The sequence below is a fragment of the Lissotriton helveticus genome, chromosome 1_2, assembly GCF_964261635.1.
Source record: "Lissotriton helveticus chromosome 1_2, aLisHel1.1, whole genome shotgun sequence".
In the NCBI taxonomy this organism is placed as follows: domain Eukaryota; kingdom Metazoa; phylum Chordata; class Amphibia; order Caudata; family Salamandridae; genus Lissotriton; species Lissotriton helveticus.
The window spans coordinates 259625930-260202645 of record NC_136058.1 but is presented as its reverse complement, the minus strand read 5'-3'; the positions used below and the strand labels follow the sequence as shown (position 1 = coordinate 260202645).

Genomic DNA, 576716 nt, shown 5'->3' with positions numbered 1-576716 from the left:
TGTGTGGTGTCCTTTCATTTGATATTACAGGACTGTGATTGGTAAAACAGCTCGCTTAACACGACCTCTTGAGTTTAGCCTTTAAGGCTGCTTAGTCTATGCTACCATTAAGATAGCTTGTCTACAAGGTTGACTTACAACCAGACACCATAAGGGATAGTTTGGACTGATACAGGGTGGTTCCAGAATTGGAAACATCATATATCAGGCCAACTTCTCACAATGACTAACATATGCCAAGAGCAATATGGCATACAATAAAATGAAAGTGACAGATTGAAATGAATATAAGTTACTGAAATGAATATATTATATTCTGAGAAGAATATAATGCATATTGAAATTGTAATAACATACACAGAAATGAACGTAACACATGTTGCAATGAATATAAATTGAGTTGAAATGGATATTACCTAGATTGCAATGAATATGAGATATACCTAAATGAATAGGAGATGATTTCAAATGAATATGGCTTGTGTTGAAATGAATATAAGCCCCATTGAACTGAATTTAACATGCCTTAAAATGAGTATGAACAAAGCTAAAATTCTCATGACCTTTGTCAAAATTAATATGACATGCAATGAAATTAATATGATACATATTCAAATGAATATGATATATGTTAAAATGGATAAGTTGTATCCTAAAATGAATATGACAAGTGGTAAAATGAATATGACATCTATTGAAATAAATATAACATTGATTGAAAAAAATTTAACACATGTTAAAATGAATATGAAATTAGTTGAAATGAATATGAGGTCCATTGAAATGAATTTGCCATATTTTAAAATAAATACGAGTAAAATCAAAATGAATACAGCTTCCTTTGAAAGTAATTTGATACACATTGACATGATTATGATACGTGTTGAAATTGATATAATTCATGTCAAAATTAATATAAGAATTGTTATTTTGAATGAGACATCCATTGAAAGCAATATGATATATGCTAATATGAATAGGACATGCATTGAAATTACTATGAGCCCCATTGAAATTGATTCAAAATGTCTTAAAATGAATATGACCAACACTGAAAATAAAATTAAACTTGTCCAAATGAATATGTTATGCTTTGAAGTGAATATAATATACATCAAAATGAATATTTCATGTATCGAAATTAATATGACCTATGTTGAAATGGATGTGGGCCATGTTCAAATGATTATGACAAGTGTTAAGGTGAATCTGACATCCATTTAAATGAATATGACATTCATTGAAAGGAATGTGACACATGTTAAGATGAATATGAACCACTTTGAAATGAATATGACACCTGTTGAAATGAATATGTCCACACCAAAAGGAATATGACATTTATTAAAATGAATATGGCATTTTTTTTAAATGAATATGAAACTATTTGAGATAAATGTAACATGCTTTGAAATTAATAACCACATATCGAAATGAACACAAGCCATGTTTAAATGAATATGACCCCTGTCGAAATGAATACGACTTGCAATGAACTTATGTTGATTTGCTTTCAAATTAATATTACATATTGAAATGAATATTACATAGTCTGAAATGATATGATAACAGAATGTAAAACAAGGAACCAGCCTTTATCATGCATCAATTACATGCATCTATTTGCAATGCAGGTAAGTATTTCTATATTTGTCACACCGTACTTATCACATAGGTAAGTATTTTTGTAAATAACCTTTTTTTATGTGTGCGTAGAGATAAAGGGAGGTAAGGATGGTTTTAGGGTTTAGAAGTGGTTAGAGGTAAAGGGAGGTAAGAATAATTTTTGGTTTTAGAGGTGGGTAGAGATAAAGGGAGGTAATGGTGATTTCAGGGTTTAGGAAGGAGGTAGATGTAGAGGGAGGGAAGGAATGAAAAAGGGGTTCTCATATACAAAATACAAAGAAAACACACGCACACATATACATCCATATACATGGGCGTGCGCACATATGTAAATATCTTTATCATTTCAAGATGTCTAAATTATGCAAAGAGGGAGTAGGGAACTCTGGGTAGTTCCCAAGTTTACATGGAGTGTAGTTCCTTTCTATGGAGCACTCTATAACACCCCTGAATCTGCTCACCTCAAATGTCTATTTTTCTAGCAAAGCTTTTAAGTATAGAATTTGTACAGTTCCATCCACGCAATATAGTGACTAAGGGCCTTATTACGAGTTTTGCGTCTTGGAGTGGGCTGCCACGCCAGCGCCATACTCTAAGCCACCAAACCCATAGTCTAGCCACCCGCCATATTCCGATTGGAATACATGTCAGGCAGTCCTGCGGCAGCTAGCCGGCCCACGGCGGTGCCTATCAAAGAGTCATATGTGAGCCTTAGAAAGGAGGCAGCATGCAACCGCCACAGCATTTTCCAGCACGGCATGGACTGTAAAGTCCATGCCATGCTGGAATACAGGGTGCATACAGACAGGGGTGCAAACCATGTGTCCCCCTGCATGTGTCTCCTGGCCCAGAGGCAACAGAGGGTCACGTAGGGACCCCTTAGTTTCCTCACCACCACACTTTTCATGGTGATCTTACCGCCATGAAAACTGTAGCGGTCAGGAAACCCGTAATATGCTTGGCTGTGCCGCAGCGGCACCACCAGCATATTGCAGGCCTCAGACGCTGCAAGACTGACAGGGATCTTGTAACCCTGTGGTAACAGTGGTCCTGCGGCGGTCCGACCATCAAACTCATAATATGGCAGTAGGACTGCCGGTAGCCGCACTGCCACATGGGTTTGGCAATCTATCGGACTTCCAAATTCATAATCAGGCCCTAAGTCTTTTGTCATTTTTACAGCAAAGTCTTTAAACACATGATTAGCTAGTGCCATCCATGCCAAGAAATAAAATAACCAAAGTGTTGTACCATTCCAGGCACTGTATCACAGGTTTGAATTTAATAAAAGCAACCCTTGACACATAAGTCAATCAATCAATCATGTGACTTGTAAAGCGCGACTACTCACGCGTAAGGGTCTCAAGGCGCTGGTAGGGGGGACTGCTGATCCGTCAAAGGCACTGTGGTTCAGTCGAAGACCCAGGTCTTGAGGTCCTTTCTGAATTGAGGTAGTGATGATGATTGCCTGAGGTGGAAATGCAGGGTGTTCCAGGTCTTTGCTGCGAGGTAGTAGAAGGATCTTCCTCCGGCCGTGGTCTTGCGGATACGTGGCCAGGGCCAGTTGGGCAGGGCACAGGAGTCTGGTGGGTGAGTGTAATGCGAGGCGGTGGTTGAGGTACGCAGGTTCCATGTCGTGTAGGGCTTTGTAATTGGAGCTTGAGGTGAAATCTTTAGTTGACTGGGAGCCAGTGGAGGTGTCAGGTGGCCAGTGATGTGGCCGTGGCAGGGGATATTGAGGGTGAGTCTGGCGGAGGCATTCTGAATGTTCTGCAGAGGAGTTTCTGATTGATCCCGGCGTAGAGTGTGTTGCCGTAGTTGAGTCTGCTGCTGATGAGTGTGTGAGTGACCATCTTTCTGGACTCAGTGGGGATCCGCTTGAAGATCTTTCGGAGCAAATGTAGCATGTGGAAGCAGGATGATGAGACTACGTTGATCTGGGGTCCAGAATGATGCCAAGGTTTCATGCGTGGTCTGTGGGTGTGGGGGGATCCAAGGTCTGGGGGCGTGGGAGGATCCAAGGTCTGTGGGCCACCAGGAGTTGTCCCAGGCAGAGTGGGTTCTTTGGTGAGTGAGAGGATCAGCTGGGTGTCATTGGCATAGGCAAAGATGTTGAGTGTGTTTCCTGATGGAGGCTGCAAGTGGGTCCATGTAGATGTTGAAGAGTGTGGGGCTCAGGGAGGTGCTCTGTGGTCTCTGTGGGTTCAGAGTGCAACTGTGGTAGTCTGATTCTTTGTGTTTGGCCAGTGAGGTAGGAGTGGATCCATTCCAGGGCTTTGTCACGGATGTCAGCTTTGTGGAGTCTTGTGCATAGGGTGCGGTGGGAGATGGTGCTAAAGGCAGCCGAGAGGTCCAAGAGGATGAGGGCTGCAGTTTCACCTCGGTCGAGGAGGGTGCAGAGGTCATCTGTGGCTGCAAGTAGGGCAGCCTTGGTGCTGTGGTTGCTTCAGAAGCAGTATTGGGAGAGGTCCAGGATGTGGTTCACTTCAATGAACTCAGAAAGTTGGGCGTTGATTGCCTTCTCGATTACATTGGCTGGAAAATGGAGCAGAGAGATGGGTCTGAAGTTCTTGAGGTCCTTCAGGTCAGCAGAGGGTTTCCTCAGCAAGGGGTTGATTTCTGCATGTTTCCAGTCTTTCAGGAAGGTGGCGGAGTTGATGGTGCAACAGAGTTCGGGGCAATGGAGGTGGCGGCTCTGTTGAAGATGTGGTTTGGGCAGGGGCCCAGGGGGGCTCCAGAAAGAATGCTCTTCATGGTCTTGAGGGTGGTGTCAGCAATGAGGTGAGTCCAACTGAGCAGGGTCTGCTGGGGTCCAGTGTCCTTGGGTGCGGTGGTTGCGGGTGGGGGGAGAGGGTCTTGGGTATTGAAGCTGTCATATATCTCCTTAACCCCTTCGGTGCTCATGACGGAACGGTTCCGTCATGAGCTACGGTTGAGCTGTGCTCATGACGGAACCGTTCCGTCATGACCACGCCCGTTTTCATTAGGGCTCAGCACCGGGGGGGGGGGGAACGCAGCCGCACGCAAGGGGTTAATCTTGTAGTGGAAGAAGGTGCTGCAGTTGTTGCAGAAGTGTTGGAGTTGATCCTTTCTTGCAGGCCCGGTTTCTGTGTTCTAAAGATGTGGTGGTGAGCGATGACATCAGCTTTTGAATGCTAAGTGGTCCTCTGGGGTCTTGCTGCCCCTCCATCTCTTCTCAAGCCATCTACCGTTGCATCTGGACTCATGAAGGATGGGAGAAAACCAGCTGGCTTTTTTGGAATGTCGCTTACCTGTTCTTTTTTTTTAGGGGAGTCAGTGTGTTGGCGCAGTTATAGATCCATCAGTGGTGGTTGCATGCTGAGGTATTAGTGTCTGCGGATGTCAGAGGTGGGGTTTTGCTGAGGAAGGTGGTGAGCCGTTCTTCAGTGACCTTGTTCCAACCTCTGCAAGGGTAGCGTTGGCCGTAGTGGTGTATGGTGGGTTTGGACGCAGCGGTGCTCGATCCAAAGGAGCTCGGAGGTGTGGCTGAAGGTGATGTTGCCGCTGGCGGAGAAGATGGGGTTGAGCGTGTGTCCTGCTTAGTGGGTTGGGGAGGAGACCCATTGTTTGAGTCCGACGGTGTGGAGGTTCTCCAGGAGGGATGATGTGTTCTTGTCATTGGGGTTGTCCATGTGAAAGTTGAAGTCGCCGAGGAGGATGTATTCTGTGGAGGCCAAAGTGTGTGGTGCGATGAAGTCAATGATGGAGTTGCCGAAGCATGGCTGAGGCTGGGGTGTCTGTAGATGAGAGTGCTGCAGAGGGTGGTGTTCAGGTTGGTCTGGACCTGGAAGTGGAGGTGCTCCGTGTTGGTTGAGTAGTCGTCCGAGTGGGTATTGAGGTGGAGGGTACTTTTGTGTACGATGGGAATGCCTCCACTCAGTTTGTTGATTCAGTCCTTGTGAATGATCTTGTAGCCATCCGGGATGGTGATGTCCGGGGCAGAGGTGGAGTTCATCCAGGTTTCCATGACGAAGGTGATGTTGGGGTCGATGGAGTAGAGTATGTCCCAGATCTCCACTGCATTTTTGTGGAGGGAGTATGTGTTGAGCAGAATACAGCTGAGGCATGGGGTCCAGTATTTGTCGGTTTTGCGGTGGGTGGGGCTGTTGTGTGGTGGCAGGTGAAGGTACATCTACAGTTTCGTCAGGAAAAAGGGCCCTGGGTGTCATTTGGCGATGCCTGGCGGCACACACATATGTATAGATCTTATATATATATATGTGTGTGTGTGTGCATATATATATATATATATATATATATATATATATATATATATATATATATATATTACCTACTGGCGGTCGCCAGTAGGTATATATAGTTAGGATTTTTTCTCTATGGGATTTTTGAAAATTCTATGTCTAATAACTTTGGCGTTTGTGGACGGAATTGGCTGAAATTTTCAGGAAAATGGAACATTTTGTTTCTGAGCAGCCCCTGAAAATTTGGGGGGGGGTTCGTCAAGGGGGGGCCGAGAAAAAAGGGGGGTCCCAAAACGTGTTTTTAACATTGAGTTTTCCATAGGGCGGTTGGCCTCACTTTTAGCCCGAACGGCTGAATGGATTTGCACGAAACTTGGCAAAATTGTAGGGACTGGTAGCCCGATGTGCCTTTTGTAGGTCTCAATATATGTGCTCCAGTGGATTTTGAGAAATTAACGTTTAAAAAAAGATATATATCTGTAACAGCGGACCGGGCAGCGCTCCGGTTCGCGGACTTTTCGCGCAACGGAGCTTTGTGAAGCGAAGCTGATTGGTTCTCCGGCGTCTGTCAACATTCCAAACAGTCCGTAGCGGCCGCCATCTTGTCTCTCGGTAGGATTGAGAGACAAGAGGAGGCCAAAACAAAGGGGGAAATAACCATAAGGGGGCATAGTAGATCCTCCCTGACCCCCTAGGTTTAATGTGGAGGTTTTAAAAGGGCCCCGCGGGGCAAAAAAAATAAATTTTTTTTTGTTTTTTTTGCGTGGGTAGCGCCCGGTCCGCGAACCTTAAGCGTTACGGGAGTCTGTCAACATTCCAAACTGTCCGTAGCGGCCGCCATCTTGTCTCTCGGTAGGATTGAGAGACAAGAGGAGGCCAAAACAAAGGGGGAAATAACCATAAGGGGGCATAGTAGATCCTCCCTGACCCCCTAGGTTTAATGTGGAGGTTTTAAAAGGGCCCCGTGGGGCAAAAAAATAATAATTTTGTTTTTGTTTTTTTTGCGTGGGTAGCGCCCGGTCCGCGAACTTTAAGCGTTACGGGAGTCCACCATTTTGTGTTTCAGTCGAATTAAGATACAAAATGGAGGGCAAATAATGTTCAGAATGGGTAGAAGGGGGCACGGTAGACTTATCTTGACCCCCTATGTTTTGTGAGGATGGCTGAGGAGGCTTATATGTGCGAATTTTTTTTTTTTTTTTTTTAAATTTCGCGAGGTTAGCTCCCGGTTCGCGTACCGGGTAGCGCCCCGGGGAGCGTACTTTGTTGAAAATTTGTGAAAAAAGTTAGAGTAAAATAATAATTGTGAGTGATCAGATGTAGGGTAGCTCTGAGAAGAGCTTTTGGGTTTATGGTACATTTAGGTACTTATAAGTAGGTACCAATGCACATTCTTAAATTCAGAATGAAAATTATGTTGCCCTCATATGAGAAGTGAACTCCATCTCCTCTGTAGATATCTTGCATGTAGTAACGCAAGTTATTGTTGTACAGGGAGCCCATTCCATGGTCTCTCATGTAAGCTGAAACAGATTTGTTTACATGCTTCCTCGACTTCTCAATTTGTGGACAAAATTGGTTTGACCACCTCCATTTCTGTCTTTGGCATATATTTGAATATACCAAGGCAGTCTGAGGAAAAAGTGCCATCAATTGCTCAAAGGTGTCCTTTAAAAGCATTTCCAGACCTACCCCAGTCAAAGTGCCCAAATCATTACCTCCACAGTGCACAATTAACAGGTCAGGTTTGGGCAAATGCATAAAGGTTTTCACGAATGGTATCAATTGGTGACATTTTAATCCTCTGTGGCCAAACCACTTAATTTCCACATCTTGTAAATTGAGGTTAGGTAATTTTCTGTTCTCAGCATACCTGTGAGCCCAGTGGATATAACTATGTCCAACAATCCAGACAGAAAACATGGTGAGAGAAGGTTCTGCTGCAGTCAGATGAAGTGTGGCAATGAAATGGCAGTTGAAAAAATTAGAGTTTAAAATGAAAAAAACTGTGGAGTTTCTGTGTTAATGAAGCAGTAACAGTGATTGGTGGATTTTGATTGCTGAAAACAGAAAGTTAGGGTGCATGGGTGAGTTCTTTGAAAGATGTATTTTGAATGGTCAATAAATAATCATTAAATTAAAGATTGCAGTGGATACGCAGGTGCACTGAGAGTTCAGAGTTCAATTGCAACATTGTTGTGTGAACTTGCAAACACCAGAGGTCTTGCAAAAGGTGGTTGCTATGCAGAAAAGGCATGAAATGGCAGAGGGGGGAAGGGTTTTCATTTGAAAAAAAGTGAGGGAAGAGTTTTGATTGGGTGACATGAGAGATATGTGTGAAGAATTACAGCATTTCTGTGCTTTTGATAGCTGCAGACTCTGGAGTGCATACCTTTTGCTCTGCTGAAGACAAATTGGTGTGTTTCTGAGACTGTTTTCAAACTCAAAGTATTTGCTAAGGTGAGAAAATATTTCTTTAATTTAGATAGAGAATAGTGTGCTTTAAGGAGAAAATTATGAAGAAAGTTGTGTTTTTCAAATGTTGCTTTGTCTCAAGTGTTTTACAAATAGATTTTGTTTCTTTGAGAAAATGTAATTGGAGAAAATGTGAAGTATTAGTACTGACAGGGTGTTTTTCTGCATAGGAGCTGTGGAGTCTTTTCAAATTATGACTTGAGAATCGTTTTTGAGGAAGATGAATGGTTATAATATTTCTGAGAAGGACATAATGGTGTATGCTTCTTTATAATGCAATTGAATGTCTCTGATGTTATTTTTCCCATTTTAATGTAAGACCTTTCTCTGTGGCGCAAATTGCTTGTAAATATGCTCCCACCTGTGCATGGTAAATTTAGATTTTGAATGTTTGTGTTACATAGCCATGTTAAAAGTGATACAAACATGCTGCAAAGGCAATCAAAAAACGCTTTTATGTGTCTTAAGGACATTTAAAGTAATTTTCCCATGTGCAGTGTTTTGAAATTATGATTTGAAAATCGTTTTTGGGGAAAAGGAATTGTTTTTAAAATTAATAACAAGGACATAATGGTGTATGCTTTTTTATAAGGCAATTGACTGTCTCTGATGTTATTTTTCCCATTTTAATGTAAGACCTTTCTTTGTGGCGCAAATTGCTTGTAAATATGCTCCCACCTGTGCATGGCAAATTTAGATTTTGAATGTTTGTGTTACATAGCCATGTTAAAAGTGATACAAACATGCTGCAAAGGCAATCAAAAAACGCTTTTATGTGTCTTAAGGACATTTAAAGTAATTTTCCCATGTGCAGTGTTTTGAAATTATGATTTGAAAATCGTTTTTGGGGAAAAGGAATTGTTTTAAAAATTAATAACAAGGACATAATGGTGTATGCTTTTTTATAAGGCAATTGACTGTCTTTGATGTTATTTTTCCCATTTTAATGTAAGACCTTTCTCTGTGGCGCAAATTGCTTGTAAATATGCTCCCACCTGTGCATGGCAAATTTAGATTTTGAATGTTTGTGTTAAATAGCCATGTTAAAAGTGACCCAACCATGCTGGAAAGGCAATCAAAAAACACTTTCATGTGTCTTAAGGACATTTTAAGTCATTTCCTCATGTGCAGTGTTTTCAAATTATGATTTGAAAATCGTTTTTGGGGAAAAGGAATGGTTTGTAAATTTATGACAAGGATATAATGGTGTATGCTTCTTTATAAGGCATTTCTGTGTCTCTGATGTCATTTTTCCCATATTATATTAAAAGACCTTTCTCCGTGGGCCACATTCATTGTAAATATGGTCACACTTGTGCATGTTAATTTTGGTTTTTACTGTTTGAGTTACATAACCATGTTAAAAGTGACCCAAAAAAATTGCAAAGGCTTTCAAAAAACACTTTCATGTGTCTTAAGAACATTTTAAGTAATTTCCCTGTGGGCAGTGTTTTCAAATTATGAATTGAAAATCGTTTTTGAGGTAATGGAATGTTGTTAAAATTTATGTGCGCCATATGCCCCCAAATTTCTTTTTCAGGGGTGCAGCAGGGTGTTCTTGAGACACACATGCACCCTTGGAAAAATTCCTAATTTGCGATGAGCTAATTGCTAATCGCAAATTGCACCTTCATTCCTATGAGCCTCCTAGCCCATGGAAATGAATGGGTAATTTGCAATTAGCAATTTGCTCATTGCAAATTAGGAATGGTAAAGAATTGCTATTTATTCCTTAAAATTTGCTTTTTTGGAAATGCAAAATAGTTATATGATACATATGCCGGTTGATGTCTAACAAGATAAGAAGCTTAGGGATACATTTATGATGACTGGCGCAATGAAGTGGACATTACTTACTTCATTGGTAGAGCTTTACATGTATTATGTCCTCTGTATTCTTCATCAAGCGTAACTTTAATCTGCAATCCTGAGTAGGCCTCACCTTAAACAAACCTCTGGATAGGCCACACCTTATCGTCATCATGAATTAATCATTTAAAATGCTAGGGACAGATTTATGATAGGTGTATGCCTCTTTTGCGCCACTTACAAAACACTGTCCACGGGGAAATGACTTAAAATGTGCTTAAGACACATGAATGTGTTTTTTTAAAGCGTTTGCAATTTTTTTGGGTCACTTTTAACATGGCTATGTGACTCAAACAGTCAAAATCTAAATTCACCATGCACAGGTGGGAGCATATTTACAAGGAATGTGCTCCATGGGGAAAGGTCTTATAATGTAATATGGGAAAAATGACATCAGAGACAGTGAAATGCCTTATAGAGAAGCATACACCATTATGTCCTTGTCATAAATTTGCAAACCATTCATTTTCCCCAAAAACGATTTTCAAATCATAATTTCAAAACACTCCACATGTGGAAATGACTTAAAATGTCCTTAATTCAAAATTTGCTATTCCTTATTTTGCGATTGCACTGAAGGATTTGCAAATTTTGCGATTTCTTAAATGCAATGTATCAAACAAAAAATATGTAAAAAATGACATTAAGGATTTGGAAACTACCACCAACTTCTAGTTTGTGGTAATTTGCGAATTCTTTTCAAAAAGAATTTTTTTAAAAAAAACAAAAGGTGCCACATGACGCCAATACATGCCCTTAGGGCATGTATGTGCGCCATATGCCCCCAAATTTCTTTTTCAGGGGTGCAGCAGGGTGTTCTTGAGACACCCATGCACCCTTGGAAAAATTCCTAATTTGCGATGAGCTAATTGCTAATCGCAAATTGCACCTTCATTCCTATGAGCCTCCTAGCTCATGGAAATGAATGGGTAATTTGCAATTAGCAATTTGCTCATTGCAAATTAGGAATGGTAAAGAATTGCTATTTATTCCTTAAAATTCGCTATTTAGGAAATGCAAAATAGTTTGATGGTACATATGGCGGTTCATCTGTAACAAGATAAGAAGCTTAGGGATAGATTTATGATGACTGGCGCATCACCAGGGATGTGCCAGTCATCTTGCGCCGCTGTTCCGCCACCCATGGTGTGCTGCATTTACAATGCGGCGCAGCATGGGGCAAAAATGGCACAGATGCGTGACGTATCTGTGCTGTAAAGGTGGCGCATTGCTGGAATTGTATCGCAAGTGCGATGCAGCTCAAGCAAGGCTCAGGGGTGCCCCATCTCCACAATGTTGCGTCAAGACCTATGCCTGCTTAAAGCAGGCGCAGGGTTTTGACGCAGCTTTCTCCTATCTGATTGTAAATACGGCACACCATGGGTGGCAGAGCAGCGGTGCACGTTAACTGGTGCATGCCTGGGGATGTGCCATTTAACATAAATCTGCCCCTTTACATTTAAGTATGTGCAGGGGACACAGAGTTGGTGAGGCTTATCCAAGGTTAAGAAGAGATGAGTCCTGTTCACTGAAAAATTAGACATAGGCTTCACCTGCTTCACCAGCTAACTGCTGGTACGAGAGGCTGCTGAGGCTTCGTGTGTTACCTGTTATTGTAATAACTTTTAAAAGCACTATTTTATGTTGGAGTGAGCGCTTTTCAGCGCTTTGCTTTACTTTGCATTGTGTTGATTTTAATAACGCATTCGCACCTCTTCTGATCGCCGCTCTGGCGCAACGTTTGTTATTTGATCGCCGCTTCTGGCGCAACGTGTGTAATTGATTGCCACCTCCTTACCTTCGCTCCTGGCACCGATCCGCCACGGCTTGTGCCGTTAGCAGCGGCGGTGGCCACACGAGCGCACTCTAACTTCCGCCCTTCATCCTCACTTCCGCCCTGCTCCCCAATTGGCAGGTTAGCGGTGTAGTGGTTGGAATAGAAGGCAGTATTTAAATCCTGCATTTATGTTTGCTCGGTGCTAACTGCTGGTACGAGAGGCTGCTGAGGCTTCGTGTGTTACCTGTTATTGTAATAACTTTTAAAAGCACTATTTTATGTTGGAGTGAGCGCTTTTCAGCGCTTTGCTTTACTTTGCATTGTGTTGATTTTAATAACGCATTCGCACCTCTTCTGATCGCCGCTCTGGCGCAACGTTTGTTATTTGATCGCCGCTTCTGGCGCAACGTGTGTAATTGATTGCCACCTCCTTACCTTCGCTCCTGGCACCGATCCGCCACGGCTTGTGCCGTTAGCAGCGGCGGTGGCCACACGAGCGCACTCTAACTTCCGCCCTGCTCCCCAATTGGCAGGTTAGCGGTGTAGTGGTTGGAATAGAAGGCAGTATTTAAATCCTGCATTTATGTTTGCTCGGTGCTAACTGCTGGTACGAGAGGCTGCTGAGGCTTCGTGTGTTACCTGTTATTGTAATAACTTTTAAAAGCACTATTTTATGTTGGAGTGAGCGCTTTTCAGCGCTTTGCTTTACTTTGCATTGTGTTGATTTTAATAACGCATTCGCACCTCTTCTGATCGCCGCTCTGGCGCAACGTTTGTTATTTGATCGCCGCTTCTGGCGCAACGTGTGTAATTGATTGCCACCTCCTTACCTTCGCTCCTGGCACCGATCAGCCACGGCTTGTGCCGTTAGCAGCGGCGGTGGCCACACGAGCGCACTCTAACTTCCGCCCTTCATCCTCACTTCCGCCCTGCTCCCCAATTGGCAGGTTAGCGGTGTAGTGGTTGGAATAGAAGGCAGTATTTAAATCCTGCATTTATGTTTGCTCGGTGCTAACTGCTGGTACGAGAGGCTGCTGAGGCTTCGTGTGTTACCTGTTATTGTAATAACTTTTAAAAGCACTATTTTATGTTGGAGTGAGCGCTTTTCAGCGCTTTGCTTTACTTTGCATTGTGTTGATTTTAATAACGCATTCGCACCTCTTCTGATCGCCGCTCTGGCGCAACGTTTGTTATTTGATCGCCGCTTCTGGCGCAACGTGTGTAATTGATTGCCACCTCCTTACCTTCGCTCCTGGCACCGATCCGCCACGGCTTGTGCCGTTAGCAGCGGCGGTGGCCACACGAGCGCACTCTAACTTCCGCCCTTCATCCTCACTTCCGCCCTGCTCCCCAATTGGCAGGTTAGCGGTGTAGTGGTTGGAATAGAAGGCAGTATTTAAATCCTGCATTTATGTTTGCTCGGTGCTAACTGCTGGTACGAGAGGCTGCTGAGGCTTCGTGTGTTACCTGTTATTGTAATAACTTTTAAAAGCACTATTTTATGTTGGAGTGAGCGCTTTTCAGCGCTTTGCTTTACTTTGCATTGTGTTGATTTTAATAACGCATTTGCACCTCTTCTGATCGCCGCTCTGGCGCAACGTTTGTTATTTGATCGCCGCTTCTGGCGCAACGTGTGTAATTGATTGCCACCTCCTTACCTTCGCTCCTGGCACCGATCCGCCACGGCTTGTGCCGTTAGCAGCGGCGGTGGCCACACGAGCGCACTCTAACTTCCGCCCTTCATCCTCACTTCCGCCCTGCTCCCCAATTGGCAGGTTAGCGGTGTAGTGGTTATCTCTCCCGGTGTATTTAATGCCACAATGGCGGAAGCGCAGCGGACGAGCGCAGCGGGAGCGCCGACTTCGCGCCGAAGTCGTGCCAAAGTCCTGCCCGTCTGCGCCCGTCTGCGCCAGCACGTGCCCAGGGCTCAGCCCCTCTGTACATATTCCTACCTCCTACTCACGTTCCGCCTTACTGCAGTTGCGGGGACCACTGTGCCCCTCACATACCGTGCTGAATTGTAACAATGCTCCCATATCCTGTTCCCATTGCTCTCTGGCTTTGGACTCCCTTGACTCATGTACAGACAGCATGTCATCCACGTTTTGGAATTTCCCTTCCCCTACGCGCACCTTCCCTCCCACCTTGCACAATCCCTCACCTGCTCTGAGCTTCATTAGCATTAACTGTCGGTCACTCTCAAAACACAAGAGAGATATTTTCGACCTTTTGGAGACAGCTAATCCTGCTGCCATGTTTGTCACCGAAACTTGGCTAAATGATAGCTCTGGCCCCGATATCGCCATGGCTCTTCCCAATGACTACACCTATGTGGGACGAAATCGAGCGCTTAAAGACGGCGGGGGAATTGCCATCATCTTCAAGAGAGCATTCTCTTGTAAATGGGAAGATTTAGATTTTCCAAACTGTGAAGCTGGCCTGTTTAAATTAACTCTTTCTCCTCAGTTTACCCTAACTGGCACCCTGATTTACCGCCCGCCAGGTTCAGCTAGCTGCTGGGCTGCTTCATTTCCTGATCTTATCGCCCCTTTTTTAGCACAATCCACCAACTTCACTATTGTTGGGGATTTAAATATTCATTTTAATTCTGTTTCTTGTGCCATTGCTAAACGCCTTATACAGGATCTTGAAGCCTTAGATCTGCATCTCCTTAACTCCGACCCTACTCATAAGGCCGGTAATCTTCTAGATCCCATCATTTCCAACTTGATTGGCATCTCCTATCAATCCTCTATCCCTGTTCTCTGGTCAGATCATTTTATTGTTAATTTTTCGATTAAAACGTGCGAAGCTGTTTCTTTCAGGCCTGACCCTCCTCACAAAGCTAGCAGGAACTGGAAACGCTTAGATCTAAATAAATTAAACTCTCTCCTTGCCAGTTCCAAACCCTCGGTTTCCAACTTGACTATCAAAGAGCTACCTGTGGTTAGATCATGGTTAACTACTGCTTTGGACTCATGCCTCCCTACACAAAAAAACAAATCTCAAATTCATCACCCCCCGGCACCCTGGTTTAATGACTCCCTCCGTTCTGAAAAATCCAACTGCAAAAAATTGGAACGAATTTGGCGTTCAAATTATAACCCTGAGCATAAAGCAAAATACAGGTCAGCTCTTAAAACCTACCATGCGGCATGTGACACCGCTAGTGCTAACTTTGCCAACAGCACCATACTCACAGCTCAAAATAGACCCAAGGCCTTGTTTAAAATAGTCAAGGAGCTCTCAGGTGCTTCCTCTGTTCCTAAGGATCCCTGCCTAGACACGGCCCAGTGTAATGCTCTAGCCAACTTCTTTCGTGAAAAAATTTATAAAATCTATGCGATTTTCAACTCTACTCCAGCCGCCTCAACTCACGCTGCTCAAGCTCCTTGCAACTCTCCTCCGGTTATTACTCCTTGCTCTTTGCTTATCACCACCCCACTTCACGCTTGGGATCCTATCTCCCCCGTGCTTCTAAAAAAGTATCTTCAGGACATCAAATCTGGCTCCCCCCTTGACCCTCTGCCCCCTCAAGTTCTGAGTTCCCTTGACCCAGCCCTACTCCACATTATTTTGGACGTCCTGAACGCTTCCCTAACAGAAGCGATTGTCCCAAACGAATGGAAGCACGCAATGGTGGTACCATTACTAAAAAAGGCCAACGCAGACCCCAATAATCCTTCCAATTTTCGCCCTATTTCTTTGCTTTCTTGCTTTTCCAAGATTTTGGAGAAGCATGTTAATTCTTTGTTGTCTTCCTTTGTTGAATCCACCAATTTTCTTCATGGTTCTCAATCCGGGTTCAGGGCTGGTTTCTCCACGGAAACAACTCTCCTTGGCGTGTCAGAAACCATCAGACGCCAAGTGGATAATGGTGAGACGGTGGCACTCATTCTGCTTGACCTGAGTGCCGCTTTTGACACCGTCTCCCATTCCATCCTATTGTCCACCCTGGAGGCAGTTGGTGTCGGTGGTACCGCCCTGGCCTGGATCGCTAATTTTCTTTTTGAGCGCACATTTCAAGTTTTTTCTTCCACATCTGTTTCATCTATTCTCCCTTCCCCTCACGGTGTTCCCCAGGGGTCTATTCTTAGTCCCCTTTTCTTTAACCTGTACGTGAGGCCGCTTGCTTTCCTGGCGGAACAAGCTGGCCTCACAATTTATTCCTACGCTGATGACACTCAAGTCATCTACTCTCTCTCCACCAATAAAAACCTCCCCTCTTCCTCTCTGCAAGTTGGACTGAAACATATATCGGACTGGATGTTGAAGCACAAACTAAAATTAAACGGGGATAAAACAGAGCTGCTCCTGTTTGGCCCAGACACCTCTCTCTGGGGCCCACACCATTGGCCTCCAGAGATGGGTCCTCTTCCCATTCCATCTGTGTCTGCCCGCAATCTTGGTGTGATCTTCGACAACCAACTCACTTTCAAACAACACGCTGTGAAAGTCTCAGCCACCTGTACTACCATCATCAGGTGGCTGAGAAAGATCACCTGGATGTTACCTGCGGACACCTTGAGGACCGTAGTCCAGGCTCTTGTCATCTCACGCCTGGACTATGGGAACATCCTGCTCCTAGGTGCTGCCAAAGAGGTAATCAAGAAGTACCAGGTGGTACAGAATATGGCTGTCCGCTTGATCTGTCACCTTCCTGCCCGATCCTCGGTCGCGCACCATATGCGGAATCTGCACTGGTTGCGGATTGAAAGCAGAGTTAACTTCAAAGCACTCTGCTACATGCACAAAATTATGACTGGTAGAGCCCCTTGCTATCTCTCTGCTCTGGTGCAGCAATACATCCCCCCCGCACACTTAGGTCTTCGACGCAGAATAAATTTAAGATTCCGCGCATCAACAGAGCCAAGATGGGAGGACGCTCGTTTTCCCTGCTGGCCCCATCCTTATGGAATTCTCTTCCTCAATCTCTGCGCACTGAATTGTGCTTTCTGAAATTCCGTAAGGGAATAAAAACTTGGCTTTTTAACAACTAATTTATGATCTTATGATCCTCCCTCCCTTTCACCGTTCAGTTTGCTCTAGCGCCGGGAAACCTCCGGGTAGCTGCGCGCTCAACAAATGTAATTATAAATAAATAAATAAATAAATAAATAAATATCGCTGGACATGGCTAAATAATAGCTGCAAAATGTTACTCTTGTTAAACAATTTTACTATTATAATCTCTGAGATTTGTCTCTTACTCTGCAACATCTCATTGTTGTTATCTTTCTTTAAAGATAAAGAGAACATCAACATGAGCGACAATCTGCAATCAGTTGATTTTGACCTCATCATTGAACTTGTAATTGAAACATCAGTGGATGTTGATCCCTTGGATGATTTAAATCCTGAGGATGAAGAAGAGCGTGATGAGGATGCAGATTTGTCCGAATTATATGAGATAGGGTGGGAAGCTGACCTGCTTGAGCCTATGGAACTATAAACATTTATTTTTAAAATTTATAATAAATAAAAAGTAAAAGTGTAAACCGTTTAATTTAAAAATAAAGACACCTTCAAAAACAGGTTATGTGTAGTGTCTTCAATAAAATATTAAAATATGCTCATAAAATTAGATCAGATTCACATATAAAATAGCACAGGTAACATGAATATAAATTCCATTTCTTTTCTGCTATTTCTGTATTGTAAATTTGCCAAGGACTAAAAAATCTTCTATTTAAAATGTCAAGTAGTGTGTTAAGTTTTTGATCACTGTTATTGATTTACTGTTTGGTAATAGTGGTTAATAACATTTTTTAATATATTTTACCACAGATTCAACTGCAGATCATTTCAACATTTCACCATGCCAACGAAAGAAAGAGAGAGAAAGGCTGCAAAACGTCAAAGACAGCAGGCCAATCAAAAGAAGCAGCAGTCCTCTAACAAAAAGATTTGTCAAGTCACGAAGAAAGCACCGGGTAAGAGTACAAAAACATTCATAAGAAATATGTGCAGTAAAAAAAATATTACTACAGAAAATGTTTCAGTCCATAAAAAGAGAAGGAATTCAAATGGAAAGGAAAGGCCAATCAAAAATGTTACTGCTAGAGCAAGAGATAACTCTGTGCATGATAGTAGAAGGAAACAACAGTTTAGGGACATTCGTAAACGAATGTTCCGCAACAGGATAATTGGCAATATGTTAAAAAATATTAAGAAAGGTCAACAGAAAGTGGTTTTTTATAAGAGAAAAAAAAAAGTTGAGAAAGTTATTGATCAGGCATTTGAAATTAAACGTAAGTTATTTATTTTGATAATCAATAGAATTAGGAAGCTAAAGAAGGCAATTTATGATTTCAAAAGAAATAGTAGATGGAAGAGAATAGTTAATCGTAGTAATTTTTGTGAAGTTTTTTCTGGAGAATGGATGCATAGTTCAAGCTCTGAGGCATTTTTTAATGAGGAGAGTTATTTCCAGGATAATGATTTGGTGCATGCAGTTGACACCAGTGGTCGTGCTTATGAAGTGAAAGATGGTTGTCCAGTTGAAAAAGAAAAACTTGTGACAACAGAGGCAGAAGAGGTGTTAGGTAATGAGGTTTTAGGAAGACGTGCTAAGGGTCCTGTGTACACCTGGAAGTGTAGTAGTATTTGTAGTGTGCGACAGGATTCCATCAATTTGCTTTGTGATTTTGTACGGTCATTTAATAAGAAAAGTTTGAAGCAGAAAATGATGTTGTTGCAAGAATTAGATCCTTGCAGAGTGAGAGAAGTGACAGGTTTGCATGGTCATTCACTGGCTTGTCTTTCCAGGAGAGTATGCCAGAGTGTTTTTCATCATTTCAGGATGCTAGCAGTGCATCATAATAAAGTGAGGAAATTAGTTAGAATGTTGTATTATGCTAAGAGTCCAGCAATTATGCTTAAACAATTATGCGCTGCTCTTTTGCATGGTTCTGAAATAGATGTGAAGAATATATGTGAAGAAATTGAGTTTTGTTACTTTGGAAGTAAAGAGGAGAATGTTGAAATTGACCAAGAAGAAGCGGGTAATGTGGAAGATAGTGTACAGGTTTCCAGTACAGATAATTTCCAGAGGGAAATTGCGACGTTTCAGGTCAAATCAAGTGAGAGGCCAAATTTCACTTGTGTGTGTTGTCGACGCACTTATTATAAGAATCAGACTAAGTTAGTGGATTTATATGCAAAAAGTGAAAGGGAAAATAATAGTGAATGGAAGGATTTCACAACATACTTGATGGTAGAAAATTGTTTTGATTTGGGATTGGATCAACGTGTGTGTACTTATTGTTGTAACAAATTAAATCAAAACCAGATGCCTGCTAGAGCAGTTCATAATAATCTGGAATTGATTGAGATTCCGTCTGAATTGAAGGATTTAAATACTTATGAATCTATTTTGATTCAAAGTATCCATCCCTTTCAGGCTATTGTAAGAATGGAGCCAAAGACAGGGAAATTGCCTCCATCAGATTTACAGAGAGGATTAAAGGGAAGAGTTGTTTATTTGCCTCTAGATTTGAAGAAAAACATTAACACAATTGGAGTAGAAAAAGTGGACGAGGAACCTCTGGTTATCTTAGTTAATGGGGTTCCGACAAAGAATAAGAAAATATGGCAAGATTTAGTAGATGTTAGGAAAGTTAAAAAGGCAACATTGTATTTGAAAAAAAATAATAAATTCTATAAGAATGTATATGTTGCAGAAGAGGAAGTAAGTGAGGAAGAGGATAGCGATTTGTGTGCTGGTCAAATTGAGAAAGTAGAACCCTCTAGTAGTGAAGAAATATATGAACATTATAGTGTTCATCCTTTGCATTCCAAGGAAGTCATGGGGAATGCTATTGAGTTGTTTCAAATGAAACAAGCCAAAGGGAGTCCCATTAGTGTTTGGGAGGAAAGTTTGGAAGCTCGGTGTTTCCCACAGCTTTTTCCAACAGGTCAGGGAGGAAGATATGATGAGCGACCTCATCAAATTCCTGCTTCTGAATACCGGACTTTGCGATTGTATGCAGGAGATGCTAGGTTTCCACAATGCATTCCTTATTTGTTTCATCTCCTGTTTGAAAGCGATCTGTCTGGACTGTCATATGCAGTGAACCACATCTTGAAAAGTGGTATACACATGCAAAACATCTCGGCAAGTGACTTTATGGATAAAGTCAATGTCCAAGACAGTATTTTGGATTCTCACCTGATTAATCTCATGGCGTGTCAGCGTGGTACTAATGAGTACTGGTACCGTCGTCATGGTGATTTAAAATGTATGCTGAGGAACTTAGGTACTCCCACATGGTTCCTCACTCTGAGCTGTGCCGAGTATGTCTGGGAAGACTTACTTGAATTTCTACGAGAGGCAAATGCTAACGTAGATAACATCGAATTCAAGACACCCGGAGAACTGTGCTCTTTGGATCCAGTCAATGTATGTAGGTACTTCAATCATAGATTTGAAGCTATGATGTCTTTCATCATGAATAAGAAGAATCCACCTCTTGGAGAGGTGTTGGATTTCTTCTGGAGAAAGGAGTACCAAGCAAGAGGTGCTCCTCATATACATATGTTGTTGTGGATCAAGGATGCACCTAAATTTGGAACGGATCCAGAAGACTCAGTGATGAGTTTCATCCAACAGTATTCTACGTGTGCTGTTCCAAACGCAAAGGAGAAGAAAAGCCTAAGAGAAAAAGTTCTGCGTTTCCAAAGCCATCGATGTGGAAAGTACTGCCGTCGTAAATTCCGAAACAAGGACAAGTTCTACACCAAATGTCGTTTCGGCTTTCCACGACCGGTGATTTCTAAAGGAAGAGTAAACAGTTTGATGTCTTCGCTGCGACATAATGTGATGAAGAAATCACCTAAAAACACATACAATTTGAAGAGGAACGAAGAGTCCAAGTACATCAACGACTACAACCCGGTGATTTTGTCCATGTGGAATGCTAACATGGATATACAGTTTGTGGCTGATAACTGTATGGCTGTGGCTCTGTATGTGACATCTTACATCACCAAAAAAGAGAAGACAGAATTGAAGGATATGTGGGAGGACATTTCCCATGAAAAGAGGCTCAGCAAGAAGTTGTACAGTTTCAGTCTGAAGATGTTGTCGCATCGAGAAATCGGAGCTTACGAATGTTCTGACCGGTTGTCTTCAGCAAGTCTCTATGCCAAGTCCAGGAGTATCGTTTGGGCGAGTGTTGGTCTTGCTGCAACGCGTAATCGAGTTCTGAAACCTGTGCGGGAAATTGAGTATTTGGCGGAAAAGGAGCCAAACAGTACCGACATTTTGAAGAGCAACATGTTGGATACATATTATCCAAATCGAAGCAGTCACCTCGAGAATGTTTGTCTGTATGAGGTTCTGCAAAATTACATATTCAAGAGGAACATCAAAGAAGATACTGAGAAAGGAGTGTATGCTGTAATAGGAAGTGAGGGATGTCTGGTCAAGCAAAGAAAATGCCACTTGATAAACCATCGAAAATTGAGTGGCGAATCTCCTGAAAAAAAGGAGTTTTTCTATTTAGCACTTTTGCAACTTTTTAAGCCATGGCGTGCAGAAGAGGAACTGCTTGGAGATTTCCTTTGTTACGAAGACTCATTCAATGCTGCCAAGGAGACCATAGAATGTCCTGCTTTTCCCAAATATGTAGAAATTGATCATGGATTAAGTCATGACAAGAAAGAGTGCTCATGTACGTCGTTGAAGCCTGTCCGACTGTATGTGAGTGGAGAAGCAGGAACTGGAAAAAGTTTCCTTATTAAAGCAATTTCATGTTATTTGCAGGAAAGGACAGAGTCATCGCTGTCTTGTGTTGTCACCGCTCCAACTGGACTGGCAGCACATAACATTAAAGGGATTACTTTACATCGTTTACTGATGCTGCCAGTGGAGCATGACAACAAATTAGAATATCACAAGCTATCTGGAGATGCTTGTTTTGAAGTTTCAAGAGTCTTGAGGAAAATGAAACTTCTTATCATTGACGAAGTAAGCATGGTTTCCAATGTCATGCTTGCCTTTGTGCATTTGAGAATGCAAGAAGTTCTCAAAACAGAGTATGATGTGTTATTTGGTGGCAAACACATCATTGTTTTCGGAGATTTTCTGCAGCTGACACCAGTGAAAGGGCAACCTGTGTTCAAAATGCTCACGCATGAAGATACCAGGAAGTGCTTAGGGAGCATTGGCAACGTCAATATATGGTTAAACTTCAATTATGCTGAACTGCATGAAAATATGCGTCAGGCAAAGGATGAAGTTTACAAGACTATTCTACAAGATGTTAGAATTGGAAAAGTGACCGAGCATGGGAAAGAAGCTTTACATGCACGATTACTGACAAATTTATATCCAGACGAAGATGTTGTGCCTGAGAATATTTTTCAGAAAGTTACTGAGAAAAAATCTGGAATATGTTTGATGCCAACTCTTGCAGAATGTGCCAAATTCAACAACAAAATGTTGCATTTAGAAAAGCAAGAGATTGTGAAACTGGAAGCTATTGACAGAGTAGAGCATATGGGATCAACAATTATTTTGTCTGAGAATCTGAAAACAAAATTGGATTCATTAGAGAAGAGTATATTTAAAACTGCGGGTTTTGAAAAGACTCTGAATGTGTGCTTGAACTGCCGTATAATTTTAAGAAGGAATTTACATGTTGAAAGAGGTCTGGTAAATGGATCAATGGGTAATGTTGTTGATTTTGTGAAATACAGAAATAGAGATGGAATTGAATTTTTAAAAATTAAATTTGATGGCATTGAGGAAGTACAGCCAATTGCTCGTTGTTCTGCTAGATTTTTGCTTGTAAAAGACTTATATGTTCGTCGTAAGCAGTTTCCTGTTTGCTTGGCATATGCGGTGACAATCCATAAATCGCAAGGTTTAAGTGTAGACTGTGCATTGGTGAATATTGGCAGTTCTGTGTTCAAGGAGGGTATGGCATATGTGGCATTGTCACGAGTTAGAACTTTATCGGGATTGTACTTGATTGAGTGTGATGTCACAAACATTTGTGCGGATCTAGATTGTGTATACAATAGGTTAAGAAGAGAGTATGCGCCACATTTGCCTCAGTATCCTTTGTTTGAGAAACGTGTGGTAGGCCGGAAACGAAGAAATGTGACCAATACTGGGGAGGTTGTAGCAAAATGACGAAAAGTCGATGAACCTGAAATTATAAGCAGAAACAAAAAGGATTCTGTTGAAGATGTTGTTGGTTTTCAATTTGAAAACAGTTCTGGCGTCAACTGCTATGCTAATGTAGTGGTTAATGTTTTGTTTTCTCTAGAAAATGTAAAAGAAGAGATTGTGGTCAATTCTGATCAAAGATTTGCAGTTTGTTAAATTCTGTGTTAGAGAAATGTAGCACTGATAGAACAAACATAGAAAGTGTGTCTGAAATTCGAAATCTGTTAGACAGATGTTCAGGCCAAACACAATTTTCTCAAAATAGTCAGCAAGATTGTCAGGAGTTTTTAATGTATATGCTTGATGTATTGCATGATGAAGGTGTAGATGTAGATCACCTGTTTGGGCTTTCTTATCAATGGCAGCATGACTGCGAGAACTGTAGGGTATCAAGTACTACTAGTGTAGACTCAGAAAGATTTATATATTTAACTTTGCCAGACAGTAAATCAGTCTCTTTTAATAAGCTAGTAAAAGCAGCTGATCACAACATGGAGTGTAGCCAATGTAAATCTGAAATGATGTCCACATTATTTATACGAACATATGGCCAGTATGTCATTTTAATGTTCCAACGATGTAGGCCTGATGGAACACAATTGACAACTTTAATTAAAAATTTTGTGGCTTCACAGTTGTCAATATCAGGAAGGACTTTTGTAACTGTAGCAATTATATATCATGATGGTCCTTCAATAACATCAGGACATTATACAGCTTATTTAAAGTGTAGAAATGGCTGGTCATTCTGCAATGATTCTGTTTTAATTTTCAAAAAAAAATTGCCGTATGACCTTAAAAACTCTTACCTGGTGTTTTTAAAACCAAAATTTTAGGGAAAGAATCTCGGGATGTGCTCTGAGGAATTTCAAGAAGTTCTAATGGCTCCTACACGATTTGGCCTTGAGGATAAGTGTAGTACAGAGACATAAGTTCTTACCATAACACTGGACGTCATGGAGAAATACGTGCACTTTGAATGAGTTCAGAAAAACAGTTTCTTTTTATAAGCTAATTGAAGCAGCCAATCAAAACATGGAGTAGAGGAAATGTAAGTCTGCAATGCTGTCTACTGTTTTACATTGCTTTGTCATTAAAAGTGATGTAGAGAATTAAATAATTGTACTAGTCATAAAGGTAGTGTAAGTCTGCTTCATAGTAAGCAGTATCAGTGTGATAGGAAATGTAGAACATGATTGAGCAAGAAGGGGAAGATATTACTAGTCCAGGATTGTGAAAATGATCTTCAACATTTTAATTGTGAAAGTTGCGGAAATACAACATGACGGGATTGGCTTAAAAGAATTCTAAGAGTTATAAATGGCTCAGACACGATTTGGCCTTGTGGAAACGTGTGGTAGAGAGCGAGAAGTCATTTATTGTATGTAACATGTTTTTGAAAACGATGGAGGTTTTCTTTCAGAAAGTGGCGGGTTGAAAGTAATAACAGCACAACAGAGTGTAAGCTGTTCATAGGACATCCTTGGCCGTCATGGAAAGTAAGTTAACTTTAAGGAGTTCTGAATTCTGATTTGTTATGTTGTATGGGTTTTTTAAACACAATCATTTTGATTGTGTTTTTTTTTTCCCGCTGTTATATGATGAATACCTTCAAGTCACTGTTTTGGTGAAATTTGATACATTCTGAGAACAGCAAAATAAACCATTTAACATGTATCATTAATTCTGTTCTGTTTGCATTTATGATGTACATGTAGAACTGTGTAGGAGGCATGGAGAAGGTGAGGCTTCTGTAAGTGTCAAAGTTGTTGCATACAGTGCTCATATTCTACGTAGTCTTTTATATTTCATTACTTTCACTGTTTCTGACTGATCTAAAAAATTTTTTTTTAAAAGAACAGTAAGTATAAGGGAAGGAAAAAGACAGTTATGTTAAAAGAAACACAGCTATAGGGAATAAACTAGGGATACGGTTACCCGCAATCCTCTGCTGATGATGTCACTGAGCATGTCATGAATGATGTAATATGTGACATCATCAGCAGTGGATTACGGGTAATAGTATCTCTAGTTTACTCCCCTATAGCTGTCTTTCTTTTAACATAACTGTCTGTTTCCTTCCCTTATACTTACTGTTCTTTTTTAAAAAAAAAAATTTTTGGTTTGCTTCCGGTTCGCGTACCGGGGAGCGAACTGGGAAGCGAACTAAGAGAAATAGAGGTTGGCACAGTTCCAAATATTGTACCAATTTTTTAATAACGGGGAGGTAGTTCTGAAAAGAACTTTTTTTTTAATTGTTTTTGTTGTTTTATATTTTTTTTATTATTTTTCTGAACATTTTTTTACTTTTTTTGAATTTTTCTGAACAGTTTTATATTTTTTTTGTTTTTTTTTCGGAGGGGGCAACGAAAACGATTCATTGTAAAGGGCTCAACAGGAGCAACAAAACAAAAAAAAAGAATTTATTGTTTGGGGCGTTTCGGACAAACATGAGCATGATTGTCAATAGCTCTGTTGATCAGAGTGATGCTACTTTCTCCGTAGCAAATGAATCCACTGCAATGTACGCAGACTTGTTTTACTTCACGAAATCTCGTTTGTATATTTGGCACCATCTCCCTGCCCTCTGGTCCCGTTACTTCCGGTACAACAGATCTTCTGGCCATAATAGGGAGATTATCTAGGTCGTCCTGTTCCTCTTCTTCCTCTTCTTGCTGAATTATAACTTTAGCAGGTGGTCCACTCTTCCTTGGATGTGGTGGAGGTGGTGGGGAAGCACCAGCTGAAGCTACTAAAGAAGCCATTGCTCAGTGATCACAAAGGGTCTTTCTCTCACAATGATGAAAGTCAGAGTGAGGAAAGAAGGAGGGATTTTCATCATTTGGGAAAAACAAGAGTTCTCAACCAATCAAAAGTGTTCATTTTAGATTATATGACCTAGTCTTACATCATTAGGAAACCAAAAGTGAAATGAACCAATGAAAAGTGTTATTACCAAGTCACATGACTTGCTGTGTTTACGTTAAGCGCTTTGCAGGGCCTCCCGGTTTGCTTCCAGAAACCTGCGCTTTGGCACTCGCTTCGCGTACCAGTTCGCTAACGTAGCACGTCATATGACGTATCACGCGACAACGCGAAACGTCATGCGGACGGGAGGCGTCACGATGTTGTTTTCTAACGCGGCAGTTGCGGTAAAGAAACGTTTACCGGCTCGCGGTCTATTTCGCGGCATCAAGGTCAGCTAACGGGAAGCTTCCCGATTCGCGAAGCGGGAACGAAGAAAAAAAAATATTTAAAAAAAAAGTTATTAATAAACATATAAAATATATTTTGGGATTTAAAGAAGAATACATTTTACAGCTACAGATATTAGCTGTTAAAAAACCAATGAAATTCACTGAAAAAACCATAGGTTATAGACCATATATAGTTAGGAATTAGCATTTACAAAACCTTGAAAATTCACTGAAAAAACCATAGGTTATAGACCATATATAGTTAGGAATTAGCATTTAGAAAACCTTATTTTACTCACACAAAACCATTGAAATTCCATATATAGTTAGTTGCACTAACTATATATCGCGCACCCGCAATCCACTGCTGATGATGTCACATATTACATCATTCATGACATGGTCAGTGACATCACTGATGACATCTCAAATGACATCACTGATGACATCACTGATGACATCTCAAATGACATCACTGATGACATCATGACACACCAATACCAGTTACTACATACGCACTCACTGATTCCTACGTCTACACACACATTCACTCATTCACCCATACAATCACTCATACATACAGTCACTCATTATTACAACACTATCATATGCACTCATACACCTATGCAGACACTCACACACTGCCACTCATCCATGGAGTTACTCACACACCTAGTCAGTCCTGTAAAGAATCAATCACACTTCCATTTCCTCATCTATACAGTTAAACACAGAACACCATACTTCAGTGACATCACTGATGACATCACTGATGACATCTCAAATGACATCACTGATGACATCTCAAATGACATCACTGATGACATCATGACACACCAATACCAGTTACTACATACGCACTCACTGATTCCTACGTCTACACACACATTCACTCATTCACCCATACAATCACTCATACATACAGTTACTCATTATTACAACACTATCATATGCACTCATACACCTAGTCAGTCCTGTGAAGAATCAATCACACTTCGATTTCCTCATCTATACAGTTAAACACAGAACACCATACTTTTCACACATATACTAACACATACTTACTCTCTTATACAATCACTGATACAAGTACACATTGATATGCACAGAGTCACACACCTCCCAGCCAGCCACACACACACTCAGTCTTCCATACATCCACTCATTCTTCAATATGTAAAACATATTTAAACTTTACAAAAACACACAGACACTAGATGATGTCATCAGTGATGTCATTTGAGATGTCATCAGTGATGTCATCAGTGATGTCACTGACCATGTCATGAATGATGTAATATGTGACATCATCAGCAGTGGATTGCGGGTGCGCGATATATAGTTAGTGCAACTAACTATATATGGAATTTCAATGGTTTTGTGTGAGTAAAATAAGGTTTTCTAAATGCTAATTCCTAACTATATATGGTCTATAACCTATGGTTTTTTCAGTGAATTTTCAAGGTTTTGTAAATGCTAATTCCTAACTATATATGGTCTATAACCTATGGTTTTTTCAGTGAATATATATAGATATATACATACACACACACTCACACATATCACACCATCTTGCCGGATACCAGGAAGCACCTGATCAAGAGCATGTCATTTCGTTGCATTCCAGCAACCGCGGCTTAAACATAAACTCCAACTTCAGTCTCCATCAGACACCGACACAGGGGCACAAACACGTTTTTCAAAATCTCTGTTTATCTAATCTAGTTATAATGTGTTTCGGCATTTCCTGCCTTGCTCACACAATCACAAAGGCAGCAAATGCTGGACTGCGTAACAACTAGATGAAATAAATGGAGATTTCGAAAAATTGGTTTGTGCCCCTGTGTCGGTGTCTGTGTCTGATGGAGACTGGAGTTGGAGTTTACACATATATAAATATATACATATATATATATATATATATATTACCTACTGGCGGTCGCCAGTAGGTATATATAGTTAGGATTTTTTCTCTATGGGATTTTTGAAAATTCTATGTCTAATAACTTTGGCGTTTGTGGACGGAATTGGCTGAAATTTTCAGGAAAATGGAACATTTTGTTTCTGAGCAGCCCTTGAAAATTTGGGGGGTGTTCATCAAGGGGGGGCTGAGAAAAAAGGGGGGTCCCAAAACGTGTTTTTAACATTGAGTTTTCCATAGGGCGGTTGGCCTCACTTTTAGCCCGAACGGCTGAATGGATTTGCATGAAACTTGGCAAAATTGTAGGGACTGGTAGCCCGATGTGCCTTTTGTAGGTCTCAATATATGTGCTACAGTGGATTTTGAGAAATTAACGTTTAAAAAAAGATATATATCTGTAACAGCGGACCGGGCAGCGCTCCAGGACGCGTACTTTTCGCGCAACGGAGCTTTGTGAAGCGAAGCTGATTGGTTCTCCGGCGTCTGTCAACATTCCAAACAGTCCGTAGCGGCCGCCATCTTGTCTCTCGGTAGGATCGAGAGACAAGAGGAGGCCAAAGCGAAGGGGCAAATGACCATAAGGGGGAATAGTAGATCCTCGCTGACCCCGTAGGTTTGATGTGGAGGTTTTAAAAGTGCCCCGCGGGGCAAAAAAAAATAATAATAATAATAATCGAACGGCTGAATGGATTTGCACGAAACTTGGCAAAATTGTAGGGACTGGTAGCCCGATGTGCCTTTGCTAGGTCTCAATATATGTGCTTCAGTGGATTTTGAGAAATTAACGTTCAAAAAAAGATATATATCTGTAACAGCGCACCGCTTCGCGTACTTTTCGCGTTACGGAGCTTTGCGAAGCGAAGCTGATTGGCTCTCCGGTGTCTGTAAACATTCCAAACAGTACGTAGCGGCCGCCATCTTGTCTCTCGGTAGGATCGAGAGACAAGAGGAGGCCAAAGCGAAGGGGCAAATGACCATAAGGGGGCATAGTAGATCCTCGCTGACCTCCTAAGTTTGATGTGGAGGTTTTAAAAGGGACCCGCGGGGCAAAAAAAAAAAATAATAATAATAATCGAACGGCTGAATGGATTTGCACGAAACTTGGTAAAATATTAGGGACTGGTAGCCCGATGTGCCTTTGCTAGGTCTCAATATATGTGCTTCAGTGCATTTTGAGAAATTAACGTTCAAAAACAAGATATATATCTGTAACAGCGCTCCGCTTCGCGGAGATAAAATTATATCTGTATTACCTAGCTGTTGCTAACACCAGTTAGCGACGGCTAGTAGGAGATAGCGACCATCTTGGGCCCCACTTTGCATGTGAGTGATGTTTATCACTAATGACATGCAAAGTGGGCATGCCAAGATGTTAGCGACTGGAAACAGTCGCTAACATCGCTATCTCCTATTATCAACTTTTGGAAATTTTCGAGATAAGCGCGAATATCTCAAAAAGTAACAGCTGCCCTGAGCAGTTCTTAGCCATGTTATCCAATGGGAGGTGGATAACATGGCTAAGAGCATTAGCTCGGTAATGCATGAATATCGCGGAGTTTTCAGCGATATTAATGCATTGCGGTCGTTTTTTTATCGTATTTGCGATAAACCTTGATAATAGCAAGGTTTATCTGCGATAATTTCTGACGGTAAAAAAATCTTTGCAATGCATCGTTAGGGATAAATATCGTTTAACTTTGGTAATATGCCCCAACGTCTGTTAACGTTCGATTCGAAGGAAATCAGGAAGTGTTGAAAAACATTGTCTGCGCCATCTTGTCTTTTTTCAAATGCCACACTTTTGTCGTGCACGGCAGCCATTTTAGATGCCTTGACCAGACCCACTCTGTGCACGCTGTCGATCCTTAGCATGGCTCCCCACCCTCGCAAGCATCTCACCCAGGCAGTGGTCACCCCCGCTGTCTGTGTTATGCATGGGTAATAAACCTCCCCCCATCTGCGCTGCTCTTCCCTGAGAATCACACCCTGTGCCCGCCCGACACCTCCCTTTCGCCCTATTCACTACCGCACCCTCTGACACTCCTTTTCCTCTGTGTCCGATTGTCCAGGCCGGTCCTAGGCTATCAGCTAGCCTTGCAGATGTAGTTTATGGCCACAGCTGTAAAGAATCACCCCTCTTCAAAGGAGTTATAGTAGATCAAGGTCCACACTTAATGAGATCCGTCACAGCAGAAGCGTTGCTATTATCTGAAAACCATCCTGTATTGTGATTGGGGAGGGGACCGAGCGTGAAGCGGAAGATTCCAGGGATGACTCTTTGTACATCAAAGTTTTTACAATTATGTGTCACATTAAAAATATATAGCACTCCGACAAAGTAGTAAGATTATAAAACTTTAATAATTTATAAATATATACAAGAAAACAAAAATAGTAATAACATATAAACATTTTTAGGGAAAAACAACGAAGTAGCGGTCGGCTGTGCGAATAGTCCCAACGCAGCACAACGTCCAGATTTCCGGCGTGGGGCGTCGCGGGGGGTGGGTCATCAGTAGCAAACTGTTGTGCGAATAGTTCCAAGGCAGCAGAACGCGCCGAAATCTAGATGACACGAAAGTGATGTCTAGTAAGTTGCCACCCAGCAAATAACGGCGTGGGGCGTCGCGGGGGGTGGGTCATCAGTAGCAAACTGTTGTGCGAATAGTTCCAAGGCAGCAGAACGATGGCACCAAGGTGATGTCCAGTAAGTTGCCGCACTGGTTTTGGTATCCTACAATGCTGCTCCGAATAACGGCGTTTGGAGGCCCCTGGGAGGCGGCGTGAACGGGCCTCTCCAGGTGGAGTCTCATCTGTTGTAGTGGGGCGCCCCTTTACAGTTTCAGTTGCCATTCCGTCCGTTTTTGGTCCACTGTGTCAAAAGCCGCAATTCAGCTGAGTTGCGTCCACTCTTGCGGTGCAGCGATAGGCGGCTGTCACAGGACTCTCAAAATGGCGGCAGGCTCTTTCCTTTTTGGGCCTGGTGCACTGAAATGGCCCTGGGACACCTTGGAAATCAGACGCTTGTCTGCTAGGTCTTGGACCCCATTCTCGAAAGCGTCCCCTCCGCCTTGAGAATTCATCAAAAGTTTTGGGGGCCCCGACTCCTGCAGGCTTCTGGTGGGGAGCGGCTGCCATGATTGCTCGCGGAATGACCACGACGGAGCTACGAGATGGTGGTGCTCTCATGCTGACGCCAGTTTAGTCTGAAACATCCAGAAACAAGGTGGGGCTTTCATCGTTTGGGGAAAAAAAAAAGTTTTCATCCAATGAAAAGTGTTGTTTTTAGGTCATATGATCAAGCCTTCCATCATTAGGAAACCAAAAGTAAAATGAACCAATGAAAAGTTTTATAAACAAGTCACATGACCTGTTATGCGGCATAGGGTATAAAATGCGGAGAAAATACGTTGGCACGTCAGGCGGCGTCAGTAGCGGACCGATGTGCGAATAGGCCGAAGGCAATACAACGCGTCAAGATCCGGATGGCACCGAGGTGGTGTCCAGCAAGTTGCAGCACTGGTGTGGCCATCCTACAATGCTGAAAGTCGGCGTGGGGCGCCCCGTTGGCCTGTGAGTTTGCGTCAGTAGCGGACCGATGTGCGAATAGGCCGAAGGCAGCACAACGCGCCAAGATCCGGATGGCACCGAGGTGGTGTCTAGTAAGTTGCCGCACTGGTGTGGCCGTCCTACAATGTTGAAAGTCGGCGTGGGGCGCCCCGTTGGCCTGTGAGATGGCGTCAGTAGCAGACCGATGTGCGAATGGGGCCAAAGGCAGCGCAACAATATTTTCTGACTGACACCACAAGGCGCTGAGATGCCAAGATCCGGATGGCACCGAGGTGGTGTCTAGCAAGTTGTGGCACTGGTGTGGCCATCCTACAATGGTAAAAGTCGGCGTGGGGCGCCCTGTTGGCCTGTGAGATGGTGTCAGTAGCGGACTGATGTGCGAATGGGGCCAAAGGCAGCGCAACAATATTTTCTACAATATTTTCGGAGTAGAAGACACCACAAGGCGCTGAGATGCCAAGATCCGGATGGCACCGAGGTGATGTCTAAGTTGCGGACTGATGTGCGAATGGGGCCAAAGGCAGCGTAACAATATTTTTTGTATGGAAGATACCACTAGGCGTTGAGATGCCAAGATTCGGATGGCACCGAGGTGATGTCTAGCAAGTTGCTGTACTGGTGTGGTCATCCTACAATGCTGAAACTCGGCGTGGGTCGCCCCATTAGCCTGTGAGATGGCGTCAGTAGCGGACCGATGTGCGAATAGGCCGAAGGCAGCACAACGCGCCAAGATCCGGATGTCACCGTGGTGGTTTCATAGTTGAGAGGCACTTCATCTGCAGTGGGGCGCCGAGATCCGGATGGCACCGAGGTGATGTCTAGCAAGTTGCTGTACTGGTGTGGTCATTCTACAATGCTGAAAGTCGGCGTGGGGCGCCCCATTAGCCTGTGAGATGGCGTCAGTAGCGGACCGATGTGCGAATAGGCCGAAGGCAGCACAACGCGCCAAGATCCGGATGTCACCGTGGTGGTTTCATAGTTGAGAGGCACTTCATCTGCAGTGGGGCGCCGAGATCCGGATGGCACCGAGGTGATGTCTAGCAAGTTGCTGTACTGGTGTGGTCATTCTACAATGCTGAAAGTCGGCGTGGGGCGCCCCATTAGCCTGTGAGATGGCGTCAGTAGCGGACTGATGTGCGAATGGGGCCAAAGGCAGCGCAACAATATTTTCTGAAGAGAAGACACCAAAAGGTGCTGACATTCCAAGATCCGGATGGCACCGAGGTGGTGTCTAGCAAGCTATGCAGTTGAGTTGTGTGCGCACTTGCGGAGAATAGGTCGAAGGCAGCATAACAATGTTTTCTGAATAGAAGACACCACAAGGCGTTGAGATTCGGTTACCACCGAGGTGATGTCTAGCAAGTTGCCGCACTGGTGTGGCCATCCTACAATACTGCTCCGTATAACGGCGTGGGGTGCCCGAAGGGGGGGGAGCCGGCGTGAATGGGCCTTCCTAGGTGGAGGCTCGTCTGCTGTAGTGGGGCGCCCCTTTACCGTTTCAGTTGCTATTCAGCTGAGTTTTGGCTGCTCTTGATGCTACAGCGACAGGCGGCTGCAAGAGGACTCTCAAAATGGCGGCCTGTTCTTTGGATTTGGGCCTGGTCCACTAAAATGGCCCTGGGACACCTTAGAACTCGGACGCTCAATTTTTTTTTCCTTTCCTGTACATGCAAAAAAGGTAAATGCCCGGTACGTTACACGCTTCATCTGCCACGATGAACTCTCCAGAGGAACCGAAAAAAAATATAGTTGTGGTAACTATAACATGCATCGTCATATGGAGAGGTGGCACCAATTAATTATAGTGCTGCATAAAAGAGAGATTTGGAGGAGAACCCCTGACCTGCTAGTACATTCATCAAAGAAGTGGCACTGAGAGCTTCAGAGGCAAGGGAAACGGTCCCAAATATTTAGAAGAACTTTGGAAAGATTAAAATGACATGTTTAGATTGTGGCAAATTAATTTCATGTGGACAGATGAGTGTTACTCTAATAAATACAGCATATGAACATCATCATAGTCGATGGTTGGTAGAGACATTTTGACTATATCCTGGACCTGCCCGTCCTCGCCCAAAATGGCGCCGGAATAAATGGGACTCGTAACTCCTTGTTGTGTACTGGTTGCAGAACCTTGAAATCACGAGATACGTATGCAGTTTTGAAGCACATGGCGGGCGGGGACGAGAATTGATTGAATATTTCGACATCCCTATTGATATTAAGTTCTGATGTGTTATTGATTACTGTACTGTTGAAAGTTCGAATTAACGTCACCCATGGTACTTGCCCGCAAATGTATATCTAGATAAATTTATTGTAACTGGCCCTGTCGTATTTTAATTATAAAATGTACGTCCACCGATTCCGTAACTGTTAGACACCTTAGTTCTTGCAACCTAATGGCCCGCCTGTTACGTTCCTCTACAGTGTAAATGTCTATTCATCATATACGATTACAGTTTGCTCTGTGGCAGGCCCACGTGGTTATAGGCAAGTATTTGTATAATGAAATTTTCACAATAAAGGTTTTTACAAGAAAACATGGTAGTAGTATATACATTGGTAAAGTTTTTAATAATAGTAACTGTTTTAGAATCATTAAAAGGCAAGTGAAATAAAGCAGACCAATTACATGAAGGGTAAAAGGTATAATACGAAGGAACGCAGTAAAGATAAATGGTCAAGGGCTGTTGTGTTTTCTATTCCTGCAACATAAAGTGATCGATAAGAATCTCATATTCAGGCGTATCGGCGACTAAGACAGCAGGTCGACCCTCTTTTGCTCAACGGCTCCGTCATGGGACGAAGAAACGCTCTTTTTCTCGAAAAAAGAATATATTTTACTTGCAGGACAGTTGTCAAATTTCCGGGAAAGTACATTAGCCTGGAACATTATAACATATATTTAAGAAAAAATAATGTTCGGAAGTAATGAAAAGCGTAATTTTTAGGTCATATGACCAAGCCTTTCATCATTACAATAAGAAAAGTAAAATGAACCAATGAAAAGTTTTATTAACAAGTCACATGACTTGTTATGCTTACGTTACGCGCTGCACGCCCCGGATGACTTCCGGATGCGCTAACGCGGCGCGTCATATGACGCATTACGCGACAACGCAGGTACAGAATATAGTCAAAATGTCTCCACCAACCAGCGGTCGGAACACAACCCCTTTCAGCAGGCTAAATAGTTCTGTTAAATGACAACAGAAGGGACAGGCAACAAGAACCATCAGTCAAAGAGGGGAGGGCTAGTTCTTCTCTACCGGGTTACATTGGGGCGCTACCGGAACTGATCGAATTGGTAGTCTACAGTGTTTCTGGATGTTTCAGACTGAAGCTGGGGTTAGCATGAGAGCAGCACCATTTTGTAGCTCCGTCGTGGTCATTCCGCAACCAATCATGGCAGCCGTTCTTTATCGTTATTTTGGGCGGGGTGGGTGGCGGAGCCGAGCTGTTTTGCAGCCATCATTGTGTGGAGTTCAGTTCATCTCACTAGTTTTGTATTTGTCATGAGGGGTTGTTCCTAATGTTTCTATTTTAGCGAGGTCAAAAAGAGATCCCATTAGTGGCCTACTGATTTTGCTCGATTCCTTTTCTTTTTTTTTTTCACGATTTTTCGTTATCTGCAAAGACTAAACAGAGTATTGCGACTCTGTGTTTGTTTGTAAATAGAGAATGAACCAAAGAGAACTAATTCTAAAACAGTAAATACTGGATAACAATCAATCAAATGAAGAGAGAAGCAGGCACGACGGATTACAACGGGGGCAAAGGCCTGCGTTAACTACCTTTCACTATCTGCAAAGAGAGAGTACTCCTAATAGAAATGAGGGGGGGGGGCACCATTCAAAGCAGATCAGTGTGCATAAACGCGAAAATGTTTTCACTTACCACGTACTTGACATTCGACAGCTTATGATATTTGCTATTAAAAAACCATTGAAATTCACTGAAAAAACCATAGGTTATAGACCATATATAGTTAGGAATTAGCATTTACAAAACCTTGAAAATTCACTGAAAAAACCATAGGTTATAGACCATATATAGTTAGGAATTAGCATTTAAAAAACCTTATTTTACTCACACAAAACCATTGAAATTCCATATATAGTTAGTTGCACTAACTATATATCGCGCACCCGCAATCCACTGCTGATCATGTCACATATTACATCATTCATGACATGGTCAGTGACATCACTGATGACATCTCAAATGACATCATTCTTGTGCTAATACGATAAACCTCTTCAGACTCTAATATAACCTTAGATACACTCAGTGTATACAGACACTCACACACTGCCACTCATCCATGGAGTTACTCACACACCCAGTCAGTCATGCAAAGAAACAATCTCACCTCCATTTCTTCAACTATACAGTTAAACACACCTTACTTATTGAAACATATACTAACACATATTTACTCTCTTATACAATCCCTGATACAAGTTCACAATGATCGATTCAACCACTCACTCATTCAGTGGCTCTCATGCACAGTTATTTATATATGCCAACTCTCACATGTACTGTGTTTTACATATGTACTTACTATGACATGTAGCATTGAGATATCCATTCACTCATGCACACAGTCAACTGCCTATGTAGCTGTTTCCACATGCACTCTTGAACTCATACACCTAGTGAATAAACTGCTCACACATCTATGCATAGAGTCACACACCTTCCAGCCACCCCCACACAAACTCAATCTCCCATATAAATACTTGGGCAACCAATTAATAACACATATAGCCTCTCGTATAGCTAATGATCAACACATGCAGCAGTTTACAGAACAACAGACATAATGATGCACAAATTAAGACAGTTTAGTCACTAACCCATGCATTCAGTGAGACACATTTAATCACTCACTCATACAGTCAGTCACGCACCTACTAAATCCTTCATCCAGACACTTATACATCCACTCATTCTTCAATATGTAAGACATATTTTAACTTTACAGAAACATACAGTCACTGGATGTTGTCATCAGTGATGTCATCAGTGATGTCATTTGAGATGTCATCAGTGATGTCATCAGTGATGTCACTGACCATGTCATGAATGATGTAATATGTGACATGATCAGCAGTGGATTGCGGGTGCGCGATATATAGTTAGTGCAACTAACTATATATGGAATTTCAATGGTTTTGTGTGAGTAAAATAAGGTTTTTTAAATGCTAATTCCTAACTATATATGGTCTATAACCTATGGTTTTTTCAGTGAATTTTCAAGGTTTTGTAAATGCTAATTCCTAACTATATATGGTCTATAACCTATGGTTTTTTCAGTGAATATATATATATATATATATATATATATATATATATATGCATCATGGGGAATGTATTTTTAAAGACCAGTCATATGACTTTTTAGATTAAAGCATGCACGAAGGCACTTTGCATCTTGAATATCTCCACCTGTGAACAATGCATTACGCCGAAACGGAAAAGGAGAACAAAAACGTGCTGCTGTACCTGCAATTAAATGCTTGACTCCGGAAATGGGCTTCTTTGTGTTTCTTATCTGATGGTAATGGGTGGACTGCTCCGTGCCCATTGTCAGAGGCTGCCCTGCAGGGTCGGGGGTTCCTGGAATCGGAGGCTTGTGTGTGATTTAAATTGGGAACATGACCCACTCACTGCCACATGCCAATGAAAGGAGCAACGCTAATGCAGCAAAATTGTGATGGCTGAGGAAGGGATTCAGAAGGGGCCACTTCCCTTCATGATCGTTCCAGAGGACGAACATTCTTGAAAGGTCATCATAGCATTTGAACACTATGCACGAAAAAAAAATACCAAGCACATGACTTTGTGAGTATAACAACCCACAGAGAGTTTTTGCGCAGGCACAGAGAAAGAACTTTAAAGTGTTGAGAGAATATGAGTAATCTATTGAGAATTCCATTCAGTATATTATAATAGCCTACGCAATGCATCATGGGGAGTGTATTTTTAAAGCCCAGTCATGTCACTTTTTAGATTAAAGCATGGACGAAGGCTCTTTGCATCTTGAATATCTCCACCTGTGATCAAGGCATGACGCCGAAACGCGTAAGGAAAAGGAGAACAAAAACGTGCTGCTGTACCTGCAATTAAATGCCTGACTCCGGAAATGATTGACAGACTACCTGTCCAACAACCCTGAACCAGGGACAATGTATTATACCACCTAACAAGAGGTTCAGGTGAAGAAATCAGCAATTAAACTTTACACATAACGAACATAATAAAAATGGAAAAGAAAAGAAACATAATAAAAATGAAAAAGGAGAAAAAAGAAGAGAAGCCCATATGTACATTTATGCAAATTTTCAAGAACAGTTATAATGTATTATACATATACTTTAAAAAAAAAACAAGAGAGCCAAAGAAACAACAATAACGCTCAAAGGGAATGTTGGCAAAACAAAAGAGACAATTCACATGTCAAACAAGTGGCTAACAAACAAACATTATATGTACAAAAAGGAACAACAGAAACAAAATGAAGTGTCCTTCACAAATTATGGCCACAAAAAAGCGTCTACGGCGTTTCAACCGCTAGGTTACTGTGCGATCATCATCAGGACAGAAGATGGTATGAGCGTTAAGTTTCTCTTTCTATACAGCAAGCCAGTCTTGAATGAAGTGGCCTACAAGTCAAAATTGCGACTTCGGAACAGTAAATGATTGGAACAAACCTTTACTTGAGTTCAAGGCGTATAAAAACTGACTATTGATATCTCCAATAGAGTAGGTCTCGTCGGTAGCCTTTAAATTTGGCCCACCACTATGCCCAATGAATCGGCAAAATCGAGTTCAAGGATCCACTCGCGTCAGAGGATGCCCCGACAAGGCACTAATACCTAAGAACCCAAGGGGTGGTAACAGAATACAATCCCTTCGTAGACTTGAATCCAGACTGATACTGCTGGCTGGCTGGCAGCATGTTTCCAGATGGAATGAATAACGATGAAGAATTATATGTGCACCTTTAATAACTTCAATTTTATACTTCTAACCTTCCAGTAACGAATTTCCATGTATATGTTAACAGAATGCTTACTGTTAATTTTTAACTCACCTTGCCTAGAATTTATGCCAGATCATGTATCAGTTTGCACTGTATCTACAGGGCAGTTCTGGTGTGAGGAGGTACTGGAATCAGGGGGATCCTACAGGGAGGATGAAATGTGAATTAATACCTTGGGGTAAAACCTCTGTTATTAATGTGAAGTGATGGGTCCAATATTAATACAATTATTATGGTATGACGCAACACATCATTTGCTGTCCACTGACCTACTTTGTTTGTATTTTAACAGACAATACCATCCTGGCCTGGATGGAAGAATTATCACAACTATAATTTTAAGAGCACATGAGATCCATCCTGTCTCACTTGGCCATCTCTACTATAGACGCACTGCAGCTACATGGTCCGCCAACCGGTTAACTGTCAACCCAACACCATAATATCACTTAATGACCTCCCACTTATTTCACATATACCCCTTATGAGGACCGTAATTGGACCTCCTTTAGGTACTATACCTACGATTCTTTTCCACCTCCTGTGATATTCCCATATCATGAGCCACACCGCTGTGGCTACATGCCAACCTTTACGCCTCGGCTGAACCGCCAAACCATCACCAGAGCCAAGCACTAATAGGTGTTCTAGACACTCATGGAAATCCGCAAATAGGATGAAATTGTGCACTGTTACCCCCCACTGAACAAATTGTTGTAATTACCATTGTTACATGAGTATGCAATTAATACTTCACAATGTTGCAACTATATATATCTCGAAAATACATGAAATGCACAATGAGGCATTTTTACTTTCACATATTTCTTTTATGTCTATGCACGCTGCGACGTGCATTACACTGTACCTTTAAATAATGTGGGAATTCTTGTATGGTCATGTGACCAAGATCTCAGTTGAGATTGAATCACGTCGTAATCTGTTGCCTGAAATAAACCCGTAAACTTTCACCTGCAGACCTGGTGTGCCTCGTCTTTTTTGCCCAAGGAATTGGCAAAATCTTTGTGGAATATATATATATATATATATATATATATAGGAGATAACTCTGGGTAGTTCTCACGTTTAGGTGTAAAGCAGCTCCTGTATAGAGCACCCTCAACACCAGCAACACTCACCTCAAATGTCTGTTTTTCTATCAAAGTCTTTAAGCGTAGGATTAGCACAGTGCCATCCACGCTGAGATAGAAAGGGACAAAGTCTTTTGCCATTTCTACAGCAATGTTTTTAAACATAGGACTAGCACAGTGTTATCCAAGCCGAGCTGTAAAATGACAAAAGCCTTTTACCACTCCAGGCTCAGTATTACAGCTCTGAATAGGTAAAATACCAACCAAGCCAACCTGAAATTAATAAAAGCAACCCCTGACACGTGTTTCTCTCATTAGAGCTCTTCAGAGAGGTATGGTTTTGTCCAGACACAAGGTAGCACCCAGTATAAGTCAAAACAATACCCTTTCAGGCTTAGAGTGACACATAAATTGTGCAAAAAAGAAGCAGAGAACTCTGACTAGTTCTCAAGTTTAGGTGGAAAGCAGCTCCTGTATAGAGCACCCTCAACACCAGTGACACTAAATTTGCTCACCTCAAACGTCTGCTTTTCTATCAAAGACTTCTATAGAAAAGCAGACATTTGACACTTTAAATAAAACATCCAGGGTAAGAACACATGTAACAGGGGCAGTCCTCATGGGAGGAAAGGAGGTACTAAGGAGGGACTTAGAAACAAATTAACCAATGAACAAAAAACTATTTAAAAAGACACTCAAAGAAGCCAATTAAGTACATAGGCTGAAAAGGAGCAGGGCGTCAAACCCATATTCTGAATACAGCATGTCTCAAAGAGACAGCACAAGCGCTGCCTAAGCGAGACCTAGAAATGTTAAAAGGAATACAACACTCAATAATTCATCACAGAACCAATATGCACAGTGTGGGGATGAAATGTTAGGGAAGAAGAGTGGTGAAAGATAAATCAGGGATGATAGAGATCAGAAATGAAGGGGTGATGGATGGGGAGCAGGACTGAGACTAAGGCATGAAGAGTAAGTAGTGTGAGATGAGGAATACTGCATGAGGTATGAGGAGCAAGAGATGAGTAGTGCAAAATGGGAAGTGAGGGATGAGTGTTAGGTGTGAAGGCTGAGAAATGAAGACTGAAGAGTAAGAATACAAAACCAAGGATAAAGGGTGAGGGATGAGGAATGAGGAGTAAGGGATGAGAGTCAAAGAGTGAGAAATTGTGAGTGAGAGATTAAGACAGAGGTGTGAAAGATGGCTCCCGGCAACAAGAGGATAACCTTCAAGCTCTTCACCCATGCACACAAAGCACTCCACAACACTGGACCAGCATACCTCAACAGACAACTCAGCTTCCACACCCCCACCGCCAGCTCCGATCCGCCGGCCTCGCCCTCGCCACAGTCCCCTGCATCCAAAGAACAACGTCCGGTGGCAGATCTTTCTCCCACCTCGCTGCCAAGACCTGGAAGACCCTCCCCACCCACCTACTGCCGACCCAAGACCTGCTGACCTTCAGAAGACTCCTCAAGACCTGGCTCTTCGAGCAGTAGCAGCTCCCCCGACCCCCAGCGCCTTGAGACCCTTTCGGGTAAGTAGTGTGCTTTACAAGTGTTATGATTGATTGATTGATTGATTTATTGATTGATTGATTGAAAGGTTATTGAGGGACAAGGGGTAATGAGTGAGGAGTAAGAGAGGAGAAGTGTAGGAAAAGTAGTGAGAGAAGAGAGATAAAGAATGAGGTGCAAAGGTTGAAAGTTGAGAGGTGTAGGATTGACTGAGGGTTGAGGCCCGAGCAGTGAAAAACGTGAACAGTGTGGGACAAGAAATCTGGCACAAGAAGTAAGGAGTAAGGCATAAGCCATAAGCATTAAGGTATGAGGAAGAAAAGAAGAGAAGTGAAGGTCTCATGATGAAGAAAGAGAAGTCAAAAAAGAGAAATGAGAGGTTAGGGACAGGGAGCAAGAAATGAAGAGCAATGAGTTCAGACTGAGAATTGAGCAATGGGAGATGAAGATTGAGGGAGGAGAAATCTGAAGTAAGGCATAGACAATAAAGAGGTGAAAATTAAAAGAATGTGCAGTGAGAGATGACGAATGAGAGATAAAGAGTGAGGTCTGAGGTGTGAAAGTACAAGAGTGTGGGATGAGGTGAGGTACTAGAACTGATAAATAAGAATTGAATGGTGAGAAGTGGAGAATGGGGGTTAAGGAGAGAGGTTTGATGAAAGAGGGGTCATCATTTGTCAATTGTACTTATCCTGCAAAGCGAAAAGAAAAAGTGAAATCCAAGCGATATAGAATGAGCGATTAGGGGTAAAAGGTGAGGAAGAATGAAGGGAGCATGAGGGAAGAAGGATGAGGTTCCAGAGCTTCTGGAGCCTTGGATTGTTGTTAAGGACCCACTGGACCCACAAAAAGACCTTCTTTGAAGAAGATTCAGATGTTTGAGATCATGTGGAGCATTTTTGTCAAAAACCTCCATAACTTGACCGACCTGTCGTCGCGAGCCAAGCAGGCGACGTCAAACCGTGACTCGCCCTCATCATCGTAGTGTGCCCTATCACCTTGGATAGTTTTCCTGCCCTTCCCTAATGGAGAGCATAATCAGGGAGAACCGTTCCTGTCAGGGGGCTAGTTACTCCATCCCATCCATGGCATCAAAACTATTCGAGGTGGGAGCTGTAAAACCAACAGGCCTCATCACATGCTCAATGGGAGTCCTTACAGGGCCAATGCGAAGACATGACCTTTTTTTGTGCAAAATTATCACATTCCCTAACACAAGATGGTTTATAAAAATACCCCAGCTGGAATACTCGAATCATAGACTCTCTTCTGAGTCAGGGAAGCAGGCCAAATAACCTCTGCACTACCTGGGGGGATCTGAAGTTTATAATTAAACAATCACTACAATGATCCTTGGATCCCGACCCCAACAGTACCACTCTCCATATGAGCAAAATCTCAGTATCCATGTAATTGGGGAACTTCCCCTGTTGGGCCAGCCAATTTAAACATGTATTAGTCCTGACCCTCCTTCTGATTCATTGATTCACATTCAACTCAGGAACTCTTACCAAAACAAGTACATATGGGCAAGATGCTGTGGTGAGATCGGTCACTGGTTGCCTCTGTATGCATACTGGGGTATTTAGCATAGGTGGCTGTATCCCTGCAGCTCCAATGTTTTTTTTGTTGCAGATTTATATAGCACAAACTCGACCCAAAGGTATTGGAGCACTTTACATGAGGAGCAGTTACATACAATGGACACTTTTATGTTTTTGGTAGGCACAGTGAGATTAAGTGATTTGCCCAAAATCACAGGATGTGGAGTCGACCCTGAGGCTCGAACCTTGGTTTCCCAGCTCCAAAGTTGGCAGTCTAGCCATGGGACCACACCCTCTCCCCTAAAGGACAACAAGGCCTTATTAACTCCTAATGCTTTTGATACGTGCAAAGTACCCGCAGCTTCAGTCCCTTTACCATGGCTAATTACAGCATCTCTAGGTAAAGTGGCTGTGAGGCTAGTGCTAGAGTCCTTAATCAGTTTTAGTTGGCAGTTGGAGGTCATAATCTGGGCACCATTCTCTGCTACTGGTATTGAACATACAACTTGCTTTTGTTGGGATCAAACCCGATTGAGACCCCTTTCGATGGCCTCCAACTGCACTGTCAATGAGGAAAGTTATTTATGCAGATATTTTTTAATTTTTCCAAAACAGGACTCCATGAGGTACACAGCAAAAGGAGGTGTAAGCATAGCCCCCTCTAGGCTGGAATTATAAGGGTCAATAATGTTCGAGTCAGCATATGGGCTAGCAGGGGCTAGAGGGAACTGAGACGCGTGCCGCTGTTTAGGGCTTTTGGTGGCTCAAGAAGGTCGAGATGGAGGCATCCCCCTGTTGGAGTAGGGTCCGCATTTGCTCCTTATCGCTGGCTTGGTTGTTACCCAACCCCAAATGGTCCACTGCACTATTTGTACCATTTGGGCTGTATGATAAGGAGCCGTCCAAGCCTGCATCATTTGGGATTCCCAGAGACAATGTCCTCTCAGTCAGGGCTATTTCTGTGCAAATGATCCCTATAGCCCTCTGCAACATTTTATCGATGCTGGTATTCTTAGAGGGAGAAGGTGCTTTCGCCTCAACCTCCTGGGATTTGCGTTTTCCCATTGTAATTTGGCGTCATCAAAACCTCAAGATCACCAGAGGCAGTATCCAAAGAATAGCAACCAGGGTAGAGCTAGACTCAAACATGTTAATAGATCCACACTATTCTGCTCTCCAGTACAATATTAGAGAGCTCTCACCCCAGGATCACGATGTCAGAGTGTGGTCCAAGCCTCCTCCGGGCTCTGACAGGTGTAGGACATACCCGCCCGTGGCCCGTGCTGCGGGAGTTTGGGGATTGCTTTAAGCGTTAAATAGGCTCCTACCCCTAGCCGCAGATGCCGGTGCGCGCCTCCTAGAGCGATGGCAGCTAGGATGTGGAGTCCCCAAAGAGTAAAATGGGGGAGGGATGGAGGCATTATGGGAATGTGCATACACACTGATCCCAGAACAAAAGTTCCAAATGTAATAGTATCTGAATGTGCTATCTAGGCTCTATTTCAGCTTTGATGAATGCCATTATGCTTTAGAGGTGCCATCCTGATGTGTGAAAAAAAATCTGAGGAAAGAGAGATACTGCTGGAATGTTAATCTATTAAAATATATGCTGCCAGTGTGTTAAGGTGCTGTAGGCAAGTGTACTGTTTTGAATAGAGTTGATATAACACAAAAGCTCATTTGAAACTAAATAAAAACATTAACATTACAGAATGGTTTAAATATAAGAACTCTTGAAATTGATATAAATAACATTGAAACAAATAACACTGTTCTTGAAATTAATATGAGCTTCACTAAAATCGGATATGAATCACATTGTTTTGAATGGAATGCTGAATGAACTAGATAAGGATGTAAATGAATTGGATATGGTGAATCGTGTGTATAACACATACTGAAAAGCACGTGACACTGACAGCCAATCACAGTGGAGTTCAATGTGGAAAAAACATGCAGCGCTCCAGCGCCTCAGCCCAGAGAATGCGCTGCAGCAGGAAGGCCAGGTCTTTCCCTCTAGGCTGTGGGAGACCCCTGGGCCTTCTCGGAACTGTAGCTTGGACAGGATAGTCTGTTTTACAGTCTCACAGTTCTGTCTGTGCTTACAGGTCGGGGTGGGGTCTGGACTCGACCAAGACCGAAGCAACGCCAGGAACGCACGACCAGTCCTGCCCTGGGGCACGCCCGTCCGCGTCCCCCTCCCGCTACAATTGCAGTGCTCGGCTAGGACTGGGCGCGGGCCCACCTGTGTGGCCGGGGGGAGCCCCTCTCATCATGACGCCTAATGACTGACCCGACTGCTCCAGACTCGACCTTTTTGGAAATATGTTTAAGTTTACAGTGTCAGCCTGTAAGTAGCGCACCGCAGGCTGAGCTGACAGTGAGGTATAAATTATTATGATTCGGACCATCTGGAGACTTGCTTAGGCTGGCAGATAAATCAGTTTTTTTTTAATAGCTGTATGTACGTTTTCAAAAGATCAACATTTTTTAAACCTTAACAAAGCATTAGCATAAAATTCAAAATATCAAGTTCTGGTGACTCATCCATTGCACTAGAAGTAGTCACAATTTTCCTCAAGCTCACAGCTGTGCTCAATGGCTGCTCCGTAAAAGTGATTGTGTACAATTAAGCAATCCAACCGGGGTTGTTTTTACACTTCTTATCAACGGAGAAGCTCAGGATTCACAGACTATAATTACATTGGTTTCGCTACAAGTCGCATAGCACACAATATGTCTTTGGAGTTCATGGAAGTCCCAACAGACACCAAACTCCATACATTGCAAGCCTACCCATTAAATATATTTTTTCAGGCTATCAGCGGTCATAGTTTATTTCCCTCTCTACACCTTGGACAGGCTGCAGTGAGCTCGGTTTTCTACGGGGTTGTAGGTCATGATTTAGAACAGTCATTCCTCCTTTTTAGGTCTCGCTGGAGTAGCATCCAAAGGATGCGTCCAGCTAGAGACGTATAGCCGGCCGTCTCGGGGGAATTAGGGACAGGAGGGTGTCACGCGCTTCTGCTGCTGGATTTGACTGCGCGAACGCGCACGTCGGCTCCGTCCACATTCTCAGCAATTCCCGCGCCGTGCACATCACCGGGCTCCGATTTCTTGAAGTTCGCACACATACACACATGCGTGCGCATACACACACAGACAGACACTCGCTCGCTCACACACACCCCCTACCCCCCCCACAGTCATCGGTCTCTTTTAAACACACACACATACACACACGCATACACACAGACTCCAAGACACATACACACACGCACGCTCACACACATACAGAGCCCCCCGCCTTCCTTGGAGTCCCTCCCGGACTCGAGACAGCCAGAGAATGCCCCCGAGAGCCACCAAGGCGAAGCCCCACTCACCGGCTTCCTTGGTGCGGCAGCTCTCCTCTCATTGGCAGCTGCAGGGCTCCTCTATGCCGGTTACCACGGGCTCTCCCTCACTCGTGGAAGGCGCCGGCAGCAGGACTCTTCCTCCCTCCTTCTTAGGGCAAGTGCACCGGGACGCAGGGTAGGCGCCTGCCTGCTCCAGTGCTCAAAACAGCCGTGGCTCTTCCGTGGGAGGCGGGGTAGGCTACCGCCCTCCTACTTCCGGTTTCCGTTTGTCCCGCCCGGCCTGCCTGACTTCCTGGTCGCAGGCCGGCGGCGATGTTCGGTTTGTCCCGGGCTGCGGCGGTGATGCGTGGGGACACACGAGGGGTAGGCTCCCTCCAGAATTTAATTATAAAGCGAGGTGACACTCGCTACAAGTGGAAATACGCCACAATTTGGGGCAAATGCCGGGTGGGCACCGGCTTGGAGCACCACGCGCTTCAACGGTGGCCTAACGGCTAAGGCGCTCGACCTCGGACCTGGGGAACTTGGTTCGAGTCTCGGTAACGATGCCAAAAACCCCCTGTGATTCTGGGCAAATCACTTAATCTCCCCGTGCCTAAAAAAATGAAAGTGTGTCCTCATGTAACGTAACTGGTGCTATGTAAAGCGCTCTGATAACTCATTCGGTTCGGTTCAAGTTCGCGCTATATAAAACTCTAAAAAAAAATAAAAAACAAAAAAAAACGGCAAACACAGCGCTCTCAAGCGCTAAGGAGGCAAATCCCGCGGCCAATGCCGGGTGGGCACCGGCCTCCTGCAACAAAGCGCTCCCAGGTGCTTCAGGGAAATGAAGCGCTCCCAAGCGCTAGGCAGGTGAATACAGCGCTCCCAAGCGCTATAAAACTTGTCGCTTCAGAGCCCCCACATCCTAGAAATCTCACCACACACTGGAAGGGAGCAGGCTCTGGGGTCATCGGTCTAAAGCACTTTTCTAGTAAAAACATTATTCCACACAAACTGTCATCCAGAGACTCAGTACCCCTGATACTCTCCTGCAGCACTCTCACCACAGTGAGACTCGTGTTAAACCAATGACGTGTCAGAGGGAGAATGACACCAAAGGATGAAAGGCAGAGGCTGCCCAGCAGAGATGTGAACCTATAATCTGCAGAGAAACACACACACACACACACATACACATACATACATACACACATACATACATACACACACACATACATACACACACACATACGCACGCATACATACATACAAACACACACAAACAAACCCAAACACATAAACACACACGCACACACACATACATATATGCACACGCACGCATGCACACAAAGTCACTGAAAAAAAGGACAAATTAACACTAGGTAACAATTACATTAAACAATGTTCCATGTGTAGCGCTTAACACAAAAACGAATGAATAGCCCCTGACAACTATCCAACACTGCCAGCTCTTTCTTGTATACCCGACCATATTTTATAATGCTATTAAAACAGAGACTTTTTAGGTCGATCCTGAGCAGCGCATGTGCTGCTCTTCGAAGCACGCTGTATTCAGGTATGGACTTGCTAAGATAAGCTTGCAGTTTTGTCCTATCGCTGAAGGTTGGTAGGTTGGGGAAGAAGTGTCTGGGGCGTCCTTTAAACAAGCATTTGCAATGCAATATGTCTCACTTTTGCGAGAGTTTAAGCTATTAGCATTGTAAATGACAATGCCTTTTATTTATGTTTTAAAAGCAAAAACATAAATAAAAGGCATTGCCATTTACAATGCCAATAGCTCTAACTTTAATAATGCGAGACCTATTGCATTGCAAATGCTTGTTTCTGATGGCATTGATTAAAAGCGTGTGCACCTGGACATGTACAGTTGAATGCCAAACTTGAACAGTGAATCTGCGACTCCCAAAATGCAACATGATGTAGCCTAAGAAGTCAGAGGTAGAATAAGGTGCCATACATGATAAAGGACTGTTTGGAAGCAAAACTTTAACTAACTGACACCCTTTCAAAATAAAAGTGGCAGGAGCACTAAATATGCACTGGAACCACCATGATTTAGGAGAGTGATGGAGTGAGAGAAAGGAGAAAAGTGGTGTCAGAGGAAGAAGGGCAAAATGGAGGAGGAAAGGTGAGAGACAAAGGATTATGGGAGAGCTGAGCAAAAGAAAGGGAGGAGAAGAAAAAGTTAGAAGGAGGGAGAGAGATAACGGGGGAGAGTTAGAAGAGAGACACCCAACTGGAGGAGAGAGACAATGAGAGAGACAAAGGTAGGATGAAAGAGGTGAAAACAGACAAAAGGAGAAGGGAAGATTAGGAAATGGCAGACAGATGAAGGAGGGGGGGGAGCCAGAAAGGGAGGAGTAGCTCAAGTGAAGTAAAGAATGAGACAACAGAGTGTGGACATGAGGGGCAGAGAGAAACTAAACAAGGAATGAAAGGAGTGAGTGACAAGGAAGGGGAGACTAGAAGAGTGAGAGCCTGGGTAGGAACAGTGAAGGCTCCCTGGTTCAACTTGTGAATCCTCTGTGGTTCACAGGATCAGGTCAGATAGGCAACTATCACCATCAACTGCTTGATGGTTTCACGCTATTGCAGTTCCTTTAAGTCCCCTTTAAACCACCACCTGTAACTAAAGGGTTTAATTCACTCACAATAAAGTGTCACTCATAAGCCTTGAAATGTCACACATAAACGCACTGCACACATGGGAATGTCACATATAAGCCAACCAAACCTTGGCAGCTATAGGGACGGGGGGAGTAGGACAGCAGGGCATGTTCTGATTGGTCGGCCCAGGGTTGGGGGCAGCTGCGGTGGAGTCAGGAGCGTGGTCGCGCTGCCGTTAGCGCTCGTCGGTGCCCACAGTACAGATCTCAGGCTGCAGTGATTTGTGCATAACTGGTTTTGAGTCCAGATGAGCAGACTCTTCATCGTCCTGCTACTCAAAAAAAAAAAAAAAAGTGTGCATAGGCCCCAGACCGCGTTCAGCCTTGGGTTCAGTCGGGCCTCCCACCTGGTCCAAGTCCATGCGGCGCACACCAAAGTTACTCGGGTCAAGGCTGAGGCGCAATGTACAAGCATTTGGGTGCATGCTTTGACACCCGACCGATGGTCGGATGCGAGGGAGCCCCTTTATTGGCATACAAGGAGCAGCGCGCTGCCTCAGCACAACCGCAAGGCTGGGGGGGGCTTTTAATTACGATTGGTGCTCGGTGTCAGACACGAACACTGGTCTGAACGCCGCCCCAGTGGATCACAGCCCTCAGCGGGATCCTTTTCTCCGGGCACCATTTCTGGCCCTTTTGTGGGCAGACGATCATGGCTGCCCCGTGTGTGGGTGGGCAGCAGCTGCACGATCAGCCGAAAACTATGCGAAATGCAAGACAGCGGCTCAACCTTGGCAATTAGTCCTACCTGTGCATCGCGCAAGGGGTTAAGTTTATATTTCAGGACGGTATGATGGCTTTTAAAGGTGTGCAAGTTATGGACCAGTGCCTAGGGACGCAGTGATAGGGTATTACGGTCCTATGTAGTTATGTGCCCCTCCCCATCACCTGTATAATCATTTAGAGGGTGAGCTGCTTGGGAGGGATGGGAGGCGGGCACAGCTGTCTGTACATCGTTTTGGAGGGCCCTCCGTAAGCCCACTACTTCGCCAATACAACGACCCCTTATGACTATTTTGAAAGCATCCCATTCAATGTGAGGGATGGTAGCCGTATTAGTATTATTCTGAAAATACTCCTCCATAGCGGTGCCTATTGTGGTTTGGAATACCTGATCCTCTAATACCTCTGGTCGGAGACGCCAGCTAGGTATTGTGGGCCTAGTGCGCACCCAGTCCAAGGATACCAGAAGGGGATTGTGATCAGATTTCATCCTGGCTAAGTACTCGCTCAACTTGAGCCCTACGTGCACATCCAGGGAGCAGAGAATGGAGTCCAGTCGAACATGTAGCTCATGTAGAGCCGAAAAATAAGAGTAGTCCCTCTCAACCGGATGATGGGCTCTCCAAGTGTCTGTCAACCCCCAATGCCGTTGCCAATCTCGCAGGGCTTCTGCTACCCTGTGTGTAGGAGGGTCGGGGAGTGGTGGGTGTGAACGGTCCAGGTTGAAATTAGTAATGCTACTAAAATCTCCCCCCAAGAGCACTGATCCAGTCAGAACCTGCGCTAATGTCTGTGCGAGTTGAGCGAAGAATGCGGGCTGATTAATGTTAGGGGCGTATATACTCCCTATAGTTATATCTCAGCCATCTAGGCGCCCCAACCCCACCACAAACCGGCCTTCAGGGTCTATTATTTGTCTGACACATTGAAAGGGGACTCCCGCCCGCACCCATATTACGGTCCCCTTAGCAAAAGCTGAGTACGTGGTGTGGAACACCTGTCCTCTCCAACGGCGCTGTAGTGCTGTCCCTTCTATCTGCGTTAGGTGGGTTTCTTGTAATAATGCAATTTGAACTCCTCTTCTTACCAGATAAGCATGGATTTTGTGCCGTCGACTCATAGTATGCATCCCACTAACATTCCGGGTCATGCACTTGATACCTGCGGAGGAACCCATAGTACAATCTTCAGTCCCTTTCGGTGTAATTCTCTCATAGCGACATGCCTGACCTGAACCAATTTTCCTCAACAATAAAAACAACCCAACTCCCGCTCCCCAGGACAGGTTTAAAAGAACAGGTCCCCATCCAAACTAAAGCACTCAAACAGTGAATCATAAAAGTGGCTGGACGTACTCCGCTACCATTGGACCCAGAACCCCCCCCCAGATGCACCCCACCAGGTATAGATCACTCGTTAAGCCCCTATAGTACTAGTGTGCCCTCCAGCAGTTCTCAAACTGAACCTCTAGGACCAAGGGCCAACATTAACCAACAGGCAATCCTCTGCGCATATGACCTGCGGTCTGATCAGCCGAACACGCCATCTGCTGTTTGTGGTGTAACGTCCAGAAGTTCAGTGTCAGAGAGCCCATGGACACTGCTCGATCTCGAGCTCTCAGATCTGTCTCGTTCAGGGTCTGTGGCATTGCTGGTCGTGCTGGCATCTCCATGACTAATGTCCGCTACTGCTTGCACTGCTCTATCTCATTCTTGGCACTGACCAACAGGCGAGGGGGCCCTCTGAGGTGGCGAAGAAGAGGTCAACCGCTGTCGGGGTGAATCCAAATGCGGAGAGCATGATCCGTTGCTGCGTCGAGTTTCTAGCCAGTCCCAAGCGTCATGTGGGGTAAGAAAGAAGTGTGTCTCCACAATACAGTCACTCTAAGGCGAGCTGGGAACAACATGGCATAGGGGAGATGAAGCTAGCGCAACTTTTGCTTAACAGCCAGAAAGGAAGATCTGTGCCACTGCACCTCCCTAGTGTAGTCCGGGAAGATCATCACCTTGCTGTTTCCGATCTGTTGGGTCTGCTTCTCGCGGGCTCGTTGTAGGAGGACATTTTGATCTCGATAGTGTAGTAATCGCACAACCCGTGGGTGGGGTGGGGCACCAGGTTTAGGTGGTCTGGCCAGGACCCTATGGGCACATTCTAGGGCATAGAAGGGGGAGAGACCCTCCGGGGCCACCTCTGCATTTAGCCAAGCCTCCAAGAACGGGACAGCATATGCCCCCTCCTCTCGTTCCGGAACCCCTACTATGTGCAGAATATTTCTTCATGAGTGCCCCTCACTGTCCTCAGCCCTCACCTCCAACACTTTGATCCTGGTTTCCACTGCCTTCAGGGCACGTTGCAGAATGGTGACTGTTTCCGGAATGTCCTTCATGGTGTTCTCATTGGTCATCACTCTCTCCTTAAGTTTGCGGTGATCGTCTTTTAAACAGGGTGAGATCCGTCCCTATGGCATAAAACTTTGTCTCCAGCGCCTCTCACTAGGAGGTGATGGACTGCATGATGTCGGCCAGAGTAGGGTCCCCGGTTGTTCTCTCCGCTCTCCCACCAGATGCACTCTCTTCTTCGTCAGTGTGTTGCTCCGGTTCGGCTATCCTCAATCCCCTTTTTTCTGGACACCCTTCCCATCATGCAATCTGTTGGAAAAAGCAGTAGGCTGGCACAGGAGTCTCATAAGCCCCAATCCCCCGAGTCAGGGTATAGTTGAGAGCACGACAATGGGTGCAATATCATCAGTTTTCTAGCTCCCGTGGACTCCCATAGGAAGCGCATTCGTGCCTCCGTCTAGAGGGCGGCGGAGAAGCCTCCCGCACTCGGGCCGGAGGGATATCTTCAATACGTAAGGACTCTAGGTGGTCGCCTCAGGGCTCGCAGAGGTATGGCATTGATCAAGTCAGCTGCGCGGGCCCAGCACCATGCAGAAGTTCAGCAATCAGGTAGCAGCGCAGCGTTACCTCTTAAGCGCCTCCCGTCGACAGAGTCTGGGTCTGGTGCCACCTGTTTGTGTAGGAGGCCCGAACAAGGACCAAAGAACCAAGATTGGTACTCCCCAGCTTCCAGGTGTTTCACTGCTTGTGCCCCAAACAGTTCAAAGCTTCCCTCTGTCGCCTCTGTGTGCAGGGTGTCAGCTCCGCAGTCAGCCTTCCGCCTCAACTGGGAGTGCCGTGGTTCTTTCAGGGCCACTTATCGGCACGGGCAAGCTCTGGGCTCCACGTGCACCCCCCTCCTCATTGCGTTGCAGGCCCACGGTCTTCCCGGTCTCTGGTAGTCACTGCTATTGGGGCTCCCAGCCGGCTCCGGTTTCTTGGTGTCAATGTGGCATCCCCGAATTCGGGCTGCTATGGGCAGTTCACAAGGGGAATTTACAAGGTTCCTGTGCGGGGGAGCAAGCTCTGCTCAGTCGCCCCTCTCGAACGGCAGTTAATAGCACTACTGTGTCTCACCAGGAGCCCTTGCGCCACCATTTTGCAGTCAGGTGTCTTCTTCAGGGCTTCTGCAAGGCGCACTTCAAAGCTCACCTTGTCTCTGCTACTCCATCTGGCTTTCTCGCGGGTGGGTTTCCGCTGTCGCTCAAGCCTCTGACTGCGGTCCGCCGGTCAGGAGGTGTTCTAAGCGCATCAGCCATCTTCAGCAGCTGGTGTGTCTATTGCAATTCGCGGCCGCCATTTTGTCCGCAGTCAGGTCGGAGTGCGATCAGAGGGAGAAATCCCACTTTTCCCCGCACTCCGTCTCTCCAGCGCCTCAGGAGTGCATCTAGAGGAGCACCAGGTATTTCACCACAATTTGTGGTACCGGGGGCTACTTCAGCTTGTCAGATGTAATTGCGGTGGAGGGAGGTCACGGAGGAGCTCCGAGGTCTGCTGCTCCCTACTTCGGCGTCAAACCACGCCATCCTATTTAATGTGTGTCATGTTAATCTTAAACCAGGCCATATTCATCCAAGCCATATTATTTTAACAGTCATTTGAAAAAGTGTTACATTCAATGTAATATGTGTTATATAGATTCCAATGGATGTTGTATTCAGTTCAAAGCTTCTCATATTCATATCAGTGGGCCATATTCATTTTAATGGACATCAAATTCATTTTAACTGCAATCATATTTATAATAACATGTGTAATATTCAGTTCAGTGTTAGTGATATTCATTTTGACACTAGTCCTATTTATTTCAAATGATCTTTTATTCATCTGAACATGTGTCATATTCATTTGAACATGGCTTGTATTCATTGCTGTATGTATGACAATCACTTCATGTGTGTCACAGTCATTTTAAAGAGTGTTGAATTCAACTTAATATATGCCATATTTGTTCCATTGTGGGTCAAATTCATTACAGCACCAGTCTATTCACTTTAGTTCTTGTTGTATTCTTTTCACCAACAGTCATATTCCTTTCAGTGAAGTTGCTATACATCTCGATTTATCTTATATCCAAATCAATGTGTATTATTCATATAGTCCAATAGATAGTATGTTTATTCTGCCATGTTTCACTGATTCCAATGCATGTTGTATTCAGTTTAAAGCTTCTCATATTCATTTCAGTGTGGGCCATATTCATATAAATTGCACACCAAATGTATTTCAACTGGAGTCATATTTATATTAAGGTGTCATATTCAGTTCAATGTTAGTCATATTATGTCTGACACCAGTCCTAATTAGTTCACCTTATCTTGTATTCATTTGAACATGTGTCACATTTATTTGAACAAGGCTTGTATTCATTGCTGATTGTCTGACATTCATTTCATGTGCGTCACAGTCATTTGAAAAAGTGTCACATTCAATTTAATATGTGCCATATTGATTCCAATGGATGTTGTATTTAGTTCAAAGCTTCTTATATTCATCTCAGTGTGGGCCATATTCATTTTAATGCACATCAAATGTATTTCTACTGCAATAATATTTATATTAACATGTGTCATATTCAGTTCAGTGTTAGTGATATTCATTTTGACACTAGTCATATTTACTTCAAATGTTCTTTTTATCATTTGAACGTGTTATATTCATTTGAACATGGCTTGTATTCATTGCTGTATGTCTGACATTCGCTTCATGTGTGTCACAGTCATTCAAAGAGTGTCAAATTCAATTTAATATGTGCCATATTTGTTCCAGTGTGGGTGAAATTCATTTCAGCACCGGTCTCCATCATTTCAATAAGATTAATATTCACTTTAGTTCTTGTTGTATTCTTTTCACCAACAGTCATGTTCCTTTCAGCATAGTTGCTGTACGTCGCAGTTTATCTTATATCCAATTCAAAGTGTATTATTCATATTGTCCAATAGATAGTATGTTTATTCTGCCATGTTTCATTGATTCCAATGCATGTTGTATTTAGTTTAAAGCTTCTCATATTCAGTTCAGTGTTAGTCATATTCATTCTGACACTAGTCATAATTATTTCACCTTATCTTGTATTCATTTGAACATGTGTGTTTTTCATTTGAACATGGCTTGTATTCATTGCTGTATGTCTGGCATTCATTTCATGTGTGTCACAGTCATTTTAAAGAGTGTCAAATTCAATTTGATATGTACCATATTCATTCCGATGTGGGTCATATTCAATTCATCACCATTCTACATGATTTCATTAAGGTTTATATTCACTTGAGATCTTGTTGTATTCTTTTCAGCAACAGTCATATCCATTTCAGCGTAGTTGCTATACATCTTGGTATACCTTTTATCCAATTCAGAGTGTGTATTATTCCTATTGTCCACTAAGTAGTATATTCACTCTGCCATGTTTCATATTTGTTTAGACACATGTTACATTCATTCTGGTGTGTGTCAAATTGATTTTGGAGCATTCCATGCATTTCAGGTGGTGTCTTATATAGGGATCTGTAATTTTGACATGAACGGCTTCCCATAATATTCCATGAAATGATGGTTAAAGAACTGAATAAACTGAAAACAGATTGGAAACAAGGAAACAAACCTAGCAAAGAAGAAAGACTGGTGCTTTGAACACTGAATGAGAACACTCTGATTGAGATGAAACAATCTGATAAAGAAGGGAACGTCATTATTTTGCATAAGACACAATATATAAAGGAGGGAGAAAGACAATTAAATGACACCATGTATTATAAACATCAAAAGAAAATCCTCCAAAAGAATGGGAACAGGTGTATACTGAAAAATTACTAAATTGGAAAGATCAAAGTTTGCTGGAAGAGAAGGAATTCAGTTTTCAAACACCCAAAAACTTGGTCCTGGCTACAATATAGTTTCTAAAAAAAACACATAAGAGTATGTCAAACCCACCGAGGTGACCAGTTGTCTCCTCTAAAGCTTTCCCTAGAGTAATTGATAGTGTTGAGGGACTTATAACTAATCGTGAGCAAGACTAGTGAAGCCGAAACGTGTTGGTGTAACTTGTGTTCTTTGCTGATCAAACAGATTTGAATCACTCTGGCACAAGTACATCTCAGCGTTACTCTGTGTTTCTACACCGAAGATCTGATATGTGTGTGTTTTTATATGTATGGATAAGTTTCTTTCAGTTATATATCTTTATATACTTCACCACAAAATAAATGTGATAACAAACCATGTAAATATTGCTGCTTCTAGACACACACACACACACACACACACACACACACACACATATATATATATATATATATATATATATATATATATATATATATATATATATATATGTGCATGTATAATGTATGTATATGTGTATGTATGTGTGTATGGGTTTACTCCAGCCACTGCAAGTTTACAAAGTATTGCGTCTATACATATATGTTGATTTCAGTCTTGTAAAAAAATAAAAATCCACTCTCTTTAATCCTTGTTCCAACCCTCCTCTCTCTGACTTCTGGCGCATCCCAAACCTTCTGTCTACTATAAACTCTCAAACATCCTTTTCAATCTTCCCCCTCCTCTTTAGCCAATTCACCCAACTAGCAGGAGCACATGTCAACTACTCCTAATGACATCTTACTACATCCCCTTTTTAATCCATTTCCATCTTCCTATCACTACTACTCAAAACACTATTAAACACTAAAAACGTCAAGAGCATGAACACAACTAATTCACAAAAACAAAAATGCAAAAAAACACATATTACTAATCTACTAATTATTTAACTCTAAGCTTTGGCTCCGGAGTAGCATACTATTCACTATAAAGAGCTTCAACACCTAATTTGGAATAGTAAGCTCTCTATAAATACAAATTACAATTAAAGTATTATGTGTTCTTTCCATGTATTCTTTAACATTCAACCATTTAGCATCCAGGCACAGCACACAGGAGAACATTACTTTTATACAATGGGTTTGTAGTTGTTTTATTGTCTGAAGTGTGTTTCTACATTTTATGCTCTCTAAACTTCTGACAAAACTGATCTTCGTGATCTGGTAGGGACCCTTCACGGATGCCTCCGCAGTGGTGGCTCCTCTGCTAAGGTGGAGGATCGTTGCCACACTGCTTTTCGCAATGTAAATGAAGGAAAAATAACATTTTAATAACTCAAGGTTATTATCATATTATTTCTTCCTGCTGCAGCAGCTTTGCAGGGGAGCAGGGGGAAGGGTGAGGATTGGTGGACACTCTGTCTCCTCGTCATGCTTCAACATCCTGCGCATGCTACGGAAGATCTTCCGGTGGATCCCCACCGAGACCAGGAAGACGGTCACCCAGGCCCTCGTCACCAGCCGACTGGACTACGGCAACGCCCTCTACGCCGGAACCACCGCCAAGCTCCAGAAGAGACTCCAGCGGATCCAGAACGCCTCAGCCAGACTCATCCTCGACATCCCACGACACAGCCACATCTCCGGACATCTGAGAGATCTGCATTGGCTCCCCGTCAACAAAAGAATCACCTTCCGCCTCCTCACCCACGCACACAAAGCCCTACACGATCAAGGCCCCAGCTACCTCAACAACCGCATCAACTTCTACGCTCCCAAAAGACACCTCCGATCAGCCAACCACGCCCTCGCCGCCGTCCCCCGCATCCAAAGAATGACAACGGGAGGAAGGTCCTTCTCCTACCTGGCCGCCAAGACCTGGAACTCCCTACCGACCGACCTGCGCCTGACCCAAGACCACCTCTCCTTCAGGAAGAAGCTCAAGACCTGGCTATTCGAGCAGTAGCAGCAACCCCCCCCCCCTAGCGCCTTGAGACCCTCCGGGTAAGTAGTGCACTATATAAATTCCTGTGATTGATTGATTGATTGATCTGTTGGTGCGCATGAACGTTTGCCAGCCTTCTCGGGCCAGCCAAACTGTCATGCACACTTTAATGTTTTCCACCCAGGCTGCCTTACAGCCTTGGTGGAGAACATGCCCAGGATCCGAGTTCCTGCCTCATAGCCGAACCGCGATGCTCAGACCTATCACAACGCTATATTGCAGCAGTGTGATTGGCTTAGGGGAGCCAGGGTGCTTCCTGTTCTGGAGCGGAGGGACGATGGGGAAAGACATGCTAAGGAGGTAAGTTTAATTTTCGTTTTTATTCTCCCCCGCCCCGATCAGTGACAGAGAGCATGTCTCTGTGAGCCCTGAGCCGCCGAGTGATTTCCTGTTGACCAGCACAGCATCCACTCAACTGCAGCTCAGCCAGGAGCACTGATGCCAGGCACCATATATGGACCAGATCAATATTGGTAGAGGCTGGAGGAGACGTCAAGGTGTATGTGTGCAGGGGAAGGGAGATTGCAGCAGGAGCTACTTTGACAGGGAACACACCCCTGCCCAGGAATTCATGCCAGACAGCTTATAACTGGAAATGTTTAACTGGGAATAACTGCTTGGAAATGTGTTTGAGTTATGCATTCAAATAATTGGCATATGAATAGCAAAAAGTCTGCCATTCATGTGTCATCTGCTAAGCCAGCTGCTTAGGTAAAGTACTGCCTGCTCCTGATCAATGTCAGTTATAAATACAGATCACACTGCAAACCAGAATGCCAACTTGAGCCCCTACTAAGAAATGGAACTGAGGAACACAGATCAAACTGCAAACCAGAATGCCAACTTGAGCACCTAATAAGGTAATAGAACTAAGGTACGGAGAGACATTGACTTTGCCTAAAATCACACAATTTGATCAAGAGAGCAAACTAGGATTTAAAGCTTCTTCCTTTATGCTCAGTGTGTGTGTGAAATTCTTCTTTTTGACCGCTGAAGGAAAGCAAAATGAATTGTATGAGTCTTTTTTCACTAGTGGTGAAAGGAATGTCACGTAATGTTCTGTTATGGTATAACTTTATTGATATTGTAACACACCCGTACCCATGAACAAGCAGCGGACGCTGCGAAAGGCGTTGGGTGGATTTTGCCAATAAACCTCACTAAGTAGCATACTTGGGCCTCAGCGTGTTGTCTAGTACTTCAAAGACGACTGTTGTTGAATATATATATATATATTTTTTTTTTTTCACTGAAAAAAACATAGGGTTTACAGATGATATAATTAGGAATTAGCAGTTAAAAAGCCTTTGAAATCCACTAAACAAAACCATAGGTTTCAGGGACGTTATAGTTAGTTGAACATTTGACTCATATAAAACCAGAGAAATTCGCCTGTTATAGTTGGTTCAGCTAACTATAACTTACGCGCCTGCAATGCACTGCTGATGATGTCACATATTACATCACTCATGACATGGTCAGTGACATCACTGATGACATCTCAAATGACATCACTGCCATATGACCTTAAAAAAAGCATTTGATTGGTTCATAACATTTCCCATTGAAACAGCCGGATGACACCACCCATTTTACTCATTCTCTCTGCAGCGTTTAATGAGAGACACCTTCTCTGCTTAATAAGGTTGTTTGAAAAGTGTTTTCCTGTATACACATATCTTATACTACACACAACATGCAATGATCATCTTGATCAATATTCATGCTCTGTAGATTAGCCTTCCACGTGTGATTGCCATGAATCTCAAATGTTCCGGCTGAAGTATACAAGATGATAGCTGAGGAGATAGTACCCTCTTCAATTCTGTTCATAAGGAAGAAGGGCTGATCCCAAATTCATGGAGAGAGGCCATAATCACCTTGATTCTAAAACTGGCTATGGACCGGAGGAGGGCCGATTCATATCGACCAATCTCCTTACTAAGAGGTCCATTAGGATGGCGGACGGATGGCCACTGCCATGCAGGCGGTGGCGATCTGTCCGCCATCCTTGCCCGTCCGCCACGTTTCTTCCCCTCGCCATATTACAATGGCGGAGGGGAAGATCGTCCGCCGCTATGGTCTTGATATGGTGGCGGTGTCTATCAGACACCGCCAGCCATATTAAGATGGCCTGGGAGGAATGCCTTTTCGTGGCGGCAATGCCGCCGCGAAAAGGCATACGGTTCCTGCTCAATTTGGGAATCCCCAGGGACGCAGAAATGCATGGAAGTCACTTTAAGTTTGCCTTTAAAGCTGGCGGGGATACCAAATGGGGAGATTTGATAACAACGGGAGGATTGATTCCCTGGGAGGTATTAAACAAGAGGACAGACAACAGGCTATCCGGGTTTAAGTACTTGCAGCTCCCTTTATGATCTTTGACTGTTGTAGAGGAAGTTGGAGGTAATTGGGACTTTGAGGCCCCACTCCAGGACACTAATCTGAAAGCCAAAGAAGTGGCAAAATGGTACGGACAATTTTTGGAGGCAGAGGAAGAGAAAATTAAGGACCCCTCTGAGATCTGGACAGACATATTGCAGGAGGGCAGCATACAATCTCCGTGGATAGACTCTGTGAAATTACTTTATACCACAGTAACACCAGCTAATTTTAAACGCCATCATTTTTTTGTCATCCACAGGTTGAATTGGACCCCGCAAAGATTGGCCAGGTTTATGTTACAGCCGGTTCCCAGTTGCAAGAGATTCAATTACATAAGGGCCAATGACATTCGTGTTTTCTATACATGTCTAGAGATAGAAGAATTTTGGAAGACTGTAGAAGCTACCATAAGGGCCAACTTAGCACAAAATATAGTCTTAACTGAAACATTGGTGCTTCTCTGGGTGGATAATGTCTCCCAACATGTTTTAAACAGTAAGCAAAGGGGTTTAGTATTTTACTTGCTGCTCTTGGCGAGAGATTTGTAAACATTGGTTGGATCTCAACCCCCGAACCCTACAGCCTGGTTAAGTGTATTTAAATGGACATATAATCTAGATATTAAATGTAACCAACGACGGTCCGCAGAAATTTGGGAGGATATTTTGAAGTGGTCAGGTTAGGGATCCAAGATAAGGCTACAGATTGGTCATAAACATTGACATTTAGTCCAATGATTACACCAAGCCATGGATGGGGGGGTTCCCCCCCCTATACAAACACCAGTGCCGTGGAAGTTACGAGTCTGAAACTGCTTGGACCACAGACGGATTAAGGGTGTTTACAAACGGCCCAGAGTGCAGTAGCCATGGTGTTAAGAGGACTAAAAATAAATAAATAATGATGGTGATACAATACCGATTGCAATCAAATCACATTTGTACACAAATGCTGAAATGCATTTTACACCCACTGAGAAAATTCTCACAGCGGTACAGACTGCTGTAGTGAGAGAGCAAGAGCATTACCTCAGGGAAAACGCATAGTTGTCATAACCCTGGTAACGACCTTAGAGGCCGTTACCAAAGCGAGCCTTCCAAATGCCAAAGCTTAACATCCATGATGGATACAATGGGCTAACTCTCTCACTGCAACAGATGTAGACTACAGATTTGATTCTACACTACAAACCCAAGCATTTTTGCAATATGAACAAGAATATCCTCTGCCAAATGAAATAATGCCTCTAGATCAATATGATTACAACATCTACACCGATGGGTCCGCTCAGCCTGCTGTAGGGACAAAGCACCAATATTCTGCCCTGTGCACAATAGTAAAAGGGTGCATGCATGATGGAAATCTCCGTCCTGAAAAAACACACATGCAGTCCCTAGGGGACTGTACAACGTAGCTGGCAGAACACAAAGTCCTGATACAGGCACTTCAAAATACGCATCATGGATTCCTCACACTTATAGTGTGCAATTCGTATTTCTGTGTCCAGTCATATAATGAATACCTTCACTATTGGGGCCAGAATCTTTTTCGAGAGTCCAGGGGTTGCACAATAAAGCACAAGATGCTTTAAGAACAGATAGCACAGCTGAAAGAATGCTTGCCACGGGCTCATGGTATCCATATATTGAGTCATATACGTGTTGGTATTCAAAGTGCAGGGATTTCCATGGCTAATGAAGCCGCTAAGGCAACAGTTCGCACTGCTGCCATTGCTGCAATCACTCATTTTAGTATGAGATTAGACAAATACATCATAGTCATTGTCAAAGCTGCACCCAACGACACACACCTGCCAAAACGTTTTTCCCTCAAGTACTCCTTAAAGTTAGATGCAGAAAACATTCCATATGCTCAGATTCCAGGAGTGGGAGACAGAGCCATACCTAACACCAATTCGCAGATTGGGGTTAATACTAGCTGCACATGAGGGTCTGGGTTCCACACATACATGGATTACTGCTACAGTTTCATTACTGAAGTAGTACTATTGGTGGCCAGGACTTATAAAACAGACTAAGGACTTTGTCCTCAAATGTAACATCTGTCAGCAGATACAAAAGCTCCACCATAGCACGTCCACCAAAGACACCTCTTTTGCTTTCTAACAAGCCCTTGGCTTGCATCTATTTGGATCACTGCGGTCCCTTACAATCTGATGGGGCTTACAAGTACATCTTGGTATCAGTAGATCAAGGCGCTTGGTTCCTGTGGGTATGGCCACAGCAGTCGGCTGATGCCCAAGCTGTTATCAAGGATTTGCGAGTCTTTATCTGGACATATGCAATTGGCATACTACATTCTGACCAGGATCCAGTATTTAGATCTTAGGCTTACAAAAGCCATGGGAAGTTTGGGTGTGACCTTGCGGTACTCCTCCCTCTATCAGCCTGAGGAAAATTTGGTAGTTGAGAGGAAAAACAGGGACTTAAGCAACCCTCAACAGCAAGGGTACTAGGTTCAGATCTCAGTTGGATCCATCATCTATATGGGATCCAAAGGGCACTCAATAACAAGCCAAGAAAATCCCTAGGTGGTCGTACTCCATATGAAATGTTGTTTGGAGTGACAATGTAGGTCCCAGATCTCGATAATATCCGTACAGTAATAACAGACACACTGTTGGCATCCGTGATCGCTTGGCTGTTTTACAGGAACTTAATGAATTCCGGGACACACAAAGCAACGTTCAAGTAAAACGCATTCCCACTGGAGAAGTGAAGGTTGCAGCGACAAGAAGATTGGTCCCGAAGATTGGAGATCTGGTCAGGGAGAAAATTGTGGACAAGAAAGAATTCGGGCTGTCATAGAGAGTACCTGTTCCTGTCCTGGCTGTCGAAGGTACCAGAACTGTACGTCTTCCGCCCCTTGCTGCTCGGTGACAGAAAAGGTTTGTCTCAATTGATCTGATCAAACGACACCATGTGGGCGATTCGCAACAGTAGACCACGTGGGCTCCTGTGTAGCTACAGCACTCCTCTCACTACTGTTCAAAAAGTTCAGATGGAAGCTTTAATAATTAAAGAAGATTCCCCTCCAACGAGAAACAGCAAACAACTATGAAGTATTTCGCCTTCCTATTGAAACAACTACAAATGTACAGTCAACTAGTACAGAAACACAAATTTCAATTTGAAAAAATTACGACATCCATGTGACTATGCCACAGAGTGAGTTATCTCCCAGTTCATCAACAATTGCTGAGCTGCCAAAAATAGACCAGACGGCGTCTGGCTACTTTGCGAACTATGACGACTTCTCATCGGATTCAACTGAACCTGAGACGCCATTGCCACTGCCACTCCCTTTCAAGCTACAATTGCGTGCTCTCTTTCTTTGACTGAAAAAGACATACAGGTAGATTCATCAAGCATTTTTGCGAGCGCAAGCGGTGCGAATCGCAAAATTCGGCCGTTTGCGCCTGCAAAAATGGCATTTGGAATTCATCAATGGTTCATGAACTCGCAATTTGAAAAATCGCAAATAATTGCGATTTCTCAAATTGCGATCGCATTTAAGGAATCTCAATTAGAGATTCCTTAAATGCTATTCATGAACCTTGTAGAAATTGCGAATTTGCATTTTTGGGCCGCTATTTACCGCAAAGTCAAACCTCGTGGTAAATAGCGGAAACTTAGAAAAATGCACTTAAGTGCATTTTTCTAAGTTGTATGTTACACACACACATGTCCTGGGGACATGTGTGTGCATAACACCAGAGTCCAATATCATTTCAGGGGTGCAACAGGGTGTCCTTTGGACACCCCTGCACCCTTGAAATCGCAAACTCAATATGCGAATCGCTAATAGCGATTCGCACATTGATATGTCTTCCCATTCATTCCTATGGGCCTTTAGGCTCATAGGAATGAATGGGGAGTTATTCCTTATTTGCGATTAGCAATTAGCTAATCACAAATAAGGAAGCTGTTTTTGCGAGTCTGTAATAGCGATTCCTTAATAATCGCTATTACAGACTCGCAAAACATGCCGATGATGAATCTACTTGATACTTTGTAACTCCTTGGTTGCACCTTTGGATTACAATTGGATTGTTTTTCCTCTGGATTGGTTTGGTGACTATATTTTTCCTGCTTCTGAACGGACATTATCTCTCAGAACGCTCTGCAGAACAACTTGTGAACTTGATATTAAAACCACATGCATCATTGCACCGTGAACAAAGGGACCTGTCCGTAGTAAACATTACAGCAGTTCCAGAAAGAATTGTGTGGGACATGGTATCATATGATGTGTATGGTCCTACTGAACTCTTACAAATAGCATATTTGTTTAAAATTTCCCTAAATTATATCATAACCTCTAGTACTTTTTTGATGATTGGGACATGGATAGAGTACATTACATGCTAGAAGATCTAGAGCAGTCAACTGTGTTTTCTTCTGATGAATTGTATGATGGTACATCTAATTACGCTGATATGTTCTGTTATCAACATTATGGTCACCATTTTTTATACAAAGCAAGTATCTTACGTGCTGTTTATAATTTCACCCAATGGGAACACTGCCCAAAATCACCGAAAGGTAGTTATTTTACTTTGTTTTAGATGCAATCGCAAGGACATGTACACAGATTTATAGAACCTCACATTGTTTTATTAACACCATATAACATCTCAAATTTGTTTATAAATCGTTTTCCATTCTTTTATGAAAACTGTTTTTCTAATCATGGTTTTATTCATGAGGTTTTAGTCAATTTTATCTCGTTTTATGCAGTTGAAATGATTTTTTTTTAAACTCTTTATTCAAGACTGATTAAAGCAATGTATCCCTGTTACAAATTAGTACATATAGTATTCATCAGTCCCATTTTCTTCTTTTCTCCCCAACCAAGAGCTAAAGAAAACAAAACACCTTGTCAGTCGTCACAGTGCCTAAAGTGAATCATGCAACAGGAGAGACTGTCTCGAAATATATATAACTACAGATGAAGTCTAACAGTCTCATGTTTGTGCCCAATAGTGACATGTCCTTCCAGCTCCACCATGGGTAGAGCCTGCATTGGTCATCCAGCTCCTCCATACATAACAAGAGTAAAACAACCCTTTCCCCTCCCTCCCTCCCCAACAGTCCCGCACAGTCCCTCCCTCGTCTCCTGCTCATAGTGAAATAGCTGTAATATAGTGCCTCCTGATTCGTATCGTAATCATGTAGACCATAGCATAAGTATACAAATGGCCTGTACGCTGCCCCGGGTGTCATAATATCCTGTCTCTCCAGCTCGATACACCGTGTAGGCATCATACCCTATCTCCTTGTGACGGTATAAGGTCTATCCCCGCCAGATCCATCAGCATTACCTCCCATTCCTGTGCTATGGGATACTTCCATTGACCTTTCTCTTCTTCTCTTCTAAGGGCTGACCCCTCCGCTCGGCCCCATTTCAGAAGGTCCGTCTGCCACACGGACGTTTGGGGTGACCTGGAGGATTTCCATCTCATCGTCAATGGCCTGACCGCTAATAAGAGGGCCAGGTCTAGGAATTTCAATTTGGCCATCAGCTGTTTGGGTCTTTTACAAGACCCCACAAAGCAGTATAGAGCTTCCTCAGGTACCCGCATCTGAGTAACGATCCTCAGTACTTGACATATCTCTGCCCAATATCCCCGCAGGCGTGCACAGGCCCAGAGCATGTGGAGGAATCCAGCCTCATCTTCCCCGCAACGTGGACAATTGTGGGTGGAGTCCGGGAACATCTTGTGTAATCTTTTTGGAGTTAGATACGCCCTATGCAGCACCATTACTTGTATGAATCTGAATTTAACATTCCGCGACACTCGCCTGGGATGCTCAGCGATAATCTGCCAGGCCTTATCTGTCAGTGATGCGTCTGTAGTCTGAGCCCAAGTATCTCTAAGCATAGTGAGTGGAATAGCTGCGTGTTCCCTGATCCCTGTATACAACCATCGTACCAAATGTCCCCCTGCCCCATATAATATAACAAGTGAACCAACTCGTGTTGTGTGGGTTGGAGCCGCTGTGGTGCCCAGGTGTTCCGGATGTAATGCGATATTGTGGCATGTAATGAATACAATCTGGGGGGGGCGCCTGTGATCTGTAGCAAGGACTCATGGTCCAACAGAGTTCCATCTCCAAAGAATGCACCAACCTCCTCTATTCCATTCTCTACCCAAGGGCGCAGAATATGCCTTGCAGTCCTACCCTGCGGTGTCGGGATACCCTGTAAGGGGATGTTCGCCGCATATGGCTTTGTCGATGAGGTATATGCCAGTGCTCTTCTCCAGCATATCAAGGCCGTGTGTAGGAGCGGGTGACAGTCCGGGGGATCCTATTTTTTGGCAACAGCAGGGAGTGTAACTCTCATCGCGCCAGTCGCTCCGGTGTGAAGTCAATGTTGTAGAGATTCCTGCCAGCTACCCAATAGGAAAGCCATTGGAGCTGACTGGCATAGTAGTACCCTCGAAAGTCAGAGACACCCTGGCCTCCCAGACTGGTCCCCAATTGAAGTTTCCGGAGACTGATGCGTCGTCGACCAGCACCCCATATAAGGATAATCAAGGTGGTGTTGAGCGTATTAAACACCTGTTGGGGGACGATCAAGGGCATGTTTACGAAATAATATAATAAACGAGGGAGCATGACCATCTTAGAGATTGCAACTCTGCCCATGACAGACAAAGGCAAGGACGTCCAGAATCCCACACTGTTCCGGAGACGTGCAATGGCTCGCTTAAGATTACCATCCAGTATGTCCTCCGGTTTTCTGTAGACCTGTATTCCTAGGTACTTAAACGTAGTTTGGGCCACTGGTATGTGATACCTCCCAAAACGTATGAAGGCAGGGTGTTGCGTGTCTCAAAAATAGAAGCCGTTCGATTTTACGGGGTTAATGGCCAAGCCGGATAGCTCTTCGAAACAGCTAAAGATATCATAAATTACAGTGTGATCTGCCTCTAAGTCCTTGAGATATAATAAAATATCATTCACATATATAGATATTAAATTTTGTACGCCTCTGATCGGGATGCCCATCTGATTCCCATGAGCCCGGAGAGCTATGGCCAGGGGCTCCAGAGCGAGTACGAATAGGAGCGGGGAAAGGGGGCAACCCTGTCTGGTGACCCTATACACCGGGTAACTGTCCGATACATATGTGCCCGTTCGCGCCCTGGCCGAGGGACCCGTGTATAACAGTCTGATCCACTTTAACAAGGTGTCCGGGAAGCCAAACCGTTCCAGTGCTGCAAACATGAATGTCCATGGACCGAAAGGTAGTTCACAAACATTTTCACAGAAATTTGCTTATTTTCCTGGTTTTGATACATCAGACCAAGCCTCTTATCATAGACTTGGTCTGACACCTGCAAAGAAAAATATGCTAACAAATACCAAGCTGATATACTCTGCTTCGTTTCTTTCCCAGGTGTCTGTTCATGGTTTTGACTTTTGGAAACACACAATAGATACAAAATCTGTTTGGGGGACAAAAGATTGGCAGGGTGGGGGAATTGAGGCCATGTTTAGAGCATGCCTAATACCACAGCAAATCATTTTACTTCATAAAACAGTGTACTAACTTCCTGTCTTGGAATAACCAAGATAAAAGATTTGAACACACCTCATATTACCGCATTCTCACGTTTTGAAAATTGGCAGCATTTCACTCAATGTACTGAGGATACACTAGATGATACAAAATGATTCTTACAATTCATCAGACCCCAAATGAAAGGGATGGTGACTTGGCCTCTATGCACTAATGAGTGTCAGTCTAGATTCCTGGTTAATGCTGAAAGGTTTAAAATAAATAGGTCTGACCAGTGAAATGTACAATCAGAACACAGGGGGTGTTGAAATCATATAGTGTGGGGAAGCTGTGCCTTGATTGGCTAAAACCCTCAACACTTTCTCAGGTGAAACAACACTTGTCACTTCTTTCTGGTGACATGGACCTCAGAGATTTCTTGTTAGGTTCCCGGAACCCACGTCAAAAGTGCTTCTTGTATGGAATATACAAAGAGCTGTGGAAAGTTTCTCAACAGGAAGCTGCTCCGGGACGTCTCCCCTGCCAACCAAATATATTTCCTCTTCCCAATCAACTATATTAGTGGCCATTATTGCCTCCAGCTTCTTTTCAATTCTAGTGCCTAATTCTGAAGACATCTTCTCTAAAACTACCTTTAGCCTCTTCTCTAACATAACCACTTCACCCATCTGAGACCTGTATTCACTCATTTTTTATTGTACATTTCCTCTGAAGAGCTGAAAACAACATCATTTAACTATATTTACCACAATTTAATTCTGAACTAACAACAGAAAAGGCAAAGTCTAAATACCCTCTACAACGTATTAAATTCTATTTAAATTTCTCATCACCAAAAATACTAAGGGCACCAACTCTAATTCACCAACTGACAGAACTTCAGCTGACTGACAAAGAGAACTGCCGCTATGGAAGCTAAAACTGACATTGGTAACTGTCACCACGTAAACCATAAAGCCTTCAATGCCGGTCACTGTCATCATGTAATCTATAAGACCTTCAGTACCGTATATAAACTCTCCAAATGTTTAAAGATGGCCATCCGATGACATAATGCAACCAATAACAAATACAATCTGTTGCAATCTGCTTAATCTGTTATGTATTTAATAATGGCACATTCCGCCCCCCCCCCGGACTCCTACCTGTTGGTGTGTTCCACTGGAGTCTGATTTGGAATGTTGAGATTCTCCAGGCAGTTTGGAGAGTCAGGTGACAGAATAAAGACCGTTCTTACCTTTTCCTGCCTCAAGTATCATCTTTTTAACACTGGCGACGAAATCTGGTGCAGGGGGCCGTGCTGTCACCTCCCCTTTCAGTACTCTCTCCATTTGCTGAGTGACGTTCGCTGTGATGAGGTGACCAGTGACCAGCGCATCTGTGAAAACCTGATGTTCCATTTAAGTCGTGGAGTTGCCCTGTGAGCTGACTGCTGGTCTTGGGGTACTGAGTATAGGTGCACCTCCAAGGCTCAGCCTGGAATTTTCCTGCTGTGATTTCTGGAGGTGGTGTCATCTGTCATCAGCTCTGTGGCATTGCTCAGATAATCAGCCTGGAACCTGCCTGCTGTGAATCTTGCAGTGTGTCATCAGTCCTCAGCTCTGTGGCGTTGCTCCGAAAATCAGCCTGGAACCTGCCTGCCGTGATTTTTGTGGTAGTGATCCCATTTTGGTGACGTTGTGTTTGAGGCGAGATGATTTCCTCCTCGTCTCTGTGCAAATTGTGAGGTACGGTGCTAGTGGCAGGGAAGCCTTGGTGGCTGTCTCCAATCTGTACTGTATCTGTTGCAGTGTGTAGCTCTGGCGCATCATCCACCTCAGGTCCGGTCCTTCCGGGAACAGCGGCTCCTGTCTCTGGCCCTCCAACAGTTTTGAGCCGGTCTGTGGTAGTGTGTGTGTCCCCGGCGCATCAACCACCTCAGGTCCGGTCCAGCAGAGAATCATCGGTTCATTCCAGTCAGCAGTGTATCCGGCGCACCGACTGTTGAGGGCCGTAATTACCAAGTATTCCTCAGTACGTGCGGTAAACAAGTCATTGGCAGCTGGGGTTCTTTCCTTGTTTCTCGCCTAAAAGAATCTCCAGTTTCAAGACGTAAGTGTTGCAACTATTCTTGTCAGTGGGTCTCTATATCCTTACGGTGATTCAGACACTACATCAGGCCAGGGAAGTGTTCGTGTTATGGGTGTTTTGAGTCTGCGCAGTTTCGCCGTCTGTATTCCAGTCAGAAGCGTCAGCAGTGATTGTGGAAGCGTGAGTTCTGGCGCAATCCTCCCTCAGGGCCGTCATTACCGATGGAAAATCCTGCCATTATCTGGATCAAAGTCCACCCACTGCTGGCGCACAAGCCTTTTCAGGTCCGCCATTCACTTTTCATCAGGCCTTCATCTTTGCAGTGCAGCCTTGCAGTTCATGGACGTTTTGCTCGAAGTGTTCAGTTGGTGCTATCAAGTGACAGTTGATACCAGATTCATCCAGTGAAGCAATTCTTCGGTGACTGACTGTTCCTACAGCAAGACTGCCCATTCTTTTACGCCTTCCTGGAACTGATATAGCCTCATCAAGACTGTCCCGTTTTTTTTTTTTGCCTTACAACAGCCAAGGTGTAGTTATGGGTTGTATGGTCCACTCTGCACTTAGCTAATTTAGCTACTTACAGTGTTTGACAATAATTTGTGCCACAATTGATAGTAATCTTTATCTCTTCAAATAGGTTAATTATTAAGTGCATTTATTGATTGGGGTGGGGGATGTTTTATCCCTTGGTATAGACAGTCCCTGTTTCATGTGATGTTATGCATTTGTGACTTAGTAATTGAAAGTGACATTCAGGTACACTAGGTACATTTTGCAGTGTCTGTACAGTGCGTAAGATCTATCATTCTATAATAGTGAGTACCCTGCATCCCTATTACATCCAGCTGTATGCTTAGTACAATTTCGGAGCTTATTAGCACCTTTAGGGTATACCCTTCCTTCTTATTGGGCAGTGTACACTTTCAGACACCATTGCATGTAGTTATGAGATTAGTGAGTTTTTAGGGTTAAGTAATTTCTACTTTTCTCAGCCTTTTACCTCTATTGTAATTAGTGTATAGCCTTGTATTTTTTTCTCATGGCGGCATCATCCATGAACCCACCTCCCTCCTTTTTAAACGATATCGGGGATCCAGTTATCCACTGGAAGGACTGGATCAATTTTTTTGATTCATACCTCATTGCCATAAGGGGGGAGAAATTTTCGGCTGTACGTAAGCAACATGTGTTACTCCATAATGTAGGAGTTCAAGGAAGAAAAATATATGACACCCTTCCTGACCCAGTTTTGGAGGATGATGAGATAGACTTAGATGTGTTCAAAATTACCATGATAAAACTGAAGCCCACTTCGGGGACAAAGTTAATGTTGTTTTCGAGCGTCATAAGTTTTTTTCGCGAGGGGGGTGTGGCTAAGCACGCAGCGAGACTGGCTGCACTTTACCAGAGCTCCGGCGTGATTCCGAACTCAGGGGTTAAATTATCCGGCAGAATATCCGCCTGGCCGGCCGAAACTCGCAGCGGGTGACCATGAGGCGGTAACCCAGCATCGGACAGAGTCTGGAGGTTCGACTAGCCCCGGAACCGCACCGACACCTGTGCCTCCGCCAAAGCCGAGGGAGTGACCACAGACTCGGCGGGACCCACCAAGCAAGTCCGGGGTCGGAACCGGAAGTGAAGGCCGCACGGACGAGGCGCCCTGGGGGGCTGGACGGAGGTGGCGGCGCTGGGACACACTAGCAGTGACCAGTCCTCGGTGGACACGGAGAGGTGGCGGCGACCAGACTGACACCTCCCAGGCAACGGGTGAGTGGCACGCCAGCAGCGGATTGGGGTCGTCATCCGGGCTGCCAAGAACAAATCGGGCGCGGGGAGGAGCCCCTCCCCCCCCTAGGCCAGTGCAAGCAGAGCGGATCGGCATTGAGGAGAGCGGACCCAGGGGAAATCTGGACGCCCAGAGCGCTGACTGCCCGCCCGGAACCCACAGAGCTGCACCCGGAGGACTCGGGGGAAGATCGGGCCCCCGGCGCCGCCCGCAGCGGCCCTGAACAGTGAGTGAAGCGACGCGGGGCATATCCAGAGGGCCCTCCGCCCCCCCCCCCTGACACAGAGGAACTAACAGACCCCCGGCTCTCGCAGTACCACACGACGGATACTACTGCTGACATTATAAGGCAGCAGCAGAGGAGCACCAGGGGGCACCATCGACCGGCTGGTAGGCTGGGGTGTTGACTGGCCGCGCCTGCCGCCACTGCTGAGGCTTGTTGGGGGGTCCCACTGCTGCCCACGTCCCCCGAGCCACATGGACTTCACATTGGGGAGAGCGCTGAAAGGGGACATTGCCTTTTGATTACCGCATGCGCCACGGAAGCATACGGCTGAACACTTGTAGGCTCCAACGCCCTCGGGGTCACGGCGTCGCTGGGTGGCCAGCACGGCGGGGGGACGACACGAGTCCCGCGCTATACATCCGCGGAGGCAGAGCAGCATAGCGCATTTCACTGGCCGAAAACCGAGCTGAGTCACAGCTACCACTAGACCACGCAGCGACGTGCGCAGCTGGACCCCAGGCGAGGCTCCGTGGAGGTCATCTCCGACACCTCTTGTCTTGGGAACGATGACGCTGTCCCCGCCAGAGGCGCTGGCAGTCAACGCTGCCACTGACTACCACTCCGACCAGATCTTCCGCGCGCCGGATCCTGCCCATGTCTGGAGGCGCAGGGAAACGCACAGGAGTAGGGAGCACGTCCCAGAAGGGCAAAATGGACAAGTCATTGAAGCAGACGGATGTGGACCCGGTGACGGCCAGACTGGACTCGGTGCTGGCAGCCATGGAGCACCTGGAGAACTCCGTCCAGTCCACTCGGACGTCCTTGGAGGCGAAAATTGACGGAGTCGCCATAGACCTCACGCACCTGAAGGAGGACCACAAGAAACTAGCTGAGCGCACCAAAACCCTGGAAACCTCAGTGACTGGCCTGGAGCCTCGGGTTGCCCAGTCAGACAAGCAGATTAAAGACCTCCTCAACAGGGTGGAGTTCCTAGAGGACAGGGCGGAGGATGCAGAAGGACGGGCGAGACGCAACAACGTCCGAATAGTGGGATTGCCCGAAAAATGGGAAGGAAGGGATCCGGCCACACATGTGGAAGAATGGCTACGCACCCTGCTACCAGAAGGCACCCTCTCGCCGCACTTCGTGGTGGAACGGGCACACAGAGTCCCGACCAGACCACTCCAAACCGGCTCCAACCCGCGCCCTTTTCTCATCCGCATCCTGAACTACAGAGACCGGGATGCTGTCCTGAGAGAAACCCGTAAGCTCGGCACCATACAGGTGGAAAATGCAAATATCATGTTTTTCCCGGACTACACGATCCAGGTGCAGCGCCAGAGACACTCCTTCCTGATGGTGAAGCGGAGGTTACGCCAACTAGGTCTTACGTATTCCCTCCTCTTCCCTGCGAAATTAAGAGTGATAGCAAATGAGAAAACACACTTCTTTGACTCCTCGGAAGACGTGGAAGCCTGGTTGGACAATGGGACGGACAAGAACACGGGGAGATCGGGAAACCCGAACAGGTCGAGGAGACGCAGGAGATCCAAAAGGAGACGTGGCGCCAGGTCACCCTCCCCTGCGGCAAGCGGCACCCAGCACAGTGCGAGTCCACCGGAGGAGGAAATGCGCCGGGAACAACAGGAGGCCCTGCGGATGGTCTCGGAGCTCAGCGGCTCCCCGTCCCAGCGCTCCCCGACTGCCACCAGCCCCAGGATGTCACCGAGCGACGACGAGGTGATCTATGGTCTTCCGGACTCACAAATCTCGAGTGGGCTGCCAGACGTCACCCCACAAACGTCGGACCTATTTGGCTGATGGAGTGCCGCACCCCAGGCACTCTCAGAATCCTGCTCCACTCTCCCTACTACCCTCTGCCCTTGCACCTGCGAACCGTCAGTCCTGAAGCACTGAAGGGAGTTGACCGGGAGACATTGATTGATCGAGCGCAGCGGAAACGTTGACCCAGCTCCTCCCGGTGAAGGTGAACGCTGAACACGCAGTAAGTTGAGACTGAGCCACACTTACAGCAGCCTATCGCGGAATGGACGCCCTGTGGCGATCTCACCACATGGGACACAACATGGTAAGGGTCCCTCTGGGTGGGCGATGGTCACCAGTTCCGGACCTGGACAGCGTTGTGGCCTCATGCCTCTATGTACACACAATGTAACTGGCGGTGGGCCCGTCCGACGGCCGCCTGGTCCTATACTTCTTCCCCCCCGGAAAGGGCACTCGCGCTTTAATGTTCAGCTGACACTCATTTACCACCAAGCCTGCGTGATGGGCAGCAACCCCCCAGACTGGATTGTTCGTACTTTTTGTAGAATGTTTGGACGGCTGCACGTTCGGCAACCGACCCTATGGTATTTTCCCCAGTTCAGGTTCACCCTCCTTCTCCCCATTATGATATGCTGCATACATGGTCTGATGAGGTGCTCGTTAGACTCTTTCTGGTGTTATACGGACAAGTGTGGGAGGGTTCTGGGAGTGGATGGTGGAGGGCTCACTGGGGGGGTGTGCGGAACGGGGGGGGGCACGAGTGTCACTGATTTGTTTAATGCTGATGGCTGAGGTCAGAATATGTACTTGGAATGTACGCGGAATACATACACCTTCATGCAGGTACATGATCTATTCATACTTGAAGAGACACAAAGTGCAGATAGCATTCCTTCAGGAGACACACCTAACAGCCCCTGAGGTGCACACCCTCCGTAGGCGGTGGCGTGGCCAGATCTACGCGACGGGGTTCTCCTCTTACGCCAGGGGGGTATTGATATGGGTGAGACCGGGGATCCCGTTTGAAGTTGAGGACTCACACATAGACAAGGAGGGGAGATTGGTGGCAGTGAAGGGACGCCTAGATGGGAGACCGCTGGTGCTAGCATCGGTGTACGCCCCCAACACGGATCAGCAGGGTTTCCTCGAGACAGTATCTACAACTCTGGCGCATTGGCATGGGATTCCCTGGATACTGGGGGGGGATTATAATTGCGTGTTAGACACCACACTGGACCGCTCCTTCCCACCGCTACCCAATGCTCCGGTGGTTGGCGCCATGAAAGCTCTTGTAGCCTGGGCCTCACACTGGAACTTGTATGATGTGTGGCGCCACCGGAATCCAACTGCCAAGGTGTATTCGTACTATTCAGGAGCCCACACCCTGCACACCAGATTGGACAGATACATGCTCACGGATGACTTACTCCCGTTAGTAACAGAAGCACACTACATGGGTAGGACTCACTCCGACCACAATCCACATATGCTAACAATCTCATGGACGAGCGCTCGTCCCCCTGTCCCCAGCTGGAGACTGCAGCCAGATCTACTACTGGACGCACCCTTCCGGGATTCACTGTCTACGCATATAGTGCAATACTTCGAGGAGAATGCGGGCTCAGCCACCTCTCCACAAATAGAATGGGAGGCGTTCAAGGTAGTCAATGCTTGGGCACGCAGGGAAATCTCAAACGACAGGTAGAGAGGGACCTACAGAAGGTAGAAGAGGACTTGAGCCGACGTGAACGGGACTCGGTTGGAGGGAACATCACTGGGCTCCAAACTGCAAAGGCGAGTCACGAAAGGTTACTAGAGAGGCTCAGATGTCTGAATTATGCGGCACATGCGGCGCGCACCCACGATAGGGGGGACAAACCCGGTAAACTATTATCATGGCTCATTGCCAGAGAGGAACGGACGAAACCAGTCACGAAAGTGCTGGGCGCAGATGGGGCACCCTTACATACACAATCGGAGATTCATGGAGCATTCACCGCACATTATAAAGCACTGTATCGCTCTAGCCTGCCCGCCCTCGCCCCGGACACGGAGGAATATCTCGGCCAGGTACCGCTGCCGTCACTCAGCGATGCCCAACGCGCTGACCTAGCGGCGCCCATTGTCTCTGAGGAACTCCGGGAGGTCATAGCGGCACTTTCCAACGGGAAGTCCCCTGGCCCCGACGGACTCCCAGCGGAGTTCTATAAAGCGTACCCGGACCTCCTGATCCCTGAACTCGTTAAACTGTATGAGACGGCATTGGACGACTCATCCCTGCCTCCTTCTCTGAGTGAGGCCACCTTGATCTCCCTCTTAAAACCGGGAAAGGAGGGGTCACTACTGGGCTCGTATAGACCACTCGCCCTCCTCAATACTGACTATAAAATATTGGCATCCACGCTAGCGAGGAGACTGGCCCAATATACACCTACCCTGGTCCACCCTGACCAGAATGGATTCGTGCCTACACGCAGCACCTCACTCAATATCCGTCGGTTGTTCAGGGTGCAGGAATACGCGAGGGAACCCTGGCCACGGTCGGGTTGTATAGTCTTAGATCTGGAAAAGGCATTTGACTCGGTGGAGTGGCCGTATCTAAGAGAGGTTATGCAGAAGTTTGGTCTGGGTGACGCATATTTGGGCATGGTGGGACTCCTATACCAAACACCTACCGTTCGTGTCCGGATAGGGAGCCTCTTATCGGACTCCATACAGGTAAGGCGGGGCACGCGTCAGGGATGCCCGTTGTCGCCTCTGCTCTTCTCATTGGCTATGGAGCCACTGGCGGAGTTGCTGAGAATGCAGGGTGCCGAGTGGGGCATCCCATTGGCAGATGGAATACACGCGGTCTCGCTGTATACTGATGACCTGCTCCTCTACGTCAGGGACCTCACGCAGATACCCCCGGGCTCACCGGTGCCCTCCGAGAATTCACAACCCACTCGGGCCTGAGGGTCAACTGGGGGAAATCTGGGGTTTACCCCTTTCACCCGGATATGCAGGAATGCGCAGTGCAGTTGGGGGATACAATGCTAGCTTGGTATGCCGGCACCTTCAAGTACCTGGGCATTCACATTTACAGGAATACGGCGGATATATTGGATGGTAACCTGATTCGGGCCATCAACTCCCTGCGGGCACAGATACGTTTCTGGAGCACGCTCCCGCTAAATGTCCCGGCCAGAATCACCCTGTCGAAAATGATAGTCTTACCCAGACTCCTTTACTATTACTCGAACATACCGGTGTATGTCCCAGTTCGGGTCTTCAAAGACCTGGAGACTCTAGTGCGAACACTCATATGGAATGTAGGGAGACCTAGGGTGGCCCTGAAGAAACTGTATGCCCCGACGTCCTCAGGGGGACTTGCGGTCCCAAACCAGGAACATTACTACCTCGCCGCGCAACTCCAGTGGGTGGTGGCCTGGCTCGCGGGAAGAAACCTGCACGACACGGCCTCGACGACCCCGGCTCTCACTCAAGCGGAGACTCTTGCTATATTCCACCCCCTTAACGGCGCATCTCGCGGGAAGCAACTGCACCTCGCGGTGGCAATACGATGCTACAAACGTGCACTAAAATTAACTAAGGAGACCGTGCCCTACGCCCCAGCCCTTCCGCTGGAAGGAACGCCTAGGCCTGGGGGTGTGGTGACTGCAGCGCACCTGAACGACTGGATGCAGGTGGGACTAGAGACAATGGCGGACCTATATGACGACGGCGCCCTGGTCCTGTTCGAGAGACTAGTAGAAACTCCCGGACTGCCAGCTGGACAGTTCCTGTTCCATGCCTCTTTGATCCGGGTCCTAACGAAACACTGGGGCGACATGTCCGAGGAACCTCAGACGCACCTCTTGATGCAATACTTACACGTTATGGGGGCAGGGTCGCACGTTATACACTGGCTAACACAAGCGCTAAGGACCCACACTACAAGCTCACTACAGTCCCTAAGAGACAGGTGGACAACTGACAGGGGGAGGGACTGGTCAGACAAGGAGTGGGAGAGGATCCTGGAAGGCCCACAACACATTCCCCGCAACTCGAGATTCAAAATAATACAGTTCTACATAACGCACAGGGCATACCTGTCCCCGGACAAGATCAACCGCTATTTCGGCCTAGATACCTCCAGCTGCCCACGATGCGCGCTGCTGAATGCAGATCTCCTACATATGCTGTGGGCATGTCCCGAGCTGCGGACGTACTGGCACGATGTCACTACACTGTTGACGAAAGGGACGGCAATGGACCTTCGTCACGATTGGGACACCTGTGTGCTGGGCCTAATTACCAGAACTAAACACAATAAAGCCCACACGAGGTTCTGGGATCTGGGACTGATAACCGCCAAAAGGCTCATAACACGTCACTGGAAGGCCACGGACCCACCACAGACGAAACACTGGAGTGCCTCCCTCATATACTGGGCGACCGCAGAGGGCACAGTGTTACGCAGGGAAGAAACAGCGGGACGGAGGGCCATCCCGATAGCCCAGATTTGGGAAGGCTTCCTACAAGCATTTACCAAGGCCTGTCACGATAAAGGGGTGATATGAGATGATAACCGACTTGACACATTTAGGTAGAATGATGCATAGCAATAGGGGGAGACAAGAGCCGCACACATATAGGCACAAGCTACTACCCCTGCAGCTTCTCTCTCGCCCCTCCCCCCCTGCCCGACGCCCCCCCCCCCCATTCACACGTCTTCCCCCCACCCCGCCCCCGGTCGGGAGGGACCACACACACGACCGACTCCAACGGTGTGGCCCCGCCCCGGGCCCTAGAGCCTCCACACACCACCCGAACCGTCGCCCCGCGAACACTAGACGCCAGCACCCTGAGTACCCACTCTACCCGAACCTAGCACGCCAGGACCCATACAGCAGCACCCCCTCCCCCCTCCCGAGTTAAAGTTCATCACACCCCCACTTTCTTTCCTATTTCCCCCGGTTGGGGCAGAGTTAATTGCAGCGACTGTTACCCCCCGACTGATTAAGTTGGATCCGCCTCTCTCAGCCAATGTTTCTACTTTTCTGCACACGACGACCAAACACAAGGTTGCAGCACACAAGACGGCCCCTGCCGCAACCCTCTACCACACCGCGATAACACTCTGAACGTACTAGCCGCCCACAACAACCATACATGTCGCCTGGATCCGGGCCTGCTTAGTTATATATACCATTGTGGAACAACTCGCTGTGACATTGACCGGAGGGTAGTGGGTAACAGGGGTACGGCTGGCCAGAAGAATGCCCGTATTGCAGGGTAGGGCCGGATATGCTGGTGGGATCGACACTGCGAACTCAGTTGTAATACAATGAAGGAGTGTCCATTATGGTGAATGTAGAGACTGTACCCATTACAACTGTTGGTGTTCTTTGCTGATAAGTGCATTTAATGGGTTTCCACCCGTCGTCAACATTCGCTCAGATACTGTAAGAGCTACTCAAATCGCTGTTTCCCCTTTTGAATTATACACACAAGAAATGTAACTGTATGCCAAGTGTTTCAATAAAACAGATTTAAATAAAATAAAAAAAAATAAAAAGTTTTTTTCGCGAGTTCAGGCTAAGCATGAGTCAATTACCAACTATATAGCCGCTCTCCGAGGTCTCACCCAGTTGTGCGAATTTGGAGAATTGAATGACTCCCATATCAGGGATCAGCTGGTGAGGTGTACACACAACCCTCGATTAAAAGAGAAGTTACTTGCCAAGAATCCCTCTTTGAGAGTAGCCGTCACCATGGCTCAATCCATCGAACACACTGCGAAGTTGTAGTATATTGAAGTAGGAGCGTAGGCGAAGTTGTGGTTCAAATAGTCGGTTTATTCAGGGTAAAGTTAACACAGCGACACAGGAGAGCTCCAGGCATAAACTGCCAACAGTCAACATTCTAATACAAAGCCCTAGAATACTCAAACCACAGAGTTCTATCTACAGGTGCCAGTGAGGCACAGTACAGAACACTACATTATCCTCTTTCCTACAAAACAAAAGAAGAAGAACTTAGGGAGGGAAAGAAAAGAGAAAACCAGAGGAAGAAAAGAGACGAAAGGAAAGAAAAGTAAAAAGAGAATAGCAGTGGAAAAAAAGACAAAGCAAGCACCCACAAAACAGAAGACTAGAAACTGGATAATTACCTAAACCTGGCAGGAATCCTAGACACTCTCAAACTCCTGCGAAGTCCAGGGAACTCGCTACCATCATTACATATGTTATCAGTATAATTGGCATCAGGACGAGAATCAGACAAAAGAATATGGTTATCAGAGTCAAGATTCCTGACATTGACTTTAACAATTTTACAGACATTCCACCAATGATTGTTGTTGACACGCACAGCATTGCTGCAAACCTTATCAACAACTAAAGGTTCGGAGAATTTACTTCTTCCCTTGGTGACGTGAACAGGACTCTTAATACGAACAACATCGCCAGCACGAATATTGTGCGGTACAGCTCTTTTTCTTTCATCAAAATAAGCTTTCTGCTTTGCTTGTACTTTGGTAACATTGTCCCTTACAAATCCATCAATGCCATCCATTACATTCATCTTGACCCATTTTGACATCCAGCCTGGACAAATTTCGGTGGAAGGTTTTCTCCTTCTTAGCAGTTCAAACGGAGACACACCAGTTGACGAATGTGCAGTGGTGCGATAGAACCATAACATGGAACGAACAGCATTTTCAAGTACACATTTGCTGGCAATAGCCCATTGCACACAATTATTCAACACAGGGTTCATTCTCTCAACAAGGGCATTGGCCTGGGGGTGATAGAAAGAACTCTTCTTGTGAGAAACGCCACCTTGACTAAGAAAACACTCAAATTCAGAACTCACGAACTGCACACCATTGTCCGTCATGACAACCGAAGGGTACCCTTCCCTAAGGAAAACATCCTTTAGAAAAGCAATAACATTGGCTGAGGAAGGCTCACTGATAAACCGAACCTCCGGCCATTTGGAATAGTAATCAATGGCAACAATGGCAAAGCGTGAAGAAGAAGGTAAAAGATTAAAAGGACCAACTAAATCAACTCCAATCCTCTCCCACGCTCTCTCAGGAAAATGAATAGGCTCCAAAGGAGGTGTTCTAAGTTTGTGGCTCTTGTCGGAGGACTTACAAATAACACAACCATCAACTAAAGCATCGACACACACATCCATTTGCGGCCACCAAAACACATCCCGCAGTCTACGTTTGGTGAACGTTTTCCCTAAATGACCTGCATGCGCACCATCTACGAGACGTTTTCTTAAACTCTCAGGAGTAATAAGTCTACCACACTGCAAAAGGATACCATCCTCAACTGTGAGTTCATCGGCAACTTTAACAAAAGTCTGGAATTGCCCTGAGACATTTTTCTCCTTTGGCCAACCGGATTTCAAATAATTGATGACCTGGACAAGTACTTCATCTTTCAACAACTCCCTTCTCCATTCGGCTTCATTGACAGCACACATTCCCTCAAGATCTAAAGCAGCACCAAAACAATCTTCTTGATCATCTTCCCTTTCAAAGTCAGAATCATTACCAGAAATAGGAAAACGTGAAAAATAATCCGCTCTGACATTCTTCACACCTGGCAAATAGACAACATCAAAATTGTACTGAAGTAACTTTGTTGACAACCTAGCAATCCTCGGAGTGTGCTCCTTAATCTTTTCACCAGACAAAATTGAGACTAAAGGACTATGATCAGTACGTATTACAAAGTGACTACCCCAGAGAAAAGAGTTGAATTTCCTCACAGCCCACCAGCAGGCTAAAAGCTATTTCTCAATGACAGAGAAATTCACTTCAGCACCACGCAACACTCTTGAAGCGTACGCAATGGTATTGTCAACCTGACCATTCTTTTGAGTGAGAACGGCTCCAAGACCAAATCCACTGGCATCCACAGTCACAACACACTCTTTATTGGGATCAAACGCTTTGAGAATACTGTCACTCACTAACTGAGACTTAATCCATTGGAAGATATCTTGACAGTTCTTATCCCACACAAAAGGCACATTCTTCTTTAACATGTTAGTAAGTGGCTGAACTTTTGATGCATAATCCTTGATAAATCTAGAGTAGAACTCACTGAGTCCTATGAAAGATTTCAAACTGGATTTATCAACAGGAGGAGATGCATCCACAATGGCTTTTACCAACCCGGGACGTGGCTCTACCCCATTGTGTGAGGCCACATGTCCAAGAAATTCAATTTTTTCCTTTAGGAAAACACACTTTTCTCGTTTAAGTACAATGCCTTTATCTTGCATAATTTCCAAAACTTGATTCAAAGAATTGCCATGATCCTCTTTGTTTTCGCCAAAAATGAAAACATCGTCCTGAAAAACAATTACTCCAGGTGTATCTTTAAACATTTGACTCATTAATCTTTGAAAAACAGCTGCCGCCGACGCGAGGCCGAACGGCATTCTGCAGTACTGGAAACTACCAAAAGGAGAAACAAATGCAGTCAAATGTTTAGAGGATTCACTCAACACCACTTGATGGTACGCTGAAGCTAAGTCCAACTTTGTAAACCATTTTGCGCCTCTAGTAAGAGACAACAAATCTGTAATTTTGGGCAAAGGGTGTGAGTCAATCCAGATGTTTTCATTAAGGCCGCGCAAATCCACACAGACGCGCAAATCACCATTCCTTTTTCTGGCGACAACAAGAGGAGACAACCACAAGGATGACTCAATTGGTTCAATGATCCCTTTCTTGCATAGCTCGATCAATTCAGCTTCTAGACTATCCCTTACACTAAAAGGGACACCCCTGACTTTATGCTTGATAGGGATGGCTCCATATTTTACTCTAATCTCATGACTAAAGTCCTTAATCATCCCCAGTCCCTTCCCAAAAACAGTGGGAAACTTGCGAGCTAAACTCTCAACGTAGTCATCAGAATCTACTACAGCAAGATTATCAACACAGTTGTCAGGTTCAGCTATGCCAACCTGTTCTTTTGCGCCTGGTCTTAGGATCAATCGGAATAAACCCCCATGAAACCCACCCAAGATATTCAACTTTTTAATTGAGACATATATCTTTCCAAAAATGTTCCTGCCCCTGAATTGTAGGACATCCTCAAAATAACCAAGAAGAGCTATTCTGCGTCCTTCATAGGAAACAGGAGCTCTATCAGGAGGTTCAAGTTTTCTCTCTGGCCAAGTCTCCTCAAATAATTCTTGGGTGATCATGGTTACTCTTGCACCTGAGTCTACTAACAAGGAAATTACTTTATCACCCACACCGAAATTCTCATAAGGATCAACACATTCGGAAGGATCACCAATGACGACACCATCTTCACGTACAACTACAACCATTCCCTTAGCATCACCTTGGATGTTATCATTAAGGTCTGAACTCTCTTGTACCACCACAACCATATCTCTAAGATCGTCTTGGATGCTGTTAATGGGATTAGGACCTTTACCTGTATTATCAAAGAACTCAGAAACATTTCCTACCCCAGTGACATTGCTTTGAGCCTGAGACTTATTGACAAAGGTAGAATTTCCTTGTCTAGGATTCTGACAAATTTTTGCAAAATGACCATATTTCCCACAATTGCGACAAACAGAACTCCTAGCAGGACAAAATTTGTTATTCTTGTTGTGTGAAAGATTTCCACATCTGTAGCAAATGTCACTCCTAGAGAATGAATTTCTTTCAAAACGTTGAGAATTAGGTAAACTATTCTTCTCGAAGCGTTGTTGACTGGGAACTGATCTGTTGTCCTTGTTCTCTTTAGTTCTAACTACAGAAACTGCTTTATCACTCTTCTTTTCAAGTTCCTTAACTTTTTTCTTAGATAACTCAATGCCTTTAGCAGTTCGGATAGTCTCTTCAAGTGTAGGGTTTCCTAAAGTAAGCAGTTTTTGTTGGATCGACTTGTCAGTGCATTTACATATATACTGGTCCCTGATTAATTGTTCTCTGAAGCCCTAAAATTTGCATTCTGCACTCAATAGCCTTAGGCTAGATATGTAGGTTTCAACGTCTTCCCCTGGTAGTTGCTCTCTTTTGAAGAATTTATGTCTAATCACGACAAGACTGGGTTTAACATCGAATCTTAATTCTAGTCTCACCCTTGCCTCAACATATTCATCAACATCTTCCTCTGCGTTGTTCCTTATAAGAGGAGGTAAATGTTTATAAATCTCTCTACCTTCGAAACCTAATGAATGTAATAATAGACATTTCTTTCTCTCTGCGCGATATCTTGACGCGCCAACTGCTCCTAAATAGGTTTCAAAAGCGTCAAACCACTTTCTCCAAATTATTGGTGGATTACCCGGTGTCTCGAGAAAAGGAGGAGGAGGAGAGACCGATTGCATGGTGCACTAGAATAGTTTGAAAAGAAGCACTAATCCCAAATCAATAATTCGTCTGTGTCGCTGTATAGAATGGAATGAGATTTGTGATGACTTACATGCAACTTGTGTATACAGTATTTGTGACTCTACTGTTTCTTACACGAGGAACAACATTGGTTTTCTAAAATTAGATGCTTTACAAATCCGTGAATTTAAAGAATGTCTTTACATTTTTTATTTTTTTTTAAACGAAAGGTAGAAAATTGTACAGATAATTCTGAATAGCGCTGTCTGCTGATGCGTGTGAAAGGCAAATTTTTGTATGCTTATTTAACTGGTAGGAAACGTTATCAACGTTGCCGTGGTAATGACGTCTTTAACTCAAGTGAAGTCTTAATGCGACCGATGACAGACTGTGACGCACGTTGCCAATCAATTTGCACTCTGAATTCAACTGACATACGCTGCCAACCACTGCGTACTCATAATCTCAATAGGAGCATAAAATGGCCGACCTTGACGTCAGTGACGTGAAATAACGCTTCCAACCATGCACGTCTTCTTTATTGCCAATCACGCAGACGGTTATCCTCTATTCCGCTACCCAGAGACAAACGGCGTGTAGTACACAAAAGTGGCGCGGAGGGCGCGGAGCACTTATCTTTTATATTCTGCTTGAAATGAAGTAGCCCTCTGCAACCTTGTAGTAGAACACCAGCCGATTTCCGCTTCTTTGGATGCGCTTCTCTGGAGAGGTACGAGGTGAGTCATGAGGTTCTATGTTCTTTCACGAACATCGTCGCCAACAATTTTGTAGTATATTGAATTAGGAGCGTAGTGGTTCAAATAGTCGGTTTATTCAGGATAAAGTTAACACAGCGACACAGGAGAGCTCCAGGCATAAACTGCCAACAGTCAACATTCTAATACAAAGCCCTAGAATACTCAAAGCACAGAGTTCTACCTACAGGTGCCAGTGAGGCACAGTACAGAACACTACAGAAGTGTATTCTCGAAATGAACCAACCTAAAGAACCTGTCAGTGATGTGAACAAAATCAAAGGTTATGTTTGTGAGGATAATAGAGATGGGGCAGTGCTTAAGATCAAATCTAGGGATATTAAGAGTGAGTAGTATTACAGAAGGATTGAAATGCTTCAGATGTGGGAGCAGCAACCACCTAGCCAATAGTGTCCATTGCACTGCACGTAATTCCACTTGCATTAAGTGCAACAAAAGGGGCCATTTTGCAAGAGTGTGCAAAGATGGGGAAATGGATCAGGTAAAGGTGGTACACAGTGAAGATGAACAGACTCCAAATTTTGTGTTCTAGGAAAGCTGTATGCCTAGTATTTTATCCTTTATACATTCATCCTGTGACTTTAGTTCCTTTTCTGTGGTCACTATGGTGCATGTGTTACTTGGGCCTGCTACATGTTATATTGTTTTTCTTGCTAATGCTAGAACTTTCCTTTTCCCTCCTTTCCCTTCTAGTCCATGGGACCCCTCCACCCCTCCCCTCCCCTGGTGCTGGTGTTCTTCAAGGGGGTTTCCTGCATCCTCGTCTTATTGCCTCTGTCTTCGCATGTACTTTACCATACTTCCCCTCCTATATTCCCTCTCCTTGTGTATTACCCCTCTCCTTTCCCCTCTGTTCCCCTTATTAGCGAAGGGAGATGTGTTGCAATCTGCTTAATCTGTTATGTATTTAATAATGGCACATTCCGCCCCCCCCCCTGGACTCCTACCTGTTGGTGTGTTCCACGGGAGTCTGCTTTGGAATGTTGAGATTCTCCAGGCAGTTTGGAGAGTCAGGTGACAGAATAAAGACCGTTCTTACCTTTTCCTGCCTCACGTATCATCTTTTTAACACAATCCTTTTCTGAAAATCTCAGACTTTCCTTTATTTTTATACCTTTCAACGTAGTTTTCTCCAAAAATCAATCTTTACACCCGTTCTGAGCATCGTACACACTGCATGCTGCCTACACTCGAAACCTGTTGCTCTCATGAAGAAAATGCCATCCACACTACTCCAGTATGGGCAGCACCCAGAGCAGGTTAAACACGGCTGCCGCAGTATGCGCTAAAGTCGTCGCATGCTCTGGAGTGTTAGGAACTAACTGTGCAACCGGCTCGAGTGCCCGACACGCTTTTCAGAACAAATTCTATTACAGGACCGGAGACTTCGTATTATGCTTCTCTTTCTATTTATTGCCACTCACAAAGGCCAATCTAAACGTTTTTGTATTCAAAATAAACTACACATTCCATGATGCTTTAGTCATATCTCACTTCCTCTATGACCCTATAAGAGCCACCATAACTAGACCTTGAGCCTCCTTCTTTGATGCTCACGCAGGAAGTTAAGTGCATTCATCATCCTTATGACTTTTTTGCATGAAAATGTAAATTTTATTTTGATTTGGCACGCGCCGCTATGGAATTGCTTTAACGTGACTATTGTGCGTTATTTTGCTTTGCCTAATCAAACATTGTCTTGGGTGATTGATTGCTTTCATTCTATTTTACGATCAGTGCGAGCCTCGCGCTAGGTTCTCGACGAGCCCCTGTACTCCCGCTGTCCTTGGGGAGTTATGCGCTTTCGTGCTGGTGTGTTTCCCGGCCGAAAGCATCTTTGAATTTCCCGCCGATGCAGGACTGTGTTTAGAGCCTTGCGGCCGCTCGGACAACTTTTCTTTATACTCCTGCTAGGGAGCTTGTGGTACCACGCTGCCTACGGCAGTAAATTCATGTCAATTCTCACGCGCAGAGGCTCCCCTAATTAGTCGAGCGCGCTCGGAGCTTTCCCTTTTGGTTTCCCTTTAGTTTCGACGTGCGTAGCTCAATTGGCCTATTTCCTAGTAGGATTTGGGCTACGCATGTCGCTACTGCCCGTTTATTTACTACAATTTGCCTATTTGTCCCTCGATCTCCACCAAGCAACACCTTTACGCCTGGCTGGCTGAAAACAAACGTTCTGGGCCTGGAGGGTGCCCACCTCCTTTACAAGTATAGCTCTTTGGATCCACTTACGCCCTGGGTGCTGAAAAAATAGTGCTACAGCTTATGCTGAGGAGCTAGGTACCTTTTGACTATCTGTGCTGTGGGTTGGCTCCCCCTTTTACTCCTCTCAGTGTCTCACCTCATGAGCAAATATATCCACAAATTTTGCCCCACAATGGAGGATTGGGTCACTTATGAAGAGGATGATAATTTATATGAGGAGGAAGTGGCAACCCCTTCCCTAGAAGACAACATTGTTGAGGCCCTGGACGCCTCGGTCCAGGAGTCGGTCAACAAGGTCCTTGAGAAGGCAGTTGCTGGGACTGTGCAGCAAGTGCTAGCTACTGCATTAAAACCAATAACGAAACAGCTAGAAAAATTCGCGAAACGTCATGGTTTCACTGCTCCTGCAGAACCGCCCATGGACGTCTCAGCTTTAGAACCCCAGTCTAAATCCTGCCCTCATTCTTCCGCTCTCTCCTCACTGCCTGCCCCAGACACCAGCAGATCCAATATCCCTGGCACTGATACAGACACGGATACCCCATGAACTGACACTTCGGATCAGTCCCCTCCTAAGAAGAGTTCCAAGAAGTCAAAAAATGTGGAAACACCTCAAACCATTTCCACTCCATCAATTTTAACCCAGCTGACATAGTTCACCCCAGGTCGTCTGACTGGTTACCTGCCCCCGAGGTAGCAGCATATTTGCACAACAACCTTTGCAGAAGCTTTGACAAGGAGGCGCGGAACAGACTCTGCTCAGAGTGTCCCAGACAGGATATTTCTAATAAGGTGGCAGAAACCCCAGATATAGACTCCAGTCTTTTAACCTTCTGGAAAAAGTTTGCTAAAGATCCCAAGAAGGGGGATTTATGACGTTACAATGCATGCTTTTACCACGCATGCTGTTACAACGCAGTTTTTACAACGCAAACCTTTACAACGCATAGCGCATTGGGGTGCTGGACAGTGAATAGTTTAATTTACTATTCCAACTCCAGTCCCCTTGGACACTAGGGAAGGTGTTGGATAGTAAATTAAATCTATTCCCTATCCTAGAGCGCCCCCCAGCGCAATGCGTTGTAATGGTTTTCGTTGTAAAACCTGCGTTGTAAAAGCACTGCGTTGTAAAAGTTTCGTTGTAAAGGATGTTTCCCCAAGAAGGGTATTGATCGCACCTGGCGAGGGTGCCAGAACAAACTCCTAGATGTAGTGGGCCCTCTAGCAAAGATCTTAGAGATGGCTTTAGAGGCGCAGGAATCCGGCACTGCAGTGGATCTCCATCTCCTCGCGGGGTGGACACAAAGAGCCATGTGCCTTTTGGGTAACGCAAACTGTGCCATCTCCACGGAGCACACAAAGGGAGTTAGGTCCTTAGGGGGGCTGAGGGAGGGCTGGATCGTTTTATAATATCAAAACACACACAGAAATGCCCCCTTCTCACACTACTTACAATATGATTTTGACAGCGACCAAATAAACAAATTCATTAAATCTGGTCTGGTACATTTATTTATACCTATTATTCATATATTTTTTATAGAAACTAGTATACTCCAGAAACTTTTGAAGTCAAAAAGGGAGTACACAAGCACTTACAATCTTATTCAATCAATAAAATACATTTCAAATTCACATGAAACATTACGACAACACCTAAGGAAATAACATCAAAAAAATCAAATATACATCCAACAAACATATACAAAATCCAATTCATCAATTTGAAACACACTAAATCATTTCACTAATTCCAATCCTACGAAGACAAAATTTTATAACAAGAGCAACAATGCTTGTACCTCTTAGACAGCTTTATTTTTCCCAACTAGAGTGCGATTTTATAGATTCCGAACTCGAAGAATTGCTGCAGAAACACACGATAGCGTATTGTGACGAGGGCCCTCACGGTTTCTGTAGCAATATTTTTCTGGTGCAGATGAAAGGCGGAGGTTACAGGTTGGTACTCAATTTAAAGGATTTCAATCATTACATGACTTAAAAACATTTCAGGATGGAGGGCATCCATTTGTTGGCGGATCTTCTGAAACAGGGAGACTGGTTGGTCCGTCTGGACCTGAAGGACGCCTATCTGTCCATTCCCATTTTTCCTTCCCATCACTGGTTCTTGCAATTTCGATGGCGGAACCGAGGGTTCGAATATTTGGTCCTTCCTTTCGGACTCTCCTCAGCACCGTGGTGCTTCACCAAGGTGATGAAGCCAGTGATAGCATACCTCAGAGAACAGGGAATTTGCATGATAGTATACCTGGACGACATACTTATCATGGCGCAGCCTCCAGCCTTGGCGGTTCAACATTTAAGCATGACCATTGCTAGGTTACAAAACCTGGGGTTCGGGATCAACTAATCCAAATCGGTTCTGTGCCCTTCCCAGACGATAGATTTTCCAGGCTTTGTCATAAATTCTCAAACAGCTCAGTTTAGTCTTCCCCGCTCCAAACTTCAGGATATCAAAAGAAGCTGTGCTCCCTGTTATCCAACAGATGGTCTCACTGAGAGTGATGCCAGAATAGTGGGTCTTCTGGCATCCTCCATACAGGTGATTTTTCCAGGGCCCCTCCATTATCGAGCCCTTCAAAGGTTAAAGATTCAACATCTGCAGAAGGGCGTCTCTTACACAGACCTTGTCCCTCTTTCCCCAGAGGTACGGGAGGAGATCCAGTGGTAGCTTGCCCACGTGAAGGCGTGGAACAGCAGAGCTATTTTCAGCTCCCTGCCGGAGGTCGTCATGGAATCTGATGCCAGCCATTCGGGCTGGGGTGCTTGTTGCGGAAATATTTCTACAGGTGGGTGTTGGTCCCTACGTGAACTAGACCTTCATATCAATTGTCTAGACCTTCTAGCAGGGTCGTTCGCGATCCGGACTCTGTCACCCAAACGGGTCTCCTGTTGCAGCCTCTTGCGGATGGACAACATCTCAGCGGTTCAGTACATCAACATCGGCTTGATGGTGTGGTGCAATTACTAATTGCGTTGCAAAAAACCTTACAAACCTGTTACTGCGGCTACTATAGCCAGGTGGTTAAAATCTCTTATGCAAGAGGCAGGTATTGATACCCAAGTGTTTGGGGCAAACCCTGTTCGGGGCGCCATGGCCTCTTAGACATTTATGTTAGGTTCTACTATTCAGGATATCACGCATTCTGCCGATTGGTCTTCTGAGTCTACCTTTAAACCGTTTTATTATAAACTGGTGGGTGATATTTCCTCTGTGGTATTTGATCGGCATAAAGCTAGCATAATACGAAGCCTCCAGTGCTGTAATAGAATAAAAAATTAGCTAGCATTTGCGCCAAGAATTTTCAATTCTATTAAGGACACAGAGGCAAAGATTATCCCACCAGGTTGGATTACAGTAATGTAATGCTTACCCACCCGAATGTATTGAATTTTTTGTTTTAGCAGAAGTTATGGGTTTTCTTGTATCTCCTTCTTTCCAGGATCTGAGAAGAAGATGGAGTAGGAATACTTCTGGCTAAAGGTGATGTTACCGTCTGCATCTTGTTTTTCTTCCACGTTGGAGGATGTTGTTTGGACTTATATACTTATCGTTCGAGCAAGGAAAGAGGCTCAGGAACTAGTTATTGTGGCTCTCATAGGATTAAACAGGAAGTGACATATGACTAAAGCATCATGGGATGTGTATTTTATTTTGAATACAAAAACGTTTTGATTGGCTGCTGTGAGTGGCAATAAATAGAAAGTGAAGCATAATCCTTGCCTCCGTGTCCTTAATAGAATTGAAAATTCTTGGCCTGAATGCTAGCTAATTTTTTACTCCCTACTGCCATCCAATGGGCCCGGGGCAAAAGGGAAAACAAACACGGGAACGTTATTCAAAGAAATGCCGAATACCATTCAAAACATTCCTAATGCCTCCTATAACTATGTTATGTTATATGTGGATTTATAACGCGCTCCGATAGTCAAGACTGTCCTGGCGCGAGGGCGAAACTAAATCAGAGTGATAAGAGGAGTCAGCTAATCATGAATTTGAAAGAGGTGAGTTTTAAGCAGTTTTTTAAAATTGGTCAAATTGGTAGCGTATCTGAGAGCGTCTGGTAGGGTGTTCCACATTTGAGCTCCCTTTACCGTCAGAGATTGTCCACCCAGGCGAACTCTTTTAAATCTGGGGACGACCACCTGCTTTCTGGAGGTAGATCGCAACTGACGGGTCGGGAGGTAGAGAGTGAATCTTTTGGCTAGATAGTAAGGGCACGGTCCATTGAGGGCTTTATAGACGAGGACCAAGGTTTTAAAGCGCACTCTTTGGGCCACAGGAAGCCAGTGAAGCTCCTTCAACTGTTTGCGAACGCTGAGTCTCCTTGGGATGTTAAAAATGAGTCTCACCGTAGCATTCTGGAGTACTTGTAGTTTTCTGATCAGATAGTCAGGTGCCCCTATATAAAGGGCGTTTGAGTAGTCCAGACGAGAGAGCACCAGAGCTCTGGCTACCGTTTCTTTGGCCGTTTGTGGAAGAAGGGGAAAGAATTTGCGAAGAGTGGTCAAGGTTCCGAAACACGTCCCCGCCAGTCGCGAGATCTGGTCGCGAAAACATAAGTCGGCTCCGAACCAGATACCCAGGTTCTTGGCTATCCCACTCTCTCCCGAAGGGCATGTTGATTCACTGGGCCAGATAGACTCCTTAAAGTCAGTGGGAAATTGGCGGTAGAGCAGAATTTCAGTTTTATCCTCATTGCATTTGAGGCATGATCTAGCTAGCCAGGTAAATACAGAGGATAGGCATTGGCGTACTCCAGAGGTGCATAAGTTCTCCTTTTTCCAGGTGAAGAGAAGCTGGGTGTCGTCGGCGTAGGCCATAATCTTAGCACCCCAGTTCTCTGCCAGCTGGATCAGAGGAGTTAGATAGATGTTAAATAAAAGGGGACTTAAGGTCGACCCTTGGGGTACTCCAGTTTCTACCCTTCGATTAGAGGAGTGGTAGGGGGGTAGCCAAATCTGCTGGGTCCGGTCAGATAGAAAAGACCTGATCCATTCTAATGCCGTGCCCGAGATGCCAATGTCCTCCAGCCTAGATAGAAGCTGGAGGTGGGGCACCGTGTCGAACGCGGCAGAGAGGTCCAAAAGAATAAGGGCCGCTCTGCCGCCTCCGTCAAGGCATTCCCTGATGGCCTCTGCCATCTCCACCAATGCAGTTTCGATACTGAAAGAGGAGCGGAAGCCTGATTGGGCCGGATGAAGAGCTTCAGAGGATTCCACGAATCTCTCAAGTTGCCGGAATGCAGCCTTCTCGCAAACTTTGGCAAGGGCTGGCAGGAGTGATATAGGCGTGTAGTTGGAGGTGATCGATGGATCTGCGGAGGATTTCTTTATCAGAGGAAGAAGTTTGGCTTGTTTCCACTTGAAGGGCAGAATTCCTGAAGTGAGGGATTCATTAACCAGGGCAGTGACCATAGGGGTAATTACTTCGGCTACTCCATTCAAGACCCTCGCAGGGCAAGGATCTATAGGTGACCCTGACTTCAGAGTTTTTAATATGGTCATAACATCTATATTTTCGACCTGAGCGAATTTGGTCATCTCTGCTTTAACTTTAGATGTTTGGGAAAGTGAAGGGGGAAGTGGTTGGAAATTTAAGACTAGATCAGATTGCGGGGCAAGTGGCTGGTCAGGGGTATTCAGACTGTCTTGAATTTTTTGAATTTTCTCAATGAAAAAAGTGGATAATTGCTCGCACCAGTCTATGGAGGACAGGACTGCATTCTTCTCAGCTACCGGGGCAGTAAAGCTTTTAACTATGGAGAAAATTTCTCGACTGTTGTTTTTAGCTTTTTGAATTCTAGACGCGTAGAATTCCCCTTTAGCTGTTTTAATCGCTGCGTAGTAATGTCATGTTTTTTTTAATAAATGTTGGATGCACAAAATAAATGATCAGATATTTATCAAGTAAAGCACAACCCTTATTTATATAAATTTAAATAATATGTTGTAGTTCCACACTCCAAACATATCAAAGAACCTATGTATCTGACACTCTCCACACGAGTACTTAACTGCAGGAGCAGCAGCAGGAAACAAGGCTGAGGGTTGGGGTTCTGTGTTTATAGAGTGTTGAATATTTACCTTCTAAGTTCTTTAAAGGAGCTGCTGTGAGTAGTGGCAATAAAGGATGTTGCATGATGTTAGCCTCCAGGTCTTGCCATAAAATATGGTAAGCTGTACATTTGCTATGTCAGCCTGAAGTCTCATACACATCTGTGGGTGATGTGAGATGTGGAAAGGATCGAGAGAGAGGCAGATGGTCAGGAAGGGTCGTGACACAAATGAGCATGGAGGGTGGTCAAACAGTGGGGGCAAAGGGAGTGCACTGGTCACAGTACTTGTGGTACTAGTGTCAGGCAGTGACTTCACAACTGTGTTGAGCAGTGAGATTGAACACTCTTGAGCTGTCTTCATACACAATACAAACAAAAAACATGCATCGAAAATCTGTTGGTTTCTAGAGGCCCACATAACTTCCTCTTGCTGTAGGGAAGGCATTAGTTGAAAAATAAAAAAATACCCTTGGTGTTTCTAAAGCCCATCATCTGGCCACTCCTTTCACTAGGGAGAATGCCTGTCTGTTTTTTTCTTAGAAAGAGTGACAAAATAGGAGTAGAGGTACCCACGTCAGACCCCTCAACTAAGCCGCTGGCAGCTCTGGTGAGCTTTCAAACACTAATCCATTGGGACATGTCCAGGTTTCCAGGCTTTGTCTTCAGAAACATATTAAGGATTTTTGGGCCCCAGGCCAAACATAATTTGGGCCTCATTTCGGAGCAAATCTAAATTCATTATCTATTTCCAGCTCATTCATGCCCATGGCAACTATAGTTGGATCATTGATACCCCTCTTTGTTTGCCCAGCCACATCTGGGCCAAACCCTATAACAAACAGTCTCTAGTTGACTGGCAGGCACCAGAAAAGTAGCAAAATAAAAGGCCTGAACAATGCCACTGCATGTGGTGCCTCACTCTTTGCCCCTTCACTTATGGAGGGTGATTTATTATATTTTATTGCATTCCCATCCCTGCTATATGAGGAACAGAGATTCTGACTCCTTCAGCAGCATCACATGGACAGTGCATTTTTGGAGGGAGCATATAATGCTGTTGTGCACTGCACATTTACATATGGACTACCACTGAGCCCTCAGCGCAAAAGGTCTCCAGCTGGGCTGTGCCAGTAAAGCAAAAAGACTATTGTTCTGACCAAGCCTTCTATCCACAATGTGTATCGCAGTTAGTCTGTCAGCACCATTTGGGCATACAAAGACCTGTGCACCCGGACAAGGCATATGTACATTAAATGGTTAAAGTGTTTGCTAAATCTAATAGTTATTTTTCTTTATCCTTCGCTGTCTTTTAGGTGTGACCTGGGCTGGCCGGACAGCCTGGGCTGGCTCCAAAAAAAAAGTAAAGTAAACAAACTAGTTATGTTAATACTTGACACTGTCTGACATATAATTCTTATCAGGTTTGTTAGTGCATTGGCTCCATTAAACTAAACCAAAACTACAACTCCCACAATGCACTGATATGCAGAACCAAATGGTGTGTCCCAAATACATGGAGCTCACACTAAAGCTGTATCCCCTGCTCCCTCATCGAAGGGCTCAGGATATTATTCCCTGATGCGTTGTGCTAGACAGCAAGATCATTTTCTGCTTCTTTCCTATAGGTTGAGTATGAATAACGCTTGAAGGACTTGACCTACTCAATTTAAAAGTATCCATGATGCTTACCTAAAAAGGAAAGTAAGGGGGCGCTCTAGCCACGCTAAAATCCGTTGCCCCAGACTCGTTGATTGGTGCTGTCAAATGAGAATGCTTCTATGCTAAACAATCCTGGAACACCGATCATTTATCTGGCCAATCGGAAGGCAGGTCTGGGCCTCTCTGAAAGGGGACTGGCTGTCGTGAGCCTGGGGTTGAAGGTTAGGACTCTTAGGGTCTCCTGCCAGTGGTCGTTGTTCCCAGGGAGAACAATTCCCTCTCAGGAAAAGCCGGTTACCGGGGACATCCGTTGGGGTATAAAACCAGCGTCTGAGAGGTGAGTCGGGGCTGTTTGAAAGCAGCACGTGTGTAGCAGCTCTTAAGTAATGCTAGGTGGTGTCACGTGCTAGGAAGACTGCACCCGGGGGTTTGAAAACTGAAAGGTTTGATTGGCATTCGTGCCGAACTATTGTGTACATTTCATAGAGTGAGACGGGGTTTAAAATGGATTCAGTGTATGGAATACTCAGACTAACTGGCAACATGTTAAAGGGATACTTAACTTTATTGTGACCTGTTCACAAAGCACTGCAGCTTCTTAGAAACTGGGTCTGGGTCTGAGTAAGAAGGCGAAGGAGGTTGAGAGCGAAGGAAGAAATGGCGGGGAAGACATAATGAGAAAAAAGACAACGAGTACAAATTAAATAAAATGGCTTCTCTTAATAAGTAGAGTAGAGGTGATGTAAATCACAAATCGAGATGACTAGGGGACATGCTGTGGGTATTAGAGAAGAGTGGGAAAATGTGGACCCAAATGACACCATGTAACCGGAGACTCTTTTAGTCAAACCCCTACCACAGTCAAGAGGACATATGTATAAATAACGCAAAAATATATTACAGAAAGCAAATTTCTGATGCTTGAAGAGAATTGCCAAGTTTGAGATTTTACGCTAAGAGGGAGTTGGAAAAGATTGATGGGAGAGACAGGAAAATAAAAGTGGTGGGGAGGAAAGTTTATAAAAGAGGAGTAAACTGGAAATGAGATGGGAGCAAAGGCGCAGGAGGGAAGTAGGAGAGAAGAGATCAAAAGGCAAGCAGGAATCTGATTCGCTATTAATAATACTGGTGCATAGAAAATGCAAAATATTTCTGTTGTTCAAACAACTTTTTTTTAAACGTTTTTGTGAAAGTTTTCGTCATTTGAAATATATACGTGCAATAGTATTAGTAGTTCTGCGTTTGCATTACCACGTGTATTAACTTGAGCTATTGCAATTGAAACAATAATTATGATGGTTTGGTGTGTTTTTTCTGGCTTACTCTAACTAGGTCGATATCCTCGCTTCCATCTTTGTGAAAATGGCTGCTGAATCATGATGCTCATTCTGTGTGTACATTTCCTCCTTTGACAACGCATGCACTAAGAGGTGCAGTGTTTATTTTGTATAGCATATTGTACTCAAATAACTCACTGGAAGAAGCCATTAGTTAATTTCAAGATTCATCGTGCTAGCACACAGTACTGCATTCATTCACAAGTGTGTCTGTTGTTTATGCAACTAGTTATTTATTTCTAACACCTCCAAATGACATTAGGTCAGAAGAGGTGTTGTCAGAGTATGCTAGTTGGACAGTGGTGGGCAGAACCAGATGGCCATTCTGGACACATACTCCAAACTAACCAGAGATTTTGTAGCAGGCCGTACACTGCAGCGTGGATATCACCCACACTCTTTCTCTGACTACATAGGGAGCTGTGCCAGGACTTCAGTGCTTGGGCCCTGCTGCTGTCTGCCTGCTGAACCCAACAACCAGTCATATCCCTGTCAGCTGCTGGCTGAGGGGTTGGTGTCTTATTGGCATGCAGTGGTTATGGATTCATGGCGTGTATCCAAGAAATCTCCCAATATCTAGTACTGACATCATTCAGTCCCATCAGTGGGCATTGTGGCAGCGAATGTGGAGTTCTCGTTTGGGACCTCTGCTCCAATGCATTGCTCCACCTCTCCAAGTCCCACACACAACTGAACCAGTGAACACGTTTTGAGCTAGGGCACATACACGTGTGTCTGCGCATTAGAGGGTCAAAACAAGCAACACTTTTGTTTCAGCCACAGCTAACACTAAGCCAGACAGACCTCAATAGAACTGCCATTGGTGGAATCATTTAACTCAATTGGCAGGGTCCTAAAATATCGTTTTCAGAACATTTTATGAAATACATATTATGTCGCCTTGACGCCCATTGGGCTAAGTTAGCGCGATATAAGATACAATTCATTCATTCATTCATGTCTAAAATATGTTTAACATAAATATAGCTCCGTAGAAGTTAATTAATTTATACACTCAGTAGACATTTTATTTAAGCTGTATTCAGGACACAATTATTATTTCACACAGTTTGAGTTAGAATATTTGCAATGTACAACATACACCATAAGGTCTCTGAGTGCTACAATGAAATAAGGTAAGAGCAAAACAGTCAATAAAAGTATGAAGTTAAGCAAAAAGAGGTTTTGGGCTTCTTTCTAAAGAGTAGGTGTGAGGATATAATCCTCAGCTAGGAAGGTAGGTTGCTACAAAGATGTGCAATAAGGGTGGTGAGGACCTTTCCTCAGTAGCGGTGTCGGCGGAGGAGTGTCGCTCCACTGACCAGGTCAAAGGAAAAAATAAAACGATTAACTCGTTGTTGTTGTTATCATTTTATTTTTACCCTTGCTCAGCTGGGTAGGGGCTTGGCAGCTCTGCTCAGAGCAGGGGAGGAGTAGTTTGCCCACTCCTAGGGCGTAGGACTCTTTGGCCGGCCGTCTCTGGCTGGTCAGTCATGCGCACTTTGTATGTTCTCCATGCAGGCTGCATTACACCCTTCATACAAAGTGTGCATGCCCATCCTCCCATTCTCTGGCTGAGCGCCGATCCACTGCGCTCAGGACAGTCATAATGCTGCTTTGCAGTGTTGTGATTGGCTATCGGGAGGCAGCCTGCCCTAGAAGTGAGCGAAGAGGACCGAGAGGAGGAGGAGGAGGAGTAGGAGGCGGCGGCAGAAGACAGATAAGTGTTTTTTTTATCCCATTCCCCCGGCGACCTGCCCCCCCTCCCAACGTTGCTGAATACTAGCCGCCACTACTTAGTAGGATGTTTTTGGGAAAGAGAGTTGTACAAGTAAGTTTGTAGTCTATGAACGGATAGATCGGGTGCGTGTTTATCTGGATATGTTTGCTTTTATAAATTCTGTGGCATTCCTGTACAGGCACTTGGGGACAAAAATTCTGAAAGCTATCCTACTCTCAATTGGTAACCAGAGTAGCTAATCTAGGGTAGTTTAACTGAGGTAAAATGAGGTTATAGGGTCATCAGCGTAGCTGCTTGAATTTATATTGTTTCATATTTTTGTAAAAAATATCCTGAGCAGCAGTCTAATCTTGATTCTAATATTGCTGCTATCCTTACTGCCATTAAGATAAGGGATATGATAGCTCTTAGTTTGCTCCGATAGTAGGTACAGATTAGATGATTGCTGGAACTTGACTGTTCATTATCTTTTTATAATCAAATTTGATGCCAAGGCTTTTGACAATTGGCATAGAATAAGGGTATCAAGCCAAAGCAGAGAAAACCAAGCAATTATTAGTTTCTATTTTTTCCATGTTAACTTTTAACCAATTTTGGTTCATGCAGCTCCAACTGCACAGGCAATCTTTTAAGCTAGTAGGGTTGATGTTGATTCCTTTGAGGTGATAAATCGGCTGGATGTCATCAGTACAGATGAAAAGCTACCACTGAAAGTACTGATCAGCTGAGTGGGAGGAGGAATGTAGACTTCATAGCCTCTAAGTCCGTTAAATCCAACAACTACCTTTTGCTCAGCGACCTCAACTTTCATCTTGACGACCAAACTGACCCAAACTTCTTCACCATCCTCGAGGGCCTCGCCAACATAAGACTTAACCAAATCGTCAAAGGCCCTATTCACAATGCATCGCCAACATAAGACTCAACCAAATCGTCAAAGGCCCTATTCACAATGCAGGACACACCCTCGACCCCATCTTCACTGCCAGTGACAAAGTTGCTTTCAGTCACTTCACTCCACTCGCATGGATTTACCACTCAGATCAGATAATACTCTATTTCGGCAGTTAACACACCTCATCAGTTTAAAATTTTAAAACAGCAAATCATAACATGGTAAAAACGGACAATATTCAAACATTAAGAAAGGTCTATGGCTAAAAAGGTAAGGAAGTCATACCGCGTGGGTCAACACCTAGGGTGAACCCATCAGGCAATTGCCCCTCTAATAGCATCTATCTGTTAAAATAATAGTTGTTTTCCTTTTGGCGATATAGCACTTATGCTGCTGCAGAGTGTGGGGTAATTTAACCCTTGCAGGTACAGCAGTGCCCCGCGACATCTTCTGATGTCACATACTCTAATTAATGGGACTGAAAAACTTTGAGTATGCCAAGTGGTATTTGCAGGAAAAAAAGTGAAGTGGAGCAAACTCTGGTGCGAGGACTCATCACAAGTAGAGAGTAGCACGTTACTGGAATCAAATTAGCCCAAAGGGAAGCTCAAGTGCCACCTCACAATACCAAACTGAATCTGGTTAAAAGGACTCTGTCCCAGGTAGCATCCACCCATGATAAATACAGCTCCATATTGGAAGTGGTTTGCAGATTTGCATATTCCCTTACAGAAATCTTTTCAAATTCATCTTCCTCTTTAAGACTCCTTTTCCTTGTTTGGAAGGATTTTGTAACCCAGGTTAAGTCAGCCTTGGTTATAGCAGAGTGTGTAGAAAAGAGTTTTGGTCATGCTTAATGTATTGCAACCAGGCAATGGCTGATCCTTTATCACAAGCAAGGCAATCCATGATCATCTTTCACATGCGACCTGCCTGCGGGTTCGCCCAGACAGCACACCATAGCACCAAGAGGGCCAATATAATGCAGTCATCAACATTCTTTTTTTTAAATTTTATTTGTTTTTACTAAAACTACAAAATAAAACAACAGAACAGATGTCGGGTGAAAATACAGTTTCTACAGTACCAGAGTGGCAACGTCTCGACATGGGATATAATACAATGATATTCCATGATTAGGATCCAGGGGATTCTGGTCCCTCTGCTTCAAGTCTTATTTCAGGTGGTTCACATATCCCCCCCTATAGTCATTCCTTGATCCCCAGATCTTCCCCCACTTGCCGGGCAACCCCTGGCGATATACACATTTTTTTCCCTTAGCATGCACCAGTCTAAATCCTCAGCCCATTTCGTAATACCGGGCGCTCGAGATGCCCCCCACAATTGCGCTATATTTCTTTTGGCCACCATGCACGGCCCAGTGTTACCCACTGTTTCTGATATGTATTAAGATCTGTGGGTTCCCACACATTCAATAGGCATCTTCGGGCCTCCAGTCGCACCTCTTTCCCCTGCACCACCGCCATCGCTTCATGAACCTTCGACCAGTAATCTTGTATTTGTTCACAATGCCACAGGACATGGACAAAGGTCCCAAGTTCGCCACATCCTCTCCTACAGTCGGCACTCTCTCCCCGCACCAATCGAGGTCCAATGATATATACCCTTTGGAGGATCTTTAACTGCACAAGTCATAGTCTCATCTGGATAGCCCCCCAACCTTAGGGGAGGAAACTGCTTCCGTCCAGTCTTCATCATCCAGTTCCATACCATCTTCCCCCCCACTGATCTCTAAGTTTCCTTAATGGGTCTCCCATATGATTAATCAGCTTTCTATATACTAGGGAAATAGTTTTCACGGGGAGGTGTCCGTCTAAAACTCGGTCTTCTAGTGGCGAACCCTCAGGGGGCATCTCACCCCCCGGGATACGGGCAAGGAGAGCATGTCTAATCTGCCGATAGCAGAAATGTTCGTTATCATGCATCTTGTACTTTACTTTCAGAGCGTCAAAAGTGTGCATCCCATCTTTCCCCCAGACATCTTTTATCTGGGAAATACCAATTAGATCCCACTTATCGAAGCCCTTCGATTTCCACAGGCTCCCCAATTGTTCAGCATTAAACAGAGGTGTTGCTAGCGTTAATTTCCCCTCCCAGCCCAATGCCTTATTGGCAGTATTCCACACCTTCACAGCGTGCGCTGTGGGTCCCGTCAATGGGAATCTCCCCATTCTAGCATATAATGCCCTGCCTATGTCTCCTCTTGGTGCCTGCTCACGATCCATGACATAGCCAGGATCTCCTGGGAGACCGTATATTATTTGATTGATGGCAGCCAATTGGGAGGCCCAGTAGTATTTTCTCAGATCTGGGAGTCCAATACCTCCATCATAACAAGGTGAGGTCAACTTTAAAAAGGCTATTCTAGGCTGTCCGCCCAGAGGAGACTTCTCTGCCCCGCTTCTATTTCTTTAAAATAGGATATCGGAACTGGATCCATCGCATTCTGAAGGGCATATAAGAACCTTGGAAGTGACATCATTTTAAAAAGCACTGCTCTCCCTAGTAGTGATAGTGGGAGAGTCTTCCAGCGCTACACATCTTTTTTTAAACCGGTTCAGAGGAGAACCCAAATTGCGTGTAAATCTAAGCTTCGAGTCAAACGTTATATAAATTCCTAAGTACGTAAAACCCACCCGCTCAATCTGCAAGGGGCATGATTGCGGAATCATTGGTGGCTCCCCCGCTAAGACAAATAATACGGATTTTGACCAATTAATCGCGAACCCGGAGTACCTACCGAAAATTGCCAATATATCAAAAAAGATCAGAGAGGCCCTAGGCCTAGTAAGATACACCAGAATGTCGTCCGCATATAGCGAAATTTTGTCTTCCCACTCCGGCGTCCAACGCAGCCCTCGTATCGTCAGGTCCCATCGGACCCACGCCACCAGGGGTTCCAGTGCAAATAAAAGCGAAGACAAAGGACAACCCTGTCTTGTGCTCCTCTCAAGGGGGAAATCCACTGATTTACAATTATTAACCACTACTCTGGCGAAGGGATTGACATACAACAATCTGACCCAACCAATAAATTCCTCCCCAAAACCCATTTTCCTCAATACAGCAAATAAATAAGACCACTCAACTCTATCAAATGCCATCGTGGCGTCGAGAGACACTAGGACAGCCGGTTCCTGCAAGGTCGAGGAGCGACCGAGGACACTGTGTAACCTGCGCAGATTCAAGGCAGTGTTTCGGAGCGGCATAAACCCTGATTGATCAGGATGTATCAGTGTGGTGATCACTTTAACCAGTCTCGTGGCCAGCAATTTGGCCAATATTTTAGGTTCAGCATTAAGCAGTGATGTAGGCCTGTAGGAGGAGCACTGCGTCCTAGGCTTCCCTGACTTACCACAATGTTGGCCACGCGCTGGTCGTAGGGCAGTTGGCCCTCCTCCTGGCTCTCATGAAACATGGCACGAAGAAATGGGTGTGCAATTTATATAATTCAATAGGTATCCCGTTGGGGCCAGTAGCTTTGCCAGACTTCATCCCACATATAGCGAGCGCTATTTCGTAGTCTGTGAAGGGGGATTCTAACTATTTCTTATCATCTTTTGATAGCATCGGCATACCTATGTCTTTGATCATCTCACTATTTACTTCCTCGGAGTAAGTACTGATCGAGGTATATACCCCCCTGTAATATTCTGAGAATTCCTCCGCCACCTCTTGTGGATCCGTGATCATATTAGAGTCACTTCCTTCTAGTTCTGGCACTAGCCTAGATGCCCACGCCCCTCGCTCTAGCCATGCAATCAGCTTCCCTGCCTTATCTCCATGCTCATACACTCGGCTCTGTGTGATATTATTCTGATCGATTGCCCTCTCTCTGGCGAGACTTCTATACTCATCTTGTCGCAACTTTAAAAGATGAAGACTTTCCTGATTTGGGGACTCAGCCACTCTTTTCTCCAGTGTCACCACCTCGCCTTCCACCCTAACTATATCTTCTTGACGTTTCCTTTTCTTCCTTGCCACCAGGGAAAGGACCTCACCTCTAATCACCGTTTTGTATGCTTCCCAAAGTGTTCCCGCCGAAGTGACACTACCCTCATTTTCCCAAAAATAATGATCCGAAGCTCGGATAATCTCCTTCTTAGTGCTCGGGTCTTTTAAATGCCATGCATTAATTGGAGCAACTTTACCTGTCACAGAGCGCCCACTATCCATTCGCACCCATAGGGGGGAGTGGTCTAATATGCCTCTACCCAGGTATCTGACCTCTCTGACTGTTGCTGCTTCAGCTGCTGGTATTAAGACATGATCCAGTCGCGACATTTTACTATGTGCGGCAGACACATGGGTAAAGTGTATCTGTGTGGGGTGTCGGACTCTCCAACTATCCACCAACCCCAGCGTTTCTAGAAAATCTGGGAGCCACCTTTGGGACTATCTGAGTATCCGCTTTGGGTGTCTATCTAACTCCCCATCTAATACTGCGTTAAGGTCACCCCCCAGAATCAAAGGGCCCAAGGGCAGCGTGAGAAAAAACGCACTCAAATCACGATAAGTGTCGGACTGGAGACCATTCAAAAAGGAGGGTGGTGATGGACAGAGTATCTGAATTAAGCAGAGCACTCCTACCCAGTCAAAAGATCAGGGCTTGATCCATCACCGTCTTTTAGCTCACTGCACCATCCCAGTTCAGAACCTGGCTACATGCAAATTAGTCTGACCCTGGCCCAGTGCATCATGGGAACAGGGCAGACCAAACTACCAAGCCAATTCTTTACTGGAAAGGAAACCAGCTTCCGGGGACAAGTTTCTGGCATTACAGCCGTCTTCGGCCCGGCTTGCTTGAATCCTGATGGTGCAGTGAGCAAGGGACTAACATCTGAGCATACCCTTCCACACTTGTGGTGGCCAAAACGATTCAAAAAGGGGGGATTCAAGCACTGGGCCAGGGACAGACTAATTTGCATGTAGCCAGGTTCTGAACTGGGATGGTGCAGTGAGCTAAAAAACGGTGATGGATCAAGCCCTGATCTTTTGACTGGGTAGGAGTGTTCTGTTTAACTCAGATACTCTGTCCATCACCACCCCCTTTTCTGAATCGTTTTGGCCACTATAGGAGTGGCAGGGTATGCTCAGACATGAGTCCCTTGCTCACTGCACCATCAGGATTCAAGCAAGCCGGGCCGAAGACGGCTGCAATGCCAGATACCGGTCCCCGGAAGCTTGTTTCCTTTCCAGTAAAGAATTGGCTTGGTAGTTTGGTCTGCCCTGTCCCCATGATGCACTGGGCCAGGGACAGACTAATTTGCATGTAGCCAGGTTCTGAACTGGGATGGTGCAGTGAGCTAAAAAACGGTGATGGATCAAGCCCTGATCTTTTGACTGGGTATGAGTGTTCTGTTTAACTCCGATGCTCTGTCCATCACCACCCCCTTTTCTGAATCGGACTGGAGACCAGGCGGTACAAAGACTGAAAGGAGTGTCACCGTTCTACCCTCCAACTGTCCTGAAACACCCACATATCTGCCTCTCTGGTCCACCCACGTAGATCGGATTGCAAAGGGAAAGTATGCCTACATCCCTCGAACCAGTTGTGAACCCAGCATGCGCTACTAACTTATATCCGCCTCTATGTAGGGCCATACATCGATTACCGATCAGGTGGGTCTCCTGGAGCAAAACAACATCTGGGGCATGTCTTCTTATAAACTGATTCACCATCCCCCTCTTGATTCTATCTCCCAGGCCATTAACAGTCCAGCTTAGTGCCTTGATCCCCGATCCTTGCCCACTCCGAGATATTTACCCCTCTCCTTTCACTGTATGCTGCGATTCTGTCACCCGACGTAAACCTCAACAGTATTTTATGAACAATCTCTTGCAATCAAAAAAATTAACAAACATCATGCCCCCCCTGCCTCCCATCCCTCCCCTCCACCCTGCACCCCTGCATAAGGCCAATGCCCCACCCCAACTCTCAGCGTGCCTGTCGCCCCACCCTACTCTAAATAACTAAAGGTAGTAACGAGGAGAAACCATCGCTCAGCCCCTCCCCCCCCTCCAAAAATTTCCTCCTGAATTAGGATCAATGTCAGTGTCCCTCCAGTGCGACCCCTCAAGCAAGTACCTAAGCCATCTCAGTTGGCCATGATTTCAATTAAGGAAATCAAGGGGGGGAGTGAAGAGGTGATGCCGGTGGGCACCGAGGTGGGCACGTCCTCCTCTTGTCAGGGTTTAAGGTTAATCATAAAGAGCCACCTCAAAATGGGTGGATGTGTATCCAGATGTCATTGGAATACAACATCTTTGTTAAAATACCCCTCACACACCAAAAGGGCCCTTGGTGTCATGCTTCATCATCGGGGTCTTCCCGTCCCGCTGCGGGGCGGGGCAGTGCTGCGACAAGCGGATACGCCGGAGCACCTTTTAGATGGAGGTGCTATGTGTTGGGAGTGAGTGTCAGTGGGGTCAGGGGTGATATCTGGTGTAAGTTAAAAAATACCTGGCCTAGTGGAAAAAAAGAATTTTATTAAACACTGGCTGGTATTATTAAAAGAAAAAGTGAAGCGGAGAGATACAGCAGGTTAATGGGCTCTCTCTCCTACGTGGGTCAACATGTTTCGAGGCACCGGGCCTCTTCGTCAGGACCTAGGGGAGATCCCCCTGTCACTCACTAATGTATTCTCCACAAAGGTAGAAAAAAAGTGTATGTACAAAAAAGTGAAAAAAACTATGTGAGTAACTACCAATTAATAATTACAACACATCTATACTACCACACTGATAATGTAGTATGCCTGCAAAATAAGAGTAAAAGATTAAAAATGCGCCGATCCCAAAGTGCGCTTAACTCTAAATTACCTGTAAAGGAAAAAAGAGAGAAACACACACAACAATATTCTCAAAATGAGGGATCCAGTGTACACATTGAGGATTATTGAAGGGTTCCTTCAGCACTCACACAGTCAGTCACACACCAAGTAGGTAGACTACATAGATTCTAAATAACCAGGGGTTGTAGATAAGGAAGTGCATACTTATCAAGAGAGGGATCAATGCCTCATGAGCCAGCATAAGACTGAAGGGTATGATGGGGTATCAACTGTAAAGAAAAAATGGATATATTGTGATCCTGCCTTAGAAGTGGTATAAGGTAGCTCAACCAGGTTGAGTAGGAATAGAAATACAGGTATGGTCCTCCTCGAGACGGCTATGCCGTACTTACTGTGCCCCCAGCACGATTGTGCTTCCTCCTTCGTCCGCGGCTTCCGTGGATATGAAGGGGGTAGTGGGCGGTGTGTTTATATACTCGGTGGTAATTGGATAATTGATCTATTAACCTTGGCGGGAAGAGCGCCAGGTAAGTATGGCCAGCAAGGGAAATGAGGGGGCGGCCATGTTAGGATGGTTAGGTATAGCCACAAGATAATGGTTCCTTGGCTGTGGTGCTCGTAGAACACCGATCATGGGTACTTTCCTGGAGTTCGGATCTGATTAAGGATGAGCAAATAGTCAGACCGAGAGGAAAACACCGCAGCGGCGCCCGGCGCTGTGCGGACTCTCTCTGCGCATGCGCCGGAGTTAGTGCAGTAGCGCGCATGCGCGTGGGGCAGTCACTACAACCGGTGCGCATGCGCAGCGTGCTTCCCTGATGGGACAAATGATTTTCCCAGCGTTGGCTCAAATTGGACCACGGATGAAGGAAAGAACACGTGCTATTGTGAACACATATACTAATGGTTCTGATAAATATGTTTTAACAGTAGAACGTGCGATGTATACGCAGCCTCAAGGGGTCTGATTGAGGAGGACGTTTCTAGGAAATGGAGGAGGGGATGTTGTCCAATAATTGTGACAGGGTCCCATATAAGTACACTATTTAACAACCTGGTTGTCTATAAGGGGTTACAATATATAAGGGGAGCATGTGATAAGTCAGTATTGCAGTGGCCATTCTTTCAAACCAGGAAAGGTGTTCTTCTATATATACAGGACAGAACGGAGTCCATTACTTAGCTGATAGTGGTGTCTGCACTGTCATAAGTCACAGCACGCATTACGTGTGTAGTTGGGACCACGGGATATCATCGTTCAGGCCAGTGCGATGTGACCCCAAACGGAACACCCAACGTTGTTCTTTTGATAGAAGCTCTCTATCATTGGGAAAGATCTCAATAACAGTCCACTTTAGATCATGGACACTGTGTCCCATGGTAGAGAAATGGGCAGACATTTTTGTAGATGTCCTGTTGCAACGTACATTGCTGCGGTGTTCTCCCATGCGAATTTTCACGGGTCTGCTGGTCATTCCTACATACTCCTTGTTACACGGACAGGTGATCAAATACACTACATTGCGACTGTTGCAATTCGTGAATGCACGTTGCTCCCATGTAGAGTGGTTAGAAAAGGTGATACTCCTACTCTTCTTCGTGTATTGGCAGGATACACAAGACCCACAGGGGTGGTGTCCACTAATTCCTGCCACTCTAGGGGGTTCAATTGCACCTGTTGATCTCGGTCTTGTGTGTACCAGAAGATCTTTTAAGTTCATTCCCCATCTATGTGCAAACATCGGTTTAGGGAAGTTCAACTGGCCACACGATAAAACCCTCCAATGTTTGTTCACGATTTTCGTGATCTGGTTGGAGTTGGTGTTATAGGTGGTAACGCAAATCGGGCGTGGATCTGGTTCTTTTGCTTCAGTGTCGTCCAAGAGTGCTTCCCTGTTATTATTGCGTGCACGTTTCAGACCTTTCCGGACAATGTGTGCCGGGTATTGTCTGTTCAGGAGTTTGCTCTCCAGGTCTGCAGCTTGAGTCTTAAAATCGTCTATGCTGCTACAGTTGCGCCGTAAGCGGAGAAATTGTCCGTACGGAAGGTTCTCACGTAGGTGGCGCGGATGAAAGCTACTGTACAGAAGTAGACTGTTCTTAGCTGTCGGCTTGAAATGAGTGCTAGTTTCAAGTTTGCCTCCTCTGGGAAAGATGTTCAAGTCTAGAAACACTAGATTTTCGTTGGAAGCAGTGTGGGTAAATCTCAAGAACTGATCTTGCTGATTGAGCCAGTTCATGAAACATGTAACCGAATCTAGGTCTCCCTTCCAGATAACAAAAATGTCGTCTATGTATCTCTTCCAAGTGAGTACATGGTGCCTATAGGGATTGCTCTGGTCCAGGATCTTGGTGGACTCCAGATGATGGACGTAGAGGCCTGCCAGGCTGGGGGCACAGGTACTCCCCATACTGGTACCGTGTCTTTGGAGGTAGTAGGTATCCTCATATTGAAAAAAGTTTTTTGTGAGGGTGAGAGAGATGCATTCGAGGACCACTTGTCTGGGGGTGTGGTAATCCCATGGAGTGGAGAATAATACTTCCTCTATTATTTCGAGGGTTTCTCTATGTGGAAGACTTGTATATAGACTCTCCACGTCAAGTCCCACAAGGAGATCGTGTTCAGGGTCAAAAGGGACATCCTTGATCAATTGAAGGACTGCTTTGGTATCCCTCAAGTAGGTATCGGTACTCTGCACGATAGGCCGGAGGAAAGCGTCTGCGAACTTGGATAGTGGTTCCAAAATGGAGTTTATACCCGACACTATCGGACGTCCCGGTGGATAGGGGGCGTCTTTATGTATTTTGGGTATGGTGTAAAAATACGGTATTTTCGGTTTGTCTTGGGTCAGGAACTCACTTTCCTTTCTGGTCAGCCAATCGTGTGCTCTTGCCTCCTCTATCATTATCTGGATCGAGATCCTCACTTCCTCTGTGGGATCTTCTCTTAATAGCTGGTAATTGCGTGCATCATTCAGTAGTTTTTTGCATTCCCTATCGTAGTTAATGTATGTCTGTACAACCGTTGCCCCGCCTTTGTCGGCTGGTTTTATCACAATTGTCTGGTTATTGGCAAGTTCCTGCAGTGCAGCTTGTTCTTGGCGGGAGGTATTCCTAAAGGGGATCTTATCACTGTTCGGTAAGTTCTCAAGATCTTCCATTACTGCTTTTTCAAAAGCCAGAAGTTCTACAGGTATGGTGGAGTCTAGTGGGGTAAAAGTTGGCTGACCAGAAAGGAAAGTGAGTTCCTGACCCAAGACAAACCGAAAATACCGTATTTTTACACCATACCCAAAATACATAAAGACGCCCCCTATCCACCGGGACGTCCGATAGTGTCGGGTATAAACTCCATTTTGGAACCACTATCCAAGTTCGCAGACGCTTTCCTCCGGCCTATCGTGCAGAGTACCGATACCTACTTGAGGGATACCAAAGCAGTCCTTCAATTGATCAAGGATGTCCCTTTTGACCCTGAACACGATCTCCTTGTGGGACTTGACGTGGAGAGTCTATATACAAGTCTTCCACATAGAGAAACCCTCGAAATAATAGAGGAAGTATTATTCTCCACTCCATGGGATTACCACACCCCCAGACAAGTGGTCCTCGAATGCATCTCTCTCACCCTCACAAAAAACTTTTTTCAATATGAGGATACCTACTACCTCCAAAGACACGGTACCAGTATGGGGAGTACCTGTGCCCCCAGCCTGGCAGGCCTCTACGTCCATCATCTGGAGTCCACCAAGATCCTGGACCAGAGCAATCCCTATAGGCACCATGTACTCACTTGGAAGAGATACATAGACGACATTTTTGTTATCTGGAAGGGAGACCTAGATTCGGTTACATGTTTCATGAACTGGCTCAATCAGCAAGATCAGTTCTTGAGATTTACCCACACTGCTTCCAACGAAAATCTAGTGTTTCTAGACTTGAACATCTTTCCCAGAGGAGGCAAACTTGAAACTAGCACTCATTTCAAGCCGACAGCTAAGAACAGTCTACTTCTGTACAGTAGCTTTCATCCGCGCCACCTACGTGAGAACCTTCCGTACGGACAATTTCTCCGCTTACGGCGCAACTGTAGCAGCATAGACGATTTTAAGACTCAAGCTGCAGACCTGGAGAGCAAACTCCTGAACAGACAATACCCGGCACACATTGTCCGGAAAGGTCTGAAACGTGCACGCAATAATAACAGGGAAGCACTCTTGGACGACACTGAAGCAAAAGAACCAGATCCACGCCCGATTTGCGTTACCACCTATAACACCAACTCCAACCAGATCACGAAAATCGTGAACAAACATTGGAGGGTTTTATCGTGTGGCCAGTTGAACTTCCCTAAACCGATGTTTGCACATAGGAGGGGAATGAACTTAAAAGATCTTCTGGTACACACAAGACCGAGATCAACAGGTGCAATTGAACCCCCTAGAGTGGCAGGAATTAGTGGACACCACCCCTGTGGGTCTTGTGTATCCTGCCAATACACGAAGAAGAGTAGGAGTATCACCTTTTCTAACCACTCTACATGGGAGCAACGTGCATTCACGAATTGCAACAGTCGCAATGTAGTGTATTTGATCACCTGTCCGTGTAACAAGGAGTATGTAGGAATGACCAGCAGACCCGTGAAAATTCGCATGGGAGAACACCGCAGCAATGTACGTTGCAACAGGACATCTACAAAAATGTCTGCCCATTTCTCTACCATGGGACACAGTGTCCATGATCTAAAGTGGACTGTTATTGAGATCTTTCCCAATGATAGAGAGCTTCTATCAAAAGAACAACGTTGGGTGTTCCGTTTGGGGTCACATCGCACTGGCCTGAACGATGATATCCCGTGGTCCCAACTACACACGTAATGCGTGCTGTGACTTATGACAGTGCAGACACCACTATCAGCTAAGTAATGGACTCCGTTCTGTCCTGTATATATAGAAGAACACCTTTCCTGGTTTGAAAGAATGGCCACTGCAATACTGACTTATCACATGCTCCCCTTATATATTGTAACCCCTTATAGACAACCAGGTTGTTAAATAGTGTACTTATATGGGACCCTGTCACAATTATTGGACAACATCCCCTCCTCCATTTCCTAGAAACGTCCTCCTCAATCAGACCCCTTGAGGCTGCGTATACATCGCACGTTCTACTGTTAAAACATATTTATCAGAACCATTAGTATATGTGTTCACAATAGCACGTGTTCTTTCCTTCATCCGTGGTCCAATTTGAGCCAACGCTGGGAAAATCATTTGTCCCATCAGGGAAGCACGCTGCGCATGCGCACCGGTTGTAGTGACTGCCCCACGCGCATGCGCGCTACTGCACTAACTCCGGCGCATGCGCAGAGAGAGTCCGCACAGCGCCGGGCGCCGCTGCGGTGTTTTCCTCTCGGTCTGACTATTTGCTCATCCTTAATCAGATCCGAACTCCAGGAAAGTACCCATGATCGGTGTTCTACGAGCACCACAGCCAAGGAACCATTATCTTGTGGCTATACCTAACCATCCTAACATGGCCGCCCCCTCATTTCCCTTGCTGGCCATACTTACCTGGCGCTCTTCCCGCCAAGGTTAATAGATCAATTATCCAATTACCACCGAGTATATAAACACACCGCCCACTACCCCCTTCATATCCACGGAAGCCGCGGACGAAGGAGGAAGCACAATCGTGCTGGGGGCACAGTAAGTACGGCATAGCCGTCTCGAGGAGGACCATACCTGTATTTCTATTCCTACTCAACCTGGTTGAGCTACCTTATACCACTTCTAAGGCAGGATCACAATATATCCATTTTTTCTTTACAGTTGATACCCCATCATACCCTTCAGTCTTATGCTGGCTCATGAGGCATTGATCCCTCTCTTGATAAGTATGCACTTCCTTATCTACAACCCCTGGTTATTTAGAATCTATGTAGTCTACCTACTTGGTGTGTGACTGACTGTGTGAGTGCTGAAGGAACCCTTCAATAATCCTCAATGTGTACACTGGATCCCTCATTTTGAGAATATTGTTGTGTGTGTTTCTCTCTTTTTTCCTTTACAGGTAATTTAGAGTTAAGCGCACTTTGGGATCGGCGCATTTTTAATCTTTTACTCTTATTTTGCAGGCATACTACATTATCAGTGTGGTAGTATAGATGTGTTGTAATTATTAATTGGTAGTTACTCACATAGTTTTTTTCACTTTTTTGTACATACACTTTTTTTCTACCTTTGTGGAGAATACATTAGTGAGTGACAGGGGGATCTCCCCTAGGTCCTGACGAAGAGGCCCGGTGCCTCGAAACATGTTGACCCACGTAGGAGAGAGAGCCCATTAACCTGCTCTATCTCTCCGCTTCACTTTTTCTTTTAATAATACCAGCCAGTGTTTAATAAAATTCTTTTTTTCCACTAGGCCAGGTATTTTTTAACTTACACCAGATATCACCCCTGACCCCACTGACACTCACTCCCAACACATAGCACCTCCATCTAAAAGGTGCTCCGGCGTATCCGCTTGTCGCAGCACTGCCCCGCCCCGCAGCGGGACGGGAAGACCCCGATGATGAAGCATGACACCAAGGGCCCTTTTGGTGTGTGAGGGGTATTTTAACAAAGATGTTGTATTCCAATGACATCTGGATACACATCCACCCATTTTGAGGTGGCTCTTCATGATTTCAATTAAACAGTCCACGTAGTTGGTGTCATCCTCGCTCCTGTCCTTCTTCCGTCGCTTCCAGATGTCGCTCCTCAGACCGTTCCGGCACCCTACTGTCCACCCAGTCCGATGCTATCTCCGAGTTGTCGAAGAACCAGGCCTTCCCCATCATCTCCACTCTGAGTGTCGCCGGAAACAGCATAGAATATCTCAGGCCTTGTGTGGGTGAAATCCGGAAAGAAAGAGAGCGTGGCGTTTTCATACCGCAGTGGATCAGCTGAGCGTGCTGCTTGTAATATTGTGTCTCTATCACGGAAGTTCAATACCCTTGCAATCATCGGGCGAGGAGGCGCTCCCGGTTTCGGTCTACCACCTGGCACTCTATGCGCCCGCTCAATCGTGAAAAAGTTACTAAGACCTCCCGGTTTGAGATGATTAAGGACAATGTCTTCCACAAATAGATCGGGTGTTTGACCTTCCGATTTTTCTGGTATGCCAAGTATGCGTATATTATTGCGCTGATTCCGTCCTTCGTAGTCATCCAGCTTCCTTCGGGTATCCTCCCTTGCGTCCTGCAGGGCAGGCACCTCTCGCTGCAATTCCACCAGGCTGGAAGTCTTTATGTCAAGTGACTTGACTTTCTCACTTGTTTTTGCATGGTCTGCTCGCAACAGATTGACCTCCAGCTTCACAGTGTCCAGTTTAGTGTCCAATACATCCATTTTTTCCACCATCGCAGTCTGGACATTATTGATAGCATTCACGACATCAGACAGTGTGGGCTCCGCCACCTCACTCAGCGAGTCTCCACCGGGTGTTGGGGTCTTTCTCTGTTCCAAAGGAGAACCTTTGGGCTGTGTGTATCGATCGAGTTTATTAGTTTGTACATTCTTCAGCCCTCTCCCGGATCTGGACGGGGCCTTCTCGGCGTCTGATTTCGAAGCCATCTGGGCAGTCGACTCCGTGTTGACCGCTCCCTTCCTTGCGGGTCAGCTAGGAGCAGGCGTTCGATGCTCCCACCAGGCCCGGTATAATAGCTGCAATCGTCTTCTCCAGTCCTCACCACCTCACACTGTGATCGTTGTGTCCCGGCCTCTGGTCTCTGACCTCAGGCCCCTCCACCTGCTCCAGCCTCCGCTCACTACTGCTGCCCTCCGCCGCGCGACCTTATCCTAGTGCCTGCACCCCTGTGAGTGAGAGGGTGGTGAGGGGCCGTTAGCAGCAGCTAACGTGGTATCACTGTAGCGCCGCCCCGGGGGTCCAACTTCGCCATCTCTCCCAGATACAGAGGGCAGCGCAACCCCCCGGACTTGGTGCCTGTCGGTGCGAACAGTACTCTATGCAGGCCGGCGGGAAAGCCTGCGGGGGACAGCACGTCTGGAGGGCCCCGCAGGAATCCAACGGGAGTCAGTAGTCTGTCGGCCCCGTCAACCCCGTGCTCCCAACACACTGGAAGGGATGGGGTCGGGAGCCTAGAAGCCACAGCGCCAGCTGCTCGCCCAAACCGCCGGGCTCCGCGCTCTCTACGCCCGTGTGCGCTGCTTTCTGTCAGCAGTCCGCCAGCAGTTCGTCAGGAACTCACGGCTCCTGGAGTATTCTTTACAGAAGGCTCTCCTGGGCACATATCACATCTCCCATGTCTCATATAGCCGATTCGATGAAAGCGCAACTAGCCTTCTTCGTATTCTGCGATCTCCTGGAACTGCAGATGTAGAGTGTCAATTATGGAGTCAGACCGGAACTCCCGGTTTCCTAATCCGATATTGTTCAATTTGCGGTCGGGTCCACTGTGCTCCCAGGTTCAGACAGTCGACAGGCCCCAAAACTGCCGACGGTGGTTCGGCGGTCTAGAGTACTCGGTTTGCTCCCAAATTTCGCCTGAGGGCACCGCTTCTATTCCCCTGCCTATTTCCGGCCTCAGGTCCCAGGATATATGTCAGGATATATTTGAAGGAGGGATGGGGTCTCCGGAGCTGAGTCTTCACGCGGCCATCTTGGTCACGCGCGTGGCTCCTCCTTTGAGTCTTCAACATTCTTAACTCCCAACTCCTGATAAACAACATAGGAGGCACAAGCCGGGGGTACGCCTAGAAGACGTTGCAGGACACTGTTCTCTTCAGTCTGCAGGACGGTGATGTTGGAATATTCCCCAAAAGCCGTTGCCATACTTAAGAATGGAGAGGCATTTTCGTCTGAAGACCCCCAACAGGGTGGCCATGGGCTTTCTAACAATACGTGAGGCAAAGCTGTAAATGCAGCCAGCGCCATAAGCAAACCTTTGGGAAGCTTCATACTTGCACGGACCCCAGCTTCCCCTGGCATCGAAGACCACGCCCAAGTCTGAGAAACCTTGGAAAGAAGCAACAGGGTGGCCTTGGAGGAATACGCTTTTTGACTTCACAGATCTGGGGCCACAGAATATAGTGTACATTTTTAAACGATTCGTCACTATACCCTGGAGCTCCATGAAGCTGACAAACTCCTGGAAAAGGATGTTTAGACACTTGTGTGTTCTCCCCAATAGGAAAATGTCAGCTGCATAGAGAAATGTGTGGACTTTTTTCTTGCCCACCTGCGGGACATCCACAGCACAGGCAGAGATTGCAGCCTCAAGAGTTTAATGTACAACAGAAATAGAATTTGTGCCAATACACATCCCTGGCATATGCCCTTTTCCAGTGGGTGCACTCGCCAGGTATGCCCTTTTCCAGTGGGTGCACTCGCCAGAAGGGCCATACCTAATGGACTCTGAAAGATCAAAGTGCAAAGATTGCAGGAATTCGGCATGCCCTGGGTCCACCCCCAGGTCATACAACAAGACCAACAATTTAGATCTTACCATGCTGTCGAAGGCACTAAACAGATTCATGAAGGCTAGGCAGATGGAGTCCTGCTTCGCGATAGTATACTTGCTGACGAGCAACAGTACATTTAGATATTGCTCCACCATGCCCTGCCCCTCCCAGAAACCACACTGCACCTGCAACGGCATGTTCCTCTCCCTAATCCAGGACAAAAGACATACTACTCAATCATACACTTCCACTTCAACACACGCCACCCCACAAAACCCAATATACCAACAACCTCATACTCCGGTGGAACAAGTTAGTAGAAAAAGACTGGACCCTAACTTTCGGATCCAATTAGTCCGACCCGACCGGTAACCTATAGATCGAAGTAAGAGTCTTTATCAGCTGGATCTCTGACTGTACCAGCACACTAGCTCACCCAAGGTCAGTCACACAAGCAAGAACACATGCTCAAGCTCAACTGGTACACGGAGGACCTGAGAAACTCCAAACGCCACTGCAAACAGCTGGAGAGAAGATGGAAAACCAGCTGTGACAGCCACACCAGGACCGCCTACAAAGCAGCTCCCAGGAAATTCTATGCCCAGATCAAAGAATCCTGGAGAGTAGCCCTTGCTCAGGGACTGGAATCCAGATCCATCACTGCCAGAGAACTCTCAACATCATCAGAGAATTTTCCAACCCCACCTCTGCCACCATCACAGAACCTCCTGCAAACCCCACCCCAATTTTTTCCTCAACAAAATACTCAAAATTTATAGCAACTTCAAACACCAGTCCTCCACAGAAGACCATATCAACATTCTACCACCCACCACCGCAACACATCTACTGGTTGGAACCTCCTCACGTAGGAAGACCCCAACAAAATCATGAAAACCATCCACTCTGAAGCACTCACCAACCCTTGCCCACACCACATCAGCAACCTGGGAAGACACCAACAAAATCATAAAAACCATCCCCTCTGAAGCTCTCCCTGACCCTTGCCCACACCACATCAACAACCTGGGAAGAACTTCCATCAGCAACTTTCTCACTTCCATCATCAACACATCTATCCACAGCTGCACCTTCTTGAACAACTGGAAATACATTGAGGTCAAAGCCCTCCTGAAGAAACCATCAGCTGACCCAGAACTCAGCAACTTCCGACCAATCTCCTGCATTTCCTGTACAAGGAAATGGAGAAAGCAATCAACATGCCATTCTCCACTCAAAACGAACAGAGCCATCTCCCAGACACCACTCAGTTGGGATTCCGCTGCAACCACAGCACAGAAATTCCCCTCAATACAGCTACTAACGACATCAGGACCATCATAGACAGAGGAGAAACGACGGCCCTCATCCTCCTTGAACTCTCAGCAGCATTCAACACCGTATCTCACGCCACCCTCATCTCAAAGTGTGGGAATCCAAGGCCCTGCCTTCAGACTGATTGTCTCCTTCCTCTCCAACAGAACCCAACGGGTCAGCGCCACCCCCATACACCACTGGGCCCTCTTCAGCATCTACATGGTGTCCCTCGCACACATCATCAGAGCCCACAAGATCAACATGGTCTACAAAGCCTATGACCTGCAGCTTATCCTCGCCATCACTGACAGAAACAACACCACTGGGACCAACTTCACAACCTGTATTATCATCATGGCCAGCTGGATGAAGAAAAACTGCTTGAAACTCAACATAGACAAGACTGAAATCCTGATATTCATAAGCAAGAGCTCTGCTTGGGAGTGCTTCTGGTGGCAAGCAGAACTATGACACACTTACAGACCATGCAAGAAACCTCAGAATCATCCCAGACAGCAAACTCGTAATGACCAGGCAGGTGAACGCTGTGTCCTCATTAGCATACTAAGAATGCTCCACAAGATCTTCAAGTGGCTCATCACACACTCAAGATGAACACTCACCCAAGCCCTCACAACCAGCAGACTAGACTACAGCAAAGCACTCTGCGCTGGAATATCCAATACGCCACATTCAAAGGATCTGAACGATCTAGAATGCCACCACCAGACTCATCCTGGATAACACCTACGGCACTCGCATCACTCCACACCTCAGAGTGTTCCACTGGCTACCCATATAGAAATAATGCCATTTAATCTACTTGCCCAAGCTTACAAAACCCTAAACACCGGACCTGCATACCTCATCAACCGTCTTCACTTCTGCCAGCCTTCTAGACCACTACGCTCAGCATCTCTTTCCCTCGCACAAGTTCCTGCACCCACAACATCTGGTGACAGTCTGTCTCCTACATCAGATATGTCCTGCAACGACCTCCCACAACACATAAGGATATCCCATCCCTTCCCGATTGTCAGAGGACGCTAAACACCTGGCTGTTCAGCTAGGAGTTCCATAAGGCTCACTCTCCTGTTTACTCCTGGATACCCTCATCGGTGATTAGCTGTGCTCTATAAATTGAAACAACATAACTCTTTGAATAAGTATGAAGTAAAGATGGAAACCAGGGGGACACCAGTGTTTATCAAGACCTATGGTGATGCGTATTTATCTAAGAAAACTCTTTGTGATCTATTGTATAAGAAAAAAAGTGAACCATGCTAGGACAGTGCCTTTGATGCTTCAATTCTTTAGTCCAGAAATCAGTATGATGTAGTCAGCAGTATCAAAGGATGCAAATAGTTTTGAAAAAATGATTGCACAGGTGGTATTACTTCCCTCTTTGTTTATGGGCGATCATGTTTTATAAAATAATTGACTTGTGGAATGAAATCTAAGATTTCGGTTTCTATTTCCTTTTTTAGCCTGGTCTCAGTAATGCACATAATACAGCATAGCTGTGAATTCCAATAGGTTGAAAATGTGTGTAACGTGCTTCGGCAAAGAGATGGCATTCATTAAATTACAGTTGACTTCAGGTGCCCAGCTGGGAGCCTGAGTAGGACAGGGAAGGCAAAAGTAAAGGTTAAAGAGAGTATAATACAAAATGTGGCTAGCCAAAATGTTCAGTGAAATAATTGTACAAAAGACATCTGTCAGTGAAAGAAATCAGAGCTTGAAACAGTTCTACTGCTGAGTATGCCAGGTAAAAATGTGTTTGTTCTGGTGGAAACCAGAATAAAGCCCTGTTTGGCCCAAGACAAGCCCATATGGGCGTGCCTACGGACTCGCAAGTAGTCTGACCAGTGAATAACCTTGAGATTCAGCACTAAACTACATGCCCTTGTGGGCATCCATACTCTAAAGGTGGTGTCGTGCTCTAGTAGAAAGTGAGGAAAGATTAGTAGAGTGCAGAAAAGAGAGAAAAGAGTGGTGGGTTCCATATCTAGGCAGCAGTCACTTGATAACATTGCATCTAAACGACCACTGTAATGGGAAAAAGTGCAAAACATAGCATAAAACGTGTGATCAAAATTATCTATGAAAAAGAACAGTTGATGGACAGAATGCTGCACAATGTCAAACATTCACCCCCAGTACAGAGATATCAGCCTAAATCCATCGTTTCTTTGCTCCCCATGACATTCTAGTTCAGACCCAGCCATTTGCAAATCAGTCTTGACCCTGTTCCCCATGTGAACAATCCAGCTTGAACTGCCAGGCTAGGTCTTCCCTTATTAATTATATCTAAGCAGCTAACAATCTTAGAATTACACTCAACAATTATTCAACAATAAATTATGATTTGTTAAGAAATAGGAGAAATTCATGTTGCTACAGTTTATTGGAGGTTAAAATCCAAAGTTTCTATAGAGTACATGCTGACTTGCAACCTATTTCTCTGATGCAGTGGCATGGTTCTGCGGACAACTGTTTGCTCTTTTTAGGTAAGGAGTCCTATTTTTATCAAGTGAGCTTTTCGTGACATTTAGAGCAATGCAAAAAATGCATGTGTTTCTGTAACTACGTTATACCATTTGCATTCTTTTTCACCTCCAATGTACTGATCACGTTAGGAATCAACTATTTTTTCTTGCCCCATCATTTGCTTTTCTAGTTGCCAGCCAAACCTTTTCTGGGAAGAATAATAAGGTTTTGTACATTATTAGTGAGACGTCCACTGATGTTTTGAACATGCAGAATGTCATGGTTCAACCTCTTCCTGCCTCTCAATTCATAAAATACTGATGTTTCATTTGAATACCATAACAACAGCGTCATACTTTTAGGGGCCTATTAACAAAGGTAAATGTACACATGGGTAAATGTACACATAGTGAATTTACTCTTACACTTTGTAGTAAACTTACTACTTTTAGCTATTCTCCATTTCCAAGTGTAACCTAAATACTAAGTTTAGACTTATATGTCTCTTAAGTATGAAAAGGGGTTGGATCCAAATTTACAAATGTAATGTTACTATTAGTACCTTTTCATACATAGGTGGTGGTCTCTGAAAGAGGGGTGGCAATCTCTCTATGGTAAAGTGTAGGAAACATTTTACAAGTATTTTAAACTTTACAAAATAAGTAAAATTATTTTCATTGTTAATATTAATGTCCATTTTATATATTTGAGATAAAGAACGAAATAAACAACTATTGATTTATTTTGATACATCCATTTATTTTAAATGTGTATTAAATCAAATCGTTTACATTTATTTATTATGTGTTACTGAAAGTTATGTATAGAAATAGTTTAACTATTTTTTAAATGACATTCAAATTTTATTTATAATTTTTTTTTCTTTTTAAACCCATTTTTTTCACCAAAAGCAACACAGCATTTCCATCATATGATCGTTACATAAATACAGTGTTTCCATTACATCAGTGATGTCAGTCATGACTTGAGTATAATGCCGGTAGGAGTTCTCGATCTGCCAGTGCAGTTGTGAGAATAGCAAGATAAAACAAGCATTGAACCTGATAAGTGTTAGGACAGAGCCTGGGCAAGCACGGTGAGCTTTGAACCTGATGATAAGTGTTAGGACAGAGCGGGGGCATAGGGGTAAGCACGGTGAGCTTTGAACCTGGTGATAAGTGTTCGGACAGAGCGGGGGCAAGCACGGTTCGCTTTGAACCTGATGATAAGTGTTAGGACAGAGCGGGGGCAGGGGGTAAGCACGGCGAGCTTTGATCCTGATGATAAGTGTTAGGACAGAGTGGTGGGCAGGGTGAAAGCATGACGAGCTTTGTACCTGATGATATGTGTTAGGACAGAGCGGGGGCAAGCACGGCACGCTTTGAACCTGATAACTGTTAGGACAGAGCGGGAGGCGGGGATAATCACAGCGAGCTTTTAACCTGATGATAAGTGTTAGGACAGAGCGGGGGCAGACTGGGTAAGCACGGCAAGCTGTGAACCATGTGAGTAGTTTGAGGACCGAGCGGGGGGGCCGGGAGGTAAGCCCGCCGAGCTTTGAACCTGATGATAAATTTTAAGACAGACCGTGGGGCAGGGGGTAAGCTCGGCGAGCTTTGAACCAGATGATAAGTGATAGGACAGAGCGGGGGCGGGAGGGTAAGCACGGCGAGCTTTGAACCGGATGATAAGTGTTAGGATAGAGCAGTGGGGTAAGCCTGGCGAGTTTTGAACCTGATGATAACTGTTAGGACAGAGCGGGGCAGGGGGGGTAAGCCCGGTGAGCTTTGAACCGTATGAGCAGTTTTAGGACAGAGCGGGGGGCAGGGGGGTAAGTATGGTGAGCTTCGTACCTGATGATAATTGTTAGGCCAGAGCGGGGGGCAGGGGGATAATGCTTATACTTCTTAGCAAAGTACTACAATTTGTTTGCATGGGGGCCAGGCGGGTAAGTATGGCGAGCTTCGTACCTGATGATAAGTGTTAGGACAGAGCGGGGGGCAGGGGGATAATGCTTATACCTCTCGGCAAAGTACTATTTGTTTGCATAAGTGGGCAGACACCTGAGTCATGGTGTATGACAGAGGTTATATTCTTTCAAAAATAGGGTAAACCACCGACGTAATGCGGATCATATCGGCCTATTTCTTTAATAAACACGGACGCCAAGAATTTTCCCAAAATCTTGGCGAGCCGCCTCGCCCAGCTAATGCCGGCAATAGTATCTGAAAATCAGCATGGGTTTATTGTGGGCAGGGACACTACTGCCTATGTTAATATGGCTATTGGAGCTTTTGAATTTGCTGAGAAGAAATCTATTGATTTCGGTATGATTCTTTTGGACACCGAAAAGGCCTTTGACAGGGTCAGGTGGGATTTTTTTATGGGCCGTATTGGCTAATGTTGGCCTTGGAGGGCAGTTTAGGTCCTGGGTACAGGCTCTATATTTTAACCCTCAAGCTAAACTGACGTATATGGGGTCTCACTCAACACTATTTCAAATTCTATGTGGGACTAGGCAGGGTTGACCCCTTTCCCCATTACTACTTGCTCTATATATAGAGCCATTTATACGTACTGTGCAAACTTGTAGGCATATAAAACCGTTGGTATCCAAGATAAATAAACTCAGGATCACAGCGTAGGCTGATGATCTTGCGGTTTTTGCAATTAATCCAGACACGGCAGAGGCAACCATAGAAGAAGAAGCAGCAAAGTTTGGGGTTGTTTCCGGATATAAACTAAACGCTAACAAAACACAATTGCTTGTTAATTTCAATACCCAATTATGGGGGTATGTACTACTGTTACATATCTGGGGGTAAAGATAACAGCTAAGGTTAATCAGATTATTAATCTAAACTATGTACCACTCTTGAATGAAACCGCTAAATTGCTCAAAATTTGGCATAGGCTCCCTATAGGCATCTCAGGCAGATGCAATTTAATAAAAATTAAAAGACTTCCTAAGTTTTTATATTTGTTTCGGTTCATTCCCTTACGGGTTTCTAATATCTATTTTTTTTAACTTGAGGGACTTTCATTAGTTTTATATGGGGATACAAAAAACCTAGGAGGGCGATTGATTTGCTTGCATCGCCATATAATCAAGGTGAACTTGGCTTTCCATACTTTAAAATGTATTTCTGGGTTGCTCTCACTGGACGCTTTCGTAGTCTGCCTGGTCTCGACCAGACAGACTCCATCTTTAGGTTCATTCTAGGCAACACAAAGAATTTTTTTTATACGGGATTAGAGATCCAAATTACTTTAAGCGAGTCCGCTTCCAGACAGTAAGAGACACTGTATGTATGTATGTGTATATATATATATATATATTACCTACTGGCGGTCGCCAGTAGGTATACATAGTTAGGATTTTTTCTCTATGGGTTTTTTGAAAATTCTATGTCTAATAACTTTGGCGTTTGTGGACGGAATTGGCTGAAATTTTCAGGAAAATGGCACATTTTGTTTCTGAGCAGCCCTTGAAAATTTGGGGGGGGTTCGTCCAGTGGGGGCCGAGAAAAAAGGGGGGTCCCAAAACGTGTTTTTAACATTGAGTTTTCCATAGGGCGGTTGGCCTCACTTTTAGCCCGAACGGCTGAATGGATTTGCACGAAACTTGGCAAAATTGTAGGGACTGGTAGCCCGATGTGCCTTTTGTAGGTCTCAATATATGTGCTCCAGTGGATTTTGAGAAATTAACGTTTAAAAAAAGATATATATCTGTAACAGCGGACCGGTTAGCGCTCTGGTTCGCGGACTTTTCGCGCAACGGAGCTTTGTGAAGCGAAGCTGATTGGTTCTCCGGCGTCTGTCAACATTCCAAACAGTCCGTAGCGGCCGCCATCTTGTCTCTCGGTAGGATCGAGAGACAAGAGGAGGTCAAAACAAAGGGGGAAATAACTATAAGGGGGCATAGTAGATCCTCGCTGACCCCCTAGGTTTGATGTGGAGGTTTTAAAAGGGCCCCGCGGGGCAAAAAAAAATAATAAAAATAATAATTGAACGGCTGAATGGATTTGCACGAAACTTGGCAAAATATTAGGGACTGGTAGCCCGATGTGCCTTTGCTAGGTCTCAATATATGTGCTCCAGTGGATTTTGAGAAATTAACGTTCAAAAAAAGATATATATCTGTAACAGCGCTCCGCTTCGCGTAACGGAGGTTTGCGAAGCTGATTGGTCATTCTGTCACTGGGCTATAGTTGGGCTACATCTGGCTGATATTTGGGCTACATTTGTTTTTTTGTGTGTCTGGCGGCCATCTTTGGGCTACATTGGGCTTCATTGGGCTACATTCGGCTAATTAGCAAATAGCTCATCGCAAACTAGGAATGGTAAAGAATCGCTATTTATTCCTTAAAGTTCGCTATTTAGGAAATGCAAATAACTTTGATGATACATATGGCGGTTCATCTCTAACAAGATAAGAAGCATAGGGATAGATTTATGATGACTGGCGCATCACCAGGGATGTGTTAGTCATTCTGTGCCGCTGTTCCGTCACCTATGGTGTGCTGCATTTACAATGCGGCGCATCATGGGGCAAAAACAGCACAGATGCGTGATGTATCTGTGCCGTAAAGGTGGCGCATTGCTGGAGTTGTATCGCAAGTGTGATGAAGCTCCAGCAAGGGTCGGGGGTGCCCCTGTCGCAGGGTTTCTGTTCTCACACAGAACTGTGGACAGAGGATTGGAACCTCGGCGAATTAGGGTGTCCCAAAACTCACGTTAGTAATCAAAAACTATTTAGCAAGCTAGGTACAGTGTCACATTGGATATAACAAACTCTCAATGTTTAGACAATCCAGAATATGAACTTATAGTACCTCAGGATACGTGGAACTCATGAACAGTCGGTCGTTATATATTTCTTAGAAACCAGAACATGGAGTTAAGAAGAACACATGTGTATTTGAAATGTTTATTTACTAATGCCGTCTTCTCAGGCGTAGTACCTTAGATAATAAAAGTACACATATTATCAGTAGCAAAATTACCAGCATAGTTACTAGTACATAAAAAGTGAATGGTGATAGTATGTTAACATGCTGTAAATGAATAAGAGTTAGCAACACTTATAAGCAGCCGCGGGCCGTGGAGGGAGTTACGGTGAGGCAGGGAGGCGGGGAGGGGGAGAAGCAGGGTGGAGAATACAAGTACACATATTATCAGTAGCAAAATTACCAGCATAGTTACTAGTACATAAAAAGCGAATGGTGACAGTATGTTAACATGCTGTAAATGAATAAGAGTTAGCAACACTTATAAGCAGCCGCGGGCCGTGGAGGGAGTTACGGTGGGGCAGGGAGGCGGGGAGGGGGAGGGGCAAGGTAGAGAGGGCTCCACCCTGCTTCTCCCCCTCCCCGCCTCCCTGCCCCATCGTAACTCCCTCCACGGCCCGCGGCTGCTTATATCTCACCCTCCCTAATACACATATTATATTATTTGCTAAGAAGGTCTCTTTGTGTTGGTTTAGGGCGTGCCCATACTTTAGTGTCTTAGATTTGAAGGAATCACATCAGCATACACCAGCTCTCTCTTCATGTGAACCGCATCAACTGTTGTGTATGTGTGTTCGGCAAAGCAATATAAAACCCGCCTCATGCCCAGAATTGGCAGAAGTTGCACTTATGTTATGAGTATGAAGTCGTGGAGATCAGACCTCATAACAATTCTGTATCGTGTTGTTCTTGAAACTTTAGCACTCGCTGTACAGATATAGTTTAACAAGTAAAGCAGATAGTAGACCAATAACATATTATTCTCATGTAAACCACGATGAACTACTAGGTGGAAAGCTAAAGCAACAGCTAAGTGTCGTGTGCAGAAGTTGCAAAAAAGGAAAAATGGCGTTTAAACCGGTAATGAGCCCATGCTAACTTAACACGGTGTAAAGATATCCAGGACCTAGATGACACCTCCTCATGATCCGGAAACGAACTGAATAAGATGATAGAAGTGCCATCTCATGAGAGCAGATTGCAAGTTTATATGTGGACGGTCCGCAAGGTAAAGCATTAAAAACTAGGAAAATTCAATGCTAAAGAAAAATAAAACAGCCAAGTACTTTATCGAGTCTTAAGCCAATAGGCAAGGTAAATAATAAAAACTTGACAAATAAGTCAATGAATTGTCAATGAAATGCTAGTACTCAGCATATCAAACATGAAAAAGGTCTATGACATAACTGTGTATGCAAAATAAGCTGCAACAGCCTCCAATAGGAAGTCACCGTCTTCATCCGAAAACAGTTCAGCCATCCAATTTAAAAGCGGAAAAGAACATACGTGCTCTCCCAGCACCGGATCCTCTATCACCATCAGAGGACAGCTCGGTGGGTTTTCAAGAAAGCTGTGTTCCAAGAAAGACTGTGCTGCCGCCAGTAAATTCCAGGGACCAAGTAGTCCATGCATCAATGCCACAGCCATAATCCTTTCGCCAGGACAAATCAACTCGTGAGTAATGATAGGAGTCATCAGCTGATTAAAGTCGACGTCAGGAGAAACCGGTCCGCAGAGACACAAATCAATGGCCCAATCGAAATCACAGGTCAGGCAGTGAAATACAGGCTGGACACAGGTGAAGTAGGAGAACCGAAAAGATAATCCATATGCCGTGCTTAATATCGCCAACGGCATTGTGCCATAATATTCTAGCATGCGATTGCGGAACAGTGTCAGCAGCTGCAGGGTCGGAGGTTGCATAGGAGGGACATCCATATTTAAAAATGTAAAAAAGCACAAGAGCGTCCGCTGGTAATGCAAGTAAAAATGCCAATCCACGAACCAGAGTGCAGAAAATACAATGAAAGGGAGCAGGGATGACTCCAAAGATTTTCTCAAATGAAGTCACGAGACCACTGGTAACAACTTTAAAAAAGTGTGCCAGGGATTTTGTGGAGGATGCGTTAAAGATAGTCGGAAACATGTTGCTGAAATTGAAAGGCAAACCTGTGTACGGGTGTTCGCTATGTGAAGTACGAAAGTTTCACGGGCCGAACTCAAGGCCACCTCTCTCTGAGACAAAAGAGCTCTTATTCTTGTCATGCCGTTGAAACGTGTCCCAAGGTTGGTATTTGTGGCCAGATTGAAAACTCCCTATGTTCATGTGTGGGAGGAAATAGAACATTTCTGCAGCAAATAACCCGTTCACTTACTGTTACGATAAAAGGAATACTTTTAATTAACTCAGAACAATCTTCATTATTGAGCATCAAATAACTACCATTTTCCAACAACTTGAACGTGGGGATGATAGCAGGAACTGGCGTGCCTTGCAACACGCAAGCCATATTTGGTCGGTGTTTGTTGCATGAATCGTGTAACTGTATGTGCCTACACATTAGTGAATGATCTGGCGTCTCAGTGCATTCCTCTCCATTCAGATAAACTTCTTGATCATCTTTGAAACATCTGTATGTGTATGGAAGCGACCAGACCTCATGAACAAAAGCACTACCTAAAGGTTCATAAAGACCTATTGGTATATATTTCATACAATTTGAAAACTTATATAAAGCAAAAGGCAGCGTTATTAAACCGTGGATAAGGCATGTTGCCAAAAAACCCGCAATCCTCTGCTGATGATGTCACTGAGCATGTCATGAATGATGTAATATGTGACATCATCAGTAGTGGATTATGGGTAATAGTATCTCTAGTTTACTCCCCTATAGCTGTCTTTCTTTTAACATAAGTGTGTGTTTCCTTCCCTTATACTTACTGTTTTTGGTTCGCTTCCAGTTCGCGTACCAGCGAGCGAACTAGGAAGCGAACTAAGAGAAATAGAGGTTGGCACAGTTCCAAATATTGTACCAATTTTTTAATAACGGGGAGGTAGTTCTGAAAAGAACTTTTTTTTTTATTTTTCTGAACATTTTTTTACTGTTTTTGAATTTTTCGGAACAGTTTTATATTTTTTGGGGTTTTTCTTGGAGGGGGCAATGAAAACGATTCATTGTAAAGGGCTCAACAGGAGCAACAAAACAAAAAAAAGAAGTATTTATTATTTTGGGCGTTTCGGACAAACTTGCATATGATAGTCAATAGCTCTGTTGATCAGAGTGATGCTTCTTTCTCCGTAGGAAATGAATCCATCGCAAAATACGCAGGTGTGTTTTACTTCACCAAATCTCATTTGTATATTTGGCACCATCTCCCTGCCCTCTGGTCCCGTTACTTCCGGTACAACAGATCTTCTGGCCATAATAGGGAGATTATCTAGGTCGTTCCGAAACTGTGCAGCACTGTAGTTGTTAGGATGCCACCTAGTCATATGGCGATGCATTGTGTAGTTTCCGAAACTGTATTTTTTGTCGGTCCCTCTGGACAGTCTATCTTGACATATAAGGCAAGTTACGTATCTTGCATTTACTTTTTTCTGACCTTTGGGAATTTTAAAAAATTGCCAAATGAAGTTTTCTTTCCGGTGAGACGTCTTGGGCTGCTCAGGCAAAAACTGCCTCTCTTCGTGCTCGTCCTCCTGTTCCTCTTCTTCTTCTTCTTGTTGAATTACAACTTGAGCAGGTGGTCCACTCTTCCTTGGATGTGGTGGAGGTGGTGGGGAAGCACCAGCTGAAGCTACTAAAGAAGCCATTGCTCAGTAATCACAAAGGGTCTTTCTCTCACAATGATGAAAGTCAGAGTGAGGAAAGAAGGAGGGATTTTCATCATTTGGGAAAAACAAGAGTTCTCAACCAATCAAAAGTGTTCATTTTAGATTATATGACCTAGTCTTACATCATTAGGAAACCAAAAGTGAAATGAACCAATGAAAAGTGTTATTACCAAGTCACATGACTTGCTGTGTTTACGTTAAGCGCTTTGCAGGGCCTCCCGGTTTGCTTCCAGAAACCTGCGCTTTGGCACTCGCTTCGCGTACCAGTTCGCTAACGTAGCACGTCATATGACGTATCACGCGACAACGTGGAACGTCATGCGGACGGGAGGCGTCACGATGTTGTTTTCTAACGCGGCACTTGCGGTAAAGAAACGTTTACCGGCTCGCGGTCTATTTCGCGGCATCAAGGTCAGCTAACGGGAAGCTTCCCGATTCGCGAAGCGGGAACGAAGAAAAAAAAATATTTTAAAAAAAAATTATTCATAAACATATAAAATATATTTTTGGATTTAAAGAAGAATACATTTTACAGCTACAGATATTAGCTGTTAAAAAACCAATGAAATTCACAGAAAAAACCATAGGTTATAGACCATATATAGTTAGGAATTAGCATTTACAAAACCTTGAAAATTCACTGAAAAAACCATAGGTTATAGACCATATATAGTTAGGAATTAGCATTTAGAAAACCTTATTTTACTCACACAAAACCATTGAAATTCCATATATAGTTAGTTGCACTAACTATATATCGCGCACCTGCAATCCACTGCTGATGATGTCACATATTACATCATTCATGACATGGTCAGTGACATCACTGATGACATCACTGATGACATCTCAAATGACATCACTGATGACATCACTGATGACAACATCCAGTGACTGTATGCTTCTGTAAAGTTAAAATATGTCTTACATATTGAAGAATGAGTGGATGTATAAGTGTCTGGATGAAGGATTTAGTAGGTGCATGACTGACTGTATAAGTGAGTGATTAAATGTGTCTCACTGAGTGCATGGGTTAGTGACTAAACTGTTTTAAATTGTGCATCATTGTGTCTGTTGTTTTGTAATCTGATGCATGTGTTGATCATTAGCTATATGACTAACTATATGGGTTATTGATTAGTTGCCCAAGTATTTGTATGGGAGACTGAGTGTGTGTGTGGGTGTCTGGGAGGTGTATGACTCTGTGCATAGATGTGTGAGCAGTTGATTCACTAGATGTATGGGTTCAAAAGTGCATGTGGAAACATCTGTATGGGCGGTTGACTGTGTGCATGAGTGTATTGGTGAGTGAATGGATATCTCAGTGCTACATGTCAAAGTAAGTACATATGTAAAACACAGTACATGTGATAGTTGACATATATAAATAACTGTGCATAAGAGCCAGTGAATGTGTGAGTGGCTGTATGGATTATTGTGAACTTGTATCAGGGATTGTATAACAGAGTAAATATGTGTTATTATATGTTCCAATAAGTAAGGTGTGTATAACTATATAGTTGAGGAAATCGAGGTGTGATTGATTCTTTGCAAGACTGACTAGGTGTGTGAGTAACTCCATGGATGAGTGACAGTCTGTGAGTGTCTGTTTACACTGAGTGTATCTAAGGTTATATTAGAGTCTGAAGAGGTTCATTGTATCATCACATGAATGATGTCATCAGTGATGTGATCAGTAATGTCAAATGAGATGTCATCAGTGATGTCATCAGTGATGTCATTTGAGATGTCATCAGTGATGTCATCAGTGATGTCACTGACCATGTCATGAATGATGTAATATGTGACATCATCAGCAGTGGATTGCAGGTGCGCGATATATAGTTAGTGCAACTAACTATATATGGAATTTCAATGGTTTTGTGTGAGTAAAATAAGGTTTTCTAAATGCTAATTCCTAACTATATATGGTCTATAACCTATGGTTTTTTCAGTGAATTTTCAAGGTTTTGTAAATGCTAATTCCTAACTATATATGGTCTATAACCTATGGTTTTTTCTGTGAATATATATATATATGTATGTATGTATGTATGTATATATATATATATATATATATATATATATATATTATATATATAGCGAGCTATGTCTGCAAATGTAAACTAGCTGTATTTCATGCAAAACTTCCACTATGGGGGAATCCTTTGTACCCCGAAGTGTTCCATGATCAAGCAGGTAAATCTTGGGCCAAGTATGGAATTAAATGCTTTAGGGATTTTGTATGATGAGCGGAATCAAGTCGTTTGAAAATTTGCGTGTACATCATAAACTCCCTGCCCACTTTTTCTTTAAGTATTTACGGATCAGGGACTACTCAGGGAAAAATCTGGTCCCAACTGCGGTAACGCACTAAAATATTTGGGACTGTTTATATGGGGGGAAAACAAAGTCCTTGATAGGGGAAATGTATAAACATTTGCATAGCTTTCTGCTAGATGGCAGCGAAAAATTAGCGCAGCGCTGGAGTCAAACCTTGGGTGTAGGAGTTACACCTAGAGTGATTAAACAGGCTCTAGGACACATATGAGGGACTCGGTCCTTTCTGTTAGTCTGCAACTTCAGCAACTACGTATGACATGTATGTTGTACTATACTCTGGGAAAAATAGCTAAATGGGCCCAAGGGAACAAGACGGGGTCAAGATAAAATGTCCTAAATGTGGGTTATATGCTGCCAACCTTATACATATTTTCATTGATTGTCCAGAATTGAGGGTTTACTGGCAGAAGATTGGTCAGATCCTACATTTTAAATTGGGACTAGATCCCTCATTAACTAACTTTGGAATTATGTTGGGTTACAAGGGGGACAAACCTGTACTTGCATGCCTTTTTACAATACTGATGGCTGCTGCTTGATTAGCTATTGCCCGTTTTTGGGTCTCTACGACCCCGCCATTGGTTGGGGATTGGTGGACTATTATTAGGGAGACGTATTGTTTGGAGGCAGCCTTGGCTAAAGCAAGTCGAGCTTTGAACCTGATGATAAGTGCTAGGACAGAGCGGGGGCAGGGGAATGAGCACAGCGAGCTTTGAACCTGGAAAGTGTTAGGACAGAGCGGGGGGAGAGGGGGAAGCACGGTGAGCTTTGAAACTGATGATAAGTGTTAGGACAGAGCGAGGGGCAAGCACGACTAGCTTTGAACCTGATCAGTGTTAGGACAGAGCGGGGGACAGGAGGGTAAGCACGGCAAGCTTTGAACCTGATAAGTGTTAGGTCAGAGCGGGGGCAGGGGCGTAAGCACGGCGAGCTTTGAACCTGATGATGAGTGTTAGGACAGAGCGGGCAGGGCGGTAAGCACAGTGAGCTTTGAACCTGATAAGTGTTAGGACAGAGCAGGGTTAAGCATAGAGAGCTTTGAACCTAATGATCAGTGTTAGGACAGAGCGGGGGCAGAGGGTGTAAGCACTACGTATTAAGGGTAAAGTGGCCGCTTCTATGACATACCTAAAGCTGCTGGTTGAGAAGCTTGCAATAGACCCAACCCTCCCCTCTTGAAAGGGGGGGAGGGAGGAGAGAAGAGTGTGGTACACAATGAATGATGCGTAGTCCACTTGTAGTATAAGATTCCTCTTTATTGACAGGTAGGTAGGTGGCAGGTTACAGGATAGTAAGATACAAGTAGAAAACCCCACCAGGAGAGAGCTTCCAGCTCCTCAGCCTGAGATGACCAACTGACTCTCTAGCTAGAGTCAGGCACTTAACATTCCATGATGTCACAGGACATTCTGATGCAGTGGTAGAGAGGGAAAATACATAGAACTATTTACCACACATCCTCTTCCGTTAACAAACAACAGCAAGAAAGAAGTCAAGGCGGAGCAGAAGGATTCAGAAGAGACTGTAGACCTCAGAGCTAGTAAAAGAGACAATTTGAAAAGCAGGAAATTCAAGCATGAAAGCAGAAACAAAGAACAATAAAAAGAGGCATGTAGAAAGATAAACATAAGATGCACAGATGAATTAAATGCAAATTACATAACATGCCCATCCACCCTCCTTAATAAACAAGTTAGTGATCCTAGCAAATCAAGCAGAGTGTAACAACTTAATGACAAAATCAGTGCAGATGAAAATAAGCACAATGAAAAGAACATAGCAACCTACACAGAAAAGGAATGCCTTGCAAAAGAGACTAGTGCATGATATGCACTGACAACCTCCCCATAAAGGGTACACATAGAAAGGTAACCTTAAAACCGTGGAACAAAAAAAACTTCCCAGGAAAGGGAACACCAGAGGAACTTAACACTCTTGGAACAAAGTAGACAGTAGCCACACCAAAGTGGCACAACTACACCAAAAGGTAGCGCTGACAACGCACCTCAACTACCCACACAGAGTGATGTAAATTAGACCAACATAGATAACCTCCCCTAACAAAAGGGTACACCATTGAACAATGTAGGAATTGTTCAAGATAACATCACTAAATGGCGGCGCTGACAACTCACACCACCTTCCCCAAAAAAAGGGTACACAAAGATACTAATCTTTGAAACTTTCTAACAAACTAGTTACATGCAGACTACCTCCCCTAATAAAAGGGTACACCACGTGAAAGTGCGCAACGTAACTTCTCCAAAGAGTGACAACAAGACCCTAGGAAACAAAATGTAGGTACTGACTGGCACCATAACCCCTCAACCTCCCCTAAGTAAGGGTACACCATAAGTACTAACCCTACGTACATGGATGGGGTACTAATTAGACACAAATACTCAATCTGGCAAAGCAGGGTGAGACACAGGAATCACACCCTGTGGGACCAAACATCACCTATATATATATTGATATACAGGATTCACCATAAAGGTACAACATCTCCCTAGTTTCAAAATTAAGACATTGACTAGCCCCACGCCCTCTCCTAAATAAAGGTACACTTTAGGTTAATAACTCTTAGTACATAAAAGGGCATCAATTAGACATAACCAAATAACTTGCCCAATAAAGGGGTATATTTTGTAAGACAACACAATAATATAGAATATGAGTATACGTGAACTCTCCTAGTAAAATAAAGACAAATGTATATTATTGTTGTTAATTGAAGATATTATTCTTGAGTATTACTGTAATTCACTAATATAACTACTAACGACATCAAGAGCATGTGTATCGCTAGTATAAACTGTGCGTGTAGACGATGAGATCAAAATACATGTTGCTGACAGATACACAAATAGCGTGTGTATCGCTGAGGTAAACGTGCAAAGAATCTCGAGACCTGTGGCTGATGCGCAGATAAAAGTACATTGAGACCTGAGCTTTCGGATACACAAACAGCGTGTGTATCGCTGAAGTAGACTTGGAGCGCAAGAACCGTTAGCAGGAATGAGACGATTTCAGACTGCACGCAGTGACTATCGGAGTCCGTTGCTGTGGAGACCGAACAGCGCAGTTAGTATGCTGGAGACTGACTTAACCAATATGGCCTCTTGAAATGACGTGAACAAACCGGAGCAAGCGTTGATTGAAGGAATGCTGAGAGCGTCATCACTGTCATGCACCAACACCCCCAATGATTCCAATACGTCATCAGAAGTGCCGTGAAAGGCGCAGAGAACGGAAGACCAGAAGAGAAAAACACCGTTGGTAATCAGTCAGACACTTGGTGAAAAACGTGTCCGTTGTGAAGCAGTGGGACACCACGCGACAATTAAACAAGGTAGGTAGCGTGCAAACAGTATATTCAATCATGTAATCATCCTCCCAGAAAATGTGATGCTGATGAAATAATATATCCAAAAGTTTCGTGCAGACACTTTTAAAAACAAAAACAAGAACACTTAAGTCTTTATCTCACGACTTTGTAGTCATTTTCTTTACGTTTTCATTGAAGCTGACATCAATAACTTGAGTGGGAGAAATCTCAGTTTCAAATTTGTCATGTCTTGGAGTGTTCTAAAGTTGACAGACTGTAATTTACGCGTGGCACAATGTAAAGCACAAAAATAGACAACAAAACTGCCTCAAAACCTATGTTAAACATGCTTTTCAAAGATGTATAACAGGTCATTGAGGATACTACCGATGTTGAAGGCTGTTGTGAAGGAGGAATCACTGTTTGCGCCAGGGCACACCCATGAAAGTAGACGCAGAAAGCGCTAACATGAGAAAACGCGCCCATACTGTGAGGATACACTAGACTCCCTTGTGTCACAGTAGTTGTAGAGAAGGCGAACTGTCAAGGCGTAAAAGCAACAGAGACACAACAGGTTGATCAGGCCAGCTGGGTCACACACGCTTTTAAAGCTGGAGGCAGACAATCTCCAGATGACAGCAAGATGGCAGTTAGTTCCTTCACAAAACAGACGCCCAGGGTGCAGGCTGTCCCAAGTTGAAAAGGACACTGGTGGGGTTTACTGGGCGTAACTCTGATCTCCAGGAAATCGACTTACTTGAATGTAGAACAGTCCTTGGTTTCCTTATAGCTGAATTTCTATCTTCTTTCTTTGTAGCGCAGGTTAGTCCAAGAAACGTCGCCAAACTGTGGTACACAATGAATGATGCGTAGTCCACTTGTAGTATAAGATTCTTCTTTATTGACAGGTAGGTAGGTGGCAGGTTACAGGATAGTAAGATACAAGTAGAAAACCCCACCAGGAGAGAGCTTCCAACTCCTCAGCCTGAGATGACCAACTGACTCTCTAGCTAGAGTCAGGCACTTAACATTCCATGATGTCACAGGACATTCTGATGCAGTGGTAGAGAGGGAAAATACATAGAACTATTTACCACAAAGAGCTTCAGAGCGATGCCCGTAGTAGAAAGGGAGACAGGGACACTTGTTTTCAACTAAATGAAATGCACTGTTCATGCCCTATTGACAAACTTTCATGGCATGAATAGTGGTGAGGCTTGCAAACAGGAGCAGTTTCCCTCCTCCTTGTTCAAAGGGAGGGGTCGAGAGGTTGTTTTCAACTTTGGCGATAAGGAGAATGGAATGCAGATGGAGGAGAGAACAGCCATGGCCTGTGACCCATGAGGAGAGAAGAAAGCCATATGGTGCCTCTGCGCGTAAGCATGTGCCTACGCATATGCACGCAAGCTCTAGGCCACAGTGGTAGCATTTTCTGACGCCCTTACTAAAAGTCTCGCCAGAGCAGCGCATGTGCTGCTTTAGGCTCGACCTAAAAAGACCCCCCCCAAACAATTACCAACAGTAAAATGTGGTGACAATACTCAAACACTGTTTGCCTTAAGATCTCCGTTGCTGCACATCCTTGCCAGAGTATATCAGTGAGTCCCCAAAGAAACCCAGCGGATGGTCTGTGCGGGATATATATATATATATATCAGCCTATCAGGGAGTCGCAACGCAAGGAGCTAGGACGCAGTGTGGATTGGAGCATAACCTCTAACGGAGCAGGGCCAGTAAAGTACTCAACAGTTGGCAAGCATTGAACCCCTAGTCATCTAGGGTTTCGCTGCAAGTGTGTAAATCAGCCAGCAGCTTTTCCCAGTACGCTGCAGAAGGGTATTTACGCAGTAACTAAACCTCTTTATGCATCAGCGCTATCACTTCTGCGTGCCCCCACTTGGGCGTCAGCCTCCACCAGTGCAACGTTCCAGGCAATATCAGTGCCTGCCAATGCATGGCAATAAGTCAGAGAGAGATCAGAGCTAAATAAATTAATTTAGCACCTGCTTTTGCCCTCTTATGGCATTTAAACAGGCCCAGAAGGGCTCCCTCCATTGTGCACACGTCCAAACGACCAGTCACTTCCCTCAGGCCCTCAGACACCTCTCCTCATAGATATGCCACGGCCAGGCAAGCCCAGACCATGTGCAGGGGGTCCGCTCAGAATTGTGAACATCTGGGGCACATCAAGGAGGAACCAAATATACAATGCAGGTGAGCGGGAGTGAGAAAGGCCCTATAAAGTATATTATGCAGGATATATTGCAATTTTGCATTCCTCAACACTTTTCAACGGTAGCGTAATTCTTTCTCCCACTCCTTCTGCATGAGTTCTCTGCCTACGTCCTTCTCTCAACAATCCCGGGTTGCAGCCAATAGATCTCATGTGGTGTGTGCCAGTGCGTAGACGAGCCATGTAATAAATTTAGGACCACCTCCCATAATTTACAGTGTATCTATTAAAGGGTCTTGAGAAGATTCAGTGTCTGTAATACCCCAGCACCAGGAGACCACCATATGCCAGAAAGTGTCCCACCAGAAGATCGTACTCCTCCCTAAGCTGCTCGTAGTGCATCCTCCCTGAGCAAATAGCCTAAGGTGCGCAATCCGGCTGCCTCCCAGGTTTCCATCCCTACCATACACCGCATGTGCGTGAAGGGTTCAAGTGAACTTAATCCCTTCGCTGCTAGTCCTTTTCCCCCCTGTGCTAAGCCTTTTTTGGGCTATTTGGGGTAGTGCGCGCTTAGGCCCCTGTAACTTTTTGACCATATAAGGTATCCACGCCAAATTTGCATCCTTTTCTTCAGACATCATGGGAATTCTAAAGGTACCGAGGGTTTGTGGATTCCCAGAAATTAGCCAAAATACAGCAAAATTTAGTTTTTTGGGGGGAAAATGGGGGAAAAAGGGCTGCAAATTAAAGTGTCTGGGTTTTTCCCTGCAAATGGTATCAAAAAAGGGTTTGTGGGGCTGAAATCACAATTTTCCCAGCTTTTAGGGAATGACAGACTTTTGTCAGAAACCCAAAATTTTTTACTGTTTTGGCAATTCCCAATTTTGGAAATGTGAAAATATCTACTATCATGAGAATTATCTGTCATTTTTGAAAATGACTTTTTTTACACAATGTCTTTCATTTGGAAGGCAGAAATGCATCAAAAGTCAAGAGGCAATAACAGTTGCTTTACAAATCTGAATTACCCTAAGTCTCCCGATAGTAATGGTACCTCACTTGTGTAGGTAGGCATAGTGTCCACCACATGAAAGGGCTCAAAACCCAACGTGAACACACCTCAATTTCGCAGTCAAAAATGACCCTTTTTTGGCAAAGTGCCTAGCTGTAGTTTTTGAACCATAGCTCTGCCGGCACCTAGGGAATCCTAGCAAACCTATACACTTTTGAACATTAGATACCCAGGGGAATCCAGGATGGGGTAACTTAACTGCCTCTCACCAGGTTCTGTTACCCAGAATCCCTTGCAAACCTAAAATATTGGTCAAAAAAACAGTTTCCCACATTTCTGTGGTGGAAAGTTCTGGAATCCGCGTGGATCCACAAATGTCCACCCACCCTGCGTTCCCCAAAGTCTTCAGAGAAAAATGGTACCTCACTTGTGTGGGTCGGCCTAGTACCTCAATTTCACAGTCAAAAATTACCCTTTTTTGGCAAAGCAACTAGGGAAACCTACCAAATTCATACATTTCTGAAAACTAGACACCTAGGGGAATCCAGGATGGGGTGACTTGACTGCCTCCCACCAGGTTCTGTTACCCAGAATCCCTTGCAAACCTAAAACATTGGCACTCAACAAAACACATTTTCCACACATTTCTGTGGTGGAAAGTTCTGGAATCTGCGTGAATCCACAAATTTCCACCCACCCCGCGTTCCCCAAAGTCTTCAGAGAAAAATGGTACCTCACTTGTGTGGGTTGGCCTAGTGCCCGCGGAAGGAAACGGCGCAAAACGCAACGTGGACACACCTCAATTTCACAGTGAAAATGACCCTTTTTTGGCAAAGTGCCTAGCTGTAGTTTTTGAACCATAGCTCTGCCGGCACCTAGGGAAACCTAGCAAACCCACACAGTAGGTGGGCCGAAGAGTATAAATTAAATATTCACCCCCGTAAAAGGGAGTAACCATTGCCCTTGAGGCCATTCCCCAACACACAAATTTTAAAAACCCTGGTGTCTAGTGGCTTCTGCCCCCCTTGGGGACAGATGGGCCTAAAAACATACTGCTATTCTGCCACCCAAAGAGGGCAGAAATTCCCACAATCATCCTCCCATAAATGGGAGCGACCCATGTCCTAGGGGCCGCTCCCCAACATAAAAAAAACCCTGGTGGCCTAGTGGCCCTACAAAAAAAAAAAATCAGCCGATCTGCCCCTCAGGGTGGCAGGAAAGGGCAAATGAATGCTCCCCAAGGGGCCACACTGAAGAACCGGGTTATTTAATACCCAGCGGCGCCAGGGGCACGCCCAAAGTCTTCGGGTTCCACCTGTCTTAGAATACAGAGACACGGAAACTTCTTGGTGGCGTCAAAGATCAAATTTATTGGCTGCAGCCAGTAACAGAAGTCTTAGAAATCATCACGGTATGAGTTCTCAGGAGACTGATAAATTTTACACAGCAAGTCGTCCCTTTTTATGCCAAAAATCACATTCCAGACAAATACCTAATATTTACAAACTGTCCAATCACATGTATTCACACCAAAGGTATCGCATGACAGTAAAACCCACTTTTCAGTTGCCCAGCCCATGATCAATCATCGGTCAAATCCAACATTCTTCTTTAGACAGGTCGAACGAACCCATAATAAAAAAGGCCACAACCCAATCATAAATAGACCATAAAGAAAGGAGCAGAAACAGGTGTGAGTAGGATAAGGCATATTTGTGTGCAATAAAACTTTACGATGTCCTGTGCTCTGATCCTTAATCTTGATCAGCTAAAGGGCAGGAACTGGTTTAACAAGGTCAGCTTCAGGCAACAGGGTCAGTTCACTCGGGTCAAACAGGAGTCAGCACGAACTGGAGCTAAGGTGTACATGTCCTTAAAAAGACTAGTTCAGCCACAGTCATCGGCCTATGTGAGGGCAACCACAAAATGGCTGCCATACACAAAATGGAACCCAAGAGTTCAGAACGAAATCCCTAAATACGTAGTGAATCCATCGGTCTAACGTGATGAAAACACTCATACTTGCCGCACTAACTAGTTACGGTTCGCTAATATCAAATTCGTAACGAAACCATGACCTTTATGAAACGGGTTCAGAATTCACGGAACCTCAGACCCTCCTTTTGCCCTTACATAGGCAATAACCTAAACTCACGTCCATCTGAGTCCAGGTCTATATTCATCAGATCATCAAGATGTTGCTGGAGCATAATCCTATTACTTAGTACCTCTCTTGGGACAGGTCTCCTTGCACACGTAGTAGCACAGAGGCCACATATAGCAGGCGCGCACTGCACACAAAGACAGAACAGGAAAAGAATCGCTAAAGCCATCCCAATGATCATCAGAATCTTCCATCCCCAGGTCGATAACAGTTCCCAAAACCATCCAATCAACGACCAATCTCCTTTATCCACATTTATAGACTCGGAGATCTTATGTAACTTAGAAATGGCCTGGTATACTCTAGGAGCATTGTCTGGTATGAAAACGCAGCAACTCGATTGGATCACTTTACATACCCCACCTCAGTCCGCAAGTATGACGTCCAAAACCATTCGATTCTGTAATGTCATAAGGCGATCCGCTTGAAGCTCAGCGGTCAGATTACTAAGGGCACCAGCAGTTTAATTTATGGTGGATTCAACCACTCTTGTCAATTGCTGTAGGTTTCTACTGTTTGCCATAGGTCCCCAAAACGGTAGGAAACCCTTGAAAAAGTCTCCCACTTCTTATCCCGTAGTATCTTCCTCACTGAAGACACCCCTAACAACTCTCGTTCTGTGGTAATCTACAGCAGCAGTATAAGTAGGAGGCAACAAATATGCAACATAACATGTTCCCGAAAAATCAGGGGGCAACCATGTATATGCTCCATCATGGCAGACAAAATACGTGCCCTTAGCTGCTAAAAACGGTGGGGAAGTTTGGGACGTAAAGACATACGTCTGAGTACAAACACTCTTCCCTAACTGAGCTCTCGGATTCTTGCCTTTCCCTTACAGACAAAAATGACCACGATGGGGTACAATCCAAATCGGAGGTGACCTTTTTCGTCTCTGCTTTTCACTCAGACTAACACTATATCCAGTCACGTTCCATTCGGTACAATCCAAATCGGAGGTGACCTTTTTCGTCTCTGCTTTTCACTCAGACTAACACTATATCCAGTCACGTTCCATCCGATATAAGCTAACACCTCCTCTTTGGGAATAGTCTCATATGTATCGATATTTCTAATCATATCTGTTATTCCCTTCACTAAGGCACTATTGTTCAAATTGTCTCTCATGGAACGCAGGGGATAGACTTCGTTGGCATAAATAAACATCGTCTGATATGCCCATACGGACCCATTGTAACTGAACGGCAAAACCAGATAAGGAATACCTCTATCCATAGTATGTGGCATAAGACCACACACCCAACAATTAGTGGTGTTCACTACTAACTGGTGTTGATGGAGAAGTTGCACAAAGGAATTATTCACAAATTCAGACCTTCTAATTTGCTCATGTTCAGGTGAAATATGAAAAGAATGTAAAGAAGTAGTAGTAGGAAAAGACAAAGGTTGGGAGGTGGGTGCAGAAGTCAATTGGGTAGTGAAAACAATCCAACCCACCAATGCTAACGTCATACTTGAAAACATCAGAACACATGTTATCAGAAAACATTTGCTACGCATTAATTTACACAGTTTCATTTTAAAGTTCTTTTTCTCAACGGCTCTCTCAATCTCTAAAAACTCCATCCTCTAACCGATGCTGTTTTCTTCTGCTAAGGAATGCTTCTGTCAGCCCAGGGAACTCCCTTAGACCAACCAGAACCGTCGACCTTGCGTCTTCGGCTTGCACTCTCTAGTCTTTACACCATGACCCTACAGCTGAACCCGGATGGTGGTTCACAAAAATATACCAAAAAAGTTTCTTGGCTGAGAGAGTTCAATTCCCGAGAGAGTTCAGTTCCAAAAATCAAAAAAAGGAATTCATTTATTTTATTAGTCCATTGTTTCTAGGACGTAGATTATAACGCTCTTTTCCAGGCCTCGTTTGAGGCTGAAATTACAGTTCAGGTTCAGTAGTGTCTAATCTTGGAGACACAGGCACAGCTTCTTGAAGGACATCGTCATCTTCTTTCTCGGAGCCTCCCCACACCAACTCTGCGCCGCTAAACGGTGCAAACATCGGCACCATTTCAGTCTCTGAATCTGCAATACCTTCACGGACCCACTGGTCGTACGGCAGAGGCAACGGCGCCCTCTTACAATGTACGCCGTGGATCCAGTTTTTCTTCCCGAAAACCTTTACTGAAGTCCTCGTAGATAGCAGGACTTGGTACGGTCCATTCCAGCGGGGCTGATCATTCTTAGTCCGCTGAAAATTTTTCACCAGGACCCAGTCACCGGGATTGAGGATGTGACCTGGGTCCGCAGAAGCGTACGGTCCATTCCAGCGGGGCTGATCATTCTTAGTCCGCTGAAAATTTTTCACCAGGACCCAGTCACCGGGATTGAGGATGTGACCTGGGTCCACAGAAGCTGGCGGCAATTTATCATGAGCCTGTTGATGTAAGACACGCAATTTAGTCGTCAAGTCATACAAGTAGTCCACTAGCATAGGGTATTCGATGTCACTAAACTTCGTTGGCCTCGGCACTCCCCAAACGTTTGCCGGACGGCCAAAGACAATCTCATACGGACTAAGGCCTATCCGGGAATGTACTGAAGTTCTAGTCGATAAAAGTGCCAACGGTAAAGCATCAGGCCATTGAAGACCAGTGCTCGCTTGAATCTTAGCCAGCTTTAACTTTAACGTGCCATTATAGCACTCCACTAAACCAGCTGATTGGGGATGATTCGCAGCGTGGAATTTCTGGTGAATTCCCAACCCTTCACACACTCTCTTCATCACCTTCCCCACGAACTCACTTCCATTATCACTCCACATCATCCTTGGCAATCCAAATCTAGGGAAATATTCTTTGAGCAATACTCTAGCTGTGGACAAGGCCGTATTGTCTTTTAGGGGGTATGCCTCTACCCATCTAGAAAAGGCACAAACAACTACAAGGACGTATTTCAGGTTGTTACACCTTTCCATGTGGATAAAATCCAATTGCAAAACCTCGAACGGATACGTCGGAGACGCAAAGTGACCAGCTGGAGTTGGAGTTCCCTTGCCAGGATTATACATCAGACACACCATACAATTCTTGACCATATTCTCAGCACACTTGGGAATTCCAGCATTCTGCCACACTGGAGCCAACAACTTACAAATTCCTTTCACACTAATGCGAGCCAAACCATGTGCCATCGTAACCACCGCAAGCACATATGCATCCGGCAACATCCATCTTTGGTGTTCTGATAACTCAACCCAACAACCAGTCGAATCCAATCTACCCGTAGTTTCTCTCCATACGCTCTTTTCACTTTCAGTAGCTTCAGCTTGGATTGATTTCACACTCTCAATCGTATCTTCACACATTCCCACTGCACCAATCCATCTCGCAGGGCCTGAAACATACATTTGACTCATCACATTCCTCGCTGTTTCTTTTGCAACTTCATCCGCAAATGCATTACCACGACCAACATCATCCGTAACCTTTCGGTGAGCGCTACACTTCACAATCGCAACTTGCTTCGGCAAAGTAAGTGACTCAAGAAGCTCATTCACCAACTGTCCATGCTGAATCTTAGTCCCATGCGACGTCAGAAATCCTCTTTCTCTCCACAAGCGTCCAAAACTGTGGGCAACACCAAAGGCATACTGACTATCGGTGTACACATTCACTCTCTTTCCCTCAGATAAAATACACGCTCTCGTTAATGCAATCAACTCTGCTGCTTGCGCCGAATTATGTCTCACTCGTGCAGTTTCAACAATTGTGCATAATGTCGTTACGGCACATGCTGCAGTCGTATCACCATTCGGGAGCTTGTAGCATGACCCATCAACCCATAGCGTAGCATAAGGATCCAAAAGAGGAGTGTCTTTCAAGTCGACTCTCCCCTTTGTTTCCTCTTCCGTCCTCAAAAAACAATCATGCTGTTCCTGACCATCTGTATCCACAGAAATCGGCAACAATGTCGCTGGATTCAGTACATTGCACCGCTTGATGTGCACATGACTAGCCAAAAGCGTCAACTCATAACCCGACAACCTCGCACGAGTAAGGTGCTGAGTTTTGGTTCGATTTAATAAAGTATCCACTGCATGTGGAACCATCACAACCAACGTATTATCCATCACCAGCCCAGCAGACTGTCGAATAGAAACAGCTGCTGCAGCTGTAGCTCTCAAGCAACTCGGCAATGCTCTAGCCACCGGATCCAAAGTCGACGAGAAATACGCACATGGACGCTGCTTATCACCGAATTGTTGAGTCAAAACTGACAATGCACAACCCTCTCTCTCGTGGACATAGAGTGTAAAAGGCTTACTGTAGTCGGGAGTACCCAACACAGGAGCAGAACACAATGCATCACGCAACTCAGAAAAACTTTTCTGACAATCGTCAGACCACGGAAGAGGATTTGTATCTTTACAAGTCAATGCCAACAGAGATTTCGCCAATAGAGAAATTTGGAATCCACTGTCTACAATACGACGTGATACCCAGAAAAGCACGTACCTCTCTCTGCGTACTAGGCACAGTCATTTGAGCAATCGCTTGAATTCGTTCTGGGGTCAACCTTCTTCCATCCTTTGACAAGAGATGACCTAAGTAGGTCACTTCTTGGCGACAATACTGCAACTTAGAAGGTGACACTTTATGATGCAAGTCCGACAGATGTCGCAACAAAGAAATAGTAGCTTCTTTACAAGTTTTCTCATCATCAGCAGCCACTAACAGATCATCCACATACTGAATAAGAGCAGCACCAGCAGGCAACACGAGTATCAAGTTGAGTTTTCAAAGCCTGACTATAGATAGAAGGACTTTCACAATAGGCTTGGGGAGCTCTCTTAAACCGGAAGCTTCGGCCTCCTAAACAGAAGCCGAAAATATCTCTACTTTCTCCGGCAATTGGAATGCTGAAGAAAGCATTCTTCAGATCTATAACCGAAAACCAGGCAGCTGAAGCCGGAATCATGGTCAGCAAAGCAGTAATGTCTGGAACAACTGGAAACTGTGGCACAACAATCTTATTAACTTCTCTAAGATCGATCACAAACCTGTAAACAGGTGGCTGAGAAGAGTCAGTGCGTTTCAGGACAGGCAAAACAGGACTGTTACACACATTACCTCTCGTTTCTTCAATCACATCTTTCTCAATTAAATCATAGATGATCGCTAAAAGCGCTCTTTCACCATCGCTAGAAATCCGATATTGGGGAATACGCGGCATTTTAACATTCGCTTTAAGCGTTACAACGTAAGGTGGAATCTCCAAAAGACCCACATCATTAGGACCAGTAGCCCAAAGAGTATCAGGGAGAGAACACAATTCCGGTGGAAGCCGATCTTTAGACAAATACATCGGAGAGATCACTTTCTTACCCAATGTAAGCTGTACTCCTGAAGGAGAACAATGCAATGTCGCATTCAACCTTTTCAACTCCAAGCCCAACACATTTTCACCACAACCTGTCGTTAAAATCAGGGGTGCTTCCAACTCACAAGGCCCTATAGAAAGAGACAAAGGACTAGAAACTGGATTACGAACTGGGGCGCCAGAGAATCCTACCGAAACATTCGTTAAGCCAGACAAAGGTGCGCCAGGGAGTTTAGAGTGCATGATAGAACTCTTCGCTGCACCAGTATCCAAAAGAAAAGGCTCTACCACACCCGATGTGGCTACTGCAACATAAGGCCCACTCTGATCTACTGGAACCGACACTACTCCCTCTCTTTGTCCATGGCTGTCCTAGCAGTCATTATAATCAGCATTCTCACTCTCAACATAATAGTCATCAGCCTAGTACTGAGTCGACTGACCAGGTACAATTTTCTGTTGATCAAAACAATTCATAGAATTCTGCGGGGGAAAGGAACGTTCGTTCTGAGGAAACGCACCATGTCCTCTACCCCTAGACACTTGCTGAAAACCACCACGGCCTCTCGGGCCGTCATACCACTCGCGCGCTGTCGCAACACAGGGCACTCATTTTTATAATGGCCTTCCTCCCTACAATACGCACACTGATTTAAACCCAAGGGTGGTCTTGGAGGAAAATACCCAGACTTCTGTGATATTCTCTGAAACTGTGGAGGTTGCTGAAACTGTGGACGTTGCTGTGACTCTTGCTGATTCGAGCGAGGCGGATACGCCTGCTGCAAAAGAACCTTTGTCTTTAAGTCTTTGGTCTTTTTCTCTACTCTTTCTTTCTCGTCCTTGTCCCTATTCTCGTAGTACTGTGCAGTCGCTAATATCTGGGCCGACGAGGAAACAGCCCAAGAACTCTCAGAATCTATCAACTTATTACACAGTTCAGGAAGTAAGTTAAAGACAAACAATCTTTGCCCACCTTCCGTGCTCATATCCTGACCACTGTGATCTATAAACATCTCTTCAAACCTAGTGAAGAAATCAGATACACGTTCGTCTTTCTTCTGCTTACATGCTGCTAACTTGTCCCAATTCACTCGTAACGCTGGCATCATTGTTTTCATTAAATTAATAATTCTACCTGGCAATTCCGTAACCAAAGGTTCAGGTTTAGCACCTCCCTGTTGTCTACCATCCGCAGCAATAATATTCGCCCAAGTATCTCCTAATTCTACCGCATGATTCTCATGACGAATCTTCGCCCTCAAAGGTTGAGGTACTACATTACCCAACAGCATATCTATGTCTGCCAAATTCATGATGCATGCGTCAACTGTCTGGGACAATTCTTTGTAATAGCCAGCAGGATTCTTACGGGGGTCAGGTAAAGTCTGCTTAAGAGCCAAGACCTCTGCTCTCTTCCAAGGGACATGTACCCATACTCGCTGAAAATGAGCCGGTGCGGCAACAATACCCTGATTTACATTAGCCTGAACTGCTTCCTTCCATACAGGAGGAACTTCTCTCTTGGGATACTGTCTCGCTTTTCTTCTAACAGAGGAATCAGGTTCGTACAATGTCTGAGGCGGAAGGCTAGATCTACAAGCTAGTATAGTCTCTACGGCATCTGTAATATCAGATTCCACTATCATCCCTTTAGCAAAATCCGACTGAACATCAAGTAGTTCCTGCGGGATCAAACCCAAATCATTATCTTCCCATTCCTGACGCAGAAACATACACATCACATTAAAAACATACCTTTGCTTGGGCGGTTCCCACTGAAAGAAAACATCCATAACCGCTGGCAAACTATACCTTGAGGCATTTATAATCTATTTACGGGCCAACAAATCCAACACAGCCCGTTCCTCGGAACCAGGAATCTGACTACGACTGTTTACGTTCCGAAACAGGGGTCATATTCAGTGACCCAAACAATGGAGACAATAAACTAGAAACAGTTTCTGTCATTCGTTTTCGAACAGAAGGAGAAGAAGCAGTCATAAGAACGGGAGAATAAGTGTTTTGAGGCAAAGAAGGTGTAGGAATAAGAACAGTAGGAGTCTCCGATGCAGAAGCGGAAGGCAAAGGAGTTTGAGGCAAAGCTGGTAGCAAAGCTGGCGACCCTAGAGCGGGTTGCGCAGGAGGAGGTAAAACCACCTGTGGAGTACCAGGTGGCTGAGCAACAACAGGAGGTTGAACAACAAAGGGTTGAACAACCGGGGGTTGCGGAGGTGCCGTAGCACTCTGTGTATAAGGGGGTGGTAATCTTAACAAATGTGACATCAAAGGATCCTTCTCAGGGTCCTTCGTTGCATTCTCAAGAAGAGATGGCAAAGCTGGATAACATTTATCCATAGCCATATTATGTTGCCTATCTGACACCTCAATTGCTTTATCTTCTTCGTTGTCTTTAAACTGCCTAGCAGCTTGCATTATTGATACATCCTTTTCTCTTTTATCTCTTTTAGCTTGTTTAATTTCTCGTTGTCTGGCTTCTTTACGCCAAAGGCGAAAGGAGTCAAACATTGCCGGCCAGGCTTTCTTCCTAAATAATTTAGTTTCTAAATTGTCTAAAATCTCTGTATCAAAGCTACCATGTTGGGGCCATTGTAAGACTACAACAAACAGAAAGGATAGATTGAGGGTCCGAGGGAATATTTACCGACCTCAACAGTTACACTCCCCCTAACAGGTTATGAAAAACACAAAGTAACTGTGGGTCTTGAACAGGGAGAAGGCTATGTGTGTATTCAGAAGACTATATGTGTGCTTACCACTAGAAGCCAAAACCGAACATTTTACCTGATGTGAAAAGTGTCCATCAGTTACTCTTCCTGTACCGCCCAATTCATCATTTGGTTTACTTCACATAGTAAGCAGTCCAAGTTTAAGGCATCTCATAAGATATTTGAGATGACTTGTTCTTAGGATTTATCCAAGATGATTGGTGGATGCTTGTCTGTTAGTAACTGGAAAGCAGTGCATGAGTGATAAATGAAAAAATAATGTGCTCCTAATAAAATTAGAGAGTGTACGCATTGCCAACTTTATTCTGGAGTCGTGCACTTCCAAGACTAAAAACCGAAGAGTGCAAAAAAGTCAGATGGTTCAAACAAATAACTTCTGACTGGGTTTACTGGTCGACATGTTTCTGCGGACATTTACAAGCCCAATATGGTGCCTACCGCTTCTTCAGGACCCATTAACTTTAATGCTACTGCAGAAAAGTGAAAAAATAATAAGATCATTTGTGAACAATATTGGTAAATATCACCTGTTCACTTCTGGTGGTCCTCCTGGTTGGGTATAAGAAATCCAGATGATAAAGTCAACGAGACACACACATAGACAAACAAAAGAACAGAGTAGGATAACGCCATTGTAAGACACCATTTTTTCTAGTGTAGTGGACCCATACTTCATTGAACGTAATGGGGCCCCCGCAGTGTTTAGAATAGAGCTCATAAGTCGGAGTTCCAACCGGAGGTATCGGACACGAATCCTCCAATCGGGAATCCCTGTTGCAACCACAACCAAACCAAGTACCAAATTTGCTACGATAAGGCATCTTCGCTCACTAATCGAGCTTCAAACTTCAAGGGATTATCTCTACCGATACACTCGTAAATATACAAGACCCTCGGCTTTGGAAATTGCAATTTTCAAATCAAAACTAAGGACCAAACAAACTAAGAACCAAAGGACCAAAAACTAAGGACTGGGAGCGACCCACTTATTGTTAGGAGAAGGGCCAACTTCCACGGGAGCGAAGACAAATCCCCACACCTCCAAGACACAGCAGCAGGAATGCGCTAACAAGGTAGACCACACTCCTATCTGTTGTATCCTAAAAGTATGAGGGAATTTACCCAAGGAGTGTCCACCACTCTCCTCATACGTGGGGTAACAGAATAGTAGAAAAGGCGTCTCCGGGGGGGGTGGTCCAGGCTAGGAAACAAAGATCAAGTTAGGAATAGACACAATCCCTATGCTTACATGAAACGCCATAAAACATTGACAAGTGCGATCACTCATGGATCTTACCCCAAGTGTAGATCGGGCCGGCGTCAACGATGAGTCCAGGCAATCAGGGAGGGGTCCAAACAGGACTCACGAAGGACTCAACACACCTCTGACGCAAAGCAAATGGTAAGGGTAGGTGAGGTGAACTGGCCGGCTGACTAAAGAGGACCAGGCCAGCGGAGCAGAAACACCAAAACACAAGACAAAACACACACAAAACAGAAAAGGAGTGAGGGGCACCGACCGGCTGCACAGGGGGCGAATACAGCGGAGCAGCACCCACTCAGGAGGTGAGACACCCGGCCCCTAGGAGGATAGGGCGGAGCGCTCACTCTCAAGAGGAAAAAACCACTAAAGCAAAGGGGCAAACCAAAGAGGTAACAGTGGTAGCAAAACCAGTATAAAGCAGAGAGTGAACCGATTACGCCCGCAAAATGCGTGAGGAATAGCAGGGCGTCGCGTTCACGGAAAACGAAGCGGCAAAGAATACCGCTTTCACAACCAGACACCACACGCACACTCACAGGGCAGAAAAGCGAGTAGCAGAGGGTCAGGAGAATCAGGTATCAGGCGACTAGAAGACAGAGCCCAGCAGAGCTCTTGACGGCAGCAAAGCAACTCGAACAGGAACCAGGAAGTGGGAAGGGGGCGTGGTCACAGCAAGTAAGCCAAGCAATGATGGGAGGGCCCAGCTCCTCCTTATCCCACTTAGGGAGCGTCAGGAAAGTACGGATTTTGACGCTAAGGGTTCAACTGAAAATGCACGAACCAGAATGAAGCACACTTGCCAATGTTAATTCCTAACAGTACCCCTCCTTAAAGATCTATTCACAGGACCTGGCTTTGTGGGGTGCAATCTGTGGAACTGTCGGATCAACCGCACTGCATGTATGTTTTCAGCAGGTTCCCAAGACCTTTCTTCCGGGGGATATCCCACCCAATCAATGAAGTACTGGAGTTTGCCTCTGATTCGTCTGGAATTCAGTATTTTGCTGACTTCATATTCTGTTTCTCCGTCTATCTGTACTGGAGGGGGAGGGATTTCAGGGACAAGGGAAGGTATGTATTTTTTGATCAAGGAACTGTGGAACACAGGATGGATCTTCATACATGGGGGGAGCTGGAGTTTAAGTGTGACAGGAGAGAGAATTTTCTCTATTGGGTAGGGTCCTATGAAGCGGGGTTGGAACTTTTTTGACCCTTCCATTCTAAGGTTTTTTGTGGACAGCCACACCTTCTCTCCTATCACGTATACTGGTTCCGTTCTACGATGTTTATCTGCTTGTCTCTTCATTGCTTCTTTAGCCTTTTCTAGCTCTGTCTTGGCTGCTTCCCATGTGCTCTGTATGCGAGCATGTTGTTCCTCTAAAGCGGGTACTGTGTCATCAGGGGGTAACACAATGGGGAGCATTCTAGGGTGTTGGGCTTGAACAAAGTAAAAGGGAGAGACCTTGGTGGCTGCATGACTGGAATTATTATAAGCAAATTCAGCTAAAGGGAGTGCTTGAACCCAGGTAGATGGAATAGTAGTTAACAAACACCTCAGAAACTGTTCTAAAGTTTGGTTGGTTCTTTCGGTTTGCCCATCTGTTTGAGGGTGATATGCGGTAGAAAGCCTGTGATCGATTCCCAACACCTCACACATTCCTCTCCAGAACTTAGAGACAAATTGGGGACCGCGGTCGGAAATGATAACTGTGGGCAACCCATGTAGTTTCACCACAGAGTCCAAGAAAACAGCCACCAGTTCTTTAGAGGAAGGCACTTTCTTTAGAGGGATGAAATGACTCATTTTAGACAAGAGATCTACTACTACAAAAATGGTGGTATAGCCCTGACATGGTGGTAAATCAGTCAAAGTCCATACTGATAGTATGCCAGGGTGCAGGGGGTATGGCTATATGCTTTAACAGCCCTGTAGGAGCACAATGAGAAGCCTTTTGGCGGGCGCATATGGCGCAAGCGTGTACATATTCCAAGGGTATGTTACACCTACAACGCAACTTTTACGTAGCATTCCGTTACAACGCAGATTTTACAACGCGGGATCCATTACATCGGATGTCATTACAATGCATGGCATTACATCGCAGATGCTATTACAACGCATACTATTACATCGTAAGTATTTAATTTTTTTTTATTTCATTTAATATTATTTAATTGATTTAATTATTATTAATTATAAAAAAAAATATTTATTTTAGTTTTTAAATATTATAAATTAAATATAGTGATTTTTTAAATAAGTATGAGTATAGGAGTATATGTTTTGGGGTACAGGGGTGTTTTTAGGTTTTAGGGCAGGGTTTGGGTTTTGGGGTACAGGGGTGCTTTTAGGTTTTAGGGCAGGGTTTGGGTTTTGGGGTACAGGGGTGTTTTTAGGTTTTAGGGTAGGGTTTGGGTTTTGGGGTACAGGGGTGTTTTTAGGTTTTAGGGCAGGGTTTGGGTTTTGGGGTACAGGGGTGCTTTTAGGTTTTAGGGCAGGGTTTGGGTTTTGGGGTACAGGGGTGTTTTTAGGTTTTAGGGTAGGGTTTGGGTTTTGGGGTACAGGGGTGTTTTTAGGTTTTAGGGCACAGGGGTGTTTTTAGGTTTTAGGGCAGGGTTTGGGTTTTGGGGTACAGGGGTGCTTTTAGGTTTTAGGGCAGGGTTTGGGTTTTGGGGTACAGGGGTGTTTTTAGGTTTTATGGTAGGGTTTGGGTCTTGGGGTACAGGGGTGTTTTTAGGTTTTAGGGCAGGGTTTGGGTTTTGGGGTACAGGGGTGTTTTTAGGTTTTAGGGCAGGGTTTGGGTTTTGGGGTACAGGGGTGTTTTTAGGTTTTAGGGTAGGGTTTGGGTTTTGGGGTACAGGGGTGTTTTTAGGTTTTAGGGCAGGGTTTGGGTTTTGGGGTACAGGGGTGCTTTTAGGTTTTAGGGTAGGGTTTGGGTTTTGGGGTACAGGGGTGTTTTTAGGTTTTAGGGCAGGGTTTGGGTTTTGGGGTGCAGGGGTGTTTTTAGGTTTTAGGGCAGGGTTTGGCTTTAGGGATAATTAAATTATATTTACCATTTTAAAATTAATTGAAATATATTTAATAAATTAATTTAATTATTTTACATTAATTACATTTTTTAATTAAATTAATTAAATTAAATTTAATATTATTAATTTGATTTAATTTCATTATACAAAATATGTACATTAAACTAATTACTTTTTTTAATTAAATTAAATTAATTACAATTTTTATTATATTTACATTTATTAAATAGATATTATTTTATTAAATTAAATTAATGACAATTTTTAAATGTCTTTTAATTAAATTATTTTAAAATTAATTACAATAAACTAAATAACATTTTAAAAAAAAAGTCAACTTACCTATACTTACGATGTAATGCCATGCGTTGTAATAGCATCTGCGATGTAATGCCATGCATTGTAATGACATCCGTTGTAATGGATCCCGCGTTGTAAAATCTGCGTTGTAACGGAATGCGTTGTAATACAACGCGTTGTACTGACACCAATCCATTCCAAGACGTCTTGAGACAATGACTCCCACCAAAACCATCGGCGGCATAACTCAAGAGTCTTCCGCCCACCCGTATGGCCGGCCAAAGGGCTACTATGACACCATACAATGATCTTTTGTCTCAAGGGTGAAGCAGGCACAAACATCTTGTTATCATGGTAATAAATCCCTTCCTTGATGGTGTGAAGAGGATTTTGTAACCATTCATCCGATGGGATGGTGGGTAGTAGGCTTTTGAGGTCTTCTAGAAGTGTGTGATCTTTCTCTCCCACCCCAAGGATCTTATTTTCTGGGATGATGGGAAGCGGTTGTTCTCTGTTGGAATGGTCAGCTAGTCCTAGTCGGGATAATGCATCTGCTTTCCCCTGTTGTGCGCCGGGCCTGTAAGTGATCACAAAATCATATTCACTAAAAACAATAACCACCTCATCTGTCTGGGCGTGAGCGCTCTGGCAGATTTGAAAAATTGCAGATTTTTATGATCGGAATAAATGGTGACCACATGAGGAGACCCTAACAAATGATGTCGCCATTCTTGAAAGGACAATTTGATGGCCAACAGTTCACGCTCCCCTATGGTGTAGTTTCTTTCTGCAGGCAGCAAGGTCTTGGAAAAATAAGCTATGGGATGCATTTGACCTGTATCTGTGTCTCGCTGGGATAGAATCCCTCCTACAGCATATTGTGATGCGTCAGCCTCCACATAAAAAGGTTTAGAGTTGTCTGCGTGACGGAGAATAGGAGCTGAAGTGAACTTCTCTTTTAAGGCACAAAATGCTTGTTCTGCCTCCAATGTCCAAACAAACGGTACCCCTTTTTTCAACAGTCTTGTGATGGGGGAAACCGTGTCAGAACACCGATCAATAAAGCGCCGATAAAAATTGGCGAATCCTAGAAAGGATTGTATTTCTCGAACTGAAGTGGGGCTTTTCCATAGTGTCAATGCCTCTACCTTTTTAGGGTCCATTTGAAGGCCACCAGGTTTGATGGTGAAACCCAAGAAATCAACTTCTGAGGTATGAAAGGTGCTTTTGTCCAGTTTGGCATATAACTGATTCTCCTGCAACTTCTGTAAGATTTTCCGGACATGCTCTATGTGTTCTGCTTCGTTTTGAGAGAATATAAGAATATCATCGATATAAACTATAACGAAAACATCGATGTACTCCCTCAGAATGTCGTTAATAAAATATTGGAATGCCGCCGGGGCATTGCATAACCCGAACGGCATTACACAATATTCATAGAGACCATATTTTGTGCGAAAGGCAGTTTTCCACTCGTCGCCCGGTTTTATCCTGATCAAATGGTAGGCACCCCTGAGATCGATTTTAGTGAAGATTTTCGCCCCTTTTATCTGGTCTAGAAGGACAGGAATAAGAGGAAGGGGATACTTGTTCTTTATGGTGATTTTGTTCAGGGCTCTATAATCCAGGCATGCCCTGAGCCCTCCTTCCTTCTTATCAATAAAAAACAAAGGGGAAGAAACAGGCGACGAGGAAGGACGGATGAAGCCTTTAGCAAGCATTTCCTCCAGATAGTTTTTTAGATAGTCATTTTCTGAGGGAGTCAAGGCATAAATGCGACTGCAGGGTAAGTCAGCACCGGGTATCAGGTCAATCCTACAATCATAGCTCCTGTGTGGAGGCAATTTGGTGGCTTCCTGCTCACTGAATACGTTTGAGTATTCGGCATACTGGTCAGGTAAGCATGCATCCACCCCTGCTTGTACTGCACAACATAGTGGCAAATCTGGTTCCTGGGCTTCTTGGTAGCAGTGTTGCCTACAGAAAGAAGAACCCAACGTAACCGTTCGTTTTTCCCAATCTATCGCAGGGTTGTGGATCTGCAACCAAGGGACACCCAAGATGACACCAAAATTGGGAGCATCAATTAGGTCAAATACAAGGGACTCGGAATGTCCGTTATTGAACACAATGGTCAGTGGAGATGTTTGGTAACTAATCATTCCAGAGGATAATTCCGAACCGTCTACGGCCCAAATGGCTTCAGGCTGAGGTTTAGCTACAAAGGCAAGCCCCAATTGTTTGGCTAGATGGATGTCAAAAAAATTACCTGTAGCACCGGAATCTAAGAGAACTGACATGGTGTATGGTTTGTTCTCTAAATACGTGAGAGTAATGGGTACAATAAAATGTTTAACCACTAGGACGGGTTTAGAGGAGATCTGTGGAGGTTTTGAGCTTAAGGAATCGATCTCTCTGTTCCTCAAGCTTTCGAGTTTTCCGAACTAGTAAGACTGCTTACTGATTGCCTTGGATTTTTTGGACGCACAGGACATTCTCGAGCAAAATGCCCTCCCTTGCCACAGTATAGACACAGATTGAGCTTCCTTCTTTTCTCTTTTTCCTCCGAGGATAGAGGCCCGCGTATTCCCCCTATTTGCATGGGCTCAGGGGCGTCTCTGGTTATGGGTTTCTCAGTTCTGTGGAAAACCATTTTGGGCCCAACAGAGCGAGGCCTTTCTCCTTTTCTCTCATGCAATCTATGGTCTAATTTAACAACCAGGTCAATAAAGGAAGCACAATCCTCTGGTGGATCTACTATCTGGGAGAGTAGGTCTTTAAGTTCTTCACCCAACCCCCTGTAAAACAAAGAAGTTCTCTTGTCTTCAGGCCAGTGGGTTTCGGCTACTAGGCGATTAAATTGGGTTATGTACGAGAGCAAATCCTTCGACCCTTGTCGAAGGTTTAGTAACTCAGTGTCACTGGCTTGCATGTAGGCGTGCTTAGCAAAAAGACTTCTCATTTTTTCTTTGAACAGGTCAAGGTCATATAACAAGGGATCGTTATTCCATACCAGCGGCACCGCCCATTCTGCCACATTCCCGACTAGATAGGATATGATAAACGCTACCTTAGCAGAATCGTCCGGAAAGGACGCAGCTTTGCACAAGAACTGGAGTTGGCACTGGTTCATGAAAACTTCGTATTTAGAGCTATCCCCTGTAAATCTTTCGGGCATGGCTAGGGGCACAGGGTTAGGGGTGTTTACCGTGACTTGCACAGGGGAGGCCTGAGGATCAGGGCTAGCTCGTGGGTCTTGTTCTGTTGGGGAAAGTGTAAATTTGGCAGGCTGGATATAACTTTTGCGGACTTTAGGGATAGTGCCTGTTCTCAATTGATGGACTTCCGCAACTAGCCTCTGATTTTCTGTACCTAATCTTCCTACTTCTGTCTGTAGGGCCACAAAAGCTGCCATTAAGTCTTCCATGGAAAGGGTCTGTGGGACAGGGCCTGACGCCTCCATAGATGTGTCGGAATTCATCCTCGCTCAGGGGAAGGAAAATTCGTGGGCTTGGCTTTCTGTTAGGAGAAGGGCCAACTTCCACGGGAGCGAAGACAAATCCCCACACCTCCAAGACACAGCAGCAGGAATGCGCTAACAAGGTAGACCACACTCCTATCTGTTGTATCCTAAAAGTATGAGGGAATTTACCCAAGGAGTGTCCACCACTCTCCTCATACGTGGGGTAACAGAATAGTAGAAAAGGCGTCTCCGGGGGGGGGGGGGGGTCCAGGCTAGGAAACAAAGATCAAGTTAGGAATAGACACAATCCCTATGCTTACATGAAACGCCATAAAACATTGACAAGTGCGATCACTCATGGATCTTACCCCAAGTGTAGATCGGGCCGGCGTCAACGATGAGTCCAGGCAATCAGGGAGGGGTCCAAACAGGACTCACGAAGGACTCAACACACCTCTGACGCAAAGCAAATGGTAAGGGTAGGTGAGGTGAACTGGCCGGCTGACTAAAGAGGACCAGGCCAGCGGAGCAGTAACACCAAAACACCAGACAAAACACACACAAAACAGAAAAGGAGTGAGGGGCACCGACCGGCTGCACAGGGGGTGAATACAGCGGAGCAGCACCCACTCAGGAGGTGAGACACCCGGCCCCTAGGAGGATAGGGCGGAGCGCTCACTCTCAAGAGGAAAAAACCACTAAAGCAAAGGGGCAAACCAAAGAGGTAACAGTGGTAGCAAAACCAGTATAAAGCAGAGAGTGAACCGATTACGCCCGCAAAATGCGTGAGGAATAGCAGGGCGTCGCGTTCACGGAAAACGAAGCGGCAAAGAATACCGCTTTCACAACCAGACACCACACGCACACTCACAGGGCAGAAAAGCGAGTAGCAGAGGGTCAGGAGAATCAGGTATCAGGCGACTAGAAGACAGAGCCCAGCAGAGCTCTTGACGGCAGCAAAGCAACTCGAACAGGAACCAGGAAGTGGGAAGGGGGCGTGGTCACAGCAAGTAAGCCAAGCAATGATGGGAGGGCCCAGCTCCTCCTTATCCCACTTAGGGAGCGTCAGGAAAGTACGGATTTTGACGCTAAGGGTTCAACTGAAAATGCACGAACCAGAATGAAGCACACTTGCCAATGTTAATTCCTAACACTTATACTTAACTGAGGTATCAGTCACGCCACCAAAAGACCCGTCTATCGTCTCGCCGTACAAAGCATCACAAATGGGTCCAAGACAGGGCGACAGTCAGGGCAGCAGTCCTTCGTAGCCGTCAGGAAAGCGGGAAGCCTCGCAGAAAAGACCTTCAGTCCACCTTCGACATGCCGGGGTCGATGAAGTGGTGGCCGTCCTCCAGAATTTCCTCACGAAGCTCCTCACGAACCTCAGGCTTGGACCGGTACCGCTGAAGTCGCCCCACGTTGGAAGCGCCAACTGAAGCACCGGGTTATTTAATACCCAGCGGCGCCAGGGGCACGCCCAAAGTCTTCGGATTCCACCTGTGTTAGAATACAGAGACACGGAAACCTCTTGGTGGCGTCAAAGATCAAATTTATTGGCTGCAGCCAGTAACAGAAGTCCTAGAAATCATCACGGTATGAGTTCTCAGGAGACTGCTCAATTTTACACAGCAAGTCGTCCCTTTTTATGCCAAAAATCACATTCCAGACAAATACGGGATAGACTGCCTGTTAGTCCTGGTGGTGTATTGTCCTCCATGGGCCTTGCCGGAGTTTTCAGACCTGTTTTTGAAATTAGTGCAGGATCTGCGCTCGAGGTATGATAATATGGCTATACTGGGAGACTTTAACTACCACTGGGAAATTACCCCGAAAGAAGGGCAGGCCAGCCAGATTGATGAGGTTCTATCATCACTGGGGCTAGCCCAACAAGTGAAGGGGCCGACACATGTGAAAGGGCACACGCTGGATCTGGTGTGGACGTCACTTCCGGTACAGGGTTTGACGATTACGTTGCCTTGTGTCTGGTCGGATCACTATCTGGTGAAGGGGGTTCTCCGGATGAACCTACAAAAAACGAAACCGGTAGAAGGGCAGAGGGTGGTGAGGAAATGGAAGAACATCAATGGAGACAAAATGGTAGCACAGCTCCTAGCGAATCCACCCCTGCATTCTCTGACGATTAATCCGGATGCTCTTTGTAGTAATTTGGATGATAGACTTCGAAGGGCGGTCGATTACGTGGCGCCAGCACGAAGGGTCAACCTAGTAAATAGAGGTGCTGGATCCCCTTGGTATAACGAGTCTCTCAGGGAGAAGAAGAGGATTCTACGTAAGGCGGAGAGAGCTTGGCGCAGAGCCTATGACTCTAATGCGCGAAGTCTGTATATGCTAGAATTAGCGACTTATAAACGGGCAATAATAGCTAGGAAGGCCGAGTTCTATGAGGAAAGGATCACTACAGCCAAAGATCCACAAAAAGAAATTTTTAGAGTTCTAAATGAACTCAGGAAGATAAAAGAACAGAGGCCGGAATTCACTCTTGAGGACTGTCAGAGATTTCAGGACTTTTTTACCAACAAAACTACTGACATCATCTCTGAAATTGCTCGCACTCCCGTGCATGCCTGCTCCCTACAGACCACCTCGGCCAGGAAGCAGGTGGACAGTCCTTTGGATACTCTACCCTTGATTGTGAAGGATGGACTGGCATTGCTTTTAGGGAGAGTTAAGTCTGGCTCGCAGGCTGATCCCTGCCCTCCTGAAATATTTAAACTGGCCATGCCAGGAATAGAAGATGAGTTTTTGGCCCTCCTGAATTCATCCCTAGCATTAGGCAAGGTTCCGTTAGCTTTTAAGGAAGCACGACTGATTCCTCTGTTAAAAAAACCAGGGGCAGACGTGAAATGCCTGAAAAATTTCAGGCCTATCTCCCAGATTCCTTTCCTCGCCAAAGTGCTTGAACAGCATGTTTTGTCCGATCTTTCCGATCATCTGGAAAGGAATGGTTTGTTGGAACAAAACCAATCGGGCTTTCGTGCGAATCACGGCACGGAGCTGGTCATGCTGTCTATCTTGGATGAGCTTCGGAATAGGGCAGATAGGAAGATACCTGGTGCCCTGGTGTTGTTAGACCTCTCCGCTGCGTTTGACACCGTGTGTCATAAACAACTCCTGTCGCGGTTGAGGGATTTCGGCATTCAGGGCACAGCCCATGCCTGGTTTGCCTCTTTCCTACAAGGGAGGACGCAAAGAGTACAGCTTGGAGAGCTGCTCTCTACCGCAACACCAATTTCTTGTGGAGTGCCGCAGGGGTCTGCCCTGTTGCCCCTTCTATTCAATATATACCTTCAACCGCTGATTGTACTCCTCAATCAACTGGATTGTCAGGTGTATAATTACGCTGACGACACCCAAATTATTATCCAAATGGATGATGCTCCTGGGTCGTTAGCAAGGCTGCAAAATATTCTCAAGCATACAGCTATTGGATGTCTCTGAACTCCTTAAAAATCAACCCCGATAAGACGGAGGTCCTACCAATCACCATTGCTGGTAATCCTTGGCACGACGGGTTCTGGCCAAGAGAACTTGGGCCGCCCCCAGAACCTGCAGCGGTCGTAAAAAGCCTAGGCATTCATGTGGATGATAAACTATCCATGCGGAAGCAAGTCACCATGGTGGTAGGAACATGTGTCGGTCTTCTTCGACAACTCAGGAAAATTGCGCCACTATTGTCCTTTTCCACCTTGAGGCGGGCTGTGTCCGCAATGATATTATCAAGGTTGGACTATGGCAATTCGCTTTATTTAGGATTGCCCCAAAAACTTTTGGACAAACTTCAAGTAGTGATGAATGATGCTGCTAGGCTCATTTTTAAGAAGCCAAGGAGTTCGCATGCGTCCCCAGTTATGCACGCGTTACATTGGCTGCCAGTAAGGCAGAGGGTGCTCTTTAAAGGGCTTTGTATTGCACACAAATCGCTCTATGGAAAGGCGCCAAGTTATATTAAGACCCGCCTGATTCCATACAAACCGTGTAGGTCGCTAAGATCTGCTGAAGCAACTCTCCTTACCCAACCACGCTTCAGATTGGCCACAGTGGGTGGCCGCGCCATCTCCAATACCCTCCCAGCAGTTTGGAATAATCTACCGGTGGATCTGCGGAAGGATCCAATTTGATGACTTTTCGGAAGAAGTTAAAAACTGTTCTCTTCCAGAAGGCCTGGGATGGGCTATAACTCCTAGTACGGCTTCTTAGGAACTCTGTTGTGCTTACCTGCCAAGCGCTTAGAGACCCCTGGGTTATAATGCGCTATATATGTCGAATAAAATAAATAAATAAATACCTAATATTTACAAACGGTCCAATCACATGTATTCACACCAAAGGTATCGCATGACAGTGAAACCCACTTTTCAGTTGCCCAGCCCATGATCAATCATCGGTCAAACCCAACATTCTTCTTTAGACAGGTCGAACGAACCCATAATAAAAAAGGCCAAAACCCAATCATAAATAGACCATAAAGAAAGGAGCAGAAACAGGTGGGAGTAGGATAAGGCATATTTGTGTGCAATAAAACTTTACGATGTCCTGTGCTCTGATCCTTAATCTTGATCAGCTAAAGAGCAGGAACTGGTTTAACAAGGTCAGCTTCAGGCAACAGGGTCAGTTCACTCAGGTCAAACAGGAGTCAGCGCGAACTGGAGCTAAGCTGTACATGTCCTTAAAAAGACTAGTTCAGCCACAGTCATCGGCCTATGTGAGGGCAACCACAAAATGGCTGCCATACACAAAATGGAACCCAAGGGTTCAGAACGAAATCCCTAAATACGTAGTGAATCCATCGGTCTAACGTGATGAAAACACTCATACTTGCCGCAATAACTAGTTACGGTTCGCTAATATCAAATTCGTAACGAAACCATGACCTTTATGAAACGGGTTCAGAATTCACGGAACCTCAACTCCACACAAACAAATCCCTGGTGGTCTAGTGGGCCCACTTTTAAAAACAATGTCGAGATCTACCCACCAGACACAGCCACAAACATTGCCCCCAAAGGAGAGTGACCCTTGACCAAGGGGTCACTCTCCACAAATAAATCCCTGGTGGACTAGTGGGCCCAATATAAAAAAGGTGAAATCTGCCCCCCCCCCCCATGGGGGCAGACAGCCACAAACAATGCCCCCAAGGGGGAGCGACCCTTGCCCAAGAGGGCCACTCCCCACAAATAAATCTCTTATGGCTTAGTGGCCATACAAAAAAAAAATCTGCCGATCTGCCCACCCAGGGGGACAGAAACGGCCAAATTATACTCCCCAAAGGCATTTGTGGGGGGGACCCTTGCCCAAGGGGCCACTCCCCACAAACAAATCCTTAGTGGTCTAGTGGGCCTAATTTTTTTATTTTATTTTTTAAAGTAGTGATTAAGTCGTTCCTCTCCAGGTGATCAATCGTAGGGAGAGTCACTGCAGCGAGGTAGCGGTCTATAGCTTCCCAACCATTCGTGCAGGGTAATACAAAGGCTTGTAAATAATGTGTGGTGAACGCATCATGGATACCCATCTTATGCATTACCACCTGAAGCGCTGATAATTCCGCTAAAAAGGCTGGTTGCCCCATGTTAGGGCCATATATGCTTCCCAACAACACAGCCCCGCCATCTATGAGCCCTTCTACCAACACATAACGACCCTCTGGATCTATCTCTGTCCCCATGCATTGGAAGGAAACCCTGGGCCGAGTCCACATCAGTGCGCCTCGCATGAAGTCAGAGTATGTGATGCAGAAGCACTGACCCCGTCACAGCTTTTGCAACTTGACCTCTCCACCCAGCTACATGTGTCTCCTACAGAATATCTATCTGTGTGCCCCTCCACCCTTAGACATGCTGAACCGCATGTAGTTTGCACCCCGTGCCCATACCACGGTTGTTCCAAGTGATCATGCCTACTTTAGTCACAATAAAACACTAGGATGAGTTCCAGAGGAATTACGAACCACAGCATTAGGGATGCACAGTTAGGGTGTACATGCACATGCATGCCAAATGGAAAGATACAGGATAACACAGTGCATGATTCAGTAAAACAACATCAACAAAACAACATAAACATGTGGTCACCCAAAAAAACAACAATGGGTCCCATAGAAGGGAGGTTCCTCGATGTGCAGACATGCACACAGATATTGCCCAGGATTTAGGCGAGGGGGTTAGCCAAAAGGTCCATAATGTCTAAGCTTAGAAACCAGCTGAAGGCACTAAACAGTGCAAGTCCCTATGGGAGACCCATTTCTACATTGTCTACTGTAATAGTAATCAGGTGTCGGTCCCTGGTAGATGTTGAGGGTGATCCTACTGTTTACCAGGTCTCTGTATTCTAACACAAGGTCCTCTGCCATCTGGATGTCACATTGGGCTGGGGTGAATGTATGACATTGTTCTACATTCTGTCCATCAACTGTGTTTTTTGCAATTTTCACCCCGAGTGGGCTGGGTATGCTCAGACGTGAGTCCCAGGCTCTCCACACCACTGGAGTCAAGCTATCCAGGCTGAATGAAGGCTGATAGCCAGAAACCGGTCCTTGGATGCTTGATTCCGGTCTGGGAAAGACATGGCTTGGTAGTTCGGACTGGACTGTTCCCATGAGGCACAGGGTCAGAGCTCATTTGCATATAGCCAGTGTCTAACCCAGGGTGGTGTGGAGTGCAAAAAAAGATGGATTTAGGCCCAGATCCTTGTACTGGGGTGAATGTATGACATTGTTCTACATTCTGTCCATCAACTGTGTTTTTTGCAATTGTCACATTGGGCAACATCATCGAGTCCACACTGCTAACAGAGTTGGAAAAGTCTAGGTTAGTTGCCACGTTTCCCAAAACAGTAATTGACGGCGATCTACATTCTGCCCCGAGACTGCCGTGACTGTCAAGGCCTGAGCTTGATCTTCCTTGGCCTGATCTGGTGTAGGGCCCCTGCGAACTTGTGTGCTACTAGCACCGCATGACCTTCGATTCCTATGGCGTGAGGAGGGAGCCGTCTTCCATTGGGGTGCAGTCGAGGTTGGTGCAGAGGACTCTTCACGCCTCTGTTGCACACAGTCCCAGGCATCCCCAGGTTTAGTGAAAAAATATCTCATGCCTCCCACCATTACTTTTAACTTGGCCGGAAAAAGCTGTAAGTATCTGAGTCCAATATGTCTGAGCTTGCTTTTTCACCCCTCGGAAGCAGGCCCTGCAACTCTGCATTGTGAGGGTGTAATATGGGAAGATTGTCCTATTGCAGTAGAGAGAGCTCTTTAGCGATTTGAAGGATCGCATCCTTATCTCACTAATTCATTATTCGGGTCACTATAGAGCGTGACTGGGTCCCCACTAGGGGGTGTCGTGCTAGGACCCTATGAGCACAATCCATCAAGAAATGAACGGAGAGCCAAGCAGGAGCAACCTCATGTGGGAGCAAAGTCTTAAAAAATGGTATGAGGTCAGATCCCTCCACGCCCTCTGGGAGTCCCACGATGCAGAGGTTAGTGTGGCGGGGTGTCCCTTTGAATCCTCCATTCAGCCAGTTTACGCTGATCTTCAAGCATTAATACCAGTTTGACTGCCACCGCATCCACCCTGGTGCACAGAATCTGGTGAGTGTCCGCTGTGGCAGCCAGAATTTTCAGACGTATGTCTGTAATCTCCTGCTTATTATGAGTGACACGTTCTTTCAGTTTACGCTGATCTTCACGCACTAGTCCCAGTTCGGCTGCCACTGCATCCACCCTGTTACACAAATCCTGGCGAGTATCCGCTATGGCAGCCAGATTTTTGTCCAGTTTAAGTCGTGGTGGGCTCAGGTGGGGCGCCGGAGGAGTTGGAGTATTGTGTTGATTCTGCTTTTGCTGAGTGCCAGCACCTCCCCTTCACCCCCTGCCGCGGAGTGTATCCTCTGATAGGCGTGCTCAGTCTTTTGTCGGCAAAGAGCACAGTATTGAGGTGGACAACTCGTGAGCCTGCAAGACCCCCGCTCAACTGACCACGGGGCAGCACGAGGAGTACTACGATTGATGATTCCTAGGCACACTTCCCATGATTCCCACAGGCAGGGCAGAGTTCATCTAGCAGTTCATTCCAGGGCTGCAGCTCAGTTGAGGGAGATCACTCCAGATCTCAGGGCATATGAGCCACCGTAGCAGGACCCATCACGCCTCTGGTCCCTGCACCAAGGGGGCACGACAGTCCCAGAGTTGTCTCCTCTGCACGGCCCAACAGGGGCCCTAAAGAAAAAGAGAGGTGGGAGCTCCCTCTGCTGAATTAAGGCCGTTCGGGGGGACGTACGTCCACCCCTTCAACTGTAGTGACCTATGCCGCTGCAGGGAAAGTCACCACACCAGTAGCAGTATTACAAGCATCAGGGCGGTAGGGGGCACCGGGCCGAGCCCCACAGGAGTGTCTGCCAAGCTCTGAGATGGATCCCCCCCAGCACAGCTTCACCAAAATAGCCAGGAGGCGAAAGAAGTGGAGGGGAGGGAGGACTCTGGTCAATCCACAGTCTCCGACTATGAGGTTGGTCCCAATCACTCTAGGGCATCTCCAGGAGTAAACGCACTGCGTGACGGGGAGAAATTTGTGTAGCAGCGTATTACAGGGCCGTGCATATTATCCCGCTCCCTGTGGCCGGCAAGACCCAATCATCTCATCATCTGTGCGGTACCTTCACTACTTCCCCACTGTGCACCAAATCTCGGTTGTGAGTATGCTGTCAGGGGAACGGAGGAGGCTGCATTGGGGGAAGGAAGGAAGGAAGAGGAGCTCCGGCCCCCGTTCAGATATCTGCCTGCAATTGCATGGTCCTCCTAGCTGACTTGGGCTCCCGTCCCCAGGGGGCACCACAGCAGGCGGCCGCAATCCAGTTCGACCACTGGCTAACGAAAAGGGGGGTAATGGGGGCCCTCCAGATGAGGTCACTGAACAAGCCGCCTGACCTCACCCCCACTCACTGCATCTGTCGTTGGGCCTTGTTTGTGTGCCCCACCCCGCCCAGACTCTTCACCCGTGGCCCTGGCTCATGCCACCAGTCACTGCTGCCACCGCCAAGTTTCTGAAGGCACACAACACCACCTTCTTTGGCCTGCCTGCACTGTGGGGCCGCACCAGGCCGTCCCCTAGCCGCTGCGTCGCTACACTTGGCCCACAACTGCCCAGAGGGGATACGGCTTGCCACACCACGTTGCAGGCCCCACAGGCCGTGCGCTGCCTACCTACTGGGGTCGATGCTAGTGGGTATTAATCTTCACAATCCGCAGTGCAACCGATGTCGCCGGCCATCCCGGTCACAGGGCCAGTAAAATTGGACCATGGGATTTGCAGATGGCGGTGGTGTTGGCAGATGGCGGGTATTTCTGACAAGAGCCCTCCTAAAGCTCGACCACCATCTTGCAGCGCCTTGCCAACCCCCTATTTTATTCATAAATGAAAGAAGTTAATAAAATTTGGTAAAAACGTTATATATAACATTTTATATTTAAAAAGTAAAAATAAATTATTTTAACATTCTTTCATATGAGGTTCTATTTTAAGTCCCTGCCTTCTGTATTTTATTTGGAGGTCTGTTGCAGTACCTTTAAGGAGCCATGTGTGCTGTTGGACTTAAGCTAAGGCTGGGCTTGAGTACATTTACAATTGTCTGTGGCCTTTTTAGCATTGCTCTTTTATGGGTGGGTGTTTCTATTAGCAGGTACCTCCCTGCGCCACTTAATATTCCTCCTTAATGCTCCCTTGATCTTTCTTAAATCCCTCCCATTTTTTGTGGATATTCCTTATTTTCCCGTCACTCCCACCTTTACTACTAAGTAGAATAGGTACCTGTGTTGAGATCTCCCGATAGACAAGATAGGAGTGGTGGAGATTAATAGCATTTTTCAGAAAGTAAGCAGTACTACAGTACTGCTATATTACATACTACAGAATGCAGTTTGTGCACTTTTATAGCAGATTGTGTGGCTTGAGATGGCAATGTCCATCAAGAAAGATCTAAACATGGTGCCTAACTGCAACAGGTATACTATGCTGACAGCAGTTTGAATCCACAAGTTATGACCAACTCTAGGTTAACTGTTGATATTACCGTCTTATATTAATATTGTGGAATGTATTGTGGAAACATTACGGAGTGAACTTTACATTATGTAATATGGACACTAAGAGGTGTTCTTTGTATATGTGTATGTTGTTGCTAAATGGATTGGTAATATATGTGCCCTCAGAAACACTTTCAGAAATAACTGAGGCAATCTATCCAAACAAAACTGATTAACCAGTGTGTAGGGATGGCGCAATTGGAATGTAATAACAAGCATTGGCAAAGTCGAGAGATCTTGCCTTTATTATACAAGTGCAATGCTATGTACTTTGCCGCTCTTGTTGGTAAATAATATTTTTGTATTAAAAAATCTTAAATTGGCTTTGATTTTATTAAATTGTACATCTTGACAACTATCAAGAATAAATATCTTCATGAGTCACTAGCATTAAAAACATGAACAGTGTCACAGACCAACATTGATGGTGTCAACATGTACCCATCGTATTATTGCTTTACGAGGAAATAACCTAATAACTTATCATTGGTACTCTATCCAGGGCTGACGTATCTTTTCAATTTTTTGGGGCAATCCTAGACTCTCATATATTGTCTTCCTTGCCACCAAACACACCAATCCATATTCTAAGTGTGGGTGAGGTTTTGGATGCCCAAGTGATCGCTATGTGTCTTTTCGCTGCTATGTACCTCAGGTTGCACAAAGATTGTGTGTGCTTGATTGGTACTTCCTCTCCCAAATCACCAGGATTGCTAGTTTTGCAGATCGGGTCACAGTAATACCTAAGCATCTCTGTAGGCTTGTAAACACTACCTCCCAAAATCTTTTTAATTGAAGATGATCGCACAGTATGTGCGTGCATGTCCCTATTTGGCCGCATCCTCTCGGGCATATATGTGAGGAAGCATGATCACATTCTGCCATCTGCGATTTTGTGTAATAGCTTAGATGAAGGATTCTTATCTGTATAAATGAAGGGTCATTTTAATCAATGTGAAGCGGCGCAACACTAAAGTAAAATGTATCAAGCCACGCAAGGCCTCATTGCGTGGCCTTGCATGGCTTGATAAATAAATCTGGAACAAAGCAGTGCAAATTGCTGTGTTGCGTTGCTCTGCCCCAGGGAGGCATTCTATAGGTGGAGCGTAGGTGTTCCCAGGCATCTACCCATGGATTTGGGTGCTTTCCCAGATTTACCAACACTGGTAAACCTGGGAATGCATCAAATTGGTACGCCTTACCAGGGGAGGCACAATGAGGAGAAATAGCTTCGTCTCCTCTTTTTTTTTTTTTTCTCTGTCCACATTGACTGCATTATGCAGCAGTGGGAAAAGAAAGGGAAGAGTAAGGGATTGTGTCCACTTAGGGTGGACGAGGAATACTCCTGTTCCCCTGGACCAGGATATGAAAAAAACAAAAGGAGTATTACCCGACGTATAGGTTGGAGGTTTTTTGAGGCTGGAATAATTGTTCCTTTTCTAAAAAAACCCTCACTCACCACCTAGTGGTGACATGCTTCATCATCGGGGTCCACCCTGGTGGCCTAGCGTCACCAGGGTGTGCTTCGACACCTGTAATACAGTGGAGCGGGTTGTGAAATGTAAGTGCAAAAAAGTGATGTTAAAAATTGTCCTGGTTTAACTTTGGAAAAGTGAATTTTATTAAAAAGCAACTGGACAATAATAAAAATGGTAAAGTGCGAGATACTGGAAGGGGGGTTACGACCCACGTATCTCTGTATGTGTTATGGTGCATTAGGTCAACATGTTTCAACCATTAGGGAAGATTCCCGGTATTCATCAGGACCAAAGGAGATGGACGGTATGAGTCCCCTAAAAGACTCACCCTATCCTAAATCCTTTCAGAACCTATGGCAAAATTGTACCAAAGGTGGAATGCTCTCAAAAATAAGGAGCATGAACAAAAACCTGTGAGGAGAGAAAATAAATTGGCGTCAGGCGCAAAACATTCTTACTGGCCTGTTACGTCGTGCAGACTCTCAGTGCATACATATTGCATGCCACAGTTGTGATTGGAAAAGACCTCGAGAGGATGATGAGCGTGATGATATCGTGTGGGTGAACGCTTATAATTAAAGCCAGGAGGATTGTATATCAATGTTTATGGGTGCGTGCCAATTCGCATGCAATAATGTTATTGTTATCGCCAAATTCCAATGGTGGGAGGAATTTCGTAGTTACGTCGCAAATCTATTTTGATGCGAAATGTAATTTCACAAAGGCCACTCGGTGGTAGCCATTAGTAACTGTAATGCAGGCAAGGGACAAACAAGACTGACAAACGGGTAACACAGAGGAGGTCACATATACTTCATGGCAGAAGGCAGGCTTACTAGCTGTAGTATAGTATTGTACTTCGTCGGGCAGGGGGTAGGCATATCACGCGGTACAACGTATTCTAAGTGAAGAAATGTTGTACCTGTGATTAGTAACACACATAACGATCGATGCTGTGGGGCGATTCAATGTGGCTGCATCGGTACGTGGCATATAATATGCTCGTATCTGGATTCAGGGGGGATCAAGGATGTTTACTTACAGTTTACTGGCGTGGCGAGAGGCCCATAACCTACTTCTACCTTCCGCTGCTCGGCTACAAATGCCGTGCGGTCCGGTGTCCGTAATATTCGGAGAAAGCTTCCGGGTGCGGTCACGTGGGGGCCGCGTCACCGGCTGGGCTGGGTTGAGCTACGGCAAGCCGCGCGGGCCGCTGGTTGCCAAGGAGAAGGGACGCTAAGGCAATCGCGCATGTATAGAGGAGGCAATGCGCTATCGATCAGGGGGGCAGCGCCTTGCGATATTGGGCGAGGTGCTTAGAAAGGTCCGTTGAAATTCACGGGACTATTCTGTCTTGGTCGGAAAGGGATTAGGGTGGGGGAAGGGGGGGGGGGTCGGCTGAGGGGTTTCTCATTGTTTTGAAGGGTAGTAGATAGCGTTACTGTGCTCAATTTAATGGGCAGAGACTTGGGTGGAAATTTCCCATGGTTTCAGTGGTAGGATGAGTGTCAGGTTGGGCTGAAAAAAACTTTTTGGCATAGGGGCCCAAGGGGTGTTAAAAATGAATCTCATCCATGGTGAGAGGGCATATGGGTAACCAGTGGGGTAATCAGGGGCCCTTCTAGACAGTTGTAATTTTCAAGGGAAAACACTGTTCATTTTAACACAGAAGCCCATGGAATATTATCATTCAAGCCCCTCTTATGGGTCGAAAGTCTGTAAATCCATCGCTGCTCTTTTTCGAAGAGGCGGGATTGTATATTTGGGCCTGGTTGCAATTGTTCAATCACTGTCCACCTCATGTCATTTGTAGTGTGGTGGGCAGTGAGAAAGTGATCAGTCAGTTTTGTGGTATTTTTCTTGCAGCGTATCGTGCTTCTGTGCTCACAGATGCGCTGTTTTATCTTGCGGGTGGTCATTCCCACATAGGGCTTTCCGCAGGTGCATGTGATCAGGTAGACGACATTGCTGCTGTTGCAGTTGGTATGGGTTCTTTGTTCCCAGACCCTGCCCACTTCTAGATTTAAAGTTTTGGTGTTGTCAGTGAGGTGGCAGACACTGCAATCACCACATCGTGAGTGTCCCGTCACCGGGGGGAGGCCCCATATCTGTGTAAGAGTCGGGTTGTTGTTCACGGTCGTGTTCCTGGGTCTGGTGTTGACCAAGCTATCTTTTAGGCTCTGTGCTCGTCTGTATGAGAACAGTGGTTTGTCCCATTTGAAGTTTCCTGAGTTTACTATGGACCAATGTTTGTTGATGCTTCTGCTGACTTGGTTTGAAATTGCGTTATAGGTTGTCACGCATGTCAGTGGAGTTGTTTCTTTGTTCTTTGTCGTTTCCTCCAGGAGGGTTTGTCTGGGTTGGTTCCTCGCTCTTTTTTGGCACTTGTGAATGATCTTTGGTGGGTAACCACGGTTTTCTAATTTTGTGGTCAGTTCTTCTGCCTGGCTTTTGTAGTCTGTCAGTTTGCTTCAGTTTCTTCGTAAACGCAGGTATTGACCGTAGGGCAGGTTTTCCCTCAGGGGTCGCGGATGGAAACTTTCGTACCTTAACAGGTTGTTTTTCGCTGTTGGTTTAAAGTAGGTTTTGGTTGTTAAAGTGTCATTTTCCCTTTGGATTTGTAAGTCCAAGAAAACCATTTTCTTTGTCAACACTATGGGTAAAGTGTAGATGGGGGTCGCGGTTATTGAGCCAAGCTATGAACGCCATTAGTGTTTCTTGTGGGCCTTGCCAGATTGCTAGAACATCGTCAATATACCTACGCCAGAATTTGATGTTTTCGAAGTAGGGGTTGTTGGGCGATAAGATATATTTTTGTTCAAAGTCAAACACGTAGAGCCCCGCCACGCTCGGGGCAAAAACGCTGCCCATGGATGTGCCCCCTATTTGGAGGTATAGAGATCCTTCATATTCGAAAAAGTTCCTTTTCAGGGCTAGGGTAGCACATTTAATGATAAATTCCTTGGGCGTGCGGTGGTTCCAGGTGGTTTCTTCCAGTGTTTTCTTAAGTACATCTATGGTTGCTTCCTGGGGTATATTAGTATAGAGGCTTTCGATATCAAAGCACAATATGATGGTATTTTCCTCCATTTTGATGTTCTCTAGTAGTGTTAGTAGGTTTTTCGTGTCCTTTAAGTATGTGGGTGTCCTTTGTACAATGGTTTTAAGGAAAAAGTCACAGAACCTAGATCGGGGTTCCAATAGTGAACCTATGCCGGATACTATTGGTCTTCCGGGGGGGGGGGCAGTTTGTTTTTGTGCATCTTGGGTACCACGTAGAAATATGGTATTCTGGCTTCAGTTTTGCTCAGGTAGTCCGCCTCTTGTTTCGAGATGTGACCTGCTGCTTCCGCTGTTTCCACAAGGTCTATGATTTCTGTACGTAGGTCTTCTGTGGGATCAGTTGGGAGTGGCAGATAGTTCTTTGTGTCACCCAGTAGCCGTCTACATTCCGTGTTGTAGTCCGTTGTGTTCATTATTACCATACCACCACCTTTGTCCGCTGGTTTGATCACTATTTTGTCATCTTTTTTTAGGTCAGTTATGGCTTTTTTCTCTGACCTGCTGTTGTTGTGTTAAAGTGTGGTAACTGACATGGTTTAAAAGTCGTTAAACACTGCCTGTTCGAAGTGTTGATTTCGACTGGAATGGTGTGTGGGGGCGGTACAAATGTCGATTTAGTTCTTAATCCAGTTTCATTCGTGGTCTCCTCTGAGTTCTCTGTGTGGGTTTGTTCAAAAAACGCCTTGAGCTTCAATTTTCTGAAGAACGCCGCCAATTCACATTGTAATTTGAATTTGTCCAGAGCGGCTGTGGGTACAAAGCCAAGTCCTTTGTTTAGAACTTGTATTTCGTCTCTGATAGTACTCGTGATGACAGGTTAGTCACTAGCTCCTCGCGTTGCTGGGGCCTGCCCTGTTGGTCCCGGTTTTGCTCCTGGTGTTGCTGCCCACTGTGTCCTCCTCTTCCCAGTGGACGTTGTTCCCTTGTCTGTTGCGCCCTCTCCCGCGCCTGCCTCTGTTGGAAAAAGGAGGACGGAATTGGTTTGGTGGGAAGGGGAACTGTTGGAATGGTGGTTGCCATCCATACATAGGGAATTGCTGGGGTGGTTGGTAAGGGTTCTGAAACGGAGGGTGACTATATTGTGGCCATTGGTAATGCCCTCTGTATGCTCCTCCTTGTCTTTGTCTCGGTGTGCTGTTATTAGATCCTCCGCTGTTGTTTGAGCTATGGGAGGTATTGCTTGAAGCATCCGAATCTTGGTCGGGTGTTGTTGTGGCTTTGTAGTCTGGATCAGAGTACGGGTATGCTTTAACGAATTTAAATTTCTTGAGATCTTTTTGGAATTTGACCACTTTCTGTTGAGTGAGGTTATCTCTATATTCGTTTATTTCTTTGTTGAGGTCGTCTAACTTCTTCTTGTACCCTGTGATGGTGGCTTTGATTTGGCTCTCGGTCAATTGTATCTCCACTTGGATTTTTTCGGAAAGGCGTACTGCTGTTTTAAGGATAAGTATAATCCAATCGTGAGTGCAGTGCCACGCTATGAGGGCCCAATCCTTCCTGAATTCTGGATCATCTAGGAATATTCTAGGGGCATTAGTAACCAGCAGGCCATTTGGGGCTATGTTATTGGTGACATATTCTTTCAATATGGTTCCATGTAATATGGTTCTGATGCGATTGCGTTTCATTTCCGTCAGTTTGTCCCACTCTGAAGTCTGTTAAATGGTATTGCTGATGTTAGCATCTGCAAATACATTGAGGTTACTCATGATTGAGTCAATTTCGTCTGTTGAAAAAGATAAGCCTGGGGGCCATGTCTGTATCGTGTCCTCTCACCAGTGGTACCGGTGTAAGCAGTTGTGTCTAAGCTCTCGCAGCTGTGCGCTGCCACGATACTGGGAAAACAAAGGGGAGAGTAAGGGATTGTGTCCACTTAGGGTGGACGAGGAATACTCCTGTTCCCCTGGACCAGGATATGAAAAAAACAAAAGGAGTATTACCCGACGTATCGGTTGGAGGTTTTTTGAGGCTGGAATAATTGTTCCTTTTCTAAAAAAAACCCTCACTCACCACCTAGTGGTGACATGCTTCATCATCGGGGTCCACCCTGGTGGCCTAGCGTCACCAGGGTGTGCTTCGACACCTGTAATACAGTGGAGCGGGTTGTGAAATGTAAGTGCAAAAAAGTGATGTTAAAAATTGTCCTGGTTTAACTGTGGAAAAGTGAATTTTATTAAAAAGCAACTGGACAATAATAAAAATGGTAAAGTGCGAGATACTGGAAGGGGGGTTACGACCTACGTATCTCTGTATGTGTTATGGTGCATTAGGTCAACATGTTTCAACCATTAGGGAAGATTCCCGGTATTCATCAGGACCAAAGGAGATGGACGGTATGAGTCCCCTAAAAGACTCACCCTATCCTAAATCCTTTCAGAACCTATGGCAAAATTGTACCAAAGGTGGAATGCTCTCAAAAATAAGGAGCATGAACAAAAACCTGTGAGGAGAGAAAATAAATTGGCGTCAGGCGCAAAACATTCTTACTGGCCTGTTACGTCGTGCAGACTCTCAGTGCATACATACTGCATGCCACAGTTGTGATTGGAAAAGACCTCGAGAGGATGATGAGCGTGATGATATCGTGTGGGTGAACGCTTATAATTAAAGCCAGGAGGATTGTATATCAATGTTTATGGGTGCGTGCTAATTCGCATGCAATAATGTTATTGTTATCGCCAAATTCCAATGGTGGGAGGAATTTCGTAGTTGCGTCGCAAATCTATTTTGATGCGAAATGTAATTTCACAAAGGCCACTCGGTGGTAGCCATTAGTAACTGTAATGCACACAAGGGACAAACAAGACTGACAAACAGGTAACACAGAGGAGGTCACATATACTTCATGGCAGAAGGCAGGCTTACTAGCTGTAGTATAGTATTGTACTTCGTCGGGCAGGGGGTAGGCACATCACGCGGTACAACGTATTCTAAGTGAAGAAATGTTGTACCCGTGATTAGTAACACACATAACGATCGATGCTGTGGGGCGATTCAATGTGGCTGCATCGGTACGTGGCATATAATATGCTCGTATCTGGATTCAGGGGGGATCAAGGATGTTTACTTAGTTTACTGGCGTGGCGAGAGGCCCATAACCTACTTCTACCTTCCGCTGCTCGGCTACAAATGCCGTGCGGTCCGGTGTCAGTAATATTCGGAGAAAGCTTCCGGGTGCGGTCACGTGGGGGCCGCGTCACCGGCTGGGCTGGGCTGGGTTGAGCTACGGCAAGCCGCGCGGGCCGCTGGTTGCCAAGGAGAAGGGACGCTAAGGCAATCGCGCATGTATAGAGGAGGCAATGGGCTATCGATCAGGGGGGCAGCGCCTTGCGATATTGGGCGAGGTGCTTAGAAAGGTCCGTTGAAATTCACGGGACTATTCTGTCTTGGTCGGAAAGGGATTAGGGTGGGGGAATGGGGGGGAGGGGGTGGGCTGAGGGGTTTCTCATTGTTTGGAAGGGTAGTAGATAGCGTTACTGTGCTCAATTTAATGGGCAGAGACTTGGGTGGTAATTTCCCATGGTTTCAGTGGTAGGATGAGTGTCAGGTTGGGCTGAAAAAAACTTTTTGGCATAGGGGCCCAAGGGGTGTTAAAAATGAATCTCATCCATGGTGAGAGGGCATATGGGTAACCAGTGGGGTAATCAGGGGCCCTTCTAGACAGTTGTAATTTTCAAGGGAAAACACTGTTCATTTTAACACAGAAGCCCATGGAATATTATCATTCAAGCCCCTCTTATGGGTCGAAAGTCTGTAAATCCATCGCTGCTCTTTTTCGAAGAGGCGGGACTCACGAGTACTATCAGAGACGGAAATACAAGTTCTAAACAAAGGACTTGGCTTTGTACCCACAGCCGCTCTGGACAAATTCAAATTCATAACTGACGTCAAAAAAGATGACAAAATAGTGATCAAACCAGCAGACAAAGGTGGTGGTATGGTAATAATGAACACAACGGACTACAACACGGAATGTAGACGGCTACTGGGTGACACAAAGAACTATCTGCCACTCCCAACTGATCCCACAGAAGACCTACGTACAGAAATCATAGACCTTGTGGAAACAGCGGAAGCAGCAGGTCACATCTCGAAACAAGAGGCGGACTACCTGAGCAAAACTGAAGCCAGAATACCATATTTCTACGTGGTACCCAAGATGCACAAAAACAAACTGCCCCCCCCAGGAAGACCAATAGTATCCGGCATAGGTTCACTATTGGAACCCCTATCTAGGTTCTGTGACTTTTTCCTTAAAACCATTGTACAAAGGACACCCACATACTTAAAGGACACGAAAAACCTACTAACACTACTAGAGAACATCAAAATGGAGGAAAATACCATCATAGTGAGCTTTGATATCGAAAGCCTCTATACTAATATACCCCAGGAAGCAACCATAGATGTACTTAAGAAAACACTGGAAGAAACCACCTGGGACCACCGCACGCCCAAGGAATTTATCATTAAATGTGCTACCCTAGCCCTGAAAAGGAACTTTTTCGAATATGAAGGATCTCTATACCTCCAAATAGGGGGCACATCCATGGGCAGCGTTTTTGCCCCGAGCGTGGCGGGGCTCTACGTGTTTGACTTTGAACAAAAATATATCTTATCGCCCAACAACCCCTACTTCGAAAACATCAAATTCTGGCGTAGGTATATTGACGATGTTCCAGCAATCTGGCAAAGCCCACAAGAAACACTAATGGCGTTCATAGCTTGGCTCAATAACCGCGACCCCCATCTACACTTTACCCATAGTGTTGACAAAGATAACATGGTTTTCTTGGACATACAAATCCAAAGGGAAAATGACACTTTAACAACCAAAACCTACTTTAAACCAACAGCGAAAAACAACCTGTTAAGGTACGAAAGTTTCCATCCGCGACCCCTGAGGGAAAACCTGCCCTACGGTCAATACCTGCGTTTACGAAGAAACTGTAGCAAACTGACAGACTACAAAAGCCAGGCAGAAGAACTGACCACAAAATTAGAAAACCGTGGTTACCCACCAAAGATCATTCACAAGTGCCAAAAAAGAGCGAGGAACCAACCCAGACAAACCCTCCTGGAGGAAACGACAAAGAACAAAGAAACAACTCCACTGACATGCGTGACAACCTATAACGCAATTTCAAACCAAGTCAGCAGAAGCATCAACAAACATTGGTCCATAGTAAACTCAGGAAACTTCAAATGGGACAAACCACTGTTCTCATACAGACGAGCACAGAGCCTAAAAGATAGCTTGGTCAACACCAGACCCAGGAACACGACCGTGAACAACAACCCGACTCTTACACAGATATGGGGCCTCCCCCGGTGACGGGACACTCACGATGTGGTGATTGCAGTGTCTGCCACCTCACTGACAACACCAAAACTTTAAATCTAGAAGTGGGCAGGGTCTGGGAACAAAGAACCCATACCAACTGCAACAGCAGCAATGTCGTCTACCTGATCACATGCACCTGCGGAAAGCCCTATGTGGGAATGACCACCCGCAAGATAAAACAGCGCATCTGTGAGCACAGAAGCACGATACGCTGCAAGAAAAATACCACAAAACTGACTGATCACTTTCTCACTGCCCACCACACTCCAAATGACATGAGGTGGACAGTGATTGAACAATTGCAACCAGGCCCAAATATACAATCCCGCCTCTTCGAAAAAGAGCAGCGATGGATTTACAGACTTTCGACCCATAAGAGGGGCTTGAATGATAATATTCCATGGGCTTCTGTGTTAAAATGAACAGTGTTTTCCCTTGAAAATTACAACTGTCTAGAAGGGCCCCTGATTACCCCACTGGTTACCCATATGCCCTCTCACCATGGATGAGATTCATTTTTAACACCCCTTGGGCCCCTATGCCAAAAAGTTTTTTTCAGCCCAACCTGACACTCATCCTACCACTGAAACCATGGGAAATTTCCACCCAAGTCTTTGCCCATTAAATTGAGCACAGTAACGCTATCTACTACCCTTCAAAACAATGAGAAACCCCTCAGCCGACCCCCCCCCCTTCCCCCACCCTAATCCCTTTCCGACCAAGACAGAATAGTCCCGTGAATTTCAACAGACCTTTCTAAGCACCTCGCCCAATATCGCAAGGCGCTGCCCCCCTGATCGATAGCGCATTGCCTCCTCTATACATGCGCGATTGCCTTAGCGTCCCTTCTCCTTGGCAACCAGCGGCCCGCGTGGCTTGCCGTAGCTCAACCCAGCCCAGCCGGTGACGCGGCCCCCACGTGACCGCACCCGGAAGCTTTCTCCAAATATTACTGACACCGGACCGCACGGCATTTGTAGCCGAGCAGCGGAAGGTAGAAGTAGGTTATAGGCCTCTCACCACGCCAATAAACTGTAAGTAAACATCCTTGATCCCCCCCCCTGAATCCAGATACGAGCATATTATATGCCACGTACCGATGCAGCCACATTGAATCGCCCCACAGCATCGATCGTTATGTGTGTTACTAATCACGGGTACAACATTTCTTCACTTAGAATACGTTGTACCGCGTGATGTGCCTACCCCCTGCCCGACGAAGTACAATACTATACTACAGCTAGTAAGCCTGCCTTCTGCCATGAAGTATATGTGACCTCCTCTGTGTTAACCATCCTGCTCCACGCAGAAACGGTCTCTCCCCTCCCTCCCTCTCCTGGTGGTATAGTATATACTACTGCTAATCCACTTGCTGTACTGTTTATATCTCATTTGTATAGCATTGTGCAGCGCTCGTGACTTCTGTTTGTATTTCATTTGAATAGCATTGTGCAGCGCTCGTGACTTCTGTTTGCATTTCATTTGAATAGCATTGTGCAGCGCTCGTGACTTCTGTTTGTATTTCATTTGAATAGCATTGTGCAGCGCTCGAGTCCTGCGTGATTTAATAGCAGTGCAAGAAAGTTTTACTGGGCTTTGTATGCAGCGCTCGTGTTGTTGGACAACTGACATTGATAACAGATAGCTCTGTGTATAACGCTACTTGCCTCACATTAATCTCCGCTAGCGCTTTAATTGTGGTGCACCTCGAGGTGTGTAGCGCTTTGGATAATTTACTTTCGTGCATTTGTTTACCTTGCAGCCATTTTGTATTGACCCCTTGGCCCGTCCCAGACCCTCCCTGCACCTAGATCCCGCCTCCCAGCTGACCCTCCCACGCTCCGCCCCCTCCACTCTCCATTTGAAGCAGATGAACCAACGTGCTGCGGTCACGCCGAAGGTGCGCCAAAGGTAAGCCCGTCTACGCCCGTCCGCGCCAAGCCCGCGCCCAGCTCCAGACCCCCTGGCCCCCACCCCACCCGCATTACATACGCCGCCTCCACCCTCTTAGCCCTCAACCCCGGTCGACTCCCCACCTGCGCCCAAGCCGCCCCTGGACACACCCATGGGCCCTTCACATGCAACTCCTGCAAGTATGACGGCACAAAGACCAACTCCTCATCCAATAACACCAAACAGAGACCTGACACTAACCACCTAAGATGCATCCTGCTCAACACCCGCTCAATCCACAAACACGCCATCGACCTTTGGAATCTACTAGACACCATCTCTCCGGACGTCGCCTTCTTAACAGAAACATGGATGAACGCCTCCTCAGCCCCAGACATCACCATTGCCATCCCGGAAGGCTACAAGATCATTCAAAAAGACCGCACCAAGCAAACAGGAGGAGGCATCGCTATCGTCCACAAGAACTCCATCCGCGTCTCTACCAGCTCAGACGTCAATCTCACTAGCGCCGAACACCTTCACTTCCAGATCCACACCGACCCCAAGACCACACTCAGAGGCACCCTCCTCTACAGACCACCAGGACCCCGTGCACAATTCAGTGAAGACATCACTGACTTTATCACCCCACACGCCCTCCCTTCCAAGGACTACATTCTATTGGGAGACCTCAATTTCCATCTAGAAAAGAGCAACGACAGCAACACCACCACCCTTCTGGACAATCTCGCCACCCTCGGACTTAAACAACTTGTTAATTCCCCCACTCACTACGCAGGTCACACACTCGACGCTATCTTCACCTCCAGCAAACATATCTCGTTCAGTTACACCACAGCTCTCCATTGGACGGACCACAGCTGCGTTCACTTTATCTACAAAAAGACCACAACCCACAACCATCCCCAACCTACTCTGCGAAGAAACTGGAACAAAATCACCATCGACCAGATCTCCTCATCGCTTCTTCAAGACCCCCCTGCCCACTCTTCGAACGCCAACCAAGCAGCCATTACCCTCACTCAATGGCTAACCAACAGCGCCGACAACCTAGCACCCCTGAAAAAACGTCAAATCAAGCTAGGCAGCAAAAACGCCCCCTGGTTCAACGATGATCTTAAGAAATCCAAGAAACTCTGTCGCTCCCTTGAGAAGGCCTGGAAAAAAGACCCAAACACCAGCACCAGGGACTCCTTCAAAAACGCCACCCGCATACACCACCAACTGATCAGGACTGCCAAGAAAGCCGCTTTCAAAGACCGACTGGACAACAACAACGCCCACAACAGCAAGGAATTATTCAACATCGTCAAAGAGTTTACCAACCCCACTGCCAACTCCAACGACATCACCCCCTCTCAAGCCCTTTGCGACTCCCTTGCTTCGTTCTTCCACGACAAAATCGCAGACATCCACAACAGCTTTGACAACCAACCCGGAGAACAACCCACCCAACCTTCTGCCGTACCTTCACCCCCCTTGAACACCCTTAACGACTGGAACCCAATCTCCACTGAGGACACCATCCGCCTGATGAACTCCATCCACTCAGGATCCCCCACAGACCCATGCCCTCACCACATCTTCAACAAAGCAGATTCCATCATAGCACCTCACCTCCGAGACGTCCTCAACTGCTCCCTCAACTCCGCCACCTTCCCGGAAAGCTGGAAACACGCCGAACTCAGCGCCCTTCTGAAAAAACCCACAGCTAACCCCACAGAACTGAAAAACTACCGCCCCATCTCGCTCCTTCCATTCCCGGCCAAAGTCATCGAGAAAGCTGTCAACAACCAGCTTGCCGCCTTCCTCGAAACCAACAAATCCCTTGACTCCTCATAGTCAGGCTTCCGAGCCAAACACAGCACTGAGACCGCACTCATCGCAGCAACAGACGACATTCGAACTCTACTGGACAATGGAGACACAGTCGCCCTCATCCTCCTCGACCTCTCTGCAGCCTTCGACAGTCTGTCACAGCACCCTGTTACAACGCCTCAGAAACATCGGAATCCAAGGAAAAGCACTGGAATGGATCACATCGTTCCTTGCCGGAAGAACCCAGAGAGTCCGCCTTCCACCATTCAAGTCAGAGGCCACTGAAGTCATTTGCGGCGTACCTCAAGGATCCTCACTCAGCCCCACCCTCTTCAACGTATACATCAGCCCCCTCGCGGCCATCGCACGCCAACACAACCTCAACATCATCTCCTACGCTGATGACACTCAACTGATCCTCTCACTCATCAAAGACCCTAACACCGCCAAAACCAACCGACATAAAGGAATGAGAGAAGTAGCCGAGTGGATGAAGCTCAGTCGTCTGAAACTGAACTCCGACAAAACAGAAGTCCTTATCTTAGGTACCTCCCCCTCCGCCTGGGACGATTCGTGGTGGCCAGAGTCCCTTGGAAAAGCACCCATCCCAACAGACCACGCACAGAACCTGGGAGTCATTCTGGATTCCTCACTCTCGATGACCAGACAAGTCAACACCGTTTCATCATCTTGCTTCAACATTCTTCGCATGCTCAAAAAAACATTTCGCTGGATCCCCACAGAAACTAGAAAAACGGTCACTCACGCACTGGTTACAAGCCGCCTGGACTACGGAAACACCCTATACGCGGGCACCACCGCAAAACTTCAGAAAAAACTCCAACGCATCCAGAACGCATCAGCCAGACTCATACTAGACATTCCGCGTAAAGACCACATTTCCGGTCACCTGAAAAACCTCCACTGGCTCCCCGTTAATAAGAGGATAACATTCCGCCTCCTAACCCACGCACACAAAGCACTTTACAAACTTGGACCCGAATGCCTCAACACACGACTTTCCTTCTACACCCCCCCGCCAGCTACGCTCCTCCCACCAAGCCCTTGCTGCTATACCTCGCATCAACAAAACCACCATGGGAGGAAGATCCTTCTCCTACCTGGCGGCTAAAACATGGAACTCACTTCCCATTCACCTTCGCCTCACTCAGAACCACCTAGCATTCAGAAAGAAACTTAAAACATGGATATTCGACAAGTAATTCCCCACCCTTCTCCAAGCGCCTTGAGACCCTCTGGGTATGTAGCGCGCTATATAAATTAACTGAATTGAATTGAATTGTTACCTGTTTGTCAGTCTTGTTTGTCCCTTGCCTGCATTACAGTTACTAATGGCTACCACCGAGTGGCCTTTGTGAAATTACATTTCGCATCAAAATAGATTTGCGACGTAACTACGAAATTCCTCCCACCATTGGAATTTGGCGATAACAATAAAATTATTGCATGCGAATTAGCACGCACCCATAAACATTGATATACAATCCTCCTGGCTTTAATTATAAGCGTTCACCCACACGATATCATCACGCTCATCATCCTCTCGAGGTCTTTTCCAATCACAACTGTGGCATGCAGTATGTATGCACTGAGAGTCTGCACGACGTAACAGGCCAGTAAGAATGTTTTGCGCCTGACGCCAATTTATTTTCTCTCCTCACAGGTTTTTGTTCATGCTCCTTATTTTTGAGAGCATTCCACCTTTGGTACAATTTTGCCATAGGTTCTGAAAGGATTTAGGATAGGGTGAGTCTTTTAGGGGACTCATACCGTCCATCTTCTTTGGTCCTGATGAATACCGGGAATCTTCCCTAATGGTTGAAACATGTTGACCTAATGCACCATAACACATACAGAGATACGTAGGTCGTAACCCCCCTTTCAGTATCTCGCACTTTACCATTTTTATTATTGTCCAGTTGCTTTTTAATAAAATTCACTTTTCCAAAGTTAAACCAGGACAATTTTTAACATCACTTTTTTGCACTTACATTTCACAACCCGCTCCACTGTATTACAGGTGTCGAAGCACACCCTGGTGACGCTAGGCCACCAGGGTGGACCCCGATGATGAAGCATGTCACCACTAGGTGGTGAGTGAGGGTTTTTTTAGAAAAGGAACAATTATTCCAGCCTCAAAAAACCTCCAACCTATACGTCGGGTAATACTCCTTCTTTTGTTTTTTTCATTTTTTTTTTTTTCATGCATTATGCAGCACACATTGAAAGAGAAAAATGCCTCTCTGGATTGTTTTTGTGCTAGAAGGTTTCCTTTCCTGCATAGACAAGCATTTGCAATGCAATAGGTCTCGCATTAGGAAAGTTTGAGCTATTGGTATTGTAAATGACACATTTACTATTACGTGTTGGTTTTGAAAATAGCGAAATTAATATCTTTGTCATTTACAATGCCTATAGTTATAACTTTCGCAAATGTGACACCTATAGCAATGGCTTTTATAATAATTAATACTTAAATATTATTGTTATTGTTATTTATAATAGGCTTTCCAATTTTGCCCTCACACTCAGGGTGAAAAAAAAAATGAACTCTGCAGCAGTTCCACCCTCCACTGCCTTTGATGTAACTACAAAGAGACTTGTTATAGTACCTTCACAGTCTCATCATTTTATAATTGAAGCATTGCCAATATTCTATACATAGAAGCCACATTTGTTGCCTATTTATCTTATGCAACTAATGCCCATCGACAAAGCCATTAGTCCAGGCTTATTGTAGGTGTAATGATACCTGTATTATATGTCTGGATGCAATGACAGAGCAGCAAAATACCAGTAGAGTGGTAAACTATGCTAACAATAGATTTTTTTATTTTTTATTTTTATTTTTTATTGAAACAACAAAAAACACAACAAACATCACAATTGAGCAGTTGGTCATGGGTCCGTACAGAAGGCGCTCCGGCATATAGTATGCAGTCAGTAACCATAAGAAAAAGGGGGGGGGGGGGCAGTTTTCTCCCTAAACATGCACCAGTTCAGGGGGGTCGCACGGGTAAATCTGTCATTCCATCCAAGAGCCGCAGTCGCATCACGCCACACTCGTACCGCAATTTTAGTGGGTCCTGTAAGCGATTTACAGAGCCTCCGGGAATAAAGCGCCCTGTTAAAGTTTCCCCCCGGCAAAAGGTGCTTATCCATTGCAAAGGCCGGGGCCGGACCGGGGGCATAAGTCGCGTGGTTAACCGCACTCAGCTGGGAAGCCCAATAGTAGCGCCTAATGTCAGGGAGGGCGATACCTCCGTCGTACCATGGCAATGTGAGTTTAGACAGAGCAATGCGTACACGCCCATCCCAGACAAGACGTTTTTGTAGACCCTCCACCTCATGAAAGTACCGAGAGGGAACTGGATCAAACGAGTTCTGGAGAGCGTACAGAAATCTGGGCAGCGACATCATTTTAAAAAGGGCCGCACGGCCCAGCGGGGACAACGGCAATTGACGCCAACGAGCGACATCTAACTTCAGCCATTGAAGAGGAGGTAGCAAGTTACGTTCATAACGGACAGCGGCATCCAAGGAGATGTAGATCCCCAGGTATTTAAAGCCGGTCTCAGTCACTTGAATTGGACATCTACGAGGCAATGGGGGGGTCCCCCAGCCAAAACGTAGACACAAGATTTGGTCCAATAAATAACGAGACCCGAGTTCTTCCCGAAGGAGGTCAGAACATCGAAAAGCACATTGAGAGATTTCCGAGGGGAGGTAAGGTACAGGAGGATGTCATCCGCATAAAGCGAGATACGATCCTCAAAGTCGGGAGTCCACCGAATGCCCCTCATGGAAGGCTCCCAACGGAGCCACTCAGCCAGCGGTTCCAAAGCGAGGGCGAAGAGTAACGGAGACAGTGGGCAACCCTGCCGGGTACCCCGCCCGAGCGCAAAGGCCCCGGAGACCTTACCATTAACCACCACCTGTGCCAGGGGCTTCTCATAAAGAAGCTTAACCCAAGCGATAAACCCCGGGCCGAACCCAAACTTCGAGAGGGCAGCCCAAAGGTAGGGCCACTCAATGGTATCGAAAGCCATCGTAGCGTCAAGGGAAACCAAAATGGCCGACTCAGTGAGAGTCGCAGCCCTCGCGAAAACTCCGTCGAGTCTCCGCAAATTAAGGGCGGTGTTACGATGAGGAATAAAACCGGACTGATCCGGATGGACCAAGTCCCCGATAACCGTAACCAAGCGGGCAGCCAACAGTTTGGCAAGAATTTTGGGTTCGGCGTTAAGCAATGAAATGGGTCTATACGAGGCACAGCGATCACGAGGCTTACCCTCCTTATGGAGAACCACAATGGTAGCAAGCCGCTGATCCGCGGGCAAGGAACCAGAGTCCAAAGCCTCCAGAACCATCCCCTTTAAATAGGGTGCCACGGTGTCGGGTCGCAGCTTATACAATTCGATGGGTAAGCCATTGGGGCCCATTGCTTTACCAGAGCGGAGGGAGCGGATAGCACCCGCGATCTCGTCTACCGTGATGGGCGCGTCCATGAAGTCTCTGTCGTCCTCTGAAAGACAGGGCAACGCAATGTCCCGAAGAAGTAACCGGGAATCCTCCTCGTCTCTGACAGAGACCGAGGCATACACAGTTTGAAAGTGGTCAACAAAACAATCAACGATCCCAACAGGATCAGTAACACGCTCACCATCCAGCCTCTCGATCACAGGGACAACACGATTCTCTCTCTCTTTCTTATCCAGCCACGCAATCAATTTACCAGCCTTGTCCCCCACGTCATACAGCCGGCCCTGTTGCTCACTGTACATCACCTTAGCCGCATCAGTAACGAGGGCTTTGTAATCAGCCTGCTTCAAACTGAGGGAATGCGACACCAAACGTGACACCCCAGAACGGAGGTCATTCTCCAGTGTAGTGATATCCGTTTCAATCCGCACAATTTCCTCATTTTTAGCCTTCGTTGCAGCAGCAATAAGTGACAGTGACTGCCCACGGATAACCGTCTTGAAAGCCTCCCACAGCGAAACAGAAGAAGAAACCGACCCCACATTGTCATTGAAGTAATGGTCAATAGCTTTAACAATTTCAGAACGGGCCTTAGGATTACGGAAATACCAAGGATTGATGGGGGCCATCCTACCCGCACTACCAACCCGAAACCGAAGCCACAAAGGAGAATGGTCCGATATACCCCTGGGAAGATGACGAACCTCATCAATGAGGGAAGATTGGGCTGAGGGCATCAGAAAATAATCTAGCCTGGAGAGACTACCATGCGCCCCAGAGTGAAAGGTGTACTGAAGCTGTGTGGGATGCAGCAGTCTCCAGCTATCAATGAACCCAAAAGTTTCCAGCAGATCACTTAGCCACATCTGAGACCTGGCCAACTCCCGGGGTGGAAAACGGTCAGCAGTACCAGAGACAACGGAGTTAAAGTCCCCACCAAGGATAAGAAACCCCTCGGGCAACCCCAGCACAACCTTACCCACATCAGCATAAGTAGGGGCCTGTAGGCCCGGAGGGACATAGATCGAGAGAATGGAGAGAGTCTTCCCCTCCCATCTACCCGTGAGGGCAGCATAGCGTCCCCTATCATCAAGTATCACCTCATCGATCTCGAAAGGGAGAGACGACCGGATGAGAATGTCCACCCCCCCCGGAGCCAGAAGTGAAACCAGAGTGAGCGACTAAGCGATAACCACGCCTATTCAAGGCCTGGCAGACGTTACCAATCAGATGTGTCTCCTGTAGGAGAACAACATCGGGAGAACGGCGTCTGAGGAACTGCAAGACCACCCCCCGCTTTATTCTGTCTCCCAACCCATTAACATTCCAGGACAACAGTTTCAACTCACCACCCCCCATCCCCGAGAACGAAGCAGGGCACCCCACACACGAACCCAAATGACACGAGCAGAAACGAATCAATATGAAGCCTTGTGACAAAAAAGAAACGCACACAATCCCCCCCCCACCACCCCCCAACTGAAACCCGTTACAACGCCCCCCACCCTGCACCCCTGCGTAGGACTCAGAAGCCACCCCAACTTGCAGTGTGCCTGTCGCCCCATAGTGAAACTACTCTACACAAAGAACCCAGGAGGAGAAAGAGTCCCCAGTAACCCCCGCCACCCTCAGGCCCAAGCAATAAAATAAAAGCAAAAGAACCAAAGTCCAGACTCAGCCGAGAAAGTAGAGAAGTTCAGACGCCAGGGCCCACGACATCATTCCTGCTCCGACAAGCCACCTTCAGCACCACCAGGGTGCTCAGTTCGAACATCACTTTTGGGCAAAGAGTCAAGCCAGTCACTGACACTGTCCGGGCGATCAAAGAAAAACGTTCGTTCACCACGCACCACACGAAGTCTGGCCGGAAACAGCATGGCATATTTGAGTCCCAGGTCCCGCAACCGTCTCTTAACTCCCTGAAACCCCATCCTCTGCCGCTGTACAAATGGAGTAAAGTCGGGATAGAAGTTAACAGTAGAATTCTCGAACTTCACCGGGCCTTTGTCCCGGGAGGCTTGCAGGATGGCGTCTCTGTCCCTGAAGTGGAACAATCTGGCAACAATGGGTCTTGGGGGAGCCCCGGGCTGTGCCTTCCCTCCCGGAACTCTGTGAGCTCGCTCAACCGCAAAGAATTTGGTAAGCCCGGGGGGAGCAAGATAATTCGAGACCAGATCTTCCACTAGGAGGTCAGCAACAGAGGGCTCGGGAGTCTCTGGAACGCCAATAATGCGCATGTTATTGCGACGGGACCGATTTTCGTAATCCTCCAGACGACGTGCCATCATGTCACGAGAGGAACCCAGGTTCCCGATCTCAGTTTGAATCTCCGTAACATCAGTAGTCAGGCTGGAAGTCTTCAAATTTAACTCCTTAACCCTCTCATTGGTCTTCGCCAAGTCCGCTCTGATTAGCGTAACATCCACAGCCACCGTGTCTATCTTGGAGGCAATCGCCTCATATTGCTGTCCCATAGAGGTCTGAAGGCCAGTGATGGCGCCCATGACATCCTGCAATGATAGTTCCGGTACAACCTTAGGATCGTCAGGCGAACGGCTAGCACTGCTGGGGGACCCCTTTAGTTGAGAATAATGGTCCATAATATTCGTCTGGGAGGGGCCCCCACGAAGCGGTGCCTTGGTCTTACGTTTCTCCGGCTCTTGCCTAGCGGCCATACTGGAATAAGGACCCCGGAGGGGTCCGCGCGACCTGGTGAAAATGGCCGAATGCGATGAGGCCAAAAAGCCACAAACTGGACCGAATGGGCAAATGTCAACAACGTTGAGGACACGGTGGTCAAATGGAATGGCTGGAAACAGTGCGGCTAGACCAGGCTGGAGCAGGAGTCAATCTGAGCCGTAGTCCAGTCGATCCGTGCCGGGAGTAGGAAGTGAAACCGAAAGTTAGACAGAGGCCATCCAGGGGGAGAAACCCCTCCGGCCGATGTTGTTCAACTACTCCCCGGCCAGCAAGTCAACTGAGCCCCCGGTGTCGCCTCGGGGCGGGCCGAAAAAGGTCCAGACGATGTAGAAATGGACCCAAGCGCCCGATCTCGATTTTTCGAAGAATGTTGAAGTTAGCCAGAGTCTGCCTTCAAAAGCCCATCGGTAAAATCAGGATTTGGAAAGGATAGATGCGAAGGGCGGCGCGGGTCTCGGGAGCTCCTAACTCACGCGACCATCTTGGATGCCCGCGAAGCTCCTCCTAAGCATAGATTTTTAGCTTAGGTGTTTCTAATCTACGACCTGCATTAATCCCACTTAAAGCTCTGTCAATAGGGAAATGTCACATAAGCAAACTGAGAACTTGACAACTATGTTCTTTTATAGACCATGTTTTCCTGTTATTTAGGTCAGTTATATGAACCGCAATGCCTTTGCACTGTTACTCCCAGAATGCACTGAATTGTAACACGACATCCTTGGTGCCCATCCGCTCCATGTCTCCCCTTAGAAATAAATACCCTCCATCCATTGGTCCAAAATACCCGTAGTTTGTAGTTCAGTGAAAAAATATTTATTGACATAAAATAAACTTTAAAACTAACCCTGTAATATAGTTAAAACCTGGGAGCGGCCCATTCATTTGAATTTTATGTCTGAAATATGCACGGTCTGTGCGTGGTCACCACTTTTCAAAAGTGAAAACCTAATTAATTGCTAACTTTATCTCGAAAATGAGCTTTGCAAATGAGACCTGCCTGGCCAGTCAGGGCAGCTCGTGGTATTTTGGAAGGGGTGACAAGCAGAGGGTTGGGGTGATGAGGTGAACGAGGGAAGGAAGACGTGTTGAGAGGGGGAGGGAAGGAAGAACAAAGGTTAAAAGAGCGCATGTGATCAGAGGAGGAAGATCAGGGTGAGCATGAAGAAAGCGTAGATGAGAATTTGAGGCGGGGGGCAGAAGGAACACCATGGAAGAAGGACGGGATTTAGAGCCATAAAAGTAGTCATCATTGCCAGATTCCGTGGGGATATAGACAAACGTGGAAGGAAGGAAGGTTGATATTATAGTGGGATGAGCATATCGTTTGCTCAAGTAAAAGAAGCAAAGTTAACCTGGGTTCAGCTTCAGCACGAAACCTCTGCTAGTTGTGGGATATCGACGTTGCGAGTTAGTGAGAGCGCCTCTCATTACATACTATAACCTATTTGATTGGGTGCTAACGCGTTCTTATTCCAGCCCGATGCCACTGCAAACACGCTTCTTCCCCTCAAATTCTCAAAACACACATTTACAAAAATAATTCAGCACACTGTTATGACTTGAGCAAAACCCCTGTAAGCGTTTCTGAGTTCCAAGTGTATATGATGTATTGTCGATATTTTGCAGCTTACCCAGCAGGGTAGCTGCATTGGCTGAAGCCCAAGAGGCTGCCTTTCTTACAATACTGTCGGGGGAGGATCATGTAACCTGCCAAAGACAGCCGGTTGTAGAGGAGACCGGCAAGGGGGCAAGAGGGGCAGGGAGACGGAGCATCGCCGAGAGACCGAGGAGAGGGGGTGGTTCAGCAGCAAGAGAGAAGGGAGAGGAAAAGCAAGGGGAGACAGAGGGAGAGAAAGGGAGAAGGTACAGAGAGAGAGAGAGGATAGAGACAGAGCGCCGACGCGAGGGAGAGTGCAAGAGAGAGGGATGAGAGAGACAGGGACGAAGGAGACAGCGGGAGGGAGGGGGAAGAAGGCAGAGAGAACAAGCTTAAACTTGTTAGCAAGCACCTCATCTGCCAATTCATGGCACTTGGATTGGGCCAGCTGAAACGAAGAGCCCCTGCCAACCACTGAGACCCGGTGCATACTCTGGAAACTGCATGAGGTGCGGTCTGTCCCCTCTATAAAGAAGTGAGGTCGGATTCTGTCTGGGTGACCGCCCCGCCGACAGCTGTGTAGGAGATTATGGTCACACACCAATTACTCAGCGATGTATAATCATGAGGGTCTGATATTTGCATATATATTTAATGGGACAACTATGTTGGATGCCTCCGTGTGTGGTTTGTTAGCTTTTAACCGCAAATAAGGTCCCCTTCCCGAAGCAGATTCAATGCCAACAGCTACACTCCCAAGCAATGCGGTAGTCATTTCAATTAGCAACGGTTGTCTTTTTAGCGAATAGCGAGAAACTAAGGTTGCTCAGCGGACTAAACCCCTACTTGGAGAGGTGGAGGTAACTGGTTAGAAACTCCGACTCAGCCTTTCATCCTTGGCAAGTCGATAACAGGCTTCCATTAAGCACTGATCAGAACACCGGTCATTATGATTTAAGAGTGACGCCGTGTTATTCTGACACAGTTTTTAAACGCTGCTTCCCTTTGCATGATGCAGAAGCCTGCTGCAGCACAGACGACTTGTAAAGGAAAGTACAAACCCAGTGAACGCATTCCACTTGTTTGCCCTAAAGCGAATCTAGTCATCTATCCGTACGCACGCGAGTCTGACTAGCTATACAAAAGACCTTAACGGCACGAACTGTGTAATGTTTAGAGTATGCGGGGCCAGCTTCGGACACGTTTCATGTGGTGATGGCAGAACAATTGGAATGCTGGTGGTGCTCATTATTCAGAGAGCGCAATCAATATTCTTTAAAGACAGAATCCATTTTTTACATTTGCGGTGGCACGAAGCCAGCAACAGTGCAACTCAATTATTTTGCTTCTAAAAACGGCAGTATGCAAATCGCCTCAAAAAGCCAGCTCCAGAGAGGAGCCGCGGCCAAAGATCTGTTTTCTAATGAGGTCTATGACCTATTGACTTTTTTCTTTGTTATACAGTTTTGCTGCCAAATGAGCTGCACACGTTAACAAGCAAGAAGGGAAGAAATCAAACAAAGAAATGACAGGCAAGGTAAAAGGACAAGCTCTTGGCATTGCTGTGGGGAGGGGGAAGGAGAAATGCGAGTCACGGCCGCCAGGCAGTGAAGTGTGAAGCAGTGGGCGGGGAAGCAGATCCCTTTGAAGTGGCCTGGCGGCCGTGAAGAAATGCTGCTGCCAGGGGGAAGGCTTGTGCATGAGAGCAGGTCACGTGATTGTGATTCACGTGAACTGTCCAAAATCCTCTGGAGGAGAGCCCTTGGCCTGAAGTTTGGTTTAACTGCATTAGGGCTCTTTTCCTATTCCTGAGGAATAGGAAAGGGGCGAGCCCTAAAAACAATCCTGTCTACAACGCAGGCACCCTTGCACCATGGCACAAGAATGCCTCCATTTGCGCTAGGTCTCCAAAAGGGGCGCCAGCACAAAGAAAGGACAGGAATCTGCTGCATAATTTTTAATATGGTACATTTATGCACTTTCGTTTTCATGCAGTGCAGCAATAAGGCTTGCTGCTCTGTGTGAAAGTTTGTTAAATATGCCCCTCAATGCCTAATTTTATAACCACATCTTGTGGGTGTCGAATCACCTAAGGCCGTTCGTCATTCCACACATAGGGCACCCATATCAACTTCCCATTTATCTATGAGCTTTTGAGGGAGGTCTGTTGAGTTATTATTACTTTTTTATGTCAGTCAAGTGGCTTTCTTGGGATGAGACTTGGTTAGGGCTCCATTTTTCTAAGGGGCTAACTTCATTGATGTGAGTAGTTTTTAGCACAGTGGGAACAAGTGCTTGCCTACATTGTAAATAGTGAAGTATCTTTGCTTCAGCTGTGTGGAGTTCCAGTTCCAATCTGTAAATGTTATCAGTCATAGACCTCACCACAAATCTACCAGTAGTACTAATGGATATCTGAGCGGGCAATCCCCCCCCCCAACCCCCCCCCCTCCTCCTTTCATCTTCAACCCGTCGAGTTGGTTAAGCAGGATTCTTGGCAGTCCATCATTCCATAATATGCCAGAGCCTCTACTTTTCTGAACAACTGTCCAGGGACTCGATGTGACTTGTTTTGGAGCAGGTAAGGAAACGTTGGCAGTGCGAATATCTTAAATAGTGCTGCGTGCGCCAGCAGTAAGAGTGTCCGTTTCCTCCAACATCGCACATCTTGTTTAAACATGTCCAATACATTTTTTTACGTTGTGTTTAAGAAAGTCACTTGGTCTGTGTGTGAAGTGGATACCAAAACTTTTTAACTGTCTTTGTGTATAATCACCCAGTAGGCAACCCCTGTAGCCAGGGTAAACGCATTGTTAAAACAAAAGCAAACACATTTCAAAATACCAGAGGAAAAGCAAACCTGCCTTAGGGTATCTTGAAACTGTACTTTGAATTAAATATTTTCAATCCTAAATGGCATGGCTTATTTGTCAAATAATTTTGAAACAGAAAACTCTGGAAATAATTTAGAAAGAAGGAAGTGTCTCAAGTTAAAGGAATACACTTTCTAAGATCTAATGTACTTTCTGCTGGATTCAGAACTGAAACAAAAGCTACAGCCATTTGGTACTGTGCAGCAGCCCAGGGAGCATATGTATGAGCCTCTGGAGAAGAGCCATTTAAGTACGCATTCTGCCTCAGACTCCTGCAAAGTGAGTGCAGCTGCCCACCAGTGCCATAGATGCTGCCTATGTGTGCATAAGCAAGGGCTTTCAGGCAACATGTAGAACTCAGTAAATAGAAAAAAAACTGATAACGTTTGCTTTTTAATAAAACCCCTGCAAAATTACAATTTTTTTTTACTTTTACGGACAGACTGAGACAGCAGAAAGGGGGATGTGAGGGAAAAATTAGCACATGGGGGCAAGAGGGGGTAGAACAAGATAACATATGGACTCCCATAGATGGCTCAAATTAAAAAGAAATTCCTTGATATGAGCCATGGAAGGGAACACGTTACCAAGTCAGAAGGAAGGCAAAAAAGCTATGCTCCAGGGGAGTGACAAACACGTTGCAATGCAGGAAAACCATCGAAATAGAAGCACGCAACCAAGATTAATAAGAAAGTCGAGCAAAGGGCTGACCCAGTGCCCCCTCTATGCAGTATTGTACACAATAGGTCTTTGACAACAGGCAGCTAAAATTTGTTTAGAGGCGAGAAATAATTACATTTTTGGACTTATGCTTGTCCACTGAACTAATTGTACTAACAAATCTGATAATAGTTTATAAAAGGAAAGTCTGTGATTGGAAACATGGTGGCTGATGCACAAGGCCATTACAAATTTGAAACTGTTTCTTCTCTCTTAAGAGGGGATTTGATTTTTTTTTTTTAAGTTTTATATTGCGCAAACTTGGCCCAGTATTGGGTATCAGAGCACTTTACATAGCACCAGTTGCGTTACATAAGGACACATTCATTTTTGTTACGCACGGGGAGATTAAGTGAGCTACCGGAGCTACCTATGGAAACTGAAACCCTTCCTTGACGCTTCCGACCTAAAAATGGCAGTCCAAGCATGTCATTCCTAGACTGGAATATGGTTGTTCGACTCTCTCTGGTTTACCCAAGATCTCCATTGCACCCTTGAAAGCCTGCCTCAATGCGGCCGCCGGACTACTTACCGGCACAAGGAATTTCAATCACAATTCTCCACACCTGAAAGCGCTAAACTGGCTTCCTCTCGAGGCCAGAATACAGCTTAAGCTGGCATGCATCACGCACAAGGCCTAATACACACACTCCCCTGCATATCTTGCAAAGAAACTTGTGGTATCTTGAGGAATCAGAAACTCACGGTCCGCCAGAAACCTCCCACTCCAGCCGGCACGCTTTCGGAAAAAAAAACGTATAATCGGGCGTTCACTGGGGCTGCGCCAAGAATATGGAACTCCCTCCCACCCGCCATCAGAAAAATTCCTTCTATTGCACGTTTCAAAAAGGAAAGCCAAATCCTTCCTTATGAGTAAATTCCTCGTCTAAAACCCAGTCCTCAACCTCCACAGAGACTATTGCCTCCTTCTGTCGACCTTTCGCCCCACCAAGGAACCTGGAACCTGTATTCAGCAACTGTAATGTTAACTGTACTTTGTATCCTTCCATCCCTCTTGAGTCCTTAGTAACTGTAATGTTAATTGTACTTTGTGTCCTTTTTTCCCCTTTGTACTCAGCACCCTCCCAATCTACGATATACTCTCGAATTTCCATGCCTTTTGTATAACTCTATGACTATGTAAAGCGCTCTGATACCCTAACGGGTCAAGTTCGCGCTCTATAAAACACAAAATAAATAAATTTTGCCCAGAATCACAGGATGTTCAGCGTCATTGCCGAGACTCGAACCCGGTTCCCCAGATTAGAGTACGACCGCCCTAGCCATTAGGCCAACTCCTCTTTACTTTCTGATTAACAGAGACCTAAACGATCTCTATGATCCACCTCTCTGGCTCTTCTGCTTAGCCCCCGTTTTAGAAGGGTCCATCTTTGGGACCCTGCTTTTAGCTCTCACACGAATACCATATGGAATGATCTTCCTCTCAACTTACTATTTATTTTAAAACTATCTCCCTGTTTTTAACCCGTTTGCTGCTTCGAACGTTCAGCGACAGTGCTGAACGTTCGAAGAAACGGGTGCGGCCGCGTCGGCCGTGCGCAGCAACAGAGAGGTAGCTCGCGCGACGTCCAACGGCAGCAGTGAAGGGGTTAAAAGTTAAAATTTGTCTGTGACAAATAATATTGAATATTAATAATTTTTATGTTATATCCAATACACAAATAAGGAAACGGTATGTTACACTTAAAACAAATTTAGTATGAGCTTTAGAAGTGGGTTTGTTAATATGATTTAGTTATGCCACATTTTATTATAATCACTATATTGGATAAAATAGATGCTGTTTCTGACTCTGTTTTGAACGCCTGCTTTCAGCCCCTCCCTTCAGGTTACCCTGTGGATCTTGTCTCCCCACAGGCTCTGCAGACAGAAAGATAGTTGATGTAATGTTTTCTAATAGCAATGAATACAAAGGCGAATTGATTAAACTTTTAGTGTACTAGACAGACTGCAGCGTTCAAGGACTCTTCCGCTATGTTTCCGTAGCCCAGTTCAGTTTTGCACGTTCATAAATTACCTTTGCTTAACGTTGCATATGTTGCTCAAATCCTCTCCGGATGACAGTGACGTAGAAAAGCAAGGGGCTTTTCTTAGAAATGGGATAGTGCTAATGTATGATGCCACTGGCGTAGATTATTCTGAGTGGCCAAAGAATTGATATGTGGGATCATACAATGCTGAATCTGTGCTTTAGGTAATTTTCTAAGCGAGACTTTTGTATAAGAGCCCCTTAATTCTGGGGCTGAGGGGGGGCGGAGCTAGCAGCCGGTGAAAATGGCCGCATAGTCCCTGAGCTCCGTCGGTGCCACATCACTATCCTACAATATCCTGCACCAACCTTGCTTTCTCAACACCCCCGACGCCCCCGTGACTGGCGGAGCAGATAGGGATCTGGCGGATCCGTCCTTGAAGAGATTCCGCCGGACACAACAGTGTTTGCGGGCTTGTTCTCTGGAGCGCCGGGAGGGCCTGAAGACCGCGGCCTCTCGTAACGCCGGAGCCGCGTTGCGTAAGGAGGCGTGCGGCAGCGGCCGGCGTGCGCACTTCCGGTGGTCGGCCCTACTGCACCGAGCGGTGGAAAGCGAGTGGGGCGGCCGCAGTCACGACTAGCTGCCGGCGACGTTGGATGCCCCCGCCGCGGGGCAGAAGGACATACGGTGAGCCCGTTTAGTGGGAGAGGAAGGTGCCCGGCGGCGACATTGCTCTGCGACCGCCAGAGTCGTTGAGGCTACAACACACAAGGAGCGCCCCTCGCTGGGCAGCGGGAGGGTGGTGCGGCCAGACCCGGGGCTCACTCTCCCCCCTTCTGCAAGATTCATCGGTTGGCTCTCCTGTTCGGGGACGCACAACTCTTGGGGGCCGAGTAAAGGAGACAGTGGTTGCACCCGCATTAGACTGCTCTACAACCCCACGCACCACTCGCCTGCTTCGGGTGCTCCGCTGCGGGGTCAGCCCACGTGGCCTGGGCATTACAACGAGAATTGTGTATTTCTTCTGAGGGATATCCCGAGTCCTGGCGGGGACAGACGTGCTCCTTCCCCATTCCAGCAGAGTCACAGGGGGGTTCCATGGTGGCTTCCTGGCGACGGAATCCTCTACTAGTGAGGCCGGTGAGGCACAATAGTGGGTGGACAGCGTAGCCTGCAGCATATTTGGCATCGGGGACCCTTCCAAGGAGGAGCAAGTTCACCGCAAGAAGCTGCCGAACATGGGGAAGGGAGACAGGACCCAGAGTAAGCTCCCATTCTCGCAAAGGAGGTTGCCGGTGCAGAGTCCTCCGCCACAGCGAGACGAAGAGATGACTGCAGGGGAACCGCTGGAAGAAAACTCGGATATAAAATCAATGCTCAGGTCCATGGAACAAAACATCCAGACAAACATAGCGGCGATGGGGACCAAGATGGACGCTATGTCCTACAGAATGGACCGCATGGCGGATCGCCTTGACAAACACTCGGAACGACATGATATGGCTGAGCGGCGAATCACAGAGGTGGAGGAGGCCCAAACGGACTTGGACACGGCGAGACGCCGGGCGGAGACACTTATCAGAACATTGCAGGATAAGACGGAGGATTTGGAGGCGCGGTCCCGTCGCTGTAACCTCCGCATTACTGGCCTGCCGGAGACCACTCAGACAGGGAAAATGGAATTATTCATTGAACGCTTGCTCACCACGCTGCTGGGGGACGGTGTGTTCTCGGCAATGTTTGTAGTGGAACGCGCACATCGCACGCTGGGCCCACAGCCCAATCCAGGTTTCCCTCCCCGACCGATCATTGCGAAGTTACTAAACTACAGGGACAGAGATACGGCGCTCAGGCTAGCTCGGACCAAGGGTGACCTACGCTTCGAGGGGTCGGCGATCTCCATCTTCCTAGACTTCACGGCGCGGGTGCAAGAGGCACGCAAGCACTTTGCACCTCACAAGAAACGCCTCAGGGACATGGGCCTCGACTATGCAATGTTGTACCCGGCCAAATTGCGTGTAAACAGACAGGGTCGTTCACATATCTCTACGGACCCAACAGAGTTGCAAAAAGCCATGAAAAAGTGGGCCAGAGATAAGCCGGAAGAGCAAGCAGAGAGTCAGAAAGAGTCTGGTCAACATCACTCAGATGAACAGGAATGACTTGATGGCACGATGTTTGGTGTACAGTGACCTTTAGCTGCCCATTCCGCTGTCATAAAGGCTGGAGAGACCTGGACCTGGTGCAGATTCCCACAGCTGAGATGTAACAGATAAGCGGGGCTGGGGTTCTGGCATAGACATGTACTGCTAATGGCATTGGTTTCCGCCCGAAGTAGACATTATATTCCTTTGATAAGTTGATAACGGGTGGACTGTGGGGTCGCATAAGGGGTGGCGGGGGTGGGGGGGGGTATGCCAGGTGAACTGGGGAGAATGACCATACTGATGCGCAGGTTGGTGCGTTAACGCATTGCTGGTGGTGCGAGACGGGGGAGGGAGGCTGGGCACCAGAGTTGGGAATTTACCTCTGAGACCGAGTTGGCTTGCTACCTTTGCCCACGAGCATTATGCAAATGGGGCAATTGGAATTGTTGTTGGGGTGGGGCGGGTGGGATGGGGACCTGCATGGCCGAATTGGGGTGGGTCGGCTGTGGGTGGTGGGTGGAATGTTGGGGACTGTATTTGAATACAAGTTGTTTCTTTGTTTGACTGCTGATGTGCTGCAACTGCTCTTTTTAAAAAAAAAAAATAAAAAAAAAAAAAATTCTGGGGATGAGGCAGATTTTACTTTAGTCTATTGGAAATGCTGTCTGACCTCTCCTTGGTTTTACTGCTTATTTGAGACTTAGAATAATTTCTGATTGTTTGACAATTATGTATTAACTTTACACGTTAAGCCTTTATGACATTATTTCTGTGTTGCTTGATTTTTGAGATTTCTGTGATAAATCCTTTAACTTTTCCTTTATTTAGAGTTCAGTTATTGACTGGTGTTAGATACTTATTTTTGATACTCTGCTAAACTGATGTTTGGTGGTGGGCTATTTTACGCAAGATTAACCCGCAGTGGAACCACTGAGGTAAATAGTGGACTTCTGAAAAATTTTGCAGTGTCCTGATTATTGGGAAGAGTCGTAAATATTGAGGCACAGGATTACACTTCGACATACTTTATGTAAAAAGCTGAGAAATGTTTTTGCTCGCTAGTTTTACACTTCTTCCAGTTAATCCACTGTGTTCAAAGTCTAGCGCCAGTTTACCATGCATATTCGCTTGAGTTTTCCAAATTTTGAATAATCAATTCGTGACACATGTTTCCATGAGTGTTTGTTGTTGTTTATTATCTCTTAAAAAACACAATTTGAATATTTGTGATGCAGTTCTCAAGCGATCATCCTGAATCGAATTGCACTGGACCAATAACAAATGTGTAAGCATTATGGAGGCTAGCAAGTGTACTTACTACAGCAATGCAAATCGGCCCCGGTTTGTTCTGTCAGTAGCTCTGTGATAACTGGTACTTCTGGGCGATTGATAATAATGCAATCCTATTTTTAACATATACTGATGTCAATGGCCAACAGCAAAGCAATGAAAACATTGTGCTTTCTTGATTTTTCAGCTCCTGTACCCAATAAAATATGTCGCATACAAATAGTAGACCCGTTGGCCGATGTTAGAACAGCAAGCGAGGGAAAGGCTGTATTTAAGACTAGCTACCACTAGAGGGAACCATTGTATAATGCTATTTAGACAGAAGGTTACATATTTGGTCCGCTCAAGATATTAACAGTCCCACCATCAAGGCACGGATGTAGTAATACAAATATACATTTATTCCCGGAAGAATGAATACTCGTTGGACCCCTGATAGCTCAAGACCAGCATTCTTTCCTCAAAGTGCCTCATATCAAATTGACTGCATTAAGGATTCATCATTTTAAAGCATGTCCATTAATGTCTTTATAACCGTATTTCCTGCCATTGTACGACCATTCTCTGATTAAAAATAAAGATAGTCGGAAAAAATCTCCCAATGGAAGCCAGATAAACCACGTTCTTTGAAAGGGCCTTGCGCGTTAGACGCACAAGGTTATGCTGCCCCGGTTGAATATATGATTATACCACGATTTCAATTACCACGCATGGCTTTACCACGCGAATTTTACAACGCAAGTGGCTTTACCACGCTGGTATTTACAACGTAGGATTTTACTACGCCTAGAAACGTCTTACCTGCACGTCTTTCTCTACGAGCCCTTACTTCCATCCTCCATTGAAACAAGCGTCAAAACACTTATACCAAAATAAAAAAAGGACTGTTTTTTTGACGTACACGGCACGTCTTTGGGGGAGGCTCTTTCCTTTTTCTTTTAAAATTATTTTCGTTTTTTTTTTTAAAGTAAACTGCTTGTTATTTTTTGGGGGGGAGACCCCCCTCTGCCCCCCGCTTGTTATTTTTTTGGGGGGGAGACCCCCCCAGCCCCCCTCTGCCCCCCAAGCCCACGCAGAACGACTCGAAGGAATACCACGTCTCCCCCCCAGCCCGTGGTAAAGACGTCGTGGAAGGCACCCTGCGTGGAAGGCACCCTGCGTGGTAAGTGTCACGTGGTAAACGTTAGTAGTGGTAATGCCTTCGTGGTAAATGATGTTTCCCGCCCCGGTTAAGGGCCGATGATAAGACTCATTTTGTTTTTATCCGTTTAATCTTTTGCAGGATTGTTTTGGGTTTTTTTTTTTTTTTGCGCAAACTCGCCCAAGGACGTTGGGGAGCTTTAGTGAGCACCAGATTACAGCAAACGCGTTCAGATTAATGTTTTAAGCACGGCGAGATTAAATGATTTGTTCAGAATCACAGGATGTTGAACCGAAGTCGGGACTTGAACCTACTCCTCGATTTCCAAAATCGGCAGCAGTGCTTAATTTGAGCCAAATGTTTCCGGTGTTCAGCTCAGGTACTTAATTGTCAACCCAGGCAATTGTTCCATTCTGCCACAAGGTGGCGCTGTACGACTAATTTAGAGATGACCACAACAACACTTATTTATTAATACAATATATATTAACATTGACTATTACACGCCGCTCATGCCATTCCTATAGCTTTGGGGGCCATGAATATTTTGAATTGCCACACTTGTTGGAGGGTGATAGTTAGTAGCTGTGTTACTATCAATGACAGCATGGCAGGGGCAATGTGTGGTGGAAGATGTACTTGCCTCATGATAAGAGCCCTGGGACTTATTTCAAATTAAACACTGCTTGGCAGCTCTGGCCCTTAGGCCACATCTCCACAATTGGGATGTGTGGATTGACCGTGCAGAATGCCCATATTGCCTCCCTGCAGACTGTGGGCAGGAGCTGTGCAGACGTGTACGAGCGGGGTGTACTTTGGGCGCAATCCAACCATAGAAACATAGCTTTACCTTAAGAGAAGCAGACCTGCAGTAGAGCGACCCTGAGCCAGAAGGGACCAGTCTCCAAGCTTTTACTGCAATGGCTCATCCGATGGGGTTCATGGCCAGTGCACCTGTGGTGGCATCAACGAGGAACCCAAAGGGCCAGACCGATGGAATGACCCGTTCTAAACCTGAACTTAACCCCTCCAGGCCAAACTTCTAGGTTGTTGGATTCATCTGAGCCATTCTGCATTCATCGAGGCGAAAACGTTTTAAAACATTGTGAATTAAACAAAGCTGCAAGAAAAGAGCCGGACTCCAGAGAAGCTCACATTGTCGTCAGTCTTGCGTGTTGTGCAAGCAAATACTGTATTTCTGAAAATACTTAATCATTACCTGAGCGAAATGGCCCGGCTGTTTCTAAATAAAAGTAACTGTTCATTGATTGACAATTGTTTGTGTGGCTGGCTGGATAGGTTAATGAGTAAATGTGATAATAAGTCTACAGTTGGATGGATGAGTGGACGGATGAATGAGCAAGTGAATGAATAAGTCTAGAGTTAGTGAGTTGATGGGTGAATGGTTGAATAAGCAGATGCATTGATAGATGGATGGCTGGATCAAATGGTGAGTGTATGGATATATTAATGAATGAATGCGTGGATTGATGCAGATCAAATGCTCCAGTCTTACATCCTCCGTCCCCAGATGGAACACAGACAGCAAGGCCAAGACATACTAATATTATGCCAGTTTGAGCATTAAACCAGGACCAAGAATGCCTATATAGGTAATTGTGAATGGTATGGCAGGGAAAGTATTGTGGCAAGAGTGGGTATCATTGTTCGAAGTGTCTTTAGCATATGCCAACATCTCCTAATTACTACCATTAAATAAATACAATTTAATTATGCCAGTCCAAGCATTAGGCAGGAGTGACACCATCTTGTCAGAAATGCCCATCATGTCTCCAATGGCCATTGTAGGGTATTTTCAGGTTTGCCTCATTGTTATGAAGTAGTCAGGATACGGTTGAGGTTCATAAGATTAAGTTTAATGATAACAGCCCCACACCGGAGGTGGTGCGTGGGTCAGTAGAACATATGTTATGACAGTTGGTAACAGGAATGCCAATAAGGAAGGATTGGAATGTGGGGGGAACCAATCAGGAGGAAATTTCGCGCTCAATTACAGAGTACTTTTCCTCTGCAGAGGTGAGCGACCTGGAGGCAAAGGCTACAACCCATTCTTGGTTCGATGAGTCTTTCTGAGCCAAAACCGCACCAATTCCTTTGTTGCTAGCGTCGGTCGTTATAAAGATTTTCGCTTTGGGGTCAAAACCTTTGAGAAAAGGTGCCTCACTGATATCCTTTTTGATGGATTCGAAAGTGGCTTGGCAATCAGGTGACCAGGCAAATTTGTTTTTGTTTTTTAGTAATTGTCTTATATAGTAGGTCTTTTCTGAGAAATTCCTTATGAACTTGGAGTAATACTCCGTCAGGCCAAGAAAAGCTCTTACATCTTCTTTGCTCGAAGGACACGGAGCATTTAGGATTGCATCCACTAAACCCTGTTTGGGTTTAATGCCTTCATGGCTGATGGTGTGCCCAAGGTAAATCACTTTGTCCTGTGAAATTTTACATTTGTTAAGTTCTACAGTTAAACCATGCAATTTCAATTTGTTAAAAACTTGCCTAAGGCGTGTGTCATGTTCCGATTGGTTGCTGCCCATGACCAGGATATCATCTTGGAAAAACCTGATGCCGTCAACACCTTACAGAATGGATGTCATGACCCTTTGGAACAGTGCTGCCGCTGAGGCTAAACCAAAAGGTACTCTGGTAAATCGATAACAACCAAAAGGTGTTATAAAGGTTGTGAATTTTTTACTGTCAGCGTGTAGTGGAATTTGGTGATATGCGGATTTCAGGTCCAAAATGGAAAATACATACATATCATTAGTGGCACTAAACATTTCGCATATACGTGGCAAGGGGTATTGGTCTACAATGATGTTCTTATTAAGGTCCCTAAGATCGATGCAAAGTCTAATTTTCCCATTGGAACGTTTAACAACTACCAAGGGGGAAACCCATTCCGCAGATTCCACCTCCTCTATAATACCATCCTTGACAAGTTTGTTCAATTCTGCTTGAACATCATCCCTCACTGACACAGGTAGATGTCTTACCTTGTGGATGCAAGGAACAGCTGAGTCTTTTAGTTCAATTTTATGTTCGAAGCTGTTCAGAAGACCAACATTACCTGAGAATACTTCTGGAAAGTCTTTTAATATTGCCAGTTTGCCAGACTCGTTAATAGACAATACTGGGTCAGCACTGTTAGGGTCAAGCATGATGCCCAGATCAGCTTGGTCACTCCAACCCAGGACGGACGGGCCTTTCTTAGCAACAAAGAGTCTGCAGATTGCTTTCCTGTTTTTAAATTCGAATTCAAGATCGCGAGTCCCTAAGAATTCTATGTTGTTTCCTGTGTAGCTTCTGGCGATGACCTTTGATTTTTCAAGAGTTGAACCTACTTTATTCGAGAATTGCTTCCACACATTTTCGTTTATAATCGTGAAGGGAGAACCTGAGTCTGCCATCAGGTTGACTGTCACACCACCCAATTTTACATCGCACATGGGTTTTTTCTTCTTGATCGGTGTGAGTTCCAATACATCATATTCAATTGAGAAGACATAACTGACGCTATCGGAATCAGAATACTCGGAATCATCTTCAGTGGGATCGCTCTCCTCATGAATTTGTCGGACTTGTCTGTTCAGTTTATGCAATTTCCTGTTGCAAGCTTTAGCGATGTGTCCTGTCATTCCACATGACGAGCATTTTTGATGTATAGCCGGACACTTTTTAGAATCAGCTAAATGAGTTGGTGAACCACAGCGATAACATTTAAGTTGTGCGAACTCATTGTCTCTGGTACTACTACGCTTCTCACTGCTTTGTCTTGGTTTGCTAGGTTCATTTCTTTTGTTATAGTTATATCCTTTGTGTTTTACTTTGGTAGCATTTGAAGATCTTATAGCTTTGACATCAACAGGTTCATCCATAACAGCTTTGGCGCATCTGCCTGTGAGTTCAGCTTTCTTGACAAGAGCAACAACTTCTTTCAACGAAGCCTCTCCATTAACCCAAAGTTTGTCCTGAATATTGGGGTTGCTCGCGTGCATAATTATTTGATCACGGACAAATTCTTCTTGCAGTGCTCCAAATCTGCATGTCAAGGCTAGGTTGTTCAGGGCCGCAACATAATCCTCAATGCTCTCTTCTTTCCCTTGTTTTCTTCTTGAGAATTTGTACCGGTCAACAGCCACACACACAATAGGCGAGAAGTGGTCGTCTAGATCATCTAAGGCATGCTGATATACATTATCACCTGTTCTTACTTTCTTCTCTATGTTGTTATATGTCTTCACACCGCCTGGACCTAAGCAATACAACAGTACCTTTTTTTTCTTCACAGCTGTGAAATCATCGTCTTCCACTGTCTCAATGTAATTAATAAAGTATTCCTTCCACTCTTTCCAAGGCATGCATGGTGCACCTTTAAGTGGTAGGAACGCTTGTGGTTGTGTGAGATTTAAAGAACTGAGAGCACACATGGCGGTGGGGAACCTTCTGGTTCAAATTAGGCTGTTGCTTGTAAATTTTATTCTTTGTAAATGAGTGAAAGAGTCCAAACGCAATTAGCTAATACTTAGACTTAATGGACTAATTATGAATTAGAATTTTTCAATGTGTGTAGGGGAAATTGCACGGTTCATGAAGTGTCCCCAGGTGGAGTGAATTATCCTTCACGTTTTCATTCTTTTTACATTACGAGGAGGTTGATAATGTTCAAACACGGGGACTGCAGCGAGAACGTGTGATACTTCAGTTGGTGTTTACACATCTAGTACAGTCACGTTATGCTTGTGAAATAAGTAGCGCTTTGTATTTAAATAGTGCACAGTCTGTAATCAAAACGTTGGCAGGCTCGAACACTGACTCGCGGGAAGCGTGAGTCAGACGCTTTTGTTTACTTATTACTCAAAATGGCCTCCAGCGCTGCGTTCCAGTGACGTCACACGCAGTTGAGCATGCGCAGATTGACTTGAAGAAGAGGCGCGAAAACAGCTGACTGGATTTGCCTCAGGAAATATGCGCAGGAAACGAAACTCCGGCTGACAGAAAAGAAGTCTTCTGAAATCTCTAACGATTACTGTGGTCCACCTCAGGCATCCACACAACACAAGGAAGGGGGCAAACTGCCAAAGCCGTGCGGCCGTACCTCACAGTAATGCTGCAGCTGAAGCGTCGTAATTGACCACTCATGCATAGAGGAGCCAGCGAGAGAAACCGAAATAGTCGGACGTCTTGAGATGCTCAAATCTCGGCCCCAGAAGTTGACTCCAGCAGGTTCTTACACCGCAGAGGATCGGCATACATTTCCAATTTCAGTGGGTGATGTCTTCATCATACATTCACAACAGGAAGTCCATTTTCATTCCTAAGCGAGAAGGCTTCAACAGGTAGGAGTGATTTGACTCGAACTCAAGTATTGTAGAAGTTGGAATGAAATTAACGGATAGCCAGCTGCTTGAATAAATACCACGGTGTGAGGCTGTAGTTCCGCTCGTCGCCACTGTTATGAAGTAGTCAGGATACGGTTGAGGTTCATAAGATTAAGTTTAATGATAACAGCCCCACACCGGAGGTGGTGCGTGGGTCAGTAGAACATATGTTATGACAGTTGGTAACAGGAATGCCAATAAGGAAGGATTGGAATGTGGGGGGAACCAATCAGGAGGAAGGGAAGGGAGCTCACGCGCAGGTGAGGGGAAGGTACCAAACGCGGGTGCGGGGGTGGCAAAGGTGAGATACAACACTCATCTCTTGGTAATCTTTGTATATTCAACTTTGAGCTACCGCTCATTAATCATAACTGCATCGTCAATTAGATCATTAAAAATATCCAACACTCAGTAATCCTTGATGCGTGCCAGCTGTGCACCACCACAATTCCTCTTGAAAGCTTTAAGCCATCTTCATAGGTAAGTGACACCGTGTCAAGCCATTCTTTATTCGGGTACAAAAGTATCCATAAAAGTCCATTAAAACTCAATAACCACATACAATGTGCATTAAAACATCTAAATAGTTCAAACATTCAATTCTCACTTAATCTCCCCGTGCCTAAAATGAAAGTGTGTCCTCATGTAACGTAACTGGTGCTATGTAAAGCGCTCTGATAACTGATTCGGTTCGGTTCTAGTTCGCGCTATATAAAAACTCTGCAAAAAAAATAAATCATAAAAATACGTATTTAAGATCCAGGACATGGCAGCCTGCTGTTTGAGTGGAAGTACAAATCTAGAATCTAGTACAAATCTGCGCCTCGGACTGCAGTTCTTGAAAACTGCAGTCCGAGGCGAGCTCGGACTGCAGTTTTCAAGATAGCACCTCTTCATTAGGTTTACGCAGCCTACTAGAAGCTACCGTAAAATCCGCGATAGTATGCCTCTGCCTCTTGATTAGGGGGAGCAAAATGTGCTTTGTGTATATAGAGAATAAAAACCACAGAAAAATAAAAAGTGCAGCATGGATTGGCCAGAGCTCAGATTGCACCGGCAAAGTACAGAATCCAGGCTTACTTGGAAGCCGAAAGGGAAACACAACAAATACCTAACAGTGCCAGCCCTAAAGCAGAACAGAAGGCTGCACTCCCAATGGGCCAGTGGTTTAGTCAAATACCTTGCAATCAATCTGTCAGTTTCGATATTCCTATAAACCGCCACACTCGGTTTATTAATCTCAAAAGCCAGTCTTTCATCCTGAGAAAGTTTAAACAAGGCTAGCTGCTACTGATTTTTACGAATGGCTTGGCTAGCCCTCGGGTTCTCAAACAAATGCCGGTATCCAACCATGCGCCTGCGGGATTCCACCGCTGCCAACCAACGCATGCTCTTGCCTTTATCTGTGAGGCAGCCTGAAATACTGTCTCTTGTACGACTTGCCTCATTGTTTGTCCAAGCTGCTAACCACAATAAGGAAGGTCGGACACTGATGCAGTCTTCAATAAAAGGTACATTCAATTCGCTGTGGAGTTGGAGGTGGAAAGGGGAACCTGCATTCTTCCACCTGGATTTTATTACATTTCACCTCGGCCCCATATGTGGCCATCGGGAGGCATTGCATTTTGAAAATCTGCAGACCTGGCAAGAGAGCACCATCCCTTTTGGATTGTGGTAAACTAAATAATTAACCAATTGCCCTGCAAACTGTATTCCTTCAATGTGCAATATGCGCCATCTAGGAGCCATTGTCAGCGAATACTAGCCCCCCACCCCCAAAAAAAGTGCTAGTCGTTTTCGATTGAACTTGCCCTCAGTAAGAATGGGCAAAATTGTAATTTCTGGGGCCAAAGGCCATATTATAGGATTTGGTAAAAGTGACACAGTATTTATGCTCATGACACTAAACACTCACCATCCTTCCACAGTAATGACTTCTTTATCCACTCGTTCAACCTTATAATGCCCATTGCACAAGGGTGCAATGCCTTAGGTCATTACTACAGGCCCCTCTGAAGGGGGCAGCACCTCAGGTCATTACTACAGGCTCCTCTAAAGGGAGCTGAAAGGGGGCAGCACCTCAGGTCATTACTACAGGCTCCTCTAAAGGGAGCTGAAAGGGGGCAGCACCTCAGGTCATTACTACAGGCTCCTCTAAAGGGAGCTGAAAGGGGGCAGCACCTCAGGTCATTACTACAGGCTCCTCTAAAGGGAGCTGAAAGGGGGCAGCACCTCAGGTCATTACTACAGGCTCCTCTAAAGGGAGCTAAAAGGGGGCAGCACCTCAGGTCATTACTACAGGCTCCTCTAAAGGGAGCTGAAAGGGGGCAGCACCTCAGGTCATTACTACAGGCCCCTCTGAATGAAGCTGAAAGGGGGCAGCACCTCAGGGCATTACTACAGGCCCCTCTGAAGGGAGCTGAAAGGGGGCAGCACCTCAGGGCATTACTACAGGCCCCTCTGAAGGGAGTTGAAAGGGGGCAGCACCTCCGGTCATTACTACAGGCCCCTCTGAAGGGAGTTGAAAGGGGGCAGCACCTCAGGTCATTACTACAGGCCCCTCTGAAGGGAGCTGAAAGGGGGCAGCACCTCAGGGCATTACTACAGGCCCCTCTGAAGGGAGCTGAAAGGGGCAGCACCTCCGGTCATTACTACAGGCCCCTCTGAAGGGAGCTGAAAGGGGGCAGTGTGGTACACAATGAATGATGCGTAGTCCACTTGTAGTATAAGATTCCTCTTTATTGACAGGTAGGTAGGTGGCAGGTTACAGGATAGTAAGATACAAGTAGAAAACCCCACCAGGAGAGAGCTTCCAGCTCCTCAGCCTGAGATGACCAACTGACTCTCTAGCTAGAGTCAGGCACTTAACATTCCATGATGTCACAGGACATTCTGATGCAGTGGTAGAGAGGGAAAATACATAGAACTATTTACCACACATCCTCTTCCGTTAACAAACAACAGCAAGAAAGAAGTCAAGGCGGAGCAGAAGGATTCAGAAGAGACTGTAGACCCCAGAGCTAGTAAAAGAGACAATTTGAAAAGCAGGAAATTCAAGCATGAAAGCAGAAACAAAGAACAATAAAAAGAGGCATGTAGAAAGATAAACATAAGATGCACAGATGAATTAAATGCAAATTACATAACATGCCCATCCACCCTCCTTAATAAACAAGTTAGTGATCCTAGCAAATCAAGCAGAGTGTAACAACTTAATGACAAAATCAGTGCAGATGGAAATAAGCACAATGAAAAGAACATAGCAACCTACACAGAAAAGGAATGCCTTGCAAAAGAGACTAGTGCATGATATGCACTGACAACCTCCCCATAAAGGGTACACATAGAAAGGCAACCTTAAAACCGTGGAACAAAAAAAACTTCCCAGGAAAGGGAACACCAGAGGAACTTAACACTCCTGGAACAAAGTAGACAGTAGCCACACCAAAGTGGCACAACTACACCAAAAGGTAGCGCTGACAACGCACCTCAACTACCCACACAGAGTGATGTAAATTAGACCAACATAGATAACCTCCCCTAACAAAAGGGTACACCATTGAACAATGTAGGAATTGTTCAAGATAACATCACTAAATGGCGGCGCTGACAACGCACACCACCTTCCCCAAAAAAAGGGTACACAAAGATACTAATCTTTGAAACTTTCTAACAAACTAGTTACATGCAGACTACCTCCCCTAATAAAAGGGTACACCACGTGAAAGTGCGCAACGTAACTTCTCCAAAGAGTGACAACAAGACCCTAGGAAACAAAATGTAGGTACTGACTGGCACCATAACCCCTCAACCTCCCCTAAGTAAGGGTACACCATAAGTACTAACCCTACGTACATGGATGGGGTACTAATTAGACACAAATACTCAATCTGGCAAAGCAGGGTGAGACACAGGAATCACACCCTGTGGGACCAAACATCACCTATATATATATTGATATACAGGATTCACCATAAAGGTACAACATCTCCCTAGTTTCAAAATTAAGACATTGACTAGCCCCACGCCCTCTCCTAAATAAAGGTACACTTTAGGTTAATAACTCTTAGTACATAAAAGGGCATCAATTAGACATAACCAAATAACTTGCCCAATAAAGGGGTATATTTTGTAAGACAACACAATAATATAGAATATGAGTATACGTGAACTCTCCTAGTAAAATAAAGACAAATGTATATTATTGTTGTTAATTGAAGATATTATTCTTGAGCATTACTGTAATTCACTAATATAACTACTAACGACATCAAGAGCATGTGTATCGCTAGTATAAACTGTGCGTGTAGACGATGAGATCAAAATACATGTTGCTGACAGATACACAAATAGCGTGTGTATCGCTGAGGTAAACGTGCAAAGAATCTCGAGACCTGTGGCTGATGCGCAGATAAAAGTACCTTGAGACCTGAGCTTTCGGATACACAAACAGCGTGTGTATCGCTGATGTAGACTTGGAGCGCAAGAACCGTTAGCAGGAATGAGACGATTTCAGACTGCACGCAGTGACTATCGGAGTCCGTTGCTGTGGAGACCGAACAGCGCAGTTAGTATGCTGGAGACTGACTTAACCAATATGGCCTCTTGAAATGACGTGAACAAACCGGAGCAAGCGTTGATTGAAGGAATGCTGAGAGCGTCATCACTGTCATGCACCAACACCCCCAATGATTCCAATACGTCATCAGAAGTGCCGTGAAAGGCGCAGAGAACGGCAGACCAGAAGAGAAAAACACCGTTGGTAATCAGTCAGACACTTGGTGAAAAACGTGTCCGTTGTGAAGCAGTGGGACACCACGCGACAATTAAACAAGGTAGGTAGCGTGCAAACAGTATATTCAATCATGTAATCATCCTCCCAGAAAATGTGATGCTGATGAAATAATATATCCAAAAGTTTCGTGCAGACACTTTTAAAAACAAAAACAAGAACACTTAAGTCTTTATCTCACGCCTTTATAGTCATTTTCTTTACGTTTTCATTGAAGCTGACATCAATAACTTGAGTGGGAGAAATCTCAGTTTCAAATTTGTCATGTCTTGGAGTGTTCTAAAGTTGACAGTTAGACTGTAATTTACGCGTGGCACAATGTAAAGCACAAAAATAGACAACAAAACTGCCTCAAAACCTATGTTAAACATGCTTTTCAAAGATGTATAACAGGTCATTGAGGATACTACCGATGTTGAAGGCTGTTGTGAAGGAGGAATCACTGTTTGCGCCAGGGCACACCCATGAAAGTAGACGCAGAAAGCGCTAACATGAGAAAACGCGCCCATACTGTGAGGATACACTAGACTCCCTTGTGTCACAGTAGTTGTAGAGAAGGCGAACTGTCAAGGCGTAAAAGCAACAGAGACACAACAGGTTGATCAGGCCAGCTGGGTCACACACGCTTTTAAAGCTGGAGGCAGACAATCTCCAGATGACAGCAAGATGGCAGTTAGTTCCTTCACAAAACAGACGCCCAGGGTGCAGGCTGTCCCAAGTTGAAAAGGACACTGGTGGGGTTTACTGGGCGTAACTCTGATCTCCAGGAAATCGACTTACTTGAATGTAGAACAGTCCTTGGTTTCCTTATAGCTGAATTTCTATCTTCTTTCTTTGTAGCGCAGGTTAGTCCAAGAAACGTCGCCAAACTGTGGTACACAATGAATGATGCGTAGTCCACTTGTAGTGTAAGATTCCTCTTTATTGACAGGTAGGTAGGTGGCAGGTTACAGGATAGTAAGATACAAGTAGAAAACCCCACCAGGAGAGAGCTTCCAGCTCCTCAGCCTGAGATGACCAACTGACTCTCTAGCTAGAGTCAGGCACTTAACATTCCATGATGTCACAGGATATTCTGATGCAGTGGTAGAGAGGGAAAATACATAGAACTATTTACCACAGGCAGCACCTCCGGTCATTACTACAGGCCCCTCTGAAGGGAGCTGAAAGGGGGCAGCACCTCAGGTCATTACTACAGGCCCCTCTGAAGGGAGCTGAAAAGGGGCAGCACCTCAGGTCATTACTACAGGCCCCTCTGAAGGGAGCTGAAGGGGGCAGCACCTCAGGGCATTACTACAGGCCCCTCTGAAGGGAGCTGAAGGGGGCAGCACCTCAGGTCATTACTACAGGCCCCTCAGAAGGGAGCTGAAGGGGGCAGCACCTCAGGGCATTACTACAGGCCCCTCTGAAGGGAGCTGAAGGGGGCAGCACCTCAGGTCATTACTACAGGCCCCTCTGATGGGAGCTGAAAAGGGGCAGCACCTCAGGTCATTACTACAGGCCCCTCTGAAGGGAGCTGAAGGGGGCAGCACCTCGGGTCATTACTACAGGCCCGTCTGAAGGAAGCTGAAAGGGGGCAGCACCTCAGGTCATTACTACAGGCCACTCTGAAGGGAAGTGAAAGGGGTCAGTACCTCATTCATCACTACAGGCCCGTCTGAAGGAAGCTGAAAGGGGACAGCACCTCAGGTCATTACTACAGCCCCCTCTGAAGGGAGCTGAAAAGGGGCAGCACCTCAGGTCATTACTACAGGCCCCTCTGAAGGGAGCTGAAAGGGGAGAGCACCTCAGGTCATTACTACAGGCCCCTCTGAAGGGAGCTGAAAAGGGGCAGCACCTCAGGTCATTACTACAGGCCCCTCTGAAGGGAGCTGAAAGGGGGCAGCACCTCAGGGCATTACTACAGGCCCCTCTGAAGGGAGCTGAAAGCGGGCAGCACCTCAGGGCATTACTACAGGCCCCTCTGAAGGGAGCTGAAAGGGGAGAGCACCTCAGGTCATTACTACAGCCCCCTCTGATGGGAGCTGAAAAGGGGCAGCACCTCAGGTCATTACTACAGGCCCCTCTGAAGGGAGCTGAAAGAGGGCAGCACCTCCGGTCGTTACTACTCTGACGGGAGCTGAAGGAGGGGCGGCAGTCTCTGTAATGTCCGCAAAAGATTGTAGTTCCATAATGTGTTACCTCCTGCCCTACGCCATCAGAGACCTTCCCCACCCCACATCAGGAAAAATACCAATGTGCTCCTTTTTGCCTCCAATTCGGTGAAACTAAAGGGAGCCGATACCAAGAAGCCACTCTTGCAATTAAAACATGGTATGTGTTCTGTTATATGTACCTAATGTATGCATGCTTGCAGATGATCCCAATTTTACAAGATGAGGCATTAGACATTAATAGTCTTAACATTACACCAGACATGGTCATAAGGGTAGAAAAATGCCCAGTCTATATTATCAATTACAAAAAATTACCAACATTATTGCACCGCAAGCATTACACCAGGGGTGGGTGTCCTTGTTCCAAGAGGGATGTATGTCATTACGACGCGGTGTTTACACCGCGCTACCATTACAACGCAGTTATCACAACGCTGGATTGTGGATTATTTTAATTTTCTATTCCAACTCCAGCCCACGTAACAGTAGGGAAGGTGTTGGAATAGAAAATGCAACTATTCCTTGAGCAAGAGCACCATCCAGCGCAAGTCGTAGTAATGACTTGCGTTGTGATGGCTGCGTCGTAAAGGCCCCGCGGTGTAAACACCGCGTTGTAAAGGATGTTTCCCTTCCAAGAGTGCCAACAACATTTTGAAATTATGCATGTTCAGGTTTGCTTCAATACATGTCCACATTTACCCCAGCACTCATTAATCTTAAGTACACCTTTAGCTTTGCCCTATTTGTCAGTAATCATTTTGCATGTTTAGATATGCCTCAACACTTAACGTGTAGTTAGTTTTCAGATGTGCCATCTTCATCTTGACTTCTTGTTCGGATGTGCGCTGAGAAGCGCAGGAAGAGTGTCGGGCTAGGTTTGTAGCATTACTTAGAAAACTTGGCCGCTTGTGTACATTTGCTCCTTGGTCTTCAGGCTTTAGTTGATCCAGAACTCAACCGGCAGACAACTCCTCCACCAACACCATGTCCTGTTCTTCAAACTACAGTGGCTGCCAGTGACAAAACATATATAATTCCCGCCCGCCACACTTTCACGGGCCAATTATAGCACAAGACCACCCTTGCTTCAACTGAGACTTCAGTCCTACTGCCAAATAAGGTTATTATGCTCCAGCATGCCCCGCATTGTGACCATCTATTTGTTTAGAAAAGTTCGCACTGGTGAACTCGCTTCTGGTAAGAATAATGACACTGAGAAACCATGTTGAATTACATGGAGGAGTAATGGCCTAGCTGTCCCCTAGTGCTTCACACGTCCGTAAATTGCATTCTTACACCAAAGTAGTTAATTACTTTTCTGTGTTTGCCTGAGATGAGGGAACAGACTTAGTAAACCTTAACGCAGTGCAGTGCAGCAAGGGACGTTGCTGTGCCTTGTTGTGTCAGAGAGATCAGAACTGTGTATCTACAAAGATATGGCACAGTTCGCTCTCTTAGTGCTGGTGCATTTCTGGCCGCAAGAGTGCTTGCGTTGTGGTCCGAATAGTTTTTGTGCAGGAAGACATACCTATTACCAAATACTATTTTTAGAGACATATTCCTCTTTGCATGTGTGCTGCAGAATGCATGACAAATATCAAGAAGAAAAATAGATATTTCTCCTTGTTATGCCTGCCTCAGGAAGGTGCACCACTGTAGTGCAATTCCATGTTTACCAACTTTAGTAAATATTGGTTTGCGTCAAAATATATTGGTGGGTGCATGGGAAGGCCCCTGCTCCACCCCTGTAAAACCTCCCTGACGCAAGGTATCACAAGGCAGAATGATTTTGTTAACTATTGCTAGTTAAGTTCTGTCAATGTCAAATGTACCATGAAGTCGACATTTTATTTGCTTGGTGTGTTTACCCAATGAATGTAGTATATCTTTAGTTTACTGTGTACTTTATCGTCACATGCTCTGATCTTATTTTAATTTGATAATTTGTGTTTGTGATATTAATGCATTGCTAATCACATGCCTCTGACGTCAAGTTGCTTGGTTATATTATTTGCTGTTCATCAGAGAGGGAATATTTTCGTTGACTGGGCTAGAATTTGAAGAACTAAAGCAGAATGTTCACCAACACATTTATTATGGAATACTTTCCAATCAAGAGGGAAAGATGACTTTTTTAATGTCCCTTATCGCCACCAATAGATTTGTCCAACATGAAGTATTCTTGAAAGTTTTTTTCCTACCTAACTTTGTGCCACGATGTGCAGAAGGGTTGACTGTAATGAGACTTCTCAGGAAACTTTTCCAAGTTTGTAAAAACCTTTTAAACGTTTGGGAATTTAAGACCAATAACACATTCTCATAAAAAGTAGACCAAACAAAAACCTACTTTTGAAAAGCATTTCTGGCAAAGCATGCTCTAGCAAGATGTCTTTGCACCCAGTCAAACATGTTGAGCAAAGATTGTCTCAACAAAGTGCAACCTTTTGCATTTTTTAGAATTGTGCATGTCACAAGGATGGAATAAAAGCGGTACAAAGAGTGAAGGTGTATATTGAGGTTATCCTTTATTGTGATTTCCGTCCTAAAATTAGGGTTTGGTCTTTTGCCCATTGCATTTGCAATAGCCTCATCATCACGTTTTGAACCATTTAGAACCAATCAGCCAGCTTTTAACATTGTCTTGTCAGTTCTTAGAAGTGTAAATGGGTGTCCTCTTCACTCATGCTCTAAGTATGTGGTCACTGAGCACAATTAGTGTGAGGGAAAGGCCCAAGGCTTAGAGTGCACATTGTTTGGGTGTAAATAGGCCCTAGATTTTGGAATAACTGGAAAACAAAAATACATCAGACCATCCTCTATAAATATGATGGACGGCCGGCCATCTGCGGATAGTGTGATGGCGTAACCAATAATGGCACCGTTGTCAGAAACATGACGATCTGCTTGACACAAAACAGAGCAGCAGTCTCTCATTTTGGCTGGTGTAGTATTCCACCACCATGTTTGTGTTGAGTACCTGATCCGCCAACATGTAAATCCGACCCTCTATCCACAGCCCAATGCAAGCCTTGAAGCGGTCTTGCCACCTTTTTCAATTGCCTTATATTGCAACTCTTCCCACAGGGCATTCACCCTGTTGTTCACGTCTGTCATTCGCAGTCCGACTGTGAGACCCCATATTGTGCCGCTGATGAGTATCTGGGCAGCCCCCCACCGTGGATAAAAAGGGCTGTGCAATTCACTTTCCAGGGTACGGGTAGTAGACTGCTGACAGCGAAAGTCCCCAGGGCACACAAAAGCTGCCAGGGGCTTAGATCCTGGCAGTTATCAAGGCATCTGATTTGGAGGTACAGCCAAAGATTGAGGCCATGGTTATTGATGTAAAACTTCTCAGAACCGAGCTATGCAAGGTAGCTCAAAGAGCTGTGGAAACAGAGAGCCAGGTCACTGAGATGCTGGGGGATATCTCCACTCAGGGGGCCACGGTTGCCACACTCAAGGCTCACTTAGGCAAACTGGAGGCACGGATGGAAGATGTGGAAGGACTCTCCCACTGTGGAAAAGTAAATTTTGCCATGTTCTGTGTCCCTACGCGTCCTCCATCATATGTTATCTGTGCATGATTAATATGCATATGTATTCCCCATGTTTGATTAAAGACGCAATTACAGTTGTGTCCACCTCTAGTATGTCAGTTTCCAGTTCTCGTGAATACTACGAATATCAGGCCTATGTAAAGCTACGTTGCCACGTTTCTCAGTGTGCACGTTATTCCATTGTAAAGTCCCCGTTTCTAGGCCTCAAAAGGGCCCGGACACCAGATTCAGCTCCTGTCTCCTGAAGCCTCGCTGAGGAGCGATACAGCCCCCACCTGTATCCTCGACCCTTCACTTACTTCCTGCCTCGCAGTGCCCGGCTCAGCCTAGCTCTGCCTCTGAGTCTGCCAAGAGTATCTTATGATTCCAGTTATCAGTTCAGCCCTCCTTCTCTGCATTCCTAAGCTACTGAACTGCATCAATAGTTTCCGTCATTGTCTAGCCTTTACGTCTCCATGTAAGAGAAATACTGCATTTAATGGTCATTTAATATTCTTCATCACGCACTACATGTAGAATAATGCATGCTCTAGTCTTAGAGTCTGTTCGCCTTTACCCCGATAACTTTTGGATTCTATCAACATGTTCTCTAAACATCAGATACTAGATACTGTTTAGGTACATGTCGCCCTGACTCTCCAGACTTCAGTCTCTGCTCCTAGCACAGAGTTCGTAGCCCCCAGCTTCTCCTAGTAACACGTCATTGCCAGTTTGCGCGCACCATCAGGTCAGAGGTCCCGGCTCCTTAGGTAGCCCCCTCCATGTTTCCGCCCCATTTATGACATATTCTGTTACGTTTGCATCACATGTCTATGTATACGCCCTGTTACACCTACTTTCACCCTTATCTTTCGCGACTGCTATTGACCACACCCACTGCTCCGCCTATCGTATGTATTGTAATGCAACTGTTTTAGTATATATGATCGTGCACTGTTATTAAATGTTACGCCGATTACGCCGATTCCGATCCTGCCCCCGGCAGCGCTGCCATCCTATTCCTGTGCAGGTTGTCCTGTTCCTGTCCTTATGCTGTATTAAACCTGCAAAACTCCTACTACCTCGAATCTTGACTCTTATTTTTTGAGCTATCTGTTATTCATTTATTTATTCAAAAATAGAGGTATTATTTATTTATTTACCACATAATGGCGCCCGAATAGGGACTTGCCCTTTCCCCACGCGTCGGTGAAGCCACGCCGACCCCCTGACCCTCTGCAGTCGTGACGGAACTCTTCTGCGCACCGGCAGATATTTCTGCTTCAAGTATCCCTCAGGCCCACGGAGGAGACGGAGGAGGCGGTCCAGCATCCAGACGAGACGGTGGAGGAACGCGGCGAGTCCCGACCAGAGCCCAAGCCGAGAGTCCAAGGTCCGAGGTATCCGGAGGCCCACCCGTAACAGAAGTCCGAAGTTCGTCCGTCCGGCGTCCAAGCAGTCCCGTCCAGTCTGAGGCCTTCCGTTCTTGCTGCCCGGTGAGTACCATTACTGGGGTAGTATCTAGACAGGGTCGATCTAATTGACTCTGGTCCGTGGGTTGGTGGTACACAGACCCACAAAACGAAGTGTCCACTTCGGTGGATGCGGGTCCTGACGTGTCTCTTTATGAGACCGGTAAGTTTCGTACTGTTTCAGCAGTGCATCTAGTTTCTGTTCTAGTCAGTTCTGTTCTCGAGAAAATTCATGTATTCTGTTTTCCGTATTCCAGGTGGTATTCTGTTCGAACTGTTATTTTAAATGTTCTTCACGTACTTTGATGTCGTGGTATGAGTGTGAAGTGGTTATCGTGTTTATTATGTATTGTATTGTGTCCAGATTATAGTTCAGTCATGCGGCTCTTTTCAAAACTGCGTCAGTTGAGAACTAGAAAAGGTCTGCTAGAAGCAGCAGTTCCTGTCCCGCCTAGGGACAGTCCAGGTCATTTTATGTATCAGAAGCATGGCATAAGCGCCATATTGTATCTAGATTTATGGGTCGAGTATACCAAACAGTTAGAGGAAAAGTATAGATGGCCTGTGTCAGGCACATGGGATGCCGAGTGCATCATGAGAGTAGAAGAAGCATTATGGAAAAAGAAAGCCAGACAGTCACAGAAAGATGCCATCGAGTTATGGCGCAAAGAATCTCATAAAAGAACCGAAAAAGAAATCAGAAAGTCAGAATTAAGTAGAGAATCCTTGGAACGAGCCCAAGAAAGGGAATTAATCGAGATTGGTGAACGAGTTAAAACCGAACAGTCAGACAGACAGAGGCATGCTCTTATTAAGGGTATGTATCCTCTTCTTGCCGAGGGCTTGCCAAAAGCGACCCCGGAGGCATCCAGTAACTTTCCGCCACCATTAGTTCCGACCAAGCTACGTCACAAACCGACCGCAGCTGATATTTTCATCTCGTCCTATTTGGACGACACAGTCCCAGAATATGCAAATCCTGTTACTACTCCGCCAGTCCCTGTAAATCAGGCACTTCCCGCTCCTCCAGACACCGGAGTACCTGTTACGGTACCCCCGGTCCAGCCCGCCATACAAGTCCAGTCTGCATTTCCATTTCCCACTCTGCCAGGACGAAGAGCATCAGTAGACGACTCTAGTTTAGGGGCCGCAGGGGGAGGTCCTCCTCAAACCCCTCCGCCACACAAGCGCTTAACGTTAGCCGAATTACATGCACAAGCGTCACAGCGTACGCCCAGATATCAGTCTGTTGCAGAAATAAGAAAAGCCCTTAACGAATGTGGCTATGATCCAGTCCCAGGCGAGGATAGTATGGTTTTATATTCATTACGCGTAAGAAAGGTGACCGAGTATCTAGTTACCCTACCAGATATGAAAGAAGATCTAGACAGAATATATCGTTTCATCCGTACAGGGAATGATCCAGAAAGTATTAGTGACGTCATGTGCCAAAGAAAAGTTGAAGTCCAGCTCATGCTATTAAAGTTTCTGATTAATTGTCTAATAAGGGAACAAGATTATCCGACCAAAGATCGAGCCGAAATGAAAGTCCTGAGAAGGTGGAGTGATAATATAGCCGAGGGTAAGCACAAGACTATCGGTAGTATAGAGAGTATGTACAAGAAAATTCGTAAAGAAATAATAAGGTTACACGATCAACGTAAAGCAGCACAAGTAAGCGAGAAAGAAAATGACTCTTCTACAGAAGAGGTAGAGGACGAGAATCCCGACAGAATAGCGTATGTAGGAAAATCTAGATTCCCAGATCGCCATTTACGTCCAGAACACAAGCCAGTTTTTCACCATTCAGCACCAGAACAAGGTTCTCTAGAACAAGTATTTCAAGCCACCGATCACATTCTGAAATCACGAATCGGTTATAGCGAGTTAAGTACCATGCATGAACAAGAACTAGTCCGATCAGCAGTCCGATGGACTACTGATTCTACCACTTTTCCAGACGAAATAGTGGCACAAATGTTTCTGAAAATGCCCCCAGCCGAGCAGCGACTGGCGGGTATGTATATGATTCAGCACCTCATTACATTGTATGAGGGTCAACATTCTGATCCAGGTCCGTTACATGATGTCCTGAACGAGTTACTCCAGTATAAATGGAAAGGTTTAGGTACCGATTTAATTAGTGTCATTCTAGAACAGCGCCACAAATATAGTATGTTTTTGAACCCGCATTTTGTTCATGTCTCACCCCCAGAAAGTAAACCCTTTTACATAGACAGACAGAATCCGTTACGAGAAGTGCATCCAGTTAAGACAGACGGTGGTGAAATGCAACGAGTGTTTGTTTACACCCCGATCACAAAGATGGAACTCTTAGAGATGAAAAAGTTAATTCCCTGTCATGACAAAGATCCAGCAGGGTTCCACCGAGAATTAAAAGACATGCTCCGTATGGGAGAATACACGTATCCAGATATTATTAAAATGTTAAAAGTCCTGTTGCCCGCAGGGGTATATGAGAAACTCAAGGAAAAAGAATGGGAGGTGGGAGAGAAAAAGATCGATTGGGCAGTCCTAGAAGCTGAAGACAAGGCACGAGTACCAGGTACCGGTCTTGGAGATAAATGTAAAGAATTACCAGAATTATTAATACAAGTTTTGCCCAGACTATTAGCAACTAAAAAGGAAGACTGGGATGCAATCTCAGCCTGTAAACAGAAACAAGACGAAGACACTAGTGATTTTTATTCTAGATTTGAAAAATGTTTTATCATAAACAGTGGCCTCAAGACAAGTAGTGAGTCATACCCTCATCTTTTTGTTACTAAATTAGTCGAGAATTCAAGTCCACAAGTTAAGAATCGAGTTTTGAAGGTCGAAAGTACCTGGCAAGCTAATACCCCGTCCCAGATGTTACAGATGCTTCAATATCACCAGAATAGAATCAGAGAAGAGCAAGAACATGAAAGGAAACGTATGAAAGACACGAAAATGAAAGTACTAGTTGCACAATCTGTTCCTCAAGATAGTCAGAAGAGGGGTCCGAATCAAGCCAGTCATCCTGCAGCTCCCGTTAAAGGGACATGCAATTATTGTAAACAGCCAGGTCATTTTATAAACAAGTGTGTAGTTCTGAAACACAACATAGCTACTGGTAAGACTAAAGAAAGACCACGTCCGCCTAGACAAGAACAAGTTTCACAGACTTCTCAGCCACAGAATGCACCACAGACAGTTACTGTACCGCAGCCTATTGCTGCAACACAGCATGTTACACAGCAGATGTATCAGTATGCACAGTCCGAGTATCCAGAGTATCAACCGTATTCATGAAACAGCCTAGAGAGGGAGGTAGGCTTGCCTCTCATCGAGATACCTGTAGATCAAGACGGTCCCTATGTTCATAGTCAAGTACTAGGGAAAGACAGAAAGTTTCTGATTGATACAGGGGCAAGTAGGACCACTATAAGTCACGCCGAAGTTCCAGGGGCTCCGCTCTCAGGCTCTAGAAATGTTTCCCTTGGATTTTCAGGAAAGCCTATTGTAAATGAAATTTCAAAGCCAGTTACTCTAGAAGTAGGTCCATTGTCCCGCACTACTGACCTGTTACTTACTAAGTCATGTCCAGAAAATCTATTAGGCATTAAAACACTGAAAGAATTAGGTGCAGTTATATGCTGTTCCCCAGAGGGAATACGATTGTTCCTACGTGACTTCAAGGGTCACTATGTATTACGAGATTTTGATCCAAGATTGTCCAATGTCCCGCAGCATCTATGGGCGCAAGGTCCAACTGATGTTGGTTATATGCAAATCACACCCCATCGTGTGACTCTCAAGCCAGGTGTAGTCCTGCCACGAATCAGACAGTACAGATTGCCACCTGAGGCTGTAGCAGCCTTATCCAAAATTATTGACGAGCTCATGGCTCAAGGAGTAGTTGTAGAAACTGACTCCAATGTATGCAATTCTCCGATCATTCCTGTTATGAAACGTACTGATCCAAATGCACCTCCAGTATATCGATTAGTGATTGACCTACGAGAACTTAATAAATGTATTATTCCCCAGTACCCAGTGGTCCCAGATATCTCTTCCCTATTGACAGCCATTGATTCCGAAGCTTCATTTTTTACAGTCATAGACCTCAAGAACGCATTTTTTAGTGTTCCCATTCATCCAGACAGCCAGTTTCTTTTCGGATTTTGTTTAAATGGAAGGAGCTATATGTTCACACGAGCTCCTCAAGGTTTCACAGAAAGTCCTAGTATTTACAGTCAAGCACTTAAGAGACAACTAGACCATATTCACATGCCAACTGACACTGCCCTGCTCCAGTATGTCGATGATCTACTGATCACAGCCCGTTCTGAACGTGCTTGCGAGCGAGCCTCACTTACAGTATTGTATTTCCTTGCCGAGATGGGGCACAAGGTGTCCCCTTCTAAGCTTCAATTCTGTGTCCAGCAAGTGGTCTACTTAGGACACTTACTGTCCAAGAGGGGTAGGCAGTTGACACCTGACCGTATCCAGTTAATAGCGAGTCTTCCTCAGCCCAAGACCCAGAAGGAGGTACGTGCTTTTATTGGCCTCACTTCTTACTGCAGACAATGGATTCCTCAGTATGCATTTCTAGCCAAGCCACTGATACAGTTAACGACACAGGAGGCAGCCGTATCGACTGTCCTCCCTTGGACATCTGAACATACACTGAGTTTCAATGAGTTAAAGAAAGCCCTATGTCAAGCTCCGGTTCTAGCTACACCGAACTACAGTAAGCCTTTTACACTTTTTGTCACTGAACGCGAAGGTACAGCATTATCTGTCCTCACACAAGACCAAGCAGGACAATACAAGCCCTGTGCTTATTTTTCGAGCACATTAGATCCTGTAGCCCAGGCTCTGCCTGCGTGCCTCAAGTCAGTTGCAGCCACAGCCCTAGCTATCAGACAAAGTGATTCCATAGTCTTAGGACACTCCCTGACAGTACAAGTCCCACACTCCGTGGAAGTTCTTTTAAACCGAACACAAACTCAGCACTTGACAATTGCACGTTTAACAGGTTATGAATTGACACTGTTTCAGCCACACATAGAAATCAGACGCTGCAACGTCCTAAATCCTGCTACACTGTTACCGTCAGTTAATCCAAATCCTGCCACACACGACTGTGTGGAAGTAGTTAACATCATGACAAAGCCAAGACAAGATCTGACAGATATTCCATTACCAGACCCTGACCTGACACTTTATGTGGATGGTTCATGCATGAGAACAAGTACAGGAGAACTAGTAGCCGCGTATGCAGTGACTACCGACACTGAAGTTATTGAAACACACCGTATTGACACCCTGTCTGCTCAAGCAGCAGAGCTAGTTGCTCTGACACAAGCCTGCATTCACGCCAAGAACCTGAAAGTTAATGTTTACACAGATTCACGTTATGCATTTGGAGTCGTACACGACTTTGGAGTGCTCTGGCAGGAGAGAGGTTTCATGACTTCTCACGGAACCAAGATTCAGCATGGTCTCCTCATTCAGGCTCTGTTAGATGCCATACATTTACCGACATCCATTGCTATCATGAAGTGCAAAGCACATACGAAAGTTACTGACACTATTTCCCAAGGTAATGATCTAGCAGATCGCACAGCCAAGCTTACAGCTCAGACTCCAGACATTCCAGTTAATAAGACACTGACATACACTCCAGATCTGACTACCTGTATGACAGTTAAGGACCCTACTCAAGATGTCATAGATATCCAGTTACACGCTACTCCCGATGAAATCAAGAAATGGTCCGAACAAGGAGGGGTCCAGACAGATCAGGGATGGGTAACGAAGGGTAAAGCCACATGGTTTCTCCCCGACTCTATGGTTCAAGTCATTATCAATACCGCACATAGTCCAGCACATCTAGGAGAGAAAGCTATGTTAGACAGTATCCAGAATATTTGGTTCAACAAGCATCTACGAGCTGCAGCCAAGCAGAGAGTCCGTACCTGTATGATATGTTGTCAGTTCAATCCAGGTAAAAGTGTCCCGGTGGAACAAGGTGGATTCCAGCCCCCTGACCACCCTTTTGAAGTCCTCCAGATGGATTATATCCAGATGGAGCGATGTCGAGGTTTCAAGTATGTCCTCGTAGTTGTATGCGCTTTGTCCAGGTGGACAGAAGCATATCCAGTCCCAGATTACACAGCCGCGACCACTGCCAAGCAGTTGGTTCGTGAGTTCTTCCCCCGTTATGGACTCCCTAGGGTCGTATATTCTGATAACGGCCAGCCATTCTCCTCAGAGTTAATGAAGCATGTTTCCCTTTTGTTAGGGTACCAGTGGAAGTTCCATTGTGTACGCCACCCTGAAGCAGCAGGTCTCGTAGAGAGACATAACCAGACCCTGAAAATCCGCATCGCCAAAGTATGTAAAGAGAAAGGTGTGGACTGGCTAGTAGCTCTGCCAGTCGCTTTGTTCTATATGCGCATGGTCGCACATTCCAGATCAGGTCTGTCCCCGTATGAGGTCGTTTTCGGCCGTCCCCCTAACATGTGGGGTACACCTAGACCTCGAAGTATTACCGATGTTTCAAGTAATATGCTGACAGATTACCTAGCTTCCTTGATGTCTGCCCTCAACTCTTGTCGTTCACAGGTTGCCGCCGCATTTCCAGACAATACCGAGGTGGCACCGCATGAAATCGTTCCCGGATCCATGGTTTTAGTGAGAAATTTTGACCGCTCAAGTCCGCTGGAGCCTCGCTGGAAGGAGCCCCGACAGGTCCTCCTCGCCACCCGTACAGCCGTGAAGTTGGAGGGACGCAAAGGCTGGGTGCATCTTTCGCATATTAAAAAATTTTATGGATTGAAGCCAGTCTCAAAGAACATTTCCCAGGATTCTAAAGACTGCCAAAGTACTATTCTTAAGGACTGTCCCGCAAAAGACATTGCTACGAACCCTTCCCAGTTAGAGACAACTCCGCAACAGGAGTATAAGCTCAAGTTAAGGTCTAGTAAAATAAGTCAGCCAGTTTGATTGTCTAAGTCCTCCCCTAGGTGAAACGGTTAGACCGGTTTCTGACATGTATAAAATAGACCCCCATAGTGAGAGAGTTAGTCAAAACTCAATCCGATGTATCGTTTTTCTATGTTTCATATTATTTCTCAGTATTATGATTTCCTGCACCAGTTATGCATTTTACCTGTATTTTCCAGTTTCTCATGTAAATAAGTCTTCTAATGTTACAGTAGAGCACACATTTAGTGATCTGCCTCCTCATGAACTCTTACCGCCTCGCTATGCGTAATAATTCTTTTATCCGCATGTTACATTATTCACACCAGACCAGCAATGCCACTAATTGTTGGGTGTGTGGTCGACTCCCCCCTTTTCAGACACCGAAGGGAGTTCTGCCACTCTTTCCTTATCCATTTTCACATAATGGTTCGTGTGGAGCATGGTCCACGTTAACGTCATCCTCAACAGATATGTCTTTTCTTAACAGTACATGTTTCCCAGACAAGCAAGGTCTTCCCCACAGAACAGGGTTAGATCTAGAAAACAAAGTTTACAATTTAGGTAATTATTCTTCGAATTTCATGGTCCTGAATGTTCAGTCTGATACTACTCCAGACTTACCTACTATTTCAGTACTACCAGTCAAAGGTGAATTATGTGTCCGAAATAATGGTTCCGTACATGTAGGACATAGTGATTGTACTACTATTGTCAAGTATAGTGACAGTGGGAAATCTATTTTCAAAGCTTCACGTCATTCTTATTTTATTTGTGGTCAGACCGCATATGTTCGTCTGCCCCTCGATTGGGAGGGAACCTGTTACATTGCCTTCCTACTGCCACCGGTTTTTCTAGCCCCACCCGACTACCATAGGAATTCCCACCTAGTACATACTAGACACAAGAGAAACCTCCCGATTGTCGATTATACTGAAACTGCTCTAGAACAATATATAGATATCAATAAAGGTGTCTTCCCTTATTTAGGTACAGTCGTGAATAGTAAATTGATACGTAGATTAACCAGAACACTCGAAGCAGTAGTAATTGAGACTACTTCTGCTCTAAGTAATTTAACCGAAGAACAATCCTTTATGAGAATTGTCGTGCTCCAAAATCGTCTCGTCCTTGACGTCATACTGGCCGATAGGGGCGGGGCATGTAGAGTCATCGGATCTAGTTGCTGCATTTTCATTCCAAATAACGCGCCGTCTGTTTATTCAGCTATAACCAGACTCCATAAAATTGCCCATCTGTTACACCAAGATCCAGGCACCTGGACGTGGTCCGGTTGGTTCTGGACTATAATTTCCGCTTGGGGATGGAAAGTCTTGTCCTTTCTAGGTATTACAGTAGCGATCATATTCAGCTGCTGCCTCTGTATACAATGTGGCCCTGCGATTTGCGGCATTTGTGCTACCTCTTGTATTCCTAGTCCCCAGCCCCGTTCTAAAACCCGTTCCAAGAAAATTCGAGACGAGCAAATGATACTGTATGAAATGATAGATGGTATCATGAATATTGATGTTTCCTGAAGGAAACGTAGTGACAAGGAGGGAATGTGGAAAAGTAAATTTTGCCATGTTCTGTGTCCCTACGCGTCCTCCATCATATGTTATCTGTGCATGATTAATATGCATATGTATTCCTGATGTTTGATTAAAGACGCAATTACAGTTGTGTCCACCTCTAGTATGTCAGTTTCCAGTTCTCGTGAATACTACGAATATCAGGCCTATGTAAAGCTACGTTGCCACGTTTCTCAGTGTGCACGTTATTCCATTGTAAAGTCCCCGTTTCTAGGCCTCAAAAGGGCCCGGACACCAGATTCAGCTCCTGTCTCCTGAAGCCTCGCTGAGGAGCGATACAGCCCCCACCTGTATCCTCGACCCTTCACTTACTTCCTGCCTCGCAGTGCCCGGCTCAGCCTAGCTCTGCCTCTGAGTCTGCCAAGAGTATCTTATGATTCCAGTTATCAGTTCAGCCCTCCTTCTCTGCATTCCTAAGCTACTGAACTGCATCAATAGTTTCCGTCATTGTCTAGCCTTTACGTCTCCATGTAAGAGAAATACTGCATTTAATGGTCATTTAATATTCTTCATCACGCACTACATGTAGAATAATGCATGCTCTAGTCTTAGAGTCTGTTCGCCTTTACCCCGATAACTTTTGGATTCTATCAACATGTTCTCTAAACATCAGATACTAGATACTGTTTAGGTACATGTCGCCCTGACTCTCCAGACTTCAGTCTCTGCTCCTAGCACAGAGTTCGTAGCCCCCAGCTTCTCCTAGTAACACGTCATTGCCAGTTTGCGCGCACCATCAGGTCAGAGGTCCCGGCTCCTTAGGTAGCCCCCTCCATGTTTCCGCCCCATTTATGACATATTCTGTTACGTTTGCATCACATGTCTATGTATACGCCCTGTTACACCTACTTTCACCCTTATCTTTCGCGACTGCTATTGACCACACCCACTGCTCCGCCTATCGTATGTATTGTAATGCAACTGTTTTAGTATATATGATCGTGCACTGTTATGTGAAGTGGTGTGGCTCACTGGTTAGAGGCGGCAGACCCGAGAGCAGAGGACGGCCCGGGACCAGGGTTCGATTCCCGACGCGGCAGGTTTCTGGACCAGGGTAAGCGGACTCGATAATTCTCTCGCCTCGGTGTCCACTCTGATCAGCGATCACACTCGGCAACTCTGGGCATTAGCTTGCCTCATCTTCACTAACGGCCCCACCAGACCGCCGGGGATGCCTGGTCTCACCCTGGAGGTACCCATTAAGGGACCATCTCTCAGGGAAGCCAGGAAGGGTTTCGCAGCGGTCGAAGCGCGGAGATACTCCTCCGGGAGTCGATCCTAGCGCTATATAAAACTTGCAATTAATTTAATTAATTAATTAAATGTTACGCCGATTACGCCGATTCCGATCCTGCCCCCGGCAGCGCTGCCATCCTATTCCTGTGCAGGTTGTCCTGTTCCTGTCCTTATGCTGTATTAAACCTGCAAAACTCCTACTACCTCGAATCTTGACTCTTATTTTTTGAGCTATCTGTTATTCATTTATTTATTCAAAAATAGAGGTATTATTTATTTATTTACCACACCACAGATAAAATCTATGGTTAGTAGGATTTCCTGAGGGCACAGAAGGCACTACCCCAGTATTTTTCCTGGCAGAGTGAATCAGTTCAGCACTCCCAAATGTAAGCTTATTGAGATTCTTCGTAGTGGAAAGGGTGCATAGTTCATTGGCCCTGCCACTGAAGCCTGAGGCCCATCCAGGACTGTAATAGCTAAACTTCTTCATTACAGAGAACACAACAAAATCCTGCAGGAAGTTCGCAGACAGGGAGACCCAACATTTGAATACCACAGCATACACATCATCCCTGATTACACTAGGGTAATCCAACTACATCCTTCAGCGAGCGATGGGTTTTACATACATGTTGCTCTACCCCACTAAGCTGAAGGTAATATAGGAAGGCCACTCCCGTTTCTTTGTCTACGGAGGAGACGTGGGGCTGGTTGGAAATCCGAGGTGCTGATCGGATTCCAGTGGTGACCTTGGGTCGGGTCCTGGATGCTACCTGCAGAGGGGTTAACCCCTTACTTCTACCCCAGAAGAGAAGCCAATGGAGATGCCAGTCGAGATCTAACGCGAGAGTGGTAATGTAGATAGATGGCACCTTGGACCTGGAGAATGAGGAGACGAGGGCACTGGTTGAGGCGTTGCGACCTAGTGGGAGAGGATTCCTGGTGCTGTGTACATCCATGAGTGTTCGACGCCTATCCAGGGAGCAGGGACTAACTCTCCACATATTGGAGCCCCTGAGAACACTAAGTTGGTATTCTACTTCCTTTGCATGGGATGCTGAGGGACTCGGAGGCAGCATCAGTAATGGGGCCGGCAGGAAAGTAGGATCTTCTTTCATGGTCATCCCCACTTTTTGCAGGTGTCATTCTGTTTTTCTGACTGGGATCCTGCTAATCCGGACCCCAGTCTCTGTGCTTCCACCCTAAGTTAGACCTTGGTGACTACTTAGGCACCCCCCAGATTTGCCACTGGTGTACCCTTGTAAGTCCCTAGTATATGGTACTAAAGTACCCAGGGCATAGGTACCCCAGTGGTCCCCCATGGACTGAAGCATGTATTATGCCACCCACGAGACACCACTCAAACTTTGACTACAGGCCTGCCATTTCAGCCTGTGGAAGCTAGTGCTAGCACCACTTACGCCAGATATAAGTTTTCTTATATCTGAGGTCACTACACTTAAAACCTATAAGTGAACCCTAAGGCAGGCCTTCCAATCCTGAAGGCAGGGTGCTCGGTTCTAAGTTTGAGGGTATCCCTGCATGAGCGGGACACCCCAACAACCTTCGGAGTCTATTCTCCCGGGTTGTGAGTGCATCAGCCATTACGATACATAGAGTGGCGATGCGTCATTACACGATGGCCATCTCTAAATTGGCTGCAACAAACCCTGTCATGTTTGGTATCAAACATGTTGGAATCATACCACTGTAAACGGTGTTGGAGGTATGATTCCATGCACTGTGGGGTCCTCCAGGAAGCTCTCAGTGCTCCAGGCACCAATCTTCCACAGTTTGACAGCAAATAGTGGCGGCTGCTGACCACAGGCACGATTCTGCCCTCCTGCTGCTGAGCCAAGCTCGAGCAGGGGAAGGTAGGACAATAGGTTTCCTGTCACAGGGAAGTGTGATCACTTCCCAGAGAGGACTTTGTATATTGGGCCAGGGAGGATGTGCTAGACAGCGCCTCTACACTGCTTTGAAAGGCACATTTGATGCCCTCCTTGCATACTCCATTTGGAACCAGTTATGGGAGCCATTTGCTCCCGCTCTGGCGCAATACTGGACAAAGGACCAGGGAGTATCCTCCCCACTGTCCAGCCCTTCCCCTGGGGGACACCTAAATAGTCACAACCCACTCTTCAGGGTACTTAAGGGCTTACCTATGTATGGGTCTTTAGATTCGTCGTGGGACAACATTCAGATCCGAAACCACTTCATCTTCAACCGTCTGGGTACTTTGGACTTTGTTGGACTTCGCTTTGGGAACCGAGACTGCACAGGGAAGACTTCTGCTGCTCCTGGTCTTTTCGTCCTGCCAGTCTTCTGTGTCGTCTGTGCCTGTGAGCCATACAGGTTCTTCTACAGGCCTGTAGACATCCAAGACCCCCGAAGGAATCTCCGTTGGAGTGAAGGAGTCACTCCCCTGCGTCTGCAGGCACTGCAACAAAGCTGATCAGACTGCTGTTCCTGAGCTCCCACGGACTCTGAAAGGTTCAGCATCACAAGTGGTAGTTCTGCAACTCCCTCAAGGACTGCACTGTCTTCACAGCGAGTTTGAGGCCAGTATCCCTTGTCGGTACCGCTGGACTAGTACCCCTGTGTACCCCGTCGACTTGCTGTTGCTAAGGCTTGTTGACTCTCTTCTCCAGAGATCTTCGGCACCAAGAAGCTCCAGTCTCAAGCATCTCTTGCTACAAAGATTTTCGTCCTCACCGCATCCTCTGCACAGTGAGCCTTCATCAGTGGTGTGCTGCTCAAGGTCCTCTTGAGACTCCTGTGAATCCGGCCTGTGGGTCCTCTTGAGGGTCTTCTTTAGCTCCAGTGGACTCCTCTGTTTACCTTAGGCCTTCTCTGTCTTACCTGCTTGTGGTGAGTCCCTTGACATTGCTGGTCCTGACACTGCAACCTTTTTCGTCTGCCACGTTTGTTGCCGCTGCCAAGGTTTGTTTGAGCTACTGCCGGACACTGACCCCATGGCTCTTGACATCCAATGTGGGAAAGCTCATGAACGGCTCTTAGTCTTCAACAGCTGCAGTGAGAAGGGCACCGTCGGCTCTCCTCCATTTTATTTATTCATTTAACATTTGTATGGCACAGCAAATCATCCCCAAGGGGATCTCTCGGTGCCCGGCAATACAGAAAAGCAGGCCCCATGGACTGGCAAAGCTAACTAAAACATCCAGGTCTTTAAGCTCTTTTTAAAATGTGCCTGGGAGGTGCAACCACAAAGTGATTCCGGTAGCCTATTCCACTAGAAAGGGGCTAGATAGGAAAAGGCCCGCCCACCCATCACTTTCTTGATTTTGCATGGGGCCAACAGATTTTGGTTGCTAGATCTTAGTTGATGTCCCGGCTCTTATGCTCTTACCTTCCTTTTTAGGTAAGCCGGGCCTAGGCCCTGCCTATCCTAGCCTCCATCTTCCGACATCAGTGGGCATTTGTCTTCTGTGCCTCCTGGTCATTCCTGAGTGGCATGGACTCTGTCCCCCTATGCTGGGAGGTACCTCTCATCCTGAATCCACCCTTGGATTCCACCCGACCCTTTCACTTTCTTTGCCAGCGGCATCTTTAATGAAATTCTCCATTGTGGTCTACGGCGGGTTCCATCATCACTTCACACCTAAGCACCCGGCTTCCCTGGTGTAGGTATCCTAGTTACCAGGGTATCCACGGGTGGGGTGACTCTCCAACCTTCTGTCTTCCACTAGGTTTCTTCAGGGTCTCCTCTGGGAAGGGTCCTTCTTAAAAACTGAAACTGCAACTTCCCCATTCACTTGTGTTGATCACACGGTTGTGTTTCCACTTTGCATACGGTCTCCGTGAGGTTCCTTAGTACTTACCTTGTGTGGTTCTTTGGATCCCCAACACTTCTACGTCTTCTGGGTCCAGGCTCGACTTAAGTCGTGGGTCGCAGTCCACTTTCTTAGTATTTGATTTGGTCTCCCCCTGGAGACCACTGTGTATTTGTGCTACTTACATGTTCTATTACTAAAATATTGTGTGTATTCTGATTAAATCTCTGGGGGCAGCGATATTGCAGTGTGTTGGTGAGTGTTTATAATAAATAAATTTTTTATAACTACACTGTGTGGTTCTTTTTTCACTTAAACTACACTGTACAGATTAGTACTGGTAAAACAAGATGCTTTACACTCTTTCTGGACTACGCCTGAAGGCTGCTCTCCACAGCTACCACTTAAAGAGATTAGAGAGCTTTCTAAGATTGACCACTAAATCACCATAAGGGTTGCCTGTATTAGTGCAGGGTGCTTCACTTAAATAAGTGTGCACCATATACAGAGCCAGCCTCCTACAGGGCCTGAGCAGAAGCTTGCATGGTTAGACCCCACCCCATTGCCTGTTTCCTACTACCCCATACCTTCTCCCTTGTTCTTCTCCCTTGAACGTAGTGGGTTGTGAGGTACGGGGTACACAGGTGTGCATCGACGGAACAGGCTACTCATCAGGATTCAAGCCTGGCTGCGTTTTACCCCTTAGTCACCATTTTAGTTTAATAATACTGGTTAGACATGGGGGTCTGTATTTGGCAATGGATTGCACCTTTGTCTAAGTAGGGACCATACTTTCCTAGTCCGGATAAGTGGGATGCACTTCTAAAATAACCCTTGCTCACCACCTTGGTAGCTTGGCACGAGCAGACAGGCTTTTCTCAGAGGCAGTGTGTAAAGCGTTTGTGCACACATACAGTAATACAGTGAAAACACTACAAATAGATCCCACACTATTTTAGAAAAATAAGTAATCTTTATCTAAACAAAACAAGCCACAATACAGTTATCAAAAGATGACTTTTAAGAGGTAGAAACAGTTCTGTCCATAGAAAATTGTGGATGTGATACTTTCAACACAAAGTACCTTGGATGCTTCAAAACCACAAGCATAAAGGGCCGAAGGGAAGGTGATGCGTTGGTTCCTTACACACATAGAAGGTGATGCATCTGTTCCTTGCTCCAGTGGAGGTGATGCGTTGGTTCCTTACTGCTGCGCAGGGGAGGTGATGCTTTGGTTCCTTACCAGAGAGGAGGTGATTGCTGGGTTTCCTACTGCATGGGGAGGTGATGCATCGGTTTCTTACTGCATCTCCCAATGATGCGACAGACCTGGCACCTCGATGCAATGCGTGACGATCTGGGACGATGCGATGCATAAAGATCGGGGGTGCGCTGCGACGATTCCAGCCGTGTCCCCTTGATGCGTCGGTTCCCACACAGCAGGGCCTGCGTCAAAGTCGCTGAAGTGATGTCGGCGCACAGGACTCGTCGCATGGCAGGGTCTGCGTGGCTGCTGCGGCGTTGCAGCGGAAATTTCTCTTGCACTGCTGCAATGCGTCGGAACCAGGTGATGAGCCGATTTTCACAGTTCTTTACTTTACTGTTCTGGAGTTCCCAGCCCCAGAAACAAAAAGTCCAGAGGCCCAAAAGAACAGCAGGCACCTCTTAGCAGGTCAGAACTCCCAGCAAAGGAGTTCAGGGGAGACTGGGAGTGAAGTCTTTGTGTTCCTTAGACTTCAGAACAGGAGGCAAGCTCTACTGCAAGCCCTTGGAGATCTTCCTGAAGCAAGGGACACAGCAAACAGCAAAGTCCTTTTCCCTTTCCTTGGCAGAAACAGCCACTGTAGGTCAACCCCAGACAGCACGCAGCAAAGGGCCAGTACTCTCTCTGTTTCTCCTGCTCTTCTCCTTGGCAAAGGTTCCTCTTGAATCCCAGAAGTAATCTAAAGGTTCGAGGCATGTGGGCTGCTGAATTCATATCTGTATATAACGTGTCCGGATGGGAGAACGGTCCTTTCAATTTGTGGCAGCTCGCTGTTGGAACGAGCTCCCTCTCTCCCTACGCAAAGCCAAGAGTCTCCTGGCTTTTAGGAAAGAGCTGAAGACCATGCTCTTTTCCGCGTAATAACTGCGACTGTGGTGCTGCTGCCTTTGTGTTTCAGGTTTCAGGTCTCTTTGCCAAAGCGCCGGGACACCCCTTCGGGTAGCCGTGCGCTCTAAAAGTACGGCCTTAACATAACATAACATAACATATCTATAGCATAGATCGCCGCCTAGTGTTGGGTCCGGATGATTGCACATTGTTGTCCTGGAAGAGTCTTCGAAGTATCACGAGATAGGTGGCTCCTCCCCTGGACTACAGTGCGCATGGGCATCGACTCCATCCTCAGATTGTTTTTTTCCGCCATTGGGTTCGGATGTATATTCGACATCTCCAGTTCGGAATCGAAATAGACTAGTCTTAAGGCCTGAAGGCCTTTTTCCTATACTGTCGGTATTGTTTTGCGGTCGGTGCCCAGCTCTATTCCGGCTCAGTTACCGAGTCGGACATCCAGAGGAGTCGCGTGGCTCTTCGGTGCTCGAGGCCCAGTCGACGCAGCAAGACTTTCGACGACACATCATGGAACGGAGTCCGTTCAAGAAATGCCCCGTGTGCGGATCTAAGTACCCACACATCGACGTCCACCCCGTGTGCAACAAGTGCCTGTCGCCGGACCACGATGAAGGCAGCTGTATGGCTTGTTCCAGGTTTCGTTCGAAGAAGACGATTCGACTTCGGCACGTGGCGCGCCAGGAGGCCCGGCGGTCGGCCCCGGCACCAGTGGACATCTTCGACAGAGAAGAAGCAGACGAACAGGAAGTTCGTATGCAGATTTCCCCTCTGGCGGAGGAGATTGATTACGAATATGACGCGGACGTCGAAGTGGTCGAGGAAGAAGTCGTCGACGAGGTAGGAGACGACAATGAGGCCTACGGGGCCACCGGAGATAGCTCATGTGAAGAGCTAAGCCCCGAACGAACAATTACTAAGGCTCAGGTCGAGGGATCGCCACACGGCCTTACCCAAGACCTTCCACCCCAATCCACGGCCTCGCCTACGGGCCCGGCTACGGACACTTCTACGGAGCCTACCTTGGTGAAAACGAAACCGAAACCTTCGGTGTCGACGAAAACGAAACCTATGGAGACGCCGTCAAAACAAAAGACGTCTGTCCCTCCGGCCGCCTCCTCGTCTTCGGACACGTCGGGGCAGCCGAAACCGAAGAGGGCCGTCGACCCAGGGAAGTCGACCAAGGGCGCCGTGCCAAAGTCGGGCAAAGGCGCTGAGTCAGTCGGTCAAGAGTGTCGAGCCAAAATCGACCAAGGGCGTCGATCCGAAGGCTGGGGCCCCGCGCCCGGTTCTCAAGTGCATCGACAAGTCAACGTCGGCGCGGAAAAAGGGCATGGTGTGCTGAAGGGGCCTGATCCGGTGCCTCGGCCGGATGTGAACAAGGCATCGGCGCTCGAGTCTTCACTCGCTGGTGGACCGAAGACGTCTGTCGGGTCGACGAAACCGCCCGCTTCGTTTACAAAGCAGGTGTCGGACTCTCTACAGCGCATCAGGAACAAGGCTTCCGCGGCCGCTCCAAAGGATGCTTCCACACCGAAGCCGGCTGCTGCGACGCCAAAGTCTTCGACGCCAATCCTGTTTACGTTGCCGCCGAAGGTAGCGCCGAAGGCCTTCGCACCACGGTCGGTCACCGAAGCGCCCATCCACGGGTCTACGGCGTCGAAGCCTTCTCAGCCGCTTGGGAGCTTGAAACCTCGACAACCCTCGGTAGAGGAGCAGTCGGAACACTTTATCGACGCCGACACCGGGAAACTAACCCTCTACAAGAGGAAGATCACGGCAACCCAGCCTTTGGAGTTCTACACCATTCCTTTAAAGTGCAAGAAGCCTGCTGTGGACTCCCCTGTTTGTTGGACCCTAATGCTCCACAAACTCCACGAGTGGCTACACCCTCACCCACCTACTCAGATGCAGAGGGTGGAGGTGGTGAGGACGAGGAGTATAACTTTCCTGCCAACACTGATCCTGAGGATCATCAAGACTCATGGGCAGATGCAAGTGACCCAGTGGATCAGCATACTGCACAGGACCCTCAGGTCTACAATGTCAAGCCCTCTCCTACTGAGGATTCAGCTGCATTTAATGCTCTAATTGAGAGGGCGGCTAAAAACCACGACGTTGAGCTCCACACTGACCCTGTCGAAGTGGACTTCCTATTTGATACCTTTTCAGCAGCAGAGAAGACTGTCAAGACTCTCCCCATGCTAAAAGGGGTTCTGAAACATGCCGCAGTCATTTTTAAGGAACCCACGCGGGCCAGGGTGATCAACCCTAGGATTGAAAAGAAATATAAGCCGGCACCTGGCGACCCAACCTACATCAAGGGCCAGTTGCCATTGGACTCTCTGGTAGTTTCTAATGCCCGGAAGAGGGCGAACTCCCAGACCACTGGTGATGCTCCACCCCCGGACAAGGAATCTAAAGTGCTGGAGGCATCAGGGAAGAGGGTGGTGGCTCAAGCAGCCAATATCTGGCGTATTTCTAATACCCAAGCACTCCTAGCCAGATATGACAGGGCACACTATGACACGCTAGAGACCCTGTTACAACATCTTCCAGACCCGTATAAGGAGGCAGCTGGGATGCTTATTCAGGAAGGGAAGCTTATCTCCAACGCTTCTATTAAATGTGCCCTGGACGTGGCAGACACCGCGGCCAGAGCCATTAACACCAGTGTCATGTTGAGACGTCAGGCCTGGCTCAGAATCTCCGGTTTCAAGCCGGAGATACAAACGACCATCCTCAATCAGCCAGTAAACCCGGATAGGTTATTTGGTCCAGAGGTGGATACCACCTTAGAAAAGATCAAGAAGGATACCGAGACTGCGAAGTCCATGGGGGCTTTACAGTCCCAGCAGTTTTGGAGCAGTAATTTTCGTCGCTCAGGCAATAGAGGTGTTTCCAGAGGCCAGATGTCCCAGCAAACGCAATACAATAAAGGTGGGGCGCAGTCCTCTTACACCAAGCAGAGTAGAGGCGGCTATCCGGGCAACAGCACCAAGGGCAGAGGTCGCGGAAACAACAACTCCCGCTCCTCCGCCACCAACAAACAGTGACGCCCTGTCACTGCCCCCCGACCATACTACACCTGTCGGGGGGGAGACTCCAGCAGTTCCTGCCAGTCTGGAAATCCATCACCACAGACAGGTGGGTCAGGAAACTTATCCAGTTCGGTTATTGTCTGGAGCTGACATCCACTCCACCCAACATGCCACCAAAACACCGTCCTATGTCCACAGAGCATTTGCACTTATTGCAGCAGGAGGTACCCGTCATGCTGCAAAAAGGGGCAATCGAGCTCGTGCCGGTGGAGGAAGACGGCACGGGAGTGTACTCCCTGTACTTCTTAATCCCAAAGAAGGACGGGTCCCTCAGACCCCTGAATCAGTACATTCTATCAGAACACTTTCATATGCTCACACTGCAGCAGGTTCTCCCGTTGCTCAATCAGGGAGACTTCCTCGCAACCTTGGATCTCAAGGATGCCTATTTCCACATTCCACTGCATCCATCACACAGAAAATACCTCAGGTTCACCATTCAGGGTCGGCATTATCAGTTCAAGGTCCTCCCTTTCGGGGTGACCACAGCGCCCAGGGTGTTCACGAAATGCCTGGCGACAGTGGCGGCGCATCTCAGGAGGCAGAACGTTCACGTTTACCCTTATCTGGACGACTGACTTGTCCAAGCAAAGTCGGCCCAGCAGTGTGCCGCCAACATGTCCCACACCATTCACCTTCTTCACAATCTGGGATTCTCACTAAATTACCCAAAATCACACCTTCAGCCAGCCCATGTATGGCAGTACCTGGGCGCGACTATAAATACTCTGGCAGGCACGGCTCAGCCAAATCCTGTGAGGATCGACAGCATTCAGTCACTGATCCAAAAGTTCAGACCGCAACACTCGCTCCCAGCAAGAGTGTTCATGCAGTTGATAGGCATGATGGCCTCCTGCATCTTCATAGTCCCGCACGCGAGGCTACATATGCGTCCGCTCCAAGAATGCTTGGCTCATCGGTGGACTCGGGCTCAAGGACAGCTGAACGACCTAGTGTTGGTGACCGTTCGGGCTTACAACTCTCTGCATTGATGGAATCCACACAACCTTTGCAATGGCCGACCGTTCCAAGAGCCTGTGCCGCAGATTATCCTGACGACGGACGCATCTCTCCAGGGATGGGGAGCTGTCGGGGTACACGAATCACCAATTCTTATCTCTATGTCGACTTGCACAGGAACAGAAGATGCTAGCTTTCCAACTCCCTCTCTCCAATCAGTCGGAGTCAGAGTGAAATCATAACTCCAAGCAATCAGAAAAAGGGAAGGGGAAAAGTGGAGAAAATAACCATAAGAAAATAAAGCACAGAAGAGACTGGTCCTGATTCCCTCGATACTCCGACAAATCTTCTACTGGCTTTTAGTCAGCCTACCAAAGATTCCTGTGAATACTAAACATATACAGAAAATGTAAGTTCTAATATCAATTCCCTGCTCTACTTCTTCTTCTACGTCTAACTTTTACATACCCAAGGGACTGTGTGGATCTGTCACTCTTCTTTCTCCTGAGAGGTTCTCCTTAGCGGGAGCTGCCTATTTGTGTTTACTTTTCACTGCAACAAATAAACTCAATTTAGTACTTCATCTCTAGTTACTCTCTAGGTGTTAGTATGGATTAGGGTCATTAACCTACCACTCTATGCAACTCCGTGTCTTTATTTCTTTCTCTTGTATTTAGCAACTTGTCCTTATGAACCTCATCTGCAAAACAGTGATTAGTTAGTTCCCTTTTATCTCTCACAATTTTTCTTTTATCTCTTTACTCTCTTTTGACCTACCAGTGCTATTTACTGTTTCTTTTTTCTTCTTCTTAATTGGATTCTGTAAAACTTGTCCTTTTCCGTTTAGGAATGCTGTCTCCCTGCTTGAGTGATGACGTATCACTAGCTTTTCAGGGAAGCGCTTAATTTCTTTTAGAATACAACTTTTCGAACTAAAGGCTAAACTTTAACTATTTAACATTTCTGCTTGAATGTTTAAACTCGTTTCTTGCTGCAGCTGTTTTAAACATGGGCTCACAGTATCACTTCAGTTATCTCTTTACATAAGGCACAGTCTTGGAAATATTGCGCTACCAAATCTAACTGAACTATCCAATTCTAACTTTCACTTAGCTCCTTTTAAACGCTGCTCTTCTCAACTCGAACACTTCTTTACTGTTCCAGCGACGTTGAAGACTTGTATGTAACGGAGCCTCTCTTAAGCACTCTTTCTGTCAGGTGTGTCATTTCTTCAAGAAAACAGACTTGTACTGTCGGGAAATCCAACTTCGCCGTGTCTTTTCTTATTCTTTCACCTAACGGACACAAGGACTCTAAACTACGTTCTTAATAAACGTTTTTTGTAACTCTACAGAATTCCTACGACCTACTCGGGCAAAATACTCGGTGAAGTGCGCAGCTCTGATAGAGCGCGCGCCTCACCTGAACTCCGCTCTGGAATGTCTAAGAAGCTAGACTGATAACTCCCCGGGTACAACCGCCATCTTGGAATTCCGTGAATTCCATGCTCTGGACCAGGAAGGAGTTAAACTCCAGTTCTGTTTCCTTGGCTTGAGAAACCCTGCTGTCCCTTTACCAGGGAGGATCCTGACAGTACCCCCCACCAAGGAAGGTCCTCCCAGTCTGGGTTTGGTCGGATTCCGCTAATGAAAAAGTCTCACTAACCTAGGTGCATGTACATCTGACTCCAACTCCCAGGAGCGCTCCTCCGGCCCATAGCCCCTCCAATCCACCAAATAGTACAGTTTACTTTTCACTATTTTGGAATCTAGAATTTCCTTTACCTCAAACTCCATACCAGCTTCCAGCTGAACTGGTGGTGGAGCACCCTCTCGTCTCAACCCTGGGACTGCTTTCTTTAACAAAGAAACATGGAAGACTCGGTGAACCTTGAGTTTCGTAGGTAGTGTCAATTTATAGGTTACCGGATTAATCTGTTATTCAATAGGGTAAGGACCGATAAATCGAGGTTGGAACTTTCGATTCCCCTTCAATCGCAAGTTCTTAGTGTTTAGCCAAACCTCACTCCCTATTTCTAAGTGTGGGGAATCCCCCCTCTTTCGATCTGCATACCTTTTATACTTATTCTTTGCCTGTTCTAAATTTTTCGATGCAGAATCGTGTACCTGGCACAAATGGGTCACCAAATCCTGAACTGCTGGAACTGGAAGTGAAACATCCAACATGGTAACATTTGGGTGTTTGCCATAATTCAAATAAAACGGTGAATAACCAGTGGACATATTTGTGGCGTTGTTATGAGCAAACTCTGCAGCCCACAAATAGTCCAGCTATTCCCCACCTTGTTTTAAGGTGAACAATCTCAAGTACTGTTCAACTTCCTGGTTCACTCGTTCTGTTTGTCCATCCGTTTCCGGGTGGAAACTAGTGGAAAAGCGTGTCTCAACCCCAAGTGCCTTCATGAAGACTCTCCAGAAATGAGACACAAATTGGGTTCCCCGATCTGATATGATAACCTTAGGAACTCCGTGCAGCCGCACCACCTGTGCACTAAAATGAGTTGCTAGCTGTTTTGCTGTTGGGATTCCTTTCATAGCTACAAAATGCGTCATTTTGGTGTATGCATCGACTACTACTAGAATGGTATTGTAACCTTGACAGGAAGGAAGATCTGTTATTAAGTCTAAAGTGATTGTGTGCCAAGGGTAAGGAGGGGTGGGTAAGGGCTGTAACAATCCTTTAGGTGCCTGTCGTTCTGACTTTCCCTGCGCACATATCTCACAAGTTTTTATATATTGTTCTATGTCCTTATTCATTCGTGGCCACCAGTAACTTCTTTTCACTAAGTCCATCGTCTTCAACTCTCCCTTATGTCCTGCCAGCAAATGATCATGACATTCCTTCATGACTTGGTTCTGCAGTGAAGACGTTGGTAAATACAAGGCTCCTGAGTGGTAAGGGAGACCATCTAGTATTTCTCTACCATCTTCCTGTTGAGTCCACTCCAACATCTTCGCTGGTGACAAGGCTCGAGATATCTGTTTCTTCACACTCTGAGTTTCAACTACGCCTATGATTTTGGTATCAGGAATGATTGTTTGTGTCTTAATTTGGTCCTTTTCTTCTCCTGTTCCCATACGGGACAAGGCGTCCGCCTTGCCATTCTGCGCTCCTGGTCTGTATGTGATGACAAAATCATAGTCAGCAAAGTATAACGACCAACGAAGTTGTCTCGGGGTTAAGGTCCTAGCTGACTTTAAAAACTTTAGGTTTCGATGGTCCGTGTAAACTGTAACTACATGATGAGCACCCATCAAGTAATGCCTCCATTCTTTGAAGGCGTCTTTTATTGCCAACAGCTCTTTTTCCGTAATTGTGTAATTGATTTCTGCTGGCGACAGTTTCCTTGATCGATAGGCAACCGGATGTAATTGGCCTGTCTCCTTGTTTCTCTGAGAAAGTACTCCACCCACCGCCAGATCAGAGGCATCCGTTTCTACATAAAAGGGTTCTGATGGGTCTGCATGAAGAAGGATTGGGGCTGATGTGAATTCTTTCTTCAGGGCTTTGAATGCTGACTCTGCTTCTTCGGTCCACTGAAATCGTACCCCCTTTCTCAATAACCGTGTGAGAGGAAGAATTCGCCAAGAAAATTCGCTGATAAACCTTCGATAAAAGTTGGCGAAGCCAATAAATGCTTGTACTTCTTTCACACTGGTTGGGGACTTCCACTCCAAGACGGCCTGAATCTTCCGCTTATCCATGAGTATTCCAACTGGTGAGATCACGAACCCCAAAAATTCCACTTCTGTGACGTCAAAGGCACATTTCTCCAACTTGACGAACAGCTTATTTTCTCTCAGCTTCTGTAAAATTCTTCTCACTTGACCCTGATGTTCCCGTGTGTTGTCGGAGTAGATCAAAATATCATCTATGTACACGATAGCACATTGGTCTATGAACTCACTGAGGACATCGTTAATAAAATGCTGGAAAGCAGCTGGAGCGTTGCACAGCCCATAGGGCATCACTTGGTATTCAAATAATCCAAAGCGCGTTCTAAAGGCGGTTTTCCATTCATCGCCGGCCCTTACTCAAATGAGGTGATAGGCCCCCCTCAAGTCCAATTTGGTAAATATTTGGGCCCCTTTTACCTGATCCAGCAAGACTGAGATGAGGGGAAGTGGGTACCTATTCTTCTTAGTTATCCGATTGATTGCACGGTAGTCTATGCAGGTTCTCAACTCACCCTCTTCCTTCTTTGGCACGAAAAACAAAGGCGAGGATACTGGGGATTGGGAGGGGCGAATAAATCCGTTAGCTAGGTACTTATTGATGTATTCTTTTAAATGATCATGCTCCTTCTCCGTTAAAGCATAAACTCGGCTACATGGCATATTCGCTCCCGGTTCAAAGTCTATTTTACAATCGTACACCCGATGGGGTGGTAGTTTTTCTGCTTCCTGCTCATCAAACACATCTTCTAAATCTTGATATTGCGATGGTATGGACTGCGTACTGATTACGCACACTACTGCATTCGCTGAACACAAGTCATTTCTTTTGGTCTCCAAAGCAATGACTCTTGCAATAATCCGAAGTCATTTCTATAGTTCTTGCTGCCCAATCAATGGTCGGATTATGCTCCGTGAGCCAAGGTAATCCTAGGATTAGCTGGAATTGAGGGGCGTCAATTAAATTAAACTGAATTTCCTCTTGATGTCCATCTTCTCTCACCAACTGCACCAATTCGGTATGACCAACGATGGGTCCTGAAGATAGGTTTGTTCCATCGATGGCTCTAACTGGTTCACTCTTATCCTTAGGTATTGCCTTCAACCCAATCTTGGCCGCAAACTTTTGGTCACAAAAATTTCCTGTCGCCCCTGAATCCACCATTACCGTCCCTCTTTTCCGAACCTCCTGACTGAATTTAATTGTCATGGATAAAACAAGGTGTGGAGAAGATGATTGCAGAGTATTGGCCAGTTGATGTTCGTGTGGAGTTGAATTTTGACTCGCATCCACCTGTACAACTCCTTCTACATGTGGTGCAACTAGTTTTCCTTCAGCTTGTATGATCCTTTGGGTTTCTTTGGGCAATTCCTCACAAAATGTCCGCCCGAACCACAATACATACACAAGTTACTGGCTCGTCTCTTCTCTTTTTCTTCTTTAGTAAGCGGACCCCTTATTGCCCCTATCTGCATCGGTTCAAGGCCGTTGGACCCTTCTGCAACTTTTCCAACGTCGGTCTTTGCTCTGTCAAAACGGGGCACTGTGCTTCGAAATTCTCGCTTCCTCTCACCTCGTCTTTCCCCTTGCCGGAAATCTAGCTCTAGAACCAAGTCTATGAGGGCTGATATCTCAGTGGGTCGGTTTGGAATTTGCGCCAGCCCATCCTTTAATTCATCTCGTAGACCACGATAAAAAATTGCTGTCCTTTTACTTTCCGGCCAATCTGTTTCCATTATCAACGTATTAAATTGGGCCAAGTACGCCACCAAATCTCTATTTCCCTGCTTAAGGTCCAGCAGCTCATTATCCACAGCCTGGGATATTCGCCTTCGATCAAATATGCGCAAGAATTCTTTTTTAAACTCATCATAATTCTGCAGAAGAGGGTCGTCTCGAGATACAATGGGCATTGACCAGGCGGCAGCGTCTCCACTCAAATAAGATAGGATGAATGCCACTTTGGATTGTGCGTCGGGAAAGACTGAAGGACGACACATGAAATGCAGAGAGCATTGTGTGATAAACACCTGTGCCTTCTGTGGGTCCCCACTAAATCTCTCTGGTGCAGCTAAGGGAATGACTGGGGACAATGAGTGTATCACCTGTGTTGTTAATCTATTTGTTTCCCCGGTGGATGTAGTGGGAGTTTCCCTATTTCCTGGATGTGGTTGCCTAATCCTCTGCGCTAACTCTGCTGTCTCTTTTCTGGCATTTATCACCTCCTGTCTCAAGCCTCGATTCTCTTCCTTAACTGCCACTAACTCCTTTTGGATGGCATCTAATACCGCCCCTAAGGTCTGCAAATTATCCCCCTCAACCATTCTGTTCGGGTGCAAATTTACAACGTGGGCACTTCACTCTGTCAGGGTCCACGAATCACCAATTCGTATCTCTGTCGATTTGTTAGTATGGATTAGGGTCATTAACCTACCACTCTATGCAACTCCGTGTCTTTATTTCTTTCTCTTGTATTTAGCAACTTGTCCTTATGAACCTCATCTGCAAAACAGTGATTAGTTAGTTCCCTTTTATCTCTCACAATTTTTCTTTTATCTCTTTACTCTCTTTTGACCTACCAGTGCTATTTACTGTTTCTTTTTTCTTCTTCTTAATTGGATTCTGTAAAACTTGTCCTTTTCCGTTTAGGAATGCTGTCTCCCTGCTTGAGTGATGACGTATCACTAGCTTTTCAGGGAAGCGCTTAATTTCTTCTAAAATACAACTTTTCGAACTAAAGGCTAAACTTTAACTATTTAACATTTCTGCTTGAATGTTTAAACTCGTTTCTTGCTGCAGCTGTTTTAAACATGGGCTCACAGTATCACTTCAGTTATCTCTTTACATAAGGCACAGTCTTGGAAATATTGGGCTACCAAATCTAACTGAACTATCCAATTCTAACTTTCACTTAGCTCCTTTTAAACCCTGCTCTTCTCAACTCGAACACTTCTTTACTGTTCCAGCGACGTTGAAGACTTGTCTGTAACGGAGCCTCTCTTAAGCGCTCTTTCTGTCAGGTGCGTCGTTTCTTCAAGAAAACAGACTTGTACTGTCGGGAAATCCAACTTCGCCGTGTCTTTTCTTATTCTTTCACCTAACGGACACAAGGACTCTAAACTACGTTCTTAATAAACGTTTTTTGTAACTCTACAGAATTCCTACGACCTACTCAGGCAAAATACTCGGTGAAGTGCGCAGCTCTGATAGAGCGCGCGCCTCACCTGAACTCCGCTCTGGAATGTCTAAGAAGCTAGACTGATAACTCCCCGGGTCCAACCGCCATCTTGGAATTCCGTGAATTCCATGCTCTGGACCAGGAAGGAGTTAAACTCCAGTTCTGTTTCCTTGGCTTGAGAAAACCTGCTGTCCCTTTACCAGGGAGGATCCTGACAGGAGCTCATGTACTCCACTACACGCTGCAGGGACTATGGACTACGCAGCAAAAGAAGATGCACATCAACTACCTAGAACTGATGGCAATCTTCATGGCATTGAAGTCATTCAAAGTACATCTGTGCAACAAAGTCGTGTTGATCCGGACGGACAACATGACGGCCATGTACTACATTCAGAAGCAGGGAGGGACACACTCGCCGCAGTTGTCTCATCTGGCTCAGAGCATGTGGAAGTGGGCCATTCAGAGGAACATCTTCCTCATGGCGGAACACCTCCCGGGCAAAGACAATCAGATGGCGGATCTGCTCAGCAGATACAGCCACCAAATGCACGAGTGGGAGATACACCCATCAGTACTCCGCCCGTACTTCCAGCAGTGGGGTCATCCGGAGATAGACCGGTTTGCCACAAGGGAAAACGAAAAATGCCAAAACTTTGCCACCAGGTTCCCTCACCCATAGTCGCAGGGCAATGCGATATGGATGAACTGGTCAGGCAGATTTGCGTACGCTTTTCCCCCAGCACCTCTCATACCGCTGGTGGCAAGAAAGCTAAAGCAACACTCGATGACACTCATCCTAGTTGCTCCAACGTGGGCACGCCAACCATGGTACACCACATTTCTAGAACTATCCGTGGTACCGCATCAAAGGCTGCACCTCACACCCAGGCTTTTGACGCAGAACTGTGGCGACATTCAGCATCCAGACCCGCAACAGCTCAACCTGACGATCTGGCTCCCGAGGTCTTAGAGTTTGGCTACCTTGACTTGCCTCCTGAATGCATGGATATCATACGGGAGGCAAGAAAGCCCACCACCAGAGCTTGCTATGCAGCAAAATGGAAGCGGTTTGTCATTTACTGTGCTGAACAGAACATCAACCCGCTAGATGCATCCACTCCCAACGTCTGTTATTTGTTACATCTTTACAAATGCAATCTAGCATATGCTTCCATCAGGATACACTTATCCGCCATAGCGGCTTATCTCCAAAACAGGCAGCACCGCTCCGTTTTCAAAGTGCCTGCCATTAAAGCCTTCCTAGAAGGACTAAAGCGGGTCATCCCTCCCAGGACCCCGCCAGCTCCTGTATGGAACCTCAATGTGGTCCTCACCAGGTTGATGGGCCCACCTTTTGAGCCTCTACATTCATGTGAGATTCAGTTCTTAACGTGGAAAGTGGCCTTTCTCATTGCCATTACGTCTCTACGACGTGTTAGTGAACTACAGGCGCTCACTGTACAAGAGCCATTCATTCAAATTCACTCCTACAGGGTGGTGCTGCGCACTAACCCTGAATTTCTTCCAAAAGTGGTTTCGCAGTTCCATGTCAATCAGACCATTGAACTTCCCGCGTTCTTTCAAAACCCAGAGACAGTAGCCGAAAGAATGCTCCACACTCTTGATGTCAAACGAGCTTTGATGTACTACATCGATAGGACCAAAGAATTTAGGAAGACACAACAACTCTTTGTTGCCTTTTCAGCCCAGCACAAAGGCAACCCCATTTCCAAAGCAGGTATAGCCAGGTGGATCGTTAAGTGTATTCAGATTTGCTATCACAAGGCTAAGCGCAATTTAACGGCCCCCCCCCCCAGAGCCCACTCCACCCGCAAGTTGGGGGCCTCCATGGCTTACCTTGGTAATATCCCTTTGGAAGATATTTGTAGAGCAGCCACATGGTCTACACCACACACATTTACTAAACACTACTGTGTAGATGTGCACTCCAAGCAGCAAGCAGCTGTAGGGCAGGCTGTTCTTAAGACACTTTTTCAAACGTCTGCAGCTGGCACAGGCGGCCGCCGTTAATGGAGGGACTGCTATTTATTCTATGCTATAGATATGAATTCAGCAGCCCACATGCCTCGAACTGAATATGCTACTTACCAGTATGCATCTGTTCTTGGCATGTAGGGCTGCTGACATTCATATCGCCCGCCCTCCTCCCCGGCGCCTGTAGCGGCTGCAGAATTTACACTTACTCTTAGCATGTTCATCGCTCACACTGTTACACTCCATCTTCGCCACAATGGCTAAAAACAATCTGGGGATGGAGTCGATGCCCATGCGCACTGTCGTCCAGGGGAGGAGCCACCTATCTCGTGATACTTCGAAGACTCTTCCAGGACAACAATGTGCAATCATCCGGACCCAACACTAGGCGGCGATCTATGCTATAGATATGAATGTCAGCAGCCCTACATGCCAAGAACAGATGCATACTGGTAAGTAGCATATTCATTCAGGGGTCTGGGCCGCAACATTAATAGTAAAAAATCCTTTGTTCTCTGGTGGCAAAACCTGTTCTGTCCTCTGTGGTACAGCTTCCTGGCAGGAGGCGGAGAAAGCATTGTCCAAGGCAGACCATGCCCATTCAGGTATGAAAGAAATCTCCGGCTTCTCTGAATGCAGCCCAGGTCCATTTTGTCCAGCCCTGACTCATTCAGGAAAGGCAGGACACACATCAAGCCACCCCTGGCCCCCAGGTAGGAGGCTGTCTGAGAGAATGCATAGCCCCAGCCCTTGTCACTCCATAGGCAGAAAGTCAATCCTGCAGTGTCTGAGTTACATTACAGGCTGCTCATGTGGGTGGCACAATCAGTGCTGCAGGCCCACTAGCAGCATTTGATTTACAGGCCCTGGGCACACACAGTGCACTGTACTAGGGACTTAGTAATAAATCAAATAACCAATCATGGAAACACCAATCCATCATAACAATTTACAGGAAGAGCATATGCACTTTAACACTGACAAGCAGTGGTAAGGTTTCCGGAGTCCTAAAACCAACAAAAACAGGTCAGAAACAGAAGGCCAAAAGTCTGGGGATAAACCCGTAGGAAAAGCCAGGTCTAACACTCCCCCACAGAGGGATCTCACACACACTGAAGTTCTATTGGGATTGGTAATTGGTAGGATGGGTCCAGCATAATGAGTGGGGAGACACTAGTTGTGATTAGAGGTGTTTACCCAGGTTGGAAAAAGGGGTGTGTGGGGGGGGGGGGGTTTGTGGGTTAGAGTTTTTCTTAGTGCAGTGTCAGTTGTTTGCTTGAGTGTTGTATGTGGCGGGGGTCTGAGGGCATGGATCATGGGAGGAATTACTTTTCGTGATGGATGATGATGTATGATTGCTCACATGGAATGTACGAGGGTTAAACTGCTTTGTAAAATGGTATAGCACCTACCTCAGAAAGACAGGAGTGCACATTGCACTTCTCCAGGAAACACATTTGCTGGAGGCGGAGGCCCAGAAACGCCACAAAAAATGGAGGGGACAGCTATATTCATTTACATAGTCCTCCTATGTCAGGGAGGTGTTAATCTGGGTGACCCCAGGGGTCCCATGCTAGATACACAGTCAAGTTGTAGATGTGGCAGGTAGATATGTGCTTGTACATGGTGTACTAGACGGTCTGGAAATGTGTGTGCTTAATGTATATGTGCCTAATGCGGCCAATGGAGAGGTCTTAGGGGCTCTTCAGTTGGAACTGCTCCCCAACGTCGGGCTCCCCATTGTTTGGGTGGGTGACTTTAATTTTATGCTAAATGGTCAAATGGACTGGCCCCTGCCTAGAATGATGGCGAGTTTGCGAGAAACCATGACTAGATAACAACTTGTTGATATATGGAGAGAACTTCACCCCACAACTAAGGAATTCTCTTACTAAACGCCTACACATGGTGCTCATAGCTGACTGGATTGTTTCCTCCTAAGAAGTGAGGGTACTCTCATATCTGGTGCGGGTTTTGTCGGACCAGGACCCTTTACTACTGGAGTGCGGTGTACAGGGTCAAAGACCTTGTATCCCCTATGGAGGCTGAGGGGTAGGGGAATGCACATTATGCTGCAGACATGACAGGAGTACTACAGGGCTTCTTTGCCGCAAACTGGACCTCCACCCAAACGAGTGGCACAGAATGTGGTGCACGTAAAGTGGTTTGTCCAAGACAAGAGCCTTGGCAAGACCTACAGTATACGGAGGAAACTGGAGCAAGAATTAAAGAAAGGAGAAGAACTACTTGCAGGACTGCAGATGCGGATAAGGCAGACCTGGTAGGCACAAAGGCAGGTGCCGACCAGATGAGATAGACTGGACTGTCATCTATGGAAAGGCTAGCAATAACACCTTCATCGAGAAGGTGATAACTCGGCCACATGCTGACAAGGCCGCTCAAATGCAAAAGACTCCCACCGCTTATTCTTGCCCCCCGCCTCCTCCGTAGGCCAGATTGTGCAGTAGCAGTCGGTCAGACGGCAAACAATCACTTGGCCACGGTGTATTAGTTTCCGGCGCATACTGATACCCCTGCGGTTGGAGATTTCTTAGATCGGATTACCATTCCTAGGCTTACTGAGGCTCAGGTGGTGGGGGGTGTGGGGGTGGGTGGATGTTGGTTGGTGAAGCTATGACACGAGGCCCTTCAGGGTATGGCTAAAGAGAAATGTCTGATACCAGACGGTCTTCCGGTGGAGTATTTCCAGACGTATTCAGGTTCCCTGCTTTCTGTGCTACGCAAAACACTACGGGAGACGCACAAGGCTGGTGAATTGCAGATCCATATGTGCAAGATCCTCTTTCTTTACCCGCCACACCCAGCAAGCAACGACCCGGTTGACCATGGATTGTACAGGCCGCTCTCCATGCTTAACGTCAGTGTAAAGATGTTGGCTAAGGTGTTGGCTATGCGGTTAAGCCGAGTGGTCACTCATTTGGTCCAGGATGACCAATGCGGTATTATACCAAGAAAAGGTATGCATATGAATCTGGGACAACTACCCCATGTACTGCACGAAACCCAGGGTGCGGATCTCAATCGGTGCAAATAGCCTTCGATATAGAAATGTTTTTGATACCCTGTCCTGGATGTATCTTTGGGAGGTCTTCTGTTGCTTAGACTTGGGCGAGGAATTTCTAACATGGGTGCAATTCCTCTATACGGCACCTGCTGATAGGGTGCGCACTGAAGCGTTTCACATCGAGAGAGGTACACGTAAGGGATTCTAAGTGTCACCGCTCCTATTTGCACTCGCTATGAAGACACTGGCGATATGTCTTAGAGTTGAACTGCGAGAATGGGGTGGGAGAGGTGATGCGTGTTGTTTCCCTATATGCTGATGATGCGCTGGTATATGTAATGTATACACAAAGATTGGTGCCTCGTCTACTACAGCTCATGGCAGCTTTCAAAGCGGTTTCAGGGCTTTGTGTTAACCGCCAAAAGAAAGTGTTGTTCCCCTTGGCAGCGCTGGCCGAAGTAGATGTACCCGATCTCCCTGTGATGGAGTTGTCATGGGAGACTGGGAGTTTCTGTTATCTTGTCATGCAGATCACACATGACCACCACCTGCAATATGAACTGAATATGGGCAGAGTGATGGATAGACTTACAGCCTCAGTCCAGTTCTGAATTTCCCTGCCACTGTGGGCCATGGGTAGGGTGGCGTTAGGCAAAATGGTCCTATTACCCTGGTACCTGTACGTAAAGCGAAACTCATTTTGTACGCTGCCACCCTTATTATTCTGAAGGATTGATGGGTAACTAGTGTCCCTGGTGTAGGTTGGGAGGAGGAGCAGGGTCCACCTTGAGATCCTTAAATTGGATCCTGGCAAGGGTGGCCTTGGTATACCGGATCTAAAATTATAATACCTGGCTGGTCTACTGCAGTACGCCGCTTTATGGTTTGAAGATGGCATTAACTGGGAAAAGAAACTGTTATAGGGTCCACCATGATAGCTGAGCTCCCGAGGTTACTCATGTGTGGATGCAGACTTCCGACGCATACTCCCTTTGTCAAACATGTTGCATCGACAGATACAGGCGCCCTATGCCAAACTCCTCCTGATCTGGTGGCTACGACCGTTTGCACACATACGGAACTCAATGGGTGTCTCAAAATGGCTGACTGGGGGATGTCAGAGGACTGAAGATCGATTTCTAAATGCTAAGTTTATGTCCCTGGAGGAGAGTGGAACTCATTTTGGATTGGATCGGGGACAGTACTTGCAGTATGCGACTATGTCACGATCGGCCTAAGAAATCTGGATGTAATTCCCAGGGGAGCTGGGAGAATCCCATGTACTGCAGGTGATTTTTGGATCCCTGGTCTAAAAAAAGTGACCAACAAATATCACACTAAATCGAGCCTTCTGCAATAAGGAGGAAGTGGAGTGAGTACGCTGTTGCCCGGATCTGTGTGCTGCTGCTGTTTGGGCCATTCCGTGGAGGGACTCGTTGTCCCAGAAAGGAGTACGAGGAGGCAGACCCTCCAGGTCAATGGCGGGCCCGTCTGAAAAGCGCAGTTGTCCTCCCGCGGCACGGGAAGTGGAGTGAGTATTCAGTTGCCTGGATCTTTGTGCTACTGCTGTTGGGGGCCTTTGCGTGGAGGGACTCTTTGTCCCAGAAAGCACAGCGAGGAGGCGTACCCTCCAGGTCAATGGCGGGCCCGTCAGAGACCGAAGGAGGCTGGGCCTACCCTCTTGGTTCTCTTTTTATTTATTTTCAACATTTTGCCACAACAGCTTTTTCAGCTCATCGCACGGTGGAGGTTTCCTGTGAGTGGCACAACTGGGCCATTACTCCGTCTTTGGTGTCAGAGGAGCAGGTAGGGCGGGCAGCGTTTTCTCATATTAAATTATTGGCATCTTTAAAACCTCTACTTGCAGTTGGTCGCAGGGTTACAGCACCCAGGTGATCTATGGACTTTGTGTTTTGGTTCAAAGGTTTGTGTGGCTTCCATTCCTTGTGATTGTGCTATTAGTTCCCACGTGGGATTTTTGCATCACTGAGCAGGAGTATGAGCCTTGTTACCTCCACATTGAAGTGCGCCGAGTGCATAGTGGTTTGGTTGTGCCGTGGGGAAACACAAGGTGACTACAGATCCTGGGAGGGCTTAGTAGTGTCTATGGACTCTTTCCTACAGCTGAAGTGCTTGACAAACAGAGCTGGTAGCCCAGCGTGTCTCTCGGTCCCCTGTCAACCGTCTCCCCTCCCCTCACCCCTCCCCTGCCCCCCCCTTAAACCCAGCCAGGACACACACGATCACAGATAGCGTTGATGGTTTATTAAACAGTCCCGGGGTGCAAGAAATTAGATGGCCAGGACAGCTGTACGGCGGGTCAGTACTTACCTATTCCACTCACTATTGTGGTCAACAATCCCAAGGGGGAATGTATTACCCCCCAATCCAGAGGAGTGTGGTGGGCAGCCTTGTAAAGCAATTAATAACCTCTGGATTTGCCACGCAAGGGAGAACAGGAGGAGTAGAGACGGCTAGTCAAGGATCAGGAACGAAAAGAAAGTGGCAAACGTCTGGGGAAAGGCCAAAAGTCCGAGAGCCAAGATGACATCTCAGAAGTTTCCAACTGATCAAGTAATCACAAAGGCAGACATGGCGAGTATATTAGAATCCTTCCAGGACTCTCTAAAGGTTATATTGGATTCTAAACTGGTTTCACTATTTCAACGTCTGTCCTCAATTGGAAAGGGACTCTCTAACCTTAAATGTTGTAACCCCTCGAGGGGGGGGGAGGCCTTCAATATGGAACCAAGGATCCCAATGGGTCACCTGGCAACCGAAGGACCCAATCTAGCAGCTTCACATGTAAACACCAGGAAGCATCCATCGCCCCCTTCGAAGCGCCCCAGGGGTCTTTCTATCAATTGCCCACAGAATCCATGGTCCCCATTGGCCTTCGGGGTGGATGGCAATATTGTTTATTTTTTGGAAGACCTCCACCAAGAAACAAAGGCTCAGGTTAGATTTTCTCAAGACCTTAGGGTTTCCTGCCATTTTTCAATACAAAACAGGAGTATGCCACAGGTTATTTTAGCCTCCTTTTTGTTCAATGTGTATATTATTAATCTGGACAAAGTTTTACTGAAGACAAAGGTAGATTACCCCCAGGTGGGTCGGCGTGGCCTGCCAGTTTTATTATATGCAGATGATGCGATCCTCCTGTCTAGGACCATTAGAGGGTTGCAATCATTGCTCAATTCCTTTTCCGCTTTTATGGTGGATTTGTACCTGTCAATAAATGATTCCAAATCCTATGTGATACAGGTGGGATCTCGCCCCAGAAGGCCCTATCAATTTATGGTTGGATCTGCTCAGGTTTCCCGCACAGCCGCCTTTTCGTATCTAGCGGTCCTAATAGATGACAAGTTGAAACGGGGACCTCTAAAACAGAGAAAGAGGGGAGACTTGGTGCGCACAAATACGGCTGTTTAGGTCTCGCACCGGCGACGCATCGCGAAGCGATGTCGCAGCGAGACCTGTAGTCGGCGAGTCTGCTTTCAAGGAGACAGGAGATGGGCACGCGCAGCATGCCGTAATCGGATAAGGCGCGCGCGCGTTCACCATCTCATGTCTCCCTTGAAAGCCTCCAACACACACAGCCACAGCCCCCCTGCTTTTGCTTCGCACACACACACCAGCGCACACACACAGAGATGCACGCACACACACACGAGCGCACATACAGAGAGACACACGCACACACACGAGCGCACATACACGCGCGCACATGCACGCACACACACGAGCGCACACATTCAGAGACACCCCCCCCCCCGCCGCCGCCACCCCCAGTACAACTAAGCCCCACTCACCGCATCGGCGCCACTCCAGACTTCTGCAGCCTCTGCGGGGCTCTCCCTCGGGCATGGGAGCCCCGCGTCACCACTGCTCCTCTGGGCCAGCCACTCCTTGGGCGCGGGCTTCATAAAACAGAAGTACCGCCCCACGACAGGCGTGACGTTCCCGAACTTCCGGTTTCGGGATGTGCACGCTCACGGCTTGTTAATAATGACGAGGAAACTAAAGCAACTAACACTACTAGAGCCGGATGTAGTATCTGATGAGTTTTCTCTTTCATTGCAGATCAGTTTTTAAGCTTTAAAACAGTTCTATGGGGCTCTGATTGAGTTTGTAGACCTGAGCCCCACAAAAACGACAGCGCCCATCTAGACCCCCAGAGCAGGGGCCCCTGGACATCCCAGAGCAGTGTGGCAACAGTTCTCATCAAGAGAAATACGGCACAGCCATTGCCAACCGGGCAGCCAAGATGAGTGTGGCACTCGTCTCTCAGTCCATCCAGGACGGCACCGCAGTGCTGTTATAACAGCCAAGCGGACAACTGCTGCAGCTTCATGGGGTATGTGTAGGAATTTTCTAGTTTCAAATCCTGGTGATGGCTCTCATCCTTTGAGGGTGATAAAGCGAGTACATTCCATTGGGAAATAACTTTTAGAAACAATTCCATTACTGTAGAGTGCTATGCAAGTGTGTTGTCAAAACAAACCTAGAGCGGTCTTGTTAATATCTAAGAAAAGGGCATTTCTGGAACCTTCGGCGGTGCTACTACACACCGGTGGAAAACGTGAGGTCAGGCATCGACTGCGACAACAATACTGTATTCCATTATTCAGTTCCCGGTTATCCCACCAGAACGCACCCGCTTATCTATCTGCGCAGCAGCTGTTATGTAACTAATGTTATCATTCCGGTTCATACAGGTGCTAATAGTTGCAATTAGTTGAATTGCTGGCCCCCCATCTTACCCCGGGAATCAACTTTCTGCTACTTGGCGATTTTAATGTCCATAGCGAATGTACAGATAATATGGATGCTCAGACTCTTTTGACGGATATATCTCTTTTAGGATTAACTCTGCATAATGAAGGCCCTACACATACAGCGGACCATACTTTGGATTTAATCTTTTCAAACTCCACTAAAATTAAATGAAAACCGCCTAGTGAGGTGAATTGGTCAGATCATTCCATCATTGAGTTTCACATACAAGATCTGACTGTGCACAATAACCAGACCCAGGCCAAATCTTATTCGCGAAGGCAGTGGCACAAGGTCTTGGCGGACAACTTTCAGAATGTGTTTATAGCCCCTCAGTTTGATGCCACTGATAGTACTGAGACAGCCTTATCCAAATTTAACATTGCTATGAACAAGGCGATTGAGCAGTTAGCCCCTATTAAATCTGGTAGGAAGCGCCCAAGTCGTCATCGCCAGGAAGTATGGTTTACAGACCAATTGCGCACACAAAAACAAGCTTGTAGGAAGTTGGAGAAAACCTGGAGAACCTCACATTCCGAATTGGATAAAACCCAATACCACAGCTCCTTGACCAACTACCATAAGAATATTAGATCAGCATGAAAAATGCACATATCCTTACAATTGGCGCAAGCTGGTAATTCACCTAAAACGTTATATCAAATTTACAATCTTTCACCAAACCCAAGGCATGTGAAAGTCTAGAAGCACCTTCTCAAAAGATGTGCGATGAGATCTCCTCTTATTTCTCCCATAAAATAGAGGTGATATTTAATGACAGGAAACTTGATGAGCAATTCTGTCCTCTAACACACACCTAAATTTGCTAATCATGTGCTGCTTGACAATTTCCCTGCAATTACTGTAACTGAGGTTGAGACCCTGATGGGCCAGATTAAATCCGGCTCCCCCTCGGATTTTATCCCAGCCAAAACTAGCCAATTGTTGTCTAAACAACTTGGCCCCATAGTACAGACCCTAGTCAATCTATCCCTCACTGAGGGCACTGTGCCGCAAGAGTGGAAGGTTGCTCAGGTGAGGCCTATCCAAAAAAATTCCAGCATTCCAAGGTCAGAATTGTCCAACCTCCGTCCCATCTCACTCCTTCCCTATTTGAGCAAACTGACTGAAAAACACATCAATACACATCTGTCGAACTTCATTGCACGCACTGACTGTCTTGACCCCTCCCAATCGGGGTTTAGACCGAGGTACAGCACCGATTCTGCTCTTATCTCAGTGACTGATAACATCAGAATGTCCCTGGATATGGGGCATTCTATGATTCTGGTGCTGTTGGACCTATTTGCGGCGTTCAACACTGTTTCTCACAACATCATGCTCAAAAGGTTGGAGGAGGTGGGACTAAGAGGGTCAGCCATGACCTGGATGAGGAGTTTTTTGTCTGGCCGTCTGCAAAGTGTAAACCTCGGTCCTTATCACTCTCTGCCCATGGAACTGACCAAGGGGGTACCACAGGGCTCTTGTTTGAGCCCTATTTTGTTCAATATCTATGTCGCCCCTTTGGCCAGTCTCCTAAGGACCTTCGGGTTTATCCCTGTCTCCTACGCTGATGACACTCAGCTCCTTTTTCCATTCAGTAAGTTAACAACGACGGTCCAACGAGCCTTCTCTTTGGAATGCGAGCTGTGTCCCAGTGGATGGCAAATAACTTCTTGCAATGCAACGTAGGGAAAACAGAAGTAATGCTGTTCGGGGAGACCCCCCTTCTGTGTACCCCGGACTGGTGGCCTTTAGATCTAGGCCCCAACCCCGTCCCTAGATTAGTTGTAAAAAACCTAGGCATTCATTTGGACCAGGCTCTTACTTTAAAAGAACAAGTAGCGCAGACGGCTGGCTCTTGCTTCCACATAATCGGAATGCTCCGGAAAGTCTTTCCTTTACTCCCGGACTCTACTCGTAAAACCTTAGTCCAGGCGTTAGTCATTAGTCGCCTGGACTACTGTAATGGACTTTTGATCTCGGCTAATGACTCTTTGCTAAGCAGACTTCAAACAGTCCAGAATACTGCGGCCAGACTGATCCAGAATGCCCCTCCCAGGACCCCATTCCGCACTCTACTAGTGAAACTCCACAGGCTTCCCATCCGCCAACGGATTAGGTTTAAAGTCTGTTGTATTATCCTCAAAGCTCTACACGATCTGGGCCCATCCTATCTGGCCGAGAAATTCGTCTCCTACACCCCCCTGCGTCCCCTGCGCTCCAGTAGCAAAAACCTTCTTGAAGTACCGATCATCAAGAGGACAAGAATGGGAGGGAAGGCTCTCTCCCATCTAGGCCCTCGTCTACGGAACAAACTTCCTGACTCTCTCAGACACTGTACGGAACATCCGACATTTAGGAAGCTGTTAAAAACTTTCCTGTTTCTCTCCTTCTAATCATGTCAGCCCTATAACCTTCTTAGTTCCCGCCAAAGCGCAGAGATACTCCTTCGGGAGTCGATTCCAGCGCTATACAAACTCATAAATAAATAAGGCTCTGACCTCACGGGCTCCACCCGTCCTGGTCTGACCACACTCGCTGTCCCCTAACTGGTTCTAAGTTCATCGGTCTTTTCTCGTTTAATACTTAGTTGCTGAACCAGAAATAAGGCTGACGTGTTTGTAAACCATCTGGGTTTAAATGTGTGCAATATGAAGGCAGACACTGTTGTGGAAGAGGCCTGCTGGTGCAATGAGTCCTCGCGCTGCATATGACTAAGTCTGCGTTGGCAAATAGTGGAACCCAGTCAAGGCTTGCTGAAGATCACACACATATGTGAATGGGTGGAGAAGCCGGGAGTACAAGTCGGATCTCCTGGTCAGAAGTGAACAATGTCATCCATAGTTTGAAAGATAAATGGGTTGTGGAGGCGGGGGGACGTTCACAGTCGATGGCTTATAACTGGGGGGGATTGGGGTGTAGAAGAGATGACAAGCTGACACACGTCGATTGGTTTCAGCTGGAATACAGAAGGAGGAAGACGCAAACAGGAGTCTGAAGAAAGAAAGAGAAGACGGCTGGGAAACAGCCATCATAATAACATCTGTTATTTCGAAGCCTCCAAAGACCCACCGGCCCCCATCTTGCCGACAGAAAATATAGTGCCATTATATTAGGTACGCTCAAAAGTACAATTGAAGGCGCTATACAAAGCACATTATCGTATTCAAAGCTGCAAATCAGCACACTCGAATTTATCCAAACCTTATTCTAAATGGAAAAGACTTTGTATGTTCAGCATGTGTTGATCATATAAAGAAAATAACGCACACATTACATGGATGATGTAATAAGGTATAGTGTCTGATCGTTTACGAGGTTGCAAACATCAAATCGCCATCCATTATTACACATGCAGTATATAATCTATACATCGATACATACATGAAAACACTTCAGTCATTTCAGAAACCTGTAGCTCCGTGTTTAAAATAAGTACCAGGCCCTTGGTCGACTGAGGCGCTCGCATTAACCCAGCTGTGTAGCACTACCCTGAAAAGGTGAATTGTAAGACGACACGCGCCAACGTAAATAACACGTTTATTGTTCACTGTAGGGGGTTTACCCACTTTATAGGGAAACCCATTCCCTATAAAGTGCATTCCATTTACAAGGTGTGAACGTTACAACTGCACCCTGGTTTTAACTTTGCCTACAGATTGGGTAGGAGACCGATTGCGGCCCTCTTGCAGATATATCAGGCTAAATGTCTCGCTAAAGCTTCCTATGGTAGCGAAATATCGGGTCATGTTAATATGGATGAGTTACAAGTGGCTGAGCATACCTTCTTGAGACGCCTTTTGGGTATGCCCCAGGGAATGTTTAATATGGTGGTACATGAAGAACTGGGGGTGTCCGATCACTCTGAAATGTTGGCTCTTTGTCCTTTAATATTTTGGCTGAAGGCCTGGCTGAATGAAGGATCATCCTTAAGTAAATTGATTTTGAAGGAGTATATAGCTCTTGATTATGCCCATCACATTCCGTGGCTTAGCTATATAAAGAGTAGTTTTGAAAGATTGGTAAGATTTGAATTATTCACTAATCCAGATTCAGTAACCAAGAAAGATCTGGGCTGGTTTTGGGAGTCTCTTTGTAGTTGGAGGAGACTAAAGACGAAAGAGCTTGAACTGAGGAAACCTAGTGTCCGTACATTTTTTATTTTGAAAACCATGCACTCAATAGAGCCCTATCTCCTAGGGTCTTTTAGCACCTATGAGCGTTAGGGCGTTTTAGCACCTATGAAAGTTTTTTACTGTCCAGGTTTCAATTTGATCTCTTCCAACTCCTGTTGGCACAGCCATGGGGTGTAGCAGCGGCCAGATCTAGAGCCCTGTGGCTGCGACGGTGAGCCCCCACAGGACATGCTTCATTTTTAAAAAATGTTAAGCATTATGCGACGCCCTGGAAAACTTTTATTATCCCCATTTTAAAGAGGTTGGCATTTAAGCAGGTGCGACCAGCTCTTACTTATTTACAACTGCTGCCTTGCGACACTATTTTATTTGTTCTTAACTTTTTGAAATTAGCAGTGAAGCTTAGAGCCTGTTGCGATTAATTGATATTGGATTTTAAATGATGGCATAGTCCTCTATTAGGTACCTCGGTGTCGTATATATAGCCTAGTTAAGAACCTTCGCTTCTATCAGCTTTCTGCTTTTTACTTCCAATGATTTATTGTGTATGCACTTTATAATATATTCCATGCATTGTATGAGATTTTTAGGTAAGATTTGTTATTTATTTATATTTATGTATTAAGATTTATATACAAACACATTGTACCAGTCCTCTTTTTAGATCATGTATGGGTTTTAGAATACTTTTATAGTTTTATGCAGAACCCGAATAAAGTGGTGCATGCAGGAGGGCCCTGACGCTGGTACGGTAGGTGCCTAGTGACACCAGGTTTATACTGACCCCGTTCTATTACTTAGTATAGAACCTACCTAACACTGCAATGCCTACATAGTGTTTATCTGGTGCGCCCCGCTGGAGGCACTCATTGTGGTGCACTACCAATGGATTTCAGACACGTCACATGGGATTGTCCACAGCTACAGCCCGTCTGGGGTGAGATATTGCAGGAGGTAGGTAGAATGGTGAAAGTGAATGTGGAGCTCACAATCCGACATTGCCTGCTGGGGCTGCTACCTCGTCCCTTGAAGGGTAGAAAACGTCTGTATAAGTGTGTCCAGTTGGCAATGGTGCTGGCCAGAATGTGCATAACCATCCACTGGGCTACCTTGACCCCTCCCACTTCCCTCCGCACCCCATATCTTCTGGAATGGGCAGTGGCAGAGGAGTACCAGCACGATCTGGAGATTTGGCATAGTATGATTGATCGATAGAGTGACTGACCGAAAAGTCGAATGTTATGGCAACTCTGACTCCAACTCGTCGGAGGGAGGGAACACTCATCCGCCTTTGCCGACTGTGGCTGGGTCGGAGGTGGATGGACTGAAGACACCCTCTGCCCGCCCCCCTCTGAGTCTTGTATTGAATTTAGGCCACAATAGAGACAATGGAATCTTGAGGTTCAATGTGTGAGTGATGCTGACCCCTACCCCCACTATTCCTAATGGGAATATGTTCTGGGCTCCTGTTGTTTTCAAGCACATGCTGGTAATATATTGGACAACACTGAAGTTGCACTGTTTAATTTTGTGTTGTAGTTTGCTTTCATACTGTCATCAGTGTGGATTCTTTGGGTGGCCCCTGCAGAGGCACCGCTCATGTAATTTGTAATGATGATTTATTTAAACTGTATGACCTCTACTGTCTTACTCAAAAACGGGTTAAAAAGAGATGAAAACAAAAGAAACTATGCTTATACAGCATCAACACCTCATAACACTGTATGAGACAGCACAACTTGGAGCCCAGGAGGAATGAGTGAGCTGAAGGCCGAAGTGCATTAAAAAAAGCATTGGCAAGCCAATAGATCTTGCTTTTGGCACCTAATGGCAGTTGGTTTTTAGCGATGCTGTGCAGAATGGCTAAAGAATAAGAAAAAACAAAGCTGCTATGACGTGTCCTCACACCTCATTGTGTAGTATAGTGGACTGCAAATGAAGCATGTTGTGGCATGGGTGGCCCCAGATGCTTCTCGCACCTTCTTGCTTAAGACTGCCATCTTCTTTCCAGGCCTGAGAGCAAAAGGGACAGTGTGTGCAGCAGCAGCTGGAAAAGCTTCCCTCTATCCCCTCCCCAGAGACTCCAGAGGGAGGCCTCAAAGACAACCCATACCCCACTCCTCAGGACACAGAACACTTTCTTGTTAAAATGGCCATGGTATGGACGAGACCAAGCGAGCACGCTCATTCGCAGCACACACGATCTCGCCTCGCTCCACGCCTTCAATATTGAAGTACTATTTATGTAGCGCTTTCCACTGCTCAGGCGAGGTAAAAAGTGCTTACATTTAGAAAAGTGCCATATTCACTAGCGATGGCAACAGCGTCTGACGCCAGGCCATGTCCGCGTTGGAAGTGCCTCTGATTGAAAACAAGGGCATCCCAGTTATACAGGCAAGTTAGACTGTCACAGGGATTTACAACAAGTGGGGCCACAATGCAAGGGAAAATCAAATAAAACTAATAAAATCTGGCTTTACAGCACTCCCAAAACAATTAAAAAAACAAACCGCAACACAGTGGGAGCAGGCATGCAGCGATATGGGAGGGACGGACAAACGCAGATAGGGCGGAAAAGGTAACCATGAATACGGATGTTTGTGCTTTTGCATGAAGAAGCTTTTATGAAGGGAGGTGTTAGTGAGAGCTGTATCATAGTACTCTGTGAACGGCTGCAATACCTTATGCTCATTTTTTACTGAAATCTGTCTGGACAGCCCTCCAAAAATAAAAAAATTCAAAAGCACGAAGGGGTGGGTGCGGGTATGCAGCGACATGGGTGGATGTGGAACGGACGGGCACGCACATATGGGGGCAGAAAGACAACAATGAGTAAAAGAAAGGTTTTTTTTATGCACAGTGAATCTAAACAAGGTTTCCACTCTTCGTAAATGACTTGTTTTGTGTTGACAGGCAACATATTAAAAAAAGCAGCGGCGGGGGAGAGGGATGGGGGAAGAAGCAATACAGGGGAGTTGGGACTGGAAAGCACCGACCTGGTGGGGATGGTCGGGGCAGGCAAGCAGTGTTGTGGGAGTTGGCTGCTTTGATGGTCAAGCATCAACAAGGGTTGACAAGCTTACACGAATATGAGCATGAAACTAAGAACAAAATAGTGCTGAAAAATTAACAGATAAGCTGCAAAGTGTAAGGCTACAAGTAATTGGGCGGTGCACCGTGGGAGGAATCAAAACACAACAAGCACTGGCGTTGCCAATAGGTCTCGCATTAGGAAAGTGTGGGCTATTGGTATTGTAAATGACAATTATTTTTTTAATATGTGTTGGCACTGAAAATATATAAATTAATAGCATTGTTATTTACAAAGCCAATAGCTTACACTTTCCTAATGAATTATTCAGATTATAAATATGAGCCATGTGGCAAGAGCGCCTCCTGCCGGTAGATTTAAGACTGGTGTTCGTCTTTAAAATGTCCTCCTCTTAATCTACAAATGTAAAACTTGAAAAGAAATAAGTAAACAAAATAGAGAAGAACTACCTGAAGGACGGAGCACATAAAACAAAATAATGAAGACATGAATTATAATGGACTAACCCTGCACCACGAAGAAACTCAAGGCTCGTTTTGATATTTCATTACGTAGCTTCATTTTTTTTTTATTAATTGTTGATACAAAACTCCAGCCACAAGGAAAATATAGCATTGCCCAAAGTAGGAGTGAAAGTTAACAGTGAAAACGAGAGATTGTTGATAAGCAGAGTGCTAAACACATGTAGAGAGTATTCCGTATATTTTGAAAGTAAAAAATGCTGTAAACAGCAAAGAAGCTTGTCCTACGGCGTGGAAGACTAGATGTGCGGGCCGGCCAGCAGTGAATAATTAGGGGCGAGAGAGGGGAGGTGCTGGGGAACAGATGGCCGTGAAGCAGGGGGCACCCTTTGAAGTCACGGCCTGCGGCCATGAATAAGTGAGGGCGGGGCAGCGGAAGCCTTTGATGAGGCAAATGCTGCTGGAAAAGCTGGCTGGGGAGGGGGAAAGTTTATGGCCCAAAAGCGCGTGCCTGTGGCCACGTGAACTCGAAGAAAACCGCATGGAAAAACCCGTGGTTTCACGAGTATTTTGAGCACTTGAATTCTCGCTCCGCTCAATGCGCTTGCGCGCATTGATAGGTCGCGAGACCTAAAAAGGAGGGGAAAGCAGCAAATATTAACCACTAGCAAGGAATCCTTTTTACAGAACGATAAGAGTAACAAATACAAAGGCTACAAAGTGTATGCAACATACCTCAAAGAGACCGCGCAAGCGCTGCCTAGGTTCGACCTAGAAAGTACGGGAACTGTGATGCCATGCGCAATGGGTGTGGGGAATGGGTCAAAGCCATGACTAAAGAAACAAAATATTCTGTACCTTTTTTCTTGTCTTTCACCTTCAACTAACTACATATCAAATAAGACACACCTTACATGAAAAATAAATGGGAGTTGTTAATCAGTGAGAAATGCACTATTGTACATTATGGAACCTCTTTTAGCTAATGTACAGCAGAGTTGTGTGTCTGTAACAAGAGAGCTATAGAACCGAATTTTGGTTGGTGCAGTGGAGAAAAGTAACTTGTGTATGTTTAGTGCTATGAGGTTCCAGTCTGTTATGGAAAACATTGTGAATATGTTAGTCACTTATTTAAACTTACATAAGATAGGCTGCTACAAAATGCGCAAAAAGGTTTAAGAAAAATAATTCTTCCAAAATATAGATTTTAGTAATACCCGGAATGTAATTTTTTTTTTTTGAATTGCCATTTAAAATCACACAATTCTCAGCTCACCTGGTAACTTCATTGCAGTACCAAATAAGAAGAATAAATCTGTGCCCTCAGAAGCTTCAAGTGATTCCATCAATTAAAGCCAATATTGGCTTCCAAGCATCCTTTACATTTGCAGATTGACCAGCTGCGCACATTTGCATTTCTTCCAGGCAGCCGACACCCTGTCAAGAAGTCTTGTTTAGCTCTGCCCCTCCTTCGGTTTCACAGCACAGGAGGCTCCCTGCTGTTCAACTGTCGAAACTAACCGTCCTGGGCAGGTTGTCATTTCACAAAATTTAGGGGAATGTTTTTTCTTAAATTAAAAAGGTATGGGCCACTTATGCCTCCCTGATCCTGCCCACTTCGACTACTGCAGGGTGCAGAAGGCAGACATTAGAAAGGAGGGTGTTGGGTACTAAGGGGATGAAATGAGCAGGGGGAGTGGAGTTGATAGGGAGAAACGAGTACATGTATATGATATGTGTGTGAAAGAAGGAGATAGAGCAGAAATGGAGTGGTCTTGGGATTAGAGACCCCTGGATGAAAAGAACAGTATAGATATGGAAGACTGTAAGAAAACCGGCTCGTTGTAGGTTTCTCCCCACTTTTTTGCCCCCACTTAGACTTCTATCTGCTGGTTTTTCGGCACTGAGAGTGCGCTGAGGCCTGCTAATCAAACCTCAGTGCTAGTGTTCTAACCCCTTGCTAAGTGTATGTGAATTGGCTGGCCCCATTGTCATAAGCTGACTTACCTATAAGTCCATAGTATATTTTACAGAGGGTACCAGGGCATGTAAGACAGTGTCTGTCCGCCCAGGGCTGCAGCACTGATTATGCCATCCTTTGTGTGGCAAAGTACAACATGGCTGCCAGCCTGCCACTGCAGGGCAGATTTAAAATGGGTAGTTCGACTTTGCCGTTCAAACCAGAGATTGAGAGGGAGAGATTGAGAGGGAGAGATTGAGAGGGAGAGATTGAGAGGGAGAGATTGAGAGGGAGAGATTGAGAGGGAGAGATTGAGAGGGAGAGATTGAGATTGAGAGATTGAGAGGGAGACATTGAGAGAGAGGTAGATTGAGAGAGAGAGAGATTCAGAGAGAGAGAGATTCAGAGAGACAGATAGAGATAGAGAGAGAGAGAGAGATTGTGAGATTGAGATTGATTTTTCTCCCCTATGGAGCCCTAAGCCAGTATGCAGTATGTTAGTAAGTAGGACATGTACTTTTATATGTAACAGTAAAACGTCCCAAATTGTTGTTTCACTGGGAAAAGTTTCATAGCCCCATTACTTAACCCAGGGTTACAGGCTGGCAACTCAGCCCTGCTAACTTCTGAATGATACTTTCAAATTTGGTACTTCAAGGTATCAAATTGAGCGTGACATAAAACCCAACCTGATGCCCGAGTCTAATTTAATGCCACTTGTGCGGTAAAGGCAACTTTTAGAAAGTTGCCCAGTTTATCCAATGGCCTTCGCTGTTGCTGACCACCAGACAGTCTTCTGCCCTTATGGGGAGACTTTTTAACTCCCAGGCTTGGGAACAATAGAGACCTGCCTCCCCCTTGCAGGATGTCACTTGGGGGTGTTGGCACAAAAGGCGAGCTTTAAAAAGGGAAGTAATCTTTCATGGGCAAATGTTACTCCTACTCTAGGAGGGCCACCTTTTTGTTTGGATAGATGGCCTGGCAGCAGGAACAGAGATGGAGAGACAGTGAAACCAGTTTACCCATGGGCCTGCAGTCCACAGGTAGCCAATCCAAGGTGGGCTATTTAGCTCCTCAAGACCAAGGAAGCGTTCAGGCATCTTGAGAGTGGGCAGAATAGTGCTTGGATTGCTAGATGCCACACACCAGTTGTGAGGGTATCTATAAGTCCTATTCACTAGTGGCCGCATTATCCTCACAGTGCACTTTCTACGCTTAAAAACGGCACGCCTGGCACCCTGAACCAGAGATCATTTCTGGACTGGAGAGAGGACCAAAGAAGGACTGCCCTGCTGACCCCAGGCCCTGCCAAGAGAGGCGACCCCAACGGCTGGACTGCTCATGCTGCTCTTCTGCCTAGTAAAGATAGTACTGTGCCTGTGGTGTCTGGTCGTGGAAAAATCACTCCTTGGCCCCTGACCGAAGTCATGACTCTAAGGGTCAGTTTGCTGACCTCCTGTCCCAGCACCAGTGCCACAGAAGTTGGGAGTAGCCATTTTGGCAAGTCAGTCGCCCCTTCTGGGAAATCGTTGCTGACAGTTGAAGTGCAGCTGAGAAGACATTGCACCAGTGTCTACCGTACCTGGGAGAGTTGCCAGAATGTGGTTTGGTCACCCAGGATGGATACTGGCCTTCACCAAGAGAAACCGCTGGGCCCACTGTGTTCGGAATCCAGTACCATAGCTGCATATGGCCTTTTACTAGTCAAAAAGGACTTCAGGGGACCTTGACCTCTGTAGCAAAGTCGCTCCACCTGACCTGTGGCTCGAGGAATAACTGCAAGGATACCCCTGTTGACTGCACAGCATTCAGAGAATCTTTCTGCATCCTCAACCTCCTGTATCCTCAGCATCAGGACCACTCTATTAAAGTCTATGACTTCAGACCCCGATGGTGACCAGGTAACTGTACAAAAAGTACTTGCCGGCCTCCCATTCCTTGCCTCAGTTGGAATTTGTCGCTCAGTCATCTTGGTCTCTTAGAATTCATAAAAATATAATCTATTTTTATAAATTGGTGTCGGATTTTTTTTGTGATGTCCCTTTAATATTTCATTGTTTTGTGTGTCTAAGTGCTTTTCACTAGTTCCTTTGTTTAAGCCTTGCTGCTCGAAAGCTACAGCTACCCAGGGTTGCGCTAAAGGTTTTACAAACAAGCCTTACTGGACCCCAAGACAGTTTTGCGAGTGTAGTACATGGTAAGGTCGTACAACCATACCCTATAATACACCACAATACTCGCATAGAACAACAGGGATAAGTGACTGAACCCCCAACTTTTGAAAACAATGTGTATTTTAACCAACTGAATTTGAACCATTGTAGTTGACAGTTGTTTCTGGAACGAAATTGTTCAAACAAAGAACAAAGGTTGAGGCAGTGTATACAACTTCAGATATAAATATCTTGATTTTCTGACAGCTCATTGCTCTTATTCATGCATGGAAACGTTTTTGGTAAAGATGCCAATTTCCATATTTAATTGTGCTGAAACTTGCACATAATGTCCTGATGTAGTAATAAGTTGGTATTGAGCCTTCCCCGCACACTGTTCTGTTGGCTTTAACTGGCAGAAAAGAATCTGAGGGTTGGGCAGCGATCAGTGCCTGGGTGTACAATGCTTGCTGACACTCTCGACACATGAAGCCACCTCTCACATGATGTAATAAGGAGTGGCACCCTCCCCTCTGGAGAAACAATGACTTGTGAATGGGGAAGGGAGGAGACTTGCCTTTGGGACTCAGAACCTGTTCGGGGACCTTGCGGCAACCACGGGTTACTGAGTAACAGTCGTGGTGATTGCAGCCTGTTGCCACTGTTGTCCTGAGGCCTGGCCTACTATGCACTCCAAGCTGAAGACTAGGTATACCTTTTCAGCATTTGACCCTCACAATAGCACAGAGAACAGTCCAAGTCTTCTCAGAGTGGTTGTGTAGGGCGGTAGAAACTCTGAGCTCCGGTCAGTAAATTGCATGCAGAAATGATCTTCAAAAAGAAGTACTTTATTAATCCAAAATAAAACACTGGAGATAGGAGTAAGGGCATGGGCATAGGGTTTTTTATTGGGTACTATTGGGAAACTAGAATAAATATTAGCTAGCTCAAAATAATCTCAGCGGTGCAGGCTCACTGTGAATACCATAAGCAGACTCATGTGTTTGTGGCCCATAGACCACGCCTTTATTGTCCAGGCATTAGAAACCCACACTGTTGCTTTTCTAAAAGCTAAATGAGTCCCAATGTCTGGGTAACACAAGTTTGAAGGTGCAGTTGCTACCTGAGCATGGCAGCAGCTACCAGCTTTAGGTCCTCTCTCCAGAGAGCATGTGCAAAGCTCCCACCTTCTGACAATGTTTTTTGGGAGTTCCTTGTAGAGCGTGACTGCTCATTGGGAGTGGCCTCTGGCTTCTGTGGGGTAACTGCAAAGCAAAAGCCTCTCTCCCAAGCCACTGATGAGCCTATGCTCTGTTGCCGGTGGTTCTTTGGCAATCTCCTGCACAGAACACCCGTTGCCAGGCATGGTCTCCTTCTCCTTAATTGAGTTAGTGCCGGTATTCTTTAAGTTGATCTGGGGGCAGGGATACTAACTCCAGCCATTCAGGACGACTCCTGCGCCTCTCCCTCTCTTCCCTTCTGGGTGCTACACACCTATACTGATTGAACAGCTACTGAGCAGGCAGAGCGACACACTCCAGCACTTTGATTGGCTCCTACACCGCTTCCACACCAGTTTAAACTTCTGAGCTACTCTGGGCCATTTCCTTTTGCATAGGTATCTTCTGCTCGTCTCTCTTAGTAGGTCAGGCAGGCTCTGAAACCCAGGCAGCCCCACATCTTCTCTAACATCACCTTTGCAGACTTTCCCGATGTCTTGTCACCTCTGGGAGACTGTCAGTGACACCAGCCCGACGTCTTAGAAGTTCTCCAGTATTGCATCTTTTATAGATTCACATGCTTGAATCTTCTCTGTCGTCATTGTGGGAGTCCCACGGTAACATAAAAAATAGCAGTAATACAACATTATCATAGACCTCCTTTTAAGCCTCATTCTAGAACATCCAAACTTCAGCCAATCATAGCTGAGACCTCAGAGTTTCCTTTCCCCACAGAGCCACCATACCTCAGATTTCTTACCGCACGTTGTGTGATAGGGAATCTCCCTGAGCTCTGCTCAGTTACAATATTTTCTTCTCAACTTTTGACTTCCAGTCTCAGCGTTAGCTGCTCTCAGGGTATTTCTTGGACTTTATACTTTTGACCTTCCTACCTTTGAGATGCCAGAGCCTAAAAAAGGGCTGTGTAGGCCCTGTAAGACCTGTGGGAAGTGTAGGCTATTTTCTAAAGACCCCCACAAACAGTGTTTGTATTGCCTCTACCCTGACCACAAACCCAGGGAATGCAAATATTGCCGTACTTTTTCAGCAAAAACCCTCAAAAGATAAGGAGGGTAGGCTGTTACTCTGGCTACAGAAGAAAAAGGCTGCTTCAGATTCGGACTCTGAACCTGAGGGAAAGGTCAAATTTTCCTCAAATAAAAGAAAGGGTAGCAGTCCCTCTTCACACCATGGGCACTCTAAGAGATCAAAATCTCAGGACAAATCTGAGCCTTAACACAGGAAATCTCAGTCGGAGGCTTCAAAACCCTCTTCAGCTCCTGCGTCTGCTTCTCTGACTCCTGTCAGAGACCAATCTTCTCGACTCTCAACAGCGGCGTTGTCATCGAATATTTCACTCTCCTCACGAAAACCAGAGGTTCCTGCACCGTCAACAGCTTTGTCATTGACGACTCTGACAACGGTTAAGACGTCAACGTCCGCAACGACGACGGGAGCTTCGAAGATGGTCACAACGTCGTCATTGATGAGGCAGTCACCGACCAGTTTGTCGACAGTTCCGGCGAAGAGGTCCTCGCAGATGAAAGCTGGTCACGCACTGTCCATGGTACCACAGATGATTGCATTGACAGTTGCACCGTCGACGGGGGGAAGAATCAGTCTCCTTCAGCACAGGCAAATCCAGGATTATTCAAAGATATCTCCTTTACTTCCTGCTCTCCTTCTGGACTTCCAAGAGTCAGAGGATGAAGTATGTTTGGCCCTGCATACAGGCCATCACAGTTAAGGGTCAAGTGCTATGATTCTGATGATTAGGCCATTGAAGACAATCATCCATCTTCTTTTCTGGCAGGAGAATTTTCATTTGAGGAAAGGGACACATCCGCCATGCAGAGGCCAGAATCCTTCCCGGAATGCTATCCTTTTGATGATAGAGAGGATGAGCATCATCAGTTCAGTGAACCATCAATGAACATTCCAATGTCTCTGGTGTCTGATTTCCGTCACATGCTTAACGATTATTACAAGCGTTTTCCAGACGCAAATGCTCCTCAGAGGCCTTTACCTCCCCAAGAGGTACCGACTATTCTTCCGGGCCAAAGTACTCCCAAATCCACAAGGGAGAAGACCCTTCCTCCTCCTCCTCCTCCTATAATTATCACAGAGGACACTCAGGATGCTCAGACAGAAGGAGGTGAGATACATACAGACACAGATGCCCCTATGCCACCGTCTCCTAACCCTCCTGCTGCGGATTCCCCTCCGGCAGATATCGGGGGATTCCATGACCTTTCGGAGCGGGCTTCCAAATGTTTGGATTTAACAATGCCAACCAAACAGAGTTTTCTATATGATTTTACACCAGGCACTCAACGTTCAGTGAGAGCAATTCCCATAATTGACTTCCTATGGCAAGGATTGCTAAAATTGATGAAGACACATGCCTCCGTTCCAGTGGTTATTCCAAAATTTGATAAAAAATATAAATCTCCAGATGACTCTCCTTCGGGCCTCATTGGTCACCCGAGGCCGGACTCTGTGATCATGCAGGCAGCACAGAGAAGAACCAAGAATCCATCATCTCCCTGAACTGCCCCACCGTACAAGGAGGGCCGTCGCCTCGACAATATAGAGGAGTTACAATCTATCAAGAAGGACACGGATACAGTCAAAGCCTCAGGCAATCTCCAACAGCGCCGCTTTCGGGCTAGAGGTTGGGGGCAATTCTTATCCTGTCCGCAATTTCAGCAGCGGTACCAACAATATACGCAGACTACCTAACAGCCATACAACCAGTCATTTCAGTCTAACACCGCTCAGACTTATTTGAGACCAGCAGAACGCAAGAGGCAGCAATCTACTGGAAAGTCCCAAGACTCCAATATGAGACAATGAAAATCATCAGGCCCCTGCTACCATATTCCCACACCACGATCACTTCTGCTCCGCATTCTTTCAGAAATGGAACTCCATTACTTCAGAATGATGGGTTCTAGACATTTTCCAAAATGGCCACACACTAGAATTAATTCAGCATCCTCCATATGTTCCACCGCACAAAGTTCTGCTCTGTCACCTTCCCGATCTCAAGAAGGAAATAAATGTGCTTCTCCTCAAGCAGGCCATAGAGGACTTACCCCTCAGCCAGCAAAACTGGGGGTTTATTCCCACTTCTTTCTCATCAAAAAGTGAAATAGGAAATGAAGGCAGGTCATGGACCTCAAAGTGCTGAACAAGTTTATAAAGAGTAAATCTTTCAGGATGTTCTCTCTTCAGGAGATTCTTCTTCTAATGGAAAAAGGGGATTTTCTGACTTCTCTCGATCTGCTCGAAGCCTATTTTCATATCCCTATTCATCCTCAACATCAGAAATCTCAGATTCAAGGTGACAGGGCTCCATTATCATCTAAAAGTGCTCCCTTTTGGTTTAAAGTCAGCTCCCAGGGTGTTCACGAGGTGCATGGCACCGATAGAAGCCTTCTTAAGAAATTCAGGTCACCAAGTGTTCCCATACCTGTATGATTGGCTCATGAAGGCTCTGTCTTTCCAAAGGGCTGAAATTTCAAAGAGAGCCTATCTGATTCTCTTTCAGTCTGTAGGTTTTCGCATCAATCTGGAAAAATCTCCATTATCCTAGCCAAATTGTTGGTCTTTCTGGGTGCACGTCTCGACACGGACCTGGGCAAAGCCTTTCCCACTCAGGAAAGAATAATGAGCATTATGGATACAACAAAGCTTCTCTCACCAAGAAGATACGCTTCTGTGAGGCAGCACAAGTTCATGCTGGGGATGATGTCCCCTTGCATTCCGCTCATTCCCAATTGCCGACTTCGCATGCAACCGCTGTAGGAACTGCTTGATGCGCAGTGGTTTCAGTGTAAAGGCTCATTCAACTACAAGGTTCGGATCAATAACGGCTGCCATGGCCTGGTGGATGGTCAAGGACAACCTGTTGCAAGGCCTTTCTTTATTCACTCTGTACCACAGCTGGTGATGACCTCAGATGCGTTGATGGATGGATGGGTGGACTCTCCTTCAAGTATTACAGGTTCACGGCAAGTGGTCCAAACAGGAAGCGGAGTCTCATATAAACATTCTGGAACTCAAGGCAGTATTCCTAAGCCTGAAGGCCTTTTTACCTCTGATCAAAGGTGCATCAGTGCTAGTCAGAATGGACAACACTACGATAATGTTTTATCTATGAAAGCAAGGCGTAGCAAGATCTCGGGCGCTTTACCTTATCTATCAGAAAATATGGCAATTGCTCCTTGCCAGCCACATCTCATTGCGAGTTTGGCATGTGCCAGGGATTCACAATGAGAAGGCCGACTCTCTCAGCGGGTTCTCCAAACAGTGCCACGAATGGGAGCTCATCGAACAACATTTGAAGGAGGTGTTTCAATCCTGGGGCTATCCAACCTTGGATCTGTTCGCTTCGTTCGTCGACAAAAAGTGTCCTTTTTTTGCAAGCAGACATCCTCATCAAAATTCATGGGGAGGCACCTTCCAGTTTCCTTGGATGGGGATGTTCGCCTATGCATTTCTCTCATTTCCACTCATTCCTTGAATACTTGAAGCAAGAGCCTTGTCGGATCATTCTCATTGCTCCGGGGTGGGCAAGACAGTTCTCGTACACCGAGCTGCATCGCCTATCGGAGTGTGCCCCGATTCTCTTTTCATCAAAGTAGAATCTTCTCTCCATGAACCAGGGCCAAGTGGTTCATCCACAAATTCCATCTCTTCATTTGTCGGCTTGGCTTCGCACCACGCTGAATTTGGGGATTTGAGGCTTTCTGAGGAGTGCACTAAGATACTTCAGAAATCTCTAGCTTCATCTTCGTTGAAATGTTACAGAGCCAAATGGAAGAGGTTCTGGACTTGGTGTATATCAAAAGCATTGCATCCATTCTCTTCAACACCAGTGCAGTGCCTTATCTCTTGCACTTAGCGAAATCAGGATTTTCTCACTTTTCCATAAGAGTTAATCTTCCTGCAATTTCTAGGTATAGAAGGTGGTCAAACCAAACTTTATTGAACGGGCGTTTTAGAGTTTTTCCATCTGTTAAGCCTCCTACAGTTTTGCGGCAATTAAACACAGTTTTGTCTCAACTGATGTTTCCACCCTTTGAGCCAATACACAAATGTATATTAAAGTTCCTCTCCTGGAAAGTGGCTTTTCTCTTGACCATTACGTCAGCCAGCTGTATCCGTGAAATCCAAGCTCTCACCATAAAGGAACCGTATCTACAGTTTTTGCCCGACAGGGTTCTCCTCCTCACCAACCCTTCTTTTATACCTAAGGTGCCTTCAACTTACCACCTCAAAGAGCCGATTGTTTTATCAACGTTCTTTTTTTAATCCATCCTCAGCAGCGGAAAGGGTGTTGCATTCTCTGGACATCAAGCGATGCTTAAAGTTTTATCTGAAAAGAACGGAGCCTTTCCTAAATCCTCTCAGCTAATGATCTTTCTCTGCACCCAGGTAAGGACAGGCCTTGACAAGGGACAGTATTTCTCGTTGGGTCACCTCCACGATTTCCTTCTGTCATAAAAAAGCTGGTCGTCCGCTTCTTACAAAAGCACAAGCTCCCTCTACCAGGAAAGTGGCGACTACCTCAGCCCTGATTGCGGGAGCATTTCTCCCGGACATTTGCAGGGCGGCGACACGAGAGAACGCTCACACATTCACAAGGTATTACTGCCTTGATGGTTGTAAAAAGGCAGATATCGCTGTTGGACAAGCTACACTCCGACGCCTCTTTGCTTAAGGTAGGCGGCTTTTAGCCTCCTATGTTCTTTATAAAAATGTCTGTAAATGTGTATGCTTCTAGTTCTCTTCTTGGTTTTCTGATGCTACAAGTTTACGTCCTGGTGGGATGGTTCGCCTCACGCCACCATTTTTCTTTTCTATTATTGTGTTTTTACTGCTTACTAATCGGATCAAGCATGTGAATCTATAAAAGATTCAATTTTGGAGAAAAAACAAGTTACTTACCGGTACACTGTATTTCCCCAGTATTTTATTCACATGCAACCCTCCCTCCTCCCCATTTCTCAAAATCTGAGGTATGGTGGCTCTGTGGGGAAAGGGAACTGAGGCAGCCAATTCTCTATCCTCCCACAACTTACTGTGTGATACTAAACCCAAATTTCAGAAATGTGAGCAGTACAACCTGCAAGTCTTGGGAAGCTGACCCTCAGTCTTTATCTTGTGTTTTGCTTTACCAGGGATGATCCTAAATGGATTCTTCTGGTCTCGTTCACACACATTCAACATGGGTTCCCAATACTAGTCACCAGAAATACTCCCTGTGCACACACCACTTACTCATGGATGTCATCTCAGGGAGCAGGCTCTTCCGGGTACTGCAAGTTTACCTGAATGAGGCGAGTAGACATTTGCTTGTTCAAGCAAAAGAGAAAGACCTGTCCCTATACAAAAACAACGTGTTTCCATGTCTGTCTCTGAGGAAGGCACACTGGGTGGTCTACTCCAGGACACAGAGCAGCACTCACAATTTCCACACAACCTAAGGCTCAGTGCTCGCTCATGATTGTTGTGTGCCCTTGGGGAAAAACCAAAATGCATATGAAAACTATAGTTGAGTTACTCAGGACAGGGATGCATGTCTGTAAAACCTTGCAGGGAACATTCCCATTCCAACATTCCCGTTCCAACATTTTTTCCAAGTAGCTGGAAATCTCACATTTCTGTAAGGCACAGCACTACACTTGCTAACTGCGAAATGGGCTTATGGCTTTTAGTTGGGATAAACAGAGCAGAAACATAAATATTTGGTAAACCGAAGCCTTTCTGCCCACAGGAGCCTAGAGCATCACCAACCCTATGCCAATCGAGAGGAAATGTGGACCTTTTTTGGGATGTCGTTTTGACAAATGGGCCAGTCAAGCGGGGATGCGTTCCAATTTTCTCTTGCTTGCCTTGGTGAATGGCCACACTAGTCAGGCTCTGTGTCAGCTGGCAACCAGGGAACCTTACAACACCTGGGCATTTGTGCAAGTTAACCACTCGAGTTAATCCACAGTGGTGTGGCCTGCTTGGATCCTGCTCATTTTCTCCTCCAGAATCATGTGCATATTTCAAACTAAGCTAAAAGCATGCTTTTTCCTCACAATTCTGTGAGGTAAGATTCTATAGTATGTGGAGATTCACAAAAGTCCTGCCATCCACTCTATATTTCACTTTGAGTAATCATTTTAAAGTAACACCCAAGTGGTATTTTTGCCTTTTGCCTAAGCGATCCTGCCCCTTCATGTTCTCTCTCCTTTTTCCCCAATTCATCTTCATTTTCGAACTATCAAACTTGTCCCAAGACAAATCTTTATCATGATTTTTGCTGTGCTCCCAGGCATACTTCCTGGGCCACAGTTTATTATGTTTTTTTTCCAGTGGCCTTAAAATAGATGCCACAATCGGAGTGACCTTTTGGTGATGTCCGATAATAAAGTGCAGATGTCCCATGGTGCTGTCATGGCCGTACCCGAGAGACACTGCACATTTGTTTAAATACCCACCAGGTAATCAAAAACACAAATGAAAGAATTGGCTTCAGCGAGCGACTCAAGTACCATTGGTAAGTGCTTCATCTGCAAAGGGAACCGTTTAGGAACTGTGGAAATGTTATAAAAATGTGTGGCACTAATTAAGACAAGAAATAGAAATACTGATGCTGAGTTCTTGTTAGTAACCACACATGATGGCGTCTGGCTTTTAAGGTGACAAGGCAGTATAATTGCGTGTAAGAAATTGCTTAAAAAATACTGAAAAACGAAAAACAAGCAACTTAAAAAGTAAGTGAATACATAGAAAAGCAGACGATGAAAAGACGTAGTAATGTGATCTGAGACGGCCTTAGGCCACTGTTTTACACTGTTTTACTGAACAATCCTTGTATCGCTCGTTTCTGCCGGTTCATGCGGTTATAGTGACAACATGCACAGTGTGGTCTGGGCAATGTATAAACTTGTCTTTACTAAAATATATCTTTGAAAACCAGACTAACAAATATTATAGAACAGGTGGAAAGAGCTCTTCTTTTTAACGCCTTCCTAATGATGAAAGTCACATTTTAAACCTGACTCTTTACATTGAAGAAGTTGAGAAAAATGTTGATTCCTAAATATCACAAACCACTACTTCCACAATGGAGGTAACTTTAATGTGAAGTAAAGCAGTGCTTAATTTTTAAAATAAGTACGCGATCACGTTTTTTTCTCAGGCCTTCTGCACTGCTGCCAAGAGTCAGCTGTCTAGTCTTTATTCAACCTCATGCCTCTTTCATTCGCTGCCATACTCTATCCTTTTATCTCCCTTTTGCACGTTCCTTTTCATCTCTAGCCTTCTCTTCCTTATTTCACCTTTTCTACTCTCTCTTCTGCTCTGCCTTATTGATGATGAAAAGTAACTACCAGTGCCCCCAAAAAGATTTCAGCTAGGCCCCACCAGCAATCACAGGCTCAAATTAAGCACTGTCACAGTGTCGGGGCTCTCGTCAGGAGGCAGCTTGCACCAGCCCATTTCTCCAGTTAGTGACACCTAAAGCAGAAACAACTACTGACTATGAAAGCGGGGAGAGGATGTGGCGTAAATGGCCAGAGCTGCGGTGGCAGGGGAACAAGGTTCGAGTCGAGTCTCGGTGTCGCTCAACATCCTGTGATTCTCCCCGTAAATGAATGTGTCCTTAACTGGTGCTCATGAAAAGCACAGGTGTTGTTGCTTAAGTGCCAGTGCTGAGCCCTGGAAACCACAGGCTCAAATTAAGCACTGATGCCCAGAAATAAATGTATTCCCTCTAACCTTTAGGTTATGTAATCACGTAAAATCGTATACAATTGCAAAAGCAAATCACAATGTACCATAACACCCTGGACGTAAACATGCATTGACTGTGGTCCATGGCAGGCAAATTGAAGAATCTCTTGGCCACAAATGGCTGCAATCAAGGTTTGGGCCACTGCTCCTTAAAATGCAGTGTAAAGGCACAAGCAGACATGTAATTAATTGCACAACTCGGTTTCACAACTATAAAACAAAGATAAAAGGGGCTGGTGTGTTTTATCACTGCACCAGGCCACCGTAATGTAATTTGTATGGGTGTGCCCCACCCGCCCTGTTGTCTTCTAATAATCTTCAAATGAACTTCATCATTTACTTTTCCATCTATAAAGGCCGATAAATAGCAAGGCCTTATTCACAAAGATAAACGTACACTTGTGCGTAAGTGTACGTTTACAATTATTTGCTATTCACAAAGGTATTTTGCCAGTAATATCTTCACAACTGCAGAACTCTGCATATAAAAAGATACAATAGTATGTGCGGGGACTCCGCAGTATCTTTACAACTGTGGAGTCTCCGCACATAAAAAGAAAGGACAGTCTTATCTTTTTGTGTGCGGAGACCGCAGTCCTAAATATACTACCAGTAAAATACATTTGTGAATAGCAAACAATCGTAAACGTACACAAAAGTGTTATTTTGTGAACCAGGCCCGTGTTGTGGAATCCCGTTTTATCAACTTTTAAAATGAAACCTAGAAATAATGTGTAGTGTGCCATTCAATATAAAAATCAATTGGAAAATTGGCATAACCCAAACTAGTCCTAGAAGGCTTTCTTTAGTGCTTCTCCTTTCAATCCTCTTACTAGGTCGACTTCTATGTCTACTAGCCGCACTAGCAATTCTACTGCCTCTGCAACACCTGCAGGTGCTGTTAGTGCTACTTTCCCCATTTATATAATTAGCACTGCTATACATGTTGTAACTAATCCCAGTATGTTTTAAGATTAGAGAGAGACCCATTCGCACACCAGGGGAGTAGGGTACATAAACAGTAGAAAAAAGGGGCTTTCCCTTGGTGGACAAACTATAATTTCATACACCCTATACTCATAGGACAATTCACATATGGACACTGCGTCCTACACACTATAGTATACCCACACACAAATTATATAGTTCAAGAATTTATTCTTTTGTTAAAAACGAAAAGTCTTTTTCATAGATATTAACCTTAAAAACAACAGCACAAATCGTGCCCACATTAAAACATATCACAATTTCATAAACACAATTTATAACAATTTATGAGTGTAAAAATTGTGTTTATGAAATTGTGATATGTTTTAATGTGGGCACGATTTGTGCTGTTGTTTTGAAGGTTAATATCTATGAAAAAGACTTTTCGTTTTTAACAAAAGAATACATTCTTGAACTATATAATTTGTGTGTGGGTATACTATAGTGTGTAGGACACCGTCTCCATATGTGAATTGTCCTAGGAGTATAGGGTGTATGAAATTATAGTTTGTCCACCAAGGGAAAGCTATTTTTTTCTACTAATCCCAGTATACTACTACCGGCTTTGCATTAATACTGATATTACAACAACTACAGTAATGCAAGCACTACAACTTACAACTTATGTTAGTACTACTACTTGCACTTCTATTAGAGGTATTGGTACTGCTACTGATTCGATTAACCTGGGTCTTGCTGTTAGTTGCAGTGCACCATGTGCCACTGCTGGCACTAGCACTACTACTGTAGCTGCTACTGAATCTAGTTCTACAAATACCGGTGCCACTGAAAGTGACTCTGTGATAACTAGTACTGCTACAAGCACTTTAATTGGCACAGTTAGACTTGATAGTACTACTACTAATAATAATTGTAAGAAAGTAGGATCTGCTTTCATGGTTACCCCCACTTTTTGCTGGTGTCAGTATGTTTTTTTTTTTTTACTAGTCTGACTGGTATCCTGCTAATAGGGACCCCAGTCACTGGGCTTTCTCATTAAATTGACTATGGTAAGTACTTCTCTATACCTCAACAATTGGCTACTGGTGTACCCTTGTAAGTCCCTATATGGTACTTAGGTACCCAGGGCATATGTTCACCAGGGGTCTCCCGTGGGCTGTCGCATGTATTATTGTGCCATCCATGAGAGACCACTCAAACTGTGACTACAGGCCTGCAATTGCAGCCTGTATACATTGGTGCTAGAACCACTTACAACAGATTTAGGTTTTCATATATCCGAGGTCACTACACTCAAAACCTATGTCCCCCCTATGTCAGGGCTTCCAGTCCTGAAGGCAGGGTGCTTGATGAGTGTTGCCCCTGTATTTGCAGGACCCCCCTACAAACCCCGTAGTCGATTATCCAGGCTTTGTAAGTGCGGCCAACTATTTTCATACATATAGTGGCCATGCGTCATTACACAATGGGCAACTATGTAGTGGCTGTGCCGAACCTGTGCATGTTTGGTATCAAACAGTTTGGAATTGTACCCCAACACCGTTACCAGTGTTTGAGGTATGAATCCATGCACTGTGCAGCTAATCCGGGAACCCCCAGTACTCCCGGTGACAGCCTTTCAGGGTCTGCCAGCAAGCTATTACTGCTGCCGACCGCAGACATAATTCTTCCCTCCTGCTACTGAGCTGAGCTTGAGCAGGGGAAGGTATAACAATAGTTTTCCTGTCACAGTGAGAAGTGAACACCTCCCACACATGACTTAGTGTATTTGGCTGGGGTGGGTGTGCTTACCAGTGTTACTCCAGTTTGGGCCAGGCCAGTTCAGGGTGTCCTTGGCTCTCACTCTGGCGTGAAACTGGATAAAGGACATGGGTATATCATCCCCTCTGTCCAGCCCCTCCTCTGGAAGGGACACCCGAGTCATCCTAACCCCCTTCATAGGGGGTTACCTGTGGTTGGGTCCTCCGAATAATTGTGGGACAAGACTCGAGCCACGTCACTCTTCGACCGCCTGGACACTTGGACTTCGCCTGGAACCGAGACTGCATCACAGAAGACGCCTGCTGCTCATGGTCTTGTTGTTCTGCAACTCTTCATCGTCTGCCAGGATCTTTCTTCCACCAATTCGTGCGCATCAAGGACACCTAAAGTAATCTCCCTCGGAGTGTGGAAGTCACTCCCCTGCATGTGCACGCACGGCAACAAAGCTGACTGGTCTGCTGCGCCTGACATCCCATGGACTTCAAAAGGCTGAGCAACACAGGTGGTGTAATGTAGTTCCTATATTCCCAATAGGCTCTGCGCATTGGAATAACATATCCTAAAGATTTGACATAGGACTTATGTCTACTAGGTCTCTATCGAATATATTAGAGTTAATTGTGAGTGAAAGCTAGCTCAGAGGTCACTAGAAATTTCTCAAAAAAACAAGAAGGGATTAGTTTCTGACAACTGCATAAACATGACAACTTTGTTTCCCCAAGAATAAAACAGATCTTTCCGGGATGATTATAGCATCCGGGTCGTTTTCTTGGAAACCTGTAAAGTCTAAGCCCGGATGGGCTGTAGACGCTGCAGTTCCACTAGCCCCGGGATTATCCTCGTCGGCCATTTTCTTGACTGAAAGTTTGCAGCGCAAGTTTCAAGGAAACAAAGACAAGGTGCACAATATTTTGGAACACTGTATCCTTCAACGTTGAACAAACCAAAAACTAATGCATAGGATTTTTGTCCTACTCAGTAATGGCGGATATTTGATCCTTTTACCCACTCCAGGCGTTTATTGGAGTATTTTACGGGAAAAAGGGGTCTCTGTGAAAAGCACGACAGAGTTACTCTAGTATCTAGTGTTAAATTAGTGCCTTACAAAACGTTGGGCGCCATGTAGTGTAGTTCCTATATTCCCAATAGGCTCTGCGCATTGGAATAATATATCCTATAGATTTGACGTAGGACTTATGTCTACTAGGTCTCTATCGAATATATTAGACTTAATTGTGAGTGCCAGCTAGCTCAGAGGTCACTAGAAACTTTCTTGAATAAACAAGAAGGGATTAGTTTCTGACAACCGTATAAACATGACAACTTTGTTTCCCCAAGAATAAAATTGATCTTCAGAGTCAAGGAAACAATAGATAGATATTTTACTCAGTCAATCGTGCATGCTTAGTTTAATCAGAGGTGCAGAGAAATAGAGAGACGGGCGTTTTCAATAAAAGGATTTTATTGAACAGTCTTCTTTCTCATGCAAGTGAAGTGAACTGCTACAATCGTAATACTGGTTGCAAAGTATAATGTGTACAGTAAGAGGAGTATTATAAAATAATACTGTAAAAGCATTGTATGGCTTCTAGACCATAGATAAATACATAAATAACAAAGGCTAAAAAGTACTCAACTGGTGCTTCTAAAATACGCCTACCCCAATGTACCTAACCTAAGTCTAGTACGAGGGAAGAAGTAAGTGAGGTATAGCATAGGTTTAGTTTGTCTTTGCCAAGAATCTAACCAAGATTTCTCGTAGGGTCTAATCAGCTCCGTACCTTGGTTTTAGAATGAAGGAGGTCTGGTAGCTCTGTCTCGGGACTCGATTTCCCAACACCCCGCGAGGGGAGCTTGGAAACACTGGAGCTGGATTCTCAGCGAGAGAAAGTTCAGCTTCTCTGTCAGTTTGTCAACTGGAGGGTCGGCTTCCTTCGGCACTTGCTGTAGTGAGCTGCTTCAGGCAAGTAGATAGTCGAGCTGCTCCGAACCACCGTGTGTATACTGGGCAAGTTTAGGCATATTTATACCTTGAAGGTGCCTGGTTTGACGTAAAGTCGGACATAATAACGTCACCAAAGAACCCCAAGGGAATGGTAGTTCTCTGAAAACTCCATGATTTCTAGGATAAATCAATATTCAAGTAAGGGGATGTCCCTGACTGCTGAAGCAGAGTTTTCCAAGAAATCGTTGTGGCTTTTTGGAACTAGTGGAAGTAGCCATGCCTGTATTTGGACTGGATGGGTTATGTCTAAACATGGGCATGATTTCTATGCCTATATAAGGGCAATGTGAATTATACCTATATAACGGCATGAATCGGTAAATTACGCTTGGATTCTAAAATGCTTCACAACATCCACTCCACTTTATTATGTTCGATATTACTAAATTCTAAGAATTTTTTTAATCTATCTAAAGCATTATGTGTAAAAAATCCCTCCCCATATACATAAAATGCATTTGAAATGGTTGGACACGATAGATAAGCAGTTGTGCTGTACGCATTTGAAAGGCAATATTTTCATTCAAAGCATGTAGTGTGACATTGAAATATGCTTATCAGAATGAGTCATGAAATAAAGTTTTTGGAATGGCTCTTTAATACAGAAGAAAAGTCGAGACCATTCCATGACCGAGTATATGTACTGTTTAGGTTGTGGACAAGGTCAAATATTGTCATTTGGAAGTGTTTCAAAGAATTCTTGTTCTCTAAGAATAGTTCTACTTTAAGCAGATTACTTTGTGCCCACATTTTTTTTCTCCATTTTGGAAAAAGTCAAATTGCAAAAAAATAGAGTTGTAAAGATGGAAGTTTTGTTATGAAAAGTGAAGGTCGAATACAGAGTCCCATAGAACGCTGTGTGCTAACTTCAAATGTCATTCTCGTTGTTTGGAGAAAACACAAAATCTTCTAAGCTGGTAAAGAAATCGTCTACCATTGTAGGTGAAAGTTGGAACACTTCATTAAGTAAACCGATTTCACAAAAATGTGAAGCAACACCGCCAGCGTTCGCCGCATTAGCAATGTTCGTCGGAGATGGTACCTGTGTGCCTGTCGATCCACGTATCTCACCGTCAGCAGATTGCGCCTGTGAGATCTCAATGAATGCCGTCATCAGGATTGGTAGCCGCTGGGGACAACATGAAACATGGGCCGTTACTGAACCAAGCAAAGTATCAACATCCGTTGGCAGTGCTGATGGTAGTGTTAAGACAGATGTCCAACAGGCATTCTTCTCCACATACAGGCATCGTAGAACAGGTAAGATGCAATCTTGCCAGATTGGTCAGAATGATAGGAACCACGTGGTATTCAGGTCTCTTAGCCGAGCCAGGCCAAGGATCTGTATCATGCACTCACAACACTTTATTGCCAGGAGAGTGTTCTCTATGGTAATCTGGGTATCGCTGCTGACCGGACTTGCCATATTGGAGCAGAAGGAACAAGAATAGTATTCCTGCTACGAGGCCCAAAATGAGAGGCAGGCCGCCGAACACAGAGTGCATGAAGTTTGGAAAAATGCTGAGGACTGCTTCAAATGGTGCTAACAGTCCCGAAAAAATCATCTTAAATACATGTACAATACCACTGGCATCAGACATGTTTAAGATACGACCTAACATTTGTACGAAATGTATAGGACAGTTTGCGGATAAAAGGGCATGTATCTCTGCAGAGGACCTTGCAACTTGTAGTTCATATGTCTCTTTGGACGAGGTCAGTGGCACAGTTTTTTGTAAAAGAATGACTTTCATTCTGCTTAAAGTATCAATTTGAATAGAAGAGATGTTCAGTGAAGGCCATAACAGTGACTCCCCTTCTGTCTTAGCTTTAGGAAACAATACTTGCATACAACAAGTGACCCTGGCTGACAGTTACGAGAGAGGCTATTCCTGGCATAATTCCACAACCGCTGTGATCATTCAACATTATATAGCTCCCGTTAGAAAGCTGCCCAAAAATTGGATCTATCACTGCTGCTGGAGAACCTTGCAGGTGGCAGGATAAGTTGTTCGAAGAACCTTCACAGGCTCCATGTAAATTGATACCCTGGCATAAAAGTGTACCGCTTAGTGCGCTTTTGCATTGTGTACCACTATGAAATACCTCTTTTTCCCCACTCCAACATTTGTGTGTGTATGGTAATTCCCAGGTTGACTTTATGTATTCCTTACCCAACCTTTCATATACGGCAACTGGTATATCTTTCAAACAGTATTGAAAATTTTGACAGGCAGAGTGATTATCCTGTGTATTATCCATTCTGTTGCAGGCTTTTCCGAAACAGTTAATGGTAATCTTTCCAGTTTTTCAATGCTCAGCACCGTATAGTCTAATCCTCTTTGTGCTAGAGTGATTTGTTTATCTGTAAGGTTAAATACAGAAAACAATAACGTGGTGTTGATTAGACGCCATGGCACATATCCAGAACGAAGATTTTGCAACGTCCAGCCTAAAAGCATTATAGAACGTAATTGCGACTGTCCATGCTGTAGCATGAGCAAGTCCTGCTCCATTATGTCAATGGCAGAGGATACTATGCTGTCCAAAGAATAAATTCTGTCAACTACAGTGAGTGCTTTCTCTAAATTAATACGATCAATTTCTCGTATTCTTTCTGCAGTATCTGCCTGTGTCGCTTTCCAAGCTTCATTATAAATGGCGTATATACCTGCGTATATGAAACATTTATGATGTCGTTTCGCCGGACCTTGTAAGAAGTCCCTTAAATCAACGCCATCTTTAAGTAAAGATGAGTGTTGTTTAACCTCTGTGAGTGTAGATTTTTGTAGCCACTCAAGGCACAGTTTTCCTACACTGTATGTTGTTACTATCCCTGGATGTTTCTCTGGACATATATCTTGGTACTGGCCTAGTTACTGTAAAACCTTGTGTCTTGTTCAGGAATCTATCTTGACAGTTATTCGTGTCTGTGGGCCAGATCAACCATTTTTTCCAATCAGGATCCGTTCTGTTTTTAAGTAAAATAGTTTTTACGTCGACCCTTCCTTCTGAAGTGTTTTGACTATCAGGTGTAGGTATGGACGGTTTGTTTAAATCTTTTATCTTGGCCCGGCTAAGGCAGGATGTCTGTTTAACAGTGTCATTCAAAAACATTTTTGTTCAGGTATAATGCAGGCTCGAAATAAAGCTTCTATTACCTGCACCTGCCAGTCTTTTGATCCCAGACAGTTTTTGTTTCTATGTTGTCACTCCAAAAGTCGAAACCTAATGACGATAGTTGGGCATAAAAGGCTGCTGAATAAATTGGCTTTGTATTAGTCAACATACTTTTCATTCCTGTCTTATTAACATTTTTTAAGTAAAACGTTTCTGGATTTGTGACATTAAAACCTGAGAAGTATGGAAATTTGTCATAGAATGTTTTTTAGCTACCCTTTGGTGGCGTTGGACAATGTTCCCATTGATTGAAAATATAAATATTCCTAGGGTTTGCAGATTTGTGCAAGTAATGATGACCATAGTGATTATAACAATACATTTGTGCATAGTCTGATGAACCTTCTAAGTATTCATGTTCTCTGAATTTAGCAGACATCTCTAAGTCTGACATCAACTTATTAACAGTCTCAAAGTCCCAATCATCAAAAAACGTGCTGGGTGAAACAAAGTCACTCAAGGAAACCTTAAATTGATTGGGAATCTTCAACAGCTCTGCAGGACCTTAGATGTCATAATCAGTTTTGTCCCATGCTATTCCACCCATGCTATACCACCAGATATATGAACGGCTGTGATGTTTACTGATGTCAAGTCTCTTTGTTATCGATGAGATGATTTGTGCTTCTTTAGGAGCAAGTTAATGTTCTTACCTGCTGTGTCCATTTTACTATATCTTCCATTTATCAGCATTCCCAAAGTTAATACAAGGATTAGCCAAAGTAGGAGAAAAAGTACCCCTAGTACAATCCAAAATTCAACCCATAGTGAAATTAGATAAGTTTTTTCAAGTTGTTGAAAAAGTTCTGTTACTTGATCTTTAAAAGTTTTATTTGCTGGCGTCGTTTCAGGCTCACTGGGATCCTCGGAAAACGTATCAAAGTTAATGAAATAGCCAGAGGCAGTTCTGTCTATTGTTGGTATTGCATCAGGATTTTTTTAAATTACTGGGGCTACCTGTTCTTTTGTCATATTTGTGTAATCAGATGCTACATCATTGTAGACAGGAGTTTCTTGACGATCTGTTATTTGGGTCTCAAGAGGCACAAGTTCCTTTGCTTTATTGCGTAGTCCTTCTTTTCTTACTGCAGATTCTTCAAACGTGATGAGTCTTTCAGTTTGAACCCTTGGATAGTAGCAAGATTTGGTCTTCTGCTACATCTTTGGAGTCCACTAGGCCTACTACTTATTATTGGCCAAATGATGTGGTTTTACCAGGTCGATGGATACGAACCTGTTCTCTTTTCTTCCAGCAAGGGGCGGCAGTAACCCTGTTCTTGATCCGTGGATTGCTAGTAAAGGTACTGGTTTTCTGTATAAAGGCCCAAATTCCTTCTTATCCGCGATCTCTTCTCTGACTAGATCCCCAATCTTTGGAATCGAGACAGGCCTTGCTGGGATGGGTGGTTCTCCTTCAGTGGTCGTTGGCTTCTGTATTGTGGTGTTTTGACTTCTCCTTTTCTCGTTTAAGTCCTGCAAAACAGCCAAATGGTCTTCGATATCAAAGGGTTTTTGTTCCACCACTGAAGTGTGATGATCGAGGTCCTGGACAAGCATTCTAGTACCAAAAAGGAGTTCATATGGAGTGATTCCACCCAGAGAGTTTCTTGGCAGATTATTGTAACTACTTTGGACACTTATTAGATGTTTGACCCACCCGTCACCCGAACCTAATACCCTAGCTGTTATAGGTTGCTTTATGTCCCGGTTTTTTCTTTCCACTACAGAATTTTCCTCAGTATGGAATAGACTCGAATACTGCAATGCAACTCCCAGATTGGCCATGGCCTCCTTGTAAGTTTGGATCTTTATTCTTTCAATTAAACAGGTATTTCCAGCAACAAGTAGAGATCACCAGAGATCTCTGGTGATCTCTACTTGTTGCTGGAAATACCTGTTTAATTGAAAGAATAAAGATTGAAGAAAAAACAAATAAGTGGACTATACATTTTTGGACTCCCTGTCTTGATAAAAACACATGCTGATATCTTTAAACAACTCTAGAATTAATAGAGTCTGATATAGAAAAATTTTTTTTTGAGATTGGCAGGGCCTTCAACTTATGCTCTAATTGTTATGATTATTTGTTCATAGGAGTGCTGATAATTATTTCTCAAAACTTTGTCTAAATTAGTCCATAGTGACGTCTGCGTGTAGAAAGCCTAATGCTGTCTAACAATGGTGTCTGTACTGGGCTAGCTACACTGTAGTCTGGTGGCGTTCTCTGCTGCGATCTCTGTTGCAGTCATGGCAATTAATTGCAAACTCGTGAATGTGGGCATTCATCCCTGGCCACCAGTATGTCTCTTTTAATTCCAGAATGGATTTAGACATCCCTTGATGTATCAGACCCTCTCCCATATGTGCTTCTTGTATCAAAGCTCCTCTACGTCTCCTGTTTGGGATTACTCTATCCCCCACTCCAGGGATTCGAGCAAGGGACGGAGTTGGCATCAATTATGTATGAATATTCGAGTGGATAGTTTAGAGGTAACGTCGCTCTGCTGCCTTTGCTTGTGGCATTGACAGCTAGCATTGTTTCGCCGTCTATTTTTGTTTTTGAACGAGTGATTGCAACTATGGAAGCCGTTTGCCCAGCTTCCTTTGCGGCTTCATCAGCCAATGAATTCCCTGCAACGTGAACGCCATCACGTTGATGACTCAGTGTATGGATCACGTGAGTCTTTTGTAGTTATTTCTGTAATTGAACTACTTGTTCCCAAAGCAACTTATGCTTGATTGTGCCACCTTTTGCATCTTTGAAACCTTTTTGAATCCAGTTCTGAAAGTATTCATTGTAAGACTGGACGCAGTAATACGAATCGCACACTATGAGTGTGGGGAATTTGGGATCGGTATTTTCAAGTGCCATCTTGAAAGCCTGTAGTTCAGCTCGCTGAGCTGTACAGTCTCCGAAGATTGTGTTTTTGTGACCATAGGTCGGAATTTACCATTGCGCCAACAACCTTTAACGATTGCACACGCAGCACTATAAGCTTGTTTACCCCCCAATTGGGGGCTGTGCTAATCCTGATCCGTCTGTATAAATTGTACATTCGTACTGTTCCAGAGGCAGAATTTCAGTCGGCAGAGGACATTCTTGTTCGTATTGTAGAAATTCTTGAGTTTTCAAGTGTGGGTCAAAAATGTATTCAACGTCTGTTGCAGCACAAGAGTTAACCCATTGTATCCATCTTGGATGAAAAGCCTTAGCATTCGGAATGCTTGCTTTTGTCACTGCCTCTAAAGCAGGTACAGGAGTAACGACCATTATGCGTTTACCCTGTGCGAGAGCTCTCTTTTGCTACTGCAGTTTGAACCGCTGTCAGAATTTTTTCTGTTAAAGTGAATTTCATTTCAGCTTGTGTGTACAACTGTAATTTGTAAGCCATTGGTACTTTTTCACCTTCATTAAAGGTTAAGTACGTAAATCCGCATCTTCCTGGGATTATTCTGATTACAAATTGCGTACGTTTACGCGTGTCTGTAAATGTGATGTTGCTAACATGTCTGTTTGCACTGAACGCAAAATTTCTGTGTGTTTTTGAGTCCAATTAGTAGTTTTGAAATCAGGTTTGATTAATTTGTAGAGAGGTTTACCCCTTTCTGCGTAGTTTAGAATGTAAGTTCTTCCGAAATTCAGGAAACCTAGAATTAACTACGTTTTTCTAAAAAGTTGGCTGCCAGGCGTTTGCCTTCACTTGATAACTCATATCCTAGAAAAAGGACGTTGAGGTGGGTAATTCTTGATTTCTTAAAGTTAAATTTGTACCCTTCAGAAGCAAATCCAAGTATAATGGTATTCACTCTGTTCAAGTGCCTGTCCAAGTCATCGTCTGTTAGATAGATTTAATCGACATAAGATAATGCCTCATCATCATACGTTTGTAGTAACTCTGTTACTCTGGCTGAAAATAACCCTGGACTATTCTTGAATCCCTGGGGGAGACGACAGAAGTGATGCTATGTCCCCATAATTGAGAAAGCGGTGAAGTTCCTGCTTTAAGGTGCAATGTTTTGACAGAAGAAACCGTTAGAAATATCTAATGTGGTTTTATATTTTTTGCGCACAATGTTATTCATTAGTGCTGCACTGTGTGCATTTTGTACTGCAAAAGTTTTGCAACAACAGTTTAAATGGCTGTAGTCCAAAAGGAGACTATATGTATTGTCTGGTTTGGAGACTGGAAACAAAGGATTGTTTATTGACGAGGTGCATGTTTCAATCACACCTTGGTATTCAAGTTGATCTAATATCTCCCTAACCTGTTTTTTAGCTTCTTGCTTAACTGGATACTGCCTCTGTGCAGTTGGTTGTGATTTTAACTGGATTTTATGGTGAGGGGAATCCTCATCCCATCCTACATGATTTTTATATAATCCTGGAGCCTGGGCTACAGCCCATTTTCTGGCATAGGTGTATTTTAAGTGAATTGGAATATGATTTGAGAAGGCTGGCATAATGATGTCTTCGCCGTGTGGGCACTCCCTGACAAATTTTGGTGACCAGTCTTTTTCAGCTAGAAGAATGTCATAACCCTTAGAGAGCTTCTCCCAAAAGAGTGCTCTTATTTTCCTAGTTATGTCCCCCTCCATCCAGAGTGTTACTTCATATAACTTATGGGGTACACTAACCCTGGTACAGCTGTTTCAACTTGAATGTACATATTCAAGTCCACTGTAGATCTTGCGAGCTATGGTGACATCTGCTGCGCTGTCCATCATTGTCAGGGCCCACTCCCCGTTCTTGAGTTGTGTCCTCAAGATCCTTGGCATTTCTGATTTTTAGACCTGCTACCTTCTTTTTGGTGAATTGAGTTTTCTTATTTTTTGGAACGTGTTGCTAGTCTTTGGACTTCACGCGTTCTTCCTTGTGTTCTGACCGTCCTCTTTTTTCCGATTTCTATGAGGAAGTCTGAAAGGTACGAGAGAAACGTGTATGAGTATCTAGATATCTATCAGTTTTTCTCAAATTCTCCCTGTTCCTGAGGTAATACCTCTTTTCAGAGGGCTCCTTTTGAGGAGACCTTTCTCGGGACTGAGAACGCTTCTCATTAGAAGTTTTAGTATTTTCCCACTTCTTTTTAGGAGTAGTGAGAGTGTTTTTAATAAAGACCTTTTCAGGGTTTTCTGTTAGTTGGGGCTTTACTGGTTTCCCACCCAAACTATCTCAACCTAGTTCTTCATAGGATTTTTCAATTATTCTGGCCAGTTCGTATGGTTGCTCAGTTATATCAATTTCCCTTATTTTTTGGCAGATCACCATGGATGCTGCTTCACCTTTAATAAATAAATATTAGCTAATATTATAGCTGAGACCAGTTTGAAATCTTTCAGTAATTTCATAACCAGATTTAAAGCAGGCTCTGCCCTGTATTCATTTTGAATCTGTTTCAGGACGTCTGGTATCACCGCCATAGACAGAACACCATGTGTTTTTGTGTAGATTGCAGCAAAGACTGTACCCCAAGTGTCGCAGTCCTCCAGGTGTGGTGCGATCCCCATTGGTAAACAGATTTGTTAAAATTCTGTGTTTCTCATGAGGTGTACTGTCAGGAAATACTGCCTCGATTTGTGTAATTTTTTGAGCTATCCAGAATGGAATTTGTTCCCTTTTTGCGGGCAATTTACCGACGACTGATTGTATAGTATGTGGTGTGATTTTATTTGTGTTCCCCTGGTGAGGGGTGTGTTGTGGAATCCTTATAGGAGGTTGGACTTTTGGAGTCCGCATGACATATTGGACCAATTGTCTATGTATTTTTTATTAGTTGTTTTAGTTGAACTAATAGTTCCGCACCTGACATTTCTTCAATGTCAGGGTGTGGTTTATAGCTGGCTAGTACCGGCCATGTTGCTCCTGGTCTTCCTAGTGGACCGAGCCTGGAAGGACGCCTTTAAACCAGAGCTGATGCTCTTGGTAAGTTAGTGGAATTTCAATGTCCTCGAAAGGAACTTATTCCATTGGATTATCCTCTACTTTGTAGAAGTGAAACATATGCAATACTGCATTTGCTTCAGGGAAGATTATCCATGAATAGAATACCTCTGTCTGCCGATAGTCGTGTGCCACTATGACAAACATTACCCTACCACCTCTTGATAGGCTATTTGTTATAAGCTTTATAGTGATAGTTTTCCTTAAGTTTTCCGGGATGATTATAGCATCCAGGTCGTTTTCTTAGAAACCTGTAAAGTCTAAGCCTGGACGGGCTGTAGACGCTGCAGTTCCACTAGCCCCGGGATTATCCCCGTCTGCCATTTTGTTGACTGAAAGTTTGCAGCGCAAGTTTCAAGGAAACAAAGATAAGGTGCACAATATTTTGGAACACTGTATCCTTCTTCAACGTTGAACAAACCAAAAACTAATACATAGGATTTTCGTCCTACTCAGTAATGGCGGATATTTTATCCTTTTACCCACTCCAGACGTCTATTGGAGTATTTTACAGGAAAAAGGGGTCTCTTTGAAAAGCACGACTGAGTTACTCTAGTATCTAGCGTTAAATTAGTGCCTTACCAAACGTTGGGCGCCATGTAGTGTAGTTCCTATATTCCCAATAGGCTCTGAGCATTGGAATAACATATCCTATAGATTTGACGTAGGACTTATGTCTACTAGGTCTCTATCGAATATATTAGACTTAATTGTGAGTGCCAGCTAGCTCAGAGGTCACTAGAAACTTTCTCGAATAAACAAGAAGGGATTCGTTTCTGACAACCGTATAAACATGACAACTTTGTTTCCCCAAGAATAAAATTGATCTTCAGAGTCGTGGAAACAATAAATAGATATTTTACTCAGTCAATCGTGCATGCTTCGTTTCATCAGAGGTGCAGAGAAATAGAGAGACTGGCGTTTTCAATAAAAGGTTTTCATTGAACAGTCTTCTTTCTCATGCAAGTTAAATGAACTGCTACAATCGTAATACTGGTTGCAAAGTATAATGCGTACAGTAAGAAGAGTATTATGAAATAATACTGTAAAAGCATTGTATGGTTTGTAGACCATAGATAAATACATACATAAATAACAAAGGCTAAAAAGTACTCAACTGGTGCTTCTAAAATACGCCTACCCCAATGTACCTAACCTAAGTCTAGTACGAGGGAAGAAGTAAGTGAGGTATAGCATAGGTTTAGTTTGTCTTTACCAAGAATCTAACCAAGATTTCTCTTAGGGTCTAATCAGCTCCGTACCTTGGTTTTAGAATGAAGGAGGTCTGGTATCTCTGTCTCGGGACTCGATTTCCCAACACCCCGCGAGGGTAGCTTGGAAACACTGGAGCTGGATTCTCAGCGAGAGAAAGGACTCTGTCCGTGCGTAAGCTGAAGGGTCGGTTTCCTTCGGCACTTGCTGTAGCGAGCTGCATCGGGCAAGTAGATAGTCGAGCTGCTCCGAACCACTGTGTGTTTGCTAGGGCAAGTGTAGGCATAATTATACTTTGAAGGTGCCTGGTTTGACAGACATAATAACGTCACCAAAGAACCCCAGGGGAATGGTAGTTCTTTGAAAACTCCATGATTTCTAGGACAAATCAATATTCAAGTAAGGGGATGTCCCTGACTGCTGAAATAGAGTTTTCCAAGAAATCGTTGTCGCTTTTTGGAACTATTGGAAGTAGCCATGCCTGTATTTGGACTGGATGGGTTATATCTAAACATGGGCATGATTTCTAGGCCTATATAAGGGCAATGTGAATTATACCTACACAAGGGCATGAATTGGTAAATTACGCCTTGATTCTAAAATGCTACACAACAGTGGTGGTTCTACAACTCCCTCGAGCCCTGATCTGTCCTCTCTGCAATTTGAGACCAGTATTCTTCGTCAGAACCGCTGGGACCAAACCCCTGTGCACCACATCAACTTTTCGTTGCCAAGGCTTGTTGGCTCTGTACTCCAGAGATCTTCCGGCTACAAGAAGCTCCAACATCTCTTCCTGCCAAGTACAGCGTCCTCGCTGCATCCTCTGCACCGTGGACCTTCATTCTTGGTGAGCTGCTCCAGGCCTTCTTGCAACTCCTCTGCCTCTAGTCTGTGGGTCCTCTTGAGGATCTTCTTCTGCTCCAGTAGGCTCCCTCGCTTGCTCGGGGCCTGCTCCGACTCTCCTGCTTGTGGTGAGTCCCTTGGACCTTGCAGTTCCCACCTTTGCTCCTTCTTCGCTTTCCACGCCTGTTGCAGCTGCCAAGGCTTGTTGGTGTTTCCGCCAGACACCAACCCCCTAGATCTCGACTTCCAATGTGGGACAGCTCGTGCACAGCTCCTGGTCTTCCTCGGCGTCGCCTCGTCCGCAGCTGCAGCAACAAGGTCACGTAAACATTTTTGAACTGTCTGCCATCGGTGGGCATTGCTCTTCCTTGCCTCTTGGTTACCTCCAAGTGGCATAGACTCTGTTCCCTCTGCTTACAGGTTCTCCACTTCAAGAATCCACCCATGGATTCCACCAGACTCTTGCACAGTCTTCTCCAGTGGCATCTTTGCTGAAGTACTCCATTGTGGTCTACGGCGGTTTCCGACGTCACTTCGCACCTATGCTCTCGGCTTCCCTGGTGTAGGTATCCAACCTTTGTTCTTCACGGGTTTCTTCTGGGTCCACTGGGAAGGGTCCTTCTTGAAAACTGCCACCTCGACTTTCCCGTTGACTTCCATTGAACACGCGGCTGTGTTTCCACTTCGTACACAGGCTCAGTGGAGTTCCTGGGTACTTAGTTTGGGTGGTTCCTTGTGTCCCCTGCTCCTCTGAGTCTGCTGATCCATGTCCCGACTTCGGTCGCAGTTCGCATTCCACTTTCTTAGTATATGTTTTGGTCTCCCCATGGAGACCACTGTATTTTGAGCTTACTTACCTGTTTGCAATTGAAGTATTGTAGTGTATTTGTGTTTATATCTCTGGATAGAAGATAAACCAATGTGTTAGTGGGTGATTTTTATATATACACACTGTGTGGTTCTTTTTCATTTAACCTACACTCCACAATTAGAACTGGTAAAACAAGCTGCTTAATAGTTCTTTAAGATAAGCCTGCTCTCCACAGCTACCACTTTGAGAACTTTCAAAAGACTATCAAAGACCACTAAAATTACAATAAGGGTTGCATGGATTAGTGCAAGGTGCAGGTTAAATAAGTGTGAACCTTTATACTGAGCCAACCTCCTACAACAATAATAGTAATATATATCCTATTTCTACTGCCACATGTAGTTCTGCTATCGCAACTAACACTCCTCATCAATGACTTTTTGAGGATTTCAACAAAAAGGTAACTCTGAGAAAGCAGCTTGATCAATAGCCTATTTTAGAAATGTAAAATCTAGTCAGGAAGTTTTTAACACAATAAAGTCAGTTATATCAAAAGTTTGACAAATGCTGACCATATCTGCATGTTCTGTTATGTCATGTTAGTAGTTCTTGAGTAACTATCCTTAGCCTCCCAGTGTTGTTGGGTGTCCAGTATGTAAATTGGTGTCTGCAGGTTGTGGGTTTTTCCCACAGAAAGGTAGGTGCTTTTTAGGGGGCTAATACCATCCATCAAACCCATGTGAGTGTATTCAAAGATTCTTGTTGTTTTCAGTTACATTGTTATCAGTGTCCAGTGCCAGTGCCTAGAAAGTGAACCTCCCTTTCTCAGTGTCTGAATAATCCTTTTGCATGTTGTGTTTTCCTATTGTATGAGATAAGTAACATTTGGTTTTCGGTGTCCAAGTAGTTTATGGAATGTCTGTTTTCTTTGTGCTTAATTCTGTGTAATCTCTGCCTCCATGTTGATGTGTTGCCAGAGTGTGAGGCATTCTGTCTGTGTGTTAGTCCTTATTCCAGTGTTCTTGTTTTCTTAGTAGATGAATCAAGTATTCTTTGACTAAGTTCTAATCCCAGTGTGTGAGATGTTAGTCTCTGCTTGTATGGTTCTAATTCCAGTTTTGGTGGCTTCATCATTAGTTAGGCATGTGTTTTCTCTATCTCAGTGCCAGTGTTATTGTGTTTCCAGTCAGTGTGATATGTAGGTGTCTTCCCTTTCTCAGTTTAAGTGCTGGTGTGCTCCCTTTGTGTTAGAAATTTGTTCCTCTAGCTCAGGGCCAGAGTAACTGACTTCAGAGGGTGCTAGGCCTGGGTCTTCTCTATCTTGGTGCCTGTCTTGAGGTGTTCGTAGCGTGTTAAACGTGTCTCCTCTATCTTGATTCCAATTTTGTTGCGTTTCCTCCCAGTGTATTAGACAAGTGTGTCCTTGCTATCTCAGCCCCAGTACTGGTGTAATCCCTGTGTGTAAGGTGTTTGTCATTACAATTCCAGTGCCAGTGTTAGTGCGTGAAGTGTATCCTCTCTTTCAGTGTAGGCTTGACCCAGTGTCTTAGGCATGCTTTCTCTATCTCTGTCCCAGAGGATGCAGCAGACCGAAGGGACGCAGCACCTCCTGTCTCCTGTCTCCTGTCTCCTGTCCTGTCTGGAGATGGAGGTGCTGCTTCCCTCCTGTCTGCTGCATCAGAGGATGCAGCAGACAGGAGGGACGCAGCACCTCCGTCTCCGCCGAACCTACTGAGTTCACTAATACGGATACGATTGGCACACTGTGCCGCGCCGATTCAGGCTGAGACTCGTCGGTCTGAAGCACAAACTGTCAACACTATTCGCTCACCTGTCTTGAGAAAGACCAGCCCCGACCACCGACTGGGGCGCACCAGGGTCGAAACGTCGACGCATGTCTTAGGTCCAGAACCACCAGGATCCCAATAGGAACTCTAGGAATCCTTGGTTGCCAATCAGCATCTGGCCAATGAAATACTTGTACATATTTGTATACAGGAAATTCCTTTTCACTGTATATTTTCTCACTCAATGAGCACTATTCACCCAATGTCACTTAACTGCACCTGCTTTTGACGGTCTGATCATGCATTAAATTTTATCATTGAATGAAGCAATTCAGACAAAATATGAATGAATTCTGATATAAATTGTATGAAACAATTTCTTGATCTTTTGACCTTTCTTTTTTGAGCATTTATTTCTCAAATTGTGTGTGTACCAGAGAGCACCGAATTTTGATTGCATTAACAAGCAGTGTCAAAGCAATGTGTCTTACCCAACAGAACCATTCTTTTGTTCAACAGGTCATTCCAGCAAGATTTGACATTATGCTGTCAAAAGGAGGCCCACAGCCCACCACTCTGCAGATTCTGTTGAACTCTGTGGAGTCCTCTCTCCCCATTCATGCCAGTCTATTTACTCATGGGAGGCATTTCACTCCTTTTTCATACGCATTCAAGGTTGATCACTGGCTGTGAGCTGGCAGGGGCTTATACTAATTAACTTTTTACAGTTAAGGGATTTAAAGGCTTACTTTCTAAAAGTTAGCTATTTTTTCTTCATATTTATTCAAACTCCAACTTCACAGTTGAACTGAATTTTTAATAAACATTAAAAATAGTAGTTACATTATTTTTCTAGCTGGTCCCATTCCTGAAATACAGTATTTCTACTCAGTATCGCTTTTTAGTGTTTTCCTGTTGGTTTCCTACAGTGATAATAGCTTTTGGGTGCTAGTCACTGTAATGACATTTTAACTGGAAATCTCTAAATGTCCTCCTTTTGAATAACATGCACCCTGCCTTGTGGACTTGAAGTCTTACATAGGGTTGGCTTGTTAATACTTAAAAAGAAGGCTTTCTCTTGTCAAACAATTTGATAGGTCGCTCTGCAGCAGTCTGGTTACTCAGGGTAGCCCTGAAGCAATGTTTCCACTGGCACTCTAGTGGATGGCACAATAGGTGCCATTTTAACTTCCACTCTGGGTGCACTTTCTACACCACATACTAGGGCCTTATAAGCACATCAAAGGTTCCAATTAGGAGTACGCCAATTTAACTGTTTGAAGGACGAGCGCATGCATTTTGCTACTGAATAGTAATGCTAAAGTGCACAGAGTTCTAAAGTCAGCAAAAATGTACGGTCCAGCAAAAATTGAAACATCTGGGGTGACCATAGAGAAAAGGTGGATTTTCTACAACTTGCTGGACCGGGGACCTAAAGGCCCCTGATGAGACTACAGTGGTGACATTATAATATAAAATTACTAATGTTTTACAAGATTGGGCACTGATTTCACAAGCTTTGCCTTATTAAATGTGCCATAGCGCTCCGAACAATATTCTGCACAAAAATATTTGGAATATTGAACACTGCATCATAAGCCCATACTCTTCTGGAATTTGTCTTTGGTAAAGGAAGTGAAACCAAAATTGTGCATAATATCTACTTTTGCCAGTAGTAAATGGCCGCAACTTCATTGGTCTGGAGTATGGCACGGCCAATGGAAAGGGAGGAAACGATTCTTATTCTTATTTCTAAAACAAATTAATTTCCTTCTAAAGCAAGTTGAATAATCGGCATATCGTGTGGTCCCACATACCCTGGTAATGAAATATCAAATCAATTCTATTCAACAATCTTTATTCAATTATAAAATATAATCATAAAAGTACACAACAAATTCAGATTTTAAAATCCAAAATCCACACAACTAATTTAGATAATAAAATACCATCAATCCCTGACGTTTAATAACGGCTTTTAAAAAAGTGCAACAGCAAAACAAACTTCCACCCCTTTCAACATCTGTAAAAAAAAAAAAAAACACACTCGGGGCAGGTCTACATTGGGTAAAATTGGATCGCTACAACAAAGGTATTAAAGACTGTTTGGAATAGATGCTATAATACCTACAAAAAAAGAAAAAGTGCAACAAAGTTTGGTCTGAGTGACCAGCACAAGAACATATACAAATACTGGTACAATCCTATTGGCCTTAAGAGAAACAAATCTGAAAACGTATGACTCGCCCCCCCATCCTAAATAGAGTTAAGAGAACCCTTTCACAATGACTCACTACCTGTAGCAGGTAAGGCTCAGTTCCCAGGGTTGTTCGTAACACAGCATAATCGCAAACTTTGTTTCATCATTGCCCCTTATTCAGATCATCAGTTTAACATATCACAGATGGATTGTTAAAAAGATTAGACATCCCCGAGCTCTCGAAGGTTACTTTAAAAGAGCCATGGTATTTTGAGGCCCTTATCACAAATTAAGCACTCGCTAAGCAGGAGATGGTTTAGATTTGTTTGAGGATTTAGCCAGACAGTGAGCCAAAGGATAAGTGGGGCAAGTTTAATGGAGGCCTCAATAAATGAAAGTTCCAGCTGTTTATGCCTGATAAAGCTGGCACTCGAGGGAGGGAGGCACTAAATACGTTTAAGGGCTCTATTCTACTCCATTTGAAAAACACAAGTGTTAGCATACCCCCAAACTCCAGCACAATTTTTTGCTAATGGCTCACATTGTCTCTTTTATATATTTCTAACAGGGAGGCAAGCCGTTTTCTTCCAATAATTGAGAATATATACCATAAGGCACCCATAGACTGCCTACATTTGTGACTGTAATCGATAAATTATTGTTCCAAGAATATGTGGAACCAAAATCCCAAGATAAGGAAATTGATTGATCTTCAACAGTGATGATGGGGGCTCTCAGTGAGGAGTTTTGGGACCCATGTATCATAATTGTGGGTTTAAAAAAATTGTTCTCTAAATCAAGTTCAGTCATAAAGTCCATAAACTCATCGACCAACTTCTCCAAACTCCTCAGGGTGTGCGCCAATAAGACCATGTCATCGGTTTATAATAGAGCTGAGACCAATATTGAATTGCTTTTAGGAACATCCAGGTCACATTGAATTAATTGCTTTTTCAAGCAGTTAATATAAACAGTAAACAGAATGGGTTCCAGGACCCAATCCTATCTCAATCTGCATTTAAATTTGATAGGGGGGTGCAAGTGTTCACCATCCAAGCAAAAGTGCACTGTAGCCTCCAAGTCCATGTGCAGATCAGTGAGAAAGTGCACCAAAGGGACATCTAGACCCTATTCCAAAAGGATTTGCCAAATTTTCTATTGATTCATTCAATCGAAAACAAGAGAAAGTCATGCTGGCCAGGTAAATGGAGCGGTGCTTTGCTACTGTATATTTACCAAGAAGGTAAATATACCCTCATAGAACCCTCACAGAACCCATTTTGACATGGATTCATAACATCACTTTCCCCTCCCCTTTCTCTAATCCTATTAAGAATTACTCTATGAAGGATTTTGACGGCCAAGTCAATGAGTGATACTGGTCTGTAACTTTCAGGTTGTAGCCAATTCCACTTTTTAGAAATTGGTACAATAGTTGAGGACATCCAGGAATCCAATTATTAGAAATGTTATTAAAATATTGGTAGGTAGAGGAGCCCATAAATCAATAATACCCTTACAAAGATCCTTGGGTACCCCATCAGGGTGATAGTGTGTGAAAAAGGGGTTTTTCTCCACCCTTTACTTATTTATCAAAACCACATCTTACTCGCCTCAGCTACCATTATCTACAATATCACAGACTTTGGTCCATATAAAGTCTACAACATCAATGTCAATAATATCACAAATCATCAAGGTCCTCCAATTGATCTTGAATTGAGCTAATAGGGACTAGGATAATTTAGAGACGAATGGCCACTTCTTACAAACATAAAATTATTCAATGACTAGACACTAAGAATGACATAAGCATAAATGTTATTATCCTCAAATCTCTATCTAAACTCCAAATGTCAAATCGTCAAGGCACTAAAATACATTTAGAATAATTTAATATCGATTAATCGTTTTTCTACAGGTAATTTCATGATATATCACAGTTCAGAGTCAAATACATTTCAAAACAAATGCCTAGTGAGCGGGAGAGAGAGAGAACAATATTACAATTTCAGAACACAGTTATGAATCATACAAACCAAGAATCGGTAGCAGATTATCAGGAATACAGAGCCTCCAGGTGAGCCCAGAGAGACACTAGAACACAGCATGCAATAGCCGGAGTCTTTTACCCTTTCAACCGAAAGGTCTTGCCTGCTCGACCTCACCAGCTGGTGAAGCGCAGGAAATCAGGAGAGTTCAGTTCACAGGAATCTGAGTTCAGTCCAACCAGGCCAGGCCAGCCATATAAGAAATTGCAAAGAGAGCCAGCCCACAGTCCTTTCCCCAAAGGGTATTTATACTTCTGATTATTCATAATTTCTTCCCCCTAAAGTGTCTTTTGCGCAGTTTACACGATTTCCATTGGGCGAAGTCTATGGTCAGTCCATGTGGTGATCGTTACCTTACCAAATTGATCCGGACATTATACGCAATACCGGAAATTATATGTAATACCATTGTCCAATGTTCCATCATTTTACTAACAGTTCAATTTCTTTCCTCCTCCGAACTGGAAAATTGATTTGTATCTTATCATGTCTGTTCCCAAGCGCTCTTCGGAGCTTACAACAAAGTCGACACAGTTTTGTACTACCAGAGGGGGTATTCTTTATTCGAACACCAGAGAAAGAAACTTTAGCACAAGTTCTCACAGAAAGGAATGAATTCACATCAGCATTTTCCAATTGTTCGTCAAAGGAAATTAATTGATAAATGCGTACTAAGGCCTATACGAAAGCCTACTAATGCATCATTACTTACTGAACAATTCAAATATTTAAATGAACCATGATAAAGCTACTTTACTCGTGATTAATACTCTTCATATATATTCCATCAAGCAATAATTAATTTGCGGAATCATTTATAAATGAAGAAACACATTTTTCTTCTCGGCATTTTGATATTGCAGCTGTTCATACTGGTGCTGCCACGTGAGCAGAAATGATTTTATTCATCTTCAACTTAAATTAATCATTTTACAAAATGAGCACTTAGTTCTAAAAATTTTAATTGATCATATTGATCAAAAACTACTTCACTGCGTCGCACCTAATGGCATTTATAGGTTTTCATTGCACATTATTCATTTCATTTAGCATCTTTATTCGACTCACAGAATCATCAGTCATATATAAAAAAAAACACATTTACACATGAGCGAGCAACTATTCTATTTACAAACAAACTCTAAAAATATAAAAATATTAGCAGTGTATATAACACAATTTTAGAATTAAGGAATATCTTTGAATACAATTTCTCAGATTTGAAAGGGATAAAATAATATTAATAAAGCAAAAAATCAATCTAAAGGTACTTTGACAGACTGTAATTAACCCCAGTGTTCATGATTTCCTTATTAAATTCCATATCTATAAAAAAAATGTAATCATCTTCATAGATTTAAAAATACAAAGTGCTAGTGCATGATAAAAAGTTTCGGACTGTATAAAAATTTCCAGCTCAGAAAAGAGAACAAAACCATCTTTGATTATCAAATACAACTGTTATCAAAACCTTAAACCCCGTTTTGTTCTTATAAAATTAGAAGCCATTAAGAATCTGCTCATAGCAAATACAACCAGCCTGGAAGTATCAGACTTAGCAATACTTAACATCTCAGTATATTTCCTAATACCAAGAATCCTGCACAACGGTTTTATCCATTTTTTCCGTGGGATATCATACAATGTGCAAAACAATAATACATGGGCAATGTCCTCGTCTCTTCCCATGACACACTCCATGCAAATACAATCCATTACCTTGTCATTCTGTTTCTCCCATCTGGATGTAAATGTTTTGATTTGCAATATCCCGAATCTAAATTTTAAGTACAATGTTTTAGCTATGAGGGCCTCCACCTCATCTAAAAAAGATTCAAAAGAGGGGTTCGTTTTAAAACTCAAAAATTGAGTTGTAAGTGATCCGTGACTAGAGCTTGCTATAATGCTCTGCTCAATGAAGTTCCAAAAAACGGATTTACATTCCATTTTAGAATCAGGACTAAGGTGTTCAGTGGATTTCCAGTATCTACTCAAACCCAGTTTCATCAACCAACTGTGAATATGGAACAACCAAGGGAACGAGACAAAAACGTCCAGCCTAATTAATTCTTGCAAGGCTTGCCTGTAAACAAGCAGTTCCTCGGTTGTCCATATTCTGATCCAATATGAGAGGGTCATCCAGATGGCCCTGTGTTCAATGAGTTTGATACCAAGGTCCATCATAAGGGGAACCACTGGTGTATTTTGTGGAAGAGAGGTGAATCTTCTCATTTTGTTTTCCCCTATAGATAGTACCGATAAGGCCCCTCCCCCCATAACTCGGAACCATACAGGGCTGCTGTCTGTGCTCTGGATTCATATACTTGCAGTGCCGGCGTAATTGCTTTTGACGTTGTGGAAAACAGTTTTTTGATAATTGGAGAGGCGTTTTGGGTGAGAATCAATTTCGATTTCGAAATCTGGGGGTTCGATGATAACTTAGAGTCAACAGTAACCCCAAGATATACGAAATTCGGGACGCGCTCCAAAATTACGTCGTTTACCCGCAATTTGTTTGAAAAAGAATTATGGGGTCTAATGGTCATATATTTGGTTTTTACTGGGTTGATCTTGAGACCCCTGTGCTTACAATACTTGTCCAGCACATTTAAAAGGTTCTGAAGCCCCCTGGGAGTTTGTGATAACAAGATAGTGTCGTCAGCAAAGGTCAACGCACATATATGATCTTCACCTAGCTTCGGGGAGTCATGGTTCGATTTTTTAAGAACTTCAACCATGTCATTGACATAGAGTAAAAATAGGGTTGGCGCCAGGACGCAGCCCTGGCGAACACCCCTTTGGACGGGTATCTTTTCTGTCAACTCTCCTGAATTCCCCCAGCGGACATTTGCATATGTGTTATCATGGAGCCTGATCAACTCTTTTACAATATTACTCGGAACACCTAAACTGTAGGGAAGGAAGAGTATCGTCTAGCAGGAGTATACTAGTTTCAGTTGTAGGTTCTAAATTTAGACTTCCCAGGGCAGCATAAAGATGGGCAAAATGGCTAAAACAGGATTTAGGATCCAGATTATAATCCTGGGCAAGTGCATTTGCTTTCGAACCATTATCAATGATCTTCCAGAATAAAAACTGATCACCTTTCTTAACCGCTGCTATTAGATCCTCCCAGCTTTCATCTTCCCACTTTCTGCGTGCCACTATCAAGTTTTTACGATAAGTGTCCGTACATTGCCTAATTAAGACTGAGTGTCCCTCTCTCAAAGCCTTAACCAAATTCTGTTTAGCTAGGGCACAATTTGAATCGAACCAAAGATTGGACCGGTTAGAACTGGCTGTGGTTTTTTTCCTGTTACCTAGGACAGCTTTGGTCAAGTGTGGTTTTATATTCTCCAATAATTCGTGGTGTACATGTGTGATAGTTAATTTACCCGAGTGATTTTCTAAAAAATGTGATATGGAATCAGCAAAGATGTTATAAACATGCGTTAAAGGTTCAATCTTCCCTAAGATAGAGGGCCATTTTAAATCCCTCCTGTTATTTGAAACCTCTGGCTCTATCACATTTAAATCTAGATCTGGATTGGGGGAAACATGGAAAAAAAATATTTTTCCCTTCAATTCTAAACACAAGGGGAAATGATCACTCTCTCTTCTACTCGTATAAACATTAAAACTTTGGACAAGTGACCAATAAGAAATGTTAATCATAATATAATCTATATGTGAAGATGAGGACCCTCTTGAAAAGGTGTTTAAACAGTTGTAATCTAGCTGGCTTCTTCCATTACATGATCTAAAGCCCTTCTCGATGGTAAAATTGAGGATTTGTAGTGATGAAACAGAAGGTGCCATCATTTTATCTGTTTCCAGTGCTGGAACACCCATAGCTAGATCTTGTTCTTCGGTAACTGCATTTATTCCTTGTAATGGCTCATAACAGCAATTAAAATCGCCTCCCACCTCAACAACATCTTCCAAGGGGATGTTATCAGTGACGTCCTCTAATTGGGAGATAATAATTGATTCTTTCGAAGGGTCCCTGGGTCTTATATATATGTTGAACAGATAAAACCTACGTTTGTTATAGAATTCGAGTCTGAGACCCAGGATATCACGCGATGTGATAGGAATAGCGGCTATAGAGACGTTGCTATTATTTTTTATCCAGATTGTAAGGCCACCTGATGGCCGCTCTCTAGCTGATTGGTGTGCCTCTACGCTAAATGTCCTATAGCCACATTTAAATAATGGGACCAACGCCCATGATTCTTGAAAAAGGCAGATGTCAAAGAGGCCGATGTAGGATTGCCAATCTGGTTCTTGCAATTTCCTTGCAAGGCCCGCTATGCTCCAAGATAACCTCTTAAGATGTGGAGACAAGATGTCGGAATTATCACCCAAGGTAGAAGCTTCATAACACGTGTGAGTGTTAGAGGACATAGTTCCCCCCCGAACAACATTGTCATTTAACTGATTAGCTTCAAACATATAACCATCAGGTTGAGAGGGACGTGTAGATAATTCACCACTAGGGATCGATGGATGGGTTAAGATGGTCAATTCATGAAAAGAAACCACAGCGTTTGGTAGTCAATCAATGGCTTCAAGATCACTATAGCCGTTTTGATTGATGAATTTACTCCAGTGACTAGGTCCATCAGATCTACTTTGCCTAATACCAATTCTAGATTGGCAAAACGAATGTGATCCCAAATTCCTAACAATTAGGTCCTCAGCAATATCCTTGGACCAGAAACAAACCCTTATATCATCAAAATTCCCGTAGGCCTGGGCAATCCTTTCCACACTCTTTATGTCAGATCTTATTATGGAGCGACACTGCCTTACATTCCTGAACCAATGAGTTACTTTGTTTACAAGGGATTCCCTGTCTTCTCTAGCGTCCCGAGATAGTCTTGGTACATTGGTTAGGTAAACCGATTGCAATCTATGCTCATGCATGGTATTACTTTGCGTGGATTGGGGGGGTCTGTAATATACGTCTCCAATGTCCGTATACCTTTCCCACCCCACTGGCCGAGAACCCACCCCACTTGGTAGTTTGGTCTCCCAGTTCCTATTTACATAGCTATTTGTTCTATTTCCTTTTTTACACTGTTCTCCCTGACGATACAGGTACGTTGAATCTACAGTGTTACGATGTTCAGGATGTTCTACTACTACAGTTTTTTTATCTGTCCCCGTAATTGTCCGAGGACTGGGTAGCGGTCTTTGCAAGGGGCAGGACTTATGGGCAGCTACCCGGATAGTGTTCTGTTTTTCATTAGAGCTATCTAAAAATTTAGGAGCCTGCTTTCTTTCATTTGGAGTATCAACCTTCTTTCCCCTGTTGCGTGTAACAGCTAGTGCTGTAATTCCTGTCCCGGGGTCAAGTGAAGAATGTTTAATTAACACTTCAATCATACTTTTGATTACAAAGACCTCCTCTTGAACAGTACTGAGTTTTGCATAGAGATCCTGCACCAGCTTGTAAGTAATATCTGCTTTGTTTTGTGTAGCTTCCACTATCATAACTTCGCTTACAGGGTCGTCACTAAAGGTGCTAAGGGGAGAAATCTGTTTGAACATTCTATGCCGATTACTTCACTATTGATTTCCTTTTCTAAGGAGGCTTGATTACTTAAGGCAGGCGAAGGAGTTGTACCCGTGGGCTGTCTGAGAGATATGGGAGACATACTCACTGGTTGCGATGGGGTCTTATTAAGAGTTTGATGAACAATAACAATTGGACTTCTTGGTCTAGCAGTATCAGATTTTTCTTTCCTTTTATAGTAGGAAGAAATCTTATTTTTACTCTTTGCATTAATCTCTTTCCCTGATGACAACATACATTCTACTTCCTCAATCAATTCGTCAATGGCATCTAGAGTACAATTTTCAGCTGCCGAGCTAGTTTGCTTTTGCTTTTTAGCAATCTTTATTTTCCCCATAATTGTATCAGGTGCTTTCCTTTAATTGGTTAAAATGTCCCCAATGTTAATGTTCGTGAGGTCAATATGCCTTTCTTATCATTGCATGTGGGGATCTACAGTCTTACCGTCCATGTCTGTAAAGACCAGGCAATAGGAAGATCAAAGGGTATGGCCCAGCCCAGCCTTCTCTGGGCTTTGACGGGCGCGGACGGGCCCGCCCTTGGCCCGGGCGAGCCAGCGCGCGTCCCGCGCTGCGGGAACCCTGATGGAGATTTAAGCTCCTCTTGGCGCACACTGATAGCGGCAAACTCCGGCGCCTCCGGGGGACTCTGGGAGATGGAGTCCCCTAGCGCTGGTGATGGTGGTGCGAACCCGCTGGCCGATTAAGAGGCGGCAGGTACGGATGAGTGTTGCAGGGCAATCTGTGGAACCCGCGCTGCGGGAGCCCTGATGGAGATTTAAGCGCCTCCTGGCGCACACTGATGGCGGCAGCCTCCGGGGGACTCTGGGAGATGGAGTCCCCTGGCGCTGGTGATGGTGGTGCGAACTCGCTGGCCGATTCAGAGGCGGCAGGTAAGGATGAGTGTTGCAGGGCAATCTTTGGAACATTATTTATCGTGAAATCATTAACATTATCAATTTTCGCGCTCTCGTCAATAATTTTCATCTCAAACTGGGTTGCAATCATATTGCATGCTATTACACTGCAGATTGAACTCCTATGTGTTTTTAAAGTCACGCTGTTAGTCGTGTTCCTTAAGTATTTATTAGTATCATATTATCCAATGAGCAAGAATTGACTGGGACAGTCATACTAAATTAATTACACTACATCAGGGGCCTGGTGCTTTGCCTGAGGAGCTCTCTTGTTGAGCACGAGTGACCTCCAATAACTCAATTGAGAGATGTTGACATGACTTATGGTGCAAAAAATCAACTCTCCATTCAAAGTGACAGGGGCTCGATTGGTAAACATTAGAAAAGTGATTGACCCACGGTTCAGATATTATATGCATGCTTAAGAATGTTAAATTACCATCACCAACTTTTAATGATCTAACAGAACTCAAAAATATTTAATGTCTGTCGTTTCGCAAGCTAACATCAATTGATCCCACTTTCCTTTTTAGGTCGAAGCCTGCGTTGCAGCGCATGCGCTGCTGCAGGCAAAGAGAGATTGTGAGGAGGGGATTTCAGTATGGCATGAAGCCACTCCCCTTTTTTCCATTGGCAGGCCTCTCGAAACGGAGGCCTGCCATTGGAAAAAGCTCCTGTTTAGCAGATTTGTCTGCTCTGGATACCGCCTCTCGAGGACTCCATGACCTGCCTTATGGTAGCACGACAATATTTTTAGAAATATTGCCTTGGCGACCATGAGGCAGGTCAGGGAGTCCTGGAGGGGCGGGATTCAGTATCCCGTTTCCGCCCCGTTTTTTTTTGTTTTGTTTAATTTGTGCCGTCATTCCTGTGCGTCCCTGGGCAGTGGAGGAGGTAGGGGAGAGGCTTTGCTGGTTTTAAGTGGCACACAGGGACCATAAACAGTGTTCTAAGACACGGTAATGACTCTGCACTGCCTCGCCCCTTCTCTGTTTATCGAAGGGCAGTGACGTCACACCCTGCGCATTGAAGTTAAGCTCGCACTGCGCTAGAAAGTTGGGTACTGCACACGGTTCTGTTTAGCTGTGTCGCGTCTCTTAAACTCACAACCTGATGAGGAGCTTTGCTTCAGTGCATTGAGTCGGAGGAGTGCGGGGCTCGCAGGCACGGCAGTGCCGCCACTCACCCGCCTTGATTGCCTCCCTGTAGCTCTTCTCGGGCAGGCATGCTCCTCGGCCGTGCAGCATGGCGTACAGGGGCATGTTTCAAATATCCATGGATGGCCACGTGAACGGACCCGCTGGTGTAAGGTATGTTTGATATTAATGCAAAAGCACCCTATGCCCCTCGGGACCCTCGCTGCGTCAGCAGTAGCACACGCATGGTGCGCTTTCCCTCTCTGTCCTAGGCCCCTCCTTCTTCCACTGTGTACTGGACGGGAGTTTGTGCGCGGGCACGTCCTCCGGTGTCCTATCCGCCTTGTTATTGTAGTGGGGACAGAATACATCTTTCATCTGGGTAGAGCCAGTTGCACAGGAAAGGCCCCTACAATTATAGCACCGAATACTAAGTATTCTAGGCGCAGTAGCGGCTGCAGCCCCCTGGTGCCTGACAGTTTGTTGAGCGAGGCAGATTGATGCTCAACGGGTTAACTCGGGAGGCCTTATTGGCACCCCCAGGCACCATACTGGTTGGGAGAACAGTTGAGAAGAGGCCCTGTGCTGTCCAAATCTAGAGCGTGCCTCGTGTGTGGCTCGGCCCACTGTCTATGAATGCAGGCTGGGCAGCTCCTGGCACAGTGGCCCTCCAGGCCGCGCGCAGCGGGATGTGTCTCGCCTTCAGCTAGGAAGGTTCGCCCTTGCTCTACAAAGGCTCTGTATGACGTTCCGTCACTAACTAGAAGTACATGCAATAATAAACCAGGACTTCTTCCTTACACTTGGTGCAGGGCTGGTCCTAGGATTTGTGGGGCCCCGGGCAAAATAGGAACATGCGAGGCCCCTATAATTTGCATAAGATTTAACCCGACAGGAAGTGACCTCATAGGAGGTAATATCAATTGGACATTAATTATATGGCATTGTTTGAAGCCGCTTTGCAAGAAGCAACTTACCTAGTTTTGATATAAGTAAAATGGTTAGAAATAGCTTTAAAAATCCTAATAAAATACGTACATAAGTGGAAATAGATTAAATGAATTATTGTTCTCTTGAATGGGATGAATGAAAATGATATTCAAATCGGGAATTCTGGCACTAAGAGAGCTCCAAAGGAGAGGTGCAGACTTTAATAATGTGGAGAAAGAATAGTTTTAAGTGTTTTCCCAAAAATTGGAGTCGCGTCATAGCTCAAGAGGGAGAGAGTCTCAGCCCAGCACAACTAGAAAGGAGAAGGCTCAGTCTCCAATCAGGACCATCTAAATTTTAGGATGACACAGGAGTTTGGATGGCACAGAGTATAGGATTCTGGAATGAACAGTACGGAGTGCTTTCGAAAGAAAGGACCCTTTTAATGCAGTGCACAATGACAAATGGATAGTGCCTTGCAGATGTAGGGTTTCAAATCAAAAACACAACAGACAGCAGAAAGGTGCGAAGAAATAGCATTGCAATGCAGCAGTCTCAGGTGAGGAGCCTAGCACTATCCTGAATGATTTGAAGGGTACTGACTGCGAAAAGGCGGGAAGCCCAAGAGAGAGGGCATAATAATCTAATGAGAAGATAACTGACTGCACAACAGCTTCATTGTAGTGAGAGGGGAGAAAGGGGATGATTTTGTAATGCTTATGGATGTAGTAAAAGCAAGTGGATGAAACATGGTTAATCTGTTCCGTATAAAAAAGAGAAGATGCAGGAAAATGAATCGAAGATTTTTTTGCCGGCTCCACCAATGTGGGCGATTGACCCAGCTACACCAGCCACCAAAGAGAGCACCATATGGTATGAGATCCTTTAACAATGAGAACCCATGATTTGTCACTTTATGGTTTTAATGATTGTCTTCATTCCGAAATCAACTGTTAGCATGCACGTACAAACATATTCTTGGGCAAAGACCATATTGTCACTGAGAGAAGTGATGTTTGGGTATCAATATGCACTAGATATCAGCAATAAACCAAAGTACTGTGTGAGTAAGACTAACTGGGAATTATATGGATTGAAAAGTGGTGACCCAATAAATTCCACAAGTCCGAGGTTAGAAACGTAATAGAAATAGGTGGTGAGTGGATTGTTTCAGATTTCTCAAATCGGATACAGGTAAACCACACCAAGTGTATACTTAAATTCCAGGTTGCACTAGTTGATTTATAAGCACTAGCTGGGAAACAGTGTCAAATGTGGTACTAACTTTTAGTAGTATTAAGGCTGCTCTAACTCTACGATCCAGATTCAACCACAAATGATCTGATGCAACACAAATGCTACTTCAAAATACTAGAGTTGTCAGAAGCCGGCACATTGTCAATGAGTAAATTGTGTTTTATTAAAGAGATTTGGAAGTTGATTTCTTTTTTCTAGGATTCAAGTATATCTTGCTGTTTCTGACCCTTTGAACTTCCACCTCTCCACTCCGGTCTCATCCCGCCCAACCTCTAACATCTTTCAATGGTCCTGCTTTCTTTCATCCATCTCTCACCAATACTTCTCCCTCCAGTCTGCTTATGTTCCCTTGCTGATTCTGTCTCTCTACCACACATCTTATCCATACACTCCCCTTCAATTCTCATCTCTCCTCCAGCCTCATTACTTCTATCCTTGTTCTGATTCATTTACATGCACCTCTCCCCTTCAATTCTCCTGAAGCATCTTACCATTGTTGATGATGACCCTTTTAAATTCACCTTCCCCTCAATGCTCTACTCTTTTTCTCATCTTTCCCTCAGCTTTCTGTGATTGAATCCAGAAATATAAGACAACTGACTTACATCTAAAAGAAGCCAATGGTATTGCTTTTTTGTCAATGGCTGTTTAAGATAAATGAGTAACAATAATAAATTATTTTACATTCACCCTGTCACTGTTTTGACCAAAGAGTACCTCCTTCACACACATTTGCACAGAATACCAACTGCAACTGGAATACGGGATTGTTGCTCAGTGTGCTCTTCAGAGTGGCCATGTATTGAATGACCATGTATTCTGAACACCTTTTTGACCCATAGACAGGCACAGTGTGAAAGTTGAACTGCCTTCAGCCTCAACTCCAAAGCACTCAACTGTAGCCTGTTATAAACACCTGGAGGCGACTCGGTACGATGTGTGCCCCATACAAGAGTAAAATGCTGTGAAATGAAATACAGAAACACACATCCTGGACATAGCTAACACTCTTGGGGAATGCAAGATTAAGTAAAGCAAAAGCATGTGAAATATAAACAGGACAAAATCGCTGTCATGGATTACCCTATCATGCAGTGAGACTGGGTCAGGAAATAGGCCCGGCACTAAAATAAAAGTGGCCCCCATAAGTGAATTAGTAAGCTAGAAATGTGTCCCATGTTTAAAAATTAGGGCAGTTTTTAACTTGTAAAGACATGCTGTTTACGGTTTTTGTAAGGTATGGGAGATTGCATAGATTTGATTTTGCTCCAGGCATTGTTTGTTTTAATATCATGAAAATCAACATTAAAAACATGTTCATCTGACTATAAAACAGGCAAACAAACAGCCCAAAAAACAGGTCAAATACTAATCTGCAGATTAGACCATTACACACTGCCTGATTGCCCTAATGTCCAACCCGGCCACTGTGGTATACAGTTATTGTGCTGATACAGGATCATTGTTTTTGTAGGTAAAGTAAAGGACATAAATATAGGGTCCGATAGGGGCCTGTTTCAATGTCCATTTTAATACACCTCCAGGTAAAGACTCGAGGGACCTAGCACACTGTAAGTCCTAGTCCAGCCAATGTTACATTCTGATTGTGCTCCTCTTCCTGCACCTCTTGTCTGGCTGCTATCTCACACCTATCTGCTCCCCCTGCCCCCTCTCACTTGAATCCGTATTTATCCCTTTCATTAACTCTGTGCTCCCTTTCCCTCGTCCTGGATGAGCTGAGCGGTTTTCAGTGTGAGGCGCCCTCATTCTATCTTTTGTTTTGCGCCCTGCAGGTTATTCTGCTTCTTATTCAACCAGGGGCAGGGCGCACTTCACAGGTGAGGGCTCTTGAATGACCTATCTAATCGCTGCTATCCTCATGCAGATGCAGCGATTAGGCCAAGAGACGGACCGGCAGGCAGATATTGATTAAATCCCTTGGGCCTCCTGGGCCCCCTGGTCCTCCAAACTCTGAAGTATTTGAAAGCGCGAGGCCCCCTGGCTGCGAGGCCCTGGGCAGCTGCGATGCTGCCCATGCTTAGCGCCGACCCTGACTTGGTGTGTGTGAAAGTATAACTTTAAATGCACACTTTCGGAATTCGTGTATTTTTAAAGTATTCCTTAGACTAATATCTAAAATGTGATCTGTTTTAAGGCTTCATTACAGTTAGAATGCCGGAAATCAAATCGTTTTAATTTCTTCACTGGACTGAGAATATTTGAGGTCAAGTATTGTTTTTATTCATCACGTCTGTTAATATGTGTGAATTTATACAGTTTTAACCATAAAATGCATCTGATATGCATTGAGTTATATTTGTTTTCATTTTTTACTGGTTAGGAATGTGAAGACATATTTTTTATTACTATAATTTCTGACAATAAATACGTTTTGTATACTGTTTGAGGTGCGTGATTCCGCATTGGCAGCTTTAGAAAATGGAATCATTCAAATGTATGTGTAGCGTGTAAAGCCAATTGTGGCATCGAGAGTTGCTGTCAGTTCTGCTTTTGGGGAGGCAGTTTTTTGTGCCTGCCAAGCAACGATTATGGGTTATCTGCGGCAAGTGTTGACAGCCCTTTAAATACTGTACACAGCTTAGCTTGATGTCTTTTCTGTAACACATGTGTCGCAGATCACAACAAGAGTCAGCAACTGAGCCAGGCATCGATAAGAGACAGCCCGCTCCGAAGGACGTCTCAAACTCTGCACAGTAGGATATTTTGTAAATTAATGATACCTCTACAAAATACTAGTAAAACTCTATGTGTTGATGGATTGATCGACAGGCAGCCAGAAAGAAGAACGACTTGTTTTTACTTCCCGTTCTAGTTCGTTGGTTGTGTAGTCGTCACCAGAGTCCTTTAGGTATGAGTGCACTTCACTCACAGTTGCCACTTTACTGCTTCGTAGCTGTGAAACATGGAATGCACTGAGCATTGCCTGTATAAATGTATTCCCTACGGTAAGAGTGATGGACTTACATCAGTCAAAATATCACACAAAATGGCGTGATAAGTTAATTTGATTGAAAGATTAAAAGGAGGTCCTCTGGGAGATCGTAGTAACGGCGACAGAGCTTTAGTATCTTTGCATAGGTGCGGCCAACGTTTTAGCTGTGCTCAAGCGCGAAATGTATAGCGCTTAATTTGTGCAAGAAAGAGTCCCGGTGCCCGAAGCTATTCTCATAAACCCGTGGCTGTGCTTAATTTGTAAATGAAAAGGCACTGGTGCCCGAAGCTATGCTCAGAAGCACATGGCAGTGCTTAATTTGTACAAGAAAGAGTGCCAGTGCCCGATGCTATTCTCATAAACCCGTGGCTGTGCTTAATTTGTAAATGAAAAGGCACTGGTGCCCGAAGCTATGCTCAGAAGCACAGGGCAGTGCTTAATTTGTACAAGAAAGAGTGCCAGTGCCCGATGCTATTCTCAGAAGTCTTGAGCTCTTGAGCAGTGCTTAATTTGTACAAGAAAGAGTGCCGATGCCCGAAGCTATTCTGAGAAGCCCGGTTACAGTCCTTAATTTGTACAAGAACGAGAGCCAGTGCTGAAGCTATACTCAGAAACACGCGGCCAGTGCAATTAAATATTAGGGCACCGAATACGAAGGCCGAGTAGTCTTCTATTCACCTCCGAGCTCTTTAATCCAGTACCAGACACACTCTGCTCCTTTATCGCTCTTTCCCCCTTTTTGACGGTTTTGCCTTCTTTATTTTCTTGCGTCTTTATAATCTGTGTGTGTCCCCCCCGCCCTCCTCTTGCGCTCGATAAAATATGATGTGGAAAAATAAGTCCCAGTTCCCAACAATGAGCACCGGTGCCCCCTCCCCCAAACCCTCACTCCCCCCCAAGCAGGCACCGGCTCAAATTAAGCCCTGGAATGACCCAAAGATATACCAGTGGGGTGGAGGCGTTAATGTGTACACTCAAAAAAAAATATCTCACCACGTTTACCCTTTTAGGGGATTGCATAATCTATTAGGAACAGGAGTAAGGTTCGGTAATGTGGCCAGGGGCCATATACAGCAGCACTGGTCCTGACGGTAAACTAAGCGGACACCAGACACTCTTGGGTCTGAGTAGGCCTGTTTATTTATGCCTGGTTATATTAAGTCTGCACACAGTCTTTGCTTTAGATTTTAAGTATGGTATTTTAAAACCTGCCTTTTAAATGCAAGTTTATATTAATGTAATGTTTAATTGGATTTTTTGGATTTACTTTGGAAGTTTTTTCACATTTTCAACCACAATTTCAGGGTTTAGTACCCAATGTAATGCTGCGCAGTTTACCATTCTGTGTAGGATGGACAGCTGGCTTCTTTCAGGGAGGAAAGGGTACTCTATTTTCACCCAGCAAGCATTACCCCACGAATTGGAGTTTGGATTTTTTATCTTTGATTTACATGTAGTATCTACTTTTTTAGATCTCGCTGAGCCAACGCGCACACACAACGAGTGGTCGAAGTGGGCGGGAATGGCAGGGCACGGCGTGCCCCTACTTCTTTAATTCTGTAGATTCCGTTCCCCTACTTTTTTATCATGAACATGCGTCCCTGGACGTCAGAAATATTCTGTTCGTGGACGGGCGGGGAGCAGAGAAGGAAAAGGTCTCTGTCTCTTACTTCCTGCCCAGACAAGACAAGGAAGGTGTCCGCTTCCGCTCTGCCGCTGGCAGCTGCCCCCTCTTTCTTACTCCTATTCCCTCTCGTTCTGTCTAACTCCTTCTCACTTTTCCGGAAATCATGAATCAAGAAATGGTTCTCACCGTCTCTTCCTGTCGTCCATTTGTACCCCTGTGAAATGGATGCAAAAAAGAAAACCAATTTTGCTGGAAATGCCGTTTTGACAGTTTTCTATTCCAAAGTGCAGCCTTGGAAATAAAATGTTCAAACTCTGAAAAATAATTACATAAAGCAAGATGGAGTGGTCTTAAAGGGGCCAGATATTTTTTTTCAAACCCGAACACATTAGCGCCACTTTACAGAGTTTGCCAGTAAAGCGCTACTTTTGTTTTCTTGTCTTTCTTTGAACAGCATAGTTTTCCTCCAGTACCTCCTACCTGGAAGCAGTGCCGGTGCTAGGCATGCAGTGTGGGCAGCTGCCCAGGGCCTGGCACTCTGCCTGCCAGGATGAGGCCCCCACAATGGCAATTAACACCCCACTAGTCCTCGTGTATGTCTGCCGATCCGAGTGAAAGAAATACTTCACAAACAGGCTCATGGGAGGGGCCCCCCTTCCTGGGGCCTCTAAGGGATGGTGCGGGAAGGCCTAGGGGAGGGGTACACCTCTCAGGCAGCCAGTTCAGAGACTCGGCAGGGCGCCCATTGTCAGCACTTTAGCCCTCACAGGTTTAACGCAGCCCCCAAGCAATTCTCACACCTTCAGTTCGAAATGGGCTGTACAAGAGTTGCTTGGGGTGGCTGAGAAGAGGAGCTGAGGCCCAAGTGGAGTCTGCACAAAGCAGCTCCCCGAAATCAGAAGTGTCACTTATGTAGATTTCAGGGGCCTCCCACATTCCCTTTTGCCCAGGGCCCCGAAAATCCTAGGACCGGCCCTGCCTGGAGGTACTGCAATACCTGGTTGATGGGTGGATTGGAAAACGAAATGTGTACGGCGGCTTTGTGTTCACAAATGTGGTCTTTTGAAACCATACTGCTTACGTTTTGTAAGCATATAAGCAGTGGACATTGAAATTGGTCCTTTCTGGGCACTGTAGTTATGTCCTTAACTTTTCAGGCAAAAATACTTGTTGATTTCTGAATAATGACTGTAAAAGCGTTAAGTTCACCATGTTCCTGCTTACATTTTACATGCTTTATTAAATCTTTCAATCCTTATGAGTGTTTGCTTTTTCCAGGATGTTGTTACCTTTTCTTTTAGGCAGCATATTGCTCTTGCCTAGTGTGTAATTTGAATTGAGTCGCATCCAGTTATTTATAGCAGGTCAAATTGGATTGTAGCTGAAGGCAGTATGAGTTTCGCTCAGTGGGGCAGTATGGTGTTCAGTGAGGGAGCAGATGTAGCACTGGGGGCAGAGCTGCTAAATTTAGAACTGGGGAACCAGGTGCAGCCTTCATGAACAGTTCCCCAGACCACTCTCCTGAGGGAGCACATTCCCATGCCAGACCTTAGAAGGCACCAGAAAAGCCCTGGTGTGTTAGCACCAGTAGGTGGACCCTAGCAGTGGCAAGTGTGGGTTCACCTTGAAGGCTTGCCCACCACAATCCATACTGAAGTTCACCTCCAGTCTTGCGGGCAGGCCTACGAAGTAGCAGACCCTAGAGCAACAGTGACTCTGTCACTGAGGTCACAGGACCCCTGAGAAGAGCTGGCTCTAGGGCGGTGCGACTGGTGTGACCGCAACGGGCGCTGACTTTGAGTGGGGGCGTCGTATATTATGGCTTTAAAAGCACTTGCTGCCTCCTTCCTGGCCGCCAGCTATTTTCGGCAATAATAAAAATGTCATGATAACTCTGATGAATAAACTTCTTCCTAGAGCGAGATCGGAGATTTGTCTAGTGGAAGTTTTGACTCATGGAAAGATAGCGCAGAGGGTTAATATGCCTGCTGCAAAGAAAATGTACCAGGCCCATCACAAAGTGCACATATTGTAAATAGGTCAGTGGGTTACTGCTTTTGTCAGTGAGATCCTTTTGCTACTTGCAGTTTATAAGTTAAAATCCTAACAAAGAACAGTGAGCTATTAACTTTCATCTAAGAGCTGCATACAAACTGCAAGGTATAAACTAGAACATTATGGTTTTTTCCCTAAGCCTTTGATTATCCTAATGTTGCAAAAAGTGTTATTTTTGATACAAATCAATAATGATTTTTAAAGAGAACCCCCAATCATGGTATTAAGTTTTAAATTCTGAGTTTGTGTTTCTCCAGGCCAATCACTATTAAACTATACTGTCTACTAGTATGGTTATCATGTGGCTCCTACACCTTGTAGTCCTTTGTCTTATGTAACATTTCCTATACAGTCATTTACACACGTAAAATTGATTGTCTCTGTGTATATTGCTGACAACAGAAACTCCATGGCTCGGAAACAAATGGCTTGTGCTTCCACTTTTAGGCATTTTTGGAACATTCTGTGATTAAAATAAATTCACAAAGTGGAATATGTTTCTAATGTCAATAGCTCATATTAATCGTTAAATAATCATGTGTATCCATTGGTTGAATTACATAACATAATAAGCTGTAACTGGTCAGTGAAATGCCACACAAATACTAAAGATTGGGATGTTTTGCGCATCCTGGCCACACCTCTAACTCCGCCCACTGATCCAATCCTCAGGTTATTCCCGCCCTCTGATTCTCCGCCCACAGTGCCTCTACTTCGACCACTGCACACAACACCCCACACACACAACCCCACACACACACACAACACACCCACACACACACACACAAGTCCCCCACACACCCAACCCATACACCTACAACCCCACACACACACCCATACACATACAACCCCACACACACACACACCCACCACACACAACCACACACCCACACAACCACACACACAACCCCAAACATAACCCACACAACCCCAAACACAACACACAACCACACACAACCCAAACACAGCACACAAAACCACACACACACGACACACACACACACAACCCCAAACACAACACACACAACCCCAAACACAACACACACACAACCCCACACAAACACCACACACACACAACCACAACCGCACACACAACCACAACCGCACACACAACTACAACCACACACACAACTACAACCGCACACAGAACCACACAAGCACAACACACAACCATCTATCTATCTATCACCCTCACTCTATCTATCTAGCGATCGCCGTCGCTCTATCGCCCTCCCTCTATCGCCCTTACTCTATCTATCGCCCCTCACTCTAACAATCTATCTATCTATCGCCCTCCCTCACTCAATCGCCTCCCTCTATCTATCGCCCTCCCTCTATCTATCTATCGCCCTCCCTCTATCTATCTATCGCCCTCATTCTATCTATCGCACTCTATGTATCTATCGCATACCACAGCATCACTCAGCACCACCACAGCATCAATCTGTGCAACCATTCAACAACTGGTTCAAATATGTTCCCTCAATGCTTCAAGCTTTATTACAAATGTCACAAAAAGTTGTTAATATTTCACTTCTGTTCTTGGATTTTCGTCACTATAAAATACACTAAACATAATCTTCACAAAAGTTATTTACAAAAGTTAAAGCTATTGCCATTATAAATTACAATAACTTTTATTTAAGTACTAATTATTAAAATCAATACATCTAAGTCACGTAAATACAACACATATTGCATTACAAATGTTATCGGTGTCACATTTGTGAAAGTTAAAACTTGGCATTGTAAATGACAAAGCTATTAAATTCGCTATTTTCAAAACCAACACATAAATAAAATATTTGGATAGCAGCATTATTTTTTTTTTTTATTTTTTTTTTTTTTATTGAATGCAAGCAGATTTAGAAAGCAGTTGTTACATCTTGAACAAGCACAAAGAATGCGCAGTCGAGCTCATACAAATTTCACAGTACCTTCTAGCAGTAAAACATGAAAGGATACATCATTTTTCATTTTGTTGAACAGTTCTAACGGTAACATAGGTGTACATCAGGGCAGACATCAAGAAAACATTGTCATAAGTGTGTGAACATAAAAGCAGCGGAATATATCTTTATTCTAATGTGTGGTTGGGAGGGTAAGCAAATGGGATTCCCAGCAGTGACGGTAATGTGTGCAGAGGTCTAGGCGCAGTGGGCAACTCGAGGGCATAAGGCTAAGCAGCCATCGCCAGTTCACCCGGCACTCATCCACACCACAATGCACCAGGGTCGGACAGGAAGGCAGGGAAAACCAGGCAGGACAATCATCCAGCGAGTCATGGGTGTTCAACCGGGCCGGCAGGAGATGTCACAGGTGGAGACTGATCGCTGCGTGACCATTGCAGGAAAGGTTCCCAAATGTCCCTCGGTCGTGCAGCAGCAGGCATCAGTTCCCAGTAGGACCCCAGTTGAGCATGGCCATAAGTCACATCAGACAACCAGTCTTTCAGTCTCGGGCTGGATCTACGCCCCCAAGTGACAGCCACTCGCCTTTTTGCATATAGTAGTAGGAGTGCATGAAGCTTACGGCACGCAGGCGCTGTGTTTGCAACCCAGCCAAGGATTCCCAGCATTGGCGATGGGTCGTCGTCCCTCCCAAGAATTTGGTTTATTGCTCTGAAGATTTCAGTCCAATATTCAGAGAGTGCTGGACACTGCCAAGCCACATGCAAGAAGGAGGCTCCTGCGGCCCCACATTTCCAGCATCTATCATCCTCTCTGAGACCCATGCGATGGAGGGAAGTGGGAGTACGGTAGTATCTGTGCAGGAACTTGAAATGCACCAGCCTGAGTTTATAGTTAGGGGAAAGTGACAGCAGCTGCCTACAACAGAATTCCCATTGATCATCTGTTACCGGCTCCCCAAGGTCAGCTCCCCACAATTGTTGCGATCTGGGTACTGTCAATGGGGATTGTTCCTGCATTGAGTTATAGAGCCTGGTCACTAGCTTCTTGCGGGACGCCCTAGCGAGGATGGCCTGCAGTGCGGTCAATTGCGGCGGCTCCTCCGGAAAACAGTCCCCCAGCGCCCCGCATGCAGCCTTGAGCTTGTGGTGTGTGAATCTATCAGTGAACGTCACGGGGCTCTCTGGTGTCGCAGGAGGCAGCTCTAGGAACTTGCCATCCGGATATATGTCTGAAAACGTACGCAGGACGGTGCCAGCAAGGGAGACATCTCCACTATTGGACTCCAAGCAAGGGATCATGGGGTTACGCCTCAGAGGTATCGCGGGGGCATACAGCAGTGGAATGGAGGTTCGCTTTAGCAACTCCCTCCAGGACCAGCGTAGCATGTCCGCCGTGTTGATATCCCGGGCAGGTCTCGGCGCTTTGCAATAGAGTGCCACATTGAGGGGAAGCGGAGAAACCATGTCCGCCTCCACCGCCACATGAGGCTGGTAAGGGGCGGGGTATATCCAAAAATGCAAGTATTGGGCCTGTGCACAGAGTGCATACAAGTGCATGTCTGGCGCGCCCAGTCCACCCTGTCGCAGTGGAAGCGTCAACAGTGCCCATGAAACTCCAGCCTGGCCTCCCGCCCAAGCAAGTGTAAGGAGGTTGGATCGCAAGCGCGTGAAAAATTGTTGTGTCAAGGGGATCGGCACATTAGCAAAAAGATAGAGGAATTTGGGCAAAACAATCATTTTCGTTAGTGCAATTCTGCCTGCCAGGGAGAGAGGCAGTTTGGACCAAATCGCCACCTTGCCCTCAAGCCACACGATCGCCCTTCCAAAGTTCAGGTTCCAGAGCTCCTGCAAGTCTCTGCTCACCCAGACACCCAGGTACTTTACCTCGTCAGCCTCCCATCGGAGGGGGTAATCAGAGTGCACTTCTACGGTGTTGTCGGTGAGCGGGAACACGACAGATTTAGACCAGTTTATGGAGATTCCAGAAAGGCCGCCAAACCTGACGAATTCACGGAGTAATGGGTTCAAGTTCTCAGATGGTTTATGTACATACAGAGTGACATCATCGGCGTACATGGAGATTAGGAGGCTACGGGAACTGAAGGAAATACCCCTCGCCGTGTGGTGCTGGCGAATACGAGCAGCTAACGGCTCCATAGCGATGGCAAATAAAAGGGGGGATAACGGACAACCCTGCCTTGTGCCCCTGGAAATCGGGAAAGACTCAGAGATCATATCATTCAGCCGCACTCTGGCTCTGGGGGCGGTATATAATAGGCGGATTAGGTTAATAAAGAGGGGGCTGAAACCCATTCTTGTTAAAATGGTGAAAAGGAATGACCACTCCAAAGAGTCAAATGCCTTTGTCGCATCCAGGAATACCACGGCCGCCTGAGTGTCGGGGTGAAGATAATGCAATGCAGAGAAGACCGTTCTCAAATTGTGCGAGGTGGATCTTCCTGGTATGAAGCCCGACTGATCCGGCAGTGCCACATAGGGCAGCAGAGGCTGCAGGCGATCAGCTATAATCTTAGCATAGATCTTCGCGTCCACATTTATGAGGGACAAGGGACGGTAAGAGTCCACATATTGATCATCCTTGTCGGGTTTGAGGAGCGTGACAATCAAAGCCTCCCTCATTGAGTCCGGCAGTATCCCCACTTCCTGCGCCTCAACAAAGACGGCGTGCAAGCGGGGGGCCAGTTCCTCAGCGTATGTCTTATAAAAGGCGGCCGTGAGTCCATCCGGACCAGGCGCCTTGTTTTGGGGCAGCGCTTTAATGGTGTCAGCGATCTCCTTCACCGTCACCGGCCGATCCATGTATTGTCTGTGCGCATTATTGAACCACACTAACGCTATGGATTCTAAGAAGGTCTTAAGTGATTCGTCTGGGGTAGTGTGGGTGGATTTGTACAAAGTGGCGTAATACTCAGTGAAAGTCCGCAGTATCTCCCGCTGGTCCGTCAGTGCCCTCCCCGTATGATCAATGACGGTGTGTACCCTCGTCGGTGTGCGGAGTGGACGAATCAACCTGGCAAGCGTGCGGCTCGGTCTGTCCCCCTCCCCATATCTGCGGGCTTCGGCATGTTTCCCCAGAAATTTGAGCTCACGCTGCGCTTCATCATTAAATTCAAGCAGTTTGTCTTTTATCTGGCCCGCCAGTGTGGGTGTAGGAGACGCGCAGAAGTCGCGTTCTAGGAGTTGCAATGTACATTCTATTCTCGCCAGTGTATCTCTGATCGCCTTAAGGACCCCCGCCCTGCGCGCAATGCATTGTCCCCGAATAACCACCTTGAATGCATCCCACAGTACAGCATCTGTCCCAACAGTGCCAGCATTAGTGTCGAAATATTCTACTACGTCCCGCCGGATTTCTTCGGTGAAAGCCGTATCAAGGAATGCATCTGGCGGGAGGCGCCAGGAGAATGCGCCGCGCAGATTACCTGGTATTGTCAGTTCTAGTAGGCAAGGGGAGTGGTCAGACAGGGATCTGGCCAGTATGTCCACTCGTGTGGTCCAAGTGGCGACATCCGCCGAGACCAACCAAAAATCTAACCTGGACCAGGCCGCATGATGTGCAGATATACAGGTTCCTACCCGAGCATTGCCATTCCTAGCTCTCCACACATCCAGCAGTAAACCATCACACATAATATCTGCCAGGGCCTGACGAGCATGAGGGTGCATGGGTCTTGATGCGCCCTGTCTGTCCAATGACCCGTCCAGCACAACATTGAAATCGCCTCCCCAGATGATAGTTGAACAGCCAGTGACATCTATCTTTGCCCAGACCTCTCTGAAAAAGTCTGGGTCGTCCACATTCGGGCCATATACGGCAACAAGTACCACTTCCCTGCCCAGCAGGACCCCATGCAAAACCACATATCTCCCGACATCATCCAGCATTATCGATGTTGTCCTCCAATCCACGCCCCGGCGCAGTAGGATGGCTACCCCCCTGGCATAGTTAGAGTAAATGGCTGAGTATGACAAACCCCATCTGGAGTGTTTAAGCCTGGGGGAGCAGGATGAATTGATATGCGTTTCCTGTAGAAAACAAATATCTATGTTGTGTCTAGTGAGGTAGCTGTGCATGAGCCTTGATTTTCTGTGGTCGCCCAGGCCTCTAATGTTCCATGTTAGGAGCCGAGTCACTTCCATTTAGAATGTAAAAACAGTTGGCAGTCACTCACCACCCGATCCGCCCCACACATTCCAAAAAGCAATAGTATGCACACATTGCAATGTGCCCAGTAGTACACCAACGAACACCCGACCCAACCCCACCCTCCACCCACATCAACCCCCCAAACAGGTTGTGTCATAGCCCCCCCTGCGCACCAGGTGGAAACACCAAATATGCGCAAAAACAAAAGAGTAACAGTTTCGCGGGAGACACCCCTCGGAGGCATGGCATCCCGGAGATACACAATATAAACACAAACAGGTACTGTTTGAAAGCGACGCACTATTCACACGCCCCCTTGGGGTGCTCTATATCCAATAGTAGTTCATGATTTCACCAGATTTGGAAAACATTTTCTGAACAACTCATAGTGTAAATTCATGCAACCAAAATTATATACACATGTCTGTGATGCACAAAGATACAAACAAACTAAATGAGAAACGTTGTATGTTTAATTGCGATTTTTCTTTTTTCTTATGCTTGGTTCTTCAGTCAGATGATACATTACATCATGTACATCCCATCCTCCTGTTCAGTTAGTCCCAATGCATTTCGGTATGATTATACCTTCATCAGGGGAATACTGCAATTAGAATCGATACAATAACAATAATCAAAATTAGAAATGGGGGAGCCCCAGTCTCCACCTCATGTACATGTGAACTATTGTGCAAGTTTGTCATAACAAGTACCACCTTAGCTAAACCCTCACCTCCATGTGCTGGAAATAATGATAAATATGCTGATGAACCCTCACCTCCAAGTGCAGGGAAAAATAATAAATAAAGAACGTGAGTTATCCAATGTCCATGCACTGTGTACTCAGTGTAACAAGTACCTGACTCTGCGCAATGGTAGACTCGAAGCCTCGAGATGAAAGTGTTCCTAAATAAATAAATCAAAAAATGACTCCCTGTGCAATCCTTCACAAAAAACTTCTACCAAGAAACCAGGTCGACCAGACAGCGGCCTCCGCCTACCTTAATCAATGTGTGTTCTCCCGTCTCCTGATAATCGACCCTGGTCCGCTCTCTCACTGTCTCTCTATCTGTAAAAAATTTAACCGTCACTGTGAGTCCTCCACATCGTGTGACTTAGTGTCTCACCGCCTGGCTGCTACCCCCTTCCCGTCCGTGTACCTGCCAAATGGAAACTCCTCTCTTCTGCTCTTCGTGTCGCGTCCTCGGGCAGTTACCCCTCCACCTTCTTTAAAGAGAAACCGGCGTTTCCGTGTAAACACTAAAAACGGACTAGTGTACTAACGCTTACTGTGGGCGCCATTACTACCTAAACTGGAGAAACTGAATCGAATGCAAAAACTCCTGGTAGACCAGTGAACAACATAAACCAAAATGCTAAATGAAACGTGAAATGCTGTAAAGATGTTGACAAAAACGTCATGTAAGGCTAGACTAAGTTAATACTGATTTTGACAAAGTTGCTGACATATTTCCAATAACAATAACAACTGTAAAGCTTGCTGATGCTGTTGTCAATACACATACACATTTACAAGAAACATATTAATTCAATCTTGTCATTAAGCCCCTCCGGTTCCAGCGTATTCAAATGGCGAATCCAGTATGTCTCCCTTTGTGACAATTGGCGATTGGTATCAGCATGTACCTCCTGATTGATACTTTCTAGAACAGTGAAACGTAATTGTGGAATTGTGTGTTGTCTCTCCTTCCAATGCATGGCCAGATTAGATTTGGGGTTACAGGTTCTTATGAGACTTTTGTGTTCTGTCACGCGGACCTTAACCTTTCTAGTGGTCTTCCCTACGTATACTAGCCCGCAAGGGCATTTGATAGCGTAGACTACCATACTGGTGTTGCAATCCGACGTATGCCTCAGTTGTATGTGCTTGCCTGTCTTAGGGTGTGTAAAAACATCCCCTACCATTACATTTCCACAATGTCCACAATTGTGGCACTTTACCATGCCTCTATGTCGGACATCCGTCCTTCTTGTCTGAGATTGTTTTAATATCTCCTTAATGTTTTTGGACCTCGTGTGTGCAAACATAGGTTTGTCAAAGAACACATTTTTGAAATCAGTCTCTTGTTCTATGACTTCCCATCTTGTCAAGATGCTTTTCTTGATATGTCTACTCGATGTGGAGTGTTTGATGACAAATACCTCCCTCTTCAATGGTTGTCTGACTGTTTTTGTGAGCAATTGCTGTCTGTCTTTCTGACTGGCTTTATCTTTGGCCTGTTGTAGTAATGCTTCGGGATATCCTCTCTCTTTGTATGCCTGGGCCATGACTTCCATCTCATGTGTGCCTTGTTCTTCCTGTGAACAAATTCTCCTAGCACGTAGGAACTGCGAATAAGGTAAGTGGTTTTTCAAGGAAAAAGTGTGAAAACTACTGTAGTGTAGTGCACTGTTGCGGTCAGTGGATTTTTTATACAGCCTTGTCTGTAGACCATCTCCCTTGCTCTCTATGAGTATATCCAAGTAATTGATGGATGTACTGTCAATTGAGTAAGTGATCTTGATGTGATCGTGACAGATGTTTAATGCAGTTAACTGGTTCACCAGTTCTTCCTGAGTACCGTCCCACACCATTAAAATGTCATCTATATACCTGACATAGAGTTTGAGATGTTCTGACCATTGGGAATTTTGCAGGATATTGTCATTTTCATATTTTGCCATAAAGATATTTGCAAAAGTAGGTGCTCCCGTAAAACCCATGCTGGTGCCTGTCCTCTGAAGGTAAAAACTGTCCTGCCATCTGAAATACCCATGATACAGACAGAAGTGCAGTAACTCTAGGAGAAACACATTGGTACCTTCTTCGTAATCATGTCGTAATAACATCCATTCTACTGCCTCTATGCCCTCCTGGTGGGGGATGGAGGTGTATAGGGCTGCTATATCAACCGTGCATAACAGCACTTTGTCTGTCGGTGTAATCTTCACTTCCCTGATTCTTTTTAAACACTCTGTGGTGTCCTGGATATACGTGCCCCATTGTTGAACCAGTGGTTGTAGGTAATGATCTAAAAACTTGCCTAATGGTTTGTGCAGGGACCCACATCCGGCCACAATTGGCCTGAACGGTGGGTCCTCAGGGTTCTTGTGCATTTTGGGCACCATGTAGATATACGGTCTCTTAGGATATTGAACAGTCAAAAACCGTCGTGTTTGCTCATCTATCCAACCCATCTCTTGTGCTCTATCTAAAATGGTGTTCAAAATGTTTTGGAAACGGACTGTGGGATCAGAGTCCAGTTTAATGTATGTGTCCTCATCGGTAACATGCTGATCGACCTTTGCCAGGTAATGTGACTGGTTGAGAACAACCAGCGCTCCCCCTTTATCTGCTGGTACAATCTTTAAACTATCATTCTGTGCTAATTTGGCCAGAGTTTGATGTTCTTGTCTGGTCAAGTTGTTTTGTCTGCTCTTAGTGTTTGAAATCTTGTCAATATCTTTCCTCACCAAGGTTTCGAATAGGTCCAAGGTTTTATGTGAAAATGGGGCCATAAACGTGCTCTTGGGTCTAAATACCTGCGTTTTTTCTAGTGTGGTGGTGCTCGCAGCCTCTAGGTTGATCGTGTGAAAAAACCACCGTAACCGGAGTTTCCTCATGAATTTAAATAGTGAAACCTCCGTTTCCAGTTTGTTAGTAGAGTAAGTTGGAACAAAGGACATGCCTTTGTTTAAAACACGTTGTTCAATCGCATTTAGTGGATAGTCTGAGATATTCATCACTAGTGCTTCTTGTTTCTTAACCTTTTTTGTTGGACCTTGTCCCCTCCTTGTCCGTTTTGTTTGGACTGTGCCTGTTCCGTGGGTGGATGATTGGAGGTTTTGCCCCCTTCTAAAAAAGGCGGCCCTGATGTATTGTTGGAACCCCCCTCTGCTCCTCTCTCAGCGCTTTCACTGGAAGTTGCTGCCAACGGTGTACGGGTTGGTAAAATATCTTGGTCAGTTGCCACACTCTCTTCTGAGGAGTGGGCCTGAGGTTTTTTGTAGACTCTTCTCTGGGCATATTGGTCTGCCCAGGAGTAGACCTCATCCAACTTATAATCGATTGTGTCACGCTTAAACTTGCGCAGTTTCCGTTCATGTACTTCCCTAGTATGTTCTTCTAACTGGTCTTGGATGTTCTTAAGGGTGGTAGCCAGTTCTTCCTCTGATAACCTTGTTGACAGTTCGGTCTGCAACTCTTGTATCTCCGTGTCTAGTTCTTTCAGGATATTCGACAACTCTTCCACTATGAGCAAAATCAAGTCTAAAGAGCACTTGTTGAGTATGGCGTACCACTTTAGCATAAATGGCTTGTTAAATTTGAAAAGAAGTGGTCTAAGGGATATACGCAATCCGCGTGGAATACGCTTAACCTTATGATATTGGATTAGCGTAGTGGCATGAAGCCTTTGGTTAATTTGTTTCCTTAATGTGTATTGTAGTTGCTTTATCATTTGTGGGGTGGACCCTGGTTTTCCCTGAAATTCTCTGACATCTTTTATCAATGCATACACACTCTCTGCTTCGTTGTCTGTATAGGCCTTGACATCTGCCTGATTTGCTGTGAGATGTGAGATTTCTTCAAAATCCATAGTGGGTGGGTGGGTGCTGAGTGCCAAGGATGAGCCCCTGGGTAACAAATGTGTATATATAGTAGACACTCTGCACACCTGTTTAAGGGTATTCGTTTCACTTAATTATAAAAAATAATTGTTTTATCTCTCTTTATGGTGCTGTCGCCTAATCTGACAGGCTCACGTCAGTAACAAAATATAAACACAAACAGGTACTGTTTGAAAGCGACGCACTATTCACACGCCCCCTTGGGGTGCTCTATATCCAATAGTAGTTCATGATTTCACCAGATTTGGAAAACATTTTCTGAACAACTCATAGTGTAAATTCATGCAACCAGTTTAGGTAGTAATGGCGCCCACAGTAAGCGTTAGTACACTAGTCCGTTTTTAGTGTTTACACGGAAACGCCGGTTTCTCTTTAAAGAAGGTGGAGGGGTAACTGCCCGAGGACGCGACACGAAGAGCAGAAGAGAGGAGTTTCCATTTGGCAGGTACACGGACGGGAAGGGGGTAGCAGCCAGGCGGTGAGACACTAAGTCACACGATGTGGAGGACTCACAGTGACGGTTACATTTTTTACAGATAGAGAGACAGTGAGAGAGCGGACCAGGGTCGATTATCAGGAGACGGGAGAACACACATTGATTAAGGTAGGCGGAGGCCGCTGTCTGGTCGACCTGGTTTCTTGGTAGAAGTTTTTTGTGAAGGATTGCACAGGGAGTCATTTTTTGATTTATTTATTTAGGAACACTTTCATCTCGAGGCTTCGAGTCTACCATTGCGCAGAGTCAGGTACTTGTTACACTGAGTACACAGTGCATGGACATTGGATAACTCACGTTCTTTATTTATTATTTTTCCCTGCACTTGGAGGTGAGGGTTCATCAGCATATTTATCATTATTTCCAGCACATGGAGGTGAGGGTTTAGCTAAGGTGGTACTTGTTATGACAAACTTGCACAATAGTTCACATGTACATGAGGTGGAGACTGGGGCTCCCCCATTTCTAATTTTGATTATTGTTATTGTATCGATTCTAATTGCAGTATTCCCCTGATGAAGGTATAATCATACCGAAATGCATTGGGACTAACTGAACAGGAGGATGGGATGTACATGATGTAATGTATCATCTGACTGAAGAACCAAGCATAAGAAAAAAGAAAAATCGCAATTAAACATACAACGTTTCTCATTTAGTTTGTTTGTATCTTTGTGCATCACAGACATGTGTATATAATTTTGGTTGCATGAATTTACACTATGAGTTGTTCAGAAAATGTTTTCCAAATCTGGTGAAATCATGAACTACTATTGGATATAGAGCACCCCAAGGGGGCGTGTGAATAGTGCGTCGCTTTCAAACAGTACCTGTTTGTGTTTATATTTTGTTACTGACGTGAGCCTGTCAGATTAGGCGACAGCACCATAAAGAGAGATAAAACAATTATTTTTAATAATTAAGTGAAACGAATACCCTTAAACAGGTGTGCAGAGTGTCTACTATATATACACATCCCGAGCATACACCCCTGTTTGCACAGGGTGGCTGCATTAAAAGAGCTATTTCTGCAAATGTGAAAACAGATTAGGAAAACAGTACGCATCTGCCCTCGCAGACGCAATCGGTGAAGTGGAAAACACATCTTGAGATTATAATGGAGCCCGTGAGCTTAAGAGTACATAGACAGTCAAATAGGTCACTGCTGATAGTCCCCACAGGACGCTACAGGCCAGCCATTCAATCATTGTCACTTAGCTGAGTCACAGAGTCAGTCCCAACGTCCGACTTCCTCCCCGACCTGGGCTTGCAGATGTGCTTAGCAAATTTCAAAGCGGAGCCAGCATCGAGGAAGTGATGCGTCGTCCCTTCATGCACCACTCTGAGCTTCGCCGGATACAGAAGAGAATAAGGGATCTGTGCTTGGAGCAGAATCTTCTTTGCAGGTAGAAAGTCTTTGCGCGCCGCCTGCACCAGGGGCGTGAAGTCGGGGTAGAAGGATATGACGTTTCCCTTGTGCGATATCTTCCCCTTTTCACGGGCCAGTCGTAGCACGTTGTCTCTGTCTTGGTAGTTTAAGAGCTTGACCAGAATCGGTCGCGGTGGGGCCCCTAAAGGCGGCTTTTTCCCCAGCGTTCTGTGGGCCCTCTCCACAGTGAAAACCGGGGACAGATTGGGATCAAAAAGTTCGTGCAATAGGTCCGTCACGAAGGTTTCCATTTTACCCATCGCTGTCGTCTCTGGAATGCCCGTGATGCGGACATTGCATCTCCTGGACCTCGCCTCAAGATCGTCCGCCTTGGCGCTGAGGGCGTCTAATTTTTTCTCCAAGTTGCTGATGTGTGTCTTGGTGGCCTGCTGAAATTCGCAGCACTCTGTGTGCCTGTTTTCAAGCACATCAAGTCGCGTCTCGTGGGTGGCCACCTGTGCTCTTACTCCGTCAAGCTGGGCAGCCATGTTGTCAAGTTTCGCGTCGATGCCCTTCAAGCTGGATCTCACCTCCAGTAGCAAAGAGGGCACGTCAATATCTTGCTGAGGGTCCGCATCTCGTCCCCCGGACGCCGCAGCCTCCTGGTCCGCCTGTTTGGCCGATTTTTTCTGTTGCTCGAACGTAAGCCTGGGTTGGCGAGGATCTCCTTTCCCCATTGTTGATGCGTAGCAGTCAAGCTCTTATGAGCAGTAGGCTGGGTATATCAGCGCAAAGAGAGTCAGCCCCCAGCAGGTGCGTAAACCTGATTGTGGGCTCAGAGCCCACGGGCCGAAGAACTAAGGACGTCAGGGCTCGGGCCAATTGCAGGGTCATAGGCGGCCAGCACGTGTCCACTAATGCAGGCGGCGTGGGCCTCAATCCACCAGCAGGGAGGGTGGTCAGCGCCAGGTGAGGCACGGATGGTGGCAAGCGGGCTCAGGCGGTCAGCGACCGGTGCCACAATGAGTCTCTCCACACTTCACCCCTGCCGGTCAGACAGAGCGCCCTCTTACGCGCCCACCGGCATGCAATACCCCAGCCGGAGCGCCCACATGGCTCGACGTGCAGGATATCGGGGGGGGGGGGGGCAAGCGCCAACCGCACACCCAAGGGGCTATGGACAAGGTGCGCCTGATCGGCAGTGACCTCCACCGCTGTGCACCAGCCTCATTTAAGATGGCGCCCGCCGGCGCCGTTTTCCGATCGGTCAGGGCCCCCCCCCTGCATCGGGGGCACCGCAGGCACTCACCGCACAGTTCAGCTGCCGACAGCGTCCAGGATATGTCAGGCCCCTCCGCTCCGGCGGACACACGTACAGCGGGGGGGGGCCCGCAGGCCGCGGCGCCCGCCTACTCGCTAGGCCTCTCACGCCCCGTCCTCTATTAGTGCACCGTCCCCCTCCTCGGTCTCCAGCTCCAACAGACGTCTCTCGCGGCGGGGGTGACGGAGGCTCGTTCAGGACGTTGCCGGTCCAGTTCAGCGCCGATTTTCCGGTCGGGTCCGATACAGCACCTCAGCAGTCAATGCGTCTTGGTTAGGAATGCGCACTTATTTCGAAATAGCAGGATAATTGAAGGATTACTAAGGCAGCCGGCGGAGCTCGCTGTTTAGGCGGCCATCTCGCAGCTCGCTCGGCCACGCCCCCCTGATAGCAGCATTATTAGAGACACAACAGGTGGTAATCAGTGCAGTGTTGCTTGGTTTAGATTTCAGGGCTGCCCACAAACATGTGCTGGCTATCGAACAGGAAGCATCAAACCACTTAGTGGAGGACTTCCCTTTATTCCAGACAGGCTTTAACAAAGATGCTTGTATCTCCTGATAGATATCGATAAATCTGGATTTTATCATACCCCCGATAACTTTTTCAGATAAACAAAGATTAAAAAGAACAGGGTCCCTACAAGTCAGTAACTCTCAAAACCCAACAGGGAGAGCCCTAAACTCAGAAAAAAGATATTGTCCAGCAAAAGGCAAAAAATGTGGGGTGCCTACAGAGAAAAGGCCGATTTCCTACAACACGCTGCACGGGTAACCAAAAGACCCCTGATAGTGACTACTATGGTGACATTCTAATATAGAATTCCTCCTGTTTTACAAGATTGGTCATTGATTTCACAAGCTTTGCCTAATTAAATGTGTGTGTAGCACTCTAATCAATAATCTGCACAAAAATATTTGGAATGTTGTAACACTGCATCATAAGTCCAGACTTTTCTGGAATTTGCCTTTGGTAAAGAAGTAGCAGCCAAATAGTTCATGATATCTGCTTTAGCTAGCAGTAAATGGCCGCCCGTTCAATGGACTGCTCTACGGCACAACCAATGGAGGAGGGAGGAAGCTATTCTTCTTAATTTTGAAAAGAAATTAACGTCCTGCTGAAGCTCGCCATATCATGTGGTCACACTACTATCCGGTAATAAAGATATCCATTCAATTCTATTAAAACATCTTTTGGATTATATAATCATACAGGTACATAATAAATTCAGTTTCACAAAATTTGAGTATATCGAAAAATAGCTAACCAGTTGAGGAATTAGGATTCAACGAAAGTTCGTTGTAATCACCTTACTAGAAAAAAGACGCTTTTTCTAGAGAACCCCTCACCCACCAGGGTTTCCCCTTAGGTGGCATGCTTCATCATTGGGGCCTGTAGTCATACCTTCATCAAAGCTCGCCTCTCGGTTTTTTACCTACTTCTGTCCCTGGAGACCGCGGAGACCCTCCACTCCTGTTGTTGAGCATGAGGCAATAGTATTGCCTAAACAGAAATACGGAGTATCATTAAGTAACCGTATGTATTTTGTGTATGCGCTTTAGGTGTGCACTTCACTGTATCCTCCTTATAGTATTTATTAGTAGTGGTACGTATGGGCTGGACCCCTTGTAGTCCTGATTAAGAGCTTGTAGGAAACAGCTCGAAACATGCTGACACAGACGCAATACTAGGGGAACCAAACTCATTACGGTCGTGTTTCTCCCTGAGATTAACCCCTGATTTTAACCATACCAGCTAGGGGCATGAATAAAATAGTAGCTCACTAGTTAGGTCTTTTTTTAACAACAAGTTTTATTGAGTTTATAATGCCAAGTGGGTGAAACCCAGTAAGCAGCATATAGGCAAATGACAGAATGCATGAACATGAGATACTGGAGAGAGCCTCACCAGGAGGTCTGAAAAACATTCGATCCAACATAGTTAGGTATTTTTAAGACTTATCATCCTTCCACTCCACATCACTCCACCTCACATAGTCCATAACTAAGTGCTCCTACGTAGTTTGCAAGTTGCAGCATGCCTCAATCCGTAGAGAATTGAGCGGAACCCCAATAATGAAGCATGCCACCGAGGGGAAACCCCGGTGGGTGAGGGGTCTCTACAAAAAGTCTTTTTTTTTCTAGTAAGGTAATTACAACAATCTTTTGTTGAATTAGTTTCTTTTTTGATATACTTGACTTTTGTGAAACTATATACAGTAAGGAGGGTATTCTTAGCCTTTACCTCTACCTCCCCCGATTTTTTTTTTTTTTTAGGTCCTATAAATAATTCACACATTAAAAAACACACTACTAATCGAGATATTAGCTTCCTGCTAAAGCACGTTGAAGGTGCGCTGTGTCGTGTATTTACACAACTAGCTGGTAATAAAGATATCCATAATGAATAGTAACATTAATCATTATTTTTAAATGTGTTTAAAAAAAAAAAAAAAAATCGTTTTTGCCCCTCCAACAATTGTGCCATTGTTAAAGTCCACGGAGGAGCTACCACATTTCTGAACTTTTCCGATACTGAAATACTTTTGTTACAGGTGCCTCCTCTATATTTCCTGAGCAGCCGAACATCTGTTGTATGTATGGCACTGCCTCGCCCCCACACAGAAACAAACCTTCTCTTTTACTGCTTCAGGTGTGGAAAATGGTTATTTTTAAAGGTATTCTATGACATGCCTTTCAAACAGATATTTTGTTTGTATGTAACTGAGTGGGGCTGATGCACAAAGACATTTATTAGCAGGGGAATAGTTACAAGAGTACTTTTTAGCGTTCTCTTTCATGCCTTTGTGAATTGACTCCGAAACGGCCGACATCCTATTAGTAAAAGTGGAAAGAGGACACAACCCTTTCTGTTTCTACTCATTTATAAATGAATAGTTCCTGAATATTCCCTTTTTGGTGCTTTTGGGGCCAGTTCACAAAGCGCTTTAAGAGTACCTAAAGTACTGGTACTGGAGCAGTGCGTAAATGACTTTGTGAATAGGTAGCTAAGTACTATATTTTTGTGTTCAGGTTTCTTGTTTTTCTCTTTGATGGTTTAGACTTTCTCTGTTTAAGACGCTCTTTTCCCCATCCATTGGATTATAGATATAGTATGAGCATTAAAACAAACTGAAAATAAGGGGAGCCTTTTAGAACGCCAGCCATTTGGCTTTGTGGATTAAGTAACACTAACCTGATCATGTGACAATGGGTTGACGTCATTTTAGTGTTACCTTAATCTGCAGTGGGGGAGGTGTTTCCACTCCCTTACTCGGCGTCTCTCCAGCTCAACCTTGCTGTGTCACATTGCTGAGGGGTGTGACGCGCGGATGAACCAGGCGGGGAGAAGTCACGTGATCAGGTTTCGACTGCAAGAAGCTGTGCGTCATTTCTAACACCCGCAGCTATCTGTAACGAAGGGCTATGCAATTAAATCAGGTGCGTTTCCTGGACTGCTGAGATTCGCAGATAACTGTGCAACACCGAATTACCTCATGGGAGTGACAAATATAAACACAAAAGGCAATCGGGTTCCTTGTCTCTAATGACTCCGTGTTCCAGGCTCGGACTTTCCCCCACCCAAATCAATGGCCTCATTAGAAGGAGTTCAAACGGATCATCTGAAACACAACCGGCTTTAGCACTCCGTATTGCCCCCCCCCTCTTTTGAATTCTTCACTGATTTCTTCACTAACACCTTCCAATGGTGGCCCGCATCTTTCCTTAGTCCCGCATTCCCGTTTATTTATGTGCTAGTGCTCAAAGTTTGTTAATCATGTGTTATATTCAATTAAAACACTGCAATGCGCTATATATAATTATATGTGCCCATAATCTACCTCAAAATGTATATACCATGTCGCATACCAAGCATCACTTGTGTGTATACATCTACTGATCTACCCCAAACGCATCTTGGGTTTTGCTGCTTGTGTGAATCACTGTAAAGTGCTCTGATGCCATCGGGTCACGTCCGCGCTTTAGAAAATTCTATAAATAAAGTAACAATAAAATATAAGAACATAATGTTAAAGAAAAAATAGGTTCAATAACAGACGCTCATTTCAGGGGTCCATCCAGAAACTGCTGCGTCACATCTGAGAATGGAGATTAGAGGTCCCTTCAGTAAAATGTCCTAATTCATACAAGTATACACAAGGTAATGTGCTTGTTTGGACTCTTCAGTAATTGTCCTTAGTGCTACCTAAAAAGCTACTGCGCAGCAGATAAAACTGAAGAATGGGTCGCATTTTACCAGAGTAAAACTGTTAAAAACTGCAGTTGCTGGCTAATCACTAAAGGACTTTTTATTAAGCCTCCTTAGTTGAGACAGACTAACACATGGTAATGTGCTGGTGCATGGAAAGTGCAGATGAGCAGGGGAAACGCTTAAAGGTACAGTTCCTCTATTTGATTGTGTGACCACCTTAAATTGTTCCACAGTGATGGCGAATTTTACCAGGCAAGCTCAAAATTGTTCCAAGCACTTAAAATCAAAAATGAGTATAATTATATGTAGCAATGTCTTTTATGCAGACATCCAGGCTTTCTTTCAGTAATTATTATCCGTTTTACATATCACTCCTTACCATCAATACAGCTCCTTGCCAACACGTGTTTCGTCCGTTTATATACAACAAGACTTCATCAGGGCAAATCAGTGATCTCTATCGTCCTTGTCAGTATGACGAATTATACTCTCTTACAGCGTATCAAAGTTTCATCAGTCCGAGCATAAAGAGTATTAAAAGACCAAATCTGCCATTCCGCGAATCGGTGGGTAGAGTACTCCCCGTCGTGTGATATCTCTGATATCTCTCATTGGTTAACAGCCTTTTGGCTTTGTCAATGATTGTTTTGCCATAGTTTTAACAAAACATTGTTTAATTGTGTGAGTTGCTGGGCCCTTGACCAGAAGTTGAAAACATGAAAAAATGTGGTTATCATCTTAAAAAAACGCACATTAAAAATGTAAATAAAATATAAACAGTAGCCTCTGGCACTGAGGAGAACTACTTGTGTGTGGACGTGATCCCTCTGACAGTGAAGTCACTTGAGTGAAGGTGACCAATTGCTGACGCGGGCTGTCCGACTGCCTCATGCTATATTGGGCTGAACAAAATGGTTGAAGGGGGCTGGCTGCAAGACCGTATAATTAATTACATTACATTTTACTAAAATCAAAAAGTCTTCGCTAACTCAATCTAAAAGACATGCATTTCACCATGTGAACCTGCCATCGCAAACAGAAAATTATATATTCTGGAAAAGTCTCTGATTATTTGCACACTCTCTGAAGAAAGAAAAAAGGTTATTTTTCTGGTGTTTTTCCAAACACCGAGACGCTGGAAGAAATTAGCTATCACTCCCTGGATGTAAGAAAGGCAATCCTATTTTATCTAGAAAGAGTATCTAACATTAAGCTCATCATTTCATTACTTATTAACTTCGGTAGAGCAAAAGGGAGTTGAAATCTTCTGTACAGTAGGTACATCCGATCCCTAAATACTTTAGTCTACAAGAATCAAGTGTCTCGTGTTCTTTAGAAACGTAGGGCAGACAGGGCAGTGGTATGTTGGCAACTTTGGGCTGAGGTACAAGAAGCTTCATTGATGAAACTTACTGAACAGTCATCTGAAAGTTGCCCTGGTCTGGAGTAGGATGAAGGTGTTGAAGCTTTCCTAGATGCCTGAATGGGGCTGGGTACTGAATCTGACAGACCCTTCTTTCTCAGCCCTACCCTTTCAAATTACAGGCCATCAACTTGAGTCTCACTAGAGATTCTACCTGAAGAAGAGGAAAAGCTAGAGGGGACAGGACATTCAAAAGAGTCTGTTCTTGCTGTGTCCTCATAGCTGCCAGAAGATTAAACGAACATGAGTGGGGCTATGCCGGAGCAGTTAAGATCACCTGGGATCTCTCCCTCCTCACTCAAATGAGAAATCTAAAGATGAAAGGAAACAGCAGGAAGACCTAGAGGAGCTTCCTTGGCCATGTACATGGGAGAGCATCATTGGCGCATGAGTAGGTCTCTTTTGCTCTTGAACAAAAGCGAGGAAATAAGATCCATTGTCGGGAGGCCCCATCTCTGACAAATCAAAAGGAACAACTGGGAAAAGACAGAACTTGAGGGATGATTGGATCTCCCTGCTCAATTTGTCTGATACAATATTGACTGTCAATTGGATGTAAACTGCTCTCGGAGAGCTGATGTTCACATTAGCCCAGACAAATATTAGATCAGAAATCATTGTTTACCCCTGACACTTGTGGTATGATTTGGCCATCATTTTGTCTGTTTTGAATACACCCAGCTTGCCTAAAAATAGAGGACAGAAGGAAAGAAAAGCCAGGCGGATTGATTCCAGCTCGATGATTTTGTCTTCTAGTTATGCTGCCATAAACGCTGAATTCGGTGAGAACTTCACCATGTCCCGCACACTTCTTGCTGTCATCCCTCGTCACAATTATCAGCTTCTGGGCACATATGAGGATCCCTCTCACAAAGTTCTGTGAGTTTCTCCACCACCCCAATTCTAGTTTCATCTCTTGAGGCTCACGAATTGTTAGACCTGGCACCATTGGCATGGGTCTACCCTGCTTTATTTGCCTATCCCTCCTGTGTTTTGCTGTGTGTTGGACTTTGTTTTACTGGTCTGGATGCTTTGGGCACTTTGCCACTGCTGTTCGGTGCCAAAGTGCAAGTGCTCCCTTTGTAAATTGTTTCATGGATTGGTGTTTACATGATTGGCATATTTGATTTACTAGTCCGTCCTAGTACAGTGCACAGTGTGTGCCCAGGGCCTGAAGATCAAATGCTGCTAGTGGGCCTACAACACTGATTGTGCCACCAACATAAGCAGCCTGTAAATGTAACTCAGGCCTACCATGCTGTGTAGACTTGACAAGTGCTCCTACTTGCCAGGCCCTATCCTTCCCATTTCATACATGTGAGTCACCTCTAAGGTAGGCCCAAGGTACCCCTGTGGGTAGGGTGCGGTGTATGTGAAAGGTAGGACATACCTTGATGGGTGTGGCATGTCCTGATAATGAAATACTGCCAATTTTGTTTTTCACTATTGCAAGGCTATCTGTTCCCAAAGGATAGAATGGGGAGTTTGCTTATAATTTAGAATGGAGTACACAACATAACAGCTTTCCTGTACACTGTTCTCTTTGCTATTAATGCAGCATTTCCTGCCCATGAAGCACCTCTTTTACTGGACCTCTGGGGATGGTCGTATGGATGGTTACCGAATTTGAGGCCAGGTATCAAATTCTATAAGGTAGCCTTTATTAAATTCAACACCCAGAGATCCATGATGGAATTGAGTCAACAGGCATGGAAGTCCATAACTTCATGAAGTTGGAAGAAACCCAAGGCATACATTTGGATTTCTGTTCCTTCAATTGACTGAATATAAGCTCCTTTATTTTAGAGTACATGGGAAGAGCCAATGAAGGAGGCTTGGCATATGGGTAAATAAACATTCCTTATCTTCTTCTGCTGGAGGAGGGTTGAAACCTAAATTGAGAAAATAAGACCACTCCTCCCTCGTAACATACTTCCCAGAAAAGGAAGTACTCTGCTTGTCTGAGAAGGATTCTGTTGTACAGTGCTTTTCTCCTTTCCTAGATTAGCACTCTAGATTTCTGTGGGGTTCCTTGTTCTGGAATTCTTATCTGCCCTGTTGGCAGTTGGAGCTCTGGTCAGATAGGGGATGGCCCTACCTACTCTGTGCTGCATTAAAGCTGGCTTTCACAAGTGCTCTGTTTCCAGACCTCGTTATTACTTACAACATTTGGCGACTTGGACTTGGATACCGCATCTGGCCACAGCTTTATCCTTTAGCTTTGCAGCAGAAGAAATTACAGAGAGGTTGCGCTTCCATAGCCCCGCGAACCCTGTGCAGCGAGCGAGGCGAGGCGGATCTCCAGTTGATCGACGCAAGAGTGGTCCTGCGGAGAGAGTGGTCGCAGTCCCAAGACTTGACTCCCCGACGTCGTCGTAGAGAGTTATGGTGTCGGCCTAAAGCCTCATAGGCCCTGCGACGACATCATCGTGGTTGTGGCGTAGACATCGTTCCACTGGTAGCGTGACTACCAAAGTGTGGCGTCGGTAACTTGGCAACCGCTGAGACGCACCAGTGGTACGCAGCGTCTGACAACACTGCAGTCTGAGACCCGACGCGAGCATACGTCTTGTCGCATTGACGTAGGACGCAGACGGCCATTTTGTGGGACTGAAGCTTTGGCTGTCAGAGTCGCGTAGGAGACGCGACTCACCCAAGTCTCTCTGTCAGCACTGTAGCATCGGCTGTTAGAGTCGCGTAGGAGGCGCGACTCAGGTCTCCCTGTCAACACCGAAGCATCGGTTGTTAGAGTCGCGTAAGAGACGCGACTCACCCATATCTTCCTGGCGGTCACAGCAGCGTGGTGGAACTTCGGTGGAATACCTATTCTGAAGGTGAACTATTTATGCGGTAAGCGCATGTCTGGATTTATTTGTGAGGAGAGTAAACAGTAACTGATTCATATTAACATTACCTCGTTCTCATTAACCAAGAGCTATTACATCGAGGTACAGCTAGGGTTGAAGTGCATTTCACATCATTTCTTACCTGGCTTCTGTTAGTGCGCTATACCGCTAGCATGGCACAGCCAGTTAATGTTGCTCTTCCTCCTCAATTTTTGGCTGAACCAGGGAATCCGTCTATGGCATGGGAGGATTGGATTGTGATGTTCTATAATTACATAGAGGCCCTAGATGGAGAGGATTTCTCACCGAAGAGAAATAAATCCCTACTAATGACCACATTAGGAAAGGAGGGGCAGCGCTTGTTTAAATTTTTGCCACAAGCTCTATCTTCAGGATCCACGTCACAAGTAGATGAATTCAAGGAAGCGGTAACGAGACTGGAGATTAGATTTGGGAAGGAAGAAAATCTTGTCTTACAAAGATATAAGTTTTTATAAAAACAAGCAGTTGGAGGGTGAGAGCATTGACGACTTTGTCGCGCGTTTACGCGAACTTTCTGTGAAGTGCAACTTTGGTCAGATGGCTGACGAACTAATTAGAGACCAACTTATTGTCCAGGCGAACAATAGGAAAGTTCAAGAACGGTTGTGGGCAGCAAAGAACCCAACGTTAAAAGTAGCCATAGATTTGGCCAAAGTTGTGGAAGAAAGCGAAAAATGTATGAAGGAGTTGCAGAAGAGTGGCTTAGAACCTAGAATTGCAGAAATCTCCAATAAAATTGTGAATAGTGACAATAGTGATGGGGAAGCAGCAGCTATTGCCATTGTCAGAAAAAAAGGGTATATCCTCCAGAAAAAGAATGTACAGTCTAACAACAAAAACAGCTCTAAAATGTGCATGAAGTGTGGGAGCTATTCACATACTTCTGATGCTAAATTCTGTTTTGCAAACAATAAGGAGTGTTTACGGTGTGGGAAGTTGGGGCATTTCGCCAAAATGTGTAGAAACAAAAACAGTTCGAAAGTGACAGTGGTCAGTGAGCATGGTGAACTGAAGCGTGATGTGAATAAGATTCTGGTGTTATGTGACTCCATTTGTTCTTGTGAAGAGCGAAGAGGGAGAATCTTAAAGGCAGATTTTACTATTGATGGGAAGTCTGTCAAATTGATGGTTGACACAGGTTCTAAATGGACCATTATCCCTACATCCCTGATGAGGAGTGTGTGGGGTGAAAGGACCTTGAAAGAGTGTGACATCTTTCCGTCTGGCTATCAAGGTGAAAAGATTGATCTCTTGGGCTACTTTGATAGTAAAATTGAATTCAGGAATAGATCAGCGGTGGGTAAAGTGTACATATCTATCGATGGGCCAGCCATTCTAGGACGCTACCAGCAATACGATCTACACATTGTAGTCAATCCCAGGGCTGATGATCCTGTCTCAATTGTTGACAGCTCTTCGTTGAATGAGATTCTGGAGAGGTTTAAAAATGTCGTTAGGGATCAACTAGGAGAACTGGTAGGCTACTCTCATCATATTATTCTCAAGGAAGGTAGCACTCCCGTCCAACATAAGGTAAGACGAGTTCCTTTTGCTTTGCGGAAGGAAGTTAAGGCTACGTTGGAGGAAATGCTCCAAGGAGGCATCATCGAGCCCGTTGAAGCGTCTCCGTGGGTTTCACCTGTTGTAATTTCTCAAAAACCTGATAATAAGATTAGGTTTTGTGTAGACCTACGTTCGTTGAACAAATGTGTAGTGGCTGATGTGTTTCCGCTACCAAATATTGGTGAGCTGGTGTCAACACTTAAAGGAGCCAAGTTTTTCAGTAAGCTAGATCTAAAGCATGCCTACCATCAAATCTGTCTGGATGATGTCTCTAAGCACTTGACTGCTTTCATTACTAGTGAAGGAACCTTCCAATTCACGCGATTACCGTTTGGCCTTGTCTCTGCGGCCAGTGTGTTCCAGAGATTGGTCTCAGAGGTTTTTAAGGGTCTAGACAAAGTTTTGTATTTTCAAGATGACCTCTTGATCTACGGAGATTCACTTGAAGAACATAATGGTATTCTACAGAGTGTGTTACGAAGGGTAGATGATGCTGGGCTTACTTTGAGGAAAGAGAAGTGTGCGTTCCTTTTGAAGGAAAATGAATACTTAGGTTTTTGTCTGTCTGAGGAGGGCATAAAGCCTAAGAGGAACCTGTTAGAGGCCATCGAGTTAGCCCCCTCACCCGTTGATAAAGATCAACTTCGGTCTTTCATGGGCTTAATCGAATTTTACTCAAAGTTTGTGAGGGATTTTTCTTCCAAGACTGCACCTCTGAGATGTTTATTGAAAAAGGGCGTCAAATTTAATTGGACCGCTGAGCATGAATCGTGTGTTGGTCTGATTAAAAGGGAGCTTAAATCTGCTGGTGTTCTTACCCCTTTCGATACAGGTCGTTCCTCTGTCTTGATGGTTGATGCGAGTGGGGTGGGGCTTGGTGCGGTGCTTTTGCAGAAGCATAGAGGAGAGGAGAAAACCATCGCTTTTGCTTCCAGGCCTTTGTCCGCCTCTGAATCCAATTACTCAGTCATAGAGCGTGAGGCCCTTGCAGCTGTTTGGGGCACGAGTTACTTTAGAACCTACTTATGGGGTTACAAGTTTGTTCTGCGTACAGACCATAAACCACTTGTCAATGTTTTGGCTCCGGGTGGCGCTGGGAAGGGGTCTCCCAGGTTGGCGAGGCTAGCTTCTCGCTTACAAGATTACCAATACGAGATTGAGTTTGTTCACGGTTGGAAGAACATCCAGGCGGATTGCTTGTCCCGACTTCCAGCGCACTCTGGTGAGTGTAGCAAACATTTTAGCAATGTTTTGGATGATTTTGCTGTAGCAGCAGTAGTAGAGGATGTGTTGTTTTTAGGAGGTGGTTCCTTTTCTCGTGATGACTGGCTGAGGGGTATGGAGGAGGATCAAGTTCTAAAGTCAGTTATTGACCTTGTTTCTAGAGGGGCAAGAAGAGAAAGCACTGTTGAGCCTGAGGTTAGACCCTTTTTGAGAGTCTTGGATGAACCTTCCCTGGAAGGGAAGAATGTGTTGATGCGTGGTGATCGTTTCATCCCTCCCAGTTCATTGCGGAGTAGAATCCTCAGTTTGGCTCATGAGGGCCATTTGGGTCAAACCCTCACTCAGCGTCGTGTTAAAGAGAACTTCTGGTGGCCAACAGTTGATAATGATGCTGTGGATTGTGTGGTGAGGTGTGGTTATTGCAAAGAGGGAGAGAAACGTTTAAAGGTTGTGGGGTCACACTCACCACAAAGAATCGGTTTTGAGAACTTACCTTGGCACAGCATCTGTTTAGATTTCATAGGCCCTATGAATGAGTTACCTGTGAATCAACGGTTTGCCATTGTGGTGATTGATTGTTTCTCAAAATGGCTCTGTGTTCAGTTTGTGAAAGAAATTGACACTGACACTACTATTGCCTTTTTGAAAGGTGTTTTTTAGAATGAGGGATATCCATCTGTTCTCATCTCTGATAATGGCACTCAGTTGACGTCGTTGAAGATGGCTTCGTTTATACGTGAGTGTGGCATCAAACATCAGAGGACAAGTCTGTACAACCCGCAAGGGAATGGACTCTGCGAGAGAGTGAATCGTCTGGTGAAGGGAGTGATTCAAATGTTTGTGCAAAGTGGCTGCTTTTCGCATGAGCGGGTGCAAGAACTTGTGTGGGCCTACCGATCAACACCTCATAAAAGTGGAGAGAAATCTCCTTTTGAATTGATGCGCGGACGCACACCGGTCTCAAGGTTGACTCCTGCATGATTGAGGTGTTTGGAAGGAGAGGTCTTACCCCCTAATGATGATTCCTTACCTATCGTAGTGGGTGACCTGGTCAAAGTAAAACCAGGTAGGTTTTCTAAGGGTCTTAGCAAGTATAGGGGCCCTTTTAGAGTCAAGAAAGCGTCTCCACATTTTGTTGTGTTGGAAAACGGGGAAACTTGGAATTATAGGAGGGTGGCTCTGTTTCAAAGGAAGGAGGATGTCTCTTCTGATCTTTCAGAGGGTGGTAGTCCTGGGGGCTGTAATGGGTATTTGTTAGCCCCTGATGGCGGGTCTCTTTTCCCTTCTCAATCCATTGGACGGGGGGAGGTGGGTAGTGGTGATGCTCCTGCTTCCATGTCTGTGCATGGTGGTGCCCTGGTTGATTCAGTTTCTACTTCTTCTTCTCCGTCCTTCTCTGGGGAGGCCTTGTTAAGGAGTTCTCGCCCTCGGCGCCCACCCACTTATCTAGATGACTATATACATTGATTTTATACATTGTTTTCACAGTGATTATCATTTCTGCTTTCTTTTATTTGTTAAGGGGGGTAGATATGTTGTACAGTGCTTTTCTCCTTTCCTAGATTAGCACTCTAGATTTCTGTGGGGTTCCTTGTTCTGGAATTCTTATCTGCCCTGTTGGCAGTTGGAGCTCTGGTCAGATAGGGGATGGTCCTACCTACTCTGTGCTGCATTAAAGCTGGCTTTCACAAGTGCTCTGTTTCTAGACCTCGCTATTACTTACAACAGATTCCTTGGAGGAGCCAGAGAATAGTCTTGTCTTTGTTTCCCGGGCTTTGTTTTCCTTGATTGGATTTAGAAGCTAATACCTTGGATACTGCGTCCTTCATCATCGTGCTGCAGTTCATTTTGAAGGACTGCTTGGAAACCTAGACCTTGAGTTCCTCCATATGATCCTCCCCTTCATCACTGGGGTCTTCTTTCTCTTTTTTCTTCTTTTGTCATCCATGTTATGCAAACAAATGAAAGAACAAGAGAGACAAAGCCACTTATAATGGCCCAGCCTGCACATAGAACCTAGCAAAATAATGCACATATATCAGCAAATGGGGATTTCATTATCTGATAAAGGGAGAAATATCAAATCAAAGGCTTGCCACGGAAACATAGCATGTGTCCCCCAACATGGTCTTACATCACTAACGGGGCAACATCACCTTAGGAGGAGCACCGCATCCTCCTTTGGGCCCGGCTGCCGAGCACCCCAGGAGAGGTATCACTCTCTCCCACCTGGAAGTGGGGCCATGCACATGCGAAGGCTAACTTCAGCTAGCATGGCGAGATACACTTAGGGCAGGGGTCTGCAACGGCAAGCTTAGGAGCTACTGGTAGTTTGCCAGTACCCTAATATTGTATGCAGCATAAGACTATCACACAATCATGAAGGTAAGCATATGAACGTAAGCATCATTTTAGCTACATTCTTAACTCCACTTCTGTTTATCTTGAAGATATATTTTTGAAGTGTGTAGATGTTGTGTTGAGAAATGCAAACCTGTACTTACCTATATATGTACAATTGTGATATTGTATTAGTCAATATTCTGGACATGATATTTTGGCATCACTCAATATTGTGACATACCTCTGGGTAGCCACTTCTTGTAATTCTGCACGGTGTGGCCACTATTTGGATGGTCTTTGATGTGGTCACTGCTGTAACAATTGTCAAAGTCATTAGTAGTTTGGGACTATTTTAATCACTCAGAAGTAGCTCTCGTTATAGAAAAGGTTGGACACCCCTGCTTTAGAATAACTGCTTTGCATCTCCCGCTGAGTAGAGTCCACACTTGTCAGGGGAGGGGTCGCTCTCTGGAAACCAGAAGGGAGACAACACTAATATGAAGGCATCCACTGGAAGCTTAACTAAATATATCTACAAAGAACAGTGAACCGGCAAAAATAGAGGATGGGACAGTGCACTGCTTCGAAAGCCACATATACCTAAGAAATTCACCCACACAAACATCTACGCTGGAGTCACCGCACCCACCAATATGCCACAGCAGCCACACTGAAAAGGGATGAGTGGAAGAGGAGAACACCTTAAACTGTTAAATGGAGGGGCGGGGTGGGGTCTGAGGAAGCACGACGACCTTGCATTGTAAATGATCAAAGCCATAGGGATGAGGGGGTAATAGGTGTTACGGTTTTGTGGATCAAAACTGTGAATAGGGCGTTTTTCTGACACTTCTGCACCTATTTTTGTTGAGATAGGCGTGGTCAAAAGTTGTAATAACTAGATAAAGTATGAAAATTAATAACTGAAAATTGTGTGTTATGATATGTTAAAATATCTAGAAAGCGCATGGCTGCCCCAGCAACGGATGTGCAGGTTGTATTGTGCTTATTTAACCCCAGCACATTGGAACTTGTGTCTCCTGATAACCAAAAGGTACCCCCCACCCCAATACCAAAATCCACAATTCTGCCACCATTTCACTACTCAATGTAACATTTACATTACCCGGCCCCTTCATGTCGTCATTCTATTGCATGCATCAAAAATGCTGTTGTTATGCCTCAGCCGCATCACCACAGCATAAAATATGGCAACACACACACAGTAGCCACCCTTTTGAATACACCAAGTCCTCCATGCCAGTGCATATTAACCACAAGAGCAGCAAAGGCCAAACGAAGGGAAATAAGTTAATTGTCAATACCACAGTACTTTTTTACCGGTATTCCCACTCTAGTTTTTTTCTACCCGCCATTAAGCATGGGCGGATCTAGCGGATCTCGCGTACGCGAACTTGCGGATTTACGGATTCGCAATCCGCGAAGATCCGCGAACTCTAGCGGATTTGCGGATTTTCCCGTTTTTTGTGTTGGCGCGCGTTCGCGCCGATTTTGGGACAAGTTCGCAATTGCGAACTTACTTTTCGGCTCGCAACGGCCGCGACTATGTTGTTTCAACGTCTGGTTTATCATCACAGGTTCACAGCACCCTCTGTTTCACCACTGCCACCCTCTGGGACACCCATGCCACCCTCTGGTACATCCTCACTGCCACCCATTAGGTTTATTTATCACTGTAGATTATGGTGGTTGAAAAAAGCAAGCACACCTGCCCTTCTTCAACTGCCATCAATTAATTTGTGTTTCATTAATGTGTCAGTTATTTAGAAAGTTCCAGTCTGGCTGGCACCTGCTTCCTTCCTTATCTGTAATTTGCTTTTTGTTGCAGTGACATTTTTTTTTCACAGGACCTTTATGGTCTACTTGTAGCTATTCTATGAGCCTGCTGTTTGGGTCATAGCAGGGTCATAGAATAGTTGCAAACTTTGGAGGGGCCCATCAGGAAGCACTACCTTGAATGTTACTAATGTTAAGTTTGAACTTTTGCACCTGCTCATTGCTTTCAGTTTAGCTAAAATCGTTTTTTTCTGCAATTTCGCGCGTTTTTTGGGGCGCGAATCCGTGCGAGATCGATTTCGGAAGCCGCGAATACAAAATTGTTTTTTTGCGACGTGTATGTTCGCGTGATCTTGCGCGTGTTCGCGAGGCGCTTCTAGCTATACGTTTGCCAAGTTACCCTATCGGTCGTACACGGGCGCGGCCATCTTGTTGGCGTGACGTAATTCCGTTTCCGCCCTGTGAGAAGTTGGCCTGGTAGGGGATGTTTCCAATTCTGGAACCACCTACTACCTGACCAAACAATCCCTTATGGTGTCTGGTTGTAAGTCAACCTTATTAGACAAGCTATCCTAGGGGTAGCATGGACTAAGCAGCCTAAAGGCTTAACTTAAGAGGTCGTGTTAAGCGAGCTGTTTTACCACATACAATCCTGTAATACCAAATGAAAGGACACCACACAAGTATATATTATAAAAATATATGTGTTTATTACTAAAAACAATCCCCAGTATTCTTTATGAATAAAGGGGCACAAGCGTTAAATCAAAAAGCACTGTTTAAACATACAAGTTGCACAATTATGGATGAGGGCGGGGGGCCACTCAAACCATATACTAAACAAGTGGTATAAGAGAGGCCACTCGAACAGTGGTTAGGCCTAGGGCCTAGGGAATCGCTGGGAGCAGTCAGGACAAGCAATGCTGAAGTCGGGAATGGCCCTCGGGATTCGGGAGATGTGCGGAAAGCGCACGCATGCACCAATGTTAACCAATGGTGCGTAAAAGTCAAATAGTTAGAGTTTAAGGACACTTCCGCTGAACCTAGAGGAACAAAACTTAACACACAGACCCTAGAGGTGTGCACCAGTGTGGGAACACCGGCGGAGCAAAGTTACCTCACCCACAGGAAGTGGGTGCACAGGGTCGAAGTGGCGTCGGGTTTTGACACGCAGGCTCTTGGTGCTTGAAGCTGAAAGGGCTGCAGGCAGGGTGAAGACGAAGTGTCCGGTGGAGTCCAAGGGTGGACTCAAGTTGTAGAGTACCTGAAAGCAGAGGGGACAGAGTCTGGGTCACTCAGCAGTGACCAGGGTGGAACCAGGACGGAACCAGGCAATGTCGGGCGCAATCAGGTGGTCGTCGAGGAGCTTCTCTCCGCTGTCACGTGGGCTCTGGGGCATCTGCGACGTCCAGGAGCAGGTCACGATCTGTCCCACGCAGGCTCTCACCGTCGGTGCAGTCGGCTTCAGGTTTGGAGCAAACAAGCCTTGGTAAGAGCAATCCACGCAGGATCGGAAGTTTGCCTCTCACTCGGACCAGGAAGGTCAGAGTCGGGGCTCCTTTTCAGGGGAGCTGGTGTGGATCTGGAGCAACCAGATTCACGAGTCTTCTTCGGTAGTTCGTCGGCACAGGGACCACAAGCCAGCTGGCAAGTGACCGGGCCAACGCGTTGAGCCAAATCGTGCCAAAGGGCCCCACGCAGCACTCGTCGAGTGTGGAGGGCTGAACTTCGGCTCAGGAGTAGCTCAGGGTGGGGGCTTCTCAAACCCCGGTGTACAGCTTCGAGGGTCACTCGTGGGCTGCACGGTCAGCGTCTCGTGGTCACTTCAAGATGGCGTGCCCCACGCTTCCGGTCGCCTCCACGGGTCTCAGCTTTGCAGGGACTGTGGATCGGGCTGTTAGAAGCTGGGCAGGCTTGATCTCGTCGATCTCAGTCGCTCGAGTTCCGGCGGGAACTGCAACTAAGTAGACGTCGAGGGCTGGATGGTGCCTGCTGCTGCAGGGTGGTCACTCCTTGACCACAAGGGAGATTCTTCGGGCTTCCACGTTGAGATGGAGGGCGAAGGGTCCAGAATATCGTTTCAAATGTTTCTTCCAGGAAATCTGATGTGCATTGGCACTGCTCCCACTCTTATTCGAATCTGGTGGGCGTGATTACCTGCTAGGTCCCCTCCTATGGGTGGGACCCAGGAAGTGGGTGGATACACCCCCTTCCTTTGATCCAGGCCGCCCTGGCACGAGGGCTGGAGTGCCCCAGAACCGGTTTGGCCGGATTATGCAAGGGGCAGCCTTGTGCGCCCCAGGCAGTGTCTGGTTTCTTTCAAACCTCCCTGCTACAATACACTATCTCCTGTCTGGAGGGCGGTGACACCCTCCTGTGACAGGAAACCCTTTGTCCAGGACCCCCTTGACTGGGTTTCGGTCAGCTCCAGGGGTCCAGACATTTGTCTGTGGCAGAGGCATCCATTTTGTGGATCTTAAGGCCTTTGGAGAAATCAACCGCATTAAAGTGAAGTAACATGTCTTACCCCTCTAGAGGGGTGGAATGCCATCCCCGTCGCCAGAACTGGCGAGGGGATGGTATTCCAAAGCGTATGACACCTTACACGACATGTTTTGATAAAGCCAAACCAGAGTTGCTAAATAACCGCGAGGATTATAAGGCACTTAATAGTATATGGTATGGCATTATCCTGAAACAGCTTAGGGATTTGTTCCCGACGGCTGCAGACAGGCTCAGCTCATGCTAGAGCTCCATCTCACATAAAAACCAAGCACCCAGCCTCCAGGATTGGTGAGGCCTGTCTATAGGAGTGGCTCACAGGTTTACATGTGTCCAGATATAGGTTTAGACATAGGTATACTATATCTAAGCAAGGGGTGTGTACACCACCTTACCCCAGCTGAGTGATCAGCCAGTTGTGTCAATTTAAGAACCAGCCAGGGGTGGCAAAAGATATGCTGCAGCCCCTGGTAGGCCTTAGTGGCTCCTGTGCCCTGTGCACCTATAGTGCATTCTACAGGGGCTGACAAGGAGTCCATTTCCAATTGGTATGTACCTAGGGTACATGGAATCCATTTTACAGAGAGAGCAGATGGCCTGGGGCCCTGATTAGCAGGGAACCAGGTCAACTAAGTCAAAAAACCAGCTAAACACAGGCAAAAAATCTGGGGTAACCATAGTCAGGTAGCCACCTTCCTACATAACCCCCCCCCCAAACGAAAGGAGATAAGGCTATCCTTGGCCAGGTAAGCCTATATTGCCTGAGTGGCCATATAAGGAAGTACCTGCACTAGCATGGGTACCCCCTGTCTCATGGTCCACTAAGCAGTCCCTCACCCTTTGGGTATTAGAGGGCCTCCACCATAGGGAATCACTACCTTGGGTGTGTTTATGCAAAGTTAAAGGCTGGTTTGGATATGGAGTATTGAAGTGAGGCTCTACTAATTTAGGGCTTAGCTTCCTCCAATTATCTTCCACCATGTGTGCCTTTCTTTCTTTAACTGAGTTGCACTGTGCTCTCAGGGTCAACCTCTGGCTACCTAAAGCTGGAGGCTGGGTCCCTCTGTTTGGCTTGCTGGAGGGACAGTTCAGGTTTGGGCCCTTTGGGTCCCAGGTTTGGCTGTGCCCAACAGAATCCATCTGGGGGAGGTCCCTAACTGTTTTTAAGGGGGCTCCCTCAGGAGTTTTTAAAGTTTTCACCTTACTAGGGCTACTAGTTTTGGTGCACCTAATCTTTTGATGGGGGTGCTTTATTTGACAGGGGGCCCTCTGGGTCTCACTGTCCTTCTTGTCCTCTGCAGCCCTGGGCTGGCTAAGGCAAGGGAGAGAGGGGCAGGTTACCTGCTCCAGACTGGGTCCCACCTGAGAAGGGTCCACTGACATCAGAGGTTCTGTCAGGCTACGCCCAACCACCTCTGGGGCAGTTCCTTCATCAGGGGTAAGATCAGTTCCCTGAGGAGGCTGATCCTGTCCTAAAGTCTGGTGAGGGGGAGATTTCTCTTCCTCCTCCATGCTCTCAGTTTGTGTGGAGTTATCCATCATTTCAGGTTTCACAACACACGTGTCAGTTTGAGTTTGGGCTGTGGCCATCACAGCCCCACCAACCTTTTCAGGAGGAGACTCAGTTTGGGTTTCTGCTGTTATCATAACAGCTTTGCTATTCTGTTCAGGAAGAGCTTTTGCTAAAGATGGGGCAGGGAGTATCTCCGCCCTACCAACCTTTTCAGGAAGGACATCTTGAATTGGGGCTGTAGCCATTACAGCCCCACTAACCTTTCCATTGGAATTTACCATTCTAGAATGGATTTCCTGTTCAACCCCAGCCCAGGCTGAGATTTCTAAATCATTACCCAGTAGACAGTCTACAGGCAAGTTTGGGGACACTGCCACTCTCTTTGGGCCAGTGACACCTCCCCAGCTGAGACTTACTACTGCCATGGGATGATTTGTTTGGATGCCATCAATGTTTATTACCTGGTATGTGGCACCAGGTAAAAGTTGCTTAGAGGGGACTATGCCATCAGCCACCATGGTGATGCTAGCCCCTGTGTCTCTAAAAGCTTCAACTCTTAAACCATTGATGATGGGTTCTTGTCTATACTTGCTCAAAGTATTTGGGCAAGCAGAGAAGTTGGCAAACCCCATGCCAGCCTCATAAACAAGATCATTGGGTGATGGGGACCTGGATAGGCCAGGGTCCACCTGATTTCCAAAAGTAAACCCACCCAGATTCCTGGGTGTGCTTCCACTTCCTGGGGGATTACTGCTGACAGTAACAGGAGGTGTTGAAGCTGGCTTTGGAGGTATATTTTCTTTATTGTTATTCTTGGGACAACAGCTGTCTGTTTTGTAATGCCCCACCTGTTTACAGGGATAACAATAGGGTTTTTTCTCAGTTGAAGAAGTGTCTTGGGACCCACCCCCATCCTTGGAGTTTTGGGGCCCTGGGGAAGTCTTTTCTTTACTTTTATCCCCACCCTTATCTTGAGGCTTGGTAGACTCCTTCTTCTGGTTACTGTCCTGATTCTTAGGCCTAATCCTGGTTCTGACCCATTTGTCTGCCTTCTTTCCCAATTCTTGGGGAGAGGTCAGATCAGAGTCTACCAGGTGCTGGTGTAAGAGCTGGTTCTGACAATTACTTAGGATCTGCTCCCTCATAATCAAATTATACAATCCTGTAAAGTCATGTACTTTGCTGCCATGTAGCCAACCCTCCAGAGCCTTAGTAGCACAATCTACAAAATCAGTCCAGTCCTGAGTCTGTGTCTTCTGGGTGTCTCTGAACTTGAACCTGTACTGTTCAGTGGTTAAGCCAAACCCATCTATCAGAACACTCTTCAGGACTTTGTAATTGTTTGCATCCTCATGTCTGACAGTGAGGAGCTTGTCCCTCCCTTTCTCTGAAAAGGAGTACCATAAGATTGCTGCCCACTGTTCCTCAGGAACCTGCTGTACCATGCAGGCTCTCTCAAGAGCAGTCATCCATTTGTGGATGTCATCCCCTTCTTTGAAGGGGGGCACAATCTTTGTCAGGTTTCTACTATCATAGGACCTGGGTTTCTCTTTAGGAATATTGCTGCCACCAGTGGCATCTAAGCCACACAATTTCTGCTCTCTTGCCAAGGCAAGTTTAGCTTGAGCTAAGGTAAGCTTAGCTTGACTCAGGGCTACCTCCTCTCTCTCTATCTGGAGTCTGACAGCCCTCATTCTAGCCCTATGCTCAGCTTTCTGAGAAGCACTCATGCCTCTCTCTGATTCTCTGGAGGCACTAGAAAGATGAGAGTCCCCTGAGGGAGATCTCACTCTTCTGTTGCCTGGGAGAATCACATGTTGGGTTCTGGGGAGGTGCTGGCCCTCTCCATTCCCCAGTAGGTCCAAGTTGGCCTGGCTAAGCCTACCAACTGGAACCTGGCTACCCTGATCCTGTACTTGTGAGTCCCCACCATCTGAGTCCTCATCCAAGTCATCATCATCCTCCTCTTCAGGGGGATCAACTACAGGGGGGTTCCCTCCAGTTCCTGTATCTAGGGAAGCTGCTTTTGCCTTCTCTAAGTCATCCTGTTCTAGGATTTCTACCAGGATTAGGCAGGTGGGGCTTCTGCCCCTTTTTAACCCTCTTGCTTTGCACAAGGCAATCAAGTCTCTGCGGGTTAGTTTGTCATATCCAAAAGTTGCCTGGGTAGGGTCAACTGTCACAGGAGTAGACCCTGAGGCTTTTCCTGTGTCAGACATGGTTACTAGTGAGGTGTAAGTGGTGCACTTACCTACACTAAGTGTTTTCCTACTGGACCTTGCTAGTGAGTTGTAGTCAGGGGTGTGCTACTCCCTTCAACCTACAACTACTAAGTTCAGTAGAACTTAATATGCTAAGCTTTTGATTTTATATGTACCTAGAGGTACTTGATGTGATCTTTCAATTTGATATAAAGATTGCAATGGTAAAACAACAGCAAGCTCAAATCCGCACCGCTGCTCACCAATGTGAGAAGTTGGCCTGGTAGGGGATGTTTCCAATTCTGGAACCACCTACTACCTGACCAAACAATCCCTTATGGTGTCTGGTTGTAAGTCAACCTTATTAGACAAGCTATCCTAGGGGTAGCATGGACTAAGCAGCCTAAAGGCTTAACTTAAGAGGTCGTGTTAAGCGAGCTGTTTTACCACATACAATCCTGTAATACCAAATGAAAGGACACCACACAAGTATATATTATAAAAATATATGTGTTTATTACTAAAAACAATCCCCAGTATTCTTTATGAATAAAGGGGCACAAGCGTTAAATCAAAAAGCACTGTTTAAACATACAAGTTGCACAATTATGGATGAGGGCGGGGGGCCACTCAAACCATATACTAAACAAGTGGTATAAGAGAGGCCACTCGAACAGTGGTTAGGCCTAGGGCCTAGGGAATCGCTGGGAGCAGTCAGGACAAGCAATGCTGAAGTCGGGAATGGCCCTCGGGATTCGGGAGATGTGCGGAAAGCGCACGCATGCACCAATGTTAACCAATGGTGCGTAAAAGTCAAATAGTTAGAGTTTAAGGACACTTCCGCTGAACCTAGAGGAACAAAACTTAACACACAGACCCTAGAGGTGTGCACCAGTGTGGGAACACCGGCGGAGCAAAGTTACCTCACCCACAGGAAGTGGGTGCACAGGGTCGAAGTGGCGTCGGGTTTTGACACGCAGGCTCTTGGTGCTTGAAGCTGAAAGGGCTGCAGGCAGGGTGAAGACGAAGTGTCCGGTGGAGTCCAAGGGTGGACTCAAGTTGTAGAGTACCTGAAAGCAGAGGGGACAGAGTCTGGGTCACTCAGCAGTGACCAGGGTGGAACCAGGACGGAACCAGGCAATGTCGGGCGCAATCAGGTGGTCGTCGAGGAGCTTCTCTCCGCTGTCACGTGGGCTCTGGGGCATCTGCGACGTCCAGGAGCAGGTCACGATCTGTCCCACGCAGGCTCTCACCGTCGGTGCAGTCGGCTTCAGGTTTGGAGCAAACAAGCCTTGGTAAGAGCAATCCACGCAGGATCGGAAGTTTGCCTCTCACTCGGACCAGGAAGGTCAGAGTCGGGGCTCCTTTTCAGGGGAGCTGGTGTGGATCTGGAGCAACCAGATTCACGAGTCTTCTTCGGTAGTTCGTCGGCACAGGGACCACAAGCCAGCTGGCAAGTGACCGGGCCAACGCGTTGAGCCAAATCGTGCCAAAGGGCCCCACGCAGCACTCGTCGAGTGTGGAGGGCTGAACTTCGGCTCAGGAGTAGCTCAGGGTGGGGGCTTCTCAAACCCCGGTGTACAGCTTCGAGGGTCACTCGTGGGCTGCACGGTCAGCGTCTCGTGGTCACTTCAAGATGGCGTGCCCCACGCTTCCGGTCGCCTCCACGGGTCTCAGCTTTGCAGGGACTGTGGATCGGGCTGTTAGAAGCTGGGCAGGCTTGATCTCGTCGATCTCAGTCGCTCGAGTTCCGGCGGGAACTGCAACTAAGTAGACGTCGAGGGCTGGATGGTGCCTGCTGCTGCAGGGTGGTCACTCCTTGACCACAAGGGAGATTCTTCGGGCTTCCACGTTGAGATGGAGGGCGAAGGGTCCAGAATATCGTTTCAAATGTTTCTTCCAGGAAATCTGATGTGCATTGGCACTGCTCCCACTCTTATTCGAATCTGGTGGGCGTGATTACCTGCTAGGTCCCCTCCTATGGGTGGGACCCAGGAAGTGGGTGGATACACCCCCTTCCTTTGATCCAGGCCGCCCTGGCACGAGGGCTGGAGTGCCCCAGAACCGGTTTGGCCGGATTATGCAAGGGGCAGCCTTGTGCGCCCCAGGCAGTGTCTGGTTTCTTTCAAACCTCCCTGCTACAATACACTATCTCCTGTCTGGAGGGCGGTGACACCCTCCTGTGACAGGAAACCCTTTGTCCAGGACCCCCTTGACTGGGTTTCGGTCAGCTCCAGGGGTCCAGACATTTGTCTGTGGCAGAGGCATCCATTTTGTGGATCTTAAGGCCTTTGGAGAAATCAACCGCATTAAAGTGAAGTAACATGTCTTACCCCTCTAGAGGGGTGGAATGCCATCCCCGTCGCCAGAACTGGCGAGGGGATGGTATTCCAAAGCGTATGACACCTTACACGACATGTTTTGATAAAGCCAAACCAGAGTTGCTAAATAACCGCGAGGATTATAAGGCACTTAATAGTATATGGTATGGCATTATCCTGAAACAGCTTAGGGATTTGTTCCCGACGGCTGCAGACAGGCTCAGCTCATGCTAGAGCTCCATCTCACATAAAAACCAAGCACCCAGCCTCCAGGATTGGTGAGGCCTGTCTATAGGAGTGGCTCACAGGTTTACATGTGTCCAGATATAGGTTTAGACATAGGTATACTATATCTAAGCAAGGGGTGTGTACACCACCTTACCCCAGCTGAGTGATCAGCCAGTTGTGTCAATTTAAGAACCAGCCAGGGGTGGCAAAAGATATGCTGCAGCCCCTGGTAGGCCTTAGTGGCTCCTGTGCCCTGTGCACCTATAGTGCATTCTACAGGGGCTGACAAGGAGTCCATTTCCAATTGGTATGTACCTAGGGTACATGGAATCCATTTTACAGAGAGAGCAGATGGCCTGGGGCCCTGATTAGCAGGGAACCAGGTCAACTAAGTCAAAAAACCAGCTAAACACAGGCAAAAAATCTGGGGTAACCATAGTCAGGTAGCCACCTTCCTACACGCCCGCTATGTGTAATCTCGCAAAGTGTGCTGCTCGCTAGTACAATTTCGCGCGTACTCGCAAGGAAAATCTCGCGCGAACTTACCCACGCGGTCGTGAACGGGCGCGGCCATCTTGTTTCTCATTCATTGCTATGGTTCTGGGCATGCTTTCTCTATCCTCTCTCAATCTCTGCCATCCTTTGCTTGTTTGAAGTTTTTTTGATCTAATTTTACTTATTATCTATCCCTCTATTTTTCTAGCTCTATATTTTTGTGTTTTCTGCAGCTTTTAGTTACTTTTAAACTACTTTTTAAAACTCTTTTCTTTTCTTCTTCACTATTCTATTTCTTGTTTATCATTTAACTCTATTTCTGCCCAGACCATGGTAAAGGGAGCCGGGAAGCACCCTGAGAAGGGGAAGGGTCCCGCACCCCGTGCCCGGCTCCCGTGCGGGCGTTTAAGGGGGGAGCAAGTGGTCCCGAGGGAGATCTTCAGCGCGGAGGAAGTGGCGGCACTGATCTTCCATGTCCAGCGCCGCCTCCCCAAGACGATCCTGGGAGGCGGCAAGATCGCGACCGGCTATGGCATCCGGGAGCGTCGCAAGCGGTGGGAGAAGGTGTGCCGGGCCATGTACAAGATCTCTGGGGTCCGGCGCACATATAACCAGGCCACCCACCGCTGGACCGATGTCATGGACCGGGAGCGGGACTTGCTGGACGCGCTCGGCGTAGAGGTCCCCGGGCTTGGTGAGTAGTAGTAGTAGTACATTTACTACTCTGTTTTATCCTGCTCTGTTATTTGCAAATCTTTGTTCTTTACCAAGAGCAATAATGCTGCCGATTACATTGAGGTAAATTATATTTCAAAATCTTCTATGCATTTCAGGTGCACTGCTCTCCTTCTCAGTAGCCTTGCTTGCTACTATGCTTCTTTGTTTTGTATGTTGTGTTCAGAAGCATTTCATTGGCCTGAGAAATTATGTATGAGTGTAGTGTAAAGAAAAGAACTGCGTAATGCTAGACAGTAAGGGTCATATTTTCAATTACCGGCGCATCCCTGCAAAGTAGCAGGGATGCGGCAGTAATTGTGTGCCATGCCACCACCACCCATTGGCCCAAAACGTCACAGAAGCCTTACGCATCTGTGCCGTAAAGGCAGCGCATTGCTGGAGTTGCGTGCCAACGATGGCGCAGCTCCAGCAATGCTCTGGGGTACCCTATCTCCCCAATGCTGCATCAAGCCGTACGTCGGCTTCAAGCGCGCAGGGTTTGAGTCATGCATCATTGTCCTAAAAGTGACTGATTGACATCTTGTAGATTTCCCTCAGCCACTTTTAGGATTCGTTCCTGCGCAGGTACGCCCTCCCTTGCGCCGGAACGCCCCCTGATGGCGCAGGGCTTTACAACGTGATGCATCGCCCATATGCCCATATGTGTTTTTTTTTAATATATACGCCGCACCAACACCATGGCGAGTCTTTTGTTCTGCCGCTGCGTCAGAAAAGGCACGCAACAATGGAGGAAAATGAGCCGCAACTTCCGCAAGGGACTTCTATCAGCCCCAACAGACTGAAGTCCAGTCCTTCCTTTAGACACATGGCTATAAGAAGAAATAGTGGCGGTGGTGGCGGGTGGATTGATAGTTTTAGTATTCACTGATCTGCAAGCAGGATGGACTTTGTCTGTCACGTGTTGCGCACTGCTGCCTGCAGTGCCAGGCCTAGGCAAACCTCTTTAGTAGTCTGTTTATTGAGTTACATAGGAACTTTCTAAGTCAACGTTCCGCAAATCAGGCAATACGAATAACGTAGTATACCACATGAGATAGATCCCGTGGAATAGTTGTCTATCTATTTCCTATTTTTCCTAAATATGTTGTTATTGTTCTTTTGAAATGTTTGATTTGGTTGAAAAATCTCATCCATGTTTTCTGGTTTTTCTTTCTTTCATGTTGTACATCAGCTCCCCCCAAGGGCAAGAGGACACAGGAGGAGGGTGCTGAGGATGCAGGCCAGGATCGGGCAGGCGAGGGCTCCTTTGCTGGCCCCAGTAAGTTTACATTTTAATAAACAGTACCTATTTTTTCCTAGCGTTCCTCATTCGATTTTTTCTAAATTGTCTTTGATCTTCTTGTAGACTGGATATAAATTCTTATCCTGCCTCGAATATGACTCCCTGTGGTATTACTAGACTATTCTTATTAGTCTGTCTGTGTAGCTAACTAAGATTGGACATTTGGCAATTCCATTGGACTCCCATTATATTCAGCAATAACTCTATGCACTGTCTCCTTACTGACTAGATAGTGTGGCAGAGTCATTCAGCTCCCGAAGTCACCGATTATAGATCCCCAATGATCTCTAGATTATCGTACGCAGGACAAGAGAGTAGTACGGAGTCACAGCACAGTCAAGAAGTGTCAGAGGCACTCATGCTTGCAAAAATTCCAAAACCTTTAGCTCATCCACTCTAGTCTGGAGGAACAAAAACCACAGAGTCTATTTAAGTTTAAAAGCTTTATTAAAAGTAAACACATTTATTAAAATCTACTTTGTCATAAAACTATTTAACTGAAAACGGAAAAGTGGTTAGTGCTGACGATTAATTGGACACATTTCTTGTGGTCGAGCCGAGCTCTCACCTGGTTTGAACTTGATCCTGGTCGTGTTCTTAGGACTCAGGAGTCAAGCTTCTGTCTGTTAGGAGAAAAAGTGGTGCGTGTTAAAAATCAAAAGCAAGCATTCATCAGTTGTGCATAAAAGTGCAGCAAGACAACAGCCTTCCCTGGAAAATGGGACATTTTTACTATGGAGTAGACAGTCACAAATTATTACATTGTATTCTGTTTTTTTAACATTTCTCCTAGACCAAATATTATATAGTAGTGAGTGGTGTATTCTAACATTCTTAAATGTACTTTGTAGGTGTAACATCTGGTGACGGGGCCAGCGCGGAGGTGGCTGTGTTGGACCAGGACTCGGAGGCCTCTGGGGAGGAGGCGGTACAAGAGCCGGCGGACGTTCCTGTGGGGGATCAAACGGTGGTGGCGGAAACAGGTAAGCTATATATTCCTTACTTATTGAGATTGAAGACTGCATAGTGTGCTTTCTGCACGGGTGTATTACAATTACAAATCAACCAGGTAGTAGCCTCCTCAAAATGTACTTCGACTTAGCTGTGAAGTTTTTGGTGAGAAGAATCCCAATAAGTTCTTAGACGAACGTGATGGATGGGATGAACGAAAAGCGAAAGAAGGGTGTTGTCGTGTATTTCTATAGGTTCTGAATCGATCCCCCTATTCCTGACCCTATTCTGGTTAAACTACCTAGCTAGTTAACTAACAGTCAGCCCATGAGGCAAGAAAACCCCCATGATGCAGATACCGTTATCTGACGCAGTCACACTACGGCACAGGAACGTGTTATCTGATTAGGTCATAACGCTTGAGATCTAATTAGACAAGCGACATTCCTCCAGCCCCTGATAAGGCATACGACGTTCTCATAACAAATCAAACCTATGACAACCTGGATAATCCGTGCGGCCATTGTTTTGATTTCACAGAGAACTTTAGTAAAGAATGTGCTAACGAGCAAGTCGTATGACATCTTTATTGACGTACCTATGTCCATCCTTACGTCAATCCCGGCACCTTTAAGGTATAAATATTGCCGACCTTGCCCTATGCAAACACACGCGTGGTGACAAGACGGAGCAGCCATACTTGCCGAAGCCAAGAGCAGAAGCAGACCCCGCAGGCAACAGCCCCGCCTTCCTGACACGCTGAGAGACGCGCTGCTATCTCAAGCCGAGAGACCCAGCACCGGTGCTTCTGGGCAGCCCTCGCAGGCAGCCTGGAATATCGAGAGCAGAGAAAGAGATACCAATCCTCATTCATCCTAAATTCCAGGTACAGAACTGAATAACCCCTCACAGAGAATTCTTTAGTTATTCACTTGGCAAAAACAAACTTAACTTAAACTGTAACTTTCTATTCCCGCCCACGCATTAGACTTAGGTCAGGTACACGGGGTAGGCGTATTTAGAAACACCAGTTGAGTACGTTTAGTCAAATGTATATGTGTATGTAAATATATTTTAATCATTTTAAACATCATATGGCTCAGAAACCATATCAATGTTTTTACAGTATTATTTTATACTATTGCTTCTAATGTATGCACTTTACTTAACAATAAGTATTGCAATAATATCGATCCATTTCTCTTGTACGAGAAAAGAGACTGATCAATAAATAACACCTTTTATTGAACACGCCCGTCTCTTCCTTTTCTCTACATTCTGATGAGACTAAGAATGCACGTACTGACTGAGTAAAATAATTGCCTTGTGCTCACACAACTCTTGAGATTGACTCTTGATTAGGGGAGAGCAAAGTTGTCATGTTCTATGGTTGTCAGAAACTAAATCCCTTCTTGTCTAATCAGGGGAGTTAATCCTTCCTTGAACATTCGAGAAAGTTTCTAGCGAACTCTGAGCTTAGCTGGCAAACCCAAAAATTAAGTCTAGTATCGACAGTAGTAGACCTAGTTAACGTCTGGCCTAGGCCTTTACTGCTGTAGGTACTATTCCAATGCGCAGAGCCTATTGGGAAGATAGGAACTACACTACATGGCGCCCAACGCGTTTGGAAAGGGCGATAAAACTAACGTAAGACATTTAGAGTAACTCAGTCGTGCTTTCTCACTCAGACCCCTTTTCCCAAATACTCCAAAGACGTCTGGAGTGGGTGAGAGGTTATTATATCCTCCAAAACCTCGCAGGAGGGAACTCCTATGTATGGTTCTTGGTCTAGTCAACGTTGAAGGATAAAACGGTTCCAGAATATTGTGCATCTAATCTCTGATTCCATAAGAAACCTGATCTGCAAACAAAAATAATACCATCCTGTCAGTAAAATGGGAGACAGTGATGGAGAAAGAGAGGCAATTAGATTAGCTACTGAAATAGCAGATGCTGATGCTACCATGCAAGCAGCAGACGCGGATATAATACTCATTCCGGTCATTAAAAGGAGATCTATAACCTTAAAACTTATAGAAAATGGACTGACACCTAGAGGTGGCACAGTCATATTCGTAATTGAGGCACACGAATATCGGCAGACAGAGGTATACTATACATGGATACATTTTCCAGCAGCAAATGCTGTAACAAAGTACTTCCACTATTACAAAGTAGAGGAACCTCCTAATGAGTACACTCCTTTCGAGGAGGTGGAAGTACCACTCAAATTTCAAGAGCATTTGCTCTTATTTGATGGCGCCCTAATACATAACAATCACATTACAAGGCTCGGTCCTTTAGGAAGACCAGGAGCAACGTGGCCGGTCTTAGCCGGATACACACCACATCCAGACATCGAAAGAATGCCTGCAGCAGAGCTGTTAATACAGCTAAAACAACTACTAAAAATTCACAGACAATTAGTTCAGTATGTAATGCGGACTTCAACAATTCAGCCAGCGATTAAACTTCCACAGCTGACCCCTCACCAGGGGAACACAAATAAAATTACACCACAGAACATCCAATCCTGCCTAGGTAAAGTTCCAGCTAAACGGGAACAGATACCATTCTGGTTGGCACAGAAAATTACCCAAATAGAGGCGGTGTTTCCTGACACCACCCCGCTGGAAAAACACAGGATTCTGACTATATGTCTCCCAATGGGAATCGCACCACACATTGAGGACTGTGACACTTGGGGTACAGTCTTTGCTTCCATCTATACAAAAACGCACGGTGTTCCATCCATTTCGGTAATACCAGATGTGCTAAAACAAATTCAAGATGAATACGGTCCAGAACCTGCTTTAACTCTTGGTATGAAATTACTGAAAGACTTCAAGCAGGTCTCGGCTATATTATTAGCCAACATAAAAGGTGAAGCAGCAAACGTGGCGATCCGCCAGAGGTTAAAAGAGACAGATATAGCAGACCAACCAGCTGAAATTGCCAGAATCATAGAAAAATCCTATGAAGAACTAGGCAGAGATAGTCTAGGTGGAATACCAGTAAAACCGCAACTGACTACAAGTCCAGAAAAAATGTTTTTTAATAATAATAATAATTCACCAAAAAAGAACTGGGATGGAAATAAACAATCCAATCCTAAAGAAAATAAATTCCAGTCCAGAGGAAGGTCTCCTAGGCGAAGAGAGAAATCTCCAAACCCGAGACAAAGGTCACCCCAGAGTGACCCCTCTGGGAATAGATATAACCTTAGAAATAGGGATAATATTAAAAAACCTGATAGATATCAAGACATTGATACACGTCCCTCTCAATCTTTTCAGAATTCCTCGCAGAAATCGGAAAGAAGAGGACGATCAGAAGAGCACGCCAAGTCCAAAGACAAGGAACCTGCTCAACTGAAAAAGAAATCACAATTTCCAAAAAAGAAGGTAGCCAGTATCAAGGTAGTTAAAAATGCCGAGAATACTGAGGACACAACTGAAAAACGGAGAGTGGGCTCAGACAATGCTAGACAGCGCAGCAGAGGTGAGCATAGCTCGCAAAGTCCTTATGAATCATCTGGAGACAGTGGACACGAATGAATACCTTCAAGTGGAAACTGCAGATACCAGAGTTAGCAAGCCCCACAAAATATACGAGATAACATTACGTATAGAGGGAGATAAGACTAGGAAAATTAGGGGACTATTTTGGGATAACCTCTCCAAAGGCTATGACATCCTTCTAGCTGAAAAAGACTGGCCACCAGAGTTTGTCAGGGAGTGCCCTCATGGCGAAGAAGTAATTATGCCTGCCTTCTCGAATCAAATACCGATTCATAAAAAATATACACTTGCTAGAAAGTGGGCAGTGGCCTTAGCACCTGCTTTATATAAAAATCATGTAGGATGGGATGAGGATTCTCCTCCTCACAAAGTCCAGTTAAAATCACAACCAACTGCACAAAGGCAGTACCCAATTAAGCAAGAAGCTAAAAAACAAGTAAATGAAATACTAGATCAGCTAGAATACCAGGGGGTGATTGAAACTTGCACCTCACAAATGAACAATCCTTTGTTTCCGGTCGCCAAACCAGACAACTCATATCGTCTAGTTTTGGATTACCGACACCTTAACACATGTTGCAAAACCTTTGCAGTGCAAAACTCACACAGTGCTGCACTAATGAATAACATAGTGCGCAAAAAATACAAAACAACCTTGGACATCTCCAATGGATTCTTTTGTCAAAACATAGCACCAGAGAGCAGATATTTAACAGCTTTCTCAGTAAATGGCACTCAAAAACAATTCTGTCGGTTAGCCCAGGGGTACAAGAACAGCCCGGGGGTATTCTCAGCGAGAGTAACAGAATTACTACAACTATATGATGATGAAGCATTATCTTATGTCGATGACATTTACTTAACAGATGATGACTTGGAGACTCACTTGAAAAGAGTGAACACCATAATACTTGGTTTCGCTGCAGAGGGTTACAAATTCAACTTCAAAAAGTCCAGAATTGCCCATCTGACGGTCCTATTCTTAGGATATGAGTTATCAAGTGAAGGCAAAAGCCTGGCAGACAATTTCCTAGAGAAATGTGCCGTAATCCAAGCTCCTAAAACACTAAAAAACCTACAGTCAATTCTAGGCTTCCTAAATTTCGGAAGAACATATATTGCAAATTACGCAGAAAGGGTCAAACCCCTTTATGATCTAATTAAACCAGACTTTAAAAGATCCAGTTGGACTCAAGCACACACAGAAATTTTGAGATCCTTACAAACAGACATGCTAATTAAAACAAAATTAGAAACCCGTGATAATACACGCAACCTTGTGATCCGAGTCATCCCAGGGAGATGCGGATTCACATACCTAACCTCTAATGAGGGAGATAAGGTACCAATTGCATTCAAATCACACTTGTACACTAAGGCTGAAATGAAATTTAGCCCAACGGAAAAAATTCTTACAGCAACACAGACAGCTATAGCAAAAGAACGAGCCCTGGCACAAGGTAAACGAATAGTAATCGTGACACCAATACCAGCCTTAGAGGCGGTAACAAAGGCAAGCATTCCAAATGCTAAAGCACTCCATCCAAGATGGATACAATGGGCTAACTCTCTTGCTGCAACAGACGTGGTGTACGAATTTGATCCTTACTTAAAAACACAAGAATTTCTCCAATATGAATTTGAATGTCCTCCGCCAACCGAAATTCTGCCTCTGGAGCACTACGGCTGTATAATATATACAGACGGATCAGCACAACCCGCAGTAGGGGGTAAACAAGCTTACAGTGCTGCGTGCGCGATTGTTAAAGGTCGTTGGCACGAAGGGAAATTTAAACCAACCCTCACTAAAACACAATCTCTAGGAGATTGCACAGCTCAGCGAGCTGAACTACTAGCATTCAAGATGGCGCTTGAAAATACCGATCGAGAATTCCCCACACTTATAGTGTGCGATTCGTATTATTGCGTTCAGTCTTATAATGAATACTTGCAGATCTGGCTTCAGAACGGTTTCAAGGATGCGAAAGGTGGCACAATCAAGCATAAAATGCTCTGGGAACAAGTAGCTCTTTTACAAAAAGAACTACCAAAGACTCACGTGATACATACACTGAGTCATCAACGTGATGGCGTTCACATTGCAGGGAATTCATTGGCTGATGAGGCCGCGAAAGCAGCTGTGCAAACGGCTTCCGTAGCAGCCGTCACCCGGTCAAAAACAAAAATAGACAGCGAAATATTACAAGCTGTCAGCGCTTCAGAAAAGGATTCGATAGAACCACTCCCTAAAGGCTTTCCAGTAAAATACTCATACATAACTGATGAAAACAATGTTCCTTTTGCTCGAATCCCTGGAGTGGGGGATAGGGCAATTCCAAACATGGAACACAGATTAGGACTAATAATAGCGGCACACGAAGGGCTTGCTTCTACCCATGCTGGCGTCTCAGCCACAGTATCATTATTAAAACAGAGATACTGGTGGCCACAAATGAGAAGACAAACAAGGAACTATGTTCTAGCATGTGAAATATGTCAAAAAATGAAAGTATCAACTGTGAGACGTCCAGCACAGACGCCCCTTCTAATCTCGGATAAACCATTAGCATGTGTTTATCTAGACCACTGCGGTCCCTTACAAAGGGATGGTAACTATAAATATATCTTGGTCGCAGTGGACTCATGCACGAGATTCATATGGATGTGGCCCCAGCGAACGGCTGACGCCAGAACTGTTATAAAAGATTTGCGGGTCTTTATCGGCACATACGCAATTGGCATTCTGCATTCGGACAATGGTCCTGCTTTTAGCTCTCGGGCTTATAAGGAGGCCATGGTCAGCATGGGCGTGCAATTGCGGTACTCTTGTCCATTTCACCCTGAGGGGAACGGAATTGTTGAAAGAAAAAACCGTGACATAAAGCAATCTATAACGGCAAAGGTATTAGGTTCGGGAGCTGGGTGGGTCAAACATCTAATAAGTGTCCAACGTAGTCTAAATAACTTGCCAAGAAATTCTCTGAAGGGATTCAGTCCGTACGAATTATTATTCGGAACTAGGATGTTGATCTCTGACCTTGATAGTCAGACTTCAGTGGTAATAGAAAAAACCTTTGATGTCAAAGACCGTTTGGCTATTTTGCAGGACTTAAACAAAACAAGAAAAGACCTGAGCAACATACAGATGAAACAACAGCCAACAACCACTGAAGAATCACCACCTGTCCCAGCAAGACCTGTCTGGATTCCAAAAGTCGGGGATCTAGTCAGGGAGAAGATCGCGGTAAAGAAGGAATTTGGGCCTTCTTACAGAAAAGCAGTTCCTGTATTGTCTGTCAACGGGACAAGATCAGTTGTACTACCGCCACTTGCTGGAAAAAAGGAGAACCGAGTTGTATCCATCGACCTGGTAAAACCACAACATGTGGCCGATAACAAACAGTAGGCCAAGTGGACTCCCAATAAGTAGCAGAACACCAAGGTTTGCTACCAGTACAGAGGTCCTATCAAAGAGGCTCATCACATTCGAAACGCCTACAGAAGAACAACAAAGACTATGCAACAATGCAATAGAACTAAGACCTCTGAAAACCCAAATAAAGACATTTAGCAGAGAGACACCAATCTATACTGAAGTACCAAGTGAAAATGCAAAAAACAAAAATCCTGAACCAATTGGAACAATTGATAGAACTGCATCTGGTTACTTCATCAACTTCGATGATTCCTCTGACGGCTTCAGTGAACAAAAGACACAGCCATCATCAAAATCCTTTAAAGACAAAGCAAAGGAACTTTTGAAACAACTAAAAGAAACATATCTGATTTCTCCATGGATTGAATTTTGGGTGGGTTTTGGTGCATTTATCCTCATACTTTGGCTCATCATGGTATTTACCTTGGGACGCTTCATTGAGGGAAAATATGCTAAAATGGACACAGCAAGTCAGAACATCAACTTGGTCCTCAAACCACACACATCTTCACACGTCAAGAAACGAGAACTTTCTTCAGAACTTTCTTCAGCCAACTTCACAGCAATTCCAATACCTGGTGGGGTAGCCTGGGACAACACTGACTATGAAATTTATGGTCCGGTCGAGATCCTGAAATATCCACACCAAATCAAGATCTCCTTGAGCGATTTTGCAAAACCAAACTCATTTGCTGATGATTGGGACTTTGAAAGTATAAATAATATGATGTCTGACTTAGTAATGTCTGCTAAATTTACAAAACATGATTATTTGCAGGGTTCTACAAATTATGATAGTATGTATTGCTATAACCATTATGGTAACCATTTCTTGCATAAATCTGCACAACCTAGAAATGTTTTAAATTATAATCAATGGGAACATTGTGCTACACCTCCAAAAGGGAGCTCTAGAACCGTTTATGACAAATATTCATATTTTTCAGGTTTTAACATAACTAATGCTGAAACATTTTATTACAAATTGTCAAACAAGACAGGGATGAAAACCATGATAACCAACACAAAATTGATTTATTCTGATTCGTTCTTTGAAAAAATGAATACTTTTGGATTTGATTATTGGGACAAAAATGTTGATTTGAAAAGTGTTTGGGGTACAAAAGAATGGCAAGTACAGGGTTTAGAAGCTTTGTTTAGAGCCTGCATGATCCCAGAACAAATGATATTTTTAAATGACACTGTTCAACAAACCACCTGTCTTGGCTTAGCCAAAATCAAAGATTTAAATAACCTGTCTATTCCAAAGCCAACAATGTTTAGCAATGGCTCTGAAACAGATGAAGAAATAGACATAAACCATATACTTAACCAAAACAGAACACATCCTGATTGGAAACAATGGTTGATCTGGCCCACAGATACAAATAACTGTCAAGATAGATTCCTGAATAAAACACAGGGTTTCAAAATGACCAGGCCAGACCCTAGATATCCCCAAAGACATCACCCAGGGATAATAACAACCTACAGTGTGGGCAAATTATGCCTTCAATGGCTACAAACTTCCACACTGCCTGAAATTAAGCAACACCTAACTTTACTTACTGATGGTGCTGACTTGCGTGATTTCATACTGGGACCACGCAAACAGCGTCATAAGCGTTTCATAGCAGCCTCTGTATATGCAGCATACAATGAGGCCTGGAAGGTTACTCAAATTGAGACAGCAGAGAGAATACGTGAAATTGATCGTATTAATTTGGAAAAATCACTTTCTGTAGTGGACAATGGGTTAATGACTCTGTCCTCCAGAATTTTTTCATTGGACAGCATTGTGTCTTCAGCAATCGATATATTATCGCAAGACTTACTGTTATTACAACATGGACAGTCACAATTGCGTTCTATTGTACAGCTTGGCTGGACGTTACAAAATCTGCGTTCAGGCTACGTGCCTTGGCGTTTAATCAACACAACGTCACTATTCCAAATCTTTAACCTTACTGATAGACAAATCGGTATGGCGCAGAAGGGTGCTGATTATACAATCTTGAGCATTGAAAAACTAGAAAGATTACCAATGACAATGTCAGAACGACCTGTCAGTGAATGGATAATCCACGGAATCATAAATATTCCAATCTCAACCTTCAGGTTTCAATACTGCCAAAAATATATACAGGCTGGCATGTACGAGAAATTGGGAAAGGGGTACCTTAAAACAACTTGGAACCTGCCCTATTCACATGCATGTGTCAGTAACAAAGGACAGAAAGTGTTTCTTAGTGGCAACAATTGTGCTATGTCACTAAGCGGCACACTTCTGTGTAACGGTATTAGTTTGCACGGAGCCTGTGAAGGGAATTCATACAACCTTTCATGTCACCAACAAGGCGCACCTGCAACTGAAATAGAACCATTCTTTCAAAGACTCTATAATGGGAGTTACATTCTTATTGTAGACCGCAGATGTTGTAGTCTTATGCCCGGGACTCCTTATCTCGTCACTACGACGGCGAAGGTCAAGTGCTGTGGATGTTCTTTGTTCCCCAGCTCCTTTCCGGACAGGGAGGCAAGGGCATGGCCCGGTTTGAAAATTACTTCTATTCGAATAGATACTTTAAGCAGAATGAAAACAGTGCTTCTTCAGACGCCTACAAGGCTCACGTCATCTAAAGAAACGTATGATCTACAAGTCGCAAGGACGACTGCAGAGATACATACATTATTATCAACTAATTCCCCCGTACATTTCGCGGAAATCCTGAGCGAAATCTTAAATATTTCTGATACCACTGGGGTCTCAAAGGTATTTAAGACAGTATTTTCGATGGCATTAACACCATTCAAAGCCATACTGGGTATTTTTCCAGATTTCGTCCATTCGATTTTTGGCGGACTTCCCCTGATCCTAGGACTAATTGCAGGAATCCTATTCCTAGTCCTTATTTTCCGTTATGGCAACCCATGTCACAGATCAAACTCTCGCGACAATGGAAGATACGATCCTAGCCATTGGATACCGGGACCGGATATCAAAAATCCTGGGACTCTCCCGGCTTAGAGACCTAAACATGACTTGGTTTCTATCATTTCGACCAATGTGGCAAAGGTGTGTTTTACCTGTACTAAGGTGTCTGCTATGCGGAGAAGAATGCGTGTTAGACACCTGTCTGACGCTACAATCGGATGCGCCAGTGGATGCAGATACACTGTTGGTTCCTACCAAGGTTCACGCACTGTGCTGCCCTCAAAGGCTGCCAATTCTGATGACGGCATTCCTGGAATCTTCACCACTGCGATTGAAGAGTAGTGAAGTTCAAGATGAAAGCAGCATCGAACAGGTACGACCTTCTGTCAGCAATGTAAACCAGAATGTCAATGGAGACAATCATGCGCACGAATGCATGGTTACCCCTATTTCCGACTTAGAGGAACTTTCCCATGAAGCTGTTGACAGTTTTTTCGAAAGCCTGAATGATATGATGTTCTCTCCGGAACAGAAATAGAGACTTTTGAGTAAACTCGCACACGGCGTTCCCTGAATTCGGCCTTCAACTTTAAAAATAAAGTCACATGAACAATTACAATCCAGTTCACGGACAGCAACTTTTTTCAGCAAGCCCTTAAAATATTTTTCTATATATTTTTTCCCCGGGACACTGATCTTCTGCTTAAAGTAAGAAACTATTCCTAGAGAACTAAGATTTCTATTTTAGATACTTTATATAGACTTTAGCTGCCCGCTGGTATGTTCACAAATATTTTATTATGTGATGAAATGGTTTCGACTTTTCTTTCTGTATAGCCATATTGAGAGCCATTTCATGTGTATTTCTCATATACCAACAAGCAATAATGCATAAAATGCGTGCTTACTTTGCATTTAATTCATAGCTTAAGTGCATACAATATATGACTGCAATCTTTCAGTATATTTGAAAATTTCAAAATGCATTTATGTATTTTGGGGTGGTAAGGTATACACTATACTCTATAGTATGTTGTACTATGTTATACTATGCATAGATTAGTAGATATGACCATAGTTAGCGTGGAGTGGGTGTCGTGTATTTCTATAGGTTCTGAATCGATCCCCCTATTCCTGACCCTATTCTGGTTAAACTACCTAGCTAGTTAACTAACAGTCAGCCCATGAGGCAAGAAAACCCCCATGATGCAGATACCGTTATCTGACGCAGTCACACTACGGCACAGGAACGTGTTATCTGATTAGGTCATAACGCTTGAGATCTAATTAGACGAGCGACATTCCTCCAGTCCCTGATAAGGCATACGACGTTCTCATAACAAATCAAACCTATGACAACCTGGATAATCCGTGCGGCCATTGTTTTGATTTCACAGAGAACTTTAGTAAAGAATGTGCTAACGAGCAAGTCGTATGACATCTTTATTGACGTACCTATGTCCATCCTTACGTCAATCCCGGCACCTTTAAGGTATAAATATTGCCGACCTTGCCCTATGCAAACACACGCGTGGTGACAAGACGGAGCAGCCATACTTGCCGAAGCCAAGAGCAGAAGCAGACCCCGCAGGCAACAGCCCCGCCTTCCTGACGCGCTGAGAGACGCGCTGCTATCTCAAGCCGAGAGACCCAGCACCGGCGCTTCTGGGCAGCCCTCGCAGGCAGCCTGGAATATCGAGAGCAGAGAAAGAGATACCATTCCTCATTCATCCTAAATTCCAGGTACAGAACTGAATAACCCCTCACAGAGAATTCTTTAGTTATTCACTTGGCAAAAACAAACTTAACTTAAACTGTAACTTTCTATTCCCGCCCACGCATTAGACTTAGGTCAGGTACACGGGGTAGGCGTATTTAGAAACACCAGTTGAGTACGTTTAGTCAAATGTATATGTGTATGTAAATATATTTTAATCATTTTAAACATCATATGGCTCAGAAACCATATCAATGTTTTTACAGTATTATTTTATACTATTGCTTCTAATGTATGCACTTTACTTAACAATAAGTATTGCAATAATATCGATCCATTTCTCTTGTACGAGAAAAGAGACTGATCAATAAATAACACCTTTTATTGAACACGCCCGTCTCTTCCTTTTCTCTACATTCTGATGAGACTAAGAATGCACGTACTGACTGAGTAAAATAATTGCCTCGTGCTCACACGACTCTTGAGATTGACTCTTGATTAGGGGAGAGCAAAGTTGTCATGTTCTATGGTTGTCAGAAACTAAATCCCTTCTTGTCTAATCAGGGGAGTTAATCCTTCCTTGAACATTCGAGAAAGTTTCTAGCGAACTCTGAGCTTAGCTGGCAAACCCAAAAATTAAGTCTAGTATCGACAGTAGTAGACCTAGTTAACGTCTGGCCTAGGCCTTTACTGCTGTAGGTACTATTCCAATGCGCAGAGCCTATTGGGAAGATAGGAACTACACTACAGTGTAAGTAAGTGGGACGCGAACTTGTATGATGGCTGGCAAAGAAGAACGATATGTGTTTGCTTGGCCCCCGAGGTGGCTGGGAAGGAAAGAATATGGTATGGTGCATGGCTGGGTCAATGATGAAGCAAGGATGGGTGGAAGGACAGCAGCCTGGGTGGGTGAAACAGAAACTGTATGTGTGCGTATACTTTGACTGAATGGATGCCTGGAGCATGGTATTCTCTGACTCTTAGATAGCACATGTGTATCTAGAGAGAGTAGATGGTCGCCAGGTGAAGTAAGTGTTACCTTGAAGAGCATGTACCACCGCACCCGCACGTCCGTTCCAGTGCAGGGAAGGCAAGGAAAAGAAATTGTAAATGTGTCCAATACTACCATGAATAGTAGCAGTACTTTGTATTGCGTTTGCATTCACAGCATATATCTGGTTATTACGGTGGACACTCCGTACCTCTCTTAATAACTTTAGTTTACTTGTAGTACGTCATTCATGTGTGGGTGTATCACTGTTCACTCAATATTAAGCAAAGCACCTAAAGTCATCTCATCTGTCATTAAATACGTCCCATGTGAAGTGATAGATAATCAAATTAGTTAGCTTCTTCATTTTCCTTTTCTAGTACTCATTTGCACTGTAGGGTGAAAGGTAAATTAATTAAGCAGTAGCCCTTGTAACAGAGTATTCTCAGTGCCACCCGTAATAGAAAAGTAATAGCTTCACCACCTGCATGTACTGGACCGGTACAGTAACGCAAGTCTGTCTCACTCATCATGGTGTGCAACTTTTTTTCTCGGGTGCAAGTTCACTGTGCTGTCCATGTCATTCTGCCGGCTTGCATAAGATAATGTACCCATTTCCCTAAACAAGAGAGAAGAAGAAGAATAAGACTGGTGTACTGTCATAGTCGACTGTAATGGAAGTCCATAGTGGTCGTAGAATTAGTTCATTAAACTACCACTACTGTTAGAGCAAGGATGCAGAAGTGGGAGGTTACATAGATACTGTCCTCAATAGTTATGTACTGTGCTTTCAATTTGCTACTTGTACTCTGTGACCCAACTTTCGGCTCAATCACTTTGTGTTATTAATAAGGAGCATTGGTTACAGACTATGTCTTTCTTTCTTCATATAGTTGCTCCTTCCAAATCAACAACAAGGAGGGAGCAGGCTAGATTGGCCCGGCAACGGAGGCTGGAGGCCACAGTCGCCGAATATCGGCGGCTGGTGGCCCTGGAGGAGGAGGAGGAGGAAACGCAGTCGAGCGGGGGTGCAACAACGACATCCTCGACTGTGACCACTGCATCCTCCTCCGTGACTAAGCCAGCGGGACCGAGCCGGGCTAAGAAAGACGACCGCCACCGCCAAGCAACCGAAATACCAGCTGCCCCCCACAGGAGCTGCAAGGACCGCCAACGCCGCCTACGAGTCCGCATGTCCAACCTGGAGCAGGAGGTCCTGAGGTATAAGAACTTGGTTAAGGGCCTCCGCTCCGAGCTTGCCACCCTCCGCAAGGAGTATGATGCCCATGCCGCATCATGCACCAGCACCAGCACCCTCCAGTAGTGGAGTGTCCCTTGCCCTTTTTTTATAGACTTTTGGGGGGTGGGATTTGGGAGTTGGGATCGTTTTGGGACGTTTCAGAGACAATCGTTGGGGTTAGGGTGGGTGAGGGAGATTATTTTGTTAGGGCTAAATAAATATATTTTTCAACTTTATCTGACCATACCTGTTTTTTACTGCTTTTCAGTCTGGTGGGTGGGGGGCGGGGGTGTAACAGTAACTTTGTTTTCCTGAACAGTCGTAGGACTTTAGTAGTACAACCGTCAATCTCTTGTCTACTCCGAAATAATACTCCATTATACTACCTCCCACCAAACGCTTATCTTACCTGTAATTTGTGTTAGAAATTAGGGCTAGGCCCAGGGCTGGCTCCAGGTGAAATGGGGATTAACGTTGTCAATCCTGGGCGGGTGTCATTTCCTCATTGCGGTGGTACTAGTGGTGTGACACAGTGGCAGTTGCATGCCTATGGAAAAAAATAAAACGAAACCTTGTTTGTCCTCCTTACTGTAGCATTACAACGGTTACGGTACGATCGAGAAAATAGCAGGTGACAGTACACTAGAACAGTGCCATAATGTAGCCTAACAAATGGTAAAGTATTTGCTTGCAAGTATAACTAGTACTTGCGTTGAATTTATTTGACATTGGCTACTACTACTAGAAGATATAGTACTGAAGCTGAGTAAGTCTAGAAGATATCCTCGTATTCCTTCACCAGCCTGTTGCTGCTATGACCTTATCCTCCCCAGCAAGTGTGTGGAATTATTGATGTCATTTTAGTCAGACATCAAGCAAAACAACACAGCCCGGGGGAAGAGGGTTAGGGTTTGTAAAATGGATGGGAATGGGGGTTTCTTTTTGGGTAGGTTTTGTTGAGAGAAGAAAAAAAAAGCAGAGCATGGACAAACAATAATTGAAGATACAGACAATCTTTGGTTACAAACTAAAGGTAAGCACATGCAGTCACACTCATAGAATAAAAGACAACAATGGATACTGTATCTGTATTGCGTATGTTGTTGGAGTTGTCCTGTTGAATTTGGTAAGTAATAAGCATGCAGCAAACAATTCCTCTTATTGGCGGCACTCCTCCATTCCAGCTGACGCTTCATCCATCAATGTGGTGACCACTGACAGAAGACACCCTGTCCACTGCCTGCCTGGCGGATGTTGACTGAAACCCGGCCTGTAATTATTGAACGGAAAACAGGAAGTGCTATTACAATACCACTGATAAATAAATAAAAGGTATGTACGCTGTGTGGTGCAAAAAGTCACACTTTGATTTCCCTAATAGACAGTACAATATTTTTGAAATTGCGTGCTCTGTCTGAGTCACCTTTTTAAGGATCAATAAGTATGGCCAAAATATTATAGCGGATCTTTCCCCTCAAGGTAGGTGTACTACTGTGTTTTAGAACAAAATTTGACCTTGAAAAAAAGGCTGTTCCTTATGGATTTTGTCCAAAACACTTCTATCCGGTATTAGACCTTCCCAGGAATGCCCCAGGCAAGACCCGCCAACCCACCCGCAAAAAACCACCCGACAACACCCCCAAACAGCGAAAAAGCTAAATCTCATACTTACAATATCTCTCGGCCTACGGTCCAAATGCGGCGCTGTTCAGCTAGGTCATCATCATCAATCATCATAACTCCTGTTTTCCACCACGGATTTCCTGAAAAGCAAATGCAATCAAGATTAGACTGTCGCAGCAGTGCTTCGACAGAGACCCCGGCCGCAACCCACCCACGAACAGCAGGAAGCCCCCCAAAACGCTACATTGAGCAAGATGTCAGAAGAAATAGCAAAAAAAAGGCTGTTCCTTATGGATTTTGTCCAAAACACTTCTATCCGGTATTAGACCTTCCCAGGAATGCCCCAGGCAAGACCCGCCGGCGCCAACCCACCCGCAAAAAACCACCCGACAACACCCCCAAACAGCGAAAAAGCTAAATCTCATACTTACAATATCTCTCGGCCTTCGGTCCAAATGCGGCGCTGTTCAGCTAGGTCATCATCATCAATCATCATAACTCCTGTTTTCCACCACGGATTTCCTGAAAAGCAAATGCAATCAAGATTAGACTGTCGCAGCAGTGCTTCGACAGAGACCCCGGCCGCAACCCACCCACGAACAGCAGGAAGCCCCCCAAAACGCTACATTGAGCAAGATGTCAGAAGAAATAGCAAAAAAAAGGCTGTTCCTTATGGATTTTGTCCAAAACACTTCTATCCGGTATTAGACCTTCCCAGGAATGCCCCAGGCAAGACCCGCCGGCGCCAACCCACCCGCAAAAAACCACCCGACAACACCCCCAAACAGCGAAAAAGCTAAATCTCATACTTACAATATCTCTCGGCCTTCGGTCCAAATGCGGCGCTGTTCAGCTAGGTCATCATCATCAATCATCATAACTCCTGTTTTCCACCACGGATTTCCTGAAAAGCAAATGCAATCAAGATTAGACTGTCGCAGCAGTGCTTCGACAGACACCAAAAATTACCCACAAACCCCCGGAACCCCGCCAAAGAGCACCTCAAAGGCAAGCAAGTCAGCAAAAACTGCAAGAAATTTCCACCTCATATTTGGTCCAAAACACTTTTGTCCATTATTAGAGCTTCACAGCAATGGGCCCAAATCCGTCAACTCACCCGCAAAGAAGTACAACACCCCCACAAGTGCTGAGTCTTTCTTCATTGGGCGTAATCCAGCACTCTGCTTGGAGGTAAATCGCAGTCTGGAGGAGGAGGATAGAGGAGCATGTTCTTCGGAACTTGTGAACCTGAGGAATGTAGACTGCGGCACCTTCAAAGCAATAAGCAAACAAGTGAAGACAGTTCTGATGATGGTCTTGTTTTTGGGATTAGGTGATTAAAGTTTGAATTTAATTAACTGTGCAAAACAAAGAAAGAGAGACACAAAGCACACAGGAATAAAAGTGAATAAGGACGAAAAAGAAAGTTCTTGATTGATTGTCTCATTTTCAGGGCTCGGTGTCAGGGAATAAGAACAAGATTTCGTCATCATACTCTGCGAATTCAGGCTGGATGAGGTCAGTGCCACCGAACAGAGAAAAAATCCCCTCATCTACGTTGCCGTCCTCCTCGTCTTCATGCGGCGTGCTTTCTCGTACTTTGTAATCTGGTGGTATGAGGTGCTGATTCATCTTGATCATTGTCAGCCGCTCCACATTTTTGGGCGAGAGGCGGCTCTGTTTGGGAGTTACAATGCCACCAGCAGCACTGAAAACACGTTCAGAAGACACACTTGCGAGTGGGCAAGACAAATAGTTTATAGCCAGGTTGTAGAGCTGTGGCCACAATTGTTTTTTGCCATGCCAATACTGCAATGGCTCCTCATTAAGAAAGACCACTGTTGAGTCATTCATATAGTCCTGCACCATCGACTCAAGGTCATCAACGGTTCCTCCACTTTGCTTACTTTTTGCTGTGGCTGTGACATTTTTTCGAGAACCATACCCAAGCAAACTTAGCCAATCCTCTACAACAGCCACTGTTTTTGTTGTGTGTGGTGCAGATGATCCAGTTGCCGGTGTCTTTAACGGCTGAGAGGTCACTTGTGCCCCAGCCACAGGTGCAGAAGTGGATTCTTGTGACTGGGGATGGCCTGCTGATGCTGATGCTGATGTACTGGCTTCTCCTTCAATAACCTGCCGTTCTTTTTCAAACCTCTTGGCTGACAAGGCTAACCAATGTTTGTACTTTTGAACATCTGCATCATCAAAAGGAAAGAATGCTTCGCCTGCCAGCGCCTTTTTGTAGCGTGGATCCAGAATAGTAGCACAAATGTAATGCTGATCTGACTTGATCTTTTGAAGACGTTCATCACCACGTAGGCGCTCTAATAATTTCTCTGACAAAATGAAATGTTTTTTTTTTTCTTCATCTTCTTTTTCAAACTCAGAAGACACCGCCATCAGTTGGTGCTCCAGCATGCACAACAATGGGATAGCTTTTCCCAAATTACAGTCCTCCTGGCTGACTGCACGCGTGAAGAACTCAAAAGGACGAAGCATGTCTGTCAGGCTTTTAACTATGTCCCATTGCGCCGCACTCATCCGCAGGTCCTCCTTCTGAGATGTACCCTCTGTGAAGAAATATTGATCGAGTACCGTATACTGCTCATACAGACGCTCAAGCATGTAGAAGGTTGAGTTCCAACGTGTTGCCACCTCCTGGATGAGTGCTTTCACTGGCATTCTACGTTGAAGTAGCAGTCTCCGCAGATTCTTCCGGGCCTTAAAAGAATGGCTGAAATGGTTGCACATTTTGCGGCAGGTGGCCATTACCGCGAACGCTGCACTGTCTCTATCACTCAAGAATTTTTGAACTACCAGGTTGATACAGTGCGCCAAACATGGCACTCTGAAATAGCCACCCTCCGACATGGCCTTAACTACATTGGAGCCATTATCCGTGGAAACATAACCAATCTTGCGTTTTAGGAGGGATAGCATTGTCAAGACCTTTTTGTTAAACTCTTGCAAAAGGTTTTCTGCTGTGTGACTTTTCTCCAAGCCAAACATGGCTAGTGTTGCATGTTTCCGAGCAGCTTTGAAAACTTTGTCCGGGTCAACACCTGCGTTTAGCTTTGCTTTAACACCTGAAAAAGAGACCCAGTGTGCAGTGATGCACATGTAATCATGGCCTGGGCCACTGGTCCACATGTCTGTTGTCAGATGTATTGTGTGAACAGCACTCTTCTGCAAAGCTGCCCCAATCGCCTGCAGCACATCTTCATGTAGTGCTGGAACCGCAACTCTGGCAAAATAGAACCGGCTCGGAACTTTCCATTTAGGGCAGAGCGTTGCCACTAATTCAAGAAAACCTACCGCTTCTACAAAAGAAAAAGGTAGAAGGTCCACAGCTAGCATTTTAGCCAGCTTAGTGTTATACAGACGCGTCAGTGGGTGGTTGCGTTCATATGGCACGTCTGAAGTAAGCATTGTTCTAATGTTGGCCTGGACCAAGCATTTACGGGCTGATAATGACTTCGTTGACCCAATTTTGCTCGCTGGTGAACTTTTGTGCGTTGGTGTCTCACTCGCTCCAACACTCTTAGTGTGCCTCACATTGGGTGTGCTGCTGACAGGGGTACTGGGTGTAAGGGACGTGTTTGACACGTCTTCTTCCTGCTCGTCATCATCAGATGAAACATCAACGTTTCCTTGATTTTGGCCTTTCTTGATCGCATCTAGGTGCGCAAACCATTTGACAGCGTGCTTTCTCTCAAGATGACCACTCTGGCCGCCGGTACCATAGTTGGTACCTGACTTACCACGACTAACTGCAAGCTTACAAAGGGTACAAATGGCAAACTTTGGATTTTTGGGACAAACAGTAAAGAAGTCCCAAACTGGGGACTTGAAGTGTTTGTGGGACCTGGAGGAGGCGGCGATACTGGTGGTGGTGGTCATGAAGCTAATGCCAGATGAAGTGGAGGATCTGGATTGCCCAACATTTGTACGTTTTGCACTTTCACCGCCACTAATTAAGGTCGAGGTTGACGGAGGTCTCTTCTTGCCAGAAAGAAATATGGAAGCGGGACGAGTTGGTGTACTAAACTCCAATGATTGTGGTGTTTCCACTGCCTCCTCATCGACAACATCATCATCATCATCATCATCACGCGCAGCAGCTCTTCGGGCTAGGGTCAAAATGTCTGTTTGCTGCATGCCCGCTGGGGCTGCAGTGACCTTTATGATGACTGGGTCGTCGTTGGCAGAGTCTTCATCAGCAGCAGTATCCGCCACTTCTTGTTGAGCCTCATCACACTCCATAACTCTGAGACTTTGGACGAGCTTCCTTTTACGCTTAACTACCTTTGTTGGATCATGGTGTGCCTCACTCTCAGACGGCTGTGGTGCTGGTTCCCAAGTTTGATCCGTATCATCAGAAGGAGGTGTGCTTGAAGAGGATGTAGACACCACCCTTGATCTCTTCCTTGCTAGGGGTGTGGAAGACAATGAAGGATCATCAGGAGGAGTGGCTTCCTCAAATGATACCTCGCCTTGATTGTCGATTTCCTGATGTGCCCCTACTTCGGGAGGAACAACTATTGTGGGCACTTGTGACCCTCCATGCACCTCTGCTTGCGCATCTCCTTGCGCTGCCTCTCCTTCCACATGTACTTGGGCTTGTACTTGCACATGTGATTGTTGTTGCGGCTGTGGTTGTTCAACACTCGTCAGATGAGCTACAACAACCTGTGTTGATTGAGGGACATTGCTGCTGCTTTCTTGCGATGAGCCAACATCACTGGTCGATGGTGATTGAAGAACTATACTGGCTGCCTCTGCAGCACTCAAGGGCTTGGACTTAAGTTGGCGTGGTGGTGGTGGTGGCACTGAGCCCAATGGAGCGGGGGTGCTGCTGCCAGCTTGGTCCCCAGCAGATCCCGCTGCTGCTGCTGCAGGCATACTTTTTTTTTTACTCCCAAAAAAAGGGGCGGGCGGCACACCAGTCTCCTTGGTAACTTGCTTCTTCTGCTCCTTACTGGCACCTTTCTTGCTAGAGGAGCTACGGGTTACTTTTTTTGGGGCCATCCTCTTCAGAGCAGGTCAGCAGGCAGCAGTTGCACGAGTTGCAGAGGGTTCTGTGTCCAGACGTGACGTCGCGTGACGTTATGCTGCACACACCGCTGCAGGACTTCTTCCTGGCACTGGTGGTTCTCTTGAGTCTTCTTGTGCACCTAAAAGCAATGGAAGACAGAGGAACATCAGTTCAGTTATACACCCCAAAAAATCGACAAAACACAGAAAAATGAGCACAATCCCATGCCATCCTTGATGTTTACATTGAAGACACCCCACAGAAAGACTACGGACATGCAAGTATGCAACACTCACTACCCCTGGGCATAATGGATGAAAAGTAGGCAAAATAAGTGCAGGCCTCAGACACTGCCTCTCCTCAAAATGGCCCCCTTACACCCCAAGCACATGTTGCCTGTACCAGCCAGCACTCAAGATGGCCACCACCACCACCCACATGGCCAGTCCACATCAACAGTACACCCCCAAAAAACAGAAAAACAGCCAGAAATCACCACAATCCAATGCCATCCATGATGTTTACATCAAAGAGAGTGAGACCACACCACAGGCACACTCAGTCCATGCACCACCACCACCCCTGGGCAAGCAAAAGGCCACACCAGCAGCCCCCCAAAAACGACAAAAAACAATAAAATAAGCACAATCCCAGCCCATCCATGGCCTCAATTATGTTTAAATTCAAGAAGACACCCCACAGAAAGACTAGGCCCATGCAACACTCACCACCCCTGGGCAAAGGGCCACACCAGCAGGCCCAAAAAAACGACAAAAAACAATAAAATCTGCACAATCCCAGCCCATCCATGGCCTCAATGGTGTTTAAATTCAAGAAGACACCCCTCAGAAACACTAGGCCCATGCAACACTCACTACCCCTGGGCATAAGGGATGAAAAGTAGGCAAAATAAGTGCAGGCCTCAGACACTGCCTCTCCTCAAAATGGCCCCCTTACACCCCAAGCACATGTTGCCTGTACCAGCCAGCACTCAAGATGGCCACCACCACCACCCACATGGCCAGTCCACATCAACAGTACACCCCCAAAAAACAGAAAAACAGCCAGAAATCACCACAATCCAATGCCATCCATGATGTTTACATCAAAGAGAGTGAGACCACACCACAGGCACACTCAGTCCATGCACCACCACCACCCCTGGGCAAGCAAAAGGCCACACCAGCAGCCCCCCAAAAACGACAAAAAACAATAAAATAAGCACAATCCCAGCCCATCCATGGCCTCAATTATGTTTAAATTCAAGAAGACACCCCACAGAAAGACTAGGCCCATGCAACACTCACCAGCCCTGGGCAAAGGGCCACACCAGCAGGCCCAAAAAAACGACAAAAAACAATAAAATCTGCACAATCCCAGCCCATCCATGGCCTCAATGGTGTTTAAATTCAACAAAACAGTTGTATCATGCACCCATAACCAACCCTGGTCCTACTGGATACTGTGGCTACCCACAATATAATTTATTTAATTTTCTGAAAAAGTTCAAAAATTGTACTTGCAGCAACTGTAATGCCCCAAACAAACTTATTTGTGAAAGTTGATTTCTAATCCAAAAGTGATCCAAAGACAGTCAAAAAGGCCTCAAATCCAAATATCCAGCAGCACCCACAAAAAGTAATCCTTCCAGCTCCAGATCCAAATGAAAGTGACCAGGAGATGGACAAAGCACTGGGAGGAGCCTGCTGGACAGGAACAGGAAGTTGGAGACTGTGGGGCACTTCCTTACTCCCCCCCCCCCAAAATGGACTCCTTGCAAAAAAAAAGGCCATGCAAATGTCAACCTGAGGAGTGATTCTGATAAAAATCATAATTTTCTGAAGGTTTATCCTGTTTGCTGGTGATTTTCTTGTGCGAAATTGCAAAATCTCTATTTCGCAAGTGCGAGATTGTTCCTTTCCGCCGCAACTACGTGTTCGCAATTGCGAACTCTCGCGAGGTGTGCTGTGCAAGGTGGCAAGCCGCGAGTACGTATTCGCGGGCGACAAACTCCCGCGGGAACACGCAGCAAGATCTAAAATGGCGCGTCACTCGCAAAGAAAAACAACTCGGCAAACGCTAAAATGACGGAAAGTGAACGCCGTGCACCACGCCGCGCGCCGCAACCAAGCAAAAAATCCGCCGCGAGCGGATTCACGGATTTTCGACAAATTCGCGAGCGTTCGCGGATTGCGAATTTGCCGAAAATCCGAAAAATCCGCGAGCGGAGCGGATTTTACGCCCATGCTTACCCGCCATACCTCCTACCAATGCCCCAGAACACAGACCTCTTGTCTCCACTACACCATGCCTGATTCCATAGCAGTACAACCACACCACCTCATGTGGCCATTCTGCTTGAAAGCATCCGCCTGTAGTCCTGGTCTGCCAATTTTGAATCCAAGATTTTATCAGCCATTCTTCACCAAAAGTCCTTGAGCAGGCTGCTGTTGTGCAGCTACAGGATTATAGCCCGGATGTACGACCATTCCATTTTGTTGGTCGTAATTTGCGATATATATATATATATATATATATATATATATATTTGTGTTTTTTTGTTTGTGATTTACAAAAAGGAAAGTACTAATGTCCCTTAGACACATTTAGCTATTACCAATGGGGTCGCAAATGACCTACCGCATCAATATTCATGAGGCAGGTCACAGTTTGCGACCCCTTTGGGAATGAGCAAGAACACAGGGACGGAGGCCTGCTGGGTACAGCAGACCACCATGTCTGTGCTTGCTTTTGAAATGAAGCAACTTTTATTCCAAATACAGCCTGTTTTCCTTAACCACTTGGATGCTAAGGTGTTTTATGGCTCCGCATGCACTTTCCATTGAAATCAATGGAAACTCCATGACGAGTTACCCTTGTCATTAGCACTGAAGGGGTTAAAGGAAAACTGGATGCGTTTAAAAGAAAGAAATGAACATTTGTCTTCATTTTTTAAGGGCAGGCAGTGGTCTGTGGGACCACTGCCTGCCCTTAAAAAATGTTTGTGCATACTTTCACAAAGGGGAAGGGTTCTCTGGGGACCCCTTCCCGTTTGCTACTGGCTGACCACCTACTTGAAATAGGTGGTAACGGAGATTGTTTTGCGGCCGCATTTGTGGTCGCACAACGTTCGTACATACCAGTGCGACTCGCTAGTAGGAAGGAATGCCCTTGGCACGCCCCTTCCTAATAGCGACTTGCAAACCCAAATTGCGAGTCAGTAATAGGTTATCGACTCGCAAAATAGGGTTTTTACATGCTAAAACCCTTTTTAGCTGTCGCAAACGGCCCAATTCTCAGTTTGTGACCGGTGATAACATTCGTACATCTGGCCCCAAATTCTGTAAATAAAAACGTTATCTATTTCAAGGGGGTCTTTGTCTTGGCGGAGGCATATATTCTGTTTTAGTCTATGTACTACCGGGCATGAAAAGGATGGCTTACACTATGGGGAGGGGTTATTTTTTTATTATTGAACTAGACAATAGTATTTTATACAATTTGCCATACCCTCTAATTGGAAAGATTGGGCGCAGTGTACATTACCGACTGGCGTAAACTGCGTTAGGTTTTTGTTGGAGGACCGCAGGCACCCTGAGGTTCTACCTCGTACATAGATCACATTGGACCCACTAATGACATTATAAGTAGTCCACATCTATCACCAATGATTCTCAAAGCCAACATTTTTCATGGGGTGAGAATACTTCTCTTAAACCCCTTTAAAATACAGGGGTATTCGCTCATCTTTCACATCTTGAAAGGGCACTTACTCCTGTCATTTTCTGAAGCAAATATGAACATATTTTCATTGTTGGAACCTGCCAGTAACACTAAACGGTTGTATGATAGCGGCACACAAGGCTCAACCATGCATGCATCTACCATGCAGCCCGAACCACGAATGCGACTTCATCATGCATTCCCTTAACACGCATGTCTTTACCATGCAATTTCGAGGTAAAGGCATCAATGGCAAGGGTGTCTGTGCTGCTAAGTTCGCTACTACTATGACCTCCCCTCCCCCACCATAAGTCCTAAATTACAAACCCCCTACTTGCCCCCGCCCTAAGCCCTAAATTACAAACCTCCTACCTGCCCCCTGCCCTGAGCCCTAAAAACATAATTTTCCTTAAATACTCCACCCAACCCTTAAAGCTACCTCAACCCCCTCCTCCTGCCCTGAGCCCTAAAAACTTGCCCCTTTAAAAGTACCCTGACCCCCCTCCGTGAGCCCTAGAAATTTGCCCCCGACCTGAGCCCTAAAACTTGCTCCACCCATAAAAGTACCCCAAAACTCCCCAAGGGCTGCAAGGTTTCCGTGGCAACTGAGGGATTCCGTTATTCAGGTATCTGTGACCCCTGACCCATCGCTCTTCTACGACGCTATTTTGCAAGGACCTATGACTCGCCTGCAAGCCGATGTTCAACATTGACGAACCATCCCCCTGACTCTCCTGGGAAGGGCAGCTCTTTTTAAAATGCTAGCATTGCCTCGCTTTTTGTACGCATTGCAAAATACCCACTACAAAGTTCCAGACTCCTACTTTAGTAACATTGAGAGTGCAGTACGGACTCTGTTGTGAGGCGGGAGGTGACCACGCATCGCAATGCAGAAATTGACCAGGGGATGGTACAATGACGGGATTGCCCTACCTGACCTTAAATTCTATTACTGGGTGTCCCAAATGACGATGAAAAATCAATGGTTTCATGGCCTACAGACCGATCAAAGCCATCAGACTGATGTAATGGGGCAGGGTGGACACCGCAAAGGTCTGTATACGAACCACAAGAACCAACACCTCACAGGCCCTACAGCCCGTACTATATAGACCTTGCACATGGTCAACAAAAAATGAGGGTGGCACAAGAAAATCACACAAGTAACAACACTCTGGGAGAGCGAGTGGCTTGGCGGACTGGGCACCTGCCCTGGGTTTGACAAGTGGGATCTATTTGGTATTTTATCAGTGGGGGATCTGGGGAATAAAAACGGGCTAATCTCTTTTGCAGACCTTCAGAAGGAATATTAATTAGCGCAGTCCGAAACTTTCAGATCCCTGCAAATCAGTCATGCCCTGAAGGCCGCAATACCTGGTGAAGGGACTCTCCCAGAGGCATCCCCACTAGAAGACAGATTGCTACTCGACCCAATGCCCAAGAGAGCCATATCCTTAACCTACCAGAAATTGATTAATAATCGACCTGACTAACATGCCTTAGGCAACAATGGGAAGCAAATGTGGGGGATCTAGATGACAAAGACTGGCGGGACACGCTGGCCTCCCCTCGCGAAATAGCTATCCCCATGAGACTAAAATTTATCCAACTTAAAATCCTGCATAGAGCCTATCTAGCAGCGGTAACTCATCAAAATGGGGAAGAGAACAGACGCACTTTGCCTCCGACACTGTTCCTAAGAGGGGACCTTCTTCCACATGCTTTGGGACTGCCCAGCCATCCAGACCTTCTGGAAGGGAGTTCCGTCCAGACTGGCAAGGATGGGGGGAGAGCACTCACCGCCTCCCCAAACCTCTGTTTACTAAACATATGGGAAGCCATTGATCTAACTCATACTGAACAATCCTGGGTTGCCTTGGGGCTGGCCCTTGCCAAACGAAACAATGCACAAAAATGGGGAGTTAAGGTACTACAGACATTGGGAAGATGGGAGGCTGACATGGACAGATCCATGATAGCAGAAAAAGGCGTCTTCAAAAATAAAGGATGCCCTAAAAAGTGGGACCGAAAGTGGACGGTGTGGAATACATATCTGGATGAGATTTGTCTGTCTCGAACAATTGAATTGTGCCGGAGAGAAGGGGGGTTGCCAGATCTAACAGGAGGTGGGGGAGAGATACAATGTCAAACGCGAACATCGAAGAGCGCGCACTTAGGACCCGGCCCCCGCCCCTACCTTATTGAGTCCAGTGGCGGCCGGGCAGCCCTGAGGGGCGTCCGGCCACTTAGTACTTCCGGGGGAGAGTGACGCACTTCCGGTGGGGCGGAGGGCGGAGACTGGGGACCTGGGGACCTATTTAGGTTCCGGGGGCGGGTTTCAATCGCCTAGAGGCGTCCCCCTCTTTCCCCCCTTTATTGCAGTTTTTACTCCCACCCACCCGTCCCTTAGCTCAGTAGGTCGGAGGGGCGTGTTGCGGTAGAAAGACCTTGGAACAGTAAAATTGACCGACGTAATGGACTGGAGTCCGCCTTTTACTCCTAGGCCAGCACTGAGGGGGAGACGGAAAGCTCTCCGCTGTAAAATATGGCCCCGGCTGGGGAGGCTAGGGCGACAGGTTACGAGCCTTTTGGGTCCCTGGTCAGCCTGGTGGTCTGAGGGTGGGCCACTGGAGAGGGCGGACAAGGATCAGAGGTTGGGGACCCACTCCTCATGTGCGCAGGTGGGTTGCACCTTGCGTGGATGCTCTGCATGGAAGATGTGAGCTGGAAGGCCCCTTAGTGCTGGAAGATTAGAATCTGGCTGAAGAAGATCTGGAAACTCAATAATAAAATTGTGTGGATAACTGTATAATATGAATTTGAAATGCCTTGTCATGTTTATGAAATGTCAAATATTAAACATGGCCGTTTTACACCCACGCAAATCTCTGTCGATGATTTAATGTGGGTTGTCAGGTTATCAGGAGGGAGCGGGGAACATGCTGGGGGATCCGGGTCCTATAGGCTGGGGATGTCTAGGACGGAGGCACACATTGTAATGAACACATGTGATGTACCAGAGTCCCATCATACCACTTGCAGTAATGCTGAGATTTCGCTTTTTGTTGTTTTCTTTAATAAAAAGAATATTGAAAAAAGTACCCCGGACCCCACCACCTCCCTCAGCCCTAAAAATCTTGCAACCAACTCCACCATATTGCCCCTCCTGGATCCCAGCCCTAAAAACTACCCACTCCTGCGGCCCCTAGACCTGGCCCCAGGCCCCCTTACCTGTCCGTGACTGTATCCGCTTCCCATTCCGACGCTCCTGTTCTAGTTCCCGCCTGTCCCATCACCTGAGCGCATTTGCCTTAACCACGCATATGAGTAGTTTAGGCATATGCGTTGTTCGGGCAAGCATGGTTATGCCTACGGGCTTCCGGAATGTGTGGTTCTGGACACATAGGTCCGATTGTTTCCCACACTAAACTATTGAGTGTAGCATTTCCCCCTACTTGCAGAATGTCTTCATTTGGAAGTGCAGTTTGCAAATGTGAAATGCCCCAGTCTGTCTTCTGGGACTTGGAATGTAGAATTTATCCTTGTTGATTGTTTTTTTGCTGCAGACTTATGCTTCACTTGGGTGCATAGAAAAAAGTTTGTGAATCAGGCACATTTTCCAGAGATTGCTATGTTGCTGTTAATAAGAAGCTTTGAATAGTAAATACTCACTTACAGTCCTCTTGCCACATTGAGCCAATAGAGGGCTTGACTTGGCCTAGGTGGAGTTTTGCAAGCGACGCAGTGCAATAGGTTGCACCGTTTGCACAGATTTTTTTGTGCCGGGTGTTTATCCCACATTGGAAAATCAGCCTGAGCAGCTCTATGCCGAGCAGCGCGACAGGGGGCTGCTTCTTTCTGCCGCTCAAGTAGATGCTCTACTCTAACAGCAGCTTCCTCAACACAAACGGAAGGTTTCTCAACGCGAGTGGTAGCAGACATCTACGACCGCCCGCTTTGAGAAATCTCACAGGGAGGTGGTCAGGAGTAAGGATTTCCACGCTCATCAACTTCATTTTAGCGAGTGAGGAAAAAACTCCGCTCCACAGGTCTGATGGCTCAATGGACCAATGCATCCACTGAAGGGACCTGTGTTCGATGTCATGGTAACGGGTTCAAATCCCCGCGGGTCCACTCTGCCTTTCATCCATCTGAGTATCATTGAGTTGGGTAACAATAAACATCTGTTATTTGGTGCCTTGATACTCTTGGTTGATACGTGCGCTTTACAAATACACGTGTTATATTATGTAACTTAGTGCAAAGTGGGAAAAACTCTGCAAGCAGAGCAGAATTTCACGACCAGGCCTGAGCATGACTCAGCAGCGACCTGGACTTAACTTTGGGTCTGCTGGAAAAGACTTAAGCTGACCAATAGTAACTAGGTACACTTGATCCAGTAGTGATTCACGAATTTTGGGAAAGTGAACTCCAACTTGGAAATTTCATTGGATGTCAATTCAGATTATCAGGTGCTACCCCAGGCTTGCAGTTTGGCATGGCAGCAGCAACCTAGGGTCCAGGAGCCATGAAGGCCGCAGCAGCAGGAGTGGAACGCTCAGGTGCGGGGAGAATTCCCCTCCTGTGCTGAACGTTCCACGGGAGCCGGTGCACCTGTGATGAGCTCAGCTCGTCATGAGCACAGGAGCGCCGTGCCTCATGACGAGCTGAGCTCGTCATGAGGATGCGGGCGCTGTGCGTTCCCCCCCCCCCCCCCCCCCATTATTATTGGGGTCACACCCACTAGATCTTCCTTACCCCAAAAGGAAATGCACCCTTTTCGGAGTAAAAGAGAATCGGAATCGGAACTCTGCACCTGTACCTTTCTATACCTTTATAATTAATTATGTCTTCTGGAGTGAGGATGGGTCACATGCTCTGCTCTTACTTGGCTACAATAATACACCAACAGTTCTGTTCTTGCATAAGCTAAGGCTACTTGACAGGTCTTACTTCCAAAATGAATCTCTTCTTGTTCGTTTGAAAGATGTCAGAAAACAAAGTTTCTAAAAACGAAAACATGACAATCACGCTCGAATTGTTTTGAAGACTAATGCTAATAAATGAGTCTGCTTCAGGGCCCTATATCTAATAGACGCTTCTCTAATATTATTCAGTCAGGTTTACATGCAGCCAGACCTGTCTTGCCAGTAAGATGCATTTTATCTCACAAAGGCCCTGCCACACACAGTACTGCAGATGGGCTAAGGGCGACCAAGATATAGATAATATCACTTTTGCTGTCATGGTTATTGTGGTCAATGATTATTTTGGTTAACTAGTGAATGGAATTTCAACTGGTTATAGATTACCAGTTTTTGCAAAGCCAGTGAACGGACGTATATTCCACCTGGAGATATGTGGAGGAGCTTGAATTATTCATGCCTCTTTCTACATTAAAGCAGTAAGCCGAATCCTTTTAACATGTCAGTCCTTCTCTGACCTTGGAGCCTGCGGGCCCTTCATTTTCAGTTCTTTCCACCACATTCCCTGGTGGATTAAGGGTGCCCTCCATGGTCCTGATGAAGACCCTTCTGTAAGCAGTAGACTTTCCTACAATAACCGTGGGTCGAAACGTCGACAGCTCTATGTTTTAGTGACCAAATGTAGATGACAGTGATAGATTCACTGTGTCTTTTCTGTCATTCTGGTATTGTAAATAATTGAGCCTTGATTAAGGCTGGACAGGCATTTCATGTTTTTGATGTATATATTGTTCACTGCCCTCCCTCTCTCACTTACCCTCACTTTTGCACATTGCTGCATCACTCCGTCCCTCTTCCCCCTTTGGGCCACCTATGCAAAACTTTCTTTTCAAATATGCGGCCTGTTAAACATGAAAAATTATATGTTCATCTTGATTACATTTTTTCAACATGCATAAGTATTGATTGTAATTGATTTAAAAGGTGATGTTGATAATTATGTAATATTGTGTTTCCACTAGGACCCCAGCCCCCTTTATGTACTGTATTTTACCCAAGTCCTAGTGACGTATCTGGGTCTACCCCGTTGTTTTATAACGTCATTGTTATTTTGGTCAATGATTATTTTGGTTAACTGGTGTACGGAGTTTCAACTGGTTATAGATTACCAGTGATCACCAGAGCGCACCAAACAAATAACTGTCGTCAGAATCCAGTTGAAAATTTGAATTGGAATTAGTTGGTATTCCTCACCAGGATTTCCTGGCTAGATTACAGGAATTTCCTTACGGCAAATTGGCAAATTCCCATTGCTGGCCTCGGCTTTCCTGTTCTATGATGATCTGCTTTGGAGAAAATGCCAATTGATTTGAATCGAATCTTGAGGCTGGTTAATGATACTTGATAGTGTCTCTGTAAAGTTATTATATCAATGTATTGGTGAATCGTGTATAATGTGGCTACACATGTATGATAATGATTAAGATCGTTGAGATTATGTATTTGAAGGCCTAATGTGTATGTGTAGAGGGGTTAAAGATATTAAGTGTAAACCCGAATGACTGAGGGTTTTATGTGTGCTGCATGTGCATTGTGATTAAATATCCCCTTGTGATGTCGTATATGAGAACCCACTGTATCTGTGAAAGGGATATTATCGGTAATGTGGAACCAGCTAAAATAGTTGAATCGCCTAGAGGTTATTTATTCATGCAGCTATTAGTTTATTCACACTACGTGGTTTAGTGGTGTGTTTTCAACATCTCCACAATAGAAAGAGTCCAAGTAGCACTGACTGCAAAACATTATGAGTTAGTAGAAGTCAGAGGAGGAAGAGTTCGGAGGGGACAGAAAGCCTTGACTTCTCTATGTTGGCTACCCATGTAACACCAAATGAATGTCAAGGCACTGTGTTTTACACACAGGGCAATAAATGGAAAGGGCCCCTTGATGGTTAGAGCCTTATTGGCCTCCTACGTTCCAAGCAGAATGTTAAGATCTTCTAACACTGGTTGCTTGATAGTTCCACATATTCAAAGGGGTGGAGGATCTTTCTCCCAAACTTTGGAATACAATGCCAATCAGTCTGGAGTTGGATGAGGTCGGATTTAGAAATCATCTCAAAACTTAGCTATACCCTTAGGGCCCGGATCCCCCAGCATGCTCCACGCCCGCCTAACCCACCATTTAATCAAAACTTTGAGATAAGGTGGGTGTAAGAAGGCCATGTTTAATGACAACACTCATAAACATGACAATACATGATTAAACCAAAACACATTATCAAAAAACACATTATCTATTATTGAAGCATATTAACGAAATTGCATTGTTCATTATTCAAACTGCATTTGCTCTTAAAATATTCTTCTTTCCCCCAGCACCAAGGGGCCCTCTGGTTCGCATCTCCCAGACTGAGATGCCCACGCAAGGTGCAACCCACCTGCGCCCCTGAGTGATGGGCCCCAGCCCTCGGGTCCTTCTCCGCCTTTTCCAGGGCCCCACCTCTCGTCCACCAGGCTGCCCAGGATCCCAGGAGGTTCGTACCTGTCGCCCTAGCCTCCCCAACCGGTGGCCTCCATCCCCCTGCGGAGAGCTTACCTTCTCTCCCCTCAGTGCTGGCCTAGGGAGTGCGCAAGGCGGACTCCCACTCCATTTTGTAAGTCTATATCAATGGTCCAATGTCTCTTTTCCGCCACAAGGGTGACTAGGGCCCACAGGTCCGCGCCCTTCCCCCCTTCCAACAAGTTCAGCACAAAAGACCATATCCCTTTGATCCAAGTATCCGTGCCAGTGTCAGATAAATGAACTCCATCATGGTGAAACATTGCAGCTCCTGAAATCATCTTGTGTGGTAGGTGCAGCAAGCGGCCCTTCGCTGAGCACAACTTTGCCAACTCCCCATTGAGACGTCTCACTGATACATTCAAAACCCTAGCCCGGATTCCATCGCCCCAACACTGTCATGGGATCATGCAAGACCATGCTATCCTGGCCTGTGGAAAGGTCTGCCCTAGCCATGCAAATTCCGTGAGCAGCGCCTCCTTGACCGTCAAGCGTCCCCGGTCTACCATGTTGTTGCCGCCCAGATGGATGATGATCAACTCCGGGGACTTCTGTCCCTCGCGTTCTCTAATCTCCTCCACGTGCCGCCGCAGGTGCCAGATGCGCATTCCTCCTACACGTGCCACAAAAATTCGGTCCCATCCAAACTTGGTGGTTTCCGCACTCGCCGCAATCGCACTGCTGCCCGCCGAACGAACGAGTGTCCTAGTACCCACACCACCTTTCTCGGCATACTATTAGTCGGAGAGGAAATAGAAAAGTCAGGCATAGACAAGGTAATCGCATCATTTCACAGCAACTCAGGCCTTATGTACCGCCTAAAACATTCGGACGACCAGCGGCCTACCTTCTTCACTGCATTAGATGACAACCCTGCCCCCGCCGCTAGTGTAGCTGCCCCTATCCTGAAGGAATGAGATGAGTAACCAGAGTCCCCCAGGCCCAACTCTACTAGGGCCTTACGCAGCACTGCTTTGAATTGGAACTGTGACACACAATCCCCACCCTCATAAATGAACAACGCCTGACCCTTCCCCCCAGGGCGGATGACTAAGTATGCCTGCATACGAGCGACCGGGCAAATAGGTGCCTCGGGCGCGGGGCTCAGCTGTATCACAGCCCCTTTTCCCAACTGGTCTGTCTTTGATTTCCTCAGGGTCACCACCAATCCCCCGGTGGCAATCCTGGTGTCTTCAAACTGAATCCCCCCTCCATGATCGCTGCGAGATGTTCCTACAATCTCCCCCAGGCGGAATGCACCGTAAAAAGCCATGGAGAAAACTGCCGCGAATAACGTGCCCTCGAATGCAGAGGTGCATAGCCTTGGGAGGGCCTCCAAGATGTTACTCAAGGTCCTAACGTCCAGTGGGCGTCTGCTATCCCGCTTAGGGCCTTCCAACCTAGCCCACCCTGACAAAGCTCTCTTGACAACAAATGACGCCCCGGGGTCGCAAGTGCCCGCTAATCTAGCGAAGAAACCCACTGCTGACACATGAGCCCTAGCGTAAGAGAGTGACCTGCCCTGGTCCCTGATTTTCTGCAAGAAGTAATACATTGCTTGATCTGAAAACCAACATGAAAACCCCGCCTCTTGCACCAATGTCCTGTAACACAAAAAACTCTGCTGATATGCTTTGCGAGTGCGGTCACTCAATGAGGCACCTACCAGCCCCGCTAGCGGGGCTCCAATCCTCCACAGTGATGGTGGAAACCCTGTCATCTGGTCCTCCGCCTCGGGGTGGTACCTCCGGAAGTCCTGCAGCTTGGAACGAGACAAAGCATCAGCAGCATGATTGTCAACCCCTGGAATGTGTGCTGCCCTGAACAACAGATTTAACCTCAAACATATCAACACCAGGCGTTTTAGTAATCTCAAAACATGCCTACATGTAGCACCTTGCCTGTTGATGGCCTCCACTACTGCCATGTTATCTGACCAAAATATAACTGATCTATTCCTGAAGCGCTCGGCCCATATGGTTACTGCTACCAGAATTGGGAACAACTCTAAGAAGGCTATGTTTTTGGTCAGTCCCCTCTCATGCCACTCAATCGGCCACTCCGCACCGCACCACTGAGGACCCAGGATCGCCCCAAAACCAATGCTGCCTGCTGCATCCGTGAACAATCCCAGATCTGTTAGATACTGGGGGTGCCGGCCACACAACGGTGCCATTAAAGTTTGTCAAGAAGTCGCGCCACACTCTTAAGTCATCTCTAACTTCCGCCCGGAGGCGCACCCTATGGTGCTTCTGTGTTAGGCCCACCATAGCCCTAGCTATTGATCTCGAGAAGGGGCGGCCCATTGGGATAATCCTGAGGGCGAAGTTCAGCTGACCTACCAAAACCTGCAACTGGTGTAGAGTTACCTTAGGACCGGCCAACGCAGAGTCAATGGCCTGGGAAAAGGCCTGCACCTTGTCTAGCGGCAACCTGCACTCCCCTGCCACTGTATCAATCTCGATTCCCAGAAAGGACATACATGTCGCAGGGCCTACTGTCTTTCCCGGAGCCAGGGGTATATTAAACTCCCTGAACATGGACACTAACTGTTCTAACGCCTGTGCACAGGTTGCTGAGGCCGCCGGTCCCATCACCATAAAATCATCCAAATAATGCACCACATCCTTGCAACCTGTCCTGTGCGAGAACAACCATTGGAGCATAGAACTAAAGGTTTCAAAGTATCTGCAAGACACCGCGCACCCCATAGGCATACACCGGTCATAGTAAAATTGGTGGTTCAACTGAAAGCCCAACAAATGATAATCCTCAGGGTGAACTGGCAAAAGGCGAAATGCTGACTCTGTCGGTTTTGGCCATAATAGCTTCCGGTCCTATGTCACTCAATTTCTTCAGGGCAGCATCGAACGAGGAATATGTCACTGAACATAGGGCCGGGTCAATAGCATCATTTACTGACGCCCCTTTTGGTGCTGACAAATTGTGAATCATTCTGAACTGGCCTGGCTCCTTCTTAGGTACTACCCCCAGAGGAGAACACACATAACCAGGAAGTGGTGGGGCCGGGAAAGGGCCCGCCACATGCCCCAGCCCTCGCTCTTTCTCCACTTTCAACTCCACTACCTTAGGCTGCGTCCGGGCTGACAGTAAGTTATTGCAATATTCTACGGGAGGGACCCCCTGAGCTGGAATGCGAAACCCTTCAGAAAATCCAAAATACAGCAATTTGGCTGCTGACCGGTCCGGGTACTGATTCAGCCAATAAATCAGTTTCCCTTAAGGCTGGGGAGGCTTGTTCTCCTTGCCCCTTCCCCCTCTTTCCTTGGACTTTTTAATACATTTGAACTCAGGGTGGGAGGGGTGCCCGCAGTAGGAGCACGCATGTTTGTACGTGCACTTCTCGGTGGACCAAGTACACATCTTTTTGTTAAAGGCCCAGCATGCACCCCTCTTCTCCCCAGATCCCCCCTGGGAAGTCCGAAATGGCTGCCTATTGGCTTGGGACCCCCCGATTTGCCATTCACGCTTTCCAGCCATACATTAACTTCCACCTGATCCACCCCATGTCGGGGTCCTGTACCTTTTCCCACCTGAAGTCTCTATCGTAATCCAGCCATGCTGTACCACCATGCGTAGTATGTACCTTCAAAATCTTATGCATGTAATATACCAAAGACCCTGCTAACTCTGGATTTTTCTCAATGACCACTGTCATAAACACCTGGAAGCCAAAGAGCCAATTCGTGATAGATTCCTCCACCCTCGGTCTCCTGTCCTTAGAGGAGCTGTCTTTCCCGTCCCTCTCTTTGTTCTCTACTTCCCACCGTTTAGGTCTGATTAAAGAAAATATATCAACGTATTCCCCTTTCCAAATTTTCTCCTTCACCTCAAGTGACACATGTGTTGCCAAACGGCCAGGTTTATACAGTACATAACCATGCCCCCCCCCCCCCCCCAGCCTTAGTCGCCCCTCCTGACTCCGTGCTCTTGCTCTCAGGCCTACCTCCTGAAGACTCGGGTGCATTTGGCATGATTGGGGCCGCCTGTTGCGCTGCCGATATGTTGGTGGCCTGCGCCTTAACTAGGATGGCCAACTGTTTCCTAATCTCGCTGAGCGCGCCATCCTCAGCAGTTCCTGGTGCCCAAGGAGCGACGGCCGCGGTCGCCACTACCGGGGGAGGGGGGGAGCCAACACCACTGGCGACACTCCTGCCCCCCCCCCAACTTCCTGTGGTTTGGACCCCGGCGTCAATGCCCTCAGGGCACTCAAGATTTCCGCTAACGCGCCCCCTGAACCAGCATCCCCAGGCTGTGAAGAGGGAGAGGCACCCCCAACCCGTGGGCTATTCGCGCTAACCGCTTCTAATGTGGCCGGTGCTGGTCCCAGTGCTGACCAAGCCCCCCGGATTTCGGCCAAAATAGCCCCCGTCCCATCTTCTGGTGGAGGTACCACCGGCGTACTGGGGGCGCTGCTGTGCGGTACCACGGCAGCTGGACTTGTGGTAAGGGGGCTGGGACGATCTGAATCACGGCTTCCAGGGAAATGCATGTAGGAAGGTCCCTGCTCTGTCCCCTTTTGTTCGCCACCTTCTTGCTCTTGCCCTGACCGCCAGGCTTCTGAACCCTGGGCTTTTTAATTAAAGGCGGGAAGGCCACTTTAGGGGGTACACCTTTCCTGCGGGGACGATCTACAATCACCTGTGGCTCTCCCTCAGGCTCGGAGTGCTGCCCCTCCGCTTCCCCATCAACGCCTGTCCTCGTCCCTACCGAGTTTCGCCAGCACTAATTTTAATAATTGCACGATCTTGGGGTCCTTTTCCTTGAGCTTGTGGCTCTGACTTCTCGCTGGCATGATTCGCTTTTAATTTACCCACGCTACTCTTCCCAAGCCACGCGAGCCCTTGTCCCACCAAAAGCGTCGCTCCCCGTGCGCCTCTGTCCCCCGTGGCCCCCTGCCCTCGCAACCCACCAGGTCGTGAGATGGAGATGCCGGAGCCCGCTCCCCGCGCTCAGGGAAACTGTATTCAGACGCGGGCCTCAGAGACGCCTACAGTATGCAAAAGGGGGCTATACTCTGAGCACCCACACCCGCCCACAGCCTACCGAGCCCCGACACCTCACCTGACGAGCCGGTCGCCGCTGCCCCGCTGAACGCGATCTCTCCGCCGCTCTCCCCGAGAAATCCGCTGCTCCAAACTGCTCTCACGGCTGCGGGAAACCGCTGCCCCGCACAACTCCCGAGGAACACGAGGGAGAGCAGTGGGGAAAGACTACGGGAGGGGAAAACTACGGGTCAATGGGTAAAAACTTAAACTCAAGTTAAATTCTTAAGCTTAGGCGAGGGGTATGGGGTCCAGCAGGGTGAGAGCAGGTCCGGTGCAGGCGAAGGAAAGAGGCCGAGATCCCTGCGTTACTGACCTAAATAGGTCACGGCCTCTGCCCCTGCCCCCACCGGACGTGCGTCACCTCCCGCCCCGGTAGAACTACCTCTGGCTGGCCTCCCATAGGGCGGCCGGCCACCTACACTGACCAATGGCGTTGCGTGGGCCGGGAGGCCGGGCCCTAAAGGTGCGCTCGTCTAGCCTCGCCCATGGTAAAGTAATTCTAAGGCCTAACTGTTTGTCCCACATGTGTACTTTCTGACTCTCACAGCGCTGCGAAGCCTTAAGGTAGCTATGCACTTTATAAGTCAAGATAATATAAAATAAGAGAATACAGTTAAGGGAAATGGGGAAAACAGACAGACGGTCATGCACAGCTGCCAAGATGATGAAGGTTTATTGGTGGGGGGAAAAGTTATTATTATTATTATTATTATTAAAAAAACTTATATAGCGCACAGCTACCCTGAGGCATCCCGGCGCTATGAACAGTGCATCAACCGTGAAACCATGAGATGAGATAGTTGGATCAACTCACACAGGAAACAGATGTGTTTTCAAGCCCCTACGAAAGCGCAAGATGCAGGTCTCAGCACGAAGTTTTAGGGGCAGAGAGTTCCAAAGCGTTGCTGTATGCACAGAAAAACGTCTCCCGCCCGTGCGTGATCTTTTTACTCTCGGGACATGGAGCAAGCATTTCTGGTCGGACCTCAGCGCTCTATTCGCTTTATAAGGCACTACCAAATTCCTCAGGATAGATGGTCCGTTACCCTGAAGAATTTTGTGTGCGATGCAGAGTGCCTTAAACTTCACTCTCTCCCGCACCGGTAACCAATGCAGAGCCTTAAGGGCGGGTCTAGCAGATTCTGTTCTGGGGATGCCCATAAGTAGTCTGGCCGCCGCATTTTGCACCTGCTGAAGTTTGTTGAGAGTAGATTCAGGGGCGCCCAGAAAAAGACCATTGCTATAATCCAGGCGAGATGTTATCAGACCCTGAATCAACAACTTCCTCGATGGAAGAGGAAGGAGCGGGAAGATTTTACGAGCGGCCTGCAGCAGGGCAAAACATACTCCCGCAGTTCTTTTAGCGTGAGTTCTGAAGGAGAGATCTTGCTCCAGCCAGACTCCCAAGCTCTTAATCTCGTCTTTCATGGTGGGGAAGTCACCCATGCAGCTTGGCCAGCATGTTAATGGCAATGGGGGAGCTTTATTTCCAAGCAACATAATCTCTGTTTTAGAGCCGTTCAGCTTCAGAGCCGAGCTGCTCATCCAGGTATAGACGTCCACCAGGCATGAGTGCAACAAGTCAGGGTTCTCCACCAGTTGAGGAAGGGCGACCACCAGCTGAGTATCATCAGCATAGCTGATGATCTTGATGTTGTAAGGGGCCACCACATCCTCCAGGGGGGCCATGTAGACATTAAATAATGTCGGGCTCAAGGACGAGCCCTGCGGCACCCCCCACTGGAGAGAGATGGATGAAGTCTTGTTGCTGCCTTCCCAGACCTGGTAAGACCGGTCTTCGAGAAATGAACAAAGCCATTTCAAAGCGGCCCCTGCCACACCCACCTCTGACAGTCGCTGAATCAACACCCGGTGGTTCACGGTGTCGAATGCGGCACTCAGATCCAGGAGGATCACTGCCACTGATCCTCCCGAATCTAAGATGCGTCTGGATTCTTCAACGACTGCCAGGAGGGCCGTGTCAGTACCTTGACCGGGACGAAAACCGGTCTGCGAGTCTCGGAGCAGACCATTCGACTCTAAAAAGTTGGACAGTCGATGATTTGCGAGCTTCTCAGCAATTTTGCTGAGGCCTGGCAACAGAGAGATAGGTCTGTAGTTGGCCAGCTCCGCCGTGTCAAGATTAGATTTTTTTAACAATGCCTTGACCACGGCTTTTTTCCAGCTGGGTGGCACCAGACCATGAGAGAAAGAGGCATTTATCAGGTCCGTAATGGGCCCTACCACAACGGTAGCTGCTTGCTTTAAAATTTTAAAAGGAACTGGGTCCATAGGGGAGCCGCTTTTTATAGAGGCTATGGCTGTTAACGTTTCAGCTTCTGAAACTGGGCCAAACATGTCCAGGGAAATGAGTCGCTCTTTCCCCTGGGTTGGGGGGAACTCTTTTAGGGTCCCTTGAGGTTTAGTAACCTGGGGAAGGGAGTTGAGTATTTTCACAATTTTAATGTGAAAAAAATCGGCCAACTCCTTGCACTTCTGAAGGTCATGGGTGGCTGCTGGTTCGGGGACTTTAAGGAGTTCTTGCACCACCTTAAACGTTTCCCTGGAGGAATTTGAGGCAAGTTGTATTCGTTCCTCAAAAAATTGTGCTTTTGCCAAGCGGAGGGCTGCTTTATAGCCCCTCATCGCTATCCAGTAGTCCTTACGCTTAGCAGCATCAAATTTCTTCCTCCAAGCCCTTTCGAGTTTCTTACATCCTTTTTTGAGCAGGCGGAGCTCAGCCGTAAACCAAGGAGCAGAACCAATTCTTTTCTCCCTCTTCTGTATCGTTTTCATAGGAATGAGGGCATCAAGCGAGGCTTTCAGCCATCTGTTAAGGTCAGCATCGCCTTTAATCGGGTCTGACTCAGATGGAGGTTGTGATTTTGCCAGGTTGTAGGTCCAGTCACTGATCGATAGTCTGGACCATACGCGGTCCACCACAACCGCTTGATGTGTCGGTGTTGAGGGCAATTTGACTTGCCATTCCACCGAAACTAAAGAATGGTCTGACCATGGGAGAGGGAGGGCTGGTCTAGCCTTAAGCCGAGGGATGTTTGAAAAGACTGGGTCCAATAGGTGGCCCTTCTCATGGGTGGCTCCTGTGTTAATTAGCTGGAGCTCACAAGCAGTCAGATCGCCTTTAAGATCTGAAGCAATTGTGTCTGCGGTGTCATTAAAATGCAGATTCAAATCCCCTAAGACAATAAATGTAGAAGTGGATGTGGCCAGCAGTGTTACTGTTTCCATCACAGAACTTACGAAATTGCCCACACTGCCAGGGGGCCGGTAGATCAACAGGCCTGCCAGTGTCACCGTGGGGGATATCTGTAGTGAAAAGTGGCAACTCTCACAGTCAGCCACAAGTCCATTCCGGGCCCTACATTTAAAGCTGTCTCGGTAAATAACAGCAAGACCACCTCCTCGTCCCTCAGGTCTATCCAAATGAAATATAAGAAAGCCTGGTGGAAGGGCTAAAACGATGTCAGCGTCAGAACTGGAAGTAATCCAAGTTTCTGACAGAAACAGGATGTCCAGTTCCTGCTCTTGAATGAGGGAATTAAGTTCCACTGCGTGACGCGGAAGTGACCTGCAGTTGAGCAGGCCCCAGAGTAAGGTGCTTTTACCTGAATGAGGAGGATTTAAGGCGTCCAGTCCTCGTGGGGATAATGCTGGGACGTCATTGTTGACGGCAGGGTGGCTTTCGGTGGGCAGGATGCGTAATGCAAGTAGCTCCTCCCGAGAGTAGGTCCGACGCAGTGGTAGTATGTTGGGCATAATGCCAGGCCCCAGGCCCGTCTGAGCCCGGACGAGCCCAGACGGGCAGGACTCTGGCTTGACTCCGGCGTGAGTCCGGCGACTCCACTGCGCGTCTCCGCTGCGCGTCATCATGGCGAGCTTTAAATAGGGGCGTGAAGTCCTGACTGCGAGGCTAGGGCGCTGGCCGAAATGGCGCCGCAATGACTCCCTGCCTGACCCAAGATGGCGGTGAGAATAGAGGAGAGTGTTTTGAGAGTCTAAGTGTTTCCGCTCCCAACAGCGGTGCCTGAAGCCTTTTAAGTGCGGTAAGCGCTATGTGTGAGGGACAAAAGTGAATTTAAAATATTTAAAAAGATGACCTTTAAGAAACACGCTGAGCGCCGCAAATTGCCCTGCGAGCGTGCCTGTGAGCTCTGTGCTACGTGATTCGAATGCCTTTGTTCAAGGCCGATCGTTCAGGAATACTCGCCTTAAATAGGGGCGTGAAGTCCTGACTGCGAGGCTAGGGCGCTGGCCGAAATGGCGCCGCAATGACTCCCTGCCTGACCCAAGATGGCGGTGAGAATAGAGGAGAGTGTTTTGAGAGTCTAAGTGTTTCCGCTCCCAACAGCGGTGCCTGAAGCCTTTTAAGTGCGGTAAGCGCTATGTGTGAGGGACAAAAAGTGAATTTAAAATATTTAAAAAGATGACCTTTAAGAAACGCGCTGAGCGCCGCAAATTGCCCTGCGAGCGTGCCTGTGAGCTCTGTGCTACGTGATTCGAATGCCTTTGTTCAAGGGCATAGGGGCATAGGGGGAAGAGGTAGGGCGCAGAGCACAAGCAAGCGCCCATACCACGTTCCACATTATTCCGTCAATAGTCCAGCAATGATTGCAAAATGGTGAAGGTCTCATTGTCATTAAGTGGATGAATGCTTCTCCAGTACGCCAAAAACCTAATGTTGTCGTCATGCGCTGCAGTGAAAGCGCCCATTTTCTATTATAATCGAAGAATGTGATGGAATGTAAGGAAATTGTGACGAATGCTTTAACTGTTTCCTGCCCAGTATTACATTTCTTGAATGATACGTGACTACACCAAAATGTAAGCATGTGAATGGGCTGCCTTTTATTATATTATTATTATTATAATATACCACTATAAAAAGAAGTCTGGGTGGTGGGAAGAGAGAAATCGTGGCTCAATTTTGAGCTATGTAAGTGATGGTGAGTTCAATACCAAGATTTTTGTCTTTTCATTCTGGTTGTTGTACCCCTAATTTTGTAATGGAGGAAATAAGATTGCAAACATCATAATGCACAGAAAGCAAAAAAAATATTTGGTAAACTACTCATGGACAGAGATCTCACAGCCCCTTTTCGGTTGTATATGATTTATCCAATGTAGATGGTTTTTTTGCATTTTGGATTTTAATTGTTTTATGTATTTCTCTGTAAATTGTCTGCAGATAGCAAAATGCAATGTTTCGGATACCGTTAAGTATCTCGCACCTGATTCAAGACCACTTCAGATCTCAGTGCTTACTGTAAAATATCTATCTAACAAGTGTAAACCGTAAAGCTAGGGCTTGTTTTAAAAAGTGCTTTACTACTCGTGGGAACAAGCGAAGAACAGCCGCTCAGTGGCCCCAATTCAAGCCTTATCTATGCGAGCTTCAGGGAGCTGGTGAATGTCTGAAGACCGCAGATCCAACCCCTCTTCCCTCAGCTCAGCGCCTTGAGACCCTCACGGGTGAGTAGAGTAGTCGTGCTTTATAAGAAGCCTGGTTTTTTTGGGGTTTTTTCCCCAGAGTTTTGTATAGCGCGAACTAGACCCGAACCGAATCAGGTATCAGAGCGCTTTACATATTTTTTCAGGTACGTTACATTTTTACGTTTTTACTTTCATTTTAGGGCACGGGGAGATTAAGTGATTTGCCCAGAATCACAGGAGGTTTTTTTGGCGTCGTTACCGAGACTCGAACCCAGATCCCCAGGTCCGAGGTCGAGCGCCCTAGCCGTTAGGCCAACTCCTCTGATGAATCCAGTGGTGTGGTGATGGTGCTGTGGGCCCTAGCGCAGACAAGGGAGATGAAGACGGCCATGGAATACAGGAGTAATCAGGATTCCCTGCATTCTTCTCAACTCACCTGCCTTTGGGGAGTCACAACCGCTCACCCCCCTCCTACAGCCTCCTTGCAGATGGATGCAAGCTTCTCTCAATATAATATTGACTTTCAATCCAGGGCAGTGAAAACATATGTGACCCATTGATCAATGGTATTTGGAGCACCTGTTTTCATAAATGCGCATTCACCCATTTATTACTACAGTGTAAAGGTCAAGTTCCAGTTTATTACCACAGTATAGCAAAACTGACAAAAACACGCTTTACTGACGTAGATGACATCCAACAGTTACTGTGCACAGGGAAAACTCTCTCCTAGTAGGAGTCGTCATTGTGTTTTTACATTACTTGCAAACATAGTTTTAATAAAACAAATAGACGAGACATCATATACATATGCAGATGTGCAGAATATACTGTGCTGTTTATCACCATTGTATCAGGACCCCCTAGCAGGGTTGGTTCGGGATTAAAAATCGGCCCGGGCACGCAAAAAAATATCGGCCCACATTTGCATTATGCCTTTCCTCAAATGACTACTTCGTTATAATCTTATTAAAAAAAAGCAAGGGTGGGGGAAATGCACGCGTTAGTTTACACTGCTGAAACACACCTGGAAACAAGTGAGTCCACTTCTACTCAGGCCCCCTGCCCCCCCCCTCCCCCCCCCCCTCCCCTCAGTATGTGCACACGTTAATGGGACGGCCAGCGAGACAAAGGGAGTGATACCTCTCCTTGTTGCTAAACAGGAGGTAACGAGCGCCCATCTCCCTATAGAAAGGCCACTCAGACTGACACCCACTGGGCCGCTGGCTGTTCGAACAATAGAGACAGCGCCCACATCGGCCCCAAAAAGCAGCCCACAGCTGAACTCGGCATTCGGGCATTGCCCGAATGCCCCCGTTACCAATCAGACGCTGCCCCCTAGCACCTCAGGAGTAACGGCCCACCCCTCACTCAACAATAGTGATAAATGGATGTTACCATTCCCCTCTTCATGGCGCTACGTTTGCTGACGTAAGACGGAAGTCTGAGTGAGCGTCGTCAAGATTCGAACTTGTGACCCACAGAAGGAAAGCATGAGTAAATCATAGAGCTGTCCTCCAGTGTGATAATCCTGGCATTTACTGCTGCCAGAAGAGCGAAACCACGATTTAGCCTATTTTTACAATCCTCATCAGCCTAGAGTGTGGATTTTTGTCGACACTGCCATCCATCACACACATACGCAAGGTCACTGGAATTATGCGGCAGAGGAGGACCAAGTTATGGGGCAGGGTTAAGTAAATTACGTGGCAAGAAAAGGCAAATTATGCAGCGTAATAGGACACATTTTGTATAGCATTACTTCACTATTTTGTACTTTTTACACTTGTTAAAGCTGTCTGTTCAGTGGGTACACCTCATTAGCACCATAATTCCAGGGGCCCTTCATATACCCAGGGCCACTGGAATTATGTGATTGCGCGGCCCCTACAATTTTTGCAGAATTGTAGATTTGCCGCATTTGACACATGATCCACATAATATGCAGATTTTAACAAAAAATTGTTTCTAGTTCATACGGTTCAAAAGTTAGGAAAAATCAGCAACGCGTATTGCAGCGCAGTGGAAGCCCTTTGCAAAGGTTGACTGGTCACCTTTTTGTAACTTATTTCTATATTTGGGTGTCAAAGTGTTACTAATGAGGTACATCTAATGCCCAGGCAGTGTTAAAAAAACATAATAAAAATGATAGAATAGTGAAGTTATAGTATCTCAAAATGTGCTGTATAATGCTTCATAATTTTCCTTTTCTTGCATAATTTACTCAACCCTGCTGCATAATTTGAGCCTCCTCTGCCGCATAATTCTAGTGGCCCGCCTACATATATACCTCGGCCAGCGCTTGCCAAGGGTGGAGGAGCTGAGATTTAATGGCTTCAATAGCTGAACTTTGTTAAGCCTCTAGAGGGCAGCAGAAACCTGAGACTGGACCCGCACAAGACACGCTCCCAAAATCAGGTAAGGTGACTTCACTTTTTACTCAGGGCCGATCCTGATTGGTGGAAGGAAAAGCCGTTAGACTTCCTGCAGGGCTTGGCTCAATCACCTGCTTAAAGTAGGGGGAGGCTGGCACAGGTGCATCACACCGGGCTGGCAGGACCTGTGGACGGAGCCGCTTTCCAGCTGTGATTTCTATTCGTTTCAAAGTCGCCAGATTTTAAGGTGAGTTTGCTATTAGTGGACATTTAAATGCTTAGGAGTATTGCGTAAATAACGGAAAAGAGTACTAGAAAAAAACATCTTCAACACGGAACGAAACATTTCTTATCGTTTGTAATATCTGTGACTACATTTGTTGACATTTTTTATTTTTTTGTTGAAATAAAACGTCAATGGTGGAAGACAGGTTGGAAATGTCGGATGTTGCTTGTACCGTGTGGGTAGTCATTAGAGGGTCTTTGTTCAAGCGTTTCAGGGATTCTATTTGTATTTCGGATTTAGTAATCGTGTGTGTCTCACAAACTTGGTCTCTGCCCTGTTTGTGTCCTGTTTGGCAAATGTCCGTTTAGATAGTATTAGTTTGTGGTCTGCGTTTTCCAAGCAGTTGCTTTTGGTTGACTCTGCTTGTGGCGTTAAAGGAAGAATCCGTTGTGATTTGTTTTGGACACAACAGAGCGATTCCTTTTAGGAATTTTAGTAGGTTTCCTTCTCTAGGCCTTGTAACTCAATGTCTTCCCAGACTGCGAAATCTGAACCCATCAGTGGCACCTGTTTTATTGTACAATTCCTACCTCGGTTATACTCGAAGGTCGTTTAACTTCTTGAGGGTGCTCGGTGCTTCCCTGTCAACCGGACACTGTTTCTAGTCCTCCACTTCCCTTACAATTCATCGTCCTCGAGGGCCTGATGTACAAAACCCTGCGATTAGCAAAATTACAGGGTGTGAAAACTCAAAAGGGCTTTACGCAATGTGCATTGGTCGGAAAAATGTGGCTGATTCATAGGAGCGTTTGCAACCCTTCCTGACGGTAAACAGGATGCCCTTCCCCCCCTATTAACCTGTCCTAAATATATTTATGCATGGTTTGTGCCACAGCTGTGGCTGTAATCCGTGGCTCTATTAGTGCCTCCCAAGTTGGGTGGCATAGTGGTAACTCATTCACCAAGGGGGCGGCTTCCCCTTTGGCCATCTTGAGGTATGGCCCCAGGCGGCGCATGCAGTCGCTCAGATCGCTAGTGGCTCCCCCAATATCTTCCCAAATTGTTTAAATTTAATATCCGCATCTTTCACGATAATGGGCAGAAGCAGGTTTAACATAAATGTTTACCGTTTGAGAATGCAAATGCAGAGATGGCGGTCTGCCGTCCTTTGCAGGACTCCATCCCTGAAATCAGTCAGTCTCTGGGGGGTTGTAAACTGAGACCTGCCCAATCAATACACATTAGGCACGTAACTCGTGACCTCCTGCAAATGGACCTCTTGCAATGCAACCTATTAGTACTCGGGTCACATTGCAAATTCACACCTGTTTGCTAACCAGGCAGTGTATGGATTCCACATCTCTGTTTGTGAATGAGTATTAAACATCAGGCCGCTATGTCTTCATTCAATCGGTTATGTTGAGTTGAGCCAAGGGTACACCTATCAAACTTAGGTAGGTTTAAGGCCCATGGCATGCCCTGTGGGCATGGAGCGATTTCGCACCTGCTCCACTCTGGCCGCATGAAGCCATCCGGCAGCTGCTTTTGCAAGTTTACACCTATCCTTGTAACACAGCTATGTTTATTGCACTTGTTGGTGCATTAAAATGTGGCACCACTTAAATATAATTATTTGAATAAAAAATGTTTACCTCCAATTCCTTTTTAGAGCTTGCTTCCAGACAGCTCTATGTGTGATGGCAGCTGACAACTCTTGTTATCACACTCGCGCCACACTCCTCAACATATGTACATACAGACTGATAAAGAAAGGGGCTTTTTAACATCCACTTTCGTCCATTTTCTACCGTGGTTGAGCAGGCTTGATGCTTTGACTTACAGGGTTCTCCATCAGGTTTGTTGTCAGCCATTTAGTGGCTATTGACTACTTTTTAAAAGTAGTTGACACAAGCATTGACGTAATGCCTAGATTTTTATTATTTTCTTTGTATATATTTTTTTAATTTGTAGATCCCTCGCACTCCCTCCTGTCTCTACACTAGTTGTCGCCCCCAGTTGTTTATTTCCGTAATGGTGCTCCCCTGCCTGTTCTGCATCCTGTTCTCCTTTTTCTTTCCTTCTTCTAAAGGCCTAGCAGGGATTTCTTAATGCTTTGTGCGCTTTTTTTTCTTTTCTACTATAGCATTCCAACATGGCTACCAGTAATGTAAAACAAAAGCCAAAATGGCTGCTATGCATCACAAGCCTTGCGCACACAGCAGCCTTCTTGGAAGGCCAACCATTCCAAGACGGCACTGTGTGCACATACAACACGTGTATGCATGCATGCCCTGTGACATCCTGCAGTCGTTTTGGTATTTACTAGTGGTGAAAATAGAAAACCCTGACCGATTTAATAGGTAAATGCCGTTGGCCGGCATTCACCTATTAAAAGCAAGACCAATTTGCTTTTCCACGGCTTCGACGTTTGAGTTTTTTTCTCCTAAAATCTAGTTTTTGCAACCTTTCCTGAAGAGAGACCAGATGGCTCAAAGTATTCGGGCTCAGGTTTTGCTCTCAGAAATCGTTATCAGCTGTTCGAATTGATGGAACACAGACTGAAACTACCAGAATGTTGTGTGAAGTTGAAAACAAAACGAGTGCCAAAACCTTATGCTATCAGGCTACCTTCTCTTCTTGCTATCGCCTGTTTACATCCGTCACCTGTCCACATGTTCAAAGCACCTTAAAATGGCCTTCACTGACCTGGCACACTCTTCTCTGAATAGGAAGAAGTAATAAGTGAACATTAAGTTTGGGAGACCTAAAAATGTTTAGACTGAGCAGTGGGCTACATCGACGCTTTGGACAGCTTTGATCATTTCAGATTATAAGCAGGCAATTATATTAGACTACGGCACCACACTCTACGCTGGAATCTCTAACCATCTCCTACACGCATCCAGACCATTCAGAACACCGCAGCGAGACTCCTTTATGACCTCCCATGGTGCACACCTCCGAAATCTCAGCTGGCTCCCCATCTACAAAAGCACAGCCAATTCAAACTACTCACACATATTGTAGGCACTGCACAACATCGGACCAGCATACCTGAACAACCGCCTGCACTTTCACCAACCCACCAGACAACTATGTTCACCCACTCTATCATTCACACACACCCCGCACCCACAAAAGCAGAACGGGAGGCCGAGCATTCTACTTCATTGCATCCAAGACCTGGGTGACCTTCCCCAATACATCAGACCCTCCTCCTCACTTCTTGAGTTCTGCAAGAAGCTGAAGACCCGGCTCTTCGACTAACTGTGCGGGGTCTGACCCCGAACACCTATGCCTACACGCCTGCTTCAGCGCCTGGATAGCCTCATGGGTGATTCGTTACGTCATACTAAGCCACATAACTGGAAATACAGATGAGAACTGAATCTGTATTATGTTATGAGCAGTACTCTTGCCTCACTCTGTAAACCAAGAGAAACCTTTTTTCCTCCACTTTTTTCCCAATAGTGTTAATATTGTATAAATAATTTTCCTAAAATAAGTGACTCTTCTGTTTGAGATGTAGCATACAGTTCAAATCTGACCATGATGATTGTTCTAAAATCTTAGTAGGTACAAATATATGCTGCAGACTGAGTGCCGACAGGGCCAGTTTGGCTGTTCATCAGTTGGCGGTGAATGAAACGAGTGCGATTGTACCGGAGTATAGTAACGCCTTTTAGTTGCAGTGCTAAACAAGCCAGTGCCTGAGAGGCTGGGCATGGTTTTCAAGACTGGCCTACATTCTTCTCTTCCTGGTATGTGAAATGGATGATTTACCGCCATCTCGGAGGGACTGTTTTTCCTGTCAGTTTGTGTTCCCTTAAGCGACCATAGTATATGTATATATGTGTATGTGTGTTTGTGTGTGTGTATATATATTTATATATATATATATCTCTACAAACTCCTTCACTCACAAAGGAAGGCGAGCTCACGTGATTGAAATCCTTTCATTCTTTTATTTGGCATTTTCGTCGGACATCGCACCTGACGTGTTTCAGTCTCAGCGACCTTTCTCAAAGGTTACAGGCCGGCATTACCATCGTTGCAAATCCTCTCTGTCCCTACAGGTTGCTGGTTTTATACTGTTGGTCCCCATTGGACCTCCTCGGTGGTGTTGCTTTCACTTCATTGTGGGACTTGTGGTTTGCACATTTCCAACCCTCCAGTGGGTGAATGCCTGGTCTGCTGATGTCCGTTTGTTTTTCTGCCGTTTTGTGTATCACGTTCCCTCACAAGCCCACTTTAACCCCTTCTGCGCTCGTGACAAGGTCAGCTCGTCATGGGCGTTACCTGCGCTGCACGTGTGACGAGCTGACCTTGTCACGTAACAAGGGTTTTTGCGAATCGCAGCGGGAAAACCGCTAGCGCGCACGCGGTTAAAGGCTGTGCGCACCCCAGCACAATTGCTTAATAATATAAATATATATATATATATATATATATATATATATATATATATATATATGTGTGTGATCAAGGGCTCTTGAAGCCCAAAACGCGTCTTGCTGGCTGTGAAAGAACGGAAAAAAAACTTTACCTCGCCTGAATATGCTGTGGTTGGTCTGAGTTCCTGCTTCACCGTACAAACGGAAGTGGTGTGGAATTGCTGGGGCATATATATATATATATATATATATATATATATATATATATATATATATATATATATATATATATATATATATATATTATTAAGCCATTGTGAGAAAAACATTGGCTCCAGAAAAGTATAATTAACATGTGACCTATAGTTTCTGATGGGGCCCATTGCTGGCATGAGTTCTGAGACTACATTCAAGATTTCAATTGCATATTTGACTTATTTGTATATCACCTGTGAAATCTGTGTGCGTCTTTTTTCTTTTGTTTTTTCAAAATGACTGATTTTCGTTACATAAAACATCTCAGATATAACCCAGTTACCCTGATCTGATCTCACAAAGTTAGTGCACATTTTTGCCTCCTTTTCTTTAAATCGTTGGGAACATGACACATGGAACACGCTTTAGATTTGGTACTTGATGTGAAATCTGTAATGGCCACCTATTTTTAAAAAAACAGTCTTGCGACAGAAATTTGCATGCCCTCAGATTGGTTCATGGTAATTTTTATGATTACTATATTGGCCTTTTTTGTTGTCTCCTCCTTGGTTAAGAGGGCATTTGATCATCACAGCTGCGCAGCGTAAAAAAAAACAAGCAGGACCATTACTCTTGAGTTTGACCGTTTTAGGTCGTGCAGTGCAAGTAGCTATCAATGTAATCGAATTCTGATAAAGGAAAACAGTGTTTCATCGTAACTCTTAGTCCAAACTGTTATTTCGTTTGTTATGGCTAATTTAAATTGAGAGATTATTTTGGCCTAAAATATGTTAGACTGTCCTTTTGCTTTACCAGCCTCAAGCAGTATCATAGTGTACTTTTTGAACAAAATCTGTCCTGTGTATACTATGTATGCCTTAGGGTAGATTGGCACAAAGGCAATGACCCTTGTCCTGCGTGGGCAAAACATTGTGAATCCCAAAACAGAATCCAGAGATGTTGACAGAAACAAAATAGAAATGGCAAGCATTTAAAAAAAATGTTTTTTAGATATGCACATGGTAACTGGACTATCACCACCATTTCAAAATCTTTGGTGGGGAATGTTCTAAATGGAATATATAAACAAACTGCTCTATACTTTTAAAGGACTATGGCAACTTCAAGATTTGATCTTTAAATCGTCGCTACCTCACCGAATTGGAGATCACCATGGACTATTTATTGGTCTCCTAATAAGTGATGTGTCTAGCAGTCAAGCTATCTAACTTCATTAACCTAATTCTGCTCTGCCTGGCATACATTGACACATTTAGGGGTTTTGTGAGAATCCTGAAGTACTTTATAAAGCCCTACTGTCTTTCCTGAAATCTAATCATCTATTCCTAGAGAGTCTAGTCCAGTACCAGGTAAAAATTGGAAGCAGAGGGGTATTTGAGGGTTTGCTTAAATAGGGGTTGCCCTAAAGTTGCAGACTCCCAGTTGTGCGGCCACGAGTGACCATTAAGGCCCCAGTGTCCTTGCGTCAGCGTCATCGTGATCACTTTGAGAAAACAATGCCTTGTGGTGATTGTCGCGGAGTAGAGGGCACCGAGTCACGATACTGAGAATAATCTAGATTTATGAGCAGTAAATTCAAAATATATACGAGAGATTTAAAATCTCAGCCTTTTGGTTCATGGCCATCAAATCTCGTGCGGCACGTCACTTAGTTTGCATTTGATATATATAAAGTGGATGCCTGATGTGGCACGCTCCATCTGCACGTTCTAGTAATGTCACTTGACATCTTAACAGGTCTAAAAGAAAAATCAAGCTGGCTTTTTAAAGAGTATAAGCATGCAACAAAAATGTGGCAGCATAGATGGTTAATGTGCCAGCAGCAGAGGCTTGTGTGTATGATGCTGAACATTTGCTGAAGTCCATAGGAACCAGCATGTTTTTTGCCTGAGGGCAATAAAATAAGCACCATTACGTTGATGCAAAGCTACCTGAACTTGTAAGAAACACTTCAAGTTTGATTGATAAGATAACCATACACTGGGCTCAAATATGAACACACCTGTAAAAAAAACCTGTAAGGGCCTGTACATAATGCAACAATGCCCTACCCTGTGAAATGTATTTGTGAAAACCCAGGAGTAAGCAATCTGGCATACTTCATTTCTTGGAATCACTCATTTCAAAGATGCAAATCACAAAGGTGGTGATTATGATGGCGAAAAGACCGCCACCACAGGGCTGGCGGTAGCAACCTCCGGCCCTGCAGTGGCGGCCCTTCTGCCATCAAACATATATTTCCCATTGCCAGATTACGATGGGGTGGGTATCGTGGCAGAGGGGAAGTCCATTCGCCCTTTTTCCGCCGGTCGGCAATCGTTACGATTGCCGGCTGGGCAGTAATATGGTGGCGGTGCCTAGCAGGCACGGCCAGCCATATTATGATGTGGGTTTTTCAAGGCCTTTCCATGGCGGTGATGCTGCCAAGGAAAGGCTGGCGAGGATTGGCTTTGGGGGTTCCGTTGCGGGCACCCTGGTGAGTGGGGGTGTGCACTTCGGGGGTACCCATGGTACCCCCTCCAGTTCCCTGCACCAAGTGGAGGCACCACGTGGTGCCTGCCTTATGGCGTTGGGAAATGCTTTGCATGCCCTTTTACCATTGCCGACAGTGCTGCAGCCAGCACCACCGTCCGCAATGGTAAAAGGGCAGGATGCGCCCGCCAGTATGGCGTGCACATCCTAATTGGGCCGGTGGGACGCACGTCTGGCGGTCGGTCCCATCAGTGCTATGGTGGCGGGTGGACTGATGTCTACCTCCCATCATAATGAGCCCCAAAGTTGTGAAGTTATGAGACTCACTATCTAATGAAGAAATGAAACTCAACGCTGTCGACTACCCGATAGTCTAGCCATGATATTTCGCGCATATCACCCCCCTCTGACATGGAATGACCAGCGACCCTTATGTCCTGGTGTGAAAATGAACCCTGTCCTTCTCCAACCCAATGTCTGTCCTGCCACTGTCTACTCTTCCACGTGTTTTACCAGGTAACCACCTCTCAGATACATCCCTACTTCTATTCACACTCTTCTCCTATCAAATAACATTTCCTAATCCTCCACTTGTTTTAAACTAGTCATTTCCTCCTCATGCAAATCTTAAAACATCCTCTCTCTCATCTTCTTGTCCGTTCTAAACTGGTCCAGTCAGCTACAAACACCTCGACTATTGCAGGTTGCGGATCATATTAAGAATCCAAGACTAAAATCGATTCACTTCAACCACGTGTAACAGCATTAACCAACAAAAACAATTAACTAGACACTAATCCCACGGCTCCTGGAAGAGCTTGCTACTCACTGATTAAACACTTCATCGCCCATCGGGGAATGGAAAGCACCATAGAAATGCAGTTACAATACAGTGCAGCTTGTTATTTAAGATCCGAGACACAGGCCACTTTGCTTCCCATAAACATGGGTTATAACCTTGGACAACGCAGTGTGTACACTATTCAGTTTTTTGTGATAAATAAAAACTATTGTTTCTTAATTATACAGTTTAAGAATTAGCTCACTGTTTTAAACAAAGTTAATTAAATTGCTCCAAAATAGACTTGTACATAAAGTTGAGTATAAAGTCCTGTTCGCCCAAAAATTCAAGAGTCTAATCCTGCCCATTTCTAGTTCTCTTCGCCACATCGAGTGTGTACACATCAGACGTGTGTTATGTCTTCTTGACGTTTTGGCCTGTGATAGTTTTGTGATGGTTTGTCCCACTTGCGGGTTGGCTCTGTATTAAGCTGTCTGATACTGTATGTAGCCTGCCCCAAACCGATGCCTTAAGTACGCCTCTTGCGTTGTAGGATTTTGCCTCAAAGGCGTTGGCTTTTTTATTACCGATTGTTTGCTCCTGTTACACCACTTGGGTTATTCTCCTTGTCTTGTTTATTTGCTCCTATTTTGTGGAGAGAAAACGTTTTGTCGTGTTGCTCATTGCGACACGTGTTTTGCACCCGATGATGAAAAATGAAAGTGGGCGGGACGCGTCCAGAGATGCCCCTTAGTTCATCCGCGGCCAACTGCAGCCGCACAGATTTGCATCCGCTTGTTCTGGTGTTCTGTTTTCCATCGGAATAGTTTTCATGCTGACCTGCGAAAACGTAGGCTGTGTGAGGTGTGATGTAGGCGTGGCCTAGGCATTGATGAAAGGGTGCTACATGGTGTTCTGCAACAATCGCACTACAAGGGTGCGTGCAAGCTGCCCTTATATTGTATTTGAAGGAAAGTATTGTAATTGCATGTAAATAACGCGTACTACCCCCGACGAGGCGTCGAACGGCCGTCATGGCATATAGAGGGATTTGTAGGGATTCCACGTGTACAGTCTTGCAATAAGATTTTCCATCTATAAGTGTACGGATCCTACATGTACGGATCTCATATGATTTCACGTGTACGGATTCCACATGTATGGTCTTGCAGTAAGATTTTATATTCCCAAGTGTACGGATCTCACATGATTTCACGTGTACGGATTCCACATGTATGGTCTTGCAGTAAGAATTTATATTCCCAAGTGTACGGATCCCACGTGTACAGATTCCATATGTAGGGTCTTAAAGTAAGATTTTGCGTTCTCAAGAAAAAGTTAATAAAATGCGGTGTTAAAGTAGAGCATGTATCTCGCTGTTGGATTTATCTTTTGACTACCGTGAGGCAATTTCTACGATGCAGCACCGTGTGAAAAGTAACAGCCAAGGGTTTGTTCAAACTAACCTCGGGTTTAATATTGCAATGCACAGGTTGTATACACCCAGCAGGCCAGTGGTCTGAAGCCCCGGGGGCACATCTCACCCCTGCTTCTAAGCATGATGCAATTGCTGAATTGAGGAATACAAATAGTTTCTCACAGTGCTATGAATATGCAAATTGTCAAACAGTGGGCGCTACAGAAGACAACCATTGATATGTTAGTAAAATATAAAACCGTTTCCCATTGAAGTTACAGTTGCAGTGGATAAACGCTGCAAACGCCAAAAACTCACACACCTAAAGAATTTTAGATACGACCATAGTACTACGTAAATATTGTAACTTAAACAAAAGTGCATGAAGTCAGGAATTAAAGCAATGTAGATAAGTTAACACCTGATTCAAACAACTCGTGCGAGTTGAAATCCAAGCTAAGCCAGCTCAAATAGGCATAAAATAAATACCACAAAATGTGATCTAGTAACATTTTATATCAAGGGCTTAGAAATGGCATGAGTGCTGTAATTATGACGTTCTGTATAACGTACAATTTAATATAAAGAAGTGTTTTTCTGGACGCTGAACGTGGTGATTTGTGTAGTCTCTTTCTTATGTTCAAGCTAGTTAATGGGTGGACTTGCTATGCAGTGCCTAGTCATAGCGGCTGGTTAGTAACTGTACTTGCTTTAGTAAAGGCTTTGTGGATTATTAAAGAACTATTGCACTCTACCGAACAATGGATTAGATTTAAACTATTTTGAAGTGTTTATTTTTCTCAAAATGTTTTTCAAATCTGTGGATTTCTGTCTAAAGGCTTAGATGAAGAAGCTCGTACTAAGATGGAGATAAAAAATCGGAATTTAAATAAACTTTCAGACTGAGAGATCCTAGAAAAGTTTTTCCCAAACGTCTGAGGTGTAAGCTGTTTGAAATTTAGTGAACTTAAGTCAGATATCTCAAACCTTACAGCTACATGGTACACATGGATAATAAACAATTGCTGTGCTTTATGGCCCTATTGCCAAGTGAAAGGATCTGGTGACCTGATAAGTCATGAGGGTGAATAGTCCATAAATGTTACTAGAGGGGCATTAGGTGTTACCTCGCGTTATTTTTTATTAGTATTTCTTGTTCTATGAATTACTTGTTTCTCTAGGTACATGGCAGTTTTAAAACTTGGCTAACCTCCAACTGAAGCAACACTATGGTTAAAATTGAAATCTTAAATATGGATGTCTAGTACTGTTCCACACAAACCCTGCGGTGTATGGTTGCATCTGCAGGGCATGGTGTTTCTACTCCAACTCCTCAGAATGTTGATCCCCTGAAGAAAGTTGAGGCATCAGGGCTATTTCACAGATAAACCACATCCTTTGACTTCAGGTTCAACCCCCTCACTTCAGTAGGCTCCATCCTGCCCACCTCATTCGCAGTCCTGGCGCCTGGCCTGGATGTGTTCTCTAACTTCCTGTTCATTCAAGCTTGAAGTAAATTTCACTTGGGAGAGCCCGCTTAATGATCCAAAAGTCCCCAGAAGAACATTTGATACTGGCTGAAGAGGCAGCGGCCCACTCCATTTAGCAACCAGGGAAATCCCACTTTTTTTAAATTGTGTGACGTTTTAATTGCCCCATGCGAAAGTTTTTCCCCTAGGCTAGAGGAGAGCGCACAGCAACAAAGATCACTGTAAACTTAAGGACAGCAACACATTTTCTCAGTAGGTTGACTGCCGGAGTGCGAGTTAAACTTGCAAGAACTATTTCTTCTCTCGTCATTCGGAGACCAGTCCAAAGAATACCACTTACTTGGGCAATATTCAGTTTATTATAGCCCTGTGTGAAATTGGTTTGTTGGAGAAGCACCATGGTCAATATTTTCTAGAAGTTGGTGGAAAAAGCAGCAGGTGTTAGTTTGCTGGCAAACAAAACTCCTTTGTTTTGGTTCTGCCAATAGGTTTTGTAATAGCTCTGTAATTTCTGTCAGCAGCTGTCCTGTATACATTGAAGTTACAAGATTTGACATATGAACTAGGTACGGTGCATAGACAAAATATTGTGCACGAAATATCAAGTTGCACAAATATCGAGTTGTTAATATTGTGGGTCAGAAATATTGACAGCAAGAATATCGTGGTCAAGAATATCGTTTTAAGGTAAGTCATATAGATTTTATAAAAATCGAAGTGTAGAATATCGTTTGCAAATATATAGTTAAAAATATTGTTTTTATTGTTCTATATCTTAGTATATATTTTATACGTATGTGATGTATGCTTATTTGTATAAGGATTATATGTATTTTTATTATGTTACATTTCTAGTCGTTTTTTTTATTTTGCACTTTTAGTTCCGTAGCGGATTGTGGGTTTATAGGGGAATAGGGTGGGGAGTAATTTTAAAAGGATTAAAAAATGTTTAATTTGATTTTTGCGTATTTAGTTCCGTAGCAGGTTTTGGGTTTATAGGGGAATAGGGTGGGAAGTTAATTATTTTAAATGTATTGATTATTTTTTATTTATTAATATTTGTTTAATTGAGATGTTATAGTGTTAAATCTGTAAAGTAATTTATTATAAATTAATAATTGGTTGTTCATTTGAATTAATTGGTAATTATGGTAACTGTAATTAATTTTAGGTGTGTTGTGGTGTTTATAGGTGTAAAGAGTGAGAAGTACTTTGTTTTTATTTTATGAATTAATGATTGGTTGTTAATTTTTAAAAAATGAACTAATTAATTGGTTATTAATTTTGGGAATTTTGTCATTAATTTTAGGTGTGTGCTGTGGTGTTTATAGGTGTAAAGGGTAGGAAGTAGTTTATTTTCAAATTATGAATTGATAACTGGTTGTGAATTAATTTGTAATTCATTTTGTTGTGTAATTAATTTTAGGTATGTGTTGCGGTATTTATAGGGGGAATGGTGAGAAGTAATTTATTTTTAATTGAATTAATGGTTAATTTTAATAAATTAATTGGCAATTAGTTATGGTAATTGTGTAATTGTGTAATTAATTTTAGGTGTGTGTTGTGGTGTTTATAGGAGTAAAGAAAGGGAAGTAATTTGTGTTTAATTAATATTTAGTTAATGTTAATTATTTGATATTTATTTTTGATTGTATTTTTTCCGTGTGTTTTAACTTTTGAAGGGGTAACGGGTGAGTACTAAATAAATGTTAATTATTTAATTATTAGTTAATAATGGTTTTTAATTTTAAAAGAAGTTTTAATTGTGTATTATTATTTTATAGTTTGATTTAGGTGTGTGTTGTGGTTAATATAGTGTTAAAGTGTGTGTAGTCAATGTTTATTATTATTGTTTTATTAATAAATGTATTTAAAATTGTTGACGTGCTTTGTTATCGGTGTGGTGTTATAGGGTAGGAAATAAAAGAAATACATTTATGTTTTAATAAATTTTTTTGTTTGTAAATATTTTCCAGTTTAACCCCTTGCGTGCTCGTGACGGAACCGTGCCCCCTAGCGCCACGGCAGAATTACCGCCGCGGCCAAGGGGTTAAAAGAATAATTTTTTTGTTAATGTATTTATTTTATATCAAAAAATGTAATTAATTTTAAATATTTTTTTGTAATTCTTAATATATATATATTTTTTTAAAAGTAAAGTAAAGTCCACATTTGTAAAGCGCACAATCACCCGTAAGGTCTCTAGGCGCTGGGGGCCGTCGGGAAGATTAAGCGAGCTATTGCCCAGAGTCACATGGTGCTGGTGCTGGGCTAACCTGCCGCCGGGGATGTGTTTGTCTGAATAGTATTTTTTTTCTCTGCTATCCAACACTTTCCGTACTGTTGCATTCACTGGAGTGGGAATAGTAATTTTTACCCTGTCGCTATCCAGCACTTTCCCTACTGTTGCACTCACTGAATTTGAAATTGTAATTTTGACCTCTCTGCTATCCAACCTTTTCCCTACTGTTGCACTCACTGGAGTGGGAATACATTTTTTTACCCCTCTGCTATCCAACACTTATCCTACTGTTATGTTCTGTGGAGTGGAAATACTACTTTTTACCCCTCCACTATCCAACATTTTCCCTTCTGTTGCTCTCACTGGAGTGATATTAGTAATTGTTGCCCCTCTGCTATCCAACATTTTCCCTACTGTGCTCTTACTGGAGTTGGAATTGTAATTTTTACCCCTCTGCTATCCAGCACTTTCCGTACTGTTGCACTCACTGGAGTGGGAATTGTAATTTTTTCGTTCATTTATCCACCACTTTTCCTACTGGTGCTCTCATTGGAGTGGGAGTAGTCATTTTTACCCCTCCGCTATCCAACACTTTCCCTGCTGTTGCACTTACAGGAGTTGTAAATGTAAATATTTTGCTATCCAAAACTTTTTCTACTGTTTCATTGATTGTATTGGGCAAGTTTAAAAATGTATTTATAGTTTAATGTTTTATTTTATTCTAGAATGGTTTTTCATATTTTAAATTATATATATATTATTTTGATATAATTAAAAAAAAAATTAAATAAATTCAAAGATAATTATTTTAAAGTAAATATAAATGTATAAATTATGTTTGTGTTTATTTTTTATTAAGTTTATTTGTAATCTGTAAAAATGTATATTACATTTAATTAATTTTGTTAAAATTAATAATATTTAATATATCTTTTATATATATTTAAATCGATATTTTTTACATTAATATTTAAAATTCAATATTTTTTCTACTTTCCTGTGTAAATATAGGAGTCAATATATTTTATTGTCTATTTTTTACTCGAAATTTTTTACATCGATGTGTCAGTGAACCACTAGTTACAGATCAGATTGAGTGCTACAGAATGTTAATGGCCTCTATTGCCTTAAGGACCGTATTATATTGTATGTAGTACTTGTAAAGCACACTGTGACCAAACATGGTATCCTGGCACTAGTTATTACCACTAAGTAAGAAAAAAAAACTACTGACGGAGATCTGAAGCTAAAACTGGTTATTAATGAGGAAACCGACAGGTTTTCAGTGATCTTCTGAATTTTAAAATGTCGGAGTGAGATCTAATGGAGCTGGTTAGTTGTTCCATAACAGAGCTGCATTCACTGTAAAAGTATTTCCTCCTTGTCTGACGTTTAGAAATCTGAGTTCTTGGGCATAGTTGCCTGTGGCCGATCAGAGGTTTCTGCCGGGAGTATATTTTATTAGTTTGGCTTGTAGGGGTTTTGGTCCTTTTTTATGTATTGCCTCATGTACAATACAGAGAGGTTTAAAATTAATTCTCTGTTTGATGGGCAGCCAGTGGAGAAATTTCAGAGCTTTTGTGGCAGAAGAGTATCAAGGTCTGTTAAATGTTAACTTTGCTGTAATTATCTGGATGCGTTCTAGCTTCTTTAATAAATAGTCGGGAGCTCCTAGTAAAAGGGCATTGCAGTGGTCCAGCCTACTTAGTGTTACACCTCTAGAGATCAGTGTTCTGGCTGGCGGTCGAGCAGAGGATATAACTTCCTAAGGGCCCGGATCAGTGCGAAGCAAGACCCGGTAAGTCCGTTTGCATGTTTTTCCATAGATAGACCTTCATCTATAATTACACCTAAGTTTCGATCGCCTCTGGGATGCCAATGGCAATTCCATGGGTATAGGCCAGAAGTTAGGGGATAGAGATACAGGGATTTTATTGGACGAGCAACAGAGGATCTCAGTTTTGCTTCCATTCATCTTGAGTGAATTTGCACTCAAGTCAAAAATGCCAAGTATGCATGCCTGAAAGTTGCATTGAGTGTCCCCCTGATCTTTGTTAAATGACAGGATTAGCTGAGTATCGTCTTCATAATCAATCAGCTTGATCTTGTGTGACTTAATAAGAGAAATAAGGGGTTTGATATAGACATTGAATATAATAGGGCTAAGGTAAGAGCCCAGGGGGACACACCGTTTGTTGTGATTTGTTGTGATTCTAAATTTGGGAATTGGGTGAGAGATACCGCATGACAGTGGCTGAACAGATAGGATTTTAGCCACTTTAGCATTGGGCCGCTCACACCTACTGCCGTAAGCCTAGACAGAAGAGTGTGGTGGTCCACCGTGTCAAATTCAGCTGACAAATCTAGGAGGACCAGTACAACAGATTGTCTGTTATGCCCCGTATTTCATCTGTAGCGCCGATCAGAGCAGTCTCAGTTCCATGGCCAGGACGGAATGCTAATTTTTCTTCCTCTAACCATGCAGTAATACAGTAAAAGCCAAAGGTGTCAGTCCTCAGAGGCCAAGTTTTTTTAAAGTTCTTTCAAAGTTGTCTGTCTCATGCCATCAGGACGAGGATACACTTAGAACTGGGTTTACAGTCAATAGCACTAACCATGCTGTGGCTTATAGGGCCCTCATGTAAGGGAGTGATCTATTTTACCTCTGGTTTATTGACCCTTTCTCTCCGTGAGGACCAGATAGGCTTCTTGTGGAGTAGGGATTGTGGCTCCTACTTCCACCATCCCCATCATTGGCGGCTTCCAATGAAATCAGAAGTTTATCCGTAAGAGACCCCCTTAGTTTTAGCATCAGCTGAAGGATGGGGAACGCTCTAGGAAAACCCTTTGTTTGAGAACCTAGAAACTGCTGGGCATCACATGGAGCTTGCATTGACCTAGAAGGATGACTGGGGCCTTGCTTTTGATTGGCTGCTGGAGTCAGTTGAGTCCGTGACTGCAGGGAAATTCTCTGACGACAAAAGAGGATCACCACATTTTGAGTTAGTCTATTGATTACACTGTACATTTCTGGAAAAATGAGGGAGTTTACAACAAAGCCCCTGCCACGTTCTGTCCTGCTGATTTACCCCTAATGAAAGTGAGGGTATACAAGACCTGTGCTGGCATGGTCTCTCTCTCACCCATTTACAGAGAACGCCCTGGGATATCTGACAAAAACTGTACTCTTGCTTAGTGGAATTGGCCCCTCATCTGTTCCGAAGTGGTTTTCCAGAGGCATTCAGGCATTGCTTTAGAGTTTAAAAACTATTTCCCCTCTAAACCTCACAATCCCGCAGAAGGAGCTTCCAGCCTTAGAAGTGCTGGCTCCATATCAGTGGACCGCGGACCATATTTGTTATTTGGGCCTGAAGCTGACCCCCTCCCTGGACACGTGGTCTCAGGTGAATTGGCGGGAATGCAAGTCAGCTGTTCAGGAAGACATGAGGAGGTGGAAGCCGCTGACTATCTCCTGGTTGGCAGGCTTAACGCTGTCAAAATGTCTATCCTCCCAACAATTCTGTACTTGTTCCAATGCCTACCACTCCCATTCCACAACAACAGATACTGGCCCTTCAGAAGGAGATCACCAAGTTCATCTGGGGTGGCCGTCGACCACGGTTTTCTCACAAGATCCTCATGATGCCCCGGGATAGAGGGGGTCTAACATGCCCTAACCTCCTAGACTATTACTGGGCTTCACACCTTCGAATGGTCTCGGAATGGACAACCACCGAAAGCGATAAGGTGTGGTTCCACGTGGACTGGATGGTAAAAGGGACGCACTATCTGGGACCTTACATGGTTCCATAGGACAGCGCGCTCCCGCAGTGCCTACATGGCGGTACCCACAAAAACGGTCCTGGATATATGGGACAAACTAGCTGTACGTAAGGGGCTGACAACATTCCCCTCGCCTCATACCCCTATTGCAGACAACCCGCTCTTCCCTCCGGCCTACCACACACAAACATTTGCCAAATGGTTACAGGGAGGGTGCAGAGTCATTGGGAACTTGTTTGAGGGGGGATGCCTGAAGACCTTCGCCCTGTGCAGAGATGAGTTTCATCTCCCGCCAGCAGCGAGTCTGCAATATGCACAGTTGCGGCATTGGGTATCGTCGCCCACTATGTGGCAAGCGGCAACCCGGCCTTACACCCCCTTTGAGCGGCTGGTCCGCTCATTCGATGACTCAAAGGGACTCATATCACGGACATACCAGATCCTTCAGCATCCGCCTACGCAGACGCTACACCCGTAGCAATGGCACATGGCGTCGGGAAAGGAAATTGCACCTGGGCAGTGGAACCGTCTTTGGCGTGATATTCCTAGGGTCTATCGCAGCATCCCACAGAGAGAAAATGCGTATAAAATTATGACGCAATGGTATTACACGCCGATCCGGTTACACTGTATGTTCCCTGCAGCGTCCCCCTTGTGTTGGAGGTGTTCAAATGCATCTGGCGACTTCATTCACATCTGGTGGGCCTGCCCACCCCTGACCCTGCTCTGGAAGGAGGTCCTCAGCCACATCAGGGAGGTGTTCCCCCTGCCTGACTCCACAGCCACAATCCTCTTGGACATCAAACCTGTCACTTTGAAAGCGCTCACGAACAGCGACTGGGCCATAGCTCTACATATGCTCGGAGCTGCCAAACAACTCATTGCACTCTATTGGAAAAGGCCAGAAGCTCCTCCGATCACTGCATGGTTTGTGCGACTGTGGCACGTTTTAACTATGGAGCTTTTCACTGCTCGACTGCAACTGCGAGAAACTCGCTTTAATGCAGTGTGGCGCCCCTTGGTCCAATACCTCTGTAAAATAGAACATGCACGATACCTGCCTGTCAAGCTCAGAGCAATGTGCCTCTTGAGGACTCCCTGATCCCGCCAAACCCTGACAGGCTTCTGCCATGTCCAGATTGATTATAACCCCCCTTCCCCCAGTGCGCACGCTGCGGCCTACAAAGTGTCCCCGGCTGACCATTATAGAATGTTACCTGTGCCCGGTTCACTCACCCATACCGGTAGTTGCTTCTGTCTCCCACCCTTCTCTTCCCCATCTATCCCTGCTTGGCTTCTGACTGTCTCATCCTATCCACTTTGTAGGGGCTTATTGCCCATGGTTAAAATGTTATTATTCTTCTTTTAATGGGTCCTGAAATGTACCACAACCTGCCATTATAGACACAGCTATCAGCACGAGCAGGTGGCCTACCACGACTGGTTGGCGATATCCCTTTAGTCATAGACTCTCTGTGGCCTGAGCCTATCTTGAGAACTATTTGCAAGTGACGCGGCCGGCCCGAAGTGGGTTGTAGGCTTATCGCTGTGTATTGTTAGTAGACAGGCCTCAGAGACACCTACAATTAGTTGTTATCGCCACACTTCCTTGACCACACGACCGGCCCGGCAAGGGTTGCAGGCGACATGCTGTCTAAATTAGCTTTTCATAGCTTTTTTGTATCTTTTCTGAGAGATGATCGCAAATAACGCGGTCGGCCCTGAATGGGTTGTAGTCTTAACGCTGTGTATACATGACCCTTCGCTCCTTCCTTGTTTTTGAAAATAAAACAGATTTCGAACCAAAAAAAAAACTATTTCCCTTTCACTAAGTCTCTGATCAGGTGATCATTCCTGAAAGGTCAGAATTCTGAAAGGCCCTCACACAAACACTCCCACCCACCCCGAGTTATCTCTCATCTAATAGATGCTATACATATCCACTGTGATCCCAACAGCGATCACTAAAATGACTCCACAATGAAAAACAAGATGTGGGTTTGGGGATGGGCTCCATTACTTGTAATCACTTTGTACGCTCTTACAGGGTTCATCACACCATTGCACTAACATTTGCTTCCCAGTGGTTGGAGACAATAAATCCTGCTTGTGTCAGACATGCTTTTTCTAATTCAGTTTTCCTACGTATCGCCCACTGTTGGATTCACCCTCAGAAGGATAATTTGCCAGTTTGTCGCTTACCTTGACACATTTAGTCCTCATGGTCCTTCTCTCTGAAGCAAGTATTGTGTCCACACACGTAGGACACCAAGGTGGTGACCATTAAACCCTGCACAGAATCTCCTGTAGGCACTGTTTCTGTTCCTTTCTCCAAACATCGTTCCTTAGTATACCCAGACAACCCACATTAGGACAGTGGAAGGGAGATTGTTTGCCCATTTGCATCCAGACCCCTACAAATCCCCCACTGCAGAGCAGACATCGAACGTAAAACAAATTGATGTTTATTTCCACGCAATTTGCATCCTCCTTATTACTCAGGTAATTTATTGAGAAGTCGTGCTCAGGAAATTGAACAGCCTGTTTTTTGCGAGACAGGATTTAGGAGTGTGGATCAGGCAGCTCCACATCATTTCAGTGGATTCCATGAGTCCAATATTGGCTGCCTTAATACAAAGCATTGCAATTTAGTTGCCATGGCATATTGCGCCCAAAAAACAGTTGTGTCTGATGTAGGCATAGACTGGTCAGCTCCTTGCACCGTATTCAAGAGTTTTCCTCCCTATTCATGTTTGTCCCACCCCTGGAGTCGTTTTTCTTTAGTGTAGTTTCTGTTTGGGTGAGTATACCCTTCCACTTATGAAATGGAGGAATTCATTTTGTATTTTACATGTATCACTTTGTGGTGGTGCATCGCTTTACTTGCTTTTTCTAACCCCTGCTCCTTTTACCCCTCCACCTTCTCCTCATGTCTGCTTGCTTCATTTCTTTCATGGGTTTTTAGGTCTCATGTAGTATGTATATACTTGTTTGGGCTTTCTGCCACCTTCTACATCCATTGGCCTGTTTCTGTGTCATTCATATTTCGCTTCTCCCACCACAGGCTATTGCATTATATCTAGGGCTCCCGGTTTTATGGTATTTATTTTTCTGCCGTTTCCGTCTGTATTTATCCATATTTATTTTTTGCTAATTTTATCTGTATTTATCTATACTTATTTTGGGTTTTGTGGAAAAATAAGCTGAAATTAGTATATTTCCACATTTATTTAACCGATAAATATGCTGTTGTGAACACCCACAGAAGATAAATCAGTGCACTTATATGAAAATATGCAAATTTCAGTATCAACGTTGTGCATAGCTACTGCTGCTAAGGCCTCTTTACTAAAATTCCTTTCTTTTTTTTAACCCCCTTTGCTATCAATCCATACATCTCTTGGCCTGGCAGTCATGGCAGACAGTATTTAGAATCACTCAAAAAGCACCCAATTTCCGTTTTTATCCACATTTAAAAATAAATACAGACAAGAAAATGAATGTTTTCTGTCTGTATTTATCTGTAAAAATCAGTAAAAACGGAAAACAGGGAGCCTTAATTATATCCCATGGAGGCATGGGACAGCTCTCTTGGTTTCCTTCTGGTTGAGTGACTAAATGGTACTTGTGAACCAAGTGCACTTCCACCAAAAAGTTCCCTTCATTGGCCAGTATATATATATAATTTTAAAAGCCCGGCAGCTCCCCCGACACTCCTCCCCGACTGCAGCTTACAGTATGAATGCATGGGCTTCCACCTTTCAGGCTTAAAAAAAACAAAGAATGTCCTTACAAAAACATTGAAAGATGAGCACCACTATGTGTGCATACACAGGATCTATATAAAAAATGTTTTATAAAAAACTAATAAAAAGTGCATTCGTAAACCCAATAACCTGTTGTTCGATAACAGACCCATTGGCTTTTTCAATGCTTACTTTTAATTGCTTTTGCGAGGTCCTAAAAGCTGCACACTGCTACTGGGCTGATACCTTTATTTAATTGTTCAACATCCCATGCATCTTTGATTTATTAATTTATCATTTGAAATGTCAGTCGGCCATCTTTGGAAGGTGCATTAACCCCTTGCATGCTGGTGACGAACCCCAGCTGTCACGCTCCGCGGTGCTCGTGTGCGGATGACTGCTGGGGTTCGTCACGGCCCCGCCCTGTTCGTTTGTTTACTGCACAGCGGCGGAAACGGGCCAGCAGCAAAGGGGTTAATAATAAAGAATATTTAAAAAATGAGCTGGCCACCAGTGTGTGAGCAAACATTGATGACACACATGAACCACCATACCAAGAGGACCGCCCGCATGTGTACTGAGGCGCCAACAACCATCTTGGAATTTAATTTTTTAAACTTTGAACGATTGCAAAGCAAAAAAATCATTGGAAAATCTAGTAGCTCTGCAACTGCTTATTAAAGATAAAAACAGGTTGCTCTGGTCAATACTTGTTCCAATATGACATGAGAAAATGTAATCCAACGAAGGGGTTTCTCAAAGTGCTGGGTCACCATGCCAGCCCTCTATGCCTCAACGATCTTTCATGGTTGTGGTAAATTTGTGTGTTATGATCATATGCAGAAGTTAAATTATCCCCTATTTTGTAACCTGCACAAGATGAATGAGTAAACACATATTATACCAACCCATCTATATGTACTATTTTGCCGTTTCTTTCATCCATAGCATAGAGTTATTAAGAACACGTTTAAAAGACTGAAGTTTCGAAATTGATGATTGATATTGTATGTGGGTTACAACAACCTTACAGGTTCTCCTCACTGACTACAGTGGTGAGGTTAATGCTGTAATAGTTGTAACCATGTAGATGAGCCATGAACCTTGAAATAACAGGAAGTGCCCTTTTGTACTAAGGAAATAATAGAGGCATTAGGAGTCTGCAATTCAACATGAATTGTCTTTCCGTATCAGTATTAATTATATTCCTCAAAATAAAACGTTGTCATTTTTAAGTACCTTTTTAGTCCACTTCTCTCGACCAGCTTAACATTTACTAGATCTACAACTTTCATTAACAAACACCAGCATGTCATTTTCATGAACTTGCATGTGTGGATGCTCCAGTTGGGCAGAATGTGATTTGCATTTAAATGTATTCTATTTGTGTGCAAGGATGCAGATCATTCGGGTCTTCAACCTTTTCTGTACTGGGGGCGGAGCTTGCCTAACCTGGAGATGGATGCTCACTGCGCAAGCTCCTTCGGCCGCATCACAATATCCTGCAATATCCTGTGTCACATTGCTCAAATAACCTTGCCACTTGCCTGTATGGTGTAACTGCAAGTTGGTGTGACCGGAGAGGTGCTGTGAGCCTGGAAAACGGGACTCTGTGAGCTGTTTGAGCTGCCTTTGGCGGTGACGAAGAGGTGAGGCCTTGCGGATGGTGGAGGCAGGGCCTTTCGCAGAGTATCGATGGCGGATGATTCTCGGGGGAGAGCTGAGCCCCGATGTGGAGACCTTGGTGGGCCGCCGAAGAGGCATGCGAACTGCGGGCTGCCATCCCTGAAGTGTCGGACGATACAGCACAGGGCAGTGAGTGGCGATTGGGCTGCGGACGGACCGGCGCCTGACCTGCAGAACCGAACTCTCTGCTGCCACTGAAAATTGAAGCTGCACTGAGTGCCGAAGGAGGGGTCTGCGTCACCCTTCCATGCCGGAATACTAATTGCAGACCGTGATAGTGGAGGTCAGCGTGAACACACGATCGGCGGCAGAGAAGTAGACACCATGTCCCCAGAGGCACCCAGATTGCTGAAGGGGGGGCGCTTTCCCTATGCCAGGGAGACATCCTGGAGCACAGAATTGGTGCGGGCCACAGCCCAAGAACCCGACCCTGGTGAGTTTGATGGCTGTGAAGAGACATTTTGATCCCTGTCCCCCAATATTCTTACACGCTCTCATTGATATTGTGAACCCCAAAATAAATAATATATTACATTTCTCTCTTTCTACAGCCAAGGTTCCAACTGACTGGAAACTTGCAGCTGTAAAGGCTCTCCAAAAGAAATAACTTGCGGATCCTCCTACTCTTTCCAATCCGCGCCCCATCTCTCTCCTACCAAGTCTGTGTAAGATGACAGAAAAATGTGTCTAATCAACTTACAACGTATTTGGAGAAAGCCAATTTGCTTCACTCCAATCAATCTGGCTTCAGAGCCCAACACCACAGAATCAGCATTATTGTATACGGCTTACACCCAAAAAAGCAGCCGTGGCTGAGGGGAAAAGAGCAGTACTGGTATTGTTAGACCTATCAGCTGCTTTCGATACAGTCTAACATGCCATCCTTTTAGACCGCCTCGCATACTTTGGTATCTCTGGTATTATTCTAGCGTGGAAAAAGAACTTCCTGCAGGAACGCAAGCAAGTGATCACACTAGGCTAACACAGGTCACAAGAAAAGGCACTTCTCTCAGGGGTACCCCAGGGTTCGAGTATTAGTCCGACCCTCTTTAATGCTTATATGGCCCCACTGATCAAGATGATATCGTCCTTTAATATAGATACCATCTCCTATGCGGACGATACGCAACTAATCCTGGTACTGGAGAATAACACCACACAGGCAGAAAAAAATCTCCACAAATGCCTTACTGTGAATTTCAGCTGGATGAATACAAACCACTTGAAGTGCAATTCTGAACAAAAACGGAAATTCTACCCTTAGGCCAAGAAAACATTTTCTCGCCCAAACTCTGGTGGCCAGCAAACACCACCCGTCCTCCAAACACAGTTATTGTGGTCAGGAATTTGGGAATAAAATTTGACATAACTTAGTCATTTAAACAGCAATCTTTGGCAGTTGCTGGAACCTGCTTTCACATTATAAAAAGCCTAAAGGAATTCTTCCATCTGATTCCCTTTTCAGCAAGGTAAACAGTGGCCATAGCCCTTATTACATCTAGGCTATATTATTGTAATAGCCTCTACGTAAGGACTAATGAGTCAGTCATACATAGGCTACAAATGGTCGAGCATGCTGCAGCACGACTAGTACTGAAGTGGCCCAGGAGGTCATCTGCATCGGCGGCGCTAGATATACTCCACTGGCTGCCAATCCATAAGTGCATCCTGTTCAAGGCTCTCATCATCACTTTTAGGGCCATCCACTCTTTGGGCACTCAATATCTCCGCACACGTTTCAAGCGTTACATTCCATCCCGAAGTCTAAGATCAGCAAATGCCAATCTGTTAAAATACCAGCTTTCAGATTGGCATCGAAGGGAGGAAAATCACTCACAGTGATAGGCTCAAAGGCATTGAATAAAACTTCCTCCACAGCTTTGCCAGATCACATCCGAGTCCCAGTTCAGGAAGGTCCTAAAAATCTGGATTTTTAGTGCATCGGATACTCTTTACAAAACGTTGATCTGATTCCCTTTTCATACTGGTAGAAGTCAACCAGGCTTTGGTTTTCCATCCCTAAGTTCCGTCTAGCGCCATGATGATCCCGGGAGTGAACATTTGCCCTCTACAAATGTGCCATTACATTACATAAGGGCTGCGAGGGCACATAAGAGATGCTGCCTTGGAGAGTTGAGGGGCGGGCGTGGCTGCGGCCTGCTTGCACTCCAGTGAATGGAGGGCTCAATCCCGCCCCCCCTTGCGAGGATACTGGCTTTTTACCCGACTTGCCGGGAGAAGGCACATTGTGAAGGCAAAATGAGGAGCAAGAGCTGCGAGTGGGCTGACCGGGTGTTTAAAAGACATTGATACTGGGGCTACAACACCACTTAGAAGTCACTGCGAAGAAGGAAAACAGAACGGAATGTGTGGCTTGGAACCCCATCGCCTCTGTACCGTTAATAAAGATACCCCTGCAGTTCAAAACCCGATCCTCTGACATCTCCCGCTGCCCTAGATTACCATGGGGAAAACCGATAAAACGCAGTCCAAGCTGCAATTCAACCAACGTAAAAACGCTGGGACTGCGCACGGAGGACCAGGAAGCTGCGAGCACTGCCACATCCTCCCAAGACACACAGATGAGTGGCGAACTAACGCAGATTTTAACGGCCATGCAAACCACCCTGACCAACATAGATGGCAAGATAGACTTGTTAACATACCGAGTAGACTACGTCAGAGTGCCTGGATAAACATGCAGAACGCATAGATATAGTAGAATGCAGACTGTTCGAAATGGAAGACTCCGAGCAGCAGGTCAGTGCAAAACCTGGGAAATTGGAGAAAGCTCTTAACACTCAACAGGCTAAGACAGAGGATCTAGAGGCACGATCCTACCGTAATAACCTTAGAATAATGGGGATTGCAGAGATGACAAACACCGGCAACATGGAAAGATATATAGAAAAACATCTTGTGGATCCAATGGGCAGAGACACCTTCTCGGAAATGTTTGTAATAGAACAGGTGCATAGGTCCTTGGCAAAGGCCTCCCCTGACCCTCCACCACCCCCTCCACCACCGGGAGCAAGACCACGGCCCATCATTGCAAGGTTACTTAATTACAGAGACGAGATGCTGCATTGTGCCGCACCAGTGAACTGCAGACTTTGCGACACAAAGGTGCAGAAGTTTCAATATATCTAGATTTTACATTCCAGGTCCAGGAGGCAAGAAAGAAATACATGGTGGTGAAAAAGATGCTCCAAGACCTAAAAATTCCATACGCAATGCTATATCCAGCCGGCCTCAAGATCACAGATGACGGCAAAAACAACATTTTTAATGACTCCTCGGCTCTGCAACAATATCTGCAGCGGCGAGGACAAAGGGGCACACAGAGGAAATCACCAAGAGGCCCAGCAGAAGATCATGAACAGCCATCAGGGCTTGACGACACAGAATAATGAACTGATCTGAAACTCCGGCGCCATGCTAAATTATGGCGACATCAGATAAGTGAACTTGAAACCATAGATGAGTGATACTATAGAAGATAGATATATAAACATGATTATTAAGATAAGGACTTCAGGTGCGTACAAGAGATCAGAGAGAAAATGGGTCACAATGTTAATGATGTTGTCTAGTTATGTTTGCTACTATGTTGACACAAGCACACATTAGAAATATGCTGCCCCCCCCAGGAATCCCAACTCCAGGGTCACCAACGGGCCGCTCCTGCCCTAATGTGTACCCAACACCAAGTTTATGTAGTTCAATGGGGCAAGTTGGGGGTAATGGGGAAGGGGAACCAGTTTTCAGGGACTGTCTCCACTGCAATTGGGGCAACGGAGTGGGTCGGGGGAGGTAGGGGAGAAAAAGGGAAATATTACGATCAGTCGCATGTACACAGGTAACATAATAACTGGCACAACCAGGTCATCTTAAAAAGAGGATGCACACGCCCTCACCATTACAAGTGGCTGACACCATGACTCATGGTTAGACCCTTGATGCTATTGACATGGAATGTGCGAGGCCTAAACAATCCTCAGAAGACTCGAAAAGTAATAGCCTACCTTGACCGACATGGGGTAAAGGTGGCCTGTCTCCAGGAAACTCATCTCATTAAATCTTCGGAATTAAGAGTGGGAGCCGTTCGGCATCCACCCGGATAGCTTCCTCCTATTCCACGAATGCTAGAGGGGTAATAATACTAGTCAGAATCTGCATCCCATTCACATTGCTACACTCCCTCACAGATAGTCAAGGACGCTACATTATAGTCGAAGGGAACTTTAGAGGCACTATATTAACCCTAGTTAATACATATGACCCGAAGACTGATGATCCATACTTCTTTGCACTAGTTTGGGCCAAATTAGAGACACTGGAGCCAGCAGAAATACCTTGGGGTGGAGACTTTAACACCTGCCTAGACCCAGTTGTGGATAGATCCATGTGACAAATATGCTAAACAAACAGCCAAGATGCTCAGAGAAGGTATGGAGGAATGGGGGATGGTGTACCTTTGGTGTTGTCGGATCACGGACGCAAAAAGGGAACCTGCATCTTCACAACGTATAACACATGGTCTAGAGTAGATTAATGGATAGCAGCTCGCACAATTAGCACCTGGATGAAGTCCGTCGATCACATGTCCAGAACACTATCAAATCATGCACCTGTTCGTCTGGTGCTGGTTCTCTCCACCCACACTCCAAGACAGTTTAGGTGGCGCATACAGACATCTGCAATGTTGCATCAGGTGTTTAAAATGGAGCCGAGACAGGCCATATCAGAGTACTTCGCACATAATGCAGGAACAGTTGACAGTGCCTGGGTACTCTGGGGGGCCTTCAAGGTGACAATCCGGGGGTTTTGCATAGGCAAACATGCAAGGGATACTAAAAGATATAAAACAACAATTACACAAAGTAGAGGCAGGTGTCAACGCGTTAGAAAATTAATATGCACAAACTCTGAACCCTGCAATACTTGCTGAAATTAGAAACAAGTTGAACACTTACCACGAATTTATTGATAGTGACGTAAAATATATCTCATGCAGACACATGGCACACCGATATGGGGAGGGTGGTCGTCCAGGCCGTATGCTAGCGGGTAGAATCCAAACATCATGCTCTCCCTCACACATCACACAAATCGCAGATGCGCAAGGCACATTGCATTAAGACACACCCACTATCACAAACCGTTTCTCGCACTATTACACGAGACTGTAATCCACATAATTGTCCACCTTTGAGTAGGATATCAACGAGTATCTAAATAACACAGCTTTAGCCTGGCTCTCTGATGAACATCGGGAATATTTCAGCCATTCTATAACCGAAGATGAGCTAAAAGAAGCCATTCGGTCCCTCCCACATAATAAAGCCCTAGGAACAGATGGACTCCCGGGTGAATTTTATAAAGAATATAGTGACTTGCTCTAACAGCAATGTACCCGGAGCATATGAGATGGGGCTCTACCACCATCATTAAGGGAGGTGTTACTAATTACCCTACTTAAGACGAGACTCCGTGTGACTCTTACCGTCCACTGTCCCTTAATAATTTAGATGCCAAAATATTAGCAAAAATAATAGCTCTATGATTGCAACCCTTAATGCAGCAATTAGTCCATTCGGATCAATCTGGGTCCATCTCAACACACTCAACGACACATAACCTGCGAACCATTTTTGCGTTGTTCCACTAAGTACAACCAGACATACCCACAGCTGCCGCCCTAATGGACGCAGCTAAAGCATTTCATTCAGTAGAATGGCTATTTATGTTTTCTGTTTTGCAAAAGATGGGATTCCCGAAATCATTTCTGCGCTTGATCAAGTTGTTTTATACAGACCCATGTGCTAGACTCTGGATTAATGGCATCACAGCCACTCATACGCATATATAGAGGAACATGACAAGGGTGCCCACTTTCACCCCTATTATTTACCCTGGCACTTGAACCACTAGCATGCAAAATCCGGCAAAAGCACGCAACTACAGCATCACAGTTCCAATAACAGCCAGTAAGCATATCACTTTATGCAGATGATATGGTTTTATATGTGCGCCATTCGGAAGAGAATGAGTAGGCTTTGAATTCAAGCCCACTCATACGAGTATGTGCGGTTTGAACACTTTGCAGGACTGACCATTAACTGGACCAAATTCATGGTGATTCCCCTGATATCTGCTACAGCACAAACCCCATTAGAATACCCTCTACAGTGGTGAACAGAACCGGTTAAATACTTAGGGGAATCGTTACATCGAGACTCTGAATTAGTAATACGCAAAAAATATGGCACTGCCCTCACAAAATTAGGTTAGGTAGCCAGATGTATTAGGCTGCCACTTTCAATAGCTATACAGAAGATGGTGATTTTACCCTGCTTCTTCATCTATTCACAAACATATACCGGTTGTACTCGCACAACAGTTTTTCATAAGACTACGTGCATGCATGACTACACTTACATGGGCTGGCAAGCAGCCCAGGGTGGGGTGGAAGGAACTAACCAGGCCATATACACAGGACTTGCAACTCTATTATTATTGCACTCGAGCACAGCATGCGCACTATTGTATACACTTGCATGCATATCTGCCTCATGTTGCGATGGAGAGTGATAGTACTCATCCTACTCCCCTGGCTGTTCTCTTGTCGGAGTCGAAGCTATACACTCCACGTGTCGAAACTAACCTGGTACGCAACACAATAGCAGCATGGTACACACTGACAAAACGAGCTAATAAATTCCCAGTATATGCTCCGGCCTTGCCGCTATAACACCCTCAAATAACGGTAACGCAAGAGAATAAAATGCAACTACTCCTGTGGGATATGGGCATGCATACAAAGGGTGATATAGTCCCCAATGGTCAATTTATATCACAAACGGACGCTATGTCCGCAGCACATCGCCCACCACTGATGCTATTTGCTTATCTCAGACTGCGTGCAGCACTGAGAGATAGCTATCCTACCTTCCCTAATGAGCCGCCAACACATAATGCTCTACAAATATTATTCACATCACCAACATGTCAACGTCTCCGAACTAAATTATACAACTCAGCCCAACAGGAGCAATTTCGAGAAGAAGAGCGGGCTTTGCAAAGATGGGGAAACACACTAGAGTCCGCTATCTAAAGAAGATTGGGGATACTGTTGCGCACTTACACAGGTACTTCTGCCCAAATGTAATCAACGGTTTGCTTATTGGGGCTATACAAAGTGAAACCAGTCCGGAGGCGTAAATTAATAGCTGTAGCTCTACTTTTGGCCAAAAGACTAGTTGCCATGAAGTGGGGAAGTAAGCAGGCACCACAATTTAAAATTTGGATTATGGCATGACTTATTGTAGTGAGCAGTTGGAGGTCTATGCAGAGGCGCTACCTGAAGCATCGCGCCCTAAAGACTTTTGGGGCTGTTCATACAGATCTGAGCAAGCAGATGAATAGCCACCTAGTTCAGAACAAAGTGTACTGGAGACTTTTTGCACCCTGCAATTAAAGTAGCGGTGATGGTCATTGAAAATTGAGAATTATGTAGCACTCGCAAATATATTGTTTATTACCGGTGCTGACCGGTGTTAACTGCTAACAAGATTGTCTTCCCTGTGTGTCCTGGATACAGGGAATACAACCTTAATATGTGATATATTACCACCCTGTGATATGTTAATTGCACTGTGATATGTGACCGATCATTAATACAAAATATTTTTCTTTTAAAACCTTTTCTGTACTGAAAGCTACTTATGTTATAGGAATAGAATGTTCAAAATATGCTGCGGAAAGCCATCTTATGCCAGGGCCATCAAAGTAACATAGTATGCACAAGAAAGCCATTTAATATTGGCTCCATCTATTAGTTAGAATGCCAGTAATATATTCGAGAGGGCCGCCAAATGCCAAGACCTCTTGTAATGCGTAGAATATCTTCAGTGTTCCAAAAAAAGACCCTTTATGGCTCAGCCACCATAGACTTCTTAACTGTAGCAGTTTTCCAGTGTTTTCATTCCAAGCAATACAGTAAGAAAAGACTGAGTTGGCTTTACTGGGATTCAAACTTGTGCCCTGCCAGTAGACCAGTTGTCATCAGTAAATTATTTTACTGGCTGAGCCACCATGTCTGTTTTGAATAATCGCAATACTCCATTGAGGGGCGCTATGATGCCTAACATGCTCACACTATACCATTGTGGGCCACCTTATGCAAAGAGACCCTGGGGTAAGGAGTGGTGAACACTAGGTGGAAGGGCACAAGTGTTTTTCCACTCAAGCCTCCCACAAAACAATTGGCGCTACCATCCCCCATGCCACAGCTAGTCCAGTCAGTGCTTCACCAATCTCTTGTCCTCCTTTGCTTCTGTCCACAATCACCTGGGGTACCGCAGTAGCGGGTGGGTACGCAAGTTGCTATCAACCTTCTGTATGCGAGATTCATGTTTGCCCTATCTGAAACACGTAGTGATAGATTCCTTACCTAAGAATTACCCCCAGGCATTAGACTGGATCCGGGAAGTTTTTTCATCAGCAGGAACCCTGCACGTCCGTAGGCGTCCTCTTGCCGCTCCGCATGCGTCGTTGGCGCCGGGATGACTTTGCAGCTACTTAGACGCACGCGCTGACGTCAGTTCTTTCTTTTTCCGCACCAGCTAGTACAGCAAGTACCCCCAGCCACTTTTTGACTGAGTTTTACGAGGCCTTTTATCTTGTCTTTTTGAGTCGATCAACTCCTGGTGTCGTAGGGATGCCCGGGTTCAAGAACTGTGGAGACTGTCACCGCATGATTTCGGTGACGGATCCACACCCCGTGTGTCTCTACTGCCTGGGGTGCGATAGACGCCGGTTGACCTAGTGACACCTCCATCGGCGCCGATCTCTCCGGCACCGCTTACGACGTTGCCTGCTCCTCGGGACGCACGCTGTCGTCAGTTTTGTAGACGACTTTCCGCACCAGGAACGCAGAGCCATGCAAGAAACTAACCACTGGTGCCATGAAACTAGGGCCCTGAAAGGGATAACCTTAACCCTAGAAATCTTCGCAGAACGGGGAGGATGGGTGGGGCGGTAAGGAATCTATCACTACTAATGTTTCTTACAGATATATTGTTGCCAAAGGTAAGTAACTTGTGCATCTGAAAGAAACACGTAGTGATAGATTCCTTACCGTGGAATAGATACCCCAGCAATACCAACCCCGGTGGCGGGTCTGCGAACCAAGATCACACCAGAAAGTCCTGAGAACAGAACGGCCAAAGAAGCCGTCTCTCAGGACTTGGATGTCGAGGCAGTAGTGCTTGGTAAACGTGTGCAGTGCGGCCCACGTAGCTGCCTGACAGATGTCATGCAAGGGAATGCTGCGTCCCAAGGCAGTAGTGGCTGCCGTCGCCCTGGTAAAGTGGGAGCACAACTCCACCAGAGGCTCCTTTTTAGCCAAGGAGTAACAAGCCTTTATGCTCAGAACAACCCACTGAGAGATGGTCCGCTTGTGCACAGCCTGGCCTTTCTTGGCGCCCACATAGCCAACAAAGAGCTGGTCATCCACCCGGAACTGTTATGTGCGGTCCAGATGGAAAGAGAGCGCACGTTTTGGGTCCAGACGGTGGAGCCTCTCTTCCTCTTTTGAGGGATGAGGAGGTGGAAAGAAGGTGGGCAAAGTGATGGTCTGGCCGATGTGAAAGGCAGTCATAACCTTTGGCAGAAAAGAAGGCTGAGTCCTTAGCACAACTTTGTCCTTATGGACAGAGAGTAAAGGAGGCTTAGAAGAGAGAGCCTGGAGTCGATCGACTCAAAAAGACAAGGTAAAAGGCCTCATAAAACCCAGTCAAAAAGTGACTGGGGGAACTTGATCTTCCTGGATCTGCGCTTGCTGGCGCGGAAAAAGAAAACTGACGTCAGCACGCGTGGGCGCGTCTAAGTAGCTCTGACGTCATCCCGGCGCCAACAACGCACGCGGAGCTGCACTAAGACGCCTACCAATGCGCAGGGGTACTGCTGACAAAAAAACTTTCCGGATCTAGTCTGACGCCTGGGGTAATTCTAAGGTAAGGAATCTATCACTACTAATGTTTCTCACAGATATATCGTTACTGAAGGTAAGTAACTTGTGCTTTAGTGTGACTGTAAGTATGGGCCCCTTGATTAATGGACAGTGCCTATGTCTTTACATGGTGATATGCCATCTGTTGCAAGCCCTGCGCTTTCACAGAGACCAGGGTGAGTTTATGGCTGGCTGCAACATCTTCAGGAAATGGTCGATCACTGCCTGTGAACGTTCACCCATGTGCTAAGCCTTGCGCAGCACAGACGCAAATGTGTACTTGTATTGCAGGGTAGGTGGGAGGACTGCACCATCACAGCTGCTTGTGGGCAACGTCCATGAAAGGCACCGCCATGCCTGCAACCTACTGGGGGATTCACCAGGTTTGCAGTTGACTAATCCACCAGTGCCCAGGTTTTCTCTTCACCCACCAGGGTTTCCCCTAGGTGGCATGCTTCATCATAGGATTCTTCCCTAACCCGCTACGGAAAGGGGCGAGCTGCGACCGATTGATACATGGGGGTACTGATAGTATCTATGCCTATTCAGAATGCATAAATATCGGTGTGTTTTTTTATATGTATAAATACTTGAGTTAAAAATATCTGGCTAGAGAAGGATAGAAGTCGAAAATGAAACCCCTTCAGTGCTGCGCGAATTTCGCTGCAGTGCTGAAGGGTTTAAAACCGTATTGGCTCATGATGGAAATGTTCCGTCATCAGCACCGGAGCACCGACGCTGATGACAGAACCGTTCCGTCATGAGCATGCAAGGGGTTAATCTTTTGCCTCTTTCTCCTCCCTCTTCCTCCACTCATGTATATTCCATGCTCCATGTAAATATATATTTTTATACAATAAAAAATTACAGAAATAAAAAAAAAAAATATATCTGGCTAGTAGGAAAAAACGTTATTTATTGGTTCGATATGGTTAGAAAATGGGGAGGGTGAGTTACTACTGGGATGATGTCCCCAAGTTTATCTGGTCAACTAGTTTCAAGCCCTAACCCAAGGCTTTTTATCATGACCTAAGGCAGTTACTCCCTGTTACCACTCCTTCAGTCGTCGAGATATCTTTTTTTCAAGTGAGAGTAGAGATAGATAAAATAGAAATAAATACATTCAGCGCCTAGTCAGTCTGTTCTTATGCTATATGTAATTAGCCTCAATCAGGCTTCATGAGTCCAAATGGGGATAGGAGGGACGCCTGTAGGCACACTTTCCTCGAGGCTACTCCCTCGCTACGGATTAACCGTCCGCCCGTGGCTCCGAAGATGTGTGCTTAGCAATGATCCTATGGTCTAAAACATTTAGCTGCTGGTTGGATTTGATTGTGGATTTGCAAGTTATTTTGCTGGGTAACTGATGAGATGTGTTTTATATGTCTTTATTTTTGTCGCTCTGCACGCCAAAGGAGAACTCTGTTTACCTTAAGGTGTGTGTGACAGATGTAGTACACCGTACAGGGTTCTCCCCAACCCCGTATAACCACTACCTCGACACACACCTGTGCATGCACGGCAGCCCCACTGCTACTTCAGAATCCCAAGAATACAGAGCACAATGAAAGACCCTGATGGAAGGAAATTTAGAAACGTTGTTAATACCATATTTGAAATGTCCACGTTTTCTCATGGAACCTCTTACATAGCCAAATGAAACTGTTTGGATATGGGTTAAAAATGTCTATACCGGACTTTTGTCTACTACTATTTCTTCCTGGGGAAGTATTTTACTGCAAATTAGAGTGGCTAAGGACAGAATAGCCTACGTATAACTTCTCTTTTAATAGAAGTTTATAAAGATTGCAGTCTGTTGTGAACCTCTTCTGCCTGGTGTCGTGATCACAACAGGTCTCACTTTGTGCAGAACGTTTCCAAGATTTTCTTAGTTACATTTAACATTGCTACACGTTAGTCAGCGGGCCGCGGGCACAGCCTGTTGAACAATGTCTTCCCTCGCCGTTTGCAAGTAGTTTGCTGGTTTATGATATATGATTTGCTGGTTGGTGGTGCTGTTTGCGTTGGCTCTTCCATATGTGCTTGCACTACCATTGGCCTGCCAATCATGCTTCCTCGATGAATAATGTTGCCTAGTGTTTTTGTTTTCCAGGGAAGTGGTGTTTGTAAAATAGAGATGATGATGGTGTAAAATTCTAATTTTGTTTGTATTTTCCATTCCAGGTTCCAAAATGAGTTGCTTTACATTTATCAAGGTCTTGATGATCTTATTCAACCTTATCATTTTTGTGAGTATTGCACACTTTTTTCTTTATGGAGGAGGATGCTTGTTCCTTCTTGTGTACTCTGTGTTCTGTCTGTTTCCTCTGCTGCGATTACCTGCACCAGCACACCTGTCACATTGGCACATTTGCGATTGGCTGTTGTAGGATCCTGTTGAGAATCTAGCAGGAGAGCACGTGTCCTAATAACATGTATAAAAAGTTGGTCACCGGGGCAGGTACTTTAGCGGGCTCCTTCAAAGACCACTGCCATGATGTTGCTGTTTCGAGATAGTCTAAGTTGGCATACTTTAAAATACGCTTTGTAAAACTGAATTATCTTATAGTGTATATAACCGTGTATAGGTACCAGAGTATGTTACTCTATCCTACTCTTTTTATCTGCCAAGTCAATAGGGTAATGTCACTGGAACACCAACAGTGTACATCTCACGTCAGTTTCTCTTGCAGTGTGTTTGGTTAGCTTGATTTGACTTGTTCCGTGTCCGATTCCACAAGAGGCATGGCCTGTTCTTCAATATCTCCCAGACCATAAATAGTGAATGTGGACATGTCCCCCTTGGAGTATTAATGTGGCAGTCTTTGGGTTCATTCAGGTTGTGGTCTGAGCATGTGAGTAGGACTGAGTGGAGGTGCAGCCACACCGGCGGTTACTGGTGTACAGTCTACGTTGAGAGTTTGAGCTTCTCAACACATACACGCCAACCTCTCCCTGAAAAAAAGGTTCACTATGTGTCCATACATGCATTACTTTTATTGAATCGCTGTGACATTAACTTTCTCTAATGAAGAGGGGAACGTGTTTAAAAAAAAATTGTTCTATGCACACTCATGCATGTTCTCCAACATTTATGTATTTAATGAAAAAACATCCAGTCACCTCCTTGTATGAGGATGGGTGATGTGTCCGGATGCGGTCACTAGTACAGGTAAAAGGAGTGCACGGCATTCATAGACCTCACAAATAGGCATTAGTGTGGAACCCCAAGAGGTATAAGCATTGATCACCACACATATCTGGTCTAACCCAGGTCCTCAAGTGTGTGAGGGGTGTGTGCACCTCACATACAAACGTGCACAAGTACCAGCACGGATCCTTCAAAGGCATAATCCGCATTTAACTTTAATTTAACTGATCTTTAGTACATGTCCTCAACCGGTCTTAGAAGTATATATCACATGTACGGGCACTAGCACAGGTCCTCTGAAGGAATAAGCAGTTTTTACCACACACAGGCTCTAGCACAGATCCTCAAAAGTGCAAGGAAGTGTGCATCACACACACACTGGGCACTAGCACAGGTCTTCGGAAGCAATACACAGGATTCACCTCATATGGGCTTGAGCATTTCCTGAACTGCTGGGTCACGACCTACTGATGGGTTGCAATCAGGGGCAGCTCCTCATCTAAGGCGAGGAGCGCTGCCCCACTGCTCTTTGAGCAGGAAAAATAAAATGATAATAACGTAGTTACCATTTTATTTTTGGCAGGTCGGGGGCTGGGTTAGGTTGTGACGGGGCTGGAGGTATGGGGGGGGGGGGAGTAGTTTGAACACTCCACGTGAGCACAACTGCTTGGCTGGCCGTCCTGGCCCGGCCAAAGAGTCATAACCACTTTGCATGTTCCCCACCAGGCTACATTACACATCCTGGAGGGGAACATGCCCAGGCCCCCAGTACCACAACGCTGCATAGCAGTGTTGTGATTGGCTTAAGGGAGCTAATGGCAGCCTCGGTGTTTCCTGGTTCTGGAGAAGCGAAAGAGAGATATGGCTGGCAAACGACACAAGTGGTGGTTTTTTTTATTTTGTCCGCTGCCCCCCACCCCCTCCACCCTCATTCCCTGCCAGCCGCTGTTGGTTGCAAGCTAATTTTAAGTAGTTAGTGAAAGTCATTTTAAATGCAAGTAATCCGATTTTTGATAATGGTTTTCAATGTTAAAGGTAAAAAAGCAGTATTAAAAAATAATTACATTAAAAAAATCATCCCGCTTCATGTCCCTTAATAGTAGGGGGTAAGCAAAAGTTTGTTGCAAAAATTGGGTCAGGGTTCTAAAGTTTAGGAAGCACTGGTCTGGAACGTTTTTATCACTGCATGGGCACTACCACAGATCATGAAGTGTGTGAAGCACCGTCAACCACACACACACAAACATACATGAGCATTAGCACAGATCTTCGGAAGAGAAAAGAAGTGTACACATACGTAGTAGGGTAATGGTACAATGGTTGGTTAGTCGAGCGACATTTACTTGAGGGTACGGATCTAGTCATTATTCTCTAATAGCCAGCAAGAACTCTTAAAAGAAGCAGAAATAGGTCACTGGCAGTGTTTATCAAGGAGTGGCTAGCAAGTGCAAATCTGTAGGTGTTTGACCGGCCTGTTTAATGATCTCAATTACAACATATGACCTTATCTAGTCTACAGGAAAATATTAAATTCTAGTAGTTGAGCCCAATTTGCATGGCTGTTGAACTTTGTTTATTCATATTTATTGTGCTATAAACATGATTATATAAACCAAATCTGTACCTAACATCAGAACTACATGTAAATACTTTGGGAGGTAGGCGGATTTTTTTTATTTTTTTAGGTAAGATGAATTTTGACGTTTGATGTTCACCGGTCTAGATACACAAATACTAAACATAGCAGGCAAATGATTCAATATGTAGATATCAGTATATTGATTTTAGGGAGGCGTGTCAGGGCATAGGTGAAGTGAAGTGTTTTTTGTTTTCATCATTAATTAATTTGCAGATTTCAGAGATGAGACTTTAAGGCTATTTTGAAGGTGGTGAGAGAGGAGATGTTGTGTAATTCAGCTGAGAGTACAATTCAGAGTAACTAGAATGAGCGACTTGTGAGGCAGGTCAGGGAGTTTTAGAGGAGAAAAGGATGTTTTAGTTAGTTGAGCGACAGGTACTTGCGGGTTCAGATCTAGTCAGCATTCATGATATGTAGTAGGGAGATAACTCATTTAAAGCTTTGAATCCAGTAATAAGCCGCTTGTAGGAATGCCTGATGTTTGCAGATAACCTGCCAGTTTGGTGCTATTAGTAGGGTTTGTGGGTTTCCTGGGAAGCTTGTTAGCGTTCTTGTAGCAGAGTTTATAACTGTCCAGCTGTAGGAATGAGTATTGAGGAAGGCAAACTGGTAATGTATTGTAGTAATTTACCACTCTTGTGGCGCTATAGCCTTGTGAAAAGAGATCTCATATTTCAAAAAGCAATAGTGTAATATTACTGCTGGTAACATTATTAGTACACATGTAGTTTGTAAATACCAAAAATTAGTAAAGGTAGTACAGCAAGAGTTAACTTACACATAACTTTACCTTTGTGAATCAGATCCTAAGTGTAAAAAATATTTGGTACTTCTTTTAGAATAGGGATTTCTTTAGCATCATATGCGCAAAAGGGTAGATAATGGTTGCATCTTTATGCCTGTGCACACGCTCTTCCTTTAACTAACTTGCACAACCCTTGCTTTAAGCTTCAGTAAATATAAGATCTAATCTTTAGCATATAACAAATAAACATGTGCACAAGCAGCTTTTGTTATCTGACGTCATAAGATCTTTCCGCTGCCAAGACTTCCATTAGGTCTACCACTCGTATGACCTGTTTCTGCCAGGCAGAAGGAGCATCAGGCAGTTTATTTGTGTTTGATCCCCCTTTGAGAGGTTCTGGTGTGTCCCTAAAAACAGTTTCTGAACTCGATCCAGTTTTGATCACATTGTGCGCTGGTGGCATCGCACATACAAATAAACATATCTTATCCTCTTACACCTTTATCGAATCTAGTGTAATGGCCATTATACTGAACCGTCGCAGGTTGGACCTCTGCCAAGTGCAAGAGTCTCTACTGAGACACTAGGAGCTTGTGGAGGCGGGCTTACATGTTACAGAATGTGAAAATTTACCTTTGTGCCTGTGCCTCTGAGAGGCTGCTAGACTATGCTTAGAGTCAGTATGGCCAGGGACTAACGAACATCCCCCTCCCCCGCCTTGTGTAAACCAACATTTATTAAAATTGGACATACAAAGAGGATTTCTTTGGAGGCGGGGGGGTCGTCAACCTCCCGGCCGTATTTATTAAAAACATACAAATCAAATAAAATTGAAATAAACAATATTTACAAAATGTTATTACGCAGAAAAACGTATGTGACATTAGATTACAATTCATGTACACAGATATCAGATGGCTAACCTTAACATACTTCTAATACAAAGTATTTCCTATCCGAAACAAATATCTGAATCATAATCACACATTAATGATTTTCTGTGTATCCTATGGCAAGGTGTCTGACTAACTGGTGTCCGATCCTTATCTATCAGCCACGCCCTCCCGTAGGAGTGCGCATGTGCAGATGGCCCGTTTACCGAGAGGGTACCCCCCCCCCGGTTACCCCCGTACGCCGTTTAGTGACGTCATTATGCCCTTGCGGGGTGGCTAACCAGTCTAAAGAAAGCGTGACTCCCCCGCATCCATCCAGCCAACCAAATGTACCGCCCCTGGAGTTCTAGGAGAGACCACTTGTCCCTCCCCCTGGGCGACCCCATTCAAGAATAGCACCGCCCCTTAAGGACCTTAAATTGACTGCTCACCAATCTTGACCTTACCACCAAAGGCCAGCGTAGTTGCCCGACTATCTGCCTCCCCCTCCCCCCCTCCTATCCTCCTAGACTGAAAGGTCATGCCCTGCTTTAACACCCCCTTACCAAGCCATAATGTTCTCCAATAAGATCTCATTGCCTCCTCTAGTCATATGGACCCCGTCTTTTAAGAAGCACGGTTTCCCCCTGATACACCCATGCGCTATGTTTTGCAGCTAAGGTGACCTAAACAATTTCTCAATTGTATTGTTAATCCTCTTTACCGAGTGATTCAACGCTTTTACAGAATCTCCTCCCCTCCCATTTGAATCTGGGTATCATCTGGGACCAAACTATGGTGGAGCCCTTGCATGTCTTAGCTAACCAGCCTAACTCAGAGATTATCTCCTCATCAAGACCCTTCTCCCCAAATTTGCCAGCTTGTTCCCGCCCAAATGCAAGATCACGACTGTGGGCCGCGGACTGTATCTGTTCAACAGATCTGCAACAAACCACCTAAACTGACTGAGGCAGAGACCCCCTTTACCATGGAAAGATAACTTGAAACCATCCTGCTCAGCTCTCTGTCTGTAGTTAACCGCAAGAAAAACAGATTTCATGCGCCGTAGATACGAATGACCAATAACCCACACAACTTGTGCTCCTTTGTCCTGTGGATGTGGCAGCCATTGCGAAGAATCTTGCTGTTGATATGCTGACGGCAGTTTCCCTCCTGAGTGACAGGTTAGAGAAACTGAAATATAAGCAAACAAAGAGGACAAGCATCAGTCTACAGTTGTCTTGACACTCTCACACATGTGCAGCCCCACATAGCGCTTGTAACCATTAGAAGACCATCTTCCAATTATTTTTACACTGTTGCTGTGCAAACCTCTAGCTGTTGCCTCAGTGGCAGTCCCTATCCGGAATGAATGTGTTCCAAAGTTTTTTGGATCCAAACCAGTCCTGCCGATAGCCATGGCCAATACCCTTTTAAATTGGAACTTGGTGAGCGGGGTACCGTCAGTATGCATTAGTAGTGTCTCCCCTGCTGTACTATTCCCCTGTTGGAGGAAGGCCTCTAGGTGCATCAATGGGCAGCATGGGTTGCCTTGCGCCCGATGAAGTACGAACTCTTCACCATGGGCTTCTTGGTCAGTTTTAGATTTTTTAATGGTTATTAGCAGTGTGCTGCCCTGCATCTTTGTGTGCTCCAGCTGAAGCCCACCTAGCACATCCTGTTTGTTGTGCGCCACTAGTTCCCCTACTCTAAATGCCCCATAGAAAGCTAGTGTAAAGGCAGCTCTGAACAATAATGCCTCTCCTGGTGAGCTGCAAATGCCACCCAGGGCAGTTAACAGTGATACCAGCCGCTCTAAACCTATCGGTTGCCTTGTGTCTGGGTCGGCTCCCCGGAGGCGCCGCCGTCCTTTTAGAGCCTTCCTCACAATGAAACTATTCGTGGGGTCCCTGGTGGCCTTGATCTGCGCAAAGAAAGAAACTGCTGCTACATGAAGCCTAGCTGTCGCCGCAGAGCGCCCCTCTTTATTCAAAGCATCTAGATACTGGAGGAATGCCCCTGACTTATGCCAGCTATCCGCCCAATCCTGTCCCAAAAAAGTGCAGTAAGAACAAAACGTCCTTCGTAAGCTTTCCTGGGCACTAGACAAGCTGCCACGAGGGTCTGTAGTTGGGGGCACCAATCTGCCAGAGTGCTTTCGGGAAGTGTGTTGGTGTCGCCTCTGCAGATGGTAAGTGTTCCCTGAAAACCTGCATCTTGAAGCGAGAGAGTGCGTCAGCTGCATTATTTAGCACATCCGGTACATGTTTAGCCTTAAACTGTATGTTCAGTTTCATGCACAACAGCACTATCTCTTTCAACAAGCGGAGGATAATTTTACACCGAGCAGCTTGTTGATTGATACATTCTACCACTGTCATATTGTCTGACCAGAAAATCACAGATTGGTTACCCAGCTGATGAGGTCAAACGGTCAGAGCCACCCAGATGGGAAAGAGTTCCAGGAAACCTATATTGACTGTCAGACCACTCTCGCTCCACCAATTCGGCCAATGCTGAGCCTCTCATGCTCTCCCGCATATGGCACCAAATCCCACAATGCCCGCGGCGTCAGTCCATAAACCTAACTCCGCTGACATAGTGGGTGGCCCGGACCACACTACCCTGCCATTGAAACCCTCCAGAAATGCGCTCCAAATCCGCATGTCCTGGCGAACCTCAGACAACAGTCTGGTGTGATGTTGTTTTTCCTTTAGTCCCGTCATGGCCTGCGAGATCAAACAGGAGAATGGACGTGCCATAGGCATTACCCTTAGTACAAAATTCACTGGCCAACAATCTGTTGTAACTGGTGTAAGGTTACTTTAACCATTGCCAAACATTTCTGGAGTGCTGCCCTAAATTTCTGTATTTTTTCTTCAGATAACCTAAAACATCCCTGTACCAAGTCCAACTCAATGTCTAAGAATTCTATTGTGGTTGCTGGACCAACCGTCTTCCCTGATGCCAGAGGGACCCCAAAAGTCCACATGAGCACGCAAAATTCCTGCAATGGGCAGGCGCATTCCCGGGAGCCCGCCGACCCCAGAGAAAGTCATCCAGATAATGCATGACATACTGGTGTCCTGTCGCCTGTCTCAGAGCCTATTCCATAAATGAACTGAATTTCTCAAAGTAAGCACAGGACACAGAACAACCCATGGGCATGCACATATCATGCACACTCACTATCCAGCCATCCTCTCATCCCCAAAGGACCCCCAACCCCCCTCTCCCCAGCTCCCAAAACACCCCTAGCTACCAATCCGCCGCCCTTAGAGATCCACCCCAGTCTCCCCAACCTTCCTTGCTCTCCCAATCTACCAAACATGCATCCTCTCGCTCCCCCTTTCCCCCTACCCCCGTCCTCCCCATCACTCCCTAACTTCAAGTACTCAGCCCCCCACTCATCCCAAAAGGAATCACACCCCCCCTCACCCCAGTTCCCAAACCACAACTAGCACTCAGCCCCTTCCCCGCAGAGATCCTCCCCCCTACAGAGATCCTCCCCTCCTATCCTCCTCGCCCGAGATGGCGCATCGCCTCAACCTTATTGAGGCGCAGATCGCGACCCTGATCCTAGGCCTGAAAGAAACCCTATCTGCCTTAGGGAATCTCCAGATGCCCTCCCCTCCACCCCACATCCCTCCTCCCCCCCCGCCCCAGGAATGACTATCCCAACACCATCCAGGTCCACCCACACCCAGGTTCCCTGCATCCTCGCACTAAGGGCCTGACGGAACCACGAACAATCATTCCCAGAAGAACTACCAACTCCCTCTCTCCCCAGGAAGTGAGCGCACTCGTCGCCTCGTACGAACTCCCCCCGAACCAGTCAGCCCAGGCTCCACGCACGAACTCGACTCTCACCTCTTCGATACAAGTCATCACCGGAGTAGGTAGAAACCCCCCCCCCCCCTCCCCCAGCAGAGCCCCGAGACCTCCACCGTTTCTTTCCTCCATACCCAGAGCCAAACCCGACAAGATAAAAGCGAAAGAAGTCCCCCCCCCCCCCCATGAACTGTATGCTTATCAACAGCCGGTCCGCAGTCAAACATGCAACGGAAATAGCCAAAGCCATCCTCTCCCATGACCTGGATGTAGCCTTCATCACGGAAACATGGCTAAACACCCTATCTCTCCCCATTCTGGACATGCTGGTCCCTCCCGGTTTCTCAATCATCCGTAAAGACAGACCCCTACACAAAGGTGGGGGCATAGCAATTATCCACAAAAATGACCTCTCCAGCTCCGAACCTCCCTCCGGCCTGTACAGTTCCTTTGAATGCCTGTCAGTCAACATCAAATCTCAATGTCAGAGCTCACGTCAATGCCATCTCCTATACCATCCCCCAGGCAACTCCAACTAATTTAGAACTCAACTGTCAGATCTCATCACCCAATCAACTCTTAACAGCGACGACACTCTAATTCTAGGCGACCTCAACCTCAGATGGAACGAATCCAATAACCCGCTGATTCAATCTCTCAACTCCCTTCTGCAAGCCAACGATCTGATCCAACACTGCTCAGAGGAAACGCACTACAGAGGAGCGACCCTGGATGCCATCATTGCGAACAAAAATGCAATCTCGATTGATCACATCATCCCGGTGGACTGGTCAGACCACCACATCATTCTCTTTCATATTACTCAGCAGGCCCTATCCCTCCCTCCCACCCACCCAAGCCCCCCCCAAGTGGGTCAGGAACACTTCCAGAATCCCCCGAGACAAGCTAGAAGAAGGTCTCAGCTCACTCCTCCCGAACACGAAGGAGTCCCTCTCAACCTCAGATCTCACCTCACTCTACCATTCCAACCTCGAGCTCGCCCTGGATCACCTCTGAAACAAAAAAAACCCGAAGCATCCCCTCCAGGTCTTGGTTCTCGACTGACATTAATGAGGAAAGAAGACATCTAAGATCCTTGGAAAGAACCTGGAGGACCAACCCTACCGCCCTCCATCGGGATCAACTCAAGACAGCTCGCAAAAACTATTATACCCACATCAAAAGCAAAAAGTCATCCTTCTTCTGCTTCGCCCTAGATAACGCCAAAAACCGCCCCAAAGAACTCTTCGTCATCATCAGGAATCAAACTTCCATCCCTAAGGCAGCCAACATAGTAGCATCCAAGACCCTGTGCGAAAACTTTGCTAGTTTCTTCAATGAAAAAATCGCCAAAATTGATCGCTCATTCAGCACGAATCCTACACCATACCTCAACCCCCCCAGTAACCCCGTCTATCCGTTGGTCTTCCTTCCAGCCGATTAAGGAAGAATTGATAAGCAATCTTATCGCTGCCGCTAAACCCTCATCTCATTCCCTCGATCAACTGCCCTCGAGACTGACAAAGGATATGAAACTCACTCTAGCCCCAATCTGGGCCAAGATCATCAACAGCTCCTTGAAAGAGGGCTTCATCCCCGACTGCCTCAAACTAGAGCAAGTCACTCCTCTTCCAAAAAAAAAACCTGGCCTTGATCTCACTGACCTGAACAACTTCCGCCCGGTCTCAAACCTTCCGTTCCTAGCCAAAATTCTTGAAAGATGCGTGCTTGCACAATTAACCCAACATCTGGAGATTTCCAATCTATTGGACCCGCACCAATCAGGGTTCAGGAAGGGCTGCAGCACCGAAACTGCAATCCTAAATGTCCTAGATGATCTGCACATGTCACTCGACTCCAACCAATGCAGCCTTCTCATCCTCCTTGACCTCTCGGCTGCGTTCGACACTGTGGATCATTCCCTCCTACTTAATGCCCTCCGAGAGAGAGCGGGCATCGAAAAGACAGTCTTAAAATGGTTCTCCTCTTTTCTTAACAACCGCACCCAAAAAATAAAGATCAACAGCTTCGAATCTGACCCCCTCCCCGTCAGCAGAGGAGTCCCCCAAGGGTCAGTACTCTCTCCACAACTCTACATCTACATGGAACCCCTCACCTCACTTCTAAGGAACTCCAACATCCCATTCCACCTTTACGCAGATGACACTCAACTATATTTGAAAACCACCTCGATAGCAGACATTCACAGACTAAATGCGACACTCATGGAGGTCCAACAGTGGCTCACAGCCAACCACCTCAAACTGAATGAAGAAAAAACAGAAGTTCTCCTAATATCGAACAAAGATGAAAACCCACAAATAGTGGAATGGCTCAAAGCCTTAAATGCTCTCAATGTCTCTCTGACACCAACAAACTCCGCAAAATCCTTAGGAATCACCCACGACTCCAAACTGGACATGAACAAACACATCTCTAAAACCGCCAAAAGCGCATTCCTGAACCTGAAACTTCTATACAAAATTAAACCCTTCCTCCCCCCCCAAAGACCTGAAACAGGCCACCCAGGCACTTGTGCTTTCCAGAATAGACTATGGCATCGCCGTGTTGACGGGAACTGCCAAGGCGCACCTGGAACCGCTCACCTCCACCCTCAACGCAGCAGCAAGAATGGTCACAGGAACAAAGAAATTTGACCACATCTCCCCAGCACTCAAAGAACTGAAATGGCTCCCGATTGTCCAAAGAGCCAACTTCCGCACAGCTTGCCTTACTCATAAAGCCCTGCATACAGGCAAACCGGAATACCTGGCTTCCAAACTCAAAAGGGCGGGTCAGTCCAGGAACCTCAGAAGTTCCAGCACACTTTTACTCATCCCTCTGAAATCACAGAAACGAAAAACATCAAATAAATCCTTTGCGGGGAATGCCCCCAGGATCTGGAACTCCATCCCCCCACATATCAGAATGACTGCCTCCTTCCGGCAATTCAAATCGCTACTCAAAGCCTTCTTCCTTGAACACTCTGGTGCCTAAGAAGAACCTCATACGTGACGGTGGTAGTCCGCTTTCTATCGGAACACAGAACGATTGATTCACACCAGATCACCATCCCTTATTCCGCTCAAGTTACTGTTGCACAGACTCTATTTCCTGCTTGTTGTTGTTTTATCTGTATTTGCTGTGAAGCGCTCTGATACCTCCGGGTCCAGCTAGCGCTATACAAAACTTCAATAAATAAATAAATAAATATCCATATAGAATTTGCCCTGAAATGAAAAACCCAAAAGATGGTGATCTAGAGGGTGGACAGGCAGCAACCGGAAGGCGGATTCAACATCTGACTTGGCCATCAAAGCCCCTGGTCCCAGTACTCTTAGCATATCCACCGCTTGATCAAAAGAGGCATATTTCACGCTATATATGTCTTCATTGATGGCGTCATTTAATGAATTGCCTCTAGGGGCTGACAGATTATGAATTAACCTGAATTCCCCTTTCTCTTTCTTTGGGGCCATGCAATTTTTACTGCTGCCACTCCTGGATGGTTCCTGCCTGACAGTTGATTTTTACATTCTGGAGTCCCTGCGTAGTCCCCTGCCAGAATCCTGAAGCCAGCTACAATCTTCGCCACCATCTTCTGCGCCTCTGCTAATGGGTCATCTCCTACTTCCTTTGCGCCCACTGAAGGCGGTAACATTCCCCCCTTTCCTAACCAAGGGAGAACTGCCACTATCTGCGCTGCCAGCTCCGGTGGAACCCGATTAACTGGCGCTGGCACTAACCCCGGGGTGGGGACCACTGTGTTTGGGACAGGAACCCCCGGTGATGGTATGGGGCTAGGTGTGGGCACCACCGGGATTAGACCTGCGACCAGCGGAATTGTGGTTGGAGGCACTGAAATTGGTGTCGGCACCGGCGTGGCAGGTGCCGGGATCACAGGTATACTTGCCGGAGTCTGAGGAATAGGTATAGGGATCACTGGTGGCACTAGGCTCCCTGAGGGACCCTCCCCCAAAGGTTGCTTTGGATCTTGAGCCTTTTCCTTCATAGCTCTAGCCCACTTGGGGAGTGGGCCCAATTCCCCCCTGGGTTGCGGGGGAACTATTGTTCGCTTGGGCCTGCCTGCTGGCCCAGTCTGTTCATCCAACCTCTACCTGAGCTCCACAATGCTCTTCCCTATTTGTTCTACCTTTCCCCATCTCCTATTCATTGTCGCCATACTACGCATCATCCCTTCCAGCATATGTTCCATGCGGGAACGCTTTGCGCTACGTTTACTGGCCATCTTATGTAAGCCAAAAATTGCCAGGCAACTCACACCCTGATCCGCAATAACACCGCGAGCACAATGTTATTTACCACCTACAAGGGGACCTATCCAGGCCCTTACCTGCGCAAGTTGGGGGTACACAGACTGGCAGTAAGCACCACGCGACTGGAACCGCTCCACACCAGCTAGCCTGGGTGTTGGGAGAGCGAACTCTAGCCCGGCGGCCCTTACAAAAAACCTTCCTGTAACAGCCTAGCAGTGGCATGGTCTGGGTACCTATTTAACCAAGGAGTCATCGCCAGAACGTCAATGGGGGAATGTGTTACCGTTCTTTCCTTCTCTTTATTCCTGTTTCTTCCTCCCTCTATTTCCTGAAAATGAGTTCCCTTTCTTAAGGCATTTTGTTTCTGGGTGAGAGGGTTGATTACAAATGGAACATGCATGTCTGAATTTACACGTGCCTTGGGCCCTGGTGCATGTCCGTCTATTAAAATCCCAACACACCTTTTCGCCCACCCCCGTCCCCTGAACCCGGGGTCGTGCCCCCCGCTTGCGGTGGCCGAAAGGGTTGAGGTGCTTGGGAAGTGTGACCCTTGTTCCAATTTTGGAATGCATTGCCTGGCTGCCCTGGGCCAAACTGATCAAACCATGAGATGGAGTCCACCCGATCCCAGGTGAGTGTAGGGTCAAATTCCTTGGCCTTCCTGAAATTCATGTCATAGTCTTTCCAACCTTCAACCCCATATTTATTATGAGTCATAGTGACCCTGCTCTGATAACATGCCATTTCTGCTTGCAAATTAGGAGAACGTTCAGCTATTATGGCCATAAATACTGAGAATGCCCTAATCCAATTGTTCAGGGTCTCTTCCAGCCTGAATCTGGACATTTTAACCCGCCATTCGTTAGGAAGCATCCAATCCTTCTGCTTCCTGGGATACTCCATTTCCCTATTGTCTACTAGCAGAGAAAACATATTGACATAAGCACCTGACCATATCAATTCTTTCACCTCCTGTGTTACGTGCCTTGCTAAATGCTCCCTCCTAGAGGGTAATACACCTGCTCCAAGCAATGGTAGTGGCACCTCCTTACCTATTTCCCCAGCTCCCGCTGGCGCCGCCATCTTGTCTTTATCAGCTCCACTCTCCTGGTGCGCTGATTGGGGTTCAATAGGATAACTTAGCCCTGGGCCTGGCACCGCGCTTGGGGCAGCTACAATCTTCGCCACCATCTTCTGCGCCTCTGCTAATGGGTCCTCTCCTACTTCCTTTGCGCCCACTGAAGGCGGTAACATTCCCCCCTTTCCTAACCAAGGGAGAACTGCCGCTATCTGCGCTGCCAGCTCCAGTGGAACCTGATTAACTGGCTCCAGATCCAAAGCAACCTTTGGGGGAGGTTCCTTCAGGGGAGGGTCCCTCAGGGAGCCTAGTGCCACCAGTGATCCCTATACCTATTCTGGGGAGTTCTCGGGTGATTTTACCTTGTGAAAAATGCTGAACATACTCTGGAATTTGATGAACTATGTTTGAGAACTGTTTTATCTCATGATTTTCTCAAAGAGGTTATGGAGTGTGTGCCAAAACCTAAAATGGACAGGGTCAGACTGATTTGCATATGGCCATGTCTGAACTGGGGTGGTAGAGTGGGCTAAAGAACGGTGATGGATTAAACCCAGATCTGTTGACTGGGTGTGAGTGTTTGATTGGTTCATATGCTCCGTCCATCACCACCCCCTTTTGTACTGAAACCTAAAATGGAGGCATATTTTTATAAATTCACACTATTTCCATCAGTCGTGTGGAAATAAATTCTGATATTCTCAGAGTAAAACATACTTCCCACAGCAACAGAAGCCTGACAGTTGATTCCCCAGTGTTCTATTGGAGCTTTCCACAGTCTTCTAATGAACAAATGCAGTTCTAACATTCTGTATTTATAGCAAAAGTCAGTCTAACTTTCTCATTTTAGGTTTCTAGAGCACTAACCACAATTTTTATGACAAAGAAACCCTTACTTTATTCATTTACTGCAGTATCCTCTGTAGGAAAAGTATTAAGTTGGATGCCAAGTGTGCCACACTTTTGTCATAAATATAGAATGTTAGCGCTCTAGCCATTCATTAGAACACTAGTGAAGCTGCCGTAGAACACTGGTGAACTAACTGACAAGCTAATATAGTGTCAAAAATATCAAGGACTAGAGTATCGAGAAGATAAGTGAAAATAGGTAAGTTTAGATTTACTATTTTGTATTCCACATCTAGGTACCTTGAAGATCCATATTGTCACGGTACATATGTGTAGATTTAAGTATGGTAAAACTGTGCTTAACCATAGAAACTTACCCTCACAATATTTTTGCTCTCGATATTTTTGGCACAAAATATTTTCCAGACAATATTTTGGAAACGATTTTCCGTCCAAAAACCTTTCTCACCCGATATACTTTTTAAATGCTATTTTCTCAAACTACTAAACTGATTTACACCAAGTAATACATAACATGCTTTCTGAGTGAAGTTCAGAGTTTCTGCCAAATGTGGTTAAGCATTGTTTTTTGACTCTGTGTAAAACTTTCCTTGTAGGAGCTAAAGTGGATGAACTCTTTTTGGAAAGTTTTGTGCAGATTCGTCGAGCAGCAGAAAAGTTATTAAGCAACCAAAAAGGCCTTTCCTATATATTGAAAGTCTGACTCGACTATAAGATGGTCAAAACGCATTACCAGAGCCGAAAATAAACTTGCATATTTGTTTACTTAAGCATGCTGGAGCCTGTTATGGTTTAATGTGTGTGTGTGTATATATATATATATATATATATATATATGTGTATATATATATATATATATATATATATATATATATATATATATATATATATATATATATTGCGCTCATCACAATCCAAATGTCACAGGAAAGAGAAGACAGCACTCGAGGGGTACCATTCGTCACACAGTAGTTTATTAACTACAAGCTCGCCACAGACGCGTTTCAGCACTTGGCCTTCGTCAGTGTGTGTGTTTACACACGTATAACCGGTTCATTTGATATAGGTTACAAAGGTAACACCTCTCAGTCGACATCGACAGAGGACTTCAAATCTCCCAACAAGCGCCATCTTGTAATGGTTAACTATGTATATGGTATCACAATTGCTCATAATGAGTATTCTCAACAAACTCATACCTTGAATAGGTGTATATGCGCGCATGGGAGATATGTAATATATTTCAAGTGATGTATTATACACTGTTAGATATAGCCGTGGATCGGCAATGGTCCTCTAAAATAAAGAGAGGTGACTCTATATACATCCTATTGTACATATTATATACACTAAAGAATTAATTAAACGTGAACATGTCATACATAGTGCAAAAGAGTGTGAGGTTCCAAAAAGGAAGACTGTGAAAATATATCAGTGGTAAATGGTAATCTAGCATGCTGGAGCCTGTTATGGTTTAATGTGTGTGTGTGTGTGTGTGTGTGTGTGTGTGTATATATATATATATATATATATGTGTATGTGTGTGACCAAGGCCGCTTGGACGGCCGAAACGCGTCCTGACATTCGTGTGTGAGAAATAAAAATAATGCTGCACAAAAGTTTGGTCTGCGTCCGTGATTCCGCGTTCTAAGTGGGGAGGATTACGAGTTGGTGCTCATATATATATATATATTACCTACTGGCGGTCGCCAGTAGGTATATATAGTTAGGATTTTTTCTCTATGGGTTTTTTGAAAATTCTATGTCTAATAACTTTGGCGTTTGTGGACGGAATCGGCTGAAATTTTCAGGAAAATGGCACATTTTGTTTCTGAGCAGCCCTTGAAAATTTGGGGGGGGTTCGTCCAGTGGGGGCCGAGAAAAAAGGGGGGTCCCAAAACGTGTTTTTAACATTGAGTTTTCCATAGGGCGGTTGGCCTCACTTTTAGCCCGAACGGCTGAATGGATTTGCACGAAACTTGGCAAAATTGTAGGGACTGGTAGCCCGATGTGCCTTTTGTAGGTCTCAATATATGTGCTCCAGTGGATTTTGAGAAATTAACGTTTAAAAAAAGATATATATCTGTAACAGCGGACCGGTTAGCGCTCTGGTTCGCGGACTTTTCGCGCAACGGAGCTTTGTGAAGCGAAGCTGATTGGTTCTCCGGCGTCTGTCAACATTCCAAACAGTCCGTAGCGGCCGCCATCTTGTCTCTCGGTAGGATCGAGAGACAAGAGGAGGTCAAAACAAAGGGGGAAATAACTATAAGGGGGCATAGTAGATCCTCGCTGACCCCCTAGGTTTGATGTGGAGGTTTTAAAAGGGCCCCGCGGGGCAAAAAAAAATAATAAAAATAATAATTGAACGGCTGAATGGATTTGCACGAAACTTGGCAAAATATTAGGGACTGGTAGCCCGATGTGCCTTTGCTAGGTCTCAATATATGTGCTCCAGTGGATTTTGAGAAATTAACGTTCAAAAAAAGATATATATCTGTAACAGCGCTCCGCTTCGCGTAACGGAGGTTTGCGAAGCTGATTGGTCATTCTGTCACTGGGCTATAGTTGGGCTACATCTGGCTGATATTTGGGCTACATTTGTTTTTTTGTGTGTCTGGCGGCCATCTTTGGGCTACATTGGGCTACATTGGGCTTCATTGGGCTACATTCGGCTAATTAGCAAATAGCTCATCGCAAACTAGGAATGGTAAAGAATCGCTATTTATTCCTTAAAGTTCGCTATTTAGGAAATGCAAATAACTTTTATGATACATATGGCGGTTCATCTCTAACAAGATAAGAAGCATAGGGATAGATTTATGATGACTGGCGCATCACCAGGGATGTGTTAGTCATTCTGTGCCGCTGTTCCGTCACCTATGGTGTGCTGCATTTACAATGCGGCGCATCATGGGGCAAAAACAGCACAGATGCGTGATGTATCTGTGCCGTAAAGGTGGCGCATTGCTGGAGTTGTATCGCAAGTGTGATGAAGCTCCAGCAAGGGTCGGGGGTGCCCCTGTCGCAGGGTTTCTGTTCTCACACAGAACTGTGGACAGAGGATTGGAACCTCGGCGAATTAGGGTGTCCCAAAACTCACGTTAGTAATCAAAAACTATTTAGCAAGCTAGGTACAGTGTCACATTGGATATAACAAACTCTCAATGTTTAGACAATCCAGAATATGAACTTATAGTACCTCAGGATACGTGGAACTCATGAACAGTCGGTCGTTATATATTTCTTAGAAACCAGAACATGGAGTTAAGAAGAACACATGTGTATTTGAAATGTTTATTTACTAATGCCGTCTTCTCAGGCGTAGTACCTTAGATAATAAAAGTACACATATTATCAGTAGCAAAATTACCAGCATAGTTACTAGTACATAAAAAGTGAATGGTGATAGTATGTTAACATGCTGTAAATGAATAAGAGTTAGCAACACTTATAAGCAGCCGCGGGCCGTGGAGGGAGTTACGGTGAGGCAGGGAGGTGGGGAGGGGGAGAAGCAGGGTGGAGAATACAAGTACACATATTATCAGTAGCAAAATTACCAGCATAGTTACTAGTACATAAAAAGCGAATGGTGACAGTATGTTAACATGCTGTAAATGAATAAGAGTTAGCAACACTTATAAGCAGCCGTGGAGGGAGTTACGGTGGGGCAGGGAGGCGGGGAGGGGGAGGGGCAAGGTAGAGAGGGCTCCACCCTGCTTCTCCCCCTCCCCGCCTCCCTGCCCCATCGTAACTCCCTCCACGGCCCGCGGCTGCTTATATCTCACCCTCCCTAATACACATATTATATTATTTGCTAAGAAGGTCTCTTTGTGTTGGTTTAGGGCGTGTCCATACTTTAGTGTCTTAGATTTGAAGGAATCACATCAGCATACACCAGCTCTCTCTTCATGTGAACCGCATCAACTGTTGTGTATGTGTGTTCGGCAAAGCAATATAAAACCCGCCTCATGCCCAGAATTGGCAGAAGTTGCACTTATGTTATGAGTATGAAGTCGTGGAGATCAGACCTCATAACAATTCTGTATCGTGTTGTTCTTGAAACTTTAGCACTCGCTGTACAGATATAGTTTAACAAGTAAAGCAGATAGTAGACCAATAACATATTATTCTCATGTAAACCACGATGAACTACTAGGTGGAAAGCTAAAGCAACAACTAAGTGTCGTGTGCAGAAGTTGCAAAAAAGGAAAAATGGCGTTTAAACCGGTAATGAGCCCATGCTAACTTAACACGGTGTAAAGATATCCAGGACCTAGATGACACCTCCTCATGATCCGGAAACGAACTGAATAAGATAATAGAAGTGCCATCTCATGAGAGCAGATTGCAAGTTTATATGTGGACGGTCCGCAAGGTAAAGCATTAAAAACTAGGAAAATTCAATGCTAAAGAAAAATAAAACAGCCAAGTACTTTATCGAGTCTTAAGCCAATAGGCAAGGTAAATAATAAAAACTTGACAAATAAGTCAATGAATTGTCAATGAAATGCTAGTACTCAGCATATCAAACATGAAAAAGGTCTATGACATAACTGTGTATGCAAAATAAGCTGCAACAGCCTCCAATAGGAAGTCACCGTCTTCATCCGAAAACAGTTCAGCCATCCAATTTAAAAGCGGAAAAGAACATACGTGCTCTCCCAGCACCGGATCCTCTATCACCATCAGAGGACAGCTCGGTGGGTTTTCAAGAAAGCTGTGTTCCAAGAAAGACTGTGCTGCCGCCAGTAAATTCCAGGGACCAAGTAGTCCATGCATCAATGCCACAGCCATAATCCTTTCGCCAGGACAAATCAACTCGTGAGTAATGATAGGAGTCATCAGCTGATTAAAGTCGACGTCAGGAGAAACCGGTCCGCAGAGACACAAATCAATGGCCCAATCGAAATCACAGGTCAGGCAGTGAAATACAGGCTGGACACAGGTGAAGTAGGAGAACCGAAAAGATAATCCATATGCCGTGCTTAATATCGCCAACGGCATTGTGCCATAATATTCTAGCATGCGATTGCGGAACAGTGTCAGCAGCTGCAGGGTCGGAGGTTGCATAGGAGGGACATCCATATTTAAAAATGTAAAAAAGCACAAGAGCGTCCGCTGGTAATGCAAGTAAAAATGCAATCCACGAACCAGAGTGGAGAAAATGGAATGAAAGGGAGCAGGGATGACTCCAAAGATTTTCTCAAATGAAGTCACGAGACCACTGGTAACAACTTTAAAAAAGTGTGCCAGGGATTTTGTGGAGGATGCGTTAAAGATAGTCGGAAACATGTTGCTGAAATTGAAAGGCAAACCTGTGTACGGGTGTTCGCTATGTGAAGTACGAAAGTTTCACGGGCCGAACTCAAGGCCACCTCTCTCTGAGACAAAAGAGCTCTTATTCTTGTCATGCCGTTGAAACGTGTCCCAAGGTTGGTATTTGTGGCCAGATTGAAAACTCCCTATGTTCATGTGTGGGAGGAAATAGAACATTTCTGCAGCAAATAACCCGTTCACTTACTGTTACGATAAAAGGAATACTTTTTAATTAACTCAGAACAATCTTCATTATTGAGCATCAAATAACTACCATTTTCCAACAACTTGAACGTGGGGATGATAGCAGGAACTGGCGTGCCTTGCAACACGCAAGCCATATTTGGTCGGTGTTTGTTGCATGAATCGTGTAACTGTATGTGCCTACACATTAGTGAATGATCTGGCGTCTCAGTGCATTCCTCTCCATTCAGATAAACTTCTTGATCATCTTTGAAACATCTGTATGTGTATGGAAGCGACCAGACCTCATGAACAAAAGCACTACCTAAAGGTTCATAAAGACCTATTGGTATATATTTCATACAATTTGAAAACTTATATAAAGCAAAAGGCAGCGTTATTAAACCGTGGATAAGGCATGTTGCCAAAAAACCCGCAATCCTCTGCTGATGATGTCACTGAGCATGTCATGAATGATGTAATATGTGACATCATCAGTAGTGGATTATGGGTAATAGTATCTCTAGTTTACTCCCCTATAGCTGTCTTTCTTTTAACATAAGTGTGTGTTTCCTTCCCTTATACTTACTGTTTTTGGTTCGCTTCCAGTTCGCGTACCAGCGAGCGAACTAGGAAGCGAACTAAGAGAAATAGAGGTTGGCACAGTTCCAAATATTGTACCAATTTTTTAATAACGGGGAGGTAGTTCTGAAAAGAACTTTTTTTTTTTTTTTTTCTGAACATTTTTTTACTGTTTTTGAATTTTTCGGAACAGTTTTATATTTTTTTGGGTTTTTCTTGGAGGGGGCAATGAAAACGATTCATTGTAAAGGGCTCAACAGGAGCAACAAAACAAAAAAAAGAAGTATTTATTATTTTGGGCGTTTCGGACAAACTTGCATATGATAGTCAATAGCTCTGTTGATCAGAGTGATGCTTCTTTCTCCGTAGGAAATGAATCCATCGCAAAATACGCAGGTGTGTTTTACTTCACCAAATCTCATTTGTATATTTGGCACCATCTCCCTGCCCTCTGGTCCCGTTACTTCCGGTACAACAGATCTTCTGGCCATAATAGGGAGATTATCTAGGTCGTTCCGAAACTGTGCAGCACTGTAGTTGTTAGGATGCCACCTAGTCATATGGCGATGCATTGTGTAGTTTCCGAAACTGTATTTTTTGTCGGTCCCTCTGGACAGTCTATCTTGACATATAAGGCAAGTTACGTATCTTGCATTTACTTTTTTCTGACCTTTGGGAATTTTAAAAAATTGCCAAATGAAGTTTTCTTTCCGGTGAGACGTCTTGGGCTGCTCAGGCAAAAACTGCCTCTCTTCGTGCTCGTCCTCCTGTTCCTCTTCTTCTTCTTCTTGTTGAATTACAACTTGAGCAGGTGGTCCACTCTTCCTTGGATGTGGTGGAGGTGGTGGGGAAGCACCAGCTGAAGCTACTAAAGAAGCCATTGCTCAGTGATCACAAAGGGTCTTTCTCTCACAATGATGAAAGTCAGAGTGAGGAAAGAAGGAGGGATTTTCATCATTTGGGAAAAACAAGAGTTCTCAACCAATCAAAAGTGTTCATTTTAGATTATATGACCTAGTCTTACATCATTAGGAAACCAAAAGTGAAATGAACCAATGAAAAGTGTTATTACCAAGTCACATGACTTGCTGTGTTTACGTTAAGCGCTTTGCAGGGCCTCCCGGTTTGCTTCCAGAAACCTGCGCTTTGGCACTCGCTTCGCGTACCAGTTTGCTAACGTAGCACGTCATATGACGTATCAAGCGACAACGTGGAACGTCATGCGGACGGGAGGCGTCACGATGTTGTTTTCTAACGCGGCACTTGCGGTAAAGAAACGTTTACCGGCTCGCGGTCTATTTCGCGGCATCAAGGTCAGCTAACGGGAAGCTTCCCGATTCGCGAAGCGGGAACGAAGAAAAAAAAATATTTTAAAAAAAAATTATTCATAAACATATAAAATATATTTTTGGATTTAAAGAAGAATACATTTTACAGCTACAGATATTAGCTGTTAAAAAACCAATGAAATTCACAGAAAAAACCATAGGTTATAGACCATATATAGTTAGGAATTAGCATTTACAAAACCTTGAAAATTCACTGAAAAAACCATAGGTTATAGACCATATATAGTTAGGAAATAGCATTTAGAAAACCTTATTTTACTCACACAAAACCATTGAAATTCCATATATAGTTAGTTGCACTAACTATATATCGCGCACCTGCAATCCACTGCTGATGATGTCACATATTACATCATTCATGACATGGTCAGTGACATCACTGATGACATCACTGATGACATCTCAAATGACATCACTGATGACATCACTGATGACAACATCCAGTGACTGTATGCTTCTGTAAAGTTAAAATATGTCTTACATATTGAAGAATGAGTGGATGTATAAGTGTCTGGATGAAGGATTTAGTAGGTGCATGACTGACTGTATAAGTGAGTGATTAAATGTGTCTCACTGAGTGCATGGGTTAGTGACTAAACTGTTTTAAATTGTGCATCATTGTGTCTGTTGTTTTGTAATCTGATGCATGTGTTGATCATTAGCTATATAACTAACTATATGGGTTATTGATTAGTTGCCCAAGTATTTGTATGGGAGACTGAGTGTGTGTGTGGGTGTCTGGGAGGTGTATGACTCTGTGCATAGATGTGTGAGCAGTTGATTCACTAGATGTATGGGTTCAAAAGTGCATGTGGAAACATCTGTATGGGCGGTTGACTGTGTGCATGAGTGTATTGGTGAGTGAATGGATATCTCAGTGCTACATGTCAAAGTAAGTACATATGTAAAACACAGTACATGTGATAGTTGACATATATAAATAACTGTGCATAAGAGCCAGTGAATGTGTGAGTGGCTGTATGGATTATTGTGAACTTGTATCAGGGATTGTATAACAGAGTAAATATGTGTTATTATATGTTCCAATAAGTAAGGTGTGTATAACTATATAGTTGAGGAAATCGAGGTGTGATTGATTCTTTGCAAGACTGACTAGGTGTGTGAGTAACTCCATGGATGAGTGACAGTCTGTGAGTGTCTGTTTACACTGAGTGTATCTAAGGTTATATTAGAGTCTGAAGAGGTTCATTGTATCATCACATGAATGATGTCATCAGTGATGTGATCAGTAATGTCAAATGAGATGTCATCAGTGATGTCATCAGTGATGTCATTTGAGATGTCATCAGTGATGTCATCAGTGATGTCACTGACCATGTCATGAATGATGTAATATGTGACATCATCAGCAGTGGATTGCAGGTGCGCGATATATAGTTAGTGCAACTAACTATATATGGAATTTCAATGGTTTTGTGTGAGTAAAATAAGGTTTTCTAAATGCTATTTCCTAACTATATATGGTCTATAACCTATGGTTTTTTCAGTGAATTTTCAAGGTTTTGTAAATGCTAATTCCTAACTATATATGGTCTATAACCTATGGTTTTTTCTGTGAATATATATATATATATATATATATATATATATATAATGGTAATTTGTGCAGTGTCCTAAAATGTATTCAATTTTTGGGGGGGCGGGGTTTATATAGCGCAAACTCGACCTAAAGGTATCGGAGCATTTTACATGAGCATCGTTGCGTTACAGACTGACTCCTTAATTTTATTAGGCACGGAGAGATTAAGTGATTTGCCCAGAATCACAGGATGTTGAACATCCCTGCCTAAACTCGAACCCGATTTCCCAGCTTTGAGGTTGACTGTTCTACCCGATAGGCTCTAGGCGATTAGGAAGGACATATTGGCTTTCTTACAGAAGCGAAGAAGAATCTTAAGATTATGGCGGCTGTAGGGAAAAGGCAGCTTCACACACAGAGAAAAAAGTATAAAACACTGCCTGCCGCCACCTACGCTCTTTGGAGGGCTGGTGCAGCCCCTCTTACCTTGTCCATGGCACTTCCAATATCCATCAAAACAGCATGGACAGCAGTGTGTGGGCTGCCCACGGAGGACCCCTCGACTGTAGAAGGTGAATGTTTTGGACCGTGAGAATTTGGACCGAGCCTTAAAGTAGCCATCTGAGCCTGCCGAGCCAGGGAAGGAGCAGGTCTGTCCAACAGCTTCCTCTCTCGTGGCCAGATCCAGTGCGGTACAGCTATGAGGGAGAAAAATCCTTCACATGGTGAGCTGGGCTAGCTGCTGTGCCACTCCAGCAGGATTTGACAGCACCTGGGTATCCCGTGCTGGTGCTTGGCCTGTCCGATCTGTGTTCCCACCAATGTACAACCTGGCAGGAAAGCAGCCCAGACAGGGACACAGAGTTGGAGGTACATGTGTGGACTGTCCTGGCTCCCAATCAGTATGTCACTTGAGGGCAGTATTGTTCCTTGGGTACTTTGGGCAGCGACTCAGAGTAGACCAGTGGCGGTTTCCCCATTAGGGCTCCAGGGCTAGGCATCGCCCCTTGTTATACCAAAAGTGAATAATGATCATTTATTCGCTCGTAGTATAAAAAGAAAAGGGTATCCAGCAGCAGCGGAAGACCGCTCTGCTAGTGAGAATGACTGAAGTCTGGCGCAGGTGAACGAAGACTGATACCCCCAGTCTTGACCTCGGACCCCTAGCAGTCCGGGCCCCTGGCAGTTTGGGCCTCGGGGTCCCTGGTAGTTTGGGCCTCGGGGCCCCTGGCAGTCTGGGCCTCGGGGCCCCTGGCAGTCTGGGCCTCGGGGCCCCTGGCAGTCTGGGCCTCGGGGCCCCTGGCAGTCTGGTCCCTGGCAGTCTGGGCCTCGGGGTCCCTGGCAGTCTGGGCCTCGGGGTCCCTGGCAGTCTGGGCCTTGGGGTCCCTGGCAGTCTGGGCCTTGGGGTCCCTGGCAGTCTGGGCCTCGGGGTCCCTGGCAGTCTGGGCCTGGGGGTCCCTGGCACTCCGGGCTTCAGGGTCCCTGGCAGTCTGGGCCTCGGGGTCCCTGGCAGTCTGGGCCTCGGGGTCCCTGGCAGTCTGGGCCTGGGGGTCCCTGGCACTCCGAGCTTCGGACGCCTGGCACTCCTGGCCTCGGGCGTCTGGCACTCCTGGCCTCGGGCGTCTGGCACTCCTGGCCTCGGGCGCCTGGCACTCCTGGCCTCGGGCACCTGGCCTCGGGCACCTGGCACTCCTGGCCTCGGGCACCTGGTACTCCTGGCCTTGGGCCCCTGGCACTCCTTGCCTCGTGTCCCTGGCATTGCTCAGTGCCTCAGAATCTGTGACGCCGTGACACATCACAGCTAAAGTTAGCCACGGATGTTGCAGGCTTAGGCCCTGCGGTGGCTGGGGCTGCATGTCTATCAGTCTGTTACCCCACCCTCTCCCAACACATCAGGGAGTTGGGAAAGGCTGGGGTCAATGAGAAGAAGTTAAAAGCTCGAATCTGTGACTGCGCGGATGTGAGGTTTTAATTTCTAGTGTGCGAAGCTGAAAGAAGCAGCAGGTGTCCAAATGGGACATGCACAGGCAACAAGATGAGTACAAATGCTATTAAATACTGTGTATGTATGTGTGTGTGTGAGAGAGAGTGTGTGTATATATATATATATATATATATAATATGTGTGAGCATGTCTGTGGGAATGTGTGAGTAAAAGTGAGAGTGCCAGTGAAGGAGTGAGTCAAAGTGAGGACAATGAGCGATAAGAAGAATGAGTACAATTGAGAGTGAGTGTGGGAGAATGAAAGGGAGTGTTACTGAGTGAGCCAGAGAATGAGTGAGACGGTGAGTGAAACTGATTGAGTAAGACTGAGTGAGAATGATTGTGTCTGAATGAGCTCGAGTCTGAGTGATATTAAGTGAAACAGAAAGAGTTTGACTAAGCGAATCGGTGAGACATTATGAGAATAACAGAGTTGTCCTATAGCTGGGCTTTCTCCAGTCCTTGTGAGAAACACCACCACGAGGCCCTGTTCATGGCCAGGTGTCTTTCAGTACTGGTGCATCCGAGATTTCTCAGGCGTCCAGAAGACTGCATCTCACTGCCCTAATGCGGCTGGGGCAGGATTTAATTGAAACGATGTACACTGTTGGGAAACGAGGCCGACCCAGTCTAAGTGGCAGCTTAAAAACGGTGACACCGGACAATCAAGCGAGGGGCCGGACTTTGATCGTGGTGATTTTCAAAGGAAGATAAGGCTAGGAACGAACTAGTCCAGGAAACACTTCAAAATGCTACTGTTCACCTGTTATGAGACCGCACTGCTGGGCACGATTCTAGTACCTTGACACTTCCACGCTGCCTGTTGGCCAGTGACAAAAGTTTAGAGCACTTTACGTATGTATGTGTGTATGTATGTGTGTTCTTACTGCAGCCTACTTTTATTTAAGATAAACCCACTTTACACGCTCCCCGTACCTTCTAAGATTAGTTAGCTGTGGGTGCCATGGGCACCTTGAGGACCGTAGTCCAGGCTTTGGTCATCTCCCGCCTGGACTATGGGAACATCCTTCTCTTGGGCGCCGCCAAGGAGGTTACCAGGAAGTACCAGGTGGTGCAGAATATGGCAGTTCGCCTTATGTGTCACCTCCCTGCTAGATCCTCGGTTACTCCCCATATGCGGAAACTGCACTGGTTGCGTATTGAGAACAGAGTTAAGTTTAAAGCACTCTGCTATATGCATAAAATCATGACTGGTAAGGCCCCTTACTATCTGTCTGCCCTAGTGCAGCAATACATTCCCTCCCGGACACTCAGGTCTTCTACGCAGAATAAGTTTATGATTCCACGCACCAACAGAGCCAAAATGGGTGGACGCTCGTTTGCCCTGTTGGCCCCTTCCTTATGGAACGCCCTACCTCAACAGTTGCGCTTCGAATCCTGTTTCCTTACTTTCCGTAAGGGAATTAAAACTTGGCTTTTCAACACTTAACCCTATGGTTTATTATTTCTCCCACTTTTTCTGACCGTTTAGTCTGCCTTAGCGCCGGGAAACCTTCGGGTAGCTGCGCGCTCAATAAATGTAATTATAAATAAATAAATGGGCTAAGCACCGCAATACAGCGACTGGGATTTGGGGTGAGACTGGGAGAGCAGACATTGGCACTTATAACTAATTCCCCATGGAATTCTATGTCTGATTTTATGGGTTCAATCCAAAAATTATGTATTATATGGACTCCTTAAATCATGTCTGTTTCCACAGTGACCCGACCGACTTTGATCTCACTCCATCAGTAGCCCGGTTTTAGGCCCAATGCTCACAGCAACCCGTAGAAAGGGCACTTGGTAACTGTGTGCTCTATATAACACAATGTTTATTCAAGGGTAAAACAATGCAAATTACTTTCATTGGGTCCCTGTGATTTAGAGATGCCTCATCGAAGATCACAAAACAGGGAGGCCACAAGATAGGGGACCAGGCCTCCCCCCACTCAAAACTGCTGATCGTAGGCTCCTCAGACATCTTCAATAGCAAATAGAAGCAGACTGGGTGTATTTTACGCGGGTAGAGCGTCTACTGGGTTAGAGCGCACGGGGCAACGTCATCAACTGGGAGGCCATTCTGGCCTCTGCCTGATCTGGAAACCTCCATCCTCCTGTGATGCATGAAATACGACCTTGCAGAAGTCACTGTTCAATGTGCAGACACTCCGGGCACACAGCGAGCACGTGCAAGTGCTGCATACCATGCACTGACAACGAACCTTGTTATGGTTGTATCCAGAGAAAGTCCATAGACCCTTTCCCACTCTAATCTCAGCTGCCAACACTCCCAGCTCATGCTGATGGTCAGTCCCCGCCCTCTCCTATGAGTAAGGGGCCACCTGGGGTGCGGCTGCAGTCCCGTGCTCTGCAAACACACGGTCACCTCCAGAGCCTCACGGTTGATGCAGCTGCCCACACAATGTGTGGACTTTACACCGTCTAGTTAATGGCCGCATGACGAGCTCTCCAGGCCAGTCTTTTAATGGGGACGTGTTTGGTAGTCTTTTGTTTTCCAAACTCCTGGGTCCGTAACCAGCCCTGATTATATTATTTGACTTAATTAATACTGAGTTTTATTAAACCAGCAGGCATTGAGTGAAGCCATTCATCCCCCATGTGTATGTACTGGTTTATCCCGCTCCCCTGCCACCTATGTTGATAAAACAATAAAACATTTCTCCTTACAACCGACCTCTGAGGATCACGAGCTCGGCTCGTCTGTTTGTCTTTCGTGTGTGTGTGTGTGTGTGTGCGTGCGTTTGCGCAGCCACCGGAAGGCCGCACCTGTTGGGTTTTGTCGTCCTGTTTGCATCCTCTACCACACCTTAGTTAAAGGAGCCGTGCGGCCGCTGTCCCGGGCAACCAAACCACACTCGCTGACGTCATGGCCCCACAATTGTAGGAAACGCAAACAGGCACAGAGGGGAGAAACTTGTGACCAATCAAAACCTTGCCCTCCCACATCCCCACCATTCGCAAAATTTCTTGAAATCTGCTGGGACAGCTGGTTAAAAACAGGGACTGTCCTGGCAAAACGGGGACACCTGGTCACCCTATTAATAACGCACGTTCCAAATATTTGGAATGAAAGCGTTTTCAAGACAAGATCCAACACTTAAAGTTTTGCCACAAAAATTACAAAATAATTGAAGTTTTGTGAAGGATGTCTGTGGGGTGTTCAATGTGACAACCCTTCCTTCCTGTATGAGAGCATTGTATGCTATTGTGGGGAGAAGCTAGTACAGGGAGTGCGCCGTGTGCGAGTGAGTTGAGGTCCAGGCCTCCAGGCCCCTGTCTGAGGAGTGAGGGGCCCCAGTACGTCACTTAGGACTACTCAGTGTGAAATGGAGCATTGAGAGGCCAATGGGTGAAAGGATGAGTAAATGGATAGGTGGATAGACAGGTGAAAGAATGAGTGGATGGATGGATGGATGGATTTGTGGGTGAAAGATTAAGTGGATGGATGGATGCGTGAGTGAATGGATAGGTGGGTGGACAGGTGAAAGGATGGCAGAGTAAAAGGATGGATAGATATATGAATACAAAGGTGGATAGACAAGTGAAAGGGTGGCAGAGTGGATGGATGGGTGAATGAATGAGACAATGAATAGGTGAATAGACAGGTGAAAGAATGGATTGATGGATGGGTGAACGAATGAGTGGACGGATGGATGGATGAATGAATGAGTGGATGCGTGAGTGAATAGATAGGTGGGTGGACAAGTGAAAGGATGGCAGAGTAAAAGGATGGAAATATATATATATATATATATATATATATTTCTATCCTTTTACTCTGCTATCCTTTCACATGTCCACCCACCTATCTATTCACTCACGCATCCATATATATATATATATATATATATCCATCCTTTTACTCCGCCATCCTTTCACTTGTACACCCACCTATCTATTCACTCGCGCATCCATCCATCCGCTCATTCGTTCACCCATCCATCAATCCATTCATATATAAATGTATATATGAATGGGTGAAAGGATAAGTGAATGCATAGGTGGATAGACAATTGAAAGGGTGGTAGAGTGGATGGATGGATGGATGGGTGAAAGAATGAGTGAATTGGCGAATGGATGGGTGCATGAGAGAATGGATCAATGGATGGACAGGTGAAAGGATGGCAGAATAAAGGGATGGATGAATAGATAGATGCTTGAATGGAAGAGACAAATAGAGCTGTTCTAGGCAGGGAGTGCTCACTTGCTTTGTGTCATCAGAGCTTGTATTTCAAAGTGGGGGATACTTTAATTTTCTGGCTACTCCCTTGGGTTGTGAGACTATACTAATCACTACAATCCCCTTATAAAGTGACCCTGTAGGGGCCTCGGCGGCAATGAGTGCCCACGGTACTCCCTTTACAGCTTGATTACGCCGGGGCGCTGTGAGTGAGTGATAATTAGCAGATTTCTTATTTAACGGCTCTGCAGCAAAGGTTCGGCTATTTTCTCTCTGTAGCAAGCGAGTCTTACTTATCAAACAGAAATGCTGAGAGGTAGAGTTAATAATTTCACCCACTGTTAATTACTCTGAGCTACTTTCTGTTTTATTTCAACACACATGCCAAATGACTGAATCTGGCCCAGACTGAGGAGGCCTAGCAAGGCTGAAACCGATGCAGCTTTTCTTCTGCTCTTGTCTTGAGGAGACTAAAGGTGACCCCTCCCTCCAGGTCACAGCAGAAGCTGGCTCCAGTTTTGTGTGATAGCCTGGTACATTTTGACTGTTGCAGTGTTGTGCTTGCATTCAACTCGATTAAAACTCCTGAAATTAATAATTTGTAGGAGAAAGGTGGATCCGTGATGACCTGGAGTAAGGTTGTCTATCCCCCCCGCCCCCCCACCCCTTCCTCCTTTGCTGGCCCAGACCCTCAGGCATCTCTGTCCCTTGGAGAGCAGGGCGAGCTGCTTTGCACATAGAGGGCGGCTCCGGGCAGTTACCAGAGGCTGAGATAAATTCGAGCGCTCCATCCATCTCCTTTTTGTTGTCCCAACAGCAGCTGATTCCCCATTGGTTCCTTGAAAGCAGGGTGTTAATCGTACCGTGCTGGGCCTTTGATCTCTTGTTACTTACCTTTTACTGTCTCCCTTCTGCAGTCCTCTTGGATCGCATTGTTTCCCCACTCCTACATCACCGGCCTCATGTTTATCACCTCTTTCGTGTACTCCCGCCCTCTCCTGTGGTTACCTCCGTTCTCCAAGATATCCCTGATAAAGTAGATGTCTTGTCTCTAGGACTGCTGGGCGAGCATATGATTTTCAACTCTAATTTCTGCATTCTGAAGAGATATGTCCTTTTAAAGTTATGGTCTTTCTACATTGATATTGCCAAGTCTGAAATGTGCTGACCATGCAAAGGGTTTTGTTTCACCACGCCAATGATCTGAATGCTGCGGAAATGAAATGTGCAGAATCTAACCCTCGCCCTAACACGTCTTCCTTTTTTATTTGTTTAGCTGGGTGGAGGAACCCTGCTTGGAGTTGGCATCTGGGTCACAGTGGACTCCAAATCCTTCCTCAATATATTTGGCGCGTTTGCCAGTGACTTGAACCAGTTTGTGAACGTGGGCTACTTCCTCATCGCCATCGGTGCCGTCCTGGTTGTGCTCGGGTTCCTGGGATGCTGCGGAGCCCAGAAGGAGAGCAAGTGCCTCCTCATTACGGTAAACTCTGTTCTGCTGTTTGTTGTGAGGCTGTGAGAACATCTGATGTGTGGAGTTGACACCTCAGCCCAAGGCTGACTAGTAATGCTGCGGAAAAACCCAAAGAAACCTAAAAAATCCTCATTTACATACATTGTCCATCCCACAATGCATCTCTCCAATGGCCTGCAATTCACCAATATAGAGGAGGAAATAACATCCTCCTGACAGTTCACCAACCCCTTCCAAAGCCAGTTACCTGAGGGTTTCATCCGGTGAAGTGTTTGTGTCTTGGTGTCCGTCATAACAGAACTTTTGGGAATTAAGCCCCATCCCCTTGAGCTTCATTTTTGTAGAAGTTTGAACTGTTCAAGTGGAAGAGTGCCACATGACCCATGCGTTCTTTCTTCTAGGATTGTAGAAAGGGCCTCTAATGTACAGCGGTCTATTGGTAAAGGGTGTATTTTAAATACCTTCTGTCACATCATTCTGTAGATTAACTGGGCTAACCGAGAACACACACTCTGCAGAACACACTTAAGTGATGTTTCTTCTGTTCAGGATATTATCAACTGTTAATGTCCTTTCCTCAGGGCTTTAACCACTATTAATTGTCTACCATACACTTCTAACCTGGTTCTGAAGACAAAAGTACATGATGATTCAAAAGAAATAAAAAGTAGTTAAAGCCTGACAGCATGTTGACAAAAGCGCTATTGGCAATGGCTTCTCTTGTCTCATCCAACTTAGACCCTCCTGCTTCACACTTACCGACCTTTCAATAATGTCCTACAGAGGCTAATGCAAGCACTCTAAGCCCTCTGGTTGTCTCAGATGGTCTAAAAATGCTAATGAATCATAATTGCCTTATGCCAAGGGCGTTAACAAATGTTAACACCTTTTGTAGTGGGAATTAACAGCTTTTAATTTTTTCTTTGTTTAATTACAGAGGTGGAATCGTACGCCTAAAATGAAACAAACTTTACATACCTCTGTAGTTCCATTAAACAAGAACTGGAAAATAATGTGTTTTTTACTAGAAGATAAATATTAAATATTGATAATTATGTAAAGCAAAATACAAGGACAATCAGTATTACTGTTGGCAAAATGAAGATAGTATCTCCATTTTGTCCCAGTAAATGCCCGTATTAATTCAGTGTTTTGCCTATTTCAGTTCTTCACGCTCATACTCCTGATCTTCATCGCTGAAGTTGCTGGTGCAGTTGTTGCATTTGTCTACTCTTCTATGGTAAGTACTTGGACTGTGTTCAACAACTGTTGCCTTGATCGCTTATGATGGTATTGATAGCTAAGATTATTCAAAAGGCTGCTCTTTATAAAATGATGGCACTTCCCCGCTTTTGTTACGTTTTGCAGAATACGCCTTTCTTGGTGTCTTCCCAGTATTTTCTCTCTATTGATTCCAAGGTCCGCTCCTTACTATGGAATAATGGTACACCCAGAATCTCCCTCGTTAATCTCACTAAAAGCTGGCATAATGTGGGTATAGTCTTGCGAGCCATTAAATATTATTGGTCCTCGCAACTGGTGGTACTCAATCACTGGATGCATCGCCCCCTCGCGGATCCGGCATACACAATGGATAGATACAATATGTCTTCAGGTAATTACCTCAGGGCTCTGTACTGCAGCAAACAATATGCGCCTAAATACACAACCACCTCTACTATGGTTTCTTTATGGTACTCGGCAACTGCAGGGTTGGAATGGAAAGGTAAGATTACTAAGGCCACCCCGGTGCTTGAGTCTATTCAACTAGGTATGCTCTTGCGGTTCCCAGGGTTTAACAAATGGGATTTAATCGGACTTTCGATGGTGGGTAACCTCTGGGCTGGGGGGGTTGTCCCGTTTGTGTTACAACAACAATACCATCCACAGGCAGGGAAAACTTTCCGGTACCTTCAGGTAGGTAGTGTTTTGCAAAAGGTGTTGCCTAGAGCCTCTGACTTGCCGGTTCACTAACTGCTAGAGGATATAATATTGGATGATTATCTCTCAGAATGTGCGATTTCCCTAACGTAAGATTCTCAACAACACACCTGACTCTATGGGTAAATTGCGGGCAAAATGGAATGATGGGGTGGGAGAGCTTGACGACAAAGAGTGGAGGGAGGCCTTGGCATCCCCTAGGGAGGTGGCGATCCGTTCTCGTTTTAAGTTGATACAACTTAAACTACTTCATAGGGCATACTATACCAGGTCGACACTAGTTAAGATGGGTCTTGTATCCTCTACGGATTGTCCCCGGGGCTGCAGACGGCCAGGAACTTTCTTACACCAATGATGGGATTGCCCCGACCTTCAGAGATACTGGGGGAGAGTGATTTCAGCCATGTCCCAAATATGTCATAAAACAATTGATGTATCACCTCGTCTTTGTTTATTAAATGTTTGGGAAGCTACAGACCTGACCAGGTTCGAACGTCTCTGGGTCACGCTGGGATGTATGATTGGCAAACGCATTATTGCTAGAACCTGGAAGGGTGGGGTTGCACTCAGACACGTTGATTGGACATCGGACATGGACTGGTGCATGCAAGTGGAGAGGGCGGTGTATGAAAGTAGGGGTTGCCCAGGTAAATGGACCAAGGTATGGGGCCCCTGGAACGAAAGTAAAGTTGTTATCTGCACTCCATTTAGTGATGCGTTAGTTGCTGTTGACAACGTAACACCATGAGCTGGCTGTCGCAAGGGTTGATGATATAATTGCATCTTCCTTTGACCCAATGTATTCTTTTGTTTCACTAAGATTTCCTGTTGTCCTCAGAAATTGTATGTTGTTTTGAGACTGCACCAGTATTGTTTATATTTTTTTTACGTTTCTTCTTAATAAACAGAGTTATAAAAAAAAAAAAAGATTATTCAAGAGATCATCTAGGAAACTGGAAGCCTATGTGAGCCTTTGACTTGTTGTGCATGTCCCCGCATGGCATACGTATCCTAGGGACATTGCAAAGTGTAGTGTCCTGGATGTAAATGAATCACTCTCAATGACCGGATTACTTCTGTGACCCGTAAGAGTATTCTTAACTCTGTTTGTTTCTCTCACTACGAAACTGCAAAAAATAATAAAATATTGGTAGGGTATATTGTTGGGGTTCAGAGAAAGCTGTGGTGGTCACTGTGGGTCCATAGTATTTTTCTCTTCTTGTTTGATATCTTTTATTCAAAATGGTGGGTTCTACGATTGATTGTGGTGGCGTCAGGTGCGCAGCTTTCCTGGTAAAAAGAAAGTAACCCCTTCTCCAGGTTTCTAGCACTATTCTCTGCAAAGTGGAAGGAGATCGCAGTTTGCTAGCAAGGTACCCGGCAGTGAAGCTCCATTTAGAACCCACTACAAACATAGGATATGACCAACCACAAAAAATACCCTGTAAAAGACGCAGGACCATTGCCGACGTCATCCCTAACCAGCTTCACATTGGATCCAGTGTGAAACAGAAACAAGTATCTCAAAAGTGACCCATGATTACCATCCACTTCTTGACGAAGCTTGGAGCTTCATCCCCAAACAAGTGCTGGCCAGTGAGGTGGACGAATGGTATTCAACGAGAACAATATAAATTAGATCTAAAGCTAGCCTCACTGGGGACTCTTCTACTGTGGATCAATGTATATGTTGTCAGATCACATTGTGAACTCCTTCAGATTTGCAGAAACTAATGTATACCTGACATTTTGGATACCATGAAGGGTATTTGAGTCTCTCCTTTGAACTGGGGTGGCAAAGTGAGCTAAAGAACGCTTATGGATTCAACCCAGATCTGTGACTGGGGGTGAGTGTCTGAAAAGTTTCAGCGCTCTGTCCATCATCTCCTTGTGTTTGCTGTGTTCGCCCTGAGTTGGCAGGGTATGCCCAGACATGGATCCCTTGCTCAGTTTGCCACTAAACTCAAGCCAGCCTGGCTGATGAGGGGTGTTACCCCGAAACTGGTCCCGGCATGCTTGTTACCGGTCCAGGGAACACCTAGCTTGGCAGTTCGGGCTGGACTGTTCCAATGAGGCACAGGGTCCAGACTGATTTGCATATAACCAGGTCTGAACTGGGATGGCGAAGTGAGGTAATTGACCATGATGGATTCAACCTAGATTGTGACTTGGGGTAAGTGTCTGAAAAGTTTCAGCGCTCCGTCCATCATCTCCTTGTGGAGGCTAGCACAAAGCCAGTCTACATATTTTTGTGTGGTTTGTGAATAGTTTTTATTACACAAGGCTGGTGTAACAGCTAAAACTGTATCTAGGCTACACATAAAATTGTCAGAAGGGATAAGATACTAATATCTGGCATTTTGAAAGCCAAGAAGGGTATTTGGGTCTCTAATTCTAAAACACTTGAGGACAGATTTCTAACAGTGCTCGTTGAAATGACATATGATTCAAAGCCAAAGAACCAGAAGGCTATTCGAGCCTTTATGCTTCTATAGTCTCCATACTCTTGGTAAAACAGCAATAGAGGTAAAAGTACCTTGCGTGTACTTTTTACATACTAAGATAGACATTACATGAAACAGAATAGGAAAGAATAGAGTCAATTGACACTATGATTGACAAAACGAAAACAAATCAAATTCGGAGAATCATTTATTTCATTAACAAGAGAGACCGGTTCATTTAGATAGTCAAAGGCACTGAGTTGAGTGCAGCTTTTGAATTACATGATACATCATAAAATAACCAAACGAGATCATTACAGGTGCTATGACGGACTTTTGGTAAAGAAAACAAAGTGCCATTTCCACGGTCCTATCAATACAAGCACAGCACGCTGCCACAATTTAAGGGTGCATCTAGGGAGGAAGCTCACTGAATAGCTTGTTTAACTGTGAGGACATAGGTTTAACATATGTTCTAAGGCTGCCACATGCGGTTTACCTAAATATCTGCCATCTATATAGTGGGCCAGAATACTGGAGTATGTGCACACTCTCTCTCAAGGCCCCTCTCGCAGCCTAAAGCATATGGAATGGAGTTCCTACGGGACATGATCCATAATCCTAGAAGTCTGATCCAAATTTCTGATTTCTACCCTGGTTCCTTCATGACACGGTGAGAGCCAAAGGGACCTGTGTCATTTTACAAGCGCCTGTGGGAGCCTGTTAAAGACATCAACTTGCTTATTCTTGTATTTAGCTTTCTGTTAGTTAAACTGTGGCAACAGAATTACATGTCTAATGTTAGAACCTGTGCTCTCAAAATACCGAAACACATCCACACATGCCATTTGTCATCCAATCTGTTGCATCTTTGGCGGGTTCTAGCTGCGTTTGGCCACACAGGATCCAGTGGAGTGTAGCGGTACCTGTGGAGGCAAAGAGTCTTGTGCAAGTTTTGTGGGCCCTCTAATGTGTATCTGTGCTCTTCTGAAATTGATTAGGTTAAATATGGTTTAGGAGACCCAACGCCAAGAAACCCAGACCGGTAGACTGTGGTATAGAAATGCCTCATTGTTGTAGAATTACATTCGTGTTATTTTATTCATGTTGTGTTGCGAGTCGCGTCGAAGCACGCGACTCGTTCTTTCAATGCTTATGACTCACTAAGTGTTCGAGAGTGCTGCCTTCCAGTCGTTAAGATTCCTCAGGAACGTCATTCTGGACGTTGGCTTCTTCACGACTGAAAGGCTCCGGTTGTGGGTGTTTTGCTGTACTACAATAAACCTACGCTTCAGCAACAGTCAAGCGTCTACTTGTATTTAATAACTTGGAGACGAGGGTGGGATGCAAACCCACACGTGCAAAGATAGGGATTGCCTTTGCTCGCTACAATAAACCTACCCTTCAGCTACAGTCTAGCGTCTACTTGTATTTAATACTCAGTCATTCAGAAATATACCTTCATCCCATTCTGTCACTAAAAAATCCATACTGGTCCTTTTACTTTTGGTAATCATTTTAAGAAGAGGGGCCAAGAGAGCCGGCGTCATGTTAGCATTCGACATGAGAGCACTAACTAAGAAACCTCGATATGGTAATTGCGACAACTTTGAACAACACTGCGACCGATGCTTCCGACACTTCTCTGGTAGTTTCACGTGGTTCTTTTTAACCACAATTTAAAGTAACAAAATGAACTGTTTGGCAAGGATGACCTGCCAACCAACTTCCGAGCCATTCAAAGAGGCGACTGCAAAACTAAATCTGAACAAGGATCAAGTGTTAGTAGAGACATCAAACTCTGTCCCTCAGAAATATAATCTGTGACCTTCGAGCGTCACCCATCCTCAGACAATAGCACAAAAGCCAATGAACTATAACAAAAGGACGAGGAAGTAAAAATGTCCTACAAAACAGGTTCTGAAGACAGAAAGCAATAAAAACATAACAAAACATCTTTAAAATCATGTGATGTCTGGAAATGGAAAACAAGGCTGGGTTGATTCAGTCGTTCCATCCTACGGGTGGATCATTGTACATGCCAAACCCTAGATTTAAACTCTACTTCACTCTGTATTTGAAGAGTTTTGAAACACCGTTTCTCCCTCAGACACTTTACACCTTCTAGTTTAATGAGCATTAAAAGAAGCAAGGTTGGAAGGGGCAGCCAAGAAAATTGGGGGATATAGCGAATCAGGCTTCATATTATATTCGATGATTCTCCCCGAAGGCGGCCTTTGGATTTGTACTTGCGGGTGAATAAACTACAGAATTTACATACGTTCGGCCTCATGTTCTGAAACTCAATGCAAGACAGAATGGTGCGCTGCCTTTATTTGCAAAATGTAAACAAACTACACAATACCACAGATGTTTGGGAGCAGGGATTACATAAGTATCTCATCCCATCTAACTATTTTTAGGTGTAGCCTAGATAGTTTTAGCTGTTACACCAGCCGTGTGTAATACAAATAATTCACAAACTATATAATAATATGTAGACTGGCTTTCTCCATCTATTGGTCTGTTCATCTGTCATTCACATTTTGTTTGCTTCTGCTCCCTGTAGCAGACAGTGGCAGTGGGTAAGCTCACGCCAGCTTTGGACTCTCTTGCACCGTGTGAGACAGCATTTCACCTCATTTCATGTCCTCATCTGCCTAAAAACAAGAGCACATTAGTGCCAAGGCTGGTGGGTCAATACTTAGTATAGCTAATGTTTTCCCTTATTTCTTTGAATTCATCCATATATGTTACAATCAATGTTGGCTGATGTCCTGCACCAGAATGTAATTAAAACTTTGTGTCTTAAGGTTACAGTAATTCAAAGCCAGTAGTATCAACAAGATTTCGTTTTCCTGCAAAGCACTTGAAAACGAAAAAGGCTTTTATGCCTGATTTAAGTACAGCTGTCTGTTGGGAACCTGCAGCACTGTTCTATTAAATTTATATACTCTTTTTTTTGGTTTATATTTAAAATGTATTTTGCAAATATTTTTTCCACGTTTTAAGAGCAACATGTTTTCTTTCTTCCCCTTCTTTTTAGTTTTGTGCCATGTGCCACCAGCTTTCTGAGGCCATACTTATTGACGTTACCAGTGCTTGTTTTCCTTTTTTTATACCTGTAGTGTGCTTTTTTTTGGGCAAGAAATGTATACTACAAGTGGGTGGAAGCCAAGAAAATAGATACTTGCAAAGCCAATGAGTCTGGCCTTGTCAAGTGGGTGCGAATTTTACCTTTTTATTTCGTGCTGCAAGTATATTCCACAAAAAAGAAGAAACAAAGAAAACATGCCGCCTTCAAAACGCAGCAGCGGTATGATTGCAATAAATATTTTAATTTAAAAAAAACTAATTTGAATACACCTGTCCAGGTGTTTTTATAGTAGGCAGGGTACTTGGAAGACCCATATAATCTATTATAAATTGTGATGCCTATCACATAAAAGTATGTTTCTTATTTGTACAGTGAAAAGTTACTTTTGGATTTAAATTGATGTAACTTAAAAATAGTTTAAACGCTTAAGGATGACTAAAGTAAACCCCACAAAGAAGGGTATGAAAGCAACATTGTAAGTAAGGCCCCACCACCCCTGGCCCGGAAGGGGAAACATCATTTTCAACGAAGGCATTACTACGCGAGACGTTTACTACGAGGCACTTACCACGCAAACGTCTTTACCACGCGTATGCCTTCAACAATCGTCTTTACCACGAAAGAAACGTCCCGGTCAACAATCCTACGTTCTGCGTGTATTAAAAAGAAAAGTCCTTTTTTTATTTTGATAGGTGTTTTCATGCATAAATTAAATACGTGATAAGTAGTGAAGGGGTGGGTGTAAAAATAAAAAATTAAAAAAGGGGCAAATAAAAAACATTTAAAAAAGGGGGCTGGGGGGGGTCTCCCCCCCAAACAAATATGAAAAATCATTAATGATTCTACATTATAAAACAATTATAATAGATAAATGAATGTGTAAATAAAACGTGTATTACTAATTAACAAATGATGTTATTTGTCGAAATATTCAGCCATCTTGCTTGAGGGTCAGTGAAAGTGAAAAAAGACAAACAATGTCACTAGTGAAGACGTATTTTTTTTTGCCTATCAGTTTCATTATGTTTATTTAAGGGTTTTTTGGGCATAATCGACGCTGGATGAATACTCACGTATTTATGCGTGGTAAAATGCTGCGTTCTATTTTTCACCGTGGTAAAGACTCTAGCGATGTAAAATACGCGTGGTAAAGCCATGCGTTGTATTTGATATCGTGGTATCGTCATATATTCGCCCGGAAGGGCACATCTTTGATGTTTGATCGAAAGATACTGCCCTTTGGACTGCAGGAGAACCATTGGCTGAAATGGGATGATGCTTGCTGTGGAGGGTGGACGCAGATTGTAAGTAACAGAACACAACACCTTTACCCCTGAACTGGTTGTCTCCCAGTGCTTCCCTGCCCTGGACCAGGTGCCATCACCATCTGCATTGAGTTCCATAGGCTCGTGGATGACTGTGCACTGATTCTTGTATTTTCGGTTTGTGAGCAAGGAAGTATGTAGTAATTTGTGAAAATGCTTATTTGCGTGTGCTATATTCCTGTAGTACTTGCATGGCTTTGAATAAACCATACAAAAGCAAAACCTATTGACTTTGCCAATACTTGTTAAATGGAAACTGGGAGCCTACATAGGTGTGAGTATTGTGTAGAAAGTGATCAATCCATGTCATATGTGTGGGAAAAACAGAAGACTTTCAAGTGTTCTTTAGTGTGATATAGCTTGTACTGGGTAAACGTAAAGCTGATTAATGCACATAGATTCTCATTGATTTTAAACATTTATATCTATCTGCAGGCTCAAAACATTATGGAGCCTTTGTTAAGGCAAGTGTTGCAGAAGGACTATGGCAGAGAACCGTCCACCACTCAAGTCTGGAACTCGACCATGACTGAGGTAAGGCTGCTGGGGCATGATTGGTGGTATGCTCAGAAAACCTTCGTTTTTGGATTCGTTTTTCATTAGGATGGTTCACTGTAGACATTTGTACTGAAATCTGTACCATCTGTTTATAGCCCAGGAATAGGAAGACATTTGGAATGGCCAGCATTTGGACATGTTGGCTGGCCATACCTATGGCCACAACAGGTGTCCAGTGTAGTGATGAGCACTCTTCCTCATAAGTTCCCCCATTTGATTTGGCAGTTGCTGTGGCTCGCAGGTTCGCTTTGTGTGTGCTGCAATTTCGAACTAATTATCTGGTAGTGGCGGGGAGGTGGCTTTCACCTATGAATGTACTGAAATTTCAGCTTCTGAAAATCCCACCTCCTCAGTAATTCTGGCCTGTTGAAGCTCCCAGGATTAGCAATGGACTTTTTTAGATGAATGGTGATAACCTGTGGACTCTTTCCTGAAGTGTGGCCAGGAGTAAGCACCTTGAAGCTAGTCTGATACCACCAGGTGGAGAAGGGGCTGTAGCTTTGGAGTCTGCGGCTGCACATGCAAAAGGATACTTTGAAAAGGTCTTGTAGAAGAGTGGCCGGCAGTTCTGAGCAAGTAGCGAGATATTGTGGTTTGGGAAATCTGGTGTAGTGCTCTCATTCGCTCTCCCGTGGTAACATCGCCCCGAGAAAGGATGAGAAGTATTGTGGTCCTAGAACAGAGCGTGAAGCTTCCTTGACATTGCCAACTGGAAGACCAGACCTGGGTAGAGTTCTTCTTTGGCAACCGCTACAGCTGTTTTCCTCTACAGCCTCTAGTATGAAGCTTTAAAGTGGCAGCACTTGTCGCTTCTTGTTCTTTTCTCTATTTAAGAAACAAATGTCAGTCTTTATAGCTGTACTAAAAAGTAAATCTGCCTGTTGAATAGGGCATTTGGAGGCAAAGAACGCAAAGTTAGGGCTTCATGTGACTTTGCAAGCGTGCTGCAGTAATATCTTTCTGAGGAGGCCTCTCAAGTGGCTTCCCTCCTTATACCTCATTACCTATACTGTAGCACAACCTACTGCGGCTTTACGCCCTGAGGGAGCTGCACTGTGGTTCTGCACCTTCAGATACGAAATGGTCAACTCACAGTCGGTAGGTTTCTGAGGACTTGGCTCTTCAGTCTCAGGGACTACATTTCCACCCATCCTTTTCCTCAGATTAATATTTTTTAAGTCAGCTAGCACCAAGGAACTTTTAAGTATGGGAGTGTTTTATAGTTGAAGATGTTTACTTGGGTATAGGAGTTTTGCATCAGTTCTTTTCTTGTGTTTTTAAAAGAAGGAAAGGACAACACGAAATCGTGGAGTGGTTCCTGAAAGGAGGAAGGGCATTAACGGAGATGTGGTTAAAGAAATGTATCTGAGTTAACAAGCAAAAACAGAAGAAAAGGGTCCAACTGTGGTATGCTCAGTTTCAAATTAGTGCCTTTGGACTGTGTGACTGGAGTTTTAATCCAGGTTTTTCCACTCTATCAAATTCCTTGATCATGGACTTTACATTCCTGTTCTTTACTTTGTGTCCACCCAAAAATTTAAATGCTTCAAAATGGCGTACAAGCTGGTCATAAGGGGTTTATTTAAAAGAAACTGGAACTTCCACTTACGTATACAAGCCAGGTAATCCCATTTGAAACCGTAATTTATCTTTTCCGCCAACTTCCATTTTGATATAAGGACCCGCAGTTTGTCTGTAGAACTTTATCACCTTTAGGCATTTGCTTGATCCTTTATAGAGTTCTTGGGAATAACTGGCCTGCTTCGAGGGCAAGATCGGAGACCATGGGGGTGTAAAATGGAAGCAGGTGAAGGTGGTGGGTGGGTGCGTGTATGTGTTGTGATTCAAATATGTATTAGAATATGAGCAGCACAAGTTTTTTAACCTCTCTTCTGTTAAAAAATAATAATAATTAAAAAAAAGATCTCGGGAAAGATTTCAGTGCTGCCTGAGTCGTAATTGTTAATGGGAAATTCCTTCAGGGTAACCTAGAATTTAATAACTTAACAAGGTTGCCTGGGTCATCTACCCAGTCGTCCTTTTGCCAGCTTCTTGCAGTCTATTACCTTCGCTGTTACCCAATCAATACTCTCCTGTGTGCATCTCCTGTAGCTGCTCTGTTTTAAATTAGTTCAATGTTTGTTTCTCTAGCACAGCTGCTAACGTTCACTGTCATCCCTGTTACCTATTTCCTTGAGCCTGTTTCTCCACATCTCAAGTCTCGTATCTCCTGCATCTTGTATTTCAGCCCTTTAGAGGTGGGAATGACTCGTTTATCGACTCCCCTCCGGTGTGTGCAAGTGTACTTGCCTGAGTTTGTCATTCCAGTCACTTGAACCAGTCTTCTCTTGGTCAGTGAGCCCTCAACTGTCCCCAGTCTATATCTGTCATACACGGTATGCACTCCGAAGGCGTGGGCCTTCGTTAGTGTGCAGAAATGGAGAGTATTAAATGGTGTAATTGTGCGACCTCATAGTGCCAATATCGGCCCAAACCCATACCTTTCTTCATACAACACACCCCTCCACCAATAACAGACACAACACAATTTGATGGAGAAAGTTGTTGCAGTTTTATTAGCATAAACATTATGCCAACATGTTGGGTTATCTTACGGTAGATCCAGAGCAGGCCGCCTCTCGCGACCCGCCCACCTGATGAGCCATAAGCCCCGCGGTGTTAACCGTCGGGGCGTTGTCAGTTTTGGGGGGAAGGTCTAACCCCTCCCCCGGCAAACCTCTCGTCCGCCCATTACTCACGCCCCTCCCCCTTGAGGGGCGGAGCGTTGGCAACCCCGGTTGCTCAGGTACACAACCGCCCGAAGGACTAACGGGGCGCCGTCGGTCCTCCAGGATCCATCGTGGATCTCCGTGGGGATAATTCGCTCACGCACCCTTCCGGTGCTCATGTAGAGGCTACCCTTCTGTATCTTCCTGTATTGGATCGCCCTGTAACTCCGCCTGCAACACAAAGACAAGTCATTAGTAGCAACAAACACCCCCCGATCTGCCCAAGAGCAGGGTAAGCGGGTGGGAGGGAAAACGCCGGGCAGTCACTCATCCCGCGATGCGGGATCAGCCTGGGGGTGGGGGCGAGGGTCAACTCGCCTCTGCGTCAGGAACAAAGAGGGCGCTTGACCCTCGCCCCCTAGGCTATATAGCCCTTCCTCCCCTCCCCCAGAACAGGAAGTGACATCACGGGGGGACCACTGGTCCCCCCAACCAATAGACCGCTCAGGGTCTGTGCCATCCTATGGCACTAAGGGTGGCCGCCCTCGTAGGTGGCCACCTTTGGTGTCCCGGGGAAGCCTATCACAGTGTAACACTCGCCAGCACCTTTAGGGCCCTTAGGTTTCATTTGTAAAACCTTCAGCGCATGCTTGTGTAGCTGTGGCTCTCATCAGCAATGCTTACACTAATGAACAAGTGTAAAGCATTTGAATAGCACCAAAACAATTGAAGAACTCGACGAGACAATAAAGAAATCCGACACCAGTTTATAAAAATAGACTATTTGTAGACTCCACAACAAGATTCACTGAAGGGTTCAGGAGAGATAGAATTTACAAGGTAAAGTAAATCAAAGTCCTTCATTCAACCGCAAGCAAGCATTGGCAAATTCGCCAAATTTGACACTTGAAAACGTTTTCACTAAAAGGTTTGGACAAGCTGCAATGCGGTCACTTGGAGTCCCTTTGAGTGACCAGCTCCAGGAGGGAGCGAGTCAGTGGGACCAGCAAGGTCCTCTGAAATAGTTACCTCAGCAGGTGGAGCAGTATTCAGTCTGTTCCAGGTACTTTTAACCTTTGCAGGGCTTTCCTTTAGAAGTGAACCTCATGCAAGGAATGAAGGAGGCTAAAGATGCTGCAGGACGTGATGCAGTTGATGGGGATCTTGCTGCGACTACTCCTCGGTTCACGAAGGAGGTGAGGTGATCCTCGTCACAGGTCCATTGACACTCAAAGTCCTGTAGGTGCTGGCAGACGTCCAGTTGTCACAGTATCAGTCACCTGTCAATCCTTCCTGGGTCAATAACTTGTTCCCCGAGGGGGTCCCAGCTGTACCCCAACAGCACTACCAGTCTCAGAACTCAGGTGCAACTTTGTTTGTAGGGTCCTGGTCCCTGGTGCTGTGTGGCGTGTTTGACAGCTGGTTGAAGACTTTGGTCTACCAACTTTCCTTAGCAGGCTACTTCAGCTGTTGTGTCCCTGTGCTGCAAACAGGAGACCAGTCAGCTGGCACTTGGAGTCACTTGTCTTTGACTGGGCTCTCGAAATTACTTCTCCTTGAGCAGGACATGGCAGGCGCAGTGCCGCTTCTATGCTAGCCACCAGGTGCAGCAGGAGCAGTCCATTACAGTGCAGCCTCCCTTTGCCAGTTCCACAGTGCAGCAGGGCAGTCAGTCCTCAGTCCTTTTTCCAGTCCAGTCGATATTGGAGTTCGGGGTGCACTACTTAGGTTCAGAAAATGCCCCCAGGACAAGATGCAGTTGTTAGCCAATGGACTACCAGGTTACCTCCCATCTGATGACCACTTTCTGTGAAGTGTGGCATTTGGGCATCTCAGGATGCAAAATTGTGCCCACTTCCAAGATGGCAGGACCCCTCTTTCTACGTGTGAAGCTACCTAGCTCAACCCAAAGGTGTGGCTACCAAGAGGGCTACACGCTCCTGGATAACCAGTTTGGCAACTGGTTTTCCCTCTTCTGTCCCTAGTGCCAGTGTGTCTGCCTGAACAATGGCCACTCTGTTGCCCGATGCATATCCCGATCTACGAACCAGATCCTGAACCGCCCCTCGGCCCCAGGATTGAGACGGTGGACCGCCACGACCATTCGGTACCTACACTTGGACACAGGCAGTGGATCGAGTGGTCCCGACCCTGCCTCCTGACCTCACCCCCTACTAAAACGTATTCCTGGCCAGAGCGGGGCTCTGTTTTCTGTGCCTAAGCTTAAACTAACTACGATCATCACCTCGGACTCTGTTGAGCCTACCTTGAAACTTTCTGGACCGCCTCGAGAAACTACGTGGTATTTGGGTTCTTTACCACGCCACATTATTGGATCAGAATTGATCACCCCCGCCAGCACTCGCCTCTCACCCACCAAACTGGCAACCCTGTCCTGATGACGATCCTGACTAGATAGGATCGAAACGCCGTCGACCCTCCATGCAGCGCGACTCATGGCACATCATCAACCTTGGTTCTCAAACAAATATTAACTACTCATTTATTGAGGACGAACCAATGCTTTTGTACATATTGTGTTTTTTCACCGTGTCACTTTGCGTCCTTCGCTGTGTTCACCCACTTGTCACTCGCATCATCACTCTTTGCTTCACTACCACCTAGTGCACAAAGCTCCCTTGGGTTGCCATCGCATTTTATGCCTACAGTGCTGCTATAACTGTCCTGTATAAAATGTGTTCTTAAATTCATAATGCTGAATGAACTTTCTAAAACTGAAATCCAAAGTCTCTCTTCCATTTTTCCGTGTTTTTGTAATGTCTTGTACATACATATATACTTGCCTTTTTACTGAATCCAATTGAGATATTGTTGTTGAAAACATATGTACACCCAGATCTCAATCCGGTCTATGGGTTATACTCCTGTTGCTTTTCCCTGCCTGAACAATGGAGCACCACCTCTCTCAAGTTTTACCCATTTGCTCATCAAAGTCGACTTCTCCTTTGAAGTGCTCTTTTTAGGCCAACACCCGCATGGCTTCCTGCAGAGGGGAGGGGACACCCACGTCCAGATCTGGTCCCTATTGTATCCTTTAGTGTGAGTCGTTAGCATGTCTCCTCAGACGAGCAGAAAGCTGTATGCAACAGGACCCCATCTCCAACCGGTATGGGCAACAAAGTGACTACTTTGCAAAAGCTACACACTGCAACTTGTTTCATTTATTTTGTCCTGAGAATCAAGTCTGACTTAATGTAATGAGGTTTTTGAAACCTTGAATGAGGTACTTTGGTTGCACCGTTTCAGAGTTAGCACTGCTGAGGAGTTGGCATTTAACAGGTACTCACCATTAGAGTGACCAAGCCTTTCCACAGTAAAAAAAAAACAACCGTTTCAAATTTTACTATTCAAACATGTAAAATAACGTGTCCTGACTGTGAGGTATGTTACACCTGCTTTAGGACTCAATAGGCCTTCCATAGGGGTGACTTGCATATATAAACGGGGTAATCTGGCTTTGCCATTACTTTATATGGTAAGGACGGGCTAGCAGTTTAAACTACTCTTCCAGCCTGTAACTGGTGCGCTGGGAGCCTCCTTTTACTTGTCACACCCAGGGTGGCACAAACCGTGCTGCAATCCCTGGTGGGACCCTCTAATGTACATGCCCTGGGTACTATTTACTAGGGCCCTGCAGGTAAGTTAGCTTAGCAAATTGAATATGAGCCAATTCGACTTACCTGTTTCAGGGTAAGGGTGCAGGCTCTGAGGTCGTTAGCAGGTCACATTTCATTCTCAGAGCCAAAAAAACAACAGCATCAGTCCAAAGACTTTAGGGTGATCCTACAAAAAGAGACATTTCCTTACAGTTAACTACTGCTTGCTGCTGGTGGATGAGCATGGAGGCTGTTGCCTCTGCGTTCGGTCACTGTTCTGTTAGACATTCCTTCCTTTCACCAGCAAGAGCTCACCCATGCCTTTCTCTCGTACGTGTACCCCCTACGTTGTGGGAGGTGATATAGTGTCCTCAGATATAACCATTTAGTAAAGTGATTTCAGTTCACTTCTAAGGTAATGATTGTTAGAGGTGCGTGCCCTTTGATTATTTTGTTCTATGCATTGATGGACCATTTTGCCCCCCGCCCACCAGTCCTTGTGATTTCATGTGTACTCCTTAAGTGGTGTGGTTGTACAAGAAGGTGGTGGTCTTGCAAAATCTCACCAATATTGATAATTACTTTACAATCTTTTTCAGCTGAAATGTTGCGGATTTAGCAACTACACTGACTTTAATGCCTCTTATTACCTGCAACATTATTCCAACTCCTACCCGCCCCAGTGCTGCAACTCCACCGTGACGACTTGTACATTTGAACTAGCAGCAGCCTCAAAGACGCAAGTAAGTGTTTAAATATGTATTTTACCCCTCTGAATCCTTGCTGCGAATGATTGTGTTATTTTCCTGTTGTGGTTGTTGCATTCTCTCCACTCCGGCGACCAGCATTGCGGTTTTCATGTTTGCACACCAACTGTGCTGAATGTTTCACAGGTTGTCTGCATTTGTTGTGTAATAATACGGTGTTGTCACAGACCGCTCAAAAGTCTGCCCCGCTCATTTGTTAGGTTTACAATGTTGTTTTGTTTTAAAGAACAGATTCCATTATGCTTTGCCTTTCTCCACTATGACCTTCTCCAGCAACATTGCCATTAACTTAATCTGCAAAAAGGCCTTCACCATTGTGGTGCGGGGGGAGGAGCAACACCACTCTAGCCCTTTGCCAGACACTGGCAGCATTGCAAAATCCCACAGTCCTAACCCAGGGCCACAGATGCTAGCAGCAAGCCAGGTCTATCTTTTCTTAATACTAGATAATGCTGAGTGGGTGAGGGCAGGGCGTTCCACACTTTGGGCGAGGAGTTAACTGTGCCGTTGTTGGTGGGAATCTCTTAGCCCCTCAACATATTTTTCGAGTGGGTGGGGGGATAATGTTATGCTACACTATTGGGATCTTTGATACATAGCCTTTTTTACCCTTTAAATTGATTCCTGGTTTGTGATTTGCCATCTCCTAACAATTCTTTTTCCTAGCACCCACAATTCCAACCCCACCTGGCATAAATAAGTACATTTTGCACTCTCATTAATGGTCGTTGTGCACCACTTCCTGGGTGCCCCGAGGACCCTTACTTGATCACAGTAAGAGCTGACAAATCTCTTAGATCCACAAGCACACTAATATGTAGCAATGGGCATGCAGTAAAACGTTACTTTTTAGATGTGTTCACTTTGGTTGCAGATTAGAACAAGGGGTGGGCGGAACTCACTCTGCGGAATACCATGAAAACTCCCCAAGATTCCGCGTATGGGCTGAATTAGGTACATTTCGCTGCTCTCGCTAAATTGTAGCACCAGGAGCTTGTGCCATGCTGAAAAATCAACATGAACGGCAGCACGCAGAGGGCACTGCTTCTTGAGTTGATTCTGCTGCCGCTAGAGTAGATTTTCTACTTGAGTTGAAGGTTTCTGCCCTTGAACGGTCACGACCGCCTGCATTGGAGAAATCTCCCTAGGTGCCATCCTAACGACCGCAAATCATGCTAGGGCACACCAAATCTTGCTCATTGATGAGCCGCAAGTGAAAAAATAACTTCACCACACGACGGTTGGCGGAATTTGGCTGGAACAGCGTGGCCCAAACTCCGTCAACTCCATCAGCGGTGTGGAATTTGGCACTCGCCCCTAAACAGAACCACTAAGACACTATGGGCACTGTTCACAAAAGTAATTTAATCAAAAGAGTAAGTTTACAGCCACATTTACATAATTTTTTTTAATGCCTGCCAGGTGCCAGGAATTTACAGGGATTCCTTCACACATACATCTATTTACAAGGGCAGAGAAATGCCCCTTTCAGTGTTGGAAAGAGAAGGTTCACTCGTCCACACTTAGTGGATGTGAAGGGGAACGGCTTCCTCAATAGAGTAAAATGCTATTCCACCTCCACCTCCACCCCCTCCCCACCACCACAAGGAATGTGAACCCCTCCATGGACACGCCCCAGAAGTACTTATGAAAACCTGACTGTGAGCAGCTTTCTATCCATACTTCTGGGAAGAGGAAACCTGCAGTCGCACACTGAATTAAATCTCAGGTGCCAATTTACTACCTCTTTCATGAATCGGGGCCCAGATGAGCGCCTTGTCTTGTACCTTCTTGTATACACCGTTGTAGTTTTCTGATCCACTGGAACCAGCATGGATCTTTATTGATAAATTCATTGACTGATGTTATACTTTATGCTGTGTTTTCTTAACCAATCCTTTCCATTTGTTCAGGGATGCTTTGAGGAGTTATTGAGCACTATCAAGAAGAACGCTGCTGTTGTTGGTGGAGTAGCTGCAGGAATTGCTGCATTAGAGGTATGTAGTCTTTCTGGGCGTGTTGCTCGTCCAGCTATGTTTTATGCAGATGAGATTGGCTGTGCGACTGAGCTTCAGTTTATTTATTTACTTTTATCAATATGCTGTCTGAGGGTTGAAGGGCGTTAGTAGTGCTAAAGAGTGGCACAGAAGATTTAAGCCTCTGGTCTGGGCTGTGTTGGGGAAATGTATCTTCTCTTGCCCTGCCCTTTTCAGGATGTGAACCAGGTAGTCAAGGCTCCAGTTTATTTGGTTGGTGCTGTGTTGTAGTCTTCTCTTTAATGGAAGATTACCTTGTGTGCTCATTGTGTGTTGGGGACAAAGTTGTCATGCCTCTAGGATGGGCTGTGTACATTTTATGAAGGTCCCTGTGGTTGTTTGTGAGTTGTGTTAAGCGACATATTTGCCACTGTATCCTCCAAGAGCAACCTCCTTTGAGATTTTTTCAAATTCCAGATTAGCGACAAACATGTTGGAAATGAAGTGCCTATTCAGGCTCTCCACTTTGGTGTTGGTGGAAACTGTAGGGTTGAAACTAGTCATATTTCATGAGCACAGGAGCAATAGTGCTTCATGCCCAGTACTACTGCGCATATTCACAGTGTGGCATAGGGATTTTGCTGCATATCTTCGCACTTCTCAATACTTTCCAGACTATTTTTCCTGTGCCATCTCTAGGAAGAGGGCATTCACCTGGACAATCGCAAAAGCCTCATCCCATGGCACCTTAATCTCTGAAGAGAAGACACTCCTCTTCAATAAGCTGTCTGTAGATTTGAGCTCCTGTGACACTGAGCTTTTACTAATGGCTATAGTTCAGATGTACATTTCTGGCTCACTGATGACCTTCCTTCAAGGGCTGTGCTTCTAGAGCTAGTAGATACAAGTTGGTGGTTGCACACATTTGGGGGCCAATTACAATGTTAGGAACTCATTCCCACTGAATCAGGTTAGGAATGCTTTCCGAATGATTTGTATTTAGGGAGTCCTACCGATCGCTTATAATGTCTCCGGATGCTTACAGACAGGGGCGGCCACTAGCCACGGAAGGGGCGGCCACTAGCCACGGACCTGTGAAGCCCTGTGTGGCTCGGAGCACTTACCCTCCACTGTAGCGGGACCCTGCCAGCTGTCTCCCCCCGCCGCCGCAGCCCCTGACATCGCGCTGCGGCAGCCGTGCGGGGGAGACTACAATCCCCAGCCTGATTTGCGGCAGGAAGCCGCGGGATACCACTTCCGCGCCAGGAGGCGCTACAAAGTCCCCCAACAGTCCCGCGTCGCGGGAGCGCCGGGCTAAGCCCGGGCAAAGGGCGGGCCCTCTGTGGCCCTCAGAGGCACGAGGAGGACGGGACGGGCCACGTTTCCTGGCCCCATAGCAATAGAAGGTACAGTTATAGATACCTTGTACATGACTATTTGCGGACATTCCTGGTTTTTCTTTTTTTTTTTTCTTTTTCAGTGTCATATAAGGGGGCATACCAAACTCCCATAGCACTACCAGAGAATGGAACATCTTTTCCAGAGTTATGCATCACCCACCAATACCTGTGAAATTGATATTGATGACCGTTCCCAATTGTCATCCCCATCTGAAAGAAACAGGTTAGTATTAGATTCCTTACCTTAGAATATCCCCAGGCGTCAGTCTGGATCCGGAAACTTTTGCGTAGCAGTACCCCTGCGCGTCGGTAGGCGTCGTCTGCAGGCGTCCCCTGCGGCTCCGCGTCGTCGGCGTCGTGCGCCGTGATGACGTCGCTGGAGTATATAGACGCCGCCTCCGCGCGCTGACGTCAGTTCTTCTTTTTTCCGCGCCAGTTAGCGCAGATCCGAAGAGCAGTACTCCGGTCTTTTGACCAAGTTTTTTGTTAACTGATTGATCTTTACGGTGCCGGTAGGATGCCCGGTTTCAAGAGTTGTGACGAGTGCGACCGCATGATGTCGGTCACCGACCACCATCGACTCTGCCTCCGGTGTCTGGGCGCGGACCACGACGTGGAGTCCTGCGTCGACTGTCGGGCCTTGACTGGAAAAGCTAGGCGGGAGCGGTCCCGCAAGCTTCTCGAGCTCCGGTTGTCGGCCCCGCGTCGAGAGCGGTCCCGGTCCGGTCGGAGGTCGAGGGAGCGGTCGAGGGAACGGTCGCGGAGCCGCCATGGGCGCTCCGGGAGTCGCCACCATTCCTCCGGCTCGTCAGGTAAGCACAAGAAGTCGGGGCGTCGCCATCGCACCCCCGACTCCCCCCGACGCCCGCGTGCTGCGGCCGGGGGCTCGGGTGACCCCACCCCCGCGGTCCCGCATGGGTCGCCGACGCCGTCTACCCCACACCTGTCGGTCCCTGGGGAAGGCGCGTCGCGTGAGGAGATCGAGGCCTTCCTCATTGCTATGAGGGCGAGGTCTTCTCCGGCGGGGCCTTCGGCGCCTGCGGGCCCGTCGGTCCCGTCTGGGGGCCCGAGCGGTTCGGGTGCTCCTGCCCCGGCGCCGCCGGTGGCTCCGGCCCCGGCGCCGCTGGTTCCCTCTGGTTCGTCGCCGGCTGGTCTTCCGGCCTCTCCGGCGTCGGTTCCTGTGGGCCAACCCGTGGTACCGCCCCCGCGTGGTGCAGCGACTCCGCCGTCGGCTCCGGCCGGCGTCGGGTCCCCGGCACCGACGCCGCGCGGCGCCACCCCCCTTTCCTCCCCGACTCCGGACTCGGAGCCGGACCGGCGTCGGCCGACGCCGGACCCGACGCCGATGGGGCCCGTTGACCCCGATGTCTATATCGTCGACCCAGAATATGGGTACGACGAGGAGGAGTATGGAGAGGGTTGGGAGGGGTCTGAGGACCCTCTATCCCGTGCCTGCCAGTACGATGTGGACTGGGTAGGTGATCTGGGTGATGCCAGTGGCCTGGACGAGTCGCCCAACCCTGGGTTTGTCTCTCCGTCCCCTGTGGCGTCCGAGGCGGGTGCTGCCTATTCGGTGGTCCTGATGAGGGCTGCCAAGGCCTTACACCTTGAGCTTCCCGTCGCGAAGGTCAAACCGAATATTCTGACGGAAGTTTTTAAACCGCAGTCATGCCCCCAGGAGCCTCTGCTGCCGTTTAATGAGGCCCTGACGGATGTCCTTCTGGGCACCTGGTCCAGGCCCGCTTCTGGTGCGCCGGTTGACCGGAACGTTGCCAGGCGTCACCGTCCCTGCTCGGACGACCCTGCCTTCCTGTCCACCCATCCCTCCCCGGAGAGTCTGGTGATCCAGGCCTCCACTTCACAGTCCGCATTTCCGTCGGCTCCGCCCGACCGGGAATCAAAGAGGTACGACCAATTTGGAAAAAAAGTGTTTTCCTCTTTGAGCGCTGGACTGCGGTCTTGTAACACGGCGTGCCTCTTGGGCCGCTACACCCACTCCCTGTGGGATACGGTCGAGGAGTGTTTGCCGCAATGCCCCCAGGAAGTGCGGGACAAGCTCACCCGGGCCTTTGTTGAAGGCCGGGATGCGGCGCGGTACTCGATCCGTTGTGGTCTGGACACCACGGACTCACTGGGACGGGCCATGTCCACTACGGTGGCGATTCGTCGCCATGCCTGGCTGAGATCTGCCAACTTCTCGCCAGACGTCCAAAATACACTAATGGACATGCCATTTGATGGCAGTCGCCTATTTGGTGACAAAGCGGACCACGCGCTGGAGCGCTTCAAGGACTCCAGGGTCACGGCCAAGTCCTTGGGTCTCTCGACCCAGCGCCAGCAGACGGGTTCGTTTCGGCCCTTTCGTGGCCAAGGGAGGGGAGGTCCCACACGGGCTGCCAGCCACGCGGCGCAGAGCGCTCCCCAGCGCGGTGGCGCCCGTGGTTTCCGCCGTGGTGGCGGTAGAGGCCAGCGTCGTGGTCAGTCCACGCCTCCCTCCGCTGCGGCATCCAAGCCTTCCTAGTCCGAGCTTTCGGGCTCACGTGACGCCAGTGGGTGGCAGGGTTCGCCATCACCACTCCCGCTGGCGCGCGATAACATCGGACAGGTGGGTGCTGCAGCTTGTCCGAAGGGGCTATGCCCTCCCCTTCGAGTCCACTCCTCCAGCCATGCCACCGCAGAACCACCGTGTGTCGGGGGACCACTTGACGCTTCTGCAGGAGGAAGTTACGGCCCTCTTGGCCAAGGGGGCCATCGAGCGCGTTCCTGGGCCAGAAGTAGGGTGTGGTTGCTACTCCCACTACTTTCTGGTACCCAAGAAGGACAAGGGAGGCCTGCGTCCTATCTTGGATCTACGGAACGTCAACGGCTTCCTCCGGAAGGAGAAGTTCAAGATGTTGACTTTGGCTCAGGTCTTGGCTGCTCTAGACCCACAAGACTGGATGGTGGCGTTGGACTTGCAGGATGCGTACTTTCACATCCCCGTCCTGCCGGCCCACCGGCGTTACCTGCGGTTCACGGTAGGCCACGAGCACTTTCAGTTTATCGTGCTCCCATTCGGCCTTACCAGCGCCCCACGGGTGTTCACGAAAGTGATGGCGGTGGTCGCAGCTCATCTGCGCCGGTTAGGGGTTTCAGTCTTCCCCTACCTCGACGACTGGCTGTTGAAGGCGGGCTCGCCCCAGACAGTCGTCCACCACCTTCAGATGACGGCAGACCTCCTGCACGAGCTGGGGTTTTCCATCAATGTGCCGAAATCACACCTGTGTCCCTCTCAAAAGCTCCTTTTCATCGGAGCGGTTCTCGACTCGGCGCAGTTTCGGGTTTATCCTCCGGAACGGCGGGTCCGGGATATTCAGGCTCTGATTCCCATCTTTCAGCCGTTATCCCGGGTTTCGGTCAGGTTGACGCTGCGGCTTCTGGGGCTGATGGCCTCCTGCATCCTTCTGGTGCATCACGCCAGATGGCGGATGCGGGCTCTGCAGTGGGACCTGAAGTTTCAGTGGGCCCAGCATCAGGGCAACCTATCCGACCATGTCCTGATCTCGGAGGGCACTGCGAGACAGTTGCAGTGGTGGCTTACGGACCGCGATTGGGTCAGGGGCAGATCCCTCTCCCTTCCCCAACCGGAGCACGTGGTTGTGACGGACGCGTCCCTCCAAGGCTGGGGTGGCCACTTGGGAGAGGCGGAGATCAGAGGCCTCTGGTCTCCGGCGGAGTCCCGGCTCCATATCAACATGTTGGAGCTGCGGGCGATTCGCCTAGCACTGAAGGCATTCCTCCCCTTTGTCAACGGGAGTGTAGTGCAGGTGTTCACGGACAACACCACCGCCATGTGGTACTGCAACAAACAGGGCGGTGTGGGGTCGTGGACCCTTTGCCAGGAGGCTCTGCGCCTCTGGCAATGGCTGGAACGTCAGGGCGTGACTCTGACGGTTCAACACCTGGCAGGTTCTCTGAACGCCAGGGCGGACGAACTCAGCCGTCGGTGCTCGGTGGATCACGAATGGCGTCTGAACTCGGATGTGGCGAGAGGCCTCTTTCAGCAATGGGGAGAGCCTTGGTTAGATCTATTCGCCACAGAAGAGAACGCGCAATGTCATCAGTTCTGCGCGTTGGAGTTTCCAAGACGGCACTCGCTCGGCGACGCCTTTCGGCGCGAGTGGAGTTGCGGTCTGTTGTACGCCTTTCCGCCTATACCACTTCTGCCCAGAGTGCTGAAGAAGATCAGGCGCGACCGGGCCCAAGTTATCCTTGTGGCTCCGGACTGGGCTCGAAGGTACTGGTATCCCGAGCTACTCAGCATGACAGTCGGTCCCTCGATCCGCCTGCCCCTTCAGGAGGACCTTCTGTCGCAGCAGCAGGGGACGGTCCTCCACCCGAACCTGTCCAGTCTCCACCTCCATGCGTGGAGATTGAGCGGCGACAGTTGAGGCCATTTGACTTGCCTCCTGAAGTCTGTGATGTCATTCTGGCAGCCAGGCGTCCCTCCACAAAGTCGGTATACGCCTGCCGGTGGAACAGATTTGTGGCATGGTGCACAGCAACGGCTGTGGATCCCCTTTCTGCCCCTCTGTCTGAGGTTCTCCTCTTCCTCCTTTCCCTTGCCCAGCAGGGCTCTGCTCTGGGCACTATCAAGGGCTATCTTTCTGCCCTTTCCGCCTTCTTGAGGCTACCTGATCAGCCATCTTTGTTCAAGTCCCCTATTGTGTTAAGATTCTTGAAGGGCATCGCGCACATGTATCCTCCAACTCCGTTCGTGATGCCTCAGTGGGACTTGAACCTGGTTTTGACTTTCCTGATGTGCGCTCCCTTTGAGCCCCTTCATTCCTGTCCTCTCCGTCTTCTCACCTTAAAGACGGCCTTCCTGGTAGCCATCACCTCTGCCAGGAGAGTGAGTGAGCTCCAGGCTCTTTCTATTCAACCTCCTTTCTTGTCTGTTCATCCTGATAAGGTGGTTCTTCGGACTAGACCTTCTTTCCTGCCCAAGGTAGTCTCTGCTTTTCACATTGGGCAGTCCATCACCTTGCCCTCCTTCTTCCCGCCTCCGCATCCTTCAAAGGATGAAGAGCGGCTCCATCGTCTGGACCCAAAACGTGCGCTTTCGTTCTATATGGATCGCACACGCCAGTTCCGGGTGGATGACCAACTGTTTGTTGGCTACGTGGGTGAGAAGAAGGGAAGGGCGGTACAGAAACGGACCATCTCTCGGTGGGTCGTCCTGTGCATCAAAGCATGCTACTCTTTGGCTCGGAAGGAGCCTCCTGTTGGGCTGAGGGCCCATTCCACTCGGGCCACGGCGGCTACTACTGCCCTGGGCCGGGGAGTCCCTTTGCAGGACATTTGCCAGGCGGCCACGTGGGCCTCGCTGCACACCTTTGCGAGGCACTACTGCCTGGACAGTCAAGTCCGGAGGGATGGCTTCTTTGGCCGTTCGGTCCTCCAGGACTTTCTGGTGTAGGTTGTATTGGTTCGCAGACCCACCACCGGGGTTGGTATTGCTGGGGTATCTATTCTAAGGTAAGGAATCTAATACTAACCTGTTTCTTTCAGATGAACAAGTTACTTACCTTCGGTAACGATATATCTGTAAGAAACAGTAGTTAGTATTAGATTCCTTACCGCCCCACCCATCCTCCCCGTTCTGCGAACTGATACCTAGGGTTAAGGACATCCCTTTCAGGTCCCTAGTTTTCAAATGGCACCAGTGTTGGTTCTCACATGGCTCTGCGTGTTCTGGCGCGGAAAAGCTGTGTGCAAAGAACTGACGTCAGCGCGCGGAGGCGGCGTCTATATACTCCAGCGACGTCATCACGGCGCACGACGCCGACGACGCGGAGCCGCAGGGGACGCCTGCAGACGACGCCTACCGACGCGCAGGGGTACTGCTACGCAAAAGTTTCCGGATCCAGACTGACGCCTGGGGATATTCTAAGGTAAGGAATCTAATACTAACTACTGTTTCTTACAGATATATCGTTACCGAAGGTAAGTAACTTGTTCGTCACACACCCCAGCTAGCCTGCCAATCTTGTCCTACTGGGAGGAATTAAATGCTCTGTGTGGGACTAAGTTCATCCCAATAACATCCCCCCCCGCAAAAGGCCTTACTACTAACGGTCCCTCTGATAGAACTTGTGAACCTCCCCTACCACCCAATGAGGATAACATTCAGGCCACTGTGGTGTTGCCGGCCCAAAGTATGAAAAGGAAACATGACGGGACAAATGATTGCGAGCTCCAACCTAAAAATCAAAAACTTTGTATCGATCCCCCAACGCCTGCCACAAACTCCATCATACCCAGGGGGGTCGCTGAACGCTTGGATGATCCTCTATTGCAATTAATGCCTCAGCTTGAACAATTGTTAAAATCTGTAATGGCACCCCTGCTAGAACGAATTACTTCTTTAGGGGATAGGCTGACAAGTATAGAGATGGCTATTAAGACTAACTCTTCATCTGTTATAAATATGGCAATACCCAATTGTACCACCTCACCTACTGTACCTGCAGGCCCTATGCTGACGGACATAACAAAACCTGCTTTCGTTGATAGACAACTTCCCAGCATGCTACCCCTAATTGATACTAGAACCGGCCGTAAACCCTTGAACAACTCAAAAATAAATGTCCGGACTACTAAACAGCCCCCTAAGTGCCAACCTCCACTGGTCACTAAAATTGTCCCCAAACCCTTATTAACAAACTACCCAGCTGCTAGAGCAGAGCCAAACAGAGCAGCACATATAGACCTGCCCCCGGAAGCCGCCCCCTTTGTGCTAGTTCTCTCTGGAGTACCAGCTCCCTCACGCAGGAAACCCGAGAGATACCAGGACCTATTACACAAGGTCACCTTCTGGCTAGATAAAAATAGACCACTGCCACCCAATAAGGATGGAGGTATACTGAGTGCCAGAAGGGTGGGCTGGTTAGGCTCTCTACCTAAGGACATTCCCGGGGACCTAATCCTTGTTAAATTTAGGAATAGGAACACTGTCCCCTATTTACGATCCTGCCAGCCCCACGTAGGTGACGGCCCCATCTGCATTTGGGATTTGTATGATTTTTATCCATGTACCTCATACTGATCCCCTCGAAGATCTACAGTATAAACACTGTAATGCTTGAGTAATGAAGTTTACTCTTCAAACTAGTATTCTGATAACTTGCACGAAGAGCCAGTAGCTGAGTGACAATTTTACTAACATATATTTCCTGGGTAGCATTCTTGAATTGACTTTTTTTAATTGTATTTACGTGTACTTAAACGTTTTTCACTGTCATTTATTTGTTTTTAAATAAGACTTTTGAAAATTCTAACTGTATGTATAAATTTGTATATATTAGATATGTGTTTTGTGTATGTATTTTATATGCTTGTCTTTTATGAAGGAAAACTTCGAAATAAAGACGTTAAAACTGGAACTGGTAAAACTGGCTTACAGACTCTGTTCAGTCGGACTCGCATTGACTTTAATGGAAGCCTGTGTCCCGAATGAGAATGCAGGCTCCCATTGGAAAAAGGGGTGCGTGGGGAAAACCATGCACCCTGGGGCGGGCACCCCATGGTGCCTGCCACATTATGCATGGTTGGGAAGAGAGGTCCCTTGGGTACACCCACGGGCCACATTCAGACTCCTCCGGGTGAAGGAGTGCCCGCAATGGGCCCCCAAAGACCATTTCAAAAGCCATTTTGTCTGTCAAACTGATTCGGTATGGCTGTCCGAATCAATCATCATACTTGCTCATTCGGAAACTCTCAATTGGGCTGTACGATTCGGCTCCGAATGACTCTGACTACCAGAATCCCATTTGGAACCGATTCGGACACACCATACAGCTTCCTTGCATTGTACTCGGTCGTCTGGAAAGGTGACCGATTCGGCAGGAAACAATGGTTCCGAATCAGATTCGACAATAGCGAATCCCATCCAGAGCCCTTCCTAACGGCATTGTAATCGCCTCTTAGTTTTGCCCAAAAAATTTGACCTTCTCTGGGTTTGTTTGCTTTGATCAAACGAAATGCACAGTGAAACCGGTTCTGAAGACTGCTGCTGTACACATATGCAACCAGAAAACAAGCATGAAAATGTATATGTACAGTTTACTGTAGTGTCTGTTTCATCATATCCAGCACATGGCAGTGGATGGTAGCAACTTAAAACAAAGCCCCCTCTTCTAAGTTGACCTGACCACCTCAACTTGCTGCAGGAAAAGTGTTTCCAAGTTTACATTGACAGTCCTTTAGTGATGCTGCTGTGCATGACCTGTTTCTAAAGGTGACCGTACTTATGGCGAGCATCTGGTTGATTCCTAATCCACTGGCACTGCCACAGGTGTGGAATAACGCAGTTCTCTTCTTTCTGCAGATCCCCTCATTGTTCAACATCATCATGACCTCACTCATTGAGGTTACCTCTCGTACCTGTGTTGAATAACCAGTTTGTGTGGGGCGCCTGAGCAGGAGGAGGACATTTTAGTGCGAACTTGACCCGTTAGGGTATCAGAGCGCTTTACAGGAATCCGCAGTAGTATACAAAAGACTTGGAGGGGCTGGATACAAAGGGATAAAAGGGACAAAGTACAATTTATGTTTCATTTTGCGAGAAACGAAGGTCCCACGGTCTATGCGGGATGCCCGGAGGTGCCAGGAAGATAGTGTCAGTGTGCTCCAGGGGATGCATTAGAGAGGAAATACAGCAAGGTCTTTGTGTGAAATAGAAGTAAAAAATGTAGGCGAGGAATGTGCCCATTAGGAAGGTTTTGGCATCCTTTTTTAATCGAGCCAGTGAAGGGATTCTTCTGATGGCTGGCGTGAGTGAGTTCCATATTCTTGGTGCGGCCGCAGAGAAAGCCTGATTGTAAGTTTTCTTTTTCCTAAAACGTGTAGGTTGGAGGAAGAGGTCTCTGGTGGACCGAGAGTTTCTGGTTCCTCCGGATATCACGAGTTTCTGGGCAAGAAATGCCGGGGAGTTTAAGTATAATGCCTTGTGCATGATACATGCCATTTAGAGTTGGATTCTGGCCTGTAGAGTAAACCAGTTCAGAGCTTTCAGATGTGGTGAAATGTGGCCGAACTTCCTTGAGCCGCTTTGAGGCAGGCTTTTAAAGGTGCCAGGGATATCTTGGGTAAACCCGAGAGGGTGGAGCAGCCATATTCCAGTCTAGAGATGACTAGTGCCTGGACTGCCATTTTTAGGTCGGGAGTATCAAGGAAGGGTTTCAGTTTCCTTAGATAGCTCTGGTGAAATCTGGCTGATTTGGCCATCGAATTGATGTGGTACCGCATGTTTAAGTTGCAGTCCAGGGTTATTTCCAGGGATTTGGCCGAGTCCACGATGGTCGGAGGACAGTTTAAGGCTGTGATGGCCTTAATCCAGTCTCAGGGTTGGTTTTGGGTGGGGAAATTAGAAGAAATTCTGTCTTCTTTGCATTGAGTTTGAGCTGATTGGAGGAGAGCCATTGGACAGTCCATTTCAAGGCTTCATTCAGGGAAAGAATCTCCTATAGAGAGGAGATTTTGATGTAGATCTGGGTGTCGGCAGCGTACATGTGGTAAGAAATATTCGCTGTGTGTAGTGCTTTGGCAAGCAGTTCTAGGTAAAGGTTGAAGAGGGTGGGGACAGGGTAGATCCTTGGGGGACACCAACCGTGACTGGGGAGGGAGCAGACAGGTTACCATTAATTAGGAATCTCTGTGACCGGTTGTGGAGGACGGACTCAAACCATTTAAGAACAGAGCCATCCATTCCCATCCTGAATTTGAGTCGTTCGAGTAGTTTCTCATGGTTGACTGTGTTGAAGGCCAAGGAAAGATCTAGGAGGATAAGGAGACAGGTTTTGCCTTGGTCAAGGGCTTGGAGGGCATCCTCCACGATGTGGAGAATGGTGGTTTCCGTGCTGTGCCAAGGCCTGACACCGGATTGGAAGTCATCTAGTAAGTGGAAATTGTTGATGTGCTGGCTCAGCTGCTGTTGCACACACTTCTCCAGAACTTTAGCTAAGAGTGGGATGTTAGAAATAGGTCTAAAGTTGTCGGGGGAGGCAGGATCCAGCGACGTTTTTTTTTTAGAATGGGGAGAACTTGGCCGGCTTTCAGAGAGTCGGGTATGGATCCCTGAAGAGGGGAGGCGTTAATTATTGCAGTCCCGCTATGCATGATGGATTGGGTGGCGGCAGCTAGGCAGTTAGAGTGGAGTGGGTCATTAAAGTGGTTGTTTGGGTTAAAGGTGGAAAGGATTTTCGAGACGGAGTGTTCGTCATAGATTTTGAAGTTGGTTCAGTGTGCATGGTTTTTGGGTGAAGCCTGTGGAGGCAGCACGGAGGGACAAGGCAGATCTGGAAGGGGTTGCGAATAAGTAGCGGATCTAAGTTCGTTTCTTAAGGCTGTGATTTTGTCAGAGAAAAAGGAGGAGAATTCCTCTGATGAAATAAGTGACTTGGGGTTTCTTTCGATGTTTTGGCCAGTTTGTTTGATTGGTGTTTGACCAGTTCGAAGTGTTTGTGGGGTCTGTTCTTGGCGTTCCCCAGTTCGGATCAGAAGAATTATATTTTTGAGTTGAGGATGTTTCAGTTGTAGTAATTTCTGGCCTGGCGGAGGCGTTTTAGATGTATGCGGCTGAGGGGTGCTGTCTACAGGTTCTTTCTGACTCCCAGAGGGATCTTCTTTCGCTGCTGAGGGACCCACTGAACCAAGGGTTTCTGTCTTTAATTTTGGATCTTTGTAGATTTAGCGGGGCATGGTCATCTTGAATGTTCGTTATAGCCACTGGGTAATGATCATTGAGGTCATTGACTGTCCAGTTCGAAGTGTTTGTGGGGTCTGTTCTTGGCGTTCCCCAGTTCGGATCAGAAGAATTATATTTTTGAGTTGAGGATGTTTCAGTTGTAGTAATTTCTGGCCTGGCGGAGGCGTTTTAGATGTATGCGGCTGAGGGGTGCTGTCTACAGGTTCTTTCTGACTCCCAGAGGGATCTTCTTTCGCTGCTGAGGGACCCACTGAACCAAGGGTTTCTGTCTTTAATTTTGGATCTTTGTAGATTTAGCGGGGCATGGTCATCTTGAATGTTCGTTATAGCCACTGGGTAATGATCATTGAGGTCATTGACTGTTGTGATTTGGAGGCGGGGGGAGGGGGGAGGTCCGACTTGCCGCGAGCTGCCAGTTCCCTGGGATCAAATGTGTAGGGAAAGCTTTCTACCTATCTCTGTGTGTCTTGCTGATAGTTGCAGGCTTACTAGCTTTCACTGCATAGAACAAAATCAGTTGTGGAGGTGGGAGTGACGAATACCCTGGTTTTCATATCCTCCTTCTGACAACACCATAATCCTCTTGATTTCAGTCATATATGGCCAATATCTCTGGTAATTGGGGAATGTAGACTTTCCTTCAAGGATCAGAGCAGCTAAGTTTTAAAGACCTGCTACAGACTGAGTCTTTAACAAACTTACCTGTCCACCCTTAGGAAACTGTGTGTCTTTAAGACGGTTCTGATCCAAAATGTTGATATGAATTTGAGGGGATTTCATGGGTAAAAGACACTCCTTTCTGGGTATAGTCTCACATCTTCGACGTTATTTCATGAAATGGGATTTTTATAAAGCCTCTCAGATCATCTTTCACATAATGTATGACCTAATAATACATATAATTTCATTAAATCACTCACAATTTGGAAATACACTCCTACTCGAGTCTGTCATTTACTGCTGAATTCACTCAGAGTTTGTGCTTTATTTTACCACCAGCTCAAAATTGTTAATTAACAAAATATATAATAACATATTTGTCTAATGCTTTGCATGGGCACACAGCAGTGGATTTTCTCTGAAAATAAAATTCAAATTTTGCGGAGTATATTAAAGTGCACTAATTATGCAATGCAGTGATCTTACTTCTTCTGCTGGACTATGCAGACCCTTTCCTGCTAAAGGTGACCGACATCCTTTGACTCGTTCACAGTAAGGCTGCCATGCTGGATATTTTAGGCTTTGTCTGTGATGACTAATGAAGCTCCTGCTTCAGGACTTGCAGAAGCTCCCAGTCAAGAACCATGAGTTCTCCAGTGTACGGGTGTCTTTCATAGATTCACATGCCTGAATCATTCCCCGTCGTCGGAGTGGGAGTGCCACGGTACATAAAAAAGAAATAATATGCCATAATATCCTTAGAAAAACTTGGTAATAACCAACCAGGAAGTAAAGTAGCCCAAGCTACAAGAGAAAAAACTTCCACACTCATGACTATCCTAGTAATTTTGTATAGTCCAAACTGCAGCCAATCAGGCGACAGCACCCACCAGAAAGTTCTCCCCAGAGACTCAGGCTCTCAGATTTTCTACCGCACGTCGTGTGAAGGGAGTCTCCCTGAGCTCTGCTCAGTACTTCTCTTTTTCCTTCAAGATTCCTTGATTTTGAGATGTCTTACTCAAAGAAATCTTTATTCAGGCCTTGTGAGTCTTGTGGTAAGCCCCGGCTTTTCTCTGAAGATCCCCACAAGAAGTGCATTTATTGCCTGTACCCGGACCATCAGGTGAAGGACTGCAAGATATGTAGGACCTTCCCTGAGAAGACCCTCAAGAACAGGGAGGGCCGCTTGCTTTTGTGGCTACAGAAGCTCAAGGATCAAGATAATCCTGTAGGATTGCCTCTGGGTCTACTACAGATTCTAGGAAGAGAGCTGCTGAAGAGATGTTATCTTCTCCTGGGGCCAAGGTTGTGAAGAAGCAACAATCTTCTAAGGGGTCTGAGAGGCCATATACTTCCAAGGCTACTCCCCCTGCTAAGAGCAAACTTTTGCCTTCTACACACCCGAGAATAGCGACCAAAAATTTACCTCGGAAACCAACTTTTGAGAAGACTTTTCCTCAGAAGAAGACCCTGTTGTCAACGGCGCCGTCAACAACTCCTTCGTCGACGAAGGTTTCCTTCGACGCATCTTCTACGGTAACCTTCTCTTCACCTAAACCTGAGATGATCATGTCGACAGCTTCTCCTCCGTCGACATTGGTCTATGTCTCAGTCAAGCCTATCTCGTCGACGAGAGAATCTTCATCTGCCATCGTCAGTGCCCCGTTGACGGCCAAGCTTAAGAAGATTCCGTCGACACCTACACCGTCCAGATCGTCAACAAAGACTCCATCGTCGATGAAGGCTCCATCGTTGACTAAGGCTCCATCGTCGACGAAGACTCAGTCGTCGCCGAAACCCTCCTCGACCTTATCATCGTCAGGATCCATTCCTCCGTCGACGAGCCCGTCAACGATTCCTCCGTCGACGCCGCAACTGTCTACATGTACAACCAATCAGGTTTGGTCACCATCTATGGCTTTAACATCAACGCCGAAGCCTTCTTTGCTACAGAGACGTGGTTCTGGACTGGAACCTTTATCTCCATCGCACCTGTCGCCTCACAGGGTACCCTTACAGGTTCCTGAGAAATTGCTGGACTCTGAGGATAGTGAGGAAGATTCTGATTTGGATGGAAGGTTTGGAGCAGCAACAAGTCCTTCAGAATTGCTCATCAAGTACCAAGAAGAAGATCAAGATGATCAACCTTTGCCTGAGCATGTGACATCACCTATTACTAGTTTCCCCACAGCTCAGATGCCTGTGGCATTACTAACGAATCTACAGCACATGATTAACGATTATTACAGGCGTTTTCCACCATCTGAGTCAGCGGACTCCGTGCCTCCTACACCTGTGGTGCAAGCGTCCACGTCTGATTTAAGGTCTCCAAGGCCTCCTTCGCCTGTCGCTTCCCATCATCCTGAAGATCACCAATCATCTGACGAAGAAGAGTGAGAGGAAGGTGAAGTTGATGACAGATCCTTGTTGTCGGAGTGGGACGATTATCAGGTCCAAACACCTTCTCCTTCACCTCCGGTTACTATAGATTCACCTCCAGTGGATATTGGAGGTTTCCACCTGCTTATGGACGCAACGATTCCTTATTCCGATGGAAACTACACAAGAGGAATGCTTCCTCTATGACTTCAAGGACCAGCCAAGGAAGCAGACTAAGTCAATACCAATTATTGAATTCATCTGGAAAGAGGGACTTAGGGTGATGTCCACTCCGGCATCTATTCCTCCAGTACTGCCGAGAATAGATAAAAAATATAAGGCACCTGACAAGTCTCCAGCTTGCCTTATAGGGCACCCAAAGTTAGATTCGGTGATCGTACAGGCTGCACAGAAGCAGTCCAGAAATCCTTCTTCCCCGATCACAGCCTCACCGGATAGAGACGGCAGTCGTCTAGATGCTATTGGGAAACGTGTGTCTACAATGACAGCAACTACGGTCCGGGCTGCAAACTCTTTAGCCATTCAAGGCAGGTACGACCAGCAAATGTGGTCGGACATTTCACCGTTTATCAACATGCTTCCAGAACCTTCCAAAACAGAAGCTCTGAAAATACTGCAAGAGGGAGAGAGATTATCGGCCGAGATTATAGACTCTGCAGTTGATGTGGCTTCGACTGGATTCAGACAGCTAGCGGGGCCGCTGTCCTGCGCCGGCAAGGCTGGTTAAAGGCGACGTTGTTTCGCCAGTAGGTGCAAGCTAAGATCTTAGACATGCCTTTCGACGGGGAATTTTTGTTTGGCCCGTACGTAGAGGAAGCCTTGCAAACAATCAAAAAGGACACGGAAACAGCCAGATACCTTGGCACCCTACAATTTCGAAAGCTGCCCTTTCGGGGTGCGAGAGGATGTGGATCGTCCAATACTAGAGGAAGTTATAGTCAGCAATCTTCCTACAGACCTTATCAGGAGAATCAACGTTACCAGTCCCAACGTTACCAATCTTACGGCCAGCGCAACACAACTTATTCCCAAAACAAAAGGAAGTCTGCCTAGCGCGGAAAAGATTCCAATAAAATGCAATGATTGTCATCACCTGCCACCGCTACTGCCGCATTCCCACATAAAAATTGGAGGAAGAATCTCAAAATTTTACTCAAAATGGTTCTCAATAACGTCGGACATGTGGGTCTTAGACATTGTGGCCAAGGGCCATGCCCTCGAATTCGAAAAATTTCCTCTAAATGTTCCCCCAAGGGGCCCACCTCCATCTCATCTCAAGGAGTTGTTTTCCCAGATCAATCTGATGTTAAAAAAAGGAGAAATCGAAAAAGTCCTTCAGGTTCAGAGAGGAACAGGATTCTATTCCAGATTCTTTCTAATAAAGAAGAAATCTGGGGAATGGCGTCCAATTCTAGACCTTCGTGCCCTCAACAAGTACTTGAGAAAACTATAGTTTCGGATGCTATCACTCCAAGAAATACTGCATCTTCTATCGGCAGGGGAGTACATAGCCACCTGGGACTTTCAAGATGCGTATTTCCACGTTCCCATTTTACCCCGTCACAGGAAGTTCCTGCGTTTCAGAGTGGCTGGCAGGGAATTTCAGTTCAACTTCCTCCCCTTTGGACTACGCTCATCTCCCAGAGTGTTTACAAAGGTCCTAGCTCCAGTAGCAGCACACCTCCAGCTGGAGGGAATACAAATATTTCCCTACCTTGACGATTGCCTTATCAAGGCGAGTTCTTACACAAACACAGACATCCATGTCCAACGGTGTCTGTCTCTCTTCCAGTCGTTGGGTCTATCCATCAATCTCAGCAAGTCGCAACTGGAACCGTCCCAAAGACAAGCTTTCTTGGGAGCAACCTTGGACACACAGCTGGTCCGAGCTTTCGTATTGGACGAGAGACAAAAGAGGATACAAGACATGGCTCGGGTTTTACTATCAAGAAGGTCAGCTTCAGTCCGACAGTTCAAGTCTTTTCTGGGAATGGTTTCTTCTTGCATTCCCTTGATACCGAATTGCCGCCTCAGGATGAGCCCTCTTCAGGAAGAACTCAACCTGCAATGGTTGCAGGTCTCCGGCTCATTCGAAGATCTTATTCGAGTCACCCCTCGCATCCGAGAGGCTCTTCTCTGGTGGATCCAGGAAAGAAATTTACAGAAGGGTTGCACGTTCCTTCACGACGCGCCAAACTACACAATCACCACAGACGCATCCCTCGAGGGTTGGGGAGCACATCTTCAAGGGCTGACGTCAGTGGGAAATGGAGCCCTCAACAGAAGGTCTGGCACATAAATCTATTAGAACTAAGAGCCATCTTCCTAGCCCTCAAGTCCTTTTGTGCAATCATTCAAGGGGCCACGGTATTGGTTTGCACAGACAATACTACAAGCATGCATTATTTAAACAAACAGGGAGGAACTCGGTCGGTTCATCTATCTCAAGAAGCTCAGGAGATATGGACATGGGCGATACGACACAGAATCAATCTTTTGGCTGTTCATGTACCAGGAACGGCAAACGTTCTAGCGGACACCCTCAGCAGGTCAACGGTGTCCACCCACGAATGGGAACTTCATCAACCAACGGTGGATCGGATTTTCCAGCAGTGGGTTCATCCCAACCTAGACCTCTTTGCGACCAAGAAGAACAGCAAATGCCTGTTCTTTGCAAGCTGGCATCCCCACAGGCACTCTCAGGGGAATGCGTTTTCGATCAACTGGTCTCAAATATATGCTTACGCCTTTCCTCTGATACCGTTGGTTCCCAGAGTTCTCCGGAAGATGAAGAAAGAGCCGTGTCGCCTGATTCTCATCGCCCCCAGGTGGCCTCGCCAATACTGGTTCACCGAGCTCATTCTCCTCTCAGAGTGCGATCCAATACAGTTTCGACCAATACCGAATCTCCTCTCCATTCAGAATGGTCAGATTTACCATCCGGACCCGGCCTCTCTAAAATTAGCAGCTTGGCGCCTGAGTACCTTGAATTTACCCATCTGAATATCTCTGCAGAATGTAAGGAGGTACTGGCTAATGCACGAGCACCTGCTACGATAAAGACGTACAGACTTTAATGGAAAAGGTTCTGTATCTGGTGTCAATCAGCTGGGATTCATCCTTTTCAAGCAACGCCAGATCAGATATTGCCTTTTTTCTTACACCTGGCTAGATCAGGTTTATCTCACGCAACACTAAAGGTTTTCCTAGCAGCCATTTCAAGGTACCGTCAAGATGGGTCCACCTCTCTTTACTCTTCAAGAATAATACAGCAGTTCTTTAAAGGAATTTTCAGAATGTTTCCTCCGGTATGTCGTCCACCTCCATCATGGCATCTCAATATAGTGTTAGCGCAGCTCATGCGCCACCCTTTTGAACCAATTCACAAGGTAGATTTAAAATTCCTAACATGGAAAGTGTCTCTGTTGTTGGCTTTGACTTCATCTAGAAGAGTCAGTGATGTCCAGGCTTTTACTATCCATTCACCTTTCTTACAGTTCATGTCCAATTCAGTAGTGCTCCGCACAAACCCAAAATTTATGCCTAAGGTGCCTTCAGATTTTCACCTGAATGAGACAGTCATCTTAAGGACATTTTTTTCTAATCCGCAATCCCCTGCGGAAAGGGCATTGCATACCCTTGACATCAGGAGATGTTTAAAGTTCTATTTACAAAGGACCTCTGCAATACGCAAATCCAATGAATTGTTTGTCGCTTATGGAAAAATACGACAGGGGCAAGTGGTGTCTAAACAAACCATAGCTAGATGGATTTCTGCAGCTATTGACTTTTGCCATAAACATGCAGGAAGACCTTAACAGGCAACTGCAAGGGCACACTCTACAAGAGCTGTCTTCCTCGGCTGCTCTTTTTGCTGTAGTTCCTCTTCAGCAAATCTGCAGAGCAGCGACCTGGTCTAGCAGACATACTTTCACCAAGCATTATTGTTTTGGATGCAGCCAGCGGGACTGATGCTTCAGTGGATCAAGCAGTTCTGCGTAATCTTTTCAGATAAGGTGAGCCTCTGTTTTCCCTCCTCTGTATTGCTTTCCAGACGCTTATTTCATGCCTATTATTATGTACATTCTCATGTAACTGCACATTTTTTCATGCATTTAGGTATGAGGCATTTTAATATATGATTATGTGTTTTTCATATGTACAAACTTATGCTACAGATGGCGTCTTCCAAGCATTATTATATACTGCTATCTACTCTGATTCAGACATGTGAATCTATGAAAGACACCCCAATACTCGAGAATAGTTACTTACCTGTAATCCGTGGTACTCCAGTATTGGTGTCTTTCATAGATTCACATGCGACCCGCCCATCTCCCCTCGTAGGCTAGGTTGTTTTACCTTCACTCCTGTGCGAGAAAATCTGAGTGCCTGAGCCTCTGGGGAGTACTTTCTGGTGGGTGCTGTCGCCTGATTGGCTGCAGTTTGGACTATACAAAATGACTAGGATAGTCATGAGTGTGGACGTTTTTTCTCTTGTAGCTTGGGCTACTTTACTTCCTGGTTGGTTATTACCAAGTTTTTCTAAGGATATTATGGCATATTATTGTTTTTTTATATACCGTGGGACTCCCACTCCGACGACGGGGAATGATTCAGGCATGTGAATCTATGAAAGACACCAATACTGGAGAACCACAGATTACAGGTAATTAACTATTGTTCGTCTTCAAGAGCCTTTGCACTGTGCACAAGGACATAGTGACAAAATGCCCATATATAAGATATCTGGGGCCATATTAGGTATTGGCATTGTTTGCACCTGGCGCACCTTTGAAAAGGTGCGCCACGTGCAAACAATGCCAAAGCGCCCCATTATGGTGAATGCTCTGCCCTCAGGGCAGCTGCGAACTCACACTGCACTGGGGCAGCGCATTTATGTGAAAACACTGAGCAGCCACTGCTTGTTTTCACAGTGCAGGTGGGTGCAGTCCATTGGACCCCCTTTACACCCTGCAGAGGGCTGCGGTCAGGAGGCGCACTGACAGTGGCCACCTTTTAAATGGCGCACTGTCAGTGCGCCTCATGAGGGCCTCTTTGACTCTGAGCCCGCGGCAGTAATATGGCGAGCCGCAGAGTCAAAGGAATTCCCTCATTTGTATAGGGCACGCCCCTTTGCTTTGCAAATGCGGGAATGCCCTCTGTTGATAGCGCTGGTGCTTTAGGTGCGCCAGCACCATCAGTATTATAGAAGCGTACGCACAAGCGTCTGCATCCCCTTCTATATTAGCAAAGTGCCCCGGGGTCAGCAAAGCCGTGGCTAATACGGTCCCTAGTGACCCAAAACAAACTAGTGATATTCATGGCACTTGTAATTGTCAATTCCTGGTTAACCCCCGTTTTAAAATGGCAGCCTGAGAGTATGACACTGACTGCCCAGTGATCCTTTGTTTTGGGTACTCCTACTGTGCAAAGTGCATAAAAGTTAAATGCTCTGTTAGTGCAGTGTAGCATCCATATTGTGCCAGGCTCCAGTAACATTTATTGGACTGAATGAAAATAAAAAAGCAAAGATACTTTAATGCATCTGCATTTAAAGTAACACACTCTGTCAGATCGCAGTGATGTAATGATCTAATTTAAAGAAGTTGTAGATAGCCGGTTTCCTTCTGCTACATTTCAGTGATTGATGACCTGCTGCCTCTGTTTTCTGCTGTTTCATCAGATTAGTGGTTTTTCTGTGCTATTTCAGTTCTTGATAACCTCCTGGTTTAGTTTTCTTCTTTAATATTTCATGGATTGACTCACTGGCAGATATTTCCTCCGCCATATTTTCAGTACTTCATCACCCACTGGTTCAGTGTTCTGCTATATTTTTGTGATTGATGGCCTATTGACTTAGTTTCTTTTATGATATTTCAGTGAGTGGGAAAGTATTGGCCAAGTTTTGTTCTCCTGTATTTCAGTGATTTATGCTTATTGACCTAGGGCTAGATGTAGGTAATTTAAATTTACCGATTCGAAAATATCGAATTTTACTGATTCGGTATTTTCGAATCAATAAATGCTATGTGGGTAAAAAATCGATTAAAAAATACCAAATCGTTAAGAATCGGTATTTACCGAATCGGTAATTACCGATTCGGTATTTACCCGATTCGGTATTTACCATTCATTCCTATGGGCCTGGAGGCCCATATGACTGAATGTCAATTACCGAATCGGTAATTACCGATTCAGTAAAATTAGGAAAAAGTCAAGGGTGTCACTTTGACACCCTGTTGCACCCCTGATTAGTGCTTGAGTGCACATGTGGCACACATACAAGCCCTAAGGGCATGTATGTCGGTCACATGGCACAGGTGTAAATGCACAGATTTGCATTTACATAGGAATTCATTATTTACCACCACCTAATAGTTGGTGGTAAATAACGAATCCTTAAAGCCCAGAAGCACTCTTTGAAGAGCTTCCTACATTTCATTTACCGATTCGGTAAATACCGAATCTGTAAATGCTTCTTCGGTAAATACCAAATCGGTAAATACTGATTCGTTATTTACCAAATCGGTAAATGTGCCTCCTACATAGGAAAAGTCTATTACCGGTCGGTAACGGCGATTTCGGCCATTACCGACCGGTAATAGCCTTCCTACATCTGGCCTCTAGTTCTGATCTGTTGTATTTCCGTAATCGGTGACCTATTGGCTTCCTTTTTTGCGATAGTTCAGGGATTGGTGGCATATTGTCGTGATTTTTCTTCTGCTACATTTTAATGATTGATCACGTCTGAGATTTCTTCTGCTATATATCGTCCACCAATGATGGGCTTACTTCTCGATTACTGTATCAGTGATTAATGACATATTGGCTCAGTTATTTTCTGATATATTTCAGTGATGATACATTGACCCAATTTTCTACTGCAGGATTTCTGTGATAACATGGACGAGTTAATGCATAGTAACCTTTGTCTCTGCTTTTTGACAGATCGCAGCAATGGTGGTGGCCATGTACCTGTATTGCCATATCGATAATAAGGCATAGATTCACCAAGGAGACCTGGAAAGACACTAATGACCAGACTGCAACATCTATGGAGGGTTGGGGGGGAGGATTGGATGATTTGGCTTTTGTAATGAACTGATTTCCTGACGCTAACCTGTTGCCAAGACCAAGAAACACGAGAATTTGACTTCATGAAAGACCAACCTAGGGGACTACATAGCACTTTACAAATAATTGTCATCCCGCTGTACTTCATTTTCCTCCATCTTCGTGGCCACTGCTTCCCAGTTGAAGCTATGGTACAAAAGACTTACGGCATATTGTGAAAAATGTGTGGTCTTAATTCTTCCCCCATCCAAGAAAGACTTACTGCAGGCTGTGTTGTCAGGCCCGTTGCCAATCTGTGCTTGTTTACCAAATGCACAAATATTGTATGTGGGACGAGTTTCATACCTTCCTGTCTTTAAGTTTGATGCCTTTATGCTGTACATAAAGCTCTAAAATGTTTTGTTCACCTTCCCTAAATGGAGGCTTGTAGTAACTTGAACTGGCCTTGTTGACTAATTTCTGGCCGGCTTCTCCTTGTAACTCTTTACCTCTCTGTGCTGAGTGTGGCATTTACATTTGGGCACTTAAGGAGCAGGTTCTGTAGTTTATTAGCAAAGGCTGTACCTCGACAGGCCACAGATGCGCTCGTAAGTCCATGGTGTAACCAGAATCCCACACTCCATTCCATCTGTATGTCTTGCACTTCAAGTCTGGAGACGTGTGCATCCTCTGGTTTGATAGACTGCTCCTCTACCCTGCGTTCTTGCAAGCCTTCATTGCTAAAAGAATGCAGCCCCTATATTGTTTTCATAGTTTTTTTTGCACACCTCCCAGGATTTACTTTCCAGATAGTCAAGTCTTACTGTGGTCTCAACTTTCAACATTTCCAGGCAGGAGCCCACCCGGTTTCGAAAGATTATGCAGGTGGGAGAGCTCTAACGTCATCCACTGCTGGCAGTGGATGTCTAATTCAATCCAAAGTACTTGCAGTTACATTGGGAATTTCCTTTTATATATCCTGAAGCCCCATGCCAACATTGGACCAAGTACTGTTTCCATTATCTTCTTGAGTTTATAAGTTGTGTTTGTGAAGAAGAGGTTTGTTTGCCTCTTAGAACTACACATACCCTTTGTTTATCTGTGAAAAAAATGAAAATGACAATTTTCTGAGTCTCAAACGCCATTTCAATGATAAATTTAGCTTTTTTGTTGAATGAGATTAGTCTGCAGTAATAAGTGTTTTTGTGCCAAATCCACATTTGCCTTGTATTGTGGATTTTGTCTCGTTTCTATGATGCCCAAAGCTGAAATCCACCAATTTTGTCAAAGACTGTGCCTCACAGAAAGAGCTGCTAGTCTAACCTTTTGGTGGATCATGAAATGAAGTGGCACAATCAGCAGGCCTGACTCCCTAATTAATGTACTTTCCAAAGATTGGTTATTTTCCTGTCATGTTGTGATGATCCAGCTTCTGGTGATTTAACAGACAGAATTCACATTTAACCTTTGATATAGGAAGGAATGAAGATGTTGCAAGTACCTAAGTAATTATAAATGCCTGTCCTTTTACAACAAATCTACATTGCCGTATACAGATTGCCTTATACTGTGCCAATCACATGCATTGTCTCTGTTCCAATCACCCTAACAAACAATGCGTCAGCCTTCAGCTGGAACCCAGAATATTAGCGATAACTATAGAGGGTAATGTACACATCTCTCACTTTAAGCAGAATGAGTAAATCTTACATATTCCCTGTATTCGTTCTATTGGTTCTGATTGTACTTGTGAAGGGTGGCATTCCTTGAAAGCTGTCGGCAGTACATTTTGTGACAAGCATCACCACCTCACTTCTGGACTGTCTGGACTATTGCAGACCTTCCAGTCTTCAGATCTGGCGTTTCGTTGTAAATTCCAGGATTAATCAGTTGAAAGGCCTCGTCTAGTGATGATTCACTCTGGCAATTCATCGTATTATTTCATGAACCACATTTCCACATCTGCACCATTCTATCAGCAATGCATTTTATGAAGGAATCTCTTACTCTACAGTCTGTAAGAAAGACACCAAGACGTCCAAAATGTAGAATCTAGCAACATTCTGCTTGTTATATCCCTACCTTCTTAACAGAGCGATGAAGTGAGCAAAAGCAAGAGTGTGTCTCAAACAATTGTTCTGGTCTACGATCTACAGGGGTTGGCAAAGCAGATACCCTATTTTTCACTCCCTTTTTACTGCTCACAAATCCTTTGTCATTTCAGACTGTGCTGTTGTTCCAGTTTTTAATTTCTTTAAAGCCTTGAATGAAGGATCTTGTGTCCTGCCACACCCCCATCTCTGGGGATTACATGAAGGGCTCAAATCCTCCAAAGGACATTGTACTGTTCTAAGTTCATATAATACCAGCATGTTTTGTTCCTCCTGAATGATTTGAAACATGATTGTAAATCAGGTAGTCCTGTACATTATTTTTACATCTGCTTGTGAAATAGTAACTTTATCTTACTTTACAGTAAATTATTTTCTATTGTAGAAAAAAGAGCACTTTTTTTGTAATTTAGAATATTAAAAAAGATATGGTTGACCATCAGGTTTTGTCATAATTTTTCATGTATAAAAAGGCAAGCAAAACATGTAACGTTGAAACGTGGCAATTGAAGGCAATCTGATATTTAATATAAATAAATGGCTATATACTAGGAAAGAGAACATTGAGTTCCATCATAATGTACTTGTACCTTTCGATGAGAGCACTTTAGTTGGTGCCTGTGTTCACCAGTTACTTAAATCAACACTGTGTAGCACATTCTCAACCTTGCCAGGTGCGTCTTTCTCACACAGTTCAGTATTTTCTTAATTTGCCTCCACAAGTGAAAACATATGGCATCCACCATCTCGTGGCGTGCCAAGTAGAGGTTTCGTCTAATTTTACTTTATTCCTCCAGACTTCGCATGAGCCATCTTGCTAAGGCATTTTATTGTATGTAAGCATCTTATTACCCAGTACAGGTCAGAAGCTATGATCTTGACCCCATTGTTTTTGTACCGTCTTTTCATCGGATACATTTCTGTCGCAAAATCCACCACTGGACAGCAAAGGTGACTGTAGGTACCACCAATATGTCCTGGACCTACTGTGCAATTATACATATCCTTTGCTAATCTTTACAGTTGTTCTTGCAGACATGGTCAAAGAAGCAGTGAGCCAACATATGTTTCATCCCCTTGGGGACTTCTTCAGGGCAATAGAAGTCTGTGTGTCATTTGTGCTTCCTACGCAAATTCCGAAACGTCTGACATATACCACTCCCTGTTTCAAGACCTCATTGTGGCGTTATCTGGTCTTACTGCGCCTTACTGCAATTTTTTAATCATTATTTTAGGACCTACATCTTTTGATCTGCTCATAATACCTTTTGACTACAGCAACTGTCATACTTTATGCTGTGGGACACACGGCTACACCACTGAGACCAATATTGTACACTTATTTAGTTCAAATACAATCAGTGCTTTAAATGGTCTGTTATTGAGTACAGGCACCTTTTTAGTTTTGGGAGGGAGAGTACCGACACTTCCAAGAGGAATTGAATACTTTTAATTGTAGAGTACCGGCACTTCTCAGAAACAAGCAGGTACTCTGGTACAGAGTACCTGCACTTCTGTTTTTCCATTTCAAGCACTGAGTACAATTGATACACCGACATCTGCTGCCTGGAACATGCTATCTGTAGGAACAACTGTAAATCGTTTTATGATCTCCCCTTTGTACGTTGGTGGATTTGGTATTTGAGGTGCTCCTCTGCTGACAATTTTAAAACAATAACGACCAGATTTAGAGGCAATGAGTGAAGAAGTGCTCTACCTGCGCAACCCACAGACTGCCTGCCTCATGTAGAGATGAGAGAACCTTAAGTATTTCGTCATCGTAGCACCCGTTGGCTTTGTTGATGGAACACTTCCTCTGACGGCCTTACGGAATAGCGGCTGCCTTAGGAAGGAAATTATACCAACCGCCCTGTTCAAAGTGGAGGTATAATGTTTATGGGGAACGGGGGAGTTTGGGTCCAACATTGACAGGCAAATCTGGTAGTGATAGCCAGGAACAAAACAATAGTGACCCCGACACCCTGGAAGAAATCTCTTAGAGTGTTGGGGGTCATTAGCCTTTTGTTTTTCAGTAACCAACCCCAAGCTCTGGTAGTTTTTTTAAATTCTTTTTTTTTTTATTCAAAAAGATTGGTGGACAGCTGTCAAAAGTGATGGCAGCCGACCACTAAACTTTTATTACTTTGAAAAGAACAACCCAATGACGGTTCCATTCAATGTATAAAGATTACTGCTTTGCTGGCAATAGTAAATTTGGCAGACGGAGTACTGTCTGGCTGTTTGAGGTTCTATCCTCTGCCGTCCCAATGGGCCCTATTCCGTCCGTCATGCCATAAATCTGTAGATTGTTCATGTCATTAGCCTATTATTATAGTTAAGTGCTTTTATCATTATTTTGACTGTAGCACTTGGTTAAAACTGCCTTCAACCATGTCATGCTGTCACCCCTGGATGTAAGGTGCCATATGGTAGAGAACCAACTGTTTCTAACTTCTATGGCATTGCTGTTTTGGACATGTTTTACTTTAATTGGATGCCTGATTACAATTTGCCTACTGCCATGCTTCTAAAAGATCAAGTTTAACCAATGGCATGACTATCTACCATATTTTTAAAACCTTGATGCAGAAGCCCACTGGAGTCCCCTGCCATGTCCTGAGCCAAGTATGCATAGGAGAAATGCTACTAAGAAGCAGGATGTTGGCCTACTGGTAAATCACAGCAGTGTTTTGGGGATGTTTTACCATATCAGGCAAGATGGTGATAGGGCAGAAGCTGCCTGGATTATTGGTATCCATGTTCGATTTCTGTACTAATGTGACCAGGCTCTAAGAGCATAGCCCCCCATAAGTAAGAGTGGCAGCACCCATTGAGATGTGATCTTTTAAGTAGCCTGTGTCAGACTTCAATATTGACTTTGAAAGTTTGTGTGGAAAAACAGGTCTTATAAACTTCCTCGCTCCGTCTTGAGCAGATAAAAAAAACCTTAAGTAGCCGGTAGGAGCTGATATGGATGCCTCATTTGACAGCTCAGTACTTGGCAGTTATGAGCCTTAAAGTTACCAATTTTGTCTGACAAAAAGGGGGCGGGGTGATTGAAGAAGATCAGCAAAAATGGTCAGGCAATTTAATCGATGTCTCTTCAGTAATTTTGCCCGGCGTTAAACGCCTCTAATACCTTACAAAGATTATCAAATAAAGAGGCAGGCGCTGGAGACAGGAAGACAGGAAACACGTTTTATTCCGACGGAGCAGAACACATCAGATCGGACAACAAGGTATCGTCTTGAGGTGCTCTCTGACAGGCTCTCTGAGACCTGGTCTTTTATACACTGGTTTATGACATGTGACAGTTCTTTATTACAATAAAGACATTGTGAAGTATGAGGATGACATCCCCGGCACCCCCTTAGTTCCGGCCCATTCCAACACATGACAACAATAGAGGCCCTTACCCCCCATACGACAGGAGGGGGCTATCACGCAGCTGAGTGTTTCGCCGATTCCTTTGGAATGTGTGTGCCTGAGCGAATCTCAAGGGGTGGGGAGGTCATGATCAATAGTAGCTCCTTTGAAAAGGGTCGAGTGCATGCAGTAGTGGGCAATAAACTGTACCCTCAGGCCAAGGGATGACCAGCGGTTCGTACAGACAATCTGGCTCAGAGGAAGGGGTCATCAAAGTAGAGGTATTCATGGAAGGAAAGGATCAGTGTGGATAATCGGAAGGAGGTGTTGGTCAGGCACGGGGTGTGATTCCTAGAGACAGAGTCATGTGGAAGAGGAGGGTTCATGACTTACGCATGTGGATGCGGGGTCAGCCAGGGTGCATGGGGGAGGCTTGCAGGGACAGGGAAGTGTGCTGAGGATCGATCGTGAACAGGGAGACCATGGTACCTAAAATGGCTGTCGTGTATGTTCATACGTGAGTCTGCAAGATGGCGCAGATGATGTTCAGTACACAAACTAAAATTCCACAGTCCTCCCTTTTAACATGTCTCGCCAGCTTGTCAATTCGGATCTATCCCCATAAGACCACGTATTTCTACCTCATAGAGGGGGCTCATGTGTTCAGTTCGAAAGTCCAAAGTCTTAGGGCACATACAGTTAGAAATGAGTGAACACAAAGGTGGCAGACATTGAATACCTAAGCAGCATCCACACAGTACCACAACTGGTATCAGTATAAATGTAAACAATCTCCATCCCCAGTCCTTCAAAGTGTCCCAAAACCAGCTTCCAAGCGACCATCCTTCTTGCTCTTGGTGAACCTCTGAGGATAGTCTGTGGAGGTGTTCAATTGCTTTGTAGACTGAAGGCGAGTTATCTGGCACGTAGGTGCAACAGCTGGAGCCGATGATGCGGCATGCTCCTCCACGGTCGGCCAGAATCACATCTAGAACAAGGCGGTTTTGGAGAGCCACCAGGCGGACTGCCTGAAGCTCAGCCGTGTTGTTAGCAAGGATGCCAGCCGTGATGTTAATGGTTGTTTCTATTGCCTGAGTTAGGTGTCGGATAGCGCGGCTGTTTGCCATTGGTCCCCACAGAGGAACAAGTCCCTTTGCTGCATCCAGGAACTGTGCTCCGGTGGAGTGGGCTTGTTCAACATCTCCGGCGCGCTTTTGCTGGTGGTGGTAGGCCGAGGCCACATACGTGGGAGGAAGAATGAAGGCGATGTAGCACGTACCCCTCCAACCTTTCGGGAGCCAGGTGTAAGCTTTGGTGCCACAAACAAAGTACATATTCGGAGAAGCAACAAAGGAAGGAGGATCAACTGAGACCAATGTTCTGGTGATGCGGCAGGAACTGTGTCCCACCAGCTGCGTTCCCTGGCCTTCGAGACACACAAGTCCTGTGACATTGATGACAGACAGAGCCACGGTCAGGGTGGCAGCTGTTTGCTTCCGCAGGTGGTAGAAGGTGGGTCTGGCTGGATTGTGGAGTACTTGCACTTCGACTCTTTCTTTGGCAGGGATGTTCATAAGGAAGGCGGAACCTGAGACCGCAGGACAAATGGGGGCAGACGTTCTTCCTGTTTTGTTCAGCCAGAACCCATAGTAGAAGTGTGACACTGTCTGACCAGAAGCGGCGTTGTCCTTGTTGCTCTCCTGCAAGAGGATCAACCAGGCGAGGCAGGAGCCATGAACTGAGAAAGGAGAAGGGATGAAAGGTATAGAGTGTTCAGTGGCATGCGGGAGCAACCCGCAGATCCAGCAGTTCGTGGCATTTGTAGCAAGGTTGTGCTGGTGGAGCAGTTGCACGAAGGAATTGTTCCAGAACTCCCTACGCCTCTCTCGGAGCTGAGGCGAAAGGGGGATCAAGTGATGCTCTTTCATGGTGTTTGGCTGTACAGTGGCCAGCAATGTCTGGTGAGCGGGTGTGCTGTCTTCCAAGATCCAGAAGGAAGTCATGAGGAGGAGGCAAAAGAGGAAGACAATGAAGAAGGCGATTGTCTTTGATTTGTGCAAATTGTCAGTCTTTGGGTTCCTGTAGTGGGTATTTCCTGTTGCTTTCATTATCTTCTTATCTGGCGCTTCCATCATCTTCTGATCTGGCGCTTCCATCATCTTCATCTTCAAGGTGCTCGGTAGTGGGCAGAACCACAGACTTTGTTTAGCTTCTCTCCGGGTAACCCTTGGTTGGTTTTGGGTCACCGTTCTGAGATTTTAACTTAGTCAGTGGCCTACTTAGCCGAAGCTCCCCCCTTTCGACGCAGGAAATACCCTTCCCGGGATGGCACAGTGGGATCAGAGAATTTTGCAAGTTCAAGTGCCTCGGTATCAGGATAGCAGTTCAGTGATGGCCGATCTTTGTTCAGGAGCTCTTCTTGGGTGTCGACGTTTTCTGTTGTGGCCAGGGTCGAGGAGACCTTCTTACAATGATGGGCGTGCAGCCAGTGCTTCTTTCCCTCCACTCGAAGAGCCGTCCGAGTGGTGATCAGTACTTGCCAGGGGCCCGTCCACCGGGGTTCCAGACTCTTCGCTCGTTGAAAGTTCCAGACTAGGACGTAATCTCCCGGTTGGATATCGTGACCGGGGCCCCTGGAAGCATCGGGGATAGACTGCTGCACCTGTTGATGAATGACAGTCAACGTTTTAGTTAATTTGCACAAATAATCTGACAACAGGACGTTGGGGACGTCGTGAATGGAGGTTGGTTTGGGGGCGGTCCAGAGGTTCATTGGTCGTCCAAACACCACCTCGTAGGGGGTCAAGTGGTGCTTAGTGGGAGTGGAGCGCATCGATAGCAATGCCAGTGGGAGGGCATCTGGCCACTTGAGTCCTGTGGTGGCCACTATTTTTGACAGTTTCAGCTTCAGTGTAGCATTGTGTCGCTCAACTAGGCCAGCGGATTGGGGATGGAAGACCGCATGGAACCTTTGTTTTACTCCCAGCCCCTTCAGGATTAGTTGGATAACTTCAGCTATGAAGTGGGGGCCATTGTCGCTCCATAAAATTCGGCAAAGGCCGTAGCGAGGGAAAAACTCTTTCAGTAGTACTTTGGCAGTAGTCATGGCAGTGTTATCACGGGTTGGATAGGCTTCCACCCATTTGCTGAAGGCGCATACAATGACTAGTACATACTTCAAGCCTTGGCATCTCTCCAGTTGGATGTAATCCATCTGAAGGACTTCAAAGGGGTGGTCGGGGGTCCCAAACCCTCCCCGGGGTACCACAGTTCCTTTCCCGGGGTTGTGTTGTAGGCAGATAAGGCACTGCTGGACCAGGCGTTTGGCTGAGTCGGGGATCTTGTGGTTGTGCCAGACTTTGGAAATGAGTTCAATCATGGGGGCAGAACCTATGTGTGCAGGGGAGTGTGCCATAGTCAGTATGGGGATCAAGTATGAGTCAGGCAGCAACCATTTGTTTGTGTCTTTTGTCCGCCAGCAGCCTTCGTCGTCCTTCAAACCCACCCGTGCCCACTCAGTCAGTTCGTGAGGTGTGCTGGCCAACTGGATGTCCCTAATCGTTTCCCTAGCATCAGTCCATTTTTCTGCTTGTGACCTGGTCACATACATGCGTGTCGTCGTCCTATTCTCAGCTGTGGTTCGGGCAGTGATGTCGGCCAGTGCGTTTCCCTGTCCAACTAAGTCCGTCACCTTCTTGTGTGCCTGGCATTTGATCACTGCTAGTCGTTCGGGGAGGAGAACTGCTTCAATCAGGGTGGAGACTAGATCTCCGTGGAGAATGGGTGTGCCATGGGACGTCAGGAATCCCCTTTCCCTCCACAAGAGCCCAAAATGATGAACCACCCCGAAGGCGTACTGGCTGTCCGTGTAAATGTTTGCCATGGTTCCTGCCGCTATGATACATGCTCGTGTGAGGGCGATTAGCTCTGCCGCCTGTGCGGATCGTTGTGTGATGCGGGCTGTTTCAACTACTGTTCGGGCTGTCGTCACCGCATAGGCAGCTGAGGTGGTGCCGTCTGGGAGTTTGATACAAGAACCGTCTACCCATAGTTCTCCATCAGGGTCTGTAAAAGCAGTGTCTCTAAGGTCAATTTTACTTCTGGTCTGTTCGTCCGTGAGGGTCACACAGTCGTGTATAGGGGGCACATCGGGGTCATTTTCAGGCAAGGGTAACAGTGTAGCAGGATTCAAAGTCGTGCATCTCTTAAGAGTGATGTGGGGTGCAAGTAGAGTCAATTCGTATCCCGTCAGTCGTGCACTAGTCAGGTGTTGGGTCTTGGTCTGGTTCAAGAGGGTGTCAACTGCGTGGGGTACTAACACCGTGAGAGAGTTCGAAAGTACGATTCCCTCACTCTGACGGATAGAGACAGCAGCAGCGGCTACTGCTCGGAGGCAGGCAGGTAAAGCTCTGGCGACTGGGTCGAGAGTGGCAGAGAAGTAGGCACAAGGGCGTTGTTTGAAGCCGATGGGCTGAGTTAGAACAGACAATGCGCATCCCTCCCTTTCGTGAGTGAAGAGAGAGAAGGGCTTGGAGTAATCTGGTGTTCCTAGGACGGGTGCCGAGCAAAGGGCATCTCGCAACTCCTTAAAGGACGCTTGGCATTCGGGGGTCCAAGGGAGTGGGAAAGGAACATCTTTGGCCAACAGGGAAAGTAGGGGTTTTATGATGAGACTGAAATTTGGTAACCACTGTCGGCAAAAAGAGGTAAGGCCCACCAATGAACGGACTTGCTTCTGCGTTTTTGGGATGGGGGTGTCTAGGATGGTCTGGATTCGGTCGGGTGTAAGTTTCCTCCCTTCTTTGGACAGGAGATGGCCTAGGTAGGTTACTTGAGGTTGGCAGAACTGCAGTTTCTTCTTGGAGACTTTGTGGCCATTCTCCGCAAGAAAGTGCAATAGTTGGATAGTGGCTGCGATTGCAAGAGGAGTGGTGTCGGCCGCCAAAAGGATATCATCGACATATTGGATCAACACCACTCCATCTGGTAGCTGGACGGCATCCAGCTGTCTTTTGAGGGCCTGGCTGTAAATGCTGGGACTTTCTGTGTAGCCCTGAGGAGCTCTACAAAATCGGTACGAACGGTTTTTTAAGGTGAAGCCGAAGAGATAACGGCTGTCTGGATGGATGGGGATAGAGAAAAATGCATTCTTGAGATCAATAACGGTGAAGGTGGTGGCAGTGGATGGGATGAGGGTCAGAATGGTGGTGATGTCTGAGACTACGGGGTACTGTGGTACTACCACTTTGTTGATTTCTCGCAGGTCGATGATGAAGCGGTACGCTTTCTCATCTCCCTCACTTGCTTTTTAACAATGGGTAGAATAGGGCTGTTGCAAACATTACTAACCACTTCCTCTACCACTCCTGCATCTACCAGGGACTGAATAATCGCTACCAATGCCTTCTCGCCTTCGGGCGATATCCGGTACTGTGGGAGTTTCGGGAGTATTGCATCTGGTCGAACAGTTATGTGTACAGGATCGATCATCATTCGTCCTACATCCGAGTCGTTTCTGGCCCATAAGTACAGGGGTAGGGTATCGAGCAAGGATAGGTCAGCATCTGTTATGGTGTACATATGTCGTGCGGGGTAGGGTCTGGACATGCTCGGGTTGTCGTACAGGATGACTCGGACTCCATCTGGGGAACACCTAATAGTAGCTCGGAAATGTTTTAGTAGATCAATACCCATAATGGCGTCAGGGGAGTTGGAGGAGAGCAGAAATGTTGTGTCCGTGGGGTTGTTTCCTAGGTCAAAGGAGATAGGTACAGACAGGGGGTTAGTGGAGGGCGTTCCATCGAAACCTATCGATGTAATGTGTGAGCCAGACAAGGGTGCCCTTGGAATCAGTCGTTTTGATAATACACTACGTGTCGCTCCAGTGTCTACCAAAAATGGAGACTTTGTATCCAGGACCTTAGCGGTGACGTAAGGACCTTGCTGGTCAACACAGAGCTCGACTGGATCCCTCCCTCGCCCTTGGCAGTCCTATGCAAAGTCGTGAGCATTGTCGCAGCCGGACTGTTGGCACTGATTCTGTCGGGGGCGGTCAAATGTGTTCGGTCTGTCAGGTTGGTTACTGTTGGTGTCGTGGGTGTGTCCTCGTCCCTGCCCTCTTGTCCTGGGGCCATTTGCCATGTCCCTTGTCTCGTTATTCTTAATCGCTTCTCGGAGGACCGGGCATTGAGACTTCCAGTGGCCAAATCCTTTGCAAAACGCACACTGGTTCTCATCGAGGTCTGTTCGTGGAGCGCCGGGTGTGGGTGTGCGGTCTCTAGGGGGTGGATTTCTAGGGGCATTTGACCGGTAATTTCTCCTATACTGCTCCCTTCCTCGAGTCACTCCCTGTAATTGAGCAATCATCACTCGTTCTTTTAAGTCCTTTTTCTTTTTCTCAGTTGCCCTCTCGTTCTCGTTCTTTTGGTGTTCGTAATACTGAGCCATCTGAAGGATAGCTGCAGGTTTTGAGGCCCCCCAACTACTCTCGCTTGTCTGTAACTTCTGGGAGACCTCCTGTAATAGCCCCTTTATGTAGTTTTGCACGAATAGGTGTTGTCCGGTTGCGGTGGTCATGTCTTGGCCACTGTAGTCGGAGAACACTGTCTCAAATCGGGAGAAATATTCTGATACGTCTTCCTGGGGTTTCTGATGGCAAGCCGTGACTATCGACCAGTCTACCTTTCTCTCTGGGATCAATGTCTTTAACTTCTGCACTATTTTGTCCGGGAGTTCCAGTATGTCTTTTACAGGTTTCTTACCGGGCTCTCACTGCCTATCTAGTTCACCGAGTTGATTCCAGGTATGTCCAAACAGATCTGTGTGGTTGGCCTTCCGGATTTGCTTCCACACGTCAGCCGGCAGACATAACCCAAAAAACAAATCAATGTCCGCTAGAGTCATTATGGTTGAGCCCAAGGCTGTACTTAGTTCGGTATAAAAGGCTGTCGGGTTCTTTCTTAAATCGGGCAGGGTTTGCCTAAAGGTTAAAATATCTTGTCGATCCCATGGTTGATAAACCCAGTTGTACACAACCCTCCCTTTTGCATCTGCGTGGTTAATATCGTCGTTTGTTCCCTGACCTCTTGGGGGAACCCAGTAGGGGGCGGCTTCTCTGATAGGCATCATAGTGTTGGCTACTTCTAATGGGGGCTCATCCGGGACTGAGACAGTGAGCTTAACCTCTGATTTCTGTTCAGTGATGTGGCGGAAGACCTCAAGCGTTTGCATGAAGAGGTCCGTCACGTCATGCTCAGTCCCATCTCCAACATCGATCTTTCTATATAGAGTCGTCAGCTTAGCAGGACCCTTAGTTTGATACCTATCCTCATATGCGTTCAGAGTGTGGAAGCTGAACCGTAAAATGAAATGCCGTTTGTGGCTACCGGCATGTGAATTGCACATATCCATCGCATATTCTTCGCTCTCTTTCCGTTCTACCAGTGTCTTTGCTATTTTATCAATCCCATCCCGCTCATCTTTGCTCAACCTATTTGGTCTTGCCGTTAGCTGCTTGCTAGTCTCAAGTTCATTTGATGTTGTTACCGATGTGGCTGGTGCGAAGGCCGTAAGGGCCGGGGCACTAGCGCTAGAGTCACCCTCGCCCGTGCTCAGGACTGGTAGGTGCTGTGCCAGTGGCTGGCAGGGGGCATAAGGAGGGGGCATGTAGATGATCGGAGGACCTAGCAGTAACTCGTCGTTCGCCCGTTGTTTGGAGGGCATCTCTGGGTAGAGCGTAGAGGGGGTCCTAACAGGGCATTGGCCTGTCGACCCTAATTCTTGCGTTTGTCTAACTTCCTCTCTCCTTTTTATCTCTTCATCTAGTTCCTTCGCTGCCAGGTGGGCTGCCTTTCGTAATTCTTTCCCTATTTTTGTTTCTTCTCTTTTTCTTCGTTGCTCTGCTTCTTTGCGCCACATGCCGATACTATCGAGCATAGTGGGTGTTGCCTTATTTATTCTAACAGCTGCTTCTAGCGCTTTTATTTTATGATCATCAAAGGAACCTATCAGTGGCCACTGATTTTTGGGGTCCCTTTTCGTATATTTATGCCATAGTTTACTATAAGCTATGGCGACTAGTCCTTGTTTAGTGAACATGTCCTTATTAGGGGTGCCTTCCAATGGAGCTGGATGGTTCATCTCTAATAAGCGGTCCGGGTTGATCCAACTACTGACCAATGGGGAGAAGATAGGCATGACGGGTTACAACGGGGACAAAAGTCTGCACTACCTATCCTTCACTACTTCGCGAAGACTAGACAGAATATTTTTATTCTGCAGTATTAGCAAATAGGGAATACCCAAAGAGAGAATCAATATCGAACAATTAATGTTCGTTCAATCAAACAATCAGTGGCGAGAAAGAAATAGGCGCGACGGGTTACAACGGGGGCAAAAGCCTGCACTACCTATTCTTCACTATCCGCAAAGGAGGGCAGAATACTTTTTACCCTTCCCCGTTTGTAGACAGAGAATTCTCGAGAAAAACAATCCTCGAACAAACACTGTTCGGGCAAACAATCAATCAGTGGGGGAGAAAAGATAGGCACGACGGATTACAACGGGGGCAAAAGCCTGCGTTACCTACGTTTCGCTGCATGCAAAGGAAGAGATAATACTTTTATCCCTCTCAGTTTGCAGACAGAGAATCTCCAAGAGAACCAACAATTCGAAGAGTAATACTAGTATTTTCAATCAAACAATCAAATATTTCTTAGTTTGTCGTGTTACACGACCTTACCCGGACCGCATGGACAGTTTCTTGTCTTCCGCTTCCAGCGCCCGATCGTCCTCTACTCTCTGCTGCTACCGTGGCACTCCTGATGGTTCCCAGTCAGGACCGAAGATCACTCGGGGAGAGGTCTGCTCGGAACCAGTGAAGTTCAGATGATCGGCTGTCAGACGAGGGTCTATTGGACAGGAGCTCTTCCGATCGTTGCAGTCGTTCACTCTGTCGTTGGGACCTCTCCCACCGGATCCACGTGTCGCTGATGGGCCCCACACGTTGGGACGCCAATTGAAGAAGATCAGCAAAAATGGTCAGGCAATTTAATCGATGTCTCTTCAGTAATTTTGCCCGGCGTTAAACGCCTCTAATACCTTACAAAGATTATCAAATAAAGAGGCAGGCGCTGGAGACAGGAAGACAGGAAACACGTTTTATTCCGACGGAGCAGAACACATCAGATCGGACAACAAGGTATCGTCTCGAGGTGCTCTCTAACAGCCTCTCTGAGACCTGGTCTTTTATACACTGGTTTATGACATGTGACCGTTCTTTATTACAATAAAGACATTGTGAAGTATGAGGATGACATCCCCGGCACCCCCTTAGTTCCGGCCCATTCCAACACATGACAACAATAGAGGCCCTTACCCCCCATACGACAGGAGGGGGCTATCACGCAGCTGAGTGTTTCGCCGATTCCTTTGGAATGTGTGTGCCTGATCGAATCTCAAGGGGTGGGGAGGTCATGATCAATAGTACCTCCTTTGAAAAGGTTCGAGTGCATGCAGTAGTGGGCAATAAACTGTACCCTCAGGCCAAGGGATGACCAGCGGTTCGTAAAGACAATCGGGCTCAGAGGAAGGGGTCATCAAAGGAGAGGTATTCATGGAAGGAAAGGATCAGTGTGGATAATCGGAAGGAGGTGTTGGTCAGGCGCGGGGTGTGATTCCTAGAGACAGTCATGTGGAAGAGGAGGGTTCATGACTTACGCATGTGGATGCGGGGTCAGCCAGGGTGCATGGGGGAGGCTTGCAGGGACAGGGAAGTGTGCTGAGGATCGATCGTGAACAGGGAGACCATGGTACCTAAAATGGCTGTCGTGTATGTTCATACGTGAGTCTGCAAGATGGCGCAGATGATGTTCAGTACACGAACTAAAATTCCACATGTTGACACCATTACAAGGTTAAGGGCCATATTCGGGGCGAACATCATGGGGGTTCTCATACGGTTAATTCTTTTAAATAGCGTGCCTGGTTAACTGTCCAATTTTTAATGTAATTTGTCTAGTACTTTGTTTTTACTTTTGACTTCGTGATGGTAGGTTAATTGGCTGCCTCTCGGTGTTGAGGTGTTTTCCTCGTGATAATGTGGTATCATGCCTTCTACATTATTCTGTGTGTTTGGTTACGCGCCCCAATTCATACAGCATACTGAGGTCCCCTCTCTTGCTCATGTAATTGCTATTTGTAGCCTAATCATTCTAATCTACTTTTGTAAAATAAAAAGTGCAATAAATGACCGAGGCTGAGACACCCTTTCTATGATTTCAGCTTAGGACCCCTCAGTAGGGCCACGCCCTTAGGATACACTCCCCCCTTCTTAAATACTTCCTTTAACCTGCTAGGTCTATGTGCCATACCTCTTGGACTTCCAGTGATGGGTCACAGAAGATGGTGCAACCTAGTGTGCTCTGCAGTTTGTGGTCCACGGTCAATGCGTTCAAAGACATATCACTTAAGTTTCTCTTCTTAAAGAAACTTTAGAGCTAAAAAAAAATTGACACATGGGCTACTGGCAAAACAAAAACAATAAATAAACATTTCAGTCGTAAGAGTGCAGCTGCTGGGACACACTGTCCATTACCGTGACTGTTTAAAATCTTCCACAGAAGAGAGTACATTAAGAAATTGGACCCTATTCACAAATGTACATTTACTTGTGTATATTTAATTCCTACGACTGGATGTAACCCTGTCTTTTTTTTTTTTTTTTTTTTGCTATTCACCCTTTTTAAGCGGAGATTTACACTTAGATGTAGTTTTAAATGCATCTCTCAACCCCCGTCCAATCAAGGAGCCTCCTACCACAGAATTAGTGAGTTTATTATTCTTATAACAATATTCAAATGATTGTATCTATAATACAAATGTAAAATATTTAAAATATTTATTTGTAACCTAGAACTAATAAAATAAAACGTTACCGCACATTAACACATCAAAGTGGATGTGTATTAAATAATACGCTCATTTAAAATTGATTTATTTTCAAAATATTTTCAACAATGTGTAAACATACACACCCTCGTTTACATTTTTATTTTTCATTAATATTTTGTAGGTGTTTTTTAAAAAGTAAACATTTAATATAATGTTTAATGTTTTTACTAAAATGTTTAAACCACACCGCCTCCACTCCCACTGTTCTCTGTCAAGGAGGTCTTTCTTCCGGACGATGATTGATGAAAACAGCTCTTTATTCATTACTTAGGCGAAACTGATGAATTGCCAATGCGTGTTTAATTAGGATATGCCTCTCCCATGGGGAAAATGTTATTTTTCGCCTTATACCCCGCAATGGCAAGCTATACCTGCGATTAAACACCATTCCCTTCTTGTGGGCCCTCCCATCTGGCTCTGCCCCCTAATGAATGAGGACCAAGATTTTAATAGCAGATATAGCCTCTATGGTGGGCTATAAGTCTATATTACATATAATCTTTATCACTAATATATATTCATGGCGCATATTCTCACAGTCGAGCTTCCTTTAGGCATCCTGGGAACAGTGCAACACCAGGCGTGAGCTGCCTGAACTTCATAAGCAACGAACACAGCCAGCTTGTCACAGTGATAAAATTACACCCACACAGGCTGCGGGTTTCTCGAGTGTTTATGTACACCCCCACACACCATCAGGCACACTCTTAGAAGGTTTACTTTCAACGTATAATCTACACTGCCTACAGCAGACAAACACACTGGCTCCGGTCCCCATCTATGTAGGCAATGGAAGGCCCAGTACCATTGACTACATATTGCTGTCGGCACCACTAGTCGTGGCCGTAGAGCACTTTAGTGGTTCCTGGTCTGGCCTTAGTGATCATGAACCCCTCACACTCGTGTTATCCCTCGCTGCCATCTTAACAGGGCAGATGACCACCTGCGTTACACATAAAAGCATTAGCACTAAAGATCAAACTCGCAGGCTAAAGTGGGAAAGGATTGTCCCAGAAGTTTTCTGGACAATCTATATGCTGTTTTTGCCACAGAGGTTCAAGCATGTATGGACCCCACCACGCTTGGTAGAGATACCTTTGAGGCCTTTGAAAAAATCACTAAGCAGGTATCATCCAATCTAACTGCAGTGAGCAGAGCAAGTGGCCCCAAGGCAAAGAGATGGTTTGATGGGACCTGCTCTTCGACCCATAGGTAACTTTTGCATGCCCTTAAGCTTAACCCAAGGACTGAGGTGCTGGTCAGGAGCAGGAGAAAGATATATAAACTTGCTGTACAGGAGGGGAAGAAGGAAATACGAGAGCAGGCCTGGGAGGCTTTTAGGCCAAGCAAGTGTTATGGCAGATAGCTCCATATTTTTGTCGGTGGTTAACAGCCCTTTTTTCTGATATGCCAAATTCCAACGTATTTTATTTTATTTGAAAAGTTTTATATGGCTCTGGCTAAACCCAGAGATATCAGAGTGCTTTACATGGAGGAGGTACAATTGCATCAAAACATAGTTATATAGTTGCAACAGTTTCAGGTATGCAGTTACTGGAGATACAAGAGTTACAAAGGGATGGCTCGGGTATGGGGAGGGAAAGGCCGGCAGGGGAGAGATATTCGGTGAAGAGAGGGAGGGAATAGAAGAGGAAGATAAGGAGTGAAGGAGGAGAGGGCGGGTGTAGGAAAACACAAGGGGACCATAAGAGATTAAACAATTTCTGGCGATCGGATGGGTAGGTGATGGCCAAGGGGGGAACCAGAGCCAACTCCTAATAGCTGCGTAGGGTAACTCCACCGGTAAACAGCTCAAGGTTGCTCGGTCGCCGAAGTACATCAGAGGGTTAAAGTATCAGCCTGGAGGAGATCATCAAAGGTTTCAAGGAGAGCACCTTTCACGATGTGAGGTGCTGGGTTCCCAGCGATAATGGGAACATTCCCAAACCTCCGCTATGTGAAGAATCCCTTAACACTGTGGACTCTCTCAGAGGGGTGTCTGAGACTGCAGGGCATGAATGTTAGGATCCCTCCCCATCAAGGGGAGAAGGAATGCTTTGGTAAGGGGCATGTTCAAGCAGGCCGATTAGGCCTTTTTCCACTATGTGTGAAACCCTTAACACTGGATTCTCTCAGAGGGGAATCTGAGACTCCGGGACAAAAATCTTAGATCCCTCCCCAACAAGGGGAGAGGGAGTGCTTTGGCAAAGGGCACAAACATGGAGGCCGTTTAGGGACAGTTGGGCAGTAGGGGAGGACATATACAGAAGACATGGGAAATGAGAGTAGGTACCCTAGTACAGACACCTACTGCCCTAGAGCAGCTAATGATGAAGGTAGAAGGGAAAAACCATGAAAATAAAATAAGTAGTCTGCCAAACTGAACATAGCTTAATCAAAGTCAATAACCCTCATGGTCTAAAATGGGAGGGCTAGCAGAAAGAAGTGAGTTAATAGTGAAAGAGCGTAGGCAGAATAAGGAGATCGTAGAAACATTGGAAACAAAAGATAGCAGAGGGGAAGGGAAGATGTGGCCCGGGGGAAAGTTAGGCCGCCATCTTAATGTCAGACCGGTACTGGCAGTCTTCACAGGGACATGTAGAGTGCATAATCCCGGCTGACCAGTGGGTACAGCACTTTGGACATATTTTTAGCAGCACTAACACAGGAGAATCTGGAGCTCATACAGACTGGTTTGGGCCATGATTTTAACTCCTGTTTTTAATGCAGCGTGCTCATGTGGTTTCCCACCTTCATGGGAAATGGCAGTCATTATCTCCATTTTCAAAAAAAGAGCAAGGGATAATCTGGCATGCTACAGACCGATTTCGCTTTTAGATTCTGCTGCTAAGATTATGGGCAAAGTGATACTGGAACGTATAACGGCATGGCTTGATCATTCCAACGTTTTTTCTGATTTACAGTACGGTTTCAGGAAGGGAAAAGGGAATTAATTAAGGGGCTTAATTTACACTTATTGATCTGGAAATATACCCTTGCAAAGAGGGGTACTTTACACCTGGCTTTTATGGATCTGACTCAAGCCTTTGATTGTGTAAACAGGTCCAAGTTATGGCTGACTTTAAGTAATATGGGCCTGGACCGGGGAGCTGGTGGCTTTTTTACGTACTGCCCACGAAAACACCTTGGCCGCAGTTAGATGCAACAGGGATGATGGTTTGACAGATACCTGGGATGTGAAGAGAGGGGTCCGACAGGGTTGCTTCTTAGCCCCTCTGTTGTTCACGCTGTATATTAATAAGCTAGGGGATTTTTTAATCTCAAGTTGTATAGACATCCCCAGGGTTGGAGCCAAGATGATACCTGCACTCCTTTACACAGACAATGCGGTTTTGCTTGCCAGAACCGAATTGGGCCTCCAATTACTCTTAGAGGGTTTTATAGCTTTTATGGATTCCCTAGTCCTGACAACTAATTTGATAAAATCACACACCATGTCCATAGACCCCCAAATGGCCTCAAAGGCCAGTTTTACTGTAAGGGGGTTGAATTAACCCCTTCGCTGCTCATGACGAGCTCAGCTCGTCATGCAGTACACTGGTCGTGTGCTCATGACGAGCTGCGCTCGTCATGAACAATGGGAAATCTGGAGTAACAGCACAGGAGGGGAAAATCCATAGCAGCCAAGGTGTTAACAAGAGTCCCGACCATCCCTTATTTAGGGGTACTATTTGATGAGCATGGATCTTGGGGTGCCCAAACAACCCAAAAAATTAACACCCTAACCAGAGCAGCCGGGACCACCTTGAACTTTGCCAAAAGACTAGGGTGAAACCCTTTCCTGCCCTGCTGAAGATTTATAATGAAAAGTTTATCCCCATGGCAACCTTTGGATGCGATGTCTGGGGCTAAAAGGATGGAAAGGAGATTCAGGGGGCAGAGAACAAGTTCTTGCGTAAGCTTCTGGCTGCCACACCCACTATCCCGGCTTTTATATTACACGAAGAATTTGGTGTGGGGTACATTTTGGACCTGATAAGGGTAGCCCTTTAGCTGTGCTGGCTGAGAATATGGGCTTGTCCCACCACTAACTTAAACCAGCTTATACTTACTGATTGTGTAGCATTGGAGGGAGCAAAGCACATTCCCTGGCTAAAATAGGTAATGGATTTGACAAAATGGCTTGGCTGCCCTGACTTGTACCTAAGCCCCAAACCCTTGGGTAAATCCACAGTTAGACTTATTAAACAACAGTTCTTGGTTAAACGCTGAGGGCTCAGGGAAGAAATCGCGTTGACAAAACGTACTGTGAGAAGGTATGTTACTCTCTCCCTCAGCAAGCAAGTCCAGCCATATCTACTTATTGTTAACAATGCCTTTCACCGCTTTGTATTGACTAGATTTCGACTGCTTTTGGTCCCTTGGTTTTTGGCGGTTTGCCATGGTTTTGCAAAACCTGGTACCCTAAAACCCTGCTTCTGTGACAACTATTCTGAGCAAGATACCTTACACTTTATTTTCTTTTATGATTTTTATCACTCTCTACGTAAAAGGTTCACACTCCTGCTGCTCAGAGGTTGCCATTTTACTCAAGTTAGGCCTGCCCTATTGTATCTGCAAATGTTATCCTCTCCCATGGTCTGTCTCGGGGTTGTGAGTTTTTTAACAGGAGCCACAAGGCATAGGAAAACATTGTTTTATAATAGCCAGCCGGGCCTTACGGCCTACACAATGTCTGCATATGCATTTTTCGATATTTTGTCCTTATACTTGGTCTTTAGTACTCTGGATTTATAAAATGTATTTCTGTGTTATTTTAAAAACGTGAAATATTTATTTCTTATTGATACAATGGATGTTTTTATCTTAATTCTTTTTAAGTGACCAAGGTTTTTTATTTTTTTTATCTATGTTGATGAAATGATTGTCTTTTTAATATGTTAGCTTTTATGGCTTTCAGTTGCCGGATAAAGTATGTTTTGACTGGACATGACTAGTACTTGTTCACTGAGGATACTTGTGATTATGGTGTGCGCTGTTTATACTAAACATAGATAACGGACTAGTGCAATACAAGTGAATGCATACTCTGAGCCATCTTGGAGTGTAGTTATTCGTTTAAGTATTCAAATGTCCATATGATGTTTCTTCTAATAATCAGTTTTACTTGTACTAGTTTAAAACATCAAATCAGTGTTGTAGTGTGTAAATGTGGCCAGCATAAATAATGTTTTCTGCATGACTTGCCCACCTTCATAGTCCCAATATGCCAAGTGTGCGGAGTATCATACATTTAGTTTCCGATTCCCAAACTGCATTTTGTAGTCGTAAAGTAGTAGTGTGGCAGAATACGTAAAACCACAAAGATGAAACTGCACTCAGACAATGGACCAGTTTTTCCATTGTCTATTTGCGCCACTATAGGTTGCTGATGCTTTTTTGCGTAAAGGCCTCTTCATCCTCTTCCTGATCGTTGTTGTTGGTGTTGCCCTCTTATAATGTGAAACAATTGTTTTCAATGCAATAGGTCTTACATTTGCGAGAGTTTAAGCTATTGGCATTGTAAATGACAACGCCTTTCATTTATCTGTTTTGATAATTAACACATAAATAAAAGGCTTTGTCATTTGCAATGACAATAGCTCAAACTCTTGTAAATGTTAGACCTATTTCATTTCAAAGAAGCAGCGGCCACTGCTTGGAAAGTGAAAGAGTGCATTGTGTGCTGAATGTTGCAGGAAAGCATGTTTTGTCTACGGTAGGAGAAACTCATTAAAGAAAATAGTGCTTACAGACTAAATAAGACATACTGTGTAACAACAGAAATAAAAGGGCCACTCCTCATGGGAGGTTATAAATTAAGACAAGGCAATACTAAGTAGGGATTAACAAGCATATAACTAATCGGAAGCCAGCATTTACAAAGAACAATGACACAAGCCAATAACAAATATGGGCCAAGAGTGGGCGGAGCTTCAAGTCCATACTCGAATAAAGCATGTTTCGCAGAGCAGCGCACGCGCTGCCCAGACTCGACCTAATAAAAAAGTTGCTTTGTGCTGCCTGCCCTCATCATGTACCACCGCAGGTTTTGCTTGGCTTTGTAATCACGTGACAGGAAATCCCACCATATGGCAGTTGATGCTGAGATAAAGTATTGCTTTTTTACTTCTAGTCAGGTGACATAATGAGATCTAAATTGCAGATGAGTGACCTTTGTGTATTGAGCCTTAACTTCATTGGCACCTGACTTTATCGGCAAACATACCTGTGTGGTGCAATTTTATGGTGAGTAACTAGCAACAGCTGAAAGGCAGCATTTCCAGTGACTGATCCACTTCAGAGGTTTTAGTAATTTTCCTGCTGAGGCTTTGACCTTTTAACATGCTCGGGTCCCGATTACAAGCTAGTGCATTATTTATTGCCCCCTGATATATAACGATACAACAGGGAACATTTTTTATTGGATGCGATAAATAAACACCAAAATCAGCATGTTATTCCCCATTTACTCATAATAGGTGTTAACATGACAATAGCTGCATGATACGGTAAATACTGTAGGTTTTTCGCTGTTAAATTAATTATCGAATGTGTTAAATACCTTCAAATTCGTAATTCTGACTCCTGTGTAAATAAGAGTTTAAGCACGGGTCGGAATATTACAGAGAACCTGTAACCAGGCCCTCTGAGCCTGCAGAGCAATAGGATGGCTCGCCTATATCTCTAGGCTACAATAGTGCAGGTAAAGTTGCATTCTCTTTCAAAAAGAACTGAAGTAGTTAATATAGAGAGGCCTTTCAAGTACAAGTGTGTTGAACCTTCACAGGATGGTGGGTTCAACTACCCATGGTTAGGCAGAGAATAGAGGCGCGCATCGTTTTACTCTGAACGGGTACTTTTTTACTCCAGTGACAGTCTGAAGAGGCAGGGCCGACACTAGGCATGGGCAGTATGGGCTGCTGCCCAGGGCCTCGCACTCAGGTGAGAGGCAGGGCCCCCCCCCTTCACTGTGAAATGAAACACTTTCACAGATTGCCCCCCTGCTCCACCAGGGCCCCCTCCCCATACAATTACAATACACATCAGAGATGTCTGGTGTCGACCGCGTGGTGGCATTCCTGGGGGTGCAGGGGTGGTGGGGAGGGACAAACAGAGTGGGGAAGTCAAAGCAGCAGGACCAGGAATTAGGGCTCAGAGTGTCAGGGGTGAGGCAACAACTCTCTTAAGTACCGGCCATTCCCTGTCTGCATTTTGTTGCTAGGTGATAGAAGGCCGCTTTGTTTCCAGGACCAGCTGGACACTGGTAAGGAGCAGTGGGTGAGGGGAGGAGGGAGCAGCCAGATGAACTGGTGTTGGGGCAGTGTTTTAAGAAAGGCCTTGTTACTGCTTCAAAGGCCCAGGGGAGGGGGCCCCCTTTCCATGGGCCTTGAAGCACTAGAGCAAGCTGCAAGGTCCAGGTGTGGGTCCTCCTTTCCCTGGGCCTCTAAGCACTATAGAAATCTGCCATGTCAGGGTGTGGGGGGGGGCCCTTCCCAGGGCCTTGTAGCCACTACTCCCTCTTTCTTTTCCTTTCCTTTATTTGTTCCCCTGTGAAATGAATCCAAAAAAGAAAAACTTTTTTGCTGGAAAGGTCACCTTTTTTTGTGACATTTTTCACTTCCAAAGTGCAGCCTTGGCAAAGAGAGAAATAAAAAATTCAAAATGTAAAAAATAACTAAAGCAAGACAGAGTGGGTCGAAAAGGGGCCGGATTGATTTTATTCACACCCAATACCCATTAGTGCCACTACACAGAGTTTACCAGTAAACGCTACTTTTGTTTTCTTGGCTTTCTCTAAACAGCATTGTTTTCCCCGGGTGGGGAAGTGCACCATTTCTGGATGTACTGCAATACCTGCTTGATGGGCGGACTGGAAAATAAAGTGCATACCGCTGCTCTGTATTCACAAATGTGGTCTTTTTAAACCATATTGCTTTGGTTTTGTAAGGATATAATCAATGGGCATTGAAGCAGGTCTGTAGTCATGGCCTTAACTTTTCATGCAAAAGCACTCATTCTTTTCTGATTAAGTGCAAAAGCGTTAAGGTAACCATGTTGTTCCTGCTTACATTTCACATGCTTTAATTAATCTTACATTCCTTATGAGTGTTTGCTTTTTCCAGAATGTTGTCACTTTACACCTTTGTTTTAGGCAGCATATTGCTCTTGTCTTGTCTAGTGCGTAATTTGAAATGAGTTGCCTCTAGGTGTTTGTAGCGGGGCACAATTGGATTGTAGTTGAAGGCAGTGCGAGTTTCTCTCAGTGAGGTAGCATGGTGTTCAGTGGGGAGAGGATGTGGCACTATGGTCAGAGCTGCTGAATTTGGAACTGGGGAACCAGGTTCAGCCTTCATGACCAGTCCACCAGATCAATCTCCCTGAGGGAGCATATTTCCATGCTAGACCTTGGAAGGACCCGCACGACCTTAGAAGCCCTGGTGTCTTAGCACCAGCAGGTGAACCCTAGCAGTGGCAAGTGTGGGTTAACCTTGAAGGCCTGTCTACCACAATCCCTATTGAAGCCCACCGCAAGTTTTTTGGGCATGCCTACGAAGCAGCACACCCTAGAGCAACAGTGACTCTGTCATTGAGGTCACAGGACCCTTGAGCAGGGAGGCTCTAGGGCGGTGCAAACGGTGAGATCGCATTGAGCGCTGACTTTGGGTCAAGTTTGCGAGTATATTATATTTCTTTTTTTTTTCAGTTTAGTAAAGTTTTATTGAGTGTAAAAGAAATGATACATCATAATATAACAACAAGAGACATAGCAAAATCAGTAGGAGATATTCATGAGAGATAATGGGAAATTGAAGAGAAAAAGAAAGAAGATAAAAGAGAAGGGAAAAAGAGGAAAAGAGAAAGGAAAGAAGGGGGGTTAAGGAGGGGGAGAAGAAGATAAGAAGTTGGAGAAAGGTAGCCAGGTAAGATCAGACTTAATTTTTGAGGCGACAGACGAAGAGGAAGCAATTGCAATTCTATGCTCATCACAAACAAAATTCCACCATGTCTGCACAGACAATTTAGAGTTATCCTTCCAGCAAGACAAGATTACTTTGAATGCAGTTGCAATAAAGAGATCAAACAATTTAGCATTATATGAATGTAAGTCCAAAACGTCATCTATGGAGCCTAAAAAAACATGCAACAGTGAAAATGGTTCAGAAAAGTGAAAAATACGCATGCAATATTTCCAAATTGAGGACCAAAAAGTAAGAACTGGTGGGCATTCAAATAGGAGATGTATGAGTGTGCCAGGATTAGAGGAACATGACCAACAAAGGGGTGAGGAGGAAGGGGAGAATCTCGTAATGCTTACAGGGGTAAAAAGAGCTCTATGGTATAGAAAAAAAAGGGACTGAGTAATACGGGCCGAAACTGAAGTCTTAAACAGTTTGGACCATAATCGGTCCCAAATATCAACAGACAACGAGAAAGATAAATCAGTTTCCCAAGCAACTTCAGTAACAGTTTTAGGTCTAGGACCAACATTCTCTAATAACATTTTATAAATCAGAGCAGCTTTGGGTATTTGTTGAGTAAACATGGGGTAAAGAGGGGTGGAAGGAGTAAGGGAAGGAAGGATATCAAACGTAGGGAAAGTAGATAGGTGAGACACAATGGCAGCGGTAATAATGTCAAATTCTTTACGAGACTGTAAAGGTAAATCAAATTTAGTTCGCATTTCATCAAATGAAATAATGGTCGAATCTGAAAAAAATTGATAGACATACAAAATATCCTTTTCTTTCCAATACTTGAAGTAGAAAGATTTACCCTTGTACTTAAGATATTTATTATACCATACACTAGAGGAAAAAAATATTTGTAGGGGAGATGAGTCTTTTGAGAAGATATAATGTAGTAGTGTATGCGAGTATTTCAATACAGGGTGATTCGTCAAGAATGAACAGTTTGACATAAAGAGAGATTGTTGAAAAGTAAAATCCTTTAACAAAGAACGTTCAACTGCGATCCATCTGGGTAAGGGGGCACCAGTAAAATCGAACGCTAATGAAAAAGCTTGTTTTATTAAGAAGGCAGAATGGTACGATCGGAAATCAGGGAAGCGAACTCCCCCTTCTGATTTAGGGCGTATAAGTTTGTGTAGGGAAATGCGGGGTCGCTTATTATTCCATAAGAATTTAGAGCAGATAGAGTTTAGCCTATTAAAAAACAATTTAGGAATTTTCACAGGAAGCATGGAAACAGTATACAAAATATGTGGGGAGATCATCATTTTGATGGTGTCTAAGCGACCCCACCATGAGAGGAAAAGAGGAGACCATGTTGAAGGAGAGATTGAATTTTTTGAGTAAGGGAGGTAAAGGTCAGTTTGAGTGTGTCACGCAGAGTAGAGGAAAACCAAATACCCAGGTATTTAATCTTGGAGGGACACCAAGCAAAGTCAGTTGAAGCAAACATATATTGGTAACAGGAAGAGTTAAGGGGTAGGACCTCTGTCTTGGAGAGATTAAGTTTATAACCAGAAACAGAGGAATATAAGTGGACTTCTTCTAAAAATGGGGGAAGGGAGGAGACAGGGTTAGCCATGTATACCAGGACATCATCAGCATAAGCTGATATTTTTGTCTCAATCGATGATTGTTTGAAACCCTGAATGAGGGGGTTAGAGCGAATTTTAATAAGGAAGGGTTCAAGGCAAAGAATAAAGAGTAAGGGGGACAGAGGACAACCTTGTCTTGTTCCTCTGGATAAGGGGAAAAAGTTGGAGAATTGATTATTAACAAAAACACTGGCACGGGGAGCAGAGTAAAGGAGACTAATCAGGGAAATGAAGTGGGGACCAAACCCAAACCACTGCAATGCCTTAAACATGAATTTCCAATTAATGCGATCAAACGCTTTCTCAGCGTCCAGTGAAAGGGCAGCTAGAGGGGCCTTGAATCGATTACTGTGGGAAATAATATTGGCAAAAACACGGGCATTGTCTGCTGCAAGTCTACCTTTCACAAAGCCAACTTGATCGGTGGTGATTAACAGAGGAATAAGGGAATCTAAGCGAGCTGCTAAAATTTTGGCAAAAATTTTACAGTCGTAATTAATAAGGGATATGGGACGATAATTTTTGCACAATGAATGGTCCTTGTCAGGTTTGGGTATGATGATTATGAGGGCGTCCAAAAATGAGCCAGATGCTTTAGCATTAGCAATAAAGGAATTAAAAAGTTGTAAAAGGTGAGGAACAAAAATGGAGTGCATGGTGGCGTAAAATTCAATTGGGAGACCGTCTGGACCAGGGGCTTTAGCTTTCTTAAGGGAGGTAATAGCCTTAAGGATTTCCTGAGGGGTAATGTCACATTCTAATTGATGGAATTCTGTAGGAAGAGAAGGGGGAGGAGGAAGGCCTTCAAAGAAACGGGAAAGATCATCCTCACTAGGATGTGTATCATCTGTGTATAGGAGTTTATAATAATTATGGAAGACCTGTGCAATATCCTCATCAGAGGACACCTTTGAATTAGTTTCTTCATTGAGAATAGAGCCAATTGATTTTCGCTCAGCTTTAATTTTAAGATAATTTGCTAGCATTTTCCCCGCTTTATTTTGACCTCCATGAAATTTAGATTTCACCTTCAATAGGGTGTTGCATGCTTCAACTGTGGCAATTTGATTAAGTTCAGATTTGGCTTTAATAAGGTGGAGGAGAGCATCCGGATTCTTGGAAGAAAAGTAAGAGTGTTCTAGGGTCTTAATGTTGGAGAGTTGAGCTGAGTATTTGTCCCTGTTAAGTTTCTTTTTCCTAGATACATACGAGATTGTGAAACCTCGCAATGCAGCTTTAAAAGCATCCCAATTGTTTGAAACCGATGTGTCTTGGGGTAAATTGAGGGAGAAGTATTCAGAGATGAAACTTTTAACTTTAGACATAAAAACAGAATCAGAGAGGAGGAAAGTATTGAATTTCCAACGGTTAAAAGAGGTGGCTGTGTGGGACAGGTCAAAAGTGGCATACACAGGTGCATGGTCCGATAGGAAAATGGAGCCAATTTCAGAATGCTGAATCGCAGGGAGAAGGGATTTGCTGACAAGAATATAATCAATTCTGGATCTGGTGTGGTGAACATTAGAGTAAAAGGTGTATTCGAGTGAGTCCGGATTACAAGTTTTCCACACATCAAAAAGGGGACGGGCGGCAATTGCTGATTGGAATGATTTATGTGTCTTATCCGGCTGGAATTTGGAGGAGGATAATCTATCCGAAAATGGGTCTAACCATTGATTAAGGTCACCAGCAAGGACCACGTTAGGGCAATCAATAGATGAAATGAGGATTTTAATATCATTCCAGAATTTTGGGTCAGGACGGACAGGACCATAGATATTTAGGAGCACCATAGTTTTGTTTTGTATAGACACTTTTGACATAACCCATCGACCCTCAGCATCCGATTGAGAAGATAAAATTTGAACATCCAAACCTTTACGAAATAAAATAGCAACACCACCTTTTTTATCAATCGCAGGAGAAAATACCACTTGACCCACCCATGCCCTCTTAAGCTTCAGCGATTCGACATCTGTACAATGCGTTTCTTGGAGAAAAGCAATCTGAGCATTCAACTTGGATAAATGGGACAATACCTTTTGACGTTTAACTGGGTTGCCGAGACCACGAACATTCCACGTTACAAAGTTACACATGATGGGAGGTAGGGGAGGAGGGTAACAACTGGGTCCAATACACTGCAGGTAGGAAGCTAAAAGGAGAAATAAGGAAGACAAACATGTTAACAATACAAATCGGGTAAATATAGGAAAACAATATAAGGAGGAGCATCACAATCACTAAAAAGCATGAATAGTAACAATGAGGAGCACTAGAGACCACAAGAAAAAAGACAAAACGGGAGAGAAGGAAGATAACGGAACATGAATGAGCAAGGAATATGCAACAATGGCCTGTGAAAAAGAGGAGAAAGAAAAGGGAGAGAGAAAGAAGGAGATAGATAAGAAACAGGTCAAGGCAAAAATGCCAGACTTGAGAAAAAAGAGAAGAGTTAAGTAAAAGAAGCATGGAGACGCCAACGCGGGCGCCGAACCAACCGAGCGAGGAGAACGCGGGAATATAGGTAGGAAATAATCAATAAGAAGTAAAGTTAAAGCAAGACACGACAAGAAAGATACCGGGACAAGGCCACAACAGTCGTCAAGACATTAGAAAAATGATTGCAAAAGAAAATAGAAGAAAGTTAGTTTCAGTCATTGGTGTCCATCGTGGGTGAAGAGACGGTGAGAAGATACTCTCGAAGCTTCTGCGGATCATCAAAGGTGCGAGAACGGCCATCGTGGGTGATTTTGCAGAGACAAGGATGAAGAATTCCATATTGGATGTTTAGTTCCCTCATGCGTGGACGCAGATTGAGGAATTCCTTGCGACGAGCATTCGTAGCATTCGACAAATCCTGAGCAATGAAGATGGTGTGGCCTGACCAGATGAGGCGACGTTTTGCCCTGGCAGCTTTAAGAACAGTCATCAATTCGGTGAATTCCAGAAAGAGCAGGATGATACCTCTGGGTTTGGCCGGGTTGGAAGTTGGTCGACCTAGACGGTGCGCACGCTGTATGTTCAGTGGGATAGAGTCTGGTTGGAGACCCAAAAGCTCGTAGAGGAGTTTGCGGACGAAGGTCACCATGTCACCCTCCCCAAGGGACTCCGGAACACCATAAATACGGAGGTTATTCCGCCTGTTACGGTTTTCAAGGTCCTCAGTGTGAAGTTTCAACTGCTGTATCTCCTTTTCAAGAGCAGGAATTTTTGTGGAAATATCCTGGACGTCACTTACGCGTTGCTCTAGCTGCTGGACCTTGTTTTCCATGACTACCCATCTGTCTTCAATCTGCTTGAGCTTCTCATTAGTAGCCACCATGAAAGGTTGTAGGCCACGAACCTCCTCTAAAATGGAGTCCAGCACCGGGTTTTGAGAGGTGCGAATTGGGGACGGAGGGTCATTCTTGTGGCGTTTTGGGTTTGTTCCGGTGGCAGACGCTCTCGAATGACCTGCGGTCTGAGACATGATGTCACCAGAGGGGCAGACTAGGAGGACCACAAGACGAGGAGCCAAACCAAATAATAAAGGGTGTGAGACCCTGAAAGGAAATGCGTAGACAGAACTTGATGGAAGAGGTCGTGGATAAGATAACAGGCAGCACTGGAGAAGCACTAATTCCAATCTACAAGACAGGTGTCGAGAGACAGCAAGAATCTGGAAGTCACAGCCATAAAACCATCCAGGAAGAAAGTGAGGAAGAAAACAGCATAGCGTCCATAGGTAATGTGAACCATGAGATAAGTTCTTGGAGCCACGGAGGGTCAGTGGTGACAGAGAGGTAAGAATATAACAATTGCGCAGATATCACCTCAAAATGGCCGCCAATAGGAAGTACTAGTAGTAATTGGTAAGCTGAGGAGAGCTCTGGCGCCAGTAGTCATAAAGATGCTGAGGAAACATGATGCGCAGAATTTATGCCATACCTTGCCGGAGTGTAACCTGAGAAAGCAGCATACATGTAGAAATAGCACTGGAACCGTCAGGAAAACGGGACGGGAGCGCGGCTACACAAAATGGCGGCCGCCCGCGTCCCGGTATTCGGACCAGAAGCTGCTTCGAAAAAGATGTTAAAGCGGCAATTTCAGGCGCCGCTGCCGGTCGCAAAGCACGGGGACCATGTTCCGCCGAGCAAAAACAGCTTTCCCTGGCGTCCGTAAGGTGAGAGGACAGCAATGTAAAGGGAGAACTCCCGCGTCGTCACGGAGCTCAGCCGGGCAGCGCCATCACACGTCGGCGCGTAAGCCACGCCCCCCGTATATTATATTTCTAAAAGCACTTGCTGCCTCCTTCTTGGCCTCCAGGAATTTTCGGCAACAATAAAAATGTCATGAAACTCCGGTGATCAATGTTCTTCCTAGAGAGAGATGGAGGTTTGTCAAGTGGAAGTTTTAACTCATGGAAAGGTAGCGCAGAGGGTTAATGTGCTCGCTGCAAAGAACATGTACCATGCAGATCACTAAGTCCACATAATGTAAATAGGCCAGTGGATTACTGCTTTTGTAAGAGAGATCCTATTGGTACTTGAAGTTTATAAGTCAAAATCCTAACATAGAACAATGAGCTATTAACTGTCATCTAAGAGCTGCATTCCAACTGCAAGGTATAATTTACATTGTTATGGTTTTTCCCCCCGTCTTTGATTAACATAATGTTGCTAAAAGGGTTCACTTGAACAGAAATCAATTCTGGTTATTAAAGAGAACTTCCAACCATGGTGTTACGTTCTAAATTCAGAGTTTGTGTTTCTCCAGATCAATCACTATTAAACTATCCTGCCTACTGGTACGATTGTCATGTGACTCCTAGTCCTTTGTCTTATGTAAAATTACCTATTGTGATTTACACACGTATTATTGATTATCTCTGTGTAATGTGTAATATAAAGTTCTCTGACACTCTAAACTGGTATCAGTGGTGCTGTTTATCAAATTAAATGCATCTGAGAGAGAGTGTAGTTATGGAGACTTGATGGGGACTGTTAAAGGGTGGTAGTGAGGGAATCCGTGGCAGAGCAAGTCATTGGGGGCACCAACATTGTCGCACAGGGCTCCACCAGTGCTAAATCTGGCCACATCTACTTTTTTTGTTTATGTACAATCTTTATTTGTTTGCAATGGTGTCTTGTAATTTTGTACTATATGTGTTGTGTTTTTGCACTTAACATAATTCTGGCGAGTAAAGAGCACACACACAAAAAAGATTGTCCTACGTCTCTTAGCATGGGAGTGTGGGATTCTGGTGAGAGGACTTACGTTAAAACAAATTACGTAATGTCAACCTAAGGTAGCACAATAATGGTACAGAAAGATAAGGGAGCCTTTTGAAATGTGCAATTATATCCATGGTGTGAGAGGTTTTCTCTTGTTTAATTTTATATTTTGAATGATCCCGACCCTCATTACCTCAACAGGATCTCCCCCCTTTGAGGCAGAACTGGAAATTGTATCATTCACTCATCTGTAAACAAACTGTTAATGAGGAGTCAACAATATACATCTTTGTGAGACCTGCACCTAGCTTTTCCATCTAATGAGACAAATGTAATCCATTGAACACTTTTAAAATATATGGACTTATTTCATTTGTATATTTATCTTTTTGTCCATGTTACTGATATCCACGTTAGGTTTCTTCAGGGATGCCAAATAAGATCAATAGTCCTGCGATGTCACTTTCTATGATGTCACTTCTTGTGATGTTACCAAAGGTGGCTCCTTCACTAGGGCGGAGGAGCGACGCCCCACTACTTTCTCACACAAGCAGAAACACAAAATGCTAAAATGACCATTTTATGTTTCTGCTTCTAGCACTGCGAGAAAGCAGAAGTGTTTTGTTGGGGGCGGGCGGGTCTGTTTTAGGGCAGGGGAGGATTGCATTGCCAACTGCTAAGGGCGCTGACTGTTTGACCAAACCAGTCTTGCGCACTCTGGCCTTTCTCTATGTAGGCTGCAATGCAGCCTACATGTGGAAAATGGCCTCCCCATTGCAGCATTATGATTGGCTTAGGGGAGGGGAGGCTGCCTGCTTCCTGTTCTCCCCCCCCCACTTCCGAACTCCCGCGAGACCCTCCACCCGCGAGTCATGCCGGCTGCGACTGGAAGATACATGCAAATTAGAGGGGCCTCGCATCTTCTCTTTCGCCCGGGGCCCCAGGAGTTCTAGGACCGGCCCTGTGAAGAGGCACAGAGTTGGGCTACAGCAGGCCTTTCAAAAAGAGACTGCTGGTAAAACCTATGCGGTCTTTGGGTTTACGCAGTGCAGGAGTAAAGAAGCGCAGAGTATCAGGTGAATAGACGAAGCACAGCACATTTTTCGCATTATCTTCGAGGCACCGCTTGTTCAGAAGACTCAAACGGGCACCCACATGTTGTCTACGTTGATTTACTGCTCCACTGCTTTGCCTCTTTCCTGAATCCATGATGGGCATTTTGTTGTGTCCTCTTTTGTTTAGGTGGCTTCTTGTCATGCTCCCTAGCTGCTGGCAATACAGTCTGGTCACTTACAAGGGCAGGAAGGGAATTGAGGTAGGTATGTTGTGAAAACCGAGAGTAACAATATTACAATCCAGCACAGCTGTGTGCAGTGCATTGTGGGAAAGGCATCTTCCGAAGAGCCATTTCATGTTATCCAAACTTTTTTGTAGTCAATGTGAAAAATGTTCCCTGTGCTGTTCTGTGTTTTTGTGTTTCTTTCCCACCTTTACTCTTATGGAAAATTACATTTTCCAAGTGACCCTTCCAACAGATACTGTGGTTGAACGCGTTGCGTTGTGTGTGTTTTAAAGTTTACTTTCCAATTTGTAAATGGAAAGGGTTTCTAGAAGTCTCTAGGTAATTTCTTCCTTGTTCCAATTTTCTTACAACTGTTAATCGTCTTAAATCACCTAAGGTCATTTGTTCTGATAACTGAAATGAGTTCCTCGTGCAGTTAAAGGCCAGCAATAAAGTGGAGGGGAAGGTTACACCCAAATAGCCAGTAGCATGAGGTGGGAGTCGCATACTCCACTGGACTGCGTCAAGACTTAATTGACAGTCTCAAGCCAGTGGCTGAAAGAGGCTGAAGAAGAAAGCCAATGGATGGCAAGGTCAGAGCCAAATCCCACGCTATGTAGATTGTAAGCAAATGGTCAATTAGGGAGCTGTGCTGTCAAAACCCAAACTTAAAAAGTGTCCCTAATATCCCAACCATTTGTAAGCTATTGACCTTACACAGTGTGCTCATCAAGGTTTTTGTTACATTTTGTTAACCGCTCTTGATGGCTTGGTGAAGAGAATGCCATTTCACCAACACCACAAACCAGTTTAAGAAAACATTCTACCTTATTTATCTGCTTCTTTCTAATTAGCACAGCTAATAGGGTGAGTTCCAAAGATACGTCTCTCCTCTATTTTGCGTACATAAGGTTTAGAGTTTGCATTTTGCACAGTTGATCACTTGCTTTTGTGCGTAGAGTTCAGTATTAGTCTGGCTTGTTGGGCTCTCTTGCACTGCCAAAAGGCCAGCTTGAAAGGACCTGTGTGTGGGCTGTTTTATTTGTGTCCAGATATGTCACACACTTCCAACAGAACCCTTCCGCACACTAGTCCTTTAAAGCCGGTCCGTCCGGCCGTACAGGATTGCCTAAAGGACCATTCAACACTGGCAGAGTTCCATGGTTTGGATGTGCCATATGAGATCTTTTAAGCATCTAACCACTCATGCTGATGTATAATTAAAGCTATACGCAGGACAAGGTAGCAGTTACATATCGTGTGTACTTACTTTTGGAAGAACCAAACAAGGGTGTTTTGCTGGTGCCCCTTTTAATATATAATCATTTCAGACCTGAGTAAAGTCCTGGCCTGGCTCTTCGACTGATCCAGAGCCGCCGCCGCCCCCGCCCCTCTCCCCCCCACCCCCCCAGCGCCTTGAGACCCTCACAGGTGAATAGCGCGCTATATAAACCCCTGATTGATTGATTGAGTAAAGTCAACAGATGACTTGTGAAAGTTAATTTTCACCACTATAAATGGCCAGGACTACAACATCCACCAATACAAATTGGAGGGAATGTGAGACAAACATTTTCTGAGAGGCAATAACTAGAAGTTACAGTGAATTATGCTGTCTAGGCCTAATATTGGATAATTGATTTTCTAAAAAGTGCCCTGCAAAACAAAACCTACCATGAGTGATCTAAACAAATTCTATAGGGAACTTTGGCAGGTGTATGCTTTAACTCTTGATATTAGTTTGCGATGTGGAAATTGTCAAATTTCTATTCTGTAGGACATTGTAGCTCAGGGAGCATAATTTGGAAAGACACCATATTCCATATAGACTTTTGAAATGGAACAATCAATATGCTATGTGAGAGCTATGTCTCTTCAAGGCCTGCTTGATTCTGCATTTGATATCAAATATGTTTACCCAGCTCACTTCTGGGCCAATATGGGAATGTTATTGATATAACTTGCACAGCAAATGCAATGTTCATGAGCGCACCCTTAATGAAACAGATGCCATTACAATTATTTTAAATAATTTCACAGAGGAGATTGCATATTTTTGACAGAGACGCCCCACTCTCCTGGTGTAGCCAACTTTAATGAATCCAGCAAAAAAAAAAAAAAAATGTTTTATTGCTAGTGGACCCCTTCTACTTATCATACGATTCTTTGCTCTGCCATACCAAAAACAGCTACACAGGATTACACCAATTTTGGCGTGGAAGTAGTACAGTAAACAACGAAGTGGTCTTGTTTGGTTTGAATCCATTCAGTATGTTTCAAGAAATTAGATTTAGATTTGTTGTAGGAATCAAATTGATCCGACCTGCCAACCAAACTTAGACCCTATACCTTTAGTGGCATTGACAAATTAGCCACACAATTTACGTTGTTTCTAGGGCAAAGGGAGAATACTGCCAGAAAATACGTTGCATAATTTGCCTTTATTGCCACACACTTTAGTAAATATTGTTGCAAAATTTAGATAAACGTCATAATAGTCTTAATGGACCTAACAATGTACGAGCTCTGCGACATGTTTGGAGGTTGGTATTGTGCAAATGATTCCAGTATTTCATAGGAAATTGTGACAATATCCCCGTATTTCATGGTTTCCTGGGAAATATGGGTTTTATACCACTGTATTTTGTGCAATAAAAACACCCAAACATGTAACAGATCCATACATACATAGGTAACGTAAGCACCTGTGTAGTTATGGTTAAGTCATAGTTTCCATTAAAAAAAAAAAAAATTTTCTTTTCATTTCAGCCTGCATGAAGCTTTCCAACAAAACGTTTATTCAATTGTAACTTGCCATTTTAACATGGTGCACGGGACAGCCCACCCTCCCACCGGACTGTTAAATCACCTCGCGGAACCCGCTGGCGCGGGTCCCGCTTAGCTTCTAACATCACCGGAGCCTATCTTTGAAGTCCCAGGGGGCTGCTGATACCGGGAGGACATCGGGCCATCGGGAGCATGCACTGGAAAGTGCAAACTGCTGTCTGCTGGTGGCTGCGGGGTCAGGAGCACGCGAGCACGGGACTCCAACTCCCAGGAGTCCGTGCATGCCACACCTGTGCACGAGACCGCCCACCCTCCCACTGATCCGTTATTACAGAGCCAAGGGTCCGCAGCGCGGGACGCGCGCCTGGGAGAAGCCCGGGACAAGGGCGGGACCATCTAAGGCCATCGTAGGACAGAGGAGGCCGGGTCGGGGCACCCCCCTTGGAACTGAACTAAGAAAAGAAGGGAAAGGTTTTAAAGGTACAGATACCCTTTGACTATCTCAACTTCCATACAGGTCCCTTCCAACCGTCATCATAGTGGAATCGGTGAACTATTTGTTGGGGAGTTGATACTGATTCAGTGTCCACTTCCAAAAGCTATTATGCTATGACTTGCATGGGGGGCACTAGAAAACCTTCCACCCAGAGTAATAAATCTTCTTGATGACAACATGGCAAACAAACACATATCCTTCAAGGGGGATTGGGAGGTCAAAATGTGACATTTCCCTTTTTAATTTGCACAGGATTCCTTGTAGTCTGGTACAGAAAAGGTGACGGAACAGAATAACACCAACATGACAGTAGAACTTTACTCAAAGAAACACCTTTTATTGGTTTGGGTTAAATCAGTTTTCAGTGTTCAAGAAATGAGCATCTAAAAATGTGTTTTCACTGGGCTTGAAAGATATCTGGGCCATTAATCTTTGGAGATGCACGAATCCAGGTTCAACGACCTCCTGTGGAGCCAAATTAAAAAAATATTCAAATTTGATCGGACAAGGGATATTCTTCTCTCGTCATTCATGCTGGATCCACAAACACAGTCTGTCTGTGGACCCAAAAGTAAATGGAAATAAAGTTCAATGGGAGCTCAAAAAACTATTGATTAGTTGCTAACTTTCATGCAGTTTTACAGCTCTGAGAAATACTTGGGAGATACCAACCATGTTTAGCTTACTCTTGATGTTTTGAGTTTCATGCAAATATATCAATGGGGGAGTATTTAATGGGATGGTCACAAAAACTGTGCTACCCATTTTAGCTCATATGGGAATCTTTTCTCTCTAATACAGAAAGAAAGACTGAACAGAATTATCCCAAACTTGGCCTGAAAATAGAACCTTATTTAAGGAAGCCCTTTGTTTTGCTTGGTGTAAATGTGTTCAATATTAAAAAAAAAAATAGTGCTAACAAATGTGTTTTCCTGAGCATTCAAGGGTTAAAAGATAGATCTACTTAGATGGAATAGATACACAAATCCAGGTTTGCGAGCCTTTCACACAACCAAATGAATACAATATTCAAATTAGACGAGGGAGTTTTTTCCCCCATTGGCCCTTTCGGATCCATGGACCAAGAGATTTCAGATTGGCTGGCTGAAACTTGAGAAAAATGCTGCACCAGCCATTACAGGACTCGGTCCATGAGTCATCAAAAGAAGAATGAAAAGAAGCATAAGGGGAAATGAGTAGCTTTCTCTGACCCTGTGGCTCAGGTCGGAGAGCGTGGGAACCTCCCATCCTTTAGTCAAAATGCTGTGGGGTTTGCAGACCCCACATTTGGGTGCATGGCTCCCCAGTGTGCAACAACAAACAAGCCACTAAAAAGAAGGTTAAAGTGAAGTTTTTTTTTATTAGCTTTGTCTATAACAATTTAAACTAGGTTAAAAAATACATGCGAAATTCACTGAAAATAATACAATTAAAGTGAAGTTATGGATACAAAACAAACTCAAACCCCACCGAAATTTGTCAGTTATGGTTCGGTAACTTGTGGCTCCGTCATGCAATACTAATAATCTTATATATGACATAACTGATAATATAATAAATAACATAATTGCTGATCTAATTAAATAGCACAACACTCGGGATAGCATATAAAGACTAACATATGTTTAATACACAATAGCCGATATGCAGGCAAAAATAATGCAAGACAATTGCTATATCAACAGACCGGAACTCCCGCCCAAAATCCTTTGCAGCATGTAATGTTGAAATAGATTCATAAGTTTGACAATAATGCCATATTTTCAATAGACGCGAATAGAAATGGGAGCATGTGACTAGGGATGAAATGAACTGGTGTTCACCAATGAGCTTGTGCCAAGATCTTCTTGTGAGAAGACCGTGCCAAACTAATATTGGTGGCACAGGCAGGTGCTGACTCCACAATTTTCTAAAATTCTCACTTTGTTGTACCAATCCTCAGAAGGTGGCTACGCTTACTACACTGCAGAAAATGTGCATTTGTACAGAATGAAGGAACATGGTTGAGGTGCATCAGAAATATATGCAGCTTAACAAGCATACCAGTATGTTAGTGTGCTATAGCTTGGTATAAATGTGTCAAAGCAATTTAGTAATACATTGTAACAGTACATATTAAGGTACACATGAGCGCTGGCGTTTTCACAATACGCATAATGGTATTAAGGGACAGATAGATATAAGTCCACTTTCCTAATGACCTCACTGATGACTTTATTTAATGATATTGCAGAGTTATTTTACCTCTAGATGGACAACCCCAGGTGCATAATACCGTTACATCGTACACACAAAATGCATACACAGTTCAGTGGCTGAAAGAACAAGTTAATTATGGTACAGTGGCTGCTAGGTTTGTTTTGAACCACAGATTGTTTGCTGAACGCTGGCCATTACCAATCCATTCACACTGATCCTTCTAAGCAAATGCCTATGAACATGACTTTACAACGGTAATCACATTAACTGAAGTCAATGAACCAATTGAGGAGGAAAATGTCTTCTGTATGTAGGTTCTTGCACAACAATCAGAAAACCGCAGAGAAGGAAAAGGGATTTGCAGCCAAATCAGGAGACTTACAGTTTCAACACTGAGCTAACAAGCCCAGGAACCATGCCAAGACTGTTGATTGTATGAAACTGGGCAGCTCTACTTTGTATGTGTTGCCTTTGGCAATTTCAGTAAACAGGCGGAGGGCAGCATTCCTTTTCTGTTATTTGATATTGTGCTTTTTCAGTTAACAGTTGAAAGAAAATTAAATATCCTTGCAAAACACTTCCAATATTGGAACAACGGGACATCCAATCAGAATAAAGCAAAGTCTATGAATAGTCCAGTTAATATCAGCAAGCCCTTTCTCTTGATGGGTTCCATCATTAAATTCTCTTAAGAAAAGCATATTTTTGACGCAAAAGCCCCCGGTGGGGGAACGCCCTCGTCCCATGATCGCCAAATTGCTGAATTATGCCGACAGAGACGCTATCCTGAAACAGGCGAGGGTGAAGGGTCAGCTCATGTTTGAGAACTCTCCTATTCTTATCTTCCCGGACTACACGAAATTGGTGCAACAGCAGAGACAGTCCTTCACCGCAGCCAAGGCCCGCCTTCGGGGTCTGAAGCTGCCCTATGCCCTTCTGTACCCGGCTCGGCTGCGGGTAGTCTTCCAATCCCGTACCTTCTTCTTCGATACCCCGGAGGCCGTCTTTCAATGGACGGACGAGACTGTCAAGGTGCGTGTCAATACCGCAGGAGGTGGTGAGTCGAACTCCTCGACTGGGGGGCCCTCCGGCAGGGGTCCTGACAATCAGCAAAAGCGCCGGGGCAGGTCCCGATCACACCGCAGCTCGAAATCACGGTCCAGCACGCGCAACGAAGAGGCCTTGCAGGACGCTTCTGTGGATGTGGCCTGACTGTGGGGAGAGATGGACTCTTGCTCTTCTGATTGCTCGCTCTTTTTGACCAGGGCGCACTAGCTTGGCTGGGAGCCACGCTTACTCAGAGTTGGGAGGGGGCCACAGCCTAGTTCGACATGGGTTGTGCTGAGGGGATCCATTGGAAGGGGTGCTCCCTGGCTCCCCGTTGGGGCCGGGACCACTCTCTGACCACGACAGGTGCTTCCATGTTTGGGAGGTGCGAGGTGGGGGTGGGGGGGTGTTTGTCGGGGTTTGAGACTGTTTTTGTTCAGGGGTGGGGTCTGTGCGGGATGTGCTGCGTCCGATCCGCTGTGAGTGCTGCTGTTGGTGCCTGCGGCACGGCTTGTGTGATTTGTATGCCTTTACATAAATGTCATCTGATGCTAGGGGCTCTCGGTTAGGTCCGGGTGGGACAAGAATACTGAGCTGGAATGTGAGAGGAATGCTGGATAAGGTGAAGAGAGGGGCTGTGTTCACTTGGGCCAAAGGCAGGGGAACTGACATCTTGCTCCTTCAGGAAACCCATCTGTTAGGCACGACGAAGGCGCTTTGCCTCCAGCGCAATGGCTTTACACAGACATATCATGCCGGTTTCACGAGAGGGTCGCGGGGTGTGGCCATACTGATCCATCAGAGAGTTCCCTTTACACATAGGCGCACATGGCAGGACGCGCAGGGCAGGTATGTCTTTGTGCAGGGCGAGATTGGTGGTGAGATGATTGTCCTTGGTAGTGTATATGCGCCGCCCCCGCTGCAATGGGCCCTAGTGGAGAAACTGATGTCCCTCTGGGTTGATATGCCAATAGCGTTGTCGATTGTTGGGGGGGACTGGAATGGTGTCATGGACGTCTCCTGGGACAGATGGCGGGGCGCTGCAGGCGAGGTGGTGGGAAGGGAGGGGCAAGCATCGCGACTGCGGGCAATGGTCACGGGGCTGGACTGGATTGACTCCTGGAGGTACAAGCGTGGGGCGTGTAGGGACTTCACTTATTTCTCCTCCGCGCGTGACTCGTTCTCGCGCTTAGACTACATTTTTCTCCCGCGAGCGATGGCAGGCAGGCTCATGTCTGCGGATATCTTGCCACGGGCACTCTCCGACCACTCTCCGATTTCTGTGGTGGTTGACACTGGGCGTACCAGGCAGCCGTTCAGATGGTGCCTGTCGCCCTGGCAGTTAACTCAGCCCTCCTATCGCGCCCACATTACTTGTGAACTAGCGCACTTCCTGTCCGCCAATGTCAACTCAGTGGAATCCCCTGCGATCCTATGGGAGGCCATGAAACCCACCTTGAGGGGGGTTGATATCTCGTGGTGCTCAGCGGCGCGAAGGGAAAAGCGTAAGGACCTGGTGCGGCGAGAAGCGGAATTGGAGGACCTGGAGCACAGGAGTCGGGGGGACGGTGGCGCGCAGCTCAGGCGTAGGCTAGTACTGGCACAACAGCAGTATACCTCGATTTTATTAGATGAGGCCCGCCAGGCCTGGCTGGCCACTCAGAGCCGCATATATCAATGGGGCGATAAGTCGTGCAAAATGCTTCATCGCCTGTGTCAGGGCATTAGGCATGCACAGCCACTGCCTCAGATTGTCGCCCCTGATGGGGAGCCGCTGTTGGAGCCTGGAGCGATTGCAGGCAGCTTTGCCTCCTATTACGAGTCCCTATACGCGCCCCGGGAGTGTCTAGAGGCCGCCATGGTGCAGCGATTCATAGATGACCTTCCGCCACGGGCCGTGTCGGATGAGGTTCGTGACCTGCTGGACCGGCCACTGACGGATGACGAGCTAGCTACTGCCCTGGGCGAGCTGAATTCGGGCAAGGCACCGGGCCCGAATGGGTTTCCGTGCGAATTTTTTAGGCACTTCGCGACCCAGTTGACGCCCCACTTCCGGCCGGTTATTGAGGAGGCGCGGGAAAGGGGTCTGCTGCCCCTGGATTGGAGACATGCAGAGGTAGTGGTCTTCCTGAAACCAGGACGCCCCCCGGAGAGACACGAGTCCTACAGGCCTATCTCGCTGCTCAATACTGAGGCCAAGATATTGGCGAAGGCCCTCGCTAACAGGCTTAAGCCACACATTACGGACTTGGTCCATCCGGACCAGGCCGGCTTCATGCCCCAGCGGGCCACTAGGCATAATATTAGGCGAGCCCAGGTTGCGATCTCGGCCTGGCGGGGTTTGGGAGAGAGAGCAGCGTTACTGCTGGCGGACATGGATAGGGCGTTCGACTCCCTGAGCTGGACATACCTGTTTGCTCTCTTGGGTCGACTGAACCTGGGTCCCCGTTTCATGGCCTACGTACGCCTCCTCTATACTGACCTGACGGCAGCGGTTCGCGTCGGCAGTGGCGTCTCCCGCTCATTCAGTATTCAGCGGGGAACCAGGCAGGGGTGCCCCCTCTCCCCATACCTTTTTGCGCTTGCAATGGAGCCCCTTGCGGCGTGGGTGCGAATTGATGCCCAGGTGAGGGGCTTCCGGTGGTCACCGGGGGTGGCGGATAGAATAGCCCTATACGCCGATGATGTGCTATTTTTTCTTTCCAACTTGGATCGTTCTGGGCCTCGCATTATGCGGATCCTACAAATTTTTGGAGAAACGTCGGGGCTCTATATGAACCCTGGGAAGTCCACACTCTGGACTCTAGGGGGTCCGCAACCACTGGGTGAGTGGGCCGATGGGCTGCAGGTGACGGCTGAAGGTGTGAAATATCTCGGAGTATACCTCACGGAGGACACCTCGGTGGCCCTGGAGCGCAATATCGCCCCGGTTTGGGACCGTACGCGGGATGATATAAAGGTGTGGGCCAGGATGCCGCTTTCCATTCAGGGTAGATCTGCCATCTTTTAGATGGTCGCGCTCCCACGTTTATTGTATCAACTGCAGAACCACCCGGCGTTGGTCCCGCACACTTGGTTTCGACGCCTGAACGCGGCCTTGAGCGGTTTCTTGTGGGAAGGCGGCGCGGTACGAGTTGCGTTGCGGACTTGTTTCCGCTCCACCTATACCGGGGGTCTCGCCACGTCCGACGTACTGTCATATTATCAAGCATCGCACCTCCTGGTACTAAACGACTGGTGGTACGCGGACAGGGGGGATCCTGCATACGCGGTGGAGCGCTACCTTATGGGCTCTGCCTCCCTACATACGCTGTTGTACTCGGCGCCCCTCCGGAGATCGCTGCCGTCCATCACGCGAGTGGTTTTCCAGATCTGGCGGCAGGCCCTATGCAGGGTGGGTTGGTGGAATGTCCTGACCCTGGAAACTCCATTGTGGCAGAATGGTAGACTGCCTCAACTGGCGGCCCTGGTGGGCTTTCGGCAATGGGACACAATAGGAATATCTACTCGGGGGACGTTATGTCTGGGGGGGGCCCTCAAATCTTTTGCTATGCTGCGGGAGGAGTTTGACATGCCACATGCCCAATTCTACAAGTACCTCCAGTTCCGGCATGCCCTTACCCCATATATCCGAGACGTGGAAGATATGCCGGACTTCAGTCCCATTGAGGCCAAGGTCTTTATGGGGGAATTGCCGGACAAAAAGATCTCTCGCATATACCAGACCCTGGTGCGCCATAGTGCTTCGGACCTTGCCCACCTTAGGACCCAATGGGAGCGGGATGTTGGGGAGCTTGACGAGGAAGATTGGGTGGAAGCCCTGGAAGGGCCTAGGGGAGCGGCCGTCTCCACGCGCTTGCGACTGATACAATTCAGGTACCTTCACCGTACATATTACACTAGACAGCGCTTGTGGAGGGCGGGTTTGATTGCATCCCCGACATGTCTTAGGTGCGACTCAGAGGTGGGTACGCTGCTGCATACCGTGTGGGGCTGTGGGGCTCTTCAGAGGTTTTGGGACAGAGTGTTCCGGTGTTTGAGTGAGGTACTGGCCTGGGAGTTGCAGAGGGACCCCAAACTGGCTCTCCTTCATGTTCTGGCTGGAGTTGGGGGCAACAGATACAAGCGTCATTTACTACTTTTGTGTCTGACCTTGGCCAAGAGGGACATAGCGAGATCCTGGAAGGCACCTCGTGCTCCCACATTTACTGCTTGGCAGAATGGGATGGATTTTTGCATGGGTCTGGAGCAGCCTGTCTATGTCGCACGGGGGTGCCCCCTCACGCACTATAAAATTTGGAAGAGGTGGGCGGACTATCGTGGCCTGGACCTGGACCCACCCTTAGAGGAGGCGGCCATCCAGTGTGTCTGATGGCCTTACGGCCTTTGTTCTGGCGAACAATATGCGGCGCTTGGCACAAAACGTACGGAGTAGGCAGCAGCATGTATGGGAGGGGGGGGAGTTGAGGGTGGGCGGACAAGGGCGGAGGGGGTTCTTGTACTACTGGACATTTCTTTGATAACAGTCTTCTCCTGATTCACCGCCTATGAAAATGTTTGCATGCTGTATTATTTTTTTTTTTTGAAAACCTTTATTGTACAAAGAAAGCTCACAAATACGGGCCTACAACCCACGAGGGCTGGCCACCACATGGTAGATAACGTAATAAATGAAAAACAAACTTTCAACAGGATATGTCACCAGGAGCACAGGAGAAACAATAAGAGCATCGAGCAATCAGCAAGAACAGGACAATAAAAGGTTAATTTTCTAATGCGGGGTGGGGAAACAGAAGAATCATGGGCCGTGCAAAAAACAACCAGGGAGGGGCCGCGGCAAGCCGCCATCTTACGATCACAGAATGACAAAAGAGGCCATACCAACATAGCTATCAAAGAGTATAAACGTAATCGGAATATAAAGAAACGACAATGGCATCAATCAAACCGCACCTACCCGTCGCCGCCCCCACCCAAATTAAGGAGACATGATCAAAAAGGCCCATATAATAAAAGACAATACGATACGCATCCCAACAAAATAAAAGGACCCCCATAAAGGAGGAAAAAGGGGAGAGGGAAAAAGGGAACGAAAGAAGGGACTCCCACCAAACCACGCACCCCCAGGAGTGAAAGCAGGATAATAGAGTCCGGCAAGCGACATAGCAAAAATCGATACCGAATTACCCAGCGAGCTACAATCAGATACATACCGGAATACGAAAGTCACAGAAACTCCCCAGGGGGATACAGGAGGAGACGGAGTCCCGGAAAAAGTGAACACACAAGAGCCATAGAACAGAAAAAGAGGAAATAAGGGAGGAAAAAGACCCCCCAATACGGACAGACCCCCCCAACCCACCCCTAAAGCCCACCCTGCACCCCTGCAGAAGGCTACGGCCTACCCCCCCGCAGCGTGCCTGTCGCCCTAATTAGAACCCGAAATATAGCGGAGCAAAGTTAAGTCGGAAACAAAGACAAAAATGGGAAGGGAAGAGAAGGAAACGAGGGATGGGAAACACACACAGACATACACGGGGGAGGGCCGGGAGACAGGAGTAAACGCACCCAGCCACCCGCCTGAGTCGAGGAGCCTAGTCCCCGGGAAGCCAAAGAACATCGGGTTAAAGTCCAGGGGCACCAGTCAAGCACACAGAACCATACCGGGACAGGTTGACCATCCAAACCAGTGCAAGACTACCGCACACAGATGCCAATATACATCAGCCCTGTCCTTGTTTGTCCAAAGTGGAAACGGTCCGATCCAGCGAGGACCAGGTTACGAAGAACAGGAGACAGTCAGCAGGAAGATCCAACGGCAGTCCGGAAAAGGCACGTAAAGTGGAACACGGACGATCCAGGAAAGTCACGAAGTGTAGCAAACGATGCAGGCACAAGTCCAAGGATATGTCCAGAAGAACCGACCCATCTGGGCCAGCACAGGAGACATCGCCGGGCAGCAGCGACCGAAAGGAAGCGGGAGAGTCATGAAGGCCAGGCCAAGTAAAATCCAGCTCCCGGGCCCGAGAAAAAGAAGGTAGCGCAGGAGGAGGAGGCGCCATCAAGTTCCGTACAGCAGCAGACGCGGTCGGAGCCGGGGCCAATTCCGCCAGGATAATTCCAGCCGCACCCCGCGGCGGCACAATCACATCTGGCCGTGGGGGCCCAGGAGGCCCGCCGTGAGGAACCATCTCCGAAGCTAGGATAGGCGCGGTCACACAGAGCCGCCAGGAGAGCAGGGTGTCCAGTAGCTCCTTAAGTGTAGGAAAACCTTCACAGTATCCGGCACCCGGGCCATGCGGCGGGCCCCCAGCGCTCGCCCAGGCCCGGTCAAGACACTCGGGGTCGGTCGCCATTTTGAGAGTCCGACAAGGCAGCGCGGCTGTAAATCTCCGCCGGGGCGGCAGTAAGGCAAACAAAGTCCCGCTGACCGGCAACAGAGCACCCCGGGCAGGAAGGGGGGCCATCAGAAGAAAGGGATTCGCCGGCCACCCAACGCCGCCGGTCCCGTTCTCCGAGTCCGGGCGGCAAAATCAAAATGGCCGGACCGGAGAACAAAGGGAGAGCAAGCCGGACACACGAGGAGCTTCGACCACGGAAGGCAGCGCCTCCACCATAGGCCTCCTCCCCACAGGAATCGGCCAGGAAGGACCTCCGGCCCACACGAACAACGGCCCTCCGACCACCTCCTCCGCGCCCCGGAGGGCAGATCCGCAGGCTCCGTCTGGCCCGGGAGCCGGCAAGAAGATCCAGGCCAGTCCGCCTCCGACACCCCAACACAATCGGGGGCACTGCACCGGATCCACAGCAGCCAGGATAACCGGAACAAGAGGTAAGTGCCTGCAAGGCGTCGTAGCACCACCACTCAGCAAACAGGGCTTCCCGGGGCAGGATTACAGCAGGATAAATGTGAAAACCCAGGCGGGCGAACGGAGCCGAGCTAAAGCGCGGCCATCTCGGTCGCGAGCTAGGCTCCTCCCCCCTGCATGCTGTATTATTGATCATTTGCTCTAGTGGTTGTCTCTGGTGCTCAGAGAATTACGTGATATATTTCTGTCATGCAACTAATAAAATCTGTTTTAAAAAAAAAAAAGAAAAGCATATTTCAGGAAAAAACAGGTACATCTATATATATAAAAACGAATGTATGTCTGTCTGTCTGTTTGTTTGTCCTTTATGCATTACTACACCATTCATCCGATCGCCATGACACTATGGGAAGTTGTTGAGCTTCTTGTTGTGGGATGTATCGGGCTGTTTTGGACGCAGTGACTCTACCGGAAATCAAGGTAGAATAAGCAACCTATATACTGGGGCCAGATATTTTGAAGATCGTATTCGTGGCAAAAGGGGAAAAAAAGTTTTTTGACAACAATATAAAGAATTTCGTGTTAGCCCGCCCACCTTACCTGAACAAATCCAAGATGGTACTTAACTATGCAACAGCAACCTCGTAAAAGCTGCAAAAGTATTTAGGTAAGGACTTAGACATTAGGTAATTATTCTCATCCAAGGTGTCCAGAGTACGATCTCTTTAGAAAATGTTCCTTTATTTGTAGGATAATAGATTACTTTTTGGATTAACCCAGACGGACAACAGTATTGAATCCTAAAAACGGAGAGTTTGAATACGGATCTCTATTAATTATTGTAGATTATCCCCTGGTCCTAGTAAATGAAGAGTGCGTATCTGCATAGGTCCTGAGGAAGGTCGTTGTAATATATCAAACCCACCGAAACGCGCGTCGACCTTGCGTGGAACCCTATAGAACATTCTGTGGGTCTTATTCTGGCAGAGGTTGTTCTTGCCATATAATATAGCTTGATGTGTACAGATACGGGATGTATATGGTTGGTGTGAAAGTGTATGAATTCTGAGTGAGTGTAGTATGATAGTATTTTGGTCTTTTATAACCAGGGGGATATATGTGTTTTCTGTTTTTTCGGGAAATTATTTTTGTTCTTTGTAACACAAAAAAACCCTTTTCGATAAATTGATGTATTATGTAGAATTGTGATAAACTATGTATTAATGAAGGAAAAAACACTTTTTATATGTAATATGTATAAAATAATGAAAAGAATATAATAAGAGATAAAAAATAAAATAAAATAAATAAGAAATAATAAATAACAAAAAATATAATCAATGAAAGTACATGCGTCATTGTTGTGTCTTAAAAGGTTTAAGAAAAGGACATGAATTATATTTGATCATGTAAAGAATATAGGCCATGTGGGAATTTTCTAGAGTTGTTGAGTACATTCCCGCAAAGGTTTCTGGCATAAATCTTTTTGAAATATGGGCCCCCCCAGGGCCCAAATATTCTTTCGAATACTGATGTATGCACCAGACGGAAAAACAACAAATCGTGTATCCACAAGCACTCGAATAAATAAATAGAATTAAAACAGCATTCATCCGATCACCAGGAAACTTTGGGAAGTTGTTGAGTACACTCTGGCGAAGGTTTCTGGCATAAATTCTTTTTAAATATCAGCCCCCCAGGACCCTCATAATCTTTCGAATACTAATGTATGCACAAGACGGAAAAACAGAAAATCGGGTATCCACAAGCACTAGAATAAATGAATAGAATTAAAACAGCATTCATCCGATCGCCAGGAAACTTTGGGAAGTTTTTGAATACACTCCCGCGAAGGTTTCTGGCATACATTTTTTTTTAAATATCGGCCCCCCAGGGCCCTCATAATCTTTCGAATACTGATGTACGCACCAGACGGAAAAACAAAAAATAGTGTATCCACAAGCACTCGAATAAATAAATAGAATTGAAACGACACTTTGAAATGTTTTCCATATTAAAGTGAATATGTTTCAATAAAAATGACACAATGTAAATTGAATGTTATCATAATGAGCTTCCTTGAATTTCCTTTCTTCGGAGATCGCAGCTACACCCGACGGGTAAGCTAGTTCCAAATAAAAAAGATAAGTGCAATTCAGGAACTTTCTTCCAGTGGAACTTGAAGTAGATTAAAGCACTGAAGAAAGAGGAGGTCAAACAGTAAAACAAAGTGACAATTCCATTCCAATAAGAGAGGAATAAAACAATGGGTGGTCTCTTCTGCAAGTTCTGAATTGTATACAGAGAGGGCATGATATTTGCCTCCAAACCTTTAATATCATTAGGCTTTCCTTCACTTAATCTATGAGAGTCTACATTACTCCAGGGTCCTTCACTCCATCACCTAAATTCATAACGGTATGAGACAACATTGCCTTCGTAGACACCACCCCCCCAAATATTAGCATAAAACCTCGTGCCCTCCCAACAATCTCCCTATTTATTGTCTCGCATATACCCATACCTGATGGTGCCATGCTGGCTTGTGCTATGGAGGGCGGCACGACATTTGGGTAGGCTATAGAAAGACATCTTAATGGGGCTGCGTTTCCAGTTCAAACGGAACACCAGCTCTGAATCTGGCTTGGCCTGGAGAGACCAGCGGGGCTGCTCTCTTCGAACAAGTGTCCGCTTCAAGGGGGGCCATTGTGCATATATTTATATATGTTACAAGGCTTATTTGGGGGCAAATTGGATTGGTTAATTTGTGTCCCATATTGGTGTTTGTGCAACAGACAGAGGGTATTCATTCTTAACCTTCATATTCTCTACTTGCTATATATGTTCTCCTTTGGTGTTCTTTTTTAAATGTATCACCACGGAGGGTAAAAGACGCGCTAAGATGAAGCATCTCCTAACTCCATCATTGGAGGATGAGGCCCGTATACCAGCGAGGAGATCAAGATCTCAATCTCCTCAACCTGTGGTTTCCCCTCTTATGACTCCTGACGAGGTCCAGCGAATGATTGAAGAGGTAGTTTCAAAGGCTTTGTCCAGCAATTCTCGGGACAGAAAGTCCAAGACCAAAAGACCAAGATCTCTTTCGCTACAGTCTTTGCCAGGCCTCTCGGAGGCAAAGATCCCATCAACGTTTTCTGGGAAATGTATTAAAAGAGAAGAAATGACCAAGATCATGGCACATGTGAGAACAAAATTGGGGTTTCCTCCTTTTCAGGGTGAGGGGAATAATGCAGATTTGTTCCCTCAATATCTTCGGACTCCCTCTCTTGCAATGCCTTTTCACGTCAATATTAGGGACTTGAGTCCAGATTATCAACATTAGGAATTCAGATATCCACATTGCGGTTTTCGCTCAATTGCAATTTGGAAATCGCACTTTCTAATGTATGACAGTTTTATTTTTAAAATAGTAATTCCTAGTGGGTCTCAAATTGGCCTACCTCAAGAATATTAATGAGGGAGGCCGCAATTTGCGACCCTCAAGGAATTGCAGCCGTCACAGGGGTGGTTGCAAAAAGAACTGTTGATGGACAGAATGCAAAACAATGTCATACATTCACCCCAGATCTGGGCCTAAATCCATAGTTTTTTTGCCCACCATGCCATTCCAGTTTGGACCAGCCATATGCAAATCAGTCTTGACCCTGCACCCAATGGGAACAGTCCAGCCCGAACTGCCAGGCCAGGTCCTCCCTGGACTAGAAACAAACATCCTAGGACTGGTTTCAGGGTTTCACCCCTCTTCAGCCAGGATAGCTTGATTCCAGTGGCATGGAGAGCACGGGACTCAAGTCTGAGCATACCGGTCCCACTAGGGGTGACAAATGCAAAAAGAACTGTTGATGGACAGAACGCAGAACAATGTCTTGCATTCACCCCAGTACAGAGATCTGGGTCTAAATCCATAGTTTTTTTGCTCACCATGCCATTCCAGTTTGGACCCAGCCATATGCATATCAGTCTTGACCCTGAGCTATTGGCAGTTCGGGCTGGCCTGTTCCCATGAGGCACAGGGTCAGACTGATTTGCATATGGCCATGTCTGAACTGGGGTGGTGGAGTGAACTAAAGAATGATGATGGATTAAACCCAGATCAGTTGACTGGGGTGAGTGTTTGATTTGTTCCAACGCTCCGTCCATCATACCCTTTGGTATCGCTTTGTTCGCCCTAAATTGGCAGGGTATGCCCAGACGTGGGTCCCTTGCTCATAGGGTGACCAACCGTCCGTAAACTTCATGGACAGTCTGTAATTTTGGCCGTCTGTCCGTTGTCTGTGAAGGATTCTTTAACGGACGCCATTTGTCCGTCATTTTAGCCGGGCATCGGTCGCCTCACCCTAAAGCCGGCACAGCTTGCCCCCACCTCCCTTCTTGACTCCGATGCTGTTTCCAAAGCCCAGATACCCATCAGCATTGGAGAGACACAGCGGGATGGCAACCCTCACACCGCCAGCCCTTGATGAGCTGTTAAGAGGTGCTCGAAGGTGACTGAGAGGAGGAGGCGCTGCAGGTTCAGGAGCAGGGACATCCATTCAGATGCAAACGGCCCTGAATGGTCACGTCTCTGCAGTTTAGAGGGGGCTCACACATTCCATTTCTACCCAGGGCCCCAAACATCCTAGAGTCCGCCAGATTACACAGATCACATGGAGGCAGCAAGTGGTTCTTTTCAGAGATCAATTACTGTCACTAAATTGTAAGCAAACCTCGATTCTTCAAACATGCAGTCTATAATGTAATAAAGTAAAGAAAAGGCACAATCGCACCCACACTGATTAACAAAGTATGGAGGACAATCAGTTCTCTTAGAGTATCTCCTGTAAGTACTGTACATCACAGTGGGGGATGACATTTTGGAAAGAGAGCCTGTCTTCATTGTCTTGTGCAGGAGGGGGCGAGGAGCCCAAGATGATACTAGAATACTGCAGGCCCACCCTGGTGGATCCTGTTCCCCCTCCTGTGATGGCTCCTGTCCCCCCTCCCCCCGCCTGTGATGGCTCCTGCCCCCCCCTGTGGTGGATCATGTCTCTGCCCTGGGTGGCTTCTGTCCCAGTCCTGGAATGGCTCCTGCAGCGAGGGCGAAGTTCCTGATGGGCCTCTTCTCAAAAGGGCTCAGCTCAAAATTAATATGGAAAGGTGGGCGAGTAAGTACGTGAAGGGATGGGTGAATGGCTGGATGAATTAGTGAAAGGGTAAATGGATGAATGAAAGAGTAAATAAATGGATAATGAGAGAGGATGGATGGATTGATGAGCGAGGGGAAGGATGGATGAGAGAAAATGTAAATAGCTGGATGTATGGGTAGAAGGGTAGCTGGATGATGGATGAGGGGAAAGATGGATGAGGGGAAGTATGGATGGATGAGGGGAAGGATGGATGAAAGGAAGGATGGATGAGGGGGAAGGAAGGATGGATGAGGGGGAAGGATAGGTGGATGAGGGGAAGGATAAATGGATGGGATGGATGGATGGATGAGGGGAAGGATGGATGATGGATGAAAGAGGGGAAGGATGGATGGATGAGGGGAAGGATGGATGGATGAGGGGAAGGATGGATGATGGATGAAAGGGAGGATGGAGGAGGGGAAGGATGGATGGATGAGGGGAAGGAAGGATGGATGAGGGAAAGAAAGGATGGATGGATGAGGGGAAGGATGGATGGATGAGGGGAAGGATGGATGGATGAGGGGAAGGATGGATGAAAAGAAGGATGGATGAGGGGGAAGGAAGGATGGATGAGGGGGAAGGATGGATGGATGAGGGGAAGGATGGATGGATGAGGGGAAGGATGGATGATGGATGAAAGGAAGGATGGATGAGGGGAAGGATGGATGGATGAGGGGAAGGATGGATGGATGAGGGAAGGATGAATGGATGGATGAGGGGAAGGATGGATGATGGATGAAAGGAAGGATGGATGAGGGGAAGGATGGATGGATGAGGGGAAGGATGGATGAGGGGTAGGATGGATGATGGATGAAAGGAAGGATGGATGAGGGGAAGGATGGATGGATGAGGGGAAGGAAGGATGGATGAGGGGAAGAAAGGATGGATGGATGAGGGGAAGGATGGATGGATGATGAGGGGATGGGTGAAAGGATGGATGGATGATGAGGGGAAGGATGGATGGATGGATGGGAAGGATGGATGGATGAGGGGAAGGATGGATGATGGATGAAAGGAAGGATGGATGAGGGGAAGGATGGATGGATGAGGGGAAGAAAGGATGGATGGATGAGGGGAAGGATGGATGGATGAGGGGAAGGATGGATGGATGAGGGGAAGGATGGATGAAAAGAAGGATGGATGAGGGGGAAGGAAAGATGGATGAGGAGGAAGGATGGATGGATGAGGGGAAGGATGGATGGATGAGGGGAAGGATGGATGATGGATGAAAGGAAGGATGGATGAGGGGAAGGATGGATGGATGAGGGGAAGGATGGATGGATGAGGGGAAGGATGGATGAGGGGAAGGATGGATGATGGATGAAAGGAAGGATGGATGAGGGGAAGGATGGATGGATGAGGGGAAGGATGGATGGATGAGGGGAAGGATGGATGGATGCGGGGTAGGATGGATGATGGATGAAAGGAAGGATGGATGAAGGGAAGGATGGATGGATGAGGGGAAGGAAGGATGGATGAGGGGAAGAAAGGATGGATGGATGAGGGGAAGGATGGATGGATGATGAGGGGGTGGGTGAAAGGATGGATGGATGATGAGGGGAAGGATGGATGGATGGATGATGGATGAAAGGAAGGATGGATGAGGGGAAGGATGGATGGATGAGGGGAAGGGTAGATGGATAAGGGGAAGGATGGATGGATGAGGGGAAGGATGGATGGATGAGGGGAAGGATGGATGGATGAGGGGAAGGAAGGATGGATGAGGGGAAGAAAGGGCGGATGGATGAGTGGAAGGATGGATGGATGATGAGGGGTGGGTGAAAGGATGGATGGATGATGAGGGGAAGGATGGATGGATGATGATGGGGTGGGTGGATGGATGGATGATGAGGGGAAGGATGGTGAGGGGATGGATAATGAGGGGGTGGGTGAAAGGATGAATGGATGGATGGATGATGAGGGGATGGATGGATGGATGGATGATGAGTGGGTTGGTAGAAGGATGGATGGATGGATGGATGATGAGGGGAAGGATGGATGGATGTTGAGGGGAAGGATGGATGATGAGGGGAAGGATGGATGGATGGATGGATGATGAGTGAGTGGGTGGGTGAAAGGATGGATGGATGGATGGAGAGTGGGTGGGTGAAAGGATGGATGAGGAGTGGGTGGGTGGGTGGATGGATGGATGAGTGGGTGGGTGAAAGGGTGGGTGAAAGGATGGATGAGTGGGTGGGTGAATGGTGGGTGGGTGAAAGGATGGATGAGTGGGTGGGTGGGTATATGGTGGGTGGGTGAAAGGATGGATGGGTGGGTGGATGGTGGGTGGGTGGATGATGGGTGGGTGGGTGGATGAGTGAAATGATGGATGGATTGATAAGTGCAAGGGTGAATGTATGGACGTATGAGTGAAAGGGTGGATGTAAGGATGGATGAGTGAGTGAAAGGGAGGGTAGATGGACAAACGGATGAATAGATGTGTGAAGGAGTGAAATGATAGATGGATGAGTGATAGGGTCAATGGATGGATTCATGAGTGGATGAGTAGATGGATGGATGGAAGGAAGGTTGGCTAAGTGAAAAGGTCGATGGAGAGAGAAAGGGAGGATGGATGGATGACTAAAAGAGTGGATGGGTGGAAGGATTAGTAAGTGAAAGGATGGATGGATTTGTGAAAGGGTAAATGGCTGGATGGATGAGTGGATGGATGGGATGAAGAGTGGATGGATAAGTGTACAGATGGATAGAGTGAAAGGGTGGATGGATGGATGACGGATGAGTGAAAGGATGGATGAGTGAAATGATAGATGGAAGGATACATGATGGATAGGTTTGCAAATGGTTGAATATGTTTGGAAATGGCTGGGCTTACTTATATACTATTGCGCGACCTCTGATGTGTCTGTAAAACTTACCTATTGTCCTGAAGTTTTGTCCTGAATTTTGACCTCCTGTCCTGAATTTGTGTCCTGAATTTTGACCCTTTGTCCTGAATTTTTACACTCACCGTCCTGAATTTGCACCAATGCCAGTTGGTCACCCTACTTGCTCACTTTGCCACTGGATTCATGCTAGCCTGGCTGATGATGGCTGATTAGCCAGAAACCGGTCCCAGGATGCTTGTTTCCGGTCCAGGGAAGACATGGCTTAGCATTTCGGGCTGGACTGTTCCCATGAGGCACAGGGTCAGACGGATTTGCATATGGCCATGTCTGGACTGGGGTGGTGGAGTGAGCTAAAGAATGATGATGGATTAAACCCAGATAAGTTGACTGGGGGTGAGTGTTTGATTTGTTCCAACGTTCCGTCCATCATCCCCTTTGGTATTGCTTCATCACAGAGATGGTGGCCTGCTGGGGTCAGCAGGCAACCATTTTGGTGGTTGTTTTTTTTTTTTTTTCACAACAGATTTTATTGAGCAGTTGAAGCAGAGTAAAACTGTGGCTCCCCACAGTCAGGAGATCACCACCAAGAGTTATGGTACAGGTTATAATGCATGCACAATGTCCGATCAATAAAAGAAGAAAAGCCCAAGAAGAACAACCCCTTATCCCACCCCTACCCTACCAACTCCCACTACCCCACAACCCCCCCCCTATTCCCATGCTAACCCCGCGCACGTGTGTCTAAAGTTGTAGGCAATACTTGGGTGCGATGTGACAGGTATGTCACAGATCTCAGGCCTACACAGTACATCTCATTCATACGTCCTCCTCTCGTTCCACTGGGGGATCCAATAACTAACTGACTGACTGACTGACTGAAACATTTATAAAGCGCTCGAATGCCGCGGCGTCTTGGCGCTAAGGTGCAGAGAAAGCGGTGTGAACGAGAGTCTACTGCAGAGAGAAAAGCCAGGTTTTCAGTGCCTTTCTGAAACACATTTTTGATTTTTGTGAGCGCAGTGCGGGGGGCAGAGAGTTCCACAAACTAGAGGCTTGGTAGGAAAAATATTTCCCGCCCCAACGAGCTCTCCTAATTCTGGGTTGGCAGATTAAGTCTTGGTTGGCTGATCTCAAAGTTCGAGCCGGCGAGTACCGAGGAAGGAGTTTGGTAAGGTCATCAGGTCCCTTGCCATACAAGGACCTGTGAACCAGGCAGAGGGCTTTGAACTTTATTCTGCTTCTAATAGGTAGCCAGTGAAGCTCGCGTACGGCTTTAGAGGTTGGATGGCGACGCGGTAGGTTCAGCAGGACCCTGGCTGCGGCATTTTGGATTGCCTGTAATTTGGTCAGCTGCTTTTCTCCAGTGCCCAGGTAGAGTGCGTTGCAATAGTCCACTCGGGACATTACCAGGGCCCCATCACAGTCTTTTTTAGTGCTGACGGAATGTATGGTAGCACTTTCCTGAGGATTTTGATGGTATAAAAGCAGGTGGAAGTCACCTGATTGATTTGCGCCTTGCACGAAAGATCTTTGTCCAGCATAAAACCGAGGTTCCTAACCTTATCTGCAGGGTTAGGACAAGAGCCCGCCTCTGGGGGCCACCAAAGGTCACTCCAAATGGAAGGTTTTTGGCCGAACTCGATTACCTCGGTTTTATCCGTGTTTAATTTTAGAAAGTTTCCGCTCATCCAATTTTTTACACTAATGAGGCAAGTTTTAAAGCGCTCGGCTGTTGCTTCGATTGATTGGGATATTGACACTACAATTTGAGTGTCGTCTGCGTACGACACTAATTGTAGGCCATGAGCTTGGATTAGAGCGGCAAGAGGAGTGACATACAAATTAAATAGTGTAGGTGATAGTGCAGAGCCCTGGGGAACCCCACCCGGCAGGGTGAATTCATCGGATTGTAGACCGTCCCAGTGCACCTGCTGAATTCGAGAATCCAAGAAAGATTTTAAAAGAGTCAGCGCGGTGCCGGTAAAGCCAAGAGTTCTCAATCTGCTTATAAGGACAGGATGGTTCACGGTGTCGAAAGCCGCTGTGAGGTCCAATAGAATCAGGGCCGTTCTGCCGCCTTCATCCATTGTCCTTCGTATGTTTTCCGTTGCCATTATCAGGGCGGACTCAGTTGAGTAACAAGGTCGAAACCCATGTTGTGATGGATCCAGTAGCTTGTTAGAGTCTACGTATCTCACCATTTCATTATTCATAGCTTTCTCCAGGATTTTGGCTGGAAGGGGCAGGCAATATATAGGCCGGTAGTGTTTAAGTTCGGCAGGGTCCAATGTGTCCTTCTTAAGGATGGGGCGGATACAGGCTTTTTTCCAATTTGTGGGGAATTCGCCGGAGGTGATGACCTTGTTTAGGAGGGGAGTTAGTACAGCTGACACAGTCTTTGGGATCATATGCAGTACATGCGGTGGACAGGGGTCAAGTGGGGAACCTGATTTCATTTGTATGATTAAATCCATCACTTGCATCTCCTCTAATAGAGGGAAACAGGAGAAGTTGGGGTGAGGCATTATGATAATCGTATTGTTGTCAGTGGGTGGGTCAGCTGATGAGACACTAAGATCATCATAAACTGCCTGGACCTTCTGTTGGAAGAAGGTAGCGATGCTTGTCACCATGTTCTGGTTGGGACTAAAAGCAGTGTCACGGGGGCTCTTTGTCAAATGGGTGACGGTTTTAAATAGTTCTCTTTCCCAAATAACAGCCCCCTATAATCAGCCCACCGCTTCCAGATTTTAAAATGCTTACGGGGGCATCCCCTTGCTTCAAACACTGGTTTCTCAAGTCCCATGTAGTAATTCAGGCCAACCTTCCATGCACACAAGGGGGGGGGCTCTTTCTCCCTTCCATGCCCGGGCCAGGTCTCTCTTGGCCACAACAAGTCCCAACAACAGTAAGTGGCGCTTATATATGTTCCCACCGATACCCTCCATGACATGGAGCAGCCCCAACCGATGAGTACGGGAAGATCCCACCCCAGGACCTTGGACAGGCAGCCCCACACACCCCTCCAGAAGCTAGACAGTCTAACACACGACCACACCGTATGCAGCAGTGTACCCGGTGCGGCCCCACAGCGCAGACACTCCGGAGACTCAATCAGTCCCGCCTTCCACAGTCGCTCCCGGGTGTAATAGGCCCTATGGAGATATTTAAATTGAATTAGCCGAAGCCGCATTGCAATGGCAGCCCCTCGCGGGGATTCCAGGGCCTCCCTCCAATCATCCTCATCTAGAGGACCAACATCTACCTCCCATGCCGCCCTAAGGGGAAGTAAAGAGGAGGAGCAATGAGTAACCAGCGTCTGGTAGATGCGGGAGACCTTCTTATCCCCTAGGTCTCCCATAAAGACCTTCGCTTCGATCGGACTAAACTCAGGGAGAGACTCCAAGTGAGCGATACTGGGGGCCAGCGCATGGCGCAGTTGTAAATAGCGGAAGAATTGAGATTGAGGCATGTGAAACTCCGCGCCGAGCTTCTGAAACGATTTGAGGGTGGTTCCGGACATCACGTGGCCCAACATTGAGATCCCAATGGCCTCCCAGCCATCAAAACCGGCCAGAGTAGAAAGCTCCGGGAGCAGTCCATTGTTCCACAGCGGCGTTTCTGCCGTCCGCTTGCCCCACCAGCCCATGCGGCGCAGCGCCTGTCTCCAGACAGCAAAAACCACCGCTGTGACAGACGGTAACGACCATTGCAACCGGGCTGAGTATAAGATCGTGTGTAGCGTATTGTCCCCCATTAGCAAGCGCTCCAGAGCATAGGCCGGGTCCCCCCTGTCACCATACCACCATTCATTAAGAATAAGCAGTTGGGAGGCCTGGTTTGGTGGTTGTATTTTAATAAAGGAATATTTTTTGTAAACATTTTTTTAAATGCAGCCTGTTGTCCTTGAAGGAAAATGGGATGTGTTTCAAAAAAGAAAATGAAACGTTTAAGTTTCATATTTTAAGAGCAGACAGTGGTTCGTGCGGCCACTGTATACTCTTAAAAAATATTTTCTTTAAAATCTCAAAGTGGAAGGCGTCACAATGGACCCCTTGTCATTTGCGTTTGGGTTACCACCAATATTCAATTGGTACCATTTTGAGTCACTATTTGGAAATACCGCATCAGTATTTTGTAGCAGATCTTAGCAGGAGCATTGCTATCTGGTGAATTGGAGGGGAAGCCAAATCTAACCACGTCATAAGACATCTATTTTATTGAGGCAAGATTTTAAACCACCTTGGGTATTGTTTTATAATCAGAAAGGAGTATTCAAAAGATTCTTTCTCACACTCAACACGTGACATGATTAACAGCACCTTAATGGCACTGTGGATGAAGGGAAATTTGTCAGCCGTAGTACTTATAGTGCCCTCAGCAAGGTCCACTTGCAACCTTTCATGAGGTTCATTTTACAGCACGAGCTCTTGTAATCTGGATCTCAACAGATGGTTTGAATGACAGGATGAAGCCAGGACTTGCATGGTGGTTGGTCAGCAGCTATCAGTGCAAGGGTATGCCTCTTTCTCCTCCTTCACCCTCATCCGCTTCCGTAAGGCCTTAAAGACACTGCTTTTCACTCAACGTGCCTTATAGTCTGCTGTAGCTCAAATCAGGTGAAGTTGCCTCCTTCTTCTTTAGTCTATCCCTTGCGCCGGGAAACCCACTGTGGGTAGCTGTGCGCGATATAAGCTTAAAAATAAATAAATAAATAAATAATCGCTATGGATGCAAGCCTGTCAGGTTTGGGGGCATGGTTTGGTCCTCGACAGATCAAAGGCTCCAGGTCTCTGGCTCAGTCAGAGATCATGCAACTGGAGCGAGCCAAAGGCAATTAGGAGATCCCTAATCACTTTGTCCCTTAATTCAGAACAAATATGTCCTGGACAAGACATGGAGGGAGGTGGGGGGAGACGGGGGGGGGTCTTCGAAATTGGATAGGATATTGGACAAGATATTCTGATGGATTCAAGTATCTGTTCTCTCTGTCAGCCATTCAAACTCTGGGGACTGATCATGTTCAAGCAGGTGCCTTCAGTCAAGGGATTCCTGCCTCAGTACATTTTTCTCCTCACCCGTACATTTTTAGTCAGCTGGTGGACAGATGGGGGAAGGTGAATCTGGATCTGGTTGATTTGGAGACCAGTGGAAAAGTTCAGGGATTTTGTTCCAGGTGGGCAGAGGAGAAGACATGGGCTGTGGATGCTCTCTCATGCAGATAGCCTTCGGGTCTCCTCTATAACTTTCCCCCTTTTCCACTGATCCGAGCCTTTCTAGTGAATTTGAAGAAAGAGGGAGCACAGGTCATTATGATAGCTCCGGCATGGCCATGCTCCACTTAGTTTACTCTGCTGAGATGTCTGAGAAGTTGAACATCCCAATCAATCCCTCTCTCCTTTCCAGTGTTTACCCAAATCGACCTGAGGAAGCCAAATATGATGGGTTGGAGGCAGAAAGGATGGGGGTAAAGAGAGCGGGTCTTTCTGGTGATATGGCTGTGACTTTGCAGGCTTCTTGCAAAGGGTCTGCCCTCAGATCCTATGTAGGCATTGGAGATCCCTTAGCAGGTAGTGCAGCACAAGGGATTTAAATCCTATACTGGCAGATTTAGGTCACTGTTTGCAGTTTCTCAGAGAAGGGGCTTCAGTAGGGTTGAAATTAGCAACCTTAAAGGTCCAATGGGCTGCAATCTATGCATTTAAAAGTTCTTGGGGACAACGAGGTTCTAGTCTATTTAAAAGCTAAGCCAATATCTTTCTGCCATCTCAAAAGCATTTTCCACCGTGAGGTTTGGGGTTAGTGGTGCTAGTAATGTCTAACTCTCTTTTTAAACCTCAAAAGCAGGTGGATCTCAAGTTGTTTACTTCTAAAACCTTCTTTTTAATGCCCATTTCATCGACAAGAAGGTTAGGAGAATTTGGAGGTTCGTCACTTAAATCCTATTCTTGTAAGATCTTTCAGGACCCAGTGGTTTTGAGTTTACTGCCTTCTTTTACTTCAAAAATCAACTCTACTTTTAATAGGGATCAGGAGTTAATCTCCCCTTTGTTCTTTCTGAACCTGTCTTCGTTTGAAGAGAGAAGGCTTCACTGTTTAAATGTTAGGAGGTCTCTCTTCGTTTATTTGCATGGGGTAGCTTCTATTAGACAGTCTGAATCTGTTTGTGTCAATGCTGGACCTATTAAAAGAGGAGGTAAACCCTCTACACCGTCTCTGAGCCATTGTATATCATTGTCGTGTAAGGCAGCGGGGCTGGTTCCTCCTGTAGGAAGTCAAGGCAGATCAACTCGAAGCGTGTCGACATCTGTGGCTGAGTTGCAGGTACCTTCTATAATTGAAATATGCAGAGCGTCGACTTGAGTTTTGACATTGACTTTTGTTAATCACTACCATATTGCCCATATGAGCCCTCTGAAGGATGTGTTTGGTTCTAAGCTGTTGTCTTCTGTGAAGCAATAGAGGGGGGTGCTATGATGTATTTTTCTGTTATTTTCTGTCGAATAAACACTTGGAGTTGGGGCTATTTGCTGTTGTGTGGTTGTTTTTATTGCTTGCTATATCTCATACAATAATGAATATAAGCGAGGGAGGGACGCTAGGACAATGCCTCAATTGCTTTTTTAGTAAGGCATTGTCCAGGTTGGTGTTAATTGAAATGCAACTACATCACTTGCACTTTCGATTCCATCTTGTACCGCATTCCTTTTCCATGACACATTAACTGACATGAAACTGGAGATGGATGTTAACATTAAGCCATAATACTAGCACTTCAGTACTTACCTTGCACTTTATTGCCAACTCAGATATGTATGCATGAAGTGGCACTGAACTGGTGGTTGTAGAAAAGGCGCTGGTTGAGCCTTCGTACTGTTGTTAATGGTTGAGCTTTCATATCCTAGGCACGTTGCACTTTCGCTTGAATTTGACACATTGGCAGAATATATCTACTCAATTAGGTGGTTAAATTTGATTTGCTGCTAGAACACCAGTACATTAGAACTAACTTTGCACATTACCTTTTCTTCATCTTTTTGCACTATGTGAAGTATAGTTTTTTAACTATATGTAAATGTAAATGTATGTATACTTGTGAAGCGCACTATCACCTTTCAGGCATCCTGGCGCTGTATACCACCGTGTGGAACCCTTCCTGGCTTTCCCTGTGTGATGCCCCCTACTGGGCACCCCCAAGGTGAAGCCAGGCATCCTAGCGCTTTCGAGGCCGTTGTGGAGATTAAGCAAGCTATTGCCCAGAGTTGCAGAGTGGGACCCATGATTAGAGTAAGCACCGAGGCGAGAATTATCGAGTCCCTGGACATTGAGCCCAAGACCCTGCTGCGTCAGGAATTGAACCCTGGTCCCGGGCCAGACCTCTGCCTCAGGGTCTGCCGCTCTAATCGGTGATACAAAAGGGGGTGGTGATGGACGGAGCATCCGAACCAATCAAACACTCACACCCAGTCAAAAGATCTGGGTTGAATCCATCACCATTCTTTAGCCCACTCTGCCACCCCAGTTCAGACATGGCTATATGCAAATCAGTCTGACCCTGTGCCTCATGGAAACAGTCCAGCCCGAACTGCCAAGCCATGGCAGAGTGGGCTAAAGAACGATGATGGATTATACCCAGATCTTTTGACTGGGTGTGAGTGTTTGATTCATTCATATGCTCCGTCCATCACCACCCCCTTTTGTACCGCTTTTGGCCGCCATAAGTGTGGCAGGGTATGCTCAGACGTGAGTCCCTTGATTACTTTGCCACTGGATTCAAGCAAGCCGGACTGAAGACAGCTGGAATGCCAGAAACCGGTCCTCGGAAGCTTGTTTCCGGTCCAGGGAAGGCATGGCTTGGCAGTTCGGGCTGGACTGTTACCATGAGGCACAGGGTCAGACTGATTTGTATATAGCCATGTCTGAACTGGGGTGGTAGAGTGGGCTAAAGAACGGTGATGGATTCAACCCAGATCTTTTGACTGGGTGTGAGTGTTTGATTGATTCATATGCTCCGTCCATCACCATCCCCTTTTGTACCGCTCTAATCGGTGAGCCACACTTCTCCACTACATCACAGTTGTAAGCTATTTATCATATTGTAATGTCTTCCTTTTCATTTTTTTGTAATTTTTTTGATTATTATAAAGATTTTAATTAATCATACAATAAAGTAGGAGGGATTCCCACTGGAATTCCCTTTGGAAAAGCCCACATCCAAATCTGTAGGGTGGAAATGCTGGCTGGACTCCCACTCAGCCATAGGTGTGGGGGGTTAAGTTGTGGTGAAGTAGGTGGGACTGCGGCAGTCTTTTCCCCCATTGCCAACCAACATCTAAGTAGAGCAGGCAGACCGCCAGGTAGGCGGGCGGCCAGCCTGCCAAAAACGTGGCAGTAGGACCAGTGGATCCATGGTCTAAACCAGGCCCTAAGTCTTTAAGGGTAGTGTACCGGGACGAAACTTGATATACAGCACGTGTCTTGCTTCAGGATAAATCTTATTTAGGTAAGACTCAAAGTCAACCTGGTCTGTATGTAAAAGAAATCTATACATCAAGGAATCTTTCTTAAAAGTATTACAAATATCTCCCATTTTGTACAGTCAATATGTCTCCTTAATTCTCTTAGATGTACCGGAGTTAATGGAAGAGGGGATCCTCCATGACAAATTCAAGGTCAAGTAACTTTTAGATGTTTACAGCAAATAGATACAGAAGAGGTTGAGGCAATATGCTACCGCACCTACCACCACAGTGGTAAAGGTTTACAACAATTTGAGTGGTGCACAGAACCAGGAGTTCAATCCCTTTCAACTTTCAGTGGAGAGAACGCCAACCATAAACAAATGTTGATGGTTCAGCACCCTTTTTCTTAGTATTCTTGAATGTTCAGCACACTTCTTTTAGCATTTCAAACGCACAGTACATATGATTCACAGTCTTCAATAATTATTTAGATTTAGATATTCCTTTGTTTATGTTCATGCTGTGAGTCACTATATAAAAAGATCCACATTTTTGTTAATAAGGTAATGTTCTTCTGGTCATGCTGATACATTTTCATAAGCCAGAGTTTGTGTGCCCCAGCCCCAAGTGCATTCAGCGTTATGTCCTCTAGATCAAAACGTTTTTCTATTTTGAGGACATCACGCTGAACGATTTGGGGCACGACCAGAAGAACATTACCTTATTAACATAAATTTGGATCATTCTATGTAGTGACGCACAGCATGGACTGGTATGCTTGGGTCCATAGTTAGAGGATTTAAAGTGCAAGTTTCTAGAAAATAATTGATGTGTCATTTACAATACATATATCAGCACAGAATTATCGTTAAGAGGAACTGAAAACGGTGCCCTGAAGAAGTCCATAGGGACCATACACGTTGGCTACTGCTTTTAAATAAATTAATAAAAAGAAGAATATGAACAAAGGATTCTCGTCTAAATATTTATTAAAGACTCTGAATCATATGTACTGTGGGTATGAAATGCTAAAAGAAATGTGCTGAACTTTCATGAATACTAAGAATGCTGAACCATCAACATGTGTTTACATTTTAGATGTTATGTATATGGTTCCATCATTGCATTTTAGTTGCTTTACCACAGGATATTACCTACCTGAAGGATTCTGGGTATATGTTTGCTTGCTGGTTCCTTTGTAAATGAACCCAATGATTAAGTTCAGACATGGGATTGATACATGGCTCCAAATAAAGTGAAGCCAAGGGTGTTCCTTGGCCCAAGCACAGTAATGACCTTAGAAAGCAGTTCTCAATTTTCTGCTCTACAGTGACATCCATATAGCCCAAAACATCACCACCATAGATAGCTGCACCTACTATTTTTTTTTAGTAACTATATGCATGCAATAGGGTGCTTAATGACTGGCTTCCAATCTGTTGTTTGCATCAACTAACAACAGCAGTATCTTGTTTTGGGAGCGCTAATGCTATTTCTCTATCTCGGTTTGAAGTCAACTTGGTATCAAAGCGTAGATCTAAATAACCGAACTTGTCCACCAATTGCAAAGACTTATTATTTATGAGGAGGGAACATCTTAAAGTAATATTTCATTTCAGAATTATGACTTTTGTTGTTGCCATATTTATTGGCAGCTGTGTTTTTTCAAACATTTCACAGCAAATCTTTTAATAAACGTATGCATAGAAACAGTGGTGTGGCTGGGGTGGGGGGACTTCACTCTTTTTAGGAGTGGCGGAGGTGAGCAAGTTGTGTCTGTCGTCTACCACCATCCCCCCTGCCCTCCAGAACAAGTCGTCCACCCCCTGCTCTTACCCTGCACTGGGAGGCAAACTTGGGGTCCGCCACTGGTGGCAGCAGGTCTAGAGATGCCACTGCAAAGAAATCTGGATCAATGAGAGTAGAAGGGTGTCATCTACAAACAGTAGTACGGGAATCTCAAATCATCAAGTTTCATAGCCTCCAGGTATGAGCAGCATCATTCAAAAAAAGGGGAAAATAGCCCAGGGGCTAAAAAGCGACCTTGGTGCACACCTGTAAGGATCAGAAAACTCTCAGTGCACTTCCCATTTGGACCATAGCGCCCTGGGGCCCCTAGTTCCTCATGAAAACTTTGAAGGGCAATTATCATGGTGTGGTTTAATTCCTGGCAGTCCAAAGCAAATCTATAGTTGTTCTCTACAGACCACATAAAAATAGAACTTTACATTAATAAATCTATGTCTTACATATTTTGTGGATATTATGTATAAGAGCATGACCTGGGCAATCGCTCAGATACCCTTCCGAAAGAATGTGTGGTAATCAGCAAGAACATTTTCTGAATCAACCCAAGCTTGTTCTTTTTGACATATTTATTATAGCTGGACAAATCATTTCTATATGGTACGGGCTAGGCAGTACGCATGACGTAGGAGTAATACCAATCCTCATGATGTATTCAGACTTTAAAGGGAACTGGAGACTATGGGGGTCATTAGGATGGCGGGCGGACTTAGTCCGCCCGCCATCCTATCGGTAATTGGAACCGCTTGCCATAAGGGCGGGGGTCCCATGGGGGGTATTAGGATGCCCCAGCCACTGTGGCGGGCGCATCCTGCATTTATAGCATTGTGGCGGGTGGTGCTCTCAGCACCGCCGGCCACAATGCTAAAAATGCACGTATGCATTTGCATAAACAAAGCGGCAGGCACCGCGCAGTGCCTGCAGCTTTCTTTATGCAAATGCAGGTGGGTACCACAGGTACCCCCCCACCTCTCCTTCACTTTGGGGGCACGCAGGGGGTCCCCAAAGTGAAGACCGCATGCCTTTCCATGGCGGCATCGCCGCCACGGAAAGGCATCTAAAAAAGCCCATGCTAATATGGCTGGCGGTGTCTATTAGACACCGCCAGCCATATTAGACCTTTCCGTCCGCCGCGGTCCCCCCCGCCATACTAATATGGCGGGGGGTCATTTAGGTGAGGATGGCGGGCAGATTGCCCCCGCCAGGCCGGCGGTGGCTACCGCCAGCCTGGCGGGGGCAATCCGCCCGCCATCCTAATGGACCCCTAAATTCCTGGCTTATCTTTAAAAAGAAATACACCGGTGTAAGGGTGTTATTTGATTTTTGTCTTGCAATAGCATTCTTCACCTCTGTGACTGTTAGTTCCCAAACTGTTGGGCCACATTCAAGCTTTGTGAGCGTTTAGTCTTAATTCTACTGAAAGCATAAAGCTTTGTGAAGTGGCTAACCCACACCTGCGCCGATACATAAATCTTGGTGGGTCCGAGGGCCATTATAACCCCAAGATATAAGCACCTAAGATATTCTATATTTTTTTTCAGTTACAGCTTGTCTTACACTTTATCAGATGCTTTGATGCATTGCAAGCTTTTTCCCATGCATCCAACTTTTATTTTATTTGTATTCGTCTTGCAAATATTATCTCCGTTTCTAGTGACTCGTGGCACCTCGATAGCTCTCTTCACTTAATACATTCTTTATCGTGCCCGTTACAATACTGACTGGCATCATTATTATGATTTTTAGATTTTATGGTTGTCAATAACAGAAAAACCTTCCAAATAACGTGCTCCTATCAGGCCTCACTCGGACCTCATTAGTTCCTCTAGGTACAGTCAGCAGTTCTCCCAAATTAGAGAATAATCACTCCATCATACTTGGCGTAAAGAAAGAATAATGTTCTATTCTCCACTTGATTGCCCTCTGCCTGCCTAGCAGATTTCATATAGGGCAACCTTTTCTGGTGCAACCACCATCAGAGTGTTTGTAATTTTTCATTATTAAGAAGAAAGACAACTTCGGGGTTTTGAGATGGTGTACGTTGGATTCTGACTAAGTTTATACACTTGATATGATTGATGGACTGCAAGCTATAATGTATGCGGACATTATCAATGTACTCACTCTTATTGTGATCTGCTACTTGGTTTAGTTTGTTTGCCACCAATATTTCATAATGAACCATTTATTCCTGTCACTGTTTGATATCTAATGCAATGGGAGTCATGTACAAACATCCTTACTCGATTATATTGCATAATGTGCTTATTATAACCTTACAATCAATACAAATTGGTTAAAAAAAAAAGGAGAACAAGTTGATTACTGTCACTTTCGGGGCAGGAGGATCATTTGCATATCCCATACTGTCACCCTGGATTCAATGATAATCAACATATAGTAAATGAGGAATGAGCACTTACCCCCTCAATAAACATATTTGCTGTAACATCTGATGGAGTGCAGCCGGTAAGGTGCCTTAATCCACATGACACCATCACGCGCAGAAAGTATCCCCGTATCAGATGTAGGTACTCCCAGGAAGTGTCTTCTTCTATGACTGCAATCCTTTGCATATCTTTATGTAGGGGGTGCAAACGTCTCCACAGATTAATATACTGTGGTGTGTCAAATTCCTACACCCAGTTCCATTTCTTAGAACTAACTCTTCAAGGGCAGCTGAGATAGCCTGTCTTCTATTTTTCCTCAATATAATCAAACACAAACAGAGAGAGGGTACAATGGAACTACTCCCAGTCCCTTTGGGTAATCAACAATATCAACAATAGAGGGAGTTATTCCAACTGACGCAAGAAAATAGTGCATAAGATGAAAGGAGGGGAAGAAATGAAAATTATATTTAAAAAGAACCCTCACTCACCGGCTCATAGGGTCCCCACCCGAGTGGCCGAATGCCTCTCGAGTGTGCTACAACGCCTGATTACAGTGGAGCAGGTTTTTTGATAGTGCAATGTGAGCAGTGGTGACAAAACTTCAAAATTGCTTTTATTATTCCCTAAACTTTTATATTGGCGTAATAAGGCAAGATTAAAAACAAGTAGGATGTCCTGTCTGGTATAATTTGGCCTGTGACATCCAGTAAGTGTGATAATTGACAAAACTATGGTCTACATGTTTCAGCCTTTCTGTGCATTGGCCCCCCAACGGGATCCATGGGGTAGGACATACCATTGTCCAATATTACTATTGATTACTTTTCAGAGGATCCTGAAAGGAAAACCATAAGTTTACGATTTCATTGTGACACAGGGACGGGTGCACCTTAGAGTGTGCATACCTCTCTTTTCATTGTTGGTCCTGAAGAAAACACTATTTTCTTGCATCAGGTAGAATAACTCCCTCTATTGCTGAGTTTATTTTCTATTTTCCTCCCCAGGGGAATATACACATTTAGTACATCAATAAGTCCACCCGAGGGGCCACACTAGTTACTGTAGAGTGTATTATATTAGTAGAAGTACTTGGTACAGTATGACATTTTGCAGTCTTTAGTCATTTTACAGAGACCCAGGCGGCTAACCCAACAGATTGGTCAGATTTCTGATTCATTGTTTGAGCAAAGTGAGAGCTACATCCATCAATATCAACTTAATTGGTGGCCCGTGTCTTCTATAGACAACAAATATCATGTTTAATGAATGCTTGCACTCTATATCATCCATTTTAGAGCGTAGACCAAATATTTTCCAACTAACTATTCTCAGATTTTGCTCACTTCATACACTGCCATCTTTTGATTGTCTAGTCCTGCTCTGGTAACGTTTGGCCAAGTGTATAGGAAGTGTGTAGGCAGTTGTATATTGCTAATCCTTTTTATAACTCCCAGTAAGGGTTGTAGTTCTAGATACATTACCTAGGAATGCAGGTAGCCAAGCTCATGTGTTTTTTTACTAGATGCATACCATAATCATTTTCGCTGACCTTTTCTCTCCATCTGAACCAATCAGAAAATCCCCCTCTTTTCTAGTTACTGCTAGTTGTTTTTGATATACCCTGTTTTTTGTGATTTTGTAGGATAAACCATAAGGCGAGGGCAGATCAGAAATGGACACCGAGGAACACCACATTCATCTCTAACAGCTGGGCTATAGGGGACCGTATCTATGTCCAGCATTCGAAAGCCATCGACATTATCCATAACCACTCCTAATGCATTAATAGTTGTAAATTCTGCACACCTGGCGAGTCATATTCATCATCACGGCTCATAGGACTCACAAAGACTATTGGTATTAATCAAACACTAAGATGATAATGCATAAAAATATCAAGTAAGCAGGTTCTGTGTAGTGTTAAATTAACAGATACATCAGAAAATAACTCCATAAATCTAATAAAATAGTTACATAATTAAGTTCTCCCTCGGTGCTCGTGAGGAAATATTCCTGGCCATCTTTGTAGCGTAGGCGAAGGAGTCGGTGAAGGTCTCTGCACACTTCAGTGACACGGGCAATCATTCACAGGAGCTTGGCGTGCACCAGTGGTCTCAATGCTCTGGTATTCCTTGACTTCATGCTCAAGCTCAGAAAACTGTCTTTGTTTCTACTTGTTATTGTTAATGATTGGCCAAGTTAAAATTGCTTTCTTTTTGCCGGAGAATATGGGAGATGTATCTATTGTGCCAACAAAATGCACAGGAGCTGGTGTTGTTAGAAAGTCTCTATACCATGTGCCTGGACTATCTAACCATAGACCACTGTCTTCTTGTTCTTTAAATATTTGTGAATAACCTGCACCATTAGCAGTCTTAGGCTTTTTGTTCCTCTTCTGTTTCTTGTTCTTTTTACTTATTTATTATGACTGTTTAATACCGCTCTATATGATAGGCTGGGGCAGGTTCCAATTTCTCGGATGCTGTCATTGCTGTTGCTAGCATTCCCCTATTACATGTTGGTGCAAAAGAGTTATTCATTTACCATAAGCATCTTTCTCAGTTAGCACACGTGTCCCCGTTGTTGCAGTAGGTTTTTATAGTTGTATATATGTGTCATCTGTTTGGGGAAAGGCTTCCTTTTTATTGGATATTCTGTCGTGTGTGAAGCCTTTCCCATGTATTCTTAACCAGGATCTGTGGCATTCCTGTCTTAATCAAAGAAGCCGTGTCTGTGCCCACCACCAGCTTTTCAAGAAGGGCCAGGATCAAAGTCAAGATGCTTTGCAAAGCTTGCATCGATTGTGATATGTTGTGGTCATTAACCATGCTGAGTGCACAGGATAAATAATCTGTTAAGGGACAGATAGGTCGAGAGTAAAGGAATGTCCCTTTAGAGTCCACTCTGGGTTTCCCCCTGCTTTGACGTCACCAGCCTGCGTTGTAGACATTTTACACATTATCTGAGTGTTAGATGGATTTTTAGGCATGACCAGAACATCCGGGAGGGTGTACTGAGCACCAAGGGCTCAGGAGGAAGCCAGCAGGATAGGTGCACACCTCTGTGGCATGTTGCATCTACCTCCATCAGTGCGGTGTTCCCAGGTGTGAGGTTTTCACAGCCCTGCATCTCTGCTTGCTGGTTCTCACCCTCAGCCATAAGGATCCATGGTTTCTGTGTTCTATTACTGCTTATTGCATCCTTGTCACAGTAGCCAGCAGTAAGACCTCCTTCCTCCTTCGCTTCCTGCTAGCTAGCAGTTGCTGCAGGCGTAGTCGTAGTAAGAGCGGATATCTACTGAAGAGATAATGGAAGATTGGTAAGAGTCCACCCAGTGTCCAAGGGTGAGTCGGGGGATGCTCTTTATTTGTTCTCCTGTCACTTTGATAATGTAGCCATTCATTTGTTAAATACCCTCTGGGAGTATCTAGGTGCAGTAGTAGCATGACTACATTGTTTCCGTTTTCTCATTGTGCAGTATATCAAATATATTGTTAAATAGGCTGCCAGACAGACAACCAAACTGGTAAGCTTACCAGAACTAACATCATCTGCCCATCTGTAGGAGTAGCGTCATTACACCACAGCACAACATGCCCTCACCTCCTCAGTCCAGTCCACCCCAATGTAATCTGCTCCGCTTCACTTCCCTGGGATGAATAAAATAGGTCATAGGTTTATCCGGCACTGCGAGGTAGGGAGCAAGACGTGCTGGCCAGGAGTCTACGCCGTCCGGCAATGGCACAGTAATCATACAATGCCTGCACCACTGAGTGCCACTGCCACACGTCATCATACAAGTCTGTCTACTGTGGCCACAGTACTGCACTGCTGTGTAGGCATGCATTCACTAAACAGCTGCTTCCGCTTCTTGACTCCACCCACCCAATACTGTGCTACTACACCAGTACAACACTACCCAGACAGCACATTGCTGCAACCACAAAACCATATTAACTCTCCCAGTGTCACAAGACATGACCATACCGCACACTACCTCTCTAGTACTACCCTACCACTGCTGCACGCTTCCACCTACATTACTGAACTCTCACACCCACAATTCTCCTACCACTTGGTATTTCGTAGTACCATCACATACATCCATTGAACCACCAGAGTACCACTCTGTTCCATGAAACACCATTACCAGCACCACCACCCCACACACTTCATTACTGCCCATGACCCCGGTACGACCAGTCCCACACATTTCTGCGATCCCTTATGACTATGATACCACTCTGCGCTCCCTAGCACCACACAACCAGCCCACAGCACACCAAAATCATCCTTCAGATCAAAACTACCAGATCCACCATAGAACCTTCATCTCACAGCACACCCAATCACACATCACCACCACCGACCTGCAATCACCCTGCCACCCATCGCTGCCACACTGCCACTTCACTTCTCTGCTCTACCACCCACCACTGCACTACCACCTCACGATAGAGTACTAGCTCCACTGCCACCCGCGCCACTAGATTTCCACTCTCTACAGGACACAAATATACACTTGTCTATCACT

At 45.5% G+C, this 576716-nt stretch overlaps 1 protein-coding gene across 3 annotated transcripts; it reads left to right on the top strand.

Moving 5' to 3' along the window:
• Positions 1 to 95097: 95097 nt before the first annotated feature.
• TSPAN1 (tetraspanin 1) lies at positions 95098 to 507212 on the top strand. Of its 3 annotated transcripts, none has more exons than XM_078671704.1 (8): positions 95098 to 95231; positions 433032 to 433096; positions 463745 to 463951; positions 465108 to 465182; positions 473185 to 473283; positions 480253 to 480396; positions 482334 to 482417; positions 504555 to 507212. In XM_078671704.1, the coding sequence occupies exons 2-8, from the start codon at positions 433040 to 433042 to the stop codon at positions 504609 to 504611; spliced, it is 723 nt and encodes a 240-aa protein (XP_078527830.1). In that variant the 5' UTR covers positions 95098 to 95231; positions 433032 to 433039; the 3' UTR covers positions 504612 to 507212. The 3 variants fall into 3 exon arrangements, with proteins under 3 accessions (XP_078527830.1, XP_078527831.1, XP_078527828.1); XM_078671705.1 differs by lacking the exon at positions 95098 to 95231 and adding an exon at positions 95315 to 95337; XM_078671702.1 differs by lacking the exon at positions 95098 to 95231 and adding an exon at positions 398517 to 398626.
• Positions 507213 to 576716: the final 69504 nt, after the last annotated feature.

What these genes read in the sequence shown, in the direction of transcription:
- TSPAN1 (XM_078671704.1), top strand. Translation starts at nt 433,040, where the DNA reads ATGAGTTGCTTTACATTTATCAAGGTCTTGATGATCTTATTCAACCTT. An exon ending in TATTCAACCTTATCATTTTT is followed by an intron (nt 433,097 to 463,744) that starts GTGAGTATTGCA and finishes TTATTTGTTTAG; the next exon opens with CTGGGTGGAGGAACCCTGCT. An exon ending in GGAACTCGACCATGACTGAG is followed by an intron (nt 473,284 to 480,252) that starts GTAAGGCTGCTG and finishes AATCTTTTTCAG; the next exon opens with CTGAAATGTTGCGGATTTAG.